Source organism: Anolis sagrei, chromosome 1 (genome assembly GCF_037176765.1).
Source record: "Anolis sagrei isolate rAnoSag1 chromosome 1, rAnoSag1.mat, whole genome shotgun sequence".
In the NCBI taxonomy this organism is placed as follows: Eukaryota; Metazoa; Chordata; class Lepidosauria; order Squamata; family Dactyloidae; genus Anolis; species Anolis sagrei.
The window spans coordinates 58207413-58692215 of NC_090021.1; the positions used below are offsets into that span (position 1 = coordinate 58207413).

General features: G+C 39.8%; 8 protein-coding genes across 10 annotated transcripts; 3 read left to right on the forward strand and 5 right to left on the reverse strand.

The window, feature by feature from the left end:
- Window positions 1–755: 755 nt before the first annotated feature.
- Window positions 756–85645, reverse strand: MTR (5-methyltetrahydrofolate-homocysteine methyltransferase). The gene is made up of 33 exons (XM_060753870.2): window positions 85473–85645; window positions 78450–78661; window positions 66343–66432; window positions 63845–63914; window positions 62349–62441; window positions 61525–61631; window positions 59917–59976; window positions 57940–58034; window positions 52451–52551; window positions 51344–51405; window positions 48937–49004; window positions 46243–46322; window positions 44698–44810; window positions 42231–42371; window positions 39178–39363; window positions 37177–37356; window positions 34784–34900; window positions 34544–34684; window positions 28883–28972; window positions 28225–28377; window positions 27521–27628; window positions 22152–22252; window positions 21075–21142; window positions 20168–20288; window positions 14478–14559; window positions 12168–12266; window positions 11387–11462; window positions 10187–10342; window positions 8785–8981; window positions 7694–7894; window positions 3962–4154; window positions 2663–2775; window positions 756–1421 (listed from the first exon to the last, which is right to left on the reverse strand). The coding sequence occupies exons 1-33, from the start codon at window positions 85525–85527 to the stop codon at window positions 1335–1337; spliced, it is 3816 nt and encodes a 1271-aa protein (XP_060609853.2). The 5' UTR covers window positions 85528–85645; the 3' UTR covers window positions 756–1334.
- Window positions 85646–98315: 12670 nt separating this feature from the next.
- ACTN2 (actinin alpha 2) lies at window positions 98316–173602 on the reverse strand. The gene is made up of 21 exons (XM_060753868.2): window positions 173181–173602; window positions 159128–159242; window positions 157580–157699; window positions 154272–154358; window positions 151790–151877; window positions 138978–139056; window positions 133104–133185; window positions 132098–132183; window positions 127993–128085; window positions 126086–126316; window positions 124503–124650; window positions 122047–122197; window positions 116672–116780; window positions 115367–115507; window positions 112403–112585; window positions 110851–110985; window positions 108240–108419; window positions 103443–103589; window positions 102846–102911; window positions 101929–102087; window positions 98316–100065 (listed from the first exon to the last, which is right to left on the reverse strand). The coding sequence occupies exons 1-21, from the start codon at window positions 173307–173309 to the stop codon at window positions 99907–99909; spliced, it is 2688 nt and encodes an 895-aa protein (XP_060609851.2). The 5' UTR covers window positions 173310–173602; the 3' UTR covers window positions 98316–99906.
- A 10204-nt stretch (window positions 173603–183806) lies between these two features.
- HEATR1 (HEAT repeat containing 1) lies at window positions 183807–243782 on the forward strand. Its single transcript, XM_060753866.2, has 45 exons — window positions 183807–183938; window positions 185533–185685; window positions 186377–186593; window positions 188820–188961; window positions 189917–190018; window positions 191391–191531; window positions 192068–192279; window positions 194085–194218; window positions 194736–194844; window positions 195531–195641; window positions 197594–197711; window positions 197996–198103; window positions 200064–200159; window positions 200525–200619; window positions 201467–201678; window positions 205003–205124; window positions 206502–206690; window positions 208266–208440; window positions 208627–208775; window positions 210224–210416; window positions 212065–212237; window positions 213082–213249; window positions 213685–213927; window positions 215234–215365; window positions 216940–217046; window positions 218760–218903; window positions 219211–219326; window positions 220770–220891; window positions 222047–222175; window positions 225424–225657; window positions 225788–225914; window positions 228138–228304; window positions 230296–230342; window positions 232830–232953; window positions 234231–234371; window positions 235546–235838; window positions 236381–236531; window positions 236635–236793; window positions 238051–238185; window positions 239041–239145; window positions 239220–239388; window positions 239990–240144; window positions 240565–240723; window positions 241390–241498; window positions 243511–243782. Exons 2-45 carry the CDS (start codon window positions 185544–185546, stop codon window positions 243597–243599), a joined length of 6465 nt encoding a protein of 2154 aa, XP_060609849.2. The 5' UTR covers window positions 183807–183938; window positions 185533–185543; the 3' UTR covers window positions 243600–243782.
- Window positions 242497–256767, reverse strand: LGALS8 (galectin 8). The gene is given in 10 exon segments (XM_067464942.1): window positions 242497–245082; window positions 246090–246255; window positions 247730–247818; window positions 249470–249496; window positions 250705–250824; window positions 252758–252968; window positions 253211–253299; window positions 255519–255618; window positions 256551–256614; window positions 256617–256767. Coding segments are annotated over 10 exon segments (1095 nt in total). The 5' UTR covers window positions 256696–256767; the 3' UTR covers window positions 242497–244932.
- A 9735-nt stretch (window positions 256768–266502) lies between these two features.
- Window positions 266503–283393, reverse strand: EDARADD (EDAR associated via death domain). The gene is made up of 6 exons (XM_060753864.2): window positions 283137–283393; window positions 278983–279041; window positions 277044–277095; window positions 275280–275368; window positions 270183–270231; window positions 266503–268717 (listed from the first exon to the last, which is right to left on the reverse strand). Exons 1-6 carry the CDS (start codon window positions 283168–283170, stop codon window positions 268341–268343), a joined length of 660 nt encoding a protein of 219 aa, XP_060609847.1. The 5' UTR covers window positions 283171–283393; the 3' UTR covers window positions 266503–268340.
- A 17542-nt stretch (window positions 283394–300935) lies between these two features.
- ERO1B (endoplasmic reticulum oxidoreductase 1 beta) lies at window positions 300936–330958 on the forward strand. Of its 3 annotated transcripts, XM_060753863.2 has the most exons (16): window positions 300945–301324; window positions 307514–307633; window positions 311880–311963; window positions 313984–314025; window positions 317528–317610; window positions 318476–318549; window positions 319992–320112; window positions 320197–320243; window positions 321495–321506; window positions 322021–322047; window positions 324834–324926; window positions 325202–325448; window positions 325625–325694; window positions 326687–326773; window positions 327573–327706; window positions 329643–330958. In XM_060753863.2, exons 1-16 carry the CDS (start codon window positions 301217–301219, stop codon window positions 329701–329703), a joined length of 1410 nt encoding a protein of 469 aa, XP_060609846.2. In that variant the 5' UTR covers window positions 300945–301216; the 3' UTR covers window positions 329704–330958. The 3 variants fall into 3 exon arrangements, with proteins under 3 accessions (XP_067321084.1, XP_060609846.2, XP_067321076.1); XM_067464975.1 differs by lacking the exon at window positions 321495–321506 and having other exon boundaries at window positions 300946–301324; XM_067464983.1 differs by lacking the exons at window positions 313984–314025; window positions 321495–321506 and having other exon boundaries at window positions 300936–301324.
- Window positions 330959–336070: 5112 nt separating this feature from the next.
- On the reverse strand, window positions 336071–367471 carry GPR137B (G protein-coupled receptor 137B). Its single transcript, XM_060753862.2, has 7 exons — window positions 366936–367471; window positions 351390–351439; window positions 346761–346983; window positions 342673–342826; window positions 340500–340624; window positions 337887–338011; window positions 336071–337033 (listed from the first exon to the last, which is right to left on the reverse strand). Exons 1-7 carry the CDS (start codon window positions 367302–367304, stop codon window positions 336922–336924), a joined length of 1158 nt encoding a protein of 385 aa, XP_060609845.1. The 5' UTR covers window positions 367305–367471; the 3' UTR covers window positions 336071–336921.
- Window positions 367472–389102: 21631 nt separating this feature from the next.
- Window positions 389103–439539, forward strand: NID1 (nidogen 1). Its single transcript, XM_060753861.2, has 20 exons — window positions 389103–389405; window positions 400942–401241; window positions 402429–402658; window positions 404082–404488; window positions 406306–406455; window positions 407127–407378; window positions 408590–408790; window positions 410638–410880; window positions 412126–412272; window positions 413381–413509; window positions 417208–417351; window positions 417717–417842; window positions 420726–420941; window positions 421624–421796; window positions 425102–425228; window positions 430503–430674; window positions 431388–431545; window positions 433069–433192; window positions 434791–434903; window positions 437450–439539. Exons 1-20 carry the CDS (start codon window positions 389211–389213, stop codon window positions 437569–437571), a joined length of 3729 nt encoding a protein of 1242 aa, XP_060609844.2. The 5' UTR covers window positions 389103–389210; the 3' UTR covers window positions 437572–439539.
- Window positions 439540–484803: the final 45264 nt, after the last annotated feature.

Sequence of the window (484803 nt, forward strand, 5' to 3'; positions counted from 1 at the left end):
GTTTAAAGGGAATGATCCCATTATACAAACTAGCTTCCCCAGTTTCAAAAGTATCAAAACATTTGTAACACAATATTGTGACAGATTGGGATATGACACAACATGGAAGACAACATAAAATTCATCCATCTGTAACTATAATTGTAAGAAAGGATTATGAACTTTGCAAAAACATTTTCCTGGCCTCTACAAGACTTGAGGTAGGTAAGGAATCCGGAGTTTGGTTATGAATTTGTTTTATATGCTGTGTAGTTTAATTTTCGTTATTATGTGTGTATTAGTTGTTATGTTCAGGCATTGAATGTTTGCCTTTTTTGTGACTAGAATCTGCCCTGAATCCCTTCAGGCACATAGGTCAAAATATAAATAAAGTTGTTGTTGTTGTTGTTGTTGTTGTTGTTGTTGTTATTATGAAGACTGAGAATGATAGCTACAATTTTGTATGAAAGCACTTACTTATGTGCCAAGTTGTTGCATTTGTCTAATTAAGAGCATATTTGCCATTATATGTATGGAGTCAAATGAAAGGTCAATGTTATGAACTTTCACACTATACATATATTAATCCATAAAATATATCACTGCGAACATTTTTCTCAATTTAGTTCTTAAATCAACAAATACTGCTTTCAGGCCAGTAACAATACACCTGGAAGGAGATGATTATGCATTATGTGCACTGCTTTTCATGAGTGTTCCACATTTAAATATGAAACTACTATGTTAAGAACACAACTGAACAAGTCAAGAACAAGTTGCAGTTTATATATATATTCTTTTAATTAAATTAAGTTCCACAAACCAATAGGAAATCTTTTCAGCTGCAAATAAAAGGACACTTTTGTTTACTGTACCAAACGTGAATATTATGTGCACATGAAAAAGTTATCGCCCTTTTGCCAGTATAGTTACTTCCACAGGTTTGCTCCATGACAAAACTTTTTTAAAGTTTGTTGTGGGTGGAGAATGTGGTTCACTGTAAGGGATGGCATCCATAAGTAGCCATTTTACATGGCTGCTACAAGTTGGTTATTTTTTGGGAAGCAATCTTCTTGAACCTTTTTTTACCCACCAAGAATCCCATTGGAAATCCTTCACTGGCAAAAAAATATCTATTGCTGGAAGGTAGCAGTTAACGGTTTTCACATTCCGTAAAGGTTAACGGTTTTCACTTTGGAGACTTTTTTGAAAATGTAGGAGGGGGTGCAGTGAAAACAGGAAATTGCCATAATCTCCTTTCCCCCCTCATTTTACTGGCAAGTGTCATTAATGGAGATTGCTAACTGGATGTCACCCAAAAGACCAACCTGCCCCACTCCCACCCTCACATATCGTTATTCAGGATCATATCCTAGAATCGGTGCCAACCACTTTTCAACCTCTGCTACAGACATGTTTTTCCTTAAGGCATAATCTTCAACCTGCAAATAGAAATAGAAGATCACCAAGTTAGCATTTTAACTTCAAAAGCTCTCATTTGCACATGATAAGAATATGTGGAAAAGCACATTTTCTCCAAGGGTATGAATGAGAAGAACAATTTTATCACTTTCTCATCCATCTCTCCTCTCCATGAACATATCAACATTTCAACTTTCTTCCTATATGTGAAATGATAGAAATCATACCTACATTACGTAATAAAATATTCAAATTAGAGTCTCATATATTACAGATCTAAAATGGACATTTTTTACACCAGATGGTTTCCTATATAATATACACTAGCAAATTTGTATCAACTATATCATATTTTGATCTTTAATTACAGATTATATGCTTGTCCTACTCTCCAAACAGTCATATTTTTTTCTGTTACCAAATTTTCCATTTTTGGTATCTTAAATAATTTCTAAAGTTTAACAAAAATAATCAATGTACACTAAATCAGTTCTTAATGGTTCTTTTGAGGAAAGTTCCTTAAATTATAGGCCATGAAGGTCCAAACAGAAATAAATTCAATCATCATTTTAAAAATCTTGGTTGTCTAAACACAACTTCCATCAGATGTGAAAGCTAAACTGTGAAGGCCCAACTGGCACCAACATTACAGCTGTTTTGGTGAAAACATTGTTATTTATAAAAGCCTTTGATCCTTCACTAATTTTAAAGTTCATTTTAAACTATTATAATACTTTTGATTTGCTGATTGTTTGATAGATTTTTAGTTTTTTAAAAATATTGATATTAAATGTTGTTGGATTGTTTTTATCCTATGTGACCTTTGAATAAAGGGATGGGTGGCACAGTGGGTTAAACCGCTGAGCTGCGGAACTTGCTGACCAAAAGGTTAGCGGTTCGAATCCAGGGAGTAGGGTGAGCTCCCACTGTTATCCCCAGCTTCTGCCAACCTAGCAGTTTAAACACATTCAAATGTGAGTAGATCAATAGGTACTACCCCAGCAGGAAGGTAACGGTGCTCCATGCAGTCATGCCGACCACATGACCTAGGAGGCACCTTTGGATAACGCCAGCTCTTCAGCTTAGAAATGGAGATGAACCCCCCCCCCCCCAAAGTTGGACATGACTAGACTTAATGTCAAGGGGAAACTTTTACCTTTACATATAAAATAAACAACATTCCCCACTTCACTGCCACAAGATTTTGGTTTCCAAACTCTGTACATTTCACATGCTTCCCATGGTGGCAGGCCGGCCTTACCTGGTCTTTTAATATCTTGCCAACTGCAAAGTACTGGGAACCAGGATTGGAAAAGTAAAGGCCAGATACTGCTGAAGCAGGCAACATTGCAAGGGATTCTGTTAGCTGAATACCTGTGGGGATCAAAGAAATATGAGAGCTGAATCTTTACGAGAGCAGATACAATATTATGGTTAAGACAGTGAGCTGTGATAGTTCTGGTTCAAGTTTCATCTCAGCATGGGCTTCAGGCAAGATACTGTTCTCAGTCCATATCACTGCATACACTCTGTAATAAGGGTATAATAACACTGGCCTGACTCTATTGTTCTGAAGATAACAAATCTTAAATACATACTTTGGTCGTCACTCCACATTTGGAGAGTGACGATTTAGAGAGTGTTGCCCCAGGACTCATGGGTCACACAAATGCACACAAATGATTGAAAATTAAAATAGGAATTGGCCAGAAGCCCACTTCTGATTGATTGCAAATGTCTTTTGGGGATTTATTTGAATTTAAAGGCAGGCGCTTTGAAGAGTTCTCTAACCTCTTTTATGGCCAAAAATAAAAATAGAAATAACATTGGTTTTGAAGGCCTCCAAAAGTGAGGAATACAAATTTTGACAGAAAGATGGGTTTGGTTTGGTTTTCAGACCTCATGTTAAATAGTTGCTAATGGGATATGAACCACAAAAAGCTTTCACCTTGCCCAACCTTGGCCTACATATCAAAAAGACAGCAAAAAGAAGGCAGATCAAGAATCCCTTGGAAGCAAATTCCAAAGCTTAAGAACAGCCAGGGTGAAGCCTCTCTCTTCTGTCTGGGAGGCGAATGGAGAGAAGATAAAGGCTTTGAGATAGACTGGACATAAGCAATAATAATGAGCCTATATGTGGTTTCAGTGGTATAGAAAAACGTAGTTTACTTTAAAGAAAAGAAACGTTAAGTTGGCCTCTGTATCCATGGATTCAATTATCCACAACTTGAAAATATTTTAACCCCTTTATTTTTTCCATTTTATATGAGACACCAGTTTGCTAAACAATTTTCTATAATGGGACCTGAGCATTCACAGACCTTTGGTTAAGCAAATGTTGTGGAATGTTGTTTTAAAACAGCAGAGCCCCCTTTCCTCCACACTTACTCTTCAAAAAACAGTCAGAAGAATGATAGGTTAAAAGAGTGAAAGCTAAATGGTATTTTTTCCTGTTTCTCCTGATTTTTAAAATGCTAGGCTTGCAAATATACTGAAAAGGGTTAATTTCAATAAAAAAACATTTTGAAAATAAAACTTCACAGCCAAATATTCAACCTACCTGTTGCTCCCTCGATGTTTGCAAGCTTCCACATAGTGATTTTTTCAGTGTGGTCAGGTTGACATGGATAGCCAGGTGCTGGTCGAATGCCATCATATCTAATCCTCCGCAGGTCTGAAAACTCCAGCTGTTCATTTTCAGAATAAGCCCAGAATTCTTTGCGAACTCTTTCGTGCAGTTCTTCTGCAAATGCCTTGGAATAAAACAGAAGCAAACTGCTATGTTGGCCGTGCTAAAACCAGATACCTGATTCATACATAACTTTAGTCATTTCTTCACTATCCTACATTGCCCTACTTAGACCAATGGCGTCCCACCCACTGGGAGAAGAATCTCTAATTTAACTAGAAGCTTCTGTCACTGTAACAGGAAGAAGCAATTTTAGCCTCTCTCTGGAGTCCCTTTAATCTATTACTTTGGTACATGGCAGAAAAGACTACTGAAGAAATCATGCTATTTTCCATTTTTCTGGGAATGAACACATATGTAGGAATGTACAACTCCATTCAGTTCATCCCTGCCTGCAAAAATGATTGCAGTAGGCACTCTACATTTGCTGAGAAAATGGGGAAAATGTAACCAAAACCCACTTTTTCACCTATGTGAATATCATCCTCGGAATATCAAGGTCCTCCAGCAGTTGTCCATCTAGTTGCCTAGACAACTAGATGGAATCTCTAGGTTCTCCAGTGTGACTCTATGGTCAATTTCGTTGAGTTATACTAGAGGACCTAGAGATTCCTACAGAGAGAACAGTGATCAAATAATCAAATCCACAAAAGTTAGACCTGCAATTTGACGGGCTAGCTGTAATTTCATATGTTTCTTCCCCATTTGATGGATTACACAAGTTTCTGTGCATTTGCTAACACTTTTCCCTGCTTCTGGGAATTTTTTGATTGAAAACTCAGTACTGGGGTATAAAAGAAAATTGCAGCGGGTAGGTATGAAACTCTTATAATAGCTTCTTGAGCCACATAGTAAATAACAGTAAAATGGAAACACTAAATTCAAGTAATTAATTTTTCACAGAAGTACTACTGAAAATAGATACTTTCCATGTAAATTGTATATTTATTGATTATATGGGTAAGCATTGAGTGAGGCAAACTAGGTTTCTGTTCCTTTCAAAATCTCCAGATGAAGTGGTCATTCTCCTGAATCTCCTGAAAACAAGCCCTTTTGGATATTGTGGAGTGGCAGCTTTCTCATCACATAATCATTATAAAATTAATTATAATCTTTCCAAAATTATTACAATATGCATTATGGTTATAAAAACCTGAAGTAAAAAAAAAAAAAAAACAAATCCCATGGAAAGTATTGAGGTCCCACCTCATGCTATCTGAATTTAAATCACACATCTATCTCGAAAGAAAAAAATTCAGTTGAAGCAACTCTCCCAGCTTGTCCAAGCTTGTTCCCAGAAAGAAAGCCAGAAAGGATTTTCATGTTGTCAATACAGGTCAAAGAATAACAAGGCAACATGTCTCAACATGTCAGCCCACTGACTTCAGAAAATCATAGATATTTACAAATTAATAATGACTATATGGAGAACATGAGCAAAATGACAACTTGCTTACTTGTCAGCTCCCCTTCTGCTTATTTGCCAGTCATTGTGTCTAGACCAGAGTTTAGGACCTTTGTCACACTGGGATATACATCAGTATGTATCCTGTATTCTTTTGGAGGGGGGGGGGGGACTGGAGGTATATTGTATTCAGTTGAGATTCATACTGACCCCATCACACCCGATTCTTACAGTTTAAAAATACAAATCCTCCAAATCTGTTCAAATGCCTCCCTATATCAATTTTTTTTTTAAAAAAAATCCTAATATTGCACAGTATAATAACCTGGAAGTCTTGAACTACCATTCTCATGATATTTCCGCTGATGGAATATATACTTATTTTCCGATCACACCTAAAAACAGTGCCTCAGAACTGTATTAAATAAGAACTGTATTAAATAAGAATACAATTAGAATCCCATGTGCAATTATTCTGTTTCTGTGACATTTTGCAGACAGATTCCAATTGACAGATTGGGGCAAACATCATGAGATAGGACCCATTCAGAATCACGTTCAAAGAGTCTCAAATATGGAGTAAAACACAATGTGATAAGGTCCTTATGAAAGTTAGCATTGTAGATGACAATTCCTAAAGTACCCCAGCCTTAGTAGTCATGCTGGTTGGATTAAGGCAGTGGTTCTCAACCTGGGGTCCCCAGATGTTTTTGGCCTACAACTCCCAGAAATCCCAGTCAGTTTACCAGCTGTTAGGATTTCTGGGAGTTGAAGGCCAAAAACATCTGGGGACCCCAGGTTGAGAACCACTGGATTAAGGAAACTATAGTTCAAAACAACATTTTCCACTATCTGGCCTAGGGTGCTCTTCTGTTCATAAAGAAAAATTATTTACCATATTTATAGCCCGCCTTCTCACCCTGAAGGGAACTCAGAGTAACTTTACACGTAGGCAAAAACTCAATGGCACAAAAATTACATACAATTAAAATAAACATTTACATTAAAACCAACGAATTAAAATACCTAAAACATTACACCAATAATTAAACCCACACAGTCCATGATTGTAATCCAGAGCCATTCCAGTTGTCATTGCACGTATTTTGTATCCATTTTTTACACTACAATTACAATCCAAAGGCTTGGTCCCAGAGCCATGTTTTTACTTTCTTTCTGAAGGCCAGGAGGGAAGGGGATGATCTAATCTCACTGGGGGAGGGAGTTCCACAGCCGAGGGGCCACCACTGAGAAGGCCCTGTCTCTAGTCTCCACCAGTCATGCCTGCGAAGGAGGTGGGACCAAGAGCAGGGTCTCCTAGAAGATCTTAATCTCCGAGGTGGATCACAGAAGGAGATACATTTGGACAGATAAGCTGGGCTGGAACCATTTGGGACTTTATACACTAAAGTCAGCACTTTGAATTGTGCTTGGGAACAGACTGGTAGCCGGTGGAGCTGACATAACAAGGGAGTTGTATGCTCCCTATATGCTACTCCAGTGAGGAGTGTGGCTGCCACCTGTTGGACCACTTAAAGCTTTTGAACAGTCTTCAAAGGCAATCCCATGTAGACTGTGTTGCAGTAGTCTATTTAGGATGTAACAAAAGCATGGACCACTGTGGCCAAGTCTGACTTCTTCAGGTTCTCTGAAGAAGACCCAGCATGGGGTTGAAGTTAGAAGCACCCCCCTCCTCACTACCTTCCAGAGTCTAGCCCCTACTCACTAAATAAGGAAAGTGATAGTTAAGCCACAGTTGAGCATAAAACTTGCTAAGTGATGGATGAGTATAAGTCCATGAGTGGTGAAGAAACATAATAATTTACAGGTGCATTCATTCTCTTATTTGGCATGACCCAACAGACCAGAAGATTTGGACTTATCCAAGGAGTTCCACAAGTTCTTCTGAAAGTAGTGAGAAAATAGAGCTGCAGGCATGACTGCAATAAGCACCTTTCACCTGAACACCGCCTCAAAAAAAACCAAACATGCTAATTCTGAATTTTCCAGGAAAAAAAGTAAAGAGGGGGCAGGCTACTGCTCTCACGTTTGGGATCTTTTCTTATGGTGACAATTTCATGCTGAGGGAATGTTTTCTTCAGCATTTAACATCACCCCTCAAGTCAACCGCATGCTCAACTGTATTTCAAGAGTTTTTAATAAATGCTGCCCTTCCTGTAACTACAGGAAGTCATTACCTCTGCTAAGCGATCTCCCAATGCTTTTATCATTATGATGTTGTAGTCATCAGACTGTTTCTCATACTCCTTGCACAGTTCATCTACTCCAAAGCATGCAACAGCAAACAGGCCCAAATAATCAGGAATTCCAGATTTCAGAGGGCATGTAAAATCAGACAAACAATAATAGGGGTCTGTGGAAGCAGAGTCTTTCTCAGCCTGAAAGAATAAATGGAGCACAGAATTACATTAAAAAGAATTCTTATTGACAAGGCTTCAGTATAATATAGAACATTTACAGTTTTCCTTCCATGGGGATATATATGATCACATTTTTAAAATGGAAAAAGTACCTGGTATAGAGGTATACAATTTTTCAGCTTCAGAGCTATTTAATTTTAGCAGTCATGTTTAGGTAATTACCATGCCCACCTTAATTTATGCTATATAGTATTTTAAGCTGTTACTTGAATTTGCTTCCTTCTGTTCAAACAGAAACTTCAAAACTAAAGCTAGGAGCACTGGGCTAAGTTTGCACTCCTAAACACAGTTTATCCACAAATAAACACAACATGCAACAGCAATTATTACAACTAGATATGAGTATAACTGTACTTTAAAAGATATAGGTTGGTCTCAAGAAGAAATTACAATGAGCCCTAGGAATGCACAAGGGTTTGGTAGACCCCATGGTGGGACTAGAATCCATAGGTGCATTTGCAATGGCATTGTAAAATTGTGTTCCTTATATAAAATGGCACAATCAAGGTTTGTTTTTTGGATGAAAAAAATGTTTTCAAGCCATGGATGCTTGAATGCATGCATTTGGAGGGCTGACAATACAGAGAAAAACAAGGAGCCATCAACTAAACTAAATGGGAACTTACCTACTAAACTAAAACCAAAAATATCTCTGTACTGTATTTCATATGATATCTAGATGTGAAATGTTAATTCAAGTGTTTCACATTTAATGAACCAGAAAAGTAGAGTGGAATTTGTTGGTGTTTATTACTTATGCAATGATGCATGTAGCAACATTACGTCACCTCTTGCATAATGTAACATAAATAAATTTGATCTATGTGAAAAGAAGGTTTACACATTACCTGTTGTCTTAAGCCATAGAATTTAGCTACTGGCTCTGAAGATCCCACATCATCGTCAGTGTCATATAAATAAATATCATCCTGGACACTCCGTGCTGGCCAAAATCCAACTAGACCTTTGGCTGTCAGTTTTTTTTCTGCAATCAAAATTCTCAGCAAGTTCTGAGCTTCATTGTAGACCTTTTTTGCCTCTTCCCCTAATAAATGTAAGAATGCATTGAGAGTCAAAGCTATGTCCCAACAAAGCTTTAAAAAAGATTGTCAATTTCTGTTTTTCCCCACTACCGTGTTCCCCCTCTACTTCACGGTTCACTTTTAGCGGACTTGATATTTCATGGGTTTTAGAAAATATTAATAAAAATATTAAATATTAAATATTTACATCCAGTGGAGGCCAGGGACCCCGGAAGTGCAGCAATAATTAAAATGAAGAACAATTTTAACAAATATAAACTAATTAGTATTTCAATCAGAAGTGTGGGCCTGCTTTTGGCTGATGAGATAGGATTGTTGTTGTTTTTGTTGTGTGCTTTCAAGTCATTTCAGACTCAGGTTGACCCTGAGCGAGGGCCGGGTAAATGATTTTGGAGGGCCCATGGGCCTTAGTTGGGGGACCCCTGCCCTAGAGCAATGGTTCTCAACCTGTGGATGCCCAGATGTTTTGGCCTTCAACTGTCAAAAATCCTAAAAGCTGGTAAACTGGTTGGGATTTCTGGGAGTTGTGGGCCAAAACATCTGGGGATCCACAGGTTGAGAACCATTGCCCAAAAGCCAACAGTGATGAATGCTGGGAATTGTAGTCCAAGAACATCTGGTTGATTGCATGATTATAGTTATAAGACTGCAACAATACCAAAACATTTATAGAGTAAGAATTCTCAGCCCTGGAGTGTGGTGGAGGCTCCTTCTTTGGAGGCTTTTAAACAGAGGCTGGAATGCCATTGGTCAGGGGTGCTTTGAATGCAATATTCCTGCTTCTTGGCAGGGGGTTGGACTGGATGGCATGTGCAGCTTAGGAAGGGGCTTTAAGAATTCTCTGTTCTAGTGCTTCTCTAACTATAAATCCCAGAATCCTATTTGTTATAGTCACAATGGAACACAGAGGTATAACTATGTAGAATGAAAGGACCCCAGACATGTGGCTCTTCACAAGAATTTTATAACACATTATTCAGAAAAATTAATCTACAATTGCCAAAAATGAATAGAGAGAGGTGAATTAGCTGGTAACTCTTTTGTCAACTACTAATGGACAGTTATAATGTTAGATTAGCATTTTCTTTTTCTCTTATTTACACTATTAGTTCCACTTTGTGCATATTCACACAATCTGATGATGCTTTAAATTATCCTTGATCTCAATTTATAGGTTACCCACTACAAAACTTCAGTGGCTACTCACCCACAGTTTTATCATTGAAGATTTTAGGAAATCCCCTGTTGGGGTATCTGCCTCGAAGCTGCCAGACATCAAAAAAGGGCTTCCAATCAATGTATTTCACCAGCTTTTGCAAGTCATAATCTTCAAAGACCCTGGTGCCGAGGAACTGTGGTTTAACTGCAGAAACACAATGAGAAGATTTTTGCAGCTTAGGACATACTCGGTAGGCTATACCTATCTCTGTTACACAGCACATACCATTTTATTATATTCTTATAGTGTTATTGAGTCTCATTACTGTCACCTCATGCTAAAGGTCTCTTACAAACACTTTGCTTCAGACAGACTGGCCCAGAAAAGTCTGCTTCTTGAAGAGATAAGGGAAAAGAGTGCAAGGAATACCTGATGAGTTCAAGTTACCACACAGCCAGAGGATGCAGATTTCTCTTCTCTTACTTCAATAGAATTTTTTCAAATTTTACATAGCTAGATATAATACTGTAGTGCCTGGCTAGAAACAAGATAGCACCCATTTTGCACTGCATACCCAGAAGCGAACAGAACAAGGACTTGACCTTCACTTGCGCTCCGGCAATGAGATGATGTCCTCTATCAGACTCAAGGGCATGCAAGAAATACAACTCTAGCCTTCGTCAGAGAAAACAGCTTCAACTGACATTAGCAAACACAACATTCCCATGCATCTTTGTGAAGAAAGGTACCATTTTTATTTCTCTAGCTTTCTGTGTTGTAGGAGCATGTGTTTTCTCAGTTAAATAAAATTGTGCTCTTAATAGAAGCTGACACTCAGTCACCCTGTTAGATATCTATGCCAAAGCAGGCATTTTATAATATAATATAATATAATATAATACAGTATAATAAAATATCAGAAGAGTGGGGCTTTGTATATTTGGGATATGAATATTGTAGCTGAAGCAACTAAATAACAATTTACTTCATTTTGTCGAGTGACTACCTAGAATATTGGAGTAGAGAAAAGCAACTGAAGAATGTTATATAAATACTGAGGTTTCTTCTGTAGCATGAAATTGTAAATATTTGTATCTCTTTTCATACCAGGGCAAACGTTAGAAAAATAGAAGAGGAACATACAATAGTAACTAGAGGACACAAATGATTTCCACACCACTCTGTTTCCTCTGAGGTCAACAGATCTGTGATTTCGTGAAACACAAGTATTTTTAAAGGTAAATTAACCTGGTTTGCAGTCATTTAGCCAGTCAAAGGAGAAGCCCTTGCTCCTTGCTTGCTGTAATGATAAATATTTTCTTTCCTGCATGGGAAAAAAACAGAAGTTCAGTTCTGAATCAATACATTTTTTTGTTTTTGTATTGGTATGAAAGGACATGGAGGACACGGAACTAGGGATAATAAAGCACAGAGATAATGGGGTAATAAACTAGGTATAATAAAGCACAATTGACCATAAGACAGAGTCTAAAATCTGTATTATAGCAATAGGTCAAGCAAGGAAAAATATGAAAATCTCTTTGCAAGTTTCAAAACCTTCATCTGGCAAATACACTGGGAAAAAGACAGCATAAAATATGGATTAAAATCTTGAGACACCTTTGTCATGTCCAAACCATCCCCTGCCTGTATTTACCTGTATATACTCGAGTATAAGCCAACCCAAATATAAGCTGAGGCACCTAATTTTACCCCAAAAAACTTATTAACTCAAGTATAAGCTGAGGGCGGGAAATACAGAAACTACAGGTAAATTTCAAAATAAAAATAGATACCAATAAAATTACATTAATTGAAGCATCAGTAGGTTAAATGTTTTTGAACATTTACATAAAACTGTAGTTTAAGATAAGACTGTCCAACTCTTAAACATCTTAACTTGATGACATTTGTCATTTTCACATTTTTGCAAGGAGATTTCAATGCCTTTAGTTATATTGGTTAAGTATTGTTGAAAAAGATCTTACAGCAATATTAATTTAATGCTCTTGACATGAGTTCTACTTACTTTGAGAGAGTCATAGTGATCCTGCCTAATGTCTTCATACTCTTCTTGTATTTCTTCAAAGAAGTCATCCTTTACATTTTCATCCAAAAGCTGAGAGCACTGAAACAAACACAGAATGTTCTAAATTTAATTTCAGTCTTAACCTCTCCGTATGTGTCAACTTGTTAAATTCCCCCATGAATGACAAAGATCTGTAAGAACCTGTATAATAATCTTTTAAAAATATTTTAATATGCAGTTGAGTGGTAGTGGGGAGCAATAGGCTTCCCCACACAACTTCTTTTCGGGATTTTTTATGGAACCTCAAAACTACCTATCTGAGGCTAACAGATGCAAGTCTTCAAAATGATTTCAGTCTGGAAATGATAAATGATTTCAGTCTGGAAAGAGGAGAAAAGTGGAGGAGAGTGAGACTAAACATTTCTTAAACTTTATATATTACAATCACAGTAAAAATTACAAATACAATGCCACTTGAGTGTTATTCTCAGTATAAACATTTACATATGGCTATTTATTTGGATTGTTGTTGTTATGTGCTATCAAGTTGGTTCTAATTTACATAGAGTTTATCATAGGGTTTTCTTGCCAAGATTTATTCAGAAGACATTTGCAACTGATTTGCTGAGAGAGCATGACTTCTCCACTAGTACAGTAGAGTCTCACTTATCCAACCTTCGCTTATTCAATGTTCTGTATTATCCAACACAATCTGCCTTCTGCACAGATCCATAGCTGTTTCAATACATTGCAATGTTTTGGTGCTAAATTCGTAAATACGGTAATTACTACATAATGTTACCATGTATTTAACTGCTTTTTCTGTTGATCTGTTGTAAAACATGATGTTTTGGTGCTTAATTTCTAAAATCATAATGTAATTTGACATTTAATAGGCTTTTCCTTAATCCCTCCTTATTATCCAACATTTTCACTTATCCAACATTCTGCCGGCCCGTTTATGCTGGATAAGCAATACTCTACTGTATTTACTTAAGGAACTTCAGTTGCTATTGCTGAATGCACAAAACTGAGAAAATATTTAAAATATATAGAAATAGCAAGCACCCCTTTAAATTCTAGTGACAAAACATTTGGGGACTTATGTTTGTAATAAGGAGCAGTCTGGAAATGCAAGAGCTGAAAGACTAGCAAAGCAAATGCAATATATTTTCATCTACAGTCAAATCATATCTGAAATTTCTATTATTCATTAATCAAGCTGTTCTAGTCAGCTTTAATAAGCCCCTGACTGCATTAAACATCCAAAAGCATGGTTCCAAACAGAAATATGTACTGCAACATAAAAAGGTCTTTGTAAAGATAATGCTTACAATACTTTATATTTCATTAGATACATGATGACCATGCTGCAGTGCTTTTAGACATTAACAAAATAATTTGAGAATTATACTACTGGTAAAGAATTAACAGCTAGCATATATGGCATAACTCAAGGGTACCTGCGGATTTTTGCACATCAATTATTAAGTTGTGGGCAATAGTTAACCAGGTGAGTGTGATGCCAGCAAGTAAGAATAAAATGGGATAATCTTTTAAATCCATGTACTTGCTAGCATAATACTCCTTTGTTCTGTATGAGCCAAATAATGGTGGCTGCATTACAATAAAGCACTAGGCGTATTGGTGGAAAGCAGCAACAATTTCACAGTTTATGTCTCAGAGAAAGATCATTAACAAAGAAGCCTAAAATGATTTATTCATTCACAATATACATAGGACTTACAGAACAGCTGCTTTTCACAGTTGCAAATATATTTTAGTGATTTTTATTTTTTTTCTTTGTAAGTAACTTTGAACAATCCCCCTTTTTGAAGGGAAAACAAAAGCATAAATTTCTTGACAGAATAAATGAAAATATTTCACAGATGATTACTGCAATCATTCAACCTCCTAAAATAGATAATATAGGAAAGCTCCAATTTCCATCCGAGATGTGTACCTCACGGGAAAGCAACAGCAGGCTTCTTTTTATGTGGCATTGCTAAATCTGTGAAACATATAAATTTGATCTCTGTACTGAATGGGAGAAACATGGGGAACAGGGGGTGGGATATGAAGGAATCCAGAAGCATATTTGAGACTAAATGATTTATTTTAACATGAGCTTTTGGAGTATCAATGTACTTCTTCAAGAACATTGCTGAATTTCTCAACCCTGCTTCCTTCTACTTATGCTGGAACAGACTAACGTGGTTATCTATTTTAAAACTTTGAAATCTACTAAATGAGACAATAGTCTAATTATGTTAAAGGTTAGGCCAAAGATACACATAACCCCCAACTTACAACCACCACACTCTTTGATGCATCCAGGACATGAATGACAGGAGCACTGTATCGTGGAGCAATTTTCACAGCTGTGTGTGTTCTGAAATGACAAAGGGGACACAGAAGGCAACAACAGTATGGAACTCATTACCATGGCATTGAGTTGCTGATGTGCAAACATTTTTATGACTCAATGAGAAAACAATAAAGAAAACTGCATAAAGTTCTCCAAGCTCATTTTCCTTTCATGGATATTACAGCCCATCTGCAGTTCATAAAAAGGCAAAAGAGCACATCCCATATTATTTTACTACGGTGTGGATTCCCAGTGGTTTTCAGAGAGTTCACTAATCCTTAAAGTGAAATCATGACATGTCAATATTTAGTGACAAAGATTGTCACAATTATTTCTTTATTAGTGACATTTATTTCCTTCAATGTGATCAAAGCAACACACACAACTTACCTGCTAATATAACCTCATAATGTGCCATATAACCTAGTAGTACCTATAGACTGCAGAATGGAGACCATGAGGTATGTGATATTATTTCCTATTGGGTTGTTGTAGGTTTTTAAGGCTGTATGACCATGTTCTAGAAGCATTCTCTCCTGATGTTTCAAACCTCACAACCTCAGAGGATGCTTGCCACAGATTCAGGTGAAACATCAGGAGAGAATGCTTTTAGAACATGGCAATTCAGCCCAAAAAACCTACAACAACCAGTGATTCCAGCCATGAAAGCCTTCAACAATACATCATTTCCTTCTTTCCATATTGTAGCAGCATAAGGAAAATGCTCAATTACATTTCAAATTTGGAAGCCTGCCATGTTTGTTCAGAAATGTAAACAAAGAAATAGAAGCTGGCTGGAGATTGCCCTATGAATCAGTACATTGGATGGCATATGGAACAGGCAGTGGATAGACTTCTAAATGCACATTGGTTACTTGGTAAAGATCTGTACTGTACTCGACAAAAAGATAAGTTTTAGAGCTTTTGATAACCGATGTACTAAGTGAGGATCAGGAAAAAATAAAAGCCATCAATTAGGCTGCTATTCGGCATCTCTCCAATACAAAAAAGAAGGCAATAATGTTGTCTTCCAGCTATGCTGTTCCTAACACAGCCCTTTCAGGTTGTCCTACAATGCAAATTTATGTTGATATTAGTAAGATGGACATGTAGAGAGTACTAAGAACAGATATGTGCTTAAGCAGTTACAACTGATATATAGCCAATATAGATTAATATAAGATAGGAGTATGCAATATACTATAAAGGATTAGAATGAAGCCTTACATGGAATGTCATAGAATGTAATAAAACTAAAATATCCAACCCCTCTTCCTTAGGAAAATGAATATGTACCGTATATATCAATCTACACATACTTGTAATAAATCACCTAAAAAAATTTCATGTAAGTATCATGGAACATGAAAGATGTTTAAAGTGGAATTAGTATTTGACGTTAGCCTGGCCTGATACTATCTGATAATCTGGTCAGATTATTTATTTACTTTGTTTTATATATCCCACCCTCTCTCCCTCATTGAGGGACTTAGAGTGGCCAACATATGGCAGTCATTGGATGCCATTTAAACATACATCACATCGTAGTCAAAATACAAATCAATAAATACATATAAAAATTAATCCAGCTAATGTAAAAACAATAATACAGGATATGTTATTTGAACTGGATTATCTGAGTCTCCACTGCCATATAATTTGGGATAAGGAGATAATATAGGATCAGATCCTGGGATACAAGGATAGTGTAGAAAGGGCCTGAATCTCTTAGAAACATTAACTTCAGCCCACTGTAGATTAAAGTGATGCTTTTGCTCATTTATGGCATTTTTCATTTTTTGGTACCTCCAATATCACTTAGGAAGCGAACATGTTTAAAAACCACCCTCCCACTGTAGAGCACAAGCTAGTGTTTCTGAGATGCTGAGTGGGAGGGAAAATTTATGCATACCTATTCTAAGCCAGCATCTTCATCTGTCACATTTCTCTAAAAAAATCCCTTCTGACAACATTTTCCCTCTAGAATAACCTTCCTTTCAGTACTGTAAATATATTCCCTTAGGGCTTTGATGGATATATAACATAGCTCAGCTCCATATTGCTCTTGAGAGAGCTTTCTCAAGCAGTCTGTCAGGTCTTCTGAGAATCCTGGGGTGCTAGTTGTCATTTAAACAAAAACAAAAACCAAAACCATGCCATGATTTGTTATACAGAGAAAAATCTGACTACTAAATAGCAAAAACTACCAGCATAATTTTCCTGACAATGAGCTATGAACTCTCATCTACAAATTTCTGTGCAAACTGTGTCCTAACTGGAAGGAACTGTTCTGTATCTTTGTAACAGGTAAATTTGGAATTCAAATTTAAGCAACATTTTACTCTGGGGTGTTGTGTGGTTTTCGGGCTCTATGGCCATTTTCTAGCAGCATTTTCTCCTGATGTTTCACCTGCATCTATAGCTGGCATCTTCAAAAGATCTGCTGCTAGAACACGGCCTTACAGCCTGAAAAACACACAACACTCCAGTGATTCCGGTCGTGAAAGCCTTCGACAAAACATTTTTCGAATTCAACAACACAAACTATTAAATTGATATAATTACACATCTTATGTATTTTATGTTTAGATGTACAGCTTCTACAAAATGCATATAATGTTTCCCATTTTCTTACAGTTTCCCACTCCATCAGTCACCCATTATAAAGTTAGAAAAATCCACTGTATAAATCTCATATTTATCTATTTGTAAGGCTTATATGCCACTTAATATACTAAAATCTCCATAGGAATTCCCACAAGTCCTTTCCCCTGAAACTTAGACATCAATTGAAACATTGTATTTTTGCACTTTGTAATTTCTATACTTTGTAATTTTGTTAGTATCATATTACTCAATGGTCCTAGTATAGGTATACCCAGATGAATTTTTAAACATGTATCAGGTAACCTAATGTAAATGCTAATATATTTTAACATTTAAATATATATAATAACATCTAAAATTATATTTGAACAGCTAAAAGTACCCCCATTGCCCAAAGGAATGTTGGTCAGTGTAGAATGAACAAGAGAGGGCATTTTCGGTGGCTGCTCCCAAACTGTGGGACACCCTCCCAAGAGAGATCAGAGTGCCCCATCCCTGCTGGGCTTCTGCAAGAAGGTCAAGACCTTTCTCTGCCAGCAGGCATTTGGGGAAGGATAAGGGGCACACTGCTGGGGAGGTTGTGAGTGGACTTGGGGGGAGGGCACTGTGTGTTTTAAAATGCATTTTAAATTTTATTTATTATATCTTAACTGTATTTTAATCTAATACACAGGGTACTGTTTAATTTTTTAAAATTTTCGTATTTGCTTTATTTTAAATTGATAAACAACTCAGGGCGGATACAACTCAGGTTGGTTGTAAGCACCCTGAGTCCCTCTTCAGGGGTGAAAAGATAGGATATAAATCCTTGAAATAAATAAATAAATAAATAAAAGTGTGTGGTTGTTAGCTGCCTTGAGTCTCTTTGGAGAGAAAGACTGGGTATAAATAAAGAAAATAAAAGAAAATAAAGGATAATGGGTATTCTACAATAGTCAACTACCTAGAGCTTTGAATCCTACCTTGGGAGAAAGGCAGGGCAAAAATTCAATACATAAAATAAATGCATTCTGAATAGCTGACAGAGAGAAGATACGTTATGAAATTGTAGCATCTGTTGCCATACTTCCTGTTTTTCAAAAGATTCTAATGACATTTTGGCAATCATGCAATGTTTCTGGATTGTATTTTTCTTTTCTGTACTATTCTGAAGTCTTTTGCTCCTACCAAAAGCTAAACTTTAAAAAAATACTGATACATTGGGTCATCATGCCTGATGACCCAATAATTACTGACGTGGGAATATGTGACATGTTGCTAAAACCCAGGAATGTTGTTTACATCCCTTCAGATGGCGACATAAAACAATATCTAGTAGGTTGGACCTTTGTGAAATCTACAAAATTTGATTCTGTGGTAAATAATATCCAGACTGCTATGGTAAGGGTTGTTGCCAATAAAAAAAAAAACACAAACTAATAGTGGATTAAGCAATTATATTTTTAAAAATTCATACCAAAGAAGACCATATTAAATAAACCAGTGATATATAGGATTTCAAACAACATTAATAACCAAGAACTGCACCCAATCTTAACATGATAAAAAGAAACAGAAAGAAGTACAGTTTGCATGTATATAAACTGTAGGATAACTGGTGTGGGCGTTTTTTCCTCTTCCACTGGCAGAGGAATGAAATAAGCTGTGCCATGCATGTATAAAAGCTTTTCCTCTGCCATGTGGGCAAGGTAAAAACAAAATATAAGTTCTCAAGCAGAAGCAGGTAAATTAGAGTACTCACAATACTTCCTTACTGTCATCACCTCACAGAAAGCTCTAACAGCCTCTGGTCTCCCTCCTCCCCTTCCTGTATGGGCATCTTTCTTTTTTATGTTCCCTCAGTCCCACACTTTTCTCTCCTTTTCCCTCTCACACACACACCTTCCCAAGCACCCAGTTGCTGTTTATCAACAAGCCTTGATCCAGGGCTTGCGTCTCTTTCCACAATAAAAGGAGACCCAGGGTGGGATTCTCTTGCATGGGGCATGGGAACTGTGGAGTTATTGCATTGGTCCTCTCAAGTAGAATAATTAGGGACATTTCCTATGTCATTTTCTAAAAGAATAATAATTCCAATAGCATAATTCTCACAAACAAACAATACAATACAATGCCTACAATAATAAAACATGTGGAGGGGGGAATCACTTGTTTTACCTCTTTCTGCGTCTCTTCCACTACTGCAGAGGTGGAAAGGGGAGAGGAGAGAGGAGATGGCATGAATTCAACTACAGCAACAAGATAGAATGGGTTTTTAATATAGCTGGTTTTATTATGGTTTTACTATGTATTGTTGTTTTTATAAATTGTTAGAAATTTAGCTTTGTGTTGCTCAATTTACATGTATTTAAGTTTGTATTGTCCTAGGTTTGAATGGCATTGAATTGGTGCCAACTGTTAGCCACTCTGAGTCCCTCAATGGGAAGAGGGTAGGGTATAAATAAAGTAAATAAAATCAATCAGTATTTAGGATTGAATATAGTTGGTTTCCATTAATGTCTGTAATCTATGTTTGGAGTAGCAGAATTTAGCCTAATGTTTTGCCTTTGCTCTCATGTGTCTTCAAGTCAATTGCAATTTATGGAAACCCTATGTTGACCTATCTTGGAGCTTTCATAGCATGATACTGTATACTCAGAGGGGATTTGCCATGAACTTCCCCTGAGGCTGAAAGGGAGTGATTTGCCCAAGGTCACCCAGTGGGTTTTCACTGCAGATTCCTATCTGAAACTCAAACATCTACGCCACACTGGCTTCCTATCTGCCTTGCTTTGCTTATTACCTATATGGGTTGTTGAAATTAATATTGTTTGAAATACTATATCTTTTGTATAAGGCATTTATCTACAATAGTCTTGTTTGGCAGGAGTTCCTTTCTTTAAGATACTTCCTTCATGGACTGGCTAATGATACAAAAGATACCACAGAATATTAAAAAAATTATATTAGAGAATGTTTAGGGAATAAAACCTTCCATATTTACATTGATTCCTTCCCAGGGAACATCAGAAGGAATCCGACTTACTTGGATGTAGTTGCTCCTCCAATAAGCAAAGGAATCTTTATTTCTAATCTCTCCATTTCCTTGGCAACAAAAATCATCTCATCCAAAGAGGGAGTGATGAGGCCTGACAGGCCAATGATATCTATTAAACATAAATAGTTCAAAATATTTATATCCACAAGATTTTACACATTAGAAGGAAAATGCCAGCTGTGCAATGAACTAATATATTTTAATCTATATCAAACTTCTCCCACCCATTGCTGGAATATAATTTCCATAATCCTCAACCATAAAAGAAAAGATTGGCGGGAGACTGATGTAGGTATTTTGACAAACATTACATTAAAATAGCACTAGGCACGAGAATAACCTATGAAATAAGTATCAACAGAATACAAGACCCAGGATGACCTTTGAGTACTAACATTGCTCATCTTTCAGTACCAGGAAAGAAAATGTTAATTCTCCTAGGTTTTTAATATAGTATAAATTTATTGTAATTTAATTTTGATCTTGTTCATGTTTTGATACACCACTCTGGGAATTTTCATAAAAGGTGCTATTTCAATATTTTCAATCAAGAAAATACAGTTGTAGGTTGGGATGTTAAGTGATTCAGTACATCTCTGAATTAAGATACATTAAGGATGAAGAAATATCCACGTACTCCAATAGAATAATGATTATCTAGATCAAAATAATAATCTTTATTTAAACTCACTTCATCCTTATTTTCCTGATAATACTTGTGGCATTTTAATCACTCCAGTGTCTGAAAACCTGATACAGCACAAATTTATCACCTGAGAACATTTCAATTTTTTATTTTGGAGATCAGTCAGCAAGAGCCTTCAAAGATATGAACTCAATATCATAGTGACAAAATACTTTTAAAAATATTTATACAGATGGAAACTCCTCCTACCTGCTTTGTTTTCAAGAGCAGATCTCAGTATCTTGTCACACGGTGTCATGACTCCCAAATCAATAACCCTAAGGAGAAAATGCACTTTGTTTGTCATCATACATATGTATATCATACATATAAAGCCAATTCTATTATAGTGAAGAACAGTTACTCTTTCACAGAAGTCCAAGTGAACAGAATGTGGTTCTCTCATGCACCAGTCTTCTATATTTTAAACAAATCTTGCCCATGTGACCTCTGTGGCACTTTCTGGCACTAGTATGAGTTCCAATATATTATGGGGTAAACAAAGGTCTTACATCCATAGGTGTGTGTGAATCTACTGAGTTCTATCCAAGTACCAAATGGAATAAAGTGAAATTATAAAAGATAAAATAAAATTATTGTAGTATGGGTATTTCTTGAGAGCTAGCTAGTCCAGTGTCCTAGCAATGAAAGAAGTTTGATTTATCCTCAAAGGGAGAGGCCAGCTGACCACCAGAGAATGTCACTTCTGTGGTGCTGCATTATGACTCACTAAAAATTAGTATGGCACATGATCAACAAAGTTGTTGCAGTGTTTTTTTTTCTTGTTTACCATTTGTATAAGAAAGAGGTAAAGTGGTTGGGGTTTAGGGACACCGTTTACAGGTGACAGCGTCACAGAATAGCTACCTTGTGATTCTAGGTCTAAGTGGATTTTACTACAAAGCATATTTAGGAGACAAAATTAATGTTTTTCCAGTGAATGAGTTAACTGAATTTGCAGATCTCAACCTTTCTTAAGCACCTCTTTCTCTTAAAAAAAATCTACGTTTTTCATTTTTACCACATCTGTTTGAGACACACGTCTAACATGCATTTGAACCTGATACATTTCCAGGGACCAATTCCCCTCTGAAAGGTAGCCGATGTAAACATCAGTTTGGTACTAGGAAATTAATTCCTTCCACTCAAAAGACCACATTGTCAATCCATCTGGTAAAATTTATACAGCAAATAAATTGCCCACTCAGAGAAGATAAGTCTCACAATAAAGAACAATAATGTAAGGGGAAAGGAGACAGCAGAACGCACTAGGTTTAGTTTTGTTACCTGAAATTATTGCATCCTAGGACAACTCCCACAATATTCTTGCCAATATCATGGACATCACCTTTCACAGTAGCTAACACAATTGTGCCATGGTAAGGGTCCTGCAAGAATATTATATTCAGGATTTATGAAAACCTGAGGAACTTACAGAACATGAAGAAGGTCAATGGGAATGAAAAAGGACAAAATGCATGGTAATTATGGTTATGTATAATTTTTATAAGAATAATAAAAACATTTAAAAAGATAAATGTTTAGGTCAGAGGAAAAGCATCACAGCTTCCAGGGCAGTAGTTGTCTTTAGGGTTGTCTTTAGTAGTTGTCTATAGAGAAATGAGGGATTTATTTATTATTTATTTATTACTGCGCTTGTATACCGCCGTTTCTCAGCCTAAATTGGCGACTCAACGCGGTTTACAACTCTGCAAACAATCACAATATTCAATTTAAAATGCATAAAAACAACATACAATACATAATATTGGGCCACCAATATAAACCAGTGCATCTCTTAACTAGAATCACAATCCAATTTCATCGTCCATGATTACCAATCCTTAATCGTCAAATTCCTTGCACCGGATTAACCGAATGCTTGTTTGAACATCCATGTCTTCAGTCTTTTCCGAAACACCATCAGCGAAGGGGCTGATCTTACCTCTATGGGGAGGGCGTTCCAAAGCCGAGGGGCCACCACAGAAAAGGCCCTGTCTCTCGTTCCCGCAAGCCGCACCTGTGAAGCAGGCGGGATGGAGAGCAGAGCCTCCCCCGAAGATCTTAGGGTCCTGGTGGGCTGATAGGCCGAGATACGTTCGGATAGGTAAGTTGGGCCAGAACCGTTTAGGGCTTTAAAGGCCAACGCCAGCACCTTGAATTGGGCCCGGTAGCAGATCGGCAGCCAGTGGAGCTGGTGCAGCAGAGGAGTTGTGTGCTCCCTGCGCTCCGCTCCCGTTAGTATCATGGCTGCCGCCCGTTGGACTAATTGGAGCTTCCGAGCCGTCTTCAAAGGCAACCCCACGTAGAGAGCGTTGCAGTAGTCAAGACGGGATGTAACCAGAGCGTGGACTACCGTGGCCAAGTCAGGCTTCCCAAGGTATGGTCGCAGTTGGCGCACAAGTTTTAACTGTGCGAATGCTCCCCTGGTCACCGCCGAAACCTGGGGTTCCAGGCTCAGCGATGAGTCCAGGATTGAAGCCACACATGGTTAAAGTGTCCAGAAGCATGAAAATTCTGGGATGAAGTTCTATCATGGATAAGGCAAATATTGAAGGAAACATGCACTTCAAGGGAGATCTACTAAGGATTTCTGTATTTGAAAATAAGAATAGGATTTCTAAACAAAAATTTTATATTATGCATGTTAAGTCAGGTTTTCTCTGCCCAAAGACTGCTTGCACCTTACCAAACTATAAATTCCATAATTTCATAATATGTGTCTGCTTGTGTGTGTGTTGATCATGAAGAGTGGGGGGGGGGGGGGAAGCCAGGATATATTTATGGGCAACTCTTTTATTCTTCACTACAATATCACCATCCCTAGCTTTGTCTGTGATTGGCACAAATCTGGGTTGAAAACAAATGGCACTGCACCATGATTTGTAATTTGAGCCTACTGCTCTAACCCCTTTATTGTTTCATTTTGTGTATATATGTGTTGCCTGAGAAGTACTGCATGTAGTGTAATGGTTATTCTCTTCTGGCTTTCTAAAATGTGGCAATTTCAAGAATGATCATCTGAAGCTTTGCCAAATGACTATGCAGCCTAGAGTCATTCTCCATGAGTGCTGGAAGGCTCACACAGCTAAGGTAGAAAGGCAGGTTCATTAAAAACCATCCAAAAATAATCCATTCCTATAGTGGAGTGGTCAAAAAACACCTGCACAGTGAGGAAACTTCTAAGATAAACAGAATGGGAAGTACTGAAAATGAAGGAAATGCTCCCAACCCCAAAAGCATGCTACAATATTGAAAACAGCATGTATTAGATTTTGCTATGTCTCCCACATAAAAACAATGAGCTTTCAAGCATTAAATGAATTGGAGCACTCCAATGCTGGGAACAAAACCAAATAGCTTTCCTTTTCAATCCTGGCACAAGTCTGCAAGCACAACCATTTACTCTAAAAAATAACAACCAGGCTTTTTAATGTTCTGGCAATCTGGAGAGAAACCACACCAGGAGATATGTATTTGACTTTAAGACAGAATGGCACAAGCTAGCTCATTTTTAATACACATTTGTAACATCCCTTGTCTCCCTCTCTCTCTCTTTGTTTGCCTGCAAAAGCACTTTGCAGCACACTCCAAGTATTAATAAACTATAATACAGAACCAACATAATGCTGTACGTATTCATCTTTTTTATAGACATACACCTTTTAAGTTAAAAAGAAATCATACCATTCCTTGCTATAGGTCTTTTCCTGTAGCCGTGCCTGCATTAGAATATTTCACTCCCTTCCCACATGTCAAAAAAGGCATAACATGCTCAATTTCATTTTAGAACTCAGCCTAGTCTCAATTTGAACTACAAGAACAACTGCTGCTATTTCATTTTCATGCTTGTTAGGAACAAAAAATGCAGCTACAGCACAGGTTTTATTGCGCTCAAGGATTTTTTCCAAAAAAAAGAGGAACTAAATATCCATTTAGATATGCTTTCTTAAGTAGCTGACATGTAGCTTATATAAAACTAGCTGTGCCCTGCCGCGCGTTGCTGTGGCCTATAGTAAAACTTATCAAAGTTGAGGTAGATATCTGGACTATTATGAAAGAGAGGTACCTACCTATTCCTTCCCCCTTTTCCTCCCCCTTTCTCTCCTTTCTTCCTTCTCTACCTCTTTCTTTCTTTGACTACTTGGTTTCATCCTTCTCTCTTTCCTTCATTCCCTCCCCCTTTCTTCCTTTGCCTTTCTTCCCTCCCTGTTTGCTTCCTTCTTTCACTTTTTATTTCCTTTTATTTTACCACCATCATAACAATAACAATAATGCAATGCATTGCCTCTGGGACCTGACACCTCTCCCATTCCTCCAGGGTCTCATAGGAACAATAGCATAATAATATTAATAATAATAATAATAATAATAATAGAAATAACAACCTTTACCCGCCACGTGTTGCTGTGGCCAATCTTCCCTCTTTCTCTCCTTCTTTCCCTCCTTCCTTCCTTCCTTCCCTCCCATCTTTCCTTCTCCTCTTCTTTCTCTATCTCTTTCCTTCCTTCCCCCTTTTTCTTTCTTTTCTGCTGTCTCTTTTCTTTCTTTCCTTTTCTTTCCTTTTCTTCTTCCTTCTTTCTCTAACTTTCCTTCCTTCCCCCTTTTTCTTTACCTCCCTTTCTCTTTCTTCCTTCTTTCCTTCCTTCCTGTCTTTCCTAGATTTTGACAGGGCGGGAAGGGGCGGGGTGGGGTTTGGAGGGGGCGTGAAGTAAAAGGAGGTAAGATTGGGGTGGGGGAGTGATGGAGCATGGGGTTGTGTGTGTGTGTACAGCGGCGGGGGGAGTGATGGAGCGTGGGGTTGTGTGTGTGTGTACAGCGGCGGGGGGAGTGATGGAGCGTGGGGTTGCGTGTGTGTGTGCGGCGGCGGGGGGAGTGGGGTTGCGTGTGTGCGTGCGGCGGCGGGGAGAGTGATGGAGCATGGGGTTGCGTGTGTGTGTGCGGTGGCGGGGGAGTGGGGTTGCGTGTGTGCGTGCGGCAGCGGGGGAAGTGATGGAGTGTGGGGTTGCGTTGTGTGTGCGGCGGCGGGGGGAGTGGGGTTGCGTGTGTATGTGCGGCGGCGGGGGAGTGATGGAGTGTGGGGTTGTGTGTGTGTGTGCGGCAGGGGTGTGTGTGTGTGCGGGAAGCGGCGCGGCGGGGCTTGGAGTGGGCATGGTTTCCGCAGAGGGAACGTTGGCCGGAAGGGCATGTGCGCGCGCCAGGGAACTTGCGGCTGGGCGCCAATGCGCATGCTCAGTTGTTTTGCCGTTTTGAGTGTGTTGTTGTGTTGTTTTTCATTTTGAGTAATATGTTTGTACCTTGTGGGTTGTGTTATGAGCATGGGAATTTTGGTTAAGTTTCGTTGGTTTTTTTAGAGTTTTATCCTTTTGCCGTTTTGTGAGTGTGTTGTTGTGTTGTTTTTCATTTTGAGTAGATATGTTTGTACCTTGTGGGTTGTGTTATGGGCATGGGAATTTTGGTTAAGTTTCGTTGGGGGATTTTTGAGTTTTGTTGTTTTGCCGTTTTGTGAGTGTGTTGTGTTGTTTTTCATTTTGAGTAGATATGTTTGTACCTTGTGGGTTGTGTTATGGGCATGGGAATTTTGGTTAAGTTTCGTTGGGGGTTTTTTGAGTTTTGTTTCCTCGTTGGATGCCCCTAACAAATTTATATATATAGACAGGAACCCTTTTGTTCTAGAAAGCATCCACGTGCTGCCATAACTTTGTCTCGCGGATTAGCCTTCAGAGCATATTTTGCCAACCTGAAGCAAAAAAAAGGGGGTGTTGTGATATAAGGCTATGTTTGATCAACATTTGGAAGAAAACTGATCTGCTTCAAACCCCCCAACTGATGAATAGGTCAGGACAATAGATTTTAATCCGAACATGGCTCCTCCTTGTCTAGTAAATGGGCAAATGGGCATGTTTTCACCTTGCCATAAGACAGCAAGATTCTTTATGTCTGTCTCAGGGAGACTTTGCACATTTTCAAGAATGATTTTCTTTTCTTTTCTTTTTTTTTGGGGGGGGGGGTATTTCTTCACTCCGCCCTTTTGTGGTTTGCTCTTCTCCAATGGGGCTACAAAGTGGAGTCCACAACATACAAGTATGGAGAAGGAAATAGTGACTATCAATATGCCAGAACAGCTTGGCTCAATCAAAATCTCATCAATGATGTCCTTTTTCCAAATGGCCATTATCCTTCTCAAAATTTAGTAATGTGGTTTGGGGCCTAAAGAAGTACAAAACATGCTCATGAAATATATCTAGTGTTTACTATGCTGATTCCTATCAATCATAAGCACCGTGAATGCTGAGATGGTCCTACTGAAAGAAGACACTGTGCTTGAACCTATTTTTCTGAAGTACTATACGGACCCCTCAAAATGCATGGTGAAAAACAATGGCATAACAGAATGACTGTCCTACCAATTAAGAACAATGTTTATGTTACAGATCACTGCGCAGCAGCGTACACTGTTACCATATATCTATTTTTATTAGCAACTTGTCAAAAAGCCAATTTTACATGCTACCATCAGCTGTTCATTGCTGTGATTAAGAGCCCACAAAAATGGATCAATCTATTCACAGACACTGCTATAAAAGCAACAGAAAAATAACCTGCACACAAAAAATAATTCAAAACAACCAGACATTATAGCATTATAAACTTGCCTCTTCCTCTGTGCTATTGGACATGGCACGCATTTCCTCTCGCTCCTTCTCCATGAAGGGAATGAGATGCCCAACTGCTTTTTTCATAACTCGCGCTGATTTAATCACCTAAAAAGCCCGATGAAGAACTTTTGCAGTTACTCTTTTGCAGTTATTTGAGGGTGAATCAAAAGAAAATGCTTTTCTTTCCATAGGACAATCATAAGCTCCACTCAAGCATTTGATAATCTATTTTAACATAATATGAGAGGAAGAATATAGGCCAATTCTACCCCTCTCAGTTGTCACTCTCCATATTAGGAGTAAAGTTGTTGGCAACTCCAGAAAGAGCCTCCACATGTAAAATTGACTTCTCCTCCATGGACAAGTACAAAAGCTCAGCAATAACACACATGCCAGAGACAATCTCTGATATGCCCAGTTAAAACCGGAGTAGTGGACAGATTATAAAGGAAAATCCTGAGATGGCACTGTCATTCACAGTAGACAAGATCAGATGGAGACATATTTAGGCCTGATGTATGGCAAGTGCTTCCTCAAATTTTCATTATCAGACCACAATCAAGAATAAAATTCTTAGTTGAAGAGATTACTGGTCTAACGTGGTATTAATGCCTATGTTATCTATTTATGTATTGCCAAGTGCAGAGGAGGCTTTTGGTCTGTAATTCTAAGATATCCTGCTATGCTTACTTCTAGTTTACCTGGGGAAGAAACATCTTTCCAGCTCCAAAAAGATCACCAACAGTTTTCATGCCATTCATCAGAGGTCCCTCAATTATATGAAGTGGTCTGGTGTATTTTTCTTTGTTTAGTCTAGCTTCCTCTGTGTCCTCAATCACATATTTTTCAATGCCCTGCAAATAAACCACATCAAAAAAAATATAGTGTAGCTATACTAACATTGACAAATTCTTATTATGCATATTACATTAAAAGGGTGGGCCTCAAAAAAATTGAACTATTTGGGCAGAGGAAACTCTTCCTTCAAGTTACAGCCATGAAAGTGAGCATTTTTATGACATATGGCGACCTCAAAGCAAAGCTATCATGGCATTTTCTTGGCAAGGCTTGCTCCATTTCTCTTTGCTTTGCTCTGTTGCTGAGAGTTGACTTGCCCAAGGTCAACTAATAAATTTCCATTTCCAACATGGGATTCTAATTCAACACTCATGCCACTGCACTATGCTGGCTCTCTCCTTGGACAACTCTTCTCTCAAGAAGGATAAGAAATTATACAACCCATTTCACAATTCTCTTTTTACTGATTTAAAATATTTGGTAATGATATGGTCAAGAAAGAAAGACCTTGTAAAGAAAACATATCTTAGCTTTGTTAAGTAAAGATGAAAATAAGTTCACCTTGACGAGGGCATACTCCAGTCTTTCTTCTACAGAACTATTTCTCCATTCATCAGTCTGTACCACTTTCTTTCCTCCTTCAGCATGTGTCTGAATTGAGATTACAAGTGTTTAATAATCATAATCATCATCATCATCATCATCACCATCACCACCACATCTAACTTTAGGAAAAAGTGTATGCATTTCCCGTGCTTTCTTAAAAACATTCTGGCTGATTCCTCTCAAAGTTGGGGGTTTTATGGTCCAGGACACATAAGACTATACTGCTTATCATTTCCAAGTACGCTTGGGCACCAAACTGAGATCAGTTGGTTCAGAACAGTGGTTATCAATGTATGGACTTGCATGTGCTTTGGACCTGAACTCTCAGGAATCTTGACAATCAGTCATGTTGTCTTGAGGCCTCTGGGAGCTGATGACCAAAACATCTGGATGACCAAAATTTGAAAATCACTGGTTTTGACTATTGCTTGACATTCCACAACAGCTATTACTGTAAAATGGGAGCACAATGCGGTGTGTTTTTCTTAATTTTCTTTTTGGAGTCCATGTTTGGGACTTCTCTTGTGTGTAAGATAACCCCCATATAAAAAGAGTGAACATGATACAAAAATCAAGTCCAACACATCATGATTCTAAGCTTCCCTGCCCCACTTGTGGCCAGGGCCCTACATTCTGCTCTACCAGCCAACTAAAGAACTAAACTAGACTTTACTCAATGAAGTATATACAACCTAGCTATATCACCTGAAATAATGTGAAAATAATAATCCAGGGAAGGAAAAAAAAACTCTAACCCTGGCACAATCAGCGATTGGCAATAAGGACATGAACAGAAAACTAATGTTCTCCTATTCCAATATGAGGCATGTCCTCCTAGTCCAAGAAGAGCTTTTAGTTCCACATATTATATTTTGCTCACTTTGAACTTAGAAATATATTGCTGAGTTAATATTTACTTGTTTGCCATGGGCATAATTATATAGATGACTGGGTAGAAAATTGATGAATGGATGATACAGTATATATGGTTTTGCATTAGTGTGTTCTGAACTAGAGTCAGCAATGCCACAACAATGTTGATATGTCTATATTACTGCATACATGCACCTCAGCAGCAGTGATGTTATACATAGAAATTTTTGTATACATTTGGGAAGAAAAGACTGCTAGTTTCAAAAAGTCCTTACTTTTAAAACAGGAATGGAATCATACAATTTATCATCATATCATAAATGTTTCAAGGAAAGGAAAATATCTGCTATAAGAAATGAAGAATTGGATTCTTATTTCTGGAAATTTAATTTAAAGTTATCCCTAGTCAGCCAAAGAGTAATTATTTTTTTAAACCTTAACAAATTAACTTGGCTTCAGTACAGTTCTTGTTGGCATCAATTTGCTATGTCACATAACAGATCACTAATGAATCAAAACCTTACTGAACTATAATAAATAATTATAAAACTTTATTTATAGTCCACCCCTTCTCCCTGAGGGGGACTCAGGATCCTGCACTTTTAACCTTAAAGAATATGGAGGCTGCCTCTATTTTTTTGTTAATAACTGCCATCAGGTCAGCCTTGGCTTACATCAACACATGAACCTTCCAAAACAGCCTGTCATCAACACTCCTGCAAATTCAGAGTTGTGGCTTCCTTCACTGGGTCTATCTACATGGAGTATGGTCTCCTTATTTCGTACTGCCTCCTCCTTTGCCAAACATTATTACCTCTTCTAGTGAGACTATATGTAGTCTTATAATGCCAGGATACAGAATCCACTTTTGTTCTATGTTTATACTCTTCACACACACACACACACACTCACACACACACACACACAGTCTCTCTTTCTCTCTCACACACAGCTTTTTATCTTACTTCATACTATTTTTCATCCTTCCTTCATTTTTTCCTTCAGCATATACATTACTGAAACTGTGGTTGACCGCCTGTATGAATTCCTACTTGTTTATGAATCCCCTGTATCACCTATCCCAGTACAAATTAGCTTCAAAAGTAGTGAAGAATGTGTATGCTGCCACTACTGCACTGTCAAAATTCACTGGTGGATGGGGAACCATGGCACCAATGCGAAAGCTTCCATTCCCAGAAGTTCTCCACCAGTCTTACGAATGATAAAACATAATCTCACCTGCTATATGTTCTCTGTTTATTTAGACTGTAGATTGACATTCTTAATGTCGGCACTCCGATACTGAGAACTGACCTCCTTATTTTGAGTCTTGTCTCTTCTAGGCAACAAAATCCCAAATGTTCAGAACACAACAGTACAGTATCTGTATTTGTTTGCTTTGAAAGAATAGCTTGAATTCACATACAGCTGCCATGTTTGTATGTATGTCCTGTTAATAAGGCAACAGGATACAAAATCTTTATTTTCCTTTCTGGTCTGCAAATTAGGGGATCTAGATTGTTCTCCTTCTAATGAGCTGGAACTTTTAACATTTCTCTTCACTGAAAGCACATCGGGAACCCCGGTGGATAGGAACTCTGGTGGCGCAATGGGTTAAACCGTTGTGCCAGCAGGACTGAAGACTGACATGTCGGAGGTTCAAATCCAAGGAGAGCACAGATGAGCTCCCTCTGTCAGCTCCAGCTTCCCATGCAGGAACATGAGAGAAGTCTCCCACAAGGATATCAAAACATTCAGGCATCCCCTGGGCAACGTCCTTGTAGAAGGTCAATTCTCTCACACCAGAAGCGACTTGCAGTTTCTCAAGTCACTCCTGACACTAAAAAAAAACAACCGTAAGACCATCCCTATAAGCTGGGAGGAGAAGCCTGGGAAAAATCTGACTGTTTCTGGAATTGAACGGACAGGCATTTACCAAGGGAGTCGTTGTTTTACTCCATCCTTTAAGAGTTTCTAAGCAAAAAGACAAGAAGAATCCATGCAAAGTTAACATAAGCTTGTTCTTGCCTTGAGGTAAAATTCTGATACATCCAATTACATATTACTCAAATTTTTTTGAGGCTAAACCATTTTGAAATACCAAATGTTTTTAAGAAAACATTTTAACCTTGGGCTTTTGTTGCCTAGAAGAAACAAGATTCAAAATTTAGAGTAAAGTTCTCAATAGCAGAGTACTTACTGAAATTTAGTATTCAGTCAAATAACTATCACTGCCTTATCGCACAACACTGAACTTATATTCTTGTAGGAAGTCTTCTTCTGAACACGACTAATTTTGATCTTCACACATGCAATGTGAATGTGAGTGCCCAGAGGGTGATAAGAGGCACCAGATCCCATTTGATCTTGGAAGCTAAGCACGATCAGCCCTGGTTAATAATTGGAAACTACCAATGAGAAACAGACTGTATGTAAGAGGAAGTTACTGGTGAAAACATCTCTGGGTATTCCTTGTATAAGATAATTGCATAAAATGAATGGGGCCACCATAAATTGACAGGCAACTTGAAGACGTGTACATGCATACATCCAGAGCTTTCCAAGGATTAGTTAACCCTGATCGTGCCTGTTTCTTGTTACAGGAAGACTTCTTAAAACTATTTTATCAAAATATTCCTGGAAGTCCCCTCAATACATTTGTGCCTTGTGTCATGAAATGTACAAGAACAAGGGGACAAGTGCGAACACTGGGAGTATGGAATGGTGTATACCTCTAACCTCATACATTTAAGCTTTTAGTCTTATGAAGCCAGGGGGCACACCTTGAATTTTTAGAGTGTAACAAGGTCTTCTGGAGCTCTCTTGTTTTTAGGATCAGTACATTTCAAAGACAATTGTTGCTCTATAACAACAACAATAATAATGCAAAAGGAGAAAACAAAAAACACTCATTTCTAAAAAGGCAGACTTAAAAGAAAGGTGACTTTCTTAATAGCCTAAATATATCCATCTGAACTCTAAAATCACACTATAGAAACAATACATTGCTTCAATGAGGATTTCAGAGAAGACATTCAGATGTGGTTCAGAGGCAGATAATTTGTTCAGAAACTGAGTAGAGACAACAGAGGTAGAGGCTCAACTCTAAATGCCAGTACACATGTTTCAAACAAACAAACAAATCCATTTCAAAAATGGCACCCAGAAAAAAACACTCACAAGGAAAACACTGGATCTCCAAACGCTTAGATAAAACATACATTTCTGCTCAGTGACCCACCCACCCTAATATTTCCTATTGTTTCCAGCTTGCATTTGTTTAAACCAGTGATTCTCAACCTGTGGGTCCCCAGACGTTTTGGTCTTCAACTCCCAGAAAATGTAAGAGCAGTAAACTGGCTGGGATTTCCGAGAGTTGTAGGCTAAAACACCTGGGGACCCACAGGTTGAGAACCATTGGTTTAAGGGATACCTTTTTATGTTAAAAAAAAAAAGCAACATGGGAGGCTGATTTTTTTTTTTGAAAAATATTCTGCTTTAAATCTAAGATTTTTTTTAGAAACAGGAGTTCTGCAGAGCCTGGTAAGTGGGGAAACAGTGCACATATAATAAGGAAAATCTATACATTTGTATAACAACAGTAAAAAACAGACTTTAGTCTCATGGAAGTACACATAAAGACATTAAAAGAGTACATTTACTTTTAAAATATTACTTTTACTTTTTATAATGACTATGTTTAAAGATCATAACAAGCCATGGTTTATTTTAACCAATTTGTTGTTTAAGCCACAAAAATGCATAGCAGATGAAGAAATGGCAGCTTGACCTCCCCAACTTTGATTTGCTTCTGGTTTATCTGTTATTTCCCACCCCTTTCATTAGTTTTTGTTTTATGGTGGGAAGCTGGTGGAATCAGAAATGATCAGAAAGCTACAGGGCCAGATGCTACTACACATCATGATTTAAATAAGGTTTTGCAGACCAACAACAACCATGATTTCAAACTACGTCCTGCCTCGGAGTTTAAGATCATCTGAAGAGGTCCTGCTCTCAATCCCACCTTCTTCACAAATGCGTTTGGCGGGGATGGGAGACAGGGCCTACTCGGTGGTGGCCCCCCAGTTGTGGAACACACACCCCAGTGAAATTAGGTCAGCTCCATCCCGCCTTTCCTTCAGGAAGAAGCTCAAATCATGGTTTTGGGACCAGACATTTGGGTAGCAGGTTTGACAGCAATTGCAATGTTCATGAGAAGTGACAATGGACAGGCTTTGAACTGGGTCTTTGGATGCTGAATTGGACTTGGATATGGCTATACGGTTGATAATAATGTTTTAAATGGATTTTTAACCTAATGTTTTATCTAATATGTAATGTTCTGTTACAATGTGTTTTTTTAAGTGTTGGCTCTGAAGTCGTTCCCCCCCCCCCCCGGGGGGGGGGGGGGAAGAGACTTGAGAAGGATGGGTACAAATGTTTGAAATAATAAATAAATAAATAAATAAATAAACTGTGGCTTGTACTTGGTCAGAAACCATATCTTGTTGGGAAACAGGTTTGTATACCAAATTAAGCAAGTAAGCAATATTATTCTTGCTGTATCTTGTGAGTCTGTTAATGAAATAAATATAACAGGATGATATGCATACAGGATTTTTTTTTCCTAGTTTGAATTCCTAAGAGAACTTTTGGAATCTATGCAGATAGAAAATGCCATCCATCAAGACGGACAAATTCAGAGAGCATTTATTTTTCATGTATGAAAAATGTAAAAGTTACCTGAGCATAACGCAAAAGTTTTTCTGTTGCCTCTGAATCTTTACTCCATATCAAATCTTCACAAAGCTGCAAAAGCTCCTTATGGATATCATCGTACACTGGCAGATTTCCTGCATTCACAATCCCCATGTCCATTCCACACTAAGAAAAAGAATTTAAAAGGAGAGGGGGGAAAGGTAATGCATGCCTGTGACAAGTGTCTCCTGCCCAGAGACTACTCTGTCAAGATGCCTGTCTTACCTTAATTGCATGGTAAAGAAAAACTCCATGCATCGCTTCTCGAATAGCATCCATGCCCCGGAAGGAAAAGGATAGATTGGAAAGGCCACCACTTATTTTCACTCCAGGAAGAGTTTCCTGCCAACAACAGCATCACTATCAGCAAGTGCATAAAACGTCACACAATATACTTTCTTATTAGAAACCTAAGAGCAATTAGTGAATTCATTAATTGCATTCTCAAGGACAGAGAAGAAGTAGCTACTAGATAACATGCTGCTGCAGTATATGGACAGCAAAGAAAAAGCAGAGGAGAAAGTAATAGACACACATTCCTCAGCCTGTTTACTGGCAGAGGAATGAAGTATATCATAACAGATAGGAAGGAAATGGTAATTGGCAGCTGTTCCAGAACATAGCATATCTCACATTCAAGGCTGTTTGTCTTCCACATTGTGTTACATAAAATCATCCTAGTATCTTTCCTGTTAAGATAATTCTTCCTGCAGGAAAATTTGGAAGCTGTTCAAAATTAGATCTGATTTTCAGGACTCCTGTTCTCCATTGGCACTGCATAATTGTCAGGAAGTGGTGGGGGTGAGGGGCATCCAGACTGAAAACAAGTAGGTCAAGGGTATGTGGAGCAATACCTGGTGGAAACTTGCAATCTGCCAGGGCAATGCAGGATCACATCCCAAAGGAGTGGATGGGTCAGGATCAATGAGATAAATGCAACTACTCTTCCTTTTAACTGCCTTGGCTTTAAGTGATTAATTGGTTGCAGAAGTCATTTTTCAAGTGGTGTGTTTCTGAGTTGTATTTTTAACCTTGTTCTGTTTCGAAGTGATTTTACACTTTTAAAACAGCATGGGATTTCAGAGTCACAGAAACAAAAAGGACTACAAGGGAATTCTAGTCCACCCCACCGGTGCCCCTTCTTCTACATGATATTCCTTCAGCCATTTAAAGATGGCTGCTATGTTGCTTTTCAGATTTCTGTTCTCTAAGCCAAACACGAAAAAAACTGTACATCTAACATATCTCCCCAATTATTAACTGGGTGATGTTATAAGATAACATCCAGAATACATTTTTTCCCCAGCAGAAAATTAAATCCAGAGTTCACGCAATTTGCACAAATAATAAAAGATTTCCAAATGTCTTGAATTTTTTCTTAATTTCTCCTCTTCTTTTATTCATTTTATATTAAAATGCTGGGGCAAACTCTTTTCCATTTTTATATTGAAAGTTCCTCGGATGTTTCCCATGATGTCACTATTTCTAATCTTGCAGTCTCTTTAGCAACAGGGCTACAAGGTCTTTATCTAGCAAACTTTCATTTTTGTTTTCAAATATGGCAACTAACAATATAGTTCTTCCTAATGCATTCTTTGCCCTTGTATTTTGTTTAGTATTTTTCCAGAAATTTACTGTTATGGGACATGATAATCATACACAGCCAATTTCCAATTTTACTCCCATCCTTTCCAGCACGGTTTTGACAGGTCATTCTTAATTTTATAGATTTCAAGTGGATACAACTACCAGTTGTGAACTATCAATACATTTTTTTTAGCCTGGGAAGAAAGACAATCCTAGGATGGGATTGTCTAAATAGGTAGCATTATCCAATCTAAAAGATTAATCAGATTTGGGAACATAATTATCAGAGAAACAAAGTGATACAATTTGGGCACAGTATTCGAGATGAGTTCTAACCAAAGAAGACAAGAATGGCACAAATACATTCCTATACTCCTAACTACACAGCCTAGCATCACATTAGCTTTTTGGTTGCCATATCTCACTGTTGACACTGTTAATAGAACTTATTTAACTGTATTTAGGTTTTTTCTATCCAATTTCTAGCTTTTCTAGTATTTTTGTAAGCTGCATTAAATCTCATCTCACAGTGAGAAGATCAATATTAAAGAAAGAAATAATAACACTATAACAGAAGCTAAAAAAATATAATTAGGTAATAACAATTTTTTGTTCTATATGCATGGGTATGCAAACACAAAGATACATATATGGGTGTGTATACAGGCACACATGCTAGACAGAATGAAGAATATCCTGTTTCTAGGACAAACTAGAATTGTGTTGACAAAACTGGTGCTTGCCCTAATTAAATCAGTCTGGGTAAAGACTTTTCGGCTAACTACCAACATTTTGTGAATATTGTTCTATTTAATTACTGTAAATATATTTACAGTACAGCAATAGTCAGTAATATTTTTAGGCTGCTATTTCTGCGACTGGAAGTAAAGCTGAGAAAACAGTTCAGTACAGAGAGTTCCTCAATTTAGTTAGATGACTGTTTATATTCTCTTTGTGTCTTTATGCCCCTCTCGCCAAATACTGCCAGAAAAGAACCAAAAGCTAGATATTAAAGAACTTCCTGGACTCACTTTTATGGTTTTAGTTGCATTGATAAAATTAATTGCATACAAATTATGTTCTTCCATTCCAGTACCTATGGTCAGAATGTTTGGATCAAAAATGATATCATTTGGATTGAAGCCCACTTTGTTCACCAGGAGGCAGTAGGCTCTGGTGCAGATTGCAATTTTCTCTTTGGTTTCTGTAGCCTGAAAAATAATAAATTAAATTAAGAGTGTAGATACAAAGTAACACACACACACACACACCATTACATTTACATAATTCTGCAAAGTACTCAGATATCATATGCAAAGGCAGTAACACCAGAGCTAACATCACCATTGCATTTGTCTGATTCATTCAATAATTTTGGGGCACAATGGAGGACCTTCTAATAGCAACACCAGAGGCACTCCAAGTAGACAGCTACTGGTCAAAGCACATTTATGAGAATGCCATTTTGCAAACTTTGTGGTTTACTTTGCCATTTGTTTTAAAATACAATACAACTGTTGTATTGTATTTAAGGTTCACTCCTGATACGATAAATAAATAAATAAATAAATAAATTTGGGACCTAATGTCAGAAGAGAATTTCTAAATGTTGCTAAAACTATAACATCTTCAGGTTTAGAGCCAACCTAAGGGCCAGGAAAGTATGTTGTTCCTACAATATGGTAGCAACACTAGCTGACCTCATACTTCTCACTTATCTCAGGTTGTAAATATGCTATGTAAAATGAATCAAAGGTTTGTATTGGAAGTTTGAAAACAGATCATGGACCAAACAGATTATAACATGGAGGAGCATGCAAATCTTCCACTTTCTTGTCCCCATGAAAAAGGTCAGGGGAGAGTCATAATCCAACATCTGGAGGGTACACAATCCCCAAGCCTACTGAGAAATCAGTCAAGGGAACCACTAAAGAAATAACGTAGACCTGTGGTCTTGATAGACCTGGACAGAACTAATCTGCCAAGATTTGCCTGTTAAATGAAGCTATTTGGAGCAGGGCATAGGTTAGTAGAAATCCAAAAAAGGAACAACGCTTTTACATTTTTTTTCTTATACTGTCAGCTTCATGAAGAAGTTCATTTCAACATCTCTATGAAATTGCTATTCCCTCAGGGTTTGGTTCAGTAGATAAAGTTAAAGGTTTTCCCCTGACATTAAGTCCAGTTGGTGCTCATCTCCATTTATAACCTGAAGAGCCAGCGTTGTTCATAGACGCCTCCAAGGTCATGTGGCCGGCATGACTGTCGTTACCTTCCCGTCAGAGCAGTACCTAGCGATCTATGCACATTTGCATGTTTTCAAACTGATAGGTTGCAGAAGGTGGGGCTAACAGCGAGAGCTCACGACGCTCCTAGGATTCGAGCCTGTGACCTTTCACTTAGCAAGTTCAGCAGCTCAGCGTTTAACCCAGTGCACCACTGGTCGTTCCAGTATATTGCTTAAATTGGGAGCAATCGGGGGGCAGTGCTTTGAACACTGGGCTATGGCTCTGGAAACCAGGGTTTGAAATTGGAATTGGAAACCCACTGGTTTGCCATACGGTCATCACAAGCCAGAAATGACTTGAAAGCACATATTGACAACAACTGTTTTAACTATATGCATGTCATGTTAATTGTGCATAATTCTACACTATTCACATGCTTGCTTTCTTTACCAAAGCTACAGAAAACAGATCTCTGAAACAAAATGCATTTTTGTTTTGTTGCTAGTTCTAGAAAGCATTTTCATAAAGAACCCTGAACTCAGCAAAATCCTTCTCTCCTTAACCGGGGTTGAGAGTTATTCTCAGGCACTCTTGCTGTGCACTCACAGCTTCTTTACCATTCTAGGCTACAAATGAGACAAAATGTTCCAATCCATCCCTTGGGATATTATTTTTAATAAGCCACAGAATTCCCCAAGCACCAAGTTTAAGGATTCTGGGCATTGCAGTCCAAAGAACAACTTTTTCAGACTGTCCTAGAAAGCCAATCTCAGGCATGTTAAGGAAAAAACAAACAGCACTGACCTGACCCACTTCATCAAAGGCCATAACCACCACAGCTGCTCCATATTTCTTTATTTTTCTGGCTTTTGCAAGGAAATCCTCTTCGCCCTCTTTCAGACTGATGCTGTTCACTATGCATTTGCCTTGACAACACTTCAACCCGGCCTCTATCACAGTGAAATTGGATGAATCAATGCAAAGTGGCACCTGATACCAGTGGACCAAAAATAAAAGGGTGAACACCATTAAAACAGAAAACAAAAACAATACTGGTGATATGCTGTTTCAAATATATCTGAAAGGCAAAATATGTCATAGAAGTATCATCATGTTCTCTTTCAGGAGTGAGAATTGCTCAGCAAGTGTTAAACTACAACTCCCAAAAACCTTAGGCATCCTAGTCAAGAGTGAGGAACACCACGAGTTGGTTCTTTGACTTCTAAAAGGCTACACAATTCTTTTTTCTATGTTGTTGGAAGAGGAAACATTACAAAAAATCATAATTTTCATGTGTATAGTTGATAGATATAACACAGAATCACTTAGCAATTACATGCAGCTCTGCATTCATGACTTCCTAGATAGCATTCTTAAGAGCTGATATGTGCTGTTGCCACAGAAATAAAGGAGATATGCCATGACACAGTTTATCTTGTCACCATACCAGCTGACATCAGAAATAGCTATCCTTATTACCACACTAGATTAATGTGAGGTATGCTTTAAGACCTAATTTTCAATCAGCTAAGAAGCCAGAATAGTCTGGGCCCCCACTTTCAAAGGCAGCACATAGATCTCTCCTTTTCTGTCGGCATCCAATTCCACAAAGAAGCCCTCTCATTCGAGTGAATGCCTATCACTGTTGCGGTCACCACCAGCTTTCCAACCTACTCCATGACTTGCTTAATTTTGCCACTAAGAATCTAATGCCTTTTTTTTTTTTTTTTTTTGCTTTTCTCCTTCCCAGACTTTTTTTACTTCATGTTACTTCTTTTTATCTGCAAACCTGTGGACAGGGATATCCTTATCCCAGAGATAATATCCTTATCCCAGAGATAATAAGATAAAGCATTAACGCAAAGTCACCAAGACGGAGGACTTTGATTTCTATTAAGGCAGGGGTATCGAACACATTTCCATTGAGGGCCACATCAGCCTTATGGTTGCCTTCAAAGAACCACTGAATCCATAGGCAGAGAATCCACAGATTCTCAACTATACATGCACACACACAACAGACACACACATACACACACATAGTGGTCAGGGCTATTTAGTTTTGACACAGTTTGGATCCTCAGATGTTATTAAATGACACTCCCATGAGTTTTGAGTTTGACTGGCATAATGGGAACTGCAACGCAACAGCACTTGTGGGGAAAGTTTAAAGGACGTTTTAAAGTCAGACATCATATCCAGAAGCCTTGTATCTAAATTTAAACACCGCTCTCTTGACTAAACAGAGCAAACTGCAACATTCACAACTTCCATCAGCTCCAATCATGATGGCTAATGATCAGGAATACAGGACTAGGTTGAAAGGGTGTTAGGGTCCAGCATATGGAGGGCCACATAAAATTACATAGTGGGCTGGATTCAGCCCTCAGGTCTTGAGTCTGGTACGTGTATTAAATGGAAAGAAGACACTTTATACGTAGTTCACAGCATGTCTGTATTGAATATGGGCACAGATTGCACTGCCTTCCTAGAGCTGAATTTGAGATGCTTTTTGCATAATATCCTCTGGAAAACTCTTATTGCCAGTTACATCAATATTTGGCTGGAAGAGACATTTAGATTTATGAAGGATATTAAAAAGATAGCCAGAGAGAGAACAGTGAGCACATCAATATCCTGCCAAATTCCAAATGGCATGCACCAGTTGATTGGGCAAAACGAAAAGACATTTCAGGCTGAAACTAATAAGAAAATGTATATTCTGTCAATGACAATTTCATTTCTTGCCTTTCTTCACATCCATCTTACACAGCCAGAGGTGGCAGGTAGTTCACTAAAGCTCAAGACTGCCAGAAAAACGCAGTCATTAGCCTATGGATTCTTCTATTGATATTAGAATGCACAAGTATATATGAAGAGTGCACTGGTAGGAAAGTGAATTGAGTTGTTCACACTGAAAGTCCATTAATTTCATTTTAAAAATAAGATTCTGGTGCTGATTCAGTCATTGTCTGGCTTTTAATTTAGTACCTTTCACAGCAAACACTTTGCATTAGAACTGTGCAGGAACTTAGCTCCTTCAGAAGTAAGAAAGCAACAATCCTGCTTTCCGGGGGCACTCATTTCAGCAGCAGCATGATGACTGTTTTTAATTCCAAAGGATTGCTGTAACAGGTGAGAACTGCAACCCTCCATGTTCCAATCTCAAAAAACATTCGCATGCCATAGTTACTTGGTTAGGATCAGGGTTATAGCGTGACCTTCTTCTGATCAGTTGCAAACACTTATTTTGGTGAGTCTTACATTGCTACAAGTATCAGTGCACAAGGAGACCATACAACACAAGTGAGCAAACCTGTAGGGCCAGAACATCCTGTGCAGCTATAGAGTTTAGTACAGCCAGTCCCCAAGTTATGAGCAAGAAAGACACCATAGGTTTGTTCTTAAGTTGAATTTGTATGTAAGTCAGAACATTTTAAAGTGTAACTCCGGCCAAATGTATATACTGTATATATAAGCTCTGAATAACATAGGATAAGAAACTCCTGTGGTGTTCATTTTGCTTTCTGCACCCCTATTCAGAATATTTCACCTCACTTTTTGTCCCTGTGACAATTGGATTTTGAAAAATTTGGCTTGTTGTAGAAACAACGATTGCTGAGAAAGCTTAAGTGAAGACACCTTTTCCCCATTATAACTCATTCTGGAATGAACTTCCCTTCCTACGGGTAGATTTCACTTCCTGTTGTCTCACCCCCATTATTGACTATGAGTCGTTAGTAAGTCGGATGTTTGTAATTTGGGGGCTGCCTGTACATTTTTGTAAAAAGAGAAAGAAAAAAGAATCTTCACCCTGTACTACAAGCACATATATTATAACAGCTGCAAAATACAACCTTAGCAATATCAGGTTCCGAAGCAATGAAGTTGCAGAATCTAGCCATGGCACTTGGCCCATCTAGCATGCCATCGTCCATATTGATATCCAGAATTTGAGCTCCCATCTCCACTTGGGCCTTGGCTACACTCAGTGCTTCCTGCAATTGATCATAACAAAAAAGTAGTTAGGCTTCATACAAATACCTTTTTCCCCTTCTAATGTGTTCCAGAGTTGTAGTTGATAGAGAATAAACACCTTCCCTGAGAATGAAACTCTAACTATTTTTTAATCTAATTTTATACCTCCAGATGTTTCCTCTTTTCTAACATTACAAATTGGTTCATTCAGACAGGGTTTTAGATATTTATACAATGCCTTATTTATTTATTTATTTATTTATTTAGATAATGGTTACTCCTTCCTCAGAAGTCCCCGATGGTGCAGCTGGTTAAACCACTGAGCTGCTAAACTTGCTGACTGAAAGGTCAGCAGTTCAAATCCAGGGAGCTGGGGGAGCTCCACTATTAGCCCCAGCTTCTGCCAACCTAGCAGTTTCAAAACATGCAAATGTGACTAGATCAATAAGTACCGCTTTGGTGGGAAGGCAACAATGCTCCATGCAGTCATGCTGGCCACATGACCTTGGAGGTGTCTACGGACAACGTCGGATCTTCAGCTTAGAAATGGAGATGAGCACCACCTTCCAGAGTTGGGCACATCTTAATGTCAAGGGGAAATCTTTACCTAACCCCCCCTCCTCAGCTACAAAGGCACTCAGATCAACTTACAAAATTTTAATTTGCCCTCAGGCTTCCAATTGGCGTGAAACAGTCCTATTTTACTTCCTGTAGAGCTCCAACTGGCACATTATCAGAGTAGTGTGGAGGCTGCTTCTCCATGGCCTCCTCCCACACTGCTCCAGTATTATTTATATCAGTTGACTACATTTGTTCAGCATATGTTCCCATCCCATTGGGCAACTCGGCAACAGCAAATCTAGCAAAACAGTAGTAATGGGTGCAATTATCAGTAGGCTCAGAGACCCCCAAAGGATCTCCGGTTTTTAGTGCTGGGTTGCATCATCATGTCTGCAGTGAGCAATTCAATTACAAATGGAAATAAGATACACTTGTATTCTTTTATAGCCGATCCAAGATACAACCAAGCTCAACAGCTGCTTCATGCATTACCGAGTATGCATGAACAGTAGAAGAAAACAAGAGGGAAGATAAGTCTGTACCACCAGTCACCACTAGCAAGTCTGGACACCCAAACCGACATCATAACAATATAGGAAGTCTCGCTGCCTTCTAATAAAAGTAAACCCTAGAAAAGGCTTTCAATGGTCTCCAGAAGGTTCAAAATGTTTTAAATGCAAAGTTTACCTGATCTGGTTGTTCACTTCACATGTGCATGCTCCTACTTTTGAATTTTAAAATTGCTGGAACATATTGAGCTGCTTCTCTTTTTTGTGACAGAGGAACCAACTCTATTCTTTCTACTGCCGATACCAAATATTATGTTTAAAAAATAGTGCCTGGGAAAACATTTATTGCATTAATTGATGAAAGATCCCCATGACTGACCTCTTACCCACATAGTTTCTCCATCCATTTTGCCCCTTTTCTCCCAAACACCACTCTTACTTCATTTCAAGCTGTTTACATCTGGACCCAAGTAGTCAAGAATCACTCTCCTATTCCTCTCTTGTAAAGGTTCAAGCACAACTGAAGAATTCATGTCCCAGAAGTTGCCCTGCTTTGACTAATTTAAAGTCTGTTACCAATAAGACATGCAAAACTGTTTTAATATATAATTGTGTTGTTGCTATACTATGCCAGCAGTTACATCTTCTCCAGTGTCAAAGTAACAGTGGTGAGGGAAGACAGACAGCAACGTACTGTCTGACAGCAGACAGCAATGTACTTAGGTGTCTTAATCCTTTCCCATTTCACAGCACCATGGCCTTTTGCCTCCTGCCACCAACTCCTAGTGGTGCAACTCCAGTGGCGCAATAGATTAAACCCTTGTGCCAGCAGGACTCAAGACCAACAGGTCAGAGGTTTGAATCTGCATGAGCTCCCTCTCTCAGCTCCAGCTCCCCATGCAGGAACATGAAAGAAGTCTCCCACAAGTATGATAAAACATCAAAACATCTGGGCATCCCCTGGCCAATGTCCTTGCAGATGGCCAATTCTCTCACAGCAGAAGCAACTTGAAAAATTGCAACTCACTCCTGTCACAAAAACTCCTAAAACTGTGTAGCTCCAGTAGGATTCTAATTTAGATTATCTAATCTCAATTAGAGAAGAGGACTCACAATTTATTACAAGCTGTTTATTTCATCTCTAGAGGCTGCACTTCAGATCACTGGAAAGATAACATCCTGGTTATTTATCCAGAAGAAACTACATACATGGAAGGATTATATTATGTCAAATGTGATGAGTAAAATCCAATCTAGCATCTTAAAGTAAACTTACTTCATATTTGTCTGCCATGATGAGCTTAGCAAACCTTCTTGACCCTGCAACATTGCAGCGCTCCCCAATGTTGACAAAATTGGTATACTGCCCAATCCTGAATGGTTCTAGACCTAGAAAGTAAGTTTTTAATATATTTATTTATTTACAGTATTTATATCCCACTCTTCTCACCCCAAAGGGGACTCAAAGCAGCCTTACAACAGGGAACAATTCGATGCCATAAAACATTAAACACACATATAGTAAAAATAAACAAATACATTAAAACATAAGATTAAAAAGCATAAAAACATTAAAACTAATGAATAGAAAGAAACACATATGATTATTACATAAAGAAAACAAAAGCTGATATTGTTCTACATGGATAGTCTTTGCGTATCAAGAGTGTGCAAAGTGTATCCTTAAGCTGTATGTCACTCCTAGGATTACTTTTGCAATCCCCAAAGCAGCCCAGTTACCAAAAGCCGCTCTATCCCCACCCCCATATTATAATCAGTATCTAAATTTATGAGATGAATAGAATAGTACTAGTCTCCAGCAATTCGACACTTAGAATGTGCACTTAGAATGTAAGCATGAAGTCCTATGGCAGTGTTTGTTTTTGTGTGTTTTTCATTACTTCATCTTATGGCAAAATTTGTACAGTAGTTTGATTTTCCTTTCCCTGAGGCTGAGGGCAAGTCTATGGGGCAAGAAGAAAACCAATCCACTAACTGCCCCTATGATGTTTGCCAACTTCTAGAAAGCATCAGATTTTATTTATTTATTTATTTATTTATTTATTTATTTATTGCTTTACTCTGACTTTATCCCACTTAAAAATTAGGGGATACTCCAAAGCTTGCTTGAAACTCTAGAGTATTCTCAGGATTGTGTGGCACTCTGGACAGCTCTAACAGGTCCAACTCAGCACAATCTGCTGTCCAAAATAGCACTGGGAAAGGGGATGGCTCATCCTATGTCACCATCACTGCGGTCTCCTGCCTTCTTGCTGGTCTCATCAAGAGAGGCACCCACAATGGCAAAGAGATCAGATGGAGATTTGTGGCTAGTTGGAATGGCAGTGGCAACATGGAAAGTGAGGTGATGGTCCAGCAAGGGAGATCTAGTTCCAGCCTCACTGGATCTACTAGATACCAACACAGTACCATTGTGGGTTTGGTCAGGTGCATCTGGCACATCTGGGACCAGTCCAGAGTATAGCTGCTCCAGGTTGGCCCCAGTTTTAATAACCAGGCTTGACCTGAGAGAGAGTGACTTAAGATCATTCAGTGGTTTTCTATGGCTGAGTGAGGATTCAAACCTTGATTTTCAGAGTTATCACTACACCATACTAGTTCTTTGGCATTTCAGAATTTACTTTATAAACAAATAATAGCAAAGTACACTCTACAGCTGAGAGGGTATTGTAACACTTCACCTATTTTTGTCTTTGCATTTGACATCTCCAAGGGGAAGAAAGCAGCTGTAAAGAAGGATTCTAAATACATTCAAATGAGTGCAGATCAAGATGTCTGGACAGACATCAAGTCTTCTCACCTGACAGCAACATGTAGCCTTCTGAGAAAGAGGAGTTAGGTATGCGAGGCTTGCATCCCTTCACTGCTTCAGCTATCTCCCTGCATTACAAAACAGGAACACAGACAATTATAGCACAGAGCTTTACAAGAAGGAATTCAAATGAACACATTTGTGTGTTTTGGGTTGTTGTTTTTTTTTTTTTTTTACTATGCTCTCCTCTCCTCTTAGTCTTCCAGGAAGGAACTCACAGGTGAAGAGATATCCATCCATCTGCAAACATTACAGGGACTAACAGAACTTCAGTATATAAGAAAAACATTTCTACCTCTGCCATCTTCCGTTGTAGAAGCCAAACCTGTGAAAAGTGCTGTATGATTTTGTTTGTATGTTTTTATTTTACACATATATCATTTTTTTTCTCTGATGGTAAAGCCACAGAAGCAGAGCTTTGAGACTTAAGCCAATAGTCAGTCCCTTGTGGACTACTTTTAAGAAGGCTGCCTCCTTTGTTTTTTGTTAAGATTTAGCTTTCACCAGAGCACGCTTATATTTCAGTATTCTTTCTTAATGACTGTGTTTTGTTCATATATTCAAATTTTTCTGTCAACAAATAGCATGGAGTGGATGAGCCAATAAAGAGTCATTATATTGTCTGTGCTGTATTTTTCGTTCTCTGGGGTAGTAATGCCACTCTTTACCTCAATACATTCTTAAGGGATATTAAAAAAAAAACTACCACAATAATCCCATCATCTTTCATTTTCTGCTTCCACCTCCGCCCACCTCCATCGCTCATAAACTCTTTAAGCTCTTGCCTATCAGTTTTTATTACAAGAGGGAAATGGCTAAGCTCTTCCCATCAGCCAAAGAGTGAGAATTTCCAATTAACTAGATATGGAGGTGCTGAAAAACACTTCATGAAAGCAGCTCTAGGTAAACAAATTATTTATTTAACTTAATTACATTGTGCTGTCATGCGTTGCCCAATCAACATCCTCCACAACTGGCACAGAAGTTCTTTGAATCGTGAATAAAAGGTATCAAGCCTAAAGCACAATGAACTGAAGTTCTCTGGAGATGGTTCATGGTCCAAGCCTCATCTTTGCAGTCTGCTTGTGGACTATTTCTGGTGGCTGTGCCTCAACCAATATCCAGCAACTGGATAGTATAATGAAGCCTCATTGCTTCAGGCACCGCTTATTTCAACTCCAGATTATGATACTGAATACAGGCTTTCATCCCTCATAACAATCCTCTAGCCACAGATTATTTTCCTAGCAGCCTCATGCATGCAACTTTCTGAAGGGTGTAATGAATGATGCCAGCAGTACATCTGGTGAAAAAACTTCCACAGGTGGCTGAGAGAGACCAGTTAGCTCTTATCCCTGTCACCTCTGTGAAGGTACATCAGCAGGATGGGATAACCACTGCTACCAAAGAACTAGGTCAGATATATCCCATGGTACAGTTTTACATAATACCTACAGTAAAAAGGTGCTAATTATTTCTTAAGAATATGAATAACCTTCTCTCAAATTCCAGCCTGCCAAAATAGAATGAGAGGGACCTAATTTGACCATAGGACATGTTAAAGGGCTATAGGATTCTTAGTGGACCCCAAGCTCAACATGAATCAAAAGTGTGGTGCAGTATGTAAAAAAGTCAATGTAGTTCTAAGCTGCGTCGTTGGGAGTATCGTAAAAAGATTGATAGAAATATTAGTATAAGTCTATTTATCTTTGGATAGACTTCAGCTGGAATACTGTGTCCAGTTCTGGGCATCACAACTCAAGAAGGATATTGACAAATTGGAGAAGGACAACCAAAATGGTAAAAGTCCTGGAAACCAAGCCCTATGAGCCATTAGGCTGCTGGGTACATTAACTTAGGGTGCTGGGTACATTAACTTAGGGTGCTGGGTACATTAACTTTGTGGAAGAGACGTTTAAGTTTAAGTGATATGATAGACATATTTGAATATTTGAAATAATGTCATATTAAAGATGAATCAAGACCGTTTTCTGCTGCTTCAAAGACTAAGCTGTTTGGCAATGGAATATGTTGCCTTGGAATGTGGTGAAGTCTCCTTTTCTACAGTTTTTAACATAGAGACTGGATGGCTGAACTGGATGGTCCTTGTGATCTCTTGCAACTCTGCAGTTCTATGAAAATGTCTCTAAGTACGGTCAAAATCTTCAATTGTACTACAATATACCCTAATAACCACTTTGATTATTTATTTATTTATTTACTGTATTTGTATACCGCCTTTTGCAGCCCGTAGGCGACTCAAGGCGGTTAACAGGGTAAAATTCAATGCTTACAATATCATAAATACAATTAAAAACATAACATATAATGAAAACTAAACAAATCAATAAAATATAAATTCATAGTTTCTTTTTGTTAAAAACGTTGTCCAGTCTCATTGTCTAGTCGTTCCATTTTCCTATGTCAGTTACTCTGCATTTGGAAACACTTGCTCAAAAAGACACGTCTTGACTTTTTTTTCCAGAATGTTAAAAGGGAGGTGGCCGATCTAATATCTATAGGGAGGGCATTCCACAGCCAAGGGGCCCCCACCGAGAAGGTCCTGTCTCTCGTCTCCTCCAAATGTACTTGTGACGAAGGCAGTAACGAGAGCAGAGCCTCCCCAGACGATCTTAAGGTCCTAGGGAGGACATTATACAGTTAATATATAAGTGAAGTTACCGGATATGTGCTGGAGTGGTCCCACAGCAGCCACCAACTATATTCACCAAACCATCTAATGCAAAACTCTGCAAATGAGAAAAATCACTTTTTAGATACCAGTTAGAGAGGGAAGAATTCAATGTTAACGGAAGGAAAAAAAGCAGCATGTCACATTGTTTATGTATTACTATAGGGTATTAAAATAATTAAAATGAAATTTGATTCATTACGGATACTTTGCTATGGGCAGACTCACTGCCATTTTCAATTAAACTGGAAATCATCACTGTTGCAACGGTGGTACAACAAGATGCCTGTTCACTTCATTCTCAAGCATTTTTGACTCTCAAAACACCTTTGAACAGGGCAAGTGTGGAGGAAGGTTAAAGCAATTATAAATTATAATAAATCACACATAGAAATAAGAATGCAGTAAATCAATCCAAAACAGCCACTTTGAAGCTTGAAACTCCGCTCCACAAGAAACACAGGTTACAATGGGAATGAGCCCTACCTATTTTGACATAGGTTATGGGGCTAGGAAAGGCTTACTTTGGTAGTGATGGATACAAATCTACGTTTTGATGACAATTTTGTGGAGACAATATTGGTCCATAATGAGATTTTTCCCAAGGGGAGAGCAGCCTTCATAATAAGCAGCTTCCTTCCCCAGCCTGAACATAAGACCGACCCCTAAACTGCCCCCCAAGAACCAAGTGGTGAAGAAGAAGAAGAGACATTTTGAATCAGCCTTACACAGAAGATAAAAGTAATGAAGTGACCGTTTGGAAAAACTACCTAAAAATATAGCAGAGCATCCAAAAACATACAGGATACTTATAGTTGAGCATTAGCTCACAGCAAGCAGAGCATGAAGTACAGTGTGATGTGACTGTAAAGAGTTTAGAGCTTAGGCAAGCAAAAGTGCAGAGTCCAATTTTAAAAATCACAAAAGATTTATCTGCATTATATGATAACTAATTACATTTCTTAATAGTAAAGAACTGGTTCCTAACTACTCTAACACCCATCTCTTCTAAGGTTTCAAAGAGAAGGAAAAAACATCAAAACACTACATCTCTCCTGACACAGAGAGAGATCTCAATTCACACAGCACATTCCAATATGTAAAATCAGAAGTCAGAAGCAAAGAAAGGCTTGTAGTAGAAACGTATCCATTATACACAACCAATGAGAATGAGATCAGAAACACAAAGGAGAGAAGAAATAGATACATTCCAACTGTCATACAGGAGACATGGGGGAAAGGAAACCCTCAACCTATTCTAACTAACTTGTTCCTCATTGAGAACTAGAGACTTGGGCAGTGTGGAATTCCAACAATGGCACTGTGGCACGAAAGGTGAGGATAATTTTAAGTGGTTTCAACTGAAGCACAAGTTATTCCATGTTCTTTGCTCCTCTCTTTAGTTTGCATTGTTAAGAACCCTATTAATGCTCTTATGAACTGGTTTTGGGTTTTCATTTTATATATATATATTGATTCCTTTCCCCTCTTTTGTTTGTTTCTGTATTTACAAAAGAAACAAACTTGTGCCTAATTCGTGTAACAGGAAAAGAAAACAGAGATACATAGTGTTATCAAATCTTCAAACAACAACTACTGTCTGAGATGAAGGCAAATGACGCTGCCTCTGTATATATTTCTTTATTCACTTATCTTTAACCAATAACATATTTAAAATGTGTGTGTGAAAGAAGCACTTTAGCCTGTCCTGAATTCTTACACCACTCTTCCTTCTTCCAAAAGCAGATAAGAGCATTAGGATAAAAGCCCAATTACTAAAACAGCATCTTCCTCCTATTAATTACTGAAAGTTTCAATTTCTCCCCCAAGTAATTGATTTGTATCCTGTACCAAGAGAAAGGCAAAATAGAATTTCAATTAAATAGCAATAAATAAATAAATAAATAAATAAAACCATTTCCCTCACAAGTATTTATTTTTATATCACTTATGAAGCCCTGCCTGATAAGTAATCCCAGAGCTATATCATACAATGCTGCCAGGAGTTGGTTGACTGTGATTCAGATGGGGAACCTCTACCTTTTTCACATGTTACATTTTCATATCATTTTTATACCTTCCCTCTTATTGATATTGGTAATCTTGGATATCTGAAGCATCTATTACAAAAATAAGGTTGAAATCCTATGCAGAATTACCTGGAGGAAAGTCCCAGTAAATCCTATACAGAGTTACCTGGAGGAAAGTCTATAGGACATACCTTCTTGTATATGAACCCTGCAAGGTTCACTAGGATTTACTTTCAGTTTAGTAAATACTGGATAGCTCTCTAAATTGGACTTTTAAAAACTGAAACAAAAATACAATATTTTCACAAATGTATATGTACATAAATTAGATTTTCACACACACCAGGAGCAATATTATATGCCATACCTTAAGGTTCTTGGCAGTCACTTCAGGTGTTTCGTCATAACCACCAAAAGTGTTAGGAAGACCTAGAGAAATATTATAGTGCATTTAAGTCAACTATAATCTATACATGAAAATACTCTTATTGCATTTGTAATTTTAGTCAAACACAGTTTATAAATTTGCTATATACAATATATAGCAACATTTCCATACATATGGATCCTCCACACACATAAATCTTAGTACTTTCTTTATTCAAAGAAGGATGGTAATTTTCTTTGAAACAATTTAATAGCATCACTGCAGCAACATTATTCTACTAGAGTTAATTAGTATGTACTTCATGGGCAATAAACAGAAAATTAGTTACACTTTTTTAAATAGGCTTTCCTAGACAATCACTTAGCTTTAAAATATATACGTTTCAATATTATCCATGAGTCTCTATCTTATTTTTGAAAACCAATTTCTTTGTTTTTTCAATAAAGACTCAACCAAAACATTGACACCTTGTAGTGTAGAAACAACTGCTGCACTATTTAAGTTACAAGCAATAGTTTCAATGTGTTTGACAGATTCATGCACAAGCTGGGCATCTTCTTCCACAAATCTGGAGTGGAAATGTTCACATTTCTATTACTATTTCAAAGTAGAAGCATACTAACTATTTAGGGAGATATAACCAGTGCTGGTAAAAGTTAACTTTCTTTGCCAACATAAATCTCTGCATTGAGAAGAGCAGTCCCATCAATTCCACTGTAAATTAACCACAATATCTTATATACAGATTATATAAATAATGTGGCCAGCTTCAGTACCTAATGAGTTGTCTAGAAATATTTAGCTATCATATAGCCACTTTTAATCCTTTGCATGAAGCAACAAGGAGATGGATAAAAAGTATAAAGAGAAGCCAAAAGAGTAATTTTATTCTCTTCCAGATAATTTCCACATAATAGCATCATAATCCTATGTTTGATGGGATGTTTTTGTATAGCACAATTAGCATAATGATTACATTGACTATTAAATGATATCAAGCACACAAAGGAAAATGTCTAAATATATATGTTGTGGTTGATAATACATATGACTTGTACTGACATGGAAAGGTTAGATTTATATTACCTGCATTAGGATAGCAAATTATGTAGGCAGTTGTACACTTCCCAATAGTTTCAATGAAAGGCCTCATTTCCACTGCTCCCAAAGCACAATTTAATCCAATGCTAGAAAACCAAAATACAAACAGAATATTTTGGGTGTTCAGTACTATACAAACAACAAAAAAGGGGAATCGACTGTTACAGGCAATATATTTGACACACACAAACACACACTATTCAGCCAATGACATAGCTATCTTATTGAAGCTAAAGACTACTTTACCTAGACCAGTGGTTCCCAACCTTTTTTTGACCAGGGACCACTTTGACCAGGGACAACACTCCAACGTTAGTACCAAAAGGGTTACAAATCGGTTTTTGGTCCACTTTAGATTCAGTTTGGTTATTTGGGGTGCTGATTCAGAAAACTGAATTGGATAGACTACATCAGCTCTAGTTTCTGATACAGAACATATGCCATCCAGTAGTCACCATCTGCTCGCCCACAGAAAATCATATTTAATAATATAGAGCTGATGTGGACTATCCAATGCAATTTTCTGAATCAGTACCTCAAATAACCCCAAGAACAGGCCTAAAAATGAAGAGACCAAGGTGCCCCTGCTTCCAGGAGCCACATGGAACAGCCCTGCTCAGGGAAAGGGAGGAGGAGAAGCAGCAGTCAGGAGGCTTGTTGTCACGTCTTTCGTGGGTGATTAGCCTCTCCCCTGCCAGCATCCCCAATGCCTCAGCACTATAAGAGGGATTCATGAGACCAGTCACTCTCATTGCAACGGTGTAATAACGGTGAGATCGCGGACCATATTTTAGTTCTTCTGGACTACTGGTGGTCCACAGACCACAGGTTGGGAACCACTGACCTAGAATCCCTTGGGATTCCAGGGAAAGTGGGATATACATGTACTACACAAATAGACAGTACTGAGATAATATATAATGTGAGCTAAATATAAAAGAATTGAGTACATGGATAAACAAATACAGTTATTCAGAAAAAGTATACAATATGAACACAATGAGGGAATGGTAGCTTCATCTCCTCCATTGCCAGTTCTCCATGTGCATGATCCCCATTTGAGTAAGGATCCTGAAAAATCTGGGTTCCTCCACTTTCACAGAATGATCGAAGAGAAACTATTTGTATTCTCATGCTATTCACATTCTCAAATGAACTCTTTTGCAAACATCTGAATGCCTGGCATTAAAAGAAACCAGTCAAAAAGAATATACTATAATCTAGTTTAGGGAGAGAATTGTGTGGAAACTGGCAAAAAAAACCTTTCCAAAATCAATTCCCTGCTCTTTAAAATGTTTTTAGACAAGAAGAACTTGAGAATGCATCTGTTTACTATGCCTAGAGCTAGCATTAACACTGTGGAATTGAATTATCTGCCTCAGTTCTGATGCAGGAAAGGTTTCTCCTCCATGAATAAAGAACACCCAGAAATGCTCAACAAGTTATTAGTGAGAAAATATCAATACTAAACATGGGAAAGAAATCAGGCCTTAATCTCAAGGGCAGGACAGGAGAGGTAGCAGTGGGAGGAGGGAAGAACAATGGGAAGATCTTGCAATAACCACTCTTGTGGTAGTGACCTCAACATGTCTGAACTTAATAAGGAATTCCAAGACAAGACTGCAGTCCTCATTAATTTCCGAGCTGCCAAGCCCACTGCTGTAGCAGCAACACTCACTGACCCTGCCTTCCTCCCATCATCATCATATCATGCCCATATGCCCTGGCCCTCTCTTCCCCCATCACACTCCTTCTCTACTCCAAAAATCAGTGCACAAGCTGGCCTCCCTCCTCTCACCCACTCCATCCCATTCCACCACCTTCTCCTCCCTCCTTCTACTCCCCTATCCATTCCCTTTTGTCTCATGCCCAATCCAGAGAGCAAGCCAAGCAATGCATATGTAGCCTGGCCCACTTTGATATCTTCCCACACAACACTGGTGTTATCAAAGTCTCTTTTTAAAAGGGCAGCAGAGGAGGCAGAAGCAAATGCAGCAATCTGCAAATAATTAAATCTGAGAGTGCTTGCACAGCAAATGTGGAAGAGCTATATAAAGAAAGATATTGCTTGACTCTTTTTCCCAAAGAAAAGAATCAACAAAACAATGTAACTTATTATAAGTGTATATAATCTAAGTCAACAATCCCTAACACACTTTCCTGAGAACAAACACCTGGGAATTTAATGGGATTTACATCTGAATAAACTATTATGACAAATATATTCTGATTAACTGGGTAAAAGATAACATAATATTTTTAACACAAGTTTTTATAAAACTGCAGATAGCGGGCTACACACACACATATACACCATCTCTTTCTCTCACCAACACGTAAAATGAAATCCAAAGTTGTGCATCAAATGTACATTTGCAAAATGGGAATGTTCCCCTCATATTAATGTAACCAGCTTTTGCCACCACATCAATAATCAGTAGTACAGCGACTTCGCTTTTTAAAAAAACACAATACCATTCTAGGTCTTCATGGACAGGGAAATAGAATTCTCAGCCAGAGAACAAGTGCCTCACCAAACTACAAATGCATAGGATGAAGCCACATCAATTAAGATGGAATCACAGTGCTATAAACCCCGGGTCGAAGATTCGCCGGGGAGGCCCTCCTCTCACTTCCACCACCACCACAGGCACAGCTAGTGGGGACAAGGGAGAGGGCCTTCTCAGTGGTAGCCCCTCAACTTTGGAACACCCTCCCCAGGGAAATTATACAAGCCCCCACACTGTCCTCATCTTGCAGGGATCTGAAAATCTGGATGTTCTAGCAAGCTTTGTGAACGACTAGTCCCTAATTATAGATGCCCAATCCCTAGGTCACCAAACAGTACTCTGTTCTCTGTACCTCATCCAATTCCCATGACCCATGGCACGCTGTTTTGCACTATCCCATATCCAACCCTTTTATATGCCTGGTCACGCTAGTAATTCTGATAACTGGTTGTTTGTTGAACTTCAATGATGCTGTTTTATTCTCTTTATTTAATTGTGTTTTATCTGGATTGTTGTATTTTACTATGTTCTTATTTTAGTGGTGTTTTTGTTTTAATTGATTGTTTTGCTTTTAATGTCCCATATGTAAGCCACCCCAAGTCCTTTTGGGGAGATAATGATGGGGTATAATAAAATAATAATAATAATTATTATTATTATAATTATTATTATTATTATTATTATTATTACTGTCATTGTGTAGTGTAATAGAACTAAAGGTGTCCGGCACACTTAGAAAGTCTTTCTCACAGAAGATTAAAAAATTGAAACATTGCAAGGGGGCACAAAAGTCAGTCCTCATTTAAGGTCCTGTTTATCTTAGGTCATATTCAGGGTGGGGCATAAAGATCTCCCACATTTTGAAAAGGTATAATCTATATCGAAAAAAATGTATATATTTCTGAAAAGTGCATTCAAACAGTTTTGTTTTAATGTGATTAAAACTTATGTCAGATAAATCACTTTGTAGGGATGCAGTTTTAAATCAGCATGCAGAATCCTCCTCAAATTCCAACTTGACATCCCCAGCACCATGGGATGCTTATGAGCAGAACACCTTGGTAATTATTGAGTGGATGTGAATACGGCTTTCACATTTTTTGACCTTTGAACGGTCCTAACGGTGCCGGGTATTTTCTTTTCAGTGTGGCTCCAATTGCCAGAAGATTAAAAAGCTATAGCAAAATCATTTTCTGATCTGGTATAGAGGCATTTTGACCAAACGTGAAGCATGTACAGAACACTCTCTGCATTGTTATCACAGAACAGCTGTTCTGATACTACACTTGAACAACAAAGCCCCGATGTTCAACAGTCCAACTCACGATGGTACTAAAAATGGCAGGATCTAACCTTCTGAATTACACCTGCCCCACCTCTATCCCTACTACAGCCTCCTCAAAATATGGGAGATCTTTATGCCCAATCCTGATAAGTCTAGCAGATAGTCATGAGAAAAGGCAAGCTAGAGCTGCATGCTTAAAGGATCGATTCTCTCTACTTTCCTGAAGTTATGTATATAGCCTCAAACAGAAAGGATATATCAAATAGAATGCCATGACAAAGAGGAAAAATAAGACTGACTCTTTCTTATAAATCAATTACTGAAGAAATACTAGAGCTATACTAGGATAGCTATTCTTGTCAAACTATATAGAAATAAATTTCAGCCTCTCCTGTTATCTAGACTGATTTATACGCCTCCTCCACTGCTTCCTCCCCACATTCCAGGCTTATTGTCACCCTAAGCTTCTATCTTTTTCTTCACTTCTTTTCAGCACCCCATAGAATTATAGAGCTGGAAGAGACCTCATAGGCCATCCAGTCCAACCTCCCGCCAAGTAGCAGGAAAATTACATTCAAAGCACCCCTGACAGATGGCCATCCAGCCTCTGTTTAAAAGCCTCCAAAGAAGGAGCCTGGAACGCTCTGGGGCAGAGAGTTCCACTGCTGAACAGCTATTCCATCTGTCTCTGTCTCACACTGCAAGTCTCATGCTTGGTTTCTCCAGAGCTCCAAACAGCAAGAGAAATATGTGGAAGGTATTTCAATAAATGACTAGAATTACAGTATTGTTGTGGTGGTGGTGGGCATACAAGTCATTTCCAACTTATGGAGAACCTATGGGGAATCTGTCTTCGCAATATTTGCTTGGGTTTCTTTGGAGGCTGAAAAAAGTGTGACTTTCCCAAGACTCTTCAAGTCTCTCCCTCTCTTTTCTGGAGATGTATTTAACATCCAGGGTTTTTGCTTTAAGGCAAAACTTCATGATGCATAAGCAGATTCCAGAATCCATTTCATCTCTTTCTGATTAGGTATACAGAAGATTGGGGATATGACACATACCATACACATTTAAACCTGACAGCCACAATATTCTTTGATGTAGTGCAAAGGCCTTTTCGCTTTAACTACCATGGCAATATTCTATGGATACTAGGGAGCACTAGAGCTCCATGACTAGAAATTCTAAATAACTTCCTAACTGACAAATTTTAGGAAATCAACCCATTTGAAATGTGGTGTGGGAAAAGTAGAAGTCAAAAGAGTTAAACTGATGCTATCATAATTTGGACTTACCATGAAAGCAGAATGGCGTTAGGTAAAGTCAAAGGCAGTTGGACAAAAAAACGAAGAACACACTCAGGTAGATTCACTCAATAAAAGAACCCACAGATCTGAATTTGCAAGACCTAAGTTGTGACAGACTGCATTCATTTTAGTGTCAATGGGCCCCGAAATTTCCCTGAGCAAGAGAGTGCATCCGCTGAAGGAGACATTCCATCATCTTTGTTCCTCTGACAATGTCAAGTTATGCCAGACTGGAGGATGGACAATCACAAATAAAATTGCATGGTCAACACTGTGAAAAATTCCAAATTTCTGAATCTATCTTAGAAAAAACTAGAAAGACATAAATTCTTCCACTTCATCATTAGCAGACTCTAGAATATGTTATCTCACCAGAGGGGTTCACTGTGAGATATACTGATGACAAATGCTTCTCCAGTCTGACCAGAGAGAGTACGTCCACTTTTATCGACAATAGTTCCAGACACCTAAAGAATGCAAGGGTGGTGGAGAGAAAGAGAAAAATCACAAGTTGAGAAGTCTACAAACCGCAGAAGCTAAATTGAAGCAAACAATGCCCAATTAAAATTCAGAAGAGGCATTCACTGTGCTGACCGTTCTGTGCAGCCACCTCTGAAAAACATTTGTCTGGTCACAAAGTAAACAAATGCTAACTCTTTTCTTCTATCAAAAGGTAAAACAAGGTGAAGGAGGGAAAGTTTTTTAATATACTCATTGGAATCTGAACAATATGTCGAGACCACCATAGAAACACTAATGAAGCACTAAATCTTATTTTTTTTCCACTTTTTAAAGAGAATACCGTTGTCACTTTGTATTTAAAATTTTGACTTTTGCAGATTTTAATTTACAAATTTGTTTAAAATGTTATTTCTAGGACTCACCAAGTTCCTAGTGTGATTCTATGCTCAACTTCTCTTAGTCATACTGGAAGTTCTAGAGATTTCTACTGAGAACATCTCTAGGAATCTCGAGGTTCCCCAGTGCAATTCTATGGTTAACTTCCAGTGGAATCCAACCTCAGAGTCACCCCGGAAGACCTAGAATTTTCTAGAGAAGTGTTTCTCAGATTAAAAAATATATATTCGTGGTTTCACGTGGCCTTGTGCCCCAAAACTCCAGCAAATGTGGAAGGCTATTTCTACTTATGGATTATCTCAATTGGAAGGAAGAGAAGGCACCTCCTCTTTCTCACTCTCAACTCCTTCAGTCTATAATTTGGCATTTTGAGAATTTGATTTTGATATTCTTTTACTTTAACATTATTTTTTCACCTCTCTATATAAATGGAGCCTGAATGATATAATATTCTCAGCACTCTATGAGGATCGCCATGGAAACCAATAGCATATTACACAACCAGGATTAGCAACAAAATTAACTGCAAAACATGAGCCTTTTAATTAATTCCAAAGTTCTGGTCCATCAATGCAATTTCTTCATGTTCCAATCAGATCAAAAACCAACACAAACAAAACTGACTTCTCTTTTTCCTGATGTTTTTCTTAACATGCTGGTTTAATAGAAACTCACATGAGTGTAGCTAATGAACAAAAGCCATAAATTAGAGGGTATCATTGTTTGAGCACTCGGCTATGCTTATGGAAACCAAGATTTTATCCCAACTTGGCCATGGAAACTCACTGAGTAAGTAGGTAATGTACAACATAAAGTGCTATAATTTCAAAGGAAAAAATTGCATACAAGTCTCTCCTGCAACATGTTTATCCATAGTTGTCTGAGCTCATTCAAGTCAGGTAAGTGAGAAATCAAAAATAAACTTCTAGCAATTGGCAAACCCTAGTGCTCAGAGGGAAGGACTAACAAATAAACACATTGCAAAGCTTGTTTCTATTTCATGAAAACTCTTGCTCCTTAATAAGTTGCAAGTAGGAGTCAAGACAAAACATGGTAAGGTGCTTGTGTCCACAGATGAAACAGCATGTTGAACTACTGCAGTTGTACTGAATCCAATTTTCTTTAACTTAAACTGATTGAGGTGAGCAAAGCTGAAAGTGCTACAGTTGTGCCTTACAAAAGTAAAGTGTTGATATAAGATATGTACAGCTCTCCTTATGTTGGTGTCTTAAATTATTTATTGTTCTTTCAACTGTAGTCATTTTTGTTACGTATAAAGAAAGCATATACCATTCCCCATACATTATTACAAATATTTAATTAAATAATGTCCATATAAAGCCTGAAGTCTTTTGAACACCACATTTAGACTAAGCATGCTACATCTGGTGACATTATCTAAATCACCAGAAAATGGTCTAGCTCAAGTGCATAAACTAATCAAAAGCATTGAGGCCTCAGTCATAGAAACTGTAAATTTATCATACTCACAAATAATGGTCTGGGCTCATATTCTTCTTCAAACAAGTTCTGGAGAGCAAAGAGAGCTGCCTGTGCAGTAAAAATGTCACAAAGCATTAGTATTTTAGTTTCACCCCATTTTGCAGTTCTCAAAGTCCTTCACATAATTTAACAGAGGCCTTTTTAATGCAGGAGAGAAATAAAAATACAAAAAAAGCTTTTTTTCTCCCTAGAGAAAACTCAATTTTCCCCAAATCAAATTAGCTACAGAGGATCAAAAAGGAACCAAAGGCTCTATAATTGCAAGGAGCCAAACTGCTCTATTAGAAATCTCACTTTGCAAAGAAATGCAGGTCAAAGGTATGAGTCTGTCTGGAAACTGACTTTTATAAAATGCAACAACTTATAATGTAAAATAACGAATTGCTCTGAACTCTTTACATCTCTGTGCACAACACATACAAAGTTGTCAGTGGGCACACAAAACAAATGAGCTTGGAACAGGATCATCCAGGAGTCCAGACTGGCCCCAGAAGTGGCCACATGCTCAGTCCTCAACCTGCAGCAATTTTGGGGCAAAATCTAGATGGACTAGTTGGACTCCTTCACCCACTTTGGCCTTGCTGGACCATCACCTTACTGCCTGTGTCATTACTATCACTTCCAAATGGACATGGAGTTCTGCAATAGCTCCTGGCCATCAAAGACGCTCTGTGCTGGTAACAGAGACGCCAGTGCAAACAAGGAGCAGGAGCTGATCTGACTCAGACCTGATCCTGTTGTCCACACTGTGCCATAGTCATGGGGTTAGTAACACTTTAGTAACACTTCTCAACACCGTTTTTTGTACTGCAGGGTTAAATGTAGTTTACACTGTGACAAGCACCAGAAGTTCAGGAACTTCATGAAGACAGCCAAGAGCAAATACATAACAAGGGCAGGCTTTTAAGCCTCAAGGTGATATTCAGGTTTCAAAAGGAAAGGTGGGGAAAACTCTCTCCTTCTATCCTGCTACCTTCCATCCTACTGCTATTATAGATTGAACATTCCTTATCTGGTATTCCAAAATCCAAAATACTCCAAAATCTAGTTTTTTACACACAGGTTAATGAGATAGTGACACCTTAGCTTTCTGATAATTCAATGTATTCAAACTTTGTTTCATGCATAAAATAATTGAAATATTGTATGAAGTTATCTTCTTGCTTTACTATGATGCATATGAAATATGAATGAATTTTCCTGAAGATATCTTAGCATGTACATATATGCAAATAGAAGTAATATAAGAAATATAAAATTCAAAACACTTCTGATCCCAAGCATTTTGGATAAGTGATATTCAACCTATATCATCACCACTATATCTTTTTAGCTTTCCTTATTCCCGAAATCTCTCTGTATAGTGCAAGGGGAACTTTTCAAATCCCATGATCCTATCTCCTGAAGGACTCTACAAGTATTACACCCACTTTGAAATTCACTTGTGAAAAAATGGCATACTATAATCTTATGTAAAAGATATACAGTGTGCTTTTAGACTTTCAGTTCACGTAAGTCATGTATGTTTGCCTATGTGTGAAAGAAATCCTTACTGGCATTTCTATCACATATTCAGTTTTGGCTTAGAACTCTCACCTTGGCATTGGCTGTATCAAATATGGTTTCCACTAACATGATATCTACTCCGCCATCCAGAAGTCCTTTGGCTTGTTCTGTGTATGCTTCCACCAACTCATCAAAAGCTGTTTTCCAAAAAACAGATTATCTCATTACATCGAAAAATTCATTCTAATTCCAATGTGAAATGTGATACTCATACAACATAAATATACATACAGGTAATGAATCACCGTTGTTCTCTAATTTCTAACTGTTTAATGCAACTTATAACAGAGTATGTTTAGCTGTTGCCAGATAATGTTGAACCAAACCTTCAGAATCCATGAGTACAAGTCCAACTTCTAGTGACTTGGGTTTGAGTATTAACATGCTATAGCCTCATCTAATTTTGCCTGACTACAGAATAGATTTGGTTGCCCACCTCTGAGTTAGTGTCATATAGTGGTTTGAGTGTTAAACTAGGACTCAACGAGATCCAAGTTTGAAACCCCATTCAGCTTTGGAATGCACTGGGTAACCTTGGGTACAACATGCTATCTCAGCCTCAAAGTCAATGGTAATAAACCCCAACCCCCAATTAATCTTATCAAGTAAACGTGGTGAGATTATTTGAAAGCAAAGAATAATAACTACCCAACAGATGTAAGTATCTCTAAACTTGGAATAACAACTTTACTAATTGCAGCAAAACCAGAAAATTGATCTCAGAAAAGGAGTCTTTGGACTTACCAACTGCACACGATAACAGCATTTCAGTTTATGGTGCAGAATCATTGTGACAAAGGCACTAAAAGCAACTGTCTTTACTAATTAGAAAAAGGATAATTAGCAATACTTACTAACATTCCTATAGTCTGGCTTTTCCACTGAAGGAGAAACAGAAAGAGTCTTGTTCGTGGGGCCCATTGCCCCAGCAACATATCTTTTATGTCCTTAAACACAAGAGACATAAAAACACAACATTCATATGGCACATTTGGAATCATAGGATATAAACATCACAAGAGATAAGAAAGAGGACAGCGAATAGGCTCCTATAAAGTGACTAAAAGAAAACTATAGAACAGATAATTGGCACTAGGAAACAAACTGTGAGGCAAAGGAGAGAAGACAGAGAACAGAAACAAGAAGTTAATTCAAGAAGGGAACATTTCATAATTTTTGAGAATAGGAAAAATATTAAAGTGCTTACAGAAGAAAAAAGAAACGAATGCAAGCCAGGCTAGTCAACAAAGGAAATGGATCCTTGCAATAAAACCTCATTCAAATACCATTTGTTGATAAGATATGTTACATTTTTTAAAAATAAGAGACAGAGAAAGAAAGCCTCTTCAGTGGTGGCATTCGGGTTTTGAACAATTACCAAAACAAATCACAATCTTTTTAAGAGTTAAGTCAAAACATATTTATTGGTTCAAATATTTACATATATTACTTTCTGTGTTACTTAACAGATTTATGGTCCTCTTTAAGTTAACAGTACTGAAGAGAAGTGTTATCTCAATTTTTTTTATTTATATAGTAATGCTGTAATATAATAATCAGCAAATTATCAAATCTGTTAGTGCTTAACCCAAATATGGGGAGGAATGACTGGCTTAGAGACTGGAGGAAACCAAGCAAAGTAAATGCCAAGAGGACTCAGTATTGCTGGTTTTGAATCCAGCATGGCAGAAACATTCTGGCAGCTGTGGCATTGCTCTCACTACACAGCATTGCGCTCTTAGAAGCCTAAAGGGCCAACATGAACAGAAAGCCTGCATTTTACATACTGACAAATTAGCAAGTCTGATTCGAAGACTTCCAGTAAAAATCTACTCTGGAAAGCTGATTGGATATGACATGAGAAAAGGATATAAGAACTTTGAAAAGACTGGAACCAGTTAGCTTTTAAAAAATGCTATCATGCCCTAAACTGTAATACATGAAAAAGATAGAAGGAGCCTGTCCTTAGCAATTACTAGTCCCTTTTACAGTATTCTTGGTTGTAAAGTAGCAGCACCTTTTTCAAAGCTGTTGCGAGACCACAAACCCTATTTTAAATCATTTTTTTCCTAGTGGGAGATTGAAATGTTGTATGTTCTAATCATTTCAATGTATCTTCAAGCAGCACAATATGAATTCAACCGGTTTATTTGTATTGTATCCAATTTAGTGTGTGTGTGTGTGTATGTGTATACACACACACACACACAAATTGTTTTGGCCAGTTTTACTGGAGGACATGTCCAGTAATCATTTACTTTAAGAGACAGCCTAGTAAACTCAAGTAGCCTACAGTAACCTACAATCCAAGTGCAAAATAGTGTGTTGTAAAACAAAGAAAATTGCTCACCTGTTTCAGCAGTTACATCATCTGCTGCTCTTCTAGCTACCTGTGCTGATATTTTATTCAACCGATAAGCCTAGGCAGTGGAGGAGTACAAAAGTGAGGAGATCAAAAATAGAAGGCAGAAAAATCAGTGTTATATTCCCATTAACACTATATTATCTGTATAGTTGGAAGGCTAAGTCAATGCAAGTCCTCAAGGCATGATTCCATACATTTCAAACACAGGCGCTGCTGGTACTGCAGCAAAGAACACCAGTTCACTTCTATTTTAAGTTCTCAAGCCAGTACTTGTGCTCTCCATTTAATTTGGTTAGAGCTATCAATGAGGATTAAAATCAGACTGGGGTAAAGTTGTACAATCTACAACTTTATTTCCACACATGTTGTCTAGACTGCCTTAAAGAATGGGTGACCCTAGAAGCTAATGATCTCTTAGAGCTAGAATACGAACTTCGTAATGACACCACAAATGTATCTTTTGAACATGAAGAATAAGAAAAGACATTTGATAAAATTTTATTTTATTTGATAGTGGCAGCACAATGAGTATATGCCAGATATTGGATAAGCCCAGAGTTACCTGATATAGAAGAATGAGAAAATTGCTTCACTGATTTGCTGATAATAGATAAAATAACTGTACTCTCAAGAGGAGAGCAACTAGGGGATTTTGTTAAAGAATAGCAGCCAGTGACCCAGCAACTCAACAATAAAGTAAAGATAAGCTGGTGGTACAGCAGGTTAAACCGCTGAGTTGCTTAACTTGCTGACCAAAAGGTTGGTGGCTCAAATCCAGGGGGCGGGGTGAGCTCCCACTTCTGCCAACCTAGCAGTTCAAAAACATGCAAATATGAGTAGATCAATGGGTACCACTTCTGTGGGAAGGTAACAGTACACCATGCAGTCATGATGACCACATGACCTTGGAGGTGTCTACAGACAACGCTGGCTCTTCGGCTTAGAAATAGAGATGAGCACACACATCATCCCCCCACCCCCACCCCGAGTCAGACACAAGTAGACTTAATCTCAAGGGGAAAACTTTATCTTTACATACTTTAAACTGGTTATAGAAATATCTACAGAGGATCCTACAAGGCTGCAGGCAAATAGGAAACTGATACTAACTTAAAATCTCTGATTCTCTTATCTGTGTTACTCAAAAAGAAAATGCAATTGATAATATGTTGGAACTCTCAGCAATTTGAAAATACAATAGAAGTCCCAAAATTATTACTGTATGCAACAAACATTTACATTGTATACTTATTTTATTTTAATAAATAAATAAAAAATCAGACTGGGGTGAATTTGGGAACCCTCTGGTCACAAGCAGAATTTGTCCCAGTTCTCTACAACACTTAGGTCCCTTCTACAATGCCATATAAAATCATGATTATCTGCTTTGAACTGGATTATATGACAGTGTAAAAGGGGCCTTATTCTACTTCAAATGTTGGGGTCACAAAAAATTTGGCAACAGCAACCATCACCTAGTGGCTGTTTCCGACACTTACACAAATCTGTTGTGAAGTGTTTACAGTAGACTCTGCAGAAGATGCTTTGGCTGTACTTCACAAAAAGGGAAATCAGCCTGTTTAGCAAGGTTTCCAAATGCTTGATTTTATACCTTAAATCCTATATGCCAGAACTTTCCACATTTCATGTTGGTGACACACTTTTTAGACATGTATCATTTTGCAACACGGTAATTCAGTTTTACTAACAAACCAGAGGTTAAACCAACCTGTTATAAGAGATATGAACACATACATACATAACCTTTTCAGGAGTGCATTTCCCTTCTGAGGAGTAGATTTCTTTCACTTTCTGTTGTTTCAGGGACTGCCTGTAGTTCTACAGGTATACCACCCCCCTATCACTGGATTCAAGCTCTCTCCCTTCTGCCTATTATAAGTGAGCAATTTCAGTCTTTGTTAACTAGCTATTATGAAACAGTGGAGCATTGTGGCTGTTAATCTTTATCTTTCTGGTCATTTTAATCCTTCTTTGCAAGACTCAGATAACCTTTTAGCTGAAATAAACAAATCCGTGCTATCTGTGCGCTCTCAGAAAAACAATTGAGTAATATTAGAGTCATATAGTCTGCTTGAGGTCCTGAGATTGTACAGAGAAAAGACCATTTACAAGCTATGATATTATAGCATAGCCATTTCCCTCTTTCCCCTTCATGCTTGTCTACCACTTTCACCTCATGAAGAAGCATGTGGATTCAAAGGCTAAAACAGAGCACAGTCTGCCTTCTTCAGATGGACTCAGACTGGTATTAATTTTGATTTTGGAAGTGAGCTTATACAAGCACTTCTGCATTTGTTATCAATGTAAATGACACTAACAAAATAACAGAAGCAAATGGACAGTTATCTGTCACCCATAGTGGGGGAAACAACAAAGGAATACCAAAGCTAACTTTGTTATAAATCCTGTCTAATCCAAAAGCAAGCCAATATTATTGCTAGAAAACCAAACAATATTCTTACCATGTGTTCAAGGCCATAGTCAGCTTGTGCTATTCTAGTGCTGCTGAAGGTGTTGGTCTCAATGATATCAGCACCAGACATCAAGTATTCCTGGAGGAAGAAGACAGCAAATGAAGAAGCATTTTTATCGGGGTAGGAAAAAAGAATATAAAAGTATCTTTGGGAAAGGAGTATGTCAAGGCTGTTTACTCTCACCCGACCTACACAACATGTATGCAGAACATATCATGCAAGGTGCGGGGCTTGACGAATCCAAGGCTAAAATTAAAATTGCTGGGGGAAATATTAATAACCTTAGATATGCAGATGTTTTGGGGACCCCCGCTCCCCGCTACAAAATGGCGCCCAACGTGGGGCTGGAGAACAGGAAGAAGGAAAGGTAAGCTTTTGGGAGCTGATGCCTCTCAGTCAAGGGGCAGATGACTTTCTCTTACCCACATACTTGGTCTTACCCACATACTTACCACATACTTGGAAGTAAAATTGTGGATGAGCTAAGCCTGCTTAAGAGAGAAGACTACACAGCCTCTTAGGTTGGGAAAAAAAGTGCACTTTGTAAAGGGAAATTGTTATGTTGATCCTATGTGTTGTGTATGGTGGAATCTGGCTGTGTCTATATGCATTGTCCCTTCTAGCTGCTTTGCAACCATATGTTTGTTTCTGTTTTTGCTTTGTCTCTTTGTTAAATGTCAGTATGTTCATAAAGAAAAGAAATTAATGGTTATAGGCTTCCGGGAAAAAGCCAAAAAGGAAAAAGAAAGAAATGATGATGAAATGAGGAAAAATAATGAAAAAAAAAAGGAAAAAAGAAAAGAAAAATATGTGAAATATGTGTCTGTCTTTTGGGAAAAAGGGAAAATGTCTGTATACATTCTCTGGAAAACTTGAATGTGTGTATGGTTAGAAAAAGAAAAAGGAAAAAGAATGTGTGTAGCTGTTTGTGTTGTGAGAGAAATAATCTTTACAGGTTTCAAATAAAAGGAAAAAGAGGAAAATTCAGGAAAAACCTGGAACAATACATGATGGGGAAAGACCAAGTATGTGGGTAAGAGAAAGTCATCCAAGAAGAAAGTTAAGGTATGTTGAGAGAATGTTGAGAAAGCAAGGAAAAAGTAAGTCAGAAGAGCGAAATGGTTAATCACAGGAGAAGAACCAGAGTGTGTGATTACCATGTGGGGAAAATAATTGAAAAGAGAGAATGAGAATGTAAAAGAAAGTCTTACAGTAGTGATGAAATGTTAGTACAAAAGTAAAGAGGGATTAAAGATAATGAAAGAAGAAAACTGTTGAGAGGTGTGAGAATAAGAAGTGTGAGAAGTGAATGATTAGATTCCCTTTTGAGAAGAGAATTGCAGTAAAGAGTAAATGAGTGTATGTATGAAATCAGTTTTGGGATGAATAAGTTTGTTGTGTGAGGTTGTGTGAGGTTGATTGTTTGCAAATGCCTGGTGAGATTGAAAAGGGAAAATTATGTGTTGAGAGTATTTAAGATGGCCACTTAAATGCCCTCACGGGGAGAGAAGAAATTGGGAAAATCTTTTGGGAAAAAAATTGATATTAGTTGTGAAACTGTCTGAGAGAGAAAGTAGTGACAATTTGAGATGCATTTAAATTTAGAAGATTTTGTGGGGAGAGCTGTGATAAAGTGAATGTTGTGGGGTTGCTTTGCTAAAAATACTGAGATGCTTTTTAAGGTTCAAACATATTAGAAATTTAAATTGGTAAAAGGAAGATGAACTGTTGCAATATGAGGTGGAAGTGAGGAGGATTAAGCATCAAGGAAAAAGTACAGATTTTAAAAATGTTAATTAATTACCTGTTACAGTATCCCCCTGTTTTACCAGAAGATTTAAAGTGGATGAAAGATCCTGGGGAATGTGACATCTGAGACAGGAGTGAAAGGGGTCTGCTACTTGATTCCCACGGGTACGAGGAAGTAAAATTGTGGATGAGCTAAGCCTGCTTAAGAGAGAAGACTACACAGCAGAGGACCCTGACTTACAGCAAATAAATTTAAGAGTTGGATGATTGAATAAAGAACTAATTAAACCATACATAAATAAAATAAAAAGACATACACTTCAAAGACTTAAAATATAAGAATAAAGTTGCCCTGAATAGGAGAGAGACTTAGTTTTGAAACTACAATCAAGCAAGAAGAAAGAAGAAAGAAGAGTGAATGGACTTTTTTGGTGACGGGAGTGTAATTGTGGGACTCCTTATTATTGTGGGGTTGGTCTGGTTGGCTTACCGTTATAAGCATGTTTTATGGGGGAAAGCTTATTCATTTTGGAATGTGGAATACTTATTACCTGATGGTGTTGAGTGTGATTGTCCCAAAGTTAGTGCAGGGAGGATGGGAGCAGAATATATTCCACCAGATGATTCAGAACATAGCGAATGAGACAGAAGTTACTGACTGTTGGATTTGTAGTCATGGGCCTACTTCCCAGCGTGAGGGATGGCCACTTATGGTAGGAACATTATTAAGTCAAAAGGGATGGAGCGCTTTAAGGCCTCAAAATTATGAGATGACTGAAACTTTACTTGATCCAGGACAAGCTATAGTAACACATGAAGGGACTTCGCCAGAGGCCCCAGCTTGCATTATTTGGGAGAAAGATGAGAGATGGACCCAAGATAGAGACAACCCTCTCCACACACACCAAATAGAACTTGGTCATTATCCCAATTGCAATCTCCTTCTCCATGTATTCAAAACGGAGGCTTCTGAAGATATCAGCCTCTTAGCCCGTTTGGAACACTCAAGAAGGGTAAAAAGATTTGATGGAGTTGTTTCACCAGAATTAGGCACTCACATTAAACAGGCCCAGGCAAAAGTAGCCAGCAGGGGTCGTGATCCACCAAAGGCTCCTAGCAAAGGGCTGCCTCAGGGCCAGGGAGAACCACCTGTTGAAGGGCCACAGCAGAGTAGAGGAGAATCAAATCCTGCAAAAGTGGTAAAAGGGGTGGAAGCCCACCAGGAAGTGCCTAAATCGTTGGTAGCCAAGGGTGGCTTGTCTCAGGGATTGTATTGGATCTGTGGTCAATGGGCAGGAAAGATTTTGCCGCCATTTTGGGAAGGTACGTGCACGATTGGTACTTTGATGTTAGCGGGTGTGACAATATACCCAGAACAACAATCCCAGGTGACTTGGAGAAGGGAGCGTGAAGAACAGCGTTTGAAAAGAGCTTATGATGAAACACTTGGATATGATCCAGATCAAACTTATTTAAATGAGGGAGAAAGGCTGGGAGCCATCTTGTTCCCTGCTGTGGGCGTAGCTCTAAATATAAAACAGATTCGGAGACTCTCAGCTCAAGTGGAGAGGCTGGCGAACAAGACTGTGGCTGGAATAAGAGCTCTGCAGACAGAAGTTGATTCCTTGGCAGGGGTCCTGATGCAACACAAACTTGCTTTGGACTACCTATTGTCTGTAGAAGGAGGACTATGTACTTTTCTAAATACCACGTGTTGCCACTATATAAACAAATCAGGAGAGGTTGAATCTGATATAAATAAGATACAGAAAGTAGTATCTACCATCAGAATTGGATACGCCCCAAAGGGAGAGAGTGTTTTTGGCTGGTTAACTGATTGGTTGCCAAATTTCCAATGGTTAAAAGATCTCATCGTCGTAGGATTTGTTATCTTGATAATTGGTATTCTAATCATGTTCCTACTGCCTTGTGTGATTGCTTGCTTAAGAAATATGATTGAAAGAATTGTTACTACGGCAAATGCCCGACATGGAAGTCAATTGAAACAACTTATGACTCTGGAGATAGAAGAGATGCAGCAGTTATCCAGGGGAAATAAGGTGGTATAATCACACTAAGGGTGTGACTCCGAAAAATGAGTTTTCTTCGTCACAAGATTTTGTGGGGTATGTGGCAGCAGCTAAATAGAAAAATAATTATAACTTAATGAACTTAATGAAGTCTTACCTTAAAAAGGGATTCTTAATAGCATGAAGAAGGAATTCTGGTGGTGATTCTCTGGTGGAAGGGAAAGTGACAGATGGTATGGAGGACAGGAGGCTGGAGGCCTAATCATATGTCAATATTTGAGAAAGCCAAGGTTGGGCCAGGAGCTATTTGTGGAAGGTTACAAAGGTTGGGGCCCAGAACAACTTTGATAATTATTAAACCAGGGAGAAGCGAATATCTGAAGATATGGTATAACCGCGCCACCTCCTGTCTGGTTGAAGTAAATAGCAGACAAAATGTAATACACCTTTTTAAATGGATCAATTGAAAGAACAAATGTATTGGGAAGATAATTAAGGAGGATTAATAAGGGAAATGCTTGCTTTTAATGAGTTAAAGATACAGAGATGAAGATGTGTGGAATCATATAATATGATGTGTGAAGAAATATATAAAGTTATGATTCATTTTAATGGTTCAATGTAAATCATCTGGGAAGCGAGGTCAGATGATGTAAGGGAAAGTTGTGGAAAACATAATATTTTGCCAACAAGTGTTCTTGCCAACAAATGTTCTTGGCCACGATTCGAGGACAAACTGATTAGATTGTGTAAATGTCAAATGATTGTACGCATGTGCGAACTGGATAATTTTGCCTATAAATACTGGGTGTTTTGGATCAGTATTTTGTACCTCACCAGCCAGATTGAAGCTGAGGTGCCCTTACCCGGGTAAGCATTAAATTCTGTGAACTTGCAAAGCTGTCTCTGTCTCTTCCTTCTTCCTCTTCCTCCTGGAATCTTTTGGGGACCCCCGCTCCCCGCTACAGATGTACTACTTTGATGACCGAAAGTGAGGAGGAGCTGAGGAGCCTTCTAACCAAGGTGAAAGAAGAAAGTGTAATAGCTGGGTTGCAGTTAAACATAAAAAACCCAAGATTATGGCAACCAGACTGCTTGCTAACTGGCAAATAGAGGGAGAAAATGTGGAGGTAGTGACAGACTTTGTATTTCTAGGCACAAAGATTACTGCAGACACAGACTACAGCCAGGAAATCAGAAGACACTTACTTCTTGGGAGGAGAGCAATGATCAATCTTGATAAAATAGTGAAGAGTACAGACATCACACTGGCAACCAAGATCTGCATAGTAAAAGCAATGGTATACTTCTTGGGAGGAGAGCAATGTCCAATCTCGATAAAATATTGAAGAGTAGAGACATCACACTGGCAACAAAGATCCGCATAGTTAAAGCAATGGTATTCCCCATAGTCACCTACGGATGTGAGAGCTGGACCATAGGGAAGGCTGAGCAAAGGAAGATAGACGCTTTTGAACTGTGGTGCTGGAAGAAAATTCTGAGAGTGCCTTTGACTATAAGAAGATCAAACAGGTCCATACTCCAGTAAATAAAGCCTGACTGCTCACTGGAGGGAAGTACCTTGGCCACATAATGAGAAGACAGGGAAGCTTGGAGAAGACAGTGATGCTGGGGAAAATAGAAGGAAAAAGGAAGAGGGGCCGACCAAGAGCAGGCTCATATCCTTGAAGTGACTGGCTTGACTTTGAAGGAACTGGGGGTAGCCACAGCCGACAGGGAGCTTTGGCGTGGCCTGGTCCAGAAGATCACTAGGAGTCAAAAGCGACTGAACGAGCAACAACAACAATAATAAATATACAATACTCTAAATAACATACATGATTTCTAAAATCTATACATACCTCATAATCCATACACTATAAAACCTATACAATCAGCATCTCCAATGAGAAAAATTTAAAACGTATTTTCTACTTATTTCTCAGACTTCTAAAGGACGATCACTTCTAGTTCACTCAGAGAAAACTGAAGAATAAGCAGCCTCTCAGGGCAGACAACATTCTCTATTGATTATTTAAATCAATGGTGCAGAAACTATGGTCCTGCCATTGTTATTGGCATCGTTAACTCTTGCAGTGAAAACTTAGGCTGATAAGGACTGAAGTCCCAACAATAATCATATAATCCTCATCCCTGCATTAAGCTTCATATTGATGGCCCTTCTGACTACTTTAACCATAGTTCCTCACATTACAATATTGACTTTAATGACCAAATACAAGTTCTCTTGCGTGTTGTGAGACAAAAGTTCAATAGTAATCCTAAATAAAATGCAAAAGGTTCACTGGGAATTAAACGTGACCATTCTGTGAAAGGGACAGAAACCGTGTTGAGTATTGGTTTGAACATAGGACTATGGCCCCTAAGATCAGAGTTCGAATTTCCTTGGGCAAGCCATGCTTTCTCAGCTTCCAAAGAAGGCAGAGGGAACCCCCCCCCCCCCCGAACAAATCTTGCCAAGAAAATCCCGTGAAGAGTTTACCTCGAGTTCGCCATAAGTCAGAAAAACGTATAGGCACACAACAAAAAATGATGTTAATTGACTTATATTCCGTTCTGCCATGAGTATATTGTAACTTTATAATTCAAAGTGATGGTATCCATATGGAGTCAATGTTCCCCAATAGCTCCTTGAATGGCCTATATACAGATTTAATAGCTTCTCTAACATTGCTGGTAAGTAACCAGGTGTAAAATTGGACTCTCTAATCACTTTAATTCTGCTATTCATCATAGGAGATTAGAGAGAAAGCTTAAAAAGTCTCACCAACTGTAAATTCATCTAGTTCCTTTTCATTATTTGAACAGTAGGGGAGGGAAATCTACCATATATTATGTAATTAAACCATAATTGAAAATGGCAACATCAGCATTTTTTCTTCGATACTCATGCTGTTCCCCCAAATGAACACACCTCAGTGTCTAAAAATAATGTATATGCTTCTCCAGAGAGCTGGAAGAAATGGTGTAACTTTATAAAGTGCTAATGTGGCTGCATGTTTAAACCCTTGGGATTTCGCTCGATGAAACAGAGAAAATAAATGAGGACAAGGGTAATTACAGCCAATTATATTATAATCAGAATGCTGGCAGAGAGAAATGCTCAACTTAGATTTTCAAAGAAACTCACTAACAATAGACAAGATTCTCTTAGAAATATACACTTTCTAAAAACTAAGGCCAAACTCCTATGATCATCAGGGTGACAAGAAATATCATCTAGGGTGTTTTTTAAGCTTTCACTCTGCTGTGAGAACTGGTCTTTAATTGCAAGTGTGCCCCATGCCTTTTAATATTTAAATAGGCATATTCTACTGGTGTGAATAAAACCCTTTATCACAAACTGGAGACCAAAATTCACTCCTAAAAAGGAAGACAGAAAAGGGCTGGCCTTTAGCACAGCTGGTAAATCATCAGCAATAATAAGATCTACCAACTGAAAGGTTACCAGTTCAAAGCCCCAGGTCCATGTGAGCTCTCAACTGTCAGCCTAGCTTACTGTTTACCCAAGCAGTTTGAAAACAGCTTGAGCTGTAAGTAGAGAAATTAGATACCGCTAAAACAAGCAGGGAAGTATTTTACGACACCATAAAGAAAAAGATCAGAAAATGCCCTGCAACCAAAAGGAAGGAGGAAGTCCTGGTGGCTCTTCGTCATAGAGGATGCGGCGACAGTACCCCCCCCCCCCCCCCCATGGCTGAATTCGAGCACAACCTCCCAAGACGCCAAAAAAGCTGGAGGTCGACACAGAATACCTCCTTTCTGTTCTGTCTGTCTCTGTCCTATCTATCCAAAACAGCATTGAATGTTTGCCCTGCATGTGTACTGTTATCTTCCCTGAGTCCCCTTGGGGAGATAGGTTGTTGTTGTTAGCAATCTGCCTATATCTGAGTTAGATTAATATCCTGGGAGACCAGAGTTCAAGTCCTCACTCAACTATACAAACCCACTGGGTGACCTTGGGCAAGTCACAATCTCTGAGCCTCAGAGGATGACAAAAGTGACACCCCTGAACAAATTTTGACAAGAAACCCCTACAATACAAGTTGTAATGAAATGGAGTGAACCTAAAATCATAAAACAAGAATTAAAGTATATGTGCAGGTTCCATTTTTTACTATAATTTAAACAAAAGCACAACATAATAACTGGAAAAAGTATAATCCGGTGACTTGTACTCATTTGGTCCAGGTGCTAACTCTTGACATGTGCCATGACGGTCCCTGCTTAGTCTTTTATGGTTCTCCATCTTCATACTGGACAGAAGAACCTTTTCACTAGAAGACAACTTCAACCATAATAATGTTTAATGTTTTATTAGGGGAGGGTCAATTTTAATGTTTTATACTATTTTTATCAATGGCATTGAATTGTTGCCAACACTGTAAAGCACCCTGAGTCCCCTTCGAGGTTGAGAAGGGCAGTATACAAATATTGCAAATAATAAATAATATTAATAATAAATAATAAACCAAAGGCCACTTCTCCATAAATTAGAATTCATGACTACCCTAAACGCAACTATCCATCAGCCATTCCTTTTTGTAAAGGGATGAACTGTTACGAATAGGTAACATCAGTTCTGATGTACACTTAAGATTCCACATATAGTAAGAGATGGTATGCAGACCTGAGGCATGCTCCAAAGCATTATCATGATGAGACAGCTCTAAAATAAGACCACACCAATAGTTATTAAAAGTGCAAGAATTGTGTATTTTGAAATAAATTCTTGAAAGCTCCTCTTAATCAAGCAGATAGAACAACAGCATGGGTCTCTAGAAGGCAATATTTTATGCTCCTAACATAACATCTTAATTTAGTTTTTTTTAAATGTGACACAGGTATCAGAGATGACAGGAAATAGTCAACTTTTGTGCAGACATGTACAGGCATCTCTTTGCTTCAGGCACTTTTTCTCACTAGTCCAGTGAATAAGACAAGGGAGAAAATCGCTAAAAGCAACAGAATGCCATGAAACAAAGCCGTGACTGGGAGGTGAGGAGTCACAGCCCTTTCCCAAACATCAGTATTCCCTGTATATATTTTTGAACACTTTTAATTTTCACACTGTATTTTTAAAAAATTACCCTTATTCACTCTAGTATAATGCACCATCGAATATAATGTGCACCTGAATTTTAGCGATGTAATTAGGCAAAAAAGGTGAGCATTAGACTCAAGTAAATATGATATTATAAAGTAACTAAAATTAAATATGTTAATAATATATTACTAACATGTTGCCCTTAAACTAACAAGTGACATCAATGCACTATGTTGGGAAGAACAATGTGAGATCCACATGTCTGGACATCAGGGATGCATATCTAAGGCCCCGCATACTTTAGGGAGCATGCGAATGGAAACACATACAGAGAGGACATGTGAATAGAATAAATCACTTCTATTTTGGCCCTCACTTGGAGTAACTACACATTAACTCCAACCTTAGATATGCATCCTTGAAGGTCCAGGGATGTAGGCCCTAGCATGATTTTTGTTTGGCACAGAAAAACGTTTGAAAATACTTTCTCAAAGAGACTGACTGCACAGAGACAGAACTAATACTGTTTTTGAAAACTGAACACTTAAGCATTGCCCATTATCTCTTTTCTAAACAGTGCATTAGCATTTCTTGTTACTTTAAGGGATTGTGTTAGTAACAGATTATTAATATGTAACATTTCAGTTACTTTATAATAACTGTTTTTAAAAAAATGGAAAATGAAGAAAGTAGTTATAAATGGCCCCAAATCACACCAAGCCTAGTATATATATTATTATAATTTTTATAAATCATACAATAAAAACTTTATAAAATATTAAATAAAATATTATGAACGTATTTTAGAAAGCAGATATGCAGTGGTTTATGTTAGACTATGACTTATGTTATATGTTAGACCAGGGTTTGAAGCCCCAGACATTCATGAAACTCACTGGGTGACCCTGGGAAAGTTATATTTTCTCAGCCTTAGAGAAAGACAACAGCAAACTTCTTCCAAAGAAATTTTGCCTAGAAACCTATGGTTTCATTTATTTATTTATGATATCTTTATCCCGCGCTTCTCAAGCTCGAAAGAGACTCAAGGTGGCTTACAGACTGTCAGCCGTTTGATGCCATAAAAGTCCACAATATACAATTAAAACATTTAAAACAACATTAGAAAACAATATAAAATCCATTAAAACATATAGTAACCAATGTCTTCCTGTTAATCTCATTTTCCAGTAGATGGATTCTCTAGAGTCAGAAATGACTTGAATGCACCACCACAACAAACATTGGTTATAAAACAAGTAAAATTGATGTAGTGTATCATTTTTGCAGCAGGAAGACTGTCATGTCTTCATTAACCCAACAAGAAAAATATTGCAGATAACACCATTATTTGTCATGTTTTGCTGCCAAGCACAGTGTATTATTATTATTATGTCCAGGGACTGTGCAGAGGACTGGCTGTGAAGTTGTCACAGTGAGGAGAAAAGGCCAAGGAAAAGCTTCACGGGGTCAGCACAAAAGCTGTTTATGCAAACAGAACAAAGCTCAGCAAATATAACTAATTGTGTGTCACTGCATGTAGGATGGATTCAGAGAACCATAAATCAAAGCATACAAAACAAGAGAATCTCATTCCCAACGTCACACAACAACTGGCAAGATAACTAATTTTACTAGAACAGAATGCCCTGCTCTGCTTAAAATTTCAGCCAATATTGGTCATTAGTTCAAGCTCCACCAGTGATAGAATTGAACCAAACTTGGAATACGGAACTCCCATGACCAACAGAAAATACTGGAAGGGTTTGGTGAGCATTGACATTGAATTTTGGAGTTGTAGTTCACCTATATCCAGAGAACACTTTGGACTCAAACACTGATGGATCTGGACCAAACTTGGCATAAATACTCAATATGCCCAAATGTGAACACAGATGGAGTTTGGGGAAAATAGACTTGACATTGGGGAGTTGTAGTTGCTGGGATTTATAGTTCATCTATAAACAAAATGCATTTTGAACCCCTCCAATGATAGGACTGGGCCAAACTTCCTACACAAAACCCCCATGACCAACAGAAAATACTGTGTTTTCTGATGGTCTTTGGCAACCTCTCTGACACCCCCTCGCAACCCCACCAGGGGTCCCAACCCCCAGGTTGAGAAATGTTGCAATAGACTAACGAAGTCAAACTCCAGCCAAGCATGCTTCTTGGCAGGGGATTGGGCTGGATGGCCCATGAGGTCTCTTCCAATTCAATGATTCTGTGATTCTATGATCAACGAAACAGTACTTTAAATATAACATGGGCTTCCCTTATGAACTAATAAAAATTCCTCACTTCAGTTGCATGAGAGGTGAACTACAACATGTATATCTTCTGTAATAATACAGTCATCCCTTCACATTTGCAGTATTGACTTTTGTTAATTTGATTATTCACAGATTTGATTGTTCTCTCTAGGAATCTCTACAGTCAATTACTTCCAGTCATGATGGCAAACCTATACATTTCTAAAGTCAGCAACTCTTTAGGAATTTCTTGGTCCTCCAAAGGAATCCTGCGTTCAGCTTCCAGTGGAAGTTGACCATAAGAGTCCTGCTGGAAGACCTAGAAATTCTGATCTGCAGAACAGATTTTAATAATAATAATAATAATAATAATCTTTATTTATAACCCGCCACCATTCCCCAAAGGGGACTCGGGACGGTTTACATGAGGCCAAGCCCAGTAGTGCATTACAACAGAATAAAACCAAAAACACAGAACAAACATCACAATAAAAGAAATGAAATATAAGAATACAATACAACACTGCAAAAATACAGTGAGAGATAAATCACAATCACAATGAGCAGGCCACATGTACAAGATAAAATGATAAAAACTCAGGATGAGACAGAAATGAAATGGAAATATTTGTGAGGGAGAAACCCATTGGAAATGGAGTAGTGGAGACAGGCCTTCAAACAGTCAGGGGGAAGTACATTATGGGGACAAACATTTTGGGGGGAGTGAACAAAAAGAGATGTAAGGTCACTCTCCAAAGGCGCAACGGAAGAGCCAGGTTTTGAGATCCTTCTTGAAGGTAGCTAGAGTAGGGGCTTGCCTAATCTCACCAGGCAATTAATTCCAGAGTCGGGGGGCCACAGAGGAGAAGGCTCTCTCCCTCGTTCCCACTCATTTAAGCAAAGATATGCATGATGATATGTCTTTAAAACTGTCATACGTTCTCCATAAGAATCAGTATATTCCTGTAATAAGGATCTTCAAAAAACAAATGTATTTACCTTGTGAATTTTGTAGATTATATCAGGTTGCGTAACACTCAACAGATCATTGTTTCCTTTTAGTGGTTTCAAATGGTCCTTAAATTCTTGTCCCTGGAAATCTTCTTCTGTCAAGGTTTGTTGCTGGATCATGGTCCCCATGCCTCCATCCAAAACCATAATGCGCTCTCGCAAAATGGATTCAATTTCATCTTTCAGGGTTTTCTTGGTAGCTGTGTTAGGAATAAAGTCAGGTTCTCAGAAATTTGCATTCAAACATTATCTTCTCCAAACACCTACTTTAACTAATTGCACTCTGCATATAAAAATATACTATATCAAAGTATCTATTCAATCATGAGTAAAGCCGCTGTACCCATCACATCCTGAAGATGTAAGACTTGCTTCCATAATGGCAGCTATACTGAACATCCAGGGTAGAGAGCAAATAAGAATCTCTCCTAGCCTAATTGTTTGCTGAAACTCTAGTTGAATGCTTCTCAGCCTTCCTAATGCCGCAACCCCTTAATTGAGTTCTTCATGTTGTGATGACCCACAACTATAAAATTATTTTCCTTGCTACGTCATAACTGTAATTTTGCTACTACAGTATTGTGAATTGTAATCTGATATGCAGGATGAATTTTCATTCATTGGACCAAATTTGGCACAAATACCTGATATGCCCAAATTTGAATACTGGTGGAGTTGTGGGGGATTGATTTTGTCATTTGGGAGCTGTAGTTGCAGGGATTTATAGTTCACTTACAATCAAAGAGTATTCTCAACTCCACCAACAATTGAACTGAACCAAAATTGGCACATAGAACTCCCATGATCAACAGAAAATACTGGAAGGGTTTAGTGGACCTTGAATTTTGGAATTGTAGTTCACCTACATCCAGAGAACATTGAGATAAATGTTGACCAAACTTGACATGAATACCCAATATGCCCAAATATGAACACTAGTGGAATTTGAGGGAAATCTACCTTGACATTTGGGAGTTGTAGTTGCTGGGATTTATAGTTCATCTACAATCAAAGAGCATTCTGAACCCCACTAATGATAGAATTGGGACAAACTTCGAACAGAGAACCCCCATGCCTTGAAGGGACTCTCTGGCGTGAGCCTCCCTCCAGCCTCGCATGCTCTCCCTTGCCGGCACAGGCGGCCCATGCTTCCATGCACCAAGTAAGCCTGCTCTCCCCTTCCCTGCTTGGAAGTCTCAGAACCAGCCCCCCCCCCCCTTTGCCAAGAGGCCAGCTGAGAGGCCGGCCAATCAAAGTGAAGGAGGGCTTTTGGGGGGAGAATTCGCTGTATGTTTCTGATAAGGAAGAGAAGGACAGGAGGACAGATCTTCAGCCTTCTCTACCAAAGGAATTCCTAAGACCAACAGAAATGTATGTTTTCAGATGGTCTTTGGCGACCCCTCTGAAATCCTCTCCCGACTCCCCCAGGGGTCCCAACCCCCATGTTGAGAAACACTGCTCTAGTTGATAAATGTCCATGAGAAGAAATGTACATAAATATAATAGCAGCACACCTAGCAGTTCGAAAACATGCAAATGTGAGTAGATCAATAGGTACTGCTCCGGCAGGAAGATAACAGCGCTCCATGCAGTCATGCCGGCCACATGACCTTGGAAGTGTCTATGGACAACACCGGCTCTTCGGCTTAGAAATGGAGATAAGCACCACACCCCAGAGTTGGACACAACTGGACTTCATGGCAGGGGAAAACCATTACCTATTCAGCAATATTTTGTCTTATTTTTCACTGCCTTCCTACAAAACCACTCAAACCTAGTAGCCCACTGTGAAGAATTAGCACAACTTTTTCAGATAAAATTGCTTAAATCCACTCCAGCTGGGATGCTGTAGCTAATACAGGTCCAGTGGATGTAACCCTGGCTCCTGCTTGCCTCATGTTATTCTATCTGTTTGTTCAGCCTGGGGATGTAAACAAAGTCCAAGGAGCAGTGAGAATCACCACATGCACACTAGACCCTTGCCCTAGCTTTAAAAAACAGCCCAAGAGAGACTTGCTGAATTGGTGGAGAGAAATGGGAATGCCTCACTGCATAATCCTGTTTAAAAGCATAACCCTGTTTAAAAGAAAAGCAATCTTTACTGGAAAAGAAAAACTATGCCGAAACCAAAGATAATGACCAAGTTTAGAAAGTGAAGTAGGAGCTGGACTCAAAGAAATTGGTAGAAATAAGTCACCAAGAACAGATGGCATCCCAATAGAGCTGTTGGCCCATACATGGAAAATATTCAATATACCGTATATACTCAAGTATAAGCCAACCCAAATATAAGCCGAGCCACTTAATTTTACCACAAAAAAACTGGGAAAACTGATTGACTTGAGTATAAGCCGAGGGTGAGAAATGCAGCAGCTATTGGTACATTTCAAAATGAAAATAGATACCAATAAAATGACATTAATAGTGGCGTCAGTAGGTTAAATGTTTTTGAATATTGACATAAAACTGTAATTTAAGATAAACCTGCACAAACCCTTATTCCAACCTTCTTCAATGTAAATGTGCTTACATATCCTTCCAATAATAATAAAGAGAGTAAAATAAAAATGTCTATATCACCACATCAAAAGTTCTTAGGCTGGCATAAAAGTAATGTTCACACAAACAAGTTAAAGCACATTAATGGGACTTAGAGCGGTTTCCAACATAATAATGGCAAAATTAAATGCCATATGTGTGTGTGTGTGTGTGTGTGCGCGCGTGTGAAAACCAAACCATTAGCATTTGATATAGATCAGTGAGGCTTTGATGACCAATCATGTTTTCACTTGGTGCCTAAAAGTGTTGGTACCAATTGCACCAAAGAGAAGCATTCCTTAACTAGGGTGCTACAACAAAAAAGGCCCTATTGTCTGTCCTCACATAATATATTGCTGGTGGCACACAAATAACCCCCCCCCCCCCCCAAGCAGATCTCAGTCCTTAACAAGGACAAATATACATTCCCTGATGGATGGCATTTACCAGAGATACAATGGGGGACAATCCAGAACAAAATGATGTCCCAGCATACCACAGATCTGCACTGGAGGGCTTAGATATTCTTAGAGGCATCTTCTCTAGGGATTTCCTAGGTCCTGTGGCTAACTTTCACATAGAATTGCACATGAGGATCTAGCAAATGCCTAGAGCAGAACTTTCCAAACTTTTCATGTTGATGACACACTTTTTAGAAATGCATTATTTTGTGACACCGTAAAAATCAGTTTTACTAGTAAACACGAGGTTAAACCAACCCCTTGTAAGAGATTCAGACATATGAATTGTAATAATAAAATGTAAGGAGTGTTGGAAATGACAACTTTCTTCAAGCCTTTTCTACTCATATGTTTATCTATGATTCCGTTGCTTACTGTTTCCTGTATGTATGTTCTGGTATGCAGCTTCCTTTACTCTATGGTTCTCTCTTCTCTCCCCTCTTGACTATAGGCCCTTCCACACAGCCCTATATCCCAGAATATCAAGGCAGAAAATCCCACAATGTCTGCTTTGAACTGAGTTATCTGAATCCACACCTAGATAATGTGGGATTTTATGCCTTGATATTCTGAGATATAAGTTGCACTCCAGATATAAGTTGCACTCCAGAACAGAAACTATACCCACTGACTTTAAAACACACCACACGTTGAGTGAAAAACCAATCCTTTTCATTGAAAGCTGAGTAAAATAGCCAGTAGAAAGAAATGTTTGTAAAAATAGGAAAATTTCAAAATGTAAAAGATCAGTAAAATGCAGTAATTCAAAGTAATGTCCACAAAAGATATAAAAACAATCCAAGGCAGTTTTTATCCAGACAGGAATCAACAGGTTGCAAAGATAATCCAGAAGGTGCTAGATCACTGCAAAATGCTAAAAATCTCTATAAGAACAAGACCCCTTGAATAGGATTTTCAAGGCACGTGAACATGATTTCCAAACGATGCCTTATCTAACAGGCTTTTCCTTGAAGCAAACCTTATATCCCAAAACCCAAAAATTGGTTTCGTTTTCCCCTACTCTTGCCTCTTATCTGACGAAGCCTTTCAGAGCAACGTAAACATTGAGCTCGTTGTCAATCCTGGATGAACTCTAGCAGCCTATTTTTCAACTCCCTTTCTGGCTGCTTATTAAAATTTCCAGGTGTCAGATTGTTTTCCAAACTCAAATCTTGAAAGCTCACAGAAAGAGGGAGAAAACCACCATCCTTAAACCCAGCAGGAATATTCTCATGAGAAACTGCTCTTTGCACTGGGGCCTCTCTGTCATTGTCTGCATGAAAATCACTGACCAAATCATCTCCACCTTGCACCTCAGCACCATCATTTCCTCATCATGTCCCACATCAAGAGAATCATGATCCTGAGCATCATGAAACACAAACACAGGCTGATTCCCAACAATAAGGCTGTGAGGAAGGTCTCTAGGTGACCAGTTGGTAGTTGTTTTGTTACAAGAGAGATGTCCTGGCTGGCTGGCACAGGGAACCATCTCAAACATATTTGAAACTGGACTGATAAGTTTTGTACCTGTTTATGATGAACACATGAAGGTTGTGAGTAAACCAAATACGTTATATTTATCCAAGTCTACTTCATTTTTGTCTCTTGAGTGCATGATATAAAACAAATTGTTTTATGGGGGGCTACATATTTTGAACTCTGAAAAACACTTCCAAAGCACTGCTGTTTTTATGCACCGGCAAATCTCTGTTTTCCTAACAAATCACAGATAACAGGTTATTCAGTCTAAAAATTGAAACCATTGCCTTGCATAATTATATCTGGCTGTATATCACAAGAGATGATTCAGCTCTAAAGGGTTTTTGGCTCTTCTCTGAAATGTCATGCTTTTCTAAAAAGTTAGGATCTCCAAATAGTGTTTTCCAAAAGGTTATAAATATCATTTTCCAAAATGGGGACACAAAATGTATCTCGTGAAACATTTAATTTATATTTCTAAAAGCATTAACTGTAGTTCTCAAATGGATATACAACCGTGTGACAATTTTTAAAAGGGTTGAATTCTCTAAACAGGAGAAAGCCTTCGATTCCCCAAGGCAACAGCCGAGATTAAGCGGATTTACTGGTAAACCTGAAGAGCCCTGAGCTAGTATTTACACAACTCTGGCCAGTCAACCTCCAGACTAAATGACAAAAACATTTTAAAAGTCTGCCAGACTTGTGCCTACAGGTCTTTGCAAACAATGTTTTGATTTTCCCCAAAAAGCATCTCAGTAGTCTGTCAGCCTGAGAAACCGAAAGTAAACAGAAGAGTTTTGCACGTGGGTTACTGGAGAAATAGAAAACCAGACTGAGGCATCTCCTTCCAAGGTCCAAGAAAAAGAAATACACACAAGGCCGGAGGTGAAATTAAAGGGGCCTTAACAGTAGTCTCTTGGCTTCTTGATATATGAAAAAGCAACTAATTTTATGTGGGGCTCCACTGAAATATCTAGAGATAGATAGATAGATAGATAGATAGATAGATAGAAATGATTTAATCAATGGGCTGTATTGCATCATTGTATTCAGTCCTGTACAGCAGCCAACAAGAGTGTCATAGAAAAAACCAAAAAGGTCACAACCAGTGACTGCTTCTTCCATCTCCAAATTTGGTTCAAATCAAGGAAGCCCCGGCATTAATAGTAACAGGAGTCTCGAGGGGGCATCCACACAGGAAAATCAATGCAGGTTGACATCTCTTGCATTGTCATGATGTGGTATCAAGGGAGGTGTAGTTTGACGAGGCACAAGAAGGCCAAAGACCTTGAGTGCATCTACACTGTAGAATTAATGCAGTTTGACACAATTTATTTGCCATGGCTCAGTGCCATTGAACCCTGGTATCAGCACTATTTAGCCACAGGCATGGGCAAACTTCGGCCCTCTGGCTGTTAGGATTTGTGGGAGTTGAAGTCCAAAACACCCGGAGGGCTGAAGTTTGCCCATGCCTCATTTAGCAGGAAAAAGTTAAAAGACCTTGCAAAACTACAAATCCCCAGATTCCATGTGTGGTGCCAGACTGCATTCATTCTGTAGGGTAGATGAACCCCCTTGCTGAACCATAACCCCAATGATTGCAAAGCAAAGCACTGAGACAGGGAAGTTAAAGTGGTGTCAAACTGCATCAGTTCCACAGTGTAGATGTCCCTCCTTCCTTGAGGAGGCTTGATACAACTTACCACCTCTTCACACTAGAGAATGAATCCACTTTAAATCCAGTCTCTGCCTCCTGCAGAATTTTGGGGTTTGTAGTTTAAGGGGGAGCCATTAACAGCCTCACTAAACTACAAACCCCAGAATTCTGCAGGAGGCAGAGACTGGATTTAAAGTGGTTTCATTCTCTAGTGTGATGAGGTCCTTAAACATAAGGTATCCAAACTCAGGTTGTTTCTCAGTTATCAACTATTTTGGTTATCTGCAAATGGGAAAAAAAGGTATATTTCACCTTCTACTCTGACAAAGTGATTTTTGTACCAAAAGAAACAAGGATGACAACAAAAGTGCAACACATCCATGAATCCAAAATACTGAACTCCAGCCACTAAGAACACCCAGCCTCCAAAAACTGTCTCTTGCCAAACTCAGGGCAGCCAAACCAAACCAAATCCCAATTGGCAAAAAAGATCTCATCACACTGGAGAATGAATCCACTTTAAATCTGGGTTTTGTAGTTTAGGAAGGCGCCTTTAACGGCCCCGCTAAACTACAAACCCCAGAATTCTGCAGGAGGCAGAAACCAGATTTAAAGCGGATTCATTGTCTAGTGTGATTAAGTAGAAAGTTGCATAATGAGACCCAGCACTGAAGGCGCATCAGAGTTAAGACAGTTTGGCACCCCTTTGACAGCACCGCGGCTCAATGCGATGGAAATCGAGAGAGGTGCATCCGGGTGAGGCCCCAGCACTCTTGGCCAGAGGGGGATGAAGAGCTCGCAAAAACTACACCTCCCAGGATCCCCGCCGCCTTGCCCAACTCCCGGAGAGTTTTCCTTTCCAGGCGGACGCACCGTTCTCTGCGGGGCTGCTCCTCCGCTCCGCTCTACCGGGGATGGTGGGAGACATCGTGCCGCGAGTGGGACGCTCGGGCTCCCAAAAGAAGGCTGGCAGTGGCAGGCAGCCCCACGCGGAGAGCGAGGGAGGGGGGAAGGAAGGCGGGCCGTGGGGAGGAGGGGAGGCGGAGGCGCCTGCGTGCGCACCCGCGCGAGCGCAAAGCGCGCCCTTGCGCCCTGCCTTCCTGCTCAGAAGCAGAGGCGAGGCGCAGCTGGGTAGGACGTCTCCGTTGGCCTCCCCTCCTTCTGACTCAGGGGAGCCTCCCTTTCCCCCAAAGCGCCCCAGGACACGCGTCCAACCCATCTTTATACACGCAAGCGGAATGGACCTGCCCTGGAGAAGGGAGGGAAGGAGAAAGAGCACCTTCAAGAGGGGATGCCACGGTTCCTTTTCCTTCTTTCTGCCCCTCCTTTCTTCCTTTTTTGTTTCTATCATGCCTTTCTGGAATCAGAAGAGTTGGAAGAGATCACCAAAGCCAACCAGTCCAACTCCTCCTTCCATGCAGGAATGACACAATCAAATCACCCCTGACAGATGGCCATCCAGCCTCTTTTTAAAAGCCTCCAGGAAAGAAACTTCCACCACACTCCTGGGCAGAGAGTTCCACTGTGGGAACAGCTCTAACAGGAAGTTTTTCCTAATGTTCAAAATTCCATATCACATCACAAGCTGAAAATCAAGATTAGCCGCAGGGGCGGCTCAACCCATTACGCAAAGTAAGCATTTGCAGTATAGTTGATTTTGCCCAGGGGCACTCTTGGGGGAAAATAGACCTTGACATATGCGAGTTGTAGTTATTGAGATGTATAGTTCACCTACAATCAAAGAGCATTCTGAACTCCACCAATGATGGAATTGAACCAAATATGGCACACAGAACTCCCACGACAAACAGAAAATATATATCAATGATTGGGTGGGGGTGGGGGGGGGGCACCAAAATACTGTTTGCTTACCGTTGAAAATTACCTAGGGCCGCCTCTGATTAGCCGTTTACAAGAAACGTTGCCCGGGGACGCCCGACTGTATTTACTCAGTCTTCGAGGAGACTCTTTCCGTGTCCCTGAACTGCCCTGTTTGGCATAAGAAGAAGAGAAGAAGAACAACTTGATTTTTCTATCCCACCTCCATCTCCCCAAAGGGACTCGGACTGACTTACGTAGGGCCAAGCCCAAGGCAACATACAATTAAAAACAGAACAATAGCATATTAAAGTAGCATAAAAACAGCATAAACAAACATTAAAAGCAACAACAAACTCCTTTTTGGAGGGAAGGGAGGGGGCTAATATGCAAAACTCGTTAAAGAATATGGTGGTCAATAAGGTGGATAGAAACATATAACGGCATAGGAATAATAGCATAGAATTGAGAAATTAAACAGGATCAGTTCAGCTTAACTTAAAAATGTAGTAATGAAATATATAAATTTGAATTCAGGCTGTGGTTAGAGACCATCTTGTCGAATGCACAACAAAACATCCACGTCTTTCAATCCTTAAGGAGTGTGGATAGGGAGGGTGCTAGCCTAATCTCCCTGGGGAGGGAGTTCCAGAGATGAGGGGCCACCACCGAGAATGCCCTTTCTCTCGTCCCCAACAACCACGCCTGAGACAGGCAGGAGCGAGAGAAGAGTATCCCTGGAAGATCTTAAGTCTCCCCACGCAAAGCAGCTCAACATAGCATTGAATGAAACATGCAGAATAATCACAGGATGTCTTAAACCTACACCTGTTGATAAACTCTACAAGCTAGCTGGCATTGCCTCCCTGAGGGCAATGCCACGAAAAGTTGCTGCTAAACATGAGAGAAATAAGGTTGAACACTGTGAAAGCCACCCACTGCATGGCTATCAGCCTCCTCCCAGTAGACTCAAATCAAGGAAAAGCTTTATGAGAACTACCACTCCTCATGGTGTCCCCCCAGCAACAGCAAGGCAATCCCTCTGGGCAGTTAAACCAGGAAATGATGAAAGGCTATGGAAATGATTTATGAATAAGCCTAATGGAGCCTACAATTACAGAACTCGACAGGACAACAGCCACCAGACTGGCTTTCTGTTTTACTAGACTCTAGTGTATTCATTTAATACTATTTATAATTATTGATTTTGATTTGTATTGATATGTATTTTATTGTATTTATGTGTAGGCATTGAATATGTGCTGGCTGGAAGCCGCCCTGAGTTCCCCAACTAGATGCCCCCCCCCCCCACAAGGGTCTTCCTCCAGGAGCAAACCAAGAATTGGCAACTTGGAAGTCCCTGAACAGTCTCAGAAGTGGAGTGGGCAAATCAAAAGACAACCTGGTAAAATGGCACTACCAAAAAGAGTTCCACACCTTGTGTGACTGGAGCAGAACAGACAGCTCCGCATCTGCATGCTCGTCCACTATGCCTTGCCTCGTGTACAGAGGAAGAATTGTTGGAGGCTACAGACAATGCCGTTGCTGTTGCCCGTTTTTGGTCAAAAGATATTTAACCGCCTGCACTCCTTCTGTTTTTATCAGTTTTATACTAATTTATACAATGCTTTTGATACAAAATAAATAAATAAGCTGAAAATCTTTTCCTGTAATTTGGCATTGGGACTCATGGCAGCGAACAGTGAACATGATGCAATGCAATGCAAATTAAAAACAAAGCAATGGATTCAAACTACAGGAAAGGAGAATCCACCTGAACATTAGGAAGAACTTCCGGACTGTAAGAACTGTTCAAACACAAAACTCTCTGCTTCAGAGTGTGGTGGAAGCTCCTTTCTTGGAGGCTTTTAAACAGGCTGGATGGCCATCTGTCAGGGGTGTTTTGGTTGTGATTTTCCTCCATGGCATGGAATTGGACTAGATGGCCCATGTAGTCTCTTCCAACTCTGTGATTCTATGTATGTATATGTGTGTGTGTGTATCTTTTTTGTCATGACAATATTTAATTAAAATTACAGTTAGAACTAGACAGGCCCTTCCACCAAATCCTACTCATTTGGCGTGGAGGGGCTTTCTAGTTTTATGTTGTGATGGGCTCCATGTGTTCAGGTTCTGAACCGGTGCTTGGCAGCTGTGACGGTCTGGATTAGGGCGAACAAATTGGAATTGAATCCAGACAAGACAGATGTTCTCCTGGTCAGTCGCAAGGTGGAACAGGACACAGGGTTACAGCCTGTGTTGGACGGGGTTACACTCCCCCTGAGGACACAGGTTTGCAGCTTGGGAGCTCTCTTGGATTCATTGCTGAACCTGGAACCTCACGTTTCAGAGGCAGCCAGGGGGGCTTTTGCGCAATTAAAACTTGTGCAACACTTGTGCCCATACCTTGGAAAGTCAGATGCTCTGGTTACATCCTGAATAGACTACTGCAACATGTTCTATGTGGAGTTGCCTTTGAAGACTGTTCAGAAGCTTCAAGTGGTCCAACGGGTGTACAGAGAGCACACAACTCCTCTGCTACGTCAGCTCCACTGGCTGCCAGTCTGCTACCGAGCACAATTCAAAGTGCTGGCTTTAGCCTATAAAGCCCTAAATCGTTCCAGCCCAGGTTACCTGTCCGAATGTATCTCCTTCTACAGAATTTAAGATCATCTGGGGAGGCCCTGCTCTTGGTCCCACCTCTTTTGCAGGTACGACTGGCAGCGACGAGAGATAGGGCCTTCTCAGTAGTGGCCCCTTGGCTGTGGAATTCCCTCCCCAGGGATATTAGATCAGCACCCTCCCTCCTGACATTCTGCAAGAGAGAAAATGTGGCTCTGGAAGAACAATTGTTGTTCGATAGATGGATATGGAATTATGTGCAATGACCACTGGAATGGCCTGGATTATGATGGTGGATAGCGTGGTTAAAAGTGAATGTTATGTTTTAATGTGTTTTAATTGTATCTTAAAATGTTTATTTTAATTGTACATTGTTTGAAGCCACTGAATAGTTGCCTATGTGTAAAGCCACCCTGAGTCCCCGTCAGCGTTGAGAAGGGCGGGGTATAAATATAGTAAATAATTAATTAATTAATTAATTAAATCTGCATTGTAGAGTTGATGTAGTTGGACATGATATTGATGTTGTGGGATTCTGGAAGTTGTAGTTTTACCAGGGCTTTCACTCTCTGTGCTAAATGCCGCTGGTGCCTCCCCAAACTACAAGTCACAGGATTCCATAGCATTGAGTCATGGCAATTAAAGTAGTACCAAACTGCATTAATCCAACAGTCTGTGGACCTATAGTCTTCTTTATCCAAGGTGAATGAACCTGCCCTGGAGAGGGAAGGAAGAAAAGGCACCTTACTTAAAGGTGTGCTGCCACATTTCATTTTCCTTTTTTCTGTTTTGAAAGAGACCTAGAGTTCATCTCCACTGCTGAGTTAATGCAGTTTAACACAAGTTTAATATTATGGAATTATTACCATGATACTTATTTATATACTATTTCCTGTCTTAACAGAGACTCAAAATGATGAACAGTGCTGAAAAATAAATAGACTAAACAACATGAAACCTAAAGATTGTGCATAATAAAACAGAATTAAACCAAGCACAATTTTAAAAAATTAATAGTTTAAACTGTTAAACCTATTTAAAATACACAAAGCACCCCACAACACACACACACTGCAGCAATTCTGGGCATTGCAGTTTTACAAGGTCTTTCACCCTCTGCTAAATGCAGTTGGTGCCTCACCAAAGTACAACCCCCTTGATTACATAGCATTGAGCTATGGCAGCTAAAAGTGGTGTCAGATTGCATTAATCTGAAAGTGCAGATAGGCTCATTGTTGTCTTCTGCCTCATGAGAGACACTCTTTCCCAAGCTTCCCACAGACACCAGTAAAACTCATCTTTATACAAGACATGTTATGTACTCAGCATTGCCCGGGCATGTATATTCTAATGTTGTTTATTAGAATTACTCATTGTAATGAATGGGCCTATTAAAATGTATACCCACTAGGCCTGGGTAACAACGGAAAAAATTGTTTCTAAAATCGATTTGTATTTGGGGGTTTTTTTTGTTTCGATATTTAAAATAATTACAAAATTTTCCTTTTAAAAAGTTCGATATTTACGAAATTTCGTAAATGGTAAAAAATTAACGAATCGATTTCCGAAACAATAACGAATCGATTCGTTAATGGCGGACGCAACCGCAAAATACGCTAAAAAACCTCCAAAACCTTCTGAAGCTTCCCTCTCCCTCTGTTGTTGACTGTTGGTGTGATATTATAATTTTTTTTCACTAATTAAACCATAAAACTGGCCCAGACATGCGGAAATAATAACGAAACGACCTCAAAACAATAACGAAACGAATACAATATCGAAATACGAAGCATTTACAAAACGTTTTTGAAAATTCGTTTTTTTAATAATTGCTCCAGAATGGTTCGTTATCATTTTGTAATTGAAAAAATTAACAAATTATTAATGAATTACGAATTAACGAAACGAAACCGCCCAGCCCTAATACCCACGTATATGTAATGGGACCTTTTATAAAATGATATGTGATGAGTTGGAATTCCCATTACCTGGTGCAATTACCATGACCTCTAGATGTGGTCAGGCTGATCTCCCATCATCCCTAGATCTGGCCAGCTAGAAGTCTCATCAGACCTAACTCATCACTGGTCTCTGGATTTTGCTCAACTCCAGCTGCTATCATCCTCTATTAGGCTCCACCATTCTGACACCCTTTATATAACTGCAGTGAGATCTGTCGTTTTACACGGTCTTCATCCTTCACTGCCCAAATGCTAATACCTCACCAAACTATTGCTCATTTTATTCCATAGCCTTGAGCATTGGCTGTCAAAGTGGTGTCTAATGGCATTAATTCTATATTGTAAATCTACTGACTGCCTATTAGCTTCCAAGCACAATTCAAAGTGCTGACCTTGACCTATAAAACGCTAAACGGCTCTGGCCCGGCTTACCTGTCCGCACGTATCTCCTTCTAGGAATCCCCAAGGACCTTAAGATAATCTAGAGAGATCCTGCTCTCAGTCCTGCTGCCATCACAGTCATGTTTGGTGGGGCTTTCTTGATGGGGGCCTTCTCAGTGGTGGTCCCTCGGCTGTGGAATGCCCTCCCTAACGAGATTAGATCTGCCCCCTCCCTCATGACCTTCCAGAAGAAGCTCAAACCCTGGTTATGGGATCAAGCGTTTGCAGAATATATGGTTTTAACAGACTGTTTTTAGTTGACGGCAATGGAGTGAAGATGGTTTTAACGGACTGTTGAACTGAGGCTATGGATTGATTTGGAGGACGACATGAATTGGCAAATTGTTTTAATGTATTTATAACTGTTTTCAAAGTAGGTAAAGTGTATATTATGTTGTGTATTGTTTGGCACCGAATGGTGCCTGCTGGTAACCATCCTAAGTCCCTCTTTGGAGGCAAGAAGGATAGGATAGAAATACTCTTAATAAATAAATAAATAAATAAATAAATAAATCTGCCCTTGGAGACGCTTCCAAGAGCTGTGGTCTTATCTTATCACTGCTATAATCAACCACTGATATTGTCTTATTCTGTTTCATTTTGATTATTTTAATGCCTTGCAGCCATGTCCTGTGTGTACTTAATTGTTAGTAAACCACATCTTCAGTGGAAGTGCCTCAAATGTTGATTTTTATCCAGATTATAAGCTTAATAACAATGAGAGCATCCTAACAGTATTGGTTGCAGCCAGAATTGTATGTGCCAGACACCAGAAATGTGTTGCTAGGTACTTTGAACAAGAATGACAGGGCCTGTGAAACAACCCAAGGTGTATAGTAAACCTGTCATACAGTGATGATCTGAAGAAGATAAATTGCCAGTATAAATTTCAACAGGGACAGTCATGGGTCAGAATCACACAGTTTTCCAATTGCTGTTGTATTGTAACTCTCAACATTTCTCATCATTGGTTATGTTTTCAAGGACTGCTGGGAATCGCACTTCAGTTATATACGTTCTACTTGGCTGCCAGCCTTGCAGGGAAGGCCAGAGAAAAGGACATTGGGATTGAGAATGGTGAGTGTATAGTCATGGATGCACACAGTTATATACAACTTTGAGTGCATCTACACTGAAAAATGTGTGCAGTTTGTCCCCACTTTAACTGCCCTGTTCGAGGGAGTTGTAGTTTGGTGATTCACCAGCACTCTTCAGCAGAGAAGACTAAAGGCCTTGTAAAAACTACAATTTCCATGTTTCCATAGCATTGAACCATGTCACTTAAAGTAGTGTCTAACTTTATTCATGCTACAATTTCAGTGTACCCCTTTTACCAGGGGAAGAGGAAGATAAATCTCTTAAGACACATCTTGCCAAGAGAAACCTGTGATAGTATCGCCATATGTTGAAGGCACACACAATGTACTTTAGCAATAAATGATTAGCTTAAAGAATCCGGACATTTAATTTTTAACTAAAAATAGCAGACTTCCTAAGGAGTTTTATTTTGATTCAGCAAAAATCTATGCCAGGCAGCCCCTTGTTTCCCACTGCTGGTTGAAAGGAAGTGGAAAACAGGCCAGAGTAAGCGTCTCTGAGTAAGCTTCTGAGTGTATGTGTATGTATATGTATACACACACATACATATATAAACATGTACACAGAGAGAGAGCATATAGCATATATAGCAGGGATCCTGAAACTAAGGCCCGGGGGCCGGATGCGGCCCTCCAAGGTCATTTACCCGTCCCTCACTCATGGTCAACCTAAGTCTGAAATGACTTGAAAGCACACAACAACAACAACAATCCTATCTCATCAGCCAAAAACAGGCCCACACTTCCCATTGAAATACTAATAAGTTTATATTTGTTAAAATTGTTCTTCATTTCAATTTTTGTATTGTTTTTAAGTTTTTTGCACTACAAATAAGATATGTGCAGTGTGCATAGGAATTCATTCATGTTGTTTTCAAATTATAATCCGACCCTCCAATAGTTTGAGGGACTGTGACCTGGCCCTCTGTTTAAAAAGTTTGAGGACCCCTGATCTATAGTATCACCTTCTGAGCTCTGCGAGTGCACTATTTTTTCTGAATGAAGCAAAGAGTGTTTGAGGCTCAGGAGATCCTTTGGGATACCAAGATGTTTGTTTATAAAGCTATTGTCCTTCTAACTGTATTGTATGCCTGCGAAACATGGACTGTCTGCAAACGTCGCTCTCAATTTCTGGAAAGATTCCATCAGCGTTGCCTCTGAAAAATCTTGCAAATCTCTTGAGAAATCAGGCGGACAAACGTCAGCGTTCTGGAAGAAGCAAAGACCACCAGCACTGAAGCGATAATCCTCTGCCATCAATTTCACTGCCTAATCACCATCTCCCAAAACAGTTACTTTATTCTCAGCTCAAGAACAGAAAATGAAATGTTGGTGAACAGCAAAAGAGATTTAAAGATGGACTTAGACTTAACCTTTAAAAATGTGGTGTAAACACCAAGAACTGGGAAGTCCTGGCCCTCGAGGCCAACTGTTACCAACAATGCTGTAGAATTTGAAGAAGCCCAAATGAAGAGTGAAAGCGATAAACGTGTCAAGAGGAAGGCATGTCAAGCCAACCCTTGTCAGGGCCACCTTCCATGTGGAAATGTATGTCCTCACTGTGAAAAAACATGCAGACCAAGATTAGGTCTCTACAATCATTTGCGGCCCACCTCCAATCTAATATTTCTATTTGTTCCAGAATTAATAGTTCAGAATCCAGCATATTAACTTCCAAGACATATTTTCGATACTTATTCTGTGTAGTGACCACATGTTTCTCCAAAGCAGTAATGACTGGGGGGAAAAAACACCAACTGGTTTTTAGAAACACAGATTGAAGATTCAAGTGATTTCTAAAGGCAGAATTAGCTTGTATATGACAACATTCACCTTTTGATATTGAAGTATGGTTGGGAAGAAGAGGCATACAAGAAGGACTTTTTAACCATTTCTCCTTCCAATAATTCTCCCCAAAAAATTTTCCTCCTCTATCTCAGACACTATGAATATGTTTGTCAGATTGTAAAATTTGCTTCCTCAAATCATGAAAAACGTATTTTTGCCAGATGATTTTCCTCATCTTTCATTTAGTGTGCTTTGTTTCATGATTGTTTCATGATATTGAAGGTATGGCAGCCAGCCATGTTGGATCAGAGTTAAAATCCCTGCTTGGCCATGGAAACCCATTGGGTGATCTTGGATGATCATGCAATCTTAGCCTCATGGAAAAACAGTGACAAACCCCTTCTGAACAAATCTTGCATTGAATAATTGCCATATGTAAGCCACCTTGACTCCCCTTTGAGGTAGAGAAAGACCAGGTATAAATAGGGTAAATAAATAAAATAAATAAATGAAAACAAATCCCAGAGGCCATCCAGTCCACTCCCCTTTCTATCATGCAGGAAAAACAAAGCATCCCCTGAGCGATGGAAATAGGGTTTTGGAAGCAAAGAAAGAAGTGGGGGGGTCTGTGCCACAGGAGGACGTTGCTACTGCCGCCACTGTGGTTTCCAGCAGCTCCAAACTTTAATTTCCCTGCATTTCTCAGGAGAAGGAAAGACGAGGTGAGAAGAAGCATGGCTCTGAGGAGCCCCTCACTCTCACCCACGGAGCCCCAAGGGCTCTGCAGAACACAATTTTAGAACCTCTGATCTATAGTTTTGCACTACAAATATATATGAGAGACACAAGAAAGCAATATGTATGATATTGCAAAAATGCAACATGCTTTTGCTTCTTACCTAGAAGACCAGATTTTATTTGTGCTCCAGTCTTCTTGGAATAGAAATTTCTTCCACAAATCAATAAGTACTTAGCAAGGGCCATTTTCTGTTGGTGCCAGTGGCTTCCAGCTGTCATATAGTGATGCTAGAGAAAATGAAGTATCAGGATTGCAATCATAGTGGCTGATGTGTGTTTCAAAGAATTTTTTTTTGAAACCAGCATCAGCTTTGCATAAGTTTGAGATAGTGACACATTTGTTTTCTAATGGTTCAATGTACACAGACCCTTTTTCAGACCCAAAATTATTAAAAGTATTGTATATGCAATTACTATAAGGCCATGTATATATAATTGATGACACATAAATTAATTTTGTGTTTAGATAGATAGATATTATTTTGATCAATGACCAGCATTGGGGTTGTTTTTTTTTTTTTGTTAAGATGTAGGACCCCTCTCCAACATATATCATCACATATATACCAGTACACTGAGCCCCTGGTGGCACAGCGGGTTAAACTGCTCAGCTGCTGAACTTGCTGACCGAAAGATTGGTGGTTCGAATCTGGGGAGTAGGGTGAGCTCCTGATGTTAGCCCCAGCTTCTGCAAACATAGCAGTTCAAAAACATGCAAACTTGAGTAGATCAATAGGTACCACTCCAGCAGGAAGGTAAGAGTGCTCCATACAGTCAAGCTGGCCACATGACCTTGGAGGTGTTTACAGACAACACCGTCTCTTCGGTTTAGAAATGGAAATTAGCATCACCCCCCACAGTCATACACAACTAGATTTAATGTCAAGGGGAAACCTTTACCTTTACTATAAACCAGTATTCCAAAATATGGAATACCTCTAGTCCCAAGTATTTTGGGTGAGGGACATTCAACCTATAATAGATATTCTCTGTGAACTGTGCACATTTGACCCATATGCTTTCTTTCTATTAGCGACTTTATGACTTTAGCATTTCTCAGAGATGGGATATTGATGATTAACTGGAAGCACTTTGTTCAGAGCTGACTGAGAGAATTTTTCTGTTCATCCTTTTCAAGTTTAGAGCTGAAAAGATATTAATTGGTTTCTATTTTTGTCTTAAAAATCAGATGCACTGTATAATTTACAGTATGTGTAACAAATAATAGATTGATATATCTATACATTCACAATCAGTAAAGTTTTAATGCACATCCCTATGTCTTTATTTAGACAGAATTGCCCTTAGACATTTTGCAGCCTGTTGAATGCTGCAGCCTCATGGTAATTGCAAAAAAGTGTATTTGCTTGGTAATTATGCACTCTCAAACACAATGAAACTTCTGGATAAATGCCTGAGTAAATACCCAAAGGACTGGGCTGTAAATAAGAGTTTGATCCTTATCACTGCCTGAGAAGGAGGACAGCAGTTTATTTTTCTTTATTGGAATGTGTAATTGCCTTGTACTGTGTCTTAATTATAATGTTGTATTTTAGTAGTACGTATATCTTCGCTGCTTTGGACACTTTTTGAAATGGAAACGTGGGTTGTAATAGTTAGATCCTAACAATATATTGTATATAAGGGGGTGAGTCTGCCTATTGGAATGAAATGGATCGACTGCTCTCATGGTGCAGGGACAATAATCTGGTTCTTAACATCAAAACCAAGCAGCCCATAGTGGACTATAGAAAGAACAGACCAGAAATCCAGCCCTTGGACATAAATTGGGATCAAATGGAGCAGGGGACCAGTTTTAAGTTCCTGGGTGTCACTGTTAGGATCTGACCTGGGGCACTCATACGGCAGTGTTGGTTGAGAGGGCCCAGTAGAGACATGACTAGGAACCACCAGCCGAATGAAAGCAATGGTCCTTTGCCACTAACTCCACTGGACCAGCCACGTTGTCCGGATGCCCGACCACCATCTCCCAAAGCAGTTGCTCTACTCTGAACTCAAGAATGGAAAACAGAATGTTGGTGGGCAGGAAAAGAGGTTTAAAGATGGGCTCAAAGCCAACCTTAAAAACTCTGGCATAGACACTGAGAACTGGGAAGCCCTGGCCCTTGAACGCTTCAGCTGGAGGTCAGCTGTGACAGCAGTGCTGTAGAATTTGAAGAGGCACAAATGGAGGGAGAAAGAAAGAAACGTGCCAAGAGGAAGGTGTATCAAGCCAATCCCGACCAAGACTGCCTTCCACCTGAAAACCAATGCCCTCACTGCAGGAGAAGATGCAGATCAAGAATAGGGCTCCACAGTCACCTACGGACCCACCAGTACACTGATCTTGGAAGACTATCCTACTCGGACAACGAGGGATTGCCTAAGTAAGTAAGTAAAGTGCTGTGCGGTGGGAGTGCAGAGGGATGGGTGTGTTGTTTTGTGATGTGTGCTGGGGAAAGCATTTAATTTCATTGTATACTGTACAATAAAAATAAAAAGTTGTTCTTTTTTATTCTATTCTATTCTGAGTCCCACAGGCTCTGTCAGGTTTTGCGCCTCTTCTGTCCTTTAGCTCTCTGTATACTCAAATACTTGCCCTACAGGCAGCAGCAGAAGAGGAATAAGAAGGAAGTATAATTTTTGCTGGCACAAAAAGCTAAAAATAAGCAATTGGAACTTGGTCACAATAAGTAATATTAATGTGTTGTCAAAGGCTTTCATGGCCAGAAACACTTTCATGGCCAGAATCATGGCCATGCTCCAGAAGCATTCTCTCCTGATATTACGCCCACATCTATGGCAGGCATCCTCAGTGATTGAGGGGTCTGTTGGAAACTAGGCAAGTGACAGATATATAACTAGGCAAGCCACAGATATATAAACCCCACTTGCCTAGTTTCCAACAGACCCCTCAACCTCTGAGAATGCCTGCCATAGATGTGGGCAAAATGTCAGGAGAGAATGCTTCCAGAAAATGGCCACCCAGCCCTGAAAACTCACAGCAATGTCATAATATTAACAGTAAACTTTTCTGCATTTCTCATGCGAGAGAACTATTGAAAAATGTAGTTCTGTGGATTGTTTACTACAGCTGAAAAAGCAAACGCAACAAAGTTATTGAAAATTAAAAAGGCATGCCTTAATATTTTTGAAGATATTGTAAAAGAATATCAACAATCAAGTCAGCATCATGGTTTGAAAAGCAGACTTTATTTAGTAGGCACATTTAAATTGTACTGGACTGTAAAGCTTTCATTAGCATTTGTGAAGACTGCAGTTTACTTGCACTGAATGGCGTTTACTGTGCTTACTAGGGTTTCAAGTTTAAAGAAAAGATATTGCTCTACAGCAGTGATGGGAATTTGTGGTATTTTTAGTCTACAACTCCTATAATCCCTCATCATTGGGTGGCTGGCAATGCCTGACAGGAATTGCAGGCCAACAAACTGAAGGTCAACGAAAACCTATCTCTGCTCTAATGGCGGCTGAGATGAAGACTGCTAGCAATAAAGCATCATACAGTATTTCAAAGTGTATTTTAAATAAACCAGACATTTGGCATTAATCAAGACCAAGCGCGGCAAACCCTAACACAGACACCGAGAGCTTTCTTGAAATACCCTATAAACGTGTGCCCTTTCAGCTGCCATGTCAAAAGCCAGGTAGTGCTTTCAGTGCTAAATTTTAAAATTACCATCAGGATCTATGGGCAATCAATTCATGCAGATCTGTGACTTCATGCTAATTAAAAGCCCAACTAAGATTCAAACAAATTTCACCTTCATAAAATAGTAAAATCAAATTTCATAGTTTTGCGTCTGGTTTGGTTTACTTTCTTATTTCTCTGGCATATTCAGCTCCATCTTCAAGAAGCATTGCAAATCTGATACCAGTAGATGAAAGCATTAGCTTGGCATGAAAGCAAAAAGGAGACACCTGGGGGGAGATACGGGAAGATTCACGTAAAGCATGAAGTTTTCTTAAAACATTTCCTAAATATTAAAGCTATGTAAGGTTAGAATTTCAAAAGGCTATTTTTTAAACTTTTTTTCCTGAGGCTTCTTAACTTGACAGCGAGAGAAGTATTTCTTTTGGGTTTGATTTTTCTTTAAAAAGCCAGCCAGTCACTGCTGAGTCAATGTGGCCTTGAATATCTATAATAACGGCACAGGTAATACAAATAACAAAAAACATATTGACGCTGCACATCTTATTTGATATAGTTCAGGGGTGGGAAACATGTGGCCCAACAAATGTCCAACTGCAACTTTTCTGAGTCTCAGTTCAACCTAGCACATTACTTATCTTATTTCAGAGACTGGCAATTTCCTGCTCCCCAGGAGGCCATATTTGTGCCCATTCACTATAATTGCTTCTTCCTTTCCTGGAAGCAGATCGCGCACAGACTGGCCTCAATCCACAAACCACCATTCTGAGTAACATTGGCCTTGCCAACAGTGAGTTACTCAGCCAATGCTACCCTGAATTACAGCTCATATATTCCGCATCTCTGCTATTATTACATGCTGCATGTACATGCTAAAACTTGATAAAATTATAATCTTGAACACATTTCCAGCCGACCAAGCTTTTCAAAGAGACTATAACATTTTATGTAGTTTTTCAAACTAACTAATTCAGGACTGGGCATGGTGTGGCCCCCTAGATGTTGTGGCTACCAATTCCTCAGGACTGGTTATACTGGCTAAGGCTTTTGAGAGTTGCAGTTCAACAGAATTTCAAGGGCTACATGATTCCCAGCTCTTTGACCATCTCCGGTTACAGGTCACTTTCACCATACAGTGCTGAGGAAAACGAGGTATAATCCAGAGCTCCAGAAACAGCTCCTGGACCCTTGTAGGCTGGCATTCTCTTGATACAGTACTGTGCTTGTTCAGGTGGCAGTTCTCGAAGCAACTCGTCAGCAAGAATATAAGGCTGTAAAGACATAAACAGAGTATTTATTTTGAGTTGTATGATTTTTTCACAATTAGAACAATTGTTATAGATTAGATGATGGCATAATGGGATTGCATGTCGAGAGGGGTGAGATCTGCTTCCTATAGAGACCAACAGGCTACATAAACATAATATACTGGAAGAAAACAGTTCACAATTTTGTTTGTCACAGATGCAGATAGGGCTGTTACACTCATGGGTCTGGATCCAGACATCAACCAACCCACCTGTTGTTTGATGAGCCACATCCCTCAGGAATGGCCTAAGAGGTCCTAACATGGTCTCTGTCACCAGTGGGTATTGGTAAAATTTCTGATCCTGCTGAGTAAGAATCACTTCACAACACACTCCCCAAGACCCTCAGGGGGATCCCCTACTAAACCAATGCCTGTTGCCTGTTAGACACTGTCCAAACAATCCTGGATCTATGACCCATGCCGACTGTCCCACAAAATGACAAATACAATTGTGCCCCCCTCCCAAGCCCACCAATATAGGGAAGAAAGATGGGATGAGGCTCAGAGAGCCAAGCTCTGCCAGCATATATTGAACACTGCCCCACCCAAACAGAGTGAAACCTGCCATCCAGATTACTCTAGCCCAGCATTTCTCAACCTGGGGGTCAGGATCTCGGGGGGGGTCGTGAGGGGTTGTCAGTGGGGTCGCCAAAGCATCAGAAAACACAGCATTTTCTGTTGGTCATGGGGGTTCTGTGTGGGAAATCTACCCCAATGGTATCATTGGTGGGGTTCAGGATGTTCTTTGATTTTAGGTGGACTATAAATACCAGCAACTACAACTCCCAAATGTCAAGGCCTATTTTCCCCAAACTCCAGCAGTATTAATATTTGGACATATTGAGTATCTGTGCCAAGTTAGATCCAAATCCATCATTGTTTGAGTCCACAGTGCTCTCTGGATGTAGGTGAACTACAACTCCAAAACTCAAGGTCAATGCCCACCAAACCCTTCCAGTCCAGCTGTATTAAGGGGTCGTGGCATTAGGAAGGTTGAGAAACACTGTTATAGCCAAATAGTAGAGCCCATCAGGCAATAAGCATGTCTCCAGCCTTTTTAAACCCAATTGGTAGCACTGTTCACCCAACACTATTCCTTTGAGGCTAAGGGTTAGGGTTAGGGTTAGAGAAGAAGCGCTGACCATGCAAACATTTGGCAGCCTTGCTTCAAACCTGGTCTGCACTCTCACCACCTGGTCAGTCAGTTTTTTAACTGTATGGTTCTTTTAAAAGGTTGTACACTACCTTGGAGCCCATGTTGGGAGAAAGGTGGGATACGAATAAAATAAATATGTCTCCACAGAATTATACAGAATAGCAAGAACACCTATGGATCATTCGCTAAATGGTAACGGTTTGGAGAATGCTGGAAGGAAGTCTTCATTCAGCACAGCTTCTAACCCCCTATCCTTGAAATTAATCCAAAATTAATTAATCCCCATTTATGGAACTCAATCTTGAACACATTTCCACACAAAAACAAACGTTTTCTGTGTTGTTTTCCAAAACCCTTCCTGACCCATGATTTTTCAGTAATAACTCTATAATACAAATGTTAAAATGGCTGAGAAATTTCAGCTCTGAAGTACAATTTATTCCAGTAGCAGAATTTGTAATGTTTAATGTTTAAAGTTGCTCACACAGTTTAATTCCCAATTGTTATTTTTTATCTAAAATATCTCATGCTTTGGATTTCTGAGCTTGGCTACAGTTTCTTGCTCAATTTTTTAGCATCTGGTTACTCTGCTGTCTTGTAGAAGTAGAATTTGTAAACAGAAACAATAAGGATGGAAAATTCCATTACCTGGGGACACAATACACTAACCTTATCTGAAGCTAGGATCCTGAAAGAAGCGATAACTTGTTCAGCCGTGTCAGTATCTGCAGTCTCTCTGGTCATGAAGTCAATAAAAGATTGGAAGGAGACGTTTCCTTGGCCATTGGGGTCAACTAAGGACATGATTCGGGCAAATTCTGCTTCCCCCTTTATTCAGAGACAATAATGAAAGTTATAGTAGAAGGAAATATGAGAAATAATTAGTGCATTCTAAATTTCCTAGTTTCTAACAGACCTCACAACCTCTGAGGATGCCTGTCATAAATGCAGGTGAAACGTCAGGAGAGAATGCTTCTAGAACATGGCCATACAGCCCGATAAACCTACAACAACCCAATTAGTGCATCATTTCACAGTATGTAATTTGCTGAGTGTCAGATCTGACATTATTCTTTTGAAGTGTTTCTAATACATGCAGTAAGACCACAAAGAGGAACGAACTAGGAAAGAACTAGGTCTAATGGCTTTAGGTTACAGGAGAGTGGACTTTGATTGAACATTTCAGGGAATGTCTTGACAGAAGAGTGGTTTTGGCAATTGACTAGATTGACAGGAAGAGTGGTTTGGCTTTACTTCTATGGGTATATTCAAAAATAGTCTAGATAACTACCTTCTAGGACAGTGATTCTCAACCTGGGGTTCCCAGATGATTTTGGCCTACAACTCCCAGAAATCCCAACCAGTTTACAAGCTGTTAGGGTTTCTGGGAATTGAAGGCCAAAAACATCTGGAGACCCCAGGTTGAGAACCACTGTTCTAGGAAGACTCTAACTGGAGATCCTGAATTCAGCAGCATGATGGACTTGATGACCCATAGGACTGCTTTCAATTCTATAATTGTGAAATACTGCTATCTGAAAAGCACAGAAAGCTATAGGGAAATATCCACATGGCAAAATACTCACCAAATCATAACCCATTGAAATTAAGCAGGCTCTGAAATCATCATGGTCCATAAGCCCATTCTTTTTCTGTTGATGGGTGGAGGGATGTGTGGAATGGAGCAAAGAAGGTTTCAGTCATTGGAGGGAAGCCATCATAATTTCCACAAAAATACGAAAGGTCCAACATCAGATGCATGGCATCCAAGATGTTCATTCAAGGTCAATTCCAAGGAGATCCATCAGTTGCAACAAGAAAAAGAAAAATCTTACATAAAAGACATGTCACCAGAAATTGTGCTTTAAAGGGGGCAATTACAAAACAGCAAACAACCAAAGAAGAGGGGGTTAATATTCTGGGTGAGCCATACAGAAGTGGGGAAATATCAAGAAAAATGGTTGATCAGGAGCAAGAAATTCCAAATATATTGACTTAAAGAATAATATGAAGATGTGTAACAAGATTTTTTTAAAAAAAAACTATTGTGCATTCCTGGCTATTTAAAATAAACTTGTCTGTAAATATCTGTCTGTGTTTAAATGTGTAAAGCAGATGAAGAATGTATAAATGGTTTCAGGAATATACACTCCTTTTTTTAAAAAAAAAGAAGAATACTGTACCCTGTCAAAGTGATTAAATGATGCTCTGAATTCATTCATTTGCTGCTGGGTGATTCCTTTGGCATCTCTTGTAAGGATTTGATTCTCAACTTCATTGATCGTTCGGGCAACAGTGGTCAATAACAGCTCCCATCCAACTCGGATATGCTGTTATACAGAAAACAGAAATGCTTTAAATATAAGATTAATAGAGAACCAAAAGGCTGGAAAATATGCTGAGACTGTCATCTAGTACACCTGTCAGGATATAAATACAATGACTGTGTTATTGCAGGAGACAGCCAAGCAAAATAACTCAGATGAAATATACCTGGTACCTACTTAGACCTATTTGTCCTGTATGTCCTCATTATTTCATTTTAGTTATGAGCAGGAAACTGGATAAGGTTTAGAAAATCATTTTTATAAGCATTCACTGTTGCTCATAAATATTGCAAAAAAATCTGTAGCTAGCACAGTTTATAACTTCACCTGATTTCAGGATGTAGAGAAAGCTGAAAGTAGATACAGCAGGGCTGGATACTGGTTTGGCTGGGTGGATAGGGTTTTTTTATTTATTTTTCAGGAGTTAAAGGAATTCTTAGATCATGTAATGTACTCTGGGAGTGATTAAGTGAGTGACATTAATGAAATAATACAGTATTCAAATCTGGTTACTGGAGCGCATAAAGTGAGGCTCAGTATTTTGGAGCTATGCATGCAGGCCAAGCTGCTATGAGCAGAGTGCGGCAAGTAGAAGAGATAACTATGGCATTCACACCTTCTCAGCTTCACAGTATTAGGTCTAAGTAAACTGAGGCCCCATTTAACATACAACTCCCCTATTACGTCAGCTCCACTGGCTGCTGGTCAGCTACCGAGCACAATTTAAAGTGCTGGCTTTAGCCTATAAAGCTCTAAACGGCTCCAGTACATCTGTCTGAACGTATCTCTTCCTATGAACCTGTTAGAGAGTTAAGATTTGCGGGGGAGGCCCTGCTCTCGGTCCCACCCCAATCACAAGTGTGACTGATGGGGATGAGAGACAGGGCCTTCTCAATGGTGGCCCCTCAGCTATGGAACTCCTTCCCCAGTGATATCAAAATGGCCCCCTCCCTCCTGGTTTTCAGGAAAAGAGTGAAGACCTGGCTTGGATAATGCAATCTGGCACAACTGTAGCAATACAAATAATAACTTCTGGAATAGGTAACATGGTTTTAACAATTTTATGGTTTTTATATGTTCTTTCCTGTAAATTTGTATATGATGTATCATATTTTATCTGATTGTATATACGGCATTTAATATAACCATGTTGTAAGCTGCTCTGAGTCCCCCTTGCTGAAAGAAAATAGGATATAAATATAGGAAATAAATAAGTAAATAAATCTATACTGCCATATAATGCAGTTTCATAATCCAGTTTAACTGCACTGAACTGCATTATGAAACTGCAACCTATGACAGCATTGATGGAGCCTCAGTCTACCAAAGTTTATGCCAAAATTGTCTCTGTCTGGTGAGGCAGTTGCCACCATCTTTCCACAGAACATTTCTGGCATCTAGTGATTCCCTTCCATGTCCGGGGCACTACAAGCACATCTCTGCTGCGACTTGCTGCAGCCCTACCTCCCATCCCATCACCTCCTTGACTATGGGGAGTACCCAAAAGGGACCAGCACCTTCTCAAACCTTCTACCGGTCCCACAGTAACCTATGGCATACAGTTTAGTGGAGAGCCACTTATTCCTAGTGTCATCACCATACATTCAGTATGAATAATGATACACTCAGGTCTTGCTTATCAAAGAAACTGTCTCCTCTGCCATGCCCCATTATAAATCTCTGTGCTTGACAGAGAGTGATTATTGATAGTGTCCTCCAATTATTGTGAGAGACAGGCATTCTTAATAACTGATACTCGGCTCTGCTTTGACAAAGGCTGGGGTAACATATGGAGGCAGCTAAGCCTGCTCTGTTTCATATGCATTTTAGTGGCAGGAGATAAATAGTGGCTTTAGTTTTACATTTATATTTTTTCGGGAAGATATCATCTTCCATGATCCCATTTCATAAATCTTTTTTATTATTATTCTTTCCTGGCACAAGCCCTCAATGAATAGGGGTGAGATATAAGCCAGCAAAGCAAATGATTTGTCGGGCTGGTATCTTATCTTGAAAGGCAAAAAAGAATTCATTGCTCATTTTTAAAAAATGGCCACCAATTTAGGGGCAGAGGGGTCATTTACTCCACTGTGGTTTTTCCTGTGCAATCACAGTTAAGATCAGTCGCTGTCAAGGCATCCAATAACTTATTCTTATTAGGTTTAATAGGCCAAATGTTTTATAGAAGAATAAAAGGCATTAAAGGGAGGAAAAGAGCCCCATTTCTGCAGCAGAAAATATAACAGAGCTGTACCACCTTTAGAATTGGAACAGAACACTGAAGATGATGAAACAGATGAGGATTGGAACGAGAGGATATAGCTCTTTTTAAACTGTTATTTGCACTGTCTTTATGTATAAATGCACTTAATTGTTTTTGGTTTTTGAATGTATGTATTGATGGCATCAAATTGTGCCGATATGTAGACTGCCCTGAGTCGCCTGCAGGTTGATATGGGAGGGATATAAATAATGTAAATAAAAATAAACACTGATTGAGAGGGTGAGCTTTTAACCAGCATATATCTGATTCAGACCAGGCAATAGCTGTGATCTCACTACATGGTCTTGCATTCACAGAAAGGGAGGGAGAATATATTCTTAATAGGGGGAATAAAATGTGTTCTCAGCTGGATCAGGATAATTTGTTGGCATCAATAGAGGCCTGCAGGGGGTACCGGCCACCCACTGAGTGACACCATCAGAGAGGGTAATACTAAAGTGACTATCTCAATACAATTTTATGCACTGTTTCAGATTATTTGTTTTTGTTTTTTGTTTATCAAAATATGGTATGCGTAGATGTCCATGGGGTTGATACAATGAGTTGCCACACTGGATGACAACTGGGGTAACCATCAGAGACCAGAATTGTTTTCTTCCCTTTAATGGCCATCAGGGTATCCAGTGGAACTCCCAGGATCATCTTGAGCCATTTGCTTGCACATGGCTGCTCATTGCCTTCTCTGGCCAATGAAAGAAACACCAGCAATCTCTGCTCACTTTGTCCTCCTTCTCTGGGAGGTGGAGTGGACTGGGACTGGACTGGGTCCAGTATGAGAAGCAAGTTAAGGACAGAGCAGTGTAGGCAAGCAAGGGGGAAAAGATGGAAGTACTTCAGGAGTAAAGGGAGGGGGAGGCATCCAACTGCCCATATCAACCCTTGTCCTCCAGAGTCTGATAAATTATTTACATTATTTATATCCCTCCCATATCAACCCTTGTCCTCCAGAGTCTGATGAAAGTGTTACCTATGGATAAAAGATTTTGGAGAGAGGGCTACAGGAAGGAAAACCAGAAGTGTGTGTACCATTTATTTATATGTCCCTCTTTTTGTTGTTGTTTTTTAGACTTCTTTCGTGTTATTTTTAGGTTCCTACAAGCTATGGAGCAAATGTGTAAAGAGGTTGCAGTATATATGTTCTATGATTTGGGGCTGGTTTTTGCCAATTATCAACACCAGTGACAATATTTTATTCTCACTCAACTGGGCTTCTTTTTATTTCTAAAACCTTTTAGAATAATATGTTCTTTTTTCCTTTTTTTCTTTTTTTACATTTACAGTGCTATAGTGCATTACCAAAACTGCACTTTCCTGCTATGAATCTATAACTCTAAAAATAAAATGAAATGCAATCGTAAAAATAAAATACTTAAACCAGAGAAAATTTGCCCTGTCAAGCATATGACCCACTTAAAAAAATTGAGGAGCTTGAATGCAAATTCAAGAAATAATCTGCAAAATTAATGGATTATGTGGACAAAAGTGACAACAATTCACAAAAGCCAAAGAGCTATATGAGAAGAACTTACTTTAGATCAATCTGGAAAAACACTATATCTCAGGTCCCTTCCACATAGCTGTATAAAATCCACACTGAACTGGATTATATGGCAGTGTAACCTCAGATAATTCAGTTTAAAGCAGATGATATGGATTATCTGTCTTGATATTCTGGGTTATATGGCTGTTTGGAAGGGCTCTCACTCTTGTTCTGTGTTTCATATATAGTAGGCCCTCCAAATATACCTCCTCTATTGAGGTTTAATTCTAGGACATCTCACCTCCTCAAGAATACCAAAATCCATGGATGCTCAACTCCCATTATATACCATGGCACTAATACAATATGGCAAACCACTCAGTATATGCCTTCATAGCAGGTAGTGCTTGGAACACGGAAAAATCAAGGTATGCTTTTTTGGATTTTTTTTTTGTTTTAATTATCTTCAATCCAAGGTTGGTTGAATCTGTGGATGCCAAACCCATGTATATAGAGGGACTACTGTATAACCATAAAGAGTTTGGAAAAGTTGCCTTTTCAGGTAGTCATTCCCAGAATCCTCCATCCAGGTAGAAGGATTCTCAAATTGTGATCCAGAAAAGTAACTTTTTCAACCTCTGATTTAAACACAACAATCTAACCTTAAACATCACCTATAATCTGAGTTTAGAGTGTTCCTCACTCATAAACATTATATGACTGTTGACTATTAGTAAATCATATTTATCTTACAATTTCAGAGCTCCCAAAAATGCACCATTATTTGCTAATGTTTCCTACTATCATCCCGAATAACATGTTATTACAGGAAGAGGGATTACATCAAATGTATTAGAACTTCAGAACATAAGAAAAACTCCATAGCTACCTCCATTGTATAGTTGGTGTGCTTGTTATCAAACACCAGTGCTTCTTGTATCAGTTGATGGTCTCCTTCCAGTTTATCAATGTTGTGTTTGTAATTGACAATATTGTGCTCATGCTGCTTTAATTGAGTCATCTGGTCCTCTAATGGCCCTGTTATGTCAACAGAAGTTCGAGCAATTTCCTGCCATAGGGAAAGAAAGAAATATAAGAGGGGAAAAACTTTGTTTCACAAAATCTACTTCTTTATGTTTAATGCACGCTAAAATGAGAACCAGCATTAATGGAACTTCCCCTTATATGTGTACAAGAGAGATGTGCTAAGGTACTTTCAAAACATTTGTTTTAAAATCTTTTAAAGAAGAAGGGAAAGCAAGCATAGGCAATATACAGGAGACCAAGGCCATTTTGAAGCCCTGAGGGCTCTTCAGCAGTCTTCTCCCGCAGGCTAGGTTGCCAAAGTAAAAACTGGAGAGGGCTTCTCTCCCTTTAATGCAGTGGCTCTCAACCTGTGGGTCCCCAGGTGTTTTGGCCTACAACTCCCAGAAATCCCAGCCAGTTTACCAGCTGTTAGGATTTCTGGGAGTTGAAGGCCAAAACATCCAGGGACCCACAGGTTGAGAACAAGACTCCTGTTATTATTAAGGCTGAGGCTTCCTTGATTTGAATCAATTTTAGAGATGGAATCACAGGTTGAGAACCACTGCATTAAAGGAATAGGAGAAGTAGCCTCCTTCTGACAATCCTTCCCAAGACATCTGGGGAGAAATATTAATCCAAAATGGCTGTACATATCTAATCTAGAAAGTGTACAGGACATTTGTACTTTTTTCCCAATATACTTTATCAAAACAGAAGCTTAAAAGGGCTTCTAATTGATTTCCTTTTTCTTTTCTTTTTTTACAAAAAGAAACGCTTTTCATGGAGCTAAAGTGGTCAGTGGGACCAAAAACAAGGTAAATGTATCTCCCATGGCTTCTAGAAGAAGGCTATTATGAGTCAATTTATTTGAGGATAAGAAAATAAAGAAACATTTAGGTGTGTTGGGGTGTGAGCCCCGCTGATATCTCATGAAGAGCCAGTGTTGCCTAGCAGTTGTCCACCTCTGTTTCAAATAATAAGAATTACAAACATGAAGAAAGTCAACGTATACCTCCCAAAAGAACCTCGTTCTACTAAGCTATTCATCCCAACTGGAGCAGAGCCACTGAATAAGTCGAATTTAAGTAACTACTGCCTTACTACATTTCCACTGATCCACTGGGTCTACTTCATTCTGACTAACAAAAGGACTGAACTCACTGTTCCCTTGTTCCTTTCATTGTTCACTCATCCTGATTGTTGGACTAGTAGCTATATGCACGAGGATTCATTATTCATACGCATTTGCGGGTATTTGGTCCACTGATTCAATATACCTCTTGTAAAAGCTAGTCTAAATTATGGATATTTATTTACCAGTTCAATTTGAAAGGATTTCCAAGAACAAACAAACAAACAAAATCCTTGCAACATCATATCAAATATCTATGTCGTCCAGCATTCTGTTTTGGCAAAGAGGTTGCCAAAAGCAATGCAAAAGAGCAATAGCACCTGTCTATAATAGCTATCTTGAAAGGCAGCCATTATTGGCATCTTCCGTTAATTTGTTGAATCCTGTTTAAAATTGGCTGCGTTGGTGGGCATCACCATCTCTATTATCCGCTAATCACTTCCAACTGCGTGCTTCTACTTCTAACACCTTCACTGGTGTTGGAAGCAAACTGTTACAATCTCAAATTTTGTAGATATTCAATGTCCACATTTCTGCTTCTGTGCATCTTCTTTCCTTATACCCTTTACTATTCTATCCATTTTAGACAAGCTCCAGTTACTTTGTCTCTTTCCAGTGTGTCTTGCTGCCATCCATCATGTTGAGAGACTGGAAAAGTTACTTTTGTACGACACAGCTTCCACTGTTCCACAGACAGCATGACTATATAATTACCCAAAAGGTAACTTTCAAAGTCCTCAGCCTGCAACTCCCAATGTTTGGCATGGCCTGCTATCCTATTAAATCAGGCTCTTTAGCTTCAAGGTTTACTAACTGCAAAATATCTCTCTTTTCCTAGTAAATGATGCACTCCAATTGCATCCTTATAACTCATTCATTCATCCCTGATAACATTTTTAATCCCTGCTTTATTCTGCACTTATTTTATTCCTAATATTTACAGCTTGGCCATGTTTACAGCAATTTACCACTACAGTTAGAGAACCACAGTTTGATTGAGTCTGAATTGGTGTTTTTATATGCACGTGTTTTATTTTATTGTATTTTATATTGTGCTCACTCTTATGTTTTGCTTTTAGGCTCTTTGTGCCATCTATAAGCTGCCCTAAGTCCCTTTGGGGAGATGGTGGCGGGATATAAGAATAAAATTGTTGTTGTTGTTGCTGTTGTTGTTTTGTCTGTGTAATTTATATTGTAAATCTATACCCCGTGGATAAAGACAGTTTCAATTTTCTGTTCTGTAGCTGCTGACATTAAATAAGATAAGTAGTAGACATATGAAGGACATGTTTATTCATTCTAGTAAAAGGTGTTTTACAGAATAGTAAGCAACCCATCATACCTCCATCTTACTTTGGATCCAGGGCCCAATGACATTGGCCTGAGCAGCAAACTGGCGGCGCAGGCGTTCATTGGTATGCTGGCGGGCCAACTCCTCCTGCAGTGATTGATCCCTTATGGGCACAAGTTGTTTTACCTGCAAAGAGGCAAAGATAGCCTGATCACGCAACGTATGAAAAGTTACTTTTAAGACAACTGAGGATTCTACATGTTGCATTCTTAAAAAGAAAAGAAAAGTTCTCCAGCTGGACTCAGGTTGTTTGATAGATTAAAGTAGTATGGCATGCAAAACAACTATAGGCTACAAGAGACTGGTCAGATTGATATGACTGCTAGGGAAAGAGACTTTGATTCAGTGAATATAAATTTCAAGTGCTACTTTTTACTACTTCACACGGCACAATGGGTTAAACCCCAGTCCTGGCTGAACTGCTTTTTTAAATTTTGTTTTTATTGAGAATAAAAATTGCTCACAAGAGAGTGTAGCATAATAGAAAGATATATTAGTGACTATTAAGATAAAAAGTATCTAGGTTAGAAAAGAAGTGTGGGAACAATGTGTTGAGGAAAGTTAGTAATGAGGGAAAGAAGAGAGAGTGGAGCACAAAAAAGAAAAAAAGAAAAAAAGATGCATAGAGAAGAGGGAAAAAAGCGGGGGAGTAGTGTACTTCCAGGTCACCTAGGGGAAACACATTCTTCTTAACCCTGAAGACTGGCTGAACTGCTGACCTGAAGGTCGGCGCTTTGAATCCGCAAGACGGGTTAAGCTCCCATCTGTCAGCTCCAGCTTCCATGCGGGGACATGAGAGAAGCCTCCCACAGGATGGTAACACATCCGGGCATCCCATGGGCAACGTCTCTGCAGAGGGCCAATTCTCTCACACCAGAAGCAATTTGCAGTTTCTCAAGTTGCTTCTGACATGATAAAAAATGACCAAATCAATTTCCACATGGCAGTGGGGTGCCTGGCATGTTCTACGGTCCTTTCAGGGTAAGATGGGGGAGCAGTCAAGAGTCTCATCCAAGAGAATAAGCAAGGGGCCCCAGCCTCAGAACTGGTTTTAATACATTTGGAGATCATTCAAGACTCCCTATCAAAAGAGAAAGCTCCTCATAAGTCCATGAAGTCCAGAAGTCTAAAACAAATGTGGGCAACAGCACTGGAGGGGAGGGGGCAGAGGCCAATTCCATGAAGACCTCATTGTGGATTGGACCCCACAACCAACCCCAAATACTTCGGATTTCTTCTTATTTCCCTTGAAAATCGGGACATGTTCAGTGACCATGCTGGTTAGGAGATTTTGAGAGTTGTAGCCTAGTTACCTACCTTTCTTGAGCTTTGGATTTTTATTTTTATTTTTTGTCAGTCAGTGTGCCTTTATTGCACTCAATGAACCATAAGGCTATGCAATAGTTACATACATCTTAAACACATGTAAAAGAGGAAATATACTAAGTGCTTTATGTTGAACTGGAGTTTTCAGAGCAAAACTCTAAAAGTAAGATAACTCTGCTGCCATTAATCATAAAACACATATTTCTGCTTACAGTACCTTATCCCATTTGGTGCGGATTTCATCCAGAGTAATTGTGCTGTAAGGATTGCTGGCACTTATTCTGAGGCTGTAACTCTGAATTACTTTCTCCACTTCATTATTGATTGAAAAGATAGCTTGCCTTTCACCATCTGCCTCAGGTAAAGTCGCCTTAAACTGCTCATGAGCAGTGATTAAACTCTGAAACCAGAAGAAAAGCAGGTAAAGATATTACATTAATCATTGTTTCAACAGATAGAGTGTGCTGAGCGGCATTTTCTGCCTTCTGTGCCAGTGTGTGTATGTGTAAATATGACACAGAAGACTGTATAGGTAATTAAACTCTGTCATTAACACCCCAATTTCTTGACAAAAAGAGGTCAAGGGCTGAGCAGCTAACTACATGTTATTTATGGAAGACAAACAACTGGTATTCAAAGATATAATGTTTCTTAATACAGAAGGAAATACACTACTATATCCCTTTAATCCTCCATTAGTTTTTTAATCATCTTTTAAAGCTGTCCAACATAGTCAGCAGTATTATTTCTCATAGCAAATTCCACAATTTAACTATGTAGTTTGTGAATAAGTTTTTTTTCCCTTTTATCTGTGTTCAGTTTCCCATCATTCAGCTTTAGCGGGTGAGCCCAGACCTTAGCATTATTAAGGTGGAGGCACATCACCTTCTCCACTTTCACCATGCCATGCATATTCATTGGTATCAGGTTTCTCCATGTTCATTTTTTATTTCTCAAGCTACTTCATACATGGTAATCTATCTTTTGCAGGGAGTTGTTCCAGCTCCTCCTTGTTTTAGTTGCCCCTTCCCCAGTCCCATATCCTTTGAAGTGTAGCCCTACAGAGTATCCCAAGAGTTCACAACAGATAAGAACATGATGACACTGGTAGTTTTATTTTTTATTCCTTTGATAAATGTTCTCAGTATAGAATTTGCCTCCCACCCCCACTCCTTTTTCAATAGCAGCTACATATTGAAACAACATTTTCATTTTGATATCTGAGATCCTTTTCTTGGTCAGTCAGAGCAGCTCAGTTCCCATCATTTTAACCAGAATACATTTTTATTGCCACAGGATGCATCACTTGCAGTTGACCTTTATGCCAACTTCTTTGCAACTGAAATTTAAAAGCACCAATTCTAATTCAGATCCACATGGGACTCTACTTCTCACATGCCTCTATTATGAAAACTGACCATACCTTCCTAGTTTCTCCTTGCAGACTTCAAGTATTTTTCAAAGTATAAAAAGCTCCACCAATTCATCCAGAAGATACGTTCATATAATTGTCCTATAATTTCCCATATAGCCCTTCCTCGAGTCCCTTCTTTTAAGAATGGCTACTCTGCAGTCTAATGATCCAGCGGTCGCTCTCTAGGACAATGGTTCCCGACCTTTTTTTGCCAGGGCCCACTTGACCAGGGACCGCTCTCCAACATTGGTACCAAAAGGTTTACAAATTAGTTTTTGGTCAACTTGAGATTCACTTTGGGGTGCTGATTCAGAAAATTGCATTGGATAGACCACATCAGCTCTAGTTTCTGATACTAAACATATGCCATGGTCAGCGACAGGGAAGGAGTGGCAGGCGGACGAAAAGAGTGAAAATAAAATAAATAAAACTAACTAAATAAATAAATAAAGAGGAAGGAATCTCGTGGAACAGATTTTTGTTCTCACGGCGCACTGGTGGTCCGTGGCCCACAGGTTAAGAACCACTGCTCTAGGAAATGCCACATAAGGTTATTAGGAGACAAGCAATTTCACATTAAAATTTCTTATGTATTCTGGAGTAAATATTATCCAGGCCAGATGCTTTTCTTGTTTCATTTTATCAGCAAGATCTACAACTTACTCTCTCATCACAAATATTTTCTGTACTACTTCAGACTCTTTCCTGGAAATATCACTTCAGCCATGGATATTTTCTCTATATCTTCCAGAATTAAAATATTTTTTTTCTTGCAGTCTGCTCAACTTCCTTTAGCATCCCTTTAACTTTTGTCATCCAACATCCCTTTAACTTTTGTCATCCAACACTTGCCAGTTTCATCCTCCTGGTGTGTTTAGTCATTGTTATTGTATTATTAGCATTATGGATCTCAAAATAATGTTTACATCTCTGGTTGCACTTCTTTTTTATCTCCTTATTTGGGTAAAAACTTTCCATTTCTAAAATAAGTTCCCCAATAGTCATCTGGATACTGCTTGTTAATCATTCTAATGCCACAAAAACATGTGCTCCCTTTTCTGCTGTCCCATCTTTTTCAAATGTGTCCATGACTGAGGCCTGCAACAGATAGAGCACCTTTCCAAACTGTTAAAGGCCAGGCTAGTACACATTGAACTTTTGTTTAGATCACTACTAATGTCACATTCCATTGTGAAATTGTACATAGATCAGAAGTGTTTCATGTACTAAAAATGATCTGAGGGATACCTCATTCCACAAGTGTTACATTTATAAATTGGGGAATGATCTCACTGCTTAGTTACAATTGCTACACTGTGAGTTCCATAAAATGCACAGAATCTGAATTCAAGTTTCTGCAGACCAATTCTGGTACTCGAAAACCTCTCCTCCTTAATATCATAGGGATACATCCATTAGGTCAAATGTCTCCAAGTTTTTCTGGACCTTCCGAGGGAAAACATGAGTCACAAAATATTATCCCCTTAATGTATTGTCGAAGGCTTTCATGGCTGGATCAAGAGGTTCTTGTGGGTTTTTTCAAGCTATATGGCCATGTTCTAGAGGCATTTTCTCCTGACATTTCGCCTGCATCTATGGCAAGCATCCTCAGAGGTAGTGAGCCTCTAGAACATGGCCATATAGCCCGAAAAAACCCACAAGAACTTATCCCCTTAATATTTGTAGGATATTAGGATAAGCAATACTTGAAACACCATGGACTATAAAGATAATGTAAATTAAAATTTTGTTTTGTTTTGTTTTTACCTGGATCTCTTCTATACTATGAACAATAAACATGTCTTGCAAATCTTCCATTGCACCCTCCATCCAGTTGTTGAATGGAGCAGCTCTCTTTGCAAATTCCAGGTGAAGCTGATCAATTGTTTCCAAGAGTTTCTCTGTCCTCTGTTAGGAAGGAATACAGAAACAGCATAAATGAAAGGTTTTCTTTCCAAGCATGTATTTAGTTTGGCTTATGTTTTGGACTTAAATTTGTTGTACCTGTCCCTCTCCCCATCTTTGCCAAAGAGTGAATCCTTCCCTTGCTGGGTTGTGCGTTCCTATTCCAAGGAAGGCCATCTACAGGGAAGGCAATGCTGCCCAGGGAATTAGGTGTTTTGTGTGGGCCCTACTTTATTCTGTTTGTGTATTGTGTTCTAAATCAGAGCTTGTGGGAAGCATAAGATATCCATGACACTGAGGCACAGTGTTCTTGTAATGGCGTATACTGAAGATGTATGATTTTAAAGAGCCCATACATTCATTCAATGTGGAGGTATCTAGAAATCTTCATGAGCAAAACTTCTGCTGGACAGTTAACCTGTTTCTAGGGACAGTGGATGGGACAGATGTTTTCCACTGTATACATTCTATGGGCCTAGTCAGACTAATGCAATAAAGATACATCTCCCCCCTGGTCAAGCACATTCCACTGATGTAGGACTGGGTTACCTCCTTTTCAGCCAACACAATTGAAAGATAGAATTGCATTGCCCATGTATGTAGCTGATTGTTATGTTTTAAAATACAAGTAAACATAAAACACTTGTAATCAGTAACTCTGCTGCCCAACTTCAACAGAGAAGATTTCCACATAGTCACTTTTCACCTTTTGATTCATTGGTTTCAAAAATATTATTTTCTCCTCATCAGATCATTTGGCCTATCCAAATGGAAGAACTTCTGTCGTCTCTAATATCTGAGTGCTTCTCAACTGCAGTCAAAGGATGATAGCTTCCACAAAACTAACCTTAGAATGATCTGTAATACTCAACTGGATTAGAACTGTATGGGGAAATATTCCCATTGTGCAACAATTTTCCTAAAGGTGGTGCAAGAAGCATCCCCTACATTCCAACATTAGTCCATTGGGGCTTCACAATAGCATTTGGCAACAATGCAATGTTATACCTTTTCTAAGCAGCAAAGAGCCATGTCATGGGAAGTGGATAGCATATATAGGAAGTGGGTAAAACTACTGAATATGCTCGCTATAATAAATTATACTCATCTGCAAAAAATACATCACCTCCTTAGAAATATTAAGCTGCTTTTTGACATCTGTTTTACCTCCAGTGCCTCTCTCCGTTTCTGCGTGAGCGTCCCCAACCTGTCCCATTGATCACATATCTTCTGACATCTATCGTTGACACTTGCGGCATCATGATAGTCCAATTCACTACAAGAACAGGGTCACAGTGTAAACAGTGAACTAACTGCCATATAAAAGTATAAACGCATAAGACTCCATTTGTACAGTCATTAATCTAGAAAATATTTTCCAGTTGCTATCATGGATTAGCATTAAATTTCAATGTTTCAGCATGCACTTTGAGGTACCTCATGGTTTTACATTTTCTCATATTACCTGGGAAAGACCTGGATGAATGTTTAGGTGTAATATCCAGTCTTAGACTTCATAACATCAGAAAATTTACTTTGGATTTAGAACACTGGTTGTATAAACTTAGTTCTATAAATTTTATGGGATTGCCAAATGGGTTTTTGTCCAGGGCTTTTGCGTCATTCATATATGTCAGCCAAGTGACTTTATCACAGGCAAAGAAAAAATTCAGCTGCTAATTATTTTTACATACTATCTGTTAAAGGTGCAGGATCTTTGCCAACAAGCAGGTAGATATATTTGTATTACATTTGCGTTTCGGCTTAGCATACCATTCCAATGCTGTATTTTCATCGTCTTTCAACACACAATCTTTTTAAAAAAAAAAAAAGTAAAAAGGTCCAATTAAACACTGTAATAACAAATTATCTAGTTAGTTACATACAGCAGCTTCCTAAACCTGCTTTTGAAACTCACTCAAGTTTGCAATAACAGAGGAGCCCATAAAATTACAAGCCTTGACAGCTTGTAGCAAAATTTGGTATTCTACTGGATGTTGGGGATAATTTCCGAAAAGGAACAAGCATTCAAAAAATGCAAAACAGAAGCAACAGAATTAGCAGCAGTTCAGCAGATCAGACGTTTCTAGTGCCAGCAGTAGGGTGACTGAGCTTCAGCAACACAGAAGCAGAGTCAAGCTTTAAAAGTTATTAAAAAAAACCTTTATTCAAAGTATTACATAACTAGATAGGAAAGTAAATAACAGCCTAGCTATCTAACTCTCACAGCAGACATCTTGTTTCTCTCCATGTTAACAGGAGAAGAACAAGGGGCTTGCCATAGGAGCTTGCCATGTGCTTAGAAAAAGAGGAATGTCTCTGAGAAATATCACTCTAACAAGAAAGGTGAGGGAGACAGGCAGACAGAGAGACAAATGGGGAAAGGGCTTTTCCCTGCTAACTAATTCATCTGCCTAGCAAAATCCATGATGAGAACTACAAATTTGTGCCAGGATTTGGTTGAGTTTCAACACTGGATAGTCTGTGGGCTTCTCCTGATGGTCTGTATGTCCTCTGTCCTTAACTTGTTCATGAGAGTCTCATCATATGCTACATTTAGCTCTTGGCTGCTATTAGAGTACTCTTTGTATGCCAATACTTATCGCAGACATTATAATGATGTGAGTACATACCAATTTGAGTCAAGGATTTACTCTAACATGAGAAGAACATTTTAAATTCCAGACAAGGAAGGGACGTTTGTAAAAATACCCAGCCTTTGAAGGGATCTGTGGAACCCTTATTTTAAAAAAGTCTTAAGAGAAACAAACAGTTAGGGCAGCCTTCCTCAGTATTTCCCCTCCACATGTATTGGATTACAATACCCATCATCTCCAGACATCCTTTACACCAGGATAATAGTGCTTCTGTGTTGCTGAAAGACAGGCCCTAGAGTCAATATTCCAAGTAAATTACGCTGGATGGTAAACTGTAAATACAAAATCATATCGCAAAAAAAACATTGAAATTCCATTTTCAAAAGTAATTGCTCACAGTTATCAATTCAAGGACCACTAGAATAGTTAGAAATTGCCACAGCTGAAATGCTTGTTTGTTTTTTTTACATTTTCTCAAAAGTAATCAACAGAATCACTTTTAAATTTACTTGTTAAAAATTGAAATGCAACTAACCCACTAGAGTTCAGTTCGAAATAGTATCCTATCCTCCTATTCACCTTGCCACAGACTTAGCACCCACAGCAAAGCATAAATGGCCAAAAAAGGTCTGAAGTAGAAGCCAAACCTTGACATTCCTCTTCAATCACATAGGCCCCATCTACACTGACATATTATCCAGTTTCTGAATCCAGATTATCTGCTTTGAACTGGATTATATGGCAGTGTAGAGTCATACTATCCAGTTCAAAGCAAATAATCTGGATTCAGAAACTGGGGCCCCAATTACACTGCCATATAAAATCCAGATTATCTGCTTTGATAATCTGGATATGGCAGTGTAGATCCAGCCTGAATTATATGGCAGTGTAGATCCAGCCAAACTTATACATCACTCATACCTCAACCCTGTAGTCCTTAATATATTTAAAAGTTATAGTTACACTGCTAAAGTAATCACATTAACTCTTGGTGAATTATAACTGTGGTTTAACTTAGTTATATATTTGCAAATGGATTTAATTACAACTAGACATTAACTATTTGTTTATTTAATATATATGTGCCTCTCTCCCAATATGAAATCTAATGTGATCTGCACTATATGTATATCTAAAGGTAATGATTCCCATCTCCTAACAAACAATATTTGGATTACCCTTAGTAGCATAAGTCATATTAATGAGATATCCATTATAATTTTCCCTTTTATTACTTTGAATGTCTTTGCTTCAGAAGTTTATGATCATTCATGAAGTAGGTGTTATATTTCTGAGACAATACTGCCTAGCCCAAGGCAGTGGTGGTAACTGAAACAAAGCAGCCTTGCACACAATACACATTGATGCAGTAATTATCCAGACACCATTGATCGGCAAGCCTTTAACAACTTTAACCTTTATGCTCCAAAACTCAGCTGCTGTAAGAGAAAATGGCAGTGCTGAGAGTGGATTGCAACTAGTGTAGCCCAAGGTCACATACACCAATTGTTCTCTAAAAATAGCAAACTTTCACTGCCAAGAAAGGAGGACTGGAAAATATGGAGCCATGGAGATCCAGGAAGCAGAAAGGAGCCGTATCCTTCAGAGGCACTGGGCTAACAACTACCAGAGTTAACTGAAAGACTATCATCCATTTCACATCCAAAATTTCTCAGTCCAACCATGTCTAAAGCCAATAACTTCTCTCTTATATTTCTAATCCTTGCTTTTCCATAAAAGTTATCTCATGACACCATAAAAAGACTTTTTTTAAGTTGAACTACCATATTTGCTTATAATGAACAGTGAAACTTGTTTATATTTGTAGTGAAGATGGCTGGAAATAATTCTTTTCCTTTTTGTCTCCCTTTTTTGGTCTATAATTGGTCTATAATTTCATAAATCCTCTAAACATCATCATCATCATCATCTTTATTTATATCCTGCCACCATCTCCCCAAAGAGACTTGGGGCAGCTTAGAAGGCACTCCAGGGTGCACATATAACATACAACAGGTAAAAACAGTACAAAAGTATAAGTCACATAAAGTTGTAACAACCTGTGTCATCACAAGTAGCATAAAATCAAAATAATACAATATTAAAACAACAGTAGATAAAACTAACTGTCATTATGGTGTCTGTCTTTTGGGAGATTCAGCCTACTCAAGGTCAAAGGCCTGTCTGAAGATCCATGTTTTCAGGTTGGAACGGAAGGACTGAAGGGTGGGGGCTAATCTATTCTCTTTTGGGACAGTATTCCAGAGCCAAGGGGCTACCACAGATAAGGCCCTCTTTCTCATCCCCAGCAACCAGGCTTGAGACAGTGGTGGACAGGAGGGGCTTCCCTGTTGATCTCAGAGCCTGCACCGGCTCATAGAAAGAGATGCGGTCATGAAGATAGGTGGGATCCAAAGCATATAGAACTTGTGGTAATCCATAAAACTAAACTTTCCAAGAACCTTTCTTCCTTGCTGGCTGATATCCACATTAGATTATGACCTTGGGAATCTGCTAAAAGCTACCCATGATAGAAGACAGACTTACTGTAACAGACAAATAAACATATTTAACTACTTAATACCAAACATTTCAGCCAAAATTAAGCACTTTCTAAGGCACGTAACTTATATAATGTCAGAAAAGTAATGAGTATGGGGGGGGGGGGGGGAGAGAAGAGACAGAGGTATGTGTACCAAGGGATGAACATAAAGAAAGTGTATGTGAAAATAATGAATCATAGAATCATAGAATCATAGAATCATAGAGTTGGAAGAGACCTCATGGGCCATCCAGTCCAACCCCCTGCCAAGAAGCAGGAATATTGCATTCAAATCACCCCTGACAAATGGCCATCCAGCCTCTGCTTAAAAGCCTCCAAAGAAGGAGCCTCCACCACACCCCGGGGCAGAGAGTTCCACTGCTGAACGGCTCTCACAGTCAGGAAGTTCTTCCTAATGTTCAGATGGAATCTCCTCTCTTGTAGTTTGAAGCCATTGTTCCGCGTCCTAGTCTCCAAGGAAGCAGAAAACAAGCTTGCTCCCTCCTCCCTGTGACTTCCTCTCACATATATATATATATATATATATATATATATATATTGTATATGTTTATATTGTTGATACAACAAGAGTTCTATTTACAACTTGGCAGTTACTGTATATACTTCTGTAGAAGTCAACCTCATGAATAAGTCAAGGGCAAGTTTTGGTGCCAAAATTATGGGTCTTGATATGACTCATGGATAAGTTGAGGGCCATTCATAAGGGTGAAAATACCAGAAGGTCAGCCACCTCTGGCTGCCACTGCCTTCATTTTCCTGTCCAGACGAAAACAAAAAACAAGACAGCAATGAAATGGAAGTGGAGAGAGTAGAAGAAAGTCCTTCTTTTAGGCTGGCACAGGACAGACCAAACTCTTGCCTTTCACCACTTGACTCAAAGTAGGATATGCTTCCTTTTTTTTTTCTTTTTTTTTCATAAGAGCAAAGGTACAGTGCTTATATTCGCCTGCTGGATAAATTGATCCAGATGTTTTTGGATTAATTTTGTAACTAAAATTTCTAGACTTATGCATGAGTGTATACAGTATTTTAAATATATACCATTCTGATCAGTGCTACTTGAGAAAGAAGTAACTTTAACCATCATTCATTTTCATCATGTGACACCAGAATTTGCATCTCATACAGCAGAGCCAATGACCAGGAAGGCAGGACAAGCAAAGTTTTATTATTAATTTAGCACAGCAATCTTTGCCCTGCTGAGGCACCTCTATTTTTAGTTTAGGAGGAAATAAGAAAGGTTTTCAACACGCAGGCCAAGATAATAACACTTACAAAGTTATCTGTGGAATTTTTGCATTGTACCTATGACACTATCAAATTTATTGGAAAGAGTTTATCAGTTAAATGTCAGCAGCTGTGTGCCTCTAAATGGAACATACTTCAGCTCCTGGGCAATGGCAGCAATCTGTTCCACCCTGTCCTGGTGAGCAGCCAAGTCGCTCTCAAAGGCCTCATGTTTCCTCAACAAAGCACGGATCTCAGTCAGAGAAGCCGCTTCATAATCCTTTTGCTGCAGAATCTGCTCTCTCCCTGGCAGAAAGAAAATTCATTTAGATTTCTTGGGAGGATGGCTACTCATCAAAGCGTCAGATACACCACATTCAAATCTCAAGAATATTTTAATATAAATTTCAAATCATGGCAACATGATGCTACTATATAACAGTGGTTCTTAACCTGTGGGCCGCGAGGACAAAAATCTGGTCTGCGAGCCTCTTTCCCCTTTATTTTATTTTATTTTATTTTATTTTATTTTATTTTATTTTATTTTATTTTATTTCTGCTCCTTTCATGCTGCCTGCCATTCCTTCCCTGTTGCTGAACAAGGCATATGTTATGTATCAGAAACTAGAGCTGATGTGATCTATCCAATGCAATTTTCTGAATCAGCACTGCAAACCAAAAGCCGATTTGTAACCCTTTTGGAACAAATGTTGGAGAGTGGTCCCTGGCCAAAGTGGTCCCTGGTCAAGTGGTCCCTGGTCAAAAAAAGGTAACTACTGCTATACAAGTTTTACAGTTTGGATATAGATAACTGTGGTCCTCCTAATGTTCTTGAATGGCAACATCCCTCACTATTAGCTATACTTATCAAGGCTGATGGGAACAGTAGGCTAAACGATCTACTTTTAGCTAGAGAACCACAATTGGATTCTAGAGAACCACAATTGCTCTTCTATATGTGACATCGCATTACTGAATTATTATTTATGCTTGTTATAACTCATTGTCTGAAGTTGGAGGATTCAGTTGGAGAAGAGGTGGCAGATTGCCATGAATCTGCAGCTTCTGCTATTTATGCTCTCATTAAAGAACCTAGAGTTGAAGCAGAAGAGGGTCCTATTTCCCAACAGAAGTATTCCGATGCTGAGGACCCCTTGCCATCATTCATTAAGCGATGAAGAGGCAAAGAGTGTGTTACTTCCAACAATTATTTTATAGGAATCACTGTCTTAATTAGGCACCTGGAATCTGGAAACAGTTTACTACAAATCTCCCTGGCAGCTTTGATATTTTCAAACCTCACATGTGACCACTTTGTATCTCCTTGTGGAGAGAACAAAAAGGGCATAAATGAACATAATAATAATAATAATAATAATAATAATAATAACTAGTAGTACTCTTCTGCATTTATGTTTTCCTGACCTTGAACTAGCTACGATTTACAATTTTGCTATACTTCTTGCAGGCTTTGTTTATATGGACTACTGGCTGAATGACTGAATGACTTCTAGACTGGCTGATTTATTATTTATTTATTTACTCTATTTGTATCTCACCTTTCTCTACCCCAAAGGGGACTCAAGGTGGCTTTACATGTGTCAATTATTCAATGCCTTTGGACAACAAACAGCTAAAATACACTTAAGTGAAAAAAAATTAAATGCACATTAAAACATTTAAAACAATGCTTTCACTATTAAAATCACACCATCAATCAATTTAGTAGCTTATTATTTTTTAAAGTTCAAAACGGTTCCTTTATTAGCTTTTTATAAAATCAGGACAGGGGATAAGCCACAGTGATACTCTTGGAGCCTCAGCTTGTGTCAAGACACCTATGGCTAGAGATACAGGGAAGTTTTTAAAGGCACAGAAGGGTGCAGATGATGCTATCATCCTTGCTCATCAAAACATCCCCGGGCTTGGACCCTAGAAGACCTTGAACCATTACATCACTACTAGTGAACTATCAAGTTGAACACAGCCTATATCACCACGTTTAATAGTCCCATAGAGGCTGCATACACCTCTTATCTGTGTGCGTAGGAATGCAAGATGAAGGAGGATCATTTGGCATGTTTATAAGGCTACTAGTGATCTGTATGCTCCTGAATATGTCACCAGTCACACAAGCCAAATATACACACAATGTGAACAATAAGAGATGATTACATCTTCTTGATGTAATTAACTTGAAAAAATAGGCATTTTTTACTTTGCTGATTCTTACAATGATCCTTCTTCTCTAGGCCTGCATTTAATGAGCAGAGGAAGGTAAAACTGAAAAATTGAATAAAGGATAATACAATACTATTCTCTTAGGGAAAGTGGCAGTAAGTACAGACTCCAGATTTTTTAAACCGAGCTATATAGGGTTGATTCTAGATTATTCTAAAATATTATAAGTTAAGGAAATTTAAAGCAGTTCCCACTAACCTATACCATTTTCTGCTCCAAAATTACTGCACACCTTTCAGTTACTCATTACAATCCCCAACCACTTCTTTTTATTTAAAAGTACATACTAATTTAAACTGAAAAATTCCATAAAATCATCATAATGGGATGAGGGATGATTGCACACATATTGCCCCTGACAACAGCTTACCATATGCCCATGTCTCATGCGAAGACGCTTTTTGTCGAAATTTAGCAGCCAGATGTTCAAGTCGTTCAAGCCTTCTTATTTCATTCAGCAGCCATTCCTCATAGCCCTTCTCTGCTTGTTCAAGTCTTTGCCAAGCACTGGCAATATCCTATGAAATGTATGGAGATAAGCATCCAGGGTTTTATATACAGTGAAAGTAGTGTTCCTTGGCTTCACACCTAGTGAAACTACTGTTACATTATATTAGGGCTGAATATAGTTCCACTACTGAGAAAGCTTTTGCCTGAAAGGGCAAGCGTTATATACAAGAAAAGAAACATCTGAAATGCCAGAATAAAGTCATGAAAACCACACACACACAAAGGAAAAAAAGGGAGGGAGAGAGATGTTATACAAGTAACATTTAAAGCCAAGTGGAAGAGAATTGAAAATGACTATACTGTCCTGGAACCATCAATTAGGTGTTAGGAAGTTGGGGAGAAATCCTGGCAGTTTCCAGTCTGCTAGGAAAACAAACTGATGCTAATAATACCATAAACGAAGAGCTCTATTATTCCACAAGTAGTAACAACAATTTAAAATGCTTATGGTTTTCAGGTATACTCTAAATAGATTTGCAGCAGTTCATTTATTCACTTCACTTCAATTTTTCAGTTTTACCTTCCTCTGCTCATTAAATGCAGGCCTAGAGAAGAAGGATCATTGTAAGAATCAGCAAAGTAAAAAATGCCTATTTTTTCAAGTTAATTACATCAAGAAGATGTAATCATCTCTTATTGTTCACATTGTGTGTACATATACAAATTAAAGGCAGACAACCTACACAAAGAGCAAAGGCCAAGACAAAATTCAGAGTGTATCGTATTATTCAGCAAAATATGAAGATGTAACGGTAAAGTTTTCCCCTTACATTATGTCTAGTCGATTCCAACTTGGGGGGGTGGGTGCTTATCTCCATTTATAAACTGAAGAGCCAGCATTGTCCATAGACTCCTCCTAGGTCATGTGGCCAGCATGACTGCATGGAGCACAGTTACCTTCCCGCCAGAGTGGTGTCTATTAATTTACACACATTTGCATGTTTTGAACTGCTAGGTTGACAGAAGCTGGGGCTATCAATAAGAGCTCACCCCGTTCCGTGGATTCAAACCACTGACCTTCTGGTCAACAAGTTCATCAACTCAACAGTTTAACCCACTGCACCACCGTGGCCCCTTAAAACTGGCAGGGGCCATCCAGTGGCCTCGGACTAAGCGGGAATCAAACCCTGCTCTTCAGGGTTCTAGCCTAACACACAGCTGCTGATGCCACCTAGGCTCTCCTGAAGATGGCAAACATTAATAAATGTTTATTAATAAATGCGACTAATTAAGAAATAAAGTGAAGTGAATAAATGAACTGCTGCAAATCTATTTAGAGTATATTATATATCTGTATTTCCCTTCATTCCACTTAATGATGGGAATTAAATCCAAATTGTTTAGCATTGATGGGATTAAGTCTGAATAGGTTTTTTGCAGTTTCCCAAGTTTGACGCACCATTCAAGAACCCAAAAGGAAGATGCATAGGAACCTCTACTTACCGAAACCATTTTCCCTTCGGATGGCATGAAAGCTGGTCTATTGCTGATCCTCAATTTTGTCTGCAATGTATTAAAATTGATCTCTAGCTGGCATTTTTCTTGGACTTTGGGAGGCTTGTGTTTTCGGCGATAATCTCTGAAGTCCTCTAACTTCTTCTGCATAGTTGCCATAGTCTTCTCTGGGGTCCTGTTTTCAAGCCAAGGAGTTGTACGGCGAATCCATTCTAAAAGCTGTGTTGTGCATATGTGAAATCACAGAAAAGGCAGCTAAGACAAAAGAGTATACAAAGGATCTCGAATTTATATGAAATATTTTGATTTTGTAGTTTTGACATTTTGTGGAAAAAGAGTTAGATCCAGACCTGTCATCAGTGGAAGAAAGAGAACAGCCATTTTTGTTAATTTTTCTTCCCTAAACACCCCTGGCCTCCATGAAAGGTTGATCTTGAGGTTCATTCAGAATGACATGGAAAGTGACAATGGAAGCTGCAACTGGAAAAAGGAACTAGCAAAAATCATCCCCTATCTTCTTCAACAAGGAGCGCCCCATTCCTTGAACAGGGGGAAAAAGCACATTTGGCTCCAAAGGAAATTCAAAAAGGGTCTATTCATTGGGGTGATTATGCAGTGAGTGAAATGCATACAAAGTTCAGCATGAAGTAATGCTTAAACAAATTTGCACTTTGATCTAAATAATCCTTTATTTACAGCACAAAAAAGAGTATGATTATAGGATGTGCTACATTCAACAGTCATCCCTACTTTGGTAATATAAATACATATATGCAAATTCCTGCTGGTCTTCCACAAGTAGGTGGGATTCTGCAGAGGTGGGGTGAGTTTTTAAAGCTATTTGAAATATATTTATTATGTTTTAATCTATTTTTACCTCAATCCACACTGTAGTATTTGTTTTTTAATCTTTGCATTGCACTTTTATAACTTTGACTGAAGTGTAGGATTGTTAGCCACCTTGAATTCCCACAGGGTATAAATAAGTCAGGATATAAATAAATTAAATAATCACAAAATAATAATCTTGAACAAAATGGACTCAATTTGAAACTGCTATATCTCTGCAACCACAAACCATATATATTGCCAAAGTGGGGGCAGTTGTTGGACTGAAGGATGGCACTGCAAGGAGACAATGTAACACAATGTGTGTGTATTCACCATCACTAAAGAACAGAATGTGCATGGCTTTGGTACTTACAGCTGCCATTTCCACAAGACTTTCTAGTTATGACTAACTAAAGAGCATTAGCATTGAGTTATCATTGTCAGAAACCTCATAATTAAGTAAGAAACATATGCAGTTTAACTGATATTACTTTCCAACAGCTGCAAAATTTTCCTCTCTGTTTGTCTGAAGGGGGAATCTCTTTGTAACCTGAATTAGCAATTTATTACAACCCAAACACCAACTGTTTTATGAGTGACTAAAATCTAAAGTTTGGTAGCAAGTATCAGGTTGCAGCCAGGCAAAACAAACATAAGAAATATTTTGCATTTAAAAATACATAGATCAGTGGTTCTCAACCTGTGGATCCCCAGATGTTTTGGCCTTCAACTCCCAGAAATCCTAACAGCTGGTAAACTGGCCGGGATTTCTGGGAGTTCTAGGCCAAAACACCTGGAGACACACAGGTTGAGAACCAATGACATAGATTTTACATTGCAAGATAAAAAAGCAACAAATTTACTTCCAATTCAAACAAAGATCATGTCAAATGCAATGGAGATGTTCTCTTTTCCACTTAATTGCCATATCTGAATAGAAAGATACTCTACTAGAAACAATTGCTTTGCACAAATGTTGCTTTGCTGTTATGTGGTTGCATACCGAAATGCACTTTATTTATTATCAAAATAACTACTTCACAATTGTGTCCGGATTTCTTTACCTCACTTGCTAGTCTTTCATACTCTTCCATCAACTTTTCATTTTCTTGGTTCACAGCAAGTACCTTACAAATCCGATTAGCTGCTGTTTCCGCCTGCAAAATACAGAGCATAAAAACCAAAACAAAATAAGAATGACCATGCATTGCTTATGACAAAGGAAGTTTATAGGCATGCCCACTGAAGTGGCTTTTGCTTATAAGGTACAGGGGCATTCATTCAAGCTACCTAATTTCCCCAGGCCCCAAAAAGCCAACAGATATTCCCCTAATGACCTGTGCTATTAGGCTTCGTGAACAACGATGTGGGGTTTCCACAAGAGACCACACTGTAATGTATCACTTTTTAATATTAGAAGGATTGCTTTCTGCATTCCCAATGAACACACAATCTTTGTGTGAGCACCACATAAAACGACAGCATGACCAAAGTCTTTCACTAGAGTTTGCACAATATTTCCAAGCAGATTGTACTCAGTCACACAGATCCAAGAAAGAAAATGCTTTTAATGAAAATTTGCATCATCTTTCTTGCATGAATTCAAAAGATGACATACAGATGGATTTTTGCCATGCAGACGTCTAGATAAATGTTTGCAGTGATAAATCCATTTTCTAACTCCATTTAATTGAAAGTGCTGTATGGACTATTAATCTTTCTAATGCTCAGACTGTTAAATATTAAAATTCTATCAAAAGGCATGAGCTGGTGTTCTGAAAAGAGGGAAATGCAATGCTTTGTTAAGCTGTCGAAGGCTTTCGTGGCTGGAATCGCTGGGTTGCTTTGAGTTTTCCGGGCTGTATGGCCATGTTCCAGAAGCATTCTCCCCTGGTGTTTCACCCACATCTATGGCAGGCATCCCCTCAACTTTTGAGGATACCTGCCATAGATATGGGCGAAACATCAGGAGAGAATGCTTCTGGAATATGGCCATGCAACCCAAAAAACTCACAGCAACCCTTTGTTAGGCTGTTGATACAAAGATCCCCCTGCCCCTGTTTAAGTATATATTCATGCACAACAATCTTTAGTGTGAAAAGCTATTTCATCAAAACATTTATGAGATGATGGTAACCTGGAAGGAAATAGGCACTATGATAAAAAATGACTGTGGTTTTGCCAGTGTAAGCAACCACTTGGAAGTCGTCAATTGTGGCTGTATATCTAAGCATAAAAATATATACACAACTATATGTACAACTTGTCAATAAGAAAAGATTCTAAGAGGCCACAGTCATTCAAGGCTGCTTCAGCTATTATTTCTTGCTTATAAGATGCATTAGGTAAACAATTCTAACTATTGAATAAATCATGGAAATATTTTCCGTGTTTGCATGAGAAAAAAAGAAAGGATGTAGGAACTAATGTAAAGGAATCAACAAAGCAATGAAATATTGTCACAAAGACACTTATTTACATATGAAGTGGTTAGCTACCAAGGCTGTAGTATAAGTGCGGGTTGCACTGAACCTCTAGGAGCTTATCCCACTCAAAGCCTAGGAATTCCACTTTCACCCTAAACCCCTTTGACTGTCTTTTCTAAGTCTAGAAACAAAATATGAATTGCAAGGGCACAACTGAATTAGTCCATATCATCAAATACATTAGATGTAATGTGATACTATTCTGTTCAAATGTAATACTATAGGTTTTCTCTTTTGTATTTATTGAACTGATTTTTAAAAGTAAAAGTTAGGGAAAACATGGGCATGTAGGATGTACGGATCATTATCACCAATTACATCACTATTCATTTGATGAATTGCTTGCTGTCTGTAAGAGCTATTTTGGGTTTCATCTCTGCCAATGGTGATGTAGATGACATTCTCAGGATGGCGTGTGAACTCAAAGATGATGATAACTCAAAGTAACTTCAATTATGCTACCATCTGGACACTGTCTGAGTAATTATCACCCAGAAAAACTCAGAAAATAATGTTTGAGACAAACAAAAAGAGAAACCAAAGGATAATATAAAAATAGATGTCAACTAAATACATATATCATGCAAGAGGCAGATTAGGGAATGAGAACCTTGGTGAAGCTATTTTACGTAGCTTGATACTTTTTACAGATGTTTTTCCTCGTCTATATTTTTCCAGAGGCAATTTGACCAATCTTGGATGATCTACACAACACTGAGATATTATAGCATCACTCCTCAATCATAGTTGACTTCTTGATGATTATATCTCCCCATAGGAAGATATCAGAATATTGCCAACCTCAAGGGATGGTTTTCTCTCAGTCCTACCATGATCACAAGCCTGCCTGCGGAGGTCACAAGAGAGAACCTTCTCAGTGATTTCCTCTGGGATGTGGAATTCCCTTCCATGGTAAGCTAGGCTGGCCCCAGCTCTGACATCTGTCCATTATATGGTTACAGGTGATCTTTTTATTTTTAACTTTCTATCAAAATATATTTTAACAATTTTGCATTTTTAAAAATATATAATGGCACTTTTAATATGAAAACATGTTCAATTGTACTTTTAACTCTTTTATTTTCATCAGATTTGTACGTATTTTAGTCTTATTGTAAACTGCTTTGTTTCTCCTGTAGGGAGAAAGAGAAGGACAGCAAAAGCAAGAATTAAGGAAAGCTTAGTATTGGTGTAGTGTCACAGCTCTGATGGACTGGATGACAGCCAACAAGCTGAGGCTTAATTCAGACAAGACAGAGGTCCTCCTAGTCAGTCGCAAGGCTGATCAGGGTGTAGGGTAGCAACTGGTTCTCAACGGGGTTACACTCCCTCTGAGGACACAGGCCCACAGTCTGGGGGTCCTCCTGGATTCATAACTGATACTTGAAACTCAGGTGTCAGAAGTGGCTGGGAGGGCATTTGCACAGTTAAAATTTGTGCGCAAGCTGCAACCTTACCTAGAGAAGCCTGACTTGTATTTATTTATTTACTTACAACATTTTTATCCCGCTCTTTTCAGCCTGAAGGTGACTCAAGGTGGCATACAGATTGACAACAATTAGATGCCATAAACATACATACATACATACATACATACATATAATTAAAAACATTGAATATCACATAATAAAATCCATATAAAACTAATTAAAACTATAATAATTAATGTTGTACATGGTGATCCATGCCTTAGTTATATCCAGAATGGACTGGTGTAATGCACTCTTTGTGGGGTTGCCTTTGAAGATGGCTCAGAAACTGCAGAAGCTATAGGGAGCATGGTCATGTGATGATGCCGACCATTGTTATTCAGTGCTTTAGTTCTTGTTTGAAGAAACCCAATGACCCACAGGTATGACTGTGTTTTAGAATTTTTTTTTAATTTTTAATTTTATTGATTGACGTTGTTCATTGTTTGTATTCAGTCAAATTATGTATTGTTTTGATGATATGTAATTCTATTTTATGTGTAGCACCTTGAGTGCTTTGTTTGCTGCCCTGAGTTCCTTTGGGGAGATGGTGGCAGGGTACAAATAAATTATTATTATTATTATTATTATTATTATTATTATTATTATTTGGCAATCCTTAGCCTCACTAATTTTACTTGTCCATTTAAACTCAAGTGGACCTTGCTTTATTCAGGCCATTCAGCTTGAACGCCATGTAAGTAAGACCACACTATTCTAAGTACCTCGTAGTGGCTACATTGATTTTAGAAACACTGGGTTGCAACAAGAAAGCTGTCTCCTAGGGTAACTTATTTTCCATTAGCATGTATCTCAGTAGAAACACACATTTCTCAGCCATACAGAAAATTACTCAATTTTTTAAAAAACAAAATCAGTACTGAATTTGTGTAAATCTAATCAGCATTAGAATTGGTGAGATTTTTTTTTTACTTTTCTGCAAACTGCCTTTTTTGACATCAAATCATATTGTTTTGAAAGGAAAGAAAATTGTGACAGAATTCATAAAAGTGTTTAAAATGTTGTATGTAATTCTGGTTCTTTAAAATAAAGATGGCTATAGTGTTTCAGAATCAAAGGTAGATTCTCATAACTACTTGTCATTGATAATTAACAAAGAAAGAAACTTCAGGTTAAATAATAAACCCAGTGGAAATCCACAACACGTAAAAACAAACATGGATGGAAGTAATAAATAAATAAATTATAACTACCTGCTCTGCTCCAGCAAAAGCATGGTAAAAGCAGGAAACATAAGTCATGATAGCTCTCTCATCAGGCTTGGGGGTATTCACAATATCTACAAAAAAAGGGGAAATAATGCATATAACTTGATTTCATTGGAGCATTTCCAAATTCAAGACATGTACTGCACCTACATCAGCCTTCCCCAACCTGGAGCCTTTCCGATGTGTTGGATTATCATTCAATTCCCCCTAACTAGCTGGAATTGGGTAGTAGCCAGCACTGTTGTATGTGTTCTTCTTTCTAAGTAGCCAACCTCACTGATTAAATAAACTAATCAAAATCTAAGTGTTGTGAAACCCAGGCAGAAATTGCCACAAAAATAAAAGGATCAGGGTGAAAGAGGAAGAGTGTATACATAGACATAAGAAAGAAAGGCCTGTCTGCTTTAGCAATTGGTTCCAGATAACTGTGGGAAGCCCAAAAGCAAGATACAAATTCACTACCGCTTTCTTGCTTCTATTCCTGAGCAAATAGCTTAATGGGACTTAGGGTGAGTCAGAGCCAGGTCTAGGGGTATACGGGGGTGGGGGGGGGGGCCGCAGCGGCGGCTAATACATTGTCAGCAGCAATGCAACCCCCGTATACCCCTAGACTTGGATTTGGCCCACTCACATTTCAGTGGCCCTTGTCCAAAGCCTACCAACCTTCTCACAAGTGAATTTAGCATCACATTAGTTTGGCCCTAATAAGTAACTTCTAAGTTGTCTTAATTCCATCCCAAGCTGCCTTTCCAGTTACATCAAAGTCATGATGACACATGACAGGCATCACAAAGTAGCTCCACCCTTCCCAGAGTAGCTACCCCTTGAGATATGTATAGAAGCATATTTGATACATAGAAAAACTGACATCACAATGTTTGATAAAGAATTACATGAAAAGGTGCTTTTGTGAAAACATTTGAAAAGAAAGGATGTGGAATGATTATTTTAGATCCAGCCTAACACTGATTAAATACACATCAGCTCCCACCTTCTGCATCCAACATCTTTGGGATATCTAGATATTTTTCTGCAACGTCCATAGCAAGGTTTATATTTCGCAAAGGATCATCCTGCAGGGGGGAAAAAGATATTACAGTTAATCACAAACATAAATGTTTGGCAATCTCATTTAGATTGCCAAAATAAACACTGTATTTCTTCTCTTCTAAGATGAACTTTTTCTCCCACATAAACACCTCTGAAAACAGAATATATCTTAGAAATTCAGGTGCTCTCTTTCTCTCTCTCTCTCTCTCATATATATATATGTATATGTATATGTATGTATGTATGTATGTATATATGTATGTATACACACACAAAGCCTCTTTCTGTTTGTGGTACTGAAATCAGTGTGCGTCCTACAATCAATGCTGTCTTAGAATCAAAGAAATACAGTGTAATAGTGTTACTCAAAAGCACAGAACAGATATTCAAAAGTTTTAGTGAAGAGTGGTAGAGAAGCAAATACTTTCTACTTAAAACACTTCTCTAATTCTAATTTCAAAATGAAACTCAAATAATATATGCATCACACTCCCACTTGTATCTACTCAGAAGTAAGTTCCACTGTACTCAATGCATTTTAATCCTAGGGCTATTTTTTTTGTAGAATCACTAATTTCTTGCTCCTTTCTGTTTGCTGAGAAGAAGAAAAAACACTTCTTTCAAGACTTAATGTCAAATAAGTACATATTTTTGCTGTTTCTAGCTCTCTAATAACATGTTTAGAATGGACTGGAAAAACATCACACAGATTAACAATGGGAAAGGACATTTGAGAAGCCATAAAGTCAAAAAGCAATCAGCAAAAGTCCTCGCGGCATCTGTTCTCAGCATGAAAATTAGAATGTTAGTGATCAAAATCAGAGACAGTGTTTTTCAGGAACCAAATTTAGTTGTGCCTCTGTATGCATAGCCTAGCTTGGTAAAATTGATTTACAGGATTATCTGTGAAAAGATCTGTGGAAGGGATTTTCTGATAATGCTAGAATACAGCTGTTCTGCAAAGGAACCATGATATTTTGCAAGTGCTTCATAGGGATATATAACAATTATAAGGCAAGCTATTGAGATGAATCACTTGGCTGGCACAGAAGAGAACAGAAGCTGTTCCTTTCAATACTGTAGGCTATAACCTACCTAGCTAAGGACCAATTCAGCAAGTGGGAGAAGCAGCTATTGGCAAATGACTATGCTGTCATGCCAAAAAAAAAAAAAGACCTTACAATGACAGTGCAAGTACTTGATTAGATGTTCACAAGCAAGCAGCTTCCATAAGCTGGGTTTCTCTGAAATGCTTGTGTGATAGATTCTCAGAAACAGTGTGGTAATGAGTCCACTGGAAGAAAAGATCATGACCTGCCTATTAGTAAAGAGATAGGATCCTGGGTGATTGTTTCTCGGTTATCTCACACTTCGATCCTTTCATTTAAACAAGAACATTGTTGCCTATTATAGGCAGCACCCAAGCTACAAACAAGATAGGTTCTGTAGGTTTGTTCTTAAGTTGGATTTGTTTGTAAGTCAGAAAAGGTACATTTTTAAATCTAAGTCTCTTTTCTTGAGACACTCCCATGGTCAGTTTAATTAGAGAAATGTCATTTTTGTAATTATTGTAAAGCTGCCTTGAGATGTTTGTACACCACAGCAAATGTGAAATATAGATTAAGTACTAGTTACCATCACACTGAGTCACATTCACAAAAAATATTCACCATGTATTTATAACAAAGGAAAATCACCATGAAGCGGCCTCACTGTATTCAAATTAGCTATCACAGAATATAAATCTCCACTGCATATAACAAGTTATGAAGTGATGGGAAACTGAGAAGGTTGTCATTCAACATCTGGTAGCTTATGAAAACCTCATCTTGCCTCACTGAGTTCAACATTACTATCCTGTATACACTTACTCTTAATGTACTTTTATTGTTTGTTTGTTTTTCTTGAGGGCTCTTGCATGTAGATGAGTAGCCTATGCATTCAGACATATATACATTCGGCAAAAGTATGATAGCTGGGACCCTATGGTGGTTGCATAGGGTCAGAATTCATGAAGGGAAGATGTGCGCAAGACAGTGCAGCCAGTCATAGATGCAGCTGCAAGAGGGAGGGGGGGTGTACAGCTCACATGTCCTGCCCTCCCAGAGCCCTGGCTCCTCCACTTTCAGAAAGCAGCTGGGGGAAAGCAGAAGAAGAAGGGGAGGGGGGAATCCCATTCCTGCCACTCTGTTCGCACTAGGGCCTTGTAAAAACCTTCCCCACCCGCCAGCACACTTTCCGCTCTTCAAAGAAAGCAGGCCCAGCAGCTGGGAACAGTCCAAGCAGACTTCCCTTCATTTTTTCTGATACGCGTTGCGAAGCCAGCATAGGGTTCATAGAATCCCAGCTATCATACTTTTGCCATACATTCAAAAAGTCCATACTTACATTTGAAAAACTATCATACAATCACACTGTAAATTTTGAGTTTGTGGATTGGATTGTTAATCAATGAAACTTTAAGTCATAGACAATCTTTCATATACTGAACTGGTGATCGAAATCTAGAAAACTCATATTTTTTCCAGGGTTAAAATGCAATCACAATCATACCAAGCCTACTCAAAAAAGGTTTTTAGTTCAGCTCTAATGTGAAAGCAATGAAATGCATGCAGAAAAGAAAACTGAACCAAGACAACTACACTTGCAAAAGTCACAAAAATAAATCAGTAAAATAGAAAGTCAAAACAAGCAAGTCTTAATTCCATGCAGTATATGTTGCTTCATGCAAGATTAGCACAGATCCGGGGGGGGGGGGGGAGGAGAATTGTATTCGTGTGTTTTGCCAGACGTCATAAAGTTTTAGCCACAACTAAGCTGTCTTAAAATCTGTCAGATGCAAATTTAACCGTCCTCTTTACTTCTGTTAACATCAAGTAGATTTAGCTGCAATAAGTTTTAAGAGGATTACAGCTGAATTAAAGAATTTGGGAACCTGGAGTTCCCAACTTTTGTGGCAGATGAAATGTTAAGAATTAAGTCTCCAGAGAAACCCTCATACCAAGTAAATAGACTGCCACCATTCTGCACGATACAGGCAGTGCTATCAATCTGTGTTTCATGGAGGAAATGGAAAACTAGCTCTTCTTCAGCACTGGGTACAACTTGAGCACTTTTAACGGAGAAACAGAAGATAAATAATAATTGACATAGTCTGGATTTACAATGCCCAATAATGCAGACTGAACTGCATTAAAGTCAGCGTGAATTCTATATAATACAGTTCAGTCCTGTTCAAACTGCATTATATGCGTCTACACTGACCATATAGTTCAGTTCAAGCTGTATTATTTGACAGTATAGATCCAGACAAACTTCAGGCATGCGTCAGAGGCTGCTTCTACACAGCATTTAATCCAGGTCAGGACATGGATGTAATAGATCCAGTTTGCTTCAGATTGCCTAAACAGACATCCCACAAAAAGCTTCTCCCCACAAACAGCTTCTTACAGCAAAGCAAGAGACAGCAATCAGGCATCTCCATGATGATGCTGTGGTTTCCTTTCCAGGGGGAGTTGCTCAATGAGCTGTGTATTATTATTATTATTATTATTATTATTATTATTATTATAACTTTATTTGTACCCTGCTAGCAACTCCCAAGGGATTCGATGCGGCTTACAACGGGCCGGAGCCCAACACAATACAACAATACAATACATAGCAAATAAAAACAGTTAAAGCAGAAAACAATAGCAATAGCAATACAATAGGACATTATTAAAAACTGAGCCGGCCGGAGTAGGGTACAGGATTAAAAAGTGCTGAAGTGTCGGAGGGATATGGGATTAAAATATAAGTGCAGGGTGCGGTGAGGGTGATCTTGACTCTACTAAAGTGCTTCTGGGCTTTGTGAGTGGGGTTCCTAATCTGAGAAGGCACGTTGGAACAGCCAGGTTTTCAGGTTCTTTCTGAAAACCACCAAGGTAGGGGCCTGTCTGAGATCTTTCGGGAGGGCATTCCAGAGGCGGGGGGCCACCACAGAGAAGGCCCTGTCCCGCGTTCCCACCAAGCGCGCCTGCGACGCGGGCGGGATCACGAGCAGGGCCTCTCCTGATGACCAGAGTGAACGTGTGGGTTCGTAGACTGTGATGCGGTCACGCAGGTAGGGTGGTCCCAAACCGTTCAGGGCTTTGTAGGTAAGCACCTGCACCTTAAATTGGGCTCGGAAAATAAACGACAGCCAGTGGAGCTCCTTAAACAGAAGGCTTGACCTCTCTCTGTAATGGGCCCCCGTTAACATCCCGGCTGCTGCCCGTTGGACCAATTGGAATTTCCGAGCCGTTTTGAAGGGCAGCCCCACGTAGAGCGCATTGCAGTAATCCAGTCTAGAGGTGACTAAGGCATGGACCACCCCGGCCAGATCAGCCTTAGCGAGGTACGGGCGCAGCTGGCGCACAAGTCTCAGTTGTGCAAAAGCCTTCCCGGCCACCGCCGACGCCTGAGCCTCAAGCGTGAGCGATGAGTCCAGGAGGACTCCCAAGCTGCCGACCTGTGGCTTCAGGGGGAGTGTAACCCCGTCCAACGCAGGTTGCCACCCTATACCCCGGTCTGGTTTACGATCGACCAGGAGGACCTCTGTCTTCTCGGGATTGATCTTCAGCTTGTTCGTCCTCATCCAGATGGACACAGCGGCCAGGCACTCGTCTAGCACCCGAGAGGCCTCCTTGGAATGAGGTGGAAAAGAGTAGTAGAGTTGTGTGTCATCTGCGTAGAGATGGCACCCAACTCCAAAACTCCGGATGACCTCTCCCAGCGGTTTCATGTAGATGTTAAAAAGCATGGGAGATAGAATAGAGCCTTGCAGGACCCCACAGGTCAAAGGCCAGGGATCCGAGCAGGCATCTCCCAGCTTCACCATCTGGGTTCGTCCCTCCAGGAAGGACCGGAGCCACGACAGAACCGTGCCCCCAAGATCCATCCCAGAGAGCCGACCCAGAAGGATACCATGATCGATGTATCTGGTTTCTTAATCTGATTGCTGCAGCATTAGCCCTGTCTACATAAGGTATTCACATTTAGCATTCAGCTTCCTGCTATGCAGTGGTTATACACACATCAGTTTCAGCAGATTTTATGGCTTGATTAAGAATTTCTGGTAAGTTTTTTATCACACTATTTTCGCTGAATTCATGCTGTAACTCACATTGGGAATGTACATTTTGGAGACTCACCAGCTATGAGCCAGCTTCAAGGTGGATTTTAGTGCCCAGATAGAATGATGCTACATTTGCTTGAAACTCCAGAGTATCCTGCAATTTTGGGATAGTATCGCTGCTATCATTTTTATTTGCACTCATCAGAACGGGGGGGGGGGGGGGGGGGGGAAGGCCCATGTCACTACTATCACTGTTCCCAGTCATTATAGGTGCCTCATTCTGACATCAATATAGGCACTCATGGGACCAGGAAGAAGGGGGGGGGGGGGCTCAACAGTGACAAGGAAGGTGATGTTGTAGTAGGGCTGTTGCAGTGTTGGGCCCCACATTACCTGTTTTGAACTGGATTATATGGGTCTACATTGCCGTATAATCCAGTTCAAAGCAGATAATCTGTATTTTATATGGCAGTGTAGAAGGGGTCTTGGCCAGCTAGGCCATGTGGACCTCAACCCTGTGCCATGGTTCAGGAAGGTACATGTGGCTGGTCTCAGATTTGCAAACCAAAGTAGATTCCCCCCCCCCCCCCAAACAGGAGGTAAAAGGAAGGATGATTTATTACTAAAGACAACCTGGTTTATTAATAAGTATGCATGCTAATAACACTGTGCCAAAATCACGGCAAATCAGCATGCTGTGTCACCCAGACTCATGACCTTAGATAGCTTGGAATAATCAATAAGATCCGGTCGGTGTCTATGGATAAGCGCACAGAGGCCAAGACCGTCTTTCCAGCTTCACAACAAGCAACCAAAAATAAAAACAGAGAGATGTTAATGAAATAATGGTAACATCTGTCATCTTGAAGTCTGAAATCATGCAAAAGCTACCGTATATGATAAGGCATAACAAACTCACATGAAATGAAGGATAATTCCCTTGTTTGTGTGATTTGTTTTGGCCATTAAGGGCCAAAGGACTAAATGTATACATCTAAAATTAATTTCTAAAATTCTACTTCCAGCACACAACCAACATTGCCAGATATTTTAAAGGTCATTTCATATATATTTTAGGACTGTATCATACAAGACAGATCTCCTTAAACAGTGGGCACTTCTGTTTAGGAAGGAATTAGGATCAATCCTGTCCATAGATTTCTAATGCATAAAGAAGAGACCTTTGTTTGTTTTGTCACTGTCCATGCAACATGAAGCCACTTTGATAGTAGAAAGACACGGTGCTGGGTAGATTGGCAGGTTAATTTTCCCAATGCAGTTTCTTTAGATTTACATAGCACACACAAGGTAGCTCAGAAAATCATTCTGTTCACATTTGACACCACAGAACCAACTGGTAAATGCTGAACCAACAGTATAAGAATAAAAAGATATTTTAACCAACTGTGCAGATCTCAATTGATTGAACTGAGCAGATATATACCACAGCCATGATCGTGTCAAGGAAAAGACTAACTTGGATTTTGAAAGCTGGCATTCTGTAAACATGCTCAACAGAAATACCCATCATTCCCTACAAGGATGACAATGACTGTTCTGCATGGTGGGCTTAATCATCCAACATATCTGAAGGGAATAGGTTGAGGAGGGGCTTGCAACGATCAAACTAATATTTGACAGAGGTACAAGGAATATGGCTTCTATTTTCATATCCTCCAACTGTTTTAATTTATTAGCAACAAATCCAAGTAATGTGGTTCCTTCAAAATAAGGCACTGTCTTATATTTATTTTTCCTCAAGAAGACACGCTATGGCTTATTTTCAGAGGATGTCTTATTTTTATTAAGTACTAGCTTGGGGACCCGGCGTTGCCCGGGTTATTAGAGAAAGTGGGTAATGGCGGTTCTGTATGCCAAGTTTGGTCTTTATTGGTCTTTGGATAATGGCAGCATTATTTTCAGGAAGTGTGTGAAGGTACTTGAAGTCCCATCATCCATGGGCCATCCTCCTACAAACAGCAGCAGGATATAGAGTGGGTCATGGGGGCTTTGTGTGCCAAGTTTGGACTTTATCAGTCATTAGATGAGGGTGGCAGTGGTGTCAGTAAGTGAGTGAAGGTATTGCAAGTCCCATCATCCGAAGTCCATCCCCTTTCAAATTGCAGCAGGATGTAGAGTGGATCATGGGGGCTCTGTGTGCCAAGTGTGGTCTTGATTGGTCATTAGAAGGGGGTTGCAGCAATCTTTGGAAGGGAGTGGAGGTACTTGAAGTCCCATCATCCATGGTCTGTCCTCCTCCAAACTGCACCAGGATGTAGAGTGGGTCATTGGAGCTCCATGTGGCAAGTTTAGTCTTGATTAGTCATTGGCGAGGGTCTCAGTGGTCTCAGGAGGTGAGCAACGGTACTGCAAGTCCCATCATCCATCTCCAAAGTTTTCCAAATAACACCAGGACGTAAAGTGGGTCATGAAAGGTCTATGTGCCAAGTTTGGTGTTGATCCGTCATTGGATGAGGTTTGCAGAGGTCTCAGAATGTGAGTGAAGATACTGGAAGTTCCATCATCCATGGTCCACCCTTCTCCAAAACTGCAGCAGGATGTAGAGTGGGTCATGGGGGCTCTGTGTGCCAACTTTGGTCTTGATTGGTCATTAGATGAGTTTTGCAGTAGTCTTGGATAGTGGAGGTACTTGAAGTCCCATCATCCATGGTCTGTCATCCTCCAAACTGCTCCAGGATGTAGAGTGGGTCATTGAAGCTCCATGTGCCAAGTTTAGTCTTGATGAGTCATTGGCGAGGGTCTCAGTGGTCTCAGGAAGTGAGTGAAGTGACTGCAAGTCCCATCATCCATTGTCAAATTCTTCCAAACCGCACCAGGATGTAGAGTGAGTTATGCAGGCTCTCTGTGTAAATTGTGGTGCTGATCCATCATTGTTGGCAGTTGTAATGGTCTTAGGAAGGGAGTGCAGGTAATGCAAGTTCCATCATCCATGGTGCATCCTCCCTCAAACTGCACCTGGATGTAGAGTGCGTCATGGAGACTCAGTGTGCCAAGTTTGGTATTTATCGGTAATTGGATGAGGGTTGCAGTGGTCTGAAGAATTGAGCAGTGGTACTGCAAGTCCCATAATCCACGGTCCATCTCGGCCAAACCACACCAGGACGTAAAGTGGGTCATGAGAGGTCTCTGTGTGAAATTTGGTCCTGATCAGTCATTGGATAAGGTTAACAGCGGTCTCAGAATGTGAGTGGTGGTACTGCAAGTCCCATCATCCATGGTTCATAGTCCTCCAAACTGCAGTAGGATGTAGAGTGGGTGATGGGGGCTCTGTGTGCCTATTTCGGTCTGTATTGGGAGTGTTCTGACCCAGCCACCGGCCTTTCCTTTCCTCTCTTTCTCATCTCGGAATGTTGGAATTGAGGCTGGCCAATCAGAGACCATATGCAAATTTCCTTCTCATGACTCCGTTTCTGTCATGAACTCTTTTCTCCACCAGGGGCTCCTCTTGAAGCTGGCCAATCAGAGACCATATGCAAATAGCACCGCTGCCCAGCCAATCGGAATGTTGGAACTTTCTGGCTGGCCAATCAGAACGCTGGCACATACACCGTCTGCCGTCCGCCCTCCGCCCTCCACAATTCCTCTGTCCGATACAAACACTCTTCTTTATTATATATATAGATGGTACAACAATTTACAGCAGATTTACTGGTGTTTGTGGGAGTGAGAGAGACCCACAGTACTGTGTAAAACGACAGCCACAGCTTTACTTCTTCCCCCTGAGGACACACAATACCTAAAGCAAAGCATCCTGCTTCTCATTTCACTAAGGAGACTTTTACTTTCACTTTCTATGTCTCCCTCTATGCCTTAGCTTGCAGTGCGCACAGAACGACTGGGACCTGATAGGAGGAGCCAACCTTGTTGATGGGCTGCCTGCACCTCTCCGGTCACCTTTACCACTCCACGCTGGTATGCTGCATAGCTACGCCTATCACTATGTCTTTTTTGGAGGGTATGTCTTATTTTCAGGGAAACACCGTAATTGTCTCTTGTCGTACTTTCTCAGTTAATTGCTAAATTAAAAACTATATTGGTAGGTTACATACCTGTGACCATCTTTCTTCGAGTGGTGCTCTGCGAATTCACACTTGTGGAGAGACTGCACCTGCGCGGGCTCCAATGGAAACTTCTACATTTTAAAACTTTCAAGTTTTGGCGGTAACCCCGCCCAGCCCCGGCAGGGGATAAAAGGGCGCCCCGCGCACACCGATCCAATTCCTACGCCGCTACGGTAGCGAGAAATTGGAGGTTTGCTTAGAGGGGAGGCTGGGCGGGTTAGTGTGAATTCGCAGAGCACCACTCGAAGAAAGATGGTCACAGGTATGTAACCTACCATTTTTCTTCGTGGTCTCTGTGAATGCACACTTGTGGAGACTAGCAAGCTCAGGTCCCGGAGGCGGGAAGAATGCAAACCGACTATTCAGGTCAAGGGCCAAACAATTTTATTAAGTGCAAACAGTTACTAAACAAGAGATTGCAATCACTTCCGAAGAAGGGCACAGTGCATAAAACTTATGGGAGTACGTGATCCTCCCGGTCACGTGAGGGTGACCAAACAACAGTGAAAGACACTCAATAAATGAGGGCATTCTTGAACAATAAGAAATGTTTCATGACCCTTGAAATAAAACACATGGTGATTTCCGAAGACACTCATTGCAATGAGGGCACATTAAGTAGTTACACAAAACAGTTTTGTTAACAAGTGCAAAACACATTAGCAAGGCAAAAAGGCGTCGATATCGACACAAACACTACCCGTGGTGAGCCCCATTAGGCTATAGTGCAAGGTTGCCTGTGCCTCAGGCAGTAAGGCATCAAGTGTAAAGGTGCAATTACATTCACTAGCACCGGTAAACAGTTGAATTCAAGTAAAACATGGTAAATAACATTCACAACAATATACAGTACCGAAGAAGGTCTCGGTATCGATCAGTACAAGAAAAACTTTGCAAAGTTTTAGGACGGACACGATCCCAAAATCGCCCTCCCAAAGGCCATGTCAGGCGTACACCTGGTATTCAGTCTATAATGTGAGACAAATGTCTGAGGATTCTTCCAAATGGCCGCTTTGCAAATAGCGTCCAAGGGAATCCCTTTAAGGAAGGCCGTCGATGCCGCCATAGCCCTGGTTGACCGAGCCCGGACAACCAACGGGGGTTGCTGTCGAGCAAGCTGGTAACAAAGCTCGATTGTCGAGGTGATCCAATGGGACAGGCGTTGCGCCGTGACCGGCAGGCCCAATTTCTCCCGGGCATATGCCACGAACAGTCTCTGAGTCCTTCGAGACTGAGCAGTCCTGTCCCTATAACAGAGTAAAGCCCTCCGCACATCGAGCATATGAAGTCTTTTTTCCCTCGGGGTGGAGGGGAACTGACACAACGAGGGAAGGACAATGTCTTCATTCACATGGAAAGGGGACACAACTTTGGGAAGGAATATCACGTCTGTACGGAGGACTGCTCTGTCCTCGTGGACAACAAAATATGGTTCGTCCACACGCAGTGCTGCAAGTTCCGAAGGCCTACGGGCCGAGGTGATAGCAACAAGAAAAGCCACCTTCCGTGACAGAAGTCGAAGGTCAATTGATGCCATTGGTTCAAAAGGCTCTTGTGCGAGTCGAGCTAGCACAAGGTCGAGGTCCCAACCCGGGGTCGGGGAGCGGACCGGGGGGTGTAGGTTGTTGAAACCCCGCAGGAAAGACTTTACGGAGCTCTCCTTAAACAAGGAGGCCTCTCCTGTCCATTGAAGCTGCCAAGATATAGCCGCCAGGTGAGACTTGAGTGACGACAGCGACAAGCCCCGTTCGGTAAGGTGCAGCAAGAACGAGAGAACTGACCTTATCGACGGTTGATGGTCATCTAGGCCCTTCTTGGAGAGGAAGGCCTGGAAGCGGTTAAGGCACGCCGAGTAGCACTTTTTGGTCGCTGGCTTGTGAGCTGCCTCCAGGATCGGGAGAACTCCTGGGCACAGGGACCTCAGAACCGGATCCTCCACGCCGAAAGATGCAGAGAAGCGAGGTCGGGGTGGAGAAGCTGGCCGTCTTCCCGGGAGAGTAGATCCTGCTGAAGTGGAAGGCGTCTCATCCGTCCCTCGGATAATTGGAGAAGGACCGAGAACCACGGTTGTCGTGGCCACTCCGGCGCTATCAAGATGCAGTTCGTTTGCGCCGACTGGATTCTCTCGATCACCCTCGGGATGAGCGGGAAGGGAGGGAAGAGGTAGAGCAGATGTCGCGACCAGTCTAGAAGGAACGCGTCCCCGAGACATCCCGGTACCGTGTTCGGAGCAAGCCGGGCACCGAACTGAGGAAGCTGAGCGTTTTGCGGCGACGCGAAGAGGTCTGCGGCCGGGAAGCCCCAATCCCTGAAGATCTTGGCCAGTTCGTCGGGGTTCAACCTCCACTCGTGAGAGGTTGCCCTAGTTCTGCTGAGTGCGTCGGCCTCGACTTTGACCTCTCCCGGGAGATGCAAAGCTGTTATCGACACCGACCTGGCCACACACCAGTCCCAAAGTTCCAGTGACAGCTTGAGAAGTTTTCTCGAGCCCGTTCCTCCCTGCTTGTTCACGTAGAACATTGCCACCATGTTGTCCGTGAGGATCTGGACCGACTTCCCCGCGACCAGGAGGGCAAATGCCCTCAGGGCTTTGAAGATTGCCAGCAGTTCCAGGTAGTTTATATGGCACTGCCTCTCTTGTGGAAACCAGAGGTCGTGGACTGAGAGTTCTCCTGTATGGCATCCCCATGCGAACATCGAGGCGTCTGTCGTTATCGTGACAGCTGGGGGTTCTGGGTGGAATGGAACGCCCCTGCAAACATGCTGGCGGTTCATCCACCAGTTTAGAGAGTCCTTTACCGACTTCGGTATCAGCAGACGTTTCGCGGCACTGTCTCGCATGGGATTGAAGTGGTCCAAGAACCATCTCTGGAGGGGACGGAAGCGGAGCCTCGCCAGTGGTGTCACCATCACCGTGGAGGCCATGTGCCCGAGGAGGACTTGTATCTGCTTCGCCGGGACTACTCGGGATCGACGCACTTTGAGCGCTTCGGCTCGAAGAGCTCTGAACCTCTCCTCCGGAAGGAAGACTGTCTGGGAGAGAGAATCGAACATGGCGCCGATGAACTTTATGCAGGTGGTGGGCTCGAGATGAGATTTCTCCCCGTTTAGCTGGAGGCCCAGGTCTTCGAGGAGGGAAAGCGTCTTTGCCACCTGAAGTCGCAGAAGGTCCGGGGAGCGTGCTGCCAACAACCAGTCGTCTAGGTACGGGAAAATGCGGATTTTTTCCCTCCTGAGGGCTGCCGCGACCACCGACATGCATTTGGTAAAGGTTCTCGGTGCCGTCACGAGACCGAACGGGAGGACGTTGAAGACGTACGTCTGTCCCGCTACCCTGAAGGCCAGGAAGCGTCTGTGATGCTTTCTGATTGAGAGATGAAAGTAAGCGTCCCGAAGATCGACGGACGCGAAGAAGTCCCCATACCTGAGGAGCGGGAGAATGGACGATACCGTCACCATCCGAAACTTTTGAGGTTCGATGAAGGAGTTTAAGTCTCTGAGGTCGAGGATGGGGCGGAGGGAGCCATCCGGCTTTGGGACAGTAAAGTATCTGGAGAAGAAGGCTCGATGGTTTTGAGAGTCCGGGAGAGGGGAAATTGCCCCCTTTAGAAGCAAGGTCTCGACTTCTGTCAGAATTGCCGAGGACGGTTCGGTATCGACAATCTGTCCTGTTGGTGGGAGTTCTTCGAACTCCAATGCATAACCTTCGTCGACAATCTTTAAAACCCATGCATCTGAGGTGATATTTTCCCATGCAGGGAGAAAGTTCGTCAGGCGATCTCCGAACGGTGTCGAGCCGGATGGAAGGATGAGGGCGGGTACCATTGGGAGGGACATGGGAACAACATCTGTAACGAAGGGACAAACGGTATCGTCCATTAGGGCGTCAAATGCGGCGCCTAGCCTGATTGCCTCCAGAGGCCTGGCGGGACCGCGACTGCTGCTGCTGGTGCTGCCTCCTTTGCTGTTGAGGTTGCTGAGGGTGGGTTTGTTGGGAGGTATGCAAGGGACGGGCTGGTTGACGGTACTGAATGGTGCGGTACGGAACTGTGTGCCGGCGTTTGTACTGGAACCATCTGGTCCTCTGCGCCTGGTTTTGATTTTCGAAACTGCACTTAGAAGCCAAGGTCTTGAAGTCGTGGTTTGACTTCAGCTTGTCATCCGTTCCGGCGTTAAAGAGCCCCAGGGCGTCGAACGGAAGGTCTTCGATCACCTGCCTCGACGAAGTAGAGAGGCCAGAAGACCTGAGCCAGGCATGCCTCCTGATTGCCACAGCGTGAGCAATCATCTTGCCCGCAGTGTCTCCCGTGTGTTTGGCCATCTGCATCTGATGATGCGCCAGAGAGTTCGCCTCTTGAGCCAGGGTGGTGAGGGCAGTGCGATCCTCGTCAGACATTCTCTAGAAGAAAGGAGCTGCCTTTTCCCAGAGAATTTGTTGGTATGCGCCCATACAAGCGCCATAATTGGCCATGCGGGCCAGTAGGAGGGCACCAGAGTAAAGCTTCCTGCCTACTGCATCAAACCGCTTCCCTTCACGGTCGGACGGCACCGACGATTGTCTTCCGAACCCCTGAGCCGCCTTCACGACCACCGAGTTAGGGTCGGGATGGTGTTTCAGCCACTCCAAGCCCTCATCGTCCGTTCTGTACCATGATTCAATTTTCTTAGAGGTTGGAGGGATGGAGGAAGGGGTCTTCCAGGAGCCCTGGATCACTTCAAGGAGGTAGGGAAGGAAGGGTAGAAGAGGAGCGGGTGGGGATTCCGCTTGCACCCTTGCACCGCTGTTGAAGAAACCATCACTAGACCCCACTCAATTCGTCAACTATCGGCCTGTTTCCAATCTCCCCTTTTTGGGCAAAGTCATGGAATGTGTGGTGGCCTCACAACTCCAGGCATTCTTGGTAGACACGGATTATCTGGATCCGGCACAGTCTGGCTTTAGGCCGGGGCATGGTACTGAGACAGCTTTGGTCGCCTTAGTGGATGATCTGCGTCGGGAGCTCGACAGGGGGAGTGTGTCCCTGTTGGTGCTACTCGACCTCTCAGCGGCCTTCGATACCGTCGACCACGGTATCCTTCTGGGACGCCTCACGGGGATGGGTCTTGGAGGTACTGTTCTGCAGTGGCTTCGCTCATTCCTCGAGGGTCGGTCTCAGAAGGTGTTACTGGGAGACTCCTGTTCAACCCCACAACCTTTGTCTTGTGGGGTTCCTCAGGGTTCAATACTGTCTCCCATGTTGTTTAACATCTACATGAAGCCGCTGGGCGAGATCATCCGGAGTTTCGGATTGCGATGTCATCTGTACGCAGATGATGTTCAACTCTGTCACTCCTTTCCACCTGCTACTAAGGAGGCTGTCGAGGTCCTGAACCGGTGCTTGGCCGCTGTGACGGTCTGGATGGGGGCGAACAAATTGAAATTGAATCCAGACAAGACAGAGGTACTCCTGGTTAGTCGTAAGGCCGAACAGGGTATAGGGTTACAGCCTGTGTTAGACGGGGTCGCACTCCCCCTGAAGACGCAGGTTCGCAGTTTGGGTGTGATCCTGGACTCATCGCTGAGCCTGGAACCCCAGGTTTCGGCGGTGACCAGGGGAGCATTCGCACAGTTAAAACTTGTGCGCCAACTGCGACCGTACCTTGGGAAGTCTGACTTAGCCACGGTAGTCCACGCTCTGGTTACATCCCGCCTTGACTACTGCAACGCTCTCTACGTGGGGTTGCCTTTGAAGACAGCCCGGAAGCTCCAATTAGTCCAACGGGCGGCAGCCATGATACTAACAGGAGCGGGGCGCAGGGAGCACACAACTCCTCTGCTGCACCAGCTCCACTGGCTGCCGATATGCTACCGGGCTCAATTCAAAGTGCTGGCGTTGGCCTTTAAAGCCCTAAACGGTTCTGGCCCAACTTACCTATCCGAACGTATCTCAGCCTATCAGCCCACCAGGACCCTAAGATCTTCTGGAGAGTCCCTGCTCTCTATCCCGCCGGCTTCACAAGTGCGGCTGGCGGGAACGAGAGACAGGGCCTTCTCTGTGGTGGCCCCTCGGCTTTGGAACACCCTCCCTATAGAGGTACGATCAGCCTCCTCGCTGATGGTGTTTCGGAAGAGACTGAAGACATGGATGTTTAAACAAGCATTCAGTTAATCCGTTGCAACGAATTTTGATGACTAAAGGACTGGTAATCATGGACGACAAATTTTGGATTGTGATTTTAGTTACGAGATGCATGGGATTATTATTGGTGGCCCAATAATTTGTATTGTATATGTGTTTCATGTTTTAAATTGAATACTGTTTTTTAATTGTTTTTAACTTTTTAGTTGTTGTAAACCGCAATGAGTTGCCAACTTAGGATGAGATATTAGCGGTATACAAGCGCATAAATAAATAAATAAATAAATAAATTAAACACCGGGTCTTGCACTGCCTTGGAAGTCTGCTTGACCTCCAGGCCTAGGGCTTCAGCCATACGAGCCATTTGATCTGCAAAGGCTCGGACATTGTCAGTGGGAGATGGAGGGTCAGCCTCATAGGCGTCGTGAGTGGGTGATCTCTCGATCCCGAGAGACAACACAGACCCCGAGTGTACCAATCCCGGCAACTCGCCATCTTCCTCTTCGACATCGGCCGCCATGGATTGAGGAGGAGGGGATGAGGAGACATCCTGACTCGGGCGCTGTATCAGAGCCACTGGGGGGGCTTTTGAGGTCGAAGCCTGAGTGGCACGGGCCAGGGCCAGTCTCATAGTCTGTCTGCCCCTTTCCGGAGTCTCCAACACTGGAGAAGTCTCCTGTCTTGCCGTCACAGTTGTCAAGGTCGTGACCGACGGGAAAAGCTCCTATCTGGCTGTCACATGTCGAGTTGGTGCCTCGATCACCGTGTCCACCGAGATCACCGGGGACTCGGGTTGTTCCGACGGCAGTTCTGGCAAAGGCTGTGGCTCCTGGGCAGGTTGAGGGGCCGGTTGGGGTTCAACAGGCTGCAAAGGCGTTGAGGAGGCGGCCGAGGAGGCGGTGGTCTGCTTTCGGGAAGAAGAAGAAGACGAGGATGGAGGCGGCATCGTCTTCTTCTTCTTTGCCAGCGGCTGAGCTGTCTTCGACACCGACTTGCCCGGGGTGGGCGGGACGGAGGAAGAGGTGGAGGCACGCCGAGATTCCTCTTGAGACCGGCGAAAAGCAATGCGAACCGCCGTGGAAGATGGCGGGGTCGCCAACGTCGACCTCGTGGACCTGATCGATCTCACCGACGCCACAGAGCTGGTCGAAGAGTGCCGGATGCGTACGGTCTCGGTCGTGACCGTGCATGGAGCTTTTTGCTTTGTAGGCTTTGTAGCCTTGGAAGCTGTCGACACCGAGGCCTTAGAGGTTGTCGACATAGCTGCTCTCGGCCTCTTCTGTGCAGCCTTCTTCGCCCTTGTCTGGCGAGGCTCGGTCTCCGCCAAGGGATCGACAGACTTTGATGTCGATGCTGCCTTCGACGTCGAAGCTGATGTTGAAGGCCTGGATACCGCAGCTGACGTCGACGCCGATGTCGATGTTGAAGGCACCGGAGCCAACGTCTGCTGGTACAGAAGGTATCAAAGCCGATGGACCCGATTTTTACGGGACTGTGCCGTCAACGATTGACAATGACGACACGAAGAAGTAATGTGTGCCTCACTGAGACACAAAAGGCAAAGAGCGTGTTTGTCCGAATCAGGGATCTTCCTCGGACAATTCGCGCATCTTTTGAAGCGAGTTGTTGACATAATACAGTCAAACAACTCGAAGAAACTCTATGAAGAATCACTCTCTATCCAACAATCGAAGTACCGAAGCGAGCCGTGCGGCGGAAAAAAAGGAATTGGATCGGTGTGCGCGGGGCGCCCTTTTATCCCCTGCCGGGGCTGGGCGGGGTTACCGCCAAAACTTGAAAGTTTTAAAATGTAGAAGTTTCCGTTGGAGCCCACGCAGGCGCAGTCTCTCCACAAGTGTGCATTCGCAGAGACCACGAAGAAAAAACATGTTTTTCTGCTTTTGCAATCAATATTACAAAAACAATGGGAGACTTAAGAGTTTACCTAGTTAGATATAATACTGTTTACAGCCTTGTTCTTTTAAATCATATGCAACAAGTGGCTTTTGCTATCACTACCAAGAAAAATCCCAACATCTAGAATCTAGGAGTTTATGACACAGTACTGCTGCTGCATTTCTGGATGCTTTGACACTGAATTTATGCTTGCTTGTGATGCTAATACATTCATAGAACCAAATGTATTCACTCTATACAGACTGAGGTTAGAGAGGAAAGTGACAGAGAAAGCTGTCATGTCTCATCTTCAAATACAAAAGCAATGCAGCTGCCACTCCTTGTTGGCTCCAGCACCTGCTGCTCTAGGAATAATATGATTATATGCAAGCCATCTCCAAGGGGCAACAGAGCTGGCAGGTGAAATATTTATACTGCTAACTTATCTGAGATGGCCTTGCAGGTTTGACTGTCAGAGCTATCTGGGAAACATCTGTGGCCAAATGACAATCATGCAAAGGACACACAAAACTATCAAATGAAACAAGTTAAACAACTAATAAATATGAGATCTGGTATTTGAATTCAAACTATAAATATTATAATTCATATCAAATATGAGTAATTGAGAAATGGACATATATATAGTTAAAGAGAATATTCTACATACAATATGAAAAATTACATACAACATAGCCAAATGATAAGTATACAGCAATACTTATGTGGCAAGAAAATACCCAAATCTTTTAAAGTACATGGTATAAATATATGAAAATCACAGAGTTAAGAAGCAGCAATTCAAGTTAAATGGGATACGTAGTCAATCCTCCATATCCACATAGTTTCTCCATGGATCAACTGACCACAACTCTAAAATATATTGGGGGGGGGGGGATTCAAGAACTAAATCTACAGTGATATATAGGTGTACGCTGCTGTAGGCTTGTGCTTTTCCATGGATTTTCAGATTCCCTGTAGCATTCATTTGAGTTGGTCATCATTTTATATAAAGGACACCATTTTATTATGCCATCTGTATATCATAGGAGTTCAGATCCACAGATTTTGGTATTCATGAGAGGTGCAGTATTGAGTGTGTACAGATAATAATATATCTGTACACAGTCAATACTAATACTTATGTAAGTAAACAAATACCAGCGGGGGGGGGGGGGCAAGAATTGTTGTTTTTGACTAAAGAAATTCAACCAAACTCTAAATGACAAACAACATAAAAATAACACAGAATTGTCAGTGAATGGGTTGTATGCATCCTTTGCAATTGTAGATGAGATGGCTCCACTGATGTAAGAGCTGTTCTATTCCTAAATTGCAAAAACTAAACAGTATCTTGTATTACTCCTGAAAAGAAAAGATCAAGTTTAGCTGCAAATTGGCTAGTAATACATCTAGAAATGGTTAGCTTTACCTAGTATGGAAGTTTTGAATGTTCACATTTCGATAAGGAGCAGTTTTCCTCTGACACCACAGCAGCAGCCCTTCTTTGGCAGATGTCTCTGAAAAGATCACAGGGTAAGATTTTTAAACAAAGTAACACAAATTGAAACCAAATTCAAACTGTGTTGGTTTTATAGCAGCTAGATAGTAATCGGAGACCTCTGGGAGACAATGCTGATTAGTTCAAAAGTTGCCACAGACACAGTTGTCCTAAGAAATTTTGCTCTGTTTGTATATGGCTGAACAATCATCTTCTGATGACAGTGCTTCTGATTTTTTCTTGTGAAAACAGTTGATACAATTGAATTTTTCTTTCAACATATAGTGGCTCATTAATATTAACAAAAAGAATGACAAGGAGATACTTCACCATGTCTCCCACAATAGAATAAATATCCATTAGTATTTTTATTGTAATATTTGCTTTCAACTTTCTTAACCTACCATGGACACCTCAACCATTAAAATAATTGAGATGTAATACATATGAGTTGTTCAACAGTGGAATTTTCTGCCTTGGAGTGTGGTGGAAAACTCTTCCTTGGAAACTTTTAAATAGAGACTGGATGACCATCTGGCAGGGATACTCTGATTGTGGTTTTCATGCATGGAAGGGGATTGGATTAGATGGCCCATGTGGTCTCTTCCAACTCTTATTCTATGATGCTATGAATCTATAATTGTTATCTTATTTTAGTATGCTGTGTTCCCTCTATTTTATCAGTCTTATACTTGTTTATTTATGCAATGCTTTTGACATGAAATAAATAAAATTTTAATATAAAGTGTCAAACATCATTCCACACCTCCCATGGAAAAATACCTCTGTGATATTCACTTCTTTCGCTAACTTAATCCCTGTGTGTGTGTGTTTATTCACAAATACAGGTGTGTGTGTAATTGTGTGTGCATACATACCCACACACACATAATCTCTCAATGCTTTTTAAGATACTATCAACACATCAACCATTCAGCAATACATCCTCATTCTGGTCCTGTTGGTCTGGTAAAACCAATTTTATTTCAACAAAATAGGCAAAGATACAAACACAATTGCCTGTAGACATGCACACAGCCCTGTTACTCTCCCATGTTTGTGATTATGATTGATACTTTGGCCAACCAAGATATTAATCCAATTTCAAACTATGGCTTTATCTTAGTTTGTTCCAAAGTTGTTGGCCCTAGTTCCTCGGTTTAGTCAAAGCAGTTTATTACAATTATGAAATACACTTTCATGTGTTCCAGCTCTTGCACAAATTAAAAAAAAACAGGGGTTGAGTGTATGCTGCCAAAAAGCTTAGCTTTTGTTAAAAGGTCACAGCAATTCTCAGCATTTTCACCTATCTAGAAGTTGTGACAAGAGGTCATACAAATGTGGATGCAATCAGATTATGAATCCTGAGATCTGATTCTTGGCTTATTTTAATCCATTGCAATCAAATTAGAAAATGGGGCATTATCTACAAACCCATTGTATGCCTGTGCTTGTTCTAGACCAGTGGTTCTCAACCTGGAGTTGTAGGCCAAAAACATCTGGGGACCCCAGGTTGAGAACCACTGTTCTAGACAGTGAATCCCAACCTTTCACCCTCCAGGAGTTTTGGACTTCAGCTCCCACAATGCCTAACAGCTGGCAAAATGTCTGGGATTTCTGGGAGTTGAAGTCCAAAAAACCTGGAGGACCAAAGGTTGGGTACCACTGTAATAACTTTCTATCATAACACATGTTTGTGGATACAAGTTGAAAACCAACATGGAAGGTTGCTGAAAAGGGGGCTCCAGGGGCTAAATTATACTGGAACTGTAAACATCCTCCTTCAAAGCTTAGCAGAACAAGGCCTCCAAGCATCAAACAGGGATCTTAGGAATACAGGCAAAGGCTGTGTCCAGCTTAGAGGCATCTACTTTTACCCCATTCCAAGGTGTCACAGAATCACAGAGTGGCATAAACCCTTATAGAATCTCATATCTGTTGTGTCCATTAGCTGGGCTCATCAACTAGCAGGCAGGTTGGTCAATGCTTTGATACATACTTATGCAGCCATAAAAGGCAACTGGGTGACCTTGGGCTCTCTCAGTCTCAGAAGAAGGCACATAAACCTCTTCTGAACAAATATTGGCAAGAATAGCTTCACCTTGTGATAGATTCATCTTAACTGGAAATGACTTGATAGCACAAAAAATAACAACACAAAATACATAGTACTTTTCATATTTATAAAGCATTTTCTTTTCAGTACTGGACAAAGATACAAGAAAGAAAACATGTCAGCAAACATGATAGACTGAATTCCTTTTTAAAATATATTTATAAGCTGTATGGATTGCTATAATCATGAATATAACATCAGAACTCAATATTGTTGATGAAGCTATAATTTGTTAAAACAACCTGACAACTCAGGTCAATTCATTTTGACATATATTCTTGTGGCTCATATTCTTACCTTCCACTGAAATATCTTGAATGGCAAAGCGAAGGATGATAGTCCAGATCATACCCAACGTCATTTTTATATTTCCATCTACAATTTCTAGGGTAAAACAGAATGGATATTTTATGTTTACTGTGAGCAGAGAAACATGTGTGCTATAACTTTAGGTTTGTAGTTTAAATACAATATATGTTGAAATACATTTTTTCAGCAGGCTTATATTTTTATTCGATGACCAGGTTGGAGGTGGGAGCCCGACCTTCAGCAGACCAAAAACAGCTGTGAGTAGTCTGTTAAAAAGCTCCCCCGCCTCCTGCTGGCAGCCAGAATTGAGCACAACCTCCAAAGATGCTGAAGATGGGAAAAGCCTATATACCTCAATCTATGTACTTTGTCTGTCCTGTCAGTGCAAAACAGCATTGAATTTTTGTCGTATATGTGATTTGTGATCTGCCCTGAGTACCCTTCGAGTTTGTTTGTTTTTTTGTCATGTCAGGAGCGACTTGAGAAACTGCAAGTTGCTTCTGGTGTGAGAGAATTGGCTGTCTGCAAGGACATTGCCCAGAGGACACCCAGATGATTTGATGATTTTATCATCCTTGTGGGAGGCTTCTCTCATGCCCCCACATGAGGAGCTGGAGCTGATAGAGGGAGCTCATCCGCCTCTCCCCAGATTCAAACCTGCAACCTGTCGGTCTTCAGTCCTGCCGGCACAGGGGTTTAACCCACTGCGCCACCGAGGGCTCCTCCCTTCAGGTGAGAAGGACAAAATATAAATACTGTAAAAAAAGTTTTTGTTGACTATGTCAGCAATCATGCTGCTTATCTTTCTTTGTTTAGAATCAAGCAAAGGCATCTAATCCACCATACCTCTACTGGAAGTCTAATATTTCCATCATGTTGGAGCCCCATTGGAATTTTGGGTGGGAAGAAAAGTTTTGTTTTGCATGCAGAAGCATGCAAAAATTAAGCATGATATTTTACTACTCAATCAACAGAATTTCAGAAGGTCATATTCCAGGAAAGTGCAGCCATGAAAATAGCCAGAAAAGCCACCTGGGGGGGGGGGGGGGGTGCAACCTTTCCAAGAAAATGTGACTACCCAGGGGAAGAGCAGGGAGATCAGGGAAATCATCTTAAAAGATAATGGGAAAATTGGTATCAAAAGCTGTTGTTTTGATTGTAAAGTTTAAGAAGTGTAAATGGCACAGACCAGAATCCTGACAGTACACTGTGCCCGTGTTTGGCCTTTCTTCAAGTCTGTACTAAGCAGCAAAAGAAGGCAGATGAAATCTACTGGCTCCTACCAATCTATTTCTCCCACCTGTTATTTCTGGCACAGCTGTGGCTTTTGTGGTATTCTTTCTGCCACATCCACCTACTCCAATATAGTTATGCCACTATAGTGTGCCAACGGGATTCCAATCACAATACCTCTGATCAATTATTATTTAATAACTGCATTACTTTAACATACACAATGTTGTTGTTTTTATTACCACAAACCCTTCATTACAACAATCAACAGAATTTGGTCAGGGTGAAGCACTTTTTAAGTCCCAGTGATTTAAAAGGGAGAGATTTAACCCTAAGATTAACTTGTATCAACTATGATTGAATGATACCCTTCACATTTACCTGGAAATAATATCAAACCCATCTATTTTAATATGACATTTCCTTTCAAAGGATGTTTGGATCTAGTGACTAATCAGGCAAGAGTTACATAAAGAAAGTCCATTTTAAAATATTATAAACAAGCCCACTGCCACACCATCATTTTTTATGTTCTGCCTACTCTGCCTTTGTGCTGCTTTTCTATTTGTTGTTTGTTCAGTCTGCATTTTTCTCCACATCACCAAGTTATTTTTACCTATCTGCTCCCATGCCCTCCCCAATCTTCCTCTACATATTGATTCATGTTTTCTTTTCACAGCCTTAAACACAGAGAATTGTTTTTAGAGCTATATAGTTTTTAAAGAGCCAAAATGGTGCAATGGCTTGTGTATTGCCTCCGTTGCTGCAACAAGGGTTTGAATTCCCCCTTAACCATGGAAATCCACTGAGTGACCTTGGGCAAGTCATACTACCTTTCGCTGGATCTACACTGCCATATAATCCAGTTCCAGAATGCAGATTAACTGCATTGAACTGGATTTTATTTATTTATTTATGACATTTATGACATTTATATGCTGCCCTTCTCACCCCGAAGGGGACTCAGAGAGGCTACAAGTAATATGTAAATACAATATTATTTAATATGTAAATACAATATGAGTCTACACAGCCATATTGTCCAGTTCAATTGGTTAAGCTGTATTCTGAAACAGTGTAGATCCAGCCTTAGTCTCAGAGAAGGACAATGCCAAACTTCCTTTAAATAAATCTTGCCAAGAAATATAGAGTTTGCATAAGTCAGAACTGACTTGAGGCATATAACATAATTTTCTTTATTTTTTAGAACCCTCACAATGCTCCTTTCGTGTACATAGTATATTATGCAGGTTTTTACCTGTTTTCACATAGAATTTAATTGGGTAGGAGACAGAGATAAGTATTGATACAATATATTTTGCTTGTTATATAATTCTAATTCTACTTCTGGGCTTGATAGATTTTGAAAGAACAGACATCAAAAAGTATTTGCAGTATTTTATATGGATGTATCTTCCTGAAACATGATTCCCTCACCGATGCATGAAACATTAGTATACCATGGATTTGTGAGCTGTTACCCAATCTATTTATTTTATTTAATATTGAGATGATATGTATGTGTGTGTAGTCACATTTAAAGCCTAATTACATTTTTAAACATTCTAACTACCAGTTGGTATTTAATTGGGTTAGATTTTGTTCAGTATCTTGCTCAAAGCCGTAGTTTCTGAAAAGGCAATAAACAAGCAATTATGAGGCTTTTCTATGGGTTTTCTACACATTTCAAATCATCAGCAGCAGGTATTGTGTTGGCTGACAAAATGTAAAAAGAAAAAATGTAAGAAAAATCAGTCTGATCTGGAGTGTCAGCAGTTTAAGAAAATGCAGAAAATGGCATACACCTTCCAATAGACTCCACCTACACTGCTATATAATGCAGTTTGGAACTGCATTATATGGTCAGTGTAAACTTATACAATGCGGTTTAATGCAATTGGACAGCACTATATGAATCTACACTGACCTCATAATGCAGCTTCAAACTGCATTATATGACAATGTAAATTGAACCTTTGCCCCCTACTGAATTAAGAAGATTCTCGCAGTTTCAGTCCATCATGGCTGAGAACTAAATGTTGCTGTTAATGTCTTCTACATACCTTCTGCACCAATTGAGACCAATTTAACCCCTTTGCTGGCTATGAAATCCAAGGCTTTGTTGACATTTGCAATTTTATGGAAACGCATCTTTCCTCTGTCTGGTTTTGGAAGTCTTTCTCCTGTAGGAAAAAAAAATTGTCACCATCAATTGATTTAGTTGACATCTGGGCATGCACACATACTAATGACTAGACAGGTGCTGCCTATATGCTTCCTAAACCTAAACTAGAGCTTCTTAAGGTTTTTATCAATTGATGCAAAAGAGTGAGGGGGTTTGAGCCTACCGGATCTCAGGCATTCCTATGAAGCAGCAGGGTTGAGTTGGCTGAAAAACTGGGAAACGTTAGAGAACCAAAACCTACCTAATCTAGAGGGTTATGACCTCATGTATGGATGGCGCACATACCTATGGTATGAAGGAGATAAGTTAAATAAAGATATCAGTTAGCACATAATTAGAGAAAGTCTTTTAAACATATGGAAAGGGTATAAAAATGGTATGGAACCAAACACACCTCTATGGCTAAGGCCATTGGAAGCAGTACTGTGGCCAACCTCAAGGGAAGAAATCTGAAAATATAGAGAGTAGGCTTGCGAAATTCAGTTGGAGGGTGATCCATTTTTAGTATCCAAATTTCAGTGGTTACCCAGATCCATTTTCGGGAGCCTCCCAAAAAAGTTTGAGAACCACTGCACTAAAGGATACTCAGTTAAGCATGCTCAGTGGAATGTACTTGCAGAACCTGATGGAAACTTCCACGTTAAATCCATGAAGTTCCCCAAAAGATACCAGAAATAAAGGGATGTTATTGATGGGTGTTATATACACTCAAATTCCTACTCTACACATTAACCCTATGTATGAGCAGGTATTTAGACCTCTAATCCTCTACAGTCTGTCAAGATTGAGTGCAAGACAGCAAAAAACTTGTGTCTTGCACCTAATTGTGTTAATTTAATCATATAATTGACCGTGGCCTTTATCTATCTTAGGTATCACTTTTATTGTGGTATTAGCAACTACAGGCAGTCTCCGAGATACAAACATTCAATTTGCAAACAACTCATAGTTAAGAATGGGGATGAGAAAACAGGAAGTGATCTATGAAGGTAATTCGCTCCTGAAAGAGTGATCATGGGGAAAAGATGTCTCCACTAAAGCTTTATCTCCAATCCTTGTTCTCACAACAAGCCAATTTTTTTCAAACCCAGTAGTCACAAGGACAGAAAGTGTGGTAAAATCTTCTGAACAGGAACACAGACAGCAAAACAAACCCCACAGGGGTGTTAACCCTTCCCTATGCTATCCAAATATATTGTGTGTGTGTGTACACACAAACACACACACACACACACACACACATATGGCTGCATATACATATATGGCTGGAGTTACACTTTAAAATGTACCTATTTCAACTTACATACAAATTTAACTTAAAAACAAACCTACAGAACCTATCTTGTCCATATCCTCAGATCATGAGTGCACAGCTAGAAATGTATGTGTATTGATAAGTCTGAGAAAATGCTGTCTTCATACAGACCTGAAATGACTTCCAATAGTAACATCAGTTTAAGGCCATTCCTGAAATCCTCTTCAATATTCTCAATCTGGGTGCCTGCTTTCCGAAGGTGGGAATTGCACCAGGCTGTAAATGTCTGCAATTGCAATTGTTTGAAATATTAGAAAAAATAGCAAAATAGCTGTTAAAATCCAACTCAGAAAATAGAATGAGCTTTAGCATAACCTTTGAATGTTTCCCATTTTAATGGCTAGATCTTAGCTTGAGGTACAAGAAAAGTAAAATTCTAAGAGTATCGCCCTCAATATTCAGCAAATGCAAGATATAGGGTGTTGTGTAGTTTCTGGGCTATATGGCCGTGTTCTAGCAACATTTTCTCCTGACATTTTGCCTGCATCTGTGGCTGGCTCTGAAAATGCCAGCTACAGATACAGGTAAAACTTCAGAAGAAAATCTTGTTAGAACACGGCCATACAGGTTGATTCTGACTGTGATTCTGACTGTGAAAGCTTTCGACAATAAATCAAATGCACAATATCACACATTTACCAAATCATACACATTATACACATTTACCAAATCACACATTTACCAAATCATACGTCTAAGGTTATGCAGAATAATAGCATTATAGCTAACATCTCCATGTGGGGAATTTGTATTAACCACTATGATATAATGAGAAAGGTGGGAAGAGATCCTGTAGACCTGTTTTTGTTGTCTCTTCCACCAAAGATTATTATGGTGTTTCAGAACTGCGGAAGCATCAGACACTGTGAAGGGGCCATACAGTAAGGCTGGATCTACACTGCCCTATATACCAAGATCTGATCTCAGGTTATCTGCTTTGAACTGGATTATATGAGTCTATGCTGCCTGATAATTTGGGATAATCAAATAATCTGGGATCAGATCCTGGGATATAGGACAGTGTGGAAGGGGCCTAAGTTTCTCCAAATCACGAATTCAAGCCAAAAAGGAGCAGTGCTATTAAAGAAATAGACAGAAGGAAAGCAAAAGGAAGAGCAAAAGGACCGAGACAAGAGGTAGATTAAATGAACTGGAGAGGAGGCATTATGAAAACTATGATCTCTGTCATAAACATGCTTGGAAGATATTTAGTTCTCTAAAGGATTTCAAAGATGTTCATTACTTTGATGGAAGACTGCCAACAAATACCAGATGCTATAGGCTATATTTCAGAGCAAGAACCAGCAAAACCGCCTCTGAGTATTCCATGCTGGAGAATACGCTATAAAATTCATGGTCACCATACGTTAGTAGGCAACAATACACACACAATCGCTCCTATGAGGGCTTCTTAATGTGTATTTCATATGCCATTTTATACATATACATTTAGCCCTGTGTATATCCATCATCATGTTATGACGATAATGTTGTGCAATAACGTTTGATGTGAAATAAACAAGTTACCGAGTCCATCTCTTATGGGGTACACATGCAGTTAACATTTGGAGTACACACTACCTCTTGCCCCATCTACATTGGAAAAAAGCAGGTTATCAAGAGGTAATTTTAATTTCCAAGAGAAAAAAGAGTGTTACGATAATCAACTTTCCATTGTAAAAGCAGAGGGCTAACTGAGCTAAATAGAGCGATAAGAACAGTTATTAATTAATCTGTCTACCAGTCTTTTTGATCAGTGAAGCTGTCCCTATACATGACATATGTGATTAATGGTGACAAGAAACTAGAGACATGTTATTAGTAAATGGTGTTAGTGGTTATTAGCAAATACTTTGGAACTTGATGCAACCTCTTCCATATGTCAGCCCCAACAATATATTTACATCTGCAGGGTTCTTTTGATGATCTCAGGAGGTTCCTGCATTTCGGTTTTGGAGCAACAGAACGGACAAACAATTTTAATTAAAAACTTAATTGAAATAGTATTTATAACTGAGGAAGGGACACATTTCATCAACATTGCAAATGTGAAATAATAACAAATTCAAATGCAGACATTTAAATTATTAAAAACTGTGGGTAACCTAGTAATTGTCATTTGCAATTATTTGAAAAAACATGCACCTTTGTCTTTTCAGAACTGGACACTTAAGTCAACAAGTGTGCATACACACATCATCATCTTTTTCAGTTTCACGCCCTCCAAGGGGGCAACTCTGCAATGGACTGGACCTTTAAACCAAGCAATAATCATCAGTTCTTCTTCCCACCATGGGTATTCTGTCCACCTCTCAATGACGAAAGGAAGGCCCTGCACACATCCTCACCTGCCTATTTGTCAGCCAATCAGGAGAAGGCATGGGAAATCTGAATAGCTGCCAAAATGTATAAAATGTCTTTTATTTCACTGTGAAGGAGTGCCTGTGCATTTTCAAGGGGTGACTCAGTACTTGCATCCCTTTTGGCCAAATTATAATAAACCTCTGCAGTTTGCCTTCTAATCTGGAGTGCTTTGTTCAATGTTCTGGCTGTTCTGGTTTAGGAGAAGCTTACCGGGCATGGAGACTTTAACTGCGGTCCTAGCTGAAGTCACTACACTACATCTTACAATATATGTGGTGCACCACAATCTAGTGCAACAACAGAGAAGGTTGTCCTTCTCATGGCTTTAAACTGGAGCTCTGATTGAGGCAAGAGATACAAAAGAACTTCCTCTAAACACAAAGCCCAAAAGTAAGTTCAGTTAAATTCAAATTAACAGTTTTTGGGAGACTTCTAGCATTTTGTGTTATCCAGAAACCAACTGGTAGCCAATGCAGACGTGGATCTTCAATCAACAACTTTGACAATATTTCGCCCCTAGCTGTCCTACGTAGTATTCTCACATTCTGCACTTTATCCCACACCTTCTCACCATTACTGCAGCTGACACTTATTTTATTCTAATGTTTACAACCTGGCCATGGTGCCAGTAATTTACCACTATGGTTAGAGGATCGCAGCTTGATTGAGCCTGAGTTGATGTTTTTATATGTATTTGTGATTTATTTTATATTGTGTTCACTTTTATGTTGTTTTTAGGCATTTTGTGCCATTTGTAAGCTGCCCTGAGTCCCTTCAAGGAGATGGTGGAATTTCAAAAGCAGATATCAAAGCAGATATTGTGGAATTTTCTGCCTTGATATTCTGAGATATAGGGCTGTGTGGAAGGGCCCTGGAATCAGATCTTGGGATATATGGGCAGTGTGGAAGGGGCCTGAGATTGACAGAAGGAGCTCTGTTGTGTGCTCCAACATCTTGCAAATTTATGACAGGAATACAAGTAACAGTTGAGTTTAGTAGCAACTCAACTGTGTAAATCCCTAGTCAAAGAAGTTAGGCTGAGTTCATCTCTTTTAAGTGTCCATCAGGCAACCAAAACAGCACTGTTCAGCAATGTTTGAAATTGCTCTGTTAAAACTTTTAAAATATTAGATTATAGCAGGGGTCCTCAAACTAAGGCCCGGGGGCCGGATGCGGCCCTCCAAGGTCATTAACCCGGCCCTCGCTCAGGGTCAACCTAAGTCTGAAACAACTTGAAAGCACATAACAACAACAACAATCCTATCTCATCAGCCAAAAGCAGGCCCACATTTCCCATTGAAATACTAATAAGTTTATATTTGTTAACATTGTTCCTCATTTTAATTATTGTATTGTTTTAAAGTGTTTTTTACACTACAAATAAGATATGTGCAGAGTGCACAGGAATTCATGTTTTATTTTTCAAATTATAATCCGGCCCTCCAACAGTTTGAGGGACTGTGACCTGGCCCTCTGCTTAAAAAGTTTGTGGACCCCTGGATTATAGTATTGTTTAGGGGAGCTTTAAAGAAACATTTAATGAACTTTAACACATTATCATCATGCATAGTTTTAATTTCTTTCAATTGTTCATTGCCCTGGGAGCCCTGCTGGGTTGGGAGGTGAGCGGGAGGGAGGAAGAGTTGCCTCTCACTGACCCAAGGATTGAGTTTGAATAGTTGACAAATTGTATTCAGTTTATAAATAAGTTAACTGTGGCTTGTTTAGACAAAACATGTTTCATTTAATGAACATTAGATCAAAAGCCATATCTGAACGATTATCTTAGCATTGTCAGGCCAAATGTCACTACCCAGAAGGCCCAAAGTACTGATGCTCAACCACTGACCTTCACTTGTATACATTATTTGGCACGTTTTATGGGCAACATTCATTATTGACACCAATTTCAATCTGGGATCAAGCCTTATGGAAGCAGGCATGTAGCCGGGAGGGGGGGCTTGAGGGGCCTCAGCCCCCCCCGGAAATTCTCGTGGTCCGCGAAAAGGCCTTACTGGTACATTATTTAAACTGTTATGTTTATTCATATCATGATCTGATCGCCATGCTCAATATATCCCATATTCATGGGGGTATTGGGGTAACGATACAAAAGGTTTGCTAGGGTAGACCCTCATTCACTCAGACTCAGCCCCCCCCCCCCCCCGAATCAAACTCAGCTCCCCTTGAATCAAAATCCTGGCTACGGACCTGGGAACAGGGATTGTTTTGGTTGCCTTGATAGATGAATTATGACTAGACCAGGCAGAACATTCCTGATGCTTGTGCTGAATGTCTCTATAGCTGTTGATACCATCAGCCATGGTGTCCTTCTGGACCGCTTCTCTTGAATGGAACTTGTTCTACAGGGGATCCAATCAAGGAGGGTTACACTCAGAAAATAGTGCTGCAGGATCCTGTTCAGTACTCTGGTCCGTGGTGTCCCTTCTGTCCTCAGCATCTTCATTCCATTTCCATGTGTTGAGAGTGCATGCTGCTGCCTCTGACTAACCTATTCTATTAATACTCGTTGAACAACTATTTAAAATATGCTCAGGTCTTAGAGGTCCAGCTATAGCCAACAAACAGCACCCGGCTCTGCCACTCTTGAATCTTTGGGATTGGAAAAGGTGTTGCACTAACTAAACTGGACAATTTCTTTTCACTTGGAAACAAAAGAACATACCAGATGACAATGAAATGATAGGTAAGCCTCAAAAGCTCACAAACATATGTCAACAGCTCTCTAAATGCATCTTTGAAAAATGAAACTTTTCAATTTAACATTTGATTGAACAAAGCATTCTGTCTAGGAAAACTGGACTACATCTTGAGAATACTAACAAAGAGAGTACTAGGACCTTTATATAACATTATCAGTTTACGGCACCACAACAAATGTGTTGTTGTTGCTTGTATCATCTAGTACAGGCCTGCACAACCTGTGGCCCTCCCAGAAGCCCTAATCTGCTTACCCAATGGTCAGGAATTCTGGGAGTTGGAGACTGAAACAACTGGAAGACTGAAGTTGTGCAGGCCTGTTCTAGGTCTAAGATGGTACAGTTCCTGCCTCGGAGTGTTTCATTCAGAAAAGCACTAGCTGCTACTGAGGCCAACAAAGCCAGTGGTAATAGTGGATATTTGTCCATGTTGAGTGTAACTTCAGTTGTGCCACATTCAGATAGAAATGATCATCACATAGAAATGATCATCAAAACCTCAACTGTCAACACTATGATGTGAACTTTTAAAAAGTTTTTAAACTTCCCTTTTTTTAACCTTATAGCAGCTAAGTTTTTTCCCCTTACTGACCCAACAGCTGAAATGTATCAGAGCCCCTGGTGGCACAGTGGGTTAAACCCCTGTGCCAGCAGGACTGAAGACCGACAGGTTGCAGGTTCGAATCCGGAGAGAGCACGGATGAGCCCACTCTGTCAGCTCCAGCTCCTCATGTGGGGACATGAGAGAAGCCTCCCACAGGGATGATAAAACTCCTGACATGACAAAAACAAAAACAAAAAAAAGCCCTTATAGCAGCTAAGTTTTTTTCACCTTACTGACCCAACAGCTGAAATGGATCAGAATTCAATTACTGACAGATATAATCTATTGTCAGTCCCGCCTAGAGTAAAGCTGTTGATTCAATTTGGATCTAAGTAGGTTGACTCAACAATCAAGTGTGTCTACTTTAGTTGGTACTAATCAACAGGACCCTAGTTATGGGTTCCTGAAGGCTGTTCTACCATTTTCACCTTTTTCTCATACTACAGAACCACATGTCACCGTTTCTAAGATTTAGGTGACAACAAAAACGAAAAAGAGGGGAAAAGACTAGTTTCCTTCTTAGCATAGAGATTGCTTATACAGATGAATATACATTGTTATTCATTTAAAGCCATTTCTGTCTAGTGCCCTATCATTCAGTAACTTGAACTGCACTGAGAAAAGGTCTTGATCTCACCATAGTTGTCTCAACTAATAATATTTGGCAAATGATGAAATCCATTTCCTTTGCTTTTACAGGTGATTTTTTTTGCCACTGCAATCTCAACCATATTTCTTTATAAATACCACTTAAAGGCCAATGTGCAGCTCTACAGAGATTGATGGACTGTAACTCTCACCAATCCTAGCCAGAAAAGCTGATATTAAGGAATGGTGGGAGTTGCAGTACAAAGAGCTGCGCTTTGCACACCACTGTAGTGCCTAATTAGCCTTTAGTATGCCCACTTGAGACTGAATTACAATATCACCAACTCTATCCAGTGTCAAGAGTCACCAGTGAAGAGTAGCTCCAAAATTAGTGTGGGGATCTATGGAACAAACACTCATGGAAAAACAGAGGCAGATTTAATGCGGCATAACCATGCTCTCCATCAAACCTATGATGATACTAATCCCATGGTGATGCTATGACATGGTGAATGAAAGCAACCAAGAAATGGTCTCATTCTCCGCCACTCCGAAAATTACTCTTTGGACAGGTGAAGGTTAAGGAAATTCATTCTGTCAAAGCTCAGGTGCATCATGTTCCTTTCCATTAGGCACAGTGAAGCAACCACTTATGGCAGCAGATGCTGAGGGGAAACAAGAGCAATCCCTTAACTATATCTTCCAGTCACATCGACCATTTTCTTTCTTCTGCTGAAGGTCCGCACTGTAGATGTCACACAGCCTGTTCTATTCCTCTAAACTGGCATTTCAGCCAGGAATGCATCATAACAACCTCTCCTCTAACCCTGTGGGAGAAAGTAATTGGAAATTATTCTAATTCACATTCCAATTATGCAAATTCATTACATTAATTGCTCCATGTTTTTCTTTCACTGTGTTTCAGATTTTACCTTTATTTAAAGGTTATAACAAATCTGTAAGGACCTGTACAAAGTAATATGCAAGGCTCTGTACTTGGAAGAGGCAAGCCCAGGTTCAAATTTCTGCTTACTGTGATATTAATGAGGGCTGAGCAATCTACACAAAAATCCCAGTCTTCCTATAACTGCTTTGTCTATTACAAAAGCAGGGACAGAACACATTGCAAGGGCATGAAGTAAAGGAAGAAGGCAGGATGAGGGCCCATCCAGACAGGGCTTTAAACACAGGAGTTCCCACTCCAAAAAGGGGGGTGACTCGACAACGTCAGCGATAAATGAGTGCTGAATAAAGGAGGGAAACAACAGGATAAAAGGTCCCCCTTTATCCCGTTTCTGACCAAAAGATGTGTATCCCCATATGTGTGTGTGACTCTACATTCTGTGTCCAATTCTGGACACCGCAACTGAAATGAGATGTTTACGAGCTGGAATGTGTCCAAAGGAGGGCAACTAAAATGATCAAGGGTCTAGAGAACAAGCCCTGTGAGGAGCGGCTTAAAGAGCTGGGCATGTTTAGCCTGCAGAAAAGAAGGCTGAGAGGAGACATAATAGCCATGTATAAATATGTGAGGGGAAAGTCATAGGGAGGAGGCAGCAAGCTTGTTTTCTGCTGCCCTGGAGACTAGGACGCGGAACAATGGCTTCAAAGTACAGGAAAGGAGATTCCACCTGAACATTAAGAAGAACTTCCTGATTATGAGCGCTGTTCAGCAGTGGAACTCTCTGCCCCAGACTGTGGTGGAGGCTCCTTCTTTGGAGGCTTTTAAACAGAGGCTGGATGGCCATCTGTTGGGGGTGCTTTGAATGCAATTTTCCTGCTTCCTGGCAGGGGATTGGACTGAATGGCTCTAGAGGTCTCTTTCATTCTATGATTCTATGATCCTCTGTTAATACAGTTTTTGGCACTGTAACTCTCTGGCCTTTCTGCTGAGAACAGAAAGGGCATTAAAACTTCAACATATAGGATGCATATACACCAGTGGTTCTCAACAATCCAAAGCATCTGTATATAGTTCTAACATGTTCAGAACTAAAATATGACTTCTATGAAACTCAAATTTTATGTCTTCCACAAATAAAACCAAATTTGTATATCACAAAGCTCTGTGACGTTTTGTTTTAAATAGATGATGTAAATACTGCACAGCTGTGGTTCTCAACCTGTGGGTCCCCAGGTGTTTTGGCCTACAACTCCCAGAAATACCAGCCAGTTTGCCAGCTGTTAGGATTTCTGGGATTTGAGGCCAAAACATCTGGGGACCCACAGGTTGAGAACCATTGATCTATATTGTAGAGTGAATGTAGTTTGACATCACTTTAATGACCATAGCTCGATGTCTTGGAATCCTGAGATTTGTAGTTTGGTGGGGCACCAGCACTCTTTGGCAAAGAAAGCTAAAGACCTTGTAAAACCACAATTCCCATGATTCCACAGCATTTAGCCATGACATTTAAACTGCATTAATTCTATGGCATGGGTGCATTTGCCTTTTTTATGCAACATACTTTCTCAGAAGCACCAAAACCGTTAGGACATACAGGTCTGAATCCCTGACCTACTGGGGAGTTCTCATTTATACCCTCTGAGTGACAGAAGGGGACAAGCTGGTTGCTACTGCCCTCAACCCCAGTAGGTATTTCTGAAGCTGACCTAATCCCTGCAGTACTGAAAAGAAAAATGGGTTCCCTTGGAAGTAAAAAGACCAGTATAATCCCTGTAATCTCAGATGTTTACGATGTTCATAACAATGTGACACATGAAGCAATAAATCCAAATCATATTTTAATTTTTTTAAATGCCTTCAATCAAATGATGTTTACTCTCTCTTTTAATATTTCCTTATCATTCTCTCTCTCTCTCTCTCTCTCTCTCTCTGCCTATCTGTGCTAAATCCACCAAGTACATTCCTGTTCATAAAATTACTCCATGTCACATGTATGGAAATCTAAGAATTCCACACCAAAGAGTCTGAACTATTGCAGACAGTAAGACCTTATGGGCTGTAGTTAAAATTAGGCGTCACTGTCCATTGTAATCCTCAGGACGTCATCAAGCGTTACCAGCAACTGTTGACAGATTTCATACCATGCATATCCTGAAATGGCAAGTCTGAAGAGGGCAGCCCACAATAGAAACAATGGCATTTATTTTCGTCCCGTTCCAAGATTGTCTCATAGAACATGCATGCTAGCCAACTGCCTGGCTTGGTCGGAGATCACTGTTCTATATTATATTACCAGTTTGAACAAAGCTCCGCAGCCGTGGAGTTAGAATCTTCTCATCATATACAGGGACATCAGGAATGTACTTTGCAAAACTTATTTTAGCACTATGCAGAAGAGACTGACACTGTCAGATCTTTGCAAATCCATCAAGCCTGCTGGGAGAATATGTTGCTCCCCGGAATACAAATGCCAGACTGATGTCCAGTCCAGGGAAGAAGAATGCTCTTCTATCAGATGTTATTTATAGACATGCCTGTCAATGAAACATTTGTTTCAGGATGCTCAGGACAAAGTAAAATGCTAAAAGTTGACACCACCAGTCAATGCTACTGCACAACATTTTTCCATATTAGTGGAGAATCCCCATTGCAATGAATGATTTGCACTGTGATATTGATTCAGAGATTGCTTCTTTCACAACTTCTCGAAATATTTGCCACATGCTGACTAATTAGAGAAATAAAATACACTTGTTTCTGAAAGTTGGGGCAGTACATTAAGCTACATTTCTCCATATGCCATACAAAAACTTTAGAGAAAACCTTTATGGTATACGAACTTTTTTGCAGCATTCATGTAATAAATTCAGAATTATTTATTTATTTACTTACTTTACTTTACTTTACTTTACTTTATTTATATACTGCTTTTCTCAGCCCTCAGGCGACTCAAAGCGGTGAACAACATCAATACAAAACATCACGAGACAAGTATAGGGCAATTAAAAACAATTGTAACATAAATCATTAAACATCTGTATAACAATCATTAGCGCCTCAACAGTAAAATCAGAATCCAGTCTCATCATCCATTATTCCGTATTCCTATGTTCAATTACACTGTTTAATCAAAACAGCCAGGTCTTCACTTTCCTCCGAAACGCCAGCAGGGAGAGGGCCGATCTGATATCTGCAGAATAAGGACCAATCACCCAGTTGAAAGAAGGCAATTCAACTTCTGTCCACTTGCACTGTTTTCATTCATTTAAATCAGTGGTTCCCTACCTTTTATTGACCAGGGACCACGTTAACCAGGGACCACGTTAACCAGGGATCGCTCTCCAACATTAGTACCAAAAGGGTTATGCATCAGATTTTGGTCAACTTTAGATTTGGTTTGGTTATTTGAGATTCAGAAAATTGGATAGACCACATCAGCTCTAGTTTCTGATACAGAACATATGTCATCCGGTTGTTGCCATCTGCTAGCCCACAGAAAACCATATTTAAGAAGCCTCGGCACTACAAGAGGGTTTCACGAGACCAGTCGCACTTGTTACAATGGTGTAGTAATGGTGGAGCCGCGGACCATATTTTAGTTCTTGCAGACCACTGGTGGTTCATGGACCACAGGCTGAGAGCCACTTATTTAACTGGAGCTCCTACAAATGGACTACAGAATGGTGAAATACACTGTTATAAAAGGCATGATTAACAAGTTCTTGTATGTTGTTGTTTGTTGCTTTCAAGCGAACTTCAGTTTATGGTGACCCCGTGAATAAGAGTTTCAAAACTAAATGGGAGAGAAGTACGGTATTTTCACAGGTCACAACATATTCAACTTATATGTCTGGAGGAAAGCGGATCCAGAAAATGTTGCTTTCCGTTCTATCTGACACCTAATCAATCAAATCTCATTGAAACTGAGAGGATAAATGTTGGTGATACTTTAACTGGAAGACTGATTCCACACACGCCAGATGTATTAAACATTAGTCTGCCTTCTTATTGTCACAGCTCTTGCCATTCTGCTTAGCTGTGTAGATGTACAGACAGATTCTATACTTAAAGAAATGGATGAAAATTGGTTGCTGGGAGCAAAAACAGAACAATTTTGACAGAATGGTTGCATAAAGTTCAGAATCCATGCTAAGACAGCATATCTCTTTAACAGATTTTTACTTCTAATACTCAAATCAGTCTTTAACTGATTTGATGAGGGCTAGATGTAACTTTGATAAAAATAAGACTTTTTTCATTTTTTGTTTAATTCTTTAAATGGATAATGATAACATTTCTTTTACATTAGTTTTACTTATTCAAAATATTAATTTTTAATTCAAATCTTTTTTTAAAGCAGTGCGAATAATGTTTTCAGGGTCATGATAAGGAGCCCCTGGTGACACAATGGGTTAAACACTTGTGCCAGCAGAACTGCTGACCGAAAGGTCACCAGTTCAAATCCAGGAAGCGGTGTGAGCTCCCATCTGTCAGCTCTAGTTTCTCATGCAGGGACGTGAGGGAAGCTTTCCACAGGATGGCAAAACATCCAGGTGTCCCCTGGGCACCAGACAGCCAATTCTCTCACACCAGAAGCCACTTGCAGTTTCTCAAGTCGCTCCTGATACACAAAAAAGTGTTATGATAGAACTAAGGAAGCACTGACTCAAATTCCTATTCACTACATTTCTCTGGTTCTACCTGCATGGCCATATAATGCAGTTTCAGAATGAGGTTTTATCACATTGAATTGGATTATAGGCAGTGTAGACTCACATAATCCAGTTCAATGCCATTAAATTGCATTCTCATACTGCATTAAATGGGAGTGTAGATAGGGTCTCAGCCAAATTTACCTCACAAGGTTCTTTTCAGGAAAAAGAGGAATGGCATTGACTTCCTTGCGGTCTTTGTACAAAACATCAGAAAGAAGCGGCATGGTGAAGAAACTACCTCCTCCACAACGTGTTACATATTTGAATGTATAATAATCACAACTAGAATTGTGGTGCACATGTGCAGGAAGTGAACTTTTATCTTTGCATTCCACATTATGGTTCCAACAAACTTCAGCCCACTTACCACCCACTTATATGTCATGGGACACATTTGCTGCTATTTTTCAGGGACAGAAACTGCGACTGAAGTTGCTCTTATTACTGCCGGAAGTTCTCTTCCACACACAAAAAAAATTGAAAAAGAAATGCATATTTGAAAAACAAACCTTCTGGCGTAACAAATATCTTGATCACATCCTTCTTTACAGCTTCCTTTTTTAAAAATACGCACATTATGCCTGAAATGCAATTTCGCCTTGAACGTTAAATGTAGTTGGCTTCCCAAGTTACATTTCAATTGGATGCATTTTAGCAAATTAGTTTTTAACATGGCTATGCATCATTTCAAACTAGTAGCAAGCTGTTTATAGTTCTGTAGGGTAAAAAGATGATATAGGCAGAGGTTTTACATTCAGTTTAAGCAAGAGAAGGTAGTGTTTCACTTGCTATGTGTACTTCTCTCTCCATTTCAATTCGCATATCTCTGCAAATGTGTTGAATAGTATAGACCAGGCATGGGCAAACTTCAGCCCTCCAAGTGTTTTGGACGTCAACTCTCACAATTCCTAACAGCCTCAGGCCCTTTCCTTTCCCCCTCAGCCGCTTAATTGACACTAAATTTGGCCACAAGACACCTATTAACCCAAAGAGGAACCACCACTAAAAAAATTGATTTTGTCATTTGGGAGTTGTAGTTGCTGGAATTTATTGTTCACCTACAATCAAAGAGCATTCTGAACTCCACCAATGATGGAATTGAATCAAACTTGACATACAGGACTCCCATGACCAACAGAAAACACTAGAAGGGTTTGGTGGGCACTGACCTTGAGTTTGGGAGTTGTAGTTCACCTACATCCAGAGAGTACTGTGGACTCAAACAATGATGGATCTTGACACAGATATTCCATATGCCCAAATATGAACATAGATGGAATTTGGGGGAAATAGACCTTGACATTTGGGAATTCTAGTTACTGGGATTTATAGTTCATCTACAATCAATGAGCATTCTGAACCCCACGAATGACAGAATTGGGGCAAACTTCCCATGCAGAATCCCCATGACCAACAGAAAATACTTAAGGGCATCCAGTCCAACTCCCTTCTCAAGGGCAAGAAAACGTAATCAAAGCCCTCCTGACAAAGAGCCATCCAGTCATAGATATAGATAGATAGATAGATGATAGATAGATATGATTCACATACACACACAGATATAGTATCATAGATTTGAAAGGGACCCCTAAAGAAGGACAATTATATGTTGCATATTCCAGAGTAGGCAAATCAGACACTCTCCATATCAACACTGACAAAGAAACAACAAGAAATACTGTTTGCCCACAAGCATAAAGAAATTACATATATTAGAAACCAACACTTTCTCAGTACTTTATTTTCCAGATCACCAGACTGGGCCACAGCAACGCGTGGCAGCGGGCGGCTAGTATTAAACTGTTTTAAAGGAAAATTTAGCCACCCGTATATTGCATATAGAGATACTATTTAACATACTGACATCCCCATTAAGTTTACATAGCATTAACCTTGTTGTAATCATATCACCATCATTTTGGTAACCACTCACATTAGCTGGCAGATGAAATGATAACATACTTCCTGGGTTCTGTTTCACGTTAATATAAAGTTAACATAATGTGGTCTTTGAAAATTGATTCTCAGATGTAGGAATCCCTGTAAAATGTGATCTTTCCAACACTATTACAATATTTTATATGATAATATAGTAAATCTTTGACTATTACAATTCTCCCTCTCTCAGACACACACAAAGTAATTTTAAACTGGGATAAGCATTTTCAACTGCAAATGACAGCTTAGGAAATCATTAACACTACATTGGTATTAGTCACAGTAAATTTGAACTAAAGCAACTGTCTGCTTTCTTTGTTTTCCTGACCTTCCTTTGCTGTTTCTCCCACGCAGGATCCAAAAGTAGGTCTCTGTCCCATTCATCTTCTTGGTTCATATACTCATCCTCTTCGTACTCATAGTTGTAATGCATGCTAGTGTCTATTTGGGTGGTCATGTTGCTGAAGAATCAGGCTCTCCTTTGACACTTGCAGAAATGCACTTAGTTGTATTGAAGTTTGTTTTAAAAAATGAATTAATCTTGCTAAGTCAGAGGAAAAAATCCGTCCACTTTTCTTCTTTGTGCCTGAAATGCGTGTAGACTATATGTTGCCTTGCTGATAGTGCAAGAGGAGACAGTTGTCAGATTGCAGATTAGAATTTGCCTTCAAATCTTTCTGCCTCTGGAGTGCTGCTGTGAGGCTTTGAAAGGAACTGTGGCTCAGCCAAAGGCTGCTGCCTCTCTTCACTTCTTATCCCCTTGCCTTATCATGTGACTTTGCACTGCCCCCTCCCCTTTTTTAAAACCTTCCTTTTGCTATTTGCCAGCCAGATCCTGCGAGACAGATCCCTCTGCCCTCAGAAAATGTTGAAATACAATGTTGTGCCCACACTTCCTAGAAGAATCACAGCAGGGACAGTGCTAGCTTGGGAATTCTAGAAATCCAAAAAAGTGACTTTCCTGGACTGAGTACCTGATGGGAATTTTCTTGGCAGAAAGATAGAGGAAGGATTGCCCAAAGGGCAGAAGATAATTTGGCAATTCTCTGTAGAGCACGTTTTCCAATACTGTATCACTTTGCCTTATTGGATTGAAACAACCAACTGATTTTTATGGATCTCATTTTATGGAGGTCTTCATTTTATGGATATACTTGAGTATTTTGGCTTTTATTTAATTTATTGGAATCACTGTGTTTTAATTAATGCTTTAACTGTTTATTGTTTACTTTGTTTTATTTTGCTTCTCCTTTATTGGCTTGTCATTGATTTTGTACATAGTATTTATTGTATTTGTTTATGTTGTGAGCACCCCACCCTTTCAGGGAAATGGGGTGGAATATAAATAAAGATCCCCCCCCTCCCGAAAATCATTATCCAGCTAGACTCTGCCCAGTTATTCATCACTGCCATAAGTAAGCAGGCTGTTTTTCACCTTCGACAGGCAAGGAAATTGGCATCCTACCTTTTGGTAGAAGCATTGGCAACAGTAATCCACGCAACAGTCACCACAAAGTTGGACTATTGCAACGCCTTATATGCCGGCCTTCCGAAGTCAACAACCCAGAAGATTCGGATGGTCCAAAATGCAGCGGCCAGGCTGCTAGCGGGATCATCTATAAGATCCCATATCACACCGATTCTGCAACAACTGCATTGGCTACCAATAGAACATCGGAACCCTTACAAGATACTGATCCTGGCATTTAGAGCTCAAAATGGCCAAGGACCTTTATATCTTAGGGACCACCTCATTCCTTTTCTCCATCCGTGGTCACCTCGATCCACCCAGGAAAATCTCCTATACATACCGGGCCCTAGGGAGGTACACCTGGAAGCTACAAGGCGTAGAGCTTTTTCGATCTATGCTCCAATTCTGTGGAACTCTTTGCCTCCATATATTAGAGCAATGTCGGAGTTGCGACCTTTTGTAAAGGCACTCAAGACTTGGCTGTTTGGTTGTGCATTTAAGTAATCAGATCTAATTTGCCAAATAGTCACTGTTGAATGTTTTTATGTTGAATGTTTTTATATTGTATAAATCCTATTTTAGACTGTAAGTCGCTCAGAGCACCTTGGTGGAGAACGACTAATTAAGAAATAAAGTGAAGTGAAGTGAAGTGAAGTGAAGGTCAGGTATGGGTAAACCCAGGCCCAGGGACCAGATGCAGCCCATTGGGCTCTTTTCTCAGACCCTCCACTCTCTCACCATCCTATCCTTCCCTTCCATCCTTTCAGCCTTTTTTCCTCCCCCCCCCCCTTTCCTCCCACCTTACATCTTTCTCTTTCTCCTTCCTTCCCTCCCTCCCTCCTTCCTTCCTTTTGTCTTTCCTTCCTTCACTCTTTCCTTCCCCCCACCCCTCCTTCCATTCTCTTCCTTCCTTCCTTCCTTCTTTTTTCCCTTCTTCCTTTCCTCCTGGGGGATTTTTAGCTAGGAGAAGAGATGATTGTGAAGGAACATGAGAACTATGTTTCAAGATTTAAAAGGGTGTCCCTTTGAGGAGGAGGAGGAGGAGGAGGAAGGGGAAGACTGACTTTCTGCAGCTCTGGAGACCAAGGGAGCAATGGTTTCAAATGTCAGGGAAATAGATTCAAGTGAAAAGATTAAGAAGAACTTCCTGAGAGTAAGAACTGTTGGAGAGTGGCGTAGCCTGCCTCGGAGTGTGGTGGAGTCTCCTTCTCTGGAGGCTTTTCTGCATAGGCTGTATATTTGGAGTGCTTTGATTGTGCCGTCATGCATGGTAGGGGGTTGGACTGGATGGCCCTTGGGGGTCTCTTCCAGCTCTAGGATTCTATAGCAGGAGTAGGCAATATAGGGTCTAATGGATACACTTTTTCGCTCCCATCCACCATCTCATCCTAACCAAGGCCAAACAGGAGGAAAGGGCAGGGAGGGGACTTGTGGAAAAACCCCTCCCTCCCGGCCCACCCACCCCACTCTGGCCCGCCATGCCTGCCCCGAGTTAGAAAGTTTGCCCATGCCTGATCTAAGTAATGCTCACACCTGGACCAACAACTTTGAATACAATTTCTTTAGAAAGTATATAGTTTACTTGCAGAAGGTGTGATTGCACGGTGCAGCAAAGAGAGACACCAGCTCTGATGGGATTCATAAATCACAGTGCTATCAATGGCTACTAGTCATTATGCACAGACCTTGTAATCAACACCAAAGGCAGTAGGAAGCTGGATCGAGTTATACCCACATCCAGTTATCAAACAGGACTGTCACAACAGATTAAGAAGATAATTAAACTTGCAAAATGCTGTTCATCTCTCCCTGCACTGTCTGTTCAGAAAGCCACATTCTAGCTTTGATCCTCAAAATACTCCCTGAAGCACGATCAACATTATGTTCTTTTTTTAAAAGAAAACAATTTACCATGCTCAATGGTAAAGTGGCTTTTGAAATTTACTTACTTTCATTACTATCGCACATGCTGGAAGTGTTTTTGGCTAGTTCTGGTTTGTGCACTCACTCAGAAAATCATGAGACCTCAGATTTGGAGCTCTCTCACACACCCTGACATATAAATACGTAATTCTATATTTTTTCAAATTAATAAGAAGCAGCAGTGGCAGTGGTGAGAGAGAGTATAATGTAATAGTTTGTTAGTACTAGGACTCTAGGGGACTAGGGCACAAATCCTCACTCAGCCAGGGAAGCCCACTGGGTGATCTTGGGTGAGTCACATTCTCTCAGCCTCAGTGGAAGACAAAGACAAACAACCTCTGAATAAATCTTGCTAAGAAAACTCTGTAATAAGATCACCTTATAGTTGCCATATGTAGGGGATGACTTGAAATAAATAATAGCACAGACATGACAAAACCCCAAACTTCCTAATCCTTCCCAATGCCTAGATCTGCTATGGGAAGTCTATGTCCTTTGTATTCAATCACAATTAGAGGTGAATGGTCAGACTGTGCCCTTTGCATGCTCTGCCCAGTTGCATTGAAATAGCTCAAGCTGGTAGATGGCAGCTGCCGTCTCCAACAATTCCTTTTTTAAACAGAGGTGTCAAACTTATTTTCATAGAGCAACCTAGCAGCCTTATGGTTGCCTTCACAGGAGCACTGAATCCAAGGATGGATAATTCGTGAATAAAGAGGACCGATTATATATATATATTTTCCTAGTTAAATATTACCCAAAAGAAACACTGTTTCTGTTTTTGAAAAAATATAATTGCTACAACAAACACCAACACCTTCAGATACATTCGTCCTGTCTGAAGGAGCATCTAGAGCAGGGGTCCTCAAACTAAGGCCCGGGGGCCGGATACGGCCCTCCAAGGACATTTACTCGGCCCTCGCTCAGGTCAACCTATGTCTGAAATGACTTGAAAGCTCATAACAACAACAATCCTATCTCATCAGCCAAAAGCAGGCCCACACTACCCATTGAAATACTAGTAAGTGTTTACAAAGTTTGAAGACCCCTGATCTAGAGTTTAGAAACACAAAAACTAGTAAACAGCAGGAGTGGCTTCAGAGCATGTGCACAATATCTTCCAGAAATTATTTTTCATAGTCAATCCCTTGCAAAGTGATCCAATATTGATCCTAAAAGTGCACAAGCACTAGGGCAAAGCCCCATTCTTAAATCAGAAATTCAGACCAGTGCAGCATTCCCCCCTCCCCATAAAACAGAATGGTGTTCAATCTAGCTGTGAAATACTGATGAAACTTGTCAGTGACTTGGATGACAGAATAAAGGTTATGCTCATCACATTGCTAGATGGCAGTAGACTAGGAAGCTAGACTATACTATAGCAGGCAGATTAATTAATAATGCCACTCAATTCTGCTTTGACCAGATTTCACATGGGATACTGTGTCCAGTTCAGGGCACTACAGTTCAAGAAGGATAACAAGAAATGTGAACGTTGACAGAGAAGGGACACCAAAATGGTAAATGTTTTAATATCCAAACCCTAAGAGAAACACACATGGAACTGGATTGCTTTCATATGGTCCTTTTTGGATGATTCTGTGAATGTAACCAGTTAGACATTATATATAGTAAGCTATTACAATTTTAAATAGATTTAAACAAAAGTGGCCAGTTTAGATCAACTTGATCTGTGCTTTCAAAAGTGGACGGAGGATGCATTGAGCCTGAAGTGGATTGGAAACAGATACATGCCTATTTTTTCAAAGCAGAGATCACAAGTCCTAGACATTCTAGATGCTGCATTAGTATGTTATGGTTTATAGTATGTTTAGGTATGTGGTAAACCAGTAATTGACGGCAAGCAGATGTATTCACATAAGACTGCTTCATTATCTGAAATGTAATAATAATAATAACAACAACAACACTTTATTTATATTTCGCTCTTCTCACCCCGAAGGGGCTCAGGGTGGATTACAATACATATACGTGGCAAACATTTAATGCCGCTTTGAATAGACAATAAACAGGCAGACAGAACAGAAGGAGGTGCCATGGAAGGTTGGGCTCAAGTCTGGGGTTGCTGTTGCTCTATCCTCTATGACGAAGAGCCATCAGGACTTCCTCCTTCCTTTTGGACACCTAGCATTTTCTGATCTTCCTTCTTTTATGGCGTCGTAAAACACCTCCCCCGCTTTTAGCGGTACCTAATTTTTCTAATCACATCTAAAGCTGTTTTCGAATTGCTTAGGTAAACAATAAGCTAGGTTGACAGTTGGCGGCTCATGCCAACTCGAGGCTTCGAACTTGCAACCTGTTGGTTGATAGATCTTACAATTGCTGATGATTTACCAGCTGTGCTAAACCTCCAGCTCTGTAAGCGAAAGGTAAGACCTTTTGCTGCCCATGAAAGAGCAACAAATTACACCCCCCACCCAAAACAGAAAATCTCATAAATGCCTTTCAATTTCCTTTGTACTAAAAATACAAATATCACATGCATTAAATCACTATTTTGCTACTCTTTCATGTCTGCCACCCCGTTCTGCTCTCTGAGGCAACTGCCTTGTTCTGCTTAATGTTAGTTAGCTTAAGGCCTGACAACAAATAAATCACACAAGCCTCTGTCAGACTAGTTTATAAACTAAAAAAAGTTAAAGAAACAAAAGGATAGGATAATGAGAGGATAAAGAATGTCACCTTCCTTTTCGTTTTATATATAAACAGAATAAAAGTGGTATATTAAATTATGTCATTAATAAGTCCAAAATCACATTTTGTTAAATGTTCCTTTTGCGTGAACACGAGGAAATCAGATAATAGCAAAAGAAGAATATGGGCCCTTCCATACAGCCATATCATTCAGAATATCAAGGCAGAATAACCCACTTATCTGCTTTAAACTGAGTTATGAGTTCACACTGCCACATATCCTAAATCGAAGCAAATATTATGGGATTTTATTCAGCTGTGTGGAAGGGGCCAACGTGGAGTATCAAGAAAGAGGGTCTCAAGTGTAATGAGATAAAAGCAACAGCTCAAACTCCAAAATTAAGTTAGATTGTACTGTGAATAATTTGCTGTTTTGAAATGTTGATTTTCAGATTGTGAGGAAGAGAAATTGTTCCAAAGAAGTATTATTTGCAGACAACAGACACCTCGATTCTGAAATACTCTATTTGAAATGGTAGTTGATGTTTCAATGGAACGGAATTCCACACAACCATATTTAGGTTGGCAGTCTTATATCGACAACATTTTAATATATTCAACAAAGACTGATATGTGAATCAATCTTGCTCCCTGTCTGTTAGACGCACTAGAACTCTGGGAACACCATCCAGACTTACAATGTAATACACACAGTGACAGGTGGAAAACTACAAATAGTGCAGGCATACGATTGGAAAAAATGGTGGGAGACATCCAGGATTTTAAAAATGGTTTCGCAAGGGGAATGCAAGGGAAGGGTGTAAAATAGCTTATTACAGCCTTTCAGACAGTCATTTGTTTTCAGTAGCTTAGTGGCACTTCTCTTTTGCATTTCTATTTAGCTTGTTCCTACTTCCAGCATAATGAGCAAGGAAGAAACTACATTTCTAGTGTATTGAAAGTCCCTTATTAGAATGTATCTTTCCTTTTAACACAGTGCTATCACTGGATGCTTTCAAAGGTGTACTAGACTTTTCAGCATTGCTATATTGCTGGGACTGGGTTGTGACCGAGAGGTCATGGGGTCAAAGCCAGCCCAGGCCGGAGTAAGCTTCCGACCATTAATAGTCTAGATTGCTGTCAACCCCTGCAGCCTGAAAGACAGTTGCATCTGTCAAGTAGGAAATTTAGGTACTGCTGTATGGGGGGAGGCTAACTTAACTAAATTACAATGCCATAAAACCATCCAGCAGTGTGCAGAAGAATGAGGAAGTACTCCATTAAAGAACCCGGTGTCACAAGTGGACGGTGAAGCTGGACCTCGCCCTGTGGCCGGAACCAAGCATACCCTCATGAAGCTGGAAAAGCTGGAATGTTAAATTGCCTCTAAGTCTGTCTATATATGTTGTATGTCTAAATGGCATTGAATGTTTGGCCATGTATATGTGCATCTGCCCTGAGTCCCCTGCAGGGTGAGAAGGGCGGAATATAAATACTGTAAATAATAAACAAATAAAATATAACTACCTTTAAACAGACACATAATCGGCATTACACAGACTGCAGAATAGTTGGCTGCTTCAGACTGACAGCCCGACTGAATCTGTTCTATCCAAATGTGGTTCCGATCCCAATTTTATACTGTCTATTCCAGAGGGCGCCATGCCACCAGCTACCTGACCCAGGGCATTTTAAAAGAAATTGCTATTGAATGGCCGCTGTCCCATTCCAAAAGCTCTTGAATTGGAAATTCTTCACTACTACACACAATCATTATTCAGCTTATGTTGCTAAAAGTGACTGAAAATAAAAGTAGAAATGAGTGCATAGCTGCAAATACATTATCTATCATCCCCTTTTAACTGTTCTAGATGTGCAAAGTGATGAACATTAGCAATGTTAACTGGAATTAAAATGTGTTGCCAACATCCTTGCTTTATTCAGGAAAAGCTGTGCAATACAAAATGTGTATTAGAAAGTGCTTCATATTTTGTACTGTTAGCTTCAAAGCACAAAATATGATTTATAGAGAGATCTCAAGGTGAAAAGAAATGGGAGGTGCAGCATGAATTACCCTCAATCATCAGAGTAATACAACACTTGGCCACACCTGGGTTCCATGATCCTTATCCTTTCTGTGACAGATGACATCAGATTAATTTGTATTTTAATAATACCGCTTTATAGCCCTGTGCTAACGTAGGGCTCAATGTTTTCTCAAGTGCAATGCTTGGAGAAAGAAAGTCTAGTTTTTGCTCATGATGTAAACATAAGAGCACATATAGGCACCGTATCAAGCTGTTATAGGAAATCAGAGATCACTGTACACTTCCCATATGTTTATCCAGCCTTCCTCCCCTTGGGGAAGGAACAAATGCCTACATCGATAGGGAGAGTGTGTGTGTGTTGGATGAAATATGTAAAGTGCACCTTGGGCGCATTTTCCCTGAAGAATTCATGTAGTTTGATATCATGGTACTATTCTATAATCAAGGAAACTAGTCCAATGTGGTCTAGGCAAAACTACGGTGAGGTGGATCTGTAATTGGTTAAATGGACAAACCCAGAGGGTGCTCACCAATGCTTCCTCTTCATCTTGGAAAGAAGTGACGAGCGGAGTGGCGCAGGGTTCTGTCCTGGGCCCGGTCCTGTTCAACATCTTTATTAATGACTTAGATGAAGGGTTAGAAGGCAGGATCATCAAGTTTGCAGACGACACCAAACTGGGAGGGATAGCCAATACTCCAGAGGACAGGAGCAGGATTCAAAACGATCTTGAGAGATTAGAGAGATGGGCCAAAACTAACAAAATGAAATTCAACAGTGACAAATGTAAGATACTCCACTTTGGCAGGAAAAACGAAATGCAAAGATACAGAATGGGGGATGCCTGGCTCGAGAGCAGTACGTGTGAAAAAGATCTTGGACTCCTCGTGGACAACAAGTTAAACATGAGCCAACAATGTGATGTGGCGGCAAAAAAAGCCAATGGGATTTTGGCCTGCATCAATAGAAGCATAGTGTCTAGATCTAGGGAAGTAATGCTACCCCTCTATTCTGCTTTGGTTAGACCACACCTGGAATATTGTCTCCAATTCTGGGCACCACAATTCAAGAGAGATATTGACAAGCTGGAATGTGTCCAGTGGAGGGCGACTAAAATAATCAAGGGTCTGGAGAACAAGCCCTACGAGGAGCGGCTTAGGGAACTGGGCATGTTTAGCCTGAAGAAGAGAAGGCTGAGAGGAGATATGATAGCCATGTATAAATATGTGAGAGGAAGCCACAGGGAGGAGGGAGCAAGCTTGTTTTCTGCTTCCTTGGAGACTAGGACGCGGAACAATGGCTTCAAACTACAAGAGAGGAGATTCCATCTGAACATTAGGAAGAACTTCCTGACTGTGAGAGCCGTTCAGCAGTGGAACTCTCTGCCCTGGAGTGTGGTGGAGGCTCCTTCTTTGGAAGCTTTTAAGCAGAGGCTGGATGGCCATCTGTCAGGGGTGATTTGAATGCAATATTCCTGCTTCTTGGCAGGAGGTTGGACTGGATGGCCCATGAGGTCTCTTCCAACTCTTTGATTCTATGATTCTATGATTCTATCCAGGAGGAGGCCACTAGGGGGCGATAGAGAGAGAGGGCAGTCCATTTCATCAGTGTGGAGGGTGGGTGGAAGGAATGACTCCTGTCTTCTGGAGTATTGGCTATCCCTCCCAATTTGGTGTTGTCTGCAAACTTGATGATCATGCCTTCTAACCCTCCAGCCCACCCAGTGGTTCTCAACCTGGGGTCCCCAGATGTTTTTGGCCTTCAACTCCCAGAAATCCTAACAGCTGGTAAACTGGCTGGGATTTCTGGGAGTTGTAGGCCAAAAACATCTGGGGACCCCAGGTTGAGAACCACTGGGTGGGCTGGAGGGTTAGAAGGCATGATCATCAAGTTTGCAGACAGCACCAAATTGTGAGGGATCGCCAATACTCCAGAACACAGGAGCAAAATTCAAAACCACCGTAACAGATTAGAGAGCTGGGCCAAACTAACAAAATTAAGTTCAACTGAGACAAATACAAGATCCTCCACATAGGCAGAAAAAAATGAAATGCAAAGATACAGAATATGAAAAAGATCTTGGAGTCCTCATGGACAACAAGTTAAGCATGAGCCAACAATGTGATGCTGCAGCTAAAAAAGCCAATGGGCTACCTCTCTACTCTGCTTTGGTTACACCACACCTGGAATATTGTGTCCAATTTTGGGCACCGCAATGGGAGATGTAGACAAACTGGAATGTGTCCAGAGGAGGGTGACTAAAATGATCAAGGTTCTGGAGAACAAGCCCTATGAGGAGTGGCTTAAAGAGCTGGGCATGTTTAGCCTGCAGAATAGAAGGCTGAGAGGAGACATGATGAGGGCCATGTATAAATATTTGAAGGGGAGTCATAGAAGGAGCAAGCTTGTTTTCTGCTTCCCTGGAGACTAGGATGCGGAGCAATGGCTTCAAACTACAGAAGATTCCACCTGAACATGAGGAAGAACTTTCTGACCATGAGAGCTGTTCAGCAGTGGAACTCTATACCCCAAAGTGTGGTGGAGGCTCCTTCTATGGAAGCTTTTAAACAGAGGCTGGATGGCCATCTGTCGAGGGTGCTTTGAATGCAATTTTCCTGCTTCTTGGCAGGGGGTTGGACTGGATGGCCCATGAGGTCTCTTCCAACTCTATGATTCTATCCTTTTTTGTTGAGTTCAGACCACAGTCACATTTGGAATAAGAGTACAAGACTAGCCTCCCACTGCGCATGTGCGAACTGTTGCTCCCTGAGGCTTTACTTTTTGCTGCGAGGCGCAGGGAAACCTGCAGGGGGCGGCAGAGAGAGAAGCGAACCCCCCGAGAAGGCAGAGGATGCGACTCTATCACTTCTTCGGCGGAAGCGGTCGCCCTCTACTTCCGAGCCAAAGTCGCACGTGGAATTGAAGGGGTGGCTCAAGTGGCAGGGGCTGCTTTTTCCTTCTTCCTGCTTTCCTTCAGTCTCCGAGCTCCAGGTAAGTAGTAGTCCAGGTTGATCCGGAATTAAGCACATGGGCGCTTGAGATAGAGGCAGCATTGCTTTCTAACAACACACCAGTTTTGTGCCTTGCACAAAATTATTGAAAATACTATGTAATACTATGTATCCCAAGCATGAGCAAACTTGGGCCCTCCGGGTGTTTTGGACTTCAACTCCCACAATTCCTAACAGCCGGTAGGCTGTTAGGAATTGTGGGAGTTGAAGTCCAAAACACCCGGAGGGCTCAAGTTTGCTCATGCCTGATCTACACTGTAAAGGGAATGCAGCTTGACACCACTTTAACTCCCATGGCTCTATGCCATTGAATCCTGGGATTTATAGTTTAGTGAGGCACCAGTACTCTGGCAGAGAAGACCCAAGACTTTGGGTGCATCTGCACTGCCTTGACTCAATGTTATAAAATCACAGGAGTTGTGGTTTTACAAGGTCTTTAGCTTTCATTGTGCTGGTGCCTCACCAAGCTGCGACCCACAGGATTCCACAATGTTCAGCCATGAGGGTTCATTTCGTGTCAAAAGCATTGCATAAATGCATAAGTATAAAACTGATAAAAAATAAAAGAAGCACAAGCAACTAAATAATTGTAGACCAGAAACTGGCAACACCGACTGCATTGTCTGTAGCTTTAAACAGTTCCTCTGTGCTTGAGGCAGGGCATTGTGGGCAAGCGTACAAATCATAGAATCATAGAATCAAAGAGTTGGGAGAGACCTCATGGGCCATCCAGTCCAACCCCCTGCCAAGAAATAGGAATATTGCATTCAAATCACCCCTGACAGATGGCCATCCAGCCTCTGTTTAAAAGCTTCCAAAGAAGGAGCCTCCACCACACTGGGGCAGAGAGTTCCACTGCTGAACGGCTCTCACAGTCAGGAAGTTCTTCCTCATGTTCAGATGGAATCTCCTCTCTTGTAGTTTGAGTTGTTTGTATTATTCCACAGTGATACAAGGTGGAGGATTCTTCTAGGTAGTGCCATTTGCCAGGTTGTCCTTTGTTCTGCCAACCCCACTTCTGAGTCTGTTCAGGGATTGATTTATTTACAACATTTATATGTTGACCTTCTCACCCCGAAGGGGATTCAGAGCTGCTTACAAGATATATATACCAACAATATATGATATTGTTAGCATATCCAATACTCTTATCAGACACCCCCTTTTTGTGCTGGCCCGTTTATGTCGGGTAAGTGAAACTCTACTGTACACACACACTCATATGCTAGTACTGAGACTATGCATTGAAAACTCATCTCACATGGATATGGGAGTCATACCGTACTTTGAGAATTCAGGATTTATGCCATTTTGGCTTACTGCTGAATCTTAGTGGGTTGTGCTCTTCTCTAGTCCACTAATAAAGTCGTTAGTAATCTATTTTATTAGTGGACTAGAGAAGAGCACAACCCACTAAGATAAAGTTCAGCATTTGTTTTGCTGTCAGCCAAAACTAATACAATTATTATTACCAAATTGACTTAAAAGTAGAAAAAGCTTCTTCTGGTAGTTTTTGGTTTATCAAATATTTGTTAAATTTGTGAGAGCCCCAACTAATTCTGTTTTCTTCACAGAAGTGTGAACCATGACATCTCTCGCACACCAACTGAAGCGTCTTGCACTCCCTCAGAATGATCCCAGTTTATTGTCACGAAGTGAAGCAGCATCACTGCTTTTTGATTGCAAGGAGGCTGCCAATATCGACAGGGAAACCTTTTTTGCCATAGGTGAGTGCGCCTCTTAAGAGCACAGTCAAATACAGGAAAGGATCAGCAATTTTTGGTTCACCTGATCTGTCTGCCACTGATGTTTCTCTTTTCTTTACTCAGACAAAGTTGAATCAGGTTGTTTATTTCTGTCTGTTCATTTATTTACTCGATTTATATTCCACCTTTCTCTCAGGGTAGGTTCCCAGAATGGTCTGTGCTCTTGAATATTTAGAAACAATGATTTAGTTGCATTATTTCAGTGTCTCTGAAGCGTTACGAGTAAACATTCTTCTTTGGATTGGCCCAAACATTACAGATGTACTCACCAGTCTAAGTATTTGATTGGAAATTTGCCGTAAAGAAGTGTTGGGCAACATTTTTTTTTATGTTCTGAGCCAAATAATGCTTTCATGTTTTTGTAATTCATATTCAAACTGAAATTTTCAGTTGGAAATTCCTTTGTTTAATCTTGTCTGATCATCTAGAAACTAATGTAATATCTGTTTAAAGAAGACAAATACTTAACAGATTTTGGAGATATATAATCCAGCTGTTGTTAGTGTATATTTGACAAGGTTGATGTAGGCAGCTTTCATTTCTTTCTCCTGGTTTCTTCTCCAGGAATCTTCTGCATAGAATAATTTAATACTGCCTGAATAACTCTTGAAATGTAAGTGGTGTTGTGTAATAAATTTGATATATTTTCTAGGGTGCACTGGCCTGGAGGAGTTGATTGGAATCGATGCAACCTTTGAAACATTTCAGCCAACACTTTTCAGTCAAATGTCCAAAGGTTTGGAGCGCAGTGTGCAAACTAAAGCAGTGAACCAACAGCTGGATGAAAATATTTCATTGTTCCTTATTCATTTGTCCCCTTACTTCATGCTTAAACCAGCACAGAAATGCCTTGAGTGGCTGATTCACAGGTAATCTATCCATGCCTCTTTACATCTTACAGTTCATTGATTTCAAGTAACAATCTATTCAAAACTCCTTCCCTGTAGATTGACTCCTGGCCATAAGGAAGCAACCTTCCAAAGCAATGCAGGGCTTTTCCCAGCTGTGTCCAAAGTTCTCATTTTGTGTGGTGATGTCTTGAGTGGGTGTGCAAAGGAAGCACAAAATAAACTTGGATTAAAGGGGCTTTGAAGGGAACATAATGTATCAAAAGGTAGAGGCTTCCCTCTAAGATTCAAACAGGATTTTGAACTGACATAGATTGGATTTGAGATTACACAGAAAGGAACTGGAGCTGAAGGAGAAAGGCTTTTGGCATTGAGAAAGGAGGAAACTACCAAATGGTTTTAGGGAGATTAGAGAATAGATTAAAAGAAATCACTATAGTTTCCTACTGTATTTAATGAACCTATTGTTGTTGTTTTAAGCCTGTCTCTGGCTCCCATTCCTAGGCTGATTGGAGTCATGCATACCTAAAGCTAAAGAAACTCACACTACAATACACTCACAAGTACACATTTAAATGGTTACCAATAACCCAATCCAGCAGGGGAATAATTGGGGAACAAAGGCAGAGTGAGTGATAAGATTTCTAGTGTCTGGAGTTTTGGGGCCAGCCTGGGTAAATGGAATATCATAGGGAGATTCAAGGTGATGCATGCCATATGCCAGCAAATATGGAAAACACAAGAATGGCCATCAGACTGGAAAAAATCAACTTACATCCCCATACCAAAAAAGGGAAATGCGAAAGACTGCTCCAACTTCCGTACAGTGGCCCTTATTTCTCATGCCAGTAAGGTAATGCTCAAGATCCTGCAAGGAAGACTCCAGCAATACATGGAGCGAGAGTTGCCAGATGTTCAAGCTGGGTTTAGAAAAGGCAGAGGAACGAGAGACCAGATTGCCAATATCCGCTGGATAATGGAGAAAGGCAGGGAGTTTCAGAAAAACATCTACTTCTGCTTCATTGACTATTCTAAAGCCTTTGACTGTGTGGATCATAATAAATTGTGGCAAGTTCTTGGTGGGATGGGCATACCAAGCCACCTTGTCTCTCTCCTGAGGAGTCTGTACAAGGACCAAGTGGCAACAGTCAGAACTGACCACGGAACAACAGACTGGTTCAAGATTGGGAAAGGCGTACGGCAAGGCTGCATACTCTCACCCAACCTTTTTAACTTGTATGCAGAACACATCATGCGATGTGCGGGACTTGATGAATGCAAAGCTGGGGTGAAAATGCTGGAAGAAACATTAACAACCTCAGATATGCAGATGACACCACTCTGATGGCCGAAAGCGAGGAGGAGCTGAGGAGCCTTCTAATCAAGGTGAAAGAAGAAAGCGCAAAAGCCGGGTTGCAGCTGAACGTCAAAAAAACCAAGATTATGGCAACAAGAATGATTGGCAACTGGAAAATAGAGGGAGAAAATGTGGAGGCCGTGACAGACTTTGTATTTCTAGGTGCAAAGATTACTGCAGATGCAGACTGTGGCCAGGAAATCAGAAGACGCTTACTTCTTGGGAGGAGAGCAATGTCCAGTCTCGATAAAATAGTAAAGAGTAGAGACATCAGACTGGCAACAAAGATCCGCCTAGTCAAAGCCATGGTATTCCCTGTAGTAACCTACGGATGTGAGAGCTGGACCTTAGGGAAGGCTGAGCGAAGGAAGATCGATGCTTTTGAGCTGTGGTGCTGGAGGAAAGTGCTGAGAGTGCCTTGGACTGCGAGAAGATCCAACCAGTCAATTCTCCAGGAAATAAAGCCCGGCTGCTCACTGGAAGGAAGGATACTAGAGACAAAGTTGAAGTACTTTGGCCACATCATGAGGAGACAGCAAAGCCTAGAGAAAACAATTATGCTGGGGAAAGTGGAAGGCAAAAGGAAGAGGGGCCGACCTAGAGCAAGATGGATGGATGGCATCCTTGAAGTGACTGGACTGACCTTGAAGGAGCTGGGGGTGGTGACGGCCGACAGGGAGCTCTGGCGTGGGCTGGTCCGCGAGGTCACGGGGAGTCGGAGACGACTGAACGAATGAACAACAACAGGGAGATTCTGCAATTGTATGTCTTTTTCATATCATGCTAAATAGACAGTGCCGTGACCTGTAAAAATATTCTAAAGTCAATCTCTTTGACTGAGAAACTTGTATGAATAACTATAGATTTATGTTGTGCTTTGTTTTGTTTAGGTTTCATATTCATCTCTACAATCAGGACAGTTTAGTTGGCTGTGTACTGCCATATCATGAGACTAAACTGTTTGTGCGAGTTATTCAGCTCCTCAAAATTAGTGACCCAACTCATAAATGGCATTGGCTTCATCCAATTCAGGTAAAGACATGAAAAATAAATGAAAATGTATGAGAAATGGATTTTATCAATATGATCATAGGTGACTATATTTACATAATGGCATAATAATAAATTAACTTGTATAGTTTGACTCCTGCATCTGTGCGGGATAGGTTCTTGAACTTGCTTTAGAAACTTTCACCAAAGTTTCTCCAGAGGATCAAGAAAATGTATATAGAGGACATATATTGTCAAATGTGGATTGATAAAACCACATTTACTGGCTCTATGGGTACAGCGGTCTTACTATGGTTGAAATTCCAAAGGGATCTATTTTCTTTTGCTTACTCTGAGAAGACTGTGCTGATCAAATTTCATTTACTGGATTTGGATTGGGTGCTTTTTAGTCTGTTATAGTTTCCATGCTCTTTTATCTCTATTTTCCTACTCTGCTTTTTAAGTTTTGCTTTCCTAGCACTAATTGTTAATCTACATAAATGAACTGATGAAATAGATAAACTTGGAGTTGAAATGAATTCAGTTATCATGGTTACCCTGTGAAAATACAAAATATTTTTACTTTGGCACTAAAGAATAAACAAACCAACAGGTACTTGTTACTTCAGGAAATATTCACCTCTGGTGCAGCGGCAGCAAGTCTTCTTGGATAAGTCTTTGTGCCTCTTGAGACATGCAGAGTTGGCTATTCTTCTTGCTCCAGCTCTGTTCTGCTCAAGCTACAACTCAGAATGTGGAATGGACTTTGACTGGGCTTTTCTAATTGTCAATTGAATCCATTCCAATTTCAAATTGAAACACAACAAAATATGGAAAACTAAGGGGAAGGTTATTATTTCTGCAAGGCACTATATGTGCAAAAATAATCCATTTTAAAATCCACTGAATTGAATTCTAAGATGAAGTTCCATGATTCCATGAGCTGTTATATATGACATTTTGACTAATTCTTTGTTTTTCATTTGCTCCATTTCAGAAACCAGGAGTCCCTCTTGCAAGGGGAACTTTGATTACACACTGCTACAAAGACCTTGGTTTCATGGATTTCATATGCAGGCTAGTGACAAAATCTGTAAAGGTTGGTGTGATTTCCTATGGCAATGCCAGATTGCTAGTTTCTCTGCCATCTAAATATATACAAGCAGTCCCCAAGTTATAAACATCCAACTTCCATTTTTTTTAAAAAATTATGTTTATTTATATCTCGCTTTTTCTCTCCATACAGAGATTCAAAGCAGCTCACAAAAGTGTTACAATGCACCTTAAAATATAGAAATATTAAAACAGTATTAAACATAATATTTAAAACAATTCAGGTTAAATCTATAAAAGCATATAAAATCACAGCAGCTCCTGACATGATCCTAAAAATCTTCATCTTTAAATGCCTGTTTGAATAAAAAGGGTTAAGCCTGTTGCCACAAGGACAGCAGGGAACTTCCAGAGTCAAGTGGCAGCCACCGAGAAGGAAGACCCGCTCTCTCATTCCCACCAACCAAGCTTGAGATGGAGATGGGACTGAGAGAAGGGCCTCTCCTGAAGATCTCAGGGCCTAGGCAGGTTTGTACAAGGGAATGCATTCAGCCAAATAGCCTGGACTGAAACATGCAAATGTCTCATAGTTAAGAACAGGAGTGAGACAAAAGGGAGTGAGAGAAATCTACCTCTCAAGAAGGAAATTCATTCCTGGAAGAGTTATCTTGGGGAAAAGGTGTCTCCACTGAAGCTTTATCACCAATTCTTGTTTCCACAAGTCAAGTTTTTGAAAATCCAGTTATCACAGGGATGGAAAGTGAGGTGAAATCTTCTGAACAAGGGCATAGCAAAACAAACACCACAGGTGTGTTGACCCTTCCCTATACTATCCAAAGCTAAAGAATATATATTTTTTGCTGTGGTTACATTTAAAATTTATCTGTTCTGACTTACAAACAAATTAAACATAAGAACTTGGGGACTTCCTGTATGTGGAAAGAAAGATATTACATTAGGGCATTGAAAGGAAAGTAGAATGGGAGTTATTGTGTTGACTCATTTATATAGATCTGAGAAGCGTCTTTTTCTCTGAAATTCCACACTGCTAAAATTAGAAAATCCAATGTACACATAGTTTATACTGTTTTTAGGCAAACCAGAAGGCATCAGGCAACCTGAGGGCACATATACACGTGCTTCATGTTCTTGCCTAGTGTGAATGTAGATGTACATTTGCCCTCCCAATTTAGAGTAGCCCTATTCCTTTCAGAAAGTAAGGGAGTAGGAAGGTCACAAATGGCGCATAAATATATCATACATTATCTTAAAGTGCAGTTGAAGGCGAGTACATGCCAACACCATCAAACCTTTCTCATCATGACAGAAGACCTTCCATGTAGAAAGGGGAATGCTGTTCCATAAGCTTTGCTCTTTGTTTTATTGTCATCCTAAATGCTTTCCCTCCTTCTTTATAGGCCTTTTCAGCACAGCCTGAGAGCTTACCCCACATGAGAGTCCTGTTTACTTTTTATGCCTCTACAATTGTCTCTGCCCTTGGAGCTGCAGCAAATGTAACTGACACTCTAGTCTCCAAGTTGCTTCCTTATATCCAAAAGGTGATAATTGTTTCCTTCGTATTGCTCTTCTCCTTTTTGATTTTGGCTTTTGGTTTCCATGAAGATATTGTAAAGTTGCTGAAGAGTCTTGCATTTTAAATTTGCTTCATTTTGAATATTAATTGTCAGAGAAACATCTGTTGGAAGTTTCCATAACACTGTAAAAGTTAAGTTGGCTTTGTCAAATGTTTATTTCCAGTCTCTTCCATTGTGTTTTACCTATTAGCTCTTTAACTGTTTAAACCTTTAATTTTCTCTGTGTTTAATTTTTTAATATTTTTTTATAAACAAAGTTCATTGGCGGAAATAAGTCTCTTGTAATTATTTATCCTTATGCCATTCATGTGTCTTTTTATTGTTTAAAATAGGGAAAAGTTAGTCTATCATGTCAGAAATCTTTTAAAAAGATATTTCAGTGTGTGTTGTACAGGTTTTATGTTCAATATTTTACTTATTGGTCATGAGAAATGTGATTCAGTGAAGTACATCTTCTGTTTCTTCATTGTTAACTATTTTCAATTCCTTTTTCTTGCCAGGGTTTGAAATCTTCATTGGTCGATTACAGAGCAGCAACCTATATGATCATTTGCCAGTTGGCTGTGAAAATGACAATGGAAAACTCTTTGATTCATTCCTTAGCACTACAAATCAGTAAAACTTTTGCCAAACTACCATCGCTTATTAAAGAGGGACTAAGCTGCCTAATCATCTTACTACAGAGTCAAAAGGAAGAAGGACTTGGAGAAAAGTAAGAACTCAGATGTTCATAATTGGGAGAGAAATGAATTGTCAATCACTGAAACAGCTCAGCTGCAGTTACTTTTGTTTCTTGCTTCACAAAATTTGTATTCAGGCTGATCATTACTATTCCCTTGCCACTATGCCATAATATTTATCAGTCCATGAAGCTACTATTTTCAATAATGGTTGGCAGTGGAAATTGTATTGAAAGTGTATTTTTATTGTATTTGAGACAGGTGGGTGGCTAGTAAGCCTCTAGCTAGGTTGGGGGTTGTTACGGGTTCAACACACATACGCCTGACACAATTTTTCAGGTTTAAAACCCAATTTACTTATTAATTTAAACTGGATAACTAAATCCCCATTCTAAGTCTATGAAGCAAAAATTAAAGTTCCTACAGAACTGCAAGCATTATCTCGACCAAATATGTATAATTTATTAACACTTTATTATTAGCAATAGCCGTCATAGTGAATGTGATCAAGTTTCAATGTTTGTTTGTTTTCCTAGCTATGGGCCTGTGGCCAGATTTTTTGTAGCTAATTACTTAGATTTTAGTTTATTTTGATGTATTACACTTTTGCTTATTGAACTCTTAACAGTTTTCTTCCTGATTCAACTGTGATAGGTATAAACTTTCAGTTGTATGTCAAAGTCCAGACAGTCCCTGAGTTATAAACATCCCAATTACATATGACTCCTAGTTACAAATGGTAGTGGCAGCTCTAGGTGGGCCTCGATGGGGGCAGTGCATCAGACCTTTTGCAGTATTTGAAAATGTTTAAACGTTTACATGCATCGGTAAAAGAAATATGTTAAGATAAGCATCTGTCCAAATTGTATTTAAAGTTTAAAATCCATGCACTTTTTGTAGCTTTTGTTAGTATGATGTGGGGTTAAAACCATTGTCTGTATCTTCATTAGAAATATTTTATCTCATTTTCTGTTCCTTGTCTGGAGTTACACTTTAAAACGTATCTGTTCAGATTTGCATCCAAATTCAATTTAAGAACAAACCTGCAGGATCTATCTAAAAGGCCAGCCACCATGAAGTCTGAGGATATGCTTTATTTCCTAAAACTGGGCAAAGTGCTTAGAGCAAAAACCCTAGGCCAAAACTCTGGGAGTTTTGGCCTACAACTCCCAGAAATCCCAGCCAGTTTACCAGCTGTTAGGATTTCTGGGAGTTGAAGGCCAAAACATCTGGGGACCCACAGGTTGAGAACCACTGACATAGAGGTTAGTTGGATGACTTGAGTTAATTACTTCGCTGCTAGTAAGTGCTTCCTGCCAATCATCATTAGTGAGCACTCGTGTCCAAGTATGATTGTCTTCCAACATTTCCTGCCAATGGCTAGAAGGGAAAGAGAGCTCAGTTTTTCTGGCTCTTCTGAGATAATTAACTTACAAACACATCCATGGCAAATAAAGCTTGAGAAGAGTTCTTCATTCTGGAATACTGGTACACTTACATAACAGGGCTGGAGTGCAATGACTTCCTAGCTTAGGCTGAATGAATTGGTAACTGAAGCATTTCATGAACTTTGGTGTGCCATAAACCTCATCTTGAGATTCTTGAGATTCTGGTTCATTAATATTTGCAGTACAAATTTTAATCTGATAATTAAAATTTGTACTGCAAATATTAATGAATCAGAATCTCAAGAATCCATGGTCTGTCACATTTAGCATTTTTCATTTATTCCAATGAAAAGTGCAAGTATGTTTTTGCTTAGCTGTACTCTGATCAATGAGACTTCTTAATGTTCATACAGGAATGTATATATGATATCTTTAATGTTCTCTTGCAGGCCATTTAAATATCTTTGTAAGGTACCCAACTTGACTACAACTCTTCATGAAATTTCTACAGATTATGATATCAGTCCAATTTTGCATTATATTTTTCCACATATGGTTCATTCAGTTATTTATGGGGAAACAGGTATGTTGATATAACCTTGTCACTTATAAATAGAATTTGGTTGTTCTACTTTCCTTTGAAACATGATTATATGAAGTAGTAAGCCATAAGAAGATGTTTACATTGGCCTTCTCTTTTAAGCCATATACTTCTCAAATTGATCCTCGTTATTTCTGTCTCCATAAAAGAAATGCTGCTTTGTTGGTCAACCACAAGTCAACATTCTGAGTAGTTTAAACAGTCATTTATTGTTGTGTCTCAGCTCAAACACAGTTTCCTCTTGGCTTGTTTCCTCTACCATCTGTCCTGAAACAGGAACGAGCAAAAAATTGAAAAATTAGTTTAGTTTTTAATCTTCAGGATAATCATGGTTAAACACCAAACTATGACTTACGGAAACAATATTTTGGTGTGATATAACTTCTGTATTGCTCCCCATGTCAGTATAGTTCCGAAAAAGTTACTTTCACCTATGCTGTTTGACTTTAAATGCCTTGTAAAATTACTCAGTTTTTGATTGTTATCCCTTTGGTTTCAGAAACAGAAGAAGAATCTGACATGGTTGATAATCAAATCTGCAAAAAACATCTAGAAGCTATAATTAACAATATACCATTAGAAAAAAATATGGATCATTTATTGGCCTGGTAAGCTACATTCTACTGGTGCAGCTTTATTTGACATTTTATGTGTTCTTGAGAGCATCCACTTAGACTTTGACTCCCTGTCCTCCACATCAATGGTAATAGGAAATATCTTGATGTTTCAGCTTTTGTATCTCTATAGATATTTTATTAGTAAAGTAGATATGTGTGTAAATCATTCAGGTTTGTGAAAAGAAATCTCCATAAAGACCAATTTTTAAAAAGCTACCACAGACATGAGAGAAGCCTCCTCACAGGATTGCAAGACATCCGGGCGTCCCCTGGGCAACGTCTTCGTAGGCGGCTGATTCTCTCGCTCCAGAAGTTTTAAAATGAATTCAGAAAATGGTCAAAGTTAACTGCATCGGATGGCTGTTATACATGTGTTCTCCTTGCGGGTTTCCCATAGCCAAATGCAATTCAAAATTATTGTTCCTTGGTGAGTGCCATTATATAAACCATTGCCTGCTGGTCCACAGAGTTTCCAGGAAAGGAATATTTGCAGCCAATACACATAAATATGGTACCAGTATCTGGCATACTAAAAGAAAGTTGTGCAGTCCATATCAGATAGCTTAAAATGCACTGCAATATATTGTCCGCTGTTGGAAAAACATAGTGTTAGGTTAAAGTTGTTTTGATCCCTCATGGATTATGTCACCACTGTCATCCTTTTCTTGCCATTTCAGTACATTTCTAGAAGAATACATCTCGTGCAGCACAGAGCTTAATGCTGATCCTGCTAGAATGACTGAGATCAATAAAGAACTGCTTCCTTTAATCAGACTTTTTGAAAGAAAGTAAGTAATTGGTTATCTATTAAACTAGTGTATCTTGTTTGCAGCAATCAGTGGTCTTAGGACTTGCCTTTGAAGACAGCCTAGAAGCTTCAATTAGTCTAACGGGCGGCAGCCAGATTTCTAACTGGGGCAGTATACAAGGAGCATACTACTCCTCTGTTACGTCAGCTCCACTGGCTGCCAGTTCACTACAGAGCTCAATTCAAAGTGCTGGTCTTGACCTATAAAGCCCTAAACGGTTCTGGTCCAACTTACCTGTTCAAACGCATCTCCTCCTATGAGCCAACAAGAGCTTTAATATTGTCTGGAAAGGCCCTGCTCTCGATCCCACCTCTTTCGCAAGCGCGATTGATGGGGACAAGAGACAGGGCTTTCTCAGTGGCAGCCCTCTGGTTGTAGAACTCCCTCCCCAGTAACATCAGGCAGGCCCCGTCTCTTCTGGTCTTCAGAAAAAATACAAAGAAATGGCTCTGTACACAAGCGTTTGCAGAATAAATCACTATGATTTCGACACAGTCTGAATAAGGATTATGAGTAAGGATTATGGATGAATGCAATCATGCACTTTATATGTTTTTAACCGGTTTTTATTCTATGTATTTTATTTGCTTACCATTTTAACTGTTTTTACTTTATTGGATATGTTTTATAACTATGTTAAGCGCCATTGAATCTTGCTGGAGTTGTAAACCTCCTTAAGTACTCTTCAGGGGTGAGAAAGACAGGGAATAAATGAAGCAAATAAATAAATAATGGGAGTTGGTACTAGAATATATGTATGTGTGTGTGCAGAATTATATACATATAGAATTTATAAGTGTATGCTTTCATTTTTCTCCCACTTCACAGTTTTCCTACTAGTTGGGGACCAAGTAAATGGGTTTAGAAGCAGATAGAATTTTTTATCATTGAATCTTAGTAAAAATACTAGTTGAAAAATACATGGTGAAAACCGATTAAATTTATTGGTTTGACACAGTTCCCTCAGTCTCCTGTCTGCTAGTCTAAAATAGGACCTTGTACTGCTTCTGGAAAATTCTGAGCCTTGTTTTTTTTATAAAATGGAATTTTTGTATTCATTGTTGAAAGTTGGTAAAACATATTGTGGATTGTTAGGACTTGGGGTAAAAATAATCACATTAGTGCAGATATGGCTGGACTGGAAGGATAGGCAATGGCAATTCTGCTTCAGTACCAAGTGTTGGTGAAAGAAAAAACAGGAGAAACTAAAAAGAACCCTCTATTGCAGTGGTTCTCAACCTATGGGTCCCCAGATGTTTTGCCCTTCAACTCCCAGAAATCCTAATAGCTGGTAAACTGCCTGGGATTTCTGGGAGAACCATTGCTCTATGGGAGTATGGTAGAACGAGTTATATTTTAGTCTGTTCCATTTCAGGCTTACTATTCTGAGCAATGAGGATTCTAAACAAATAATACTCCGTCACTTGATACTGCTTTGTCTTTTGCACTACTTCCCACCTCCATGGATTCACAATCCCACTTAATAGATGAAGCAAGATATGGGAGAAGAAGTGTTTCTAGCAAGGCCTTCATGGCACAAATTGGTTCTGCAGGTTCTTGCTGCAAACCTGTTTGAAGCTATTGTTGGTCTTAAAAGGGGTCTAAGCAGACACTCCCTTGAAGTAGTATATTGTAATGGTCTCCATCTGTTTCAGAGGAGCTTTCGGGCATAATCCAGTGTAACGTGATGGTGAAAATGTATTCTCCTCGGTACTGTTGGCACTGTTGAATTGGAATTTTCACCAGTTCTAACTAACATAGTCAGTGGAGGAGGATAATGGAAGCTTAGCAATATCTGTAGGCTGCATGTTGCTCACCTCAATTACATTTATTAGTTGTCTGAAAAATTATTTCAGTTGTCCTGAAAGTCTAGAAACTGGATGCCTTAAAATGTTCCCTAAAATACAATGCTACTTCTTCATTTATGGCAGGTACTCTAAAACATTAGATTTGGTACTGGAGCAGTACTTGAAAGATGTTAGAAATCCCAAGGAGCAAGATCTCTTCCATCAATTTATTTCCCTTTCATTGAGTGGTGGTAAATACCAGGTGAGTCAAAGTAATGTTGCCAATTCAAGGTTTGTTTGTTTTTCTTTGTTATCACTGACACATTAAAGGTACTGAGGATGGTATTTGTCTACTTTGAGCTGAACTTTGAGCTGCTGTGGTTTCCTATGATCAGGGTCAGTTAAAAGAAACCCCTATTATATGCTAAACTATTGTCTTTACATGATGATGTGAATTTGCCTTTTCTTCGGGACTATTTTATTCTGAATATTTTTATGGACTGTTAATAGTATAATTTTTAAAATATGTCTTAAATATATTTTTAGTTTCTGGAAGACTCAGATACATCTCTGCTACTTAGCTTGAATCATCCACAGCCAGCAGTCAGACTCCTGGCTGTTCAGCATCTGGAGGAAATCATTGACCAATCAAAGGTAGGTTCCCTTTCATCTTCACACGTGAGTGCTTGCCTGTAGTGCTTTTGGTAGACTTTTAGTATGTTTACATTTTTCCTGTGACCACTGTGTGTACAGAATGCTGATCCCAGTAGGCCTTTGCTCAGATATAGCATAGAGATTTTTTAAAATTATTTCTCTATCACTTCCCAGCTCCCAAGTGCTCCTATGGCAAACAAATAACAACCAATTAAAGATCAAAACATTTTTAAAACACATTAAAATATTCTTTATAAACTCCAAAAGGCAGTCTAAAATCCTCCTAGAGTCTAATTTTGAAACAGTTAAAACAGTAGTTTCAAAATGTTGACAGTCATGCATAACAACACTGTTTTGGCTATATATTCTTAATACAGTCAGTCTTCTGTATAGTAAATTCTCAATATTTATTCCTCTTAGTCTGTGTTTCAAAACTAGCTTGGGTACCTGGCGTTTCTTGGGATATTTGAAAAAGTCAGTTTTTATGCATAAGTTTGTGGGTGAGCTACAACTCACATCATGCCAGGTTAACCCTGAAAAACTCCATCAATACTTAAAGCTTGTTATGTTGGGCAAGTCTGCACTAGATGCATAATTGGTGGGGTTCAGTGTGCCTCATGTACAGGAGAAGAATTGTTGGAGGCTACAGACAATGCCATTGGTATTGCCCGTTTTTGGTCAAAAAATATTTAGCCGCCTGTGCTCCTTCTATTTTTTATCAGTTTTATACTAATTTATGCAATGCTTTTGGTATGAAATAAATAAAGTGTGCTCTCTGGCTGTAGAGTAAATTACAACTCCCACTATAGTGAGTCAGTCCCCTTGAACCCCTCCAGTAGGTTGAGTTATTCATGGGGGTTCTGTATGCCAAGTTTGGTCCAGGTCCATTGGTGTTTGGGTTCACAGTGCTCTCTGGATATAGGTGAACTACAGCTCCCCCCAAATCAAGATGAATTTTACCCAAAGACCTCCCCCAAATCAAGATGAATTTTGCCCAAAGTCCTCCAGTATTTTTTGCTGGTCATTGGGGCTCTGTATGCCAAGTTTGGTCCAGTTCCATCGTTGGTGGAGTTCAGAGTGCTTATTGATTGCAGGTGGACAATAAATCCCAGTACCTACAACTCCAAAATGTCCACGCCAATTCCCCTGAAAACCCATCAGTATTCACATTCGAACATATCGGGTATGCATGCCAAGTTTGGCCCAGATACGTCAGTTTGGGTTCATAATGTGCTCTGGATGTAGGTGAACTACAACTCCTATAAATCTCTCCAAAGACCTTCAGTATGTTTTGTTGGTCATGGGTGTTCTGTGTGTCAAGTTAGTTCCAGATCCATTGTTGGTGGATTTCAGATTGCAGGTGAATTATACATCACAGTAACTACATCTCCTATAAATCATGGTGAATTCTCCGCAAACCTTTCTACTATGTTCAGTTGCTGATCAATTCCTCTGTTTGCTGTATGCCATAGAAGAGGATAGGAAAGGGTTAAGGGAGAGTAGGGGTCATACAAATGTCATACCAGTGGAGAAAGTAAGAAACACTGGGGTGTCTGTGATGGAGGAAAAGCAGAAAATCTAGGATGAAATTGTCCCTGTATGAAAGCCTTTACTTGGATGATGTGTTTGTGGAAGATATTGGCAGGGTTCTTATGCATGTTTACGGTACTCTCTATAACCTGCAATGTCATTGGAGGGAGGGCCATTGGTGTAAGTCTGGGAATGAGAATCTTGAAAAATCTATGGATTGTTCTTGTTTGTGGGGATGTCATAAAGCACTAAAAGGCTTAGCCTACTACTGCAGCTATGATTATATGGGAGACTTGATATATGAAAGGTATAATTACTCTAGTAATACTGTGTTTGCTTCAAAATAGGACTTATTTTTCACAAAGTGTTAATCTATGATAGTTAATTTAATTTCAAAATGTTTGTTTTTCTTCCCCTGCATTTTTTATAGGAGGGCTTTGATGATTCTTTCATAGAAGAGGCAATTTTAGCACGACTAAAAGATGATAATTTAGATGTGATTTGCTCAACTCTTAGTATATTGGAGGTATGTCTTCAGCAGTGGATCAAAAATTGTTGGTGTTTAGAACTAGTCATGAATGCCTGCCGTATAATTGCCATGCACCTCTGGAAAAAAAAAATCATTATTAATGCTCTCCATTGAAAAGCAGCAAATGAAATAAAGCAGTAGGCTTGATCTCCATTTTTTAAAAATTATTCCTATTTTTAGGCCAGGCTTTGTATCTCCATTTGTATAGAATAATTCAAAGTTCCTTGGGTTTTACTATTTAAAATAAGTGGGGCTTTTTCTAGAATATGAAATGCATATTGAGAATATATTTTCCATAGACATTTTACACTACACCATTATATATAGATTACATTTCTTTTACATGCTTTACTTTATTCTAGACTCTCTTCGTAGCTGCGAAGACTTTTAGTGAGCAAATTTGCTACAGCCTATTGAGTCTCTTTGAAAGAGCTGACCTCTCAAAGAATGAAAAATGGTAAGCGGTTATTTTACTGCTTTCTTATTGGTAAGTTCTAAAGGGTTTTTCCCTCAGTCAATCACTTGGGATGCTTTAACAGAACCTTTGTACACAATATGAGTATTTCATCTCCTTTTAAAATTACCTGATACTTGAGAAATGAAATAGAATTTTTATGCTGTTTCATGCAGTGCTCTCTCGCTTTCAAATTGTAGAAGGGATACTTTTTAATGTATTCGTCTACAATTCTTCATTTTATGGTGACAGCCATTTCTTTTAAATCGACATATCTATTCAAAGTGATGTAGTCACATTCCAGAGATACTCAAGATAGTTTGCTTCATTATACAGAAAGATCGTGTAGCATTTTTGAGACTACCTGAGAGAAAGAAGTTCACAGCATAAACTTTCATACACTTGTCTGCTTCATCAGATGCAACTGATGGTTTAGACTGAATCTTTAAAAAAGTATTTCTCTCAATCTCAAAGATGCTATGACAACTCTTTATATAGTCCTGAATATAGAGCAGTAAAACACGTGACCCCTTCCATTTAACCAAGCATGGAATAAGAGGATTTGTGTTTAAAATCATAACACTGCTCCAAGCAGTACAAACACTCTAAAAATCTTGAATTGTATGTTTTATTCTAGCAATAGATGCAGCACAGCCCTACTGTTAGAAAGAGGAGTGAATAAATTTTGCTCCGATAAAAAGGCAGCAAATTGTTGGTTACTACTACTGTATGTGTAGCCAGGGCTGCAGAGATGCTGATAGGATTTTTTCTTTGCTTCAGGTTCCAAAATGTCTTGACTGAAGTTGGGTTGCAAAATTACCCATTCTTCCTTCTTCCATATATGTTCTAGGTGCGAGATCCTAGAGACTGTAATCCAAGTCTTGAGGAGAGATGGAATTCTTAAAAAGAATAAAGACATCTTAAACCAATTAGTTCTGCAGCTGCTGCCATTTATAGTAATTACCATCAATGACTCAAAATCTACTGAATGCAAAATTGCCCTTTTCATAGCAGAGTCTGGTATTTGTTCCCTGCATCCTTTGCTGAAAGGCTGGCCAGAAAGTAAGTCATGAAAACATACTTTGTTATGCAATGTATTTATTGTATAAATGTTTAGGGTTTTTTTTATTTAGAACTAGCTTGGGGACCCGGCGTTGCCCGGGTTATTAGAAAAAGTGGGTATTGGTGGTTCTGTATGCCAAGTTTGGTCTTTATTGGTCTTTAGATAACGGCTGCATTATTTTCAGGAAGTGAATGAAGGTACTTGAAGTCCCATCATCCATGGGCCATCCTCCTACAAACAGCAGCAGGATACAGAGTGGGTCATGGGGGCTCTGTGTGCTAAGTTTGGTCTTGATCAGTCATTAGATGAGGATGGCAGTGGTGTCCGTAAGTGAGTGAAGGTACTGCAAGTCCCATCACCCAAAGTCCATCCCCTTTCAAACTGCAGCAGGACGTAAAGTGGGTCATGGGGGCTCTGTGTGCTAAGTTTGGTCTTGATCGGTCATTAGAAGAGAGTTGCAGCAATGTTTTGAAGGGAGTGGAGGTACTTGAAGTCCCATCATCCATGGTCTGTCCTCCTCCAAACTGTAGCAGGATGTAGAGTGGGTCATTAGAGCTCCATGTGCCAAGTTTAGTCTTGATTAGTCATTGGCGAGGGTCTCAGTGGTCTCAGGAAGTGAGCAAAGGTACTGCAAGTCCCATCATCCATCTCCAAATTTTTCCAAACAACACCAGGATGTAAAGTGGGTCATGAGAGGTCTATGTGCCAAGTTTGGTCTTGATCCGTCATTGGATGAGGTTTGCAGAGGTCTCAGAATGTGAGTGAAGGTACTGGAAGTTCCATCATCCATGGTCCACCCTTCTCCAAAACTGCAGCAGGAGTAGAGTGGGTCATGGGGGCTCTGTGTGCCAACGTTGGTCTTGAGTGGTCATTAGATGAGTTTTCAGCAGTCTTGGGTAGTGGAGGTACTTGAAGTTCCATCATCCATGGTCTGTCGTCCTCCAAACTGCTCCAGGATGTAGAGTGGGTCATGGGGACTCTGTTTTCCAAGTTTGGTCTTGATCAGTCATTGGCGAGGGTCGCAGTGATCTCAGGAAGTGAGTGAAATGATTGCAAGTCCCATCATCCATTGCCAAATTCTTCCAAACCGCACCAGGATGTAGAGTGGGTCATGCAGGCTCTCAGTGTAAATTGTGGTCCTGATCCATCATTGTTGGCAGTTGTAATTGTGTTAGGAAGGGAGTGCAGGTATTGCAAGTCCCATCGTCCATGGTGCATCCTCCTTCAAACTGCACCTGGATGTAGAGTGCGTCATGGAGACTCAGTGTGCCAAGTTTGGTCTTTATCGGTAATTGGATGAGGGTTGCAGTGGTCTGAAGAATTGAGCAATGGTACTGCAAGACCCATAATCCACGGTCCATCCCCGGCCAAACCACACCAGGACGTACAGTGGGTCATGAGAGGTCTATGTGTGAAGTTTGGTCCTGATCAGTCATTGGATGAGGTTAACAGCGGTCTCAGAATGTGAGTGGTGGTACTGCAAGTCCCATCATCCATGGTTCATCCTCCTCCAAACTGCAGTAGGATGTCGAGTGGGTGATGGGGGCTCTGTGTCCCAAGTGTGGTCTGTATTGGGAGTGTTCTGACCCAGCCCCCGGCCTTTCCTTTCCTCTCTTTGTCATCTCGGAATGTTGGAAATGAGGCTGGCCAATCAGAGACCATATGCAAATTTCCTTCTGTCATGCCCCGTTTCTGCCATGAACCTTCTTCTCCACCAGGGGCTCCTATTGAAGCTGGCCAATCAGAGGCCATATGCAAATAGCAGCACAGCGGCAGCCAATCAAAACGCTGGCACATACACTTCCGCCCTCCCTCCACAATTCCTCTGTCCTATACAAACAAACACTCTTCTTTATTATATACTAGCTTGGGGACCCGGCGCTGCCCGGGTTATTAGAGAAAGTGGATAATGGCGCTTCTGTATGCCAAGTTTGGTCTTTATTGGTCATTGGGTGACGGTAGCATTGTTTTCAGGAAGTGTGTGAAGGTACTTGAAGTCCCATCATCCATGGCCCATCCTCCTCCAAACAGCAGCAGGATATAGAGTGGGTCATGGGGGCTCTGTGTGCCAAGTTTGGTCTTTATCAGTCATTAGATGAGGGTGGCAGTGGTGGCAGTAAGTGAGTGAAGGTACTGCAAGTCCCATTACCCAAAGTCCATCCCCTTTCACACTGCAGCAGGACATAAAGTGGGTCATGGGGGCTCTGTGTGCTAAATTTGGTCTTGATCAGTCATTGGATGAGGATCACAGCAGTCTCAGAACATGAGTAAAGGTACTGCAAGTTCCATAATCCATAGTCTCCCTCAAACATCACCAGAATGTTGAGTTGGCCATGGGGGCTCTCTGTGCCAAGTTTGGTCTTTCTTGGTATTTGGATGAGTGTCACTGTGGTTTCAGGAAGTGAGTGAAGGTACTGCAAGTCTGGCCAATCAGAGACCATATGCAAATTTCCTTCTGTCATGCCCCATTTCTGCCATGAACCTTCTTCTCCACCAGGGGCTCCTATTGAAGCTGGCCAATCAGAGACCATATGCAAATAGCAGCACAGCGGCAGCCAATCAAAACGCTGGCACATACACTTCCGCCCTCCTTCCACAATTCCTCTGTCCTATACAAACAAACACTCTTCTTTATTATATATATAGATATAGATATAGATAGCCACAGAAGTATGATTAAAAAAAGAGTGCCAGTTGTGGTGTTGTGGTTATTTATTTGTACTATGGAAATAGCTAGTAATTGGACATAAATAGACTTCTAGACTTTATTCAGGGAAAGAAAGCATAATAATAATAATAATAATTATTATTATTATTATTATTATTATTATTGTACCCCACCTCCATCTCCCCGAACAACATAGTTAAAATAGCACATTAAAATTCAAATAACATCATAAAACAACCAGGTATATAAAACAATATAAAAAACCATTGAGCAACAACCAGTGGTCTGAAATAGTAACAGTTTCTGGTTTCGGGCAAGCGGACTGATGCAAATAAATTGTGAGGACAGAGCTAATGGATAATGTGCAAATACCAGATGACAAAACTAGGGATGAAGGGCAATATAGGATGGAACATTATAACCCTGAGCAGGGAGCAGTAGAAAAGTGCAGGGACTAGATAAGAAAGATCACAGTTTATACGAAATAGTATATATATCTGAAAAACAACAATAATATTGTGATATTTTTAATGAATCGAATAAAACATTCCTGAAGGTCAGGGTTTTGTAAAACTTTATCCAATCCCCCATTTGTATTAGCCATGGTGTTTTCTGTTAATGTCTGATCTGTTTTGTTGTTGTCTTTCTAAAATAGCTTTCCAAAAAGTGGTTAAAGCACCAAAGCCTGAAAATTTGATATATGCATCTAATGGAAAACTGATCAAGCTCCTGTCTGAGAACCTAATTTTAGAGGATCCTTCTTTTCTGTCACAAATGGTACATGTGCCAATTTACAATATCTTTTTAAAAATAAGACAATTTTTACAATTGATTCAGCAAGTGGAATGTTTGATATGGGTGGTATGCATGCATTAAAGGGATATGTATTATAATTACTCTAACAAGTTCAATGATAGACATAGTGTGTAAATTCACAGTGATGCAATTGGAAGTCAAAGGGCTAAATATGAAGCTGTCACCTGTCTGATGATTAATTCATCCAGCATCATTCTTTCTTCCCTGACCATAGAAGCTCACTGAAGTCTCAGCCAATGGTTTGTTATAGCATTACTGCTTGGCATTTCTAGTTTACTATGATAGGTCTTACTCACTTTATTGTTTGTTTAACACTGTAGTATTTTTGTATTAATGGATTTTTGTGCCCTTGGGATAAAGGATCGACAGAACATTCTTGTATATCAGGAAGACTACGTGTTCCTTTTAAAACATAATACTATTTCATAAGTTCAAGAGGAAATTCAGGATGACCCCTGGCACTTAGAGCTTCCCCTTAAGAGAATGAACATATTTTACTGGGAGTGAACACATTTTGCAATTAGAGCATCTTGCACTCATTTTTTGTTGTTTCTACAAATGATCACAATCCCAATCACTGGGTATTTTGATCACATAGTTCAAAATATCTGGAGATTATTGCTCAGATGTTTTGGATTATGACTATCATTGTTCACTACTACAGACCATCTTCAAACTTCTTGCAAGTTATAGCCATTGGAGCTGAGAGGGGGGAATCAAGTTTTTAGCCTTTGAGTATAAACAGTACCAAGCAAGCAAACGAGTGATCTGACTCAGTATGCCTTCATATTTTTGTGATAAGATAAAGGCAAAAGTTTTCCCCTGACATTAAGTCCAGTCGTGTCCGACTCTGGGAGTTGGTGCTCATCTCCATTTCTAAGCCAAAGAGCCAGCGTTGTTCGTAGACATCTCCAAGATCATGTGGCCAGCATGACTGCATGGAGCGCCATTACCTTCCCGCCAAAGCGGTACCTATTGATCTACTCACATTTGCATGTTTTGGAACTGCTAGGTTGGCAGAAGCTGGGGCTAACAGCAGGAGCTCACGCCACTCCCCGGATTCGAACTTGCGACCTTTCAGTCAACAAGTTCAGAAACTCAGCGGTTTAACCCACTGCGCTACCGGGGACTCCACACATATTTGTGAGATAGATAGATACATAGATAGATAGATGAATGGATGAGATATATGTGTCAGATTGATAGGAAAAATATATGGGGCAGCGAGAATGTTTTAAGAATTCACTAAAGCTCATATTCAAGTACTTTCAAACACTTACTTCAGCAAAATATAGAAGAAGAAGAAATGTTCTCACTGTGTTGTGATTCACTTCCAAGGTGCAAGGACTCATTGACATTGCCAAGAAGGAACCTCATAATGTGAAGCAGAAGGTAACTGTGCATGTTATCAGTGCTGTTCTTGTCCAGTCTTGCTGTGGGAGTTATCGAGGGGAAGAGTGCCGTTCATCACTGGCTTTGATGGTCTTTCATCTCTTGAGGAGGAGAATGCAAAACTTTAAGGACAAGGTGAGGATCCTTATTCATTAAATACAGAGAAAGAGAAGGGACACTTCGTTCTGTGTTGCCTTTTTAATCAAAATTTTAAAAATTACTGACTGACCTACGATCAGATTTGTCTATACAGCTGTGGCTTAGGTCAGAAACATGCTGCAGTGTTGTACTTCACATGCAAATATATTGGTATGTTTGAACGAAATTTCTAGAAGAGCCAACCAAAATGCAGAAATTCTTTAATACATTCTTCAAGACTTCACTGGCTTCTTCACTGAGGAAAAGGTATTAAAACTCTTAAGAGAAGAAAAATGATAGTGTTAGAGTCACAGATTTACATTTTGTATCAGATATTGTTACGGTTGAAGTTTAGTTCTGGAAAGATCTCAAGGCAAGCAGAAGCAGCTTTCCTTGGTCATGTGGGGATTAAGGACAACGGGCAGTAAAAGACACCCAATTTTAATATAACAATGAAATCCACAAAAAAATAGTTTGAAATGTTATCACCTCTATGATTTTGTAACATCTGTCTGATAAAAATTCAGAAGTTTGCAGAATTGCATTCTGCATTTTGGTTGGCCAATAAAAGTATTGCTGTTCTGTGTATTTTGCATTTTGATTTACTTGGTTGTATGGCCATCATGGCTATTGCTGGGTATGTCTGAAGCATTTTTATCCAAAGTTCCCAGAATGGTTTATAGTTATCAGTAGTAAGTCACAATCATGTGGGTGGTGTTGGGATTAAACCTCACACTGCCCAAGTCTCAAGTGCTCAACGAGGAGCAGTTAGTTAGTTTAGTAACTAAGCTGTAGTGATTGATGTTTTCCCCCTTTCTTTGAAACCTTAGAAGAGATGGGTGTTAAAGTAGCTCAGACCCAGTTATTTACTATTAAGAAATGCAGTTATTTCTTATTATTATAAATAAACCTTTTGTGATTTTTAAGATTGGACTCTGCATCTTTGCCTGCCTGTGCTCTTAATTCTTTACAGCCACATCACAGGCCACTTCATGCTTTGCATGCTGTGAGCTAAATGCTCATCTTTTATTAACCTGTTTATTTTTGGATGCTCTGCTATTTTTTGGGTAGTTTTCCCTATCAGGGGGTGGGGTGGGGGTTGAAGGCCTCTTGAATGAGGCCAGTTGAGAAGCTCATGGGCCTGAGACAGGGGCGAGGTGGGGTTGGGGAGAGACTCCAGGGGCCTGGAAGGCAAGACCCGCAACTAAATGGCAGGAACAACTAGGCCACCAGTGGGTGTTCCTCTTCCTTTTCCAGGGGCCGCAGAGCCCTGAGGCTGCTGTCACCACCAAAAACATGCTCCCCCCCCCCCCCAATTCCCTTCCCAACATAAAAGATTCTGGGTTCTTTTGGGCCTTTTCATGCAGGTGGTTTATGTGTGTGAGTCTAATACACCATCAAATCTAATGCACACCTCAATTTTGATGATATAATTCAGCCCCAAACAGTAAGCATTAAATTTGAGTAAATACAGTAATTACATTTGTGTAATATACATTGCTTTTTAAAAATTAAATAGAGGGAGAGGGAAAAAAATGCTACCATTAATAAACAATTGTATTCTTTTTTTAGGACTCTCAGTGCAAATACTCCACATCCGGCAATGAACTTTTCTTAGAAGTATTAGCAGGTTGTGTACAAAAGCTAAATGAGGAAGAGTCTGCTGATTTAGAAGATTCTGTCTTGCTCATTGTGTTGTTGAGAAACTTTATTCAAGGCATGGTGCCTCCAGATTCCTTTTTGAAAGGTAAGTTTATAGTTGCAAGAAAACAAATGTAGACCTTGTTGTTGTTTTTCTTGTTGCAGTTCTATTCTAAGTACTGTAAGTTATGGAAGTGGACACTACCCTTAGATTGCGGTTTACAGAAAGTCTGTTTTGTTAAAGGTACTTTTAATTCAGCTGATTGCTGATTCTGTGCATTCATGCCTACAGATGAGACATGGTGGAATCCTGAAACATTAAATAAAAAGAACAAAGATTATCTGAACCTCCTCTTGGGACTTTTTGACACCCTACTCAGTGGAGCCAGTGAGGGAAACAATACTGATCATTTCCGTACAATGATGCAACTTCTGCTTGAGGTATTCCTTTTATCTGTAATCTTAAGTGAGACAATCACTGATTATTCTGATTCAGTTTTAAAAAAATATATCAAACTATGTACATGGCTTTAAAATGTTTTTTATTTTATTTTATATACTTACATTTGCCTATATACCTGGTGTTGCTTGGGTATGCATTTTTAAAATCGTAATGTTAATCCTGCCAATATTTTAAGTTGGATAGTAAATGTTATGTGAGCCAAGTTTAGTCCAGATCAATTTTAGGAACCTTCAAGGTTCAAACAAAACATGCTTTGAATGTTATATATCTAGACTGTAGCAGGCAATATGCAATCCACAATGTGCTTATCATTGTTCCCACCCTGGACCTCCAAACTTGCTGTTAGATTTGACTGCCACCACTTTTAAAAAAACTTTTCCTATTGAAAAAATACCTCACATCTCCTAAGGAGAATGCAAGGGAACTTCATCATGTTTTTGGCTGCCATCCTCTTTTAGAGCAGGAGATGTTTTAGAAAAACAAAAATGGCTCCACACTATTATAATTGTTGTTATTGCTGTTATTACTAATCCATTTTTTTCTCCCTGAAAGGAGACTCCGTGTGGCTTTTAAAGTGTGGATGTGGGTTTTTAAAGGGCATTCACAGCTGTTAGCATTATCAGAGAGCAGGGAACTTCAGTGTTTAGAGAAGGTTTTTTTTTTTTCCGTGTCAGGAGCAACTTGAGAAACTGCAAGTCGCTTCTGGTATGAGAGAATTGGCTGTCTGCAAGGATGTTGCTTAGGGGACACCCTGATGTTTTTTGGGTTTTTTTGATGTTTTACCATCCTTGTGGGAGTCTTCTCCCACGTCCCTGCATGGGGAGCTGGAACTGAGAGAAGGAGCTCATCTGCTTTCTCCCCGGATTAAAACCTTCGGCCTGTAAGTCTTCAGTCCTGCCGCACAAGCACCTCCGGTGGCTCCTTTAGAGAAGGTGTATCTGGCCCTTGAACCTCTGAAGAAATTGGTCATCCTTGGTCTGTGTGCTACAATTTTTCACACTCTCTTCCAAAGATGTCAAAACTGTGTACTTGATCCTTCTCCCCATCTTGTCCTCACAAGAGCTGTATGAGGTAGTTAGGCTGAGAGATAGGGCCTGTCCTACCTGTTCACATACCCACTGAGTTCATGGGCAGGTGGAGATTTGGAGTTTGGTATCCACAGCCTTAATCTATTTTAGCCATTATGTTGATTTGCTGCATGCCTTCAGGTTATTTTCAATGTGTAGTGAGCCTAAGGTAAATACATTAGGGGGTGTTCTTGACATATCCAGTACATATTTTTGATCCACCAATTTTCCCTCCCTTTATATGCAGATATATACAATAGCATTTTGTATTTTTGAAGGTAGAGGCAAGGAAAAAGTAAGACATCCATACACATAACATATTGATGAATGTGTTCCCCCACGTTTCTTTTATTTTGTAGTCACATTTGAAAAAGCCAGAGGATCAGTTCAGATTTCTCTCAGTCTTGTGGACCTACAGTTACAACATTTCCAATCAGCTGAGCTTTGTAGTGGATGCCGTGCTACAGACTCGTGCTCTGTATATAGGCTGCGCAATGCTGGCAACCCAGCCCACGCAGACAAAAAGGAAACTGGCATCAACAGCATCTCCAGGTACAATGCAGTCACCATTGTCATATTTTTCAAGTTTGATTCTAATAGGAATTCTGGGGAATAGTCAGGGGGAAAAATGTTATTTTATACCTTTCTAACTTGCCTATTAGCGTATTTGCCACCAGAAAACTACAGATATGTGTATGAAATGTTGCTTTGAGTCCCTTCAAGGAGAAAGGGTGGGTTATAAAGTTATTATTATTATTATTATTATTATTATTATTATTATGCTTTTTAATAGCACTGTTAAATATTGCTAGCTTTCTCTTTTTGAAATTAGATCTTATGTGAAATAGGCATGGGCATTTTTAGGACAGGAAGCAGTCCTGTGATTTCTATATAAAAAAAGAGAATTCTGGGGAAGCAGAAAAATAGTGTTTTTTCCCAAGCCTAAAGCCCTTTTTTGTTACTATATTATTCCATTTTGATGACTGCTGTGAAAACAAGCCTGTATGTGACATTTGCTATAGTTGCAATGAGTAATGTAGCTCCATGATGTCACCAGTTGGGTGACATCATCTGTTGTAATGGTTGCTATATTCTTCTGCCCTGTGCTTTTGTAACTACCAATTCTCTCCTTGCCCACCACCCAACCTCCTAGTTTTCCATCAGCTGGTTAAGCAGTGACAGAACATAACAGACCCATTGACTTTTTTTAAAGGAAACCTATATCATTTACTTTACTTTACTTTAATAACTGGTGCAGCTTCTTGTTAGATGGGTGATTGAGACATGTATAACACAGACAAATAATGTTCATGTGGATTGTGACTATAGGAAGGAAAGGAAAAACAGAAAGCAGGGAGCCCATTGTGAGCTAAACAGATTTTGTTTTTTGTTTTTTCTGAAAATTTGTAAATTTCAAATTCTGAGTAAATCCAACACTCCCAAAATCTATCTCACTCAGCTATAATACATAGCTGTAACCCTTCAGATCTTCTTAAACTGCAGCCTTCATCATCCCTCTCCTTTGATCTGTTGGCTAGTTTTAGTGGGAGTTGCAGTCTAGCCGAAGGGCCATAAGTTGCCTCCTCCTCCTCTAAAGTATTTATATTCCTCCCTTTCTCAGCAGTCTCGCAATTATATCAAGAATGGACATGAATTTTCAGAAATTCAGCATTTAGCTATTTTAGAACTAATCTGCTGGAATTTTAATAGCTGTTTGTTTGTTTGCTTTTGTTTTTGTTTTGCGGGGGTGGGGGGTGGGGTTGTATTGTCGAAGGCTTTCCTAACCGGAATCACTGGGTTGTTGTAAGTTTTTTCAGGCTGTATGACCATGTTCCAGAAGCTTTCTCTCCTGATGTTCCATCTGCATCAATGGCAGGTATGTTGGAAACTAGGAAAATTGGGTTTATCTATCTACCTCCAACAGAAAAGAGTCCTTTCTCCCACCCTGGACGTTCTACAGATATATAAACCCCATTTTCCTAGTTTCCAACAGACCTCATAACCTCTGAGGATGCCTGCCATAAATATGGACAAATATGGCCATGTTTCAGAATGCTTCTGAAACATGGCCATACAGCCTGGAAAATTTATAACAACCCAGATTTTTTGTCAATTTTTGAAAGATATCTGTGCAATATATAACAATTGTTAATAATTGCTTTAAAATTATAACTGTTTCTTATTACTTGCCACTTTCCAGTGATCGTATCTTTGTTGATTAACCTGGGAAGTCCTGTGAGTGAAGTGCGAAGAGCTGCTCTTTGCTGCCTTAATTCTTTGAGTGGAATAAAAGAGTCTCCATTTCATCCTATTCTTCTTGATTTAGTACAGAAAGCTGAAGAGATAACATCCGACCAAACATATATAATCCAGGTAACTTGGGGGAGGAGATATTGTTGTATGCTTTGAATCTGGGATTCCCTATACTTGTTGCCCCCCCCCCCTGCCCCCACCCCAGTAGTTCTTTCTTTCTTCTAGGAAAGTTGTCTGAAGCAAGTTTGAACCATTGTTAGAGGGTAATATAATATATTAAGTCATTATTCCAACTTTCTCTTGCTGGACAAATTTGACCGGTTACAGGACTCTAGGGTGGAACAGGAAACCATTTTAGGAACAGTCTGAGACAGTTGGCAAGCTATTAATCACTCTCTACTGCTTCAGGTGAAGGCTTTGTCCTATCAGGGCAAACTGAGAAAAAAGTTTCCCACTGACTTTTGCTGTATTTTCCCACTCCATGGGTCAAATGTCCAAGGAAATGCTGGAATCATCTTCCTGTCTCTGGGACAGCTGCACTATTTCTGAGATACCGCAGTATTAAAAAAAATGTTTTTCCCGCCCAATGGATCCCTTTCCACAAATGGGAAACAAATGTGTTGAAAAAGACTCTGGCAACAACATTAAACTAAGACTGGTGTTCTTGAACTCTAGGTGTATGTAGGTACAGAAAGCCCTAGCACAATTACACATGCACAGTATAAAATACAGAAACATTTCTCACCCCAGACCCGTATCTCTTTAGCAATGGAAGAGAATCATCAATTCACTGAAAACCCTCTTGCTTCAACCTACATTGCTTAGCAATTCCATTTTTATTTATTTTTATATCCTGGTTGCAATAAAGTTTTAGAAATTTAGTTCTCCAGTCAATTAATACAATATAATTAAAGAAATGGTCAGTTGTTCCTTGATGCTTTCTTCTTTCTGTTTTATCAATTAGAGTCTTGGTAACTTGTTTGAGGAGCTACATACTCAACCGAAAGGAAAACCACAACCGCAGAAGTTGTCAGAAGCACTTGGAGCGCTGCTTGAATGTGCAAAAAGCAGCACATGTCCATCGTATGTTGCACGAAACCTGATGAAAATTCTCCAGGAAGTCAATGGAAAGGTATGTGAAATAGATCCCAAGTTCTGAAAATGAGAATTCATCCAAGCATTTTCTTTTCATCATGAAAGTTACAGTTTTCAGCTAAATGCAAATAGAGCTGGCATTGTCTGTAGACACCTCCAAGGTCATGTGGCCAGCATGACTGCCTATAGCCCTGTTACCTTCCTGCCAAATTATTTTCAATGATAACGATAGTAGAAAGATGTTTGAGTCTCTACTTATTTAATTGCTATATATTCTGAAAAATTATGATATATTTGCTCTCTGAATGCAGTAAGGCAGACAAAGATTAAACATTTCTTGAATAAAATGTTGGGAAGATCATTTCTCTCTTCAAATAGTGCCACTCTTACATGCCACATTACGTTTGAAATATAAGTTACCTTTCTGAAAGTTTGTTAAACAACGATTGATCTTGAAAACCTCTACTTTCAGGTCGTGCTGTCTCATCTATTGCCTGTCATAGATAGATTACTGGACAGAGTTCATACTAAACCAGATGGGATATTGAAAGATGAAGCTCTTCTTTTGCATACTGTTCTTGGGAAGTACAATGAACATTCAGCAGAACTCCTTTGCACAAACCAACAAAGCCTAGGTTTGTTCATCAAAGCTTTACACACCTCACAGGAAGTCTACAAAGGACTCAGTACTTTTCAGATGAGAGCTCTTGGACAGGTAAGATTGGGAGAGAGTTGGAAGGGGGTGAAATAAAGGGATCAATGCTCTAATACTTCACAATGGATGTTAATGTGCAGCACCATTAAAATGGAAAGATTCACCTTCATTTGTGCATGTCTTCCAAATATCTTTCAGAAAACAGTTTCACTAATCATGTTTTTATCCTGCTACTAATACTAGACACGTCTAGAGATAGCAGCAGGACTTCTCGGTGACGTTTTTATTGAAAACATCTAGAATGAACAGTGCCCTTGTTGAACAGAGTTTGGAGAAACATTTTATGTGCAGAGAGTCCATTTATGGAGAGCAAATAACACTGAACAGAGTGTTAGTTAGATATCATGCGTATGTTGGGTTGCACTTCCTGAAAACATGGCTCCAGAACTGGAGAATAGTCATGGTTTCAGTCCTGAGCCTGGAAACTGAGGATTCAGTAGTGATCAGAAGTTAGAATCATAAAGTTGGATGAGACCACACAGGCATCCAATCCAACTCCCTGTCATGCAGGAAAACACAGTCAATGCATCCCTGTCAGATAGCCATCCAGCCTCTGTTTTGAGACAGCCTATCCCACTGCCAAGCAGCTTTTACAAATACTTTCTAATGTTAAGGTGGGATCTTTAAAAAATTGGCATAGTTAAGGTGTGTGAGCCAGTTTTCTACGAATGTGTCACCAGCTTTGGGTTCTATAATGTATTCTACATGGATCTGCCCTTGAAGGATGTTTGAAAATGTCCAAAGAGGTGCAACCAGATGGTTAACCAAAGCTGGTTAGTGGTAACATACAGCTCCCTTGTTGCAACAGCTCCATTAACTGCCAGTCTGTTTCTGGGTACAATTCAAAGTGCTGGTTACAAACTTTAAAGCTATGTATGGCTTGGCTCCAGATTATATTTGAAGAACTGTATTCCCTCATCTAAACCTGACCTTGGGTTGAGGTCTTCTGGAGAGACTGTTGTCTTTGCTAACTGCTCATAGATACATCAAGCAGTTCTCCTTCTTGGGGACTGATCCAAAACTCTGTTCCAATCCTAGATTAGAGTGGGACTCCCTTGTTATTTTTTTACGGACATATGAATCCTTTTTCCCTTTTGTTTCAGTAGTTCTTTAAAGGCTGGTTGGTCAGGCGTAAAGAAACTTTCAGAATATGTATATTTGTTTCTAAGTAGTCATGTTTACAAATCTTAATTGTTTTGACAGCTTAATTATGTATTTAACTGTTGTATGGGGTAATTTTTAGCTGTAGCTATTTTGATAACAATACAGTGTTGTTTACAAGTGATGCCCTTTTTATTATTTCTAGATTACAAAACCATTCTTTGCTGCACTGTCAGATGGGAAGGTTCAGCAAAAGATTTTGGGAGTTCTGTTTGATTTGCTCCTGAATTGCAAAAATCCAGATTGTGCACAGATGATCAGCAGTGTTTTCAAAACGGTAAAATGGCCTTAATCTCTATGGGTTATAAGAATATAATTCTTTCTCTAAATGGATTAGGACTATGGTGGCATGATTACCTTTGCTGTTGTAATTGCTGTCAAGCAAGCTATCCCCTAGAAATTAACTAAATCATATCTTTGAAGTAAGGAAGAATAAAAGTGTGGAACAGTTATTACAAAAATATTCTAGGCATTTGGCAGTATATCAAGGAGCTTATTAATAAAAAAAATAACATTAAATTAGATTCTGATACTTACTTGTATATAATAGTGAGTGAAAAATGGGTTTTAAAAAATCCCATCCATCCTTTGAGGTAGCCTATCAGAAACACTCCCAATATGTTCCTTCATAGTTTCAGACAACTGCTAAAGTAGACTAGTTTGGAGAGCGGAGAGGTGAGGCAAGACTGCAGAGAATTAAGAAGAGACAATTCCTGCTTTGCTCACACAAATTTCTAATTTTCAACAGTCTTTTCCCCTCAATCCCCAGAACAATTGCTCACTCAAGGGAGTGGGAAGTATACACAAAGGAATATTCTGTGAGCCCATGGGGCTGGCAGGGGAATAAGATGGTAGAAAAAAAACAACTTCTATCCATTCTATCCCACCATCCCAGTTTCTCCTTTCCAATAAAAGAATGTAATGGTGTTTTTATTGTATCTTTATGTGTACTAGTGGTTCATAAATTGTCTTCTAACCATCTTTTTAAATGGCATGGTTTTCATAGCATATTGATTCACTCTTCAACCAGAAAAGGCTCCCACAGTGACTTAAAGAGATCTGAAATAATGTCATGGCTTATAATCAGTTAAAAAAACTATTTCAACAAGAAAAGAGATCCATAAGGAAGGGAGGGGAACAAATTTTAGCAGCAGTTCAAAATGTAATTGATTTGCAAGAAGGACTCTTGTAGCATCCGCAGAATATGGCAGTCGAGTGGCTCTCAGCAAAAGCTAGATCCAGGGGTAGTTTTTGATTTCTGCTATTTCACCTTTTCCTTAACATGTATACAAATATGAAGTTGTCATATCACTTGATGAAGGGATGGCCAGATCATGTTTTCCCACTGAGCCATTCAGGCCTGTGAAGTATGCACTTACATACCCCATATACATTGAGGAGCATGGAATCTACTCTTGTGGACTTGCAGTTTCCAGAATCCCCTGATCAATGAACATTATGGCCAGTGGATTCAATGAACTGTAGTACAAAAAAGTAGGTTTTCCAGATTCTAGTATATTTTTGAGGTGTGGCCTGTGGTTGCCTTGTGCAGCATTCCTGCATCTTGCCCATGCCTAGCATTTTTTTAAAAACTTCAATTACATTTGGCCCAGCCATAGTTTTAAATGTGCACTGTATCTTGTTTAATGTTTATGCTATTTGTGTATGTTATTTATTTTAATTGCTTTGTATTATACCTGTTATTGCTTGTATTGCTTGTATTGCGGGCTCGGCCTCATGTAAGCCGCACTGAGTCCCTTGGGGAGATGGTAGCGGGGTATAAATAAAGTTTTATTATTATTATTTTAATATTCTTACAGACCAAATTTTCCATTCTTGTATACAATTTAGATTTCAGTTGATGCCAAGCAAGTTAGTGTGGAATTGGAACCTCTGCAGAAGTCCAAGAATATTGCTACTCTTCACCAAAAAAGAAAGCAGAAAATGCAGCAACAGAGGTAAAATGTTATATGTACAACATGTGCAATTGCAATGTAATGTGATGGGAATTGATCCAAGAGTAGTAAAAATGATGCATCTTTTGCAGACTGATCATACAGGATTAGTATCTTTTATCCTGAAATTATCTGGAATGGTCCACGTGAATTTTGCGAGTTAAAAGTTGGTAGATTTGATTTTTCATAGATTTTGCCATCACCTCTGCTCCTGCCCTATACGAGACCAAATAAATCCAAGATATCTTGACCAAAAGAGGAAAACAATTGATCAGCTACCTCATGCATTTTATTGGTGATTTAGAGTTTAATGATAGTTTGTCCTCTTATCAGGTGAATATTATGGAATAGTGCATCATAAAGTAGCAGATTACCATTATAACTCCTTTGAAAATATAACAGACCTGAGCAGGATGCAGTAAATGCCAATCACACAAGCTATAACAAGGCAAAGTGATGAACCTGGATACTGCTAGAAAAACTCTCAATGGAAGAAGCATGAATACATAAAGGAAAACATCCAGGCTCAAGAAGATCCCAAAAATCATCAACTTTTCGCATGCATATGTACACTCTTTCTCTCCATTCTGTATACTTTGCTTCATTGTTTTCAAGGAAGTAACCCCTATTTAGTTCTGCATTGATGAATCTGAACAGTGAAAGATCTGAGGCGGGCCCATGGCATTTCTGCTGGGACTGTTGCTGGTCACTCTTGCAGAAGCCTAGCATCTCGCTCTGGTGGGGCTGCCCAGGGTCTGGTGGCGAGGCTGGGCTGGGGCAGATGAAGAAGGGGCTGGGCACAGGGGCGAGGGCTATGGGGACTGAGACTCCCTGTCGGCAAAACTGCTCCTCCATGGGCCGGGTTCCACCGAGAGCAGCAAGGCCTCTGGGCTATGTCCCTGCTCCCCAGGATGTTGTCATTGGCAACACCTGCGATCTTCACATGAGCAAAAGTACATTACCATGCATGTGCAAAACCACATATATACACATATACACAAGCACAAAACATGAACTACACAGACTGGGCCACAGCAACGCGTGGCAGGGGGTGGCTAGTTAACTATAGAATCACACTAGAGAACTTAGAAATACCTAGAAAGAAAGCTTCTCCATGCATTTCTAAGTCCTGAAGCCTAGAAATGTTCACCTTGTGAACATTCAGATAAAAAACAGGAATTGCAATTTTATGTACATTCAGAATTTTTCCTCTTTCGCAAGTAGTCTTCATTTCTGCTCCTGGAAATATGGTCAATTGTATTTGCACATATTCAAGAATTTGAAAATATCTGTAATCCAAAACACTTGGGGTCCCAAGTATTTTGAATAAGGGATACTCAACATGTGTCCATGATGTTTGACTATTTGTTTGACTACTGACATCATGTGCCACTGATATGGCTAACCAATGTTGACACTGCCTCCCATATGTAAAAATTCTACCTGCTCTTAATGAAATTATCTTTTAGTCTCTACATTTTTAGTATCGTAGTAACTTTAAATTTATTTTGGGTATTTGGGTGTACAATTAAGGCAACCAAAGCAAAGGAGCAGGCAGTGTAACAGGGAATGCAAACATACCAGATGTGAACAGTTCTCAGTCTCACTCTTCAGTGCTAGAAACCCAATGTGCTTTTATAGAATAAACATTGAAAATCGTTGGAACAAATGTGTAAATACCAATAAACTCCTTACTCTTTGATTTCCATCCTTCAGAAAAACTCAGGATCAGGAATGCGCAGAGGACGAGAGCAGTGTGAACTGGCAACGAGTCACACTTATATTGGAATTGCTGCAACACAAGAAGAAGCTTAAGAAGCCGCAGGCATTGATACCTACCCTCTTCAGCCTGCTTGCTAGGTAATAACCTTGGGTTTAGAGAAAGTGAAAATATGTTTATTGCTGACTATAATAGAACTCAGTCCAGATTTTAGTATGTACTGTTCTTAATTCTTGTATTCCTTCATGAGGGAATACAGGGAAATTAACACTGGACAGGAGATTGTGCTGTGTGAGATTTTTTTCTTCCAGAAAATGTTTTCTTTCTGAGTTTTCATGTATAGCTTTGGCCTTAATTTGTTCAACAATATAATGTAAAATTATGACATATATATTATAATATTTGATTTCTCCAGAATTGTTGTTTAACTGTCTTCTGGTTTTCCAGGTGTCTAGAGCCTTCTGCAGTACAGGAAAATCTGGAATATATAAAACAGCTTATACTTGGTGGGCTACTAAACATTTGTCAGAAACTCTCTCCAGATGGCAACAGGCTAAAGGAAGGTGAGAATGAAAAAAAAAAACCAACTGCTTGACTTCCAGTGTTTCAAAATTTATCCTTGTAACAAAGCCTCCCAGCTGCTGGCACCAAATTATGTAAAGAAGTACTATTTCCACTGAATGTGAGGAAGTACTAATTTTCCTTGATGCCAACAATATTTGTAAGGAACCTTCTTTTAGATATCAATTAAGCTGCCACCAATATGTTTAGAGACGCTGGTTTATGTCTCTGTTTATCTTTAGTTGTGTTGTGAGGTGACGTTGGTAGTGTGGAATGCACCAAGCATAAAAGAAATGGAGGAGGCAGGTTTGAAATACAAAGAGAACAAGTTTTATTGTTAACAGAACGTACTTGTTGCAGTTTTGAGAATTTGAACTTGGCACAAGGCTTGATGTTACAAAATGGCTAGTTTGAGATACATTCAAGCATTCTGATGTTACAATTCTATAAACTCCTTCTTTAGTGAAGTGCTTTTATTACTTCAGAGTTCCCTATTGTGAATATTCCACACTGTTTGTCCTATACTCGGATCAAACCACTTTCCTTACTGGCAATCCTTAAAACCCCTTCTGTTAGATTCTTTTAACCTAAGCAATCTAACAAGGTAACACTTTCAGCTCTCTTGCTGAAGAAATATTCACAAATCCTAAGAACTAACTGAATTCTCACAGCTTCACAACCCAGAGCCCTAACTGACTCTGATCCTCTTCCCCGGGTCTCATCCACCGGACTAAACTACTTTTCCCAGAGTCCTTTCTTGACTCTGCTATTTCCCAGAGCCCTTAACTGGCTCTGCTCTTCTCCTCAGGGTCTCTTCCTCCTGACTGGAAATTAACTGACACTTTCAAACCTTTTTCTCCTTAAGCTCCGCCCACCTCCTCTTCTGCCTTGTCTTGTCATGTCACCATGGCAACCTATCCCTCACAGCTAGGCCATGGCAATAAATGTAATACATAAATACAGTTTAAACACATTATAAATAACACTTTATAATAAACATTATAAATACAGTTTAAACACATTATAAATAACACTTTATAATAAACACATCTCTACAATCCTGTATACATGTGTTTTGTAAAAAAACTTGGCTGTGGGACCAAGCTTTCAGGACAGGGCAATAAAGCGGCAATAGGAAAGATAACCAGGCCAAAATATTAGATTTGATGCGGATGACTGGGACAATTTTGAATGGTGTATTCTAATATTTTGATAAATGTTTTTTTAGTGTTTATGTATTGTATGTGGATTTGTGTCCCAGCACTGAATGTTTACCGTGTATATGCTGTGCTCCGCCCTGAGTCCCCTTCGAGGTGAGAAGGGCAGAATATAAATGTTTTAAATAAATAAAATATGGGTTAATGGGAAAACATTAATGTAGAAATAAACAATGGATTCAGTTGTAACAATTCTAATGTTAAATAAAGCTCTATTTTGCATTTGAGGTATCCTTGATGAAGAGAAATTCAATGTGGAGTTGATAGTCCAGTGCATCCGAGTTTCAGAAATGCCTCAGACACACCACCATGCTTTGCTCTTGCTAGGCACTGCTGCTGGGATGTTTCCTGTGAGTAACAAAGCCTCATTCTTATATATGCTACCCAGAAGGAAGGCTAAGTGTTTAAACACAAATGAGTTTCAAGAAGTGATTCACTTCATCGTTGCTTTGGTTTTGGGTCCCTTTTGGAGCATTGATTTGAAACTTTAGTAACATTAGTTTTCAAATATAGTTTGAATAGACTTGTTTGGAATTCCAGAATCCGAAAGATTCCCGAAATCATCCATGTGTTTGGCTGAGATACTTTCTGATAGTTAAATACACACAGATTTTCTTTCCTGTACATTTTTAAATATATATATTGTGTATAAAATTACTTTCAGGCTGTGTGCATTAGGTGTATACAAAGCATAATTGAATTTCATATTTAGACTTGGCTCCCATCCCAAGATATCTCATTTTGTATCTACTGAAACCCAAAATACAGAACACTTCTGATCTGAAACATTTCAGATAAGGGATATGCAGTCTATACCCGTATTTAAATCTGTTGATCTAGCCTTGCTGAGCCATTCCTGTACTTGAAACTGCTTTCAGAAAGCTTTATCTCTGTCTCAAAAACCTTTTTCATCAATAAAGCCTTCCTGGAAGCATTACGGTCTCAACGCACATCATTCTTTCCAACATCTATCTTTGATATTTGTGCCGGTCCCTGAGTTGTCTCACAACCATTATCTGAGCAAGGAATGTGTGTCTTGAAATACCACTTGCCTTCTAAATCCTTCAGTGTTCAATAGCTTGTTTCTTCATGCTGAAGAGTATTCTTTATCCTTCAAATATTAGATAGATATTATCCTAAATTCATGCCTTTGGTATGGTAGATGGGATGAGCTATCTATAAGCCAGGAAAACCACCTCCAGTTGTGGCTGTAACCCCATAGTTTTAAATCATTTTAAGCTATTATAATCAATTTTAATTTTTATTCTTAACTTTTTGTTTAACCTGTTTAGCTTTTTAAAATCATGTTTACACTATATTAGATAGCTCTAATATAGTGTGGGAGATATATAAATACGCTGTGTACAGTTTGTATGTTACAGAAAAGGATGATGAACTCTGATTATTTAAATAAGATGATTAAAAGCCACTGATTTAATTATAATGGGAAGGAAAAAACTGAATTAAGTCTGGAAACAAATTTTTCATTGATTTCTCTTTTCCAGGGTAAAGTGCTGCACAACATCATGCCCATCTTCACATTCATGGGGGCAAATGTTATGCGCCTGGATGATGCTTACAGTCTCCAAGTTATTAACAAGACAGTCAAGATGGTCATTCCTGCTCTTATACAGGTAAGGCATTTTAAATTGGAAACAGGTTTGGCCTGTATCCAGAATAGAATTGGTCTCCCCTATTCTTCCCAGTCACTGGATAGCATTCAATTAATTATGAATAAAGTTTTCAGTGCAGTAGTAAATTTCCACTATTAATAGATTGTCCGAAAATATATGGTCCTGAATTTCTCTTGGTGGTCAGGATAAGATTATGTGTCATAAGAAACTGCATGGTAAAAGAGTAGAATAACTGCAGCAGGACAGACTCATAATCCTTGATCTGAGTAGTAAGAATAATGTAGCTCGACATTAAATTCTGTCGAAGGAATTTGCACAGTACTCTGTCATAAATTGCTTGTTGGCTGGATAGTACAAAGGAGCAGTCCACAGTCACATGCTTTAACTCCTCTTGTGCCAGTTTCAGAGGCAGGAGTCATGAGATTATCAGTCATTTACCTCTTGACTTCTCTCTCCCTTCCTCATTTTTAGCAGATTGCATAAGGAAGAGCTGGGAAAATATCTTTAGTTAGAAAATAGACTTTGCCTTTCAAGCTCTCTCTTGAAGGTTCTGTAGAGCAGGGCTTCTTAAACTTTTTCCACTTGGGACCCCCCTTTTTGTGACTCCAGGTATATAGGTGTAAAAAAGGTAAAGGTAGTCCCCTAACATTAAGTCCAGTCATGTCTGACTCTGGGGTGTGGTGCTCATCTCCATTTCTAAGCCGAAGAGCCAGCGTTGTCCGTAGACACCTCTAAGATCATGTGGCCGGCATGACTGCATGGAGCGCCGTTACCTTCCTGCCGGAGCAGTACCTATTGATCTACTCACATTTGCATGTTTTCGAACTGGTAGGTTGGCAGAAGCTAGAGCTGACAGTGGAAGCTCACGCCGCTCCCCGGAATCAAACCTGCGACCTTTTGATCAACAAGCTCAGCAGCTCAGTGCTTTAACCCACTGCGCCACCGGGGGCTCCCTGGTGTACAAAATATAAAATAGGAACCTGGCTGTTCCGATGTGCCTTCTCAGATTAGGAATCTCCAATAACAAGTCCCAGAAGCACTTTATTAGAACTAAAATTGCTGCTCACCACACACTGCACTCACCATATAATCCTTACATATCACCTGTCACATCAGCACTTTTAATCCTGTACCCATTACTCTGGCCCGGCCCAGTTTTATAGTGTCTTGATGTATTGTTTATTGCTTGTTGTTTAATATTGCTTTAATTGTTTTTAATTTGCTTTAGGTGTTGTATTGTTATGTTGTGTTTTGAGGCCTTGGCCTTTGTAAGCCGCATCGAGTCCTTCGGGAGATGCTAGCGGGGTACAAATAAAGATAATAATAATAATAATAATAATAATAATAATATAAAAATCAGACATTTATTATTAATAAATTAGCATTTGCAAGCCTTGCTAAACGAGCTGATTTTCCTTTTTATGAAGTACAGCTGAAGCAATTTCTGCAGACTCATAGTTTAAGAAGCAGTGCTGGACACAAATGCACTCCTGAAACTTGACAAGCTCAGCTGTTCTTTCACTTCGTTCACTGACTTCTAGAACTCCACGTCTGTTTGAATACACAATTCTATTGATCCCTTTTTTAATAGTTAGTCTCAAGATCTCGTTACACTGTTAGATGTTTAAATAGTCAAGCTTTGATTGTAGGGTTTTTTTTCTCTTCTGGGTTGTTGTGAGTTTTCCAGGCTGTATGACCATGTTCCAGAAACATTCTCTCCTGACGTTTTGCCTGCATTTATGGCCGGCATCCTCAAAGGTTGTGAGGTCTGTTGGAAACTAGGAAAGTGAGGTTTATATATCTCTGGAATGTCCAGAGTAGGAGAAAGAACTCTTATCTGCTTGAGGCAGATGTGAATGCTGCAATTTGCCGTCTTGATTAGCATTGAATGGCCTTGCAGTTTCAAAGTCTGGCTGTTTCCTGCCTGAGGAATCGTTTGTTGGGAGGTGATTGGCTGCCCTGATTGTTTCCTGTCTGGAATTCACCTGCTTTTGAGTGTTGTTCTTTATTTAATGTTTTCGTAGCCAGATTTTGTCCATTTTCATGGTTTCCTCCTTTCTGTTGAAATTGTCCACATGCAATGGCTTCTCTGTGTAGTCCGACATGGTAATTGTTAGAGTGGGCCAGCATTTCTGTGTTCCCAAATAATATGCTGTGTTCAGGTTGGTTCATCAGGTGCTCTGTTATGGCTGACTTCTTTGGTTGAGTTGGATTAGTGCCTTTTATGTTCCTTGATTCATGTTTGGGCAATGCTTATTATTTATTTTATTACTGCGCTTGTATACCGCTGTTTCTCAGCCTAAATTGGCGACTCAACGCGATTTGGTGGTCCCTATGTAGACTTGTCCACAGCAGCATGGTATATGGTAGACTCTTGCCGAAGTGAGATGATCCCTCTTATCTTTTGCTGAACGAAGAATTTGTTGGATTTTCTTAGTGGGTCTGTAGATAGTTTGAATGTAGGTTGTGTTTCTTCATCAGCTTCCCTATGCGTTTAGTGGTTCCCTTGATGTATGATATAAACACTTTTTCTCTGGGTAGATCATTGTCTCTTTTCTTGTCGCTTGTTCTCAGTCTTGCAGCTCTTCTGATGTGTGTGGTGGAGTATCCATTGGCCCGTGGATCCCAGTTTAAGTGGTTCAGTTCACCCTGGAGGAGGAGATTGGGTTCGCAGATTCTTTTTGCACGGTCTGCCAGGGCTTTAATTGTGCTTCTTTTTTGACTTGGGTGATGGTTGGAGTTTTTATGCAGGTATCTATCCGTGTGTGTAGGTTTTCTGTAAACAATGTGGCCTAATTGTTGATTTGGTTTGTGGATGACTAGGACATCTAGAAATGGCAGTTTTCCTTCATTTTCTTTTTCCATTGTGAATTGGATGTTTGGGTGGATGCTGTTGAGGTGATCCAGGAATTTGGTTCGTTCTTCCTCTCCATTGCTCCAAATGGTGAAGGTGTCATCCACATATCTGAACCATATAGTGGGCTTTTTTGGTGCTGTTTCTAGGGCTTGTTTTTCAAAGTGTTCTATATAGATAACTGCTATGACTGGGCTGATTGATGGCTACTCCATCTTTCTGTTCATAGAATTCATTGTCCCACTGGAAGTGGCTAGTGGTGAGGTAATGATAAAACAGGGTTGTGATGTCTTCTTTTTCTCTTCTGTTTGAGAAAGGGTTTTGTTTTTAAGTTTTCTTTGTGTTGCCATCTATATACGTAGAATGTCAATTCTGCCTAATATTTGCTTTGCAGGCAGAAGAGAATAGTGGTAATTCTGAAAATGCTGAAAACCTGGAAGGGATAGTGATAAAAATAATCCGAGTGTTTGTGGATGCTTTGCCACACGTCCCTGAGCACCGTCGCCTTCCAATCCTAGAGCAACTGATAAGCACTTTGGGAGGGGAGCGGTTCCTTTGGATTCTTCTAGTGCTCCTGTTTGAGCAGCATGTTACAAAATCAGTGACAGCAGTCTCCAATGGTGAGAAGGTAAGAGTGATTTTCTGTGGAGTGTTTTTTGTTTCAAAGCACATTGTAACCCACCAATTTCTCTCAAAATCATGTGTTTCTCCTCCATACTCACCCCTTTAATCTTTTCCCCTGACTTACCACTCTGTAGGATTCTGTTTTGGAGAATGATACAGAATTCTGGATTTCTGTGTGCTGTGAGTTTAGTGCAGTCGAGCAACTGCAGAGTCTGATGGAAATCCTGGGCTATTTAACAAAACTTCCAGAGAACAAAGAAGGTAATTGCTAGAAAAATAACTCTGTGCCTCTGTTTGAGTACAAACCATACTTGCTTTTAAAGCAGATGAAGCATTCCTCTCTGCCTTATTTCCTTTCTGAAATATTTGGCAAATTTATACTGAAAGCCTGCTTGCAGATCCAGCTTACCATTAAAAACTGTCTGCATGTTTCCTTTTTTCTTTTTCTTTTCTTTTTTACTCAGTATTCTCTAGTAAGAAATAAATGGAAGAAATAATTTTAGTAAAGGGATCATTTTGAGACTGCTATAAATGCATGGTCTAGTAGTGCCTGTTGTAACTCACATTTTTCCTCTCTTGGTGGCTGTATATTTCAAGCTTAATATAGAATAATAATAACAACAACAACAACAACAACAGCACTTTATTTATATTCCATTCTATCTCTCCAAGGGGACTCAGAGTGGATTACAACATACACAGATAGGCAAACATTCAGTGTCTTTAATACAGTGAAATAACAATGACATACAAATACACAGAACAAAGGTAAAGGCTTCCTCTTTCATCTCTGGCTTTCTGGAGGCAGTGCCATGTTCCATTTCCAGGTCAAGGAGCCTGTTTTCTTTAAACACCTCCTGGTTACGTTGCCGGCATGGCTGCATGGGCGCCTTTATTACCTTCCTGCTGAAGTGGTACCTATTGAACTCACATTTGCATGTTTTCAAACTGCTAGGTTGGCAAGAGCTAGGGCTAACAGTGGGGGCTCACTCCAACCTGCGACTTTGAACTGCCAACCTTTAGGTCAGCATATTCAATGGTTTAACCTGTTGCACGACTGCGACTTATTTATTTTTTATTTATTTACAGTTCTTATATTCCGCCCTTCTCACCCCGCAGGGGACTCAGGGCGGATTACAGTAAACACATATATGGCAAACATTCAATGCCAGTTTGACAAACAACATTTAACAGACAAAGGCTATTTAACTTTTTTTTCTGGCCGCCAGGGGAGCTGCTGCTTTTCATCGTCCATCAACGACACCGATGAAGGAGTCTTTTTTCTTTATGGCCTCATAAATTAGTTAAATTTAGCCTCCCACACAAGGTGGTCCCTTATTTTCCTACTTGACAGATGCAACTGTCTTTCAGGTTGCAAAGGTTGACAACGGGCTACACAATGGCTGGACACCCACTCCAGCCCGGGCTGGCTTCGAACTCATGACCTTTTGGTCAGAGTGATCTTAATGCAGCTGACACTCAGCCAGCTGCGCCACAATCCCGGTGACTTAGCTGCAAACCTAACAATACATGGTTTTCCTTCAGGTCACTGGAAGCTTTTATTTTTTTAAGTGAGAGTGAGGTCTACATTCTAAGCCACTATGAGGCACAATTTTAAAAATGATTTGCGTATGACTTATGTTTACGAGAAATCCTATATTTTTCCCACAGTATTTTCACCATGCATCTTAATGTTATCAGTACTAATTGGCATAAGTTATTTAAATATTCCTCAAAGAAACTGGACAGAAGACATCATGACAAGGAAAAAATAATGCATTGTACTTATCACTCTGTATACTTACTTATCCACTTGTTATAATACATAAAAGCAATGTAGCAATGGCTAAAGCATCCACTTTCGTTTCCTGCCTATCATTTGTTGTGTCCTTTTTTCTTTTAAAAATGAGGAAATGGGACTTCTATTTATTTATTTCTGGACAAACAGTAGATATTTGAAATGCTGTAAGTGTGCATAATGTTGAGACTGGCCTGCATTTGTATTGTCGAAGGCTTTCATGGCTGGAATCACTGGGTTGTTGTAGGTTTTTCGGACTATAAGAGAGAATGCTTCTAGAACATGGCCATATAGCCCAAAAAAACTACAACAACCCAGTGGCCTTTCTTTTCTTGATAACACTTTAGTTTGCCCACTATTCCCTAGGTTTCATCCTCCTTCTGGACTTAAAAAGTCCTCTACTTTACAGAGTTTAAAGTGGCATCCTAATAATATGTATGCAAAATAAATAGATATATCTTAACTCTCCAAATCAATTTGAAGAATCATTTGCATTGGGTTTTTGAAGATAGAAACAATTTAATAATACATAATTCTAGCTGTCCTCTCTTCAAGCTTTCTGTTAGCTGTAAGGCCTGTCTTAAGGCCTCTCAGTAGTAACAACATTTGATATAATATACATATATAGCATATAAACCTTTTTTCTTACTTTACAAAAACAATATTCTTTGGGTTGTATTTTACAGATGATTCTGGACAGAAGAAATCAAGACAACACAGAATCAAATCAAGCAACCAGGAAAGTGAACTCTTTGATGTGGAGTCCCATTCTGGCAAACAGCTGAGGCATTTCAAATTCATCTCAGTGTCTTTCATGTCACAACTTCTGGCCTCACACAGTTTTGTGAAAAAAGTAAGAGAGCTTCATCATTCTAACTGGTTTCCTATCCTGTTGTGGATTTGGTTTTAATTGATATCATTTCATGTAGAAATTTGCAACCTGTGAAATGTTGTTTCAAAGTTAATGTCTTTTTCCCATAGCCAGTATTATACCTGGTATTTCATTTTACTTTACTCTATCTAAAGTCTGTGTATAAATAAAGCACTATTCTGTTAGTCTAGACATCTCAGAAAGGAGGTCCAGAGTCCTCAATATGGCACATCCGGTGGCTATTTTTCCTTTTGTGTACTATAGCAGAAATGTGTGATAATTAAAAGTGCTTACGTTTTGTTCCATAAGTGGCTCATCACATTCAAAACCATGGCTGATGTTTGTAGGTATTTGCAAGAAGTATTAATATGGCAATAATTATAATGAATAACATGATTAAGTGCTTGTTTTTCCTATGGAACCTGCCCCACGCAATTTCAGGCTGAGTCTACATCTAGATATTCAATCTCAACCCTGTGTTTGCCTGTAATATACAAAGTATTGGTAGGAGATGGAGGGAGTTAGTGTGGTATACATCCCTTCATAAGAGGCTAAATTGCAGAACTAGCAAAAGAGACAAACTTTTCAGCAGGGGTACATGAACAGTTAAAAGATCATCACCATTCAGGTATACTGTATTTCTTCAGTTCTAATGCACACTTTTTCCTATATAAACATTTCTAAAATAGGAGTGTGTCTTACATAGTTTTGGTGGTACTGGTACTGAAATTAAGGCGCATCTTGCCATCTGTTGTGGTTCAGCCAGAGGCTGAAGATGAGAGGATTGTTCATTCAGATATTGTGAGAAATGATGGGCTTCCCAGTGTGGGAAATGAGAGTATTTCGGATCATGATTCTGTCTGGGAGTCTATGTCTGGTCAGAAAGAAACGGCTTCAGAGCAGGGAGGAGTTGGAGATACTTTGGTATTGGAAGATAGGGAAGACCTTTCCCCTGGTTGTTCCTTGGCAACAAAAGATAAGGAGCTGGAAGGGAAAGATCTTTTCTCTAGGAAAACACCTGAGGTCAGTAGGAGTAGAAGACTCAATCTCCGAGAGGAGGGAGTCAGATTACGGAGGTCACAGAGACTCTGTGATAAATCCTTGAAAAAGACCAGATGTCAAAGGCATGACTTCATGGCTTGTGGGCCTTCAATTTGTGTATTGTTTACTGAAAGGGTTGGAACAGGCAATGCTGCATTACCACGTACACCTGGAATCTTGTGCCACATTCAAGTCTATGTCTAAGATCTTTGGGAAAGTCTTGTGCTCATGTTCATGGATTCATATTTTGGAAGAATTTCCTGTGTACCTGGTTATAGATTTATGTCTTATGTTTTCATTCCTAGTTTTTTCATGTACCTTGTCACTTTTGAACAGAACTTTGATATTTGGACTATTGCCTTTTTAAAGCTTTTTTTCCTATTGCTTTTTAGACATTGCTTTTTACCTTTTACCTTTTTATATTTGTTTTCTTCAATAAACTGTTTAGTTAGTACTACTGGACTCTTGTATGGTGCTGGGTGCAAAGATGAATTCAGGCCAGAGTGCAACACAATTGATAATGTCTTACGATTAAAAAAAATACAACATTTTATGGCTTAAATCAAGTAAGGAAGAAGTGGTGAACATATAGGATGCTGCATTATACCAACTGATATCATTAATAGGCCAGCAGTAGCTCTTCAGGATATCACACAAAAGTTTTTTCCAGCCTTCCTGCAAGAACCATGTATTGATTCTCGGATCCTCTTCAACCATGGACGATCTTAAAGTTTAAATGATCTACCTGCTAGGTATCAAATTATGGAAGATGTAAAAACTATTAGTGTTCCTGATGTAAATTTGGATTCTGTATGCCGGGGTGAAATTTTTTATTATGGTTTTTGCCCCAGAACTATTTTAATATCTCTTGACATTATATTGTCCAGTTAATGTTTTCTTCCTTCTTTTTTATCATTTTCTTTTTCAACTAGGTAGTGGAATGTAAAGATGCTGAGGAGTTAAAGGACTTTGAACAGAGGTATGGGTTTTTTTTCCTGATAGGCACATAAAATAAATGCTGAAGCACATAAAGTAGGAAGTTTTAAGACAGGCTTTGGCTATGTTGAATGTGAACGTTATTCATTCTGGTCTTTCAATTTTGTAAAGCTTCAAAATGTTTTTCTTGACCTAAAACTATGCTACATCTCATACAAATGTGTGTCCAAGATGGAAAGAAGAAAATGTTTTAAATCTTTTTGAAAAACCCACCTTAAACAGTACATTTATTTATGATTTATTTTAGTTATGTGCTACCTTTCTCCCAGAATGTGACCCCCCAGCAGTTCACAAGGGGAATAAATCAAAACCTGATAATACAATATTAGAAACAATTAAAATCACATTTTGTGTATGAAATATAACCAGTTGAATAATATTTTCAATTCTTTTGTCAGTAATTCTAGAAGCTTTATAGCATTAAGTTATACTGAAATTGAGCTTCATAAGTTGAATCTAGATTTTGCACCTAAAGCCACTGAGATCAAAGGAGATGAAGCGAGACATCCCTCTAATTTTAGTGCCTTTGCTCTAAGTCCCAATATATTTCAGTATATACAGGGTTAGTCAAAATGAATAGGCCAATAAGAAAATTAATTGTACCCGAATGTATGTTTACTGTAACCAAACCACAGCTACGTAGCGACAGATAAACTATCAAAGTTTTTTTTGAGCAACACACATGTACGTTAATGCCGCTAGGCGTCGCTAGGAGTCGCTGTTTTCAAAATGGCGGAATCAGGCAAAGAGAAGGCGTTTTGTGTGATGACATTTGCTAAAACAATGTCAGTAATTACGGTCCAGCGAGAATTTCGAGCCAAGTATGGCAAGGAACCACCTCATCGACATTCCATTGCGAGGTGGGTAAAGCAATTTGAGGAGACGGGCTGCTTATGCAAGGGTAAAACCACAGGACGACCGCGTGTCTCCGAAGACACAGTGGAATCCATTCGTGCATCCTTTCAACGAAGTCCCCAGAAGTCGACAAATCGTGTTTCCATGGAATTGAACGTTCCGCAAAAAACTGTGTGGCGCGTGTTACGCAAACGTTTGCAGTTCAAGCCGTATAAATTGCAAATGGTGCAGGCTTTGAAAAAAGGTGACTATTCGAAACGACACGATTTTTGCGAATCAATGCAGCGAAGACTAGAGGAGGAAGGCTTTGCCAACAGACTGGTCTTCAGTGACGAGGCAACGTTTCACCTGTGCGGGAAGGTCAATAGGCATAATCTCCGCTTTTGGGGATCTGAAAATCCTCATGCCGTATTGGAACATGTAAGGGATTCGCCGAAGGTAAACGTTTTCTGTGCAATAACCAACCGTCACGTGTTTGGCCCATTCTTTTTCGCGGAGAAAACCGTAACAGGCATAGTGTACGCTGACATGTTGTCTGAATGGTTGATGCCACAGTTAGAAGAGAAAGTGCCCGATTTCGTATTCCAACAGGACGGTGCCCCTCCGCATTGGCACAACAGTGTACGCGAGTACCTCAACGAACACCTTCCCAGACGTTGGATTGGCCGTGCTGGAGTGACTGATCTTCCATTCCTCCTGTGGCCCCCCAGGTCCCCCGACCTCACACCATGCGACTTTTCTCTCTGGGGGTATGTGAAAGACACTGTGTTCCGACTTCCATTACCGCTGACCTTGGACGACTTAAAACAGCGCATATGTGCATATGTGCTGCATATGTGCTGCATTCGATGCCATTACGTCGGATGTGCTGCAACGGATGTGGAATGAACTGGACTATCGCTTGGACGTCTGCCGTGTCACACAGGGCGCCCATATCGAACATCTCTGAAGGTGAGACAAAACTTTGATAATTTATCTGTCGATACGTAGCTGTAGTTTGGTTACAATAAACATACATTCGTCTAAAATTAATTTTCTTATTGGCCTATTCATTTTGACTAACCCTGTATTTTATTATGATAATCCAAATGGAACACATGGTAGATTGAAATTCAGTCCAGTTGCCTTTCTGCTCTTATTGGGAATTTCTGACTGTGTATGTGGTTTCCTTGCTCAACTTGGGATCTAATTCTAATGAATTAATGTCATTTTTTTAGTACCCTCTATCGAAAAGAATATCCCTTGTGAACATGAAAAAATGCAAATATTGTGGAGGAGGAAGAAAAGGCACGGCTGCTGTAGCCCTACAGGAAGAGGAGGAGGAGCGTCACATGGCACTTCACTTGCACCGTGGATCATGGCTCCTTTCCTTCTTCCTGAGTGCCACAAGTGGCTTTTCCCCCTGAGTAAAGGAAGAAAGGTGCCAGGAGAAAGAGAAACTCAGGGCATTCTCCCCTCTCAAACAGGGCCCCTCCCCTCCCCTCCATTTTAGGGAGCAGGGGCCACTAGTACAAACTCATAAAGAATCAAAACCACAAGTGTGAATACCTGCAAAAGTGAAAGAATGACTTTATTTCACTATGTATGTAGTAATTCCCTGTTGATGCTTATCCAGGTTGTTGGAAGATGTTCTTCGTTACATAAATGTTGTGGCCCACTCTGTGGAAAAGAACGCTGATTCACTTACAGCCAAATTCTGGAGAGCTCTACTCAATAAGTCCTATGATGTACTGGATAAAGTAAGTTTCTGCTATTCACTGGAGATTTTTTTTCTCTTGCCTTAGTTTCTGTAGCTGCTGATCTTGCAGCGTAGCTTTCATGCTGTGTCTGATGCAGTTTTATTATCTTTTACATAATTTTTGTGCTGTGTTAATTCATTTTGAAGTCTCATCAGCTTCATGTTATCCAACATGCAGAGAGTAGATTTAATGCATTCCAAAGACACTGTATATACTCGAGTATAAGTTGAGTTTTCCAGCCATTTTTAAAGGCTGGAAAAGCCTCCCCCAGCTTGTATTCGAGTCAAAGTTATTTATTGTTTTACTGGGTTATTATTATTGTTATTACATTTATTATTTTACTCTATTACTATTACATTTACACTATTCTATTATTATTTTAATTACATTTATTATTTTACTATATTATAATTATAATATTTATTATTTTACTCTATTATTGGATGGACACGTAAGCACTTTTACATTGAAGAAGGTTAGAATAATGGTTTAATCAGAGTTGGACAGTCTTACCTTAAATTACAGTTTTATGTAAATATTCAAAAACATTTAACCTACTGATGTCTCAATTAATGTAATTTTATGGGTATCTATTTTTATTTTTAAATTTATCAGTAGTGGCTGCATTTCCCACCCTCGGCTTATACTCGAGTAAATTCGTTTCCCCACTTTTTTGTGGGAAAATTAGGTGCCTCAGCTTTTATTCAGGTTGGCTTACTTTACGGTACTTTACAGTACTTGAAATTGTAGTTTATAAAAAAATGTTTCCAAATGCAAAAGATTCGGCATAAAATGTGTGGGGAAACTGCCTTTATATATGAGAAGGGAAAATCAATACAAATATCTGTTCTAAAGCTTGAAGCGCTTTGCCTGAATGTAGTGGAACTTGAAAAGAGGAAGGAGGTTCAGGGCTGGGGCTGCTGGGAGGGCGGGGGGAGAGTCTGAACTACCTGCCAACCAATTTTACAATGTCTCTATGCACTAGAACCCCTTGCCCCACAGTTCCAGTTCTCTGAGACTTTCCCCAACATCCAAGAAAACTGGAAAAAGCTTGGGGGGGGGGTACATTGGAATGGAAACAATTGGGAATTCTTGTTGTATGTTGATTAGCGCATCCTGGTTCCATTCAATACCCACCATTTATCCGGAGAGCAAAAATACTTGTGGGCCCCAAGAGGATTGGAGTAGTTCAGAAGGAGCAAGGAAGGCATGGCCTTTTAACCTGCCATTATTTTAAAATGAAAACCATCTGTCTGTCTTTCTCTGTTTCTTTTTAGGTCAACTCCTTAATGCCAACAGAGACCTTTATTCCTGTCATCAGGGGCCTGATGAAAAACCAGTTGCCTTCTGTGAGACGAAAAGCAATGGATCTCTTGAACAATAAGTTGCAGCAGCGCACACCATGGCAGCCAGCACAAGTAAGCTATATTTCAGATTGCCTCATTTTTTTGAAGTCTGCCATATTGTTTGATCTGGCCTTTGCTTTCAATCGGGACTTCTTAAACTTTTCCACTTTTCAGCCTGTGAAGTTTTTTTATGACGCCAGATATATAGGTTTGTTTGTTTGTTTGTTTGTTTGTTTGTTTTGTGTCAAAAGCATTGTATAAATTAGTACAAAACTGGTAAAAATAGAAGGAGCACAAGCAACTAAATATCTTTTGACCACAAATGGGCAACAGTGACTGCATTGTCTGTAGCCTCAAACAATTCTTCCTCTGTACATGAGGCAGGACATTGCGGGCAAGCATACAGATGCAGAATTTTCTGTTCTGCTCCACACTTACACAAGGTGGAGGATTATTTTAGGTAGTGCCATTTTGCCAGGTTGTCTTTTGATCTGCCCACTCCACTTCTGAGTCTGTTCAGGGACTTCCAAGTTGCCCATTCTCGGTTTGCTCCTGGAGGAAGACCCTTGTGGGGAGGCGGGCATCCAATTGGGATTTCCTGGTTTAGCTGCCCAGAAGAATGCTCTTGCTGTTGCTGGGGGAACGTTAAGAGGAGTGGTGATGCTCATGAAACATTTCCTTGATTTGAGTGTACTGAGAGGAGGCTGATAGCCATGTAGTGGGTGGCTTTCATAGCGTTCAACCTTATTTCTCTCACAGTTAGCAGAAACTTCCCGTTGCACATAGGGAAGTTTTTATAATCATTTACTGATTATAAATCTGCATTTTCAAGGCTTGCAAAACAGGCTGATTTCCCTTTCTATGAAGTACAGCTGAAGCACCTTCTGCGTAGTCCGCTGTAAACAATGCACAGAAAACTTGTGCAAATGTCTAAAACAGCCATTAGGTAACTGTTACCAAATTTTTCAAGACCCCAGCATTGAGCTAAGGGGATCCCATTTGGGGTTGTGACCCACAGTGTAAGAAGCAGTGCTTTAAATACCAGCATAAAAGAAAAAAGATGAAGGTCACAGAAAAGAATATTTCTTTGTAAGTAGCTCCTTGGCTATATTATTTGCAAAGCTTCTTCAACATACTTTTCACAACAAGATCCTACTTTGTTAGTCAGATCTGAAGCCCAGCTGAACTTTTTTTTTAAAAAAATAGTTATTTATTTGTTTCTTTGTTTCTTTATTTTGCATTCCAGGTTGATATGCTGTTAGACATGGTTCCCGAACTCATTGCTGTTGTACGGCAGGAGACACACAGGACTGAGGAGGAGCAGGCCATCAATAGGCAGACTGCTTTGTTCAGTCTGAAATTACTCTGCAAATGTTTTGGCCATGAAAAACATGATCCATTTACAGCAGTGCTCAAAATGGCTGTTGATGTGACAGCTTCAGAAGAGAAGGAAGAAAGAAATGTCACAGGAAGTGCTTTGCTGTGTGCTGCTGAAGTTACCTGTATCCTGAAAGCACTCGCGATACCTCAGCTCCCAAGGTAGCATTTCCAAACACGATAAATAATAATGAAATGATACAAGCATATAGTCATTTAAGGCATGGCATGTACATTTATTTCATTGATACTCCCAGTCCTCCAAGATAAAGTTCTTATCCTTTAGAAACACTTGGAATAAAGCTGAGACTATGGTGTTACCTTAACTGGGGATAATTTTAGCCAGAACGCCCTGCCAACTTATGCGTAATAGAAAGTCTTAAGTTTTGCTGAGATGTTAGGATTCTTAAATGTTGAAATGCTGCATATATGAGTGAAAGTTTTCTTTCATGTTCTAGGTGTTTCATAACTGAAACAATTTTGGAATTCTCACTAAAACTAATTTTCCACATGCTTTCTCGCTAGCATTGCATTCATGATCTCCATGTGTCCAAGAATATATGCTTTTAATTATGTGCTTTCTGTGCTTTAAGATACCCTGCAATGAAATATATTTTGAGGAAAATTGTAAATAACTTTATTTTATTTAGAAAGATAACTTTTTTGTTAATGTATGGGTTAATATTATGTCTGTATTTTTGTAGGCTTATGCCAGCATTGCTAAATATTCTAAAACACACAAAAGAGTTGGCTGCCAGTGAAATTTACTTGCTTAGTGCAGTGACGGCACTCCTGAAAATCGTGGAAACATTGCCACACTTCCTCAGCCCATATTTGTTGCATATATTACTACAGGTAAGTCTTAATTTGGATAAAGATGATTTTGAATCCACTGAATAGCAAAATGTATAAACCTTTTGTATTAACTAATTAAACTTGTGCATTTGCTGCTTGCTAGATGGTCCATTTAGAAAAGATTGCAGCTGGAATGGGCCCTTCCTCCCAGGTTCACCTGCGCTTGGCCTCTCTGAAAACTACTCTAGCAACAAAACTGCCACCAAGAGTTCTTCTGCCTGCAGTTGCAAAATGTTACAGTGAAGTAGCAAATACTCACAAGGTACTTATAGATGTTTTTCTGCTCTGCATTTGATGTATTGCTTTATATTTAAAACAGCAGTAGAGCTGCTGTTTTAAATATCCACAAAGCAGGACTTATCTCACTTTACAGAAATACTAGGTTTGTGTAGCATCATTCTTCTGAATTCTTCTATTATTATTATTATTATTATTATTATTATTATTATTTGATACATATCAAGATTAGTACGCAGTAAACAAGATCACTGTGCTGGCTTTTGTATTTGACAACACGTTGGACACTTCCCAAGTGTCTAGGAATGTGTGATGTATCGGCGAATAATGTGTGCAGATCCGAGTAGGGTGGCCTTTTGCAGCTGACAGATGGTAATTTTGTCAACATTGATTGTTTTTAAGTCCAGGCCAAGGTCTTTAGGCACTGCACCCAGCATGCCAATCACCACAGGGACCACCTTTACTGGCTTGTTCCAGAGTCTGTGCAGTTCTATCTTTAAATCCTCATATCGTGTAAGTTTTCCAGTTGCTTCTCGTCAATTCTGCTGTCACCTGGGATTGCAACATCGACAATCCGTACTTGGTTTTTCCCCATGATTGTGAGGTCAGGAGTATTGTGCTCCAAAACTCTTTGTCAGTCTGAATTTGGAAGTCCCAGAGGAGTTTGAGGTGTTCATTTTCCGTAACCTTTTCAGGCTTGTGATCCCACCAGTTCTTTGTCACAGGCAGATGGTGTTGTTATTATTCTTATTACTACTAATACTACTACTACTATTTTACTTCTTAGTCACCTCTCTTTGTGGCGCGAGGTAGGTCACAACATGGCTAAAAACACATCAACACAAACATTATATAGAATACAAATATTAAAACATGTTTCTATGAAATTCATATATTAAAATACACCAAAGAAAGATTAAAATTCAGTAGACATAGAACGTGAGTTTAAAATTCATAGTTAGAACTGATTGGGTAGGCCTGCTGGAAGCGATGGGACTTCAGATGTGCTTTAAACTCTGACAGAATAATGTTGTTACTCAGACTTAGTAATCTCTCAACTTTGGCAATTATTTCTGCCTTTCAATGCTGTCTTTAAGACCAATGAGAGGAGAATGGTCGCCATAAGGTCATGTAAGGATTAATGTTTCCTAATTACAAGTAATTTCCAAAGCCCTAAGTTCTCCAGCTGTGTGCAATGTAGGAAAATCTGCCTTAGAAACAGATTTGGTTTTGTATGTATTGATTTGAACTTACTATCTTTTTTATTATTTTGTTTTCCTAGACCTGTTTAGGTGCCGTTATGGATATTCTGAAGGAGCATATTATAATTCTGGAAAGAGATCAACTTAGTGCCCATCAGTCTGAGCTCACGTCATTTTTTGTGAAGGCCCTGGACTTTAGAACAGAACACTCTCAGGTACAGGAGAACTTTATGCATGAACGTATTCAGCCTTTAGGAAAATATTTCAAGCATATTTGATTACTTTTGTTAGAGAGATTAAAATTTACCTCTTTGAATCCCAACCATATGTAGGACTCAACCCACAATTCCCACTCTTCTCATTCTAAATACACTAATAATAAACAGTTACTTAAAGATCCTTTATCTTAGTCCTCACATTCCCAAGAAGGCGAAAAGAGGCCTCTACCTGCATTGAAATTAACTACAATAAATGAACACTACGTATTGGAATTATTATAATCTTGCTGGAAGGCCACTTATTAAAACAAGAGATAAAACATTATTAAAACACATACAACTTGTATTTTAGCTCTGTGTATCTTTTTTAAAACTGGAGCCCCCGGTGGCACAGTGGATTAAACTGCTGAGCTGCTGAACTTGCTGACCAAAAGGTCAGCAGTTCGAATCTGGGGAGTGGGGTGAGCTTCTGTGGTTAGCCCCAGCTTCTGCCAGTCTAGCAGTTTGAAAACATTCAAATATGAGTAGCTCAATAGGTACCGCTCCAGCGGTAAAGTAACAGTGCTCCATGCAGTCATGCCAGCCACATGACCTTGGGAGGTGTCTATGGACAATGCCAGCTCTTCAGCTTAGAAATGGGGATGAGCACCATCCCCTCAGAGTAGGACACAACTAGACTTAATGTCAAGTGGAAACCATTACCTTTTCTATGTGTAACTTGTATGTGTTTTAGTAGTGTTTTATCTCTTGTTTTAACAATGTTGGCCCGATCTCAAGCTGCAAGAAGAGAGTAAGGAATGTATTATTTATTTATTTATTTTATTAATTTGAAACCATCTCATTTTTTGCTAGGATAATCTGGAAGAAGTTGGGGAAGTAGAGGGCCATATTATTATGTGCTTAATCAGCATGGTTATGAAGCTTTCTGAAATGTCTTTCCGACCACTCTTCTTCAAGGTAGGAGTTTTGATCTGCTTCTCTCTCAGCCATTTGTCTTTGTACCCAAACTAAACACCCTCTCTCTGTTTCAGCTCTTTGATTGGGCCAAAACTGAGGGTGCCCCAAAAGATCGGCTGTTGACTTTCTGCAGGCTGTCCGATTGCATTGCCAAGCAGCTGAAAGGATTGTTCACTCTCTTTGCTGGACATTTAGTGAAGCCTTTCGCTGATATTCTCAGTGAGATCAATACTTGCAAAACAGGTACGCTTCCGGTTACAGCAGATACAAAAAGGCAGGGATCTGAAATTTAATTTAAAAAATAGGTAATTTGAATATGTGTATAGTAAAGGTAAACATTTCCCCTTGACGTTAAGTCTAGTTAAGTCCGACTCTGGAGGGTGGTACTCATCTCCATTTCTAAGCCAAAGAGCCGGCATTGTCCATAGACACCTCCAAGGTCATGTGGCCAGCATGACTGCATGGAGCGCCATTACCTTCTTGCTGGAGCAGTACCTATTGATCTTGCATTTGCATGTTTTTAAACTGCTAGGTTGGCAGAAGCTGGGGCTAACAGCAGGAGCTTACCCCATTCCCTGGATTCAAATCACCAACCTTTCAGTCAGCAAGTTCAGTTCAGCGGTTTAACCTGCTGCACCACTGGGGGCTCCCTGTGTTTATAGTTTGGTCATAATATTGTCAGTCTAACTACTGAAATTACAGGCTGAATTTACTGCTGCTTTAAACTTCTATGTGTTCACATGGCACTTATTTGCACTGTGCAGGTCACATCTACAGTGAACGTTGTAGAAATTAAAATTGCTGCCTCATTTTGTTTCTTTCCTGCCTTTTGTTCCTAATGCAGACAAAGCTTTCTTTGAGTCTGAGAACAACACTGAAAAGAGCTGCTTGTTGCTACAGTTCATCCTGGATTGTTTACACAAAATCTTCCTTTTTGACTCCCATCAATTTGTGAGCAAAGAAAGAGCAGAAACATTGATGATGCCTTTGGTCCATCAGGTATTAATAAATTTGTTAATGGCCTAACTGCTGGGTGGTACAGATAGTTACTGATATTCTGTGTTAGCTGCTTAGTTACATTTGCATAACTGAGCCTCCAACCCTCTACTCCAGCCCACTTTTATGAGTCAGCATCTAGATCAGATAAAAGAGCTCCATTCACCTTCCAATGGGAGGCACAAGGAGGATGTTTTAACCCTTCTCCCACCAGAGAATGAGGCTATGACAATGTCGTGCGAGTATGTGCTGCTTCGGAAAGATATGTCATCCTCATTGCTCCATAGAAGTGCATTTAAATATTTCATTTTAAAAGGTACACATTTAGGATTGATTGACTGGCTTGTGCAGACAAACATGAAACTACAATGAAAATACTTCACATTTTTATTGTTCTGCATATGCTTCTATTTCTCCAAATAGCTGGAAAACATGCTTGGGGGTGAAGAGAAGTTCCAGGAAAGAGTGCAAATGCATTTGATCCCATGTATAGCTCAATTTGCAGTTGCAATGGCAGATGACTCTCTGTGGAAACCCCTGAATTACCAGATTTTATTGCAGATGAGGCATGAATCACCAAAGGTATGTGCCAGAGTTAGGTCTTGAAGAAATTGATCCTGTTGAAGTCACTGTGATGTCATTCAGATGGCAGATTACTGTGTTTTCAGCTTAATGGGTGGTTTATTTGGTGCAGGAGAAGAAATCATGGGAACTGCAAAACTGAATTGACTGGATGGAGCATTTACAGTATTCCCACACTGTTTTGCTTTTTGCGGACTCGCTGTTTTACGGGTTTTTGTCTCCTGGCAACATTGGAGTGTAGAAGGGGGTTTCATAAAAAAGAGAGAGAGGAGATACAAAGCAGTATGTAAATCACGACTGAGCCCTTTCCTTATAGCTAGCAAAAAAAAGGTGTGCAGTGCCTTTAAAATCTCCCTTCTGCCTCACCCTTGGAATGCTATATATATATAGAGAGTGTGTGTGTGTGTGTGTCCCTACTTTGCAGATTTTCACTTTTCGCGGGTGGTCCTGGAACATAACACTTGCTATAAGTGAGGGAACACTGTATTGTTTGATATTGCATGATATGTTCAATAATCGTGCAGGTCAGTCCATAATAGAGCTGTCTTTATTACTTAATGTACAGATATAGATTTTTTTTAATCCTCTATTCTTGAGTCAAGGTATTTGAAGATAACCATTTGGTAAAAAGAAGCTCTGCTTTGACTAGGCTCTTGTTTCGTTTAGGTCCGATTTGCTGCCTTATTGACTTTGCTAGAATTTGCAGAAAAAATAAGAGAGAACTACATGGTGCTTCTCCCAGAGGCTATTCCCTTCTTAGCTGAACTTATGGAAGGTAACGTATCACATTTTTGCAGTTACACAACTTTAGTTTCATATCTTCTTTTCCTGAAGAGATGACTGCATTTGTGTCGAACTCTTCCTCCATGCAAAGTGAGGACTCTTATGTAATCAAGGGAACACAACCTGGACATTCCCACACAAGATGAAGTTTTGATCTGTTATCAGGTCTTTGTCCATAGTACTTTTGGAAGTGTTTTAATTTGCACTTAAGGTGGAAATCAGCTACTTAAAGGTCAGATCGTATTATATTGCAGTGATGAAAAAAGTGTGGGCTACATGCAGCCCTTTAATGTTGTTTCTGTGGCCACAAAGGGACTCCAAATTGTTCTGCCATTTTTAGATTCAGGAGCGGCTTTTTTGAAATTAAAGAGTAAATTGGAAAGATTTTGGAATTAAAAAATGATAGCCGAGATCCTACATTACATTTGTAGCTACATTAATGTTGCTCTGAAAGGATTGATTCTCACCTGATGTTGCCTGAATAGAGTTACATACCCATAACAACAATGTAGAAAGCCAGCCTGTCACCTTGTTTCTTTAAAATAGAGATATTTGGTTCTCTAGGGATCTAATGTGCCCTCTTTGGGCCCTAATAGTTGCCCACCCCACCTGAGGAGTTGTAAAGGAGCATTGGTAATAAAGTACAATTTCAGCTGTTTTGAGGAGGGAGATTCAGGGGAACATAAAGAATGGTCAGAGGGGCCCACTTGGCCTTCTGGGATTGTATGGGCATTTACAAACTACAGTGATGATTGGTACAAACTACATTGCCCCGCTCAGTTTTGAGTGACAATTTCAGAAAGATCCCTGCCTTATCTTTCTGCATTCTTCTTATGTGATAATGTTTTGTGGCATTATTGCTGAGACATTAAGTGTATTGATCACTTTGTTATAATTTTAAAATAACCTTCCTACAGTCCAAGAAACAGTAATGGCTGGAATGCATTTGCATTACAAGAATACCCAATTGTGTGATTCACAGAGACCATGAAGAGTAATGATTATTTATTTATTGTCCATTTCTTTTTGTGGGTCAAGGCAGGGTACAACATAGTTAAAAAGGCTATAGACTCTGGGTTACATTTCCTCGTAATACAGTACTGATGATAAAATACACTATTTTTATTAAGTATATTTTATAGAGAACTCTTTTCAGCAGCCCAAGTAGTACTGCAATTTACATTTGTAGCCTCTTCAAATTAAACCAGGCCGGGGGACTATCTTTCTGCCCCTAGAGGCCTCTGTACTGTCACAAAAACGCAGGGCAGGAGAAGGTAGTGACCAGAGAAGCCTTGAAGTGTTGAATTGCACAGGGGAACCCTGTGGCCTGCTTAAAGTTGAACTGTTTTTGTCTGTTAGAAGAAGCCATTAATTTGAGATTGGGGAGGAACCAGAAATTTTTATTTATTTATTTACCCTATCTATATCCCGCCTTTCTCAGCCCCAAAGGGACTCAAGGCAGCTTACATATAGGCAACTATTCAGTGCCTTAAAACAACATACAATTGAAATAAGCATTTAAATTAAAAATTGAAATTAATTCATATTAAACATTTAACAACATTACAGTTGCTATTAAAATCACACCATCCACAATATTAATCTGGGGCCTTTCCAGAATTCATTGCACATATTCCATATCTGTTATTGCAATGCAACTATTCTCCAAAGGCTTGATGCCAAATCCACGTTTTCACTTTCCTTCTGAAGGTCAGGAGGGAGGAGGCTGATCTAATGTCACTGGGAAGGGAGTTCCACAGCTGAAAGGCCACCACTGAAAAGGACTGAGAGAGCAGGGCCTTCCCAGATGATCTTAATCTCCGAGAAAAAGGCATTCCAGGAATTCAAGGGCTGCAAACAGCCAGTCATGGGAGGCCTTATGCCACCCCACAGCCACACTTTGCTTTCCCCCCAAATTAAAAAGCAAAATCACATAAGAGAAGGACATAACTTGGAATAGCTTTTCTTGTTGGCCATTTTAAGTTAATTGTTTTTGTCTTCCAGATGAATGTGAAGAAGTAGAGCATCAGTGCCAGAAGACTATTCAGCAACTTGAAGTTATTCTTGGAGAATCCTTGCAGAACTACTTCTAATCTAATGGTGTTAAGAACATCATACTTCCATCAAGATGAAACTGAGACATCGCTTAGCAGTGTGTTTCTATAGAGATTTTGCGCAAATTGTTCTATATTTCTTTTTACATGTTTGTTGAGTTGTAAATTATGTTTGAACATTTGACAAATGAGCATTTTTAAGAGTTAAACTTTTAATTTCTATTAATGTGTTTCTTTGTCTCATTTTTAAAACTGCACACTGAAAAACTCTTACATTGCATTCCTCATAAGAGTGACATGCCAGGGGAGCAGCGTTCTATAAAAGGCTTGTTTAACAGGAAGAACTGTATTGTTAAAATGCTCTCATACATTACTGTGTTCTTAAAATGCAAAAGAAACTCCCATCTGCAGGTATAAACATAATAAGACAGCTGTGCTAAAACGTTTTCTACATCAGTGGTTCTCAACCTGTGGGTCCCCAGATGTTTTGGCCTCCAACTTCCAGAGAGCCTCACAGCTGGTAAACTGGCTGGGATTTCTGGAAGTTATAGGCCAAAGCATCTGGGGAACCACAGGTTGAGAACTACTGCTGTACATTATTTACATTATCTATTTAAAACAAAACATGTCAGAGCTTTGTGATATACAAATTTGGTTTTATTTGTGGAAGACATAAAATTTGAGGTTTTGTATATAGCTTCATAGAAGTCATATCTCAGTTCTGAACATGTTAGAACTATATACTGATGCTTTGGATTGTTCAGCTGAAAAAACTGGACCCTGCTTCTAAAATCTGCCATTATTACGTAATGTGTATAAACATTTCCATTTGGATTACAGCATTCCACAGAAAGATTATTCATGGGAAGTTCTTTACACTCTTTTAAAAAAACATAGTTGAACACTCACAGGGCAATCCTAGAGGAGGTGTGTTCCAAGATATATTTGTATTTTAAAAAAGCAGCCAAGTGATTATCACTTAGAATATGGTATTTCTCTAAAAAGGTCTAAAAGGTGAAATATGCACACATAAAAACTCTTAAGGAATTTCTCAGTGCTTCACAAACTGCTTGATGTTGGTAGTCTTCAGGTTCGCTATTCATCCTTAAATATGATCTTTATCGCAAGACCTGGTGTATCACTTAATATATTGTTCTAAATATACAATTGTTCTATTGTATATTTACTATGCAAGCTATGGTTAATTATTAGTAAGCATATCTGAAATTCTTCATCAGGGCAAGAATGGAGAGATGTCTGGAATCAGTTCTTTATAGTTAATCTTGAGTCCTCAAGATTAGGGGGGGGGGGGGGGAAGGATGGAGATCTTTCTGCAAGCAATTTTACGAAATGCACAAGTATTCCTGCACAACTACCAACTCTTCATGTCGAGCAGTAGAACATCCCCTGAGATCTCAACTGTGTTGATCTTGTTTAGTTGTTTAAAGCGGTGTTTGTACTCCAGGGTGTGGACACCATTGATGGCAACATTGTACTGGTGAGCTTGACAGAGTATTATAAGCTGAAAATTTAAAAGGGAAAGTTACAACATTTTTAATGAAACAGAACATTCAAATTTTGGGATAGTTTTGCTAAGACTATCTGTAAGTTCTGGTAAGACTGCTATCCACAGATTTTGCCTAATCTTAAAATCTCAAAAATGGGTCAAAGAATCTGCTTTGGTCAAAACCACAATCCAATTTCTGGCAGCATCTAAAACAGGCCTGCACCACATGCCGCCCACAGCCTACATGCGGCCCACCACTTCCCCCACCACCCGCCCACCTGCCTGCCCACCCCTGGGAAGGAAGAAGTGAGAAAAGGAAAGAAAGACTGACAGATCATTAGATAGAGGTAGAAAAAAGAGAGGGAAGAAATGAAAGATAAAAGTAAGTAGGAAAAAGGTAAAGGATTCAGAATTCAGAAAGCATGTAGTGGTTTGAACCTCAGACTATGGCTCAGAATGCACTGGGTAACTTTAGGCAAATCGCACTCTCTCATCCTCAGAGGAAGACAAAGGCAATCCCCATTGAATAAATCTTGACAAGAAAACTGTCATAGGGTTACTTTAGGGTCGCCTAAGTCTGAAATGGCTTGAAGGCACACAACTACAGTCGTAATTAATCATTAATTATGCCTTACTTAAAAAGTGAGGGGCTAAAATGTGATCCCAAGAGACTTATCCAATCTAATTTTGCAGTAATGACAAATTGTGCAGGCCAGGTCTAAAATGAAGCTGAGTCACTTGCAACTTTTACTTATGTTTCCAGTGGCAGCAGAAAACACAGCTAAATTATATGGAATCCACTTGGGGAAAGGCTGTAGTATAACTGTTTTCCAGCTTAAATCTCTGCAGTAGCCTCTATGCTGCATTTCCTGTTTCAGAGGCAAACTATTATTTTAAGTCTAGAACAGAAGGATGTGTATGATTTGAATTTCCCTCCCACCAACTGATCCCACATCTTTTATAACCTTTGACAAATGTCTGCATTGGCACATTTGGATGCCAGGCCTTGTTTACTTGCTGACCTCAAAGTACATTCCTGGACTGAAAGGGAAATGAGGGACCTCCCTCTCTTCTTCTCCCCAACAATTCGACAGGTAGGAATTTCTCACAAAACCTTTCTCTTTCATTCGGGGATTCAGATGCAGTGCAATATCATTGGAATCACTGGGTTTAAGGTTAACTGTAAACCTGTAAGAGAAACAGTAATATTTAAGGTTCCAACTGAAATTTCCTTTAGGAAAAAAATAGTGTCGTCCATTTATCTTTGCATGTGAACACTTCAGAGACAAGTTCACTAACCACTTCCCAACTATTTTTGTCTTCTACATGTAGCACTGGAATGATTTTAAAATTTAAAAAGTCTGATCTGTCACCTTTATGTGATAATAGGAAACTCCTGGGGGATTGTTGTAGACTTTTGAGAGCCTCTGATTCAAAGGATTGATTCCTATGGTAAACAAATCTCTTATTCAGTCCCTTCCAAGACCTTAAATATCATTCCCAAAACAGTGACAAATAACTGTAAGCAGTTTTGAAAACATATACTAAAATGTCCTGTTCTGGATTTCTTGGGCTGTAATGGACCTTAGGAATCTTTTCATAGTCCACATTCTCTTTCTACGCTCTAGCTCAGTGGTTCCCAACCTATGGTCCGTGGACTACCAGTGGTCCACAAGAACTAAAATATGACCTGTGACCTCACCATTACTACACTGTTGCAATGAAAGCGACTGGTCTCACGAAACCCTCTTATAGTGTTGAGGCTTATTAAATAGGGGTTTCTTTGGGCTAGCAGATGGCAACTACTGGATGGGCATATGTTCCATATCAGAATCTAGAACTGATGTGGTCTATCCAATGCAATTTTCTGAATCAGCACTCCAAATAACCAGACCAAATCTAAAGTTGACCAAAAACTGATTCGTAACCCTTTTGGAACTAATGTTGGAGACTAGTCCCTGGTAAAAAAAAAAAAAAAAAGGTTGGGAACCACTGCTCTAGCTAGTATATAGCTTATCCCATTATAAGACACTATTTAGGGCTTTTTGCAAACTCATTTTTGTGTCTCATATCCTTTTTAAAAATAATACCATGCAATCTTTCTGTAGTCTTTTGTCAGTTTGCTATTAGTTTGTTCCTGTCTGGGTTTTTTTAAAGCTTAACCACTTAGTAAGCAGATGTAACCAATATAGTTTCCAGTAAGTCTTTAGGAAGAAAATCACCCAACACTACGTGATGGATGTCAGTTCGTGGAATGGAGGTTTCCCTTTCCATCCTTTTATTATTTCCTGCAGTAGATTTGGAGGAGGCTGGGAAGCTGGATGTTGGTCAGCAGAGCCTGTGTCTCTGGCAAAAGGATAGCACCAGCTACAGTCCTCAACCTCATATCCTGCTACCTACCCATTTTACATTTGTGTATAAACTATAATGTTTGCAAAACCTTGCAGTTCATCAACTGTGAACATTGGACACTTGAAGGAATGGGAAAGAGCATGAAGGATTTGCTTAAACCACATACACACTTGTTGGAATAAAACACTTTTTGGAGCCAGTTCAATTTACTTCTGGAGAAACATGCTTATGATACACATCTTCATGGGCAAGATAACAACACGTAAAACATTATTGACAAAAGTTGTGCAGACGGATCCAACTCACTAACCTGCTGGCTTTCTCTTTAATTTCACCTTTTATGGCAATTGTTCTCCCAGGCTCAAGAGGAGAATTAAGTCTAGCAATATAAGGAATGACCTAAAATACAATAATGTGCAGCATTAACTATATTCAAAAGATGAACGATTTTGCAGAAACTTACATATGGTTGACAATTACTGATTTTCTCCCCCAGTGTAAAAAAAAACTATTTTTACAAGCATGACCAGAATAATTTCAGAAATAATTTGGTAATCTTTCTTATTGTCGAAGGCTTTCATGGCAGGAATCACTGGGTGACTGAGAGTTTTCCGGCCTGTCTGGCCATGTTCCAGAAGCATTCTCTCCTGACATTTCACCCACATCTATGGCAGGTATCCTCAGAGGTTGTGACCTCCCAACCTCTGAGTATGTCTGCCATAGATGTGGGTGAAATGTCAGGAGAGAATGCTTCTGCAACGTCGCCAGACAGCCTGGAAAACTCAGAGCAACCCATCTTTTTATTATTTCAACAATGCACCCCCCAACCAGCTCCCAAGGTTTCCATTTCACTGGCTTAAGATTTGAAACTATATTTGAATAGGTAATTTTCCTATTTCAAAACATTTTGCCAATTGCATTAAACTTCATGACAATCAAGGAAAAGGATGTAGTTTGTCATTTTTAAACTGGGAAGTGAGTGGATGGCCTCACAAACACCAGTTACATGTTGTCCATTCCTGCTGTTCAAGAAACAATTATAAGAAGGCCAGGATTACAAGTAGCTGCATTACCCCACATGCAAGCTTTTACGCAGATTCATACTGAAATCAGGTCTGCTATTGTACACCCACTGAACTCAATGGGATGTTTTCTTGAGTAAATGAATATAAATTTGTGCTGTAATGCTACAAATCAGGAGACACCCACACTTTCTGATATATTTGGAATTAAAAACAGTACCAGAAAATCCAAGTCCAACAGGGTGTAGTATCTGGAGAACTTACATTTTCAAACAATGTTATCTTGTTATGTTCTGAATCATCCTTAAGGGAATTCACAAACTGGAAACTATCCAAGCTAGTGCAAAGCTTGATGCATGATAGAGGAATAGAAAGTTTCTTATCTATTGCACAGGGAATGTGATGACTAATAAACCACATGTCCATAGGGACCCCTGAGGTGATTTTCTCCTGCTCTTAAGAAGAAAGGAGGATGAGGAGAGGGTCGGCTTTAGTACAGCAGGTTAATCATCAGCTGCAGGAAATCTTCCCAACTGAAAGGTTAACAGTTTGAAGCCGGGTCAGAGAGAGCTCCTGACCTTCAGCCCAGCTCCCCACCCACCTAGCAGATCAAAAACAGCAATGTGAGTAGATGAATAGGAACTGCATTAAGCAGAGGGGTATTTTAGGCACGGCGTTTGGAGGAAAGTTTACAAACAAAGAAAGCTCTTCAGCAAGGAGATGGCATGACAGCATTCCCCTGTGACTGGAACCGAGCACAGCCTCCAAAGATGCCAAATGATGAGAAAAAGCCTTTATATGCTTCTATCTGTTGTCTATCTTGTCATTGTAAAATTGGCATTGAATGTCTGCCATATATATGTTCTGTGATCATATATATCACAGAACATATATCACAGAGCATATGAAAACGGCGGAATATAAGTACTATAAATAAATAAACTATCCGGAAATGGCACATAGAAAAGTTCAACAGTGCTCATTCTTTCTGAGCTTTTCATATGCAGTTCCATTTTAAAGGTACTTACAAATTGTGAATTATCAGGTAATTCTTCCTGTTGGTAAGAAGTAAAAGGCAAAGTTAACTACAAATGTAAAAAGACAACACAGGTGGGAAACTAGCATACATTTTCTGTGCTTTTATTTGCTATCCCTAGCAAGGAAGGCTGAAAACCTTGCAAAGACTGCAAAGAAAAGATAGATAACACTTGGTGATCACAGGAACTTCATCTAAATCTCTGAACAGCAAATTGCTAACATGTTCTTGGTGAAATTGTAAACGTCTTGTTTTCCAATCTTGAACATGTCGGCAAGGCAGTGACCATGCAGCAGGGACAGGAATCAGGCTTCTTAATAGGATCTGGTCATTTAAGCCAGTGGTTCTCAACCTGTTCCACAAGAACTAAAATATGGTCTGCAGCCTCATTGTTACTACACCATTGCAACAAGAGCAACTGGTCTCACGAAACCCTCTTATAGTGCTGAGGCTTATTAAATATGCTTTTCTGTGGGTGAGCTGATGGTGACTACTGGATGGCATATGTTCTGTATCAAAGACTAGAGCTGATGTGGTCTATCCAATGCAATTCTCTTAATCAGAGCCCCAAATAAATAAACCAAATCTAAAGTTGACCAAAAACCGATTCGTAACCTATTGGGTACTAACATTGGAGAGTTGTGCCTGGTCAAGTGTTTCCTGGTCAAAAAACGTTGGGAACCATTGATTTAAGCAAAACATTAATATGAGAAGATCCCACAAAGGGGTGTTCTGACCCTGGAAACCATTAGCATGTGATGGTGGTGACGATCTCTGGGCTCTCCTGATATTTTGGATGACAACTCCCAGAACTCCTTAGCATTCACAGGGTTGGATGGGACTTTGAGTTTTAAGTCCAAAACACAGCAGGAAAGCCACATGATCCCACTTACACAAATATTTTGCCTTTGCTTCCTCAGTCCTGGCTTACAGAAATATAGAGCTCAGAGAGACGCTGTATTTACAAGCAGAATTTCCTACTTAGGATACAACTGACTACTGCTGGCACTATCCAATGCTAGGGTCAGTTACGGAGTTAAGCAGACAGCATCTTCCCTCATGTTTTGAGCTAGGAGTGAAGCAGAACATCAATTCCATTCTGCTCAAAATTTTGAACAGATCCTTAGGCATGCAACTTAGTGCAGCAAAGAGGTAAACAATACCACTGCCTACATGATATATTTAGTTAAAGCTCAACATAAATTGCTGCCTTACAGATTAACTTACCTTATTTGCAACAAATCCGACCATGTTGATCTCCACGTTTCCATATATTCCAAGGGTGTTTATCTTTTCAAGATTAATTTTGTGTTTGTAAAGCAACAAGTGCTTTTTATTTACGGACACCTAAGGAAATGGAGCAATAAGAAGACACGGGCATTTTACAGAGTACAAATGAACTTTTGCAACAAAGCTATATTTCTTCCAACTTAAAACGAATGGACCGTATTTTCTTTCTCACATCAAAAGTTTTTAATCAAGATCAACAGCTGCTCATGAACTCTGTTTTTGAAAACGATGAATAATGTTACCACTCTAACCCTGAACCCACCTAAATTCTGAAACTATGCACGATCAGGTAGGCCTTGATGGTATTTCAGTAGAAGATCTCCAGGAATATCAATGTAGAGCTAGTGAGATGTTGGCAATATCAGATTAGAGAGACCATTAGCTTGACTCAAGAAATGGGCAGCCACCCATGTTTCCATGTTACTGGAAAGGTACCACTACAAAGGTATTCAGTTCAGTGGTTCTAAAATGCTTGGTCTGACAGCCCTGCTTATTGTATATACTCGAGTATAAACTCACCCAAATATAAGCCAAGGCACCTAATTTTACCACAAAAAACTGAAAAAATGTATTGACTCAAGTATAAGCCAAGGATGGGAAATGCAGCAGGTACTGGTAAATTTCAAAATAAAAAATAGATACCAATAAAATTACATTAATTGAGGCATCAGTAGGTTAAATGCTTTTTTAATATTTACATAAAACTAATATAAGGTTGTCCAACTCTGATTAAACAATTATTCTAACCTTCTTCAGTGTTAATGTGCTTACGTATTTTTCCAATAATAATAGAGAGTAAAATAATAAATGTAATCATAATAATCAATAGAGTTCATGTAATAATAAAAATAGAGTAGAATAAATGTAATAACAATTATAGAGTAAAATAATAAATGCAATAATAATAATTAATAGAGTTAAATAATAAATGTAATAAAAATAATAAGAGTAAAATGATAAATAACTTTGATTTGAGTATAAGCCGGGGGGGGGGGGGGGGCTTATATACTCGAGTATATACAGTATGTTTGTTAGTACAATGACAATGTAGAACAAAAGGCTGACCAATCTCCTCTTCTTCCTGACAGAAGAGTATCTATCTTACTCAAGATAAAGGGAGGTTTGCTATTACATCTAATCAACAATGCCATCTATCCCATTCTGTAAGGTTTCAGCAGCCTAGTGTGTCACCACCATTAGATATTTTCATCTCATTAAGAAACAATATCAGTTCCAAGCAAATTTACAATAAGGGAGATAAAGCACACCGATCCAAAGTGTAAAAGTATTTCTTTATTTTTGTATTTATATACCGCTGTTCTCACCCTTGGGGGGACTCAGAGCGGTTCACAACAGAATCCTTGGCAATATTCAATGCCTTACATAAATAAAACATCACATATCAAATTAACCATATATAGCAATAGATTAAAATCATTAAAATTTTACCCAACAAACACAACAGAAAATATTAGGTCTTACATCAGTCCCACGGTTATCTTTAGCTACTTCGTATTTCCATGCTCCTGTCATTCATCAAATGCCTTCTTGAACAACTAGTTCTTAAGTTGTTTCCTAAATGCTAGGAGGGAGGGGGCCGATCTTAGCTCAGTGGGGAGGGAGTTCCATGACTGAGGGGCCACCACCGAGAAGGCCCTGCCTCTCGTCCCCACCAATTGCACCTGCAATGGCGGCAGGACCAAAACAGGACCTCCCCAGCAGATCTTAGTGTTCTAGCTGGCTCATAAAGGGAGATGTGTTCAGACAGGTAAGCTGGACCAGAATCATTTAGGGATTTATAGGCTAAAGCCAGCACTTTGAATTCTGCTCGGTAGTAAACTGGCAGTCAGTGGAGCCACGTAAAGGGGAGTTGTATGCTCATTACTTTAAATAGATGTGTTAAATCAACCTCTTTTTAAACCAATAGGATGAACACTACATTTTCTACTCATTGAACTGCATGGCAGAACAGGCAAGACATGTTTCTCACCTGAATTTTCTCCTGTAGAAACATAAAGATAATCTCAAATGGTTTTCCTTTTTCAAAAGGCATTTCATACATGATCTCTTCAGAGCCCCACTTTTCATTCTGCAGAGTGTTGCACACAATGCAACCCGATTTTTTGAACCGGGGGTTGAAATGAAAGGCAACATCAGCCCGAGGTTTTGTGGTACTTCCACACTGGAAGTCTATTTGGAACCTAGAAATAAACAATATACAGAAGAAGAAAAAAGGGAAATAAAGACAAGAGAAAAGAAGGAAAGTTTACTCATTATCTTATCTCCCCGGCACTAATTTAAAACCTTAAGCCAGCTCAACAGAAGCTCCAAAACTCTTGCTTGATTTAGACTCTGAATAACATAACCACATTGGTGAAAACCTCATTACAGTATTTCTGTTCTTTCTTTGCAAGCATGTTGATAATACAGTCTCAACTCTTACCTCTCTGAATCTTTTGGAACTAACCCACGTACTACAACACGTTCTCCAGGCGAAAGACCATCAATTATAGACTCGACATATGGAATAATCTGCAATACAGAGAAGAAATGGTATAACTAAGTCTCTGGTTTGAAAGAGACATTAATTTAGTATGTCAGTCATGTATATCCATAGCCTTTCATTAGGTAACAGCAATGGGATGACATTCTAAGGGGAAAACAGGCTAGTGTCATTCACCATGATCAGAGAAAACTCTTCCAAGAAATACATCAGAAAGAGGAAGAATGTATGGTAGAGCTAAGGAACCAAACTGGTGGGGTGGGGAGCTGGATTCCCCAAGCACAGCTTCCTCTGCCACATATAGTGATCCTGCTGATGTCTTTCCACCCAGAAGTTCAGCAAAAAAAAAAAAAAATTGTGTGGGGACGGTATTAGCACATTGCTATTACATGTACTTGCAGAGCTTTTTCAAACTGTGTTGTTGAAGGATTTTATGGCCAGAATCACTGCGTTCCTGAGACTTTTCCGAGCTGTATGGCCATGTTTTAGAAGCATTCTCTCCTGATGTTTCACCCAGAGGTTGTCAACTAGAGAAGTCAGTCATAGCAGAGCACTTGATGAACTAACTTGGGCACAGCATATTATTTGAGAACACCGAAATGCTGGACCACTCTAGCAACTACCATGTCAGACTACAAAGAGAAGCCATTGAAATCCACAAGCATGTGGAAAATTTTAACAGAAAAGAGGAAACCATGAAAATGAACAAAACCTGGCTACTAGTATTAAAAAAAACCTAAAATCAGGACAGTAAATAAAGAACAACCAGAAAACGGGAATTCCAGACAGGAAACAATCAAGGTCAGCTCACATATCCCAACAAAGCAGTGGTTCTCAACCTGTGTGTCCCCAGGTGTTTTGGCCTACAACTCCCAGAAATCCCAGCCAGTTTACCAGCTGTTAGGATTTCTGGGAGTTGAAGGCCAAAACATCTGAGGATCCACAGGTTGAGAACCACTGAAAGAAAGGATTCTCCCAGGCAGGAAGCAGCCAGGCTCTGAAGCTGCAAGGCTATTCAATGCTAATCAAGCTGGCCAATTGCAACATTCACATTTGCCTCAAACAGACAAGAGTCCCGTCCCCCCCCCCCCCTTGGACATTTCACAGATATATAAACCTCACTTGTCTAGTTTCCAACAGACCTCACAACCTCTGAGGATGCCTGCCACAGATGTGGGCAAAAAGTCAGGAGAGAATGCTTCTGGAACATGGCCATAAAGCCTGGAAAATTCAGTGATTCTGGCCATGAAAGCCATCGACAACACAGTTTGATTTGAGCTTGTGACTGAAAACCTGCTTGTTGCTATTAGGATGGTAGATGAGTCAGGCCTAGGTGGAGGCAGAAACCAGATTTAAAGTGGATCCATGCTCTAGCACAGTGGTTTTCAGCCTGTGGATCCCCTGATGTTTTGGCCTTCAACTCCCAGAAATCCTAACAATTGGTAAACTGGGTTGTTGTAGGTTTTTCCGGGCTATATGGCCATGTTCTGGAGGCAATTTTTCTCCTGTCATTTCGCCTACATCTATGACAAGCATCCTCAGAGGTAGTGAGGTCTGTTGGAAGTAGGAAAATGGGTTTATATATCTGTGGAATGACCAGGGTGAGACAAAGGACTTTTGTTTGCTGGGGCTAGCTGTGAATGTTTCAGCTTTTCACCTTGATTAGCATTCAATGGCTTAGAAGTACCTGGGGGAATCTTTTGTTGAGAGTGATTTTATGTGCCTGTTTGTTTCCCCTCTGTTGTTTTGCTGTTGTAATTTTTGAGTTTTTTAATACTGGTAGCCAGATTTTGTTCATTTTCATGGTCTCTTCCTTTCTGTTGAAATTGTCCACATGCTTGTGGATTTCAATGGCTTCTCTGTGTAGTCTGACATGGTGGTTGTGAGAGTGGTCCAGCACTTCTGTGTTCTCAAATATTCTCAATTATATAAACCCATTTTTCCTACTTTCAACAGACCTCACTACCTCTGAGGATGCTTGCCACAGATGCAGGTGAAACGTCAGGAGAAAAATTGCCTCCAGAACATGGCCATATAGCCTGGAAAAACCTACAACAACCCAGTGATTCCGGCCATGAAAGCCTTCGACAATACAATTGGTAAACTGGCTGGGATTTCTGGGAGTTGTAGGCCAAAACACCTATGGACCCCCAAATTGAGAACCACTGCTCTAGTGTGATGAGGCTGAAAGTCTTAGGGAAGCCTGACATTGCAAGCAGCTGCAGTTCAGAACATCAAGGATAGTTACCGGATTCTGGATTGTCCTCTGAAAGTTGTCCAAAGACATCATGTTTAATTCAGCCTCTGCACAGTAAAAGGTGTGCTTATGTAGCAAGGCTGCAAACAACCTGTGGTAGAAAATAACAGCAAAAATAAAAATTATGTAAGTAAGTAAAAATTTGAAACAACATAAATGTCAGATACCTATGCATGGGGACAGCACTCCATAACTAGGAAACTGTCAAAGAGAAGTTCCTGTTCCTCTCAATATTGGAGCCTCATTTTCTTATCTCAGAACATAGACCTGCTTATGGGAAAAGGCAGCCTTTCAGGTAGTCTCAATGCCTTGCAAGAGTGTTTCTGACTACACACATTGAACTACAAACAAAGGCAAGTAAAATCACTGTGGTTATTTAAAAAATAACACATATTTGGACTTGATCTTGGACGTGGAACAATGGCTTCTAAACTACAGGGAAGGAGATTCTCCCTGAACATTAGGAAGAAGGGAGGGCTTTAGCACAGCTGGTAAATCACCAGTTAATGATAAGATCTACCAACGTAAAGGTTGCCAGTTCGAAGCCCCAGATCAGCATGACCTCCCGACTGTCAGCCCAGCTTACTATTTACCTAAGCAGTTAAAAACAGCTTGGATTATATCTAAGAATGCCTTTTGACATTATTCTGGGACTTGTAGTTCGACAAGGTCTTTAGCCTTCTCTGGCAAAGGGGGCTGGTGCAACACCAAACTCAGGGCGCATCTACACTGTACAGTTAATGCGGTTCGACACAACTTTTACTCTCATGGTGCAATGCTGTGGAATCCTGGGATTCATAGTTTGGCGAGGCGCCCGACACTCCTAGGCAGAGAAGACCTTGTAAAGTTACAAATCCGGTGATTCCTTAGCTTTGAGCCGTGGCAGTTAGAGCGGGATCGAACTGTTTTAATTCTCCGGCGTAGATGCATCCCAAGACTCGTGACATCTTTACCTTCCCTAGGAATAGTCCCCAGGTAATAAAATCAGACTAAATTTGGAGCTTTTGCGAGGATTTCTCTTACCTTTTAACACAAAACAAGAGCTTTAGGCGGGGATCCAAAAAAGGCTCTCCTCCCTCGCCTCTTCCCTACTCGGCTTCGCCTCTGGAGCCTGAGCAATGGTTCTTCCGCATTTCCTCGTCCACAGGCTTAAACCCAGTAACGTCATTTGCAAGAGGCGGGCTCTCCTGAATTTAAAGGGACAGCGTCACATTAGCAGGCGTGGCCTGGACTGGACTCAATGTCCCCTGGAATCCATGATGCTTGAATTCCCAATGGCATTGGCCAGCGTTGAAGCCAAGAGTCCTTCCAAGCACCTTGTAGGATAGGAACATAGCCAAGTAATAAACAAACACAAGATGGCAGCAATAAACAGCAGGACTTTAGCAGTAGAGAAAATATCAGGTTTTTTTTAAATGTAAGAAAACAAAAAGTGATTGAAATTAAAAGTATTTATTGCTTGAGGGAAAGCATGTGAGAGTGAGAAGGAAACTCTCCCTATGGGTGCAGCTGTTGGAAACCCATCCTGAACCAGTGAAAAGACAAATTCAAATTACTAGTATTTGTTGGTTGGTGGAAAGCCGGCCACATATGGAGTATTATTTTTCAGATTCACATCAGAGGCAGGTTCATATATCTGATATTTATCATTAATAATAATAATAATAATAATCATCATCATCATCATCATCATCATCTATCTCTGATGTGCCCAAAAGAGAGGCCTCGTCTACATTGTCACATAATGCAGTCTCAGGATGCTGTTTAACAGCATTGAACTGGATTATATTTATTTATTATTTTATTTAAAACATTTATATTCCGCCCTTCTCACCCCGAAGGGGACTCAGAGTGGAGCACAGTAAATACACGGCAAACATTCAGTGCCTGGATACAATACATAAACATTAAAAAACATTTATCAAAATATTAAAATACACTATTTAAAATAACACCATTTAAAACCATCCTAGCCATCTGCATCAAATCCAATTGGCCCTGTCATCTTTCCTATTGCCACTTCATTGCCCTGTCCCGAAAGCTTGGTCCCACCGTCAAGTTTTTACTTTCCTTCTAAAGGACAAGAGGGAGGGGGCCGACCTGATCTCACCAGGAAGGGAGTTCCATAGCCGGGGAGCAATCACCAAGAAGGCCCTGTCTCTCGTCCCCACCAATCACGCCTGTGACAATGGCGGGATGGAAAGCAGGGCTTCCCCAGAGGACCTTAATCTCTGTGATGGTTCATAGGGGGAGATGCTTTTGGACAGGTAATTTGGGCCAAGGCCGTTTAGGGCTTTATAGGCCAAAGCCAGCATTTTGAATTGTGCCCGGTAGCAAACTGACAGCCAGTGGAGCTGGCATAACATGGGAGTTGTATGCTCCCTGTATGCTGCTCCAGTTATTAACCTGGCTGCCTCTCGTTGGACTATTTGAAGCTTCCGAGCAGTCTTCAAAGGCAACCCCATGTAGAATGCGTTTCAGTAGTCTATTCTAGATGTAACGAGAGCGTGGACCACCGTGGCCAAGTCTGACTTCCAAAGAGCCGCCGCAAACTAGGCTCCTGCGGGAGCAAACCTTGCCAGCACGTCCCTGACGTCATGAGGCTGCGCCTCTCGCCCCGCCCCTTTCTCCGCCTCTTTTTCCGTGCCAGAGTGGTTTTTCCTTTGCTAGGGCAGCATTGCCAGCGTACTCTCTCAGTTGGCAGAATTCAACTGAGAGAATATGCTGGCAATGCTGCCCTAGCAAAGGAAAAACCACTCTGGTACGGAGAAAGAGGCGGAGAAAGGGCCGGGCGAGAGGCGGAGTCTCATGACGTCAGGGACGTGCTGGCAAGGTTTGCTCCCGCAGGAGCCTAGTTTGCGGCGGCTCTAAGGTATGGGCACAGCTGGCGCACAAGTTTTAATTGTGCGAACGCTCCCCTGGCCACCGCTGCAACCTGGGATTCCAGGCTCAGTGATGAATCCAGGAGAACTCCCAAGCTGAGAACCTGTGCCTTCAAGGGGAGTGTGACCCTGTCCATCAGGGACAGGGTCACAGTGTATGTGGCATAATGTAAAATAAACTACGTGTAGTTCACATTTGATCAGCCCATATGCTGCTTTGTCAGAGAAAGAAAATATGCCATGCAGGTGAACAGTAAAGAACAAGTAGTTTAGTTTTCTCAATTCAGAACAACGTATGTACAATGTGATCAGTTGCATCAACTCACATAATGTCCTTTTATGCGAGATGTAAAATGGCCTTTCTTTCTCCATTTGGATAAACTCCTTCAGCAGCTCATGAAGCAAGAGCACACTCCAAACTTTCTCTCTCGCTCCCTCTCTCTCTGCTTCTCTGCACCTGTATAAGCCTAAAAAATGTAACAGTAACAAAAAGTCCCAGGCTCAGCTTGCTCCCCAGGCATTGCCTGACCAATCAGTTTCATGCATCTTATTTTACAGTTGACACACCCACTCACTGATTCCTTGCATGCTCCAACAGTGTAGACTCATATAATCCAATTCAATGCAGTTAAACTCCATTCTAAAACGGCATTATATGACAGTGTAGGTGGGCCCCCCAGTGAATATTTATTTATTTATTTATTTATTTATTTAGCACTTTTATATACCGGTCTTCTCAACCTCTAGAGAGGGACTCAGGCTGGTTTACAACATGATTCAAAAACAGTAGTTTAAAACATCACACCATAAAACACATTAATACATAAAATACATTAAAAGCAATCATATAATTACATAATGCCAAGTCATCCAAAAGATATCACAATTCATTACCATCCGTCCGTGTGGCCAGAAGTTCTTGACTCACTCATCAAATGCTAAATTCCAGAGCCAAGTTTTCACCAATTTTCTAAAAGTCAGGAGGGAAGGGGCAGTTCTAATCTCAAGTGGGAGAGAGTTCCAGAGCCGAGGGGCCACCACCGAGAAGGCCCTGTCCCTCGTCACTACCAGACACACCTGCGAGGATGGTGGGACCGAGAGCAGGGCCCCTCCGGAAGATCTTAATAACTTTGATGGTTCATAGGGGAGAATCCGTTCGGACAGGTAAACTGGGTGAATAATCTTAGGAAACATTATACCTTAAGATATCCTGGGCTCAGACTATATAGGACACTGGTTATCAACCTGTGGGTCCCCAGATGTTTTGGTCTTCAACTCCAAAAATCCTAATAGCTAGCAAACTGACTAGGATTTCTGAATGTTGTAGGCCAAAGCACCTGGGGACCCACAGATTGAGAACCACTGATATAGGGCTTGAAATAGTTCTAGCTAATGTAATTCACACTTCCTGGAGTAACATATGGGCTGCAACTGCAACAATGTTTCCAAAGATTATATTCATCTCTGAATTTTACTCAAATATTATACACAAAAGTAATATATTTGGGGAAAGTATCAAACAGATATTTGCACATTAAGGAAAACTGCATGGAAAAACATATGTATTACATGTATATCACAGAAACACAAAATATTTAGTGATGAATCTTAGCCTCCTTAGACATCTCCTTACATATGCCTATGGCCCTTTCTACACTGCCATATAATCCAGATTTCAAAGCAGATAATCCACATTATCTGCTTTGAACTGGATTATATGAGTCTACACTGCCATATGATCCAGTTCAAAGCAGACAATCTGGATTTTATATGGCAGTGTAGAAGGGGTCTAAATGAGTTGTAAGATCTTCAGGGGAGGGCTTTCTCTTGAGCCATGACCATCATCATAGGCATCTTTGGTGAGAACATGGGAGAGGTCCTTCTCGGTGACTGCTCCCAGGCTCTGTTACCATCTCACACTGGGGTTTTTTTTGTTCCCAACAGTTCTATATACTATATGTACTTCTGCATCATGAGGCTTTGGAGAGGTAAAGAAATAGCTTGGGTCGTTGAGATGTAAGGCTTTTACCCAAAATATATCCATTCAAGGAAAACCATCTCTACAGCCATAGATGTTAGAAAGTTTACCTTATGAGAAACAAAAACGAACAGAACATTCCACAGGATGAGCAATTCCACATTCCACCGTAGATAATAAGCTTAATATCTGCTGTCACAAAGTACTTATACTTTGTGTTGTCAAAAGTTTTTGTGGCCGGAATCACTGAGTTGCATAAATAGGGTTGCTGTGAGTTTTCCAGGCTGTAATGACATGTTCCAGAAGCATTCTCTTTTTATGTTTTGCCCACATCTATGTGGGCGAATGGCCTTGCAAGGTGGCCAATTGCAACATTCACACTTGCTTCAAACAGAACAAGAGTTCTTTTCCCCAACCTGGACAATCCACAGATATATAAACCTCACTTGCCTAGTTTCCAACAGACCTAACAACCTCTGAGGATGCCTCCCATAGATGTGGCCGAAACGTCAGGAGAGAATGCTTTTGGAACATAGTCATACAGCCCGGAAAACTCACAACAACCCTATTTATGCTTTGGCTGCTTGCATACACTTATGTGCCTTATTCCAAGCACATTGATTCATAGTAAGAGCACAATAAGCTACATTTTTGTAGTATAACTCCTAGAAAGCCCTAGTGAGCATGAGGGGATTCTGGAAGCTGCAGTCTCCAAAACTAACATTCCCAAGCTTTGGGTTTCTGGTTACGCTTGACAAAAGTTATACAACACTGCATTAAACAGGAGGCAGCATGCACAAAAATTAGGCATATAGTTGCCCAGAGTTTGTGCAATCACCCTTTGGCAAGCCTTTATTTGTAAAATTTCCCAGTACCCATGCTGACGCCAGTAGTCCAATTTGAAGAATTTGCACATGAACTAGTAGAGTGTCCCCATGCAGTGGTAAGGCTGCACTGAAGTATGCAGTTTTGCAGGGAGATGACTTCAAAATAGATTGCAAATGGTAAAAAGAATATTCTTTTTTAAAAGATGGTATTTCGCTGTCTTCAGGAGATTGCCTCCAAAAGCAGCAAATGCTGGGGCTCAGCAACACTTCCCTTCAGAGATATTTCCTTGAGAGATCTCTGAATGCTCACTTTTATTAAAGGTGAAAAGTTTGCATGCCACCTGCCTGGCCTGTACTCTTTAAAGTAGAAGTTGCCATCGGCTGAGTCTGAGTTGATGATCTCAATGTCATTGCTGAGCTAAGATTCAACTGCAGCAAATTATTCTTCTTCATTTCAGGAAACAAAATTTTTGTGTTGTCCCTAATGATTTGAGATGCTGATGAAAATAATACAGGAAGTCATTGTTATTCTGCAGGTGGATCTACACTGCCATATAATCCACTTTCAGAATGCAGACTAACTGCAATGAATTATATGAGCCTACACTGCCATATAACCCAGGTCAATGCCTCCACTGGTTATTTGTTATGTATATAATTCAGATTGCTTACTGTATTGTATATGTATGTATTGGTAAGCAGTTTTTTACTCTTTGTTGTAGGAGGAGCTGCAGATCATATGATCAGAACAGGGTTTGTTCAGGACTCAGACTCCATTTTAGAAACAGTACGGAAACAGACTTCAGTAGGAACCGTTTGCCTTTAGACTTCAGTAGGAACTGTATGCTTTCAGATGCCAGTAGAAACAGTACAGTTTAGACTCCATTGGGCTTTCAGACTAGACAGAGACTCTAATAGACGCTCAAAACTGTGGACTATTGATTCCTTGAAAGATGCCCTGTGTTACCTACACAGATAACCTATTTCAAATCCTATTTGTAACTGGACTGATAAGCAAAGTACCTGTATACTGAATACATGAAGTTTGTGAGAAACCAACTATGTTACTTTTAAAGAAGTCTGCTTATTTTTGTCTCTCAAAAGCATGATTGAAAGGCAAATATACTTTAAGGGAGGGTAGATGTTTTGGGGCAACTAGTAAAAGAACACTTCTGAAACTCTGCTATATATGTGTGTCTGTTTTGTACATTGGCATATCTTTGTCCCTAACAGTTCAAAGACATACCTAGGCACATCCGTTTAACAGCTGAGTAACCTAATTGCCTTGCATGAATGCCATTTTCCCTAAAGGTCATGGCATAATTTTTTCAAAAAGGTTATGATTTCTAACAAGGTCATGCTTTCCCAATGTTCATAAAATCTCCATTTTGCAAAAAATGCAGTTAACCTGCATTCAGAAATTGGATTATATGGCAGTGTAAATGGAACATGCAGTTGTTGTTGTTGTTGTTGTTGTTGTTGTTGTTGTCTTTATTTATACCCCAGTTTTCTCTCCACAAAGGAGACTAATTTCTGAAAACAAAAGGTTAAAGATAACATTTTGCATTACTACAATTCATCAGTAGATGGGGCAAGAGATCTGAGATTTCCAGGATGAAACCTATGTCGTTAAATTCAGGAGGATTTAACAGATAAGGAACATGCTTAGGATGGCAGGTCTATTAATTACATTTCAAATCTTGTGCCAAAATAATATATTTAGTTAAAACATGTGCAGGTTAATTTCTATGTTGTTCTATTTATGAAGAAATACATACAATCAACTTAAGTCATTTATCATAACGTTTCTATCTTTGTTATCTGTATATTTAGCAGAAAGAGATTAGTGATTACCCTGGATTTTGATATCTTTAATTCTCTGTTTACCATGTTGATTATTCTGATCATCACAGATTATTTTGACTTGCAAGTCATATGGAAGAACAAAGCAATTTCTACATTTCTTTCCATGTTTCTGTTTTTTAGTGAAAGAAATGCTGATGCAAACAAAATAATTTTAATGGAAAGGATGGCATTCTATAGGATCTGTCAGATAAAATTGGGGTGTCACATTTTTTCACATTTAGTTACAAATCCAACAGAATTGCGGTTATGGAAGAGATTTGCGACAGATTTTCTGTAACACAAGCTTTTGGTGAAAATAAAATTTTCTTCAAAATTCTACCTATTTCAATGTATTTTTGGGTGCTGCATTTGAAAAACCACAATTAAAATGTCATATCACATAATTTTTCTTTCACAGATTTCATTACTAATTTGATTTAGTCATATCTTACAATCGAGAAACATCAAGGGAAGTTGTGAAAAAACTGTACATGATGGAAGTTGTGAAAAAACTGTACATGATTAAACTGTACATTGTAGGCTGAACATGATGGAGGAAATCTGAAGTACTTTTGGGATTTAGAACATCACATTCCTATAACACCAGCATACATTACAAAAAAGCTTTTATGACCCCCAATCTGTGTAATTGTCGTTAGTTACAGAATTAATTACAGTAATTACAGTCCCGAATTCAAGTCATAAAACTCAAGTTAAAAAATAGAAATAGAGCCAGAGCTGGAAAATAATCATGGGAAAATGTGGGGTATAAATAAAGAGATTTGTTGGTTGAGCACAATTTCACAGAGCTGACAAATGGTTGCAGACTGGATGTTCTTGACAATCACAGAAAGGGAAAGATTCCCATGATCACTCAGGTTTTTCTCTTTTATTGAAAGTGGGTGCAGATTCCCCCATGCAGGCTGCTTTGAACCATAAGTGCCAATGCATCTTAAATTAAGACTACTTTGAGCACAGTGGGAAAACATCAGGCTATACATGACAAATCTGCCCTCCTGGGTTTCTCCAGATGACCACAACCCATTTTTCCATTAATCATTGTTGGTGGTTTCTAAACAAGTTGTTTCTCATTCTAAAATGTTGACAATTATTAAAACATACTGACATTGCTTATTTTATTTTATTTTTAAAAATTTCCATCCAGTGGCACCAAATATGGCCAAATAAATTATATGGAATGGAATTTGTCCTTAGTCTAAAACAGATGCACCACTTTGGTCTAGGGCAGGGGCTGGCAATCACCAGCATTTAAAGGTGAACCCTGGAGTACTGCATCCACATCACTTTCCCTAATGACCCCACCCCCACCACAAAAGTGAGAGACCAAACTTTATTTCCTTAGAATAGCTGTCAATGGGTGCATCTACACCAGTGTTTCCCAACCTGGGGTCTGCAAGAACGAAAATATGGTTTGTGGCATCACCATTACTATACCGTTGCCTCGAAAGCACACTGAAACGAGAGTGACTTGTCTCTTAGAGTGCCTAGGCAATGGGGATGTTGGAAGGGGAGAGACTGACTGCCTACGAAAGATTGCTACTACCACATCAGCTCTAGAGGATTAAATATGGTTTTCTATGGCTAAGCAGATGGCGACTACTGGATGGCTTATGTTCTGTATCAGAAACTAGAGCTGATGTGGTTTATCCAATGCAATCTTCTGAATCAGCACACCAAATAACCAAAGCAAATCTAAAGTTGACCAAAAACTGATTTGTAATCCTTTTGGTACTAATGTTGGAGAGTGGTCCCTGGTCAAAAAAAGGTTGGGAACCACAGATCTACACAGTAGAAATGCAGTTTGACACTGCTTTAATTGCCATGAAGCCAGGAGCCCCCAGTGGTGCAATGGGTTAAACCCTTGTGCCAGCAGGACGGCTTGGAAGTTCAAATCCGGGGAGAGCATGGATAAGCTCCCTCTGTCAGCTCAAGCTCCCCATGCGGGAACAGGAAAGAAACCTCCCAAAAGGATGGTAAAACATAAACATCCAGGCATCTCCTGGGCAATGTCCTTGCAGATAGCCAATTCTCTTACACCAGAAACAACTTGCAGTTTCTCAAGTCATTCCTGACACGATTTTTCCCCCCAAGAATCAATGCTATGCGGTTTGGTAGGAAACTAGTATTCTTTGCAGAAAGAGCTAAAGATCTTGCAAAACTGAAAATACCATAATTTCATAGCAGATGTTTGCCTTAAATAATTGTAACAATAATATCAGCAATGCCCTCAGTACAACTTAAATAGGGGGAATCAAGATTTCTCCTACCCCGCCCCATTGGCATTGCATACCAAACTACATAATAAACATACAGTAAATACCAATGATCTATTCAGAACAGAGCATGTAAACATAAATGCAGCTTAGTAAGGAAACACAATATATGACACTAAAGTTGTTGAAAGTCATGGTGTCATTTTACTAATAGTGGGCACAATGAAATGGTCAATACTCTGTGGCTAACAATTCCCTCAACTTTTAAGCATGACCATAAAATGCTGCTGCTAGAAAAAGTCACGATACACCGATGCGCTGTGGTGAGATAAAGAAAACAAATGTGGAACATAAACTCCCTCAGTACATGTTCTTCTTTTTGGAGATATAATTTACTATGACTTTTAGAGGAATTTTAAAGACGTTAGCTGCACACATCTTCAAATGACATTTATCATGAGCATGATTTTTCCCTAGTCCCAATAAGAAAACTTGGTAAGGAAATAAATTAATTTAATCCTTCAGCCTTCAAAATACCTCCTCTGAAGCACATATACAATGAACAATTTCAATTTTATTTCATCAAATACTCTTGTTCCCATTCCCATTTGTAGTGATCAGCAGCCGAATCAACTGGTGCTATGATTTTAGTCTTTCTGTTGGCAGGGTGCCCACCATTGTGCCACGCTGCACGAATCAATGCATACTCACTGAGCCAAGTCATTCTAATTAATTTCAAAGTTAATTTCTGCAACAAAAAAATAGCTCAGAAGTATCAATAAACTTTACTAATAGATCTGTCATCATTGTTACAATAACATTATAAGTCTAAGTGTTTTGTAACAGCCTGCTCAAGCATTCATTCTCAAACTGTCTCTCAGAACATGTTAGAACGTATCTTCTGTTTGCCACAGGGAATGAGCAGTTCCAATTAAGGTAATCACTCCTAAATTAGGAGTTTAGGAATTAATTCAAAGCAACTAAAATATCTGAAATCACAGAGACTCTGGCAAACCCGAATATTTAGGAACAATCAAACACTAGCCCTTGATCATTCTTTGTGAACTAAGTATTTGATTTCTTCTAATCACAATTCAGGATTGTGTGCCCTCAAGGTGGTGGTTCATGTGACACAAACTCAGGTAATTACTATGTAGTTTATAACAATTTCTCTGTTAATTTACTAAAACACAGAAGCTGCTCCAAACATTGAAAAATCAGGGTCGTTTTATTTAAGCAGGCCAGAACTTGAAAGATCTGAATGACACCTAATACTCTGAAGGTAGTTGAACAAAAGCCAAACTTAAGTCAAGGAAATGCATTTGATGATCATAGCTTTTAAAAGCAACAGCAAAAAAAGAAAGAGAGAGAGAGGATTTTTCTATGTCATCTACTCAGTGACAAAAACAAAGCTGAAGGGCACTGGGTCATCTTAATTATCAACGACAGCAAGGATTCTTAACCAAGGGTTGATTGATGCATTAAGAGAATCCATGAACCAAACATACAAATAGTACTTTTTTCTTTCTTTCTTTCTTTCAATTTGTTATTGCTATTTTTGTTTAAAAAAATACACATTTAAACATCAGATTATGTGATCAAGGCACGGATTTTGTCCAAACAATTGTAGGCTGAACATAGTCATGAAGCACATCACTACCACCATCGTGCTAGAAACAAATAGCTAATTTTCATCAAATAAGTAATTCTCATCAAATAAGACAGGTTCGAGGTTCAAATCCGGGGAGAGTGTGGATGAGCTCCATCTGTCACCTCCAGCTCCCCATGTGGGGACATGGGAGAAGCCTCCCACAAAGATGGCAAATCATCAAAACATTCGGACATCCCTTGAACAATGTCCTTGCAGATGGACAATTATCTCACACAAGAAGTTACTTACAGTTTCTCAAGTCACTCCTAACATGGAAAAAAATCAAATAAGTCCATGACCTTGTCTGCCCCCTCCAAAATTAAGTATCACTGAGCTCCAGCATCCTGCTGTAAAAAAGCCTTCCTCCGTGTGTAGACCTATTTCCTTGTTATTACTGTTGTTGCTGACATTGATTTGCATTATTTTTCTTGGCAAGGAAGAGAGGGAGAATAAGGTGAGTTCCTTATCCTCATCTCCACGTCTGTTGATTCATGCAGACATGGCAGGCAAACGTAAATAGGAATAAGAGGGAATAGCGAGACTGAGGACTCTGGAGGTTAGAAGTCCTGTGGTGGTCTGATCGTCTTGGGAGATGCCTACTAATTCCATGCTAGGCCTTGGCAATCTTGTGTTAGGTTACTGAGAAGTACATTGTCTGTCCACCTAAATCTGTACATAAAAATATCTCCATGTTAAAATGGCAAATTTTGATGCAGGCATATGAGGATCTACCACAGTGGTTCTCAATCTGTGGGTCCCCGGGGTTTTTTGGCCTAGAACTCCCAGAAATCCCAACCAGTTTACCAGCTGTTAGGATTTCTGGGAGTTGAAGGCCAAAACATCTGGGGACCCACAGGTTGAGAACCACTGATCTATGAGATTAATTCTGCCCTGCTTCCTTTCACTGATGGTGAGCAGAACTAATCTTTCAAGGGTGGGCTAGGACCCAATCGCAAAGCTGAATTCATTTTAAAAAGAAGAATCCAAGCTTCCACCCTCACTTCAATTTCACCCTTTGTGAAAAAATACAGTTACGAGAATTACGAGCAACATTTGTGAAAAAGAAGTAACAGCTTGGACAGACAGGCTAAGCCGTTTTATGAGTTTGATTTTGCGACTAGACCCTGTTTTGTGACTGTGATTCTTCTGGCTTTACTCCAAATTATCTATGCTTTCCATATAACAGATGGAAGATACCTGAATTAGACATCAAAGTGATTAACATTTAAGAATAATCTTTGTAACTACAAAGGCTAGGTATGCAGATATATGAAACAGTTTTATGTTGTTAAAATGAACTTGTGTCTCATTTCACCAGCAAGGAAAAGCTCCTTACACATATCAGTGGCAAAGTAAAACAAGCCTCTCTGTTTTCTGCCATAGAAAGTTTGCTCTCTTAGAAATTATTCTGATAGGTTCCATGACCTCTCTTTGGCCATTCTTTCTCCACCCACTTCAGCAATAGCTTCTCAATATCAACCCTTTGATATAATTTACAGAGTTCTACCAGCTGTTCCACAGTTCTGTCACTGTTCCGTAGCAAAAACTCCAGGGTGGGACTTTGTGGTTTCTGTTCCAGGAAACACAATTCATCATAGGTCATTCCCCATTTGCTTGCAAAATTTCTCCAGTTTTTCACTGTTGGGTGCGATGGATCCAACTTGATCCTCATCATATATAGCAAGTCCTCATCATTGAGCAAGTCACTGATGGTTGGTTGGTGAGACAGACATATGGAGCAGGTGCCATTTTCTGTACAGGATTTCTTCACAGCTAGAATTACAATTATATGGCAATTACAATTATGTGACAGAGTTGTTTGCTGGCACGTGTAAGTCGATGGCATGGATCAGATATAACAAGCCTGGTCCAATAAACCATAGTTTATCAGACTATAATGGTTTTGTGTGTCCAAACACTTCCTTCTTCTTCCTTCCTTTCTTGCTTCTTGATGAATGCCTGGCTTCAACAAAGCTTTCTTGGTGTCTTAAATCACAATTTCCCAAAACAACAGAAGTAGGAAATCATGATTTGAGAATATCTCCAAATCAATATATCAAACTATGACCTGAATATGAATACATAATCTTTATATCTGAGATGTACTAAGAAAAATGTGCTATTTCTAAAATAAAATGGTATATGTATGAATATTTTGATTTGGTTTTAATATATAAATTGCACCAAAAACCATATGGACACATTAAACTGAATTATACCAGTCTTGGTATGCATAGTTCAGTCCTGCTGGCCACAGCTTCCATTATCATAGCCAAATAAAATCCTTCCTAGACTTTTTATGCAAGTTATTCTTTACTGGAGAAACCAGCAACTGGAACCTGGAGGTTACCATTGCAAAAATATGCTATAACTATATTAATAAAGCAGTATTGCTTGGTGACCTCAGGATGCCTTTCTAAAGTGGACCCATGAGCACATGTTAACACAGGCATAGGCTAACCTTGGTCCTCCAGGTGTTTTGGACTTCAACTCCCACAATTCCTAACAGCCTACTGGCTGTTAGGAATTGTAGGAGTTGAAGTCCAGAATAGCTGGAGGGCTGAAGTTTGCTCATGCCTGTGTTAACATATTCTGACTTATGTCAGAACTGATTAGAAGCAAGGCCTTGGATTCCATTTTCCATACTGCAACTGTACTCATTAATCTCCAAACAAGTTATGCGGACAAGTCAGCCCAGTGGCTTGCATGCATCCACTTAAAGGATCATGTTTGGAAGTCATTTTGCAATCAACCACATATCATTTTGCCACTCCCAAGGAACTGAACTAAAAGTATCTCTTTAATTGATTTTACATGACCACAAGTCACATACTACAATCAGGTTACTTGGCAAAAATTTAGAAGAAAATTTAAATAGTTTAGAAGAGATTTTGTCATTGCTTTTCTCTAAATCTGAGATAATGTGGTTTCCCAAAATGTGGTATCCCATAGCTGAACTGGGATTCAAACTCTGGTTTCCTGGAATCTTAGTGTAATACTCAAACATCTACAGCATGCTGGTTTTGACAATAAATATATTAATTTTATAGTGACAGTTCCAAAGGACATTTCACAGAATGGCAAGTTAACTCTGTGTTTTATAAATACATTACAACTGTACCCTTGGTTTGCTTCTGATACAATAAATAAATAAATAGTGACAGTTCTAAATATCTAATTATCATATCAAGAAGTCAATTATGACAATACATGTGGATATAGTCAGGCACTGTGTTACCTGTAGGTGATTCACCAGTACTGCTTTGACTGTCATCATCTTCTTCTGGCTAGAAACAAAAATAATCTTGCATTAAAGTCATGTTTAAAAGAAAGAAAAGGTATTTTAAATTCTTACCCTATCAAATCTGTATCTATAATTGTAAGTACTGCCCTATATTTCTCTAACCAGAGGAGGACTGGTAGGAATTAGCCATTGTATGCCATATTCTAAATGCTTTAGTCAAGCTTTGGGAATGGTTCTCAGGAGTAATGCAGTGCAAAAGGGCAATACCTAGCCCCTTTCTACACAGCTGTATAGAATCCACATTAACTGGATTATATAGCAGTGTGGACACTGATAACCCAGTTCAAAGGAGATATTATGGATTATCTGCCTTGATATTCTAGGTTATATGGTGATGTGGAAGGACAGTATGTTTGAAAAAGACCTTGGAATCCTCGTGGACAACAAGTTAAACATGAGACAACAATGTCATATGGCGTCAAAAAAGCCAATGGGATTTTGGCCTGCACAAAAGGGAGTCTAGTGTCTAGATCCAGGGAAGGCATTCTATCCCTCTATTTTGCCTTGGTCAGACCACACCTGGAATACAGTGTCCAGTTCTGGGCACCGCAATTGAAGAGAGATGTTGACAAGCTGGAATGTGTCCAGAGGAGGGCAATTAAAATTATCAAGAGTCTGGAGAACAAAATCTAGGAGGAGCGACTTAAAGAGCTGGGCATGTTCAGCCTGCAGAAGAGAAAGCTGAGAGGAGACATGATGGCCATGTATAAATATGTGAGAGGAAGTCATAGAGAGGAGGGAGAAAACTTGTTTTCTGCTGCCCTGGAGACTAGAACATGGAACAATGGCTTCAAACTTCAAGAATGTTAATTCCACCTGAACATGAGGAAGAATTTCCTGACTGTGAGAGCTGTTCAGCAGTGGAACTCTCTGCCCCAGAGTGTGGTGGAGGCTCCTTCTTTGGAGGCCATCTGTCAGGGGTACTTTGAATGCAATTTTCCCGCTTCTTAGCAGGGGGTTGGACTGGATGGCCCACAAGGTCTCTTCCAACTCTATGATTCTATTATTCTAGTTTTAAAAAGTATTAACTATGGCAAGACACTAAGCTTTGATATAACAGCAGCAGATACTTTTGTTATTACCAAATTGCTACATGCATTCCCCCCTCTTTTCATTACCGTTTCCAAGATAAAAGCAAGATGGGGGTTTTCCCCTTCAATATTTTAAGTAAAGTACAGCCGGCTTTTGTATAGCATTATCACGTAGCTTTCTGGAGCAGATTGTGAGCATTGCATGCAAATACAAGTAAACTGTACAGTTGTATAATACACTGTAATCAGACACCTTATCCACCTTAACAGTATCAGTACATCCATTCCAAAAATAACTTACATACTAAGGTATGATCATGGCAACAATGTCTAATTTATTTGATTTAAAATAGCAGGAGGTGCAGATAAAAATCCCCCTCCTTTAATTAAACAGTCTTGTATTCAGTGTTGACTGTGCTAAACCCAGTGTTTCTCCAAAATTGGTAAAGTAGACATGTTGTCTTTGTATCTGATATGTTTCTAAATGTTACATAATGGCATACTTCTGACAAGGAACATTTCTTCAAGAGGCTTTTCATTTCCAGTATTATGTTAATGTTGTGTTTTTGTTTTTATCGAAGTTGCACAAGCTTCGGATATTATTCAGTTGCGGATTTGTCCCTCCAGTCTTCCAAGAGCTTAGTGCTTAAGTGCTTGGTGAGAGTGACTGGCACTTTTCCTCCCATTGTGTCAGAAACTGGTAGGTAAAGGTAAATGTTTTCCCCTGACATTAAGTCCAGTTGTGTCCAACTCTGGGGGTTGGTATTCATCTCTATTTCTAAGCCGGCATTGTCCATAGATGCCTCCAAGGTCATGTGGCGAGCATGACTGCATGGAGCGCCATTACCTTCCCACCGAAGCAGTACCTATTGATCTACTCACATTTGCATGTTTTCGAACTGTTAGGTTGGAAGAAGATGGAGCTAACAGCAGGAACTCACCTCGCTCTCCAGATTTGAACCAGCAACCTTTCGGTCAGCAAGTTCAGCAGTTCAGCGGTTTAACCCACTGCATTACTGGGGGCTCCTCCAGAAACTGGTACCATATCTATACCCATTGGCTACAACAATTCCTTGGTTTCCTGGAAGCTCTCAGAGCCTAGAAAGAGATGTCGCAGGGACTGGCACTACTTTGCGTGGCACAGGCCTAGCCATTATCCACATTTGAAAGTGGGCTGGATTGATCTGCACTGAAAGGGTTAAGGGGAAGACAAAACTGACTCCTGACTTCTCTGTTATCCTAAAGTTTATCTATCTGTATCAGGGAGGGTTCCCCCCCCCTTTTTTTTTTAAGGCTTGGAGAAGACAGTCATGTTTCTCCTGCCAGACTGCCAGGAGACATGAGGAATAATCCTCAACACCTCAATATTTTACAGCACGTCCCACTTATAGGCTGTACTGTTATTTGAAACAGACTGCTTTCCTGTGAATTGTCTGAAAATTTAAGGAGCCTAGAAAATGCCCTGCAGCAATCAGTTCTTTGCCAAAAATATGAGAACTGCCCAACTGGATCAGACCTGTCTGGGATTATGTTTTTGTGCAGCTGTCTGATAGATCCCTTTGGAAAACTAAAAAGGAGTGAACTCTCTCTTGAAATAGGCATTTTTCACTTGTAATAACTAACAGAAGATAGCAATGTATGTGGCCACTTCCACACAGCTGAATAAAATCCCACATTATCTGCTTTGAACTGCATTGTGGACTCAGATAACCCAATTCAAAGCAGATATTGTGGGATTTACTGCATTTAGATTCTGGGATATAGGGCTGTGTGGAAGCCCCCTCTGTCCATCCAAACAGGAATAAACTCCAAGTGGATGTCTTATTAAATGGTAGAGAAATTGCCTGTGAAATAGGATAACAAAACCTTGCAGAGTATGAAGAAATTGGATGATGTTTTCCAAAACAGTGTGCTCACTGGTTTACTCAGTATGGTTTATTTCCAAGCTATCTAAACAAAATTTACAGAAACTGAAAAAATGCTTAGGCTATGCATTCATTTGCTACAAAATGCAATTTCGAAGCTCTATACCAAAGCAATTTGATACATTTTGATTTGTACATAATATTCTACTCCTAGCCAACAATTGCTGACATCTATAATTCATTTTTCTTCATTGTTTAAATGGAATATTTTAGAAACAAACTCTATGAATGTAATATCAAAAATTATCTGTTTATATTGTAATGAAACTGACTCAGGAGAGGCTTTGAAAAGTAACAGTGGGAATACCAGAGGAAGAATTAGTTTAAAGCAGGATGAAATTGGTGTGTGGCATGTACACATTTTAGAATGAACTGCAGAAGTTTTGCTTTGTTCATTCAAATAGTAGGGCACCAAATTCTACATAACATCAAAGATAATCTGGGTTGTTGTAGGTTTTTCAGGCTGCATGGCCATGTTCAAGAAGCATTCTCTCCTGACATTTCACCTGCATCCATAGCAGACATCCTCAGAGGGTGTGAGGTCTAACCTCACAACCTCTGAAGATGCCTGGCATAGATGCAGGCAAAACGTCAGGAGAGAATGCTTCTAGAACATTGCCATGCAGCCTGAAAAAACTACAATAACCCAGTGATTCCAGCCATGAAAACCTTTGACAATACATCAAAGATAATCCTTTCTAAATCAGAGGTGGTATATATTTAAGAAACGGTCACACTAAACCACAGCATGAGCTTCTGTCTCTAGGATGTGTGCTTCAATATCCATGAAAATTGCTGTGCACTTTCTAGAATGTTTGTTGTTGTTACTTATACCCCACTTTTTCTCTCCAAAGAAGACTCAAAGCAACTAAGATTAAAAGCATTTTAATGTAAGTGTAATGATCCAGGAGGTAGCCAGGACTGTAGTACTGTAGTCGATGGGAGGAAAGCCAGTCCAACCTGATGCCACAGCCATATTCACAACATGCTTCCCTGGCAGATGTGCCTTGAAAATCCCGCTGCTATGCCTCTGTGACACCCTGGCTACAAGATGGCCATTTTTGCTTGAAACACAGTTTTAAAAATCACCATGTTCCGAATTGTCAGTTTATCAGGCTCCTTCTACATTGCCATATAATCCAGAGTATCAAAGCAGATAATTCAGATTATATGGCAGTGCAGAAGAGGCCTCAGATAACTCTTTATTAATTGCTCCTGACTTGAATTCCCAAACCAGTCTTCAAATAGATTTTCAGGTGACTAAAGTATAGGTGTAAAAATAAGTGTTCGTTCCATTTTTTATCTCTCCGCAAACATTGTCAAAACATACATAAAGAAATGAAAAGGCAAAAGTTCTTCCTCGAGATTATATCTACTAGGATAGACACAATACACTGCACATTCAAATAATAAAGGCACTAGTTATAAAGTACTGCCATTTAACAAGACTATTTTTTATTGCCTGTTGATAAATTGCAAGACCAGACAAAACTATAAATTTGTCTTGCATGTAATGGAAGAAGAGAAAAACCAGTATATCCTGAAGGCAAAACATGGCTTCTGCAAATCTAAATATAGGGAAGCATTTGTATGTAAGAATACATTTCAGTGCTTTAAAAATGTTCACTGTAGGCAGGCTTCCAAATTGTGATGCAAGACACAATTGTATATTTTTATCTTTGCCAGCTGAGAGAGGCCCAGTGACATTGGTGGAACTCACAATTGCCATGGAAGATTTGATGGAAAATGTGAGATGCATCAGCGTAGCACTCCGCCAGACATGTTATCCCTCTGACAAAGACACAACAGCAGAATAGCCAAAATGGGACAGTCATGAGCGGAGAGGGACGCACACAGGACACCTTTTCCTCATTCTGACTTATATTTCAAGGACCGCATTCTGGCTTGGGACTCACTACCTTCTCTCTCTCCACAATGCACTCTCCCATTCTATACCACTTTCTGGGCAGGCAACCCACACTGAAAAAGTGGAAGATACAAATGTGTGTGAAGTATTCTGAGCTTTTTATATCTATGGGTTTTCCAATAGGATAGTTGAACAGTGCATTGTTTACCTGTTGTATCAGGCCCGAATCTGACGTTAGGCTCCTAATGTTGACAGACGCTATTTCCAAGGTCACTTTTTCTGTTTGGTACTCTTCATCTAAAAGACAAACATTCCTAAATGTTAGCAACCTTCAGAACTCTTGATCAAAACACTTCTAAATTTCTACAAGATGTTGATTGCACAAATTAAGAGATAACACAGAGGCTAAACATGATCAAATAGAGTTCTTGATTGCGAAATGAAGAGTTATTGGTTTCCCTATTTGCAGATTTCTTTCTGTATTAAATTGGGGGGGGGGGGGAACGCTCTGATGTGAGTCCTGCTACATACATTGGACCTTTTAACCTAAGACAGGCCCACATTTGTCATGATAACTATTACCTTTTGCAGAAAATTGCCATTCCTTCCTGTGCCATATGACTATTGGATTTCCATTTCTATCACACGAGACATGCTGGCTAAGGTTAATGGGATCTGGAGTACACTGTAGGCTCTAAAGCAGGCATGGGCAAACTTCGACCCTCCAGGTGTTTTGGACTTCAACTCCCACAATTCCTAACAGCCTCAGGCCCCTTCCTTAAGCAGCTGGGGAGGGGAGGGGAGGGCCTGATACTGTTAGGAATTGTGGGAGTTGAAGTCCAAAACACCTGGATGGTGAAGTTTGCCCATGCCTGGTCTAAAGGATATATATGTGTTCATTTAATCTGATTCCTGTTATATGAATTCAGTCAGCACAAATATCCTACACGAGTATACAGATAGCCACCATATTCAACAGTAGCATTATAAAGCTTAAAGCAGTGGTTACCAACTTGAAGGCCACAAGACCTAAAATAAGGTCTGTGGCTCTAGATTATTAAATATGGTTGTCCGTGGGCAAGCAGATTGCGAGTACTGGATAGCATATGTTCTGTATCAGAAACTAGAGCTGATGTGGTCTATTCAAGGCAATTTTCTGAATCAGCACCGCAAATAACCAAAGCAAATCTAAAGTTGACCAAAAATGATTTGTAACCCTTTTGGTACTAATGTTGGAGAGTGGTCCCTGGTTAAAAAAAAAAAGTTGAAAACCACTGGTTTAAAGAAACCATGGAAAACTGAAGACCACATAAAATCACCTGAGAAACCTTGATGGGTTGAAATCTAATCACACATCCATTGTTTTTAAAAAAGCAATTTTTGCTAATCACCCTGCAGAGGGTTTATAAAAAGTTGCTACTAATACTAGAAATTCACAAGGAAATATTGGCATAGAATCAAATGGATGTCAGGGCAAAAACAAGTACAACTGAATTTCCCACCAAATTCTGAGACTTTTGGCAAGTCTGAAGATGATCATAAATTAAAAAAATGATGATTGCAAAAAGCTGCCAGCTTTGTAAGATAACAAGAAACATTTAGGTCTTGGAAGTCACACTGTGAATAGCAAGTTGTATTCTGCTTACATTGTGGCAATAGAAAGCAGACAACCGGAATGGTTTCTGAATATACCCTTTAAAATATTGTCATTGTTCTTGTGTTGGTTATGAACTGGGGAAAATGGATATGATTTGTTCCCAATCACTATCCGCCCCTTCCATTCATTCCAGGTTTCATTTTTGACAGTGTTATCTTCGCATTTCATTGTGCCCATGGCTCAATACCTGCACGTATCTCCCATTGTCTGGAAAAAAAACATTTCTCACAGGGTCACAGTGAACCAGAATAGCCTGAAGCACACATAGGGTTCCACACACACACACACATATGAATCACATATTATTTGCCTTACCTTTGGGTAATGCTGTATCTTGAACTGGGTACTTTTCTGTCTCTCCAAAAAACTGAAAGGAGGAGGACAAAATTTATATTGATTATTGTTCTTGTGTTGGTGTTCCACAAAGTTGGAAAAGTCTACTCCTGCCATTCAGGGACACACAACCAAAGTACTCCTGACAGATGGCCATCCAGCCTTTGCTTAAAATCTCCAGCAAAGGCAATTCTACCACACTCCAAGACTGTGAGTTCCACTGTTGAACAGTTGTTACAGTCAATAAGTTCTTCCTAATGTTTAGGTGGAATCCTTTTTTCCTGCAATTTGAATCCATTACTCCATATCCTAATCTCGAGAACAACAGAAAACAAACCTGTTTCCTCCTCAATGTGACATCCTTTCAGATATTTAAACATGGCTGTCATGTTCCCTCTTATCCATCTCTTCCACAAGCTAAAGATACCCAGCTCCCTAAGCTGCTCCTCATAGGGCTTGGCTTCCAATCTTCTATTATTTTGGTAGCCCTTCTACTAAGTGCATTTTCTACGCAGTTGTTTTCAAGCTTGTGAAATGTTAACTCATTCCTCTCAGTTATATCTGTATAGCATGTGGCTAACCTAAACTACAGACCATCAACTATCCTTACATTGTTAACAATTCACCTGCTATTGCACTACCAGACAGGAAGGAAGGAAGAAAGGAATGGACATATATTTTTAGCAACGTTGATGGAGGGGTACACATTCTGAGAATAGGACCAGGATCAATGAACACATGAGACTGTCACTTAAAAATGTCAAGCCCATGTAAATTCTCCCACTCAACTATATGGGGCAATTTACCTCACATAGCAACTTTGTTATGCTGGGTGTATGAAAGAGAGTGGCAAAAGGGTAACAAAATTAGTATATTAACAAAGTACCGGACCCAATTCAAGGTGCTGGTTTTGGCCTACAAAGCCCTAAATGGTTCCGGCCCAAAATACCTTTCTGACCGCATCTTGGCCTACGAGCCCACGAGGACCTTGAGATCGTCTGGGGAGGCCCTTCTCTCGATCCCGCCTGCATCACAGGCACGGCTGGCGGGGACGAGGGAGAGGGCCTTCTCGGTGGTGGCCCCCCGGCTGTGGAACACTCTCCCGGCACACATTAGACAGGCGCCCTCCCTCATGTCCTTTCGAAAAAGCCTTAAGACCTGGCTGTTCGAGAGGGCATTTAATTAAGTGTTAAGCAACAAACAATACGGTAATGAGAACTGGAATGGTACAAGGAATATGAGACTGGCTATGATTCCACTAAGAGACGAAGCGGATTTTGTGTAGTCTGTAAGTGTTGTATAGTTATATGTTGTTGACACTGGCCTTTTGTAATTGTCTTTTATATGTGTACTGTACACCGCCATGAGTCGCCCGTATGGGCTGAGAATGGCGGTTAATAAGTGCATCAAATAAATAAATAAATAAATAAAGTCTTCTTCCACACAGCTGAATAAAATTCCATATTTTCTGCTTTGAACTGGAATATCTGGCAGTGTGGACTCAGATAGCCCAGTTTAAAGCAGATATTGTAGGATTTTCTGCCTTGATACTCTGGGTTATAAGGCTGTGTGGAAGGGCCCAAAGAGGCCTTGTCCATTTTGAAAGGTTGCACTAACTTTCCATTACACTACTAAGTTCCTAAGATACATACTACCATCCCTCAAACCTCATGAGCCCCAAGAAGGATATTATTTTCATGGCTCATTAGCCAAAGGAAAAGTGAAACAATTTTCATAATCTCTTCCAAATAAGTCCTCAGAATGAAAGGCATCCAGATGATAACATGTCTTAAACGATGATAACATGACCCCAACAACCGATTTCCCTTCGTATTTTTAAAAAGTTATACATTTATAACTAAAATGTATTCATTGAATTCTCTATGGTATTCACAGTATAAGAAAGTCAGAAAACACCTACTTCTTCTGAGGATAAAGTGCTAGGATCAGTATCTTCTACTGGTTCTTTAGCTTCCTGTTCTTTTGGAAAGAAACAAAAAAAGCATTTCAAATAACTTACTTTATGCCTGACCATAGTAAACATTGGGTGTAATGTACTGATATGCTGGTACATAGAAATGTAAATATATAGATATGGGGCAATGTACACACAGAGAGAATGGCTACTTATAGTATACCTTGGCCAGAAGTATAATAATAATAATAATAATAATAATAATAATAATAATAATAATTTACTTGTATTCCATCCTATCTCCCCAAGGGGACTCAGAGCAAATTCCAGCAATCGCAAAACACAAAGGCAAACATTAAATGGTTTAAAGACAGCCATAAACATGAATACAATAACAACCAAGTGCACTCTTGATTATAAAATAGCCCAGAAAGGACCAAAATATGATGAAAATGCTTCCCTTGTTCTGTAGAAAGCGTTTATGCGCAAAAATTTGAAGGTTTTGATATATGTGTGCGTTTTTGTGGGAGTGGCTGGGACAGAGCCCTCCAATGTTTCCTGCTTGGACTAATATGATCCCCATCGCAATCTGGACCAATTTGAACACATCATGCAAAGGCAATTCCCTATAGATAGAAAGACCTTTTTGTCAATAAACCACACAGCATCACTGCGATGATACAGAAGGAATCACCAGGATGCCACCTTGGACTCTTTACCAAAACAGTGGGATAATTCTGTAATCTATAAATAGCTAGATGTTAGGAAGAAGTCGTCTCTTAGATATGCTGACTTTGCATCTGCAGAGAAATTTTAATATGAGAAAACGTCAAATACCACAACTGCTCACTGTCTGAATTGCCACCAGGATCAGATCTGGTAAGCTGGTAAGAACTGTGGGAGTTGAAGTCCAAAACACCTGGAGGGCCAAAGTTTGCCCATGCCTGCTATAGAAGATCCATCACTGATTGGCCAAATGAACAGACCAGCTCTCCACATATTAAACAGCCTATATAAAATATTTAGAGCACCAGAAACTATATTTCTACTGTGTATTGTGATCTCTCTCTCTCTCTCTCTCTCTCTCTCTCTATTAATAATTATTCTTCATACAATTGTTGAGTGTGGCTACTTTTAAGAGGAAGCAAATGAAAATTAATTTCATGAAAAAGGAATCCAAACAAACCGAAGGTTTTGAAAGCCAACTTGAAACCAAAGTAGATAGATAAGAATTGGCACAGAATGCTGAAAGTACTGGATACTTTCCCAATTTCTCATTTATTTCTTATTCCTTATTGCTTTATGAAGCTTAAAATGGTTCTGGCTCAGGAGAGTGTAAAAAACAATGAGTAAAGAAACATCTTTGTGGTACTACTTTTTGTTAAAAATGTTAAAAACAAAACAAAATAAAAGGAAAAGGAGATGGCTGTCCTAAGTACTATTACTTGTAGTTTCAGAGTTTCACAAGTTTCACAGGTTTCCTTTATAGTGTGTGTTTTTATTTTGTTTTGTTTTGTTTTTTGGAAATTTGAGCTTAGTCTGCAGGAACGCAGACTGAGGATTTATCAATAGATCTTAGTGATCTGTAGTAGCTTGTTCAGAGTTTCTCATCCCAGTTCCAACCACTTACAATATAAAATTGAACTACTCCTCTATTTTTTTCATGTCAGGAGTGACTTGAGAAACTGCGAATTGCTTCTGGTGTGAGAGAATTGGCCATCTGCAAGGACATTGCCCAGGGACGCCAGGATGTTTTACCATCCTGTGGAAGGCTTCTCTCATGTCCCCATATGAGAAGTTGGAGCTGACAGATGGGAGCTCACCCCCGCTCTCCAGCACAAGGGTTCAACTCCTCTGAATTATGCTACTGAAAATATCATTTGGTGGGAAAGCTGGAGTGTTTGTTTTGTTTTGTTTTTTGCACATGGGGACTTGATTCTGGTATTGATCACAAATTTCTTAGCACAAACCTTCCTGCCCGAGTCACTATGTTACTTCTGACTCCTTAGGAAAAACAAATAATCAAAGCAGAACTATAATCCTGATGTGCCCACTCTTCCTATACCCCATGGTATAGAAATATTGCCTTATGCTATATGACAGCTCTGCACTATCTGCTCTGATTAGTTGTGGTCCTCCAAGTCTCCAGAGATCATCCCCATCAAATGGTATTTGAACTTATAAACTGATATACTGATACACAGAATGCTGCATGGATGCTGTAGAACTAGAAACCCATCCAGAGTACATCATTACAGCACTGTTTTTCCATTTAAACTGCCTGTGTGTTACAGCCTGTGTTGGATAGGGTCACACTCCTCCTGAGGACCCAGGTTCGCAGCTTGGGGGTGATCTTGGACTCATTCCTGAACCAGATGATGACGGTGGCTAGGAGCGCCTTCACAGTTAAAACTTGTGCGCCAGCTGTGCCCGTACCTTGAGATGCCAGATCTGGCCATGGTAGTCCATGCCTTAGTCACATCCCATTTGGACTACCACAATGCTCTCTACATGGGGCTGCCTTTGAAGACAATTCGGAAGCTCCAATTAGTCCAGAGATTGGCAACCAGGTTACTAACTGGGGCACTGTACCACTCCCATGTTGCGGCAGATCCACTGGCTGCAGGTCCACTTCCAGGCTAAATACAAAGTGCTGGTTGTTACCGATAAAGTCCTAAATGGTTTGGGTCCAGGCTATCTGTCAAATTGTGTCTCTCTCTATCAGTGGTTCCCAACCTGTGGTCGTGGACCACCAGTGGTCTGCAAAAATGAAGGGGAGGAGGACTAGCGCATCTTAAGTCAATCCCACTAGGATGCTGACAAATTTACTTGAATCTTATAGGCTGCTATGGAAAATTTATGATTTTATTGTTATGTTTCTGGCATTTTGACACTGTGTTTTTAGTGCAACTATGTTTAAATATTAGCATTTCTCATTGTTATTTTATATTAATTCTGTTTTTTTAGTAGTTATAAGTGTATTGATGTTTTTGTATTGCTTTGATTTTTTGTTGGTTATGACATTGAATGTTTGCCTTTTTCCATATGTAAACCTGCTCTGAGTCTCCTCAGTGAGAAAGGGCAGTCTATGGGCCCTTTCACACAGCCCTATATCCCTGAATATCAAGGCAGAAAATCCCACATGATCTGAGTATAGACTCAGATAACCCAGTTCAAAGCAGATATTGTGAGATTTTCTGCCTTGATATTCTGGGATATAGGGCTGTGTGAAAGGGATGTATTATTATTTATTGGACTTCAACTTGCACAGTTGTGAGAGTTGGAAGTCGAACACCTGGGGGGGGGGGCGAAGTTTGCCCACGCCTGGTGTGGATGCATCAACATCTGAAAAAGTTCTGCATCAACCAATGAGGGCCCTTCCACACCATCCTATATCCCAGAATATCTGGTTTGAACTGGGTTATTTGAGTCCACACTCAGATCAGGTGGGATTTTCTGCCTTGATATTCTGGGATGTGAGGCTGTGTGGAAGGGCCCTGAGACTTCATTTGGCGTAGTCACCTGTCTTCTGGCCCTGGCTTCACTGTCAAGACCTTGCTCCTCCAGCCCAACTCCGCTTGGGACAGGTGGAAGTTGGTTCTTCCTCAAGGAGGAGAGAAGCGAATTGGGAAGAACCGCAGAAGGGAGCAATTCCGCCGCCCTTCAGAAGGCTGATGCTGCGGGGCTTAATTAATGTATGGAGTGTCTGCGCCAAATGATTCACCCAGGCCTTGGAGGGCGAGCTGCTCCCGAAACGCCCTTTGCCAAACGAGAGGCACGCGAGAATGAGGGAGAGGGGAAGGAAGGAAGGAAGGAAGGAAGGAAGGAAGGAAGGAAGGAAGGAAGGAAGGAAGGAAGGAAGGAAGGAAAGTGGAGCCTCAGAATTGGGCTTGGAGAGAGGAGAACTAGAGGGTTCTTCAACTGAGGGAAAGGCACAAGGCTGGAGGCTCTGAGACAATAACAACCCAAACGCACAGAAAGCAGTGCTTGAGGAGGCGCCCACGCGTGACGGACAGGCGCGCTGTCCACTCCTGCGGCCACTCCTTGGCCCCGCCCACAAAAGGCCGGCCACTGCCCGCTCTCCGGCCAGACAGAGCCAGGCGACGCCCCTTCCCACCTGGAGGCGCAAATCTGGCGGGCTTTCTCTCTTTCCTTCCTACCTTGAAGCAGAGGGTCTCTGTTGGGAGAAGCCATTGGGAGCGAGGCGAGGGGGAGGCCGGGAGGGGCCAAGGGGCCCTTGGAGCGGGGTCGGGTTGGGCTCCGCTTTGGGGCCCCTTTCCGCCTCTTCCTCCTCTTCCCAAGAGGAGCGAAGCCCCTGCGCTCTCCCTCCTCCAAGGCGAAGCGCCTGCCTCTCAGGGGAGCGGAAGCGGCAGGTAAAGAAAGCCCCGACTTCACAGGGAAGGAGGGAGAGGGAGAGAGAAAGGAGCCTCTGTGGGGCGGAGGAGGGAGAGCGGCTCTCCCCACCCAGCCCCAAGCCATAAATATGCATACACACACTACTGTGTGCCAGATCAGGATCCTTTATTATCTCAAGTTTCTTCTATAAGAGAATACCTTGCTTCTAATCAAGGTGAAAGAAGAAAGTGCAAAAGCTGGGTTGCAGTTAAACATTAAAAAAAACAAGAGTATGGCAAATACGTGGAGGCTGTGACAGACTTTGTATTTCTAGGGGTGAAGATGACTGCAGATGCAGACTGCAGCCAGGAAATCGATATATAATTTTGGAGAGCCGCCAGTGGTGCAGCGGGTTAAACAGCTAAGCTGCAGAACTTGCTGATAGAAAGGTTGGTGGTTTGAATCCGCAGGATGGGTGAGCTCCCGTTGCTAGCCCCAGCTTCTGCCAACTTGGCAGTTCAAACATGCAAATGTGATTAAATCAATAGATAATGCTTCTGTGAGAAGGTAATGGCGCTCCAGGCAGTCATTCTGGCCACATGATCTTGGAGGTGCCAGTTCTTCAGCTTAGAAATGGAGATGAGCACCACCCCCAGAATCAGACTTGAGTAGACTTAATGTCAAGGGAAAACCTTTACCTCAAAAAATAATAATTTTGGAACTTACACATATTCCTTTCATTTCTTCAAATCCTGTCATAAGTTGACTTAGAAAAACACAAGAAAACGGGTTTTACTGATTAAAAGCTAAATACTTGGTAAAAGCTACATACGTGGACCAATCCAGTCCACATATATTTAGTTTTTAGCTTACCTTTTGCAAACCACTGACCACCTGCTGCAATGCAACCTGAGCCCTTCTACATGCACAATGGAGGACCTTCTTGTGGCAACACCTGAGGCACTCCAAGTGGCCAGATACTGGTCAAAGGACAACTACCAAGTTTGCAAAATTTGTTTTTTTATCTGTTTGTTTGTTGTGTTCTGTTAGAAATGTAATACAATGGTATGGTTGCTGATGACACGATAAATAAATAACCTTAGCTTTTAAGTTCTTGGTTGGTTTTAATGAGAGGTGTTAAGGTCTAATACTGAATTTGAGTGGTGGCCCATGATGGGTTTCCGGGGTAGTAGCAGAGAATAGGCCCTGACTTTAATCTTTTAGATTAGGCATCCCCCCCATTGGAATCAATTTGTCTTAGGCCCCATCTACACTGATCATTTAATGCAGCTAGTTTCAAACAACAAAAGACCCACAAAAGCACACAAACTTTGATCTACTTTAATGCACATCAGTGCTCTGTGGTTTGTGTAATCACCATCCAGGCCTCAAACTGGTTCGTGTGTAAAGTTTTCGTGTGTAATCCTCTACACACTTTCTCCAATACTGGTTTGAAACTGCATTGAATTGACAGTGTAAATGGCCCTCAGTAATGCTTAACTTTGGATTATGCATGACAAAATATAAAACATTATTGCAGGGAGCTTTCTTTTTACTGTGTTTTTAAATGTGGCTAAATTAGAAAGATCATTGGTTAGGATCCTAAAAGAAGTGAACAGAAATATGTTAATGGGTGAAATCTTGAGTGATTTCACTTTTCTAGTAGTTTGTTACATCTCACTCAGTTTTGACAGCTCCCACTCCACAGTGCACGAAAAGAACTTCCCAGGGTCCAAGCACCTGTCTTCTTACCTAACCCACAGTGTTACTGTCTTCGGTGGATGATCATCCTTGCTTGGTTGACAGCATAATCCTAGACATGTTTACTTAGGAGTCAATGAGGCCCCTTCCACACAGCTGAATAAAATCCCACACTATCTGCTTTGAACTGGAATATATTGCCATGTGGACTCAGATAACCTAGTTCAAAGCAGACATTCTGGGTTATACAGGTGTGTGGAAGGGCCCTGAGATATAGCTCCAGGAAGGAATGTATAAGATTGCAAGCCTAAATGAATTTGCTCAAAAATCATTGTAGCAATTACTTTACTGCATAATTAGTAAGAAAGATCTTCATGGTGTGTATCCACCCTTGTTCTCTGGACTTGATGGATGACAAATCAAAGGAATAAATGAAATAAACATTCCTGTCATGAATGTAATTTTTAATATTTATCTTGATCAGCAGCAGCCAATATAAATGTGACTTTAGTTAATGTAGTACATTCTGTTTCTTCCAAATCATCAAGATGTTCATTGATTTCCGCTTCATGGGTGAAAGACAGATCCATAGAAAACATTCCTTATAGGCAGATAAGATGTTTCTATGTTCAATTTCTTGAATTCTTGTATTTGAATTCTAAACAACAGATGTAGAGGGTGAAGATGCTTCCAACTGGATGACTCCTAGCTCAGATTCATAGAGCAAAAGGTGTACACTTCAGCATCAGACCTAAATAGCAACATATTCTGATCCACGGTTATCCAGTGGTGAGCCCTTAAGTAAGAACACGAGTGTAATGGCAGCTGTGTTCCTAAGCAACTGACTTTGACAGCCAGGCATGCTAGCTCTGATCCTAGAAGTAACATATAGCCACATTCTGCATTGGCTTTTTCTAATTCCATGTTAAAGTCTTCTGATTGGTCATCCCTTGCTATAACTTATGAATTCCATGTTTGTCAGCATCAGGAAGACTTAAAACATGATGCATTCTGTGAAAAACTAACCCCGAGTAGTCATAACCAAGATAGGTAATATGCAACAAAATCCACAAAACAGTGATACTTTTTTCTTAGTCAGATAAAAACATTTTTTTAAAAAACCAATATTACTGTTTTGTTAATGTTGTTTTATTTTTCTGTATGGCCAGCTCACCTAGCCCTGAACATGCTACAGAATGCTAGGAGCCCCCGGTGGCACAGCAGGTTAAACTGCTGAGATGCTGAACTTTCTGACTGAAATTGTGGTTCAAATCCAGGGAGCGAGGTGCGCGCCTGCTGTTAGCCCCAGCTTCTGTCATCCTAGCCGTTCAAAAACATGTAAATGTGCATAGATCAATAGGTACCCCTTCAGTGGGAAGGTAATGGCGCTCCATGCAGTCATGCCAGTCACATGACCTTGGAGGCATCTACAGACGTTGGCTCTTCGGCTTAGAAATGGAGATGAGCACCACCTTCCAGAATTGGACATGACTAGACTTAACGTCAAGGGGAAACCTTTATCTATGGAATGCTAAGAGGTGTAGTCTAACAACATTTGGAGAGCTGTGTGATTCCCATCCATACAAAACAGAATTTAGTTAATTTGTAAATATGAATTTCATTTGTTTACAGCTTACACTGATGAATTAAATGTGGTTTACAAAACAGATGCCTATTTTTAGACAAAGTGAGCTAGATTTTTCAAACTGTTTTTCATCCTTTAAAGAAGGGATGGAATTCACATGACCCTTCTGATGTTGTTAGATTGCAAGTTCCAACATCATCATAGCGGATGGTGAGACATAAAGGAAGTCACAGTTCAACATAATTTAGAGTGCTGTGTGATCCTCACTCCTACTATAAAGGAAGTAACACAAAATTAATAAAGGGTTGGGGGTCGAGGTTGGAACTTTCATTCTTCCTTTAACAATTCAGAAAAAGAAAGAGTGCCCTCTGCTGATTCCTATGTCAATAATTCTGTTAAAAAAAAAAAGCAGGAGGAAGGAGTTGCAACATGCTGTGGGTATATGTGTAGAGCAGGGGTCCTCAGACTTTTTAAACAGAGGGCCAGGTCACAATCCCTCAAACTGTTGGAGGGCTGGATTATAATTTGAAAAAAAATATGAATGAATTCTTATGCACACTGCACATATGTTATTTGTAGTGCAAAAAACACTTTAAAACAATACAATAATTAAAATGAATAACAATGTTAACAAATATGAACTTATTAGTATTTTAATGGGGAATGTGGGCCTGCTTTTGGCTGATAAGATAGGATTGTTGTTGCTGCTGCTGCTGCTGTTGTGTGCTTTCAGGTTGTTTCAGACTTAGGTGATCCTGAGCAAGGCCAGGTAAATGACCTTGGAGGGCCGTATTTGGCCCTCGGACCTTAGTTTGAGGACCCCTGGTGTAGAGTTACGGTGATCCCATGAATTGCATAGGGTTTACTTAGGCAAAGAATACTTCGAGGTGTTTCTTAATTAATCCCTCAAAAGAATGTACGTAGCTATGTTGATAGAAAAGGAGCCATAAGGCAATGTCTATATTGTTTGGAAATAACTCCATTTGACATTTAACTTGGAGACAACAAAGGCTTTGTCTTGCTGTTTCTGATTCCAGTAAAAAATTAAATGCTTGTGACATTTCCTGAAGGTCAACACTATATTTGTTGAGCTAACAAACCACATTGAAACAGAAAGCTCAGCAGCCAGAAGATCTACCTATATTTCTAGAATAGTAACTGGACAATTTGCAAAAATATGTGAACTAATTTTGGCTTATTACCATCCACATTAATTCTGTATAGATAACAATGGCTTAAAATTAACATGCAAAATATAAACTGCCACTTGCTAACTTTTATCAGTTGACAAATGTTTCAGTTGACAGGTGCTACGAGACAGATCTATAAATTTGATTGTATCTTACAAAGTAAACACTGCAAGGTAGTTTCATTGTACAATACACAATGTGGCAGTTTCTCATATTAGACCATTCTTTATATCTTCATAATATAGTGATTACATTCATAGTTTCCTAAAGCTCTGAGTCTAAATGTGTTGTTGTTCATTCGTTCAGTCGTCTCCGACTCTTCGTGACCTCATGGACCAGCCCACGCCAGAGCTCCCTGTTGGCCGTTACCACCCCCAGCTCCCTCAAGGTCAGTCCAGTCACTTCAAGGATGCCATCCATCCATCTTGCCCTTGGTCGGCCCCTCTTCCTTTTGCCTTCCACTTTCCCCAGCATAATTGTCTTCTCTAGGCTTTCCTGTCTCCTCATGATGTGGCCAAAGTACTTCAACTTTGTCTCTAGTATCTTTCCCTCCAGTGAGCAGTCGGGCTTTATTTCCTGGAGGATGGACTGGTTGGATCTTCTCGCAGTCCAAGGCACTCTCAGAACTTTCCTCCAACACCACAGCTCAAAAGCATCGATCTTCCTTCGCTCAGCCTTCCCTAAGGTCCAGCTCTCACATCCGTAGGTTACTACAGGGAATACCATGGCTTTGACTAGGCGGATCTTTGTTGCCAGTCTGATGTCTCTACTCTTTACTATTTTATCGAGATTGGACATTGCTCTCCTCCCAAGAAGTAAGCGTCTTCTGATTTCCTGGCCACAGTCTGCATCTGCAGTAATCTTTGCACCTAGAAATACAAAGTCTGTCACGGCCTCCACGGTTTCTCCCTCTATTTTCCAGTTGTCAATCATTCTTGTTGCCATAATCTTGGTTTTTTTGACGTTTAGCTGCAACCCGGCTTTTGCGCTTTCTTCTTTCACCTTGATTAGAAGGCTCCTCAGCTCCTCTTCGCTTTCGGCCATCAGAGTGGTGTCATCTGCATATCTGAGGTTGTTAATGTTTCTTCCAGCAATTTTCACCCCAGCTTTGCATTCATCAAGCCCCGCACCTCGCATGATGTGTTCTGCATACAAGTTAAAAAGGTTGGGTGAGAGGATGCAGCCTTGCCGTACGCCTTTCCCAATCTTGAACCAGTCTGTTGTTCCGTGGTCAGTTCTTACTGTTGCTACTTGGTCCTTGTACAGATTCCTCAGGAGAGAGACAAGGTGGCTTGGGATGCCCATCCCACTAAGAACTTGCCACAATTTATTATGATCCACACAGTCAAAGGCTTTAGAATAGTCAATGAAGCAGAAGTAGATGTTTTTCTGAAACTCCCTGCCTTTCTCCATTATCCAGCGGATATTGGCAATTTGGTCTCTCGTTCCTCTACCTTTTCTAAACCCAGCTTGAACATCTGGCAACTCTCGCTTCATGTATTGCTGGAGTCTTCCTTGCAGGATCTTGAGCATTACCTTACTGGCATGAGAAATAAGGGCCACTGTACAGAAGTTTGAGCAGTCTTTCGCATTTCCCTTTTTTGGTATGGGGATATAAGTTGATTTTTTCCAGTCTGATGGCCATTCTTGTGTTTTCCATATTTGCTGGCAAATGGCATGCATCACCTTGACAGCATCATCTTTTAAGATTTTAAACAGTTCAGCTGGGATCCCGTCGTCTCCTGCTGCCTTGTTGTTAGCAATGCTTCTTAAGGCCCATTCAACCTCACTCCTCAGGATGTCTGGTTCTAATTCATTCACCACACCGTCAAAACTATCCTCAATATTATTATCCTTCCTATACAGATCTTCTGTATAGTCTCGCCACCTTCTCTTGATCTCTTCAGCTTCTGTTAGGTCCCTGCCATCTTTGTTTCTTATCATACCAATTTTTGCCTGAAATTTACCTCCAATGTTTCTAATTTTCTGGAAGAGGTCTCGTGTCCTTCCTATTCTGTTGTCTTCTTCCACTTCCATGCATTGCTCATTTAAAAATAGTTCCTTATCTCTTCTGGCTAACCTCTGGAATTGCGCATTTAACTGGGCATATCTCCCCTTATCCCTGTTTCCTTTTGCTTTCCTCCTTTCTTGGGCTACTTCCAGTGTCTCAGCAGACAACCATTTTGCCTTCTTGGTTTTCTTTTTCTTTGGGACGTACTTTGTTGCCGCCTCCTGAACAATGTCTCGGACTTCTGTCCATAGTTCTTCTGGGACTCTGTTTACTAAATCTAGTCCTTCAAATCTGTTCTTCACTTCCACTGTATATTCGCTAGGAATGTTAGTGAGATCATATCTAACTGGTCTGTGTATTTTCCCTGATCTCTTTAGTTTTATTCTAAATTGGGCAATAAGACGTTCGTGATCTGAGCTACAGTCAGCCCCAGGTCTTGTTTTCACCGACTGGATGGATGTCCGCCACCTTTGGCTGCAAAGGATGTAGTCAATCTGATTTCGGTGTTGACCGTCTGGTGAGGTCCATGTGTAAAGCCGTCTTTTAGGTTGTTGGAAGAGAGTATTCGTTATACACAGCGAGTTTTCCTGGCAAAATTCTATCAGCCTGCGTCCCGCTTCATTTTGTTCTCCCAGACCATGCTTGCCTGTGATCCCTGTTGTCATTTGACTTCCCACCTTGGCATTCCAGTCTCCTGTAATGAAAATAATGTCTCTTTTTGGTGTATTATCCAGTAGGTCCTGCAGATCCTCATAGAACTGATCTACTTCTGCTTCTTCAGCAGCTGTGGTTGGGGCGTATATTTGGATCACTGTAATGTTGAAAGGCTTTCCTTGCACTCGAATTGAGATCATTCTGTCATTTTTTGGGTTGAATCCAAGCACCGCTTTAGCGAATTTCTTATTAATTATGAAGGCTACTCCATTTCTTCAATGTTCCTCTTGTCCGCAGTAGTAGATCTGGTGGTCATCTGATGTGAAGTGGCCCATTCCAGTCCATTTCAGTTCACTGACCCCCAGAATGTCTATCTTTAGTCTTGACATCTCACCAATAACAACATCCAATTTGCCCTGGCTCATAGATCTTACATTCCAGGTTCCTATGGTGTGTTGATCTTTAGAGCATCGGATTCGTCGTTCACCTCCAGTACCGTCGGCCGCTAGCCTTCCTTTCGGCTTTGAGCTAGCTGCGTCATCACATCTGGGGCTAGTTGAACTTATCCTCTGCTCCTCCCCAGTAGCATTTTGGCCATCTTCCGACCTGGGAGTCCCATCTTCCAATGGCATACCGACATATCTCTGGTTGTACTGGTCCATTTAGTTTTCTTGGCAAGGATACTGGAGTGGTTTGCCATTGCCTTCCCCAGGGATCACGCTTGGTCTGACCTCTCTGCCACAACCGTCCCGTCTTGGGTGTCCCTTCACGGTTTCGCTCATGACATCATTGAGGTGCTCAAGCTCCAGCGCCCCGACAAGGCGGTGATCCTTTGCTGAAGGTCTAAATGTAGCTGGCTCAATTTATAATTTCCCATGCATGCCAGAAATCCTCTGCTGATGTCTCCACCCAGTTTTGAAAATCTTCCTTTCCCCTCTGCCCATATATTTCTTGCAAATCTCCTGACCCTCATATAGCATTTTCAGATAGCTTTTATGTGGAGAAGGAAACAAGGAATTCTCACTCTTATCATATTTAAATCTAGATCCAGTCCAGTTTCTTAAGTCTCACTCATCTCATGGAAGTTTACGGTAATTTATGTATGCTCACTTTAGTGTGGAACTTGCTTTAGGGTAAGTAATGTAGAATTGGGTAGCCATTTCCTTTAAGGGATACATTAGTATGTGTGGGCACATACAGGGAAGCAGTTCATTAACTGCCATATCCTGAAAAATCTTGAATGCTCTGCTATCATTAACTTCTGTTTTAGCAACAAAACAGAAAAAGATAAGGAGAATAATTTAAAATAATAACATTTCTAGCATAAGAATTCACTGACTTGTATCTGATTAAGTGAAAGGTATCCTAGGAAGTGGACTTGGGTTCATGACAGTTTGTGGAATTTTTTAAAAATTATTTCAAAAGCACTAAGGGCTTCTTTTATTTTTTTTTAAACTGATTAGTCAATCAAAAGTATTTGAAAGCTTTAGGATTCAATCACATAAACTGTTTTAAAAGCCTTATCAAAAAGTCAGCACATAGTTTGGCAATGCGGAAACATTAACTCTAAATACTGTATTTCTTCAATTCTAAGACTCAGTTTTTCCTAGATAAACATCTTTTAGAATAATAGGTGTACCTCGAGTATTTCTGGTGGTGGTGGTTGTACTGAAATTAGGGTGCACCTTACAATTTATGGTGTCTTACATTTGAAGAAATATGATAGAGCCCTCAGATGGGATACAACTGAGATGAGCCTTGAAACTTGAAGAAGAAAACAAATAGAAAGAAACTGTAACTTTGGTCAAAGGATCAGTTGGGACTCAGAACTGCTTTCTGTCCAACCTACTTACAATACAGATCAAGTTAGATTTTTTTTAAAGTAAAAGTATTTCCTAAAATTTCAAAAGCACTAAGGGCTTCCTTTATTTTTTAAATTGATTTATGCAGAGTTATGCAGGCAACAACAAAGAATGTATGAGCAATATGAGCATGATATAATCTGAGAACTATATGACCAGTACAGGATGTATTGACAATTTATTTATTGATGAGGATGAGGGTGTTCCCAGGGTCTGGCACTGTATGATACCATAGCTTCTGGTTATTGACTCTTGCCATATAATACTGGTTTGCAGCAAAATTACAGAGCATAGCAATCAATACAGACCAAAGAGAACTGTCAATTATAGTCAAGATGGAATTGATCAGACTCACTAAATGGATTTGAATCCTGTTGAATCTTTCCTTCTTATTTTTACCAACTGAAAAGCTCCCAAACTGTTATAGATAATCCAACAGTATATGTTTGACTATGCATTAAAATTGAGAAGGAAGAAAATAGCAACCTTCTTGTCTGATAGCTCATGCTTGGAGTTCAAGATTTTCTTACTCAATTCTTAATGCTGAATAACTAAAAAAAGTAGTCTATTATATATAGGGCTAATATATATATAGCTGCTTGAATTAAAACCAATTTCATGCCTGCATTTTGATCATTTCCACAATGAACAACTGGGTTTCTGTTCACTTAAAGATCCTTTCACATTACATTATAGCACTTTTAATTGTTATGGCTTCATCCTGTGGAGTACAGAGTTTTAGTAAGACATTAAAACTCACTAGCTGAAAATTGTAACTACCTATCCCAACACTGCAAATTTGGAAGCCAGGGTGGTGTAGTGGCTCGAGAAACAAACTATGACTCTAGAGACCAGGGTTCAAATTTCTACTCAGGCATGGAAATCTACTGAATTACCTTGGGCAAGTTGCATTCAGCCTCAGAGATAGGGCCTGCTGAGCAAATTCTGTACATACATGCACACACATATCTTAGGATCAGATATCATTTGAAGACACATCATCATCACAACAAATACTGCTATTCCCAGGTTCCATAGGATGGAACCATGGCAGCTAAAGCGAAATCATAGTGCTATAACTGTGTCATGTATAACAGTCCCCAGTATTGGGGCCCTTCCAAAAAGCCACATAACTCAGAATATCCAGGCAGAAAATTCCACAATATCTTCTTTGAACTGGGTTATCTGAGTCCACACTGCCATATATTCCAGTTGAAAGCAGAAAACATGGGATTTTATTCAGCTGTGTGGAAGGGGCCTAGGAATCAATATGCAAAAATTCTACGTGCACTGTATGCCGCCATCAGAGACAGTATTGCACTTCAGAGTAAAACCTGGATATTGAGTTGAGTAAATACATAGATCTTGAAAGTAATACAACTCTCAATATTAGTAGAATAAATTATGTAGTGCTATTATCTGAGCTACTTGCCTAGCATGCAGATTAGTGAGTTTTAAGAAAGATTGATAGATTTTATATGACCGGTGGCGCAGTGGGTTAAAGCACTGTGCCGGCAGGACTGAAGACCGACAGGTCGCAGGTTCGAATCCGGGGAGAGGTGGATGAGCTCCCTCTATTAGCTCCAGCTCCTCATGCAGGGACATGAGAGAAGCCTCCCACAAGGATGATAAAACATCAAAAATCATCCAGGCGTCCCCTGGGGAATGTCCTTGCAGACGGCCAATTCTCTCACAACAGGGGCGGTTGCTCCTGACACAACAAAAAAATAAATAAATATGACTGCTTCTTTTGTTTCGTAGCTGCTTCTGCTATTTTGTCAGGGTTTTTTAAAAAAAAAATAGCTCTCAGTTTTTGAATTTTTATGTTATCTTAATAAGGCAAGTTTTTTTTTAAACCAATAAATCCCATGGGGCAGGACTTTCTTGCTAAGACTACATATTTGGTGAAGAGAGAAATTAAATTTCTTATTGCCCTAAGACCTGCCTTTGCTTAGTGATGGGAATGAACATCAGGGGAACAGCTGGATACCTCTGGCCCAAGGATATCATTGGTTTTGGAAATGTTGAAAAGAGAGAACAAGTGGTGGGAGCAGAAACTGTTAAAGACAGAAGTAGCTGCACTTTCAAAAGTTGGCATGTTTAAAGGTACACATCATCATAATCCCCCAGCTTGATCTTTAACTGTGTTCTACTCTGTTGGTACAAAATGTTATCAGTGTAATACTCATAGTTTTTTTAAAAGTTAAAAATTTTTCACAAAAAAGATTATGAAAATTAAGCTAAAATCCGGCAGAGGAGTATTTTCTTTGTTAAGTTTCTAAGTCCACAGTTCCACATTTTAAGTATTTGTTCTATTCAGTTCAGCTTTCTCTATCATACTGCTTTACATCTTTTAGGTTTGTTGTACTTCCCTTTTTTGCATCTGATCTTAATCTCTTAATACCACTTCCTCTACTGTGTGCTTTTCCTATTCTATTCTTGTCTTGCATTTTCCTTTCTTTAAACGGACATTTTATTATGACATATTTTCTTATTAGCTCTTACTTGCTAAGTGGTTAAAAATTACTGTTGTGAACAGTGGGATGTTATCACACATTACCGTTACTTAATCCTTTTAATGATCACCATGCTCACATTAATGATTTAACAGCTTGCAAGAAGAATAGGAAATGTATTCATTGCTGCTCTTTAATACTGCTAAGACTAAAAGTGAGAGACTTGAAAAATTGTTTTAAAATTTAATTGTTCAAAGCTGAATAATTGTTTAGTCCCCAAAACAATAAATTGCTCCTTCACCTTGCGAAACTGAACATGTTACAAAAGTGAAACTGTTATAGAATCACTTTGATGGATACTACTGTGTAGATATGTAGTTCAATGTCAGAAACTGGAAATAGAACAGCAAACTGATCAATTTGAATTTCAGACAAACTGTAGATATACCTTTGGGGAAAAGTACACAATATAGCCACTTGGCCATTTGTTTTCCTGATCAACTACCAAATCCAGCCTTCAATCCAAATTTAGTAATAATTAGAATGGAACTATTGAATTCAATGGAAGAACTTAAACTAGTATTGATTGCTCTATTTATATGCAAAACATTGGCAAAGGGATGAATTAAACCTTCCTCACATTAATTTATACCCTTTCAGTATTGGCTGTACCATGCATCTACCTCTTGAATTAATTTGTAACAATTTAAACATTGGCTTGGAATACAAAACTTACATTCACAATCAATTCAGTCAATTTCACACTATACATAAAATGTCAGCTCTCTATATTTTTTCGATTGAAATTCATTTCAGAATTAGAATTAAAATGCCTGAAATGTAATAGAAACAGTTTGGTGATTTGGAAGTTCAGGGATTTTACTTTTTCTTCTTGACTTGACATGAAAAATATATGTAAATTAGTAATATCAATTTTTGTTAAAGCAGAAGCTAGGGTTTTTAACAGGAAAAGCTTTAAAATTATTTGAGTTTAATAAATAATGTTTAAGTATGTCTTCTGTTGTGTTCATATCAGTCAGGAACACTTTAGCTTTGTTTCAGTTCTAAACTCCCAAAAGGTTTTTAACAAACAGCCTCATCTGTGAAGTGAGTAATTGAGACTGTGCTATGGTTATAGAAGTTACATAGAGAAGGAACATTAAATATATCTACATACCTAAGGGGATTTTTGTTGTAATTAGCTAAACACTGGGGAGTACACCTGTTTTGGATAACAAAAGAGATGCAGGTAACTCAAGCTTATATAACTGACGATAATCTAGAATTAACTGTTAAATTAAAAGTTCTGCATTAAAGCAAGGCACCGATATTAAAATATGTGGGAAAAGACCCTAATAGTACTGTAGCCTGATGACTATTTAAGCTCAAATTTCTGCGACACCTAATGTCTTGCATGGAAAGATACAGCTGTACCATCCTAAATAAATTAAAGACGCCAAATTCCTTCTGATCTTGAAAACTAATCAGAGTTTGCTATGGTTGGGATTTGGATGGGGGAGCACCAATAAATATGTATTGTAGGATAATTTCAGATGAGTCACTTCATCTGGCACAATCACTTCAGAGCATTCACTGACTAAGAAAATCTTATGAAATTCATGAGATTGCCATAAGTCAACAGATACACACACAAAAGATATAGCTTATGTTATGTTATGTTATCTTATTTTTTTTTTAAAAGAAAAAGCTTTGGCTTAGAAGAAACCGATATTGATGGAGATACACGTAGAACAAAGAAAATTCAGGTGGCCAGTGACCCTATCCAGAAAGTTATCTCAAAACATGGATACATTTGTATATGCTAGAATTGTTAGCCACAGCTACATATCTGCAATCTTTGAGTATATCAACTTTACAAAGATGGTCACGATTGCAGTTTGCATACTGTAACTGAGAGTTATGAAATGAAGCAAGCAAATACTGGTATTTCTTCGAAAACTCTTCCTTGAGTCTTGCTAAATGTGAGACATTCTTCCTGTTTCTCTCTACATATTCAGTAGCTCATGTCAGTGATCTTGGTAGGTTATATCTGCAAATAACTTGAAATGTACAAACAACTGGTTTCCCCTAAAAACCAAAGTGAAGATCTTGGTGGTAGCAGCCAACTAGACTGCATTCCACCCTAGCCTTTGAAAAAAAAATTGATCTAAATCTCATTGACTGTAAAATTACAAATGCCAAGGTTTGCTTAACTATTTAAGAATCAATTCAGAAATACCTTTGAGTATTGGGGCTTTAAGAAACAATACAATCAGCCTTACAGTGCTTCTCAGAGTGTTCCGGCTGACTTTAATAAGTCTTCAAAGAAAAAGAAGCTCCACAGTTATGCATCTGCTATGAAGAGTGCCTGTCTGGTCCTTTGCTATTCAAATTAACTTAATTATTTAGCTATACTTCCATAACCCAGGTTTCAGCACTTTAAATCCAGAACACAAAAAACATTATGAGAATAAAATGAGAAAGTCATAGAAACAGTAGTCAAATGTACTCAGTTCAGAAAAATTATAATGCAGCATAGAAAATTGGGCTGCATAAATGGTGTGTATAAATGACATTAATGTACTGCTTCTCAAGTAAAAATGCATGGTAAAAGTGACAGGAAAGCCCATAAGGTACTAAATCTATCTGAACAAATTTTATAAGAATCTTTAAAAATGTGCCAAAGGTATACATTCTTTTGCTATAAATTGCAATTTTCCATGCTCTGTATTGAAGTGATTTGACATATTTTGATAGTTTTGATATGTGCATAATATTTGACTCCTGGCAATAAGGTGTTTCCATCTGTAAATCATTTTTTTTATTATTTTTTTATTTTGCTTTGGTACCTATTGGAAATAAGCTCCACAAATATTTGAGAGGAAGGAACTGGCAAGACAATCTCTGGGGTATTCAATGCCTAACAAACTCTAAGGAATCTAGGTGTTGTCATGAGTTCATAGGTGGCTTGAAGCATTTGTTGTGGATGTACACATTGTTTCAGATTTATGGTACTTCTGAGGTGAATCTATTTGGGGGTTTTCTAAGGCTGAGAGACAAAATTATTTACTCAATGCCACCCAGTGGGTTTCCATGGCTGAGCAGGGAATTAGTCTCAAAAGTCATTATTATTATCACCATCATCATCATCACCATCATCATCATCATCATCATCATTTATATCCCACCTTTTTTCCCATGGGGACTCAAGGCGACTAACATCTTTCCATACAAAAAGGTTTTAAAAGAGCAATACAAAAGTTAAAAACAATTAAATAATAACAGTGTGCTAAAAACAGAATTAAAATACAGTAAATACATTAAAATGGCCTTGAAAACTCATATCCCCCCCCCAATCACATCCAGCCTCCCCCTCCCCCTCCCCAAAAGCCTGAGAAAGGTTTTGACCTGCTTGCAGAAGGTCAGCAGGGATGGGGCCATAATGGTTTCTCTTGGGAGGGCATGGATAAGCAGGACCGTGGATAAAAGGATCTGTGCCTGGTGAGTGTATGCTAAACTGAATGGGCCAGGACAGAGAAACACCAGCCACCGAGGTTTAATTCAATTCGGCCAAAAGGGATGCAAGTACAAGTGGATGGTCAAAAGAGGGACCAACTCTATGATTCTACATCTTGCTTCCAAGATTTCCTAGAAGTAATAACTCTAAACTAAAGATGGTCCCTTTCCTGGGGCAAAATGGGGTGGGCAAACATATTGATCCAAACCAGGAGGGGTTTTCTTAAATTCTACCTTCATAAAACTAACAGAAAAGTGACTATTCTCAAACCGTGTGTGGGGCAGCCTAACAAGAGGAGTTGGGACTTACAGTTCCATCACACTTATACATTTTGTATTTAAGAAATAGATACAGTGCACGGAAAGATACAAGTTACACAGAGAGCCAATGAAAACATAAACTTTTTGAGGGATGAAGCTGCCACTAGTCTGCTCCCAATGCTTCAAATTTGCAAAAGCTCAAGGATTTTTTAAATAATAAAAATAATATATTTATTACGGATCCCTTGGGAAACTACATATTTTTCAGGGTGAGGGTGTCATTGTGGCTCAACAACACAACTGCATAAACTGGCTCTCTGGAAAAGACACATAGAAATGTGGCAGGACCCAGAGTGTGGCCTTGAGTGCCTGGTTAGTAGTCTGGGAAATTGGAGTGCATACATGGAATCTCTACTCATACATATAGGTCCCATCTACACTGCCATTATAATGCAGATCAAAGTGTTTTATGTAGCAGTATAATCCAGTTCAATGCAGTTAAACCGCATTATATGAGTCTACACATTGATCACATAATACAGTTCAGTGTACATCATAAAGACAGTGTAGAAGGGGCCTAGGTGGTAATATGATAGCTGTTACTGAGGCCTTATGATGCTACGCTGTTTCCCCAACAGCGGTTGTGAATAAGGGAAGGGAACACGTGTCCAACCACGTGGTCGCACAGGGGGCGGAGTGAGACACGGAGGCGCTTTGGATTAGAAGGTAATGCATAGTTGGCTTAGAAGAAAGGATAGAAAGGAGGGGGAATCATAGAATCATAGAGTTGGAAGAGACCTCATGGTCCATCCAGTCCAACACCCTGCCGAGAAGCAGGAAAATTGCATTCAAAGCACCCCTGACAGATGACCAACCAGCCTCTGTTTAAAAGCTTCCAAAGAAGAACTCAAAGAAGCTCTCACAGTCAGGAAGTTCTTCATGTTCACATGGAATCTCTTTTCTTGTAGTTTGAAGCCATTGTTCCATGTCCTAGTCTCCAGGGCAGCAGTAAACAAGCTTGCTCCCTCCTCCCCATGAGTTCCTCTCACATATTTATATATGGCTATCATGTCTCCTCTCAGCCTTCAGAGGGCTTGTTCTCCAGACCCTTGATCATTTTAGTTGCCCTCCTTTGGACACATTCCAGCTTGTCAATATCTCTCTTCAATTGTGGTGCCCAGAATTGGACACAGTATTCCAGGTGTGGTCTGACCAAGGCCGCATCACATCATTGGCTCATGTTTAACTTGTTGTCCACGATGACCAAAAGACCTTTTTCACACGTACTGCTCTCGAGCCAGGCGTTCCCCATTTTGTATCTTTGCATTTCATTTTTTTCTGCCTAAGTGGCGTATTTTACATTTGTCACTGTTGAACTTAATTTTGTTAGTTTTGGCCCATCTCTCTAATCAGAAATACGAGGAGTGTTATAAGTTTGTGAGGACCCAGGATGTGGGTTACAATCTTCTCCCCGTCAGTGTTATGTGTTTCCCAAACCCATGTTTATAACTTCTCAATAAGCGGGGTTTCTGTCTCCCGCGGCCGTGACATTACTTCACTGGAAACAGCGTAACGCCATGAGGCCTCAGTACCAGCTATCATACTATCGCCGGGGCCTAAGTCACTCAGCCTCAGAGGGAAGCAATGGCACATCTCTGACAAAACCTTGCCAAGAAGGAGCCCCTGGTGGCACAGTGGGTTAAACCCGTGTCGGCAAGACCGACAGGTCGCAGGTTCAAATCCGGGGAGAGGCGGATGAGCTCCCTCTATCAGCTCCAGCTTCTCATGTGGGGACATGAGAGAAGCCTCCCACAAGGATGATAAAAACATCAAAAATCATATGGGCGTCCACTGGGCAACGTCCTTGCAGACGGCCGATTCTCTCATACCAGAAGCGACTTGCAGTTTCCCAAGTCACTCCTGACATGACAAAAAAAAATAAACCTTGCCAAGAAAACTTAAAAAAAACCCTCAAACTGTGAAGTCTTGACAACAACAAAAGCACTGTTTAAAGGCAGCCTTGGTATTTGTTTGTTTGTTTTTAACATCCTCCATCCTTTTTCCTTTAAAGGTCAATCAGCACACTCAATTCTGAGTCCATTTGGGAAATGACACTCCCTCTCTGAAAGGGTTTTTAGGCCTCTCCCCTTCGTGACGGTTATGAAACGGCCTCCTTGTTTTGAAGATGCGCGTGGTCTTTTCCTATTGGCCGCCGAGGCTGTCTGTCACCTTCCGAAGGGGCGAGGAATGTAAACGCCTACTGAGTGGACTAGTATACAGAGAAGAGAGAGAGAAAGAGTGATGACGCTGTGGAATATACTACAACCCCCAAGATGCTTTGCGCGGCAAACTGAGAAGGAGGGTCTGTTGCCGACGCAGCGGAGGTATAAGTGAGATAAAAGGCCAGCGCTTGCTATTGGCGCGCGCAGCCACTCACGCACGTACGCTCGCGACTCACAACAAGACCGGTGTGGGCGCGAGAGGCAGCTAGGGCGCGTGCGCGTGAGCCGGCGCGAGAGGAGCGGGGGCCTCTCTTGACAGGTTCCTTTCGCGGCTGAGGCAAGCCAGCCGCTTGGTGTCCTCCTCAGTGGAAGGCGACGCGGAGGAGGAGGAGGAGGAGGGCCAGGGGCCCCTCAGAGCGGGCGGGAGCGGCTGAGGGGCTCTGCAGCATGAGCAGCGGCGGCAGGGCTGGCCGGAGAACTGCAGCGGCGAGGCTCCTACTGGCAGCGGCGGCGGCGGCGACTATCGGCTGCCTCTGTGGCTTGGCGGAGGCCCAGGTGAGGGGAAGCGGGAGCATGAGCATCCATTCGCGTGTCCCTGTTTGTCTCGAGGAAAGGAAGATAGGGAGGCTCCGTTCAACCCAGCCCTGATGGTTTTAGTGCAGGCATAGGCACACTTAAGCGGCTGAGGGGGGAAAGGAAAGGGCCTGAGGCTGTTGGGAATGTTGGGAGTTGCAGTCCAAAACACCTACACAACCCAAGTGTGCCCATGCCTGTTTGAGTGGCTCCAAGAATTGCTGTATGCGACCCTGGTCCCATCCACTCTCCCATATAATCCAGATTACCTGCTTTGAACTGGATTATATGGCAGTGCAGACTCATGTATAATCTGTATTCACGATTATATGACACTGTACATCCTTTCTGCCTAACGCTTACTCTACTTTCTTGGCAGGACATTGTTGTTGTTTGAAACACAACAAGATGAGTCCACAGTAGACACTCTGCTGGGTGTTGTATTGGATCACACGTCGGACACTTCCCATGTGTCTAGGATTGTGTGATGCATCAGCGAATAATGCGTGCAGATCCCAGTAAAATGGCCTTCAGATGGTAATTTTGTCAGTGCCGATTGTCTTTAAGTGCAGGCCAAGGTCTTTAGGCACTGCACTCAGTTTGCCGATCACCACTGGGACCACCTTTACTGGTCTGAGCCAGAGTCTTTGCAGTATGATCTTTAAATCCTCATACTGTGCCAGCTTTTCCAGTTGTTTCTCTTCAATCCTGCTGTCACCTGGGATTGTAACATCAACGATCCATACTTTGTTTTTTTAACACGATCATGAGGTCAGGAGTATTGTGCTCCAAAACTCTGTCTGTCTGAATTCGGAAGTCCCAGAGTAGCATGACGTGTTTATTCTCTGTAACCTTTTCCGGCTTGTGATCCCACCAGTTCTTTGTCGCAGGCCGATGGTATTTGTGGCACAAGTTCCAATGAATCACCTGAGCAATGGTGTTATGCCTCTGCTTGTAGTTCGTCTTTATTGTTATTATTATTATTATTATTATTATTATTATATTTATATCTCGCTTTATCTCCCCCGAAGAGGACTCAAAGCGGCTTAACATAAAAAACGTTCGCACAGCATTTAAAACATAAGGTAAACGTTTCCCCATGACATGAAGTCTAGTTGAGTCCGACTCCAGTGGGTGGTGCTCATATCCATTTCTAAGCCAAAAAGCCAGCATTGGCTGTAGACACCTCCAAGGTCATGTGGCCAGCATGACTACATGGAGTGCCGTTACCTTCCTGCTGGAGCGGTTCCTATTGATCTACTCACATTTGCATGTTTTCGAACTGCTAAGTTGGCAGAAGCTGGGGTTAACAGTGGGAGCTCACCCTGCTCCCTGGATTCGAACTGCTGACCTTTCGCTCAGCAGTTCAGCAATTTAACCCGCTGCACCACCGGTGGCTCTCCCATTTAAAGTATTCGAATATATAAATATTAAAACAGAATTAAATATAAACAATATTAAAAGATTCACAGTTAAAACCATTCAAACATATTGGATGCATATTCAAAGCTAAAATCACAACAACCCCTGTATTGATCTTAATAACCATCATCTTGAAAAGCCTGCCTGAATAGAAAGGTTTTAGCCTGCCGCTGGAAGGACAGCAGGAAGGGGGCCATTCTGGCTTCCCTGGGCAGGGGGTTCCAGAGTCAAGGGGCAGCCACCAAGAAGTTTCCATCAATTGAGCTTGAGATGGAGGTGGGACTGAGAGAAGGGCCTCTCCTGAAGATCTCAAGGCCCGGGCAGGTTCGTACAAGGGGATAGTCAGCCAAATAGCCTGCACCTGAACCATCCAGCCATACAACAATAATAAGATAAATGATAAACTTTATTTGTTCCTTGCCTTCCTCATGGCTCAAGGTTGGACACATTAAAATACATCCACTGTGAGTGTGTGCCCTGGCTATTTTGAAGCAAGGAAGATGGCCAGGCTCTCCTCAGCCCAGGCCTGTTGGTTTTAGTGGCTCTACAGCAGAGCTTTCCAAACCTTTCATGTTGGTGACACGCTTTTTAGACATGCATCATTTCGCAATTCAGTAATACTAGCAAACAAGGTTAAACCACCCCTTATATGATATATAGACACATACATTGTAATAACAAAATGTATGGGGTGACAACATAACTCATATATATTTTTTTAATATATGATTTGTAAAATAATATATTCCAAGATTTTTGTCATTTATGAGTAACAGTATATTACTAATACTAATATGAATTGGATGATACTTAGCAACTCTGCTGTGTAAAAATGCATACATGTTATTATCTGGTAGCACAGTGAGTTAAACTGCTGAGCTGCTGAACTTGCTTACCGAAAGGTTTTAGGTTCAAATACGGGGAGTGGCATGAGCTCCTGCTGTTAGCCCCAGCTTCTGCCAACCTAGCAGTTTGAAAACATGCAAATGTGAGTAGATCAATAGGTACTGCTCTGGCAGGAAGGTAACAGCTCTCCATGCAGTCATGCCGGCCACATGATTTTGGAGGTGTCTATGGACAACGGCAGCTCTTTGGCTTAGAAATGGAAATGAGCACCAATCCCCAGAATCGGACACAACTGGACTTAATGTCAAGGGAAAACCTTTACCTATTACTTATTTCACATAGACTCGGAGATTTCTTGTGATGTTTGTGCGACACACCTACACAGTGAAGCAGCACATTAGTGTGTCACAGTTTGGAAAGCTCTGTTTCCTTTCAGCTCAAAGTTGGGTACAACATTGTTAAAATACATAGATAAAACAAATGGACAGTTGTGAGTTTGTGTCCTGGTTGTCTTGAGGTAAGGGCTAGACCAGGCTTCGAATTGTGGGATTTGAAGTCCAAAACATGTGAAGGGGTGAAGTTTGCCCATGCCTGGGCTAGACTGTCCTTTTTGTAGTGATCCTATCCTCAGAGATCTACCATTGCTTTCCTCTAAGGCTGAGGGAGGTTAGTTGCCCAAGTCACCCCGTGGTTTCCATGGCCTAGCAGGGAGTTGAACTTAGTCTCTCAGAGTTCCAACCAGACATGCAAACCACTACAATATACTGGCTCCTCTCATATTTGTCTTTACAATTTGTATGTCTCCCCTGTTTATCAAAGCCCAGTCCTGCTAGCTCATAAGTGTTGCTGTTATTGTAATGTGCCTTCAAATTGTTTCCAATCCATGGAGACTCTAAAAACTTCTCACTAAGTTTTCTTGGCAAGGCTTACTCTATAGGCCAGTGATGGCAAACCTTTAAGAGACAGAATGCCCATCATTTCATCTTACCCTCTTTCATGTCTGTATGAAGCCACTAGGTGACATAGTTTGGACTTTGGGTCCCATTACTATGATGATGATGATACTCATATTTTTGGATATGGTGAGATAGAAATATTTTAATTAACAGTATTTGAGAGCTTGCATTGCCCAAAATAATTATGATGACAAAGCTTCATCCTTGTGTTTATCTGATGATGCCTTCCCTCAAAAATTTTCCTTTTCAGGCTTATTGTGCCTCTTTACTCGGGGACCCCTTCTACACTGCCCTGTAATCCAGTATCTGATCCCAGATTATCTGCTTTGAACTGGATTATATGAATCTACACTGCCTTGTAATCCACTTCAAAATAGATAATCTGGGATCAGATACTGGATTATAGAGCAGTGTAGAAGGGGTCCCAGGTGCTAGGAAATGCTATCTACAATACTCTCCTAGTCATGAGAAGTGTGGAGCAGGAGAGATGCCTTGGGATCCTGCTGCACAGTGCACCACACAAATTGAGAGCACTGCACACTTCATGTCCCAGGACACTGATCTGCAATGCTTTGCAGATTCTTTGGACTTCTGCCCAGATTGAAAAGGTAGATTTTTAGAGTCATGTCCAGTTATGAAGTGTAAATTTACCACTTACAAGATTGTAAGTGCAGTTTACAATTTTGTAACTGCTGAACATAATGCCATTCTATGTTTTGTATTACTGTTGTTTTGTGATGACACAACCGTTGGTATCTTTCCATCACTCAGGCCACTTTCTTTAACTTGTTGAGCCCTTTCTATTTTAATTTATCTACTAAATCTGTAGTTGAAGACATATGCTGACTGACCTTTTCCTTGAAATCATGATGGATCACTTCTTATTTTGAAGAGATATGTGTCTCTTCCTCATTGGTTCACTTTTAGAAACCTCAGGTAACTCATAAATGGTTTTCAGGAACAACACTGAACAAATACTTCCTGTACTTGGAATCATTTTACAAAATACAAGATCTGTAATTTATAACCACTGGTTATCCAGGCATTCAGCTATGCTTCTGGTATTCTTAAACTTTACTTTGGAAAGGTTTCTTATAGGTTACGATGACCCCCCCCCCCCCAATATTGACCTTTGCAGATTTTATTAATATATCTCTCTATGTCCTCCAGTATGAGACAAGACTATGAGCAACTTTTGCCAAAAGTTGTTCATAGAGTTAGACTAGAGAACTTGGAATTCCTAGAGAGAACACTTTTGTTGACATGTGTAGATCTCCCAGTGTGAGTCTGTGGTCAGCTTTTGCCAAAGGTTGACCATGGATTCTCACTGGAGGATCTAGATGAGAGAGGTATTTTCTCATGTTAAAAATTACATTTTATTCTCTCCCCCACCCCTTCCCAAATTTGTGAGTCTCCTTCACCTCATTTGTGGAGGTCCTACTGTTCATAGAGATTTAATGTATTTCCATCCTTGCTGGAGACATTCTTTTTCTGCAGTTGCTTGTACCTAGTCATTTTGATTCTAATGATGCCTTCCCCCCTTCTTTTTATTATTGTTTATTATTATTACATTGTGTTATAATAATGTTTGGGATACTTTTTGTTTGTTTGTCATAAGGCACATAACTGTAGCCATTGGTTTACAGGAGCTAAGAGAGACTTTATTCCATGTTTTGCAAATAGTCCCCTTAGAGTAAAATGGTAAAATAACATGAACAAGACAGTATGGTGTAATGGTTTGAGCATTATACTTTGAATTTTGAGACAAGAAATCAAACCCCCACTTAGCCATAGAAACCCATGAGGTGACCTTAAGCAAGTCACATTCTTGGTCTTATGAAACACAAAAGCAACTCTCTCCTGAACAGATCTTCCTTATAACCCCCTTGCGATGGATTCAGCTTAGAGTCTCCAGAAATTTGAAATAACTTGAAGGCACAGAATAACCACAATGATTAAACAAGAAAAGACAAATGTTTGATATGCTATCTTGAGTTAGAGACACTAAAGTGTCTGGAAAGCTGTCTGTTTGTATATTCCTTGTCTGTAGATCTAGACTTCACAGCACAGTCTAATGGTTTGATCAGACCTTTTTTTTAAGTATGTGTAGTCTTAAACACACAGCATGTGGTGTTCTAGCTTCTTAATATTAGATGCTGTGGAAATGAAATGAATAACTTTGCAATTTAGACTAAAATTTAAATTATCTTTAATAAACCTATGTTTCATCCTGTACCTAACTCTGCCATTGTGTAATAGAATCGGATACCTATTTCAATTGTCCCAAGTTTTTTGTATGGTGGAATGGAATTATATGATGGAAGGAAATTCTTGTTTTCTGAGCACTGATACATTTAACAGTAATTTTTTTCTCAGAATGCAGTACATAATGGCAATTCTTAAAATTCTGTCAGCCATCTCTATAGTAATGATCAACCTTTTACCAATAAAATAAAAAAGTTTTATAGGGATGTTCTTATTCTCCGAGTATGCAGATATAACAAATATGATTTGGAATGTCATGTACAAACTTATTGAGTTAAAGATTTGATAAAAACCAATCTGATCATGTTTTGAAAAGATTATGTATACAAAAATATCACGTGTGTTCTGTATTAATATGCAGGATTTGTCCAGTTAAAGTCAATTTAATGTCTGGAAGGAGCAATGATAACTGCATTTAAAACAAGTACAGATAGTTGCATAGGTCATATATGTTACTAGCATGTTTGGGCTGCCAGTAAGAAAAAATCATATACTGTATTTCAACTGTTATGATTGTATGTATATGGTGTCATTCCTTCATCCAGGTATCACTGAGAAATGTTATGCTATGCAGTGTGAATAACTGGATTGCTGCTTTTGAAATTTATTAACTATGTTACTCAAAATCCCTTGGATAAGTGATATTTTCTCTTTATCTGTGTGGCTTTTCTTTTGTTTATAGCTTACAGGAGTACTTGATGACTGCTTATGTGACATAGAGAGCATTGATGAGTTCAACAACTTTAAGATTTTCCCCAAAATACAGAAACTTCAAGAACGGGATTATTTCAGATATTATAAGGTAATGTAATTATAGACTATCACTCAATAAGTAGAAGTTATCATTCTCCTAAGCAATATAGGGAAATGTATTCTTAAGACTAAAGTAATTTTTAAGAAATCACAAGTAATTGTGACAAGGAAAATTGTTTGGTGCAAGGAATGGCAAAATTTTGAAATGCTGTGAACTAATACAGATATGATTTTTTAAGATCACTTTTGTGTACCTGTCATTAGCTCAGAATTTAGGGTTGTTTAAAAAGTATTTCCCTTCTCTGTCCCTTCCCCCTCACCATGGGAATTTGCTTGATGACTGATAGCTCAAGTAAATAAGAATCAAACAATTTTCATTTACCGAAGCAATCTTAACTATGTTTGGAAATAATAATGACCAGGTGCCGCTGATGACCTTCAGCATTGTTCTCATTCAGTGAAAATAAACTGAATCTAGATAAGCTCTGTGGTTTCTACTAATGAGAAGGAAAGTGTATACTGCACCTGTTGCTTGCTCTTGCTAAAACTGCTAACATGAAGGTTATACCATTTAAACTGGATATTTTTGTTTGAGAATGCTTGATAAATGATGTGCTGGTGATTCACAGCTAAATGTAGTTTTAAATGCCTAATTAAAATAGATCCACTGAATCAATGGGAAATTAGCAAGTTGACAGATATAAAAAAAACATTTATTTAGAGAGTGGCTTCTAATTGAGGCCAATTACTGGATTTAGTCCTCAGAAATACTATATGCTGTAAAGCACTGTGTGCTCAAGCTTTCAGTATCATTAGCAATATTAATGTTCTTCTGTTGGAACTTACTTGCTGCATCCTTATATATAGGCTTCCTGTTTGCTTACCTCCAAGATTCATAGAATGACTGAGAATAATTATACATGTTTTTATTTGTAATATACAGTGAACAACATAAAGTAAAATACAGTATGCTTATTTGCTTCTCTGTATTCAAAATATTTTTTTCTATAAGCTATTGCTATCAACAACAACCAGCTTTGTCTTTGTCGGACACTGCCTCTCCCTTCTATTTGGCAAAAGTAGCTTTCTGTCTGACACAAAGAAAGCTACTTGGTGTGCCTTTTTTCTAGAAAAACTTAGAGGAGTTGTGGTTATTTCATTTCCAATGATAATGGACAAATGTGATGTAAGCTTATCAAGTCAGCGGTTGATTAAACGTCAGAGTTGTATGCATTTTGATAAGTCATGGACAGGTTATGAGATCAAAATTATAGATTTTGATATGATTTATGGATGAGCCGGATACCATTTCACACAGGAGGAAAACTATTAGTGGCTTTAAACTACAGGAAAGGACATTAGGAAGAACTTCCTAACTGTGAGAGCTGTTCAGCAGTGGAACTCTCTGCCCCGGAGTGTGTTGGAGGCTCCTTCTTTGGAAGCTTTTAAACAGAGGCTGGATGGCCATTTGTCAGGGGTTCTTTGAATGTGTTCTTGCTTCTTGGCAGGGGGTTGGACTGGATGGCCCACGAGGTCTCTTCCAACTCTGTCAATGCTGCCTCATGGAGCAAACCACCACTGGACTGCCATTTTCCCACCCAGGTATTCTGAAAGGCTAGAAGAGGTGCCATGACAGAGAGTGAGTAGAGGTGCTTCTTTGGGATCTCCCAAAATAAACTAAGTTCTAGCCTTTTGTCACTTGGAGAAGGGAACAGTTTTATTTTTGATAAGAGATAAGATACAGTTCTCACATTGACCCATGGATAAATTGACCTAGGGGTTTTTGGGTTCAGTTTTTTATCTGTTTTTTTTTAACCTTACACATGAGTTTATAGGGCACTTGCTGCTTCTGACTATCATAATTTGTCATAACAGATGTTCTTTTAGCATCTTCATAGTATATATGTACAAGTAGTACCAACAGCTCTTTTTTCAAAAGATTGTGGCTTGTATATGAAAGAGGTGATCCTAAAGCTTTGCTTGTCAAGCCTGGAATAGTACATATAATCAAAGTACTCTGTCTGCAGTGCTCTGATTCTTTGTACCTGCATGGCAAGGGTTGGACTAGGTGGCCCTTGTGGTCTCTTCCAATTCTAGGATTCTATAGTTCCATGACAATTTTCACTTTAAATGTAAAATGCAAACAGACTAGATTTAAGCATTGCAATAATCTTTTAAGAATCTCTTATGTGGTGCGTGTCATCTCAGAAAACAGATGCGTGCAAGATAAATCTTAGTGATGGAACAGGAAGAGATTTAAGAATATCTAGCTTTGAAAATTATCTTTCTAGTGCAGTAACAGTACAAGTAAAGCCATACCAATCTGAAAGTTCAAGCTCCCTGAAGAACCACAGTTGCCATTTATACTGGACATGCTAAATCTCATCCATTGTAAATATAATTCGTGAAATTTTGAGTTCTTCTGCTCATTTCTTTTTTGTCAAAGCTATCACATTAATATCACACATATAATTACGTACCAATTAAAAATTGCAAACAGGCTTTAGCTTATCTTGTCCCCATGTAAGCCGCCCCGAGTCTCTTCGGGGAGATGGAAACGGGGTACTAAAATAAAGATATTATTATTATTCCACTGTCAAACAGCTCTTACTGTCAGAATGGGCTTCATAATGTTTAGATAGAATCTTTTTTCCTGTTTGAATCTATTGATGCATTCTCTGGAGCAGAATAAAATATGCTTGTTCCATCTTCAGTATGATTTACTTGTAAGTATTTACATGCGCCTTTGCCCTTCTCTTCTTCAGACGAAACATATCCAGTTCCATAAGCCACCCCTCATAGTACCTTCTTTTCAAAACCTTTATCATTTTAGTCACCCTTCTCTGTACACGTTCTAGCTTGTTAATATTCATCTTGTGATGCCCAGAACTGGACTCAACATTCCAAAGCAGAACATTTCCCATGATCTCACTGTTGATGTAGGCTAAAATTGCATTGGCTTTTTAAGCTGCCGTATCACACTGACTCTTGTTCAAATTGTAGTCTACTAATTTTTTATGTCTTTTTCATAAGTACTGTTGTCAAGTCAAGTGTCTACCCTTCTAGATTTGTGTATTGCTGTTGGATTTAGTTTCATTAGTTTTGGCCTAAACCGTTGAATTCTGACCCTGTGCTCTGAGATAGTAGCTACTTCTCAGAATTCTATGTCATCTGCAGGTCTGATAAGCATGCCCTCTATTCCGTCATCCAAGCCACTGATCAAGATGTTTAGCAATACCAGGCCCAAGACAGAACCCTGTGGCATCCCATTAGTCACTTCTCTCCAGGATGAAGAGCATCCTTTGGATTTGGTTGCTCAACTAATTCCCAGTACACCTAACAGTAGCATCATCTAGCCCACATTTTACTAGCTTGTTTGCAAGAATATAATTTGGAAGCTAGGGAAGCTTGTCAAAGGTCTTACTGAAATCAAGATATCCAAGGGATTCCCTTTCTGCTGTATAGCTAAGTCCAGGAGAATATGGTCATTTCTACCTAAAATTCCCACCATTTCTACCCCATTAACCAGATCATCACAGATGGTTAAGATCAAATCTGTGTTGAGTTTTTTGCCTTCTTGACAATAAAATTGTTTGCAAGACAGGTGAAGGATTGTTGAACCTTATAACAAGGAACTTGCTTCAGCTAAAATGTGGGATACTACTTTGCTAATATCTTGATTGTTCAGGTAAAGTAAAGGGAAGAATATATATGTATGTGTGTGTATATATATATATTATTTGGGCAATATCGCTGACATTTCCTTGAAATGTGACTTTAAGAGGAATGTAGACTCTATATTTGCGATTGAAGACGTAGCCATTTTCCTGCATGAATTTGTCTCATCCACCTTAAAAGAATCTGAATTGGTAGCATTTACTGCATCTTGTACTAGCACTGTCTGATGGCCTCATCATGTAAGGCAATGAAAAATATGTTGCACATTCTAAGCACTGTCATGTTATAGAAATGGCCTAATGTGGATTTCATATATTTAACTGCAAACATTTTTGAAAACAATATATATCTCTAGTGAAATTCTTTATATTTAAATAGAATGTATTTCCAATGTGTGATTCAGTTTACGATACTTCTATAAACATGGAGACACATTTCCAAGATTGCACCTAGCTATTTTTGAAAGAATGTAGTAAAATCAACCAAATAAGCAAAAATCTAGATTTTGCTCAGTTCTCCCTAATTTCTTGTTTTCATAGAAAAAATATTGTCTGTTGTTTAGTGTCTACAAGAGAATTAATTAATTGAAAATATCTGTCTATCTCATTGACTTTAAGGTTAATCTGAAGAGACCATGTCCCTTTTGGGCAGATGATGGCCATTGTTCTATCAGAGATTGCCATGTAGAGCCTTGTCCTGAGGTATGTTTAAGGGGGGGAAAAGAAAGCCAAATAATATATTTTCCCTCTCTCCAGAAAACCTAATTTTGTTGTCATGTATATTATTATTATTAACTTTATTTGTACCCCGCTAGCATCTCCCGGAGGACTCGATGCGGCTTACACAGGCCGAAGCCTCAAAACACAATACAGTAAAACAAACACAACAGTAGAAAACATAGCAAATCAATAAGTTAAGCAAGCAATAACGACAATAACAATACATCATGACACTTTAAAACTGGGCCGGCCAGCGCAATGGGGTACAGGGTTAAAAGTGCTAGAGTGGTAGGAGGAGCATGGGAATAAAATAGTACGGTGTGCAGTAATGTTAATTGTGCTAAAGTGCTTCTAGGACTTGGGTGGGGATTCCTAATCTGAGAAGGCACATCGGAACAGCCAAGTTTTTAGGTTCTTTCTGAAAGCTGCTAAAGTAGGGGCCTGGCGAAGATCTTTTGGAAGGGCATTCCAAAGTCAGGGGGCTGCCACAGAAAAGGCCCTGTCTCGTGTCCCCACCAGGCGCGCTTGCGACGTGGGTGGGATCACGAGCAGGGCCTCCCCAGATGACCGGAGTGAGCGTGTGGTTTCGTAGGTGGAGATGCGGTCACGCAGGTAGGGTGGTCCCAAACCGTTCAGGGCTTTGTAGGTAAGCACCTGCACCTTGAATTGGGCTCGGAAAATAAATGGCAGCCAGTGGAGCTCCTTAAACAGAAGGGTTTAAGGAGCATGAGACTCAACGTAATGTTAGTGTAATCATCAGTTGAGCCCTTGGAATGGATGGAAGTCGTAGTTCCCAAGTTAATGAATTCTGTTTAATTTCAATGGAAAGAGCTAACATTGGATTTAGCCTATTTGTATAAATGCTCAAGTTTCCTAGCAAGCATCTAAAAGCATTCGATGTTGCAACTTTAAGCCGACTTGATATTACATTTCTATTTACGAAAAGAGACTTGCTAATAAGATTCTTGTTCTCAGTAAAGAAGCAGTTAAATTCAGTTAAAGTTGTTGTGTGCCTCCAAGTAATTTCTGAGTTAAGGTAAACCCAAAGGCAAACCTATCCCTGGGTTTTCTTGGCCAGATTTGTTCAGGGTGGGATTGCCTTTGTCTCCCTCTGAGACTGAGAGGGTTAACTAGTGAGTTTCCATGGTTGTCCCAGGTTAACTAGTGGGGTGTTATAGCTAAGCAGGGATTTAAACCCTTGTCTCTAGAGTTGGTGTCCAATACTCAAACCATTACACTGTTGGTCTTTAATTGAAATGCCAGATCAAATGAGTGAAACATTCAAAGCCCAATGTAATAGTTTTTTTCATCCTGTTACAATTACTGGAACTGCAGTGGCTTAAATAAACACCTTTGAATTAAATAGTATTTAGATTTTGTCTATAATATGATGAGTGATTTTGTTTCGAAAGCTAACCAAACTGATAGGCCTATCCTAAGCGTTTTTCAGAGATTATTATTATTTATTTACTTTATTTGTATACCGCTCTTCTCAGCCCTTAGGCGACTCAGAGCGGTTTACAACAATTTAGGTATACACAATACAATACAAGACAATACACAATACACAAGATTATCCATTGATTTAATAGAATTTCAATTTGGAAGACTTCAGGATTTTATACAGCCCATCCCAGGATAGGGTGTCACCTCTCAACTGGTTCCCTGGAGGCTTGGCTCACCCATTTAACAGAGCTGGTGTGGTTCAGTGGTTGGGGTGTTGAATTGGGGCTTGTTCAATCAAGATTCTAGTCCACATTAAGCCAGTTGACATGGAGTCAATCACTCTTTGTCAACTTTATCTGGTTCATAAAGGTCCCTTAGGAATGAAAGCAGGAAGAGCAAAGTTGTGTACCTTACCTTGAGCTCCCTGGAGGAAAAGAGTGAATGTAAAAGTTACCTGTAAGATAAAATTCTGCACTTTCTTCAGCTTATTTAGTTTTGAGGCCAAGAATAATACATGTAAGAGTGAATAGTTACATCATTTGTATGTTTCTTCCAGAGTAAAGTACCAGTTGGAATTAAAGCTGGAAGTGCTAACAAAGTGAGTAATTTCGTTCTAAAAATGTGTTTTTTATTAATTTACATCCAGTCTTTCTCCCAATAATAGAATTCAAGGCAGCTAACAACATGTTATGAAACAGTACAAAAGGTCCTTAATAAAAGCATAGGAATTATGTAAAATGTGATTAAACAGTTTATGAAGTTAAGACTTTAACACTAAATGTGAAATTCATTAAAAGACCTTACACAATATTTTAATTTTCTGCCATAGACACCTATTTAGTACAGGAACCACTTTTTTGCTGTTAGCTGGAAAGGACTAATAGAAGTATGTCTCCTCAGTATACTGGTGAGCTCTGAGCCCAAAACTCTAGTTATCCTCTCTCAGAAAGGATAACTAACTGTATATGTTAGTTGGCATAGGAGACTAATGAAGTCAAACAAGACTCTCCCAGAACCACTTCTGAGAATGCCTCTCCAGGAAAGAATGGAACTATTGTAGAAGTTCTTCCAAGCCTCCTTTGAGAAAGGCAATTCAGCAGGATACCATATTTGAAAGCCACAAAGTGGTCGAGAAGAACCAACAGGGTTGCACTCTGCCTGTCCAGTTCCTATATAGGTCACTGAATTAAGTAACCAACACTTTGCTATCCCACAACCAGACCTTAAACCAGATTGAAATGATATAAAAATTCAACTTCATCCAGGAACCTCTGCATTTGAGAAGCCACCAAAGGCTGTGGTATATTTCTAAAAATTGGAATATTTAACCCATAATTATCCAATATAGTACATATATTCAGCAAAGCGCCCCAGATTACTGTCTGAAAAAGTAGGTAATGCCCCAAAAGTAATCAAGAATCCATCTGAATACATCAGCCCCTCTAGAAATGGATTATCTTAATGTATCCTGCATGGATTCCCACGAAGTGTAGATACAATCAAGAAGTGATCTTGATGTGCATGATAGAGAAACAGTAGACAGTGCCTCCATTCCCAGATTGCCAATATCCTACTCTGGACATAAAACACGGTCTAGATGTGCTCAGCAGCATAATTGGGGACTTACTTGCTTGCTTACTTTACTTAGGCGATCCCTCGTAGTCCGAGGATGATGGTCCTCCAAGAGTGGTACCCGGGGGGGGGGGGGGGGGATCCGTAGGTGGCTGGGGAGCCCTATTTTTGATCTGCATCTTCTCCCACAGTGAGGGCATCGGTTTCCAGGTGGGAGGCGGTCCCGGTCGGGGTTGGCTTGACACGCCTTCCCCTTGGCACGTTTCTCTCTTTTGCTCTCCATTTGTGCCTCTTCAAATTCTGCAGCACTGCTGGTCACAGCTGACCTCCAGCTGGAGCGCTCAAGGGCCAGGGCTTCCCAGTTCTCAGTGTCTATGCCAGAGTTTTTAAGGTTGGCTTTGAGCCCATCTTTAAATCTCTTTTCCTGTCCACCAACATTCCGTTTTCCGTTCTTTAGTTAGGAGTAGAGCAACTGCTTTGGGAGACGGTGGTCAGGCATCCGGACAACATGGCCAGTCCAGCGGAGTTGATGGCGGAGGACCATCACTTCAATGCTGGTGGTCTTTGCTTCTTCCAGCATGCTGACATTTGTCCGCTTGTCTTCCCAAGAGATTTGCAGAATTTTCTGGAGGCAGTGCTGATGGAACCATTCCAGGAGTTGCATGTGACTTCTGTAGACTGTCCACATGTCGCAGGCGTATAGCAGGGTTGGGAGGACAATAGTTTTATAAACAAGCACCTTGGTATCCCTACGGATGTCCCGGTCCTCAAACACTCTCTGCTTCATTTGGAAAAATGCTGCACTTGCAGAGCTCATGCGGTGTTGAATTTCGGTGTCAATGTTGACTTTGGTGGAGAGGTGGCTGCCAAGGTAGCAGAAATGGTCAACATTTTCTAATGTTACACCATTAAGTTTTATTTCTGGCATTGGAGAGGGACTGCTGGAAGAGCACTTTGGTTTTCTCAATGTTTAATGACAGGCCAAGCTTCTCATATGCTTCTGCAAAGGTGTTTAGAGTGGCTTGCAGGTCTTCTGAATGCGCACAGATGACGTTGTCATCAGCATACTGGAGTTGTCATTTTCGTCAAACCAATTTTGATGTTTTTTGGTTTGATATCTAATAGTTTCTTTGCAGGGGACGAAGAGTAGTTTCTTCGCAGGGGATAATTGGGGACAGACCCATAGCTGTCATAGAAGCCTGAGTACAGATGTTGAAATCAGTCAGCATCGCAAGCCACAAGGATTCAGCTTTCTCCTGAGAGACTATCCCAGATAGCCCTGGAAGAGAAATGTTAAGCAACAAGATGGTGGTACACCAGCAGAATTCCTAATTTGTTATGGTCACCCACCTTTGAATATACACACTCAAACCCTGTAGAATGGAGGATGTGGTGGCTGATTGGGATGATATTATCACAATAAATCACTTCAGTTCCCCCCTCTCTTGCCACAGATCTTGCCTGATGTTGCATAGAAAATCCAGATGGGCAAAACAGATTATCCCACTCCCACATCGTCCAACCAAGTTTCTATAATAATATAATAGGACAGCTCTCATTACCAACAAAGGCAAAGTGCAGTTGCCTCAGTTACCAAAGCTTACTGCCCATTCACACCAGGCCCAATAGTTGCCAGCCACAACATTGTGCTATGTTTATTCAGTGGGTAACTGGCGGGGCTTTGTCATTGCTGTTTTGTCTGTGTGTTCTTTTTCTTTTCTATTGAACAAGATTGAAACGGGCAGTAGAACCAGAGTCTTACTGTTCTTCCTTGCCATGGAAACACAGTTGATCATTCTCTTATCTTTCTGTTTGTCAAGATGAGCAGAGGCAAAGTGGGTCCAGTCTCATAAAATAGAGAACTTGATTGGCTACCATTCACAATTTGGCTTCCTCCTAAAAGATCTCAAATGTTAAATGTCAGGCAAGCATGGAAGAAGAGTTATTACTATGTACGTCAGTTTTCATGTGTTTGCTTTCTTTTTCTGTATACTTGTTTGTCACTGAAACGATATGGGAGCCCCTGTTGGCACAATTGGTTAAATCCTTGTGCCGGCAGGACTGCTGACCAATAAGTCAGCAATTTGAATCTGGGGAGAGTAGGTTGAGCTCCCCGTGCAGGGACATGAAAGAAGTCTCCCACAAGATGGTAAAAAAATCAAACATCCAGGTGTTCTCTGAGCAATGTTCTTGCAGATGGCCTATTCTCTCACACCAGAAGCGACTTGCAGTTTCTCAAGTCGTTTCTGACAAAAACAAAACAAAATCCTGAAACTATGTTTTAATAATAGTCTTGTGCTATCTGTTTCGTAGATATAACAAGAGATTCTAAGAGTTTGTGTAAGAATAGAAATATCTTTCTGTGTTTCAGAAGGGGGCATTTCACTCAAACAATGGGTACATATAGTATTTTCAGGGTACTGTCCCTGTTATTATTGCCATAAGGGTACTACCCCTGTTGTTGCTATTGCCATAAATAAAAGTATCTGTACTCTATATGAAAAATACTGTGTGTCTTTCCTTAACAGTATTCAAAAATAGCAAACCATACCAAAGAACTTGAAGATTGTGAACAAGCTAATAAACTGGGAGCAATTAATAGTACATTGAGGTAAGCCTTTTTTTTTAAAGAAGAGTTTGAGTAAGAAAATTAAACCCTATATTGTTAGTTTTATAGTATGCACCTCCATGTTGTTGTTCTCAGGAAAACTTCTATTATTGTTAATCGCATCTTATAAAAAACTGACTTGTAACATTTGTATACAAATAAGATGAACACAAGAAACAGAGTAATAAGAAATAAAACTGTTCCTATGCTAGCAACATACAGTCATACATATATTTCCAGACTGTTCTGATCTTCTCCTAATACTTTCAACCAATAACGATTTGCCAGTTAGGTAGACATTAAAGGATATAATTTACAGTAGAACAATGAAAAGATAGCTGCTCTTTAGAGTATAGCTACCTGAAAATATTACTCTGAAGTGCAAGTATGGAATTATGTCTCTTTTAAGAAAGCAGTTGTTTGAACATTACTTAATACAGCTATTATAACATTTAAAAACATATCTTATATTTTGTAATTGTTTCTGACCTGCTTTACTTACGTTGGGGACTATAACCGCTTTAGCCTCATTTCAATAATAATAGACATATTTTTTTCTATAAAAGGTTCTAAAAATATAAATGAATGCATTTTCCAGTGTAGCATAGTGGTTTGAGTGTTGAAATACATCTCAGGAGACCAGAAGCTGATTCCCTGCTTAGCTTAGGAGACTCAGTTAGTAGCCTTAGAACAAGTCACACTTTCTCAGCTTCAGAGGAAAGCAAAGACAAACACAATGAAAAAAAAACTTGCCAAGAAAACTCTATGATAAGTTTGTCCTAGGGTTGCCATAAATCAGAAACGTCTTGGAGAAACACAACAATATTATCCATTTACTAATACTCTTTTTTGTCTTCCTTTTCCACAGCAACCAAACTAAAGAGGCTTTCATTGACTGGGCCAGATATGATGATTCACAGGATCATTTTTGTGAACTTGATGGTAAAACCGATTGCTCTATTGAATTGTGTGCTTTACAACCTGTTTTTGAACCATCACATTTAATTTGTTTTTCTTACACTTTAAAAATTGATCCATGTATTTCTCAAAGAGAACACTTGTCCAAATGCTCTTAGAAAATCAACTTGGTTCTAAAGATCCTTCAAAACAAATGAACCAGGGCACCATGCACTCTGTTTCTCACAATTTTCCTGCACATTTGCATTTGATTGCCATGCATAGTTTGCAACAATGTACAAACCAAATAATGTGAACTGTCATTTTCCATCTTATATATTTTTCAAATTTACTTTCATCTGCATGCACACACACACACATGTTTGGGAAGGTTATCAGGGTTGGAGGAAGCCACAGTTACAGGTGAGCTCCCTGTTTTTTACAGATGAAAAATAATGAAAGTTGTGGATAGAATTCTAAAACAGCTAATTAGAATTGAGCTAGCATAATGGCCACAAAATGCTGACAAGTAGGGCAAGGAAGGCAATGAGATGGACTTCCCTGGAAGATGACATGGGCATGTAGTTGGCTGTAACCACTAAAATGCGACACGTTTTATTGCAAGTTTCACTTATTATATCCAAATTAAAATATGATATCTGCTTATTGTTTAAACAAATTCAGATTTGTTTAATCAAACACTGGCTTTGGAAACTGATTTGAAGTGTATGCACTTGCCATAATTTGCCAATTCAGATGTAATGGCAACATCTGGTTAGGCTTCTTCATAACCCTCTACACCTTGATTTGATGGATTATTGTATCTATCGTATTTGTAAGGCACCTCCTTCTTCTGCTATTACAACTGAATCCCAAATTTTCCCAAACAGTTTTATAACATTGTTTAAACATCTTTAAAGTATTTGAATTTTTTTCTTTGAATAAAGATTAGTTCTGAAACAAATAACATGACCATATATACAGGTAGCTTGTTTCATGTATTCAGTTGTTTTCTCTTTTTGTTGCAGTTATATTCATTTTTAAGTAACCATAGCAAAAGAACGTGTAAAAGTCAGTTTGAATTCCACTTAACTGAAAGCTCGGCCCCTTCTATTAAATAGAATGCTGTTTTGTGTGTGTGTTGCTTCAAATCTCTGTGGCACAACTAACAAAATGTCATCGTACCACTTTCATGTTATTCTTCTTTTCCCAATGTTTTGTGAAGAAAAAAAAGAAGAAGTGGTAGCAGGCTATTTGCTGTAGCATTTTTTAAAGAAACTTTTAACTCAAAAGTCCTGCTTGAGAGTTGAAGGGTGCATGGGTTTAGAATAAATTTGGCATATTATTTTTAATCTTTCATTCATATATATACTTTAGTTGTTATTAGTAGTAATAATGAACATATGTATCCAGCAACCTATTTGTCTCTTATTTGTGTGGTAAAGGAAAACAACCAAGAAATCACCTGAATTCCTTCTTTTCTCTAGATGAGAGATCTCCTGATGCTCAGTATGTGGATTTGCTGCTGAATCCAGAACGATATACTGGATATAAGGGGCCCTCTGCTTGGAGAGTATGGAACAGTATCTATGAAGAAAATTGCTTCAAGTAACTGGGGAGGGAGGGCAAAATTAAAGCATTTCATTTTTTATAATTGCAGAAACTTTATCTCAAATCTTTTCTTTCTTTTAGACCACGCTCTGTGTATCGTCCACTGAATCCTCTGGCCCCAAGCAAGGGTGAGGAATTAAATTCTTTGTAACTTAATAAAATCATAGAATTGGGAGTGACCACAAGGGCCATCCAATCCAAAGCTCTGCCACTTGAAAGTTTGAAGCAACAAATGCCTAACTCATTTAAAAATATAAAAAGGACTTAAGAAATACTATATAAACTCTCCAGCGATCCTTTTCGTTGTCCTTTTTGTGTTCATATTTCTTTGATATACAGTTCTCTTTTGACAAGTGCTGTCATAGCACTTTACAAATGAATCCACATTTTATAAAAGTGTCAACTAACATTACAAAGTCTAAAATGGCAAACAAGCAGAAAAGGAAATAGCAGTGAATGCTTTTAAATACCATTTTAAGCATATGTGAATAGAATAAAGCTCATCTGATGACTCAGGATGTATCTACACTGTAGAGTTAATGCAGTTTGACCCACTTTAAGTGCAATGACTAAATGCTATGGAATTCAGGGAATTGAAATAGTGTGTTTCAGAAATAGTTTGTGAGCTTGGCTCTACTGCAGATAAATCATTCCATGTGTTACGTGCATTCCTAGCATCTGTAGGAATTCAAATAAGAACATCTGAAGATGATCTATTTGACAAGAAGATTCACCTTAAGAGAAAGAGGATATTTAGTTATCCAGCCTTATCATATCAGTGGTATGGAAGTCTCTGAAGGCTTTTAACACATGGTTCCTGTGATCCCAGCATGCAGCCTCACTTAAAAATCATTTTGTGCCTTCTGAAGTATCTGGAAACTTTTTGAATGCCCCACAAATAAATTCATTTTGGTTGTCTAGTTTAGATGTTTTTGGAGCTTATATTCAACTTTGGCTATATGCTCTGGCTGACTTCCAAGAAAGGATGCAATCAATACATTTATCATAGTTAATACAAAATTATGAACTGTATATGCTGATTGAATATCCATCATCAATACTCATTTCAAAAGCACACCTGCACCCTGTGAAAAAAAACAAAGTGTTGATTTGAATAGAATTACACTTTCTTTAAAGATTTGATCAGGTACCATGTTGATTGTTTCTTTAACCGAAGTTTAAGCTCATCTTTTTGTATTGTATGGCTGTTTTGAGATTATTAGTTGCATCTTTATATTCTCAGTACAAAAATGGATGAACTAAACAAATCCAAAAACTTATTCATTTTTTTAAATTAACAAATGTATATTTTTGTTTAAAACGAAATCTATGAATAGAATGATTTGTTACTCATCTTTTAAAACTTTCCTTTTTTTCAGGTGAGGATGATGGTGAGTTTTCATAATGTAGTGTTCTTTCAGTGAGTCTCTTAAAGTTTTAGAGCAAATAAATAGTTAAAATATGTGAAGTCTATAACTGAAAATAACACTGCGCTGATTGCTGCTGTTAAGTTTCAAGGAAGGGAGGGAAGAAGGCAAAAGAGAAGCCAGTTGAGGCAGAACAGGATGTACACCACTCAGTCTTTGCAGTGTGGTTGATAATTGTTTGTCCTTTCCTTGAGGAAATAGTTTCTTGGTAATCATTGCTAATTTGTCCAGATAGGATTTTCTATCATTAATGAAGAAAACAGATTAGTGAATCTTTAGAGATCTATGCATTAGTAAACACCAGTATAGCAGACTTTGAGATTTTCATGTCTCTTGGTTCCTATGCCTGTTTATACAGAATTTTTTTAAAGCTGATATAGACTTACATGTTTTTGATTGAGGAATTGTTTCTTAGGGTATTTGAAAATTTATTTAGCAGTTTCAAAATTCTAATCTGAATTTCATTTTGTGTTCCCAGGAGAATCATTCTATACATGGCTAGAAGGTAAATAAATTACCTTGGAGAAATGATGATGAAATAGAAGATTGCTAGTTTGATGCGCTTGTATAACCAGGAAATCTTGTGGTACCTAAAATACTGACTAATTTATCTCAGTCAAGAAAACGTGTACCACAGTTAACTTTCAGTCTTTTTTTAGTTCCATAGATTTAGCCATTTGTTTCTGGAACACTATAATGATAAAATCATAATATTGATATTGTAGCTCAAGGTCACTTTATCCTGGTGCAGCAGGACAAACTTAATACATTCAATTCAAGCCAAATGCTCAAAAGCTTCTTGAAGCTTAGTAGCATGGTTAGAACATAAGATTATGAAAGTTAAATCTCTCCCACTATCTGCATGAGCAAAATGTCTGTTACCAATGCATCTATTTAACTTGTCCCATATGTGCAGCCCCCAGTGTCACCTTCCTATATAGGCCTTGGCAGCTATCCGTTGCAGGATTGTCTCTCTGTTGTCCTTCCCCTTCATGCCAAAGATCCTTTTGGTGAGGGAGGCCTTTAGTATGTAAGTGGATTTGTTGCCAAAGGAAGTTTTCATTGGATAGTTAGGTATCTGCTTTATTGCTTGCTTGCCACTGTGTTTGATTTTATATTAGGTTTTAATTGAGGTTTTGTGTTTTTAATTTTTTTTATTATGAGCTGCCTTGAGTGCCATTTTTGGTGGAAAGGTAGGATACAAATTTAATAAAACCATGGGTTTCCATGATATGAATGAACTGCAGTGTGCACTGCTCACCATTTTCTGTGCACTGCCTACCATTTTCTGCAAACTAAAGGAAGAGATCAACTTGCAGGTTTTAACATATTGCACGTTCCAAACAATGAATAAATTAGTGAAAAGAAGCCAGGCTCTGAAATTCTGATTTAATCCTGATTTGTTACCTATTGCTTCTGTTCTAACTTCAAATTGCCACATGGTTTCAGCTCCACAGAATGCTTTTGATTCTATAAAGAATCCTGTTGGTTGAAGGAAAGAAAAAGCTTGTTGTATCAATTTCTATAGTCCCTCTGTGTTATCACAGGGATTTTTTCCAATTTCCAGAATTTGAGAGTGTATACGGGATTGCAGATAGAAAAGAAAATTGACAAAATGTGTGTTTCCTCCCTTCTGCGAGTACAGCAAAGTCTGGATCTTAAATCTGATTTGTTTGAAAACTGAAGAAAAGCTTCTAGACTGTACATGATTTTAAAAGAGCGTGCAGGGGGTGGGAATTTGGGTGCAAACAATTCTTAAGGCCATTCATTGGCATACTAGGAAACCAGAGTGTTATTACATATTTATTTTATGTACATTTGACCTTTCTGACAGTATGAGACCCAAGGCAGTTTACAACACAGATTAAAATAAAATATCATCTATACCCAAAAAATATTGACAAAATCTCCAAGAAGAATGGGTTGATGTTTACACATGTCAGTACTTGAATAAGGACCCACAGTGAAGGTAGAGCCAAGAAGCCCCTCCCCCCATCCCAGTTTCTCCCCCTTTCCCAAACCACTGAAAAAAGGCATATATCCTTGCCCTTCTTCTCAACTTCTTTCTTGATCTCAGCCAAGTGGAGAAGCCATTTGAAGCTTGAGATGGAATGGAACAACAACACCCATTTTTAGGAAGGGCTTTTTTTGCATAAGCTTTTCTGCACATAAATGTTGGTAGCCATTTTAATAAAGTCAAAGCCTGTGTACCCCTATTAAAAATGGCCACAGGAATCTTTTGCAGGAAGTTGAAAATGGTGATCACTTGGAACCCTTCCAGACAGGCCCAATATTCCAGGATCTGACCACATGTTTTCTGCTTTAAACCAGATTATCTGGCAGTGCAGACTCATATAATCCAGTTTAAAGCAGAAACCTGCGATCAAATCCTGGGATATAGGGCTTATCTGGAAGAGTTCTTCGTTCCACCTGAAGTGCCAAACTAGCTCTCCATTGCCTCTGTTAAATTCTGCTCAGGATTAAAAAAAAAACCCGAGGTGGAAGGAAATGCAGTCTTTTTTTCTCTGGTTTACGGGATAATGGGATGGGAGACCGCATCATTTCTGCCTTTATGCTGGATCCTTAATAGATGCAGATTGCTTTTCTTGCTCCCTCCCTGGTGCTTCTCTGGCTGCATTCTCATTCTTTTTCTTCAGTAACATTCCTTTCCCTATCTGTATTTATATAGATGTAGACATTTTAAGATTTTCAACTCCAACCTCTAAAATAAACATATATTCTCCTTCTCTTTAGCCCTTTCTAAATATGCCTCCACACATTCTTAAAAAGAGAGCAAAATATTTGTTAAACACACCTAAATTTGGCTCTCATCTTATTCATGGGTTATAGCACAGTTCACAATTTAAAATATAACAGAAGAACAGGTAAAGGTCAATAACTTCAATTTAAAACACTTATGCAACAACCAGGTGAATGTCAAAAGCCTGCCTTTGATTTTCTGCAGAAAAAGAGCACAGAGAGGACCAAGCTAGTCTTCTGTAGAAGGGAATTCTACAATTGGGATCAGCCACAGAGAAAACCTTGTTCTGGGTCCTAATCTGCCATCCCTGTGATGATGATGGGAGCAAGAGAAGGCATTTCGCAAGGATCTCAAAACTAGGCTTTTGCAGGGAAATGCACTCTTTCATCTAACCTGTACCCAAGCTATCAAATTTTATTGGTCATAACCAGCACTAGTAAAGCTTTTGTGATGGGAGTCATGGACATTTGGACCAGACCAGTGAGTCATAGTAAGTTGGTACAGGTTTTAACCATTTTTTTCTTGTTTAGGCCTTTGTCTTGAGAAACGTGTATTTTACAAGCTCATTTCTGGACTTCATGCTAGTATCAACTTGCATCTATGTGCAAAATATCTACTTGAAGGTACTCTGTCTGTATTTGCTATTGTGGGAAGTTGATTGCTCATGGTATTTCCAAAGACAGATCTTTTAAGATCTTTTAATTGCGTCTTACCATTTAAAAAGTGATTTTAACACTGAGAATAATTCAATTCCTTTTTAATATTCAAGATGATTTTTTAAATTGTCAAGTCCCTTCAATCCCAATTTGGGAAGAAAGGCAAGATATAAAAAAATATAACAAGAAGTTGCTAAGTTGAACAGCGTACCAAAATCACTAAAACATACTGTTTTTTCTAGAAACCTGGGGGAGACCTCGTTGGGGCCACAACGTTAAGGAATTTACCCGTCGGTTTGACCCTACTGAAACAAAAAGTGAGGGTCCAAGACGACTAAAAAATCTGTATTTCTTGTATTTGGTGGAGCTGCGTGCATTGTCAAAAGTTGCATCATATTTTGAGCGTTCTATCGTAGACCTTTACACTGGAAATACTCAAGAAGATACAGAGACAAAGTCTCTCCTGTTAGACATTTTCAGAGACACAAAGTAAGTATGCCATTGTTCAGAATTCATTGCCAGCTAGATACAGTCAGATGCATTGAAAATGTATAGAAAGTTACCTAAAGATGAAAATATTAATTAAACTGAGACAATTAGTCAAAAAGATATGAGATGCAAAACATTTTCAAAATTATGATGTATTTTATATGTACTTCATACAGGTCTTTTCCTATGCACTTTGATGAAAAGTCTATGTTTTCTGGAGACAAAAAGGGAGCCAAATCTTTAAAGGTAGGTACAATGATCCCTTTATTCATGGATCTGATATCTGTGGTTTCACTTCCTGGATATAGTTTCACTTACACTCCAAAAAATGTTCCCTCCCTCAGAAGTGTTTGTGGGCTTCTCTAGATCCTCCAGTGCAAATCTATGATATGTTTCTTGCCCAATTAGACTAAAAAACAGTTTCAGGTATTCACATGAGGTTTTGGAACTTATCCTACATGGAAATGTCCAATGCTGGGAAATGGGAGAGGGTGAGGAGGGAGGCACTGGATCCTTCCTTCCTTCCTTGGGCTTGATGGTGCTGATGCCAAAGCCCCATTTGCAGGCCCAGGCAGTGGGAAGCTGGGTTGCAAGGAGGATATTGAAAATGGGCTCTGGCAGCATCAGCTTCCTTAAGAGTAAGGAAGGAAGGATCCAACATCCAGCTAAGGGAGGGGGGTTGTATCCTTCATTCCTTATCTGCTGTTGAGACAAGAAGGGAAGCCTGTTGGCAGGCTGGATTACAAGGAAGAAGAGGCAGACAAAGCCCACAGAGCAGTAAAAGCAGGGCCCAGGGATGACTCCATCATCACTGGTTCCTTGTGAGGAAGCAAGGGAAGGGAAGGAAGCATGTGGGCGCTCTTGTCTCCCTTTGGCTGGATCAATGGAAGAGAAGTACTCTGCGCCCAAGTCCTAGCAAAAGTCAGGGCTCTGTTTGGGGCAAAGGAGAAGGGGTGGGATATCTGGAGAAAGATATGTGTGTTTGGAGGGGGGTTATGCCTGTGGGGCCCCTTCCTCAGCGGCCACTCTTTCTTTCAAAGACCCCACAAACCACTTTTCTGTTTCTTGGGAACCACTGATACAGAGATAAGCAATTGTATTCACTTCTAACCATGACTTAGAGAGGAGAGTGACACATCTCCATCAGGCCCAATAATTTTGTCAGGAAATGCAGTGTTTCGTTGTCTTATAAAATAGAAAGCTGTATCCTTTAAATGGGTGTCTCTATTTATTCATAGGAAGAATTGAGGCTACATTTCAAGAACATATCCCGTATCATGGATTGTGTTGGCTGTGATAAGTGCAGGTTATGGGGTAAATTGCAGGTAGGTGGTCCCCTATTCATTTGTGGATAAATATACTTAGTTTCAAAGCGACTTCAAGTAGGCCAGCTACCAAATAATTTTGTTAACATTCATTTGGAAATGTTTTGTGAAATAAGGTCTGAGCCTGTAGCAAAGAACCATTTTATCAATGGTTCACATTAATCTTTAGTAGTCTCAGTCCCATTTTATCTATATTAACATATTTGTTACTGATGATTTCTAATTGGCCAAGCTATAGAAAAGATTGTTTCTTTATTGTACTGAGTACAATCTGTATCTTCAGATTTATTTTTAATTTTTAGCTATAGCACCTTAAGAGTTTATATTTGCAGTAGCAAAAATCTATTGGAAAAAAATATTGGATACTTTCAGTTGTTAAGGAATGCCCATCAAAACAGGGTTTTTGTGTTTCATTTATTGGGATAAATTAAAACTATTTTAAATAGCAGATCTAGTAAAAAGTATATGGATCTCTACTATACTGTTGTAGAACAATATGAAAGAGAAAATTGTTGTCCTCCTTGCTTGTAGCTTTTGGTGCCACCTAGAAACCATCTCAAACATGTTTCTCAGCTTTCTAGAACAGTTTCCATAAAAAGAGGATTCAGTGGGGAGCACGACTGCCTTTCCCAATTCTGCTGATGGAGGTGCTCCCATCAGTAGTACCCTCTCCTAGATTTGACCCATGATTTTGTCAAAGGATTTAGTTCGAAGTGTTCAGTCTATGTTTCTGTTGCAACTTTTCTGTTAACACTTGGCTGCTGTTTCCTTGCTGTTTAATGAGCTGTCTCTCTTTTAGACTCAAGGATTAGGAACTGCCTTGAAGATCTTATTTTCTGAAAGAGAAATAAGAAACCTTCCTGAAAACAGCCCATCAAAAGGTTTTCAACTCACACGGCAAGAAATAGTTGCTCTTCTAAATGCATTTGGAAGGCAAGTAGCACTTTTGTTAATGTAGCAGTGTATTAGAAGATAATCTTTCTATTTTAGTGTGGCCTTGAATTGTTTGTTGTTATCTGAACTATAGCCTTTAAATTTTAGAACCAAAACTTTATAGCTCTCTTAACACATTTTAAACAGTGATGTAGTTATAATAAAACCATCTTAACATACAAGTGTTTATTTACTAGTCCCAGCTAGAGTAGACCTATTAAATCAGTAAGACTGGATTCAATGAATTGATTCTAGAAAATATTTTAGACATGTGAAATACATGTCAATCCCGCATTTCCTACAGTGAGCCGTGTGTATCTTCATTAGCATTCTTTGCTTTACCTGTACAAATTACCTGAGTAGCAAATGACAAAAGTCTACCTGCATAAAGTTGTTTTCCTTCAATGTTGGGACAACAGTGAAGGCCTAGCTTCCATAATAGATGCCTCAGAGAAAGATGCCTCAGAGAAATAGATGCCTGAGAGCCTCTGAGAAAGCCTTCTCTTATATCTGCAGGAAACATATCCTCTACTGTCATGGGGACCCAAACAAATACCTCTCCCTAAGTTTTTAAAACTAAGGCAGGCTTATATGGAACATGTCTTTCAGTTGGCCTGATCCAAAGTTACACAGGGCTTTTGTAGATCATGCCTGTCACTTCAGTTTGTACCCATAAATAGGCTTGAAGCTAGTGATGCTGATGCAATAAGGGTAAATTTCATCCCCTGCTCCCCTCCTCCCTCTTGTAAGTCAATAGTATGCATAGAGCATTTTGGACTGTTTGAAGTTTGCAGGCACTTTGCAAAGGCAGTTCCATGTATAGTTTAATACAGAGGTCCAAACTAAACTAAAGCACCCATCACCATGGTAAGATACAATTCTAAAGAAATGGGCATAGCTGATTTTGTTTTTATCAGTTATGTCAGCCCAAACTGACCATTGCAGTGAACCCATCACTTTACCCCAACCCTGACCTATAGTTGCTTTTTGCACAAGCCCATACCAAACCCTCTCCCATTTCCGATCTTGCCCACCTTATCCCTTGTTCTGGCTATTGAGGTTTGTTTTGTTTCATTTTAATGGTTGTTTTTATATTAATTAGATTGTTACATGTGTATTATATTTTAATGTGTTTTTGTTTGTTAATCTTGTTGTGTTGGGCTTGGTCCCACTTGTAAGCTGCTCGGAGTCCTTTCAGGGAGATGGTGGCGGGATATAAAAATAAAGTTGTTGTTGTTGTTATCATTTGCCATAAAATCAGTTTAATTGTGACAGACCAGTGAATGAGAGTGAATCCATGTAACCTGCAGCTTCATCACACCAGAGCATGAATCCACTTTAAATCTGGTTTCTGCTTCCTGCAGAATTTTGCGGCTTATAGTTTAGTGAGGCCCAGGACTTGTCTAGCTGAGCAGTCTAAAGGCTCCGCCCTAAACTACAAGCTCCAGAATTCTGCAGGAGGCAGAAATTGGATTTAAAGTGGATCCATGCTCTAGTGTGATGAGGTCCTTGGTCTTCTTTTTTCCTTACTGTATAGTTGTTAGCCTTAATTGTGGTTGTATTCAGTTTCTAGACACTAGGGCATCAGGATTCAGGGATGAGTTGTGAATTTAGATTTTGAAGTGGACTATAAAACCTTCCTTATTCCGATTAGTTCTGATATGTCTGGATTAAGCTTCAGTTTGTTTACTTTCATCCAGTACATTACTGAAATTGGACAGTAGTTAATAAAAAAACATATGAACTAGTAAAGCACCTGTAGGTTTAGTTGCAAGGAATGAATGAGCAAGAACTGGGTAATGTCATCCTGAGCTAAGTTCTGATTTGCACTGGGAGCTGAAAACTGAAGACTTCAGCGTGCCACATAAGAAATAATTTTGACTTTTGAGATGGAATACAATATTAATATCAACCTTTTATGTCTCTCTTCTTACAGGCTTTCTACAAGTATACGAGAACTACAGAATTTCAAAGTTTTATTACAACAGACAAGTTAACAAAGGTTTTGTACCTACTGCTAGAAGTGGTTGATGATTTGACACCAAGCAAAACAAAACAATATTTATAGCAACTGTTCTACAGGAGAAAAAAGTGTAATGCCCACTTGAATATATAAAGTAGAAATGGCTAGCCATTGGACAAAGATATTTATGAGTGAAATGCCTAATTTTAAACATGTAAATTATGCTTATCTTCCACGTTTTCTTTTTCTTACTTTTTTGTACACCTCTTGTACTGTCACTTGCAACAAACTTTTTATTGTTTTTTTTTTTCTACTGAGATTCAAGCAGTTTCATCTAGATATTATTTCCATTGTCTTAATGGGAAAAGATTGCAATGTTGCCTAAAAATGGTGATATTTTAAACTATTGTATTTATTTGAAGGACCAGATGCTGTTAAACACAATTTAGTTGTTACTACATATTTGATTTTTAAAACAGTAACAGAAATGGCCAGTAAGAATTTTACTAAATTGAGCCGCCCCTTTATATCCAGGGGAGATGCTCCTTTCTTTTTCCACTCTGCCCTTTTTGCTACCTTGTCCCTTTAATTTTGTTTCTGTCACAGCTGCTTGCCTTATGAGGAAAGTCTTAAGCTTATCCCAGCATCCATCAGTTTGTGTACTTGTGTGCTGAAGGGAACATTAGGAGGTCAGTGCTGTTAACGTGACTGTTTTGCTGAAGCCTGCTCTTGGCTCCTCTCTATACAGCTAGTTTTTCAGTCTACTGACATTTAAAATAACCCCACTTCCAGAAATAATACCAATTTGTCTTATTGTGGTGATTCTATAATTCAAGTAATAAGTGGAAAGTAAAAGCAAACTATAGCTTTTCAAGATAAAAACTATTTTAAAAGGGACCCTTCAAATTCAGTGCTTCATATCCTGCCTATGCAATTTCCAATCATATCTTTTTTTTTTAAAAAAAAGAGAAAGGTAACAGCTGTAATAAAACGGGTATTCTCTGCATAAATTTGATCCTACCTATGAAGGTACATTTAATTTGTTCACAGAAGAATAGCAAACAAAAAATTTGTTTTAATTTTGCAGTAGGAACATTTCTATAAAAATTGTAATGGAGCAGCTTACTTAAAAGTTCTCTGTGATGTAATATTTGTATTTAGTGAGGGATATTTGAATACAGCATGAATGTCAATGTTGATACAACATACAGACTTTGTACATATGTTTTGCTTTGAAAAGTAAAACAGTCTTTGCAGAATTAATTAAAAGTGCTCTTAAACCCTTTTAATTTAAGAAATCCTTACTATTGTGCATGTGGATACATTACTTTAAGCAACACTGTTTCAGAATGTAGATGTTCAAAGTATGAGGAAAAACACTGGAAAAGGAAAGTAGTATTCTTATCATCTATACTGTTATGCATAATGGAAATCTTGCCTAAAAATTAAGAGGAAGAACTGTGTCAGCTCCACCATCTGGGCAATTTGAGCAGAATCTTTATACTTAAGGATTTACTTATGATACTACCTTTGGCTTAACATCACTTTGTGTATATCTCATACTCAGCTAAGTAGCAGAATCACTAAGAAATCCCATCAGTATATTGCAAAAATGTGCATGGGTCACCAGCAAAAGAATGTGGTGTACATTGGTCATGTGGCTGGCTCTGCTGTGCAATCATTTAACAGCACCCCTCTGCTGGATATGGAAGTTGCAGAACTGATCAATTTCTTATCTGCATTCATAAAGTCCACTTAAAGATTTTTCGTGTCAGAATCAACTTGAGAAACTGTAAGGATGTTGCCCAGGGACACCCAGATGTTTTATCTTCCTGTGGGAGGCTTCTCTCATGTCCCTGCATGAGAAGCTAGAACTGACAGATGGAAGCTTATCCCGCTCCCAGGATTCGAACCACTGACTTTTCGCTCAGCAGTCCTGCCAGCACAAGGGTTTATCCCATTGCGCCACAGAGGCTTCCTACTTAAGAAGATGAAACTCCCATACAGGATTCCAACCAGTATGTGTATGATCTCTATATACATACACACACACACATACACAAAATTAAGTACCCAGTATTGCCCAGGTATACATTTTCAAATCATAAAATTGTAAAGCTAATGAAATTAATATTTCTAATAAATAGCATTACAAAAGGCACACCTGGACTATGACAGATACATAAGCTAGTTATTAATACATGGTTGTTTCAACCTTGGGTCAAACTCTCAGCCTCAGAAAATCGTGGACACAATCCCCTTTTGTATAAAGCTTTAAATGGTTGCCTTGAGCAAGTCACATATGCCCATGGGTCCCATACTTCCCGCCTCAGTAGAAGTCCAGCCATCATTTCTTTCCTTTCAAAATGTTTTAATACATGGATTGTGTCTTTGACTGTTGAAGACATGCTAGCAATGGCCTCCCAAGCTCTGGGTTTTATGCCTCAATGTAGCCTTCATCCTAAGCTCTTTTCATAACCTAACCACCTGAATGGCAACAGATGAAGCCTTTTTCTTGGACATTGAAGTCTCACAGTCTCAAAGTGAAGACACACACCATTAGCATTTTCGATTTGTTTGTTTTTTCCTTCCTCCCTTTCCCTTGTACACCTTGTCAATTTCTCTCTTTGCTTTATCTTCCTTTGGGTTTCCTTTTTCTTTGTTCCTTGCCCATTTTTGTCCACCCCCCTCCCCTCCTTTGTCTTCCCTTCTTTCCTATTCTTTTTGTCCCTTTCTGCATCTTTCTATTTTTTTTCTTTTTCCTTCCTCATCTGGTCTTTTTTTTTTTTTTTTTTTGAAGTAACAGACATGCATGCACTCGTGTACGCATACTTTCCAAAATATAATTCTTCATTAAATTGCTTACTTTTCTGGCATGGATGTCTCTGCTGCAGTTTTCAGTGCTATGTCTTGCGTCATAGTGCAGTCATTTTGTGCCCCAGTAGGTTATCCGTTCTATCAATATAATGCCCTCTTGTGTTTGCATCTGAATGCTGCATACATACATAGACCAGAATATATAATGTTGCTTAGTGTATCACAAATTGGATTAACAAACCTCATTACTAATCTGACCAAGACATGATATACCATAGTACCATTTTTCCAGTCCTCACAAGTTTTCAGAGTTTCTCTACAAGCAGAAAAAAATAGTCTTTTTTTGATAGACAAGACTTTCAGAGCAGAAGTGTTAAATTGAATATAATCAGTAGAGGCCTTTTAAAACCCACCATCCAGGATGGGTGCCCTGATGACTCGGCAGTTCGCTGTGAAGCCTTTGCTCAGTTCTTTGCAGACAAAGTCGCTTTGATCCGCTCTGGTCTGGACACCATATTAACGGCAGTCTCTGAGGATGTAACACGAGCATCTGCTTGTCCGGTTTTGATGGATTCATTTCAATTGGTTCAATCCGAGGATGTGGACAAGGTGCTTGGAGGAATGAGAGCTACCACATGCATCCTAGACCCCTGCCCATCCTGGCTTCTGAAAGAGGCCAGAGGGGGATTGGCCGAGTGGGTTAAGGTGGTGGTTAATGCCTCCCTCCGGGAAGGCAAAATTCCAGCCAGCTTAAAGCAAGCTGTAATAAAACCGCTGTTGAAAAAACCATCACTGGACCCCACTCAATTCGTCAACTTTCGGCCTGTTTCCAATCTCCCCTTTTTGGGCAAAATCTTGGAACGTGTGGTGGCCTCACAACTCCAGGCATTCTTGGTAGACACGGATTATCTGGATCCGGCACAGTCTGGCTTTAGGCCGGGGCATGGTACCGAGACAGCCTTGGTCGCCTTAGTGGATGATCTGGGCCGGGAGCTCGACAGGGGGAGTGTGTCCCTGTTGGTGCTGCTGGACCTCTCAGCGGCCTTCGATACCGTCAACCACGGTATCCTTCTGGGACGACTCGCGGGAATGGGTCTTGGAGGGACTGTTTTACAGTGGCTCCGCTCATTCCTCGAGGGCCGGTCTCAGAAGGTGTTACTGGGAGACTCCTGTTCAACCCCACAACCTTTGTCTTGTGGGGTTCCTCAGGGTTCAATACTGTCTCCCATGTTGTTTAACATCTACATGAAGCCGCTGGGTGAGATCATCCGGAGTTTCGGAGTGCGATGTCATCTGTACGCGGATGATGTCCAACTCTGTCACTCCTTTCCACCCGCTACTAAGGAGGCTGTCGAGGTCCTGAACCGGTGCTTGGCCGCTGTGACGGTCTGGATGGGGGCGAACAAATTGAAATTGAATCCAGACAAGACAGAGGTACTCCTGGTCAGTCGTAAGGCCGAACAGGGTATAGGGTTACAGCCTGTGTTGGATGGGGTCGCACTCCCCCTGAAGACACAGGTTCGCAGTTTGGGTGTGATCCTGGACTCATCGTTGAGCCTGGAACCCCAGGTTTCAGCGGTGACCAGGGGAGCATTCGCACAGTTAAAACTCGTGCGCCAACTGCGCCCGTACCTTGGGAAGTCTGACTTGGCCGCGGTAGTCCACGCTCTGGTTACATCCCGTTTAGACTACTGCAACGTTCTCTACGTGGGGTTGCCTTTGAAGACGGCCCGGAAGCTCCAATTAGTCCAACGCTCGGCAGCCATGATACTAACTGGAGCGGAGCGCAGGGAGCATACAACTCCTCTGCTGCACCAGCTCCACTGGCTGCCGATCTGCTACCGGGCTCAATTCAAAGTGCTGGCGCTGGCCTTTAAAGCCCTAAACGGTTCTGGCCCAACTTACCTATCCGAACGTATCTCAGCCTATCAGCCCACCAGGACCCTAAGATCTTCTGGGGGGGGGGGGGCTGCTCTCTATCCCGCCTGCTTCACAGGTGCGGCTGGCGGGGACGAGAGACAGGGCCTTTTCTGTGGTGGCCCCGCGGCTATGGAACGCCCTCCCCATGGAGGTAAGATCAGCCCCCTCATTGATGGTTTTCCAGAAAAGACTAAAAACCTGGATGTTCGAGCAGGCGTTCGGTTAACTCAGTGCAATAAGTGTAATGACTGAAGGACTGGCAATTTGGATGACGAAACTGGATCGTGATTTTAGTCAAGAGATGAATTGGATTGTTTATTGATATATGTATTGTGGATCGTGTTTTTATGCTTTTAAACTGTATACTGTTGTTTGTTATAAGTTGTTGTAAACCGCGTTGAGTCGCCGGCTAGGCTGAGAAACGGCGGTATACAAGTATAGCAAATAATAATAATAATAATAATAATAATAATAATAGAACATAGTTTATCATGTACTAGTCATATATGTATATGTGCACATATCAAAGTATGTACGTATGTTGGTTGGTTTTTTTTTTTTTTTATCACAAAGGCTCTTACATGGCTTGATGGAGCTGAACCAAACTTGGCACACATACCCATCATTGCCCAACTTGAAATGGTGGAGTTTCAAAAACAAAATCCACCTCATTTTGGGGTGAAGGCCCCAGAAAGGGAAAGAAAATCTATATAGCAATAGATTTAGCTGTGTCTCTATTACCAAATACTCTTCAGTCCAATGGAGAATCTGGACAGAACCTTGTTAAGATGTTACTGTCGGTGTAACTGCTATTTAAGGCAATAGCAATATAAGACAATATCCAGTAAGCTCTTACATAAGCCATTCTCTATTCAGGTGCAGTGAAATGCAGGCACTGCTGCCACCCCCCCACCCCCCCCCCCCGAAAAAAAGATAGCGGAGAAGGTCCCAGCCACATTTATAGCTTTATGCCCTGAAGATGAATAGGTGCCTGCCTCTGCCCTAATGGAGATAAAAGCTTTTTTTTTTCTGGGCTTGCATATGTCATCCATCCAAACACATTGGTTTTTTGGACTTCACACCAACTCTAGATGTGACTGAAAAACAAATGAGAAAATACTGGCTAGTATTATGTATCAGTAACCTTCTTGGGTACTCTAAGTAGCAAATGTGAATGAGATATTTATTTTTATAGTATTTATACCCAGCCCTTCTCAATCCAAAGGGGCTCAGAGCAGCTTACAGAACACACATAAGGCAAACATTCAATGCTGATTATACATTTAAGAAGGACAAGCAACACAGAGGTAATGGCAGTTTTCCCATCTTATTTCCAGCATCTTGGAGGCTTTACTCGACTCCAGACACAGGAGGGTGCTGTCACCCCATCTTCCATGGCAAAGAGCTTTCCTCCAATCAATTACCTTAAGGGCACGTTTATTACTTCCTCGCTAAAAGCAGTATCTATTTTCTCTACTTGCATTTCTGCTTTCGACCTGCTAGGTGAGCAGATGAGCTGGGTTTAACGGCAGGTGCTCACCCCAACCCAGGCTCTGCTGACCTTTCGTTTGACAGGATTTTTCTGCAGCACATTGGTTCAGCCTGCTGTGCTAAATCCGCCCTTTAAGATGCATCGGTCCTTTAAAAAAAAACAAATGAACACCTTGCTGGAACAAGAATTTTAATGAATTATATTTGTATACTGACACTGGTCAAAAGACTTGATGAGATGCTCACAGTTTGCACCAGCACAACAATTATACTGTACACTATACAAGATGAGTATCTCTTATCCAAAATACTTGGGTCTTGATGTGTTTTGTAATACCTTTATTTGCATACATATACATGATGAACTGTCTTGGAGATGACACTGAAGTCTAACCACAAACTTCTTTTGTTTCATAGGCACATTATATAAAATGTTAATAATTTTGTGCATAATGCAAAGTTTGTGTACACTGAAGCCTTAGCAAAGGTGCCACTATTGCAGTCACACATGTGGACAATTTTGGAGTATTGGAGAATTCTGGATAAGGAATGCTCGAGTTTATAGTTTATAAAGTGAAATCAGTGTTAAAATGTAATTAATTCTGTACATATAAAAAGTGACAATGTAAGAAAAAGATCCTATATATCAAATACAGTATCTTTCACATAAAAATAATACAATTTTTTTCCCTGAAGCTACAACCTTGTAAAAACTCTTGTATTTAAGCTTTGTTGCACAAGGAGACATTGATTTCAGCAGCAGTTCTCCTGTTTAGTCTTCACTAGAAATGAGGATTTACTGACTTCAGTAAGAGTTTTCCTATGTATAATTTAAGCGAACATGGAAAACTTTGCAGGATCACAGCCGGAATGCCATATCTTGCCACAGAAAAATAACTATTGTGTGGCATTATAAAGTAGATTTTTTTCTCCTCCTACACTTTTCCATGCACTGTGCAAAGCCTGTGTAACTTGTGCTCCATTCCTTATGCTCAATAAAAGCGAAATTAGAAATGGTTTGGTGTTACACTGGGCTTGGTCGTTCAGTCTCTGATATATAATCATGCTGCAGAGATCCAGCGTGAGGCATGAAACTATTGCTTTGATGTCCCCAGTCGTAGTATTCAGGGGAGAAGCTAAAAAACAAAATTGAAGAGAAATTAATAGCATAAAACATGAAACATAAAACAGTATTTGAGGTCACATGTTCTTGTGAAGTTCCTTGCAAAGACTTGACTAGACAGTTTGTTTCAAGGAATTGTGTAGACATGTTTGCTGCAATCCTGTGGTTCTTGGAATGAATGGCAATAGCGTTGGACAGGAATTTGCTAGAGGGCCTGGAACTGTAACAGAATGCAACGCTGTGGCTTGGCCTAAATTTCATACTTAGCTGTTAATCCAGGTCATTAAGAGTTCTACAGTAACAATTTCCAATTCTACTGAGAGAGAAATTTGAGAAGAATGTTTATTTACACACAAGGTATTTTGATGAAACGAAGGAAGATTGCAGATTTTTCTGATTGATTTATGTCTTACAGGATCTATAACCTGTTCGGCTGCTTATCTTCCTAGCAATCTCTTAGAATAATGAATTAAGAGGAATATTTTTTATTCTTCTGACATCCTACAACCTTGTACAATTTAAGAGCAGTTAATGAGCAAAACTGAAGTTGGCTTTTGTGCATAGGCCAGTCAACTGGTGCACTTTCATCCTGTTTGAAATAATTGAGACCTAAGATTTAGATTCTGTAGCTCAAAAACATTAAGCACAGTTCTTCCATTCACAACTATACATGGAAGCTTTCTAAAGGTTTAATTATTACGTTCCAACCTCAATACATAGCATTTGAAGCTTTATTAAGCTTTAGCTACACCCTGTTTCCTTAACTTGCCTTCCTTGAACACTTTGCTAAAGATTGTAATTCAGGGAGCCACGGAGAACTCTGAAATATTTCATTTATGCAGGATCACTGCATCCATCTGTCTCACCTGCCATGGATGCTATGTGGTGATATGCTCCATGCCAAATCATCATCACTGTCATATCTGCGAGGATTGTCAAAGAAGTAAGATCTTGGATTGAATGCATGAGATGGTACTATTCCTGGGTTTGTCTGGGAAAGAGAAGGAAAGGTTACTTTGTACGGACTCATTGTTTTCTTGGCACTTGGTGATTTGGAGTCTCTTTAAATGACAAATACAGATGTTTATCTTGTCAAGACAAATCTATGAGAAGCTAATTCGCTTTCTCCCTCCCTACTTTCAACATTGTGTCCTCACTTCCAGTTTTCATCTCTCATCCCTGTCTTCTGCATCCTTCTTCTACATTGTTCTGTCTTATCCCTCAAACTAGAGAGTGGAGATGCAGTGAATGGGAACCAGCAAAATGAAGATAAGCCTTGCCCAGTTTTCACATTTGGAAAGGGATGGAATGACTGACAGGGAAATGATTTGTCTTCACACTGTTTTGCAAGCCTTATTTCCTAATACAACACCAATCTGTCATGTTTCCTTTAGCCATTAGAATCTAGTATAACTCTGCCTCACCCCTTGTAGGTAACTTTTGGCTATCCTTCCAGAGACAAGAAAGGCCACTCTCTGTTCCAGGCCATACCTTTTAAGCCTGATCTGTAGGGCTGAAAAATCACATGTGCCTACTGTGCAGTATCACTTAAGAGTTGCAGTAAAATATACATTATATGCAGAGCTTGGGACAAGTACTAATAGAATCCCCAGTCAACATGACAAGTTGACCTGCTCTCTATTAAATTCATTTACCCAAAAATGTATCTTCTCTAACTACATATAAAAAGTTTTCCTTGGTGATGTAGGAAACATTTTAATTAATTGACTTTGCCAGGTATCTTTTCAATCTTTTCATGAAAAATCTGCTTTTCTGTTGCTGAATTGTTTGCTCAAACATTTTTAACTATCACTGAAAACAAACACTGGACGTCTTTGCCTCCCCCGGGTTGCCTCCAAAAGGGGGACTAGGAATTGTACGAATTTATATTGCATTTTAAAATGTATAATAAGCCAAACCCCCCCCCTTTTTTTCTAACAATGCACAGGAGATACAAAGTTGCTTTTCATGTATCCTAAATTTTCCCTAAACATTGGTGACATTGTATTGTCATTTTAAAGAAATGTGTCTCTCCTCACCTCTATACATCTAGAGCCATGCTTAAACCACGGGGTCCTCTTAGCTCAATATTGGGGTCCCAAAAATTGGCAATAGAAAAGATTTATGAACACAACCAATTTACACAAATCTGTTTGCAACAACCTGCAGTGTTAACAGTAGACGCTTCAGCAAATGCTTCAGCCATACATCATAGAAAGGGAGACGCAACCTGTTTAACAAGCCTTACAAATGCCAATTTAGTATAAGAAAATGTATTTTATATACTTATATACCTGGGGTTACGTAAAAAGGTATTAGGTAAAAAGGCTTCATGGGTGGAAAACGTTTTAAAACAATTACAGCATAAACTTTTGCAGACTACAACTGAATGCCTCAGATAGGATGACAATGAGTGTGTGATATTAATTATGCTGGTCTTTCAGATGCTACAAAACCTACTGCTATTTCTAATGCAACAAATTCACTCGTTTCCCATCTCATCCTGATTTATTGGGGAGAGGTACATTTTGTCATCGGATAAAAATCACATAAATTAGATAAACTGTGCATTTAGATAAGATTATGTTCATGTTTTAAAAACCCTAGATCTACAAATATATTTGCAGGTCCCTCTCAAACAAGCAGTATTTAGTATTTTTCTGTCAATGCACGGGTCATTTGCACTTGTATATACAGTATAAGCTTCCTGATATACATATACACATACAGCACTGTATTACTATTTGGGGGGGGGGGGGGGGGACTACTCCCTCTGGTGGCTGTCTACAATCATATGATACTGAATTATGAAAGATACAAGATCTGTTGTCTTTCAGGTTGAGATATTCCTAATGCTTTTTACTTGCCTATTATCCTGTCCTTAGGAACAAATCTGATGCCATTTGCTTATGGTCATGGGTAAGAGTGGATTGATTCAAAACACGAGAATCTCAAATGGATTTTTCTCATCAGGAAGTGTCCTGAAGCTCTTCTGTATTTTTAATATTGTGCTTCTTTCAAATATGTTCTATGTAAATATGAATGATTGCTTGACCAGTTCACTTTGTTTACTCTGAAGGTAGTGGGAGTGCCTGAGAGAAGTTTTTGTGTTATACAGAACTCCATATGTTTTTTTCATTTTCTACTCTGTCTGTCTGTCTCTCTGTCTGTCTGTCTTTCTATCTATCTCTGGTGACATTCTAGAGCTATTATGTTAATTAAACAACCCAGACACAGAAATCTATTTGAAAATCTTTCTCCAAGATTCAAGCATCTTGAATTTTCCTATCAATGTAAAGGGTTTTTTCCCCATTAGCATATACATAAGAATTTAAATTTAATATTTATTAAACATAGATAAATAATGATTTCAGCGGGGAAAGACTCTATTTGTTAAGTTAGAGTTAAGCAAGACTTTCCCTTTTTAAAAGTTAAAATGAATGTGTTATTGTCAATCAAAAACAATAAATATAACTTACTAGGTCTTTTGTAGGGTTTCGAACACGAAAGAAAAACACCACTAAGGAAGTAGGCAGGAGCTCCCAAATAAAAAGTATTATTCCGAATACTATATATCCAGCATCACCCAGCTGGCACTTCAGATCTGCCTGTTGCAAAATCAAAGTGAAAAAGGTTTAAAATAAACAACTGCACTCAGTATTTGCCAGCCACCATGTCATCCCAATCATCTATTGCAGACAGTAGTAGAAAATGTAATAATGCAGAGATGCAATCTTTGCCCTCTGAAAATCACTTGTACAGAAAACATCTTTATGGGAATCGGAGATTGTTTGGGTTTATCAAGAAACTTCTTGGCCTAACTCAATCAATATGCATCTATTTAAATGAACATATTAGTTTCATAGGAATTATCTAACCAATTTGATGAAATGTGGTTGGAATGTATTAAATGCCTGTGCTACTAATTCAAACAAAATGTTGGAAAATTGTAGCCCATGACATTCATAGATAATTTGGTGTGCTTTTGGCTTTCGCAGATGTAACCACCTCAAGTGGAAACAAGACAGATCCATAATTTGAGATGGCCACAATGTTATTGGTCTGGTGAGGTTGAGGGGAAGCTAGTATGGATATGACACAAGGAGTGGTAGATGAAATATGTAAAATCAAAACCTCACTGGTATACCCGTATGTACACCCCTTAAGTCTGCAGTAAATCCAAGCTATGTCCATAGACTTCCATGAAGCTTTGCAGTCATGGGTGGAATTAAGGTGTTCCAAAGTAAAGTACCTTGTTTTTAAGGTAAAGGTAAAGGTTTTCCCCTGACATTAAGTCCAGTCGTGTCCGACTCTGGGGTGTGGTGCTCATCTCCATTTCTGAGCCGAAGAACCAGCGTTGTCCATAGACACCTCCAAGGTCATGTGCCCAGCATGACTGCATGGAGTGCCATTACCTTCCAGCTGGAGCGGTACCTATTGATGTACTCACATCTGCATCTTTTCGAACTGCTAGGCTGGCAGAAGCTGGGGCTGACAGCGGAAGCTTACGCCACTCCCTGGATTCGAACCTGCGACTTTTCGATCAAAAAGTTTAGCAGCTCAGTGGTTTAACCCACTGCGCCACAGGGGGCTCCTTAAGCTATATCTATAGACTTCCATTAGCTTTGCAGTCATGGGTGGAATTAAGGTGTTCTAAAGTAGTTTTGGTCTTGTAGCAAAATATACAAATGGATCTTATAGCATCTTAGAAACTAAATGAGAAAAGTTGGTAGCATAAGCTTTCACAGACTAAGTACTTCCTCAGATATCTTTGCATGCTTATATTTCAGATTAATATGGCTAGGGCCTCATCTACACTGACCATATAATGCAGTTTGAAGCCAAAGCATGCTGCAGTGTGTGTTAAGGATGTTAAAGTGCAGCAAGCAGAGTGAGGGGAAAGCTTGAAATAAGACCCTGAATGTGCTTCAGCACAGCTGCAATGTAAACTGCATGGCGAAACTGGCTCTGTGGAATGTGAAGTGCATTGCAGACACCCACTGCACTGTGGTAGGAAGGCTGCTGCTGGAAAATGCCCAAGGGCATGGCTTGGCAGGAGGTGACCAATTAATCCCCTGGAAGAGGTAATGGACTTCCACTGCTATCGTCTTCTCTTTTTTCCACCTTATATGCCTCTAGAACACTGTCGAACCACAGATAATGCAGATTATGGAAAGGCTTCTAGACCATCGTCCATGGTTAATGTGATCTCATCCTGGTCTCAAACCTATTCCAGACATGGCAATCTAATCACTTGCACAGTGACACCCAAATAGATTTCAATCTGACCTACACTGTTAGTGTAGATGAGCCCTATATCTTTTAAGTGGAGTAAAGTAGTTATATTCACTCCACTCCCCTGATTTCAATGTTAATTAAAGTAACATACACCACAATAAAATTATAAACAGATAAACAGGTCAATGTCTAAGGCCTACAACCCTTTCTTAATTTCAAAAATAGTTACACTTTGATTAAAACAAAGTTTTTTATAAGACACAGTTACAGTTGAATGAAGAGAGCATCAAGCAGAACCCATCTGCAGCCAATTATTTTAAATGCAAGGATTTGGATGGGTGGAGAGAGGTTTTTAGTTTATACCAGCAAGTAGTACAAGGCTTAACATTTTACTGTTATGAGGAAATATTGCACTTGCCTGATCAGATACATTGTACCAATCATAATCAAAAGAGTTCACTGTCTTCCTTTGAGAAAGTGACAAAATGACCAGGTTGTAACACGCTCTTGAGGTATAAAGTAGTATAACAATCACTCCTATAGTTGTCAGTTGACATACAGATGAACCCTGAAAGAGAAATTGACACATTTTAGCATACCAGTATTTACATTTGGGTTTTGAAAATGAATACTGACATGTCACAATTATAGTTTTGGGGGAAATGTAACAAATTCTTATACTATACAAGCAAGGTTGGTGGGGACAAGGGAGAAGGCCTTCTAAATAGTGCCCCCCCCCCCCCCGACTCTGGAATGCTCTCGCCAAGAAAATAAGACAAGTGCCCACCTTGTTAATTTTTTGGAAGGAGCTAAAAACTTGACTATTTAAGCAAACCTTTAAGAATGGCTAGACTGTATTAGAAACCATCAGATAGGATTTGGAATGACCATGAGATTGTTAATTATAGCCCTGGTTAGTTTGATAGCAGGAATGTCCGGTTAAACAGTGATATACTTTGATTGTTTTTATATGATAATGCTTTTAAATTGTTAGTTATTAATATTTATGGTATTTTAAATTGCACTAAATTATAATTGGTTACTGTTTATCATGCATTGCTCATATTTTTGTATTATTACTTGTTGTAAGACATCCTGAGTCCCTTCGGGGAGAGGGGGCAGGGTATAAAAAATATTATAAATGTATTATTATTATCAGTACATGGCTACATGAGCTCGGGGTATTAAATGATCTGAAGTACCACTTGCTGTATTAGCTGGCCCTCACCTTTAAAAAAAGGAGCCAGAACAGATATTCTTGCATATCAGTGCAGTTGGATATACAGAAATGTGACATCTTGAACTTCTGGGGGGCCCTTGGGGGCAAAGGAGCAGAAAGAGCATGGTACCCTTAGGTTTCCAGCGCCAGCAACACATTTATATGCTAAATTGCTCCATCTTCATCCTTCCCAGCCACTAAAACAGTGGTTCTCAAACTGTGGGTCCCCAGATGTTTTGGACTTCAACTCCCAAAAATCCCAGCAGCTGGTAAACTGGCTGGAATTTCTGGGAGTTGTAGGCCAAAATATCTGAGGACCTACAGATTGAGAACCACTGCACTAAACAGTCACGGAAGTGTGGTAACTAGCTGCAGAAATCTTAAGTACAGACCAGGAAGGAGTGGAATTACATTATATATTCCAAAATATTATATTCCATCAAAGTGGTGTAAGAGCTTTTAAAAATTGTAATAAAAAGTACAATCATGGGAGGAGGTGTTCTTTATTTGTAATTACAGTAGTTTTACATGACAGAGGCAAATCTATGTTCCTCAAAGAGAAAGGAAGTATTAGCTAGGAAGTGGACTTGCAAAGAGAATAACATGGTAGCTCTGTGTCCTGTGCCATTACCAAGTGACAAGACAATGGGCCGAAGAGACCAAGGGATGCTTAGGAGAAGCTGGTGTGTTTCAAATCCACAAATCTGACAAAGGATTTCAAGACAGTTGCTGTCAGTGCTAAAGTATAAGAGAGGCCCTGCTTTTATATCTAGTAAGACTATAACAAAGGAGCTCTCTAGGATCAGTTTGCAGGCTTATCTAATCTACTTCCTAGAAAGAATGAAGCTACGGAAATGATAAGGTTATCACTGGCTTCTAATCATGATGCCATATACAGACACTAGAATCAGAGCCAAAGCAGCTCTGAATATCAGTTACTGGATATCACAATCAGGAGACTGCCCTCTTATGTCCTGCTTATGGGTTTTCAGTTGACATCTGCTTGGCAGCTGGTCTAGGCAAGTCTTTGATCTGGGATCTGATTCAAAATGGTTATTTTTGAGGAAATGCCATTTTGTGGTTTTAATTATGTAATGCTGATATTTACTCTAAACAAATTTGGTTTTAAAAATAAATCAACAATAGATAATAGCCACAGTTTGGTGCATTAATTAAGTCGTACTATAAGTAAATACATAATTATTGTGTGCTTTGAAATTGTTCCTTACTTATGGCAATTCTACCATGGGATTTTCTTGGCAAGATTGGTTTAGAGGTGGTTTGCCTTTACCTTCTGAGGCAGCCAGAATCTGACTCACCCAAGATCACTCAGTGGGCTTCCATAGCTGAGCAGAGATTCAAACCACTACATCACATTTGCCTTTAAAATACATAATACATCATCTTTATTTCTTGAATAGTCACCATTCATATAGTATCCTTTCAGCATAAAGCTATCCATGTCTATAAGGACACAAACCCCACTGTGTTCCAGGACAGTGTACATGGGACATTACAGAGGGCTTCCATTTATTTTAGATCTGATCTAAAATGGGTTTGTATGTTTTTATGAATTTGGTATTAATTGCTGCATTCCTGCATACTACAATGTAGTCTTGTTTTCTGTATCTAAACACACTGCTTTACAAAATCAGTATCGTCGATAATATTGCTGAACTTTCATATTTTGAGAAGAACTGAAACTTAGTAGAAAAGAGCTGTGAAACCTGTGGTGGTACAGTTGTACGAAGCAGGAAATATTTAAAACAGGAAATGAGTGTTACATATTTCTGTCTGCTTGGAAACTGGTTATGAAACACGGTAGCTGTATAAGTCTGACAATGAGATAAGCCGACAGTATTCTCCCATCATATTATACTTATGTCTCTAGTATATCTAAGAATATAACTGACAGTTTGAAGAATGATAATGTCATCAAATTAATCTACTGGAAGTGTGTGGTTTTATGCAACATTATTGCATACATAGTGGGCTATCCAATATACTAAGCACCTATTTTAGAGCATCAAGTCCTATACCACATTAAAAATGTACGGAGCTTTACCGTACTCTCCTTATGCTGGTCTATGACCATAATAAAGATTCGTTTGTTTACATAGCTTCAAACCCATCATGTCTTCTATCACATTTGAGGATTTCTAACCTATGTCACAAAACCTACAGAGCAACTTGGGTGTGTTAAAATAATCAGTGTGAGTTTGTGATTGAAGTGTAGGTTGTGGAATTTGAATGATGCTCACTGGGCATAGCTGTGCCTACCAGAGAATTATTATGAACAAATGAAATCTATCAATGTCTCAAAACATGAACTTCCTTGAGGAAGGGTGGGATATAAAGTGATTGACAAATGTTATCTTGTGCTGGGGGCCATGTTGCCTGCTAACAGAGGTCAATGCCATTACTTAAGGACCAAAGATTTCCTGTGGGAAAATTACTCCTGCTAGTATTGCCTTCATCTTTATTTATGCCCTGACTTTTTAAAAAAACCTGTGATTTAAGGCAGATTACAAATGAAAACAAACATACTATAGTTTAAAAAGATCAATGTTAAATAGAATTAAACTCTCAACAACACTCAGAAGATCAATGTTAAATAGAATTAAACTCTCAACAACACCCCAAAACAATTTCAAAATACAGAATTAAAATGTTTTAAAACTATTTTAAAACAATACAATTAAAACAGTCTTTAAAGTCCTTTACCTGAGCAGGACTGACTCTTAAGCTCAGCCTTCAATTTTTTTATGTTTGTACACTGTAACACAACAGAGGCACAAATTGCATCTGAGGAAATCTTAACTTTTTTCCGGCTTCAAAAGATGACAACCCTTGCAGTAAGTAGTACTGCATGTTCAGGGTAATGTATTTCTTACTAACCTATGTATTACCAAACTTTGCTGGGTAACCTAGTTATATTAGTTCTACATCATGAAATTCTATAAATGAGTAATTCAGCACCAGAACATTCAATAGAAATCCGTATAGGAAGAGCAGTCCAATACATAAACCTACCAAGAAGTGGAGTAGAACTTAAGGTACTACATATAAATTTAACACCACACTTCCTTCTTCTCACTTCAGTGAACTAATGAAAATCACTTTCAGCAAAAGTTTCTTCTTGCTTTCCTCCCCGCCCCTTTCCCACACACCCTCATGTTAGAAATAAAAGAAGCAATATCTGTCCCTCCAGAAATAATGCCAGAAGGACAGTACTGGGCTAAAAATAAGTACTTATAAAAGAACTCCTTAAGATATACTTTACCTTGGATTCCAAGTAAATATTTGCTAAGGACATCTTGGAAATCTTGTAGAGACAAATGGAGAGTGAGATGGCACACAGCACAAACAACGTGTCGTTTATTGCAACCCTCACCAGTACGATGACTTTCCTTTCTGAATTCTCTATTCTCACAAGCACGGCGCAAGTAAGATTCACCAAGAGGAAAAGCAGGCTGACAAAGAAAGAAACTAAGTAGAGAGGCAACCTGGATAGCAGAGGGAAAAATATTGCAAAAATTATTATCCTGCAGTAAGTGTTCACAAAATGCCTTTCATTCTTCAGAAACTAGACTCTCCATGATAACACAATTACACAAATGACATCACACTGAGGATCATAGAGTCATAGAGCTTATCAAGTCCTTACTCCTATTCAATAAAGGATCTCCAGCTAAGGCATTCTCAGCAAGTAACTGTCCAGCATCTTTTTGAAGATATCCAGAGAGAGAGAGAGAGAGAGATCCAACCTATCTAGGCAATTGCTTCTACTGCCAACCCATTTTTCTTGTCATGCAAACAGCTTGCAGGAAACACATGTGTAAATATGGTAAATCTGACTTTCCCCTCACAGGAAAACATACCACATTGTGTCAGAAAATGTATTATTTGCTGCTGTATACAGACCAAAAATTATACTAATGTCTTAGGGCACAACATCAGTAATAAAGACCCCTTTGTTAAGCTGAAGTGCCAGCTTTCTAGATTATGACTCTATGTCTAAATACAGTTGCTAGACCCAATGAAAATCTCTGTAATTGAAGGTTATACTCCAGTTGAAATTAGTACTTAGATTTAACACAGACAAAAAAACCTTACAGTTACTTTTGTGATCCTAGAGACCTTACATTTCTCCTAGATATTAGAAAAGTTCCACCTTTGAATACATCTCTCAGAAACCTTTAACAAACATGGTCAATATAGTAATATTTATGACCTATCCACATTTTGGAAATAATATATATATATAATATATAGCAAGTTGGCATGGGGGCTTCTCAAAAAATCTTAGCATGGGAGGTTTCTAGTTGCCAAACCACAGAGATGGTTCACAGAAATACCTCACTTCAGACCACTATCCTCATCCATGCACACCCCAGTCCAACAACTGCATTTTTTAAATTAAAAAACTAACTTCCTCTCAGGGGTCAACTATATGGACAGTTAAGACATAGACAGGCAACTAAATAAATAAAGAGAGATGGGGATAGCCTCAGATTGTCTTCAAATGTACACTTTGGGATGTGAAGGAAATTCCTACCATGCTTGGAGGCCTCAATCCCTCCAAAAAGAATGCAACTTAAAAAAAGAAAAGAATAGTATGCTCCAAAATGTTCACTAGAGGGCACAATATACATTTCTACCATATTTGTTAAGTACCTGGATTAATTTATGCCCAGGAAAGGTCAGCCCCATACCCACAATATGTGTTTGGAGGTTTTTCTTTATTTACTTATTAATGGAGCAAGTAAAATGCGTTTGCAAGAATAAACCAAGGCCATAAGCACAGTTCCTATTAATTTATTTTATACTAACAATCCATAGTTATTGGATTGTTAGTATAAAATAAATTAATATTCCAGAGGTTAGCCAGAAGAGATAAGGAACTATTTTTAAATAAGCAATGCATGGAAGTGGAAGAAGACAACAGAATAGGAAGGACAAGAGACCTCTTCCAGAAAATTAGAAACATTGGAGGTAAATTTCAGGCAAAAATTGGTATGATAAGAAACAAAGATGGCAGGGACCTAACAGAAGCTGAAGAGATCAAGAGAAGGTGGCGAGACTATACAGAAGATCTGTATAGGAAGGATAACAATATCGAAGATAGCTTTGACGGTGTGGTGAATGAATTAGAACCAGACATCCTGAGGAGTGAGGTTGAATGGGCCTTAAGAAGCATTGCTAACAACAAGGCAGCAGGAGACGACGGGATCCCAGCTGAACTGTTTAAAATCTTAAAAGATGATGCTGTCAAGGTGATGCATGCCATTTGCCAGCAAATATGGAAAACACAAGAATGGCCATCAGACTGGAAAAAATCAACTTATATCCCCATACCAAAAAAGGGAAATGCGAAAGACTGCTCCAACTTCCGTACAGTGGCCCTTATTTCTCATGCCAGTAAGGTAATGCTCAAGATCCTGCAAGGAAGACTCCAGCAATACATGGAGCGAGAGTTGCCAGATGTTCAGGCTGGGTTTAGAAAAGGCAGAGGAACCAGAGACCAGATTGCCAATATCCGCTGGATAATGGAGAAAGGCAGGGAGTTTCAGAAAAACATCTACTTCTGCTTCATTGACTATTCTAAAGCCTTTGACTGTGTGGATCATAATAAATTGTGGCAAGTTCTTGGTGGGATGGGCATCCCAAGCCACCTAGTCTCTCTCCTGAGGAATCTGTACAAGGACCAAGTAGCAACAGTCAGAACTGACCACGGAACAACAGACTGGTTCAAGATTGGGAAAGGCGTACGGCAAGGCTGCATCCTCTCACCCAACCTTTTTAACTTGTATGCAGAACACATCATGCGATGTGCGGGGCTGGATGAATGCAAAGCTGGGGTGAAAATTGCTGGAAGAAACATTAACAACCTCAGATATGCAGATGACACCACTCTGATGGCCGAAAGCGAGGAGGAGCTGAGGAGCCTTCTAATCAAGGTGAAAGAAGAAAGCGCAAAAGCCGGGTTGCAGCTAAATGTCAAAAAAACCAAGATTATGGCAACAAGAATGATTGACAACTGGAAAATAGAGGGAGAAACCGTGGAGGCCGTGACAGACTTTGTATTTCTAGGTGCAAAGATTACTGCAGATGCAGACTGTAGCCAGGAAATCAGAAGACGCTTACTTCTTGGGAGGAGAGCAATGTCCAGTCTCGATAAAATAGTGAAGAGTAGAGACATCAGACTTGCAACAAAGATCCGCCTAGTCAAAGCCATGGTCTTCCCTGTAGTCACCTACGGATGTGAGAGCTGGACCTTAGGGAAGGCTGAGCGAAGGAAGATCGATGCTTTTGAGCTGTGGTGTTGGAGGAAAGTGCTGAGAGTGCCTTGGACTGCGAGAAGATCCAACCAGTCCATCCTCCAGGAAATAAAGCCCGACTGCTCACTGGAGGGAAAGATACTAGAGACAAAGCTGAAGTACTTTGGCCACATCATGAGGAGACAGGAAAGCCTAGAGAAGACAATTATGCTGGGGAAAGTGGAAGGCAAAAGGAAGAGGGGCCGACCAAGGGCAAGATGGATGGATGGCATCCTTGAAGTGACTGGACTGACCTTGAGGGAGCTGGGGGTGGTAACGGCCGACAGGGAGCTCTGGCGTAGGCTGGTCCATGAGGTCACGAAGAGTCGGAGACGACTGAACGAATGAACAACAACAATCCATATGATGATTTTCTCATTACAAAATATTTCCTAGGAACATTGCCATTTCAATTCCATTCCCCAGGTTGGTTTAAATTAACCAACTACTTTCCAAAATGGAAGGTATCTATGCATGTGTTTGTACTTTCAGAAGCAATAAAGGTATAGATTCAACAAAGATCAGATGCGGAAAAACATAATGAACCAATAAAATAAAATGATCCTAATGCTTAACTAGTATATGACTGCTGAAACACTTTAGCACTTTGACAATAATTCCCAATGTTTAAAACAAGGCCCAGTAGAAATGAGTGAAAATCCATTTCTGAAATGCTTTAGGAGTCTAGATGTGACACACAATTAGTGGGAAGGGGGAGACGAAAGACACAAAGGACAGACTTGTGAATATGCAAGTCCAAAACGTATGTGGAAGCTTTGATAGTTCGAGGGTTTTTTTTATCTATGAGGAGATAACTGAATTTATTTACTACTAGTTCAAATTACCTACACAATGGGGAAGGGGAAGAGTTCCAATTCCTGAATGATCTAATCCATGGAGATATGTTTTAAACATAGCAAGAAAAGGAGGATAATTTTACAAATGCCAATATTACTACTATGGGATGTAGTTAAATGCTTGCACAGTCACCACATCTTATCATCCTTTGTCCCATTTTTTAAAATGCTGACTATGCATCACAAGACTTCCTAGGGTGATTCCAGAAAGGGGTTTTTTTTCCATTGTGAAACCACTCTGATTCATTTCTGGAATTTCAAAGGGGTTCTAGATTTTAACATCTTTCATTTGAAATCGTCCTATATTTTCTGACCACTCCTTCCTTTCTTAAACCCCCCCCCCCCCCCCCCGTTTTGACTGACAGCACTAAGAAGAGTGCACAAATTATACAGAATAAATAGGTTACACTTTAGGGACTTCAACCATGAGGATCTCTATTTCACAGTAACAAATATACAAATCTGAAAAATATATTTATACAACAATTTTTAGTAGTGATGCTTGTAGTCCCATAGTTTACGGCATTCAAATCTGGAGGAACTCATAGTTTAAACCTGAAACTAAGTTGAAACCATATTTTCAGCCAGACAGTAACTCAACCAAAAGATTTCCAATACTACAGGTTCTAGATTGGATGGACACAGTTCTAACTGTAAGTATATTAAAATATTGGCCAACAATATTGTTTTTGTTATGTTTGTTTTTTAAGTCACAACAAAAATGTGGTTTCTTACCTGTATTTAAGTAGCTCTGGGGAATACTTTGATTTAGCTTTGAAAATCACCTGTAATAAAATGAGAGTGCATATTATATTTGCAGCAGGCAGTACAAATACAGCTCGCATTGTACTGCATGACAGATTAATTCACTATATTTAAGATAAGTTGTAGGCCACATACATGCTGTTAGACAATTCCCGTTTACAATAAAACTAAAGATCTACTTCTAGTCAGAAGGTCCCTTTGCAGTGCTAATTTGCAAAAACAGATACACCCGAGTTAACAACGTATATGTATTCCTCAGTATTATTTCCTTATCAGAAAATTCAGTACCAAAGGCAGAAATAACACGGATAGATTCCCATACAACTACTCAACCAAAAAAGGAGGAGGAAAGGAAGAGCAGTTAAGTATATTCCTGGGTGCTCATCTATCAATTTCTTTATCAGCATTCTTTTTTTTTTTTTTTTTGCATAATTTCTTTTATGGGCACCAAGTTTACAAAGATATTTTTTTTAAAACATGCTGGGATTGTTGATGAGAAAGGCTTTCCCTTTTTCCACCTGCATGTTCAGTAAGAGATTTTGGATATAGCTGCTTTTATCTTGCATGTTGTGGTGGATAGGTTAACAATGACCCACTCTTCTACAGATCAAACTTTATTGCAGTGTTTACTGCAGATACAATATTGCAATCTGATACAAAGCTCTGTCCCTTCAGCCTTTCTTCATCATCCTCCCCATGCTGATATTGCTATAAAAAGTCCTTCTGTGCAGACAAAGGAAATACAAAAAGAGCATAAAAATACTTCGCAAATAGAGCTTTTTTATCAGAAGACATATAGCCGTATTTTTGAGATTTTTCTCACATGCTACATGATGGAACACGCATTTATGAAGAAATATACAGGTCACTGCAGATGGCCCCTAAACAACCCAGTTTTTAAAAACTAAAGCAGTAACCAGCCTCATTTCATATTAAACTAGAGAATGTGGAGATATAGAAGTCACTAGACAACCATTACAGAAATAGAGAACATCTGGTCCTTCAGATACTGTTGGATTACAATGCCCTTGCAATCCAGTTCTATCACTGCTCATAGTATCTGGGCAAGCTTTGGCTCTTCAGGTGTTTTGGGCTTCAACTCCCAGAAATCCCAGCCAGCTTACCAAATGTTAGGAACTGTGACAGTTGACGTCCAAAACGTCTTGAGGACTCGAGTTTGCCCATGCCTAGGCTGAAGGAATTGTAGTCCAATGCATATATTCTCCTGTGTTAAAAGGTTTAATTTATTTTGCTACTTAATAACTACAAAAACGTGCTCTTAGATACTTAGATCAATGTTGTTCCCTTATACCTCTCCAAGTACTCATACTGGAAAATGTAGATGTAGGTGTTGAAGGTGACATCTAACCAGATGCCGACTAAACGTTTAATACGTAGGACATAGCAGATAGATACTAGCAATTAAATACATTATTTTTGTTGTGGGCCTTGTAGTTGTTCCCAACTGCATGTTGATCCTAAGGCAAACCTAACATGGAGTTTTCTGTGCAAGATTTATTCAGAGGGAGTTTGCTACTGGCTTTTTCTGAGGCTGAGAGTGTGGTCCAGTGGGTTTCAATGACTAGGCAGGGATTCAAACTCTAGCCTCAAAGGCTCCCATCTCTGCATTCAAACCCTTCACCATGATATAACCATATCTATTTTAGCATATCCATGAACAACCCTAGTAAAAACTTCTGCTGTAAGCATTTTATGAAAGCATTTTCAAGGCTTGATATATTCTGTAATCTAAATATATCCTGTTCCACTTCCCCATAGCCTTTTCCTCATGCATAATATGTTCCAAATCCATTAATCATATTTGTTACTGTCCACTAAATTTTCTCCATTTTGTTGCTACCTTTTAAAATGTAATGTGATTCAGGCAGAGTAGCCCATTAAAAGCTAATGCAGCCACATAAATTAAGGTGTTTTCAGTGCTGTTCCCTTCAGTGCAGAAACAGAGAAGTTCACATAAAAACTCTCTTTGAGCTACTTTGCTATTTCAGTTTTAAGGCAGGAGTACAGGAAATGGAAAAAAATACACACTTGGGTGGACGCTGACAACAAATGTTTGCATACCCATAATGTGAATATCACATAACCTGCTGCTTATGATGTCTTGTTTGCAGTGTGGAGTGCACACTGTGTTTTTTCTTTTTACATTATTTATATTCTAGTCTTCCTTTAAGGAGATCACTCATGTGTATATTTCCCACTGCTTTCGTTTTTAGGACAAATCCAGAATGACAGTTATTAAGTGACCCAATGAAATTCAATTTCATTTCTGAGCAGAAAAACTAATCAAAGTTTGACTCCAACAATAACCCAGGCTTAGGTTTGCCAGTTCAGAATCATCCCAAGGTCTAAGGTTTCCAGGACAAATTCTGAGACATAGAGATTACCCTTGGTGATGGCATAAAGTACAAACCACAGCTGCCTACATGTTGTCTTGCAAACACATACACACACACACACACACACACTATTAGCCAGTTTGAAACTTAAGTCCCAAGAACTAAAATATGGTCCGCAACTTCACCATTACTACACTGTTGCAACAAGAGTAACTGGTCTTGTGAAACCCTCTTATAGTGCCAAGTCAATGGAGATGTCTGACTACCCATGAAAGGAACAACAACAAGCCTCCTGACTTCTGCTTCCCCTCCTCCCCCCTCCCCCTGAGTGGAGCGCAGGAGTACCTTGGTGTCTTCGTTTTTAGGCCTGTTACTGTGATTGTTTGGGATGCCGATTCAGAAAATTGCACTGGATAGACCACATCAGCTCTAGATTATTAAATATGGTTTTCTATGGGCAAGTAGGTGGCAACTACTGGATGTCATATGTTCTGTATCAGAAATTAGAGCTGATGTGGTCTATCCAATGCAATTTTCTGAATCAGTATCCCAAATAACCAAACTGAATCTAAAGTTGATTAAAACTGATTTGTAACCCTTTTAGTACTAATGTTGGAGAGTGGTCCCTGGTCAAGTGGTTCCTGGTCAAAAAAGGCTGGGAACCACTGACTTGGGTGGACAGGATAAAGAAAATTTATGCCAGTTTTTCTGCTTTTAGCCACAAGATGGATGCAGCACAAAGAGGAAAGTGAGCCTTGGTGCCACAATTAATGGGAGAGAAGGAAGCTATGCAAATAAATGCATACATTCCCACAGAGGTTTTGTAAACTGCAACAACAAATAATTTAATATTTGAAAAAGTTTACTAGCTGAGTTGGAGGTCTGCAGTCTTCTCTTTTGCCTGCAGTTGAGCCTGCCAAAACTAAAGAATTTGTACCCTCATCTACTGCCTAGATATGACACGTGAACTGGAGTCAGGACCAGACCTTGAGATCTAGAAATCTTTTCCACACTAATTCTCAGTCTATATACATCTATATACATCTATTACCCAAACATTTAATTGTGCAGTTCCAGGAATCATAGAAATGCTCCCTACAAACACAGCACAGATTTTTGTTCCAGTAACTTTTAATATTAGGTTTTTCAACTCTAGAGGAATTTTAAAACCAAAATGAAAAGAATGTGCAGCATTTCAAATAAAAGTTGTACAATCAAATTAACAAAGACGCTAAAGATTTTCAGTTTCTTCATAGATTATATTTTTAGGAATTGCACTGCTGAATATCAAAGTCATGTGAATATGGTTTGAACAAAACGTTAGAGATTCTTGCAGAAGGAATCCAAGATTATTTTCCCGACTCTAGCATTCATATTCATGCTTTTTCTAGGCATGTTTTCTAAAGATTTTATCTGAGGTCTCTTTGAGGGTATCAAAGATGGAATGCACATATGGCAATGTAATTAGGGCATTTAAAATTTACAAACACAGTTGGAGCAGTGGAACCCTGAAACAACATGTTGTTGAATATAGTCCAGGGTTTCAGATGATCCAGGTTTTTTCCTTTATTCTTCTTCTGAAATAATAGAAAGTGGGTAGAATGAAAGCGGAAGAACTCAAATAACACAATTTTGGTTGGGTGGATACATTCTACAGAACAGTTTAGTAATACTTATATGATAGGAAGCTATGTTCCACAGTAACAGCATCTGATGGAAGATGTAAGTGTAGACATACAGTTCCTATAAGTTTTTGCCATATACAGTCAGCTTAAAAGAAATAGAAATATATATAGAAAATATAAATAGAAATATATACACTGTATTTCTTCAACTCTAAGATGCATTTTTCCTCTCTCTCTCTCTCTATATATATACACACACGCACACACACACCCTCCAAAATCACATTTTGGAATCACATGTCTATCTTAAGTATTCTTTGTTGGTGGTGGTGAGGGTAGTACTGAAATTAGGGTGCATTTTACAATCAATGGCTTCTAACAATTGAAAAAAATACAATGAGAGTAGCTGTAGTGCTATAGTAGTCCAGACCTCCATCTCTCAAGCCAGAGTGACCTCAATTGATCCAGATGAGCCCACTCCCCTTGCCCTAATTTGCTCATGTACAAAAAAGTTCATTTCATAGTAAAACGAGCTAATATACCAATATGCTCAAGAACACACTTTTCACTTTTATACAAGCACTACTTTATTTGTCTCACTGACAAAATGAGAAAATTGTCCCAGTGATCCAAAATGTTATTATTATTAATTGATGTCAAGTTGACTTCTATTTATATGGTCTTATTAATGACAGACGACATTAATAAAACCAGATTGAGAGACCTTAAATTTGCTATATAATTAACAGACCTTAAGGTCTTGCAAACTCAGGACTGTGGCCTTCTTGACTAAGTGCTTCTATCTGCAATGTGGTCTTCCTCCTTTCTAAGTGCCTTCTGCTTAGCAAGCATGACTGCCTTTTTCTTCTCATGGTAGGGCTAAAGTATGAAAGTCTCAGTTTAGTCACATTGATTCAGACTTCATTTGTTCTAGGCCTTTTTTTGTCTTTTTAGCAGTCTACAGTATTTATAAAACTTTTCTCCACCACGACAGTTCAAATTAATTGATGGTCTTCCTATCACCTTTCTTCAGCATCATACCTAGGAAGTGGAAATATCACGGCATGGACATTCCTAATTTTAGCACAGTAATGTATTTTTACAATTCCGGCTCTTCTCTACTTCATTCATAGCTGCTCTTCCAACTCTTGAACTTCTGATTTTTTTAAAATACAGTCTCTATTCCGAATAATGACTAAAACAAAATATGGAAGTCTTTTAACCATTTCAACGTCTTCAAGATGAAAACATTGATCCAAAGTAGCTGAAGAAAAACTGCAGGTCACTGACTCCTTTAGGGCCTTTTCAAACATGAAGCACAAGATTATGTTTACAAGAGAAATTATCAGAATCTTAATTCACATTACAAAAGTCTCTCATTTGCTTTCTTTTCTGCCTAAACAGTGGTATTTACATAAGCAGGCAAAGGATTCTCAGAGGAATTTTATCTTTGACTATAAAAACACATTTGTGCTGTGTTGGGCCAGGGCCACATTCTAGATTAGCCAATGTAGAACAAAAGGATTAGAGTAGATAACTTTGAAAGTCCAGAGAGAAAAAAGTCAAGATACATTATGACAAGGAAAAAGGAGAACCTCAGAGCCCCTGCTCAAATTGTTTTTTTGTTTAATGCTGGATTGTGAATTATTTTATACTGTGTCTTGAATTTTGAATTTTGTTCTTCCTATGTTGTACACCGTTGTGAGTCGCCCCTGGGCTGAGAACAGCAGTATATAAGCAAAGTAAATAAATAAATAAATAAATAAATAAATAAAATTCACTCAAAATGTTGATCAGGAAACAAAAATCCATTCTTTTCTAAATAAACCGTTCTTAAATGATCTTCTGCTTTTAGGGTACAACATTGGGTACCCAGTCCTTAGGGCAATGGGGAGGAATCTCAGGTTAAAACAGTGCCTCAAAAACTATTTGAACTTGGTGTTTTATATTTGCATTAGGTATTCTATGTAACTGTGGTTAAAATTTAATGTATTATAAAGATAACGCCAAGGGCGGCTTTCAGTGCTGATATTGTCATTCCATCACAAGGAATTGTCCATGATATCAGATTCTGCCTTTCAAAATGTTAGGTTCTGAAACAGCCTAGAGCAGTGGTTCTCAACCTGTAGGTCCCCAGATGTTTTGGCCTTCAATTCCCAGAAATCCTAACAGCTGGTAAAGTGGCTGGGATTTCTGGGAGTTGTAGGCCAAAACACCTAGGGACCCACAGGTTGAGAACCACTGGCCTAGAGCTAGAACATTTTAAAAGAAATCATGACTGCTTGTCCATCTTCCCATTGCAAAAGTTCATGAGTGGAAGCTTCATTAACTACAATCATGACATCCAAATGATACTGAAAGTGATTTTTTTAAATAATCAGTACAAACCTGCAAATATATTTAAGTACTGTATTCAATTTTATTATCCTGATTTTTCTATTTTTCTATTTTCTATTTTTCCTCTATTATCCCATGAAAAACTCACATTAAAAAGAAGAAAAAGCTCTTGGACTGTAATCAACTTTTAATTGGTTAAAAAATATCTGGGACGCCAAAACACCTATATTGGAATACTATGTTTACTTTTAGTTTGCAGTAACTTGCAGAAGACATTGAAACAAGAATGGGAATCAGACAGATCATTGATTAAATTATGCCTAATTTCAATGTGCTGTGGATAAACAAGAAAAACAGACCCACATATTGTAGCACACACCCAATCTGCATTTAAGTAGGGCTGACAGCCATTAGCATGCCTGTAAACAGACTGCTTGCCTACAGATCCCTGACATGCATGCACAATGGTTGAAGTTTAAATGAGCCAGGTCCCAGTGTAAAACTTTACAAAGGATAACTCTTCATGTCTTGTGCTTAAATCTATTCTAAGTGTGACTAGATTTCAGATGTCTCAGACACACATACATCTTAACCCAGCAGTTTAAAAAAAACCCTACAGGTCAGGAATTAACAAAATGACCTCCATTCTGAAAGCAATCAGTGTATCTTCTACTTCAAGAAAAGGTTGAAAGAGGACATCATAGTCACATTCAAACATTAAGAAATACTTTCTGACAGTAAGAGTTGGTCAATGGTGAAATATGCTCCTTTAGAGTGTGGCGGAGTCTCCTTCTCTGGAGGTTTTTAAAAAGTGCTGGAATGGCCATCTGTGCTTTGATTGTGTATTCCTGCATTGTAGAGGGTTGAACTGAATGACCCTCACGATCTCTACCAACTCTATGATTCTAAAGAACCATACTGTAAATACTTAAATGATTACATCTTGATAGAAACAATGCATAAGGACCCAACTGACATGAAGCAGTTCATATCAGACTTGTGGTGGTATTGTAATATGCTGTTCACTTCAGTTCAACATATGGCACTCAGATTTAATCAGTGAGACACTCCAAGAGCTATGTGCAGGACTTGCAAACTCAGAACTGTGACTTGTTTGACTGAATCATTCCCTCTGTAATGTGGACTTCCTCTTTTCTGGTTGCATTCCACTTCACCAAGCATTATCATATCTCCCAATGAGTCATGTTTTCAGAGTTATCTTTACAAACAGAGTCAGATGTTTGTGTGGGGGGGGTGGGGGTGGGTGGGGGGGGTCCTTTTATAGGTGAAATAAGAAGTGTAGATATGCCATGATTTAGTTGAATATGCTTTGATTTACCGGCTATAGATAAGTCACACAAGGCTAAATTCCATATTTACAAAAGTTCTTTCTTGTAACAGGCTCTCACTTCTGATAAAGCTATTTTTAAAATCATAGCAAAACGGAGGTTTGTGAGGTAGCTAAGAAAAGGAAGGAAGAATGCTATTAATTCTTGCAATGGTCCATGATATTTGATATAATTTGCCAAAACACCACATCCTAAACCCTTCTTGCATCTGATTGACTTTGAGGACCATTCTTGCCATTCTCAGTGAAAATATACAGCTCTCGCAGGCTCCTCAAAGAAATAAACAACACATAATTTCTTATGCAAATCTAATTGAGTACAGGGCGTCTGTAGGGAATAATTGTCAGATAGGGGTGGGTTCTCACCATTTTTCAGATCTTCTCTACAATCCCCCTCCCAGTAAGCTCTTCCCCATTCATGTATAAAACTAGCTAAGGAGGTAGGGACTGGTATGAAGCATCAGAATGTGAGTATTACCCCTCACACTAGAGAATTAATCCACTTTAAATCCAGTTTCTGCCTCCTGCAGAATTCTGGGGTTTGTAGTTTAGTGAGGCTGTTAAAGTTAAAAATATAATTCAGCCATCAAAAAATTAAGACCTGTTAAACACATAAATTATTTTTAAAAAGTAACAAGTAAAACAGAAAATATTATTCAAGGTTGTGACAATCAGTTGTCCACTGCCTACCTAAGCAAAAGTCTTTACTTGTCTGATTACTATGTCACCCAACCTTTCTGAAAGCATAGTTCTATAGCCTTGGAGAAGCCACCAAGAAGATCCTTTTCCATGTTCCCACCAAATGAGTGGTGTAACCAAGAGAAGGACCTCCCCAAAACACAAAAACACGGACATGTTTGGATCTTTCAGGTAACCTAGGTCTCAGCCATACAAGACTTTACAGATCATAACTACCTCTTTCAATTGTACCTGGTAGTGGACCAGTGTCCATTTCAGCTGTTGAGATAAGGGAATTTTATGCTCCATGTACCCTGTTGCAATTAACAATCTGTTTACAGCTCTTTGTAACTGCTGATGTTTGTGAAACTCTTCCAAGGCAGCTCCATGCAAGTACATTAAACTAATGCAAATGGGATGTAATTGATCCTATGTGTCACCAATGGCCAGATGCAATATTTCAAGGAATGCACACCACTGGGCAGAAACTGTGTAAAAGTCCACTTGTACCTGTGTAAAAGTCCACTTGGCAACTGCTGACATCTGAGCTTCCAGAGTCAGGGGTAAATTCAGGTGCACATCCAAGCTGTTGACCATTCAGTGGGAGTATAAATCCATCAAGCACAAATTGAATTCCTATTCCTTGGTCTGTCTTTTCACTGAGCAGGAGCACCTTTGTTTTGTATGGATTAAGTTACAATTTGTTGCCTTCATTTCATTCTTTATGGATGGTAGGCACCGTGTAAAGGCTACAAGCGATGTCCCCCAGCACCACCTTCTAGGTTTTCCACTCAAGGCAGGAATGGAGCCAGTGCAAAACATGTTTCCAATTCTCATCTCAGCAAGGTGGATCCAGAAGGATACCTCAGTTGATGGTACTGTGAGTAGTTCCAAAAGATCAAGCAAAACCAAAAGGAGCATATATCCCTTGCTCAGTATCCAGAGTGCATTATCCATCAATGGTGAACCCAGCTGTCTTTGCCACCTGGAAACCAGATTGAAAAGGATCTAGACCAGAGTTCCTCAAACTGTGCTCCTCCAGATGTTTTGAACTTCAGCTACCAACTAGTTAGCTGGTTGGGATTTCTGGGAGCTGAAGTCCAAAACACCTTGGGGAGCAGAGTTTGAGAAACACTGATCTAGACCAGAGGTTCTCAACCTGTGGGTCCCCAGGTATTTTGGCCTACAACTCCCAGAAATCCCAGCCAGTTTACCAGCGGTTAGGATTTCTGGGAATTGAAGGCCAAAACATCTGGGGACCCACAGGTTGAGAACCACTGATCTAGACAATCTTTATCATCCAGAAAGCTCTGAAGTAAAGTCCACTACACATTCCAGTGTAGTTTCCCAAAATGGAATGGTGGAAACTGACCAATTAATGTCAAATAGCACTAGATCCAGAAAAAAACATTTTCAGTAAATATTTCATAATGGTCTTCTTTAAGCATGCTGAAATTCTGCCTTGTTCCAGAAAGGCATTAACCACTCCTTCTAGTTACTCAGTGAGTCTTCCCTTCTGACTTTTTTTTAATAAGGTGGGAAGGACAAGTGTTAATATAAAGGTGGTGGCTCTCACCTCTTGTTATCCTTGAATTGTAAAAAATTAGATACTGTGTTCATACTAAATTGTCATTTAAATGTAAATTAAACGTCCACACTTATCAGACTGCAACTGAAAAAATATTACGTAATTTTATTGCCTCTATGATTTTTGAGGTTTGTGGTAAAAGAAATAGAAGCAGAACATTTTGAATAATCAATTTTTCATCCATCACATCAAATCTAACAAAAGCTCATGTTTTAAAGGTTCAAAAGCAAATGCTAATTCTTTTTTTATACTAAAGGATGCAGTGGGTTAACATTATCAATTCTACTTGCAGTTGCTGCTAACATAGTCTCTTGTTTTGGCAATTATTCTGGAGCATTTGCTAGTTTGTTAATCTCTCCTGGCACAATTTCAGCAGCTTTCCTAGATTATTTTTTCTGCCATGGAAATGAATGCTGTGGGCTTTATTTTTCACCACATCTGCAATGCTTTTCTTGCAATCATATTAAAGAGCCTGGGTTTTATGCAGTAGGGCATACACAGTCTGCCTTTTCATTATTTTATGTTGATGAAAGTTACCAGGACAGAGGTGACTTGAATATCTGAAGCAATAAAATAGGTCTGACTTTTAAGAGAGGACCTCTAACAATATGTTGAATTACAAGCCAAACATACCACCTTAGTACAATCTTAGAATGCTTATATAGCATCACATCTCATTGTATTCAAAGGAATTTAATTTCAAATGATTGTGTACAAAATTGCAACGCCTGAGTGATTTGTTAACTGTAAATCTGGAGATATGGAATGTGCTATAGAAGCTGTTCTTTGGGAGCTGTCCCTACATAACTATTTAAACTCAGACCTTTTATTTACAAGTAAAATAGCCCACAACCATATCTAAGTGTTTGAAAGTGCCTTTTCAGTGGAAATAAATATCTCTTTTGGCATAAAAAAGGATTTGCAGACTTGCTAATAAAGCACCATTTAAAGAGCAAATTATGGTTCTTCTCATTATGATCCATCCTCATTAGTCACATAATTTTTAATAGCAAACTGAAGCCAAGGCTTACGGGACATTTACTTGGGAGTAAAATTCATTGGAATCTTCCACTAAAACAGAGAAACAGACTGTAAGACATAGCAACAGGCCCAAACCATTTTATCAGTTTCAGAATATGTACATTTGAACCCAGGTCCCTCATTTTATGTAGCCTCCAGAGTCTCATTTTGTACTAATACAAGTATCACATTTCTCACTTGTTATTTGCAACAGTACATTTCAATGGTTTAAAGTATTTTATGTAAGCTTGTTTCTGCCATTCCCACAACAGCCCTGCAAAACAGGCAAGTGGGAAGGATGAGAGTAAGATCACATGAATTTGCTGCCTGAGCTCACCGGGCAAGTTCCTAGTTAGGGTGAACTAAAATGAGGACTTCAATGCTTGCATGATTTACTCATATCACTTCAAAAGCTTTCCAGAAGAATTTTCTGCACCTACTTTTGCCCCAGTTTTCACTTGAAAGCAAGCGTGAAATTAAAATGTCCACTATAAAACATTTCATTTCATTCAAATCTAGTTGCATTATAATAAATGGCCATCAAAAGGCATTGAACCAATTGGCTTAATCCAGCCATTTGTTTTTCTTTTTAAAAACAAACCAACCCATCTCTTTGGAGGTAAAACCAGAGTTTCAAGGGAGATAAGACTCACAGCTGAACAAGCATGTTGAGCATGAATTGCAAAACCTTATTTTGCACTGTTGGGGAAAATTAGCTCATCTGCTTAATTTGCTGATTCATGTATTTTATGGCGTATCTTGTTGACATCCAGGACTATTAATTCTATACTTATATATGTGTGTATCTTTCACATCCTCAGTACAAGGCACATTCTGCTGACTAAACAAAGAAAATACCTGGGGATCCAGTTCTGTTTTGGGATACATGAAGTGCACCTACACTGTAGAATTAATTCATTTTGATTCCACTTGAACGTTTGGTGAGGCACAATCACTTTTGGACAGAGAAGGCTAAAGATCTTGTAAAACTCCCATGATTCCATAGTATTGAGCCATGGCTGTTAAAAGTGGTGTAAAACAGCATTAATTTTACTCTGTAGATGCAACCTCTGATATACTATACAACATCGTTTTGACAATCAGGACTATCAATATCACTGACCAACATAAACTTTGATACCCCAATTTTTAGACCTGATTCTGGGTATATTTGACCTACTGATTCCAAAAACGGTACAAGTTACCTCCTCTAATCTTTGAGATTCAGGACATATGTCATATGTCCTGAATCTCTTCATCTGTTCACCCATAAGAAATCAGTGCAACCATATCTAAGAACAGCAGGCTTTTAGGAATTGTGAGAGTTGAAGTTCAAAACACCTGGAGGGCTGAAGTTTGCACATGCCTGCTTTAAAATGTATCTGTTCTGACTTACATACATCTTCGTAACCTGGGGACTGGCTGTATACCATTACACACATATGTAGGGTTCAAGTATCCCAGCGAAATATGCCTCGTACTGGAGGTCTGAGGAATGTATATACATAACTTTGTTCTGCCAATGAAACATACCTTGTACTTGAGGTTTAAAGGATGTATTGTATATACCTATCTTTGTACAGCCAGTGAAATATGCCTTGTACTGGAGGTCTAAGGGATGGATATACATATCTTTGTACAGCCAGTGAAATATGCCTTGTATTTGAGGTTTGAGGGATGTACTCTATATACCTATTTTTGGACAGCCAGAGAAATATGTCTTGTACCGGAGGTCTGAGGGATGTATATACATATCTTTGCACATACAAGAGGTTTGAGGGATATATATACAACTGGAGGTTTGAGGGAGGTCTATACCTATCTTTGTAGACCCAGCAAAATATACCCTGTACTGGAGGTCTGAGGGATGTATATACATATCTTTGCACATAATAATAATAATACTTTATTTATACCCTGCTACCATCTTCCCAAGGGACTCGGTGCGACTTACATGAGGTCAAGCCCGCAGTACATCAATAACAAGAGCAATAACAAAAACAATCAATACAATACAATTAATATACAACACATAAAAAATAAACAACAACACACAAGCATTTAAAAACCAATGGCCAGGCCAAATGTAATACTTTACCATTTAAAAAATAACGCTGTGCATGAACAAGGTAGGATATAACTGGTATAGGGTTTTCAAAGAGAGATGAGGGAATGCATACATACAGGAGGTTTGAGGGATATATACACAACTGGAGGTTTGAGGGAGGTATATACCTATCTTTGTACAGCCAGCGAAATATGCCTTGTACTGGAGATTTTAAATGTGTGTTGTGCTATTGTTCAATGTTTATGCTTATGTATGAGATTTATTATTATTATTATTATTATTATTATTATTACTTTATTTGTACCTCGCTAGCATCTCCCAAAGGACTCGATGCGGCTTACACAGGCCAAGGCCTCAAAAACACAATACAACAATACAATACCTAAAGCAAATTAAAAATAGTTAAGCAGAATAAACAACAAACAATAAACAAGACATCAAGACACTATAAAACTGGGCCGGGCCAGAGAATGGGTACAAGATTAAAAGTGCTGATGTGGCAGGAGGTATGTAGGATTATAAGTAAGTGCAGTGTGCGGTGTGCAGTACTCTTAGTTCTACTAAAGTGCTTCTAGGACTTGGTATTGGAGGTTCCTAATCTGAGAAGGCACATCGGAACAGCCAAGTCTTCAAGTTCTTTCTGAAGACTGCCAGTGTAGTGGCCTGTCTAAGATCTCTTGGGAGGGCGTTCCAGAGTTGGGGGGCCACCACAGAAAAGGCCCTGTCTCGAGTCCCCACCAAGTGCACTTGCGACGCAGGCGGGATCACGAGCAGGGCCTCTCCAGATGACCGAAGTGAAGGCGTGGGTTCGTAGACGGAGATGCGGTCACGCAGGCAGGGTGGTCCCAAACCGTTCAGGGCTTTGTAGGTAAGCACCTGCACCTTAAATTGGGCTCGGAAAATAAACGGCAGCCAGTGGAGCTCCTTGAACAGGAGGGTTGACCTCTCTCTGTAATGAGCCCCGGTTAACATCCTGGCTGCTGACCGTTGGATCAGTTGGAACTTCCGAGCCGTTTTCAAGGGCAGCCCTACGTAGAGCGCATTGCAGTAATCCAATCTAGAGGTGACCAAGGCATGGACCACCCCGGCCAGATCAGCCTTCGCAAGGTATGGTCGCAGCTGGCGCACAAGTCTCAATTGTGGAAAAGCCCTCCCAGACACTGCCGACGCTTGAGCCTCAAGCGTGATTGCTTTGTATTAGTATTAGTATTTTGCTTTGTATTGTGGTTGTATTGCTTGTATTGATGTGTTGTGGGCTCAGCCTCATGTAAGCTGCACCGAGTCCCTTGGGGAGATGGTAGCGGGGTATAAATAAAGTTTTTTATTATTATTATTATTATTAGGTCTCGGGGATGTATATACATATCTTTGCACATACATGAGGTCTGGGGGATATGTATACACAACTGGAGGTTTGAGGGATGTATATGCCTATCTTTGTACAGCCAGTGAAATATGCCCTGTACTGGAGGTCTGAGAGATGTATATATATATATCTTTGCACATAGAGGAGGTTTGAGGGATATGTATACACAACTGGAGGTTTGAGGGGTGTATATGCCTATCTTTGTGCAGCCAGCAAAATATGCCCTGTACTGGAGGTCTGAGGGATGTATATGCATATCTTTGCACATACAGGATGTTTGAGGGATATATATACATAACTGGTGGTTTGAGGGATGTATATGCCTATCTTATATGCTGGCTGCATGAAGGACACTAAGATCATCTGGGGAGGCCCTGCTTTCAGTCCCGCCTGCATCACAGGCGCGCTTGGCGGGGACGAGAGACAGGGCCTTCTCAGTGGTGGCCCCTCGGCTGTGGAACGCCCTTGCCTGCAGATATCAGATTGGCCCCCTCCCTGCTGGCATTTCGGAGGAAAGTGAAGACCTGGCTGTTCGAACAAGCATTCGATTAAACAGTGTAATTGAACATAGGAATACGGAATAATGGATGACGAGACTGGATTCTGATTTTACTGTTGAGGCGCTAATGATTGTTATACTGATGTTAATGATTTATGTGATAATTGTTTTTAATTGCCCTATACTTGTTTTGTGATATTTTGTACTGATGTTGTTCACCGCTTTGAGTCGCCTGAGGGCTGAGAAAAGCGGTATAGAAATAAAGTAAATAAAATAAATAAATATGCCCTGTACTGGAGGTCTGAGGGATGTATATACATATATTTGCACATAGAGGTGGTTTGAGGGATATATATATACACAATTGGAGGTTTGGGGGTTGTATATACATATCTTTGTGCGGCCAAGTCCCTCAAACCTGCAGTACAAGGCATATTTCGCTGGCTGTACAAATATATTTGGGTACTTGAACCCTTGCACAGACCTATATCCCTCCCACTTCCGGGGCCAGGTATGTTCTGCTGCCTGCTCAGAGAAGATCCTTGGGAAGCCTGGACCCTTGCGGCCTGAGCAGCGCCTGAGACAAGTGGCCGGGCTGGGCGCCTTTCCCGGCCGCCCTTCCTTGCTTACCTGGGTGAAGTAGAGGTTGAGGAGGGTGAGGGTGAAGAACTGGAGGCAGACGGGGAAGCAGTAGAGGAGCCAGAAGGCGAAGGGGCCGAGGGAGTTGGCGGCCACGAAGTCCTTGAAGTAGAAGGAGAAGAGCACCGCCCGCAGGGAGGCCCAGAGCAGGCAGAGGAAGAGGAAGACCGTCTGGTAGCTGAGGCGCTTGTGCCGGTAGTGGAGGACCAGCCAGAGCTGCGCGTAGACGAAGAGGAAGAGGACGGAGTAGAAGACCGTGTAGACCAGCGTCAGCCCCAGCTTCACGAAGGGAGGCACGGCCGGGCTCAGCGTCGGAGGGAAGGTGTCGTTCCTGGCCGGGTCCCGCTCCGAGGCCTCCATCTCGGCGGCTCAGGCTCGCCGCGGGATCGCCTCTCCCTTCTCGCCGCCGCCTCCTCCTCCTCCTCCTCCCTCGGCTTTCATCTTCGGCAGCGGAGGAGCCGAAGGAAAGAAAACAAGCCGCACTTCCTCTTGGGCTGCTCCCGGGGGGCGGGGAGAACACGGCCGGCCCCCCATCCCGCCCCCCATCCCGCCCCCTCGCCCTCCCTCCCTGTCAGCGGGCCGCCTCCCTCTGCGGTTGCCAGGGCAACGCCAGGCCTAGCCCAGCCCCGGGCTGGACAGGCCCCGCCCAAGGCAGTTGTCAAGGCAACGCCAGGCCTAGTTTGGGCAACCGAAAGCAGCCGCCTGGCTCGAGTTTTGACTCTTGGCTACTGGAATGAACCGAATAGACCAGGCATGGGCAAACTTGGGCCCTCCAGGTGTTTTGGACTTCAACTCCCACAATTCCTAACAGCCTCAGGCCCATTCCTTTCCCCCCTAAGCGGCTTCATGGATCCGTCCCTCCAAATGTCATCCCAGGTAGATGCGACTGTCAGGAGTGCTTACTACCAGCTTCGGCTGATACGCCAACTGCAACCCTTCCTAGATTTGGAGGACCTGAAGATGATAGCGCATGCGCTGGTAGCCTCAAGGATGGACTTCTGCAATGTGCTTTACATTCGGCTACCCTTGTACCAAGTTCAGAAACTCCAGCTAGTTCAAAATAGCTGGAGGAGCAGGGCCTTCTCGGTGGTGGCCCCTCACCTGTGGAACTCACTCCCGGGAGAAATTAGGGCATCAACATCCCTCCTCTCCTTCAGGAGGAAAGTAAAGACGTGGTTGTGGGACCAGGCCTTTGGGCAATCTGACAACTAGATAAGGACAATCAAACGACTAGGACTGACAGGACTGACAATGTGGAATTGGAAATTGGACTATGGGATAGTGAACGCTGACCGTCTATGAGGAGTAATTGAGATTGTATTGTTTTATTGGTTTTAGGGTTGTAATGTAGGAATTGTTGTTTAACTGTTCAACTGTTTAATTGAAGTTATTTTGTTTTACTACTGTTATGTGATGCTGGCATCGAATTGTGCCTTTGTAAGCCGCCCTGAGTCCCCTTCGGGGTGAGAAGGGCGGGGTAGAAGAAACCGAAATAAATAAATAAATAAATAAATAAAATACAGCAGCCAGGAGTGAACATATTATTTTAAAGTCACTCCACTAATTCGTTTCTGAGCAAAGTACAAAGTGTTGTACTTCAAGGTCCAGTGCCTATGTGTGAAAGAGGCATCAAGGGTCATATTGAAAATATACATTACACAATGGAGCACACTAAAGAATTTCAGAAAAGGGAAGTTTACAGCAGGAAAACCAACTAATTTGAGATGGACTGCCAGAAGGAAGGAAGAGAAGTAGGTAGGTAGGAAGGAAGGAAGGACTTTGTGCTTTTCCTGGATATCAGGGGGTTGGACTAGATGACTCATGTGATCTCTTCCAACTCTGATTCTATGAAAGAGGTCATAGAGCAAATAAAGGCTTTAACCCTCCCTGGAAGCTGCGTAGTTTGAGACTGTTGGACGTATCATGAGACACATCATGAGAAGACATGACTCACTAAAGACAAGCTCCTAGATCCCTTTCACAGGGACTGTTCTCAATTCTGGGTCTTCCATCCTTTGTCTTTATTGTATTGTACTGTGTGTTTATTTTATATTCTGTTTTCGGCACTTTGTGCCTTATGTAAGCCACCCCGAATCCCTTCAGGGAGACGGAGGCGGGGTACAAGAATAAAGTAGTAGTAGTAGTAGTAGTTATGTCTGTGCATTTCATATTTATTGCCTAAGTGTATTATTATTATTAACTTTATTTATACCCCACCTTTCTCCCCACGGGGACTCAAGGCAACTAAGAATCCCACACTTAGTGAAGTTTAAATTTGCAATTCAAAAGTAAAAAAAAACAATTAAGTAGGAACAGTGCAGTAGCAGATTCAAATACAATTTGTTGTTAATTCGTTCGGTCGCTTCCAACTCTTTGTGACCTCATGGACCAGCCCATGCCAGAGCTCCCTGTCGGCCGTCACCCCCAGCTCTTTCAAGGTCAAACCAGTCACTTCAAGGATGCCATCCATCCACCTTGCCCTTGGTTGACCCCTCTTCCTTTTTCCTTCCATTTCACCCAGCATAATTGTCTTCTCTAAGCTTTCCTGTCTTCTCACTATGTGGCCAAAGTACTTCATCTTTGCCTCTAATATCCTTCCCTCCAATGAGCAGTCGGGCTTTATTTCCTGAAGTATGGACTGGTTGGATCTTTTCCCGGTCCAAGGTCAAATACAATAAATACACTTAAAATACCCCTCCAAACACCATCCACATCTCCCCAATACCTGCCCTTTATCCTTGGACCTGCCCTTTATCCTTGGACCTGCCTGTTGTACCTGTTGAAATTCATTTAAATTCGGTTATAACAGAAAATAAAGAGGAAGAGGCTGCAGATAAAACCTGTGATTGGATGCATGTAGACAACTTGTCACCATTCAGATATATTTGAACTCTCATCATCTCTTGCTATTGGCTGTGAAAAACTGGTGTAAGGCCACCCCTATTTAAATTACCCATCACTGCCTTAGATCATAGTCTAATTAAATCTTAACACAGATTCTGTTTAGAATATCGTATTGATTGTCCCTAGGTGGTGGCAATGATTATGATAATGGTGATGATTTTATAAGTGATTCACTATCATGTAAACCCAAGCCATTGTCACTGAAGGACCTCTTGAGAGTGTTCCATTGAAAATATTTTTTTCTTCGCTTGATCATCTCTGCTAAAGAAATGCTTTCTTTAGTAAGATGATCCCCTGACCTTTTGTTCTGTGATGTTTTCACCTTGAGAGAGAGAAAAATCCGACACACCCTTGATGTGTGAAAGCCTTTGAAGAGTTGTTTTCACCTCCTCCAGAATTTGAGAAGAGCTTGACTCTTTCTGTGATGTTTGCAAGAGCAAAGGGGGCTGACATTTCTAGGTCATATAATTGCAGGGGTGCTTCCAGATCAAGCTTTTATTACACAATTGCCCTATCTCTTTCATGGAATTTTACAGGGTCCCATATGAAAACATCTTCCAAGTGTAATTGTCTCATGTTTTCACATCACTTGACCTATCTTTTCCTTTCAAAATACAAACAAACACAAAAATGAGGAAGAAAAGATTGCTATTTCTGTTCATAGCTAAAGCATTCATTAGTCAAAGTGGACCCAAGATTTATTGTCAGCCTTAGGGCCCTTCCACACAGCCATATAACCAGAATATCAAGATAGAAAATCCCACAATATCTGCTTTGAACTGGGGCCCCTTCCACACAGCTGAATAAAATCTCACATTTTCTGCTTTGAACTGGAATATAGGGCAGTGTTGACTGGGGGACACAGCCCTATATCCCAGAATGTCAAGGCAGGAAATCCCACATTATTTGAGTGTGGACTCAGATAACCCAGTTCAAAGCAGATATTGTAGGATTTTTCTGCCATTATGTTCTGGGATGTAGGTCAAAGCAGGTATTGTGGGATCTTCTGCCTTGATATTCTAGGTTATATGGCTGTGTGGAAGGGTCTTGGGTTATCTGAGTCCACACTGCTATATATCATAGAATCATAGAGTTGGAAGAGAACTCATGAGCCATCTAGTCCAACCTCCTGCCAAGAAGCAGGAAAATCACCTTCAAAGCACCCCTGATAGATGGCCATCCAACCTCTCTTTAAAAGCCTCCAAAGAAGGAGCCTCCACCACACATATTGCAGTTCAAAGCAGATAATATGGGATTTTATTCAGCTGTGTGGAAGGGGCCTTAAAGAACTTTGCCAAACATAGTTTGCAAGCCTTGTTGTTGTTGTTGTTGTTGTTGTTGTTGTGTGCCTTTGAGTTATTTCTAACTTATGCCGGCCCTAAGGCAACTCTATCACAGGGTTTTCTGGGGATCAGATTATGTGAGTTGCCCTAGATTTCCATAGCCAAGCAGGGAATCGAATCCTGATCTGTAGAGTCATAGTCCAACACTCAAACCACTACACAGCCTGATTCTCTGTAGAATGAATGCAGTTTGATACTGCTTTAACTGCCATGGTTCAATGCTTGGACTGCTGTGATTTGTAGTTCAGTGAAGCACAGCACACTTTGGCAAAGAAAGCTTAAAAAGCTTTGTCAAACTACAACTCCCATAATTCCATAGCATTGGGCCATGGCAAGTAAAGAAGTCTCAAACTGCATTCATTCTGCAGTGTACATGTACCAGATGGGATGAATGTAGATTATAGATGAAAACATAACATTGGGTGCAATAGTAACAAGAACCGGTAGATGTCTCTGCTGTCTCTTTTATCTACAGAAGACTGGGGGCAGGGAAGTCCTTAAGATAGGGACTATGTTCATTTTCTGTATCTCTGGTAGAAATTCATAAACAAATACCAGTTCTTTTGTGAACTTTATTTGAAATTTCTCATCCTGGGGGATACTTGCATAACAGACTGATCTAGAGGCCTTAGAGCAGTTTTGGGTCTTACTACGTGATATATGAGATGAAAAGAACCTTTGACCTTCCAGATGTTTTGGTTCCTCATTACCAGCCATACTGTGCTTAAAGCTGGAAGCTAACATCCTAAAAGCCAAAGGGCTCCACTCCTGCTCACGAGAACAGGATGTACCTGTTTTCCGTCCTTCCAATTTCTGCACAACATCATCATACCTAAACGCTGATTTCCTATCTAGTTTATGGATCCAAGATCAGACAAACTTGAGATACTGGTATATAATACACTTCCAGCAAAAGGTGAAAATGAGAGAGCTTTATGGATAGTTAATAATTGCCATACCTTACTTAAGGCCCCCTGGTAGTGCAGTGGGTTAAACCACTGAGTTGCTGAACTTGTTGACCAAAAGGTTGGCAATTCATATCCAGGGAGCAGGGCGAGCTCCTGCTGTTAGCCCCAGCTTCTGCCAGCCTAGTAGTTCGAATACATGCAGATGTAAGTAGATCAATAGGTACCACTTCTGCAGGAAGGTAATGACGCTCCATGCAGTGATGCCAGCCACATGACCTTGGAGGTGTCTATGGACAATGTTGGCTCTTCGGCTTAAAAATGGAGATGAGCACCACCACCCTCCAGAGCTGGACACGACTATATTTAATGTCAGGGGAAACCTTTACCTTTTTATCTTACTGATTGAACTACAACAAGTGAATATCTGATTGTTGTGGAAATTGAATTGAGTTGCTTGGATCAAGATATCTATCCTGAAATTAAAAAGTCCCCTCCTCCTTTTGCTTTGTGACTTGCTCATCTGCACTCTACCAATCTGTTGACCTTCTACGTATAACAGTTCATCAGCTGCAGCTCTCTTGTTTCACCATAAGAATCTGCACAGTTGTTGCTAACTGCTATCAAGTCAACCTCAATTTTAGGCGACCCTATGAATGAGGGACTTCAATATCATTCTATTATAGAAAATTCCAGTTCAAATTCTGTAGACCAGGTGTGTGACTTCTAGGTCTTTGATTTCCTTGATTAAATCTACAACTACCAATTTAATCATCTTCTAGGGAGAAATCAGAATTGATTGACTCTAGGAACTGTTGATTCAGGGCAGGGTGGGAGGCATTCCTTAGTACACAGAGAACTTCTCTCTAGCACATTTCAAATGAGTTGATTTTCCCTTCTCTCTATCTTTCACAATAATACATAGAAATTGGGGGTGTGATGGAAGGACAAATCTAACTTTACTACTCAGCAAAATATATTTTAAGTGGGTTGCTGTGAGTTTTCCAGGCTGTATGACCATGTTCCAGAAGCATTCTCTCCTGACGTTTTGCCTACATCTGGTGACATGCATCCTCAGAGGTTGTGAGGTCTGTTGGAAACTAGGCACGTGGGGTTTATATATATATATGGGGTTTTTATACATATATCTTTTCACTTTAGGGTCTTGTCTAGTTCTTTCATAGCTTCTTTTCTAATTCCTAGTCTTCTGATTTCTTGACTGCAGTATCCACTCTCATTGATGACTGAGTCAAGGTATAGACTTTTTTTTTAACAATTTCAGCATCTTCATTGTTTACTCTGAAAATCATTTGCAGTCATAATTCTGTTGTTTAATGCTCAACTGTATACCTGGATTTGCACTTTCTTCCTTGACTTTCCTCAGTAAATGTTTAGTCTTCATTATTTTCTTCTAGTACAATGACGTCATCTGCATATCTTAAATTGTTGCGGTCCTTCCTCTAATTTTCACACTTCTTTCCTCATCTCATCCTGTTTGATACGTTCAATACACACGTTAAACAATAGGGAGATAAAATGCAGTTTTATTTAATCCTCTAGCCACTAAGAAGCCATTCCGTATCTCTGTATTTTGTCCTAATGGTAGTCTCTTTTTCTGAGTACAGATTCTGAGTGCTTCAAAAGTACATCAGGATTTTCTTGAGCACATCAGGACAATCAGTTGTTATGGCACACCCATTTATTTAAGAAGAATCCATAGTCTTTAAAGATCTACAGAACCCAAGGCTTTGCTAAAATCTATATAGCACAGGTTTCATTTCCTTCTGAAATTGTGACTCTTTTCTGTTCCCAGTTTGGATATCTAGCATTTTTTGCTCCATATAGAGGGAAAATATTTTTGTAGAATTTTGTTGTAGAATTTTGAATCACTTGCTTGCATGAAAAATTAATGCACTGGCCTTATGATTATGGAAATCCCTAGTGCATCCTGTTTTGGGGACTGGAATGTATATTAAGCATTTCCAATCTATGTGACATTATTTTGTGTTTCATATTTGTTGACAGATAGTAGTAAGATTTTGAGCAAATTCTTTCTCTATAGGTCAGCTCGATGGTATGCCATCTGCTCCTGGTTATTTTATTTCTCCCACATGCTTTGGGAGATGGAAACAATGCACTGAATAACAATATCAAAAAATGCAATTTGATAATGCAATATGTTCCTTTGTTCTAGAACATCCCCATTCTTGGTTTACATTTCTCTTTGATTTCTTGTATCTTGTGGAAGAAGTTTCTCGTTCTTCCCTTTTTTATCAGCTTATATTTCTCTGCATGTATGATTACAGTAGTTCTCCTTGTCCCTGTGCATCAGAACATACAATCGTAGAGTTGGAAGAGACTGCATGGGCCATCTAGTCCAACCCCCTGTCATGCAGGAAAAGCACAATCAAAGTGCCCCGACAGATGCCCATCCAATCTCTGTTTAAAAGCCTCTAAAGAAGGTTTCCACCACATTCTGAAGCAGTGAGTTCCTCTGCTGAACAGCTCTTAGACTCAGGAAGTTCTTCTTAATGTTCCTGTAATTTGAACCCATTGCTCCTAGTACTAGTCTTCAGGGCAGCAGAAAACAAACCTGTTCCCTCTTCCTTATGACATCCTTTCACATATTTACAGCCTGAAAATGTGGCTGTTCCAGTGTGCCTTCCCTGAATAAAGGAAATAATACCCTGCAAATACTCTGAGAAGCACTTTAATTACCTGTTGGGTTGCTCTTTACTTTTTATTTAAAACCCTCCAAATAGATACATCCTCTGTTCATATCCAGCATTCATTTTTAAAGTTTTAACTATTACATTTGGCCCAGCCATAGGTTTTTTAATTCTTGTGTGTTTTTGTCTACTTATGAGTTATATTAATTGTTTATTTTATTTATTGCTTGCTATTTTATTATTGCTTGTTGTTTTTGATGTATTGCTGGGCTTGGCCTCATGTAAGCCGCTCCAAGTCCCTTGGGGAGATGGTGGTGGGGTATAAATAAAGTTTTCTTCTTATTATTATTATTATTATATAATGGCTGTCATATCTTATCTCAACCTTCTCTTCTGCAGGCTAAATATACCCAGCTCATTAAGCCGCTCCTCATGTTTTCCAGACCTTTGATCATTTTAGTTGCCCTCCTCTGGACACCTTCCAGCTTGTCAATATCTCTCTTGAATTGTGGTGCCCAGAATTTGACACAGTATTCCAGGTGAGGTCTGACCAAAGCAGAATAGAGAGGCACTATGACTTCCTTTGATCTAGACACTATATTCCTTTTGATGCACCCCAAAATCCTATTGGGTTTTTAGCTTCTTCACCACATTGATGGCTCATATTTAATTGGTGGTCCACGAAGACTCCAAGATTTTTTTTCACATGGACTGTTGAAGAGCCAGGTGTCACTCACCCTGTATCATTGTATTTAATTTTTTTTCTGCCTAAGTGTAGTACCTTATATTTCTCCTTGTTGAAATTCATGTTGTTAGTTTTGGTTCAACTCTCTAATCTGTTAAGGGCATTTTGAATTCTGATCTTGTCTTCTAGCTATCCTTCCTAATTTGGTGACATTGCAAGCTTGATCAGCATGCCCTCTAAATCTTCATCCAAGTAATCAATAAAGGTGGAGCCCCCGGTGGCACAGTGGGTTAAACCCCTGTGCCAGCAGGACTGAAGACCGACAGGTCGCAGGTTCGAATCCGGGGAGAGGCAAATGAGCTCCCTCTATCAGCTCCAGCTCCTCATGCGGGGACATGAGAGAAGCTTCCCTCAAGGATGATAAAAACATCAAATCATCCAGGTGTCCCCTGGGCAATGTCCTTGCAGATGACCAATTCTCTCACACCAGAAGCGACTTGCTCCTGACACGACAAAAAAAAAATCAATAAAGGTGTCGAAAAGAAAAGGGCCCAGGACCAAACTCTGGGGCACTCCACTTGTCACTTCTTTCCAGGATGAAGAGGTACCATTGTCAGTCTTCAATATTCTTGGATGTAGTTCATTTGGCTCTGGAGACTTGAATTTGTTTAAAGTAGCCAGGTATTCCTTGACTACTTCTTTACCTATTTTGGGTTGTATATCCCCTATTGCCTTGTCTGCCCCTTATTGCTCAGGTTGAAAACTTATTTCCTTTTGAGAGAAGGCTGAGGTAAATAAGGTGTTGAGTAATTCTGCTTTTCCCATCAGCGTTTCACTATTCTCTCCTCACAGAGGCCTTACTGTTTGCTTGCTTTTTCTTTTCATACATAATCTAAGAACCCCCTTTTTGTTTTTATTCTCTCTGGCAAGCTTGAGCTCATTTTGTGCTTTAGCCTTTTGGTCCTTTTCTCTACATGTGTTGGTTATTTGTTTGAATTCCTCTTGGGTGATTCCCCCCTATTCTCCTATATTAGAGGAAACAAGCTATCCTTTATTAGAGAAATGGGATAATCATTTCTCATGGATACTGTAGATGTGTTCTGAATCACAGAGCCAACTGTTATTTTAAACCAGGCATGGGCAAACTTTGGCCCTTTTAGTGTTTTGGAATACATCTCCCACAATTCCTAACAGCCAGTAAGCTGGCTGGGATTTCTGGGAGTTGAAGTCTAAAATACCTGGAGGGCCAAAGTTTGCACGTGCTTGATTTAAACAGTCACAAAAATTATTTGTAGCATGTCAGGATTACCTCTGCTCTTGTAGACCAATAGTCAAGGAATCTCAACTGGTACACACTTATTACACACACACACACCCTACACCTTCCTCAACAGAACTGCACTGCATGTACCTTTCATTGAGATTAAACACGTGGAACATTGTATCCAAACGCCAGACTTTCTTTCAGCAGGAGTGAATTGCTTTGATAACATATGTGATTCTTAATTCACAATTTCCCTTTGTTGCCCAGGACAGAACTACTTTTGTTGTGCTGGTTTCAGTTTTAATCTGCAAAATGCTTCAGAAAATCTAGATTTGATAGATATTACTGTAATATAACACTTTTTGTGTGGTTCAACATTATATAAATCAACAAAGTTGTTTAATGCAGGCATACTTCTAATTAGGTGCTTCTGGAATGACATCAACAAATGTCTCATATAGAATATGTCTGTATCATATTCAGAAACAGAAGCAGAATAAAAATGAGTGTAGCTACATGGTATTTTAAATCCCAATTCACAATTTTGAATTCTATCAAACTCCTTTCATTTAAAGTTTCAGGGATAGGTTGGAGTTGTTAAAGTGTATCTTGCTGATTATTATCTCTTGCACTTGCATTATTCTTGCACCACATTTTAGTATCTGGAAAGCTTTACAGTTAAATTGTTTGGATATTGCCTCCAGAGTCTCAAACTTCCTTTGACGTGCATTTCCATCATTGTAAACTCTGCTGTTTATGCAAGGAAGCATCAAACTGAGAAAGAAAACAGGAGATAAACTTGGTTGCTCTAGGATTTCCTTGATGAACGCAATGTAGCATTTCAGAACCAATGAAGATTAGATTTTATCTTTAGTTTGCATATAGATTTGAAGCTCTAATTTTTTTAATTTCAAAGCTGCACAGTACATTTATTAAATAATACAAGCATTGCATGTCTGAGTATAATTAAATTTAAAGTCCAAACCTGAATCTATCATGTTTATTAGTTCTGCTCTTGGGTTTTAGTCATTGGTTACATTTATATGGCTCCTTTTTTCCAATGAGTGCTTCTTTACTCCACTTGATCTTCATATCAGGCTGAGAAGGAATAATTGGTTCAGATTTACCCAGCAAGATAATTTAGTGGGGACTGGAATCTGAACCTCTCAAATTCATAAGCATTTCACCATACTGTTTCTTGTTAAATGCAATACGTACAAGAAAAAGCAAGTCAGGATCTTTTATAAAGTTTTTACAAGTAATGGGTTGTTTCTGAGTAGTAGAGAAGCTAGTAAAATTCAGGAAAAGCTTTGACAGTGATCCAGTCAAAATACTAAGCTTTACCCATTGATTTTAGCTAAGTAATTTTAACTAGGTGCCGATATATGAAAAAATTAGGCAAAAGAGAGAAAGTGGAGATGAGTAGAAGAGGACATGTGAGACAGATATAACGCTCCAGCAGACTGGCCAGAAGCCTCGAGGTTTGGCAGGACTTGTCACTACTTTTTGAAGCAGCTGCTATGATGAGGCTTATCTCCATATGGGGTTCTTCCTGTTCTATTTTTTGTCTTGTAATGCCACGACTAACTGCAACTTTTTATATTCACTGCAGTAAGGCTCCCCTCTCTTACTAGAGAGTTTCTGATTCAGATCAGGGTAAATCTCAAACGTCTCTATCCATTGTCTTGGTTCAGCACACTGTATCCATGGGCACTCCCACTGATAATAATTCACTTGGGGTGTGACATTCACAAGATTTTCTATTGATCTATGTTCTCTCATTACACTTCTGGTTACCAAAACAAATTTCCCATTCATCTCTTTTCTGTGTATAATTATGGTGGCAATGTGGTAAAAACTTTTATCACTTTAGCATTATAACTATTAAAAATAAACACATTGAAAAAATAGGAATACAGATCTGTCCTCTTGATGCACTTTCTCTCATCCCTTAGTGAAGGTCAACCACATTGTTCGCCCTTCTGAGTTCCCCTCCAGATACACATTACGCCATTTACCTATCTCACCCAAGATTTCATCAATTTTATCCTGTGCATTTGGCCCGCCCACTATGTTTTTATTCTTCTACTATTTCATTTGTTTATTGTGTATTTGCTGTTGTTTGCACTTTACGTTGTTATTATTATTTGCTGTTGTATTTTACTTTGCTGTATTGTAATTCTTTGGCTTGGCCTCATGTTAGCTGCCTCGAGTCCCTTTGGGGAGACGGTGGCAGGGTATAAATAAAGATGATGATGATGATGATGATGATGATGATGATTATTATTATTATTAAATGCAAGACTGTGGCATGAATGGAAGGCACTATGACTATCCCATATCTTAACTACGAGGGATAAATGACTAACATGCAAATGGGGGCAGCATTAACATCCAGTACCATACAATTAACAATAGAGAAGGGTCAACTACTTGGGCTTGAAATATAGCTTTCTCCCTCCCAGTCTTCAAAATCTTAAGACATTTCTCTCAGCATGATGTTGTCCAGATCAGGAAACGAGTCCATTATTCCATGAATGACGACTATTTATCCTTCTTGACCTCAGTCCAGCCTCATTCTCAGATCTAATGCAGCTCATTTTGCTTAGAAGCTACAAATCAACATAAACACCCACACATTTCTTCCCAAATATGGCTTCACATTTTTTCGTAGACTATACACACAGTACATTTGTTAAATGGCAATGGTTAAACATTAAAATCTTGCCAGGTCTGTACAACAGTTACTCAGTGATGAACAGCTGGGAAAAAATATAATGTTTCACAATGACACAGTCAGATGTTACTATTGTCTCTTGTATTTCCTCTTTCTAAATTACTAAATTTGGGGCAGAACACCATTCCAAACATACAACACTACTTTAGCCATGTGTTGTGGCCTGCTGTGTGTTCAGTTGTTGTGTTGATTCAAGTTGTATAGACTGAAGACTTGTGGTAACACTTAAACAACTCTATCATGGGGTATTCTTGGAAAGATTTGTTCAGTGGCTTAGTGGATAACCTATACTATACTATAAGTTAACTTTTCAAAATCAAACATACTCTTTAAAGAACCTTTCACTCTGACTATATATTTCACATAAAACACAGGCCTGGCTCTTCTAAGTAAAAGGAGGCAGAACTTTGTCCTGTTATGTACCAAAGTAATTTGAGTGATCTTGGATGCTGTGGATCTTGGGTTGGAGAAAAAATTGCCACAACAAAATTGTTTGCATCAGCATAATTGCAATTAGGTGGCTCATTTAATTTTGTTTGGGAAAAAGTGTTCTGCTCTGCTGCATACTTCAAGGAATTGAAGTAATAGACCAAGACTGAACAGGAAACATATGTATCCTCTTGTTCTTGTAATTCTTTCCCAGTACAGTCAACATATAGCACTTCCTCACCAAGCAAGCCTCTCAAAAACATTTATTCTCCTTAGTATGTAATTAGATTATTGTCATGTTTGCAGAAGTTTATACATTTGCTTCTACTTTAAAATATTAAAAAATATCTGTTTCTGGAAGCTATGATCTATATTCCATGAATAGGTTAAATGCTATGAACTGTTAACATGTGTCAGGGACTTTTTGGGTAAACAAAATGGAGAGATTCCTAGCAGGAGTGCTGGGGATTATCCTGTTTGATTTTCCAATGCCCTATGTTAAAGTGTACTCTATCAACAATGGGTATTGTGGTATGACACATCATGGAAGTGTTTTGTGTCACCACATGGGTCTGCACATAGACAATTTATCCCAGGGCAGATCCAGAGTGCAGAATTCCAGATCACCCCCCAGGTGGTTTTTATTGCCAATCTCTGGACTGCTGCAAAGACAGGAAGGACTCTTGACTGTCCATTGATGCTGAACCCAGTTTGGCACTGTACTAATTTCACTTGTTGGCTTATGGTGAGCTCATACATTTCGTAAGGTTTTCATAGGGAAGGACTGTTCAGATATGCTTTGCCATTTCCTTCCTCTGAAATAGAGCTTATGGCATTTGGTATTCTTTAGTGGACTCTTTTTCAAGTACTAAGCAGAATTGACCCCGCTTAACTTTCAAGGTCAGACAAGATCGGCTGACCAAGATTTCACAGATGAAAAAAAATGCTTATTGACAAACAGCATTAGAGATAAGTCAACATGGCAAAGGTCATCAATGAAGAGGCACACACAACCAGGAAGAGCTATGATCATTTGCCTTTGCCTGAGCCTATTGGAATAGAAAAGATTCCACCACTGCTACCCATAGGATAATTTGGGAGAAAGGCTTATTAAGAGCCCAACCCAGAAGGCATCAGTGCTAGTATGCCTTGGAGAAGAAAGGCTTTCATGTTTAAATCAGAAGCCAGAAGGCACAGTTGGGACCTATATTTCCTCCTCAGAGATCAGGGAAATTCTAGTAATGTTATCTGCCATAATTAACTTTTTTGAAGGCTAGATGTATTTTAAGAGATTTTAATAAATTACTTTTAGTGAACCTCTATCCATGTTCTTTCTCATCTCTGTACATCTTATTTTAATCGTATGGATACTATTTGCATATACAGTCAGTCCCCCATATCCACAGATTCTGTAACAATGGATTCCATCATTCTTGAAAATACAGTATTCCCACAGCCCTGCTGAAATAAAATCTGAAAAGTAAACATTGATTTTACCATTTCATATCAGGGAGAATGTTTTACTATGCCTTTATATATGTATAACGGGATTTGAGTATTCAAGGATTTTGGTTTGCATTGGACATCCTGGACATTATGGACACTCCATTCTTTTAAATCTGAGCCCCCTTCCACACAGCTGTATAAAATCCACATTAAACTAGATTATATGGCAGTGTGGAGTCAGATAAACCAGATCAAAGCAGATATTGTGGGTTATCTGCCTCATCTCCATTTCTAAGACGAAGAGCCAGCATGACTGCACGGAGCGCTGTTACCTTCCCGCCGGAGCGGTACCTATTGATCTACTCTCATTTGCATGTTTTCGAACTGCTAGGTTGACAGAAGCTGGGGCTTACAGCGGGAGCTCACACTGCACCCCGGATTAGAACCTGCAACCTTTCGGTCAACAAGCTCAGCAGCTTTAACCCACTGTGCTACTGGAGGCCTTGATATTCTGGGTTATTTGGCTGTGTGGGCGGGCCCTCAGAATAGGATCGTATCTCCCCTTTCTTTCTCTGAAGGTCAAGGCTTCCACCAGGTCCCTTGAGAAAGAGATCTCCTATCCCTGCTCAAACCCATGGAAGAGTTTTGAGCAGAATCTGGATGATTTTTGAGTCTCTGTTCCTTGGCATTTCAATATTACTAATAAAGGCAATGTATGGAAAGTACAAGTCTCTAAAGAAAGAACTTTTGTCCTCTGGCTGTAGACCAGGTTGCACATGTTGTTTTTTGTGGATGTAAATAAGCATCTTGTTCACATATTCCCTGCAAAAGCAGGCAGGAGGGAAGAGTTTTGAAAGAATGCACTACTCGAAAACGAATGCTAGAATGTGATCCCAGAGGAATGCTGTTTCTCCTCCCTGTACACAACTCCTAAGTACACATCTGGAAAGGATAACATTTTGCCAGCAATCAATAAGCCATTAGATCAGAACTTGGACAAATTACCTTTTTGGATGACAACTCCCAAAATCCCCTAGCTAGTGTGATGGCATTAAGGTAGCTCTGCCTCAAAAAAAAGTAACTTTCTCGAGCTCTGTAATATTGCACATGGAGAATTTTCTAAACAGCAAGAAATGATCCCATGAGTTCTGGCCCCTAAAAGTAACTTTACCACGATCTGCAATATTGGACAGCCATTCATAGATAGCACAGTGTACATATGTATGTTTTTCTGTCATTACACAGAGTAAGAAAATATGATACATGGCATATCCACCTGTAGCTTCCAATTGTAAGTTGGCAGATGTTTTTCATGTTCCTGATCTTCCAGCAACTCTCTATGGTGGCTTCCTGTTCTGAAACATGGCCCTGACCTACGACCCACTGATTTAACAAGAGTGAATGGAATGTGACTATTATTCTTGCCACAGAATGTAGAGAGCCGCGGGATCCATACATCAAACACAGTTTTTCTTTCCAGTGAGCTGGTGCCCATTTTTACAGCGGCTCTTTTACTTTTGGCAAAGTTGCCACATTTCATACAAGACAAATGAGAGGGCAGGCTTATTTTGTGTGTAACAAGATATTTTTTGTAACATTTCTTGCATATTTTTCAACCAGATCAGAAATAAAGGCATTTTCATCCTCAAAACAATGAAATAGTAAAGCAGCTGCCATTGAGCAGCAGAGATCACATGATAAGAGCTGCAAATGTACTTAACCATTGTTAAGTAACACAATCTATTTGGGTTGTCATTGTTCTTTAATGAATGCTTCCTTTTTTATCCTGGCAAAATATGCTCAAATCATCAAGGCTTTTTTTAAATAAAAGGTACTGGTATATTTTAAAATGTTGGAGGAAGGGTAAAGGCATAATATTAAAAGCAATGCATATAGCAGAAGACAGGACATACCACATAAACAATACTCCATTCCTGTACAGTAAGAGCTGTGTGTGCCCATGCAATGAGCGGGTAGGTCATATGCCTCTTTGGGTTATCTAACAAAGAGCAAAGGGGAGAGAAGATTGCAAAAGATATTAAACTTTTAACTAGACATATGTGCATCCAGGATCTAAATTCTTCTGGTGATATAATCAGGGAGAAAACTAAGTAAGTTTCCTATTTTATCTTATCATTCAGAATAACAAGAAACCTTTGTTCTGATACAAGCTTCCAATGCTAAACTGGGTATACTATTGAAGTTCTAGTCTATCACCAGAGGCCTACATTGTGATAAACTATTAGAGTTGATTGGCTTACCTAAAGCTAAGATGTTCTGCATTTTATCAGCCACTGTTTTGTGACTAGGCGGTGTTAATATAATAGTTTCTGCCAAATTGTTTCTGCATTTAATTTATATATTTCTACTACTCCATCTCCACTTCTTGTTATGTGCCCTGCGCAAATGTATTAGCAATTCTAAATTGCAGGATTCAGAGCTGCAGATTACTGCATCTAATTAAGAAGACAGTTGTAATGGCCCTCCATGCAGTCATGTCGGCCACATGACTGTGGAGGTGTCTGTGGACAACACCGACTTTTCAGCTTAGAAATGGAGACGAGCACACACACACACACACCCCCGAGTCGGACACGACTGGACTTAATGTCATGGGAAAACCTTTACCTGTCCATGAAACTATCCATGAAACACATGCAAACATACTTCCAGCAATAGATTAATCTGGTTGTTGTTGTGTTCCTCTGACCTATGGTGACCTCAAGGCAGCATTACCACAGGGTTTTCTTGGCAAGATTTGTTCTGAAGACATGTGCCATCATCCCTCTGAGAGAGAAATAACTTCCCAAGGCCATTCATCTATAAAAACAAGCAATATACCTGTTGGGTTGCTGTGAGTTTTCCTGGCTGTATGGCCATGTTCAAGAAGCATTCTTTCCTGAAGTTTCATCCACATCTATGGCAGGCATTCTCAGAGGTTGTGAGATCTGTTGAAAACTAGGAAAGTGAGGTTTATATATCTGTGGAATGTCTAGAGTGAGCTAAAGGACTCTTGTGCAGTCTTGTGAATGTTGCAATTGGCCACGTTAATTAGCATTCAATGGCCTTGAAGCTTCAAAGCCTGGCTGTTTGCTGCCTAGGGAGATCATTTGTTGTGAGGTGTTAGCTGGCCCTGATTGATTTATTATCTGGCATTCCCTGGATTTTTGAATGTTGTTCTTTATTTACTGTCCCAATTTTAGTTTTTTTTTTAAATACTGGTAGCCAGATTTTTGTTCACTGTCATGGTTTCCTCCTTTCTGTTGAAATTGTCCACATGTTTGTGGATTTCAGTGGCTTCTCTGACATGGTGGTTGTTTTTGAGGATTTGATTATTTCTAGGTTCTCCCACTGTGACTCTATAGTTAACTTCTTCCAATATTGGGCAAGGGGGGCTAGAGACAGCTAGAGAAGTCTTCTCTCACATTTGTCCACTTTCACAGGAGTTCTGTCTCCCTTAACCCAAGTGAACACAGAGGGCTGTATTTTTCCATGTGTAGTTAGTGCATGGGGTTTTTATAATAAAATAATACATGGTATCTCAGGAATATACACACGCTAATCCTTTTATTGTCACTGTGTCATATCTTTTCCTTGTAATAGCTCTCAGGTGCTTCTTAATAGTGCTATTCTTAAACAGTACCATCCTAAGCACACTTGTTCAGAAATCCTTGTATTGTACTCAATGGGACTTACTCTCTTTCAAGTATCCTTATAGTAGAGCCTAAAACTGTTTGCCATTCTGCTTTTCTTCTCTTCCTTGAATATTCCAGTTGGCACATCGGTTTTATAGAAAACTTGGAAAAATTTGCTTTGTCATTAAAAAAAATAATTGTTCAAAGCTTAGATCCTATGTATTTACTTAGAATAATATAATCACAGAGTTGGAAGAGACCTTGTGGGCCATCCAGTCCAACCCCCTGCCAAGAAGCAGGAAAATTGCATTCAAAGCACCCCCAACAGATGGCCATTCAGCCTCTGTTTAAAAGTCTCCAAAGAAGGACCCTCCACCACACTGGGGCAGAGAGTTCCACTGCTGATCATCTTTCACACTCAGGAAGTTCTTCCTAATGTTCAGATGGAATCTCCTTTCTTGTAGTTTGAAGTCACTGCTCCGTGTCCTAGTCTCCAGAGCAGCAGAAAACAAGCCTCCTCCCTATGACTTCCTCTCACGTATTTATACATGGCTACCATTTCTCCTCTCAGACTTCTCTTCTTCAGGCTAAACATGCCCAGCTCTTTAAGCTGCTCCTCATAGGGTTTGTTTTCCAGACCCTTGATCATTTTAGTCACCCTCCTCTGGACACATTCCATCTCATTATTATCATTGCCATAATTGTCACCATCATTCTTTAATGAAAAGGCAGGTTTCAACTCTATAAGTAAAAAGAAAATGTGTGCATTTTTTTCCTTTCTTTTTTACTGAGTTACATATGTTCTTAATGGAGTAATGTCTGTCACTTAAACTTCTCTTTGAATTTGAGAATGACTACACCGTAACTACAATGTGAAATAAGTCTGTGAATCTGAGGAACAACAAACCAACCCTTTGCTGAAAATGTTTGAGGACCCCTCTCACAGAAGTTTTCATTTGTGTGATTTGGGGAAAATTGTTACCTGGCTAAGGTGACTTAAAATTCATTTTGAACATAGACATGGAGGCTTTCTTTTTCCTCACTTCTGAGGGCGTGTGTTGCTTGACCAAGGCAACTTGAAGTTTGAACTGCATTAGACGTAGGGCCAAAGTAGCACAGCGTGCTAAACTGCTAGCTGTAGGAAAGCTGCTGACCGGAAGGTTGGCAGTTCAAAGCTGTGAGTCAGGGTCAGCTCTCGACTATCAGCCCTAGCTCCTGCCAACCTAGTAGTTTGAAAGCATGTCATACAAGTAGATCAGTCAGTATTGCCTCACTGGGAAGATAAAAGGACGAACCAAGTCAGAGATGTCAATGGACAACAGGCTCCTTGGCATGGAAAAACAGAACAAGAGCACCCCCCTATGGCCAGAGTTGAGCATCACTTACAGATGCCAGAGAAAGAAAAAGAGGAAGCCCTTTACCTTTGTCTCTGTTGTATGTCCTTGTTCGCCGTGTGTATAAAAAGGCATTGGATGTTTGCCTCATGTGTATATTGTAATCCATTCTGAATCTCTTCGGGGAGATAAAGCATAATATAAATAAAGTGTATTATTTCACTGTAGATAGCGGCCATGTCATGAAGCTTTCCTTCATGTACTTTTGAGTTAATTGTCCGACTGCCACAGTTTGAAGCTGGCTTCGAACTGCATTAAATGCACAGTGTATGGGCCATAGTTGTGGAAGCTTTCTTTTGCGCAGGGAGTTTGTTGCCTGTGGCATTTGGAACTGAACTCAGTGCTCAGTGTTGATGGGGCCATAGTTGCAGAAGCTTCTATACCATATATTCCAGATCAAAGCAGAAAATGTGGGATTTTATTCAACTGTGTGGAAGAGGACTTAGCCAGGGAGTTTGTTGCCTGGCTAAGGCCTCTTCCACACAGCTGAATAAAACCCCAAACGTTCTGCTTTGATATGGAATATATGACAGTGTGGACTCAGATAATCCAGTTCAAAGCAGATTATTGAGGGATTTATTGTCTTGATATTCTGGGTTATATGGTTGTGTGGAAGGTTCCTCAGAGGAAGAAATAAGGGATATAAATTGCTTGCTTTTCCATACAGGGGATTTAATGCTTGGTCAGTGACAGGACAAATGCTGAACTCTTTTGATGTGAGTATGTCCAGTATGGATGGTTGTGCACAGTTTGAAGTTGGAACTGCATTCAATGCTCAGTATTGTCAGGAAAGCCATAATCAGGGAAGCTTTCTTTTGCAGCCTTTTGAGGGAAGTTCCTCTTTGGCTTCCTCAGCTTGAAGCCGGCTCTGAACGGCATTAAACGCACAGTGTAGATAGGGGGACCATGGATGCTGAAGCTTTCTTTTGCATGCTTTGGGGGGAGTGTGTTGCCTGGCCAAGGCAGTGTGAAGTGAGAACTGCATTCAGTGCTTAATCTAGGCACTTTCCACACAGCTGAATAAAATCCCACCTTATCTGCTTTGAACTGGGATATATATATATATATATATATACACACACACACACACACACACACACACATATACAGTATTTCTAGCCTGCCTTTCTCAGCCCTAAGGCAACTCAAGGCGGGCAACAATCTGATGCCATACATTAATTAAAATACAATTAAAACAATCAACATAACAATATAAAAGATATAAACACCATTAAAAACATATAATCACCAGTGTTGTTCTGTTAAAATCATTTCCCAGTAGCATCATCCATGTTCTTACTTCATAGTGTCATGTTTATCTATTCTGCTGCATTTTCACAAAGCTTGCTCAAAGAGTGTGGACTCAGCCCAGTTCAAAGCAGATAAGGTGGGATTTTCTGCCTTGATGTTGTTGTTCATTTGTTCAGTCACTTCCAATTCTTCGTGACCTCATGGACCTGCCCATGCCAGAGCTCCCTGTTGGCCGTCACCACCCCCAGCTCCTTCAGAGTCATGCCAGTCACTTCAAGGATGCCATCGATCCATCTTGCCCTTGGTCGGCCACTCTTCCTTTTTCCTTCCATTTCCCCCAGCATCATTGTCTTCTCTAAGCTTTCCTTTCTTCTCATGATGTGGCCAAAATACTTCATCTTGGCCTCTAATATCCTTCCTTCCAATGAGCAGTCGGGCTTTATTTCCTGAAGTATGAACTGGTTGGATCTTCTGGCGGTCCAAGGCACTCTCAGAACTTTCCTCCAACACCACAGTTCAAAAGCATCGATCTTCCTTCGCTCAGCCTTCCTTTCTGGTCCAGCTCTCACATCCATAGGTTACTACGGGGAATACCATTGCTTTGACTATGTGGATCTTAGTTGCCAATGTGAGGTCTCTACTCTTCACTATTTTATTGAGATTGGTCATTGCTCTCCTCCCAAGAAGTAAGCGTCTCCTGATTTCCTGGCTGCAGTCTGCAACTGCAGTAATCTTTGCAGCCTCCACGTTTTCTCCCTCTTATTTGCCAGTTATCAATCAGTCTGGTTGCCATAATCTTGGTGTTTTTTTTAATGTTTAACTACAACCCAGCTTTTGCGCTTTTTTCTTTCACCTTGGTTAGAAGGCTCCTCAGCTCCTCCTCACTTTTGGCCACCAAAGTGGTATCATCTGCATATCTACGGTTGTTAATGTTTCTTCTGCCTTGATATTTTGGGTTATATGGCTGTGTGGAAGGGCCCTCTGGCAGTTTGAAGTTGGAACTGCATTGAATGCTCAGTATAGAGGAGGCCATAGTCAGGGATGCTTCCTTTTGAGGGAAGTTGTTGCCTGGCTTGCTCGGCTTGAAACGAGCTTTGGACTGTATTAAAAGCGCAGCATAGATAGGGACCAAAGGGCCCTTCCATACAGCCCCATATCCCAGAATATCAAGGCAGAAAATCCCTGAGGATTCAGATAAACCAATTCAAAGCAGATACTGTGGGATTTTCTACCTTGATCTTCTGGGATATGGGGCTGTGTGGAAGGGCCCATAGACGCTGAAGCTTTGGAGGGAGAGTGTGTTGCCTGGCCAAGGCAGTGTGCAGTTGGAAGTGCATTCAGTGCTCAAAGTAGGCAGGGGCCATAGTGGAGGAAAGGGGCGGCGAACCCTTTCCCGTGGCTAGGGAGATGCAGGGCAGGGCAGCGAAGCCGTTCCTCGGCTTGTGATTGGGCGAGAGTGCAGAGCGCGCTCCGCCCATTGGCTGGGCCCCCTCCTCTCTCTTTCCCAGCGGCGGCGGGGTTTCCAACCTGGTCCTCCTTCCAGGCTCTGTTGCCTTGCTGGGAGGGAGTGTTCTGCTGCTGCTGCTGACCGGAGGAGAAGCGTCATGGATGCGGGGCTGTTACGCGTGTGGTGGGCGCTGCTGGCGCTGACGGTGCCCGGGGGCCGGGGGTCCAGGCTCTTCCCCTTCGGGTCGGAGCGCGGCGACGCGGAGCTGGAGCCTGGGGACGACGCCACCTCCCCGCCCCTGGACCTCCGCGCCCCGCTCCGCTTCTACGCCTCCCGCGTGGAGTCCCTCTATGTAAGGAAGGACGGAGGGAGGGAGGGGGCTGCTCTGGGGAAAGGGAGCGGAAGGAATACAGGGTCGCTGTTAGTCTTTCGGGTTGTCTGGCCATGTTCCAGAAGCAGTCTCTCCTGACGTTTCGCCTGTATCTATGGCAGGCTTCCTCAGAGGTTGTGAGGTCTGTTGGAAAGTAGGAAAATGAGGTTTATATATCTATGGAATGTCCAGGGTGGGAGAAATACCTGTCTGCTTGAGGCAAATGTGAATGTTGCCATTGGCTACCTTGATTAGCACTGAATGGCCTTGCAGCTTCAAAGCCTGGCTGATTCCTGCCTGGGGGAATCCTTTGTTGAGAGGTGTTAGTTGGCCCTGATGGTTTCTTGTCTGGAATTCCCCAGCTTTTTGAGTGCTGTTTTTTATCTACTGTCCCAATTTTAGAGTTTTTTTTAAAAAATACTCTTAGCCAGATTTTGTTCATTTTCATAGTTTCCTCCAATTTCTGTTGAAATTGTCCATGTTCTTGAGGATTTCAATGGCGTCACTTTTGAGGGAGTGTGTTGTTTGGCCAAGGCGGCTTGAAGTTTGAACTGCATGAGATGTTCACTGTAGATAGCGGTCATTGTCATGAAGCTTTCCTTCGTGTACTTTTGAGTTCATTGTCTGACTGCCACAGTTTGATGCAAGCTTCAAACTGCATTACATCTATATAAATAAAAATGTAATGTTCGTTTGTGGGATTAACATCACTCAAAAACCACTGGACAAATTGACACAAAATTTGGACACAAGACACCTAACAGTTCAAAGACCCCTAAACACACACACACACACAAAACCCCAGCAGAACAGACTTAAAAACCCCCAAAATACACCATATACATATACACTCATATACATATACACATGCACACATTCATACACACACATGTATATATATGCATAAACACACACAAATATACACACGCATACATATATACACATATGTACACATATATACACACAAATATTCATATAGACAAGTACACACATATACACAATATGCATGTACACATATAAATACACAAACACAACACACATATACACAAATATATATACACACATAAACACATATTCACACATATACACAAATATGTACACACACATAAACACAGACTGGGCCACAGCAGCACATGGCAGGGGATGGCTAGTGGGGTTTATATATCTATGAAATGTCCGGGGTGGGAGAAAGGAACAGGGTGGGAGAGAGAACAGGGGAACTCCAGACAAGAAACAATTAGGGACAGCTAATCACCTCTCAACAAAGGAGTCCGCCAGGCAGTAGGAAGGCACACTTTGAAAAACTGCCAGGCCATTAAATACTAATCAAGGAGACTAATAGAAACATGAACACCTACCTTAAAACAGACAAGAGTTCTTTCTTCCCACCTGGACATTCCACAGATATATAAACCCCATTTTCCTAGTTTCCAAGAGACCTCACAATGTCAGCAAGAACTCTTGTAAAAGCCATTGAAATCTACAAGAATGTGGATAATTTCAACAGGAAGAAACCATGAAAATGAACAAAATCTGGCTATCAGTAGTAAAAAAAATTCTAAAATTATAACAATAAATAAAGAACAACATTCAAACACAGGGAACTCAAGACAAGAAATAATCAGGGACAACTAATCACCTCCCAACAAAGGATTCCTCCAGGCAGTAAAAAGCCACACCTTGCAAAACAGCCAGGCCATTAAATGCTAATCAAGGTGGACAATTGAAACATTCACACCTACCTCCAACAGATAAGAGTTCTTTCTCCCACCCTGGACTTTCCACAGATATATAAACCCAATTTTCCTAGTTTCCAACAGGCAGGATGCCTGCCCTAGATGCAGGTGAAATGTCAGGAGATAATGCTTCTGGAACATGGCCACACAGCCCACACAGGGGTCTCTTACACAAAGTGGAAACATCAAGGCTTGCTTTTTCAATTAAAAAATATTTCCAAGGTATGGGAAAGTTGGAACCTCCAAAGGTGCAGTGGGTTAAACCACTGAGCTGCTGAACTTGATGACCGAAAGGTTGACAGGTCGAGTGGGGTGAGCTCCCGCTTTTAGACCCAGCTTCTGCTAACCTAACAGTTTGAAAACATGCAAATGTGAATAGATCAATAGGTACCGCTTCTGCAAGAAGGTAACGGTGTTTCATGCAGCCATGCCAGCCACATGACCTTGGAGGTGTCTACGGACAAAGCTTAGAAATGGAGTCTGTCAGTAGTAGTTTCCTCCACAACTAGACTTAATATCAAGGGGAAACCTTTACCTTTTATGGGAAAGTTGAATTCATGGATACAGAAGGCTGACTGTAGCGTGCTAGGACTTGAAATTGTTTTACTTTCTATTAATTCTCCGTTACCTTGGTGGCTGCAGTGCTTTGGTACTGTGGGAAAGTGTTTGTGTTTGCCTTTGTTTGTGTGGCAAGAGATTGGCTGAGATGGTAACACAAGTTGACTTGACCAAGTCTACCTCTAGGATTGAGGCCCCTTCCACACAGCTGAATAAATCCCACACTATCTGTTTTGAACTGGAATATATGGCAATGTGGACTCAGACAACCCAGTTCACAGCAGATATTGTGGGATTTTCCGCCTTGATTTTCTTGGGTTATATGGCTGTATGGAAGAGTCCTCACTCCTTGGACAGGCATGTTAAATAAAACTCTAGAGTGAAGGTTTAAATAATTTCAAATGTTTATGTCAGTCTGTTGCTACTAAACAACAGATAGATAAGTTAAACTTCTTGAAACACCCTCCTACAGCAGTAGCATTGTCTTCTTTTTAAAGCAGTGTTTTAAACCCAGGAGTGTCTGTTGCATTTTGGAGTATGGGATAGGCTGCCCTTCAAGGAATGTAAATGTCAAAAGCATCCCATAAAAGTGGAAGCTCCTGACAAAAAAATGCAATCCTTATCAGGAAAAGACATTATGCAGGAGCAGGCCCGGAAGATGTTTGCTAGCTGGGAAGGGGAGAGCAGTTCCAAATCATTTTGGCAACTAAAGTATAGTTTTGCTAATTCCAAACAAATAGAAAACAGATGGGCTTTGTCCTTTCCAGGATTTGGAACTCCCACTGGAAGAAGCTTTGTTGCTGTCATTGCAACAGTTTACTCCACTGAAATGTAAATAAATGTATGCCTGTGCATTTGGGTACAAAGGGTCAAATTCTGTTCTTTTAAAAAATAATTAACATTCCTATTCTGACACTATATTGTCCAAGAAAGATGTAATCCATAGAGATTCTTGCCTGCTGAATTCTGCTTGTTTACATGAATTTGTTTGTGTGCTTTGCTTACTCCAAATGTTAACTTGCTTTTTCTCAGTATTGTTTATTTATTTATTTACCATGTTTATACCCCGCCCTTCTCAACCTCGATGGGGACTCAAGGTGGTTTTACACATAGGCAACTATTCAATGCCTTAAAACAATGTACAGTTAAAATAAACGTTTTAAGATAGAATTTAAAACACATTAAAACATATAAAAACATTACATTTGCTCTTAACCACGCTATCCGCAATCGTAATCCGGGCCATTCCAGTGGTCATTTCACATAATTCCATATCCACTACAATTGTTATCCAAAGGCTTGATTCCAAAGCCAAAAACTCTCTTTCAGAAGGTCAGGAGGGAGGGGGCTGATGTAGTATCCCTGGGGAGGGAATTCCACAGCTGAGGAAAAGGCCCTGTCCCTGCCAGTCGCACTTGCGAAGGAGGCGGGATCGAGAGCAGGACCTCCCCAGACAATCTTAAATTCCAAGATTTTTCATAGGGGGAGATATGTTTGGACAGGTAAACTGGGCCGGACCTGTTTAGGTCTTAATAGACTAAAGCCAGCACTTTGAATTGTGCTTGGAAGCAAACTGGCAGCCAGTGGAGCTAACGTAACAGGGGGGTTGTATGCTCCCTGTATGCTGCTCGAGTGAGAAATCTGGCTGCCGCTCATTGGACCCTTTGAAGCTTCTGAACAGTATTCAAAGGCAACCCCATGTAGAATGCATTGCAGTAGTCTATTTGGGATGTAACCAGAGCAGGGACTACTGTGGCCATGTCTGACTTCCCAAGGTTCAGGTGCAGGTGGCTTGGGGTTGAAGCTGAAATAGAATAGGGATGTGTATCCTTGATGCCTTACTGGACCTCCAATATCAATGTACTTTCTTCCACATTAATATCAGCATTTCAGTACCCTTCCAGACAGGCCGACAACCCAATAGAAATCAGCATTGAAAATGTGGTTTCTACCAGGTTTGCAACCAAACAGAGACCCCAAACCCCATGATTCTGCTATAAGGGTGGCTAGATACCCTTCCAGGCCAGCCCCAGCTCAACCCGGGGAGTAACGTCTCCAGCCCTCTGTTTTACTAAAAACTCTACTAGAAAGACCTGCAAATGGAGGTAGGTATCTTCTGCAGAGCTCCGGTTGCATCATTTGGATGTATCAGCAGCTCTGTAGAAGAGTCCTGTCTATGTTTGCAAGCCTCTCTGATAAGTCTCTTAGAAAAATACTGGGATGTGTGTGTGTGGGGGGGGGGGGGGGATGGGGATCCCACTTCTTGGGACTTCTGAAGAACCGGGATGGCTGTGGGGTTTGACCTTCAGGATATGAAAGGCAATCCTGAGAGTCCGTCCATACAGGTCCAATACCAGGGAAGGTACAGGAAGGTCCTTCCCAGGTATTTTTTAACCAGTAGTAAACCTGGAAATCCAGGTGTACTCTGGTTTAAACCACATCAGCCTGAGGCATAGTTTGGATGCCTCAGGCTACTCCATTAAGCCCCCAAGTTTTGGGCCTGTGTGGAAGGCCCTTCAGACTCTTCTTATGAAACCTCTTCCAGTTTTAGGTAAACTAGGTATGATGAGAAAAGTTGTCCTCAAACTTCAGGCCTTTACGTATTTGGGCCTCCCAACACCCAGGATTCCTGACCATTGAACAAGCTGGAGGGGCCAGAGTTTGAGGATACCTGGATTAGAAAAAGGATATTTTTCATAGTGTCTCATTTCTGAGCATATCTGTCAAGATTAATTTTCCTGACACCCTCTTGTCTTTTAAGTACACCTGTGTGGAAAAATCTGTTTTTTAAAAAAATATTCTTTTGAATTACTTTTTTACATTGTCTGCAAAGTTTGATGACTCCTTTATGCTTTCTTCTTTGTCATCTTGCTCAGTATTAAGCGAACAACTCTAGAAAAGTTCAAATTGAGCTTTTCTTGCATTTTCTCCAATTTCCAAAACCACACTATAGTATACCACAAAATATAGCATGAATATAATTTTAATGATTGCACAAATTTGAGAAGTATAAATAGTTATTCCCAGCAAGTTATTAGCAGCCTGTTTTTATTCATGCATGTTTGTTGATGAATCTGGAAGAACCTTCTATTTGGCTGTAATTTCTTCTTTCCTGTCGTGATCAGGTGAATGGGTTAAATGCAACTGTACCTTGTCTGATGGGATAAAATTACATTTAATATGTTTAGATATTAAGTATTTGAACATCAGGTATGATATGCGATCATACAAGAATATATTTGTATTTGTTGTTGTTTTTTTATTGTTCAAGGGAAGATAGAAATGCTCATTTGCCAATACATTAGTCACATCAGTGCCTAAGGTGACAGCTTGAGACTTGCACAATTTCCCTTTTTAGCCTGCATTCCAAAATAGGCTGACTGATCATAGTGTGATGAGAAAGTGTCATAATGAGCCCTGGGCTTGTGCATGCCACTTTCCGTCCAGGTGTGACAGTCATGGTTTGAAGCACCTGTTTTCTTTAACATTAAACACAAGTTAACATGTCATCTAAATCTTTTACTATCATTAATTACAGTTCTTGCAAAAGTTGTTTTGTGACCCACAATTCCCAGATGGCTATGCTGACTGGGAAAAACTGGGAACCATAGTCCTAAAAAAGTACAGTTTGCCAACTCCTTTTGACATACCTGTTTACTTAGTTATAATATTTTCAGTGTAAACAAAAGACAAAACTTTTGAACCCCTTGTATACTCATGGGATAATAGAATCAAAGAGTTGGAAGAGACCACAGGAGCCACCCAGAAACATACAATCTAAGCCCCCTCAACAGATGGCCATCCAACTTCTGGTCAAAAACCTCCAGAGAAGAAGACTCCACCGCTCTCTGAAGCAGTGTATTCCACTGTAAAACAGTTCTAACTATCAGGAAATTCTTTGTTTCTTTGGATGCAAAATTTTCCCTTCAATTTGAATCCACTGCTACTTGTCCCAGTCTCCAGAGCAGAAAAAACTTGTCCCTCTTCAATGTGACATCCTTTCAAATATTTAAACATGGCCATCACGTTCCCTCTCAGACTTCTTTTCTCCAAGCTAAACATATGCTTCTCCTCATAGGGCTCGGCTTCCAAACCTTTGTACAAATTGGTCACCCTTCTCTAGACACCTTCCAGCTTATCAATATCCTTCTTGAATTGTGGAACTGGACACAGTACTCCAGATGAGGTCTGACCAAAGCAGAATAGAGTGGGGCTATGACTTCCAAAGATTTAGATACTGTGCTCCTATTGATGCAACCTAGCATTGCATTGACTTTTTAAAGCTGCCACATCACAATGCTCAGCTTGTGGTCCATCAAAACTCCTAGATCTCTTTCACATGTGCCTAGTGTCAGCCATCCTATATATGTGCATTTGATTTCTATTGTGATGAAAGAGGGACCATAGGACCATGAGTTGCAGAAATACTAACACAATACTAATCCATAGTTCAACATAGTTTAAGGTATAATTTAATTATAGTTTAGTGTTACAGTTCATTCAGAGATAGATACATACATAGATAGATTAGATAGACACATAGATTAGTCATATGGATAGGGAGAGAGAGAGAGAGAGATAAGTAGTGAGGTAGGTAGATGTGTGTGTGTGTGTGTGAGAGAGAGAGAGAGAGAGAGAGAGAGATGAACTCGTAAGACTTTTCTCAAGCACAAATGTTTAGGTTCACCTATCAATAAAACTTCTCAAGTTATAAAATACATTTGATCAACATATGCATTATTGAATTAGTACATTTACCATTTCTTGTAGTAATGATTGTTTTATGAGTGATGTTATGAGTTGACAAACTGTAATAATTAGTGAAGCTGACTTAATTGAGATTCTGTTCCTTGTTTATTCTTTCATTTCCACTAATTCTCTATTATCAGTAGGTTTCCTCCTTGTGCATTGCTTTAGATTTCAAAATATATATTTTTAAAAAGATGCTGTATAATAAGCACATCAGATCTTGTGTTTATACAATATTTCATCAGGCAGTCAAACTGGTTCATTTGCAACTCTCTGAAAGCCACAGGAGGTTGGGGCCAGTATGTGATACTATTATTGCTTTGACCAGCTTTGTGATATACTTTTTTGAAATGAATATACTTGTTCTAATTCCAGTGTTTCTCTATATTCTTGTGGATAGGATGATAATTCTGAAACAAATTACTCTGCAGCATGCTGCTAATTAAATTTGAGTGAAAAATTCATAAATAAGGATTTTATATGGCGGTGTAGAAAGGGCCTTAATCATCCATATAACTACATCCTAAAAATATAACAAGATGTTGTGTCACGTCAGATTAAATGCAGGAATACCTTAAAAGGAAATGATGAATTATTGTCTCCATGCAACTATACTTGTTCCATTTTTTGTCTTGTACTTCATACAAATATAGTTCACTAATAATGTAATCATGTACTGTGTATATCCTGAATTGCAGTGGCATTTAAATATGTGCTTACTCACTCATATTTAATTAAATCTTAAATGCATGCCTATATTTGAATTTAGTCAGCAGAGTCATTCTTATGTTAGTGACAAAATTCTCACAATTATTTAAAATATGGATAGTTCCCTATTTTAGTAGTTAACAGTGATGTTAACTTTAACACATGTATATTCATTTTTTGTTAACATGAATCATCAAAAATATATAAAGCAGAGAATTAATATCACGAAAAGAAGAAGTCTATTGTGTGTAGTAGTATTTTCATTGACACTAATATATTGGACAGAAAAATAACAAACCAGGACAGGAGATTTTGTTGGTGGCAAAGAAGAGTACATGGGGAGGGGGGCATGGGGGGATTAATATGAGAAAAATTATGGCCATTGTATTTTGTAATAGGAGAAAACAAATTTTGCAAAATCAATTTTGCAAAATAATACAGATGTGATTCAAGCCATGTAGCGACATTAGCTAGAAAGTTTCACATTTATTAGCTGTTCCCTACATTGAGTAACCATCTTATCTCCTAAATCTGGCTAATGAGCAGCAGGCAGAACAGACCACAAGGAACATGTTATGTTGTCTTAGAAGTCTGTTGCTATTCTTTAGGCAAAATAAAGAAGATGACATGATCCAGATCAGGAACATAGTATACTTGTTGCTTTACCAGATTCTTCCTTTATTTTGTTCCATTTTTGAGAGGTGGGGTTGGGGGGTTGGGAGCATAAACAAGAAAACACTAGAAAGTAACATGTAATTTGGCTTCAGTTACTGTTTCCTCGATGTGATAGATTCAGATAGAATTCCCATCTGTGCCTCTCAATTCTGAGGATGATAGCTGCTTCAAATTAAGTTTTTTTTCCTTTTTGCCAGCAGATAAAATACTTTTTATTTGAACAATTTTACAATTAACAGGTCACACAAAAGGCTTTTAATGGAGAATGTGCTGCATTTTTATCTTTATTGTTATAGCTGATAAATGATTTTGATATTTTTACTTGCTAGCAAATTTAATTGTTTTTCAATTTATTAGGATTTCAGTTCTTTCTTGTATTATTCAACTTTTGTATTATTTGGATTTAAGCTGTATCATGTTTTAACTTGGTCAGGAGAATGGCGGGATATGCGTTTTGTTGTTTGTTTTTTTTGCGGAAAACTTTGCACCATAGGCTATAAAGCACCAAAGAGTCTTGTGGCAATGTATAGACTAATGAACGTACCATGGTATATAAGCCTTTGTAGCCCTCTAAGGACTGAAGTAGATTAAGTGGGAAGGAAATCACTGTCTCTTTCAAAATTTATCTTGCTTTTGTTTTCCTTCTTGAACTTCAGCCAGAAATTACAGCTTCCCATAGTTTCAAAAGCCAGTTGATTCTGATGGGTGGTATCACCAGTCTTCCAAGTATACAAAGAGATTCTGTTGGGATCTATAATAAGTATGGATTTATGTATGTATTTCATTTGTCCTTAAGCTTAGTGAGGAATTTGTTGGATCTTACATTCTTGGCAGAATGTGATTTCCAACAAATATCAGGGTAATTGAAGTCTTCAATTACTACTATACATTTCCCTTTTGAATATTTGGTTAATTGTTTTAGAAAAAGCGTCATCCAGATCTTTAGCCTGGCCTTAGTCAACACCCATTTTGGTGTCTACTTTGTTTCTGTCCTACTGATTTTACACCAATTTTCCTTAACCCTGCTCTATGTCACTGATATCCTCATAATTGTACATCTCCTTGACATACAATGCTATTTCCCGTTTTCTACTTTTTAGTCTGTTTCTTTTGAAAACATTATATCCTGTTTTGTTACTACATTTTAATAATTAAACTAATCCTATTGGATTTCAGTTATACTGATTCCTGTGTTAAGGGTTCAGGTTCATATCCTATCTTTTCATCTGTAGACGCTGTAATCATTTCAAGATCTCTCCACATCTGTAAATGGAGAAATTCTGCATTGGATTTACAATGCCACCAGGAAACACAGTTGTTTAATGTCTCTTACAAAAGCATAGACTTGTATGTATGCTGCGATTCTGTAGGCATGCAGGATATGGTAATGGGCAAATTGTTTAGTTTACTGATAACTTCAATTTCTCATTCTTGTGACTGCAAAAAACATATTTGCAAGTGTGTGACACGTCTGCTAAAGCTGCAGATGAGGCTGAACTGGCACTGTCTCTTTTGTGCTGAAGAAACTAACACTGGATTAGAATGATTTGTTACACATCATATCTCCACCCTGTATGGTAATGTTGTAAGTTGCACCCTGTATTTGCACTTCTGTTTTTTCCAAACCTGTCTCAGTTATTTTCCTTTATTGACATAGACAACAGTGCAGCCTGGAAAAGTTATTTTTTTGAATTACAAGTGTCTGTGTTTGTACATGCTCTGGTTAAGAATCTATAACGGCTTCTGTTGCTTGCCAATTTTCTGGATTCATCAATACCAACATGTCCTATGTTTTTACAAATATTTTTTACATCCAAGTTTTGGCTTTTGGGGAATATTTAGCATCTTGCTACTGGTTAGTATATGGAAGAATATAGAAGTATATGGAAGTACTGGTTAGTAGATGCAAGTTGTAGACCATAATCAGAAGAAGGAAGGGGCAAACTTCCTTTGAATATATCTTGCCAAGAAAATCGTATAATAGGGTCACTGTCAACCTGAAGGCACATGACAACAATTAGAGACTTATCAGCAAGCCTGTCTGTCATAGTGCATTTCCATTTATCCCAAATCATCACAGATGGCTTTTAAGACAAGCCTTTGTACTTGACACACTGACTGAAGTTGTAATCTTAATCTTGTTAAGGAAAGGTCAAGGGAGCATTGCATATACAGTTGGGCTTTCATATCTATGGATTCCACCCTGCACAGCCTGAGAATATTTTCCCCCCAAAATCCAATAATTTTATATAAGGGAGACCATTTTATTATGGCATTATATGTAAAGGAATTTGAGTACCCATGGGTTTTGGTATTCATAGGAGATTTGAATGAAACCCCATTGGATACCGAGGACCCACTGTAGTAGAGATGAAGGCAACTGGGGGCATTTCCCCCTTTGTTTACATCTTTCATACTTCCAGAACACTTAAAAATATCTACCAAAAGAAACCAGAAAGTAGACCTATGAGTAGATATCTGGCCTATCTTCATCCTTTGCCAGTTTCCCAATTAAATTTCTCCACCATCTAAAACTGCTATCTGCTCCATAGTTAATAAATATTCGCTGTCGTACAGATGTCTGTATTTCCCCCTGATTAACTTTGAAGGAAGGAACATAACGAAGAAAATAGCATTGGATTCACAATTGACTGTTATCTGTCTGGTTCTAATTCAGTTTCGGGACACTAGTAGCAATTAAAACAATTAAATTATGTCATCAGAATATGTTTGACCACTTCTTTGCCATTTTTCTAGGCATAGTTCATTCAGATGTAGTATCCACTTTCCCATTATGAGTACTCACTGGGAAAGTATTAGACCCAATGGGTCAGAGATAGCAGAATTGCTTAGTACAGGCTGTGTGTGATTGGAACACTGGCTTCAAACCAACACGATAAAACAAATGCAGCATAAATGTAGTACAATATACACAGCGATCAATAAATAAGCAAACAAACAAATTACAGGATGAGAAAGACCTGGTTTAGTAATAGTACATCTGAAGAAGGTCAAGGTATTGTACTGCAATTGTTAACAGTTTCTATACAATTTGATCCTTTTTAATACTTTGCTATTTATTTATTTGCTAGGTTCTCACGAATGGCATAATTGCAGTCAGTGAACCTTCAATGGAAGATGATTATCTTGGCCAGTTTCCTCTCAATTTTGGAGGCATAGCTCCCTTTTATGCTGATTTGGATACTACAGGTGGACAAGGGAGGGTGTATTATAGGGAGGACTCATCTCCTGACATCCTCCAACTTGCTGGCAACTATATTAAAAGGTGTTTTCCAGAGTCTACCTTTGAACCAAGTAGTGTTGTCATTGTTACCTGGGATTCTGTGGCTCCTTATGCTGGACCTGGAGAAGATGTCACTTTGCAAGCAAAGGTAAGTAAGCAAAAGTAGCAAAAGACAAATGACCATAAATTTAGTCCCCTGCTGTGTTAAATGACAAAACTATAGCAGATTAAGTAACAGTGCCTATTTATTTTGAAGTAAATACACTGATGCCTATACAGTTTATAGCTCTTTAAAGCCTCTTCAAAACTAATGTCCTGCAAGTGTTTTATGCTCCAGGTCTACAAGCCTCAGATACAGTGTTAAAATTTATAGGAGTGACACCATACAATACCTGGGGTACTTCTAGTTATGAAAGATCTAGTGTAGTTCTGAGATTGCAAGTGTCCATTCAGTTCTATATAGTTTCCTCGGGTCATATAGTAAAATTCAGAACTTGTGGGTGTGGTGATGAAGTGACACATTCAGTTTTAGGGGTCATTGGAGGAACAAAGACAACAAAGCTCTGTGTTTCAGAATACATTGCTTTTGAAACCAGGATAATTTTTCAAAAGCTGTTTATTATTAGGTATTGGATATGCTTGGTATTGAATATTGGATACGCCAGGGCCCCCTGGCAGTGCAGTGGGTTAAACCACTGAGCTGCTGAACTTGCTGACCAAAAGGTCAGTGGTTTGAATTGGAGAGCGGGGTGAGCTCCCGCTGTTAGGTCCAGCTTCTGCCAACCTTGCAGTTCGAAAACATGTAAATGAGAGTAGAGCAATAGGTACCGCTTCTGCGGGAAGGTAACGGTGCTCCATGCAGTCATGCTGGTTACGTGACGTAAGAGTTGTCTACGTATGACGCCAGCTCTTAGAAATGGAGATGATCGCCACCCCCAGAGTCGGACACGACTAGACTTAATGTCAGGGGAAACCTTTACCTATTGGATATGCTATTTAGAAGTGTGTGTGTGTGTGTGTGTTAACAAAAGCCCTTTTCAGTCTTTCTAGGTATCCTTGGATATACTTAAAGTAAAGCTTTGGAGCCCAGTGTTGGGGTTTTTATTTTAGGAAATTTTGTAGGATTGATTTCTCAAAATGCTGCCTGTTTCTGCAAGATGCTATTGAGGAGAATGTTTCTAAAATAATCGATTCTGTGTTCCATAATAAATTATGTTATACAAACTGTTCCATAATGAATTATGTTATATAAACTGATCTTAATGAGATGGAAAAGTTTATGGATTACATGTGCATATTCTTCTATAAATACATTAATTAAAATCTTTCTTGCAGAGAAACACATTCCAGGCAGTTTTAGCCTCTTCCGATTCCAGTTCCTATGCAATTTTTCTCTATCCAGAAGATGGCTTGCAATTCTATAGTACATATTCTAAAAACGATAATGAACTTGTTCCAGCTACTGTTGGCTTTAGTCAACCTGCTACAAATTATTACTTGTGGATAAAACCCGGATTATACAAAACCATTGCTAATGAAGAAGAAACTCTTAGTAACCTGCACAGGTATGTTTTTTTATTCGTGTTTGTGTAATTGTTATTGCAATACCATTGACATACAAGAAAAACAAAGAGAACCAACCTTGCCAAAGGTGTACAATTTAAAATACACACATGTGTACACCAGGGAAAGACAAAGCGAAAGTAATGTACAATTATATAATACAGTTATAAAACAGACTATTCAGATATATTACACTGAATCAAAGTGACAAATGCATATTGACCAAAAATAAAAGACAATAAAATCAAACTAAAAATCTAAAAATGTTGGGAAACAAAGTTTTCAATTGAATTTAGAAACAAGGAGGGAAGAAATAGTCCACAAATGTTCAGGAAGACAATTCGAACAGCAATGAGAAAGTCCAGCTAGCAAAGAAGAAACCTTTAGTTGAATAAGAAGCCTAGGTAATACTCCCACCCGTCGGTTGTATGAGCACTTCTGCTGATGAGAGCACTGGATGTCTGCAATGGCCAGCAGCTCTCACACAGCTCTGCTGCACCAGAGGTCCCATCATCTGCTTTTCCCTGTGCAGATGAATGCAAGGGAAAGGGCAGCATGATGACAGACTGTGAGGACAGCAAACTGGCTCACATAGGACTCAATCCTGCCATCCACACTAAGTGAAGCTGTGGTGTTACTCCTAACTTCCAGCCTAATTCCCAAGCATCCGCTGCATTTTTTAATGCAAGGCCAAACCAGGTTAACCCATTTTACAATACAATGAGCACAGGTAATGCAAGAACATCATAAAGACAGACAGGAATGACTGCACATTGAGTGTGTACTATTAAGTCCATTTATACAAGCTCTGAGCCTGTCAAGAGTCAACTTGAAGCCAGTCAGTAGGACCACAGGACTGTTTTGTGCCAATATAGAAGCAAAGCTGTGAGTGGTTTCCTAAAACCCCAGTAGTGATGTTCTGTCATGAAGCTAAAAAATGTTTTCGGATTTAGGCTCCCATTGCTGTCCTATACATTGTGGAAATTATGGGAACATATTTTAGCAACTTTTGATCTCATTTTTACTTGTTGTCGTTACTGGTAAAGTACCATCACTATGAACAATATTTTGCAGACCGAAAGTACGAGTTCCATTCTAAGGCAATGTATAAAATTGGAAAGTATGCATGAATAACAAAGAAAGGATGCACTGGATAGCAAAGGAATAGCTCTATTATCTAAAAAATCTTTATCATAATGTGAAAAGAAGAACCTTGTGTACATTAAATACTAGTTCACTATACTCAGGAAGGATGAAACTTATTGAAAACTGGTATTCTGTGCATAGGTAACAACTTGCCTTATGTCTGTTTTTGAGCTAGTATTTCTACAAAGTTGAATAATTAATGTTGAAGCAGTTAAAATACAATGTAGAGTGACTGGTATGCCTGTTTTGCTGCATAGCTGTGCTTTTCTTGCATTCTAGGAGCAGTAATTTGGGAAAACAAGGAGTCTGGGCATTTGAAATTGGTGGCTCAGATATTATCTTGCCAGCCTCCGAGAGTCCTGTCAGTGTTGATTATGGAGACTATGATCAGTTCCAGGAAGTCACAATAGAGCCCCCCATATCACAGGACTCTATAGAGATAAGCCAGCCGGAAGTATCCTATGAGATTCCCAGCAGGGGAGATAGCATACAGACCAGCTACAGCATACCTCAGCCAGCAGCAGAAGAAGATTTTCAGTCTCCATATCAGACTGCAACAGAGCAACCTCCCCCAGAGCCGCCTCTCCCCACAGGGAAAAACCCACCTCTCCAGTTTCCGGCCCAGCAGTTTCCCCAGCAGCATGGTCAGATTATCGATGTGGAAGAAGTTGATGAAACTGGAATTGGTAAGATCATCTGGGATTGCAAAGGTCATTTCAGGAACCACTGAATGAATTGCAGCATGATCTCATCTAAATCCAGCACTCCGTATTGCCACATATACTGACAGACACAGATGTGCCAATTCTCCCCCCCCCCCAAGAAAGATTACGCCGTGAACAGCTGGTTCCTCTCAGATCTTAACAGGTCATAGAGAGGTGAAAGCAGACACACATCCCTCAAAGCTGTAGTTTTATTATTTTTAAAGTGATTGGTGGTAGACATTACATTCATAAAGGTCACACATTCCTCATTACTTTAAGAAAAACACATTACTAAATGTTTTTCTTTTTTGTGTTTACCAAGTACTGCTCACTGAAATTTTAGAAGTGATGTGTAAATGTGCAACTTTTATTTTATTTTATATATCCACCTTTCTCCTGGCACAGAATTCAAAGCTCCTACATAACTTTCTGAAATACCATTACCCATAAGAAGTAAAATACCAGTGGATCAAATTGTAACTTTTATCATCTTGCATTGAGGCTATGAGAGCTCAGCCTCAAAAGCTAAGTGAAAGTTGTACCCATAATTTAGAATGGATGAAGTTTGGCAATACTTTAGCCACTGTTGCTGAATGCTGTGGAATCCTGGGATTTGTAATTTGCTGAGGCATCAACATTGTTTGGCATAGAAGACTTGCAGCTCTTCTATACAGGCCTAAAGCCTGTGATTGCTTCTAGATTGTTCTGTGGTGTCCAAACAATGCCACTGGCTAATCCAGGTCAACTCAGATTTCCAGGTTTACTCCAGGTTAAAAAATAAACTCCTTAAAATATCTGGACCTTCCAATAAGGTCTGGATGTTTGCAGGTGTGGGTCTTGTGGGAATTGAGTCCTGGGATTGTCTTCCAAGATCCTGAGAGTCAGTCTCCACACCATTTCAGTTTTTCGGGCACTAGGAGCCAGAAGAACCTGGATGCCACTGTTACCCTCCCCTCCCTTGCCTCCATTTCTAGTCTTAAACTAGTTAGTACTTTGAAGCCTCCAGAATGGATAAATCTGTACTTTTAACTTGTTTAAGAATAGGAAAGGGGGAAAGGGTTGGCAGAGATCCATTGGCTGGTGGCCACACACTCCCCCCCCCCCCCCAACATGCTGATTTGGGGTTTGGGCCTGCTATGTGGCCTAAATCCCGAGAAGAACTGGCATTTGAAATCCTAGTTTCTCTTGGAATTTAGAACTGTCTGGAAGAGCCCTAAAAGACATTTCAAACTATAATTCCCTTGATTCCAGAACATTGAGCCATGGCAGCTAAAGTGATTTCAGACTGCATTAATTCAACAGTATAGATGCATCAGAAGACTACACCACATGAATAATGTACTGATAAAAATCCATGTGGGAGTAAGTGATAAAAATGAGTTTACTGGAATTAGACATAGTTTACTGAAACGCCATGTTTTCTATGCTTCAATATTTTTTCCAATTCTTGCTTGTTTATTTTTTCTAATCTTCATGTACTTTGACCACAAAAGCAATTCAATATTGACCCAAAGAGGGGAAAGCATTTTCTATCAATGAGTGAAATAGAAGCACTTTTTACTACTGACTATAGCAAGCTGTATTTTTGTTCTATACTACTGACAATAGCAAGCTGCATTACATCCTTTTAGCAAAGGGAACTAAAAACAGCAGAAATGATTTTGGAGATATTTCCCCTACAGTCTACCAATATTCATTGTTTTGCACACATTTACCACACATTCTTATTATAAGAGGCAAAACTTCTGTTAAAATGCAATATTCTATTAATGTTTCTTCTTTTTCTCTCTCCTTCATAGTGTTTCGTTACAGCACGGATGTCCAGCAGACATGTGCAAACAACCGTCATCAGTGTTCAGTTCATGCTGTTTGCACAGACTATCCAAATGGTTTCTGTTGCAGTTGTATTACTGGTTACAAAGGAAATGGCCGGCAGTGTGTAGCAGAAGGTACTTTATTTTTAAAAAATCAGAAACAACACATTTATTAGGGACCCTGCAAGTCCAATATAATATCTCTAAAGAAACACAATCCTAGTGCATCACTGAACATTCAATGGCTGTTAAAAGAAAACACTGTCAGATGCTACCCTTTTAAAATTAGTAGCTAGTTATGAAAGTTTTCATTAGGTTATAGTCAGTGTAGACTCATATAATGTAGTGGAACAGAACTGTATGAGTCTACAATGACTATATAATGCAGTTTCAAACTTCATTATATGGCAGTATGGATGGGACCTTAGCTCCTTCCCCTGCCACTGTTTTGGTTGTGACAACATATCTCCCATAACATTCGAATCTGGCCATCTTGGGTTTTGTTTGTTTGGTTGGTTGGTTGGTTTTTTGCATTATTGGAGACATATGATAATTTATTGTTTTTAAAATCCACATCAGAGCTTGGAATATATTGATTAAAATGAATGTGTTGTCCTTAACCTATGATATTTAAAAAATTTTTTTTTCAAAAATCAACATTGAGGATTTAAATAAATGAAAAATATGTCACATTGCTTTATTTTTAAGGGCTATGTATGAGTCTTTTGCCAGCTTCTGGGTTATTTTTACTAACAGTAAATAAATTACAGTGCTATAACTTGCTGCCTTTGATTTTATTGTAAAAGGTTCTCCTCAGCGAGTCAATGGGAAAGTCAAAGGACGAATCCTTGTAGGAAACAACCCAGTCCCCGTTGTTTTTGAGAACACTGACCTCCACTCCTACGTTGTGATGAACCACGGGCGAGCGTATACTGCCATTAGCACAATTCCAGAGACGCTGGGTTTCTCCTTGCTTCCTCTTGCCCCTATTGGGGGAGTCATTGGATGGATGTTTGCTGTGGAGCAGCAGGGATATAAAAATGGATTTAGTATTACAGGTAATTTTTACACATGTTCCTAAAAGATTGTTTTGTATATTTGAACCAAATCTGTAGTGAAATTGGGTTGTTGTTGGTTTTTCGGGCCATATGGCCATATTCTAGAAGCATTCCCTCCTGGCATTTCGCCTGCATCTATGGCAAGCATCCTCAGAGGTTGCCATAGATGCAGGTGAAACGTTAGGAGAGAATGCTTCTAGAAGATGGCCATATAGCCTGAAATACCGAAAACAACCCAGTGATTCCAGCCATGAAAGCCTTCAACAATACATTGTAGTGAAATTATTTATAGTTCAGGGAAAAAATCTTTCTCCAGCTCTGAGAAAGCCTGCCTTACATTGTCTCCTTTGCAGTTTGGCTCTTTTTGTGGCCTCTCCTCATCCTTATACACGTCACCTGTTCCCCCCAGTGACATCACAGAGGGCCACTTCACCTAGCAACATCCTTTGTGGTACAAACAGACAGATAAACGTACATACTTTGACTATATATATCTGTATACACACACACACAAATAAACTGAAAATAATTTATACACAATATTTTAATAATTTTGTGAACGAAACAAGGCTTGTGTACACTTAACCACCAGAAAGAAAAAGAGTCACTATCCCAGCCACCCATGTGGACAGTTTTTGGATTTAGGGGCATTTTGGATTTCTGAATAATGGATACTCAACTTGTACTATCCAAATATGTGAATGGAAAGAAACCTTTTTTATCTTTTGCATTTTTGGCAATAAAACAAGTTTGAAAGAAGGGCTGTGTATGAAGCATTTCATTGTTCGCATTTTTAAAATAAACAGTTGCTACCTACCCGTGTTACAGCAGATGTATTTCACCGATACATTGGCATAACTTTGCATACAACAACAACAAAATTAGGAGCACTAAGGCTGAAGAGAGATATTATTTCTGAATGTCCTCTTTTTCATTAAAAAGAAAATGGTTACCCCAGCTTTGCATGGGAAGAAGTTATGAAAATGTTGTGTTGTGTAAGACAAACAGCTGTAACTAAACTGACTTTTTTTTTTGTACTGACTCTATTCCAAATCTTTCTGGAGTGAGTGCAAGTCAGAATGGATAAGTGCTGGACAAAAATCTTTGCCTACTTTTAAGTCAACTATGTGCTACTGCTGATAATATGGTTCATACTGGGTACTATTACAGTTTCTGTAAACATATAAGGACTGCTTTCATTTATCTCCTAGGTGGTGAATTTACTAGACAAGCTGAAGTTACATTTCTCAACACCAATGAAAAGTTGACCATTAAACAGAAATTCAGTGGAATTGATGAACACGGACATCTGACCATTGACACACAACTTGAAGGCAAAGTGCCAGAGATCCCATTTGGCTCTTCTGTACATATTGAGCCTTACACTGAGCTCTATCACTCTTCTAGTTCAGGTGAGTTAAAAATATTACAAAAACGTCTCTCCTTCCATCTTATATCAGTGTGTTTTCTAAACTTGTGACAAACTTTCTAGAGTGTATAATGTGTCATCTGTATTACCTTGAATTATCTGGAGGAGGCTCAGTCCAGAATCTGAAAAGGGCCTGACTTTGATTAAACATTTATAATATCAAGTGAATCATTGTGATGATTTACTTGGGTGCTGAGTCACAAACCTTCCTGGTGTTTTGGACATCAGCTCCCAACAGTTCCAGCTGCCTCAGCCAGTGATCACAGATTCTGATTATTGGTTACACAGTTGGAACTTCTGAGAGCTGAAGACCAAAAGTTTCACTGATAATATAATGTAGTTCAAAGCTATCTCAAAAGGTGGTGGACACAAAATGCACCCCCCAATGAATGCTGCATTCCACATCAAGCCAGAAACAGTATATTTTTAAAAATCATCAGAAAGTTCAGAGTAACAAAGATAATGTGATGTTAACAACCATAGCATATCCCATGCATGCTTTGAAACTGAGACTGGGAATACAGAGTGCTTGTCATAACTGCTCATACCGTTGCCCATTAAAAAGCATGGAAACACTGCTGGCCAGAAGGTAAACATCCTCTGGGAAGGATATACAAGTGAATGCTTACTCTCCTGGGAGAGGAATCCATATATTTCCCATGGGAACTCCCACTTTGTCCTCATGTCCTGTGTCCTGCTATGGTCCAGCACTGATCCCAAATTGACACTTTGATCTAACCCATTGTGGGTCCCCAGATGTTTTGGCCTTCAACTCCCAGAAATCCTAACAGCTGGTAAACTGGCTGGGATTTCTGAGAGTTGTAGGCCAAAGCACCTGGGGACCCACAGTTTGAAAACCATTGATCTAACCATTGGATTGGTTTTAAAATCCAGCTTTTCTTATGGCTGTTTAGCCTTCGATACTGCGATTCCTGGGTCTTGTCCAATCTACAATCAGTGTATATTGTGGTCACCATCCCACCCTCCAACTGGTTCTTGTACTGTTTGTGTTGGTACCACACAGCAGAACTTGTTTGGTTTAATCCAGTTCCAATTTGAATTATGGTGTCAGTCTAGAAACACCCTAAAACACCTGAGACCAAAATTTCACAAACATTGATTTAATGAGTCATGTGTCTGAACTGTATCATAACGTTTCATTAGCCACGTGCCAAATTGGTGTGTTCAATCCAACTTTGTATGTAATGACTTCGTCTCACACAACCAAATGTTTCTTCCTCCTCTTTCTGTCCTCCTGGAGCCCCTGCGGCCTCTGGCCTGACCCAGAGGGGCCTTACACTTTCTAGAAAACATGTATTAGAAAACGTGATTTTAAAAAATAAGCTGTTCCAGTTTAAGATGAAGATTCCATTTCAAGCAATACTTTTTTGCGATTTGATCCTCAGGATTTCACAAAGCTAAATATAATTTTTGATACTTCATTATCTTGGCCATTTTGGCTACCTCTGCCTTATGTAAAGCAGTTGGCTAAATCCAGAACTGTGTTTAGTAGGTTTGGTTCATGCTGAAGGAAGTGAGTAATGAGAAAACCTTCATGATTCCTTTGTTCTCTACATCATGGAAGGCTATCCTAGAAAATTGAAGGACACTCCAGAGCAGCATGAGAAGGACATGGGAAATGGGGAACTGCCAAAAACTTCCTTCTCCCTCTGCTGAATTCCAGTGCTTTCTTGTAAATGGAAAGACCTCTTTCGTTCATGGAATGATTAGTGTAGCTCTGACCCAATAATTGTAATGTTCTGTGTTTGCAATATTTGTAACAGTCTAATTTTTGTCACTTCAAAATATTTTCCTCTCTCTCTGTTTCAGTTATTACATCATCATCTACCAGGGAATATACTGTGACCGAACCAGAAAGAGGTGGAACATCTCCTACTTACACTGTTCCCTATCAGTGGAGACAGACCATCTCATTTGATGAATGCATTCATGATGACTCCCATCATCCTGTTTCAGCCACCCAGCAACTGTCAGTGGATAGCATCTTTGTCTTGTATAACACAGATGAACAAATTTTACGATATGCAATGAGCAATTCCATTGGCCCAATTGGTATGTTCAGTGGATATTATTTTGGTGTATTGATTTCTTACTGTCCTAATCTGTTAGGAGCCTCTTTTGTTTACCTTTAAACCCATTAGCAGAGATTGGAGGTGTTTGCCTGTTCCCTTTGTTTCTCATCAACAACTATGGGGCAAAAGTACTTTGGAACATGGATTTTATCTATGTGTATTTCATAAATTCTCTCCAAAAATCATCTAAGCTGGTGATTGCATTGTATTATAAGCCAGCAAACTGCAGAATCTGTGGCTTATCCATTAAAAACAGCATGCTGGTGCACATTGTCTAGTCACTTCCTGTTTGCAGTGGAAGCAACTGAAAAAAATGAGACTTTTTTGTGTTGATTGCTTAGTGTGTTCCCAAAACGTAGATGATTTCTTCAATCAGGTTTCTTTTCCAAGAAAGCAACAAAAGAATCTCTGACTTGTTAGTAAAGTAACAATTAGAAAAAAAGAAGTTGCTTTAAGCATGTTAAATATTAGGCATGTGTGATGGATTAAAAAAGTATCCAAAGTCATTGCAAAATTAGGGATCGCTGGTGTTTCATATCTAAAGTGTTTTTAAAGTGTAGTTAGTAAAACTTTTGTTACTATAATGGGAGTAATGAAATTTTGTTACTTTTTAGTTAGAGTAATTGCGCAAGTGGGGAAACTTCAGTGGCTCATTTTGTCCTCATTTTTACAGCTTTGTGTGAAACTTGCTACAGTGGTAGAACACATTTACCACTGTTAGCTCATCAAGTTTCACAACATTTCACTTATCCATCAATTTTTGGGGAATTTTCAAAAAATTTATAAACAACATTTTAAAAAAGAAAAATGACAAGAGCTATCTCCCTGAATTTTCTCTACAATGATACAAGATAACAGGGGATCATCCCCCACCCCCCAATTTTCAGAAATATTCATACATCTACTGATTTTATGGATTTTTTAAAAGTTTTGACAAAAACCTTTTTTAAAACCCAAACAGCTATCTCATTGAATGTCTTGCATATTAACCAATAGAACTTCCATCTAGGGATTTCTTCCCAGCCCAGCACAAAGATTTTTTCAGTAGGATTTGAAATACATCCTATTTGGGTTTCTTCTTTCTACTGTAAGTTCAGAATGTATTCCCTGCAGATACAGGGGTCATACTGTATATCTACTGAGTCACATCATTTAGTATAGTAAAAGTACAACTGAGAGCATTATGTATATTGTTCTGCTTCTCTCATCTGTGGTCTCTTGACAGATGGATCAGGTGAAGGAAGAAGCCAGAATCCTTGCTACACGGGCACTCACGGCTGTGACACAAATGCGGTGTGTCGTCCAGGATCGGGCAATCAGTTCACCTGTGAATGTTCTGTGGGATTCCGAGGAGATGGGCGTACCTGTTATGGTATGAGCAAGTAATTGACTTCCATAGCAAATTAGTCTGATACCCTTCTATCCAATTGGATTTTTATTTAGCTTCCGTGTCCTGCTGTTATGTTGTAAATTCTTTGTTGTGATTTCTTGGGAATATATCATTTTCAAGGCTACAAAGTCACAATGCCTATAAGATAAAATTGCAAATGCAAAAAGGCAGCTGCACTGTTTTTGTGTAGAAATAGCAATATGGTGGGATGATTTTAAAGCAGTAACCCCCATCTTGAAAATTAGAGACAAACTAGACAGAGTATTGATCATATATTATTATTGTTACCTGCTTGTTTTTTCTTTAGTGGAATCTAGAAATAAACGGAGAACTCCGTACTTAACACATTGCTCCCCATTATGATCCCTGTGTGTGTTTGTGGCTTCTGGAGCCACTATTTGTTCTGTATTCATGAAACCCTGGTCCAGAACAGGATCACAAGGGGAGCAAAAAAGTATGGGAAAGACAACTTGCATGTTTAATGTTAATATACTTTGGTCTTTTTCTCTAACAAAATAATCTTTATCCATCACACACACACACAGGTGTTAACCCAGTATCACTTTGTGGATTTATGCTAATGAATTATAGTAAAGATGGTCTCCTTAATCTTTCCTCTTTAGTCATTTATCTATTGAGAACTGCCACTAATGAGAAAAAAATATCTCGGGGATGATATTGCAATAATAGAGTAACCCCTCCCTTCTACTATTCCTGCACTCAAAGATTGTAGCCTACGGAAACTATTTTGAGTTGAAAACAAAAATCCCTAATGGGAAGTATTACCTGTAACTCCATCACCACATAATTTAGACCTTGGCATCATCATGTTGCTAAATATGCTTTGAGTGTCTAAGAAACTATCTGGATATAAAGAATCCTATATCTTTAAGGAGAGCAAAGTCATGTATTATGTTCTTTATCATCTGCGCCTTGATGTACTCTTTGGCAGTTGCTTTGTTGAAACACATTTCAAATAAGGCAGGCATATATTCCATTGAGCTGAAACTATGCTACAAATATACCAGGCTCTGTGTTTCAAGAACTTGTATTAGTGGCTGCTGTGTAATAACTTTGCCTGTCTATATAGATATTGATGAATGCTCTGAGCAACCAACAGTGTGTGGCAGCAGTGCAAACTGTAATAACCAGCCGGGAACTTTCCGATGTGAGTGTCTAGAAGGATATCAGTTTTCAGCTGATGGACGAACATGTGTTGGTGAGTTTATTTTCAAAATCTCTATTTGTTGTTTTTAGGAACCTGAGAACCACAGAAGAAAGTACAAAAGTGCAATCTTAGAGCACCCGCCTCCCTTTGTTGGTTAATGGTCTTATTACACTGTGTGTTAAGAGAGAACTAAAGACAGAAATAAGAGTTTAAGCTTTATATTTACCTCACATTTCCCCTTAGGGAATAGCAGGAATGTCAGATCTGATCCTTCTTAATTTTGTCATGTGAATGTTTTAGCTTTGTAAACAGTTCGAGTTAGATGACTCCTGCAGACTTGCTGTGCTACATGATGCTTCGAGGTTTGGACATAATTCAGGATATACATCTGTTCTAATCTAAGCCAAGAGTTTTCTTATACCTTGCCAGAGTTCTGGTCCATCCCCTTAGATGGGTCTTGATCCCAAACTTTTGCCTGCTGCTCCAAGGGCAAATCTACACTGTAGAATCACTATAGTTTGATACTTCTTTGTCTGCTATGAGTCAGTACTATGCAACCATGGGAATTGTAGTTTGGTGAGGCACCAATGCTTGGATGAATGTGTTGCAATAGGAAAAAAAATATGAGTGGTTTCTCTCATAATCTGGAACATGTAAATAGACTCTTCCCTCCTGTTTCTGCTACAATGTTTTAAAAAATATTTGTAAAAGTCTTTCAGTCAAGTGTTGCATCAAGGCAGGATTTTAGAGTCAGAATTTCAAGGGACCCAGCTCGCAGAAGGAGCAGGAGATCCCTCAAATACAACAGACTGATGATTACATTTTAAAGGAACTAAGAAAGGAACTTTGTCATCTGAAGTGTGGTGCCTCTACCTAATTAAGTCCAGCATCTTAAACTACTTAAGGACATTCACTGTGGTCAAACTCAATTATAATACATATTTGAAATGGAGTTCTAACATCAGTCCTTCTGGTATCTTTTAAAAAATTCAAGTTGTAGTACCATTAAGGGTCTCCTGCTCTTATTAACCAGAGAAGATTATAAGAGTGGAGTAGGATCGGTGCTTTAAGGTTGCAATAGCTATGCTGTTTTTTTCAGTAAAATCACTTCATCTGTCAGTTCAAGTGAGAGACATACAGAGGAAAAGGGGAAGGCTTGATCTAAGAATGACATTCTGCAATATATGAAAACAATTTAAAACCATAGTTCAGTTATAGAACATGAGGCGGGTGTTGGAAGTTTTGTTTGTATCTTTGTTGGATTTGCAAAACAGCTGTATTAAACATTTCCTTCTTTGCATTTTGGTTGTTTCAACATCTGTTTGGAGGAAACTTGATATTAAAACTATAGCCAGGCATTTCCTGAATGATTTCCCCCCTCTTTTTTTCTTTAAACAGACTTGTTCAATGCACTCTTTAGATATTGGTACCACTTAGTAGACTAACACAGTCTAATGCCCTCCAGATGTATTGGAGAACAGAATACATAATCATAATCATCAGCCACATTGGCCAGGGGGATGATGGGATTTGTACTCTTTAACATAATTAGAGCAGGGGTCCTCAAACTTTTTAAGCAGAGGGAATTTTAACCGCCTCTCAGACTGTTTGGGGGAGGGGGGGCAGACTAGTTGAAAAAAAGTGAACCAGTTCCTATGCACACTGCATATATCTTATTTAAAGTACAAAATACACTGGATTATATGAGTCTACACTGCCATGTAATACATTTCAAAGCAGATAATCTGGATTTTATATGGCAGTAAAGAAGGGGCCTAAGTCTAAAATTTCGGACAGGGAAAGTGACCATGGAGGGCTGCGTCCAGCCCATGGGCCTCAGTTTGTGGACCCCTGTATTAGACGGAATAAGATTAAAGTGGGTTCTTTAAATTGGCTGATCCATTGCATATTTCTCCTTGAAACTAAAGGTGCATATACACTGTATAATTGATGAAGTTAACAGCCATGAATCAATGCTGTGGAGTGATTAGAGTTGTAGTTTTACAAGGTTCTTTAGCATTCTCTACCAAAAAAGTGTTGTAACTTCATCAAACTACCAATACCAGGATTCCATAGCATTATGCCATGGCAGTTAAACTTCATTTATTCTATACTGTGGAGTTTGCCCAAATCCCAGTGAATTCTTTAAGTCTTTTTTCCTGCTAAATATTATTAATTTATTTAGCATTATCAATGTACATGGCGAGCAAGTATGCATTGGATTGACATCTCAGAGATGTCTATTTTAGAGGACATAGCTATTTTATAAAATATTTCATAAATATTGTTGTTTGGGTCAAGGTTTCCAGAACCCATCGGAAACTCAGGGTTCGGTTTATCATGCCAAAGTCTATTCAAGAATCAGGCCTTCTGTCTCCTTCTTCGGGGTTCAATTCGTGAGCCATAACCAGGTCTTCCTCCTTCCCTTCTGCTTTCCCCTCCCACGCAAGTGAGTGAGTGAGTGAGTAAGGGAATGTGTGCCTTCCCTCCTCTCACTCCCTTATCCCACCCTCTTCCTTCCCCTTTGTGTGTGTGTTAGCGAGTGACTGAATGAGGGAATGCACACATTTTTCCTCCCTACAATGTATATGTTACAAAAGGTATCTGGAAGCAAGAATTGTATTTACTATTATGTCAATGTCTAGTTCTTTTCTATCTCTTAGAAGAACAGAGAGAAGAGTTTTAAGAATGGGAAGCTGCCTCTTATTGCAGAAAACGGTTAAATCATAAAGATGGTATGCAGATTAAATAGTGAAGGCTATTGGCCTTAAAAACCTCAAATGCTCTCTCTTTTTTACGACGCAAATATGAGTTAGGAATAATAGAAGACTTTCCCCCTCTCAGACATGTTTTGGAGTCATTCTTAACCCCAATTCCAAAATGTAGTATGACTGATCAGTGTGGTATTGTTCTCTGCTTGAAATTCATGAATCTGCCAACATGTTGATCTTAGAGAGTTACTGCTATTTCCAAATTAGAATTCTGGGTCATTTGTGGCTTAGTTTTTAGCAAAGTCATAAATCATTCCCTATGTTCAGCTAGTGTCTGGGAGTTCTCAGTGTTTACATTTTCTGTGCAAATGGTTTGTTTGCAATTGCAAATACTGTATTTACTTCTCCCCGTTGTCCTTCTATCGGCAGGATAAAACCTTTTCATTCAAGCAGACTTTTAAAGAAGATTTTTAAGATTTTAAGTCAGGGGGTAATGTGGTTTTTAGTTTTAAATATTTTTTGTGGATTTTAACTAATTTTTTTAATACTATTGATGTATAAATTCTGTTTTAATGTTTCTATATTTGTAGATTTTAAATTGTATTTTTAATGTAAGCTGCTTTGAGTCTCCTTGTGGAGAGAAAAAGTGAGATAATAATAATACCAGGTAATAATTGGAGAGAGAAAATGAGGTAATAATATTAATAATAAGCTGAACTAACATTCTGGGAGACCCAGCAGGTTTCCCATGGAAACCTACTGGGTGACTTTGGGCAAGTCATATTGTCTAAGTGGAGGGCAATGAAGAAAACCCTCTCAATAAATCTTGAAGAAGAAGTAATTTTATTTCGATTTCTCTGGCATGCTTTCAAACATTAAAATGTAATACACATGTTGAATGCCGTTACTAAAGGAGCCTACCAACGGTTCTGATCAATTATTTCTAACTTTCATTTTGGATCCTCTCTTTTCCCTCTGTTCAAAAATGTAAAAGAAAAGGTTTTAGATCTCCTTTATGTGTGTATTTCTTTTTTGTAGCTGTTGAGCGTGTGGTCAATCATTGTGTGACAGGCACACATAATTGTGATATCCCTCAACGTGCTCGCTGCATATACTCTGGTGGGTCTTCCTTCATTTGTGCGTGTCTGCCAGGATTCGTTGGAGATGGACATTCTTGTATAGGTCAGTAATGTCCTTTTTGGCAGGATCTACAGCCAGCGTAGCGGTTGACCATTGACTTTTTGGTAGTCTGTCTTCCTATGTCTTAATAAGATTGGGGCCATTTTGTGAACACTTAGCTGTTAATGTTTAAATACGTACAGTTGCTGAAGTGAACACTTTAACATTATTTATTCACTAAATTTTAATTACTCTTAATACCTGTGTTCATGGCAGTTTATCTATTTGTCAGACAGGACTCTTGTTACATGGCAATTTATGGGGGAAAAAATACCCAAGATCAGGACCAAAGGCTGGGCCTGTGGGCATAGTTTTCGCAAAAGATAAATCTTATCATAATAAATAAATAGTTTTGATTATTTTTATAGATACAGATGAATGTGAGCTGAGCCGTTGTCATCCAGATGCTTTCTGCTATAATACACCAGGATCCTTCACCTGTCAGTGTAAGGCAGGCTATCGTGGGGATGGTTTCCAGTGTGTGCGAGGAGGAGGTAAACTTTTACTGATTGGGGTTTCTTATCTAAAATGCTTAGGACCAGAAGTATTTTGAGTATCATTGGGAGGGGGGGGGGGGATTTGCAGGTTTGGAGGAAATTATTGGATTTTAGAATCCCTGTATTTGCATATATAGTAAGCTCTCCACATTTTCTGGGGTTAGGGGCACACAACTCCCAAAAAAGTGAAAAACCGTAAATAAAATAATGCTAGTCTTTTTACCTGCAGAACACCTTTTAGGAATCTATAATAATATTAATAATAACAACAACTACTACTACTACTACTACTACTTTATTTATAATGTGCCCTCTCTCCCCAAAGGGACTCAGGGCAGCTTACAAAGACAAAAACAAAATAGAAATAGATACCAGTAAAAAACAACTAAAACAAGAAATTGAAAATTCACAAATAACACAATAATTGTTAAACTAGGTGATAAATTTTGTAAATAACATAGTGAATTAATAGACTCAACATGAGAAATGAATAGTAAAATTGTGGCTGTGCAATGAGTTAGGGCAATATGTTTTCAGTCAGACTCTAGCACACTGCTTTTTAAATTGTGGGTCCCGACCTCAAATGGGGTCCCCTCAGATCAATGTTGGGGTCTTGAAAAAACATTCAGAACATCATCTAGTTGCTGCTTTGGATGTTTATGTGACTCTGTTGTGCAGCTTTTACAGTGAACCCTCCAGAAGATGCTTCAGCTGTACTTCATAAGACAAAACTTAAGCCTGTTTAGCAAGCATGGCAAATGCCATTTTGTTGTCATTATATGTTTGAGTTTTATACCTGTTTTATATACCTATGTATCCTGAGGTCACATAAACATTTATCAAAACCAAAAGGGGTCTAAAGTGGAAAAAACTTTAAAAGCCCTGCTGTAGCACAACTGTCTGGTCACCTTCCTCAAATTACTGCTCAGTGGATCTTGTCTGGCAGTTGCAATGGTGGAGGCGTCATTGTTTAATTCTATACAAGGAAAGCATGTGCCCATGATGTTTTGTGTCATGGCTGTGAGTCACATTTCTGCAGAAAAGTGGGATATGAAACAGATCAAATAAAATGAGATGTCTATGTGAGAAGGCAGAAGAAATTTAACCTCAGTTTGTACCCCTTTGTGAACAATGAAAGCCATGAAATGCCTGATTGCAATGGCAGGGAAATCTTCTGAAGCAATATATAGTGGGTTGTAGGATTCCACGTGATAATCAGTAAGCCCATTTGTTTCTTGGTCTACCACCACAGAAGCAAGATGCAAGCAAAAAACTTCTCTCATTCAGGATTAGGTATTCAGATAACACTGACTGCCCTTTTTTTTCCACCCATGACATTCATACATATTTGTTATTATCAGCAAGTAGTCAGTTATTCAGGTGCCTCAGGTCAGACCTAGGTTGACTTTTACTGGTTCAATATAACTTCTACTTATATGCCCGAGCTTGGCAAATTTTGACTATGAGTTGTAGCCCTCCCCAAAACGTTGCCAAGCTGTGTTACATATCACTGTCCAAACTGAGCTTGAGTACTGATTTAGCAAAGAACTAGATCCGTGGCTAGCAAGATTGGCTGTTAGTTCCTTTCCGTGCTTTGATGGTGTGAAAATGGGAAGCCTTATTGCACAGCAGCCTAACAGCTTTTCTGTCTCAGAGAACAAATTAAAACATGTTTCTGTCTGTTCCAACATGTTTTTCCTTGTATGTAGTTAAGCAATAGAGTGTGGTGCTTTGGTCAGGAAAAGAGGCAGCCAGCTCTTCCTAAATTATGGGGCTGTTTTGATTCCAGTTATTGCAGACCTTTAGGACTATGTTTTACGTCTTTGTTACCAGTTCATTTTGAATATTAATGCAAATGTTCTAAATAATACTTCAAATTTTTGAACTAGAGGATTTATTTTATGAATACAACTATTATTTTTCTGTAACAGCTGTGAAAATAGACTGGAATTTTAGTATATATTCAGCACATAGACGTTTGTTAACAAAAGAGTTAAGCAGTGACATTCCAGCAGCTATTAAGAATGTCTGTACTTCATTATTCCCTCACGCTCCATTGTTTCATTTCAAAAAGAAACAGATGTCCAAATCTTGTCACCCATTCATGTCCCATTGGCTGTGTTTACCAAACAGAAATAAACCCAGACGGTCTGGCTAGGGTCTGTGGCCACTAAAAATCATTTGCCAAAATGGTTAATATGTGCAATCCACGAGAAACCAATTGTGGTAGAAGCCTGTACCATAACTGAATCTGTTGCACCAGAAAATGGAAAAATGCATCCCTAACTCCTTGTAAGTTTGTAACTTTTTTTCCCAAACTGCCACCACCACATTATGGTAATTCCATTATGTGTAACAGTTTCCACTTCATGGCAAATTATAACAATACTAGTTATTATAACTTGGACACAATTGCCTGGATACATGTTGCCTTTTTTGGCAGGGTTTGATGGTGTTGAATATCAAAGAGAGTAGGTTGGATGTTTTAAACCTGTAAGATCAGCAGTAACCTAAGAAGTTGCTTTTGTAAATATATATATATATATCTTAGGAACCCCTAGTCCAGCTCTGGGATGTTGTTGCAGTTCTCAAGCCTCACAAGTTAACTGAAAGAGGTTCTCCTGCTGGGCCAGTGCTTGCCCTCCTCTGCTCCACTGCAAGCTCATTTTGATCAAACCTTTGGTGTAAAAACCCTTTGATATCTTTTAATGAGCAAAGTTTTTACTGACCCTTATGATCACTAATTTCTGATATGGAAGAACTTTGGGTGGCACGTTGATTACAGTCTACTTACAGTGGGATTGTGTAAGATCAAAATGAAATAGAAAATAAACACTCATAATTGTTCCTTTTCCTTCTATATATTTTTTTTATTTCCAGAACTAGAAAAAACAAAATGTCAACGAGAACAAGAACAATTTGTGGCTTTTGGACCAAGAGGACCCAGGCCAGTTGGCCAGTTTATTCCTCAGTGTGATGTCTATGGGAATTATTTGCCAACCCAGTGCCATTCCAGCACTGGATATTGTTGGTGTGTAGACAGAGAAGGTAATGAAATTGATGGAACCAGGAGTGGCCCAGGAATCCAACCTCCTTGTAAGTAGCAACTGTTTCTTCATTTAAATTCTGATTTTATTGGATTGCAAGCCTCTCATATTGCCCTTTCCCATTCTTTGCTGGGGACATAGATTATCCATGTTAATAAGCCATGCTGAAAGTGTTTGGCATAACCAAATACAAAATCTAGAAGTATTACCAGTCCATAAAAATTCTTACTAGCCTGCTTGCCTATAGAATGATTGTCATTTGAGGCAACAAATAAAGACACTAACAAGCTCGATTGTCCAGAGCTTTTTTTTATTCACCCCCTTTTTACCTGACAAAGTAACCAAGCAAGTGTTTATAGGCCTGACCTGACTGCAGTGCTTTCATCCCATAGACAGTGACATTAATTTGACAGAAGAATATTTATGATGTACAGTTTTCTTCCACTGTCCCTTTGTATTTCCAGTTGTAGAATGATGACCATGTTAGGACTTTCAGATAAGCAGGTGGAAGAAAGTGTAAGGATGGAAGAAGCACTTTTAAGACTAACTGAGCTTTCATAGATATAAACCCATTATTTGGTTACACTACAGAATTATTTTCTAGATATTTTCAATTGGATGTCTGACTTAGCCTTAAATTGTCACTCTAATTGGTGAACATCGTGCTTGCAGGTTCTGGATTCTGCAATTGCAGAATTGACTGCCTATGTTTTCTGTTGTTTGTCATTAAGGTCTTGGCACAGCTGAACCTCCTGTTGTAGTTGGTCCCTCTGTAAAACCAGATACGATTCGTCTGCCTCCAGGAACACACTTACTAATTGCCCAGAGTGGAAGGATTGACCATGTCCCCTTAGAGGGAAATGATATGAGGAAGCAAGATGCAAAGGCTTTGCTGTATGTTCCAGTAAGTATCCATTGAACATGATGTGACCATTTGCTTCAGTAAAAATAGAAGATTTTTTACTGAAGAGTTATTAAGGAAACTTATAACTTGGCACCTTGTGAATTGAGGGCAGTTAATTTTATCTACTGTTGTTTTAAAATTATATTATTTTGATTTTATGCTACACTAGCTGTACCTGCCACGCATTGCTGTGGCCAAATTTCCTCCTCCCTCTCCTTCTTTCTTTCTCTCCTTCCTTACCCCCTCTTTCCTCTATTCCTTACTTTTTTTTCTTTTTTTCTCTTCTTCCTTTTCTATCTCTTTCCTTCCTTCTCCCTTTTTTCTTTCCTTTCCACTTCCTCTCCTTTCTTCCTTTTCTGCCTCTTTCCTTTCTTCCTTCCTTTGCTCTTTGCTTCCATCCTTCCTATTTCTTTCCCTCCCTCTTTCATTCCTTCCCTTTTTTCTTTTCTTCTCCACCTCTTGCCTGGGTGCTGTTGGGAAGGAAACCTTGCAGCCCTCAGTCTTGCTGGGCATGGTGTGGGAGAGGCGGGAGGTGCTTTTCAAGGCAGGCCTCATTCACGTGGTGCCCGTCTCCTTCTTTCTGCCGTGGTTGCAGGGCGCCTTCCCACCTGTTTGGTGAAGATGAAAGACGCCCTGTTTTCTGCGGCAGAAAAAAGGTGCCAGTGCTGGGCAAGCAAGGCCCACCTCAAAAAGTGCCTCCCACCCACGCCGGGCCCAGCAAGGCTGAGGGCTGCAAGGCTTCCTTACCGTCGGTGCCCAGGCAAGGGAAGGTGAAGACTGGTGAGTGGCACCCACATGGAGCATCCGCCTGCCTGCCCGCCTCACCAGGGGGAAAAGAAGAAAGAGTCCCTGTTTTGCGGGGCCAACAAGGAAAGAATGGAGACTGGGAGGGAGGTAAGGAAGGTCCACGCGATGCCCCGGCGTGGAGGACGAGGGTAGGCTCAAAGGGAAGGAAGGGGCCTCATTGGGGTTGCTGGTGGGAGAGAGAGGGGGAGACCCCAAATGGGGGGCCTGGGGAAGCTGAGGGTCTGCCTGCCCAGCCCATTAGAGCCTTCAATGCTCCCTGCAGCTGTTTTTTTTCTTCAGGGGAGTCATTTTTGTGCATGTACTGTACCTTGTTTTATCATTTTTGGATTTTAAAGTTCCTATTGTTGTTCGTTTTTTGGTGGTTTTTTGATTGATGGTCACTCATTCGGTTGTTAGATGTATTCTGTCCAAATTTGATGTCAGTTGCTCCAATGGTTTTGGGTTATGTTAATCCCACAAATGAACATTACATTTTTATTTATATAGATGTGTTGACGGGGGATGTTGCTATAATTTTACTTGTTTTATACTTTTGCACTGTTTTTACCTGTTTGTTGTATGTTATATGTGCATCCTGGAGTGCCTTGTCTTTCTGTTGCACAATATTTTTTTTTACAACTTTTCTTCCTTCTGGGATAAGATTTACAAAGCTGTTATAAACAAATTTTGGTTTCCTAAGCAAGTCAGAATCACCCATAAAAATTCCAGTGCTTGTAAATAAAATTAGAGACTTGGATTTTAATGACACATACCAACAATTAAACTTTAAAACTTTCTGTGGTTTTTAATGTCTTCCATGGAGCTCTCCATCTTTCTTTACTTGATGCTGTCTTTTCCTACTTTATAAAATAAAATCTTTAATAATTTCTTCCACTCCAGTCAATCTCCTATATTCTTCTGTATGTTTCTTTTCTAGCTCCTTCTCTATGCCTGGCCTGAATGAGTAAGTATCTCATTTTCCAACTGTCACCTTTTCTTGCATTTCTGCTTTCTCTGTAATGACCACCTCACATTTTTCATTTGGTTGTACACTTTAATCTTATTAGTACATCTTTATTGGTGCCCAAGTGCTTTCATTTTAATTTTTGAAAAATGCATTTGGCCAAAGTATAGCAAGGGATATCTGCTGATGAAATTAATTCTGTCAGCAGAAATCAATAGGAAAAACAGCCTCCCCTGTTAAATACAGCCCCCTGGGTTCCCCAAAAACGTATTTTGTGAGGCAGAAAACCCCTCCAGAACAGATGTTCAGGTGTGCAAAGGTACCAGAGTGAAAAATCCCATCTAGATCATGGAACTCATTTTTATAAGTAATTAAAATTCAAGTAAACACAAGGAATAACATAGGTGATGAAACATATGGAGCAATCTACCAGTGGATTCAAACCTTCCTTTTGCTCATATGTGATCTATTCTAGCCTGCCACAGTGCTCTCTATAGTTGAAACATAGCTTGATAGTGAATTGTAGAATTCTGGAATTGGAAATGATCCTCAAGAGTTATCTAGTCAAGAGCCTCTTAAACCTTTTCAACTTGTGACCCTTTGTGCCAAATAAGCTTTTACATAAACCCAGGTATATATAAATATATAAAACAGGTATAAAATTAAATGTTTACTGATAATAAATCAGCATATACAAGGCTTGTTAAACAGGCTGATTTCCCTTTTTATGAAGTACAGCCGAAGCATTTTCTGCAGAGTAAAGACTGCACGTTGATGCTGACAGATTTGTGTAAATGTCTAGGGGACATTCAGAAACCTTTTACTGTTCCAACTTCTTTGCAACCTCAACATTATGCTAAGGGGACCCATTTGGGGTCAGGATCCACAGATAAAGAAGTAGTGATCTAGTCCAACTTCTTCCAGTGTACAAAATCTATGTTGAAGCATTCTTTCAGAAGGTTATTCAACCTATATTTCAAAACCTCCAGTGTAGGAAAGCCCACCATCTTCCAATGCAGGTTAGGTCATCATTGAGCAACCCTTACTGTCCGAAATTTTTAAAACCCTCTATATTGTGCATATTAGTGATATGGTACTTTGAGATTGGATTGAAAGAACTGGTAGTGGGTGGAAAACAGTTACTAGTGTTGTTCTACAAATATAGTTACCAAGTCCACATGAGTCCTCTAGCTTCCAATTATGGCAGTTGTGCTCATAAGTAATGTCATTTAGTTTCTTGTGTAACATACCATACTGTTGTGTGAATGATAAAGCAACCTTGACTCCAGCCTTGCAGTCCTTTGTGCTACTACTTCAGATTATTTTCAGTTGACTTTAAGCCTTTTGGTTTAAAAGTTGTTCTTTTCCTCTTTGACATGAACTGATATATTTTTCTCTTTGTCATGATCAGCTTATATTATGAATACTTTTCCCCTTTTAATATCCACTCTATAATTTTACCTAAGTGTTTTAACCAGTTTAACTTTTAAGCATGTCTTCTTGAATTAGACGTGTGACATGTTTTGAGACTGTTAATAGTCTTTCTAACTTGCAGGATAAAGTTGTTATTGGAGTTGCTTATGACTGCTTAGAGAAAATGGTTTATTGGACTGATATCAGCAGCCCATCAATCAGTAGAGCCAGTCTGGGTGGAGGAGAGCCAGTAGCCATCATAAAGACAGGTAAGGCCATACATGTTTCTTCACAACATTGGACTATTCAGTAAGACCCTTGTATCAACAGGAGATATATTCATGGACTTCCCACGGATATGTGAAACCAAGTCCTTTTGAAATTAATAAATGTCAATAGGAAAATAATAAAGGCACCCATGCAGCCAGGCCGGCAACACAACCAGGAGGTGTCTATTGACAACATGCTCCTTGACTTGGAAATGGAACAAGAGGTGGGGGTTGAACACCGCCTCCAGAAAGCCGGAGATGAAAGGGGAAACCTTTACCTTTGTTCTGTGTATTTGTATGTCATTGTTATTCCACTGTATTAAGGCACTGAATGTTTACCTATCTGTATGTTATAATCCAGTCTGAGTCCCCTTGGGAAGATAGAGTGGAATATAAATAAATTATTATTATTATTATTATTATTATTATTATTATTAATTATCTAAGCACTTCCAGATCATGAATACCACAAAGCTGCACTGGAGGACCTAGAAAATGCCTAGGGAGTACATAGTGTGTCAGAAATTGATTGTGTGTGTGTGTGTGTGTGTCAGGAGCAACTTCAGAAACTGCAAGTAACTTCTGGTGTGAGAGAATTAGCTGTCTGCAAGGATTTTGCCCAGGGGATGCCCAGATGTTTTACCATCCTGTGGGAGGCTTCTCTCATGTCCTCACATGAGAAGCTGGAGCTGACAGATGGGAGTTCACAGTGCTCCCCAGATTTAAACTGCCAACCTTTTGGTCAGCAGTCCTACCAGCACAAGGGTTTAACCCATTGTGCTACTAGGGGCTCCTGTCAGAAATAGATAAATGAACCTGTGTTTTATAAATATCTGTCTTTCAACCAGCAATGGCTTCTACCAGCAGAACAGAATGAAAAAGATTGTAGGCCACACTTCAGTTCTATTCTGGAGCAGTGAATGGGTGAGGAGTGACCAAAGGTTGCTTCACTGTCAGTTGGATATATTTAGCCATGGATAATTGTAAACTCAGCTATTATTAAATAGAAATAAATGCATGATCTAAAATGCTTTTAGGAATCAAGAGGGCATTTTAGGTACAATGCAGGATGAAACAACATTACTAAGGCAATTCTTTTGTTCCTAACTTGAATATTTTATCACACTGCAGAAATATTTGTGTTTATGAATGTAAAATTGTAGTGATAGTGTTATTACAGTACATAGTTGAATTGCTTTGTGTTCTGTAATATGGCCCCTTCCTGCTATCATCTGCTTTTTCTGCTGCCTTGCTTATGAGCTTCCTAAATTCCTTCCATGAGCTTCCCAAATTCCACAGCTGCAGAGGCAACTCCACAGGGAGAAATGTTCCCCCTTTCCTGAACTGGATTAGTTGAATGAAGCTGCATAATCCTTCCTGTTGCAAGATTCTGGGTCTCCAACTCTATCTAGACGGCGTTGCAGTAGCACTAATAATGTGCACAAAATTAGGTTTGAAGATGACCAAGCGATGCTTACAGCATGCATTGTACAGCCCCAAGTATCCAGAATGGCGTGTGTTTATGTCTGGCTGCTTTTCACCAGTCTGGAAAAACATTTTACTCTATCCACTCTGCTACATCAACCTGCCTGACTGATGGCTTGAAAGCAAAAGACAGTAAAGGAATACTAGATTGTTCTGCTTTGCTCAAGGCATCTATCTCTCTTTTAAAAGAAACCTGCAAATACTTGAAACCAGGACTCCTGGCGATACAACACTAATGGATGGAAGCTTCTGTTGCGGGTTGTTTTGAAATAAAAAATAAATTTAGGCTCTTCATTTGGAAAGAAAGCTGGAGCCCGCTCTTTAGAGTAGGACTTTTGGCTTTAAGCAAATCTCCTGGCTTTATATAGTATTTTTGTTGTTTTCTATTGTAATTTCACACACAGAGAGATAGCAAAAAAAAAAAAAAAAAAAAAATCACCACAGGGTTGTTAACCCTTCCCTTTTCTATCCAGAGCTTTAAAAAAAATGTTGGGTTTGTTTTGTTTGTTTTTTTTTGCTAGAATTGCATTTCAAAATGTACCTATTTTGACTTACATACAAATTCAACTTCAGAACAAATCTATCTATCTAACTTGGGGGCTGTCTGTATGTATCTAGACTCTTGCATATTCACATTGATCACATGTGTGTCTCTGTACATACACGTGTCTATGAATTATTGTATAACTTGTTCTATACAAATCTTAGGAATTTTATAATTTTGGACTAGAATTCCCAAAACATCCCAGTCAGCATGGTGACTTTTCTTTCCGTGTCAGGAGTGACTTGAGAAATTGCAAGTTGCTTCTGGTATGAGAGAATTGGCCGTCTGCAAGGACAATTCTCAGGGGACCGGATGTTTCGATGTGCTACCATCCTTGTGGGAGGCTTCTCATGTCCCTGCATGGGGAGCTGGTGCTGACAGAGGGAACTCATCCATGCTCTCTGCGGATTCAAACCTGCGACCTGTCGGTCTTCAGTCCTAGCGGCACAAGGGTTTAACCCACTGAGCCACTGGGGGCTCCTTAGCATGGTGATTCAGGCTGGATCTGATCCCAGATTATCTGTTTATCCAATATTGTCTGGCAGTGTAGACTCATATAATTCAGTTCAAAAATGATAATCTGAGATCAGATCCTGGGATACAGGGCAGTATAGATCCATCTTAGGTCAACATTTAAGCTCTGGTCTCTATCTAACACAGCTGCATATGCACACACACATAAGTGTGGAGATTGTGTGTATAAAATAAAATTTATGTCGTATTTAGTGTAAATAAAGTTGTGAACAGTTTGTCTCTTAAAGTGTCAAAGAACTGAGAAAAAGTTTTTTCTCCAGTCATATTTTTTCCTAGTAGAAGACAGCATCACATACATTTCAACTTATACAAGATTTTTAAAACCTTGTATTTCTCAATGGTTTTTTGAGCTCAGCTAATCCCTGGGGCCAGTGTAGTAGGTCATTATCCGCAGTTTCCTGTTGTTTAGACCTGGTCACCATCCAAGAAAAACTGTGCACATATATTTCTCAAGATTGTTCCAGACTTTAATGTGTTCTCCATGATCCTTAACCATTAAGTCTAAATCCGGTCTTGTTAGGTATTGTTTTTCAAAACTTGGTTACTCTTTACAAATGTTTTTTACAAATAGATCTAATTATAATTCAGGATCTGTTTTCCAAAAATATGTATTAAATTCTTTGCTGTTTTTTATCCACATACTTCAAATATTTGCCAGTTTACTCGAATTCTTAACTGTTCTATTTTCTAAGATAGTGAATGCTGTGGTATATAATAGCAGCTTTGTCTTTCTCATAGCATGTGCCATATGCATATATTCAAATTGACCCAGGCATTTTCAGATTTTTGCTGGATGGCTGTACTGGGTCAGCCAGGGCCTCAAGCCTCTAGCGAGGAGTCAGGGGATGAGTTGCCTCTGGAGACTTTTCATAGCCCCAAGCAAGAGGGAATTCCAGACCTAAATCTGGACATAGCCTTTGCTCAGAGTCAGAGGCACCAGAGGAGGGTGGAAATGTGGCAGCATTTTAGCCTGCAGAGGCAGAACAGGAGCAAACTCAGGGTCAGGGTTTATCTCTACTCTGTAACCAACCAAGAGATGCTCCTGAGCATACCCACAGCTTACCTAAGTCACTAAAAGAGCAGAGGTGACAGAGGCTATGGTTTGCTTTAAAGGAAAGGCATAGAAGTGCTTGGTTAGCTGCAAGGGATCAGCAGAGAGGAACTGCCAAAGTGCAGTCAGGATCCAGCCCATAGCTTGCTTTCTTACTATAAAGCAGCAGTAAAAGCTATGGGCCAGTTGTGAGAGCAACTTGCATTTGAGCTGTACCCACTGTTTGTATTTTGCTGAGAGTTTCCAGACCTTGACCTCTGTTTTGGATTATCGGTGACCTGTTTGCTCCAGCCTTGTGCATTTGAGTTTTAGACTACTCTCTATCTGATTAATCCTTGGATTTGTCATAGTAACTTTGGTGAATTTGTATTCTTGTAGCTTGGTGACTGTTAATTGACTATTGGTCGTTGGAACATCTAATATCTGGGGTTAGCCAGCACAATGGCAGAACAGAAAGAGGCTGAAGTACATGCCAGTTGCTGGGGCTAATTCCTTCCTGAAACCCCTTAATACATTTGATAGTAAATGTTAGAAGTGGGTAGTAGAAATCTTTAAACTACGGCTATGCCTGGTTCATGCTGTACACAATCATGTGGACAATTTCAACAGAAAGGAAGAAACCATGAAAATGAACAAAATCTGGCTACAAGTATGAAAAAACTCTAAAATTATAACAGTAAATAAAGAAAAACACTCAAACACAGGGGAACTCCAGACAAGAAACAATCAGGGACAGCTAATCACCTCTCAACAAAGGATTCCACCAGGCAGTAACAAGCCACACCGGAAAACTGTCAGGCCATCAAATGCTAATCAAGGTGGCCAGTTGGAACATTCACACCTCCCTCCAACAGACAAAAGTTATTTCTCCCACCCTGGATGTTCCACAGATATATAAACCCAATTTTCCTAGTTTCCAACAGACCTCTGAGGATGCCTGTCACAGATGCAGGCAAAATGTCAGGAGAGAATGCTTCTGGAGCCTGGCCATATAGCCCGAAAAACCTACAACAACCAGTGACTCTGGCCATGAAAGGCTTTGACAATACATTCATGCTGTACAGTTCAGCAACATTTTTTCAGAAGTTCAAAATGCTTAAGATCTGCATGAGCAATATGTTTTCCTGCAGGAATATGCCATCAGTGCCCTTGAAACCTTTCTGTCAACAAATTCTTACTATCAAGTATTGGCACATCTCTTCCACATCTAATTTGGTGACTCTTGGGAAGAATTGCATTTGGGTGTTCATGTCTTTATTGAGATATGGTTTTTATTTGCCATTTCTTACATTTATTGTTGGTGTTGACTGCTGTCAAGTTGACCTCAATGTGGCACTCTACCCTCAAACAGCTCTGTTCAGGTCATTCAGATTTAGGATTCCTTGATTGAATCTGTCCATCAGAAATGTGGTCTTTCATTCTTTCCCCCTGCTTTCTGTCCTTATTCTCTTTTTGTCTCATGATGTGGCCAAAGTGTGACAGTCTCGATTTAGTCATCTTGGCTTTTAGGGAAAGAATAGGGTAGATGTTTACGAGCTGGTAAGCAAAACTGAAATGCATCATTTTGTCTGATTTTAATCCTTTTCCTCCAGAGAGAAGGATAATATAATCTAAGTGAATACTTTAGGATTTCAGTTCTTTGTTCTTCTTTGTTTTCCAGATTTGGAAAGTCCTGAAGGAATAGCTCTTGATTACCTTGGCCGCACCATTTTCTGGACGGATTCTCAGCTTGACAGAATAGAGGTAGCAAGGGTAGATGGCACCCAGCGCCGAATACTGTTTGACACTGATCTTGTAAACCCTAGAGCCATAGTAGCAGATCCTATGAGAGGGTAAGTCAATGCTTTTTAACACATGTTATTTTAAGAACACATCCATTGATTGTCCTCTTGATTTCAGTGTCTTTCCCCAATTTTTTCACATACTAATGTTAATGTAAAATATCCCAAGGTATTGCCTTGGGATAGTAATAGCGCTGGTTTTAAAAATATGGGAAAATTAATAAGATTGTTACTGATTGCCAATCATTTAGCGCTTTATATCTGCATTCTGTGCATTCAGCTGGGCTGCTATATTGATTACATTGATCTTTTAACTGATTCTATTTTATCCTGTTGTTTTATCCAGTTTATATATCTGGTTCATGTCATGTATTATTCTTTTCATGTTGATGCATTTTTTATGTATGGCATTTGTGTGCTATTTTGTAAGCTGCTCCAAGTCCCTATGGGAGATGGTGGCAGGGTGTAAATAAATTATTATTATTATTATTATTATTATTATTATCATCATCATCATCATTATTATTATATTATCCCACTCCTGCTGTTACCAGGGCCATTAGTGGCATATGTTGTCTTTTTGCTGCTTTAGAGCTATGTTCTAAACCCAGAGGCAATTTTCTACAGGATCGATATCTTTGAAGCTGTTTAGGGAGATAATCTCAGGAACAATTGAATATTGGTTCAACATTCTGTGTGTGTGTGTGTGTATTTTTCTGCTGTCCTAATCAGAATGTTCTTTTGCCTGGGAATCTTTATTTCAGAAATCTTTATTGGACAGACTGGAACAGAGAGGCCCCTAAAATTGAAACGTCATACATGGATGGCACAAACAGAAGGATTCTTGTCAGAGATGATTTGGGGCTACCTAATGGGCTGACATTTGACACTTACTCTTCACTGTTGTGCTGGGTGGATGCAGGTAAAGGACTGTCTACACTGTTAGATGAACTCAATTGAACTTTTCACTCTAAAAATGCAACAGAGATTTTCTTAAAAGGTGATGGTGATTATTCATTTTTCATTGTCCTGTTTCGTTCAGGGCCTGTCTACCCAGGCCACAGAAGTCAGTGCTGATCTGGAATGGGGTATGCTGAGCTTGGCAGTTAGCAAGTGTCTGCATTGCTTGGCACCAAGCCATCCAGGCAGCTGGTTGGATCCACCAAACTTGCCTTCCCCTTCTCATCCTTGGCTTAGTGCTGACCACAGAGCACAAAACTGCCAGTGGCCATTGTCAGAAATATTAAAAATTAACTAGGTATTTTTAATTACAAAAATGTGAGTAAAGCACTGAAAGGGTTAAATGGTTGCAATGACTCAGCAAAAACTGCAGTTCAATATAAGCAGGTGTGCCTGTAGCTTAGTAGCCTCAGTTTGTGAGAGATCTACATGGGAGAAGGACCTCAGTGTGTTAGCAAGCCTCAGTATGAGTAGGCCTCAGTTCGCCTCAGAGTATGAGAGGCATCAATCTGAGAGAGCCCTCAGTGGGAGAAAGGCTTCAGTGTAAGGTAGGCCACAGTTTGAATAGGGATTGAGGAGCTTTGATGAGAGAAGCCCCAAGTTGAAGGTCATCGGGTGTGAAGGCTGCTGTGTGTAAAAAGCTACTGTGTGAAGCTCTTGTGTAACTTCCATGTGAGAGGAGGCTCAGTGAGAGTGAATCTGTTTATCTGCATGAGAAAAAAGCCCAGCGTGGAAGCAAAGAAAGAAGTGTAAATAACTTTCTTTGTGTTATGGACTCCTTGTTTTTGTAAATAGTGCAACCATATTATTTTGCTATAAAGAAAAGCCTCCTATGGAGGAGATAACATTGGTCAGTGTGTTTTTGTTCTTTTATCATTTTTGGCTACTGGTGCTGGGTCACACTGCTGTTGATAAGTGACTGTGCTGTGCATTTATGGAGAGAGTCTTTTGTTAATATGCCCATTCGCCCAACAGCCATTGCTCGTCACATTCATTGATATCAACTGGAGTCATGACATGACATGAAAGAAGGGAGGGGGAAAGGAAGAATCACTTTTTCATGCAGAAGGGTCTTAAGTTGAATCTCTGCCGTATCCTTGGAAGGACTACTATCTGAAACCCCAGAGAGCTGCTGCTAATCCCCGTTTATGATAATTTTGCTAGATGAACCTCTGGTTGATTCAGTGTGTGGTCACTTCCTGTGTTCCTAAGCATGTCTACAAAGGGCCTTTACATCAAGGATGGTTTGTACACTGGATTTCTGTATCCAGTGCAAAACAGTGCACAACAGAGTTCAAAAACTGGGACTGTTCATCACATAAATGATTGCCTTGAAGAAATGTTGAGTTGGCATGGATCAGCATAGTAGAAACTTAAAGCTAACCATATTACCATACATATTCCTTTTCTTCCGTCACTGTGCTCTTTATTCTACAAAAGGACTATTTGTCACATACAAAGACCAAATTGTTTTATTGCATGCAGGCACTAAAAGGCTTGAATGTATGGATCCCAATCAACTTGGTCGGCGAAAGATCCTTGAAGGAATCCAGTATCCTTTCAGCATCACAAGTTATGGGAAGAATTTGTTTTATACAGACTGGAAAAGGTACAATTATAAAAAGCACTTAAGTCTCCTTACCCTGCTTTGATCTTGTCGAAACTTTCCATGATTCACTCTTGAGGCGAATAACCTCAAATTTGCTATGTAGGAGATGCTTTCCTCTAAAAGTGTATTCATTTTTCCAGATCATGTAAATATGCAGTAAAAAGCTGGTCATCTGAAGCCCTTCTTCATCTTCATAGTCGATATATAGAAGTTTAATCATTTAGTTATCACATTGACAGCTAATGATTTTAAACTTTTTGAATGGCTTCAAACTACAGGAAAGCAGATTCCACCTGAACATTAGGAAGAACTTCCTAGAACTGAGAGCTGTTTAACAGTGGAACTCTCTGCCCTGGAGTGTAGTGGAGGCTCCTTCTTTGGATGGCCATCTATTGGGGGTGTTTTGAATGCAATTTTCCTGCTTCTTGGCAGGGAGTTGGACTGGATGGCCCAACTCTAGGATTCTGTGATCTTTCAGGACAAAGTTAAACAATTTGCTTTGAAACTGCAAATTCTAATACATTGAAAACAAGAGTTGGAAGCAGGCATGTAGCCAGGGGTGGGCTTGAGGGGCTTCAGCCCCCCCCCCCCCAAATTCTCATGGTGGTTCACAAAAAGGCCTTACTGGTGCATTATTTAAACTGTTATGTTTATTCATATCATGATCTGATCACCATACTCAATATATCCCATATGCATGGGGGTATTGGGGTAATGATACAAAAGGTTTGCTAGGGTAGACCCTCTTTCACTCAGACTCAGCCCCCCCCCCAAAACTCAGCCCCCCCCCCCCCCGAAACAAAATCCTGGCTACGGGCCTGGTTGGAAGTAAATCAACACTTAAACATAGAGTCACATTTACACAGCAGAACTTATGTGTAAGCATATATAGCTGTGCCAGTAGTACCCTTTGGATAAAAGCTTCATCGGAGAACTCAACATCTGTGCCATTTGCAGTCATCATCTGTTTATGGTCAGTAATAAAAGCAGTGGGAAAAGTTACATTGAGTCTCTATAGTCTCATAAGCACAAAATTGGCCTTTTAACTTCAGCAAAATGTGTACATGTAGTGCTAGATGCTTCCATGCACTCATATTCTTGGCTTGAAGTGGTGTGACTGAAGAATAGACAATAATCCAGAAAACCCTTTAATCATATTCTCTGCTTTAAGTCTGGATGTCCCATATCTAAATATCCTCAAGATGTGCTGCTATGTTAGCAAACATAAAACAGGCCGTGAAAACAGAATTGGCTCCAATGCCTCATTTCATAAGGAAGATGGTAGAAAATTGGAAACATCTTCAATTTATGGAATAGAATATAACTGAAACCACAACATGAACTAAGAAGAACCTCCACATTTTTATTGGAAAGACATAGATGGTTGAAGCAACTGACTGTGATTATTTCCACTGGGAGTTGTACAGCGTGTTCTAATCATAGCCTAATCCTGAAATACTAACTTGTGCAAGTTAATGTCTTGCAGACATCAGGTCTTTCTTCGTAAGGAGGCTCTGTATAGAAGGCAGTGTAGCCTATTTCTAACAGTGTTTCTGTTGCTGATTTTTGCTGTTGTTCTTACTTGTTTTGTGCACTAGAGATGCTGTAGTAGCCGTGGATCGCACAGTGCCAGAGGAAAATGATGACTTTCAGCCCCCCAAGCGCACCCGTATTTATGGAATAACTACGGCTTTGGCTCAGTGCCCTCAAGGTAATTTTAGATTCCATTTTTATATAAACAGCTTTAGAATTTGAAACTGTGAGCAAAGAGGATTTTCCCATGTTTTCAGAAACTTGCTTCAGGCATAGCCAGAATCCTGAAAGATGGAGTTTGAAGTTGCCAGATGTATAATTTTGAGATACAAAATAGGATTGACACTTTTTATTAGAAAATATAATCTGAAGACAGTTCGGAAACTGCCGTTAGTACAAAGGTCGGCTTCCAGATTATTAACTGGGGCTAGCTATAGGGAACATACTATGCCCCTACTAAAACAGCTCCATTGGCTTCTGACAAGTTTCCGGGCTCAATTCAAGGTGCAGGTTATTACTTACAAAGTCATATACATTTCGGTTCCAACTTATTTTCGCATCTCTTGCTATGTACCAGCGCGCCCTTTGAGATCAGCCCTTCTCTTGGTCCCTCCACCATCTCAAGTGTGGTTGGTGGGGATGAGAGAGAGGGTCTCCTCTGTCATGGCTCCTTGGCTCTGGAATGCCCTCCCAAAAGAGATTAGGTTAGCCCCCCCCCCCCCCCGACTCCTTCCGATCCAGCCTGAAAACATGGATTTTTAATCAGGCTTTTGGTTTTGAATAGGCTGAACTGGGCCCATATGAGGTTGACACTCTGGCACTTTAATTGTGAATTGATAGCAGCTAGTTTAAACTACAGATGATCTGCGTTTTTAAAATGGTGTTATTTTGTTTTATATGTATTGATGGTGGTTGTTTTTATCATTTTTATGTGATACTGTTTTATACTCATATACCATTTTTGTTATGCTACACTTGGAGTGCCTTGCAATTCACCCTGAGTCCCTTTCGGGAGATGGTGGCAGGATATCAATAAAGTTAATTACAGTTTATTATTAGTCTGTGCATATCATCAAGGAATCATAAAAAGGCTAACATCTCTCGGTCAAATTTTATGAACTGCACTCTTAGTATATGTTTAGAAGAGAGAAATGCAAGAAATAAAAAGGCTGCTTCATGGCTGCCTTCTACCTAGTCCAGTGGTTCTCAACCTGTGGGTCCCCAGATGTTTTGGCCTTCAACTCCCAGAAATCCTAACAGCTGGTAAACTGGCTGGGATTTCTGGGAGTTGTAGGCCAAAACACCTGGGAGACCCTCAGGTTGAGAACCACTGACCTAGATCTATTGTAGCATGCTGAGAATTCCTGACCACTTATATATTTCTATGCTTTAGAACACAAGGAGGATTCGAGGTAGGAATGTAGCCCACAATTAATTTTCCCCTTCTTTGTCTTATAGAATTGTGATACACTGATATTTGACATTCTAAAAAAATTAGTATTGCTTTTACACAAGAGGAAATTAAGTGAAAGAGCAAGCAAAAGCTGTGGCATGTGTAACATATTCAGATATAATGCTAAATCATTTTTGGCAGAAAGTCAGAGATTAAATAAAAGAGAATCTAAAAATAAATTATACCTTAATGTGTTCTGCTTACGGCATGACGTTGTTGTGTCCATTCAAGTCATTTCAAATTCCCGCTCTGCCACATTAATCCACTGTGTGGCATGGGACAAGTCAAACTTGCTCAGTATCTCAGAGGAAGGTAATTGCAAACCCCTCTTTGAACAAATCATATTAATAAAACTATGTGACAGGTTTGCTTTGGGTTTCCATAAATTGGAAATGTCTAGAAGGCACACTAGTTGTTTATTTATTTACAGCATTTAGGGCAGATCACAGAACACATACACGAGAAACATTCAATGCTGTTAAACAGACAGGACAGACAACAGATATATGTCAACATTTTTCTCAACTTCGGCATCCTGGAGGTTGTGCTCGATTCTGGCCCGGGGGGGGGGGTTGCTGTCACTGTATCCTCTATGATGAAGAGCCCTTGATCACAGACTTCCTCCTTTGTTTGATCAATGGCATTTTCTGATATTTCATTTTTATGGTGCCGTAAAATATTTCCCTGCTTAAGCGGTGCCTAATTTCTCTACTCACATCTCACAGTTGTTTTTGAACTGCTTAGGTAGACAGTAAGCTGGGCTGAAAGTCAGGTGCTCACCCCGACCTGGACTTCGTACTGTCAACCTTTCGATTGGTGTGATCTATTGCTGCTGGTGATTAACTAGCTTGCTAAAGTCTATTGATTCTAGCAAGTCTGTTCTATTTGTAACCAGCAATTATACATATATGTGTGTGTTTTAAAAATAAACAACACATTCATGACGTGATACTAATGAATAGTAAGCAACAAATTGCCTCTTTTTTTAAAGGACGGCAATGTCAACATGTTAGTTTTTGCCTTAATATTTCAAAGCTGGTTCAGTTAATCCAAACTTGGACTATGTCATATTAACCTGATTTATACATTGATCTGCACATGAAAAAGAGAAGAGAAGAGGAACTGATCATGGCTTGTGAATATAACGCAACCAACCTAGAACAAAAAGTGTCCACATTGTCCCAACGTATCCCCCCTCTAATGTTTTCTTGTAAATAAGCAAAAGGCTAATGGATACGTGTACTGAACATAGTCTTTTATTTCATTTATAGGGCATAACTATTGTTCAGTGAATAATGGTGGGTGCACTCATCTATGCCTGGCTACCCCAGGGGGCCGTTCTTGCCGATGTCCAGATAATACCATTGGAGTGGATTGTATAGAAAGAAATTAAGAGGTACAGCACGGGATATGCCAAGCCACCTTTTGGAAAGGTACAATCAGCAACTATTTAAATGGTCAGTCACATACAAGGAAAGATCCCAAAGAGAAGATCTCTATGCTGCCGCAAACAGAAGCCATGAAGCACACCTGTAAGACCTATCATTGCCCCTGCCATGGAATACTGCCATATCTGTGCAACCATCTGTTGTACACTTTCTTCTTCATTCTCCCCCTCCCCCTTTTAAAGATAACTCTAGCTAACAGCTGTGTCTGTAATTGATACCTCTTAAGACAATTTTTTTTGTACAAATTGTAGTAGGGACTGAAATTAAGTAGAAACTAGCATCAGATACACTCTTAATAGATGGTGGTCATACATAAGACGCAGAACAATGTCTTCAAACTACAGGAAAGGAGATTCCACCTGAACATGAGGAAGAACTTCCTAATCGTGAGAGCTGTTCAGCAGTGGAACTCTCTGCACCAGAGTGTGGTGGAGGCTCCTTCTTTGGATGGCCATCTATTGGGGGTGCTTTGAATGCAATTTTCCTGCTTCTTGGCAGGAGGTTGGATGGCCCATGAGGTCTCTTCCAACTCAATTATTCTATAAGGAGATTTGGCAATTTATTTACAAATTAACCTTTGACTGGTGCAGCTGCATGTTTAAATCTGAATGCCAGGCAGTGAAGTTTGGAGATAGAGTAATTGAAATTCCAACTCTATGAGGGTTTTTTTAGGAGTAACAGCAAGCCCCCTAAGCAAAGGGCATACCATATTCCATAGACCCTTCTTCCAAAGGTTTTAACCACTACTCCTGAATATGTTTAATATCTAGTGGTACACTATTATTGCAGTGCTTTGAAATGATCAAAGCAAATTGGTGCTACAGTTGGTTGACTTGTCCATGCAGATCTAGTTTAGTTGCTTCTGTAGGGTTCCTCTCCCCCCAGCTTTTCATTGGGATTTTCCAAAATAAGTTATCAAGAGGACAAAGGGAAATGTGCAGCCGTGGATGTTCTGGTTTCATTAGGACAACAACAGAGTACATTCTAGACTGTGGCCTGCTTTTGTCCTACTACATCTGAATCTAAACTGACTTTCAGGTAGATCCTGCCAAATATTCTTCACATTTTATTTCCATTTTTTTCTAGAGGTTCCTTTCTAAGTATACACAACCTGGTTTTACTGTACTTTAGTTTTTCACATAGCATAAGCAATCAGGTTGATGAAACGATCCATCAGGTAGTTAGAATGTTTTCAGTGTTAGGTCTTCATGAGAGATATCTTGGGTATCGCATCACCAAAGTAATGGTTATGTTTTGTGTGAGTTGCTGGGAAGCACAATTCACGCACACCAGAATCAGCAAAATGTGCTATATAAGCAGAATGTAGGTTTTTAGGTAGTTTGAAATTCTTCTACTAAGGCGATTTTAAGAAGCATTGATTCTGCTGGGAAAGAAGTACATCCTCAGTAGGGCGGGGGGCAAACTCCATTGAGATAACAACTCATTCTACCCCCAGCTTTTAAAAGCATGCAGAAGGTTAGACTTCAGAAGTATTGCTCACAAATCAGTATTAAAAAAGAGCCAGTTTTGAGGCTTCATAACTGATAGCTTTTTATATATATTTATCACTGAAATATCAAATGCTATATTAAATATTTTAAATTTTGTATAACACTTGTATAGCTTTGATGCATTTAATTCTTACACTCTATTAAATATGTCTGCAGAAATGTAAATGCCAAAAATTGTACTGAAAACAAACAAAAGGTGCTTTTAATAAGTGTACTTCCAGTGTTATTTCATTTTCAGGTGACAACACAGAAAGTTTACGTATTGTACGGCTATTCATAGCTACCAATAAAATTATTGTTTTGGTTTTTTTTTTATAAAAAAAGAATGAAAGTTATATTTGGAGCATATTACATCTTCATATTTTTTATAAAAAACGTTTTAGACTTCCTTTTTTAACCCTGTATCTGTGTGATATATAGATTTTATGTGGTATTTAATATGTACTTTTAGCAAGCACAGAGTTGCATGAATTACTCAGTCTTACAGACATATGAAAACATTATTAACAAGAAATTTATTTGCAGGGTTGCTTGAAAAATCCATGAACTCTTCATCCAGCATTCAAAAGCCATTGCAAAAAATTGTCTTCATAATAATACAGGTCACAACCTTAGCATATTTTCAAGATAATGTATATTCTACCACACACACACACACACAGAGTAACAGCTTAGTTCAGCAGTGGATAATACTGAACAAAACTACATGGAAACAAAACAACTGGGCCCCTCCTGGATGACATTGTTGTTGTTTGGCTTAGGGCTTCCACAATACCTCATCATTACCATGTTTTATATCATAGAATCATAGAATCAAAGAGTTGGAAGAGACCTCATGGGCCATCCAGTCCAACCCCCTGCCAAGAAGCAGGAATATTGCATTCAAATCACCCCTGACAGATGGCCATCCAGCCTCTGTTTAAAAGCTTCCAAAGAAGGAGCCTCCACCACACTCCGGGGCAGAGAGTTCCACTGCTGAACGGCTCTCACAGTCAGGAAGTTCCTAACGTTCAGATGGAATCTCCTCTCTTGTAGTTTGAAGCCATTGTTCCGCGTCCTAGTCTCCAAGGAAGCAGAAAACAAGCTTGCTCCCTCCTCCCTGTGGCTTCCTCTCACATATTTATACATGGCTATCATATCTCCTCTCAGCCTTCTCTTCTTCAGGCTAAACATGCCCAGTTCCCTAAGCCGCTCCTCATAGGGTTTGTTCTCCAGACCCTTGATCATTTTAGTCGCCCTCCTCTGGACATATTCCAGCTTGTCAATATCTCTCTTGAATTGTGGTGCCCAGAATTGGACACAGTATTCCAGATGTGGTCTAACCAAAGCAGAATAGAGGGGTAGCATTACTTCCCTAGATCTAGACACTATGCTCCTATTGATGCAGGCCAAAATCCCATTGGCGTTTTTTGCTGCCACATCACATTGTTGGCTCATGTTTAACTTGTTGTCCACGAGGACTCCAAGATCTTTTTCACACGTACTGCTCTCGAGCCAGGCGTCCCCCATTCTGTATCTTTGCATTTCATTTTTTCTGCCAAAGTGGAGTATCTTGCATTTGTCACTGTTGAACTTCATTTTGTTAGTTTTGGCTCATCTCTCTAATCTGTCAAGATCGTTTTGAATTCTGCTCCTGTCCTCTGGACTATTGGCTATCCCTCCCAATTTGGTGTCATCTGCAAACTTGATGATCATGCCTTCTAGCCCTTCATCTAAGTCATTAATAAAGATGTTGAACAGGACCGGGCCCAGGACGGAACCCTGCGGCACTCCGCTCGTCACTTCTTTCCAAGATGAAGAGGAAGCATTAGTGAGCACTCTCTGTGTTCGTCCACTTAACCAATTACAGATCCACCTCACCGTAGTTTTGCCTAGCCCACATTGGACTAGTTTCCTTGCCAGAAGGTCATGGGGGACCTTGTCGAAGGCCTTACTGAAATCCAGGTACGCTACATCCACGGCATTCCCCGCATCTACCCAGCTTGTAGCTCTATCGAAGAAAGAGATCAGATTAGTCTGGCATGAATTGTTTTTGATAAATCCATGTTGACTATTAGCGATGACTGCATTTGTTTCTAAGTGTTTGCAGACCGCTTCCTTAACAATCTTTTCCAGAATCTTGCCCGGTATCGACGTGAGGCTGACCGGACGGTAGTTGTTTGGGTCGTCCTTTTTTCCCTTCTTGAAGATTGGGACCACATTGGCCCTCCTCCAATCTGCTGGAACTTCTCCCGTTCTCCAAGAACTCTCAAAGATGGTTGCCAATGGTTCCGAAATGACTTCCACTAGTTCCTTCAGTACTCTTGGGTGTAGTTGATCTGGCCCTGGGGACTTGAACTCATTGTGGTTCTCAACCTGTGGGTCCCCACAGGTTTGGCCTACAACTCCCAGAAATCCCCGCCAGGATTTCTGGGAGTTGAAGGCCAAAACATATGGGGACCCACTGTTGTATATTGTTCATGGAACATGTAAGCCAAAATTACCCAAAGACCTAGAGTTGCCCCACTCCGATCTAGAGCCTCCATCAAGATGTCACTTTTCACTGCCTTAGAATCCAACTCTCAAAGCATCTTCTGAAAAAATGCTCTTTTCCAATACCAGACAAGAGTTGAACACAACAAAGAAACACAGGCTACCAAAATATGGAATATAAAAACAATTGAATATACCTTCCCTTCATAAGCCTAGGAGAAATGGGAGGATGGAGCCAGGTGAGTCAAGGATCTAACTTTATTTAAGAAAACTACTGTGTTTACTCGAGTATAATGGACCATTGAATGTAATGCATATCTCAATTTTGAAGGTGTGCATTATGAAAAATGTGTTAAATGTAATGCAAGTTTGTGGCTGTGAAAATGTTGATTGGCTTTCCTGCAAGTCTTTTTGTGGCCACCACTGTTTCCCTCATCTGTTCTCACTGGGATCTCTTATCCAACAGCACAAACAGATTTAACAGGTGTGCGATTTTAACGTGCCATCAAATCCATCTGCACCTCAATTTTTGCGATGTAATTTAGCCAAAAATTGTGAGCATTAGGCTCGAGTAAACATGATAATGCATTTAAGAAAAGAAATTCATTTCTGTCTCCTTCCCTGACAGTTCAGAACCTTCAGAGACTAGGAGTGTATCTACACAATAAAATTAAAGCGATTTGATGCTATTTTAATTATTGTGGCTCAGAGCTATGGAATCATGGAAGTTGTGGTTTTATAAGGTCTTTAGCTTCTTTGCCTAAAAGTGCAGGTTCCTCACCAAACTACAAATCTCATGGTTCCATTTAATTGAGTCATGGCAACTAGTGATGTCAAACTGCATTCATTCTACAGTGTAGATACATCCTAGGAGTAGTTGTTGTTGTGTGTGTGATAATAGTACATATCCCCAATATCCACAGGCAGGCCCGTAGCCAGGATTTCGTTTCGGGGGGGGGGGGGGGCTGAATTTTTTTTCAGGGGGGGTTTCGGGGGGGCTGAGTTTCGGGGGGGGGCTGAGTCTGAGTGAAAGAGGGTCTAGCCTAGCAAACCTTTTGTATCATTACCCCAATACCCCCATGCATATGGGATATATTGAGTATGGTGATCAGATCATGATATGAATAAACATAACAGTTTAAATAATGCACCAGTAAGGCCTTTTCGCGAACCACCATGAAAATTTCCGGGGGGGGGGGCTGAAGCCCCCCGAACCCCCCCCCCCCCCCCCCGGCTACATGCTTGTCCACAAGGGATATGGTCCTGGACATACCATGGAAACACAAAACCGTATAAAACACTTTTGAAATGAACAACTGCTGAAGGCATGCTATAGAATTGCACTGGAGGGCCTGAAAATGCCTAGAGAGAACATTTTTTTTCAAATATTGGTAAGTGACACAAGGGTTCAATGATCTTCAGCTTTTGCTCTCAGTACAAATTGAAGCAGATTAAATCTGATACAATGGAATCAATTTCCTATTGAGAGAGTCCTGTGCTGCTCTGGTCACAACCCTGGAAGAAACCACGAAAGTAGACCAAATGACACACTTACTACCATACTGTTGGTTTGCACCACATGGATAGATATGGTGGCATAAAATGATCCATGATCATTGAGTTGAATAATGCAGAACTCTTATTCAAGGCTTTGTATGCACTGAAGCTAACTCCTATAATAAAGCTCACAAAACCAGGAAATAAATGTCTATATAGGGATGATAGACTAGCCCTCAGTAAATGCAATGCATTCTACAGTTTGGGGACATGTAAAATGATTCCTCCCATAAGTTCTTCCTTGATTTCTCACATATGCATATATGCTATTCAATTTCCTGTCTTACAGCTGCAAAGAAAATGAAGTTGTGAAACTGACTTCTCTATGATGGTGTTCAGTGGAGTATGTTTCTATTGGTCTTTGGCCACCTTTCTTGTGTTACGTCAACAACTAATCAAAGTCTAGCTTTTCAGGAAATATTTAATACTAATACTACATTTTATATATATTCTGCTCTATCTCTCCTCAGAGCAGATTACAGTGTACACATATATAGGCAAACACCCAATATCTTTTGTACAGTGAATAATTAAATACAATACACAAACAAAGGCAAAGGTTTCCCTTTCCATCTTTAGTGTCTGGAGGGGATCCTCAACTTTGGCCACGGGGAGGTGCTCTTGTTCCATTTTTCTATGCCAAGGAGCCTGTTGTTCGTAGACCCTTCTGGTTGTTTTGCTGGCATGGGCACCTTTTACCTTCCCACCGAGGCAGTACTTATTGATGTACTCACATTATAGGTTGGCAGAAGCTAGGGCTAACAGCAGGAGCTCACTCCAACCCACAGCTTAGAACTACCAGCCTTCCAGTCAGCAAGTTTTTCTGCAGCTAGTGGTTTAACCTGCTGTGCTATGTGGCCCCACATATAATTACCATCAGCAATTATATTTTAAGATATTCTTATGACTTAATTTTACGTGTATTTGGATATGTCTAAATCTAATAATTAGTCCCAGCTAAAGAAATGTCATTAAATCAATAGAACTTACATAATTTACTGCATTGTCATTGACTGATGGATCTGCTGTAATAATTATTTTTACAACTTTTTTTCACTTTGGGGCTTTATAATTTTTAGTATTTTATGTGCTATGTTGAGTACCACCTAGGCAAGTGATAGTGTGGAAAAGAGATGTTTGAATTAAGAATAATACATGCAAGAAGTATGCTATTGAAGGAAAATTTGTCAGTGGGAATCCTGAATACTAAAGTCTTCTCAAATCTCATGGGTCAATCATGACAGCATGCAACTGACTCTATTAATATTTAGCATAACTCATACTTCAGAGTTACTGAAAGTTGCCCCAAGGAAAAACGGAAACATCTAAACGGCTATCACATTCTTCGCCTGCTGCACTGGGGAAAATACTTTGCAATAAATGTTAACTGTGTTGTGTTAGGTTTTGATTCCTGTGGTTTATTATATCCATGGAATCCATTCCTTGGGGTGCTGCTGTTAGCTCGAGAGAATCTACAAAGTGGCAACATCCCTGGTGAGAGTATTTCAACCTGGAAAACTGCTTATTTGGCAATTCTCTGATTACACAGTTTTGTCACAAAACACTGGGTGTTAACTTGGTGGAACATGATTAAGAATGACAGGAGATTATTAAAGGATAAGCATATAAATGGCCCCTCAATTATAGTGTCATACTTCATCAGTTTAATTAAAAGTTAAACATAGTATGATTCTCAATGCAAGCATTTCATGGTGTAATGCTCAGACTTAGATCTTGTAGCAGTAGCAAAACAATGTAATGTCTGAAGAATTGGCTTAGAAAGATGAAAAAACCTGCTACATTCCAAGCCCATTGACAATTTCATTTTATATGGGGGTGCCTATTCAGACTACTACTATACTGCTTCTAATTAAGTTGATGAAACTATACCAAAACAATCTCAAAATAATTTTGAAACAGGGATGCCTGTCTCACTTGCTTACTGAATTCCAGTGGTTGTCAATGGCTAGAAATATGTACTGTATATTAGTCATGGGCCTGAAATTTGTCCCATTCGTTTCATTCGTGTTTGTTTTGTTCCGTCCATTCAGATGACACGAAATGGAAAGGCCCCTCCTGAAATGAAAATGCAATCAAAACAAAAGGCAGGCAGACCTGCTTTTTGGATTGATTGCATGGGGCCTGGCAGGGCCTGCAACCAAGTGCCAAGTAAGGAGCACTCCTTACACGGCACTTGGCTGCAGGCCTTGCCAGGCCCAGGCACGTAGTCCCAAAGCGTACACCCTACACTACAGCCAGTAGAGAGAGCTGTCTTCGTGATATGAAAGAGACTCTTGGATTTTATCTCTGGAAGGCTGATAATGCTTCTTCTCCTATATTTACCAACCTGGCCACTGTCAACTCTGGAAGTAATAATCTGTCTGACTGATGTGTACATCTGGCAGCAAGACAATATGGCACTGTCATCATGACATATAATCGGGGAGAATAAGAGGCAGGAAATGCAATTAGCTAAAGCTTGCACTAGCAGTTCATCCTCTTCTTTTAGTCTAGACTCTACACAAATGAGTTGTCCAGACATCGTCTCTGTTTCCCTACATTGCTCTTCTCTGTTTCCCTACAGGCCCCTCAGGCTTCTTGCCTCATTTCAGATGTACTCTTCTTAAAATTATCTGAAGGATTTTTAAAAAATGTTATCATGCCTTGAGGAGCAGACATCTAATTCCACTCTGTGTATTTCAAGAGATCCTAATGGCAAGGGAAAGGAGCTTTCCCATTGCATCAAACTCCACATGAAGAGCTGCCAGTTCCAGTCAAGTTTTCCAGATCTGTAAACAAAACGTGGTCCTTCTTAAAATGTCAAAACAGCCCCCTTGGTAGGGAAAATAGCACGCCTGATGTAACCAGATGTGGCACCATAAAATTTCTAGTTTCAAAGTTACATAATTTTCAACCAATTTTTCTGCTACTTTTTAAAAGCTTGGAAATATTCCAATTGTTCCATTTTGTAGTGATTCTTTACACATTTGAGCCATCTACCTGTGTGTGTGTGTGTGTGTGAGAGAGAGAGAGAGAGAGAGAGAGAGGCATAGGTAATCCACAGGCCATGGATTGCCTATGTCTGTTTAAATTATCACCAAATAAAGCTGCTATTGGGGCAAGAAAACATGGCACAGAGAAAGGACATTGATAGGCAGGCAGGAGCAGGTACCAGCTCCAAGCCTGTTTTTCAGATTGATTGCCTGGGGCCTGGCAGAACCCGCAGCTGAGCACCACATACGGAGCGCGCCTTACTCGGTGCTTGGCTGCAGGCCCTGCCAGGCTCAGGTGCGCAGGGCCAAAGCCTCTGTCTGTAGGCTGGGCGCTTTGGGCCCGAAAATGGATCTTTTGGCCCTGAAAACAAAAAACAAATATCTGACCTCCTGATTTCGGGAGGCTCCGACAAAAATGGATCAGGGGCCCCACTGAAAGCTGGGACACAAAACAGATCAAGATAAATCTTGAATGCACATGATTGTTGTGTGGATCTCTTGTTGGCTTCTCCTCATATATGAAAACTCTCTTACATGAGGTCAAAAAGGTTGTTAGTTCCTCATGTTTAGCCATCTTTCTCCCCATTTCTTCTCCTTTGCTTTTGTTCCAGATCACACACACACACACATATATACACACACATACACACACACACACACACATATATGGGGGGGGGGGGGTTTGCAAAATATTTGTGTCTTGATCATATGTTTAATTCTTGCTTAATTCATCTCTTTATGGATGCTCTCTTCTCCACAGACTGCAGAGAATTTCCCTTCACAACAATTTTCTGAAAGCCAGCGGGATAATTTCACCCTTTGTACCACAAGAGGGCTCTCTGGATCTATACACGCAGTGTTTCCAAACATTTTTGACATTTGCAAGAATTGGATTTTCTATTTTCTCTCTGCTGTTATTTGCCTCCTACAATAATTAATGGCTGAGCTTCCAACAGTCCTCTTTTTATTTTGATGTTTAGCAGTTGGCCAATGAGAGTAGTCATAGCACTTCATAACTCTGATATGAACTGGGAAGTTTGGAGGGATAATAACTGTAATAATATTGTTATAAAATTGCCTTGAGTAGTAATTTAAGTGGCAGGTAAATAGTCCACAACGACTTGGAAATAGCGAGAGACTCTTCTGGGGAGGAAAGGTCTTCTGAAAAAGTGGCTTTTGCCCATCCATCCACACGCTAACTTCTAGATGTCTGGAGGGGTGAAAAATCAGGAAAATGGCAATGTTGAGGAAGAGAATCTCATTGGGGCTGAAGTTATTTCGGTTGTTACCAAAGTTAGAAAATGACTAATATTTTCTTGTTTCAATGGCTTTAAAATGCATTATGAAAAGAATTATTCAAGTTTTGTGCTATTCACTAAGTAATGAGGAAATAGTGAGCAATGGAACAAAACACTCAGACATTGTAACAATTAATGACACACTGATTCAGTTCTTAAGCACTATATGAGTAATAGGAACAAATAAATAACTTTTCAAGCTCTGAAAGAAACACTGTTTCTGTTCACCATTGAGCCCTCGGTGGCGCAATGGGTTAAACCCTTGCGCTGGCAGGACTGCTGACCGAAAGGTTGGCATTTCCAATTTGGAGAGCGGGGTGAGCTCCCGTCTATCAGCTCCAGCTTCCCATGTGGGGACATGAGAGAAGTCTCCTGCAAGGATAGTAAAATATCCGGGCATCCCCTGGACAGTGTCCATGCAGACAACCAATTATCTTTCACCAGAAGCGACTTGCAGTTTCTCAAGTTACTTTTCACACACACGCACGTGCGCACACACAACCCATTAAGTGGAAGAAATCCACTTCTATTGGGCTCAGAATATGTTGCCCAGTCTTACCATTCATATTACATCTGAGATGGGATCATGCCCTTAAGACTTCCATCGCTCAGGAATGCATTGATTAAACCCTTTTCATAGAGCCTTGCAGGCATTCTGTGTACATAGTTGGAAACTCTAAAAAAAAGTTGTATGCTATATTCCAAAGAGCTGGATTACTAAAAAAAAATACAACTTGAAGAATTTCCAGTTCTGGACTACAACTCTGAAGACTAGCGGTTGATTCCTTACTCAACCATGGAAACCCACATGCTTTAGCCCACAAAACAGTGATAGGTTTCTTTTAGGGTTGCCAGAAATTGTAAATGGCTGGAAGACAAATAACTACCATAATGGCCATAACACAGCTAAACTGTATGGTGCTGCTAACCCATCTCCACCAGACCTTTGCTGATAATCAAAGCCTCGTGTAGCCTACTTTTCAACAAGCAGAAGGAGCTTTTCCAGTGTCAATTCCAGATTTTGGAGCTTGAAAAGGTTTGGACAAAAGCTGCCAGGAAGGCTTCTGACTGAGCAGGCTCTTGTTCCTATAACTCTCACCACTGAACATGTCCTCTTTTACCTCTGGGCTGAAGATGTAAATGCATATGGAGGCTACTTCTCTGTCTTCTCACTGTAACACCTGGAAGTTATAGATGAATAGCCAATAATTGGAAAAAGGGTGCAGGGTTATTGCCTTGATTAAAAAGGGATAACCTTTTGTGGGCAATAGAATATGCCCTGTTACACCAACCTCTGCCATAGGCCCTATACATGTGTCAAACTCATCATTAGACATCCTATCTAGAGCTGATGGGAGTTGTGATACAGTAAATCTGGAAAGATGCAGATTATTCTGTTTAGTCAGTATAGTGGCGTTTGAATTTAGATATATGTCTTGTGGATGTCTGATTTTAAAATGTTCTTTAACCTTTTCCCAATCTCAGATTCACAAGTGCTGTTGAGTTGCAATTCCCATTATCCCCCATCCATATGGCAGGTAATCAAAAGTGATGAGACTTGTCATTCAATAACATCTGTGGACCCAAACTGGGTAAAAACTAAAGATCACTGACCACTATGTAAAAATATATATTGCTGGCCCTCATTCAGGGATCAACGCCCCTTTGAAGATAATCATAAGACTGATGTGGTTGAAAATTAGCTTGATATCCCTGTTATACATGTTTGTATACCATGTCTAATCTAGCTCACATAAATTGAGATCAAAGGTGTTTTTTCTTCCATTAGATGCTCTAATTCTGACACATGCTCTCTGTAATTATTTATGTGTAATGTGTTTTTGGGGATTTTAATAATAATAATAATAATAATTATTATTATTATTATTATTATTATTATTATTTGTACCTTGCCACCAAATCCCTGAATGGACTTGGGGTGGCTTACAAAGCACTCCAAAATGCCACACATAAAACAAACAATACATAGAACTGAAAACAATAAAAACACGAAAATACATTACCAAAAATCTTTCCTCTTTTTGGGTTTATAGAAAAACCATAGTTTTAGGTGTGTTGCTCTCCAGGCAATTTCATTTGGCTGTGCTGTTGGGATGGTAAAAGTGTTAATGGTGGACAGAATTGGTAGATGGGAGATGAGCATTCCTATCAGGAAATGGTTCTCTGATAAATTGAATTTTATTTTATTTTTAACTGAGGTTCATATCTGTATATACTCAAATATCAGTATATTATCATTAGTGCACCCTGTAGTGTATGACAGAAAAACTGAAAAAATGTCGTGACCCACAACAGTCTACAGCAGGGTGTCCAAAAGCTGACGTGGAAGATTGGAAACCTGTATTGCCCTCCAACAGCCAGGTATATTGCCCTCTAACAGCAAACGGCCAGTTCTCTCACACCAGAAGTGACTTGCAGTTTCTCAAGTCGTTCCTGACACGAAAAAAAAGCCAGGTAAGTTTGATAGGGAAAATGTGTTGGTAGTTACTGCAATTGTACTATAACATGTGTGATATGTGTGTTGTTAACAGGGTTACTGCTGCTGGGCCATTGTAGAGCAGGAAAATGAGGTGCTAAACAGATTTTTCCCCAGTGTAGCCAAGCCCTTAAGGTGCACCACAAGATTTGTCTAAAATGTAAGCTTCACTGAGTTTAATAGGATTTGTTTACTAATAAGTAAGTGTAGGTTTGTAGTTTCATGGAATCACAAAGAATACAAATATTGTATACAAGAAACAAAATGATTACAGCACAAAGGAAGTCTCAGCAGTAAGTCTATAATTTTACTTTTATTGACTGCTAGCCATTCTATTTATGTTATTGGAACCGGTTATAATGTGCTCTTCTGTTATTATTTTGTTGCCATGTAAAAATCAATCAAGTGTTAAACAACAAAATAAAATAAAAACCATCCAGATGATAAAATCTGGCTAAATAGGGCATCCTTTAAAGGGAAAAAAGGGAAATAGAAAATAGACATCCTGCCAGCCCATCTGTTCTGCTGTCTCGCTCTGTTGAGTGGAAGCCGTCTCTGTGTGCGTCATTCAGCGGCTGGGTTGCCCAAAGGGAAGCCAGGAGGAGAGTTGTGAAGCACATCCTTTTGTGTGTTCTCTCTCTCTTTTACGCTGTACTTACACATATAACAATGTTAATGCCTACACACAAAGAGTGAAGATGCAAACCAGCTTCCTATCATTTGACATGTCTGGAGGCCATTCTAGCAAGAGTGTATCTCTGATACATTCTTGCCAAATTATGCCAATTCCATATCTGTTTTGCTTTCCATTTAAATATATGTATGATTCTATGTTTCCAGCATACGTCATTTCAACATGAATATGCGAGAATCACCTTTCGACACAGCGGTCATATTGTCACCCAGCAGGCAGGGAAAACAGCTCCGAATTTAAGGACAGGTAAAAATGATACAGGTGTTGCTTAAATCAAGAACAAAAGTGTTTACTCAGATTGCAGAAAAAGAAAAAAGGGAAAAAATAGAGCACATGCATGGGGGTATCAACCTATCTTGTATATGTAGGGCCCTGACATCGTTTAGAAAAATGGTTATATAATTTACCTTATCTCTACCAATTAGCATCATCACATTGCCTCTCTGGCCAATGAGAGGGGAGGGAGTATGGCTTTGCTTGGTCCTGTTTTCTAACTAGGAGCATTACTTAATAATATTATCTGATAACAAAGCCATGCAAGCTGGGGTTAGTTAAAGCCATCTCCAGAAAGCCCATCCTTTCTATGTATGTGGATTTATCAGTCTCCATTTAAGATCTTTGTTCTCAATACCAATGGAAGAACAGAAGTATCATTAGACTGACACAAGTGCAGCAGATGGAAAAAGGGGATCTTTGGGGCAGGTGTACATTTTACACCATGCTGGAGCCATGTCTGAGAACTGTAGGAGTAGAGATTGAGCAAAAGCACCAAGATTTCCTGACAACGTGACTCCAGTTCTGTCCTTTCCCTCTCCTCTAGCAATGCTGAACTCTAGCAAGGATGTCAGAGTGTGTGCTTGGAGGAGACATACAAGGTTGTGTCTCACCTTCTAAGGAAATACTCTTCTGAGCCTCATGACACTAGAGAGAAAAGGTCACTTAAAATCAAGTTTTTGCCTCCTGCAGAATTTTGGGATTTGTCGTTTAGGAAGGAGCCTTTAACAGCCTTTGTTGTTGTTCATTCGTTCAGTCATCTCCGACTCTTCGTGACCGCGTGGACCAGCCCACGCCAGAGCTCCCTGTCGGCCGTCACCACCCCCAGCTCCTTCAAGGTCAGTCCAGTCACTTCAAGGATGCCATCCATCCATCTTGCCCTTGGTCAGCCCCTCTTCCTTTTACCTTCCACTTTCCCCAGCATAATTGTCTTCTCTAGGCTTTCCTGTCTCCTCATGATGTGGCCAAAGTACTTCAACTTTGTCTCTAGTATCCTTCCCTCCAATGAGCAGTCGGGCTTTATTTCCTGGAGGATGGACTGGTTGGATCTTCTCGTAGTCCAAGGCACTCTCAGAACTTTCCTCCAGCACCACAGTTCAAAAGCATCGATCTTCCTTCGCTCAGCCTTCCCTAAGGTCCAGCTCTCACATCCGTAGGTTACTACAGGGAATACCATGGCTTTGACTAGGCAGATCTTTGTTGCCAGTGTGATGTCTCTACTCTTTACTATTTTATCGAGATTGTTATTTAACAGCCTTACTGAACTATAAACTCCAGAATTCTGCAGGAGGCAGAAACCGGATTTTAAGTGGATTTTTTCTCTAGTGTGATGTAGAATCTCATTATTTCTCTTCACCACAACCCCAGAGAGGGAGATCAAATCTTTCATATTGGACAGCCATGCGAATTCTCTACTCAGGATGTTAAATCTAACCCAGAAATTATGAGATTGTGCCTCCAAAGTCCTAAGGCTTTGACTGATATTTATGTTCAATATTTATGACATTATTTTAAAAAACACAAAGTTAAAAAAACCTGGCATTATACTAAAATTCCTTTCACCAGAAGCTGGTCACTTGGAGTGCCTCCAGTGTTGCTGTAAGAAGGTCCTCTATTGTGCATGCACACGGCTGCATTATAGTAGGTTGTCTGTGGTTTGCTCTTCTCCACACTGGCATGTTAAGGACTCACTTTCTAGCCCCCTTTTCTTAATGTTGGCTCTGCATCTCATGATGTGTGGTGACACAGAAGGCTCAGCACCTTCCAAGTCTCCCAGCGTTCTGTGTGCCAATGGGGAGTTTCTCATCTGGTCTTAGCAAATGATTGAGGTTGTGGATTTGAACCTGCCACTTTTGGACTCTTGCTTGCTGAGGTGTTCCTGCAAGTATCTCTGTAAATCTTAGAAAGCTATTTCTTGATTTAAGGCATTGGCATGCTGACTGATATCTAAACAGAGGATGGCCCGGAGATGTTAATGCCTTGGTTCTTTCATTACTGACTGCTATTTCCTGACAGATGTCAAGTGGTGCAATATTGGCTAAACAGTATAATTTCTTCAGCGGTGAAGGATAGACATCCTGTGATAATGTGGCATGCCTCATTAAGAGCCACATCCACTGTTTTAACGTGGTGAGATGCATTCCGCACTGGGCCTGTGTATTCATCAACCAAGTAGCAAAGTGCAAGGGCAGATGTCTTCACTGTATCTGGTTGTGATCCCCAGGTTGTGGCTTTCATATGGTATTATTTCTAGTACCCACTTTTTGCTTGATATTCAAGCAATGCTTCTTGTAAGTCAGAGCACGGTCCAGAGTGACTCCCAGGTATTTGGGTGTGCTGCAATGCTCCAGTGGAATTCCTTCGCAGGTAATCCTCAGAGCTCAAGATGCTTGTCTTTTGTTGAAAAGCATATGTCTGTGTTTTAGATGGATTAGGAATCAGCTGGTTTTCCCTTTAATAAGCAGTAAGTGCACCTAAAGCTGTGGAAAGCTTCTGTTCAACCATTTCAAGGCTCCCTGCTTGAGCGGTGATGGCACAATTGTCAGCATCGATGAAACTCTCTATTCCTTCTGGCAGTGGCTAATCATTTGTGTAGATGTTGAACATGGATGGAGCAAGCTGTCATAAAATAGCACCTATTTCCAGATTGAACCTGACCTTTTTCTTGAATGCTGTAGACTTCTTGATTTCTCTCATGTTTCAAATAAGATCATACATACTAACCCCTTGGTCTGTCCCTTATCCTATGGCATAACTTCTAATTCATGTTCTTCTTGATTAGGACCAGAGTAGACTAAGGCAAATGTTTGCTGCTCTAAATTCCTTAAAAAATATAGTAATAGTCTAATAATCTCCCAAAACTAGCATCACGTTCAATGGGAGTGGGGTACTATGTGAGATCCTATATTTCATTCACATCTGAGTTTTCATGCTAGTCTCAGTTTCCTGTACTCACTTCCTCCTCAGGAAGTAAACACAGATAGCTTTCACTACTGTCCTGTGTTTTGTACTATTCTGTAACCCTTGATGTAAGCCACTCCAAGTCCCTTTGAGGAGATGGAGCAGGGGCAGCTCAGACTTATCACTTGTCTGGGTTTCTGCCAACAGGCTTCTTCCTGGTCTCACTGCCAGGGATCGCCTACTAAATTGGGGCCAACAATATCACCCATTTAGACACATCTGTTGGCAACGGTGTGCACTGGACTCTGCAAAAATGCTTCTGTTGCACTTTACAAAAAGGAAAATCAGCCTGGTTAGCAAGACATGCAAGTTCCGATTTATTATTGGCAACTGTTGGATTTTATACCTATTTTATATATCTTTATAGCTGAGGTCATATTAAAAAAATTGAGTAGAAAGAAACGCAAATTGAAAAAAAAGAAGAAGCCCTGTTATAGGCAGGAATGATATTGACATGCTGGAACATATCCAGAGGAGGGTGACTAAAAGTCTGGAAAGCATGCCTATGAGAAGTGGGTATGTTTAGCCTGCAGAAGGGAAGGTTGAGAGGAGAGATTATAGCCATGCTTAAATATTTGAAAAGATGTCATAAGGAAGAAGGAGTAGGCTTGTTGTCTTCTGCCCTAGAGAATAGGATGAACTTTCTGACAGTAAGAGCTGTTCAACAGTGGAGCTCATTGCCTCGGAGTGTGGTGGCGGCTCCTTTTTTAGAAGCTTTTAAACAGAGGCTGAATGGCCATCTGTGGGGGGTGCTTTGATTGTGTTTCTCCTGCAAGCAAGGGGTTTGGGCTGGATGGCCCATGTGATCTCTTCCAACTCTATGATTCTATAAATGTAAATCAAAGAATCCCAAAAGTTTTATGCTGCCTTTGCCTCAATTCCTGATGATGTTAGAGGCTGTGCCAATTTTTCTGATGCTTTAGTTCTTCAGTGAGTGGAGATTGTCCTACGCAAACTGCGTCCTTATTTCATACACTGCAGTAAATCATGCCAGCGTTATTCCCAGGGGTCCGATGCATTACATAATGCGCACAGATCCATCTGCCTCAACAGGTGAGTCACCAGCATCCACTGAATCTGTGAGCTCAGCATATTTAACTATTGATGAGTATTCCTTCAGGAAATCTAATGAAACCTAAGGAGACTTCTTGAAAAATTCTATCTCTGTGTTGTTTGGGATGAGAAAACCCAGGGGAAAACGTAATCCAGGCACAATGCCCTGTTACAAGCCCAGCATTAAATTGAATTTCCAATGTTTACAGACAAAGATGATTATTCAACAGCAGCAAAGCAATAAATCATTTATCATGTCATCATCTTCATTTATATCCCATCTATTTCTAATATTTGGACCTAAGTCATCTAACAGAATGTTAAAACTGAAACCAAATACCAATATACAAAAAAATCAGTAAAATATACACCATCTTGAGCAATTTAACAATCTATTGAGGTTTTTTTTCATGTCAGGAGCCACTTGAGAAACTGCAAGTTGCATCTGGTGTGAGAGCATTGGCCGTCTGCAAGGACATTGCCCAGGGGATGCCCGGATGTTTCGATGTTTTGCCATCCTTTTGGGAGGCTTCTCTCATGTACCCACATGCGGGGCTGGAGCTGACAGAGGGAGCTCACCTGTACTCTTCCTGGATTCGAACCTCCGACCTATCAGTCTTCAATCCTGCTGCACAAAGGTTTAACCCATTGCACCAACTGGGAGCTCCTGAATCTATTGAGTAAAACAATTGAAAATTTATTTAACTTTATTTTTATTTAAATCATTGGGCTGAATGTTAATATTCATTATACCATGGAATCTTAAATTACAATACATCTCCTCTGAATGAATGTCTGGAGGAGGTAATGGGCTCAATGAAAAAACAAACAAATTTAAACTGAATCCAGCTAAGACTGAGGTGCTTGCCAGGAAGGGTCCTAACCTGGAGTTGGAGACATTTTGACCAGTTCCGGGTGGGGTTATACTCCCCCTGGGAGAGTGCTTCTGGATCTGTCTCTTCAAATGTATGCCCAGCCAGCTGTGATGGACAGGAGTGCTTAACACCAGCTTTGACTGATAATTTTAAACATGATCTTTTCAAGCAGGTCTATCCATTCAATTTTAATTCATTTTTAATAGCTTGCAGGGCTTTTCTAAACCGTTTTACACGAAAACAACAAAAATACCCTTTTTCAAAACCAAATGTAGTTTTGACGCATGGTTTCTGCATATAGGAATCAAATACAATAACCAGAGAGTGAACTCACATCATTGTCACTCTTCAAGCAACATCTGTCCTCTCAAATAATTATTGCTTACATACAAGATGACTGATTGTTCACTATACACTAACACTATTTGGCAGCATTCTGCAAGTATTGGCAAGATATTTTTTCTATCAATAAATCTTTTTTGACTGGCTTATAATCTGAGTTGTTTTCAAAAACATTATTTGGCATTGTTCTGCCAGTGCCAGTGAAGGATTTCCTCATTATCTACAAATCCTTTTCTGCAAGACTGATATCTGTCCTTGCTGTTTTCATTTGAAACATCAATGTAAGTTGGAAGAAAGGGGATGGGAGAGAGAGAGCTTTCTGGTTCAAATCAGAAATTGGAAAATTATATTTATGGAAAAGCGATGTAATGATATGATAAAGCTACTGGTAATAGTGCAGTGGTGGTAGGAGAATACTATAGGTCAGTGGTTCTCAACCTGTGGGTTGGCCTTCAACTCCCATAAATCCTAACAGTTGGTAAACTTGCTGGGATTTCTGGGAATTGTAAGACAAAACATCCGAGGACCCATAGGGATCAGAAAAAAATTGGCAAGAGTAAAATGTTTCTGAATGCCATCCATTTACACAAATCTGTTAGCAGCAATATGCAGTGTTTACAGTAGACTCTTCAGAATATACTAAGGTTGCACTCCACAAAAAAAGAAAACATGCCTATTTAGCTAGCTGTGCAAATGCTGGTTTGTTGTCAAGAAATATTTTATTTTTATACCTATTTCATATACCTATATAAAAAAATGGTCCAAAAGGGATTCCAAGTAGAAAAGTTGAAGAAGTCCTTATCTAGAGCAGTATTTCTCAAACAATGGCCTTCCAGATGTTTTTGGACTTCCAGGTTCCAGAATCCCTGATCATTGGCCAAGACGGCTGAGATCCAAAACACCCGAAGAACTTGAGTTTGGAAATCAGTGATCTAGATCATTTTGCTGCTTCTGGAGCAAAATGAACATTCTCTATTTCTCTGTCTCATCTCCAAATTTGGGAGAAAAATGCAGCTTTAAAAACCACATCCAGGTGGGAGAATAGCGTGTGCACTTTGAAGACTTTTTCAAAGTTTCTGAGGTCCGAATGGCTTTAAGAATTTGAAGGCTTCATGCAACAGGGATGACAGAAATAGATTCCTTTGCCTGCAGACCCTACTCCACAGCTGCCTATCCAGCTCCTATCAAATCTAATCTCTTAATGTGGTGTTGCAAAGAAATCCAATTTAAGAGAATCAGATCAGACTCAGATAAGTAAGGCACTACTGGCAATATGGTGTTAAGTAACAAATATTTTCACAGGCTCCAAATGAGATACTGATCACTTAAACAGGGATATTGCTTCATAAACTTGAAAACCCTTATGAAACCATATCTCCACGTGATAAACAAATCATCTGGTTATTCAGATGTATACAGTTTCTCTTGTGTGGTAATAATCATACTTTGTTCTTATGTCACATTTTTCACTGACCTACATTTGTTGTGTCATGAGACTTTAGCTGATCATGCTTTCAGCATAACATTGCACTGTTGTTACAAAGAACATGGATGCCATTCCTTTAGTGTTGTGCTGTTATGCTGGAGATAATGAGAGTACCTCCATCATGCAGTTTTTGTGCCAACTTTGGGGATTTAGGGAATTTTGGGTTCATATACAGGTTCATGTGCACAGGCATTTTCTCACCTATGGTTTTAGAAAGACAGTTCCAAATACAATGTGTCACAGCATAGGACTTATACGGATCTCCAAATTTTGTTGGACAGCTACTCCCCAAAGCATCATGTAGTGTAGCTGATGGTAAAGAACACTGGAAGTGGTAAGCCAACATCTAATGAACAGCATGGTTCCCACCCCTTGTCTAAGTATGTAAAACCCCCAAATGCAACAGATCTATTGAATTCATGGGATTTACCTTTATGTTGACACATTACAAACACTTACGTTAATATGTCCACGCTCTTGTTACATCTCGAATAGATTACTGCAATGTGCTCTATGTGGGATTACCTTTGAAGACTGTTCAGAAACTCCAACTAGTCCAACGGGCGGCAGCTAGACTACTCACTGGGGCATCATACAGGGAGCACACCACCCTCCTGTTATGTCAGCTCCACTGGTTGCCGGTTCAATTTCAAGCACAATTTAAAGTGCTGGTCTTGACCTATAAAACCCTATACGGTTCTGGCCCAGTGCACCTGTCCAAACGTATCTCCTTCTGCGTCCCACCCTGGAATTTAAGATCTTCTGGGGAGGCTGTGCTCTCGGCACTGCCTCTGCTGCAAACACGCTTGGCGGGGACATGGAACAGGGTTTTCAGGGTGATGGCTCCCTGCCTGTGGAATTCACTCCCCAATGAAATTAGATTATCGACGTCCCTCCTTTCCTTTAGAAAGAAATTAAAAACGCGGATGTGGGACCAGGCCTTTGGGTAATCTTGCTGACAATGACAGTGACAATGATGACAATCACGATGGAAATAGGCTATGGACATGCTTGATGGAGTCTCTAACTACAAAATTCAGCTCAGATAAGGCCACCAGGCTGTTATTGAAACAGAAACAGATTTTAATTAATTAATGTGATTTAATGTTTTAAAGTATGTAATTATTGGATTTTATTATATTTTATTATGTGTACATTGGAGGCATCGAATTGTTGCCAGCTGGAAGCCACCCTGAGTCCCCCCTGGGGAGGGGGGGTTGAGAAGGGCGGGGTACAAATATCTGAAATAAATAAATAAAATAAATAAATAATGTAGCATGACAATTTCATGCTCAGATCTCAAGCAAAAAGAGTTGATTTTTAAAAACGGATCATATCATATCCCCCCCCCCTTTTTTTTCAGGTACAATTTTTAAAGATTCCTTACTGCAAACACAGAATAGCAAAACCTTTCTCATAAGAGGGACACAATTATTTGGAATCGTAGAAAGAAATCCCACAATATCTGCTTCGAACTAGGTTATCAGTGTCCACACTGACATATATTCCAGTTTAAAAAAGATAATATGGGATTTTATTCAGCTGTGTGGAAAGGGCCTTGATTTCCCAAGGTTTTGTGAATTCCGTCCAATTCAGTCCAACTAGTGCAAGGAGAGCATGATGTGAAGAGCTACACTAAGTGGGGAGATTGGATGCTCTCTCTTGAGTGAAGAGAAGCACCTCCCACTAATACAAATACACCATGAGGTGCAACAATCGTTTAGATGGGATTTATAGAGAAGATGACTACAATTTCAGGTCAGATTATTACCAGCAATTGATCCAAAGGGGTATGGGATAGATAACTGGAGTAAAATGAAAATGCATTAATAGATGCTTGCATTTTTAATTAGCCTATTCGGACTTCCATTTTTGTATCCAGGCGTACAAAGGGGGCATTTCTGAATGCCTTGAACTGGTCACATGCAGCCTTGGATAAGGAAGTTCACTGTCTGAGCAAATGCATTTTATGGTCCAGGAGAGTGATGATAGCTGAACCACCCTTCATAAATGATTTACAAGGACAATCTTGTCATGATTGTTAACATGCAAGCAAGCACGCTGAACACCATAAGGTCTGAAACATAGTCTTGTGATACCACCGTTTTCTGCTACTTTCACAGAGACAAACAATTTCAGCTTCAAAACTAAGATGTAGTGCACTTCTGGGGAGAATATTTTTCATACGCTGCGCCAGGTTTGTTTCAGAAAGTATTGACTAATGATGAGCTATTGAAACAATGGTAGAGAGTCAGCATGTTTAGTAACTGGAGCATTGGGTTACCACTCTGGAGATGAGGGTTCAATGCATTTATTTATTTACGGCACTTGTATCCCTCCCTTTTCAACCTCAAAGGGACCTCAGGGTGATTCCCCACTCTGCCATGAAAACCTACTGGGTGACCTTAGGCAAGTCACACACTGTATCCCCAGAAAACTCTGTGATATGGTTGCCTTAGGTCCCTTCTACACTGTCATATAATCCAGATTATCTGCTTTGAACTGGATTATATGAGTCTATGATGCCATATAATCCAGTTCAAAGCAGATAATCTGGATTTTAGATGGTAGTGTAGAATGGGCCAGAGTCAGGCATGTAGCCGGGGGGGGGGGGGGCCTCGGGGGGCTTCAGCCCCCCCCCCCCAATTCTCATGGTGGTTCGCAAAAAGGCCTTACTGGTGCATTATTTAAACTGTTATATTTATTCATATCATGATCTGATAACCATACTCAATATATCTCATATGCATGAGGGTATTGGGGTAATGATACAAAAGGTTTGCTAGGCTAGACCCTCTTTCACTCAGACTCAGCCCCCCCCCCCAAAAAAACTCAGCCCCCCGACCCCCCCTGAAAAAAATTCAGCCCCCCCCCCCCCCCGAAACGAAATCCTGGCTATGGGCCTGGCCAGAGTCATCACAAGTCAGAAATGTCTGGAAAGCACACAACAGCAAAATCATAATCAAGAACAGAGAGGCATAACAACATCCATATGGCCAGGGAAGAAAGCAAGAGTTAAATATAAAATTGTGCAAGATTCAAAACAGAAAGAAAGACTGGGGTGACCAGATTTGAAAATGTACTTTTCTGCATGCTTTTGGTTTGATTGAAATACTGGATTTTGTTGACTAATATGAGATTGTTGGATTTATCATTGAAGGCATCATATTATACCCATTGCCAGAATCGAATGCAAAAGATGCAATGGTACGGCAGATAGCCTTAGCACAGCTGGTTATTTACCAGCTGCACTAAATCTTACCACTTTAAAGGTTGGCAGTTCAAAGCCTGGGTCGAGGTGAGGTCCCGACCTTCAGCCCAGCTCACTGTGCACCTAAGTAGTTCGAAAACAGCTGTGAGTAGATTAATTAGGTACCACTTACATGGGGAGGTATTTTATGGTAGCCCAAAAAGGAAATACCAGAAAATGCCAGCAATGAAAGAAAGGAGGAAGTCTGTGATCAAGGGCTCTTCAACATAGAGGATGGAGTGACAGCACCCCCTGCGGTTGGAATCGAGCACAACCTCCATGAAGCTGAATTTGGGGAAATGCCTATACACACACACACACACACATCTCTATCTGTTGTCTGTCCTGTCTGTTTAATGAGATTGAATGTTTGCTGTATATGTGTTCTGTGATCCGCCCTGAGTCCCCTTCGGGGTGAGAAGGGTGGAATATAAATGCAATAAATAAATAAATAAATATTAGCTACTTAATAAGTAGCCTCTCTTGGCTGACCCACCCAAAACAGATGTAAACATCATTCACCAACACTGCTATAACCAGTAAAGTGGTTCTCTTCTGAATGCATCTAAAACCCAGGAAAGGAGTGGGGGGTAATGGTGGAAATATTGTCAAAATCATGATCCAGTGGTGACTATAAATATTTAACTAAGTAATAGATACAAGATTCTGACCAATGTCAACTACATTCTGCTGTGTCTTCTTTCCAGTAAATATAAATATCTAATTAAGCACATTAATAGAGACAATTACAGTTTATTTTCAATATGCAGTTTACTTGGTCAATTATTATTTTTTTCTTTCATTACCACTTTTTCTTTCTTTTTTGGACAGAGGTGTAAGACTTGTGACATTTGAGGCAGTTACTGTTTCGGAAAGTTCAGAAATTGAATCCAGAGCACTTGAGTGAAGTCCTGATTAATAAATAGGCTTGACTGTCTTTGTTACTGCTATGTAGCTCAAGTTACAGTTCAGAGATACTAGAGAGCAGCAGAGAAAAGAGCACCCAGAGCAAGAGAAACCTGCTCCTTTACCATTGACAAACTAGGGTCACGGAGGTGGCCTTGGGGAGTCAAACTGGAGGAGTGTTGGCAAAGGAAGAGCTGAAGGAGGTTTGGAGAAGGGAGGTAGAGCGACTGGGTGGCCGCCATTACTGGCTCTATTGAAACAAGTACAACAACTTGCAACTTGCAACAACTTCAACAACTCCAACAACTACAACAACGACTTCAACAACTCCAACAACTACAATAACAACTGTAACTGAGTATTTACCGGCCCTTCACTGCCATTCTGGCCGCGTGGTGGTTTGGAGGCTGCCGGTCGCTGCTTCGCCTGCGTCCACTTCCGCTCCGCGTGGCTTTGGCCTCGCGCTCTCCTGTGCTGCTGCTGCTGCTGTGCTGGGCTCGGCTGGTTTTGCTGCTGCTGTCCTGGCCTGCCCCAAACCCGGGGTTCGTCCTTCCTGACTCGGCTGGCTCCTGTGCTGCTGCTGCCCCTTCTGAGGTTTAGAGATAACATTACACCAAATTGTGCTGATCCTGTTCTTTTGTCTTATAGGACTATAATTCCAGTTTAACTGCCATGGCAGCATCCATGGGATATGCCACAATTATGTATGTCACCACTGCAGGCCACTATATACCTCAAATCCCCACTCTGCCATGAAAGCCCACTAGACAAGTCACACACTCTTGGCCTCAGAAAACCCCATGATAGGTTTGCCTTAGGGTCGCCATAAGTCAGAAGTGACTTCAGGTCATACAAAAACAAATATAGATTTGGGTGCAGCTTTGAACAAGATGCACTTAACGTTTACATTTTTCCGCATGCTGGTTTGTCCTTTTTAAAGCCAAATCATCTTGTCATCCAAATGCTCAATATTTTGACATTCCCTGTCATTAAGAAAAGAGTTTTTTCCTCAGCTTCCATACGGCTGCCACCAGATAATTCTAAGTAACAGATGGTTCACTCCATCAGACAGTGTCACTTTTAGCAACTTGACAACAACCATATCCCAGAGTTATGAACGAATGCATCATAAATATTATTTTAATATTGGTTGGTAATAAGTCTTCATATTCTGAATTCCTATATTGGTGAAATATGGCCAGAAATGATGCCCCAACCTTTACTATGATCAGCTTTAGATACTTTCACATTTCCCTCACTCTATTAAATATGAAGACTATTAAGGGTGAGCGACCTATACATGTTATTAATTCAGATTTAAATTACAGGGTGGGAAATCAGGCAGTTTTCCGGATTTTGTAGGACTACATCCCCTCAGCATTCTCTGCCATTGTTCTGTCGCGCGTTGGGCCTGTAACAGCTGTCTTTTCTATAGGATGTATACTTTTAAGCCCAGCGGGAAGCTGGGGCACCTCAAAGAGAGGTTCTCAGGGATTTTTCTGAAGTAATGGTCTTTAGAGTCTTTAATGATACAACAAAGTATTTATTATGGAACAAACAACAAATCTTCAATGGTTCAAACAACACTTCAAGGCTTTCTTAGTCTAGTCCTAAATGGACTGGTACCTGACTTTAATTAACTGTACTTTGTAGGAAAAAAAACCCTATTTAACCTCTCTCAGGCTGTTTACTATCTATGCCTCATCGATGTGGGTCCTACTACCGATTGCAAATGCACCTGGGTATCGAGTAGACCTACCAGCCGAGGCTTGTAGATATTTCAGATGGAGTTCCGTGGATCTGTAGTGCTGTCCTCCCTCAGAGAATTCTTTGAAAACCTCAGGGTTGCTTTCCCTCTGATTGCTGTGAGGCTGAGAGGCTGTGAGCTCTCAGCCAGAGCCTTGGGACCTTTTCCCTGGAATTTCTGTTTCTGTTTCCCCGGATGTTATTGAGAAAAGAAGTTTTTCTACGGGACGAGCTGGTCTACATCCTATAGTTTAGCTTCCTTATGTGAATGCCCAAAAATGGCTCCTTTCCCTCCCAGAGCCCTGAACAAGGGGTGGAACCAAAGTTTAATTATGATGGACAGGAGGCCTGCCCTATAACTGCAAACAGATAACAGAAAGAAAATAAAGTTGGAGCTCCTGTACAGCCGTACCAGCACAGCCATCAAGCAGGCTAGCTGGGGCCACAGGGACCTGCAGTGCAACAGATGATGATGATGGGGATGATGATGATTATATTTATTTATACCTCATTTTTTTCTCTCCACAAAGGTGAGTCAAAGCGGCTATGTCTGTTTTTGATTTATATAGACCAGGTATGGGAAAACTTGAGTCCTCCAGAAGTTTTGGACTTCAACTCTCACAATTCCTAACAACCTCGAGCCTCTTTCTTTAGTCCAAACTTTGAAAGAGCTGTCCATGATATTGAACCCTGGTTTTAGCATCCTGAATAGTTGCTTTAACGTTCAGACTGAGTATCAGGGCAGAGTCATACCCCATTGACAGGGAAGCCATCAGCAACCAGTTAAAGAATACAAGAGAACTTGGAGCAATAGAATATTTTGGCTTAATATGAGGGAGTTTCATACACACACAAACACACATATCACAAGTTTTTATTGTGAAAGTTTTAATATAATTAATTTTTTAAAAAGTTAATATGCTCTAACCAAAGTTTTTATCGAGCCCCCAGTGGTGCAAAGGGTTAAACCACTGCCAGCCCTTCCACACATCCCTATATTCCAGAATATCAAGGCAGAAAATCCCACAATATCTGCTTTGAACTCAGTAATCTGATAACTCAGATAATGTGGGGTTTTCTGCTTTGATGTTCTGGGATATAGGGTGGTGTGGAAGGGCCCTCAGCTGCTGAACTTGCTGACCAAAAGCTTGGCAGTTCAAATTCTGGGAGCGGGTGAACTCTCGCTGTTAGCCCTAGCTTCTGCCAACCTAGAAGTTCGAAAACCTGCAAATGAGAGTAGATCAATAGGTACCGCTTCAGCAGGAAGGTAACGGCTCTCCATGCAGTCATGTCAGTCACATGACCTTGGAGGTTTCTACGGACAACGCCGGCTCTTCGGCTTAGAAATGGAGATGAGCACCAACCCCCAGGACATGACTGGACTTAATGTCAAGGGGAAACTTTAACTAAAGTTTTAGTACTTCGTATTTCACAAGGTTTTCTTTCCCTCACCAAATAATTACCATATATACGGGAACTAAGAAAAAGTAGGACAGGGGATGGATTTTTTTTAAAAGGGGGAGCCTTATGTCTTTCATTTATTGCAGTTGTACTTAGTTCTGCAGAGCTCGGAGTGTCTCATAACAATAAGTAAAACTGAAAGTGGTTTTTAAATGTTTGTGATTGCTTTTATAGGTTTTACATTCATGTTTTCTAATGTTTATCTTTGTATAGTTTTTGTTTCATTCGGCAATTGAATGTTTTGCCCTATGTTGGAAACTGCTGAGTCCTCTTGGAGAGATAGGGTGGTATGCAAATAAAGTTTTATTACTATTATTATTATGAATATTAGGAAAGCATGACAAGAAAATGAGATGTCCATAAAAATATTATCAGTGAAATCTCAAACTAGCAAACCCTAGGGCAAAAAGTTGTGTTTCATATGGGTTCATCTTTTCCTTGCTAGGAACTTTTTAGATTGTGCCATTCTGATGCACTTATGAGGCATATTAAGACCAACAGCTTATATAAATGTCTGAACATCATGCACTGTGTTTAGAAGTGGTTTGGGTCATACTAATAGTAATCCTGTTCATTACTACCATCTGTCCATTCAGATTTTTCATGTATGAAATAATATCTGTGAGGCTGGAGCTTAGCGTTTTAGCTATCACATGATACAGAGTCTCATGCCTCTTAATCATAGCATCAAGTGATTTATTCAATGTGCTTCTTATTTCCTGCCTCAGCTTGTTGCCCTACAAATTCAAAGTTCCCCATAATCTTAGGTTTTGGTGCCCTTTCATCTTGCTTCAAACAGTTGCTGTTTTTCACAGAACAATGCCATAGAAGCAGGACCATTCATTTATTCTAAGGGGGGGGGGATAAAAGAACCTGAAAGCATGGCAGGCACTTAAAGAGCAACCATTATAATTAGTTACAAATCTAAATGTCAGAAGAAACTAATGACTAATGTTTCATTATTCATGATTGTTCTGTGCTCTAAAGAATACTGAAACCTTCTCTGAAACCAACTAGCAAAGCAAGGTACCTGCATAAAACCACAATGAAGGATTGCAATGTAAGGTTAAGTTTTACAGAATAATAATAATAATAATAATAATAATAATAATAATAGACGGACTACAAACAAAGGCACAACTCTGTGGCCCAAATGATTCACTGGAACTTATGTCACAAGTATCACCTAACAGCAGTAAAGAATTGGTGGGTTCATAAACCTGCAAAGGTAGTGGAAAATGAACACACAAAAATACTGTGGGACTTTTTAATCCAGACTGACAAAGTTTTGGAATACAATACACCAGACATCATGACTGGAAAATAAAAAAGTTTGGATTATTGATGTTGCCATATCGGGTGACAGTCGCATTGAGGAAAAACAACAGGAAAAACTCAGCCGTTATCAGGACCTCAAAATCGAACTGCAAAAGCTCTGGCATATACCAATACAGGTGGTCCCAGTGGTCATTGGCACACTGGGTGCCGTGCCAAAAGATTTCAGCCAGCATTTGGAAACAATAAATATTGAAAAAACACGATCTGTCAACCGCAAAAGGCCACCTTACTTGGATCTGCACACATCATTCGAAAATACATCACACTCCTAGATGCTTGGAAAGTATTCGACTTGTGATTTGGTGATATGAAATCCAGCATATAGATCTCATTTGCTGTGACATACTGTGTTTTTGTGTCAATAATAATAATAATAATAATAATAATAATAATAGAATGTGTTTCTGAGGGAGAATGTGTTTATGAGGGGGGGAATTCAAAGGGCTGAACAGTGGGAATAAAACTTCATTAAGGGCAGAGGGAAAGTGCATTATGAGGACAGAGCTTAATTGGGACAGACTAAAATGGAATATCTATTCACTCCCCAAAAGCATATCAGAAAAGCCAGGTTTTTGTGTCTTTCTTAAAAGCTGCCAGAGTAGGGGCTTGCCTAATCTCACTAGGCAGCGAGTTCCAGAGTCGAGGGGCCACAGCAGAGAAGGCCCTCTCCCTTGTCCCCATAAGTCATACTTGTGATGAATGTGGGAACGAGAGGAGGGCCTCCCCAGAGGATCAAAGAGCTCATGCAGGTTTATAGAGGAAGATGTGGTCACAAAGGTAGGTGGGTCCCGAACCGTTCAGAGCTTTATAGGTGATAACCTACACCTTGAATTGGGACCGGAAGATGAACAGCAACCAATGGAGCTCCTTAAACAGGGGGGTAGCCTGTGGGTACATGTTTATGGTAACCCCGTGAATTTGAGATGGTTTTGCTACTCATGGAATACTCAGAGGTGGTTTTGCCAAGCCCTTCCTCTGAAATATAGCCTTCTGTAACTGGTTTTCATTGGCGATCTCCCATTCAAATACTAACCAGGGTTCATGCTACTTAGCTTCCAATATCAGATGTGATCTGGTGTCTTTAGGGTGTTCAGCCCTTCACATATGCAGATATCTTTCCTAACATCAAACTCATTCATTTTGACAGGCTGAGTTCTGATTAAACCCCCGTCATCAAACTTTTTCTGCTGCTCTTCTCAGACATTTTGCCCTTCCCAGCAGAGCCAGAAAAAAGCAAATTGCTGCAGCCTCTCCTTGCTTCTCTATTCTTCCTTATTAATAACTTATGAGATCTTGACCACACTGCAAGGTGGCTTGGCTAGAGGTGTCCTGGCTTTCATCTGTGAGGGTATTATCTCCCCACTTCAGATGTTCACTCCTGATGCATGACTGAAATGAGTTATGATAATGTGCTTTCCTTTGTCTAAGCCTGAATACTGCTCAAAAATTGAGGCTCTGCATTACAGTGAAATGTAAGGGGACATTAGCTGGCTTTCTCTCGAGCAGAGCTAGACAACATGAGATCCTGAGGTCCCACAAAGGCTGCACCTCACCCACATTGCCAAATTTGTGTAGGGAAAGTGCTACAATCGCTGGCTATGAGGTGGAAAATTGTGAATATGTACTGTGATCTACAGTTGTGCATTTGCAATTGAAACATAATCATGTTGCTACACAGTTCTTAGTTTACTTGGAAACAACTTAACAGTACATAACAGCAACAGTAACAACTCCAATTTGTTTTAGATGTTCAGATGTTTTGTCTTTATAGGGAAATAATAATGTATTTATTTTGTGTCAAAAGCACAAACAAGTATAAAGCTGATAGTGGGAGCACAAGCAGCTAAATAATTTTAGACCAAAATTGGGCAACAGCAACCACATTGTCTGTAGCTTTAAATAATTCTTCCCCTGTGCATGAGGCAGGGCATTGTGGGCAAGCATACAGATGCGGAGTTGTTTGTTCTGCTCCACAGTCGCACAAGGTGGAGGATTCCTCTAGTTAATGCCATTTTTGCCAGGTTGTCTTTTGATCTTCCCACTCCACTTCTGAGTCACTGCCAGAAGGGACAGAGGGTTTCATCTATGCTGATGATTGTGCCATTACTGCTCAAGCAGGGAGCTTTGAGATGGTTGAACAGAAGCTATCCAAAGCTCTAGGTGCTCTTACTGCCCATTACAGGGAAAACCAGCTGATCTCTAATCCATCTAAAACACAGACATGTGCTTTTCACCTTAAGAACAGACAAGCATCCTGAGTTCTGAGGATTACCTGGGAAGGAATCCCACTGGAGCATTGCAGCACACCCAAATACCTGGGAGTCACACTGGACCGTGCTCTGACCTACAAGAAGCACTTCCTGAATATCAAGCAAAAGGTGGGTGCTAGAAACAATATCATCCGAAAGCTGACTGGCACAACCTGGGGATCACAACCAGACACAGTGAAGACATCTGCCCTTGCGCTATGCTACTCTGCTGCTGAGTATGCATGCCCAGTATGGAACACATCTCACCATGCTAAAACAGTGGATATGGCTCTTACTGAGACATGCCGCATTATCACGGGGTGTCTGCGCTCTACACCACTGGAGAAACTACACTGTCTAGCCAGTATCGCACCACCTGACATCCGCCAGGAAGTAGCAGCCAATAGTGAAAGGGCCAAGGCAGTGACATCTCCAGCTCATCCTTTGTTTGGGTATCAGCCAGCACGTCAATGACTTAAATCAAGAAATAGTTTTTTAAGATCTACAGAGACACTCGCTGGAACACCCCAGCAAGCGAGAGGCTTAAACCCAGAATCTCAATCAATGGCTGATACCAAATGAGAGACTCCCCCCTGGGCACACAGAAAACTGGGCGACTTGGAAGGCACTGAACAGACTGCACTCTGGATCCAATTGGGATTTCCTGGTTTAGCTACTCTTGCTGTTGCTGGGGAAACATTAAGAGGAGTAGTGGTTCTCATGAAGCTTTTCTTTGATTTGAGTCTACTGGGAGGAGGCTAATAGCCATACGGTGGATGGCTTTCACAGGGCTCAACCTTATTTCTCTCACAGTTAGCAGCAACTTCCCATTGCACTTCAGGGAATAAATAAATAAATAAATAAATAAATTTGAGTGTCTGCATTATGCATACATGTCCAACCATTTCTGCTGACCCAATAGCAAATTCAAAGGTGTGAAATATAAAAATACTTCCAGGTCATCAAATGCTAATCAAGGTGGTCAGTCCCAGGGTGGGACAAAGAACAAGAGTTCTTTGTCCCACCCTGGTCATTCCACAGATATATAAACCCAATGTTACTAGTTCCAACAGACCTCACAACCTCTGAGGATGGTTGCCATAGAAGCAGGCGAAATGTCAGGAGAGAATGCCTCTAGAACATGGCCATATAGTCCGAAAAAGACTACAACAACCCAGTGATTCCAGCCATGAAAGCCTTCAACAATACATTTATTAGTTTTTTGTTTTCTGATTTGATATTTCAGTAATGCCAACTTTCTTGTGAGGCTCCCTTTCCAGAGACACATGTCCAGTATTTTTTTTAACATTTCAGAAGTCCCCTTTGCTTCTTTTATTTTGCATCTGCTTTTGCTAAACTTTTTAAAGGCAAACTTTCAATGTTTTATTCTCTCTTTTTTCTTTTTCTGCTACTGTTTTATGGCTTCTTTCTTATGTTGTTTGTTTTCCTATTAGGCTTAACTTTAATGCTTCCCTTCGCTACTTTGTAGAGAGACCACTAATTGTGTTATAAATAGTACATTACACAGACTTCGATTGGGTTTACCAGATTTTGCCTCCCATCTTTTTTTTTTCTTTTTCTTTTTTGCTATGCTTCAGAAGCCTGGCAATGTGTTAATCAAGCAACTGCCAACATTTTGGAAATAGAATCACATGAAAAATATTTTCCACAGATTCTGGAAATCATACTTTTGAGTAAACAGACATCCACAATGCCTTATCCTCCACTGCATATCTGTACAGTGTTTTGAAACTTGCCTTTTTGCTTCAGTATTCATTGCTTGTTCTAAACCAGGCATGGACAAACTTCAGCCCTTCAGGTGTTTTGGACTTCAACTCTCACAATTCCTAACAACCTACCAGCTGTTAAGAATTGTGGGAGTTGAAGTCCAGAACACCTGGAGGGCCAAAGCTGGCCCATGTCTGGCCTACCAGTTCTTAGGAATTGTGGGAGTTGAAATCCAAAATACTCGGAGGGCTGAAGTTTGCCCATGTCTGTGCTAAACACTGTTTAATTGTGAAATCCTTGCCATGAATCAAGAGCTGCTTTAAGATTTTGGGGCCCAGAGCAGAGAGAAAGGAAGTTGTTAGCAGCTGCTTTTCTAGAGCCAGAAACAGGGAGAGCTGCCTAACTTTACAATAAGTTAAAGGGACACATGCTGGAAGTGCTGAGGCTACAGAGAAAGCTGGGATGGTTGCAGGGGCTATATGACCTTCAGTTTAAGAGGGTCAGCTACACACACCAAGATGTAAAACCAAAAGCAAGGGAGGGAGGTGTAACCGTATTGCTACTTCCGCAGGCTCTTTATTTTCTGTTATGTAACAAGCCCAATTTAATCCAAATCTTGGGTCATTGTATCAATGTGCTGTGAATAGTTCTGCATTCTCTTAAAGCTGCATTGTCATATTAAATCCAAGAAGAGGCAAGAGAGAGGATATACATGACAGATGAATGCATTGACGATCTGATAGTTTCAGAAGTGCTGTTGTGTGTCTGGCTCTTTATTATGATGAGCACTAAAAACTAAAGAAGCCAGCCAGAAAAGCTGCCTGAGTGGGAGTCATCACGGTAGGACCATATGATTATGGTTCTCTATATATCATCACTTTAGCTGAAAAAAGAAAAATATAACTTAAATACAGCCTACAAAATTAGTATGTGTTGATGCTAAATCAATTCCAGTAACCTGCCATATTGCCTGTGTGGCTGTTGAATCAAGCTCCTGCATTTTTAAGGCAGTGCGGTATGTGTGTGTGTGTTTGCATGTTTGTTCAGATGAGCATATAAAGGACCAGGCAGCATTACCAGGCCTATGAATTGGCTGTACAGCTGGCATCTTTTATGACCTCAGTCACAATCTGGCAGAATGGCTGCGGAAAGCATCAAGCATAAACAAGATGTGCTGAAGACAGCTGGAAGTAACAAAGTGTGCAATTCCAAAGCCACGCTTCTCCTTGGGAAAAAGAATAAAAATATACAGAGAAAGATAGAGAAAAAGTGGTTTTATGTATCTTTGCTTTCTCTTGCCAGCCCAGTCATTGCCTGAGGTGCTGTAGTATCCTGGAATATCTATGAACAAGAAAAGATTATATCCAATGTAGACAATGAGAGGCACTTTCAGATTAAGCTTTTATTCTATGATTGCCCAATTAAAAACAGGAGGGTACTTCCAGACGATAATATATTCCTTACTTACTTAGGCAATCCCTCATAGCCTGAGGATTGATGGTCCTCCAAGTGTAGTGTCTTGGCAGTGGGTCTGTAGGTGGCTGTGGAGCCTTATTCTTGATCTGCATGTTCTCCCACAGTGAGGACATCGGTTTCCAGGTGGAAGGTAGTCCCGGTCAGGGTTGGCTTGACATGCCTTCTTCTTGGCACATTTCTCCCTTTTGCCCTCCTTTCATGCCTCTTCGAATTCTGCAGCACTGCTGGTTACAGCTGACCTCCAGTTAAAGCACTCAAGGGCCAGGGCTTCCCAGTTCTTGGTGTATATGCCACAGTTTTTAAGGTTGGGCTTAAGCCTGTTTTTAAATCTCTTTTCCTGTCCACCAACATTACGTTTCCCATTCTTGAGTTGGGAGTATAGTAACTGCTTTGGGTGACAGTGATTGGGAATTTGGACAATATGGCCGGTCAAGCAGAGTTGGTGGCATAGGAACATCGCTTCAATGATGATGGTCTTTGCTTCTTCCAGCATGCTGACATTTGTCCAGCATGCTGACATTTGCAGGATTTTACAGAGACAACACTGATGGAATCACTCCAGGAGTTGAATATAATATCTGTAGGCAGTGCACATTTCGCAGTGATATAGCAGGCTTGGGAGGACAATAGCTTTATAAACAAGCACCTTGGTCTCCCTATTTATGTCCTGGACCTCACAAACTCTCTGATGAATGAAATACAAAGTAACTACCCACTGATAAATGTGGGGTTAATTTCCAAAAAGTACCAACTCCATCTGAACACATTTTACATGAATCGAAAAAAATCTTGCTGAGGATGTGCATTATTTTCCCATTAAATGCAATTTTCTAAGTCCTGTACCAAAGCAATTTGATATATTTTGATAGTTTTCATCTGTGTATAATTTTCTACTACAAGCCAACAATAAGCTTCTACCTATAAACTCCATTTTCCTTTTTTTTTTTTTAAAAAAAAAAAATGGAACCTTTTGGAATCAAACTCCATAATGGTCATCAGGCATAGCAAGACATTTCTGGAAGCATCTCAGGTGACCAAGTCAGGAGGCTTTCTTACCAGGCATATGCAAGGTCATCTGTACTAATTAAAGCATAGTGAGGGTTTTCCTCCCAACATCACAAGTTCTAGCATGTGGCAAGGGGTATGGATAGATCAAGTGATAAGACTTCCCCTACATTTGGTTCTTCCATCCACAGGAAAGCAGTGCAGCTATTATGAAAGTAGTACAGGAACAGGTGTCTTGGGGGGTTGGAACACCAGCAGTGCTCAACCGAAGAGAAGCCATTGGCTTCCTATCTGGATGTAGACACCTCAACCCCGCAAGGAAACAGAATTCCAAATAATCCTTATAAAGGAAAATGGTGCATTGGTGGTGGTGCTGGGTGTGGCAAAGGTTGGATCAGATGGCCCTTGTGGTCTTTTCTGACTCTGATTCTATGATGCTATATGAGGGAGAACATGTGAATGGGGTGGAGCAAATGAGCAGAACTTTAGGATCGCAATGGGGAAACTGAACTTTTGTCACTAGATTTGAGGAAATAAGCAAATGCATGGAAATGCTCTGACAAAAGACCAGCCACAAGCACTCTAGACTGAGCTACGAGTGATGCAAATGCTGGAGAGATGCTGCATCTCCATTGCTGTCTCCCTGGTGGAATCCTTTTCCTCCAGAATGTCTCCTGATAGCACCATGGACAAGATAGAAATGTGTTAGGACTCCTACCTAAACTATTAAGGTCAACCATGACTATTCTTTAGGTTTGCTGTCCTCTGAAGCACACATTTACATAAAAGACTGACTGCTCAAGACTAGTAACCTCCTCTAGAGTATATACTGGGTCTGGGTCCATAAAAATGCTGGAGACATTCTCATATGTTGTCTCTAATCAATTTTCTAAATTTCATTCATATTGTGAAATAGGAAATATATGAACTGACTAGCACTTTTGTAATACATGTTCCCATTCACTGGAAAGGTGGGACCAACTTTCTAGGTAATTGCTATTTAAATATATTTCCTGATTAGGTTTATTTCATCACTGGTTCAAACTACATTTCAGATTGGTTTCCCCATAAGAATGTAAAGTATAGCCCTAGAGCAGGCATGGGGAACCTTCGGCCCTCCAGGTGTGGTGGACTTCAACTCCCACAATTCCTTGAGGCCAAGGTAAGCCTTTGGGGCGAATGCCGAGCCTCAAGGAATTGTGGGAGTTGAAGTCCACCACACCTGGAGGGCCGAAGGTTCCTGACCTCTGCCCTAGAGCTTTCTTTCTTTTGGGATTCACATGTTGGGAAACCCAGGGTCTTACTCAAGAATAAAGGGAGACTCTGAACTGCCCTGACAACTGACTTTTCTATTGTAGCTGTATCTAGTGTTGCATCATTTTAAATATTTCTAGAGGCATAATCAAAGCTTACTCTTGATATTTTTTCTTGTTACCACTTACCCATTTTTAAATTTTATTTTTGCAGCTTGGTAGCAGAAACAAAGGTTACCAATTCACCAGAACCTTCTTTGAGTTAACTGTGAATGAGCTCAAAAGACATCAATTCCATTTAAAAACCCAGACTCTGGAAGGAAACAGGAAATCTTGAATTTAAATCATTATGATTTTACTGTTGCTGCCGCTGCTGATAGTGACTGTTAATTTACATTAATATTGGGATGTTGTCAAATGTAACTGTGGTGCTGGAACACCATCATCCTTCCGAAGGCTATGAATTGTTTTGTAAGTTAAGTGCCTGTGTGAAATGGAAAGGGAGACAGATATTATTGACTCAAAAGTTATTTGACTTGCGATACAAATTTCACTGCAGAATGTTTTGCTGAGAGAGCATTGATGTTAAATGATCTGTATCAAAAAAGTATTAAAAAAAATCAGACAAAGAAGCTTCAATGCAGAGATTCTAAGAGAGGAAGCCAAGAGATAGTAACTCTTGAACACCATTGTGATGCCTGCATTTAGTTTTAGTTGCCCTATTTCAAAAAGGATATAATAGAACTGGGAAAAAGAATGGGAAAGAGCAAAGTATCCAGCAGCCTGAAGCCCTTTTCTATGAAGAAAACCCACAAACTTCAAGGCTTTTAATTCAAGAAAAAATACAAGCAAGATGGATGGGAGACATAAGAGCAATAAATAAAATTATTCACACTGCCCAGCTACAGTTCTTTGATTCCACTTGAACCGTCATGGATACATCTTTTGGAATCCTGGGGTTTTTAATTTACTGTGTTTACTCGAATATAATGCTAACCTTTTGGGCTAAATCACCCTGCCAACATTAGGATGTGCATTAGATTTACATCATATGGTCATCTTAGTGCTGGGCCCAAACAATGGGGGAAGCTGCTTCAAGAGCACCTGGAGCTTTTATTTAAGGGATGTCACCTGTAATTTAATTGTCATAGATCAATGCTATGCCATCCTAGGATTTGTAGTTTGGTGAGGCATCCACACGCTTTGGCAGAGTATGCTCACGACCTTGTAAAACTACAGAACCCATGACTCCATAGGATTGAACCAAGGCAGTTAAAATTGATCCATTCTACAGCATAGATGCGCCCCAAGGTCTTCTTTTGCATTGCTGGGTTTATAAAAGCATGTCAGAAAAATCAATGGAACAGCAAAAGAGAAAGAAACTTTATAAAAGCAAGCCCTGAGGAAAATCTCTCTTATGCCTTTTAAATTAGTCCTAGAGTCAGTACTGAAGCATTTAAGAACATATTTAAGAGAACAGCTATTAGGAGTGCCACTGTTTTTGATGAGATGTTGCTAAAGGTTCACTTTTAAAGTTCCCTGTGTACTTTGAGCACAAACCTTGGCTTGCTTTTGTCTCCAAACAAGGAACTGAAATGCAAACAAACTGAGCATTCATTGATAAACTAATAGCATAGTATTTCTCAGCTCTCCCAAGCAGAGGGTATCTCAGCAAAAGAATATCCCTTCTCTGCTTTTTTTTTTTTTTTTTTTTTTTTTTTTTTTGGTGCTTGGAAACAATATGTCGCAGGGAAATATAATACCAACTGAGCATCCCTTATTTGGAATTTCAAAATCTGAAATACTCCAAAATCCAAAAACTGATATGGGTGGTTGCAACAGCGGCACTTTTGTTTCCTGAATGTTCAATGTACACTAACTTTAATGCACAAAATTATTTTAAAATTTGTGTATAATGACTTTCAGGTTATGTGTATATGAAACATAAATGATTTTTTAGGCTAGACTTGGATCCCATCTCCTAGATATCTCATTATGCATTATTATGCTTGCTTTCAGCATCTGTGATGGATACCCAGAGTGATGTGTGTAGTTACGTTTCCAATTATTAAGGCAATATAGGTTCAATAAGCAGTTTGGAGCACACTAGTTTATAGAACCTCCATAAGGGAATGGGCAGCTGTTGTATCTCTTGCGAAATGGTCCTGTCTTCAGACACAGACTTCAGACACAGACATTAATTATACTTAATTGGAAACTAGAAGGCATTTGGCAAGAGCAAAAAGAATAGTTTGGCTGATGTGGATTATTTTTTTTTTGAACAGGGGGTTAATTATAAAGTCATAGAAGATCGGGAGGCGATTACAATGGCCATCCAGTCATAGAATCATAGAATCATAGAATCAAAGAGTTGGAAGAGACCTAATGGGCCATCCAGTCCAACCCCCTGCCAAGAAGCAGGAATATTGCATTCAAATCACTCCTGGCAGATGGATATCCAGTCTCTGTTTAAAAGCTCCCAAAGAAGGAGCCTCCACCACACTCCGGGGCAGAGAGTTCCACTGGTGAATGGATTGTGTATTTTTGTCATGCAGAAATACATAATCAAAACATTCCTGACAGATGGCCATCCAGCACCAATTAAAAAAAAAACAGAGAAAAAGACTCCACCACACTCCAGGGCAATGATGCCCACTTATAAACAGTAGCCCTTTACCTTTCCACAGTAATCCACTCCTATTATAAGAATGTTTGACTCCTGAAAGCAGTGAGGATGTTATTATTACATGTTTTCAAGTTGACTCCAATTTATGGCAACCCTACTACAGGGTGTTGTTCGCAATATTTTTTTAGATGTTTGCCATTGTCTTCCTTTTAGACTGAGAGAATATGGACCTCATCACATTGAGGTCCAATTTACGGGTGATAGTGTGTGTGTCTGTGGGGGGGGGGGCATATGCCAGGCAATGTGGCAAAACCATCACCCCATGCCCCGCATCAACCCCTTACCCATCTCATGGGTGGAAGTGTCGACTTCCAGTTACTCTCATGCTCACCCTGTTCTTTCTCATGAGAACACAGGAAGTGTCCTGTGTTCTCTGAGCAGTGCCTAGGATGCTTGAAGGACGTTGGAATCATGGAGCCCCACCAGAAGTTGCCTCATGTCATCTGATGGGCTTCAGCAGGCTCCGTCCTCCCAGCATTCTGCAAGTGTCCTAGGAGACTAAAATTCTCTAATGTGATGAGGTCCTAAGACTTACCCAAGGTCACTCAGTGGGTTTCCATAGTTGAGTTGTGACTTAGGATGCATCTACACTATAGAATTAATGCAGTTTCACATCACTTTAACATCCATGGGTCAATACTATAAAATTATGGGAGTTGCAATTTTACAGTCTTTTAGTCTTCTCTCCAAACTACATCTCCCAGGATTCCATAATATTGAGCAAACCTCCTGACTGCTGCTTCTCCTCCTCCTCCCTCCCCCTGAACAGAGTCGTTCCATGTTGTACCAGGAAGTGGGGGTGCCTTGGTGTCTTTGTTTTTAGGCCTGTTCCTGTGGTTATTTGGGGTGCTGATTCAGAAAATTGCATTGGATAGACCACATCAGCTCTAGATGATTAAATATGGTTTTCTGTGGGTGACCAGATGGCAACTCCTGGATGGCGTATGTTCTATATCAGAAACTAGAGCTGATGTGGTCTATCTAATGCAATTTTCTGAATCAGCGCCCCAAATAACGAAACAAATCTAAAGTCGACCAAAAACTGAGTAGTAACCCTTTTGGTACTACTGTTGGAGAGTGGTCCCTGGTCACAGTGGTCCCTGGTCAAAAAAAAAAAAGGTTGGGAATCACTGCACTAAACCATAAATTCCAGAATTCCATAGAATGTATTTATATGTGACATTCCTGTAGAATCAGAGAATTGGTCTGAAATTTCAGCTTTGAATCTCTGATCGACACCTAAAATAAGAAAATAACAGAGAAGACAGATAGGCAAGTAAGAAAATTGTAAAGGTCCTAGGGATTTTGAAGGTCATACTGATTCCCGGGGTGCATTTTGGAAAACATGAAATAGAACAAGATTGGGAAACAGAAATAGAAATAACACCAGGTTGGGCAACACAAGGGGTAGGCTGAAGAGATAATAGAAATAAATGGAAGCTGCAGTGAGGGGAGGAAACAAGGAAGAAATTTTGGTTAAGTGCAGGGATTTCCCTGTTTCAGAAATGCAGGGATTTGGGAAATGGTATTTCTCTAGGGGCCTTGGAAATCCGGGATTTCCTCAGGTTGACTGGATAACAGCTCTATTGAGACTGATGAGTTATTTATGGGGTCAACTACCCTGCTAATACAAAATAACCTCTATTGCTTGTAACCCTTATCTTTCAGGATTCTTGCTGAAATAGCTGAGTCACAGAGGTCTACAATCCTAGAAACTGGAATTTGTGTAAAAGGCGTGGGCTTGTTTCCACTGAAAAGCAAACAAGATTGCTTATCACGGCAACATCCCAAATTACCTAAAGATGACGGGTAACCTTGCTAAGTCAAAAAAGATAGCCTAGGTAGTTAGTTTGCTCCTGCACATAATGGAAAATAGACGTTTGTGAAAAAAGGTAGGAAACGACAAGGTTATGTTAAAAGCTGGTTAGATAAAGAAGCTCCACAAATGGTAAGAAATGTAAAATGTTTGAATTGACACAGAATTGCTTGTATTTTCCTTCTCATTCCATTAGTCAATATGGGTTTTCACATTACTCATAAATAATGGAGAGATGCTTTCTGTTAAGGAACCAACCGTGTTTGGATCTGGAATAACTCAAAGTGCCTCTGTACTGTCATTATAATAATACAGTTTGGAACCCGTTTGGGGGAATTGGTTTTGCTGTACAGCTAAATGGATTACCAAGTCTGGAACTGGTTTGAGACCAGGACATTGATTACATTTACCATGCAACCTGGCTTCAAATTGCTGTGCAGGTTTTGTTTATTCCATTTCCTGCAGAGATGTGCATCAGCACATTGGAGACATATGAGGTGAAGATAAAGGGAAAGTGACAAGAGCAGACATAATCAGTTATCCCTCCCAGGGGGCAATAAGCCCCTAGCTTCCCAGCCATGCTCTTGGGACCTCTTTCAGCAAGTCCCCCTTCTGGGGCCTATAATGCGCTTCAGCAGGGGTAGATGTATGCAATTTTGTGGAGCCTACTTCACCTGAATCTGGGATACACTGCGATTTGCTGCAGTGCATTATGTGGCTGAAACTCAGACTTCCTTGTGTCTTTTAAAATGCACTGCATACCCTTAAATGCACATTATAGTGTACATTGGAAGTGTGTGTTTGTAGCCTCTGAGGCCTCCAGTTATCTTCAGACTGCATCATGTGGTTACTCTGAAACTGCATTATATGGGCAGTGTAGATGGGGCCTGAGATAGGGCTGCACAGTAATACAGAGAAGAAATATTATATTTCAATCTCTGATCATAAGTCTTACATGTGACATCTATCTTGCTTCTATACATTTACAAACAGGTAGTCATTTGTTTTGAAGTTCATGAAAGCAATTTGCATTTGATGTTACTGCAAACAGGTGCAACCTGTCCTTCTAGATTTACACCTTCCCACAGAGGTACTCACGTCCAGATTATATCAATAAGTGCTTATATGTGTCAGAACTTTTTTAAGGGCAGTTTTATTAAAAAAAAACCTATGGTACTTCAGTTTTAAAAGTCTAAGAACACTTACATGCCATTCAACAAACTGGCAATTCACTTCTCAGAAAACGTTCAGAGGATTGTGCTGAAAAACAATGCAAATGTTGTGTTTATAATTTTGAATTAATTTTGGAAGAAACGTTCCGGTGGTCTCTAGAAGAATCAAAACGTTATTGTTTCCTTATGAAAGTCCTCTCTTACACAGTTGTTTCATTGCCCATGCACATACTATGAATTCTGAATAAATGATTTGTTGAAACATGTGCATCACTGCATGACAGGGATTTGAACTAAATGGCTTTTGTGGTCTCTTCCATCTCTATTTTTCTATGAACTACCATATTTCATCACATAATAGTTGAACACTTCCCCCTCAAAAAAAATTTTTGGGAGCTGATTCATATTCTATGGCGCCAAAAGGGCAGTCACACACTTTGTTCCCTTACTCAAAAAAGTGAACTAAGGGTGCGACAGTTGTGCTGGGAAAGGCAAAAGCCCTATTTTACAACAAACCATAGGAAGCAGCCATAGCAATGGATGGGTAGCATGAAAGGTCCTCCCAGTTTGTGTGCTTTTCTCATATGTTCTGTTGCTGAGCAGGCATAAAGTATAATCCTGTGTACATTTACTCACAAATAAGTTTCCCCAAAGGTGAAGTTCTTTGCTCCCTGTAAAGCTATTTAAGACTGCAACACTAGTAAGCATACTTATTACTCAATTATTTGGAAAAGGCTTCCAGTGTTCTTTCTAAATTAGGTTTGTAAAAAAAAAGAAGGCTGTAAAAATGATATTGACAAATCCCAGCTGTTAATTGTATCAGTAATGAAACTCAGGACATAACTTTGATCTCTCTTCCCTGTTTGTGATTTCATAAAATTATGCACATCTATCCAACGTGATTCATTTGTTACCTTATCTGCAGCAATTCTCCCTATTGAGCTTTGGTTTGCTGTCCACTTCCCACTGAAGTCAAAGGCAAGACGCCCATTGATTATAACTGCACTGGCTTGCGCCATTCGACCTTCTTAAGATCGTCCCTATCAGTTTAAAGTGTGTTTAGTCTAAATTCTGTAGGATGAAGAAATCTACACATTTTAAACACTAAACTAAATAGTCTAAATTGTATTCTTTCTAAACTATAGTTTAAGAGGTTTGTATTTATTCTCACCCATGGGACTTGTATAGATATTTGTGCACAAATAATGATTGGGCAACTTACAATTAATCTTTTCTTTTTCTTGTCTTTCACTTTACTTAATAAATTTTACCACAGTTCACTAATTTATTCCTAGCAGTTTTCGATTCTATATAAACTTCATCATCCAGAGTTTCTACAGATCTAGGACTAACAAGATCAGTTCCAAATGGGGTCATTTACAGATGTAGAATCTGCATCCCTAAACTACATAATTAGTTGCGAGTTTCCTTTCTGACTGATAAGTCAACCAACAGAGATTTGGACCATGCCTACACAAGCTTATTAGTGCCTGCTTTTATGAGAAACTGATAGCCATAAAACAGTAGCTCTTTGTCCCTCCTACAAGACATACTGTCATGGGATTCCATTTTTGCAGGGTGCAATGACTCTAGATGCCCTATGTTGAATAATAGTTTGGGTCAGATGGTTGACAAGACACTACAACTCTATATATACTCTTATGACTGAGCCCTAGCAAGAGTGGGGAATAGCCAAAATTTCTATATTGGCGAGTTGTATGGATTGTACGTTACATAAGCTCTGGTACCCTTGTCATAAATTTTCTATGGTCTGACAAAAAAAGTGCAGTCCAGTTTCTTTGAAAAGGGCGAGATCAGATTATGATTAGAGCAGTGTCACAGGACTTCATGCATTGCCTGAACCCAAGTGAACTCTCATTCAGAATTTGTTATGATCACATGTCTTGGAAGTGTGCGCCTTCAATTTCAAAAGACCTTGTTTTCAATTATCCCTAAAACAGAAACCCCATAGCAGTATCTTCCTGAATGAGTTAGATAACCAGAGAAGTCAATTTAGCAAATTGTGAAGCGTTATATCAACATAAGAAAGGAACCAGGACAAGGGCAGGCCTGGCTATTAGGAATTGTGGGAGCTGAAGTCCAAAACACCTGGAGGGCTGGAGTTTGCCCATGCCTGGGCTATGGAGAATAAGCATGATGAGAATGATGATGATAAACACAGTGTATTCTACTGGTTACTTAGCTTGACATGCTTAGGAATAATAACTAATCTAGAGTAATCAAAATTCATATTTCAGATATTGTATTAATTAAAAACTATATTACTCAGACCACTCAGAAGAATCTTATGGGAAAAAACACTGAATAGATTTCTAAGGATTGGTGGGAAGTATACAACTTTATCAATCACTGGTGCGACTTTGAAACAGCAGTACTGCTCGGGCATGTAGCCGGGGGAGGGGGCTCGAGGAGCTTCAGCCCCCCCCCCCCCCGAAATTCTCATGGTGGTTCGCGAAAAGGCCTTACTGGTGCATTATTTAAACTGTTATGTTTATTCATATCATGATCTGATCATCATACTCAATATATTCCATGTGCATGGGGGTATTGGGATAATGAAACAAAAGGTTTGCTGGCTAGACCCTCTTTCACTCAGACTCAGCCCCCCTGAAACTCAGCCCCCCCCCGAACCCGCCCCCTGAAAAAAATTCACCCCCCCCCAAACGAAATCCTGGCTACGGGCCTGGTACTGCTATTTCTTTCACCCTCCCTTCCTTCAGATATGCCCATGTGAGATGCAAATCATACACCTAACTTGTGTATTACTTGAGATAGAAAACATATTTCATACTTCACATGTCCTCCTACATTCCTGATATGTTAGAAAAAACAAATTGCTATACAAAACTATTCTGTTAACTCTAAGAAAAAAAACTCGAGTGTGTGCAAATCTATGTGGTTAACTCATTGAAAACATAATGCTATAACAATGGTCTCCCTCCACTTGTCTTCCAGTTCAAATAGCCTGCCCTTTGGCAACAACCTCCTGAGTTGAAAATGTCGATATTGAGTGCCAGAGCTGTGAATGGGGAAGCATCAGTCATCCAGGACTTGATTTTGGACTCAGCCGGCTGATCTGGCTTATAATAAAGACACCCGGCTGGATACAACTGGTGATGTAGGTCTCTTTTAATGTTCCCAAGAGAGTTCTCTATGCAAAACTGCACCCTTCCAGCTATTTGGGCCTCCAACTCCCAGAAGCCCTAGCTCATTCAATGGTCAGGAATTCTGGGAATTGGAGGCCCAAACAGCTGGAGGGCCGCAGTTTGAGGATACCTGCAGTAGGAGATGAAACCTTCTGCAGAATTTTATTGATATTCTGTCCCATCTATGTTTGCCTTTACTGGGCAGTCTTTTGGAGAATATATATGAAGATGGGTGGCTGACACATAAACAGGGATTTTGTTGGCACACAGCCCGTCCTGCTGTTGGACCTTTTCCTCTCCAGAGCTAGCTGGGATGTGGAGGCTTGTGGTGTGGTGGGACTTTAACATCAGTGCTGGGATTGCTCTGCCATGAGCAGCCCAGGAGTAAAATGCGTATCAGCCTTGTGACCACACTGGACTTTATTCTCTCTACTAGATGAGATGGCCTTATTAACCTTGCATATTATAAATCTTATTAACCTTGCATATTTTGTACACTTATGGAGCAATAAAGGTCTTTGTACCATAAAAAATGTTGTTGTTGGATGAGATGGTGGGGAATTTTCTAGACTCCATGAAACCTGCTGTGGCAGGTCTCACTCTCTCAGCCTCAGAATGCAGCCACAGCAAACCTCTTCTGAACAAATTTTGCCAAGAAAACCGTGTAACAAGAAAGTTAGAAAAAGACTTGAAAGCACATATCTTTGAATATTATTGTAAGTTTTCATAGACTATAAACATTCATCACTCCATGGAGCTAAGAAGACAGAACTGAGGCTGCAAAAGAAGCTTGGGTTGAGAATCCCTTATCAGAAAATCCAAAATACTCCAAAACTTGAAATTGTCCACATACACTGTCACATGATCCAGTTTCTGAATCCACATTATCTGCTTTGAACTTGATTATATGGCAGTGTAGATAGGGCCAAAGTGACACATTTGATTAATGATGGTTCAACACTTTGTTTCATGCACAAAATTATTTAAACGTATTGTATACAAGGTGTAAAACAGGGGACCTCAAACTTTTTAAACAGAGGGCCAGGTCACAGTCCCTCAAACTGTTTGAGGACTGGATTATAATTTGAAAAAAACCATAAATGAATTCCTATGCACACTGCACATATCTTATTTGTAGTGCAAAAACACTCAAAAATAATACAACAAATATAAACTTATTAGTATTTCAATGGAAAGTGTGGGCCTGCTTTTGGCTGATGAGTTAGGATTGTTGTTGTGTGCTTTCAAGTCGTTTCAGATTTAGGTTGATACTGAGCGAGGGCCGGGTAAATGACCTTGGAGAGCTGTATCTGGCCCCCGGACCTCAGTTTGAAGATCCCTGGTGTAAAAGGTGTAAATCAGGGGTCCTCAATCTTTTTAACTAGAGGGCCAGGTCACAGTCCCTCAAACTGTTGAAGGACTGTATTATAATTTGAAAAAAACATGAATGAATTCCTTTGCACACTGCACTTATCTTATTTGTAGTGCAAAAACACTTTAAAATAATACAATAATTAAAATGAAGAAGAATTTTAACAAATATGAACATATTAGTATTTCAATGAGAAGTGTGGGCCTGCTTTTGGCTGATGAGATAGGATTGTTGTTGTTGTCTGCTTTCAAGTCGTTTCAGACTTAGGTTGACCATGCGCGAGGGCCGGGTAAATGACCTCGGAGGGCCGTATCCGGCCCCCGGGCCATAGTTTGAGGACCCTGGTGTAAATGAACATCAATGTTTTTTTTTTTAATCTTGGGTCTTATCTCCAAGAAACCACATTATATATATATGTGCGTGTGTGTTTGTCTGTACAGAGTACTGTTCCACACACACACACACACACACACACACACACACAAATACAGGCATTCAAACATCTGAAAACCAAAACATTAATGCTTTCAAGCAATTCAG

Coding starts and splice junctions, on each gene's coding strand:
- ERO1B (XM_060753863.2), top strand. CDS start 301,217: ATGAGCAGCGGCGGCAGGGCTGGCCGGAGAACTGCAGCGGCGAGGCTC. Junction 314,026..317,527: donor AAGCTGGAAGTGCTAACAAA/GTGAGTAATTTC, acceptor TTTCCTTAACAG/TATTCAAAAATAGCAAACCA. Junction 317,611..318,475: donor GCAATTAATAGTACATTGAG/GTAAGCCTTTTT, acceptor CCTTTTCCACAG/CAACCAAACTAAAGAGGCTT.
- NID1 (XM_060753861.2), top strand. CDS start 389,211: ATGGATGCGGGGCTGTTACGCGTGTGGTGGGCGCTGCTGGCGCTGACG. Junction 410,881..412,125: donor CAATTCCATTGGCCCAATTG/GTATGTTCAGTG, acceptor GTCTCTTGACAG/ATGGATCAGGTGAAGGAAGA. Junction 425,229..430,502: donor AGTAGCCATCATAAAGACAG/GTAAGGCCATAC, acceptor TTTGTTTTCCAG/ATTTGGAAAGTCCTGAAGGA.
- ACTN2 (XM_060753868.2), bottom strand. CDS start 173,309: ATGACCACCCAAATAGACACTAGCATGCATTACAACTATGAGTACGAA. Junction 126,317..127,992: donor ATGAAAGACTAGCAAGTGAG/GTAAAGAAATCC, acceptor TGCACAACACAG/CTTTTAGAATGGATTCGCCG. Junction 103,590..108,239: donor ACACCAACTATACAATGGAG/GTAGCTATGGAG, acceptor TCTGTATAACAG/CATATCCGAGTTGGATGGGA.
- GPR137B (XM_060753862.2), bottom strand. CDS start 367,304: ATGGAGGCCTCGGAGCGGGACCCGGCCAGGAACGACACCTTCCCTCCG. Junction 346,984..351,389: donor CCAGAGCTACTTAAATACAG/GTAAGAAACCAC, acceptor TCTGCTATCCAG/GTTGCCTCTCTACTTAGTTT. Junction 337,034..337,886: donor CCACATAGCATCCATGGCAG/GTGAGACAGATG, acceptor TTTGTTTTTTAG/CTTCTCCCCTGAATACTACG.
- HEATR1 (XM_060753866.2), top strand. CDS start 185,544: ATGACATCTCTCGCACACCAACTGAAGCGTCTTGCACTCCCTCAGAAT. Junction 192,280..194,084: donor GAAGAAGGACTTGGAGAAAA/GTAAGAACTCAG, acceptor GTTCTCTTGCAG/GCCATTTAAATATCTTTGTA. Junction 218,904..219,210: donor CTCTTCAGCCTGCTTGCTAG/GTAATAACCTTG, acceptor CTGGTTTTCCAG/GTGTCTAGAGCCTTCTGCAG.
- MTR (XM_060753870.2), bottom strand. CDS start 85,527: ATGTCTCCCACCATCCCCGGTAGAGCGGAGCGGAGGAGCAGCCCCGCA. Junction 66,433..78,449: donor TAATCTACAAAATTCACAAG/GTAAATACATTT, acceptor TTCTTCCTCCAG/GAATACTTGATGTCTGGTGC. Junction 28,378..28,882: donor TGGAGTATGCCCTCGTCAAG/GTGAACTTATTT, acceptor GTTTATTTGCAG/GGCATTGAAAAATATGTGAT.
- EDARADD (XM_060753864.2), bottom strand. CDS start 283,170: ATGGCTTCTCCCAACAGAGACCCTCTGCTTCAAG. Junction 277,096..278,982: donor GCACTTTATCCTCAGAAGAA/GTAGGTGTTTTC, acceptor TCCTCCTTTCAG/TTTTTTGGAGAGACAGAAAA. Junction 275,369..277,043: donor AGATACAGCATTACCCAAAG/GTAAGGCAAATA, acceptor TTTGTCTTTTAG/ATGAAGAGTACCAAACAGAA.